The sequence below is a fragment of the Pleurodeles waltl genome, chromosome 5, assembly GCF_031143425.1.
Source record: "Pleurodeles waltl isolate 20211129_DDA chromosome 5, aPleWal1.hap1.20221129, whole genome shotgun sequence".
Taxonomy (NCBI): domain Eukaryota; kingdom Metazoa; phylum Chordata; class Amphibia; order Caudata; family Salamandridae; genus Pleurodeles; species Pleurodeles waltl.
Genome location: NC_090444.1, coordinates 1,237,312,337 through 1,237,889,052, shown reverse-complemented (window position 1 = coordinate 1,237,889,052; position 576,716 = coordinate 1,237,312,337). Strand labels below are relative to the sequence as shown.

Below are 576,716 nucleotides of genomic sequence, written 5' to 3'. Positions count from 1 at the left end.
GAGGGCACCCTGGCACTAGCCAAGGTACCCCCACATTGTTCAGGGCAATTTCCCCAGACTTTGTGAGTGCGAGGACACCATTACACGCGTGAACTACACATAGGTCAATACCTATTTGTAGCTTCACAATGGTAACTTCGAACATGGCCATGTAACATGTCTAAGATCATGGAATTGTCCCCAAAGCCAAATCTGGTATTGGGGTGCCAATCCCATGCATCCCCGGGGCTCCAGCATGGACCCCGGGTACTGCCAAACTAGCTCTCTGGGGTTTTCTCTGCAACTACTGCTGCTGCCAACCCTTAGACAGGTTTCTGACCTCCTGGGGCCTCGGCAGACCAGTCCCAGGAAGGCAGAACAAAGGATTTCCTCTGAGAGAGGGTGTTACACCCTCTCCCTTTGGAAATATGTGTTAAGGGCCTGAGAGTAGTAGCCTCTCCTGGCCTCTGGAAATGCTTTGAAGGGCACAGATAGTGCCCTCCTTGCATAAACCAGTCTACACTGGTTCAGGGATCCCCCAGCCCCTGCTCTCGTGAGAAACTGGACAAAGGAACGGGGGAGTGACCACTCCCCTGTCCATCACCACCCCAGGGGTGGTACCCAGAGCTCCTCCTGTGTGTCCCAGACCTCTTCCATCTTGAATGCAGAGGTGTGAGGGCACAATGGAGACCTCTGAGTGGCCAGTGCCAGCAGGTGACTTAAGAGACCCCTCCTGATAGGCTCTTACCTGGTTAGGTAGCCAATCCTCCTCTGAGGGCTACTTAGGGTCTCTCCTGTGGGTTTATCGTCAGATAATGAATGCAAGAGCTCACCAGAGTTCCTCTGCATCTCCCTCTTCGACTTCTGCCAAGGATCGACAGGTCAAGGACGCCTGCAAAACTGCAACGAAGTAGCAAGATGGCTTCCAGCAACATTGTAGCGCATAATCCTGCCAGCTTTCTTGACTGTTTCCTGGTGGTGCATGCTCTGAGGGCTGTCTGCCTTCACCCTGCACTGGAAGCCAAGAAGAAATCTCCAGTGGGTCAACGGAATCTTCTCCCTGCTAAGGCAGGCACCAAACTTCTGCATCACTGGTCCTCTGGGTCCCCTCTCATCTTGACGAGCGTGGTCCCTGGAACACAGGAGCTGGATCCAAGTGACCCCGACAGTCCAGTGGTCCTTCTCTCCAAATTTGGTGGAGGTAAGTCCTTGCCTCCCCATGCCAGACAGTAATCCTGTGTACTGCATGATCTGCAGCTGCTAGGGCTTCTCTGCACTTTTGCAAGGATTCATTTGCGCACAGCACAGCCAAGGTCCCCAGCACTCCGTCCTGCATTGCTCAACTCGCTGAGTTGACCACCGACTTCATGGGACCCTCTTTTGTTGTGCTGAGACGACCGCCGTGCTCAGATTTCTTGAATGCCTGTTCAGGTGCTTCTGCAGGTGCTGCCTGCTTCTGCGTGGGCTCTCTCTGTTGCTGAGTGCCCCCTCTGTCTCCTCCTCTAAGGAGCGACCTCCTGGTCCGTCCTGGGCTCTGGCAGCACCCAAAATCTTCAACCATGACTCTTGCAGCTAGCACGGCTTGTTTGTGCTCTTTCTGTGTGGAAACAACTCAGCATCCTCCAGCACGCCGTAGGACATCTTCTGACCAAAGGAGAAGTTCCTGGCACCTTCAATTGTTGCAGACTCTTTGGCTTCTTCCACCTGTAAGCAGCCCTTTTGCACCTTCATCCGGGGTTTAGTAGGCTCCTGCCCCCCCCCGGACACCTGCTTGACTCTTGGACTTGGTCCCCTTCCTTTACAGGTCCTCAGGTCGAGGAATCTAACTTCAGTGCTTTGCAGCCAGTTGTTGCCTTTGCAGAATCCCCTATCTCGACTTTACTGTCTTTCTGGGGTAGTAGGGTAACTTTACTCCTACTTTTCAGGGTCTTGGGGTGGGGTATCTTGGACACCCTTAGTGTTTTCTTACAGTCCCAGTGACCCTCTACACACTACACTAGGCCTGGGGTCCTTTTGTGGTTTGCATTCCACTTTTGGAGTATATGGTTCGTGTTGCCCCTAGGCCTATTGTCTCCTATTGCATTCTATTGTGTTCTACAGTGTTTTCACTACTTTTCTAAATGTTTTACTTACCTGATTTTGGTTTGTGTGTATATTTTGTGTATTTTACTTACCTCCTAAGGGAGTATATCCTCTGAGATACTTTTGACATATTGTCACTAAAATAATGTACCTTTATTTTCAGTAACTCTGAGTATTGTGTTTCTTGTGACATAGTGCTATATGATATGAGTGGTATAGTAGGAGCTTTGCATGTCTCCTAGTTCAGCCTAAGCTGCTCTGCTATAGCTACCTCTATCAGCCTAGGCTGCTAGAACACAACTAATCTACTAATAAGGGATAACTGGACCTGGCACAAGGTGTAAGTACCACAAGGTACCCACTATAAGCCAGGCCAGCCTCCTACAGTACGTCCATGGGCCTCATTGTAATTCCTTTCTTCATCTATTTGAGGATTCCTCACTGGTGTCGGGAGCCAACGAAAGTTGGGATAGCCAGAATCACCAAGAAAAAGGTGCAAAACGGGACTGTCATTGACAACCCTCAAAGGCAGACAGCCTGGCTGTCTGCTATGTGGCAATAAGTGTCAGAAACACCTACCTATGATCCACCCTTTGCCCTCTTGTAGTTGTTCCATCTTGTGTGGCACACTACTGTTCCTCAACACAAAGGAATCATGGACTGAACCAGGGAACATGGCATTCACATGTGAGATGTACTCGTCTGAAGTACACACCAATTGAATGTTCATGGAATGAAAGTTCTTCCTGTTTCTGTACACCTGTTCACTGACTCTTGGGGGGATGATAGCTATGTGGGTGCCATTGATGGCACCTATCCCATGGGGTATGTTGGCAAAGGCATATAAGTCCGAATTGATTGCAGGGAGGTCAGCGCTTTGGGGAAACCTCACATAGGACTGTAGGTGTTGTACAAATGCATTCAGGAATCTGGACAGTACAATGCTAAACATTGGCTGTGAAAAACCTGCACACATGCCCACTTTCACTTGAAATGACCCCGTGGCCAGGAAATGGAGTGCAGAGAGCACCTGCACTTCAGTAGGGATGGCATGCTGATTATGATTTTGCCAGTCTCAGTGCTGGATCCAGTAATGCACAAAGTTCATGAATAGTTGCACGAGTGAGTCTGTAATTGATAATGAGGTGATGCTCCACCATGGTCCGCAAATCAACAAGTGGTCTGTACACCGATGGGGCCCTTCCTCGCCACAAGGGTCTGTACCTAGGAGGAGTTGAAAACACGTGTGAGGAACACACATACATCTGCACACATTGGTTTTCATTCAGCACTGCTGGCATGATTGTCGATGACACAAATGCATAGTGTGTGTGACATTACAGCAACATGACCACAATGATATATCAGGGCTGGTCAGGTTAGGTAATATATATTGTTACATGCCTCTGGGTGTTTAGGGAACAATAGGGCCTGCATTCTGCTGATGAGGGTTCTACAACTGCGTAGTTAAGACCAAAATGTTTTCCCCCTGTAATCCAGAAATGTTGTGGTGAAAGTGTCCTCATACCACTAGCGGTTGACGTAATAGTGTAAGGCGGTGTTTAGCGTATCATAATCGCCGCCACCGGTGACGTCACCCAAACTTCACTTGACTCCCTGATCTCGTGCATGCAGGTACTCCACTGAGTGTACTGCTGTGTCCTGCCTCTGGTAATGGAAATGGCACATGTTGCAGGGGAAAGGGCTCCGGCCTTCACCAACGAGGAATTGGAGACGCTTGTGGACAGGGGTGTATGCCAAGCTCTACGGTCGGCCAGAGGTACAGGTGAGTAGGAGGATTGGGGGGCATGGATGTGTGTACTGGTGGGTGTTGGCTACATACATGTGTGTGTACTTGTGACACTGTATGGTCCAGGGTTCCTGACATGCTGCGTGTGTGTGTGCTGTTAGGCTGTTTCAAATGTCCGTCCCATAGTGGATATATAGCCAGCTTTATATGACTGGCCAGTGGCTGAGCTCAGTGTTACTTTTCTGTGTGTCCCTTATAGGTAAGCGCCCTACCAGAAGAGGGGACTTTGGCATGCTATCGCCAAGGAAGTGCGGACCCTGGGGGTCTACAACCAGCGGAGCACCCACTGCAGGAAGAGGTGGGAGGACCTGCGGTGCTGGGCGAGGAAGATCTGTGAGGCCCAGCTGGGGAAGTCCTCCCAACGAGGAAGGGGTGCCCATCAGGCACTGACCCCCCTTATGCAACCCATCCTGGCGGTGGCATACCCGGACCTGAATGGGCGCTTGAAGGCTGCACAGCAGTCACAAGGGGGTGAGTACATATACCATATTTTGGCCTCTTGATGGATGTGTGTGTGTGCATTCGTATTTATGCTGTCTAGTGGCAGGGACTATGACTGATGTCCATCTACATAATGGCCCCCGTGGGGAGTAGGGTTTTTTGGGTCAAGTCTGCAGTATGTCAGGTCCTTAAGTTAGTTGGGGAATGGCTGTAGAGCAGGGTTGTGGCCACTAGTCAAGGGCATAGACATGTGTATAGCGGTAGGTGCTGCCGGGTGGAAGGTTTTCTGGGTGGGTGTATGTGTGAACCCCTAATGTACCTCCACTCAGCTATTTACAAGTGTCTCTCCTGTTTTGGCTCCCCATCCCTGTTCTCTTGTGTTGTCTGTGTACATCAGCATCATCTGGCGAGGAAGCTGAGGCACCGGCGAGTGGGGAGGCAGTGGCCCACGGATCCTCAGAGGCAGAGTTGCCCGACGCCAAGGGGACCAGTGGGTTGGTGGGCGAGGGGAGTACCACGGGTGAGGTAACTACCACTAGAGGTATTGACTCCAATACCTCCTCTGATGGGAGCTCCCTGGCGGTGGCGGACCCTAGTGGACCCACCCCTACTGTATCATCTTCTGCCACCCCCATGCGATCCCTGCCCTCCCAGTTGCTCCCCACCGAGTTGCCTGTGCCCACTCATCCATAAGGGTGGGTGTCTCCTTTGCCCTAGCACCTCCCCCCTGCCCCAGTCAGCCATGCTTCCCTCACGGAGGAGGCTATTGACCTCCTGAGAACCATCTCTGTAGGGCAGACAACCATTGTCAATGCCATCCAGGGGCTAGCATCAGAGATGCAGCAGACCAATGCCTATCTGGATGGCATTCACTGTGCCGTGTCTGGCCTACAGAGATCTTTTCAGGCTCTGGCCTCCTCTTGGACGGCAGCCAGTGTCCCTAGTCATTTTGTCCCCTTCCAACCACCTCTACCCCTTCCAGCACCCCACTCCCTTCACCCACCCAAAGCACACATTCTGACACGCAGACACACACCTCAACACACAAGAAGCACACTTCAAAACACAAGCACCACACCTCCCACCACAAGCATACACACAGCCAACATACATATGCACACACACCAACATCAACTTCCCCCAGTGTGTCCACCTCTTCCACCTCCCTGCCTGTCCCCTCTACATGCACACCCACAGGCACTGCACCCTCATTCAATGTTGCTGACCCTATTCCTGCAGTCACCACAATAGCACACATCCATTCATGCACCCCAGACACCACACCTGCACTCACCACAACGCCTTTAGTTGACACATGCAGCACACTCACCAGACTTGCAGACACCTAGACAACATACAGTTACACTGGCAGCCTGTCTTGTCCCACTGTGTCCACCCCCAAATGCAACAAAACACACACCCATCACACATCCTCAACACCTCAGCATACTGTACAGTCACCTGCAGCCACGTCACGCACACCTACACCTGTCACAACCACTCCCTCTACCTCCATGTGTTCCTGTATGGAAAACCTTTTATGCTGGTGACTGACCATCAGGCCATGCTGACTATCTTTAGCAATCCAAAGGCCAAGATGCCTCCTCGAATTGAGCCATGGGGACTATGATTGCAAGAGTACAATTACACAACTGTGCATTGACATGAAAAGGATCAAAATCCTGCTGACTACTTTTTGAGAGTACTTATTCAAGGTCATGGCACTCCTTCCAAAACGGCTGAGGCCTACATCAGATTTAATGACAAGTACACCAGCTGATTTATCATTAGACCAGATCATCACTGCTATGAGTAATGATAGTGACATGTTAAAGCACATTAGTTATGGAACAGACATGATCTACCTCTAAGTAATATTGATGAATATCAAAGTACAAGAATGTCCAGAATTAATTTTCTTTAACTCAGGAAGGAGTTTTTCTGCAAAGATTGAGGATCCTGATTCCAGAGAGTTGATGGCAGAAAGTGATAGAAGTAGCTCACGAAGGACATAGTTGTCCTGTTGCTACAAAGAGAGCTCTTCGAGATCAAATTTGGTTTCCATACTTAGATGAAAGGGTTGAAAAGGAGCTCAAAGTCTGTCACATAAGCAATTGCCTGACAACCATTGTCACTAAACATAAGCTAAATATGTCAGAACTCCACAAACATGCCTGGGAGAAAGTAGTCATCCATTTCTTTGGTCCACATTTTCCATTAGTTAAAAATCTTTTATCAATGACACATGAATGAGTGATGAGTGATCAAGAAACTTGATGGCATATTTGCAACATGGGATTTGCCAACCATTGTGAAGTCAGACAGTGGTCTACCCTTTAATAAAGAATTTAAAGAATTTCTGGAGCATCTGATTGTGAAACATCAAAAGATCACACCCTTGTGGCTACAGGCCAATGCAAATGTTGAGTGTTTTATGGGTATGCTAAGAACAACAGTGCAGCATGCTGAACTGTACTCTACGAGCTCATTATTTGAGACTCTACTCGACCACTAGTGAAAGTCCTGTGACTTTGATGTTTGAGAGAGCCATGGCAACCAAGATACTCCAATTGATCACAAAACAAGATGCTAATGAAAACTTAATTCATACAATGGACTAGATTCAAAAACAGAAAATGAAAATGGATGTAGACAAGAGGCAACATACAAAAGACCTCTTGTTCCAAAAGGGAGATATGGTGATGACTTGACAAACACAGAACAGAAAGTCTGATGTTCCTTACGATGCTGAACCTTTTTTAAGTAGTGTCTACCAAAGAACACATGGTGACTGCCTGCAGATGAGAGAAGTCTCTTATCAGAGACTCCTCTTACTTCAGGCCTGTGTTTCATCAGTCTTCAGCTCAAGATAGTGAAAGAGAGATTGATTGTGAAATCTTAATGACTGTTGCTGATTCATTACCATCCTTGGCAATTTCCGACCTTGAAGATGGCCATTCACAGTGGGAGAGTGTAGAATCCTTTAGATCCCAAGAGGAGATAAGTATAGGTGCAAGCTGCAATTCTCAAATAATATACATTACAAATTATTTTTCTTTTGAAATCAATAATGAGAGTTGATTAAAGTTTTTAAGATATTTAATTTACCATAAGTTTTGAGTTTTTCTTTATTACTCAATTATAATTTACATAACATAGCATAAAGCAATTGATCCCTATTCTAACATTCTAAATCAGTCAAATACTTAGTCAATATTTTCAAAACAGTTCAAGCTGTCAAAGGAACAGTTTAATTTGCAATGCTACTGTACTCATAATAAACACTGTAAAGTTTGTATAATAGAGAATAGTAGCAGAGAACAATTTGTCTGTATCAAGAGCCAGAGAGAGAGAGAGCGAGAGAGTCTGTATCTGAGAGTGAATCCGCTAAAGTTTACCAACATCTTCCCAATCTGATCACTGTTCTTTCCTAGAAACAAAATTATACATGTAACATGAAAGATACATTTTAGCAAAGTTATTTCATTCGAGATGCTAGACATCCTATCAGGAGCCATAGTTTCCGGGTAACAGAACCCTTTCTGTCGATGTGACTTTTTGAACAATGATCAGTCTAGACATGTGGTGCAATGTGTTCCTTCCAAAATTAATCTGGAAACATAAGCTTTCTTTCCCATAAATTTCACATTCTGAAAAACAAGACACTCATATGAGTTTTTATGTTTACTTGCACTCTGTCATCTCCATTCACATGCAATTTCACACTATAAGCTTATTCATAATGAAGCAAGTTTCAGATTAGTTTAGCAAGTTTTGAAATTCCAATGCAGGTGAGCCAGATAGAAAGAATAAAATAATATAGCTTTCTTTGTTTTAGAAGAAAATGTGGTACGTGCAAAGTTCAGAAAGGGAAGCGCACATTTAAATGTGGCTTTTAGTTAGGCTTAGTTTTCACTCATAGTTGTCATTAATTAAATGAGTCAGATTTTCTAATAAACACTCTAGCAACAGTTTCCAGTACAAGAAGAAAAATAGTTGTATGTGTTTCTGTATATAAGATTCTGTGCCTGTCTAATGGTTTTCTAAAAAATGTGTCATTTTCCATTTAACAGAGGGGAAGATGTAGTGTCTTGCATGATTTGAATGGAGCTTTTATGGCTCCCTGAGAACTCTGTATCAGTGTGTGATGTAAATGCTAGAAAAGAATATATCAGTGCTTGCTTTAGAATGTTGGACTTCACATGTACGTGCAGAGGACTAAAGATGTGTTATTCCCCGCTCCGTGTGTGGCCTAGTCATTTAGCATGTACCAGTCTGGGGAAGATCGTTCAGATGAATTCCCACCCTGTCAAGTTTGTGGTCCCCCCGCATAATTTTGAGGTGGATAAACTGCTAGGTCTATGACAACAGAGTCTAAGCTGATCTGCAGGAAAAATAATCAATGACCCCCAATATTTAATAAGATAACGCCCTGCATGCAAGGGGCTGGGATGTTTTTGTTATGCTAAAATGATCCCCAGCTTTGGGAGTCTGTTCATGAAAAGATTAAAATAATGCTTGTGACAGACTGCACACAGGTTTTGACATGAGTGCTCCTACTGCATGGGTGGGAGCCCTTGCATCAAAATGATCCCCAACTAAGGGGCATATTTATACTCCACTGAATTTGTGTCATTTTTTAAATGCAAATCCAGCACAAAACGAACTCCATATTTATATTTTGACGCTAGACCCGTCTAGCATCAAAATATTGGAGTTTGCACCATTTTTTAGATGCATGAATATACCTTGCGTCAGTGAGATGCAAGGCAGGCATTCCCATCTAAAAAATGGTGCTAACCCCATAGCCCCATACTTATCCACGTGATAAAATGAAGCATAGGTGGGAGGAGAGTCTAAATAATGGTGCAAAACTAGTGTTGCACCATTATTTAACACCTGGGTCAGACCAGGCGTTAGGGAACCTGTGGTCCCATTTCCATGGTTGAACACCATTGAATGGGTCCACAGGTGTGTCCCCCAAGCCCCAGGAACACCCCTATCCACACCAGAGGGACACCGGAGATAGGGGACCACATCCCAGGTAAGTAGGGTAAGTATAAGTGGGTATTTTTCATTTTTTTTTAATTAAAGTGCCATCGGGCCCAACTTGGGCCCCCTGCGTGGCACAGGGTGCAATAGCCATGCCCTTGTCCCCTGTGCTGGCCATTTGGGTTGTGGGCATGAATCCTGTCTTTTCTAAGATGGGAGTCATGTGGTATGGATGGTTTTGTGTCAGAAAATGACGCTAAACTGGTTAGAGGCATTTTTTTTGCCTCTAACCAACCTAACGTCATTTTTGGGTGCAAAACCCCCTTCTCCCATACTGCCACCCCCACCTGGCTCACGTCATTTTTTTTTAAGATAGCCCACCCGTTGCGCTGAATTGTGCCATTCCATACATTTGTCACCCAGCTGGCGTCCTGGAATAGTGCAAACCGGCGCTATAATTTTTGACACAAAACTGCGCAAACACAGTTTTTCATCAAAAAGTATAAATATGGGCCTATGGGGCATAGTTATACTCGATTTGCGCTGAATGTGCATCTTTTTTATGCAAAGTCGGCACAAAACTAACTTCATATTTATATTTTGATGCTAGACCCGTCTAACGTCAAAATATTGGAGTTTGCAGCATTTTTCAGATGCGTGAACCTACCTTGGTCAATGAGATGCAAGGTAGGTGTCCCCATCTAAAAAATTGTGCTAACCCCAAAGCCCCATATTTATACCTGTGCTAAAATGAAGCACAGGGGGGAGGGGCTAAATAATGGTGCAAAGCCTGCTTTGCACCATTATTTAACGCCTGGGTCAGGCCAGGCTTTAGGGGACCTTTGGACCCAATTCCATGGTTAAACACCATGGAATGGGTCCACAGGTGCCCTCCCCAAGCCCCAGGTACACCCACACCACACTGGAGGATGGCGGACCCCATCACAGGTAAGTAGGTTAAGTATAGGGGAGTATTTTTATTTTTGTTCAATTAAAGTGCCATCAGGGCACAACTTGGGGCACCCTGCAGGGCACAGGGTGCAATGGCCATGACCAGGGGACCCTTGTCCCCTGTGCTGGGCATTGGGGTGGTGGCATGACTCCTGTCTTTTCTAAGACAGGAGTTTTGTTATATGGATGGTTTGGAGTCAGAAAATGACACTAGGCTGGTTAGACCCATTTTTTTTGCCTCTAACCAGCATAACGTTTTTTTGGTGCAAAACCCCCTCCTCCCATACCGCCACCCCCACCTGATTAACGTACATTTTTTTACGTTAGCCCACTCTTTGCGCCGGAATACGCCATTCCATAAATTTGGCATCTGGCTGGCATCCTGGAATGGCGCAAACCGGTGCTTTACTTTTTGACGCAAAACTGTTGTGAGTCAAAAAGTATAAAAATGGGCCTAAGTAGGAACTATGGTGGATAGTTTTCCGCCAGGACAGCAGGCATGCAGGCTTTAACCGCTCTAAATTACTTTTAAAAAATGCCATTTGTGGAGAGGGAGCTTTGATAGAGGCATTTGTTGTGATAGCTATGTAATCCATATCAATGACTGAATGATAATAACAGCCCCATTTTCATCGAATGCTTCTGTTTATTGCACCTGGGCCCCCGTAATCATTGTACAGTGAAATACATCATGAAAGGTAGTACTATAAAAAAAGATGTGAAAGCAATCTAAGGCAAAAGAATTAGGACTATCTTGGATAGCAGTTGTTACTGTATTTCCAAATGACAAATGTGTTTTTTGTTTTTTTTAAGCAGATGAGGACAATAGGATGTCATAAATGTAAAATAGTAGGTACAGGACTTTCTATTATTTTGTCATCCTTTGAAATAAAAATGAATTTACTTTGAAAACAGGGATAAGAAAATAAGCAAATATTTAACTCAGTTTGATTTTTGTAAGCTAGGCACCGTAAACCAATTAATTCCTGAAGCCACCCAAACAAGCTTAAAACATTGTGGTGGTGCCACTGCAGCCACCACAAAGTGAATAAGGAATTTTATAGACTTGCCCAAGTCCCTCACGGTGCACCATGGGAAGCCCTCTTTTTGCAGCCCGCCATGCTCCTGACACTGCACTAGCTCTAGGCATGACCCTCTATGTTTTCCATCGTGTTTGACACTCAGGTTCTTCTTTTAGTCTACATTTAGTTGGCTACAATTTCCCCACTATAAGGATCATCCAGGTTATATAATAATCATCAGGTCAGTTACAGTATTGGCATGAATGCTTTGCACTTCCTTCCATTGATTGGAATTCTTATTCTGAAGCCCTTCTACCGAGAAGGGCTAATTCTGGAGAACTGTTGGCCTGACAGTTTTTTCCCTTTTGAGTGATGCCCTATTTGAATATCTTCCCTCGGCTGTGAACGTGGCTACTATTCACCTTTTATTAGGTTGCAATGTGTATTCATTGATTTTTGTATATAAATTATGTACCCAGGCAAATATTGTATTGTCCATATGATGATCCCATATGCTTAGGGGATCGAAATGTCCTTTACCAAATCACTCTGACCCATATGAATTTATAAATTGCTCTTTTGGCTGCAGTGGTGTTTGCTTTTAATAAGAAATGTGACCTTTTGATTCTATGTAATTCTTGATGTCACAACCCTGGTCTTTTGCCTGTTTGTTTGTATAATGCCTGCCTTGGTGCACCCCATAGGTGTATATATCCGTATAAGAACTGATTTTAATTTTTTCATATAAACAAATTACTGATTATTTTGAAGTTTCCCTGTGCATTATTATTGTGCACTTAAGACATTACTCTATACTTAGGAACACTTAGGAACCTTTGTTCCTTATAGCCTCACAGGCATAGATGTCAGTTACGAGTCGCCAGGGGTTACAGTTGCGACCCTTGGCTTGCTCTTTGTGACCCCTGGCACTGTCTTTGCAACCCCTGGCCTGAGAGGTGGCAAAATCAGTGCCAGGAACACAGTGGCGGCTCATCCTTATTTTCTCTCAACATTTTTATTACACTGATAGTGAACATTTCATTATTCACTGTTAATGTAATAAAAAATGTAGTACAATTAGCTGGAACATAGCCTTCCTTGTCAGCTGAGGTAAGTAAAAAAATGTGCTTTTAAATGCACGTTGTATGCATGCTTGCACATAAGTGTGTGTTTATGTGAGAGAGAGTATGTGTGTGAGAGTAAATGTGTCTATGTGTGTGTATGTGGATGTGTGTGAAATCGAAAGTCACAGGGCATGTGATGTCACTTCTGATACCCCTAGCATTTTGGTGAATTGATGTTCATGTTCTCAGACCCAGCTAAATGGGCTGTGCATATCAAGTAGACAGCTTTTTGCCACAGGTATTTTTATTCTCTGGCTTCCCGCCATGGATGCTATTTATTTCTAGATGACCCTTCCTAATTGGGCATCCAGGTGATGGTTTTCAATGGGAGCTGTGTCGGAGGGGGGATCCAAGGTCTTGCTTTGTGTACAACACATGGGAGACAGCCACACTCTTTTGTGCTTCCACGTGGGTAGGAGCCACCACACCTCCTTTTCTCTTGTCTGCAGTGAACAGGCTGAACAAAAACTTCTGCCAGTGAGCTCCTCCTCCGTAGACACCAGCATGGGGATAAGCAACACACCTGGAAAAATCTGCTCATTGCAATCCCTTAGAATGAGGTTCCTGAGACCCGCAGTTGCTACAATGGCCCCTGGTAAGATGGTGGTATGAGGGGAAAACTGTGGAACATCCCCCCTGTTACCTGTCAAAGTATGCCTTTCAGCAAAGGAGTGCTATGTGCTTTTAATTAGTCTGGTTCCCCTGGAGGGCCAAGCTTTATCCCAAGGCCCATAGGTCCAATTTGCACAATTTGGGGCTCATTTCACTCCTTGTGGTCACCCCTACCCACCAGGAGCCTTGCCCATAAATGAGTACTTTTTGTGGGGACCTTGATTTCATTGCTCTCTGATCAGACCTGTCCTCTGCCTGCACTCCTTAGGCTGTCTTCTGCTTGGCAATATCTTCCACTGCCTCTGTGTAGCCTGCAAGCAGAAGATCATTCGTGCTGCACTTCTAAGGCCCCATAGCTTTCTGGGTATCTTGCAGGGCATCTGTTTGTAAGCAGTCAGGGGCCAGTCCAAAAAGGCTCAACAACGGGTCCATTTCACCTACTGTTGCTCAGGGGGCTAAAGGGTACCAGCACCACCTGCCCTGGAGAGACCAAATCTAGTCATGTGAGTCACCTGCAGTCAAAGTCCCAAAGTCCATCCTTGCAAGTACCATGTGGTCTCTCCTTCCAGTAGGGCATTATTTTGTCATCATTGCTTCCAGGTGCAGTGCCTTCTTATCTGTTTCTTCCTTGTGCAGGGGTTTTAAGTGGGTGTGCAAAGTTCTAAAAGCAAGGTATCCCAGGCCATTTCTAGGGTGCAACATAATCACTCTTTCCTGTCCCAACCCTGCTTGCACAGCATTCTGCTGGAAAAATCCAACATGGTAGTTTCACGCTGTCTATAAAGAGAGCTCCCCTGAGAACCACCGTTCTGCCCCTAGCTGACTCAGCTGCTGGATCCCTTTTCACCAAATCTCAAAGTGAAGCCCTGCCTGTAGGGCTCCAGATGTTTGGCCGTCCTCCTTTGTTTTTGTGTACCTCAACCCAGGTGCAGAGTGACAAGCTTAAAAACAGATCGAGATATCTTCTCCACCCCTTCCTTTCCCAGGATCTGGGGCAAGCATGGTTAATGGCCCAATTGGGTATGAAAGATTTTGATACTCCTTCTGGAGAGCAAGTAATTTACTTGGCTCACTAGGTGGGGGGGTCAAAGGCCTGAAATCTGATTATGAGCTGAGCCAGGGAAATATGACTATTATTAAAATGCAATAAGGAGTATAGGTATGATGTCAGGGATTGTAAATCTACACTTGGATGTATGTTTGCCCCTAGATTGACACGTTGATGGACCTTGTAGACCTAAATAGGGCTAAACGGTACATTTGGCCTTCAATGTATAATACAGAACCTTCAGTAAGCACTACAGGCCTGCACTATGGATGCCTAATCACATTATAAGGCCTACTGCAGGTTAGTACCGATCCTTGAAGAGTCCTTTTTGCCACAGACTACCTGTTCTCAGATATTGGGCTGTGGAAGGCAGAAGTCTCATAGTCATCGCCCGCATACATGTTCACATGTAACCAGCCAAGAGCTTCTTACCTTACCTGCACATCAACAACCTTATCGTAAAAGGGCGACAGTGATGGTTAGCACTGTTAGGCCAATTACAGTGAATTTGCCGTTAGTGAAACACTGGTGGCGAGACTCACGCACAATAAAAGTTCAAAAACCAGGTAGTCAAAAGCAAAAACTCCAGAGGGACTAAATGGGCAGAACATATTTTCTGCACTTGATAGCTGTCAAATGTCAGATTCCCCTCGCCACTCACATCGTCTGCTAACAAAATTAGCTTTTTTCTCTCCCTCATAAAATACCTGCGTGTGCAGTCTTTTTATAGGGGTTGTGCTGCTATTCATGGGTAAACCTGACCATGTGAGGACAACTGAATCAAATCTTCACAGCAACCAGTCCACTTTAATCTTCTCGATTTATTAATAAAGAAGCACTGATAAATCTATTAGGTATGATTTGCTTTAACATGTTTTTAGGTGTAAGTGCTTATTTCAGGGATGGGTGAAGTTAAGAATTAATTATTGGTACGATGAATACAAACAAGTGCAAGGAGAAAGAGCCCATATATCATTAAATAAATGTGTTACTGAGCGCTGGGGCAAATGAGAGTTGATGGCAGAAAGAAGGAATAATACGTGGCTCATACATCCTTCAACACAGAGCTTTGGAGGGCTGTCAGTCCTGGAGCAACAACAGAGATGGAGTTGGGACTGTCAGTGTAGGGAGACTTTAGTTAAAGATGGAGTTGGGGCTGTCAGTGTAGGGATACTTTAGTTAAAGTCAGGCTGCCTGCATAAAGGTTGCATCTGTCAAAGAGACTTATCTGGGCAGGATGGCTGCCATTTAAAGGGGGTTGTTGCATATGGGGGCTTAGGTTCTGTCAAACCAGATGTTGCTGTCAGAGCAGAGTGTTCTGCCAGTGTAGGGAAAGGTCATGGAAAGGAAAGTGAGCATAAGGTAGATGTAACTGTGAAATAGGGACTGTTAGCACATGCATGTGGCTGGCATATCAATGGTGATTATAGCACATACTTTCTGTGCACTTTATATAAATGTAGATTAATAAAGTGAAGCAAATGGCAGTACAGACACATTTTGCTCATTCACTGACATCAGGAAAGTGTTACCGAAGCAGCCCCAGAATACTCTGCAGTTGCACTGGTGTAGAAGTTAAAAGGCTTAATCTTCTGCATGCATTGGTATGTGGAACCACAGGCTGAGATACTAAGGCCCATATTTATACTTTTTTAGCGCTGCATTTGCGTCATTTTTTGACGCAAAATTGGCGCAAACTTACAAAATACAATTGTATTTTGGAAGTTTGCACTGCTTTTGCTTAAAAAAATGACACAAATGCTGAGCTAAAAATGTATAAATATGGGCCTTTGTGAGTGCATGCACTGATAGGTGAGAGCTGCCTTGCTTCTTGGGACTTTTGTGAGGCAGAGTGCATGTGGTCATGCCGATTGTCTCAAGGCTGACTAGAGTCACTTCACAGTTGTGTGGTACGACTTTGCCAGTTATCAATTCATAAACATAATAATCTGATAATCGTGATAGTGGAATTAGGTGGTATAGGAAGCAAAACATAAAGCTGTGACTAACCAGAAAAACTGGGTACCTAAATTGAGGACCTCAACAATCATTCCCCATACAAACTCACCAATTAGATCACTGGAGACCTTGATACTTTTTCTAAACTCGATTTCATGCACTCCTGAGTCCCTCATCCTTCCCAAAAAGAGATACAATGTTGTGCTTTCTCCCGGGTCAGTGTTCTGCAAAAAAGTGTGACTGCTGCAAAGATTCTCTGTACTGTGCATTTAAACTTCACAATCCATGCAGCTTGTTAGAAATGGGGCCTCTAGTTGGCTGTGGTTTGCACCGTGTCCAAGTAGGGACCCTCACTCTAATCAGGGTAAGGGAGTCACAGGGCTAAGATAAACTCCCTGCTTACCCCCTTGGTAGCTCGGCACATGCAGTCAGGCTTTTCTCAGACGCAATGTGTAAAGTATTTGTACACACACAGTAACACAAACAAAATGCCACAACAGTACTCCATACAAGTTTAGAAAATTGCCAATATTTATTTATTTATTGCCAATATTTATCTAATGGCAGCCGCTTCGCTGTAAGTTGAGCAATACCACTGACGTGGTCAGTGAACTGCTCTGCCTCCTGTGGCTCCACCTTGCAAGTAGAGCCCTTGCTCCCCTGAACTCCTGACCCCTGTCAGGAGTTCAAGGCCCTCCTCCACCCGTAGGCTTCTGCCTGCGCCTCATCCCTGGTGTCTAGCAGGAGAGCTCTGCTTTCCTGCTAGGCTGCCTCTCTCCTCCTTTTCTCCACTCCTCTCTCTGTGCACTCCGTGTGTGTCTGCCCCCCGTACCCCTGCTGACGTTCACTCTCGTGTGTGCCTTTGGACTCGCTTCCACTTTTGCCTTTTTGCTCCTTTCTGCAATTTTTCTGCCTTTCCCTCCACTCTCTCGCTCACTCCCACCCTCCCGCCTCTCTCTCTTCCCCACCGCTGCTGCCCCTGCGGCCCATCCCCCTCTTCTTCCTCGCGCTGCTCTCCCGCCGCTGCTGTCCCCACAGGCCCACCCCCTTTTTTCACGCCGTTTTCAGCCACTGCTGCCGTCTCCCAGCTGTCCTCTCCTCTCCCCCTCCCTACTTAATGGCGGCTGCCGACGCGCCAAAGGCACCCATCCATGCCTGGATCGCGCCCAGAGCAGGAACCCCTGGCTCTCGTCTCCTCCACTGCTGCTACGCACTTCTTCATTATGATGCCGCCACCCTCTGCGCCCTGAACACCGGCCGCTCTCCCACTTGCTTTCAAGCCTCCCCACAGACCACCCACGGACCATTCTCCTGCCAGAACTGCATCTTCACCAGCCTCCACGCCAATGACCCACCCACCAAAGCAGGACGCAACTCAGATGTATCCTTCTCAACACCCACTCCGTCCACAAACACGCAGTAGAACTATGGAACTTCACTGACTCAGCTTCCCCAGACGTCGCCTTCCTGACCGAGACCTGGATGAACCCCTCCTCAGCGCCTGACATCGCCATAGCCATCCCAGACGGCTACAAGATCACCGATAGGGACCGCTCCAACAAACCAGTAGGAGGCATCACCATCATCCACAAGAACACCCTCAGGATAACAACCAGCACCGAAGACCCTCTCAGCACTGCCAAACACCTGCACTTCCAGATCCACAACGACCCAAACACCACCTTCCGCGGTACCCTCGTCTACAGGTCCCCTGGACCTGACAGCAGTTCAGCGACTCCATCACTGACGTCATCAGCATGCATGCTCCTGCATCCACTGACTACATACTCCTTGGGGACTTAAACTTTCACCTCGAGAACACCAACGACAACAACACCACCACCCTGCTCGACAACCTCTCCAACCTCTGCTCATCACACCAACCCACTCCACAGGACACCCTCGAGCCTATTTTCTCCACAAGCAAACACGTCTCCTTCAGCCACTCCATCGAACTCCATTGGACAAATCACTGCTGCATCTACTTCTCCTTCAAGAAACCCACAACACACCATCACCCACAATGGATTCCTCACCACAGATGGAACAAGGTCACTGAAGACCAAAAATCACTACCCTCTACTGGAACCCACCCACCGACAGTACCAACACTGACACAGCTGCCCACAACTTCAGGCAATGGATCGACACCTGCGCCAACACCCTCGCCCCAATCAAAAATTCCTCCAATAGATGCACCATCAGAAAGGCCTTCTGGTTTACCGCTGACCTCCACGAATCCAAGCAGACATGCCGAAGACTTGAAAAGAAGTGGCGCCAAGATCAGACACAGGGCAACCACACAGCCTTCAAAAACGGCATCTGCAGACACCACGAACTCATCCGTACCGCCGAGAGAACCGCCTTCAAAGAACGCATCAACAACGCACACAGCCACAAGGAGCTCTTCAACATCATGAAGGAACTCTCCAACCCCAGCTCCAACGCCGACGACATCCCCCCATCACAAGACCGATTTGACTCCCTAACCTCCTACTTCCAGCGCAAGATCACAGACATACACAAAAGCTTCAGCACTCATCCCCTTCTGGCAACCACCAACACCACAGACCCACCACCGACCAGCCTCTTGCTCTCCTAGACCCCCGTCAATGACAACAACACCATAGAAATCATGAACACCATCCACTCCGGCTCACCATCCGACCCCTGCCCTCACCACATCCTCAACAAAGCAAACTCTGTCATCACACACCAACTCTGGAAGATCATCACCAGCTCCTTCGAGTCTGCCACCTTCCCAGAGAGCTGGAAACACGCCGAGATCAACACCCTCCTCAAAAAACCCAAGGCACACCCAAAGGACCTCAAGAACTTCTGGCCTATCTCCATGCTTCCCTTTGCGCAAAAGTCATCGAGAAGGCTGTCAACAGACAGACTTCTCGATTCCTTGAGGAGAACAGCACTCTGGACCCTTGCCAATCCAGAATCTGAAGCAACCACAGCTCCGAAACTGCCCTCAATGCCGCCACCGATGACATCAGAACCATACTGGACAATGGCGAAACCGCAGCCCTCATCCTCCTGGACTTCTCAGCCGTGTTCAACACCGTCTGCCGCCACACCCTACGCACACACCTCGGCAATGCAGGAATCCGCGACAGAGCCCTGGACTGGGTCACCTCCTTTCTCACCGGCATAACTCAGAGAGTCCGCCTGCCTCCTTTCCGCTCTAAAGCCACCAAAATCATCTGCGGCGTACCCCAGGGCTCATCCCTCAGTCCGACCCTCTTCAACACATACATGGCTGTGCTTGCTAACATCGCACGATCGCACAACCTCAACATCATCTCATACGCCGACGACACCCAGCTGATCCTCTCCCTCACCAAGGACTCCGCCAAAACCAACCTCCACGAAGGAATGAAGGCCATCGCCAAATGAATGAAGAACAGCTGCCTCAAACTCAATTCCGACAAGACGGAGGTCCTCATCTTCGGCTCCACCCCCTCCGCATGGGATGACTCCTGGTGGCCTGCCACTCTTGGATCCCCCACGACTCCCACCAACCACGCACACAACCTAGGATTCATCCTGGACTCCTCACTATCCATGACCCAGCAAGTCAATGCCATCTCCGCCTCCTGCTTCAACACCCTCTGCATGCTGCAAAAAATCTACAAATGGATCCCCACGGAAACCAGAAGAACAGTCACCCAAGCCCTCGTAAGCAGCAAACTGGACTACGGCAATGCCATCTACGCAGGAACCACGGTCAAACTCCAGAAAAGGCTGCAATGCATCCAGAACACCTCCGCACGCCTCATCCTGGACCTCCCCTGCCACTGCCACATCACAGGCCACCTGAGAGACCTGCACTGGCTCCCCGTTAACAAGAGTATCACCTTCAAACTCCTCACCCACGCTCACAAAGCACTGCACAACACCGGACCAGAATACTTCAACAGGCGGCTCTCCTTCTACACCCCGACTCGACAGCTCCACTCCGCCAACCTTGCCCTCACAACCATTCCACACATCCAGAGAACTACAACTCGCAGCAGATCATTTTCGCACCTTGCCGCCAAGACGTGCAACACTCTTCCCACCCACCTGCGCCAGACCAAGGACCTCTTGCCCTTCAGGAGACTTCTCAAGACCTGGCTGTTCGAGCAGTAGCAGTGCCCCAGCGCCCCCAACCCCTCTCAGCACCTTGAGACCCTCACGGGTGAGTAGTGCGCTTTACAAATTCCCTGATTGGTTGATTGATTGATTGATTGAGCAAAACAAGACCAAAGTGACAAAAATCTAACATTCAAAAGCAAAGATGCAAATTTTCAAACATTAAATCTTGCTATAGCACGTAGAAACACAATAGCTCAAACCAAGGCTATCACAACGTCTCGACTGAGCTCTTCTCAACAGTCCAACGCCACTAGCGAGAAGGAGTGTCGGCTGGTCACGGAGACACACGGACCTCAGGTACAGCACCTTAGGAAACGAGGAAACAAAGGCAGTGCACAGAATCGGGGAGGTGAGGTGTCGCTGGACCCAGTGCAGCGTCAGCTCCTTACAGCTAGGCAGGGGAGGTGAAGTGTTGATTCCTTACGGTTGCAGGGGAGGCGATGTTGCTTCAATGGTGAGGCTTTGGTTATTTACATCAAGGCGAGGTCGATGAATCCAGAGGTGCTGCAGAGGCATTGGACATGCCAAGTCAGTCGCTGTCCTCAGTGATTACCCTGGCTCCGGTTCAGGCAGCGGTATGGAGTTGGACAGTGGCACCAGTTCCAAAGTTGCTCCAGAGTCAATGTGCTTGTTTCTTCCTGGGTCTTACTCCCAAGGGCCCAGAAACTGGATTTGACACCACTTCGCAAGTTAGGACTCTCCGAAAGAGAACCTAGGTGCTGGCAGATGAAGTCTTTGATGTTCCTGAGACTTCTTAACAGGAGGCATGCTCAGTCCAAGCCCTTGGAGAACCTTTGGAAGCAGGATGTAGAAAGCAAAGTCCAGTCCTTTCACTCCCATGACAGAAACAGCAGACCAGCACAGCAAAGCAACAGGCACAGTGGCAATCCCTCCTACAGCATCCAGCTCTTCTTCCTGCAGAACATCCTCAGTCCATAAGGATTCTAACTTTGTGGGGTCAGAGGTCAAGTACTTATACCCACTTCTGTCTTTGAAGTAGGCAAACTTCAAAGAGAACTCTTTGTAGTGCACAAGACCCTGCCTTTCCTGCTCTGACCCCAGACACTCCAGGCAGTTGGAGACTGCTTTGTGTAGGGACAGACACAGTCCTATTCAGGTGCAAGTGTTAGCTCCTCCCAGCACTCTAGCTCAGGAAAACCCATCAGGATACGGAGGGCACACCTCAGCTCCCTTTGTGTGACTGTCTTGAGTGAATTCACAAACAGCCCAACTGTCATCCTGGCCCAGACATGGATTCCACAGACATGGAGAGGCACAGAATGGTTAAGCAGAAAAATGCCTGCTTTCTAAATGTGGCAATTTCAAACTTACAATTAAAAAAAAAACTTCACCAAAAGATGTATTTTTAAATTTGAGTTCAGAGACCCCAAACTCCATATTTCTATCTGCTCCCAATAAGGAATTACACTTGAAAGATATATCAAGGCAATCCCCATGTTACTCTATAGGAGAGATAGGTCTTGCAATAATGAAAAACAAATTTAGCAGTATCTCACTACCAGAATATGTAGAATACACCAGGACATGTCCTACCTTTTAATTACACTTCACACTGCCCATGAGGCTGCCTTGGACCTACCTTAGGGGTGACTTACATGTAGTAAAAGGGAAGGTTTTAAAATGGCAGTTTAAAACTGCACACACAAACACTGCAATGGCAGACCTGAGACATGTTTACAGGGCTACTCATGTGGGTGGCACAATCAGAGCTGCAGGCCCACTTTCAGCATTTGACTTACAGGCCCTGGGCACACATGGTACACTATACTAGGGGCTTACTAGTAAATCAAATATACCAATCATGGATGATCCAATCACCAATACCATTTAGACAGAGAACACTTATACTTTAGCACTAGTCAGCAGTGTTAAAGGGCCCAGAGTCCTGAAGGCAACAAAAATGAAATTCAGCACAGGATCAAAAACAGGAGGTCAGAAGGAAAAATACAGGGGAAACCCTGCAAAAAGGGTTCTTTCCAGCACAGCTCTTCACTGAAACATGTAGGGCACCTCTTAGAAGCTAGCACAGTCATCAGTAAAATAATTTATATATTAAGACCACCATTAAGATTGGCCCAAAAAAATCCAGGCCCTCCCAACCATCCCTGTGATGAAGCATGACACCCAGAATTACATTTAGGCAGGTCCAACTTGCCAGAATTAACTCCCAAAATATGCCCCGTAAATACCCAAACTTTCATATTTTAGTGGGATTAGCACCAACATCTTTATGTTACTCTTCAAAAAGTTATAATAGGCAATAATTATCTCACCCAATAAATTCCAAAGATCTAGTTGTTGGATTTAATCTGGTGTGGTATTTATTGCATCCAATACCAGGTCGCATTTAATAAGGCACAACATTTTAAAAAGGCATGTTGGAAATGACCCTCTCTACAGGGTCACCCCAAAATGTTTTGCCTTCCTCTTCCTATTTTTTGTAGTTGTTTGCTCTTGATGGCCTTAGGTCTCCGTGTACTTTACCACAGCTAACCAGTGCTAACATGCTTGTTCTCTCTTCCCAAAACATGATCAAATTGGCTTATATCCAATTTCAATTTTTCATTTACTTGTAAGTCCTTTGTAGAGTAGTATACCTAATACCCAGGGGCTGTAAATTACATGCTACTAGTGGGCCTGCAGCCCTTATTGTGCCAGTCACCAATGTAGCCCTCTAATCATGTCCCAGGGCTTCCATTGCAGTCTGAATGCAGTGTCATGCTGTCAAGTCGACTTGACATTTAAAGCCCCTTGCCAAGCCTTAAACTCCCATTTTATTACATGTAAGTCACCCCTAAGGCAGGCCTTAGGTAGCCCATGGGGAAGGGTGCTGTGTAATTAAAAAGTAGGGCATGTACTTATAAGGGTTACATATCCTGGTAGTGAAAATCTCCGAAATATATTTTCACTACTGGGAGGCCTTGCCGTCTCATAGGAGAACATTGAGGATTCCTAATTACCTTTAATAAGCTGTAATTCCTAATTACCTTTAATAAAATGTAATTCCTAATAGAGAAGAGGCACATAAGGCATGTTTGGTACCTTTGGGACTGTAATGATGAACCCGCTTTAATGATAAACTTAGATTTTTCATTTGAATTTTAAAAAAAAACCTTTATGAAAGTTGCCATTTTCCCACCCTTAGCCCCCTGTGCCTGCAGCCTGCCTTTGTTAATTCCTCCCAGAGATTCCCCCACTTATCTGAGCCTCAACGGGCCATTAACTAGCTTGAAAAGGGGGGGGGGAGCTGAGCACTGCATCACTTGCACCTGAATAGGCTGTGACCTGTCTCCTCACAATAGACCTAAATATCCTGTATTGTCACTGAAGCCAGCTTGTAACCTGGGCAAGGGAGTCAGGAAACTCCAAGACCTTGGAAGAACCTTTCCAAAACATCTCCCAACTTCTAGGAGCAGGGCACCAGGAATAAAAATAGGACTTTCAGACCCACTCTTTAGTTCACTAATGGACCTGCAAAAGGACTCGAAGAGGACTGCCTGCTGCTGTGATTCGTTGGCCACTCTGCCAAACTACTGTTGTACCTAGAAGGACTACTTTGCTGCCTGTACCCTGCCGTAAACCGTCACCGGGCCAGCCATGCTGTTGAGCCATGCATCTACCCCTACACCTAGGACTACCAGAAGTGACTCCAAATCTAATTTGCTGGCCTCCTGTTCAGAGCCACAGTGACATGACAGGCTCCCACCATCTTAAAATCAGACCTGAACCCAGCCTGAGTAAGTCCTGAACCCCCAAGTGGTCTCCATACATTACCGGACCCTTGGTCGTGGTGCTAAAGTTGACCAGAAGTCCACTGTTGGTGATTTTATCTTTTAAGCACTATTTTAAACCTTGGACTTTAAAAAGTCATAACTGGCTCAATGGATTGAATTTTTGTCATTTTTGGCTCAAATAATGTATTACAATTTACTTTATTTTTCTAAATTGTTTTGGGATTGTTATTATGTTGTGTTTTCACTTTATTACTGTTTGTGTGCTGCATAAACACTCTAAACATTTCCTCTAAGTCAAGCCTGACTGCTTTCTGTGCCAAGCTATCCTGGGTTAGGCACAGGTTAATTTAGTGACTTTTTGTGGTTCGCCCGGTAAGGGATTGTGGCTGTTGCTTGACCAGTGCTCACACCCCATTCAACCAACTAACTCATTTCTCACAGGGCACATGTCAGTGACTTGCAAGTTGCAACACTTTGGTAAAGCTTTGAATATTTATTGAGAAACCTACATTTAGCTGAGTCTGAAATCAAAGATCTTTGTAGTGTGGACTGAGTTGCCGATAGGTAGATCATAAACCCAAACAATGAGGTTACGTTTGTTATAGGAGAACAGTACAATCTAGGAGAACTAGTCACTCTCTGATCCATTCATTTTACACCATAGAATGACATGTGAGGAATAAACAGCACTATAGAATATGACATTTCAAAAAACTGTTTGTGGTCTGTTAAGAAAATAAATAAATAAGCATGTCAAACAAACACTGCATTGTAGGATGAAGAGGTGTGACCCAACTGAAGGACCAGGCGTACTAAAAGACTGGTCTAAAAGAATATTCTCAAATTGTGTACCAAACTTTTGCAACCAGTCTTCAATTTTGTGATGCAACTTTTGTACTAATGAGTCGCATCTCACAACCTCCAGCATCCAAGCCCCAAAAAACAACTACCTATAGAACATTAATGAAGTAGGGCACAAGTTGCAACTGTTTCTATTTGGCTACAAATACCAGCATGGTGGCCTGCAAGGAGCAGTAGACCACCATCCCAGTGTCTGCATCCCCAAACAGGAAACTATTTTTAAAGCACAACATGTTCTTTAAAGGAACTAGTTCTGCTTTAAAAAAAGTTCACCATTTAAGAAACCATCAGTGGTAGCAGGCAGTGGATGCAAACCATTGTTACATATTATACCAAATTTCAATTAGGAGAGAAAGCCCCTTTCATGTACATTCCTAATTGCAATTCTGCATGGGGTGGTAAATCCATTTTGCTTTTCCAACTCGGAAAATGGGATTAATAAATATAAAAAGGTTGTGATTTTGCAAATTGAAGGGTTTGTAATTGAAAATGGCATTGTACATCTGACACAAAATTCTTAATATTAGTACAGCTCAAAAGCTGGGACACATTGCATATCAATATTGTATTATTCAGGGCACTGGTTTAGTATTTGGACCTAGTAGTTCTGATTATTCATTAGGAAAACTGGTGCTGTCTTAGTCATTACCTAAAATCTATTAACAGAAAATCACCATGTACTGTAATATTGCAGAGCTCGGAATTAGAGGCAGCTGCCACATAACACATGGGGAGTGGCAGGAGGTTGTGAGGGAATGACGGAGACAAGATAAATATTTAAAAAATAAAATAAAAAGATCTTACCTCTTCTCCGTCCCTGTCGCCTCGTGTTCATCTTCTTCTGGTGTCCCATCATTCACTGCTGGGACACCAGCACAGGCTCCCCAGCAATATTGGCGCTGCTTTTATGCAGTGTCAGGATTGGTCTGAGCAGCAGTGACTGCCGCTCAGACACAGTCCTGGGGTCTTTGCAGTTTCCCTGCCCGGTTGCTAAACACAGCCGGGCTGGAGAAACCTAAGTGCGCATGTGTGTTTGGCAGGCCTCAGACAGCCGGCCGAACACACATGCATACCTAGGTGCACTCTCCCCTCCCACCTTTGTTCAGTGAAAATTTTAAATCATGCTAACGTAGTATAGTGGGTTAATGTTTCTGTTGTAAAGGACAATATGAGGCATGAATATCACAGACGTGTAATTTTGATGATAGCTCAATGTGTTAATACTTTTATCACTGAGATGATTGTGTTAATTGCACTTCATAAGTTACCATCCCTCTAATTTAGCACAGTGAGCTATGAACTGGCATCGAAGCGCTGCATGCAAACTGCAAGGCATAGGTTTTAGAACCTTTTTGTTTTTTTCTCAATCTTTTGTCATTCTTCAGCTGCTAAAAAAAGATTCCTTTCTGTAGTAATATATTTGTATCAGTATAGACTACCCCAACCACTCTGTTATGTTTTATGTCCTGTGTATGTATGGTTGGTTTCTAACACTTTGCGCTGGATTTGCATCGGAGAAGTGATACAACCCTGGCTCAATGTGTTGTTTTCGGCCTTACTTCTAGAGCAAATCCTAACTTGTGTTGGAAAGGAGCCCTATAAGTAATGTGAAGTTCCACTATGCTCTATTTTGACCTTCTGTATCAAGCAAGAGTACCATAGGTGATACATAAACACTGGCATGCATTCTCCAATGGATTTTGATGCTAATCCCTACATACTAACAGTGGTACAAGAGATTTGTGTTAATAAATTACACCTCTTCAAGCAGGCGTAACTGTTCACAACACATACAAAATGGTAAGTTGATAAACCTTATCAAAGCAAAGAATTCTGTAATGGAACGGTAGCATTCCAGTGCAAACTCAAAGGGTATCTTTCCAGTAAAAAGCCTAAGCTTGACATCACGTAAAGTCCTTGCATTATAGTGGAAGTGTATGTGTATTGGGCAAGGCAGCCTAAGGTAAACCGTATCTGAGTAGAAATGGCACGGTTGTGCTCTCTCCTTTTCACATAAAAGAGCTATTTTGGTTACTGCACTGTGTTGCATGAAAACTAGTAAATCTGCCCCTTTGTTTCTTAGGCTGACGCGTTCTTAGTATATGTTGTGTACTAGTATGGAAGATGTGAACCTCCATGTAACATTTTCTACACATTGATGTACACGTGCATTGTCTCTGTATATTTGTGTGTGTGAGGTAAAGCACTTTGACACCCTACAATGGTATGAGTAGCACTATAAAACAAATTAAATATATGTGAGAGAGGGTCTAAGGAGAGAAGGGGGTCACTATTAGAGGGTAGTAGTGAGGGAACTTGTGGAGTAGGATGTTACTGGAGGCTGGGGCACAAACAAAGGCCCATGTTTAAGAAAGAAAAGGCGCCGCATTAACTATGATGTTGCACTTTTCATGCACCCCCCCTGCTGGCACGTAACAACACTATGGTTGCGTCATATTTATAGTACGGCGCACCATGGCGGTCGTTAGCATAATATTTTACGCTATTGTGGTGCTTTGCTACACTAGTGTCTAAAATTGTTATGCTAGTGTAGTAAAGTGCAGGGAGGCTCATAGGTTACTATAGTAACCTCTATTTCGTGCAGTGAAATGTTTTCAATTCCTCTGCGCCTTTTTTACAGGGCTCCTAGCGATGGAATGCTCCACTTGCATACAATATGCCTGGCCCAGGCATAATGTGGTTCAAGGGGTTACAAATTGGCGCAATGCATGCATTGCGCCACTTTGCAAATATGGCGCAGAAGAAAAGCCACTTTAGCGTAAAAAATGGTGGCATGGCGGCGCTAAAGTGGTGCTAGGGGCTCTTAAATATGCCCCAAAGATTTTCGGACTGTGCGCCACCAACGCTAAAGCCAGCTTTGATGTGAACATTCATTAGTCCCATTTATGAGCACCTGTGACTTCGGAGGATTGGTTCCCAGGCACTTTTAATTTTCATGTGCTTAACAAAGGTGATTTTCATGTTTATTGTTTTTAATTAATGATGAAGAGTAACGTTAAGGAAAAGCAGCTATTTCTTGCGTAGAGACAATGTGTAGATATACGTTTTTTTTAAGTGCATCCAAAGATACCATATTTACCAACTCTACCTATAGGTAAAATAAAAATGTTCCTTGTCAATTTTAGGCAAACGTTTTTGACCAGAAATATTGTTCATAATTTGGTAAAATTGCTAAATTCACTGTGTGGGAGGTGTGATATGGAATGATTCGAAAAAGCGAATGAAATACTGATCTATGCTTGGTGGATGGCTCCCTCAAGTGGATTTTTTAAAAATGACTAGTAAATTATACCACATACCATAAGTAAAACAGGCTACACGTTGTTGTGCGACTTATAGAAAGGGGAGTTGGTTGAAAGAGTTTTCTACATCTTTTCTCACTATGCCAGTAATTCAAAAGGGATGACTAGGCGTTGGCTTGCCTTCATTGCGCTGGACCCTTTTTGTTTGCTAACACTTAGGGGCATATTTATACTCCGTTTGCGCCGAATGTGCGTCAAAAATTTTGACGCACAATCAGCGCAAACGTTGCCCCATATTTAAACCCTGACGCCTGAGTCCGCGCAAGGGAAAAATCCGCAATGTGCGCCATTTTCTGGATGCGGCAACCCGCCCTGCGTTAATGATATGCATGGTAGGCGTTCCCGTCCAAAAAACGACGCACACAGCCGTGCGCCGTATTTATGCTTCCGGGCAACAATGACTCTCGGCCGGGAGGCGGCGCAAAAAAATGACGCAAAGCCCGATTTCCGTCAAAATTTAACGCCTGGGTCAGGGCAGGCGCTAAAATGGGGCAAACACACCTGTATTTAATCAGAACACACAGAGCAAACAACAGAGCAGCAAAGCAGCAGAGCAGCAACAGGGAGACATGGAGGTGATTTTCATTCAGCGTGCACGTCGACGCAGAGCCCTGCAGCAACAACAGCAGCTACAACAACAACAGCAGGGACCCCAAAGGCAGCGCAGAAGGCAGGAGAGGATATTCCGCCCAAGAACAACCCTGCATGGCCTCAGGGAACACAACATCATCCAGAGGTACCGGTTGAACTGGCAGGCCATTCAGCAGCTGCTGAGAAATATTGAACAGCAGTTGGCCCCCACTTTGGTGACACCCCACACCATCCCAACAGAAACAAACCTGCTTGCCGTACTTCACCTGCTGGCAAGTGGCTCGTTTCAGACAACTGGTGTCCTGGTTGGTGGAATATCACAACCATCATTCTCCGCATTCCTGCCAAAAGTACTGGATGCCATCATTTGCCTGACACCCCTCCACATCTGCTTCCCTAACACACTGCAGAAGCAGCAGGAAACAAAACAGGGGTTCTACGCCATCAGTGGCTTCCCACACGTCCTTGGTGCAATCGACTGCACACACGTACGCCTTGTGCCACCTGCTGCAACAGAACACCTCTACCGCAACAGGAAGCACACACATTCAATCAATGTGCAGGCCATAGTCGATAACCAAGGATTGATCTGCAAAATTGTGGCTAAATATCCTGGGAGTGTACATGACGCATTCATCTTCCGTCACTCTACCATCAACCAACACTTCCAGGATGGACGGTACGGCAATGGACTACTTGTTGGTAAGTACAAAAATACAACTTATATACACACTGCACAGCAACCCTCTAGGACACACAACACATACACCACAATAGCAACACCTAGCCAGGAACCACTGAGGTCCTGACATCACTAGCCATGTTTCTGAAGTCACCATTGAACTTGTCGCACATTGGAATGTACTCCACAGCTTAATGTGAAGACATTAATGAGTGTGGTTGCCTAAATGTCACCTTGCAAATTGGAAGTGTCACAATAACCTGTACATTAATACATTGCATAAGTCTTAAGGTATGGGATGTCCAGGGTACTTTCATATGAACATCTTAACTACACTTTCATGTGTTAACTCTGCATGGAACTATCATCTCACCTCCAGTGAAGACACACGGACACCTGTATCACAAGTCACAAGTCAAGGGAGGGCACACTGTTAAGAAAATAAAAATACAGACTGCTGACAAACGGCTAGCTAACAAACACTTGCTCAGCCAAGGAAAAAACTCAATGCAAAACTTTTACCCTACAAGTATAGGTTGTCACATTAGTACACAAAAGAGTCACAGACAACACAAGACAACTACTGCAATCAAAGGTCTGTACAAGAGTGCTTTCTACATCTAATTGTTCCCATTCTTTGTTTCTATTTCAGCTGATCAGGGGTATGGCATCCAGCCTTGGTTAATGACACCATTTGGGAACCCCACTACTGCTGCAGAGCGGGCATACAACAACGCCCATAAGAGGACACGCAGCATTGTTGAGCGGACCTTTGGGATCCTAAAGTCAAGGTTCCGCTGCCTTGACATCACTGGCGGTAGCCTACTCTATTCCCCAGAGATGGTCTGTAAGATCATACTCACTTGTGCCATATTGCACAACATTTGTGTAAAAAGGAACATTCCCCTCCTTGAACCAAACCCAGGCATGCCTGAAGATGACGAAGAGGAGGATGCTGGCCTGCAACAGGAGGGGGAACAACCAAACACGGCAGCAGGAGTGCGTAGGCGCCAACAGCTTGTAAATAAAGAAAATTCATAATTTCTTATATCAACACTTATTGCACAATTGTAAATAAACTCAGATAACAAACACCACATCATGCTTTGGCCTATTCATTTCTGCCCACCTTTAGTTCGAAATTTCTGAAGAAGAATGTCGTCTCATTGAGCAATAATGATATAACAATCATGACACAAAAAAAAAACATCACAAATGTATGCACAGAGGGTAGGATGTTACATCATATATTACCATCCACAGAGGCCAACAGGAGTACAAATGTGGCAATTACACATGCCTGATCCAGACACCTGAGACAGTCTCTCACTCAGCCCAAAAATGTAGATCATTTGAAAGTCTCATCACACGTGTTCAGTGACAGGGTGGGACCATCCATGTGTACGTGACCATGTCCTCAATGGCTTCTCTCAAGTTTTTGATATGAACAATACCCAATTGGAACAACATTAGCTGCCACTAACTCATGAGGAGACCTTGAAGTTACAGTGACAACATACACCCAGACAGGTGATAGTGGATCCACATTCGCACACACATATAAACATATGTCATCCAATCAACCAAATATTTGCAAGCTGCCCATCACAGTAGTGTCCCAGTTTGAACCTAGCAGGAAGAATTTAACATGCCACTAAACAAGGTAATGCATAAAGGGCCACATACATCAACAATCTACAGTATTTGTCATCAGCACATGCGGAACGCTGAGATTTTGCAAACATAGTCATTGCAAAATGGTATGTCAGATTGCTCCAAATCATCAATAGTGCAAACGTCAAATGGGCAAATGAGATGAATGAATGGCTAACAGTGATTCATACCCTATGGCCTTACATTAGCCTGCTGCTGCAGGTTTTGCATAACAGAATAAATAAAAGCCATGGATACATTAGCAAATCTGGATGGGCAAACCATAGGGTGCTGGGGGCCTAAGTCCACCTCTACCGCCCCCCAAATATACAAGAATCATGTACTTGTTAACTAAACACATGCATAAGGCGCATATGTGGCCTACATGTCAAAAGTCAAACACAAATCAGATACACAAAATCATAATAGGACATGGTTAGCCCCATAAAAACTGTAAGTGACTATTGCACTCCCTGTTTGGACTATAGATAAATGCATTACCATGATAATTGTGGACACATTTTTGAGAAGGAATACATCATGGTATCCCATCCATCATTTCAAAATAGCCATCAGCAATTACCCAAAATATGTGTACAAATATGGTTAATACATTTTTTTAAGGTATCATAAATATTACAGTGTGAATGCCTTCTATACATCCAATAAGGGACATGTGTCATAGCTAACCACAAATGTGTATCACATAGCACCGTTTGGCCATGACAAATTTCCTTCCCCAACTTAAAAAAATGAAGACATAATTTAAAAATGCGTAAAAATTCCACGCATACAGCATGGGTGTCATAATTTTTTCACGTACAGGAGTGCACAGAATGCAGAGTCAAAAAATATGATATGAAAATTAATAAATTAATAAGGTACATGACATGTCCACCATATTGTCCATGATGCTTCAAATTTCCACTCATACAGCATGGGCGTCATAATTTTTTCACGTACAGGAGTGCACAGAATGCAGAGTCAAAAAATATGATATGAAAATTAATAAAGTCAAATATAAATTTTCATAAATGTTTCTCATATTTTGCCATGAAATTATAATTTTCATATCCTAATGTTTGACTCTGCATCCTGTGCACTCCTGTACGTGAAAAAATTATGACGCCCATGCTGTATGCGTGGAAATTTGACGCATGTATTTTGCAAGTTTGCGCCGTTTCTGCGTCAAAAAATTACGCAAATGCGGCGCTAAAAAAGTATAAATATGGGCCCTAATGTGTATTTGTTGCACAATGTGTAGGAAGACCAATGCTAGCAGTCAGATGGCTCATGTTTTCAACACATACCGGATGCCTGTAGCTGTATGTAATGTAGTGTTGCCTTTGTGTCAGACAAGCGACACGTTAATGCCTCTATTTGAACTCTACAGGTCATATTGGCCAGTGAGAAAGTCATGTAGAAACAATATACCTACATATGTTGACGCCATAGCTAGACAGAAAATTGTAAACCCATGATGATGCTATAAATGTGTGGTGCCTTCACGTCACATGAAGTTAGCTATGTTGTCCACACATATGTCACATGTGTGTCTGGTTGCTGTGTTTTGAAACTGTCCACCTAGCCTGTTTGATTGTGAGGGGTCATGCAGTCCTCAAGTAACCAGCTTTTGGATGTCTCTCTGGGATGCACATGATGAGATGTATGCAAGCCATTATTGTTGGGGCATACTAATGGAGGGGTATCTTTGACAACACCTGACTGTCCTGGCCACTGCATGTGTGTAGTAGGGTGTGTAACTGTAGCAGGAGACTCATCCAATGTTAATGTTGAATAAAAATTCTTCCATGCAGTATGAGCATGTGGGAAAGTGTATCATTACCATGTCATATTCACACAGTGTCATAGTAACTGCAATTATTTGTCAGTGCACTGAGTCTGAGTATATTCTTCCTTTGATGCTTTACAGGTGGACCAGCACCGTACACCGTGGGAGAGGTGGCACATTTTGAGGACCCCGATACCTACAGTGAGTGTGGCCTGAGTGCTATATTTATTGTTTGCTAGTGATGCATGATGGACTACTGTGTGTTCAACAGAATTCATGATTTGATGCGCTGCCCGTTCATTGGCATTGTTGCTCTAGTGGGATTTCAAATATCACTTCTGTTTCTGTAGACCAATACTTAGCCATCTCTCAGATTTAGGGGCTGTAGGTCATTCCAGTTGGGCCACTATGGGGAATGGGATGAGTCATGTGGAATACACTGGTTAATGTAAGAGTTGCTCGGGGACTTGGCTTGAACTGAGTCTGCATATCAGACTGACATTCTCCCAGATAGCTTTGGCAAATGGCTTGTATGAAATGTGCAGCTTCCTAGTTGAGGATGCACTGTCTACACTGTCGGTTGGATCTTCCGGGGGCATGTACTTCCACTAGTTGAACTAGAAGTGTGTGTGACTAGAGTGCAATGGCCTAGGTGTTCAGTCGACTCACGATCATGGGTGTTCTTGCTCCTCTGTGTGTGTTGTAAAACATGCCTCAATGATAGTATGTGATGTTGGCCTGAGTCAGAGCATTTTGACATGTGTGGACCTTGGATATGACAATGTTTGGCTGACTCCAACGTGTTGCTAGCCCTTCATTGGTGTTGTGTGTGAAGGCACATACTTGTTGACCTTTCTATACACTCCTGGGTGTGCATTGAACCTGGGATTGTTGGTTGTTCTCCCACCCCACCCTCAAAGACTGCCATGTGATTGGGGATAGGGTACCTAGGACTGTAGCAACCAGTATGTTACAGGTACTTGTGAACTTTTGCAACTTTGTTTGGAACCTAGGGCCAGATGTAGCAAACAGTTTTCAAGTTGCAAACGGCAAATATCGCCCTTTGCGAGTGGCAAACGTCTGTTTGCTATGCAGAAATGCATTTTGTGAGTCGGAACCGACTCGCAAAATGAATTTCCGACTCGCAAATAGGAAGGGGTGTTCCCTTCCTAATTGCGACTCGCAGTGGTATGCAATTCCATTTGCGACCGAGTATGTGGTCGCAAAGGGAGTGGCAGTTACCATCCACTTGAAGTGGATGGTAACCCACTCGCAAACTGGAAGGGGCCCCCATAGGACCCCTTCCCCTTTGTGAGTGGACCCAAAAATATTTTGGCAGAGCAGGCAGTGGTCCAAGGGACCACTACCTGCCCTGAAAAAATCCGAAAATAAAGGTTTTGGTTTATTTTTCTAAGTGCAGCTCGTTTTCCTTTAAGGAAAACGGTCTACACTTGGGGACAAAAACGCCTGCTTTATTTAAAAGCAGTCACGGACATGGAGGTCTGCTGTTCCCAGCAGGCCTCCATCCCCGTGAGTGCCCATAGTCGCTAAGGGGGCGCAAATTGGGAACCACCTCATTGATATTAATGAGGTGGGTCTTTGCGACCCCATAGCGACTCGCAGACGGTGTCGGAGACACCGTTCTGCATAGCAAATTGAAAGTCGCAATTTTCCGTCTTCCTACATCTGGCCCCTAGTGTACACATTTGGTTATGGCCCATGGGTTCAATATTAGCAAACCACAAATTACAAATGGCATTGAGTGAGGGTTGTGATAGTTATCACATAGAGTGACATATGTAGTGAAGTCAGTATGCGGAAGAGGTTCAGCCATAATGTCAGATGCATTAGGCATTATTTGGATGAGTAGTTTAGGCTGATGTCATCCATCATGTAGAGACATGGATATGCTAGGTGTGAGATGCCCTTATGTATGCAGGCTTCACATGTACTTCCTCTGAGACTTTAAGTGAACTATGTTGTGACAATTGCTGCAACAAATACATTACAAGTAATGTACAAATAACCCATTGTGCTACTCCACCCAATGCAATTCCAAAGGTAAATATTTGCCATTTCTCTTCACAGCTGCAAACATGAGTGCCGCAGATAGACACCAATTTGAGAGGCGTGCCATGCGATACAGGCACATCCTGCAGGTGCAGTCGGGGTACCGGGGGATGGCCCGAAAATATCAATCAGATCGGGCCTCCGGGGCATGGGGGGCCTCACCACAGGGTGGGCCTACATTGCCCACAACAGCCACCAACACCACATCCACCAGGTCTCCCCAAGTGGCCCCAGCAACGTCGGGCACAGTTGACCCTGGCTCCTCATCCAGACCTGGACCCAGCCATGTTCAACAACCAGGACAGTCCAGCGGGCATTCAACTGCTGGCACAAGGTCCACCTCGGCCGGCACACAGACAGCATCAGCCCCTCCTGTGGACCCAGCCGCATTCCTGGCATTGAGCCGTAAATTGGACAAGGTGTTTAATAAGGTGGACAAGCTGAGCCAGGATGTGGCGTATATAAAAAAAAGGGTTCGCTCCATCAGGCGGACCCTACGGAGGGCCAACCTCTAGGACATTTGCCTTGTTTTACTTTTACCCCTCCCCTCTCTCCTCTTTCCTATTTTGTACTGATAGTTGGGTTTTGGGGATTAGTATTAGGTTAGTATAGGTAATTAGCTTAGTTAGTGTTAGGGAAGAGGGTGGGGGGTCCTTATTCTTTCTATCTTTATTTTTTGGGTGGGTGGGTGGGGGTCAATGTTGGGATTCCTGTTTCTTTAAAAAAAAAAAAAATACAAAAACCAAAAAAAAAAAAATATATATATATATATATATATATATATATATATGCTTGTTTAGGATAGTATAGTATGTGTGTAGGTTAGTAAGTGTTGTCCTGCATGTGTCCTGTCTCATAATGGTGGGTGGGGGGTTGATGTTTAGATCGTTTCGTTATATGTGTAGTGTAAGTTTAGCTTAGGTTAGTTAGGGACAGTTGTGGGTTAGTAGTAGTCAGGTTAGATTAGTGTAGGTATTACTTTTCCCTTATTTGCCTCTTGTGTGAATAAATAGTAATAAATATATAGTTAACCCTTTACATGATGCGTTAGGTGCTACTTTATCATGGCCTTGACATCAGTGTAGGTGAATGTTTTTGTATGACATTAGTGTCCTATGCTAGCCATCCCCAGAAAATGGAGGTTTAACATGCCAGCTACCCCTGTGATCACTTGGTAAGTATCCACCATTTGGGAGACCCACCATTGGTAGTTTGCATTGATCACCAAGGTTTTGTGTTGGTGAGTATGTATTCTACTTCACAAAGTGTGCTTCCAGACTTGTTATTGTGGGTAATTTCATAGGTCGGACTGCAGTGTGATGTTCAGGAAGATCATTGTAGATGAGGTGTTGTTAACACTCTTGTCTTGTTGCCTTCATTGCTGACCTACATCATGTGTGTGCTAATTCTGCATGACTTTCCTTCATGGAAGTATACTCAGAAAGGGTGATTGATGCAGTGTTATTTGTTTATGTTTGCTTACATTTTGCAGCATAATTTCATGTTTTAGTATTGCATGGTGCCTACATATCTCAGCCACCATTAGTTGACTAGAATTGCTATAGATGGTGCATCATTCTGTCCAAAACACCATTATTGTGTGTGGTTAGTCCCGTCATCAGTTATTCTCCTCAGTATGGTAAGGCTATGATGCAATCCTGGCCACTGCACAGATGTATTAGACTACATGATGTCAGGACAGTTGTATTGACAAGCTACATGGTTGCCACACAGGCACTTTGGAGTTATGTACTGCACAGTTGAAGTGTGAAATAACACAGAGACATATTAGGTGTGCAAGTGCTATTTATTTATAGGTGCTGTAGTGCAAAATGTCCATTGTCCATGATTGCTGGGTCCGTTCTGGTGCATTCTTACATAGTGATCCTACAGAAGGGGTGTGGATGATGCTCCTGACATGCTGGGGTGATGTCACAGACAGTGCAGAGGGACAGGAATTGGCAAATAGTAGGAGAGAGACATTCACTGGCAATGCTGACAAGTCATACAGTGGATTGCAGAACAGTCATTGAGTGTAGTTGTAGTGAGACTGGCATTTGTCAAAACGTAGGACCTTGGTCAAAGTAGGCCATGGTGCAGGGACTAGTGCTTCTGGGTACTCTTCCGTGTGAATGTGATCTGTTCCATGTCTTCTTCTTCTGATGTGTGTGTTGCCTGGTTTATCCTTGTTATTGTTGGTTGTGAAGGGGCAACACACACCTCAGTGTTAGAAGACGTGGAGGCAGACATCCCGGGGGCTGCTCCCTGTGGAGTTATTAAGGGCAGTACTGCAGCAAGGAGGGCCTGCTGGTTTTTGAGAATGGCAGCCACATCACGATGGTAGGCAGCCAGGTCGGCCCTGAGGGGTTCAATGTTGCATTCGTGCACACGTTGACTGGATTGCAGTTGTAGGTGTTGTGTCAACTGGATGACAGCTGTGCTGATTTCCTTCAGTGTTTTGGCAAGTTCCTGCAAGAGAGATGTTCCGGCTTCCGTAGCAGCTGCCTGATCTGCAAATGACATCATGCACGAACGCACCCCCTCAAGGCTGGCTGCCATGTTTTGCATCCCCACCCGCACCTCCTTGGCCAGCTCCCGCTGGACACCAACTACAGTTCTTTCAAAGCTGGTGCCAGTGTCGTCAGAGTCCTCAGCTGTGTTGGAGCTGGCAGGTCTCACAATTGGGGTGGTGGGTGGTTCTTCTGTGATGGCTGCTTCTTCTGTGCTCCTCCTTGTGACTGAAGGTGGGGTCTGGAGGCTTGCAAGGACCGGTTGGATGGTCTCCTGGGAAATATTTATGGGCTCGTCATCCATATCATCAGGGAAATCAGGGACAGGCATATCTGCAGGAGATCCATGTTCCTCTACAATGAAAGAGGGTACAATTAGTGTGTCTGTGTTGTGACAATTTTGCCATAAGATGCAAGCCTTTGGATGACTTAACTTTGTGCTCTGGTTTGGTATTGGTATCTGCTGTCCTTCATATGGGCATTGTTATAGGCCTATGGCCCACCTGTGTGTCACATGTATGATATTGAGTTATCAGACTTGTCTGCCTAATTGCCTCTAGGTGTTGCTTTGTCCAAATTTGGGAATAGCCATCTTTTTGTCCTACTCGTCCCTCCGTGTATATCTATTCTTATGGAGAGACATTTTGTCGCGTGGGCTCCCATTATCCTACATGAGATTACTGGATTTCTAGGCAGCAGGATAGCTAATGGTGTGGGGGACTGAGTCTGACCCACTTGTAAATAACTCTGTCACCCTAATTCTTTCTTTTTGCTCTGGCTAACTAGCAGTGCCTCATGTCTCCCACGGCAAAGAAATGATTAGACAGCCGAGCGCATAACATCTTTGGAACTTCTCTGGGAAGTTGTGGTCACTCAGATTCAAACCAATTCTCTCTTTTCCAGTATGATCTCATATACAAATGACAAAGACCATATTGGTTTTATATGATGATTTCATAAAACAACTGACTTTTAGATAATTCGGTGTGAGCCACAATAACCCAAACAATACAACATGGTAGAATTGAAATAGTCACCAGGAGTGTAAAACATTTGAACAAAGCTATCATGGTGCCTAACTGTTTCTACTCTGCCTCTGCTTGTTCTATTTAGAGCACAGCATGTTTAGCTTGGAGCTTGCCTGTCTGAATCACTGGGGAGACATCAGCCCTCATATCTGAGCAATGGCCTGTGATCTGGTTCAGCATCTGCAGCAAGGCGGGCAGCGTCTAGTTGTGGTTCACTGTTCGGAAACTCCCTCTTGCGTGTATTGGGACAAGGAAGTGATTTTATAACTAACATGTCATCGTGATGACAAAGTGTCCCTACGCAGGAACGCCAAATCTGAACTCCTACCACGTCTATCGGCAATGTACCAGACTGTATCCTTGACTGGAGCACAGAGTGAATATGTTCTGGAGAACTGCAGTGCTGAAGTAGGCAAAACAGTGTGATATGACTAAAAAACAACACCGTAGAACTGGCTATTTACAAAATTACTGATACGAAGCCTAATAAATAGCATTTAGTGCAAAGTGCACAGAGGCTCTAAGCTGTTAGCAAATGAGTAAAAGTACATTCAGGGCAAGGTGCACAAAGGCCTAAAGCCTGAAGCTAATGCGCAAACTATACGTAAAACTTTCCACACTACACTTTGACTGGCTGTGGGTGTTGTGAATGCCCTGGCAGCACACTTGCCTCTCAGGACCTGCCCCAAACACTTTTTATTCACATTGACCTAAATGTACATGTTATGTGGCATATCCTATGCATGGCAATGTTAGGATGTGGTATGGATGTAAACATTGTTGATGTTTCGAGATGATGTTGGGTAATGTGTGTTTAATTGGATTGCCCTGTTTATCGTATCAAGGTCCTATTTGGTTCTCAGACTGTGCAGGTGTGTTTCAGTGACCAGTTGCATGTGTCCCCTCCTCAATGTTGTTGTCTGAGCAGTATGACATTAGTGATGTTGCCTTGTTAGCCAGGCACGTGAGGGACCCAGACGTATGCAGCATGTGTGTGTCCTTAGTGCTGTGTGGCTCCTATTGCTATTTAATTTGGCTGATGTATGTGTCAAGTATGGACATTGGCATTTGAGTGTACTGGTGCCTTTGTCTTATTTCTATAAATAGTTGCAGATGTCATCCTCACCCTCTAATTTAGGTATGTATGTTCCATGGGGAGGTTCCTGCCATTTGCTACTATAGCTGCACAGAGATCAGAGGTGTTATTGTCAACTGTTGTCGCAGTTACATTGCAGTTGTTGTTTTGGCTACTGGATTACAGATGGGGACCTAGTTTATGGAGGATACATTTTGACTGACGAGTGCCTGGATCTAAGTTTGACGTAGTGACCTTCCCACCTGTCGCTGCCTTCCCTTGGCTCCATTGTTGTGATTACAGGATGGCCCCATGGGACTGTTGTTGGTGCTGTATTTTGTCGTGCCCCAGCTTCAGTCTGTGCTGACCATGCCCCCCTGCCGTGCCCCTTTACCCATGCCACTTCATATATATGCTGAGTTACATGCATTGTGTAGTCGGTATTCCCCCCCCCGGTTGCAGTTATCATTATTGTATTATGATTCCCCATGCGACTTACCCTGCATGTGCGTTGTGTCATGGTAGTCTGCGCTGTCCTGTCCTTGAATCCCTGTGACGATCTCCTCAGGGATGACGGCTGCGACCATCTCCTCCATGTGGTCCAGGGCCTCCTGGTGTGCTGGACTCCCCCCTCCAGTCTGCAGTGCTGCCTTCCTGTTCCTGGACATTTTTTCTTTTGTCCTACGTTTGCAGTCATGCCAGCGTTTCTTACACTCGGTGACTGTTCTGCGTTCTTCAGCCACACTGTTGATCTTGTCCACAATTTGTTTCCATATGGCCTCTCTCCTACTGATAGGCAATTTAGAGGTGATGAACAATTGGTGCTGGTGTTCCGTCACCTCTTTAACCAGGATTTCCTGCTCCTCTGCACTGAAGCAACACTTTCTTTTTTTTCTGAACATGTCCTGGTTCCTGTATGGATCATCCTGGCTGGTTCCTGGTCTGCTGTCATCTTCCTGGGGTCTGTTGTGGCATCTGGGATCCATTTTGGCTCTCCTCTGCTGAAAGGGCAGTTTCCGCGGGTAAATTTGACGCAATTGCGTCAAAATAAACAGCGCTTTCCGGGTTGCGCTGTCGTAAATCGACCCACAGTCATTTGCGTCGCGTTAACGTTGGTTTCCTTTACGACTTGACGCCGCTGTGTGCGTCACAAAATAATGACTCCCACCTGTTTGTTGCGCCGCCGTGCGTCAAAGTATAAATTTGACACCCGCACGACGCATCGAAATGGCGTTAGCCGGCGCTAATTTTTTTGACGCAAAACTGCGTTAGCGCAGTTTTGCGTCAAAAAGTATAAATATGGCCCTTAATTTATAGCCTGCATATGTTCCTGTATTACTCTATCAGAGTATTCAATTCTAATTTTCTGTGAGGCTTATCAAGGTGACCGATGCTGAAAATGGAAAATAAGTCACAACTGGAACCCGCCATCTGCGTGTGACGGCAGGTAGGAACAAAATCATGATGTTTGGCAGATAAAAGGTTTGCAGGGTACAAATGTCAAGGGATGCCTGTCCTTCATCTCTTTTTAAGAGGCTGTCAAGGAAAGGACCATACGCTGTATGCATGGGTGTGGAACAGGTTCCAGAGGGGATGCCTTCTGGAAAACAGACCCTGACAGCGCCAGAAGAGAAAAAGCCCAAAGGCACAACATCTTCAAGGTGCTAGGTCTCGACTGGAGCGGATTTCTTTTTACAAGGCTGACGATTTGGATTTAGCTAAGATCAAGACTGGGGCAGTAACAAAGAACCCAACAGCAGCTGTGGGTAAGAACACATAGAATAAACGGCATATAAGCTATTCGGGTATCCTATAAGGGAACAAACATTTAGACTCAACACACTGTCCTTTACGGGCATCGTGCAGTCTGCAAAGCATCTGCCGGTCCCATACACAAGAAAATACAATAACAAAACCTACTATACACAAGATATATGCAGCCTGATTCATACATTGCTGTCCCTATTACTTTAGTATGTAAATTTGTTTCCTATTTTTTGAGGATTTTTTGTTGTAGGTTGATGTTGTCACTAGCAGTTTTCATATCTTTCATGTTCCTCTGGGGTTATCATCATACAGCCGCTGTAGGGGTTGGCCTTGTGCATTATGAACAAGTACATGTAGAAAAGATGTGTATGTTAGTTGTTGGTTGACTTTGTTGTTGGGGTGATTTGTGCATCCCATGTCTTTAATTTTTTATGGTACTCTTACTGGTGTTGTATCGTGTTAAGGTTTGGCATAATGTTACAGCGGTGGATGCTATGCGACTCTATTCCTAAGGATGCTTTTTTCACTGCTAGGGTCATACAGTAGTCAGGGAGCTAGATGAAAATGCTACTTGATAGAAGTGAGAAATTGGGTTATTGGTTGAGTGGGGAAGTCCTCTGCATGGTAATTGATGTGCACCCCTGACCAAGCCCAGCTGTACTGATATCTGGATCACTAATGCTGAATTTTGTTGTCATAAGCAAACATGGATCATTCTTGTGCTCCATGATATACGTCTGTCTCACAGATTGCCGTCTTGTTGGACCAGGAGCAGAGCCCAAAACAATACTCTTATAGTGGTGGAAGGCTACTGCCTTCACAAGGACTTAAGCAATACGAGTGTGGTGGTGGCAGCATACTGTGTAGTGATACGTTGGAGTGAACAGGTCCTGTTTAATCTGCGGCACTGGATTGAAGCCTACAGGCTCACTCCTTTTAAAGTTCCGGTGATGTGTGTTTAACTCACTCTTAGGGTACATCAGATTGTTGTGAGTGCTGTTTCTGTACTGTGGTTGGGCTGAATCTGGGCAGCGTGGCACTGAGTAGCTGGTGATTGCTGAAGTGATCGGTGAGGTGTCTGTTGATTAGATTCTCTAAGATGTTTGCCGGGTATGATAGGTGGGTTATGGGTCCTTCGTTGGAAAGCATGGCATGGTCAGCAGATGGTTTCTTGAGCAGGGGTATGACACTGTTTGGAAATGTGGCTGAGATGATAGAGTCATTGAGGATGGGTGTTGGTGCTTTCCTGATTGGTAAGAGTCCTTTAGTGAAGGTCTGGTGAGGGCAAGGGTTAGATGGAGCCCCCAAGTGGATGGTTTTCAGGGTAGCAGGGATTTCAGTGTTCGTGGCCACAGGCCAGGAGGTCAGGGTTAATTTGTCAGCCCTGATGGGAAGTTGAACAATGATAGTGACAGGGTCTGGTTGAGGGTCGAATTTGCTGCATTTGGGGGTCAGGAATCCAGACATACTAGCAAGTCTCCTTGAAGAAAAACCTCTCTCAACACAAGTACAGTTTTATCTTGGACTTTGTGTAAACTATAATAGGATTTCTATTAAAGTTGGCCACTTGAAGGTTTGCCCTTTTTATTATGCCTTTATTAAAGATATGTTCATCAGTGAGATATCTGCATCTAAACACATTAGTGGCTTTGGATTTAAATTTTAGGAGAGTGATGCCTACCGACTCTGACCTGCATCCAATGATCCTGAGTAAAATGTGCCCAATTACAAACATAAAACATCATGCCACCCCTTAGCGTGGATGGGGAAAAGGCTGGAACCTGACTGTGATATCTGGTGGTGCAAAGTATTGTCCATGAAAGCTACAGGATTGGCATACCCTGCTTCCCCTGAACAGATGTAAAGGATATAAAGGGGCTGATTCTAACCTTGGCGGACGGCGGAGGCCGTCCGCCAAGGTTCCGCCGTCAGAACACCGCACCGCGGTCGAAAGACCGCAGCAGTGATTCTGAGATTTGCCCTGGGCTGGCGGGCGGCCGCCAAAAGGCCGCCCGCCAGCCCAGGGCAAATCAACCTTCCCACTAGGATGCCGGCTCAGAATTGAGCCGGCGGAGTGGGAAGGTGCGACGGGTGCAGTTGCACCCGTCGCGTATTTCAGTGTCTGCTAGGCAGACACTGAAATACTTTGTGGGGCCCTCTTACGGGGGCCCCTGCCGTGCCCATGCCAGTGGCATGGGCACGGCAGGGGCCCCCAGGGGCCCCGCGGCACCCCCTACCGCCATCCTGTTCCTGGCGGGCGAACCGCCAGGAACAGGATGGCGGTAGGGGGTGTCAGAATCCCCCATGGCGGCGCAGCAAGCTGTGCCGCCATGGGGGATTCTAAGGGCAGTGGTAAACCGGCGGGATACCGCCGGTTTACCCTTTCTGGCCGCGGCTGAACCGCCGCGGTCAGAATGCCCTGCGGGGCACCGCCGGCCTGTCGGCGGTGCTCCCGCCGACCCTGGCCCCGGCGGTCTTAGACCGCCGGGGTCAGAATGACCCCCAAAGTGTCACATGATGAAAATGTTGGTGGGTTCTAAACTTCTATTGAAAAGGGCTATTAGCATGGTTATAAACAATTAAATTCAGGAATTCCTAGTTGTTACTGCCAAATGCCTCCAACTCCCCGGAAGGGTAGATTTAGCATCTGAAACTATGGAAACTTCAATTGAATCCTCTGTACATGTAATAACATTTTCCCAGAATTGCCTTAACTTCTGGCATCCCCAAAACATATATTCCAATCTGATTACATCTAGGGCAAGTCAGGGATATTTGCATTTTCACCCATGGTTTGTAGGATTATAATAAACCAGCCACTAGCATAAGTCTGCATTCCCCTAAAGTTAGCCCCTCTAAGCCCCTCACAGTTGAACAGGGATGTTTTTGCATTTCTGCATTCTGCTTCAGCCAGGTTTTTACTTGCTCCTTTCTGCAACCTACTTTTGACAAATCAGAATAATTTTAAAGCAGCAATCTGATAGTCTTGGTGCCGTCTAACCCAGTGGCAGATTTTCCTTGTGACATTTTGTAGGGTTGACCAATTCCTTTACTGTGTCCCTGTAAACCTTTATCTCAAAAGGATATTTTTTTCAGCAGACTTTGCGTTTCTAAGTCGAAGAATATTTCCTACATGTATTGACTTCAGTCTAGTTTTAAATGATTCCCAGCAAATCAGTTCACTATATTAGATCCAGTCCCCTACCTTCCCTAAATTAGCTCTTTCCCATCCCCTAACTAAATGTTGAAGATCTGTTGGAAACAGACGTTTAAGAGGGCCTGCGGCATGGGTTACAGTGATAGTCAGGTATCACCACAGCTGCATTTGTTTTTGTTTAAAGAAGATTAGAGATCAATACCTCACCAGTCAAAAGGGTTTGTTTTGAGAGATCAAACTGTAGTTTTGACAGTGCTATGTTCAAGCTACAAGGGTAGGCCTAAAGTCATATTTGCACTATCACTGTTGTGGATGGCAAGCACAATGGGCGTTGTAGTCCACTATTGATATTTCATTTACAGGCCCTGGCACACTTTGTAGCATATTCTACGGTCCTATATGCAAGCCAAATATGTCACTTAGTAGTGTACCAAATTCATCATGTCGAAATGAGGAACAATGTGGAAGTCTGGGATCTCCTCGACTCGACCACCCCAGATTTCACCTTCTTCACTGAGACAAGGATCACCCCCACCTCGGCCCCAGACATTGCCACGGCCATCCCAGACAACTACAAAATCATCCACAAGGACAGAGCCAACTAACCTGGAGGAGGCATTGCCATAGTCTGCAATAACACCCTCTGCCTGACAACCACTAAGTCACAGTCCCAGCCAACCCATGAACACCTACACTTCCAGATTCAGACCAACCCTAACTCCTCCCTCCGTGGCACACTCATCTACAGGCCGCCCGTAACCCGACCTCAATTCTGCGAAGACATCGCTGACCTCATCCCCACCCCCAGCGCTCACTTCCTCCGATTACATCCTAATCGGCGACCTCAACTTCCACCTTGATATCCATGATGACCCTAACACCACAAACCTCTTGGACAACCTTGCAACACTTGGCCTCAAACAACTTGTCAACATTCGCACCTACAGAGCCGGACACATCCTCAACCCTGTCTTCTCAGCAGGGAACAGCACCATCATCTCTCACACCTTCAAACACCACTGGACTGACCACAAAGGCATCCACTTTACCTTCATGAAGAAAACTGCACACCACTATGTCCCCCTCCTCCTCTGGCAGATGCTGGGGCAAAGTTACAGAAGAGCAACTCACCAACGCTCTCAGCCACTCCCCTCCACCGGACGCAGCAGACGCTAATGAAGCCGCATGCAATCTACACCACTGGCTATCGGAAATACACCGACAGCGTAGCCCCCCTCAGGACACCAGTTGGAAACCTACATAGCAAAACACCTAAATGGTTCACAACAGACCTACAAGAGTCCAAACATTACTGCAGATGACTGCAACGGAAATGAAGGAACAGCAAATCAATCGAGGCACGCATATCCTACAAGAATGCAGTCACCACGCACCACCAGAACATCAGAGCCACCAAAAAAGCTGCCATTCAAGAATGCCTCTGCACTAGCGCTTACAACAGCAAAGAGCTCTCTGCCATCATTGAAGAATTCATGAACCTCAGGACAGACACCTCATCTATCCCTCCCTCCGAAGACCCCTGCAAAGACCTCGCCACCATCTTCCACTGAAAAGTCCAAGACATTAACAGAGGCTTCAAGAACCAAAACCCTCCCGCACTCCTCACAAATACCACCATGGACCCAGCACAACACCAGATCCTGAATTCCTGGATCCCCATCACCAAAGAGGACACTCAAAGACTCATGAACTCCATCCACTCAGGAGCACCCTCGGAACGGTGCCCTCATCACATCTTCAACCTGGCCAGCGCCACCATAGCACCTGAACTCTGCCTAACTATCAACCAATACTTCGAGACCGCCACCTTCCCATCAGATTGGAAGCACGCCGAGATCAACACGCTACTCAAGAAATCCACTGCCGGCCCAAGGGAGCTGAAGAATTACAGAGCAATCTCTCTGCTCTTTTCCCAGCCACAGTAACGGAAAAGACTGTCAACCAGCAACTCACCGAATTCCTTGAGACACACCAAATCCTAGACCCTTCCTAAACCAGATCCAGGAGCAACCCCAGCACTGAAACAGCACTGCTAGCAGCCACCGAAGACATATGCACCATACTAGACCACGGAGGCACAGTCGCACTCATCCTCCTCGACCTCTCTGCAGCATTCAACTCCATTTCCCACCCCACCCTCTGCTCCAGACTCCACAAAGCCGGCATCCGAGATAAAGCACTGGAGTGGATCAGGTCCTTCTTCACTGGAAGAACACAGAGGGGGTCATTACAACATTGGCGGTAAAAGTCGCATACCACCGTGCAGAAGACCGCCAACACACCGCCGTGGTCACAGAATTCCGCCACGGTCATTATGACCCACAACCCGGAATCCGCCAAAATCTAGACACCCACACAAGTCCGCCACACCAAAGGTCAGTGATAAACTGGCGATAACAAAACCTCCACAATCACGCCAACAAGAATACGCCCACACTATCACGACCCACGAATCCACGCGGCGGTCTTTCAACCGCAGTATTCCATTGGCGGTACACACCGCTGTGCTCAAAATACACACACTCTTACAAAACACTACCACATTGGACAATTCAAAATACACACACCTGATACACATACACACATCACTCCCACACACCCAATACAATATAAAACACACACCCACATCACCCACAAACCCTTACGACAACAATTGCGACTGAAAGCCACAGAGAGACACCACCATCTACAAACCAGCATCCACAGGCACTCAACACCATCACTCACACAACATCCACGCACCTCACACTACAAACCACTAAATATCACCCCACACATCACAACACACACCACCCCACACATCACCCACACCACCCCATGGCACGGCAAAGACACCCCAGGTTCTCTGAGGAGGAGCTCAGCGTCATGGTGGAGGAAATCATCCGGGTAGAGCCACAGCTATTTGGATCACAGGTGCAGCACACCTCCATAGCTAGGAAGATGGAGCTATGGCGAAGAATCGTGTACAGGGTTAACGCAGTGGGACAGCACCCAAGAAATAGAGATGACATCAGGAAGAGGTGGAACGACCTACGGGGGACGGTGCGTTCCGTGCTCTTAAGACACCACATCACAGTACAGAGGACTGGCGGCGGACCCCCATCTCCTCCCATTCAACTAACAACATGGGAGGAGCAGGTCTTGGCTATTCTGCATCCTGAGGGTCTCGCAGGAGTAGCTGGAGGAATGGACTCTGGTAAGTCAAATCTTTACTATCACATCCCCCACCCTACCTGCATGCCATCACATACCCACACCCTCGCCCTCACCCCATCACTCCTACTCCTCACACATGTCCCAATATCACAAACCACCCATCCCAAAATCAAGCCCTGCATGTAACACCAAAGCATGGACACCCATCACCAAAGCATGGCCACTGCACATACCCATACACCCCACTAAACCATCATCACACAAGGTCCTACACAGGAATGCAAGTACTGGGCTACACGGTCACCAACCCATTGCACACTCTGGCACACACAGATGCAAAAATCATGCTTTTACACACCTGCAGGACCCCTACCCAACATCACCGGACAGGAGGGTCCAGACATGTCCACTCCACCCACAGAAGAGGCCCACATTGATGACAGCAGCTCTGTCCAACTGGATCTAGACGACCAGCCCGGCCCATCTGGGACCTCGGGACAGTCAGTTCCCCTCACACAGCCACAGGCCACTACAGAGCTTCCCCCCTCTGGAAACACCAGCACAGCACCCACCCAGCGGGCCCATACCTCTGTCCCCAGGACACGTCAAGCAGCAGTGTGTCCACCACTACAGGGAACGCAGGCTAACCCACCACCCCAACAACACCAGGGACCTGGGGGCAGTGGTATTGGGCACACGGTTCAGGGGACAGAGGCCCAGGAACACAGGGGAACTAGGAGGGCTGCTGTGTTACAGGGGGAGGACAGGCCCAGGGAACCCACTCTCCACGAGGCCCTCTCCAACATCATGGGAGCCTACCACCATTCCCAGGAGATGATGGCAATGGTACTGGCCAAGTTTCAGGAGACCCAGCGGCTGCAGGAGGAACAGTATTTGGGCTTCAGGTAGGAACTCAAATCCATCAATTCCACACTGGGCACCATTGTAGGGGTGCTGAAGGAACTCCTCAACACCAGGAGGGACACTGTGGCACTACAAGGGGCCCCTGACACTAGCCTGGACGATTAACTGCCCACCACCTCCGCCGGTGCTAGTGGACAGGAGGAACCGCCACAGGACCATGACACCAGCACCCCACCCCCTGCAGAGGGAGAACCACCCGCAAGCGGTCCCTGAGATCCAGGACAAAGACAGAGAACGATGCCAAGACCCCCGCCAAGAAATGAGACCACCCTGATTGTCATACTTCTGTCCCACCTTGTCACCCTGTCCATACTCAAACTGCCCCAGCTCCACTTCCTATGCCCCTTTGGACATTGCACCTGTGAGACTAACAGACTGGACTCTGCCATGGACATTCCTCCACCATCACCCCTCACCATTTTACAACCCCCTCCAATATTGAGCACTTAAATAAACACCCTTACAGCACAAAACAATCCGGAGTCTGTCTGTGATTTCGAAATACTGTATTAGCAATTACAGTGCCAAAATGCTCTTTCAAATGTAATGTCAACATACCTATGTCACACAGCTCTAGTCCATGAGGAAACAAAGCAGATGTCACACAGTGGGACCCACATCTGTGAAATCGTAAGGGAAAGTGTCAACTCAGTGACCATACACTGGATGAAAATGACAGACAGTAAAGAGGTAGTAGATTTAAATTAGATGTAGCAGGTAGGTTTGTCTTCTTACCTGTGTCTCACTGGAAATATTGCAGGATCACCGTGTTCCTGTTGTCGATGTCCTCTTCTTCTGCTTCCTCGTCTTCACTGTCCATAGGCTCCACAGCTGCCACAACACCTCCATCTGGACCATCCTCCTGCAGAAAAGGCATCTGTCATCGCAAAGCCAAGTTGTGAAGCATACAGCAGGCCACGATGATCTGGCACACCTTCTTTGGTGAGTAGAATAGGGAACCACCTGTCATATGGAGGCACCTGAACCTGGTCTTCAGGAGGCCGAAGGTCCGCTCTATAATCCTCCTAGTTCGCCCATGGGCTTCATTGTAGCGTTCCTCTGCCCTTGTCCTGGGACTCCTCACTGGGGTCAGTAGCCATGACAGGTTGGGGTAACCAGAGTCTCCTGCAAATGGCGAAGGACAACTGTTAGACACACACTAACTCATAGTGACATCCACAGACCCAGACAACTATTCCCACTGATTTGGGTCCAGGTGCTCACCTAATAGCCAAACCCGGTGCCTCTGTAGTTGCCCCATCACATAAGGGATGCTGCTATTCCGCAGGATGTAAGCTTCATGTACTGAGCCAGAGAATTTGGCATTCACATGGGAGATGTACTGGTCTGCCAAACACACCATCTGCACATTCATCGAATGGTAACTCTTCCGGTTTCTGTACACCTGGTCACTCTTGCGGGGGGTACCAAGACCACATGTGTCCCATCAATTGCAACTATGATGTTGGGGATATATCCCAGGGCATAAAAGTCACCTTTCACTGTAGGCAATTCCTCCACCTGAGAGAAAACGATGTAGCTCCGCATGTGTTTCAGCAGGGCAGACAACACTCTGGACAACACGTTAGAGAACATAGGCCGGGACATCCCTGATGCTATGGCCACTGTTGTTTGAAAAGACCCACTTGCTAGGAAATGGAGTACTGACAGCACCTGCACTAGAGGGGGGATGGCGGATAGCTGACATCAGGTCTGGCTCCAACTGGGCACACAGTTCCTGGATTGTGGCACGATCAAGCCTGTAGGTGATGATCACATGTCTCTCCTCCATTGTCGATAGGTCCACCAGCGGTCTGTACACCGGAGGATGCCGCCATCTCCTCACATGCCCCAACGGACGGTGCCTATGGAGGAGAACAGTGAGCACAGAATCAACCAAATCAGAGGTACGGAAACACAGCTTACTCTGAACATATTCATAAATTGAAATTTGCCTGTATGAGTGGTAAGGCAAGGCCTAGTTATGTGTGAGGCAGTCAAATATAAAGCCATGTGGGCCCCTGAAATAGCGGCTGCCTGACCTGTAAGGTGGGACAAGGGGATATGAGGTAACTGCGCTGGCGTTCTACACCGTCACGGTAGGCGTTCGAAGACCGCGGCGCAATCCTGCATTGGTTAACATTGGACCCGATGGGTCCCAGGAGCCAATGACGATGTACGCCGGCGGTGATGCACCGCCGCGGACGTGACCACTATTTTCTCCCTGTTCAATCACTCGATACCTGATCTTCGACAGGAGAGGACCTACACTGCAAGTGCTGTTGTGACCTCAGTCTGGAAGAGACAATGGCTCGTGTGTCTGGGGAAAGAGCCCCTGCTTTTAGCACGGAGGAGTTGGAGAAACAAGTGGATGGGGTCCTCCCCCAGTACACTGCTACTCTACGGTCCTCCAGACTAACAGGTAAGTACACTGTGAGCATGCTGTATGGGCAATGCCTGTGTGGAGTGGTGTGGATGAAAGATGGGGGGGTGAGAATGAGGCGTTCATGAAACGACGGTGAGTGCATGTGCGTCATGGCAATGACTGTGACGGTGCAGTTGGTAATTACTACTCTTTTTCACCTGTATAATTCCTGTAGGTCAGCGCCCACCAGAAGAAGGCCATCTGGCGTGCCATCGCCAAGGAAGTCTGGACCCTGGGGGTCTACCACAGACGGAGCACCCACTGCCGGAAAAGATGGGAGGACATTCTCCGCTGAGCAAGAAGACAGCGGAGGTCCAGCTGGGGATGGCCTCCCAATGTGGGAGGGGTGCCCGTCGCACCATGACCCCCCTGATGTTCAGGATCCTGGCGGTGGCGTACCCAGAGTTGGATAGGTGCTTGAGGGCATCACAGCAGCCACAAGGGGGTGAGTACACTCTCATTCTGCTGATTCAGCGCGCAGTGGAGGTGTCTGGGTGGGGGAGTTGGGCTGTGGGTTCCCTTCGGCCAGGGCGAGTTTGGTAGTTAAGTTCCCTTCTTCAGCCAGGCCCTGTGGCACCCCACCCCATCTGTGTACAGTGCCAACTACACCTAGTCAGGCTCCTGTGCATCCATGTGTGCAGAAATTGGCTATAGCCTTGTAAGCCATGTCCCAGGGATTGAATAGTGGCCCCCAAGTGTGCAGCTTAGTGCAGGGGGCTTCTATGTCTGTCGTGTCCACCAACTGTAGCGGTATTGCATGCACTGAACATGTCTTTCTTCTGTCTCCCCCCCCCCTTTTTGTGGTCTCCCTGTTCTTGTGTGCATTAGCACCATCAGGCAGAGGAGCAGTGGCACCGGAGCAGGAGGGAGCTGCATCCCACATGGCCCTAGAGGGCGGGACTACGGACTCCGAATTCACCAGTGGGACGGAGGGCGAGGGGAGCTCCACGGCAGGGACAAGAGCTCACACCAGTGAAACAGACTCCTCCTCTGATGGGAGCTCCCTTGCGGTGGCGGCCCCATCTGTGCCCCCCGCATCTACAGGTACAGTCACCATCCCTCCTACCAGCACCGCCCTCCCAGCAGCCCCTCAGCTTTTGCCCCATGCCCGCTCACCCAGGAGGGTGGGCATCACCTTTGCCCCAGGCACATCAGGCCCTGCCCAGTCACCCCTGCTGCCCTCAGTGAGGAGGCCATTGGCTTCCTCAGGTCCCTCCCTGTTGGGCAGTCTACCATTTTGAATGCCATCCCGGGTGTAGAGAGGCAGTTGCAACAAACCAATGCATTCCTGGAGGGCATTCACTCTGGTCAGGCAGCCCTTCAGCGAGCATTTCAGACTCTGGCCTCAGCACTGATGGCAGCAATTGTCCCTGTCTCTAGCCTCCCCCTCCAACTTCCTCCACCCAGACCCACACCCCTGTACCTCAGCCTATCCTAAGCACACCATCAGACCAGCATGCACACACCTCAACACACAAGGGAAGCTCTGGCAAACATAAGCACCACACATCCCACAGGCACTCACGCAAGTATCACACACATGCAGACACACCTCCCACAGTCTCCCTCCTCCCTCCCTGTCTCGTCTCCACTCACACCTGCATGCACTACATCCTCAGCCACTACGTCCATCACCAGCACACACACCACCACACCCCGCTCACGTGCAATCACCACCCCCACTACCATTCACACATCCCCTGTGTCCTCTCCCAGTGTGTCTGTGAGACCATCTCCCAAGGTACACAAACGCAACCACACACCCACCCAGCAGCCATTCACCTCACGACAGCCTCCAGCCCATGCACCTTCACCCAAAGTCACCAAACAAACACCTCCTACAACCACTACCTCTTCCTCCACTCCCAAACCCCCTCCAGCTACCCGTCCCAGAGTGTCCAAAAAACTTTTCCTGTCCAACCTTGACCTCTTTCCCTCACCTCCCCCATCCCTTCAGTCTCCTAGGGCCCGACTCTCCAGGTCCCAACCTAGCACCTCAGCCACAACATCGGCGGGACCAGTGGTGGCAGTAGTCACCGGATTATGGAGTGCACCAGACAGCAAGGCAGCCAGTGTGGCAAGGAGCCAGAGCACGGACAGTCCCCCACCTGTCAAGCATCAAAAGTTGGTCAGTGCCCGGTGAGAGAGGGGAAAGGAATCAGCCACCAAAGCCGCTCCCAGGGATCCAGTTGGGAGTGTGGAGACAGCTGCGACACCATCCAAGGTGGGGAAGGGACACAGCAAAACAGGCAAGTCTGGGAAGATCAGCACAGCGGAGAAGACCGTCTGCAGCCTCGCTGCCACAGACAGGACCGCCAGCAGCAGCCCCGCTGCCCAGGAGAAGACCGCCAGCAGCCCCGCTGCCACAGACAGGACCACCAGCAGCAGCCCCGCTGCCCAGAAGAAGACCGCCAGCAGCCCCGCTGCCACAGACAGGACCGCCAGCAGCAGCCCCACTGCCCAGGAGGCGACCGCCAGCAGCAGCCACACTGCCCAGGAGAGGACCTCCAGCAGCCCCGCTGCCACAGACAGGACCGCCAGCAGCAGCCCCGCTGCCCAGGAGAAGACCGCCAGCAGCCCCGCTGCCACAGACAGGACCGCCAGCAGCAGCCCCGCTGCCCAGGAGGCGACCGCCAGCAGCCCCGCAGGCCAGGACAAGACCGCCACCAGCTGAACCGCTGCCAAGGACACCGCCGCCACTAGCACCGCTGCACAGGACACCGCCGCCACCAGCATCGCTGAACAGGACAAGACCGCCACCAGCAGAACCGCTGCCAAGGACACCGCCGCCACAAGCACCACTGCCAAGGACACCGCCGCCACCAGCACCGCTGAACAGGACAAGAGCGCCACAAGCACCACTGAACAGGACACCGCCGCCACTAGCACCGCTGAACAGGACAAGACCGCTACCAGCTGAACCACTGCCAACTACACCGCCGCCACAAGCACCGCAGGACAATGAGCGCCAAAAGCTCTGACGCTACTGAGACCGCCACAAGCAGGATGAAGCACTCTGGGCACAAAGCCCCCTCCAGAACCAGTGGAGATTTGCATCCACTACCTCAGTCCTTGGCAGGATGAAGCACTCTGGGCACAAAGCCCCCTCCAGAACCAGTGTAGATTTACATCCACTACCTCTGTCCTTGGCAGGATGAAGCACTCTGGGCACAAAGCCCCCTCCAGAACCAGTGGAGATTTACATCCACTACCTCAGTCCTTGGCAGGATGAAGCACTCTGGACACAAAGCCCCCTCCAGGACCAGTGGAGATTTACATCCACTACCTCAGTCCTTGGCAGGATGAAGCACTCTGGGCAAAAAGCCCCCTCCAGAACCTGTGGAGAATGTTATCAACTTGAGAGACTGTGGCTTTGCACTCCCCAGGATTGAACAGTGGGCAAACCACCCTCTGTATAGACTTGAGAGACTGTGGCTTTGCACTCCCCAGGATTGAACTGTGGGCAAATCACCCACTTGTGAGACTTGAGAGACTGTGGCTTTGCCCTCCCCAGGATTGAACAGTGGGCAAACCACCCACTTGTGAGACTTGAGAGACTGTGGCTTTGCATTCCCCAGGATTGAACAGTGGGCAAACCACCCACTGGAAAGACTTGAGAGACTGTGGCTTTGCACTCCCCAGGATTGAACAGTGGGCAAACCACCCACTGTAGAGATTTGAGAGACTGTGGCTTTGCACTCCCCAGGATTGAACAGTGGACAAACCACCCACTGGAAAGACTTGAGAGACTGTGGCTTTGCACTCCCCAGGATTGAACAGTGGGCAAACCACCCACTGTAGAGACTTGAGAGACTGTGGCTTTGCAATCCCCAGGATTGAACAGTGGGCAAACCACCCACTTGTGAGACTTGAGAGACTGTGGCTTTGCACTCCCCAGGATTGAACAGTGGCAAACCACCCACTGGAAAGACTTGAGAGACTGTGGCTTTGCACTCCTCAGGATTGAACAGTGGGCAAACCACCCACTGTAGAAACTTGAGAGACTGTGGCTTTGCACTCCCCAGGATTGCACTGTGGGCATGGAGCCCCCTTGTGGATCTGGCGTCGTGCACTCTGAGGCACTGAGGTGCCCCCCTTCCCTTCCCCCTGAGGTGCCTGTTTTATTTCCAACTGATGCCCCTGCAGTGTTCTCTCCATCTTGTTTGGGTATCTTGTGTGGGCTTCGCCCATGCCTTTTGGGCCCAGTGATCCACGGACTATGATGGTGGAATCCCTTGGACTTGTGTTCTTGGTGTACATAACTGTATATAGTATAAATTTATATATCTGAATATATTTTTGATTCATGTCTTTGAATATATCACAATTATTCGACTCATTTCCTTTTTTCCTTGCATTCTTCCAGAGGGGGGTTGGGGGTATGACTGTGATGTATCAACATGTACTTGTGTGTGTGTTGTAGTGGGTGAGGGTGGGGGTGGGGGTTTTGCGTGTTGCGTGTGTGTGTCACTGTTTTTTCCCTCCCACCTCCCCTATGTCGTAGGTGCAGTACTCACCGTTGTCTTCACCGCCGGCGTTCGTGCTCCTGGTAGAGGAGCAGGAAGATAAAGGCTGGAAGAATTTGGAGCTCCGGTTCCATGGCGTCCTGGTTCCTCGTAGGGTGTGTAGAGGTGAGCGTTTTTCCTTCGAAGTCCTGTTTCCGCTGTGTTTTTGTTCGCGGTGAATCCGCCCCGGAAAAGGTGACGGATTGGTGGGTTGTAATAGTGTGGGTGGTACATTGTGTTCCGCCTGTCTGCTGGTGGTTACCGCCTCAGTGTTTGTTTGTACCGCCGTGGCGGTCAGAGTGTTAAAGTGGCTGTCTATGTTGGCGGTTTCCGCCACGGTCATAATTCCATTTTTTTTACCGCCAGCCTGTTGGCGGTTTTACCGCCGCTTTAACCCCGACCGCCAGGGTTGTAATGACCACCAGAGTGTCAGACTATCACTGTTCACATCAGAACCCAAAGCTACATGTTGTGGAGTTCCCCAAGCATCATCACTCAGCCTGACACTTTTCAACATCTACATGGCCCGCTAGCCAAGATCACCAAACAACTTGGGCTAAACATCGTCTCCTACGCAGAAGATGCCGAACTAATCCTCTCCCTGTCCAATGACCCTGTGAAGGTCAAGAGAAGTTTCCACAATAGGATGACATAATTTGCCGCCTGAATGGAAGCCAGCTGCCTCAAACTCTGACAAAACGGAGATCCTAGTGCTCGGCTCCACCCCTTCCACCTGGAACGACTCCCAGTGGCCCACCGCACTGGGAAACGCCTCGACCCCCAAGGACCATGCACGCAATCTAGGCATCATCCTGGACTACTCACTATCCATGACGCGCTAAGTTAATGCAGTCTCTTCGTTATGCTTCCACACCCTCCAAATCCTTTGAAAGATCTTCAAGTTGATCCCCTCTCATGCACTCGTCATTGGCAAACTGGACTACAGCAACACCCTTTATGCCGGCATCACCAAGAAACTGCAATCAAGACTTCAAAGAATCCAGAACGTAGCAGCCAGCCTCATCCTGGACATCCCTGACACAGCCACATCTCCTCCCACCTCAGAGACCTACACTGGATACCAGTCAATAAGCGCATCACATACAAACTCCTGATCCACACCTACAAGGCACTACACAACATATGACCGGTGTACCTCAACCATCCTCCGGGACTCTACGTACCCAACATAAAACTCCGTTCATCCCAGCTTGCACTCGCAGCCGTTCCCAAGATCTGGAAAAGCACAGCAGGAGGAAGATCATTCTCCTTCCTCACAGCCCAGGCCTGGAACACGCTACTTCTCAAACTTTGGCAGAGAGCATCACTCAAGCAGTTCAGGAAGAACCTCAAGACCTGGCTCTTCCATTAAGCAGCACGCCAACAAACAGCGCCTTGATACCCTACGGGTGATAAGCCGCACTTTAGAAATGATTGATTGATTGATTGATTGGAGCACCTAAACATGCTGAGTCAGCAAGATCAGTTTGGCTGATGAGACATGACAAGTTCTTTCAATTACTTGCTGCAATTCCTGTATCCACAAAAGGGCAGAGGAGCTTGTTATCTTGACACCCATCATACCAAAATTGTACTGATGAACATTCAGAACTGAGCAATAACTTGGTGCAAGAAATAGTATATGTTGAACCTGGCCCTTTCTGCAGGGTCATCCCCAACCTGATTGCCTACCTTGTCCCTGTAACCGTATCGGCACGTAGGAATCACACAGGAATCGACTGTTCTATGTACAAGGTGTTTTTATTTTTAGATTCTGTGGGTTAAAGTCCGAGTAGGTTTAAGTCTTTCTTCTGCTGACTTGGTTATGGAGGGTTTAAATATCGTAGCATGGTCTTCACTCTTCTCTTTTTGTCTCCTCGTCTCACAGGTTCCCTGGGAAGCGTATGTGGAGAGAAAAGAATAACAGAGGTAAGTGTTCAGGTTTTGATACTCCGGACGTTTTTTTATTCTCTTTTCCTGTCTCCTTTCTTGTTGTCCTTCTTTTGTTTCCTCTCCCCTGTGGTCTCTTTCCTTCCTGGTACTCGTTCTCTGTTCTTTCTCTTTTAAGATTCTTTCTAGGGCTATTTATCTCTCTCTCTCTTTCTTCCTTTTCTTTTCCTAATTGTATCGGTCTATTCGTCTCCTATAATCCTCTGTGGCTGTTAATAGCCTGTGCGCGGTGTCTTGGTGTGGTAACTATACGTGGTGCTATACTGGTAGTGAGTCTCAGTGGTAGTGCTCCCCAGCCCCCCCCTTTTTCCTTCAGTTACCCTTTCCTTCGTACTTCCCCCCCCCAACCCCCCCACTCCCTCAGGGCAGTGCCCCCACGCACCTGGAACTGCCACGCTTCTCCAGAAGCGTGGCGGGGTGCAGCGTTCCGTCCTCCCGGTTGCCTGCTGTTAGGGATCCCGTTGGAGGTCTCCGGTCCTCTCGCTGGGATAAACACCGTTTCCCGGTCTCTAGGTTCCTCTCGCGTCTCCGACTTCCTTTTTCCTCGTCCTCGTGGTCCTCGCCGTCTTCTTCTGGAACACCGGTCCCGTCTTTCTTCCTCAGACCCCTGCATGTTCTGTTCCGGGGCTATTTGACCTCCTGGCGTCCTGCGCCCACAATCCCTTCAACCAATCACGGGAAGGGAGGCCGGGAAGGTCCGGAGCACTATCGGCAGCGCCAGCACCAGTCAGTTCCATGTGCGGGTGATCCGTAACAAGCCCGTCACAGTCCCCTTCATGCTGAATTGAGTTTTGTTGACTTTAAGACTCTGGGCATTTTACCATTGATGACCAGTGCTTAAGGGCATGTGCTCTTTCTCTAAAATGTGATGCAATAGGCTTATCCACAATTGAAATATTTAATATACTTATGTGCCTAGACAAATGTGTTATATGTGCGTAGGGCCTGTAAATTAAATGCTACTGGTGGGCCTGCAGCACTGATTGTGCCACCTACTTCAGTAGCCCTTTAAAACGGGACTCAGGCCTGCCATTGCAGAGCCTGTGTGTGCAGTTGTAAACTGCCATATTGACCTGGCAAGTTAACCCACTTGCAAGGCCTAAACCTTTCATTTTTATACATATATGTCACCCCTGAGGTAGACCCTAGACAGGCCCAAGGGCAGGGTGCTGTGCAATTTAAAGCATTGGATATAAATTCATTTCTCACTACTACAAGGCCTATCTGTCCCATAGGTTAACAAGGGGATTAACTTTTTTTTAAAAATATATCTTTATTGGTTTTAACAACAAGAAAGGTACAGTCAGATGCCATCCATTATTGCAGTGATCTTAACATATTGTATATCCAAGTATAAGATTGATCTCCAAGCAAAGTGCTACAGATATAAAGTCAGTCGTCCATGAGCTAGCAGTAATAACAGCCACAGAGTTACATTCCCATCAAGTCGATTAATTCCATCAAACATTAACTTCACAAGACAAAACATAGATTCAGCAAAATATGATATCTGATGGTATAGGATCTCTAACAGTTGTGTTATAGGTGTGTGTACTTTTCAAATGAGGGGGAGGGTCCCCTCAGGCGGTGAGGGGGGAGGAGGACAAGTGAAAACAATTGCAGGGGAAGGAGTCACCCATTACTTGCAGAGGGTAGAGCAAATAGCCGTATGCATGGGAGCTGGGGTATAGAGTTATACCCTTAGTATCCAACCACTCTCTCTGTACAGGTGTTTCCCGGGGGTTGCAAGCCATGTGCCAGTTGTTTATGGGAGTCCGTCATCTGATTTGTCTTCCACCTTTTCTAAGTATTTTTGCCAGTCTGGGGGTGTGGCCGGAATCAAGTGCCTTGGACCCCCCATTCGTAGTGCTTGCTGTTCTGCCAGGACACCAGAATGCAGGTCGGTAAGCCGCATACAGATAAGCGGGGGCATTGGCGATTTCCAGCCCAGAGCTATCCTTCGTTTCATCAACACCAAAGCAAGATCTATAAATTTGTTCATCGGCTTATGGGCAGCAGAGCAGGAGGTAATGCCCAATATACAATGTATTCCATCTCTACAGACAGGGGTGCCTACTGCCTCAGAGATAAACCTTGTCACCTCCTTCCAATTGGGGGCAATCCAGACCATGTGTATAAAGTTTGCTTCTGGAGTCTGACAGCAGGGGCAGGTATCAACAGTCTCTGGGTACATTCTTGCTAGGTGTTCTGGGGTGAGTTATGTGTGGTGGAGATAAGTAAATTGTGTGTATTTTAGCCTGCCATTTATGGAGACCAACTTTGGTACCTCTGTACATTGTGCCCACTGTTTATCCGTGAAAAAGATGGCTTGGGTGTCAACTCAGTAAGCCCAAAGATGGTGAAGGGGAACCTCCCTGTAAGCGCATATAGCGCCCTAAAAGTGTGTTATAGCCTTGCATCGTCCTCCATGCATCAATAGTCATTTGAAGGGCGAAGATGTCTCCAGCTCATCATGAGTTTCTTGTCAGATCATGTGCAGGTAACGTGTGACAGTGGTATATAAAAGGAAAGAACCTTGTGGGATCACGTAGTCGTCTACCAACTGTCAAATGAATTAAGGATCTTCTCTGTGACATCAATTAATGCATCAGTCCAGGCTGCTGTAACCACTCGCATGTGCAATACACAGCTGTCTGGTGGTGCCCAGAGGGGGCGTTCTGGTGCGTATAGGGGATTCTCCTGTGATTTAATTAAGTATTTAGACCAGCAAAACATAGCAACATGCATAAGGGCATTTACCCTTCTCCCAGGCACATCTGTCTCATAGCCCAGTAGCCATTGTAGTATTTGGGTGATGTTGCTCCACTGAACCAATGTCCCAGTTCTACTGTATTTTGGCCTGTAAGCCGTCGCATGTGACATTGGAGCTGGGATGCCACATAGTAGTGTTTGTAGTTTGGGGTGCTGAGCCGCCATGCTCCAAACAAGTGTAAAGTTTGGTTAGTGCCACTTGTCTCCTGCCTTTCCCCCACATCAATGCAGTGAGGAGTGCACGTAGGTCCGCAGGGAATCTAGCAGATAGTTTGACTAGCAGAACTGAGAAGAAGTACAAAAATCAGGGAAGGATTAAAATCTTAGAGGTGGCAACTCTCCCTGTCAGTGACAATGGAAAGGATGTCCAAAATGAGAGCGAGGATCTAGCTTTAGTTAGGATCTTGCCTATGTTGCCCACTATTAGATCTTTGTCGGAGTGATACACCTGTTCTCCCAGATGTTTAATGGAATTTCAGGACCAGGGAAGTGGTGTGCATGGGAGCTGCCTCTGCTGAGTCTCAGACAGGGTTGTCAGTGGAAACACTTGGGATTTGTCCCAGTTCATTGTCTCACAGATACCTCACTGAATCTCCAAAAGAGCTCCATAAATCAAGGAACGACCGTGTCATTGTCTCTTAAATAAATTAAGGCATCATCTGCATACAATGATATTAAATGCAGCAGCCATTAGCCTGGGTACCCCACTCTGTGGTGCGTGCTCTCAGCACACAGACAAGAGGTTCCATTGCCATCCTGAACATTATGGGGGACAGGGGATAAGGGGCAACCCTGGCAGGTGCCAAATTCAATTGAAGATGGGTCTGAGATAATGCGTTTGGTCTTCACTCAGCCATGTGGTTTGTTATAAAGCAGGGCTACCCATTGTAAAAACATGGGGCCCATCCTGATCCTTGTAAGAACACTTTGCAGGCAGTCCAACCCTAGGGTGTTGAGTGTCTTTTCTCCTGAGGACCTTGCCCAATCCATCAGTTTGAACAGGCGGCGTAGGTTTAGGAAAGTAGTCCTTCCAGGTATAAAACCGTTCTGATTGGGGTGATAGAGGGCTTGTGCTATAGGGATCAGGCAGTTAGCCAGCATGTTTCCTAAAATCTAGTATTCTCTATTCAATAAAGAGAGGGGTCAATATGACCCTCTCAGTAGGGCGTTTCTGCCCAGTTTTGGTAGGACAATCAAGAATGCTTTGTGAAGGGAGTGAGGCAGTACGCCCTTCAAAAATAAGTTTAACAAATGACGGGTGAGTGTGGGGCGAAAAGCGGCAAAAAAGTTTACTAGCCAGACATCTGCACCAGGGGTCTTTCCCCGTGCCACTTGTTTGATTGCGTCAGTGATCTCTGACACGGACTAGGGGGCTTTGAGATCGGCTCTTTGGGGTGTCTGAAGCAGTGGTAGATGTAAAGTATCTAGGAATGATCCGATGAGAGTAATATTCACCAGCAGAGGGTCTGCGTAGAGTTCGGCATAGTAGGAGCAAAAAGTGGCATTGATAGCTACTTGATAGATAAGAATATGGCCTGATGCCACGTGAATCGTGGTGATAGGGACCTATGGACAGTCAGAATGAAGAAGCCAGGCCAGGAGTTTGCCCGCTTTATCACCCGTGGTAAGTTTCCTGGTTAAGTATTCCCTATAGTCTATTCTGACCAGCTGTTCTAACATAGATGCGTGTGCCAGACATACCTATGCTAGTTCTGCAGCAGCCGTTTGGTCGGAAACCTGTTTGTATCGACGAATGGCTACTTCCAGCGTGTGTATCTCTTTACTTAGCACTGTCTTGGCACCATACGTCATTTTAATTGCATGCCCACTTTGAAAGCGTCCCATCCAATGCCCGTATCAGACGCTGTGCCCAAAATTGCCTGTAAAGTAAGAAGTGATATGTTCCGCAAGGGTAGGACAAAGGACCTCATTATGTAAGGTGTCTGTGAAAAGGTGCCAAATGGGTACACTGCGCCCGTCCTGGCCCCAGGACAATTGGAGTTGGAGGGGACAGTGATCAGATATGGTTCAACCTTAGTATCATGCCCAGACCACCCTCATGAGTGCCTCTGGACTGCAGCAGATAAGGTTGATTCTGGTGTGGAAGTCATGTAGCCCTGAGTGAAAGGAATATTCTCAAAGCATGGAGTGTAAACTGCACCAGGTGTCTCCTACCTGAGTGTGGGTAACCCAATGCGTAGGATGTTGTGTGAGTGTGAATGAGTGCACCGCTGGAATCGGTGGGTGAGAGAAGTCCCAAATAACATAGTCAAAGTCCCCACCCCAGTAGCATGGTTCCAGTGCATTTTGGCCCAGCACCGTTGTGAGAGATTGTAAAAAGAGTGCCTGGATGATGTTTGGAGCGTACAATGAAATAAATGACACTGGGAAGCCATCTAGAATACCCTGCTGTACCACATATCTCCCCTCTGGATCAACCCTGGTGTGTAACTCCTTCAGTGGTGTCCCTGGTGTCATCCATATAAGCGCACCCCTAGCATATCAAGAATATGTGGCTTCCACCAGTATACCCCGCCAGCGCATGTGTATGCTCTTGGGGTCACCTATAGGAGAGCCACTTGTATTTTACACCTAGGAAGATATTGGTGTACTTGATATCTTTTAGTGTAGTTAGCCAGCCCTCAAACATTCCAGGTCATCAATAGGTAGTGCGTGCCCACTCCATTATCCGGTATAGTCATTCAGTAACTATCATAAGACAGAACAATATTATCCACCCCATCCCACCCCAACCTTCTGGATCCAAGCAACACCCCCATCCAGTGTTCTGTACACCATCCACTGACAGCACTGAACAAATTAGGAAAAGCATGCAACAGAAGTAAGCTTATAACAGGTCCCCAACACCCCTTCCCAGGAAAGTACACCAACATGTGCTTAGCCAGTAGCACTAAAATGCAACAACAGAAGTAATTCCCAACTCATCAATTTCTGAGGCACCATATACTGTTACGGTAAGGTCAGCAGAACAGTATCAACAAGAGGGAGCCGGGTGTCTGCGGCACTGAGCTGCAGCAGTTATGGAGTGGATCTCACCTCTATTTCTACAGCCACCTCAGGGTTATGTCGCAAGGGTTGGGAGTACAATCAGTATCAGGTGTCTACATCAGCTCCTCCAATGACTGGGTGGTGACCTTCAGGACCCCTCCGAGTAGTTCATCCACCAACTCCAGGGAGATTATCAGTGGTTCTTCATTGAGTTTGTCAGCTCCTGTCCAAGCAGGAAAAGGTGTCAACAATTTTACATTCTAAACCAACTCCAGGCCTTCTCTGGGATTGCACAGCACTATCTCCCTGCAATACCCTGAGCATGGCCAGGAATTGTATGGTGTACTGGATGGTCTGGTCACAGAGGCATTGTTTCACCGACAAGAAGGAAGACCGTTGGCGCTGTACTTCCAAGGTATAATCAGAGAAAATATTAACTTGAGCGTTACACACTGTTCATAGGCCCCATGCTTGGATAACTTGTAGGATGTGGTCCCTGTCTCTGCAGTTGAAAAGATGGGCGACCACTGGGCAAGGAGGACCCCACAGGGGTGGTGGCTGACCTGGAACCCTGTGGACTCGTTCCACAGAAAAGAAAGATAAGTGTTTGCCCTGCAAAGGCATCTTGGAAAACCATTCCTCGGGGTACAGTTCCATACTAGGGCCCTCGACATGTTCCTGGAGGCCCACAATCCATACATTGTTGTGACCAGATCTGCCTTCCTGGTCGTCAGCATGTTTTCTGTGGTAATCCAGCTCATCCTGCACGCCTTTAATATGTGCGGCAGTGTCAGTCACTGGTGGCCTAAGCGAGGTGAGTGTGGATTCTGTGGACTTTACATGCTCTTTTAACTTTTTGTGGTCTTCCCTCAGTAGTCTCATATCTAATTGTAGGCCATCTATCTTTGGCTCCAGTGTGGTCTTGATGTCGAGCACAGCAGCCAGGATCTCATTGAATCAGTGTGAGTGGACAGCCAATGTAGTCTAATTTGCACCTCCTGCGGTGTGTTGGGGTGCCCTGTCGTCGCCACCCTGAGGGACTGGGTGCCATGGACTGAGCTTCATCTGCTTGTTGCAGACCATTGGGGCGATGGTGTGTGCCAGCAAGAAATGTTGGAGAGTAATGTCACATGGGGCCAGTTGCACAATGTTTTGCATCAGCTCGGGGTTCCTGCCTGTGTGGGGGTGCAGAGAGTTGGAGATGATAGTGAGGGTGCAAGGCAATGAGGTCAGTGCGTTGTTCTGCTCCTGCGGAGGTATGATCAGTGGTTGTGTTTTCCGTTATGTGAATAAGTCTCTGTGTCCCAGGTCCTCAAAGCAGTGTACAGTCCCAGTGGGACAAGGGGACATCAACAAAAGGGATTGCAGGTGGTTACCACTTAAGGATATAAATGCACTGGTACAGATAGAAGAAGAGGACTGATCAATAGTGAAGAAGTGATGTCTCTGGTTATCTCAGGGTGCCAGGTGTCCCCTTATGGTGTCACTGCAGACCTCCCATGGTGTCAGGCAGCACCTTGAGGCATCATGTGAACTCGAGGGGGTTCTTGCAGTGGTGCACCCTTGCCCAGTGTGTTCCAGCAGCACCAGTGTTGGGGAGGAAGATAACCCTTTGTTCTTCAGCAGGGGCTCCCAGTTGTTGAAGTCTGGTGACCCATTATCCGGGCAGGGATATGAAAGGGGTAGGGCACCTTGGGTGCAGTGCAGGCCTCCCTTGAAGGGCCCCTGTAAACAGCATGCCGATCCCCCTCACCGTGTGACGTCCTCATTTTGCAACCACATGCTGTGGCTGCAGCCAATACAGCCAGGCTTAGCAATGGGGTTCCAATATCCTGCAGTCTGAGCGAGCCAGTAGTGAGTGGGCACCTCCCGATGTTTGTTCCTCTTGGAGGGGGTTGGAATGCCCCTCAGGGCCTCAGCAAGTCTAAATAGGATGGGTCACCCATCCCTGCTAGGCCACGTGGAAAACTGACATGCCCACAAGCTGGCGGTTGCCTCACAGCGAGAATTATGGCCCCACGGGGAGGGGGGAGGGATGGTCTCCTGGCCATATTAGGGGTCCTTGGGCACCAAGTCCATTGAGCTGCCGTGCGGACAGGTATGCAACAGGGGTGTGGCATGCTTGGTTGTAGCGCAGTCTGCCCTGGGGGTGTCGCGGTGCACAGTGCTCAGCTCCTCTGCATCATGCAGTTTCTCTACTCCCCGGCCACACGCCACCAATGCGGCCGATCCATCCAGGCATGGCGCCTTCTGTCTGTCTCTGAATACACTTCTGGGGTACGCGACAGCTGGGCTTTGTGAATTCCCTTTAGAAAGTCACACGCAAAGGGAGCTGAGGTCTGTCATTCACATCTTGATGGCCCATCACCAGGCTGATGGGTCTTCCTTAACTAGATGGGAGGGAAGAGCTGACACTTGCACCTGAATAGAGCTGTGCCTGTTCCCAAAGAGCTGCATAGCCCCCTGTAGTGTGTTTGAGCCAGGGAAGGAATGGCAGGGACTTTGTGCAGTTTCAAAAGTCCCTCTTTGAAGTTTTCCACACTTTAAAGCACACCTGGGTAAATGACCCCAAACCCCATCAAATCACGACACTTCTTGACCGGAAGACATTCTGCCAGGAAGAAGGACTGCTGTGCCTGCCCTGCTGTCCTCCTTGCCAGGTAGTGAGAAGGACTGGACCAGAATTTCTACATCCTCAGAACCAACATACTCCAAGGGCTTGCTGGCTTGCCTCCTGTTCTTCTGCAGTCTCAAGGACAACAAAGACTGCCTGCATCTCTCCAACAGGGTTGCACAAGTGGGACCGCAAGGATCCAGAGGAACAAACTGTAGCATACAGAGGAGCACCAAAACTAGGATGAAAGAGATGCCACAGATGACGAAATTCCAGACACACGCTGATTGTTTTAGAGTATATTTATTGGTTTTTCCATGAATTATAACAGTTACACTTGGCAGAGTCCATCAGGATGATCCAACATATCAGTGCACATCATAAGCGATACACATTAACTGAAAATGTGTGAATTAGTACATTTGAAGTAGTGGTGTGCATTCAAAGTTGATTGTTGAGTCTACAGAGAGGTTGGGAGTGTACTGCCCTGATGATACAAACTAGGTGCTAACCCATGCACTGGGGCATGGGCAGACTGAAAAAAGCAATGGGGGAAGCAGCAGGTCATGTCCGTATAGGGAAGAGATGTGTGTACGTGGGTAGCGTGGTTGATAGTACTGTGATGAGGAGGTGCAGTGAGGTGCGAACAATGAGTGAGGAGGAATGCATAGGTCTACTCACAGCAGCATTAGGCCACAGGGATAGCACTGTGTCTCATGGGGGCTGTTTGCGCATGTTATGGACTTCCTTGTAGTAGTGGGCTTTTTCTTCTACTGTACTACACTTGTGTACCGCGCCGTGCCAGGCTGTCAGAGGTGGGGCCATTGTGGAGGACCAGTACAGGGTGAGCTCAGGTTTGGCAATGAGGAGCACCAGGATGGCAAAGTGGATTTGTACCTTATGCAGCTTGCGATGTTTGAAGATGCCTAAGGAGTATGCCTCACAGATGTCTACGTCAGGAAGTTCTGTGACATTCAGTAAGGTGTCTTATACAGTCTTCCTGTAATTATGTAGGGAGGGACATGACCAGAGCATGTGACCAAGGTCTGCATCTCTGGCCTGGGCAGCCTCACTGTGCACCAGGAAAGTAGTGATTTGATTGAGTCTGAGTGAGGTTTGCTCTGTGTAGTACAAATAATTGTATATTTTTGAAGGAAGAGTTATTGGATAACTGTTGGGGCAATTCCAATGCCTGTAACCATTCTTTATTGTGAAATTCTCATCTATAATCATCGTCTCACTTCTGTAGAAGTGCGTCAAGAGGGGCCATCGTCAGGCCTTGAATGGGTTTGGACAACCAAGTGATAAGGTGACGACTGTCACCCATAGTGAGTATGGTTTGCAAAACTGGGTGAGTTGCGGGTTCTGCCACCGTGTTATTCCACAGGCTGAAACATGTGTTGGTAAGCTGAATATGAAGGAGAACTTGCCCGGTGGAAGGCCGTAGTCCATTGTCAATTGCTTGAGGGAGAGAAACTGCCCATCTATGAAAAAATCATCCAATGTATGTTGCAAGTGTTCTTTCTATGCTGCCATTCCCTGCTGTGTAAAAGTCTGGGAATTGGGGAAGTCAAACCAGAAGCAGTACAGGGGAATATACCGGCATCTCCCACAAAAGGTGATGGGCATGGACCATACATATACGGGCCACTGCCACCTGTAGGGGCCATGAGAGAGGGGCAAAGCCCTTGGAAGTAGAGGGACATGGACCACTGGTATCAACAAGGTTCCTCATTCACTGAATGTTTCGCCCATATATCTCCGGCGGTCCAGCATAATATCCGTTGCAGCTGGGCTGCCAAGAAGTATGCCTAGGAAGATGGGGTGCCTAACCCTCCCTGGTCCATAGGTAGCTGTAATGAATGTTCAGAGAGAAAAGCAATGTCGCTTAGTACCACAAATAAGGGTGCTTAATAAGGAATCTAGGGCCAGATGTACTAAACTTTTTGCACGTCGCAAAAAGCGATTTTTGCTGTTTGCGACATGCAAAAAGCACTTTGCGATGCCCAAACCCTGTTTTGCGATTCGGTAACCTGGTTACCGAATTGCAAAACGGGATTGTGCGTCGCAATAAGGAAGGGGTGTTCCCTTCCTAATTGCGAGTTGCATCGCGATGTTGTATTGTTTTGTGACCGCGAACGCGGTCGCAAAACAATCGCAGTTAGCACCCATTTCAAATGGGTGCTAACCCATTCGCAAAAGGGAAGGGGTCCCCATTGTCCCCTTTGTGAATGGCATTAAAAACATTTTTCCAGAGCAGGCAGTGGTCCTATAGACCACTGCCTGCTCTGAAAAAATGAAGCAAAAACTTTTAATTTTTTTGTTTTGTAATGCATCTCGTTTTCCTTTATGGGCTGCATTACAAAAAAAAATCCTTTATTTAAAAGCAGTCACAGACATGGTGGTCTGCTGTCTCCAGCAGGCCACCATCCCTGTGAGTGCCGCGAGTCTCAAGGGGGTCGCAAATTGCGACCCACCTCATGAATATACATGAGGTGGGCCTGTGCGACCCCCTTGCGAGTCGCAGATGGTGTCAGGAACACCATCCTACATTCCGATTTGCAACTCTCAAATTGCGAGTCGCTCTGACTCGCAATTTGCAAGTCGCAAATCGGAACCTACCTACATCTGGCCCCTAGTTCTTCAAAAGAGGGATGTGTTGGGAAAACTGGGAGGATGGCGAAATAGTATAGAAGGAGGGGCAGAATGACCATCTGATTCAATGTGATATCTCTCATGTATAATAGCAGGTCATCTGCATACAGGGACACTGCATGTGTCCTGTCCTCTAAAGGTTTTCCTCACTCCTGGCTCTCCCTCCACAAGCACATGGCCAAGGGCTCCATTGCGAGTGCAAAAAAGCAGGGGAGAAAGTGGGCACCCATACCTAGTCCCATGGTTCATTGGAAAGGAGGCAGAGATGAGATGGACCAGATGTATCTGAGAGGTCAGCTTGGTATAGAGTAGTCAGCTGTAGGCAAGGAGTCGTGGTCTGACTCCCATCTGAGTTAGTACCAGAAAGAGATAGTCCCCATGTCAATGGATCAAAAGCCTTCTCTAGGTCTTATATGAGACAGGCCGCTCATGGCAACTATCACTGAATGAGATCCTGTATGTGAAAGGGGTGACCAATATTTTGGGAAGTGCTTCACACAGGGATAAATCCATTCTGGTCAGCGTGGATATTCTCCAGGAGGATGCGGGCATATCTGTCAGCTAGGATCATCCCTAGAATTATGTAGTCTGCTCCTAATATGGCTATAGGCTGAAAAGATAATTGTATAGTGCCTGTGCCCGGTTTGGGAATGAAGACTAGAAAGGCCTCCCTAAGTGAGTGGGGAAACTCTCCAGTGAGTAATGCCCCCTCATACATTTCTGCAAGGTGGGGTGCCAGGAGCATAGAAAAGGTGCTATAGTACTCCAGCAGCAAGCCGTCCATCCCCAGTGTTTTGTTTCCAGCTAAACCTCAGATTGTCTGGGCCATATCTTTGGTCGTTATCCTAGCATCTAGGGAGAGTCTGGTGGAGGTGGGAGTGAGGGACAGTTCAACTCCTGTTAAGAATGTGTGTGAATGCTCTTCAATGGACTTTGGCTGTGCTCTATAGACTAAGGAATAATAAGTGTAAAAGGACTGCAGTACCTCATCTGGTGTGCAGACAGTGGAGCCCATGGGTGCAACTAGCTCAGTGATAGGGGTAACCAGTTGGTCTTGCCTAATCAGCCAGGCCAAGAGACGGCCTGACTTACCTCCTTCTCTGTGGACTTTTGCCACGTGTGCCGTGAAGTTGTTTTCTCAGACGCGAATTAAGTGGCAAGCGTGGGGTCGCAGTCATCTGCTTTGCCTACCTCCGCAAAGTGTGTTTTTTAGCAGCCGTGATTTCTCTGTCCAAGGTTCTAAGGATGACCACTAACTTTTGAATGTAGATTCCCTTTCCAGCATTATGGTGGAGGCCGTATTGTGGTTCTCAATAAAGTAGTGCCGAATGTGGTTTCCATGCTCTTCTCAGAAGACAGAGGGGGTGATTCTAACCCTGGCGATCGGTGTTAAAGTGGCGGCCAACCCGCCAACAGGCTGGCGGTCCAAAAAATGGAATTCTGACCCTGGCGGGAACCGCCAACACAGCCCGCCAACTTAACACTCCGACCGCCGCGGCGGTACAGACAAACAGCGCGGCGGTCACCGCCAACAGGCAGGCGGTAGACAATGTACCGCCCACACTATCATAACTCACCAATCCGCCACCTTTTCCGGGGCGGGAGCACCGCCGATAAAAACACGGCGGAAACAGACTACGAACGGGAAAACGCTCACCAAAACACACTCCACGAGTACGGAGGACAGCATGGAACCCGAATTAAACATCCTACCTGCTCTCGTCTACCTTCTCATCTACCACGAGTACGAAGTCCGGCGCAGACGACAACGGTGAGTACTGCACCTACGACACACGGGAGGGGGAGGACGAAAGGTTACGGGCACACACATATGCGACCCCCCCAATCATGTACTCACCAATGCAGAGCACCAAGTCACAGTGACACCACCCAAACACCCCTGAAAAATGCTAGGACATAATCATATTTGGAATAAATATTTATGTACCAAAAAGCTCCAGAAAATTAGCGTACAACCATGAAAGATATCCACAACAAAACAAATGACATACACATCAGTGTATAACTGAAGTACCAAGTCCTGCACATCCTACGAATTCAGCATGTCCGTGGGCCAAAGTCTTGAGAAACAAGGGCAAAGCCCACACAGGAGACCTGAGTCCTTTGGAGAGAACACTGCAGGGGCATCAGATGTAAAAACTACAGGCACCTCAGGGGGAAGGGAAGGGGGGGGGCACCACAGCCACATGAGTCCACAACACCAGATCCACGAGGAGCCACCATGCCCACGGGACCATCCTGGGGAGTGCAAAGCCACAGTCTCTCAAGTCTCTGCAGTGGGTGGATTGCCCACTGGACCATCCTGGGGAGTGCAAAGCCACAGTCTCTCAATGTCTCTACAGTGGGTGGGCTGCCCACTGGGCCATCCTGGGGAGTGCAAAGCCACAGTCTCTCAATGTCTCTACAGTGGGTGGGCTGCCCACTGGGCCATCCTGGGGAGTGCAAAGCCACAGTCTCTCAAGTCTCTGCAGTGGGTGGATTGCCCACTGGACCATCCTGGGGAGTGCAAAGCCACAGTCCATCAGGTGGATGACAGTCTCCACTGGTCAAGGAGGAGGCATGGTGGGCACAATGAACCATCAACGGTGCTTGAGACGGCGGTGCCCTGTTCAGCGGTGCTTGAGACGGCGGGGCCCAGCGGTGCGGTGCTTGAGAGGAAGGGCCCAGCGGAGCGGTGCTTGAGACGGCGGGGCCCAGCGGAGCGGTGCTTGACTGGAAGGGCCCAGCGGAGCGGTGCTTGAGACGGCGGGGCCCAGCGGAGAGGTGCTTGAGAGGAAGGGCCCAGCGGAGCGGTGCTTGAGACGGCGGGGCCCAGCGGAGCGGTGCTTGACAGGAAGGGCCCAGCGGAGCGGTGCTTGAGAGGAAGGGCCCAGCGGAGCGGTGCTTGAGAGGAAGGGCCCAGCGGAGCGGTGCTTGAGACGGCGGGGCCCAGCGGAGCGGTGCTTGACAGGAAGGGCCCAGCGGAGCGGTGCTTGAGAGGAAGGGCCCAGCGGAGCGGTGCTTGAGACGGCGGGGCCCAGCGGAGCGGTGCTTGACAGGAAGGGCCCAGCGGAGCGGTGCTTGACAGGAAGGGCCCAGCGGAGCGGTGCTTGAGAGGAAGGGCCCAGCGGAGCGGTGCTTGACAGGAAGGGCCCAGCGGAGCGGTGCTTGAGACGGCGGGGCCCAGCGGAGCGGTGCTTGACAGGAAGGGCCCAGCGGAGCGGTGCTTGAGACGGCGGGGCCCAGCGGAGCGGTGCTTGACAGGAAGGGCCCAGCGGAGCGGTGCTTGAGACGGCGGGGCCCAGCGGAGCGGTGCTTGAGAGGAAGGGCCCAGCGGAGCGGTGCTTGAGACGGCGGGGCCCAGCGGAGCGGTGCTTGACAGGAAGGGCCCAGCGGAGCGGTGCTTGAGACGGCGGGGCCCAGCGGAGCGGTGCTTGACAGGAAGGGCCCAGCGGAGCGGTGCTTGACAGGAAGGGCCCAGCGGAGCGGTGCTTGAGACGGCGGGGCCCAGCGGAGCGGTGCTTGACAGGAAGGGCCCAGCGGAGCGGTGCTTGAGACAGCGGGGCCCTGTTCAGCGGTACTCTTCTGCACCGCGGGCCCTGTTCAGCGGTGCCTATCTCCACGGCGGGGCCCTGTTCAGCGGTACTCTTCTGCACCGCGGGCCCTGTTCAGCGGTGCCTATCTCCACGGCGGGGCCCTGTTCAGCGATGCTCTTCTGCACCGCGGGCCCTGTTCAGCGGTGCCTATCTCCACGGCGGGGCCCTGTTCAGCGGTGCTCTTCTGCACCGCGGGCCCTGTTCAGCGGTGCCTATCTCCACGGCGGGGCCCTGTTCAGCGGTGCTCTTCTGCACCGCGGGCCCTGTTCAGCGGTGCCCATCCAGCAGGTCAAGGGAGCCAGACCTGGCCTGGACTCCCTGTTCAGTCGCCCTCGGACCGTGACGTTTCTGGACCCTTCGGGGACGGACTCCTGGCCTCCTTAGTGTCCTCCTTCCCAGCTGGGATGTGGCATGTGGGGTCCACCTTCTCCGCGCTCCTGCTGCCCTTCCGCTCCTTTGATGGGGCTCTCGGGCCCTTGCCTCCCCCAGATGGTGTGGGTGGTGAAGTGGCCGCACATTGCTCCTTGGGTGCAGCCCTGTCGGTCCTCGCACGGCGGTCCTTGGTTTTGCGGGTCCTCTTGCCGGGGGGGGTGCTGGACGTGTCCTTGCTGCTGATCGATGTGTCACTGCTGGCAAAGGGTGGGCTCCAGAACCCAGGCACAACAGTGACACCCGAAGCTGGGCTGGTGGTGGCTGCGGTGCTCTTGGGACTCTTTGAAGATGGATGGGGGAGGTCATCGGGGGGAAAGAGGTTAAGGTTAGCCAGGAAAAGTTTTTTAGGGCCAAGGTAAAGGGTAGGAGAAGTGGAGATGGAAGTGGAGGTAGAGGAGGTGGTTGTAGGAGAGTCAGGTGTGCTGTCATTGGGTGAAGGTGCTGGTGCTGTAGGCTGTCGTGAGGTGGATGGCTGTTGGGTGGGTGGCTGCCTGCGTTTGTGTGTCTTGGAAGAGGGGGTGACAGACACAGTGGGAGAGGACACAGGGGACGTGTACATGGCAGTGGGGGTGGTGACTGCACGAGTGTGGACTGTACTGGAGGGTGAGGTGGTGATGGAAGCACTGGCTGATGTTGGGGTGCATGCAGGTGTGAGTGTAGACGTCACAGGGAGGGAGGAGGGAGACGAGGAGGAGGGGGACACAGGGGTGGCAGTGGCTGTTGGCATGTCTGCATCTGGGTGTTGCTCGGGTGAGTGTTTGCGGGATCTGTGGTGCTTGTGTTTGGATGAGCTGCTCTTGGGTGTTGAGGTGTGTGCAGGCTGGTCTGATGGTGTGGATGGGATAGGCTGAGGAACAGGAGACAGAGACAGGCTGGAGGCAGTCAGAAGAGGGAGGCTGGAAACAGGGACAATGGCTGCCGTCAGTGCTGAGGCCAGAGCAGTGAACGCTCGTTGATGGGCAGCCTGACCCGAATGAATGCCCTCCAGGTACGCATTGCTCTGTTGCACCTCCCTTTGCACACCCTGGATGGCATTCAGAAGGGTCGTCTGCCCAACAATGAGCGTCCTTACCAGGTCAATGAGCTCCGCACTGAGGGCAGCAGGGGCAACAGGGGCAGGGGCTGAGGTGCCTGGGGCGAAGGAGACGCGCGCCTTCCTGGGCGAACCGGCACGGAGCGAAGACTGAGGGGCTGCTGGGAGGGCGGGGCTGGTGCGCTGGGTGGCGGCTGTACCTGTAGAGGCGGGGGGCACGGATGTTGCCGCCACCCCTAGGGAGCTCCCATCTGAGGACGTGTCGCTTTCGCTGCTCTCACCAGCGGTCCCCGTCGTGGTGCTCCCCTCGCCCTCCGGATCACTGGTGCCCTCTGTGTCTGTTCCTGGGCCCACCGGGGCCTTGTGTCCTGCAGCTCCCTCGTGCTCCGATGCCATATCTCCTCCGCCTGATGATGCTAATGCACACATGCACAAGAAGATGAAGAGAAAGGGTGGGGGGAGAAAAAAGAAGACCAGAGTGAGTGCATGCAATGTCAACACCGTTGGCGGAGAGGACAGACACAGGTGCCTAATGCACTAAGCCGCGCATTCGGGGTACACTACTCAGTACTACTACTAAGACAACAGGCCAAGAGACGTCAAACGCGCACATGGGAGATGCTGGACCTTCAATGGCTGTACTTGTCACCCTACAGAGGTGGGGGCCGGGGGCACAGGGCCATGCCTAAGGGAGAGGACTACACTACAGAAAGCGCCCTGGCCTAATGTCACCCACAGCCCTCCTCCCCCACCCAGACGCCTCCACTGCGCAGAAAGATAGGAGAATGTGCTGATACTCACCCCCTTGTGTCTGCTGTGATGTCTTAAAGCGCCCATCCAATTCAGGGTAGGCCACCGCCAGGATCCGGGACATCAGGGGGGTCATGGTGCGACTGGCACCCCTCCTAGGTTGGGAGGCCATCCCCAGCAGTGTTTCTGCGGTCTTCCTTGTTCCGCGGCGGATGTCCTCCCACCTCTTGCGGCAGTGGGTGCCCCGTCTGTTGTGGACCCCCAAGGTCCGGACTTCCTTGGCGATGGCACGCCAAATCTCGATCTTCTGATGGGCGCTGACCTATTAGACATGTACAGGGTGGAAAGGAGGAAATCATCAATGGCCTGCATGTTAGATGTAATTGCCCCCCCCACCCACTTTGCCATATGGCACATGCTCTCATCTGTCGGGCGTTGCACTCCTCATTCGCCCCCCACCCCACCAACTTACATCCACCCCAATCCACACAGGCATAGCCCATTCCATTAGCACCCGGGGTACTCACTTGTTGGTCTGGAGGACCGTAGAGTAGCGCATACTGGGGGAGGACCCCATCCACGAGCTTGTCCAATTCTTCAGACGTGAAGGCAGGGGCCCTTTCCCCAGTCACAGCAGCCATTGTATCTTCCAGACCGAGGTCACAGCAGCACTTGCAGTATAGGTCCTCTCCTGTGGATGATCAGGTCTCGAGTGATTAAGCAGATAGAAAATGGCGGTCACGTCCGCGGCGGTGCGTACCGCGGCGGTGCGTACCGCGGCGGTGCGTACCGCGACCGCCGGCGCACTTCGTTATTGGCTCCTGAAACCCATAGGCTTCAATGTTAACCAATGCGGCTTTGCGCCGCGGTCTTCGACCGCCTACCGCCACAGTGTGCCCCGCCAGCGCAGTGACCTCACATCCCATTGTCCCACTTCACAGGTCAGGCAGCCGCCATTTCAAGGGCCCACATGGCTTAATTTTGACTGCGACACACAGGCCTAGGCCTTGCATTGCCACACATACACGCCTTTCAACCCATTGCCATTCTTTAACTGTGCAAGCTGTCTGTACGTACCTGTGGTTTGGCTGACTCTGTGCTCCATGTTGTCCTTCCTAGGCACCGTCCGCTGGGACTTGGGATGAGAAGGAGGAATCCTCGCGTGTACCGACCGCTGGTGGACCTGTCGACAATGGAAGAACGCCATATAATCCTTCGATACCGACTTGACCGTGCCACTATCCATGAACTGTGTGCCCAGCTGGAGCCAGCCCTGATGTCCCCCATCCGCCAACCCACAGGGATTCCCCCTCTGGTGCAGGTTTTGTCAGTCCTCCATTTTTTGGCCAGTGGGTCATTCCAGACCACAGTGGCCATGTCATCTGGAATGTCTCAGCCTATGTTTTCAAAGATTTTGAGCAGAGTGTTGTCTGCCCTGATGAAACTCATGCGGAGCTACATCATTTTCCCCGAGGAGGGTGACTTGCCCACAGTGAAGGGTGATTTCTATGCCCTTGGACATATCCCCAACATCATTGGTGCCATTGATGGGACCCATGTGGCTTTGGTACCCCCAAAAGACGATGAGCAGGTGTACCGAAACAGAAAGAATTATCATTCGATGAATGTCCAGGTGGTCTGTTTGGCTGACCAGTACATCTCCCATGTAAATGCCAAGTTCCCAGGGTCAGTGCATGACGCGTATGTGATGCGAAATAGCAGCATCCCCTATGTGATGGAGCAGCTACAGAGACAACGTGTGTGGCTAATAGGTGACTCTGGTTACCCCAACCTGCCGTGGCTACTGACCCCAGTAAGGAATCCCCGGACAAGGGCAGAGGAACGCTACAATGAGGCCCATGGGCGTACAAGGAGGGTGATTGAGCGAACCTTTGGCCTCCTGAAGGCCAGGTTTAGGTGCCTGCATATGACTGGTGGATCCCTAATGTACTCACCAAAGAAGGTGTGCCATATCATCGTGGCGTGCTGTATGCTTCACAACCTGGCTTTGCGACGCCAGGTGCCTTTCCTGCAGGAGGATGGTCCAGATGGTGGTGTTGTAGAAGCCGTGGAGCCTGTGGAGAGTGAAGAGGAGGAAGACTCTGAGGACGACACAGACAATAGGGACAGAGTGATACAACAGTATTTCCAGTAACACCCAGGTAAGAATCACCCACGCCATTTCACAATTGCTTCTAGCCTCCTGCATCTGTACTTTCTGTAGTTCCCCACAGATGTGTTTTATTAATTTATGCCTTTCCCTTCCCTTCTCAGTGCTGTCTGACTCAGTACCTGACTTCTGCTTGGTTCGCCCATGAAATACAGCGTATTGACATTGGTATGTTGTCATGACTAATTGACAGAACAGAAATTGAACAGTAATATGTTATCCCTTTGTTAATAATACAGCATGACTCAAAACAGGTTTGTGTGCAAAATGTGATTTATTTACAGTGCTAGATACCGGTACATGTGATTCTAAGGGTGATGGGTGGGGGTGGAGGAATATCCATGGCAGAGTCCAGTTCTCAGTCTCACAGGTGCATTGTTCTTTTGCCTGTGGAAGGATGGAGCATAGGCAGTTCATGGTTGGACAGGGTGGCAATGTGGGACAGTGGGAAGACTTGAGGGGGTATGTCCTGCTGGCGGGGGTCTTGACATCCTACTCTGTCTTTTTCTTTGGTCTCAGGCTCCTCTTACGGGGTGGTTGTTCTTCAGCAGGAGGTGGGGTTCTGGGGGGCTGTCGAGGTGTTGGGACCTCCTGTCCACTAGCGCCGGCGGAGGTGGTAGGCTGTTCCTGGTCCGGCCTAGTGACAGGGGCCCTGTGTGGTGCACCATGGTCCCGCAACGCGTCCTCTATCCTGTGGAGGGCCAGGACGATGGTCCCCATTGCGGTCCCAATGATTCTCAGCTCCTCCCTGAACCCCATGTAGCGTTCCTCCTGCTGTGCCTGGATCTCAGTGAACCTGGCCAGTACCGTCGCCATCGTTTCTTGGGAGTGGTGGTAGGCCCCCATGAGGGTGGTGAGGGCCTCTTGGAGAGTGGGTTCCCTGGGCCTCTCCTCCCCCCCCTGTCGCACAGCAGCCCTCCGAGCTGCCCGGTTTCCCCCGGCCTCTGTCCCCTGGCCGGTGTGCCCGCTCCCACTGCCCCCAGGTCCCTGTTGTTGTTGGGGTGTCGGGTTAGCCTGGGTGCCCTGTAGTGGCAGACACAACGCTGATTGAGCTGTCCTAGAGACAGAGGCATGGGCCCGCTGGGTGGGAGCTGTGCTGGTGTCGGCAGAGGGGGTCGGGTCTGGTGTGGCCTGTGTCTGGGTGAGGGGAACCGACTGCCCAGAGGTCCCCGATGGTCCGGGCTGGTCATCAGGTTCACTGTCGACAGAGCTGCTATCCTCAGTGTGGGCCTGTTCCGGTGGTTGGATGGACACTTCTGGACCCTCCTGGCTGGTGTGTTGTCGTTCGGGTCCTGCATGGGGTAAGAGAGTTTGGTTATTGTTTCTGTGTGTGCAATAGCATGCGTGTTGTGGGTGCCCTTGTCCCCCAGTGCAGGCATTCCCTGGAGGGAGGTGTTGTGAGGGTATTTAGTGGGGGGGAGGGGTTAGTGCAGTGGTCATGCTTAGGTGATGGGTGCCCATGGTTTGTGTTGGCATGCAGGAGTTGGTGTTGGGATGGGTGGGTTGTGCTGGTGAGTCATTGTCAGGAAGGATGTGTGCTGGGGGGTTGGGGGTGAGGGTGAGGGTGTGGGTTGGCATGCTGGTGGGGTGTGGGGGATATAGTAGTTGAGATGGGACTTACCAGAGTCCATTCCTCCGGCTACTCCTGCGAGGCCCTGAGGATGCAGGATGGTCAAGACCTCTTGCTCCCACGATGTAAATTCGGGAGGGGTGGGTGGGGGTCCGCCACCAGTCTTCTGGACCGCGATGTTGTGCCTGGAGACCATCGACCGGACCTTCCCCCGTAGGTCGTTCCATCTTTTGCGGATGTCCTCCCTATTCCTGGGATGCTGTCCCACTGCGTTGACCCTGTCCACGATCCGCTGCCATAGCTCCGCCTTCCTGGCTATACTGGTGTGCTGCACCTGCGAGCCGAAGAGCTGGGGTTCCACTCTTAGGATTTCCTCCACCATGACCCGGAGTTCTTGGTCCGAAAATCGTGGATGCCTTTGGGGTGCCATGGGGTGGTGTGGGTGAGGTGTGGGGTGGTGTATGTGATGAGGAGTGTGTTGGTGAGTGGTGCTTTGTGCTACTATGTGGTGTGTGTGATGGTGTAGTGTGCCTCAGTGTGTCTTGCTTTGGATTGTCTGCTGTGTCTCTCTCTCCTTCTCTCAGTAATTGGGGTCGCAGGGGTTTGTGGGTGATGTGGGTATGTGTTTTATAGTTGGTTGATTGTGTGGGAGTGGTGTGTGTATGTGTATCAGGTGTGTGTTTTTCAAATTGTCCAATGTGGCTGTGTTTTGGTGATGTGTGTGTATTCTGACCGCGGCGGTGTGTAGCGCCAATGGAATAGCGCGTTTGAATGACCGCCGTGTGGATTCGTGGGTCGTAATGGCATGGGCGTATTTCTGTTGGCGTGACGGTGGAGGTTTGGTCATCTCCAGTTTATCGCTGCCCGCCGATGTGGCGGGCTGCAGTGGAGGACGGATTTTTGGAGGTTTGGCCGTTGTGGGTCAGAATGACCGTGGCGGTTGACCGCGGCCGCGGCGGTGTTATGGCGGTCTTCTGAGCGGCGGTAAGGGCATTTTACCGCCGAGGTCAGAATCACCCCCAGAGTCCTCCAAACAGTCACGCTAGAGACTCCATGAGGGTGTCATTAGTGATTGGGGGTGCCACTGAAGATCAATTGCGTGGGCATTGTGATCAGAGACAATGCTGCCTAAATAGTCTGAGTGTTGCACCGTGGAATCAGGGGAGCAGGGCAGAGGAAACTGTTGAGGTGCACATTAAGACTGTGGGGCATTGAGTAGAAATAGTATAGTTTGCTGTCAGGTTAGTGGGACCTCCAAGTGTCTAGCAAGGACCAGTGTTGCATCCAGTGTTGCATCCAGTGTTGGTAGCATGCAGGCTCTGTCTAATAGGGGAACATGGTGGCGTGCGATCTATCAAGATTCAGAATGCAATTGTAGTCACCTCCCAATACCCATGGTAAAGCAGTTTCAGGAACTAGGTCGGTGGACAGGGTATCCCAGAAGGTACGCTGATCCGAGTTTGGAGTATAAATGCTCCTGAGGAGTATGAGTTGGTCGTCCAGGTGACCCTCAAGGAGTATGTATTGTCCGTCTTTGTCCTCTACCATGTCCACTGCCTGGTAGGGGTGGCCAGATCTAACCCAGATTAAGGCACAACGTGCATTTGCTTAATAGTGGTTGCGTCAAGAAGACCTGTCCAGCATTTACACAAGTGCTCCAGTTCCTTCCCCGTGGTATGCGTTTCCTGCACGAAAACTAACTGTGCGCATTGACGTTTTATATAAGAGTATACAACATACTGCTTCCTAGTAGTGTGCATTCCCCGCTTGGTAAGTGTAAGGAAGCTGTAAACAGTGGGGAGAACAGGGTAGGAGGGGCCCTCACTACATCTAATAGTCCATCAGCCTACTCAGTCATCGTACATGAATCGGCCGTCTCTGGCCTGCCACATCTGGCAAGAAGTGTAGGGGTAGCATGGGAACAAGAACTGTGTGTAACTAGGTAGAAACAATGGGGAAAGCCTGCTGCAACCGACAGTACGCCAAACAGTGCTCACCGAAGAAAACACTAGTGTATTGCAGGGAAGGAAAGGTTCTGAGGTGTAATACAATATCCCTTATCTAAAAGCTTAGAGCGGAGCCAGGTCGCTTCCGCGGGGACCACTGAAGGGAGCCGGATCTAACAAGAGTCACCAGGTAATGAAGCAAGGGTGCTGAGACTGTATGATAGAGCATGGGGAGGTCGAGCTAGGGAGCAGCAGGCAAAGAGATGAGTTTAATAGTGTTGGTCAGGTGAAGTGTTAAGGATAGAATGATATCAATTATGACATCAGTTCACACTTAGAAATTCAGTTTAATCAGAGGAGGAGTTAAAGGATGGTGGTCAAATGAGCATGTCTGCTGTTTGTGGTGTCACCTTCAGAGGAGTTTGGGAGCCCTGTTGGAAGTCATCGGAGTGAACAGTGTCATCATCACTCGTAAAGATGTGCAGGTTGGTCCCCAGGTTGGCTGTGTTAAAGCAAATGTCTTAATTGGAAATTATTAATGAATGTTTATGTATTTTGAATAACGAAATTGGTAGAAAATGATTAACATAGAAAAAAATAATGCGCACGTTTGAAATTGTGACCTCGGAGAGTGGCCATCAACATTCACGAACTATATTAAAAGAGTAATTATTATATATGAAATATTGAAAAATGTAATAGATTAATGTAGTAATGTATCATATTGAAAGACATAACCTATGCTTTACAATGATTATAGGCCTTAACTTAGCGAGTGTCTTGGCCTAGTCTTGCCAGGCCTCATGCAGAAGCTGTATTTCTTAGCGTTTAATGAAAAATGCTGACAAGCTGAACTAACCGTGAACTGCTCATTGTTTAATAAAATTTGCTCAGCTAAAACCTCTATGTGAGCCGACGGACAGGAGATGATGGAACTAGAAATGTAACGATTGGTGTGTAAAGCGCACTGGGTGTACTTTCCCAGGACTCGAACAATGAAGACACTGACTGGAGAAGAAGATGCAACATCTTCGATACCTGACGAGCCGGATGATTAGGACATTGTAAGGCAGACCTATCAATGACATGTGAACTGTGAAATATTATAATTCATAAATTTGACTTACAAATTTTATTGGGTAGGGAAAAGCCATACGATTAAGTGACCAAATAGAAATTGGGGGATAGTCTGGGTGACTTTGATATAACAACGTGACATAGGGAAGAGAGATCAGATGTTAGGGGAGCGAGACTGTGAGATCATAGAGGTGACTCGAGATTCTGTCATTGGGCTCATAATCTCTGAAGGAGAGCCTGATGTGATGCTGATCGACTGATGACCTAAAGACGAAGACTGACTTTGTTGCTGATCCATACTGAGGATAGGTAGATATGACAATGTGACTGAAATATATTCTTGTGCCTTTTCTTTCTAGATACCAACTGCACTGTCTAAATAGTTTTTCTTAGCTAGTTGTTTTCTAAATTCTTGTTCTAAATTATTTGCATGAAGTCCAACATGCTGATGCTAATCTGGGTTAGGTGAGGGTTCCCGCTCTATGACGTTTGACAAATCACAGAGACAAATGATTGACGGGCTGATTTGCTGAACTCTATGACACATATTGACTTATTGCCTTTGATTCATTTGTTGAGTTATGCTAATGTTTAGAATGATCTCTGATGCAAGTTTTGATTAGGTTATGTTTTTGGTGACTTGCAATGAATTAATGCAGATTTGCTTGAATTGAATAAAGTTTGAACTAATCTCATGACTTAAGCCATCATTATGATCCCAGCGGCAAACACCGCACCAGCGGTGGTGGGGGTAACAACCGCCAATAGACGTGCGGTCTGAACCACCAAATAATGAACCACCTCAAACACAGGCAGCCTGAAAAACATTCACCGCCAGCAGAGGGGTGCCGACAGCGACGGCAGAGCCCGCCCACAGGCCGACAAAAGGCCCTACCCGCCCATCAAATAATGAAGCACTAGACCGCCATCAGTTCTGGGGCGGGGTCCATCGCCACGCAAAGCCAGGCAGGAATGAACCAAATATAAGGAAACACTCACCGGAAGCACACACAACACACTGAAGCAGACATGGATAGAGAGTTGCAGATCATGCCAGACCTGCCCCTTGCCATATACCTCCACGATTGAGACCGCCGACGAAGTCGATGACAGTAATTACCGCAACCTACTAAACAAGGGAAGAAAGGGCACAGTTACATACCCACCCACTCCACCTACCCCGCAACACTCTCAGAACCCTTCACAGCAGCACAAGCCATACACCCCACAGCAAGAGGTACTTACCCGACACAAGGTAAATCCAACCTGCCCAAAGTACCAACATGTGCCCGACACCCCCAACCAATGAAACAAAGAACCGCGGATCCTGAGTGTGCCATAAACACCACTGGCCACACATGAATTTTTATTCAGCTCAATGAGAAATATAAGTGCAACATAAGGCCAATGGCCAGTCCAGTGTATGCAGTCCGATGGGCCACATTGGCCCCAACTTGACTTCCACATGTGCAAAGGTACTCCACCTCATAGGGGCAACAATGGGGCATCCAGACACCTCAGGGAACAGGGGGAGGCGGTAGTGGGGGTGGGTACTTACGACTGGGAGGGGAGCTTTGATTTATGTTTGGAAGGTGGAGGGGGCTTGGGTTTTGTGCTTGCAGCTGGTGGAGCGGACTTGGCCTGGGGTGGGGCAGATGTTCCAGGGCCAGCACGGGTTCTCTTTCTCACAGGGGAGGTAACCCGGGAATGGGAAGGGTGAACAGGGGTGGGCTGTGATGTGGGAGGAGTGGACAGGGCAAGGAGGTGTGCACGTTTAGGGATGAGAAGGGGTGGGTCAGGGGGTTCAAATAGGTTTACACCAGATAGGAAAAGTTTCTTAGGGGCAATTGGGGTGGACCTGGAGGAAGTGTGGGAGTGGAGGTAGAGGGAGTGGACGTGACAGGTGAAGGTGTGCGTGACATGGCTGAAGGTGACTGGACAGTATGCTGAGGTGTGGTGGATGTGTGATGGGTGGGTGTTTTGATGCGTTTGAGTGTCTTGGAGGGGGGGGTGGACACAGTGGGACAAGACAGGCTGCCAGTGTAAATGTATGTTGTCTGGGTGTCTGCAAGTCTGGTGAGTGTGCTGCATGTGTCAACTAAAGTCGTTGTGGTGAGTGCAGGTGTGGTGTCTGGGGTGCATGAATGGATGTGTGATATTGTGTCTGTAAGATTAGGGTCTGCAACATTGAATGAGAGTGCTTTGCCTGTGGGTGTGCATGTAGAGGGGACAGACAGGGAGGCGGAAGAGGTGGACACACTGGGGGAAGTGGATGTTGGTGTGTGTGCATGTGTATGTTGGCTGTGTGTATGCCTGTAGTGGGAGGTGTGGTGCTTGTGTTTTTGAAGTGTGCTTCTTGTGTGTTGAGGTGTGTGCCTGCATGTCAGATTGTGTGCTTTGGACGGGTGAAGGGAGTGGGGTGCTGAAAGGGGTAGAGGTGGTTGGAGTGGGGACGGAATGACTACGGACACTGGCTACCATTCAAAGAGGAGGCCAGAGCCTTAAAGATCTCTGTAGGCCAGACACGGCACCGTGAATGCCATCCAGATAGGTATTGGTCTGCTGCACCTCTCATGCTAGCCCCTGGATGGCATTGACGATGGTTGTCTGCCCTACAGAGATAGTTCTCTGTGGGGGCAGCAGGGCTGACTGGGGCAGGGGAGGAGGTGCCTGGGGCAAAGGATTCGCCCACCCTTCTGGGTGAGCGGGCAAGGGCAACTCGGTGGGGAGCAAATGGGAGGGCGGTGATTGAATAGGGGGTGTCGTAAGATGACACAGAATGGGTGGGCCCACTAGGGTGCAACACCACCCATTGGAGAAGGTATAAGAGTTACTACGTCCAGTGGTAGTTGCCTCCCCCATGGTACTCCCCTCGCCCTCCAACCCACTGGTCCCCTTGGCGTCGGATGTCTCTGCCTCCGTGAACCGTGGGCCGCTGCATCACCATTCGCCGGTGCCTCAGCTCCCTCGCCAGATGATGCTGATGTACACAGACAACACAAGAGAACAGGGATGGGGAGACAAAACAGGAGAGACACTTGTAAATAGCTGAATGGAGGTATATAACTGGTTCACACAGACACACACCCTGAAAATATTCAACCAGGCAGCACCTAGCGCTATACACATGGCTATGCCCCTGACTTGCGGCCACAACCCTGCTCTTTGTACTGCAGACTTGACCCTTACAACCCTACTACCCACAGGGGCCATTACGTAGATGAACATCAGTCAGAGTCCCTGCCACTAGACAGCATACTTAAGACCACACACACACACATCCATCAAGGAGCCAAAGTCTGGTATTTATACTCACCCCCTTGTGACTGCTGTGCAGCCTTCAAGCGCCCATCCAGGTCCGGGTGAGCCACTGCCAGAATGCGTCGCATAAGGGGGGTCAGTGCCCGACGGACACCCCTTCCTCGATGGGAGGACTTCCCCAGCTGGGCTTCACAGATCTTCCTTGCCCAGCGCCACAGGTCCTCCCACCGCTTCCTGAAATGGGTGCTCCGCCGGTTGTAGACTCCCAGGGTCCACACCTCCCTGGTGATGGCCTGCCAAAGTCCCCTTTTCTGATGGGCGCTTACCTATAAGGGACACACAGAAAAAGTAACACTGAGGTCTGACAATGACCATCATATACAGCTGGCTATACGTCCACTATGGGACAGACATTTTAAACAGCCCAACAGCACACACACACGCAGCATGTCAGGAACCCAGGACTATACAGTGTCACACGTGCACACATGTATACAGCCATCTACCACCATTACACCCATCCATGCACTCCAATCCTCCTACTCATATGTACCTCTGGCCGACGGTAGAGCTTGGCGTACAGGGGCAGGACCCTGTCCATGAGCTTCTCCAATTCCTCACTGGTGAAAGCCAGGGCCCTGTCCCCTGGCACACGTGCCATTTCCATGACAAGAGGCAGGACACAACAGTACTCTCAGTGGAGTACCTGCATGCACGAGATCCGGGAGTCAAGTGAAGCTAGGGTGATGAGTTCGCATACGCACCGTGGCGGTGTGCACCGTCACCGCCTGTGGCGATCATGATACGCTAAGAATGCCCATTGACAACCATGTTAACCAATGAATTTGCGCACAGCGGTAAACACCGCCTCACATTATTACGTCAACCGCTAGCAGTATGAGGTCACTTCCACCACAACACTTGCAGACATTTTGGCCTTAACTACACAGTTGTAAAATCCTCATCTGCACCATGCAGGCCCTATTGTCCCCAAACACCAATAGGCATGAAACAATATACATTAGCTCACCTGAACAGTCCTGATATATCATTGTGGTCATGTTGCTATGATGTCACACATACTATGCATTTGTGTCGTCGACAATCATGCTACGAGTGCTGAATAGGAAACATTGTGTGCAGATGTATGTGCGTTCCTCATATGTGTTCTATACTCCTCCTAGATACAGACCCTTGTGGCGAGGGAGGGCCCCATCGGTGTACAGACCACTTGTTTATTTGCAGACCATGGTGGAGCATCACATCATTATCAATTACAGACTCACTCGTGCTACTATTCATGAACTTTGTGCATTACTGGATCCAGCACTGAGACCGGCTAATCGTAATCAGCATGCCATCCCTACTGAAGTGCAGGTGCTCTCTGCACTCCATTTCCTGGCCACAGGCTCATTTCAAGTGACAGTGGGCATGGGTGCAGGTTTTTCACAGCCAATGTTTAGAATTATACTGTCCAGATTCCTGAATGCATTTGTATGACACCTGCAGTCCTACGTGAGGTTTCCCCAAAGTGATGACCTCCCTGCCATCAAGTCGGACTTCTATGCCTTTGCCAACATACCCCATGTGATAAGTACCATCGATGGCACCCACATACCTCTCATCCCCCAAGAGTCAGTGAACAGGTGTACAGAAACAGGAAGAACTTTCATTCCATGAACATTCAATTGGTGTGTACTCACATGTGCATGCCATGTTCCCTGGATCAGTCCATGATTCCTTTGTGCTAAGGAACAGTAGTATGCCACACACGATGGAACAACTACAAGGGGACAGGGGATGGATCATAGGTAGGTGTGTCTGACACTTATTGCCCAATAGCAGACAGCCAGGCTGTCTGCCACTGAGGGTTGTCATTGACAGTTCTGTTTTTCCCCCTTTTTTAGGTGATTCTGGCAACCCCAACATGTGTTGGCTCCTGATACCAGTGAGGAATCCTGGGACAGATGCAGATCGGAATTACAATGAGGTCCATGGATGGACTAGGAGGGTGATAGAGTGCACAATAGGTCTCCTGAAGGTTAGATTTTGTTGCATACATATCTCTGGCGGTTCCCTGGCCTATGGTTCTGAAAAGGTGTGTAGAATAGTGGTGGCCTGATGCATGCTGCACAACGTGGCTGTGAGGAATTCTATCCCCCTCTTGGAGGAAGAGGGTGCTGTATATCCAAACCTGCTTCCTCAGAGAGGGGATGTGAGTGATGGTGATGATGAGGAGGGGGGGAGATGTACATTCCAGGACCCAACTGATACGACTCTACTTCCAGTAACTATGTGGGACTAATCGATGAGATTGCTGTCTGTGCAGCATACTGTCAGTGTGCCTTTTCATCTAGGGGGGTGTTGGGTCAATAGGCATTGCCACTGTGACCAAGTCTGCATAGGACATGTAACATTATAGTATAATAGTTCGACAATTCTGTAGGCACAACAACATGTTATGCGTGGGGTGCAATTCCTGCTACTCAGATAAGAATAAATGATTTATAATACAGTTGCATCCATACTTCAATTTGTTTCGACATAATGACAGGGGACATTGTAATTAGGAACTGGTGTTTTATTTGGTGAAGGGATTACATCGTGCAGTTTACAGTGATGGGAGTGGGCTACTGGTTGTTGTACAATATGGCAACATGGTCGCAGCATTTGTTGGCAGTAGTGGTATGTCCATCTATGTTTTCCAGTGTTTGGTGTTGTTTTTACACAGTATGGTCGTTGGTTCAGTGGGACACTTGGAGGACAGTTCTTGCCAGAGTCACTTTTTTGAGGGTGCCTTGGTCTTGGCAGGTGTTCCTGTGCCATATCTGGGCCCGAGGGACCGTTTGGGTGCCTGGTGTTGGCCTGTACGGGTTGAGATACATGCCTCCTGTGTGTCCTGAGATGGTGGAACATGTCCAGTTGCTGCTGCTGCTGTTGTTGTCCGGTCTGTATCTTGGCCTGTAGTAGGGACTTCCTGGTCTGTGTGGGCCTCAGGCTGTGTTGGGACAAGGTGCAGCAGTGCACTTGCTATGGTGACCATTGTGGCATTGTGCAGTTTCCACTGATCCATGGCTTCTTGGTGGTGTGCTACCTGCATCCTTTGACTCTGCTCCAGGGTGGACACTATCTGGGCCAATCTGTCCTGGGTATGGTGATAGGCTCCTAGGACCTCAGAGATCACATCCTGGGCTGCAGCATCAATCCTGTGGCCTCCCCCCTGGGCCAGTGATGCCCTCCCACTTGGCCTAGCCCCCTGTGCCTTTGTCCCCTGCACAGGTCTGGCTGTACCACTTGTACTGGGGCCATTGTCTTCCTGCCTGTTGGTAGGGGGTGACTGTGGCCTCTGTCCATGTGTTCCACCAGTCTATGGCCTGGATACACAGGTGTGGGAATGGTTTCCCTGGGCTGATGTTGTTGGCAGGGTTGTAGGGGTGTCAGTGGTGTCCTGGGTGGGGCTGCTAGATGATGACAGTCCGGGACTGTGTGAGGGGCCAGGGTGTTCATCAATGTCCAGGGTTACATCTCCAGTGTCTTGGGAGGTGCCTCTGTCTCCCTGTGGGGCACTGCCACTCCTTGTCCTGTCCGTCAGGGTGGCATGGGTGGTGGTACCTGTTGGGGGAATGGACATGTCTCTTACAATTGCATGATCAGATGGGGTGCACAGGATTGGGCTGTTTTTTGCAGGTTTTCACACTTTGGGGCCATGCAGGGTAACTTTGTGATGTTTGCATTGCAGTTTGCTTCGGATGGTGTAGTCCCTTGGTGATTCCTTGCAGGGGTAGGTGGCTGTGCACAGGGGGAGGGATGTGGGCCTGTTAGTGGGTTTGTGGGCATGCAAGGGTGACTGGATGTTGTGAACCTGGGCTGGGTGGGGTTGTGGACCTGGTGGATGTTGGAGGGGTGGGGTAGTGCATGCATTACAGGTGTGATGGATATGGGGTAATTGTAGAGGACTTACCCGAGTCCTTTCCTCCAGTGAATCCAGTGGTGCTAGATGGCCAGTACCTCTTCCTCGCAGTCAGTGTATGCCGGAGGTGTTGGTGGAGGTCCTCCCCCAGTCTTCTGGACTGCAATGTTGTGCTGGGATGCCATGGACCTGACCTTCCCACGCAGGTCGTTCCATCTCTTGCGGATGTCGTCCCTGGTGCGTGGATTGTGTCCCACTGCATTGACCTTTTTCACTATTGTCTGCCATAGCTGGACCTCTGCCCCAAATAATTATGGCTCCACCTTCCATATCTCATCCACCATGGTCCTTAGCTCCCTTTCTATGAAGCGTGGGTGTTTGGGGGGGTGCCATTGTGTGTATTGTGAATAGTGTCTTGTGTGGATCTAGGTGAGGGTGCTGTTGTGTGGTTGGGTGTATGTATTGTGTATTGTGGCGTTTGCTGTCTGCTTCCAGGGTTCTCTGTATCTGTTGTCCTAATTTCATTGCAACGGATTGTGGGGTGTGTCTGTGAGTGTTCTATAGTGTTGTGGGTGTGTGTCAGGTGTGTGGGTTTCAAACTTGCCAATGTGTGCATTTCCTACTGTTGGGTCCACTTGCCGCCCGTGGCGGTCTGTACCGCCAATGGTCGTTCGGCTTCCACTGACCGCTGCAGTGATTTGTACTTCCTTATTTCGAGGGCGGGTGTTTGTGTGCTTGGCGGTGGCAGGGTGGGAGGTCCAGAATTTCCTCCAACAAGATCCTGGCGATGACTGATGGAAGGGAGATTTTTGTCAGTTTCTGATTTTTGCATTATTATATGGCAGGTTTCTGTTCACCGCCAATGGCGGTCTTCTGTTCACCGTCACCACGGCAGTCGACGGTATTTACCGCCGTGTTCATAATGAGGGCCTTACTATTGTAACTAATAGGGAACTAAAATTACTAAAACGTATACCAAGTTGTGATTATTCATGACTGAAAGGTCATGATGTGATGATTATTAATTGCTGATTAATGACTAGACTAATGGTTATTGGATTTTGTGTATTGATTATTGAGAAACATTGGTCACATCATAGCTAGGATACTCCATTTTGAAGGTTTTTTAAGTGGCTGAATTAATGTAAACTGGTAGTGGAGAGTGGGAGGAAGAGGGAACTAAGGTGTGGGGAAAAATTGAAATAGGTGGAAAAGTAGATGTGAACAAGAGGAAATTACGATTTATTTAGAAGAAGGAGCACTGCACTTTTGGTCAGACTGCATTTTCCTAGCCTGACCATTGGTTTTTTAAGGTCAGCCGATTAGCACATTTTACTGCAAAGTTTTAAACATCTTCTTAAAACTGTATTGAATCTGTAATGAAGTTCGGTTTTTAAGGGGCAGCCATTTTTACTACACTGTAGAGGCCCACGGAGGTCTGCCATCTTGTGGGGTTGGCGGTCTAGTTGACCGCCTCCCAGCTTTAATAAAATCGGTCCCGGCGTCCGCGCAGCGGACGCGTGCAGCGGACGCATGCAGCGGGCGCGCGGTGTGCGCGCCAAAGGCAAGCCCGTCTGCACCCGTCCGCGCCAGGACGGGGCTAGGGGCCACCCCCCCTGTATCTATTAAGGATGGTAAGTCCTGATACCTTTACCTATTCGTCAGGTGCACTAAAGGACTTTAGGACAAAAGTAGGAGAGGGCTGCTACATTTGTCCCAGCGATGCGAGGGAGACATAGTCCTGCCCTAGATGTGATTGGACTCTGGAAAAGCCTATGGGTCCTGACTCAGATCAGGCAGAACCCTCCAAATATAATGTGAGTATTCAGCTAATAAATTGCCGCTCTCTCCAGCACACAAACTAGACATAAATCTCTTGCTGAGCGAGGGGGCACCAGATGCCCTCTTTTTGACAGAAACGTGGCTCCATGAGGGTTCAGGGCCGGATTTAGCTCTTGCTTTACCCAAAGGGGTATGTGATAGCAAGAACCGATAGAGATAAAGGTAAAGGAGGGGGAATAGCAATTATTTTTAAAACAGATTTTCTTTTTAACTATAGTCCCCTTGACCTCGCAGGGTGTGAGGGAATGTTTTTTTCCATTACCTTCAATCCTACGTTTACATTTACAGGAGTACTACTTTACCGCCCCCCGGGGACGTATGATGAATTCCTGAACCTATTACCAGAGCGGATGGCAAGTCTCATTTGCAATAGGCCGAATTTTACTTTATTAGGAGATTTTAATATCCAAGTTGATAATTTAGAACTGATGGCAACTAAGCGGTTAGTGAATGATCTGGAAGCACTGGGATTACACCAATTGATCAGCGGCCCCACACAGGAGAAAGGGCATACTTTAGACCTGGTGTTTAGTAATCTTTCATCGTTGGTCGCATTACCCCCTACCCCTGTTGCATGGTCCGATCATTTTTTAATCACCTTAAAGGCTGATATAACTAATAGGTTTGGACACCACCATCACTCCAACAGTAAGATTGGGAAGTGGAACAAACTAAAGACAATAGAATGGGTCAATTCACTGAGTAGAAATAAAAAATATTTTATGAGGGACCGGCAGATAGACCCTACCTCTTTTAATGAGTGGATCTCGGATAGTCTGGACAGAGTGCTGCCCTATGCACCCCTCTCTGGGAAAAAGAAGGGAGGAAAGGCTCCCTGGTTCAATAACCACTTAATGACATTAAAGAGGAACTGTAGGAAGATTGAAAGGAAATGGAGGAAATCACTAAAGAAGGAGGACAGAGAAGAGTACAGAGGTTCAATTAGGTTGTACCAGAAGGAGATCAGATTAGCCTAAGCGACCTTTTATGGAGATAAAATTGAAAAGGCGGCAGGATCTCCAAAATAAATCTTTGGTGTGCTCAAGGAGCTATTGTATATTCCTGCATGCCCAGAAGCAATGGAAGCTTCAGAAGAATATAGTAACAATTTTGCCTCCTTCTTCTTAAAGAAGATTGAGGACATCTATGAAAACTTCTCAGGGGAAGTAGGGGGAGTTGCAGGGCATACGATGGAGAAGAAGGAAGGTGACAATGTTTTACAGAGTTTTCTTCCCATCTCTGAGGAAGTAGCGTTAGGGCTCCTCAGCAAATTAAAATCAGGCTCTCCACTTGATCCCGCACCTCCCCATATTATTATGCAGGGTAGAGTAGCACTAAATCCGGTAATTACCGAGCTGTTAAACAGCTCACTACAAAGTGGGATGGTGCCGGACTCCTGGAAACATGCAGTGGTCAAGCCCCTTCTAAAGAAGCCTAATCTAAATGGAGCGGTCTTTAAAAACTACAGGCCTATCTCGCTCCTTCCCATGATGGCAAAACGTATTCATAAGCACGTAAATATACAACTATCGGGCTTTTTGGAGGAACATAAGATTTTGCATATAACTCAAATGGGCTTTAGACCGGGCCACAGCACTGAATCTGCCATGATTGCGGTTACGGAAGAAGCGAGGAAATGAATGGACTAAGGTCAGGCAACTGTAATAATAATGCTAGATTTGAGCGCGGCATTTGATACGGTCAATCATGATCTACTCATTCAAAGGATGGAAAATAGTGGGATTAAAGGAAGGGCGCTTAAATGGTTAAACTCATTCTTACAAAATAGAACCTTTCAAGTATTGGATCGCTCTTTTTTCTCAGCCCAGTTGAATCTTTTATGCGGAGTTCCGCAGGGCTCATCTTTGAGTCCCACTCTGTTCAACATTTACATGTCCCACCTAGCAGAAGTCATAGAACCCTTTGGGGTATCCCTGGTTTCATATGCGGACGACACACAGCTGGTGGTTTCCTTCTCTCCCAATAAGGAGGCGGACAACTTGGCCTTGCCTGCCTGTCTCCAAGCGATTGCTGCCTGGATGACAGAAAGCTGGCTGCAACTCAATGAAGAAAAGACAGAAATTATGTTTTTAGGAAAACTGGCCAACCCTGCTAAAAATATAGGACCAGTAATACATTTAGATTACTTACCCCCCCCCCCCCCAAAGCTCAGATTAAAGCCTTGGGAGTTTGGTTGGATCCCAAACTCACCATGGAACATCAAGCCAAGAGAACGTCAGCCACCTGTTTTGGGATTCTTAAGCTACTAAGGAAGATTATTGGTCTGCTTCCACCATTGGCCAAAAGATTGGCCGTACAAGCCCTGATTTTATCCAGATTAGATTATGGAAACAGCCTCTTTTTGGGATCTCCAGGTTATGTGGTTAACAAACTACAGGTGGTACAAAATGCTGCAGCACGTTTGCTCTTTAATCTGCCTAGGACCACATCAGCTAAAAAAGCTCTGATTGAACTGCTCTGGCTTCCAGTGGCAAAAAGGATAAAGTTTAAGGCACTTTGCTTCTTCCACAGAGCTTTATATAAAAAGGATCCTCATTATCTAAAATTATAAATTTCACTATACACACCCACAAGAGTTTTGAGATCGGCCTCTAAAGCCCTGGTAGTGGTACCCAAAGTAAAGAGAACATCATGGGGAGGAAGATCCCTGAAGTACCAGGGAGCCAGACTTTGGAACTCTCTACCCACGAATATTCGCATGATGAATCAGGAGACTGAATTTAGGAAGGCCATTAAAACCTGGCTATTCTAAATTCTTCTAAGTTCCCCCTCTCCAGTGAAGTTTGAGATTCCTCCAGTATGTTCTAAACTTTTCAAACTGATCAGCGCTACGAGGCCTCCAGGTAGTTGGCGCTATATAAGTAGCAATAACATAACATAACATAACATGCAAATCAAAAGGTTAATTGACCTATGCGCGTCCCCTTGTAAGTTTACTTATTAAAGACCAGGCGCGCCAACAGCTGCCACTTGTAGGGCCCACTTCTAGTTTTCAATAATTTGTTCAAGGTTCAGAGATGTGGTCAGGGATCAGCATGATGTGGCTCCTGTCTGGGATTTTTGCCCATCAGTTCCATCATGGGTTGGATGGAGTTTGATCTCCGATGATCTGATGTTGCTGTTCCTTGGTGTTGGTTAGCCCGGTTCCGGTGGATCGGTGAAGAAAACTGAGGTTTCATCATTCATGATCTTGAGGCGGGCTGGAAACAGTAACAAGTATTGGACTCCAAGCTGGCGAAGACAGAGTTTACCCTCCAGGAAGGAGGCGCGTTGGTGCTGGACCGTTAATCAGGGAACAGAATGATTACATTGTCCTCCGTTCAGAGGGGGCCAACTCCTTGGGCTGCTCAGAGGAGAGTGTCTTGATCCTTGAACTGTAAGAGTTTTGCCAGCATGGGGCAAGGAGGGGACCCCGTAGGAGGGCGGTGAGCAGGCATGCGATGCACCCTCTCAAAGGAGAAAAAGGGGGTGAGCTCTGATGCAGAAATAAAGGACTTGAACCAGGCTTCCAAGTACGCTATGGGGCCCTGGTTCTCCACCCCCTCCGGCAATCTCAGAATACGTATATTACTATTCTGTGAGTGACCTTCTATATCTTCCACCCTATCTTCAATTAGGCGAACTCATTCCTTCAGGTTCCGAATGGCACTTTGATTGTTAATTGCTAAGGGGTGTGGTGTAGCTAGGGCCTTCTCCCAATACAAGACTTTGTCAGAGAGCTTGCGATGATCGTCCTGCAGAAAGCTTAGGTCAGTGGCCCGAGTGCCTAGCCTAGTGCCCATAGAGACCTGCATGTATTCTGTTGTGGCCAACTCTTGATCCAGCCTGTCCGACGTAGACAAAGGAGGACTGGGTACCAGTGATCGAGTGCACAGGATGGCAGAGGGTGGAGCTGCAGTGACAAAGGACAACGTGAGTTAGATGTCCACAAGGTTATATCCCAAACAAGGCTGTAACGTGTCCTTCATTTATTATGATACTTCAAGAGCCCACCAGGAAGAGAGCAGGGGAAGCACATGAGTGCTCCGCACAGCGGGGGCCACAGGACAATGTGAAGCTGGCTCCAAAGCTGAATGGTATCCTCTCAAAGGTGACCCCAGCGGACTTTGTCCTTTGTATCTCTCAGGGCACACAGCAGTCCAGAGGGTCAGGGGTAATGAGATGTAAGCTTCCTCCTGGAGGCTACAGTTGCCTCTCTTGTGGTAGAGTGTGAGGAGTGACACTGGAGGTAGAAGAGGCAGGGAACCAAAGGTCTGTGGCAGCCTTCCAATGAGGAGTGGACCTCAGGTAGGATCTCTCTCATGTGCTTTGATACTGGCACCAAAGAGAGGGGGCCAGTACAGGCCCAGTAGGGCAGAAGAAGGCACCCCGCTCTGTAGGCACTATGGCCCTCATTACAACCCTGGCGGTCGGTGTTAAAGGCGGCGGTAATACCGCAAACAGGCCGGCGGAAAAAAAATGGTATTACGACCGTGGCGGAAACCGCGAACATAGACAGCCACTTTAACACTCCAACCGCAACGGCGGTACAAACAAACAACGCAGCGGACACCGCCAACAGACAGGCGGAAGACAATGTACTGCCCACCCTATCACAAGACGCCTATCCGCCACCTTTTCTGGGGTGGAACCAACACGAACAAAAACACGGCGGAAACAGTACACAGAAGGGAAAACACTCACCTCTCCACACCCCACGAGCAACCAGGGTGCCATGGAGCCCGAATTGCAGATACTGCTGATGATGGCCTTCCTTCTCTTCTATCGGGAGCTCCAACGACGGCGGCGACAACCACAGTAAGTACTGCACCTACAACACAGGGGAGGGGGGAGGAAAAAGAGAGTGACACACACACGCAACACCCCCACCCCCACCCTCACCCACAACACCATACACACAAATACATGCAGCAACAGTACACATACACCCCCATCCCCCGGAATAATGCAAGGACAAAAGGAATTGATTTGAACGAATGTAATCATGTGTAATCTCATTATCAAATTTCAAAATCCAGTAAACGCAATTATGTACACCAACTACACAAGTCCGGATAGTGCACCAATCATTGTCCGTGGACCACTGGGCCCAAAATGCATGGGCGATGCCCACACTAGATACCTGACTGGAAACGGAGAGAACACTGCAGGGGCATCAGATCAAAATGAAACAGGCACCTCGGGGGGGGGGCACCTCAGCCAGATGTACGCACGACGCCACTGCTGCACGAGGGGGCTCCATGCCCATTGATGTATCCTCTGGAGTGCAAAGCCACAGTATCTCAAGTCTTTCCAGTGGGTGGGTTGCCCACTGCTCTAGCTTGGGGAGTGCAAAGCCACAGTCTCTCAAGTCTTTCCAGTGGGTGGTTTGCCCACTGCTCTATCCTCGGGAGTGCAAAGCCACAGTCTCTCAAGTCTTTCCAGTGGGTTGTTTGCCCACTGCTTTATCCTGGGGAGGGTATAGCTACAGTCGCTCAAGTGGATAACAGTCTCCACTGGTTCTGGAGGGGGCTTTGTGCCCACAGTGCTTCATCCTGCCAAGGACTGAGGTAGTGGATGCCTTTCTCCACTGGTTCTGGAGGGGGCTTTGTGCCCAGAGTGCTTCCTCCTGCCAAGGACTGAGGTAGTGGATGCCTTTCTCCACTGGTTCTGGAGGGGGCTTTGTGCCCAGAGTGATCCACGTGCAGTGTGATCGGTACAATTCTCTCACCTGGGTGTGTGTGCCACGAGATTGCCGAGGTACAGGTAGCATGATACGCCATGGAGGCAGAGACATACCCCACACTGCTGCGGCTTCGCATTCCATATGCAGGTGACAACTGTGATGACAGTAATGCTTCATAGAAGCTGCCCAGGGTCCTGGAACTCATCACCAGCCTCGGACGACTGACCACTGGGGATGGTAGGCATGTCTGCGGTGGTGCCACTGTCCGAGGACGTCGCGGGGCCGCTGGTGGTGCTTGCGGCGGTGTAAGTCGTCACAGTGCCGGCTGCGGGGTCTGTGGCGGCGGTGCTGGTTGCGGGGTCTGTGGCAGCAGTGCTGGCTGCGGGGTCTGTGGCGGTGGTGCTGACGGAGGGGTCTGTGGCGGCGGGGCATGTGTCAGCACCTGCTGAGGGAGAAAGCAGGATGTCTCCTGCAGCCTGGGACGGCTGCCCACGGGGGAAGAGGCTGGGGACTGTCGCAGCAGCTGTAGACGTGCCGGTGGCGGTGCAGGTGGCGGTGTTCGCTGCCATACAGGTTGGCGGGGATGTGGACAGAAGGTGTGACACTGGTCCCTCAGTAGGTGCCACCATGCCCTCTCCTGACCTTCCCTTCAGTTTTTTGCCCTTCTCCACCTTTGATGGTGGCGCAGTTGTCTTGCCACTATCCCCTTTCGTTTTCGCTGACGCCTTGGTGGCAGGTGTTTTCGGCTTCTCCCTCTGGAATGTGGGCACCTTTTTAACCTTGGCAGGTGGCGGAATGTCCTTGCCCTCGCTCCGTGGACACTGGCAGCCCTGATGGTTGGCGCACTCCATGACCCTGCAGTTGCTGGCACCACTGTGTCTGTTGATGTGGTGGCTGAGGTGCTGGGCTGGGACCTGGAAAGCCTGGCCCTAGGGGAAGGACGAGGGGGAGGTGAAGGGGAAAGGTCAAGGTTTGACAGGAAATGTTTTTTAGACACACTGGGACGGGTAGATGGAGGGGGTTTGGGAGTGGAGGAAGAGGTAGTGGTTGTTGGAGGTGTACGTCTGCTGAATTTGGGTGAAGGTGCATGGGCTGGAGGCTGTTGTGAGGTGGATGGCTGTTGGGTGGGTGTGTGCCTGCGTTTGTGTACTTTGGGAGGAAGGCTCACTGACACACTGGGAGAGGACACTAGGGATGTATGAATGGTAGTGGGGGTGGTGATTGCATGTGAGTGGTATGTGGTGATGGGCGTGCTGGTGATGGAGGTAGTGGATGAGGATGTAGTGCATGCAGGTGTGAGTGGAGATGAGACTGGGAGGGAGGAGGGAGACATGGAGGAGTGGGACACAGTGGAGGAAGTGGATGTTGGTATGTGTGCATGGGTATGATGCTTCTGTGAGTGCCTGTGGGATGTGTGGTGCTTATGATTGCCTGAGCCACTCTTGTGTGTTGATGTGTGTGCATGCTGGTCTGATGGTGTGCTTGGGATAGACTGAGGTACAGGGGATTGGGTCTGGGTGGAGGAGATTGGAGGGGGGAGGCTGGACACAGGGACAATGGCTGCCATCAGTGCTGAGGCCAGAGCCTGAAATGCTCTCTGTTGGGCTGCCTGGTCAGAATGAATGCCCTCCAGGTATGCATTTGTTTGTTGCAAATGCCTCTCAACACCCTGGATGGCATTCAGAATGGTAGACTGCCCAACAGTGAGGGATCTCAGGAGGTCAATAGCCTACTCACTAAGGGCAGCAGGGCTGACTGGGGCAGGGCCTGAGGTGCCTAGGGCGAAAGAGATGCCCACCCTTCTGGGTGAACGGGCACGGAACACATGCTGAGGGGCTGCTGGGAGGGCGGTGCTGGGAGGGGGGTGGTGGCTGTACCTGTTGATGTGGTGGGCACAGAGGGGCCTGCCACCGCAAGGGAGCTCCCATCAGAGGAGGAGTTGCTGGTCTCTGTTCCTGTCCCCGCCGTGGAGCTCCCCTCGCCCTCCGTCCCACTGGTGGCTTCAGACTCTGTTGCTTCACCCTCCAGGGCCAAGTGGGATGCAGCTCCCTCCTGCTCTGGTTCCAATGCTCCTCTGCCTGATGATGCTATTGCACACAAGAACAGGGAGACCACAAAAAGGGGGGGGACACAGAAAAAAGGCATGTCCAGTGCATGCAACACCACTACCGTTGGCAGACACAACAGACACAGCAGCCCTCTGTACTACGCCATGCACTTATAGTTCCTAGATTAATCACATGCCCATGGGGTACGAGGCCTAAGCCTAATTGCTGCACACCTGGAAGTCACAGGAGCCTGACTAGGTGTAGATGGCTCTAACCACTAGTGGGGTTGAGGTGCCACATAGCCTGCCTCATAAAGGACCATGCCTACCAAGATCACCCTGGCCTAGGGAAACCCACTGCCCACCCCCGTCCAGACACCTCGTAATGCGCGCAAAGTCAGCTGAATGAGAGTGTACTCACCCCCTTGTGGCTGCTGTGATGCCCTTAAGCACCCATCCAACTCCGGATAGGCCACCGCCAGGATCCGGAACATCAGGGGGGTCATGGTGCGACGGGCACCCCTCCCACGTTGGGAGGCAATCCCCAGCTTGGCCTCCGCCGTCTTCTTACTCCAGCATCGCAGGTCCTCCCATCTTTTACGGCAGTGGGTGCTCCGTCTGTGGTGGATCCCAGGAGTCCGGACGTCCTTGGCGATGGCATGCCAAATAGCCTTCTTCTGGTGGGCGCTGACCTAGAGGAATGTTACGGGGGGAAAGGAAATTCATTACCCGTCCGGACCCTTATACTCATTGTGCCCCGTTCCCACCCTTGCCCTGACGCACATACACTCACCATCCGCACATGCAGGCCTCAGCCCCCCCCATCTATCTTCCATCCACACCACTCAAAACAGGCATTGCCCATGCAGCATGCTCACGGTGTACTCACCTGTTTGTCTGGAGGACCGTACAGTTGCGTGTACTGGGGGAGGACCCCAAACACTAGTATCTCCAACTCCTCCGAAGTGAAGGCAGGGGCCCTTTCCCCGGACACATGAGTTATGGTAGGTTCCAGACACAGGTCACAGCAGCACTTGCAGTGTAGGTCCTCTCCTGTTGAAGGTCAGGTATCAAGTGAGTGAACAGACAGAAAATGGCGGTCACGTCCGCGGTGGTGCGTACCATCACCGCCGGCGTACATCGTCATTGGCTCCTCTGACCCATAGGGCCCAATGTTAACCAATGCAGAATTGTGCCGCAGTCTTCGACCGCCCACCACGACAGTGTACAACGTCAGCGCAGTTACCTTATATTCCCTTGTCCCACCTTACAGGTCAGGCAGCCGCCATTTCAGGGGGCCACATGGCATGAATAATAACTGCATCACACCTATGTAGGCCTGGAATACACACAGTTACAGGCACATTGTGGATTAATAAATGTGTGCAAATGACATTTTGTGATACCTCAGTGTTGGCTGACTCTCTGCTCGCTGCTCTCCTCCATAGGGCACGTCTGCTGGGGCAGGTGATGAGATGGCGGCATCCTCCGGTGTACAGACCGCTGGTGGACCTGTCGAAAATGGAAGAGAGACACATAATAGTCACATACAGACTTGATCGTGCAACAATCCAGGAACTGAGTGCCCAGTTGGAGCCCGGCCTGATGTCAGCTATCCGCCATCCCACAGGCATACCCCCTCTAGTGCAGGTCCTGTCAGTACTCCATTTCCTGGCAAGTGGTTCCTTTCAAACAACAGTGGCCATTGCATCAGGGATGTCCCAGGCAATGTTCTCTAACGTGTTGTCCAGAGTGTTGCCTGCACTGCTGAAACACATGCGCAGCTACATCGTGTTCCCTCAGGTGGAGGATTTGCCCACAGTGAAAGGCGACTTCTATGCCCTGGGACATATCCCCAACATCATTGGTGCCATTGATGGGACACATGTGGCATTGGTACCCCCCCGCAGGAGTGAACAGGTGTACAGAAACCGGAAGAGCTATCATTCAATGAATGTGCAGATGGTGTGTTTGGCAGACCAGTACATCTCCCATGTGAATGCCAAGTTTCCGGGATCAGTGCATGACGCTTAAATTTTGAGAAATAGCAGCATCCCTTATGTGATGGGGCAAATCCAGAGGCACCGTGTGTGGCTAATAGGTGAGGCCAAGGACCCTATACAGTGTGAATAGGTGTCTGGGTATGGGATTGTCCCTAAGGGTTAGTGTGTGTCTAACAGCTGTCCCTCGATATTTGCAGGTGACTCAGGTTGCCCCAAGCTGTCATGGCTACTGACGCCAGTGAAGAATCCAAGGACAAGGGCAGAGGAACCATGGGCGAACTAGGAGGGTGATCGAATGAGCATTCGCACTCCTGAAGGCCAGATTCTGGTGCCTCCATATGACAGGTGGTTCCCTCTACTACTCACCAAAGGTGGTGTGCCAGATAATCGTGGCCTGCTGTATGCTGCACAACCTGGCTTTGCGACGGCAGGTGCCTTTTCTGCAGGAGTATGGTCCAGCTGGTGGTCTTGTGGCAGCTGTGGAGCCTGTGGACAGTGAAGAAGAGGAGGCAGAAGAAGAGGAATATCGACAACCGAAACAACATAATCATGCAATACTTCCAGTGAGACACAGGTAAGAAGATGTCACTGCTTCCCACATCTCATACACTTTCTGGAGCTAGCATAAGTCTGTCATTTTCACTCAGTGTATGGACCCTGACTTGTCACTTTGCCTTTCCATTTCACAGATGTGGGTCCCACTTTGTGCTCTCTGCTATATTTCCTCCAGGCCTACAGCTGTGTTACATTGGTATGTGCACAAGTAAATTGACATTGCTATATTCCATGGTTATTGCAATTACACGTTTGTGAAAGCACAGACTGACTCCAGATTGTTTTGTGATTGAAGTGTGTTTATTTCGGTGCAAATAAGTGGAGAGGGTTGTAAAATGGGCTGGGGGAATGGTGGAGGAATGTCCTTGGCAGAGTCCAGTCTATTTGTTTCACAGGTGCATTGTCCAAAGGGGCATAAGAAGTGGAGCAATGCCAGTTGAAAGATGAACAGGGTGACAAAGTGGGACAGACGGGTGACATTCAGGGGGGTCTTATTTCCTGGTGGGGGTCTTGGCAATGTTCTCTGTCTTGTTCCTGAATCTCAGGGACCGTTTCTGAGGTGGTTCTCCATCTGCAGGGGGTGGGGTGCTGGTGTTGTGTTAATGGACTTCATGTCCTCCCTGATCCCCAGACAGAGTTTCTCCTGCAGCCACTGGGTCTCCTGAAACTTGGCCAGTACCATTGCCATCATCTCCTGGGAATGATGGTAAGCTCCCATGATGTTGGAGAATGCCTCGTGGAGAGTGGGTTCGCTGGGCCTGTCCTTCCCCTGTCGCACAGCAGTCCTCCCAGCTTCCCTGTTTTCCTGTGCCTCTGTCCCCTGAACCGTGTGCCCACTGCCCCCAGGTCCCTGATCGTCCTGTGTTAGTGGGGTTGCCTGGGTTCTCTGTAGTGGTGGACACACTGCTGATTGACGTGTCCTGGGGACAGAGGGATGGGCCCGCTGGGTGGGTGCTGTGGTGGGGTTTCCTGAGGGGGGAGGCTCTGTGGTGGCTTGTGCCAGTGTCAGGGGAACCGACTGTCCCGAGGTCCCTGATGGGCCAGGCTGGTCATCTTGATCCAGTTGTGCACAGCTGCTGTCATCACTGTGGGTCTCATCTGTGGGGGGGCTGGATATGTCTCAAACCTCCTGTCCAGTGACGTTGGGTAGGGGTCCTGCAGGGGTGTAAAGGCATGATTATTGCATCTGTGTGTGCCATTGTGTGCAATGGGTGAGTGACCCTCTACTCCAGTGCTTGCCTTCTTGGCTTGGTCCTTGCGTGATAGTTGGTTTGGGGGTCTGTGTGGATATCTGTAGTGGACATGCTTTGGTGATGGGTGTCCATGCTTTGGTGTTGCATGCAGGGCTTGGTATTGGGATGGCTGGGTTGTGATAGAGGGGCATATGTGAGGTGTTGGAGTGATGGGGTGATGGCATGCAGGTGGGGTGGGGGGATAAGGTAGTAAAGATTTGACTTACCAGAGTTCAGTCCTCCCTCCTGCTATACCTGCAAGGCCCTCAGGGTGCAGTATTGCCAGACTTGCTTCTCCCATGTTGTTAGTTGTGGGGGAGGAGGTGGGGGTCCACCGCCAGTCCTCTGTATAGCAATCTGGTGTCTGGAGACCACAGAACCCAACTTCCCCCGTAGGTTGTTCTACCTCTTCCTGATGTCATCCCGTGTTCTTGGATGCTGTCCCACTGAGTTGACCCTGTCGACAATTCTGTGCCATAGCTACGTTTTTCTTGCAATGGATGTCTGCTGCACCTGTGATCCGAATAGCTGTGGCTCAACCCGGAGCCGGTGGATTTACTCCACCATGACACTGAGCTCCTCCTCAGAGAACCTGGGGTGTCGTTGTGGTGCCATGATGTGGTGTGGGTGATGTGTGAGGTGGTGTGTGTTGTGATGTGTGAGGGGATGTGTTGTTGTGTGTTGTTTGAGGTTCGTGGATGTTGTGTAAGTGATGGTGTTGTGTGTCTGTGAATGCTGGTGTTGTTTTAGGTAGTGTCTCTCTCTGGCATGGTTTCAAACTTCTGGTAGTAAGGGTTTGTGGGTGATGTGGGTGTGTGCTTTATATTGGATTGGGTGTGTGGGTGTGGTGTGTGTATGTGTATCAGGTGTGTGTATTTCGATTTGTCCAATGTGGTTGTGTTTTGTAAAAATGTGTGTATTTTGAGCGCGATGGATTACAGCGGTTCAAAGACCGCCGCGTTGATTTGTGGGTCGTGATAGTGTGGGCGTATTCCTGTTGGCGTGACGGTGTCAGTTTTGTTTTCGCCAGTTTATCACTGACCTTTGGTGTGGCGGACTTGTGTCGGTGTCTGTCTTATGGCGGATTCCGAGCTGTGGGTCGTAATACCTGTAGCGGAATTCCGCGGCTGCAGCGGTATGTTGGCCGTCTTCTGCACGGCGGTAAGCGGCATTTACCTCCAGGGTTGTAATGAGGGCCTATGTATTGCTTGACCCTGCGCCCAGAATAAGGCCAGCCAGGGCACAAGTGCACTGTTGAAGTAGAGGGAAGGGCCGCTCAGGCACAGATCGCCCAGTCAGCAAGTGGCAAGCACCATGTGTGGATCCACAGATGTCCCCTACCTCAAATTTGATGTGAGCTCTGGAGCTGCGGGGCCCCGCACAGGTCAATCCAGGACACAGTAACGTCCCACCAAGCCCAGTGGGTCCCAGGCAGTGAGAATATCTCCTGTATTAGTCTGTTCAATTGTCAGGTCATTCATATGATCTCCCCATGTGCACCGCAATGCTGGCACCAGGACAGGGGGTTTCAGCACTGGTAGCGTACAGGCAACAGGGGTGCCTGCTAGGCCCCACAGGATAGCCGCTGCTTAGTGGGCTCCTCAGTTGCAGGTCTTGCAGCAAAGTCTTGTCCCCAGACCCCTCGCACATCCCCAGCTGTGATGCGGAGGCGGGTGTGAGAGAGGGCATCTTGTTCACATGGTTATCCCCCAGTTTTTGCCTGATGTTGATGTGTCCTAGAAATTGTAGTGCCCAGGGTCCCTGCTAATCAGGTTCCCTGGGCCAGAGCTTTTCCCCTAAATCTGTTGTGATGCCTTGGCACAATTGAGTGCAACCCACTTACCTACCACTATAAGGGCCAGATGTAGCAAAGTTTTGCGAGTCGCAAATGGCCCGATTCGCAATTTGAGACCTTGCAAAATCCGAAATGGGATGAACAAATCCCATTTCCGAAGCGCAAATAGCGATGTGAGCCATTACCGACTCGCAAAAATAGCAACCTGATTTTGCGACCCGCAGGGAGGAAGTCGCAATTTGCGAGTCGCAAACCATATGAAAAAGCCAGTCGCAAATTGCGACTAGTCGCAAAAAAACCATTTTGCACACCCAGATTACCACTGATTCAGAGCAGGTGGTAACCAGAACCAAAGTATAAAAGGAGGCCCAGAAGGCATCTGGGTTACTCAAAATGGCTGAACTGTATGTGATAGCATGGAGGAGGAGAGTCCACGCCGCCCAGCAGAGGAGGAGGAGGAGCCAGAGACAGGAGAGGATATACCGAACCAGGCAGACACTTTTCCAACAAACTGAGGAGGATATTTATGACAAATAACGACTGAGCAGTGCAGCAATATTAGAATTAATTGAACTACTCAATCCGCAGCTTCAGCGACAGACAATGCACGGCAGCGCCATCCCTACACATGTGCAAGTGCTATGCTCACTGCACCTCTTGGTCTCGGGTAGCTATCAGGGGGTGATTGCTGTGGCAGGTGGGGTATCCCAAAGTGCACTCTCACGATTCTTCAGATGTTTCCTAGATGCTATACTCACACACATGTCCAGATACATATACCTACCCAGGAATGAGGCAGAAATTAACAGCACCAAATTGGACTTCTACAGAATTGCCAGCTTCCCCCATGTAATAGGGTGTGTGGACGGGACACATATACAAATCTGCCCTCCTGCAAATCTGGAATATGTGTTCCGCAATAGGAAATGTACCCACTCACTAAACATCCAGGTGGTATGCGACGCCCATAATATCATTACTGACATTGTAGCCAAATTTCCAGGGAGAACACATGACTCATATATATTCAGGCACAGTGGGATACACCAACACCTAGAACGTGGGGAGTTTAGAGACGGATATCTCTTAGGTATTGCTGAATACAACCTGAAGCCATACATACAGGTCACTGTAGAAACCATCCATGCCCTGCTAACATTGCTTATTTTTGTCAAACAGGTGACAGTGCATATGCTCTAAGACCATGGATACTTACCCCATACATAACACCTGGGAATGAGAAAGTGAGGCGATATAACAGTGCCCATCGGTGGACCAGAACTGTCATCGCGAGGACCTTTGGATTGTTAAAGGCAAGATTCAAATGCCTCCACAAAAGTGGAGGTGCGCTCCAGTATGACCCAGATCCAGCATTCAAGATCGTTGCCTCATGTGCAATCCTATACAACATTGCCACGAGACATGGGCTACATCTCACCCCTGAAGACACAGATTCAGAGGATGAGGAGCAAGAGCTACCACACCGACAGCCTCGGGATAGAAGCATTGCAAATCAAGGCAGACAGAGATGGAACCACATTGCAACCCAATACTTTGGCAGGTACGTGGCAACTGTCACCACACTCACTGATGTCAGACAAACAGAGCCCAGTTGTGTAGTGGAACAAACATAACCTTTTTATTTGTAAACTAAATGATGAAAGAAAAGTGCTGTCCGTTAAAGTCTGTACATGTCCTAATGTAATGAGGAAACATTAACATCATGTGCCTCATGACTCATACTTCCTGATGGCTCACACCCTCCTCCTTGTGCGCCCAGCATGGTCCATCCCAGGTGGGTCAGCTGACCCCTGCCATGCACTTGCACTCCTTAGCACACGGGAGTCACTGGCAGACACACTACTTATTGTGGACCCCTCCTCACTGTCCTGAGGGGTCTCCCCTGTGCCTCTTGCCACCTGCCTAGCTTCCATCAAGTCCACTGTGTGGCTGATGCAGCCAAGTCCACGTGCCACATCCCCCGCATAGTGGCCAAGTTGCAAGACGCCCAATTGAAGCTGCCATGCGGTCGAAGCGTGCCACTGTGTGGCGCTCCCTGCGACTTGCGCTCTGTCTGTCTGCCACCAGTTCCGTCACAAGTTGGCAGATGGCCTGGGTGAGATCCCCCATATTTTCATTCAGTCTAGTGAACTGCGTGTTCACTTCAGCCAGGCCAGTGGTCATATTGCTCTCCATCCTGTGCAATGTACTTGAGATTGACCTCAATTGTCTGTTTTGCAGGCGCTGACCGTTAAGGAGGGATGCCTCTATTCCTGCAAATCCTGCCTCCCCTATCTCCTCCTGGGGCACCGCCAGAACTCTGCGTCTGTGTCTGCACCTTTGTCCTGCTGCTGGCTCAGAACGACTTGCTGTGGGGCTGGGGCCAGGGGTCGTATCAGCTTCCCCCATTTCCTGCTCTTGTTCCTGATAGGACTCTGGTGGTGTCCTGCTGGGCCCAGGAATTTCTGTAGCAGCCTCCTGCACTGTCTCTGGCCCGTGGTCTCCTCCCTGCCTGTTGTCGCTGCTGGGGGTGTCTTGTGGGAGACCTGTGGGACATAGGGAATACACTGTCAGTCTCTCACATCTGTTTTATGCCTCATAATAAACATTTGCCTATATGCTGACTACTGTACTACATTGCCCATAATGCACTATTCTAGTGGTTGCTAGACTGGAATGGAGCTAGTCTGGTGGTGCCTGCTGCTGTGTACTGGGAGAGTGTGGATACTGCATTTGTAGGTGTGAATGCATATCTCATGGTACTCACTTTTGGATGTCCCTGGCGCAGAACTGTCCACTTCTCCCATTCCGAGTACGGCCTCAAACTCCAGGGTCTGCTCCACCATTGCTTCCATGGCTGTGGGTGGTGGGACAGTGGATGGGCCTCCTCCGGTGCCCCTCATTTCTCTCAGCCGCTCTGCTAACCTCTCCTTTGTCCTGGAGCGCAGGTCATACCACCTTTTCTTGATTTCCTCCAGGGTGCGGTGGCTCACCCCTATGGCATTAATCAGGTCCTGGATTTGCTGCCAAATCTTCTTTTTTTCTGTGTCTGGGACACTCAGGGCTGCCTTCCCAAACAGTTTGTCGTGGTGCTGGCAGCATTCCTCTGTGAGCACCTCCAGTTCTTTGTCAGATAACTTCAGTTTTCTTCTTCTTCCAGCACTGCCTGTTTCCTCCATTGTATCAGCAGGTCCTCTCTCCTGGGTGTTACACAGCAGTTTGGAAAGGGTGTGGTCCTCCCTCCTCCCAGGTGTATTTGATGACTTCCTGGTTCTGATGTCATCACCAAGAGCCAGGAAGTGAATTTCCAAACTGTTGTGCTGCACCTGCAGGCAATTTGCGGGCCAGTCGCAATTTGCGACACCCTACTCGCAAATTGCGACCTCGCTAGAAGCGAACTTGCAAAATGCGGTGCGACATCATTTTCGAGTCACAAATTGGTGTCGCACTTTTTTCTTGGATTTCATTTTGCGAGTCGGAAATTGCGATTCGCATTGAATCGCAATTTCCGACTCCCTATTGTTTTGCTACCTACATCTGGCCCTAAGTCCCTAGTAAGTGGGCACCTATTTGCCCAAGGCATGGGGTACTACAGGTAGGCCCCTGAGGGCAGCAGCACTAAGTATGCCACCCTTTAGGACCATGCATCCAGATGGATGCACTAAGCCCTGTCGCTGCAGACTGAGTGTTCTGGTGCAAACCTAAAATACAACCATGACATGGCACACTGCCTGTGTGCCTGTCCACCATACACTTCATTTACTATGGGTAAGACAACCCTCTGGCAGGCCTTACAGCCCCAAGGCAGGGTGGTCCATATAATATATGAAGGCGTAGCAGCATGGGCAATATGCCCCCACTGCATCCTTGCCAAACCTGGGACATAGTAAGTGAACAGAGCAGCCATTTTAATACATGTGCTGGACACTGGTCAACACGAGTTTCCCAGCTACATGATGGCCACTCTGAACCCTGGGTAGTTTGGAATCAAATGATTCAGAAGATCCAATAAACAACTCAGAATGATGAAAAAAAGAAAAGTACCAGCTGCTACCTTAGAGGTGCCCCCTGCAAAAGCTAACTATCCTGGCATGGTTGCTGAGTGGTCCTATCCAGCTGCCACCTTCAGTCAGCCAAGATACAAACCTTTGGGGGAGAGCCCTGCCTCTCTGGTTTGTAAGACAATGCACTTTCTGGGTGAAACTGGACCCCCAAGCCTGCTGGTAGCAGCAGCTGGAATCCCCCTTTGCAAGCCCCTACATTTGGTGGGAGCAAAGGCTGGAAACCTAACAACGAGTAGGAGGAGTGGCCTCACCTGGCATGAACTACCCCTAAGGTGTTGCCACCGAGGTGGATCCTCTTTTTCATTTTCCTCCATCTTGCATGGAGAGAATTAGCCAATGAGGTTTAGGGAAGTGACCCTTACCACAGGAAGTGGTCACTATAGCCAATGAGGTTTAGGGAAGTGACGCTTACCACAGGAAGTGGTAACTATAGAGGGTGTAGCCACCCAAAGGTAAGTGTCTCATTGGACACTACCAGGTTTCCCCTAAAACGCACACTAAATTCAGTATCCCTAGACCAGAATTTTAGATTCAAAAGGACAAAGAAACCAGCACCAATGAAGATCCAAAGCAAGAGAACTGTTGACGTGCTGCATCAAGAAAAGGCACCAAACCCTGCCTGCTGCACACAGGACCCGACAATCTCCGCTGTGGAGGAGCTGAACATTGGACTGACCTCAAGAAACCCAGAGGACCCCCAGGCTTCAACCATCGCCCAAGATCTCCCTTCTGAGTGGTGGTACCACTCTGCAAACCAACCAAGACCAACAAGCCAGTGATGGTCACTTCACTGATTTGCAGGTATCTCCTGAACCAGAAGTCGCAGATGGACCCGATGATACACTGACAACCACCAGGAAAAACGCTGCAAGTGTGCAAAGTTTGGTGGCACTGCACCCTCCAGTAGCCGAGTCGTGTCAGTACCCTAGATACTGGTCTGTGGATGTTGGACACCAAGAAAACCAACTCCCCCAGAGCTAAAAAAGGACCAGAAAGAAGCCCTAGTCGAGGGACTTCAGGAAGACCCTGCACCTCCCGCCAGAGTGCCCCCGTTGTCCTGTAAGCCTCCCTCCAAGAGACTCACTTCCAGCTCCAATTGACTTAATTGCACACAGCTCCTGGATCAACAACTCACCCTGCACCCGGCCACCCTGTGCCCTGCAACAAGGAATCAGCTGTGCCCACAGAGTCCCACACCCCTTGCGACCTCAACACCCCAAGGGGACCCCCAGGCACCACCATTCATTCTGCAAAAACAACCCTTTTCCAAGTCGTCCCCATAAGATGCTTTGTACCTGCTTTAAGAGACTTTCCAACTCTGCTCCCGCCGGAACCGACAACCGCCCAAGCCTCTCCAGCTGGCACAGTGTGTTCACTGACAGCCTCGACCAACCTGCAAAAGCGGAACCTGTGTGATTTTATATGCATTTTTAAAAATGACTGCCTATTGATTACTATGGTGCGTAATTACACATAGAAAGACTGCATTTATTAAAGCTTCAAAAAATCATATCTTAAAAAGTACTTAACCAATATTGATAATCTTGGTCTTAAAAAATATATAAAAATAAGAATAATTTTTATAAATTGGTCTCGAGTTATTCCTTTGAGTTTGTGAATAGCATGATTGATACTGTGAGCACAGCCAATGCTTTGCACTCCTCCAAGATTAGCCTAACTGCTCGGACAAGCTACCTCAAAAATTAGAGCATTAGGTGATCTAGTTTTTGCCTCTGGAAAGCAATGTGTGGTTGCCTGGACCCCCTACACAGTGTGCCTAGTTGTACACTACATAGAGGGTAAGCCTCCTACAGCGGGAGGGCAGTATAATTATTGCTCAGGGCCTGGAAGTGCCACACCGGGCCCAAGGGATGCTGACCAGCAGGCAGCTCTCCCACAGTGGCCCCCTGCCTGACTAGGGTCTGTGCCCCGATGTAGACACCAGTCGGGGGGTTCCCAGTGCAAATGTCAAGTAGGTAAAAGAGGAGCAGCAGAGGTCAATTGTCCTGTAAGCCATGCTGCAGCAGCTCACCTGTTGGCCAAGGGGGCCTCCTCATTTCTACTTGTTGCTCCACCTCGGCCTGGCAGACAGAGCATTATCACTTCACCCCCGCAAGGGTGAATCTGGCTTTTAAGTCGGGAAGTGAGGACTGGGGGAGGAAGGTCAAATGGCCTCATCCCAGCATTCACTGCCCCAGCGGTCTTGTTCACAGCCCACGCAGCTCCTCAACAGGAAGGTCCAAGGTTGCTAGGCTCAACTGTGTTGTTTGCTGGAGCAGCAGCGGCAACACAGGGCTATCAGCAGGTAGGCAGGTAGGACGGCATGTGTAGGAGTTGTTTCTGCCCCTCAGCAGACGAGATGCAGACTTGGCAGCGATTTGCGGGGCAGCGGACGCAACCCCTGTAAGTCGTGTCTGCCATCTTGGCTGGCCTGGACATGTCCACCAGCACACAAACTAATGTTGTAGCCTCTGGACTACAACTGTTAACACAAAAAGAACAATAAAGAAGCTGTCGGGAGGCTATCACGTTTGACACAGGGCCTCCCAGAGGTCAGAGGGATTGGAGAGGCGCCCAGCCCTAGCCACACTCACCAGGGAACGTGCCTTGCCCAGGTTAGTGCATATTTATGAGGCTGGTGAGGTCATTCAGGAGGTAGGTGGGTGAAGAAAGGGTCATTTTAGGGGATGGACCAACTGGTCACTCATACTTTCATTTCAATGTTTGAATTGAAGTGTTAGTTGTTTTGTTTTTGTTTATTTTCTCCTCATTTATTGACAAGCTAAAAGGGGCCATTGCATTTTATAAATTTATAACAGACTTTTTTTCTGGCTAATGAGAGAGGCTCAAGGAGACTGAAGAAAGAATAGGTGGATTCCGGAAAGTAAGGGAACACATGAGTTAGCCGAGTAAGAGAAAACCCAGACACAGGAAACTGATGAGAAGAGAGGTGGGGAAGAAACCAGAGAACACGGGATGAATACAAGAAACAGATTAGTCAGGAAAGATAATAGCTAGAGAAGAAGATCAAACACTGCAGGAAAAAAAGAAGGATGAAATAAGGTAAACAGGAAGAATATGTATTTATCAGGGCTCTCTCTCTGTTCTAATCCGAGGCATCAAGTCCCTACCGAAGAGGAAAAGAACAGTCACTTGGATTGAACGTTACCTAAAAAGAAAAGATGTGTAAATCCTAATCCTGACAGAAAATAAACTTTCAATAAACAATTCCCTTTTGTTAGTCCTAGTTGATTCCATGCGATCCCTCCACACCTTCTAACACGTGGTGTCAGAAGTGGGATCTTCTATTTGAAACATGGACTACCGATGCGCGTGGCATCGGGAAGGAAAGAAGTAGAGCCGAAGGAGGACCGGGAGAGAGGAGACACAGGACTTCCCCAACGCGAGCCAGGGGCATCCAGCGACGCGGGCTACAGAAGCCCCGGGGGGCACACAGACCGCCACGTCTCCGGAGGGGCGTGGCTAAGGTAGGTACGTTTGTGCCTGCAGACTGGAGACTGGGTATCAGGCCCTTTTGGGAAGGGAGGAGGGAGCGGGAGGAGCAAAGGGGTAAAGAGGGGATGACCCAACGAGGAATAGAAGGATAATACTGAATGAACCTGTCCTTATATATTTACAAGAGTGTTCTTTCAGTAGTTTCTATTTTTCCTTTTCATTTTCTCCCTTTCAGTCTTCCTTATTTAAGTGATAAAGCAAAAGAAAAAATTGTGGGCACCACCCCGTTAACTCACTGCACGCCACTCTGAGGGGGGGGGGACTGTGAAAACAACAGCCCCTTTCAATAACCAGATTTCTTTATTTATGTAATTTTTTTTCTTTTTATCTTTCTTCTTGCTTGTTGGATCCGGGGACAAACTCTGGTAAAATAGGGAAATACTCTGAATCAAGGGGGAGCACAACCTGGGCAGATAAAGAGCACATAGGACTGGTGTACCCCAAGACCCCTCCCACCTCACCGCACCCTTCCCCTTCTAACCACATCCCAAGTTCCCTAATCCCGAGACTTACCCTTCCTTTTCTTCTCCCCGTTTCCTACGCCGGCTGTCCATACCACCAATCCTTCACCCGACCGGAGACGCCAGAGGCTTGTACCTGGAGGGACACCTGAGAAGCAGAGCAGAGAAGACCTTAAAGATAAGAACTGTTGGGACTTGGACATAATAAACAGCATAAAAAAGGGAAGTCTTCAGGAAAATATAGAATAAAATCACCTTAAATCACTAATCCCACGACCTGTTTCTATTCTCTCCGCGCCCCGCTACACCTAGACCTCGTACAGCGGTGTCAGAAGTGGATTTTAGTAGTGGTGAACCCAAACCCTGCGACCATGGAGGTAAAACCAACACTCGAAGACATGATCCAGCAGTTAGCAGAGGGACAACGTCATCTGCAAGTAATCTGGGAGGAGCATCAAAGGGAAGCTAATGCCATTTGAGAAACACTCCAAAGTGCTCTTAAGAGCCAGGCCACTATAATGGCAAACAGCCAGCTCGTAAATGAGACAGCATTACAAAAACTTACAGACACTATAGCGGCCACCAAAGTCCACCCCAACGTCCCCAGCTCAGTCCTTCAAAAATATCAGGAAGGTGAAGACCCTGACGCGTTCTTCACGAACTTTGAGCAGGTGGCTTCCTCCGCTGCTTGGCTGGAAGAATGGAGGGGACAATACGTGGCGCCGTGGTTAACTGGCAATCTTCAGGCTGCATACCAAGCAGTTAATCCAGCTGGGACTACCCCATACAAAGAGAAGCATATTGGAGCGTGTTGGGCATGATAGTGAACATTACAGGCTTCGGCTCAGAAAGGTTAAGTGGTCTCCTGCAGAGGACCCCAGGACTTTATATTATCGGGTGAAGGATCTAGGACTAAAATGGTTGGGCCCTATTGGGACCGAGAGGGAGGATATCGTCAAAACTATACTCCTAGAACAATATCTAGAAGCCCTACCCGCCGTTACCCGTAACTGGATCAGGCAACATCCCAACATGGATACGACCATGGCTATCGATCTAGCTTGCGCTTATCACAGGTCGACCGATTTTAAACCGGGTCCATCAAAATCTGTTACTCCAGCCAACCGGGCCATAGGGGTGCCATATTGGCCGAATCCTCGAAGAAGCATGGAAGAAGCCTGTTACAGGTTGGACGTCAATGATCACTCGGTACTCGTCAGATCTATAAGTAAGTAGTCTTTTTATTGACTGTATGGAAAGGTTTGTGATGGTTGGTGGGGTTTTGTTTGTTGTATTCATGCTCTCCGTGTCTTTTCTTCTGGCCGGTCTTTATGGACTTCGTCTTCTTCTTTCCTTTTCCTCTAGGTCTCTTGGGAAGCACATGTGGAAAGAAGAAGAATAAGCCTAGTAAGTGTTTCGTGTTTTCTTTCCTAGCTCTTCCTGCCGCTGTCTTTCCCTGGGTCTCACTCCGCTATCTCTTGGTCTTTGTGTCTCCTTTCTCTTTACTGTGTTTGCCTGTTCACCACTATCTCTGTTTTCCTCTTCTTTTCCTATGCAAGGGGATTTCTTGATCTCTTCTCTGTCCTTACTTTTTCCTTCTTCTGTCTCGTTACTTCGTTGTCCTATTGTCTGACTGCTGTGCTCGCTTATTTGTTACTCTTTTTTTTTAGTACCTATATTTTTCTCCTTTCTTTTCTATGTATCTCCTCTTCTCTTTTCCTGTTTTCCGTCTTTTGTGCTCACTCACTTTCCCTCTTGTCCATTTCTCTCTCTCTCTCTCCGTTCACCCTCCTTCGTGCGTTATTGGTTTACGTGTGCCCTTCGCCACTTTGTTTCCAGAGTAATTTCGTCTCCTCCCGTCCTCCCTAACCCTACCCCAGAAAATCCCACGCACCTGCGTCTGCTACGCTTCTCCTGAAGCGTGACTAGCACTCGCGTCCAGCTTCCCGGAGTCTGTCTCCTTCGTCCCTGGATGGGACCACCGGCTTCTTCGTGTTCTCCTTCGGCCTGTAATCTGCTGATGGTGTGGCCAGCTCCGCCCAGCTCGGGGATCCGCTGGATACGTCTCGGGACTCCCCGTCGTCCACGCCTTCCTTCTTTTTCCCGTCAGTCGTCTTCCTCTCCTCTGCATCACTCCCGAATGCCAGCCTCCCAGGAAGAGTCGGCGGTCCCTTTAAACATTTGGGTTCCCACCGGGACGGCTCTGGGATATCGTGATTGGAGGAAGCGGAAAGTGCATCCGGTTCACGAGAGGCAGCGGCAGAACAAGTCGGTGCGGTTTGCGGGTCGGCCCAGTCTGGCCCGTCACAGACACTCCCCCTAGAGAGCGGCAGCCGATGACGCTCAGATGACGGACAGCGGGAGAAGAAATCTGCATTCTGCATGAGGCGGCCAGGGGAGTGGAGGACCTGGAAGGAGAAGGGCTGCAATGAAAGAAACCACCTCAAGACACGGGTATTAGAGTCTTTGTTGCGAGCAAGCCAAGTAAAGGGTGCATGATCTGTGAGGAGGGTAAATTGCCGAGCCATAAGATAATAGCGCAGGGATTCCACTGCCCACTTAATGGCCTGACATTCCTTCTCAATAGTGGGGTAGTGGACCTCCCGCTGGAGGAGCTTCCGACTAATATATAGTACCGGGTGGAGAGACCCATCCACCTGTTTCTGTGACAAAACTGCCCCAAGTCCTACATCAGAGGCATCCTTTTGCAATGTGAAAGGCTCATGGAAGTTCAGACAACACAGCACTGGATTTGTAGTCAATACCTCTTTCAGTTGCTCAAAACTGCTTCGTACAGCATTCGAAATGGAGGTAAACTTATTGGGGCACGAGTTCTTGAGAAGGTTGGTGAGGGGTTCTGCTATTGTGGAGAACTGAGGAATGAACCGCCTATAATACCCAACTAATCCGAGGAAAGCTCTGACTTCTTTCTTTGTGCTAGGTATGGGTATCTGTTGGACAGCCTCTACTTTCTCAATCTGAGGTCGGACCTTTCCCTCCCCTAAGATATACCCAAGATATTGGATTTCATGATACCCCAATTTAAATTTTTCTGGGTTAGCGGTTTAATGTGCATCCCTCAATGCCTGTAACACTTTCTTCACCTGTTCTAGATGGTCCTTCCAAGTGTTACTAAATATAACTATGTCGTCCAGATATGCGGCGGCGTATTGCTGATGGGGCTGTAAAACCCTATCCATAAGACGTTGGAATGTGGCAGGGGCCCCGTGTAGCCCAAAAGGGAGAACTGTGAACTGATACAGACCTGATGGGGCTGCAAAGGCAGTTTTTTCTTTGTCCTCTTTTCTCAGCGGAATGTGCCAATACCCTTTGGTAAGATCGAGTGTGGAGATGTATCTTGCTTGCCCTAATCTTTCCAAGAGCTCGTCAATGCGGGGCATGGGATACGTGTCAAAGTACGTTAGCTCGTTGTCGCGTCTATAGTCTATGCAAAATCGAGTACTCCCGTCTGGCTTTGGCACCAACACCACTGGGGAACACCAGGGACTGGTAGATGGTTCTATAATACCAGCCTCCAACATCGTATGGACTTCCTGCTCTATAGTCTTTTTTTTCGCTTCTGGAACACGGTATGGGCGTTGTCGGGATACTGCCTCACTCTTGGTACATATCAGGTGTTCGACTAGCTGCGTATGTCCTGGTCATTTTGAAAAGACATCCCTATAATTCTCAACTACCTGTTTTAGTTGCTCACGGTAGGTGTCGGTGAGGGTGGGATTCGTGTGCGGCAGGGGGTCCGTAATGGGGAACTGCGTAGGAAAAGATAGATAAGGGATTTCGTCAGTGACCACATTAGTGATAAACTGGACCGGGTGCACCTCTACAGGATCTTGCCATTTCTTTAATAGGTTGATATGTTATATCTGTTCTCTACCGAGGCCGCGGGGAAGTGCTAATCTATATGTAGTGGGGTTCACTTGCCCAATCACTTCATAGGGTCCTTGCCACCAGGCTAATAACTTGTTGTCACAAGTAGGGAGGAGTATTAGGGCCTACTCCCCTATCTTTAGGCTATGACATACACTCTTGGTATCGTAGCATTTCTTTTGTTTCTCTTGTGGCTCCCGTAAAGTACTGTGGGCTTCTTCCCATACCGTATGGAGGGTATCCCTCAATTCCCGAGTATACGTCAGGAGTTCTTTCTCTTCGCTATGTGTCTCCTCCCATTGCTCCGCCAGCATTTCGAGGAGAGTTCTAGGCGTCCGCCCAAACAACAACTCAAACGGGCTGTGTCCTAGTGATGATTGAACGTGCGTGCGGATGGCGTACAGTATGAGGGGTAACTTCTTTTCCCAATCTCTACCCCCCTCTGTGATGCTTTACCAGAGCAGGGATTTAATAGTCCTATTGTATCTCTCTACAAGCCCGTCTGTTTGAGGGTGGTATACCGATGTTCTGCTCTGTTTTATACCTAGTGTTTTGCTCACTTCAGCCATGAGCCTAGACATAAAAGAGGTTCCTTGGTCTGTTAATATCTCTTTGGGAAAACCGACCCTGGAAAAGAAGTCAATCATTGCTTGGGCGACTACTTTTGTGTCCATGCTAGGGAGTGGTATTGCTTCGGGATAACGGGTGGCGTAATCCATGAGCACAAGGACGTATTGTCGTCCCCTATTGGATGGAGAGAGTGGGCCTATAATATCCATGCCTACCCTTGAAAACGGGGTCTCTATGACAGGTACGGGCTGGAGTGGTACAGGTGGGTGTGTAGACGGATTAAACAATTGTCATTTTGGACATTCGGAGCAATGCCTACGTATATCCCCATGTACTCCTGGCCAATAGAAGCGCCGGAGTACCGCCTCCTCAGTTTTCTCCCTCCCGAGATGTCTCTCTCCATTATCCCCGTGTGCTAGTTGCAATACCTGCTGTCTGTGGCTTCTGGGTATGATCAATTATTTTGGCCGCCCCTCGGTTACATTTGGTATTCTATATAGAAGGTGGTTTTGGATACAGAATTTGGGACCTACCGCCTGTTCCTCGGGGTTCATGGCTTGTTGCCATGCATTTCTTAGGGAGGAATCATCTCGTTTACTCTGTCGAAAATCCTCGGCTACGGTACACACCTTGCTCGCTACTGCTGTATCTTTTTTGGGTTGGGTCTCGCTGGTGTTCCTGTACTGTTGTCGTTGTACCCTTTTCTCTCGTCTAGTGAGGGGTACCTTGGGGTCCCCACTGAGTCCCACACCAGCTTCAAAGGGTACTTCCTCCCACCAAGACTTAAGTATGTGCTCCTGGCTTGCTTTTGTTAACAATGTGGGAAAGTCTGAATAATCGGTACCAATAATGATGTCCTCGTCCAGGTGGGGCAGCACCCCCACTTTGAGCATTTCATTCTCTCCTTTCCATTGTAGGTGTACCTGGGCTAGTGGGTAATATTTCTGATCCCCATGTACACAAGCAATCAAAACCTGTGTCTGGGGTATACCCTGCCCTGGTGCTAGCAGCTCTTGTCGTACAACACTCTGGCTACAGCCTGAATCAATTAATGCGGCTCTTTCCACTCCATTTAGAAGAATAGGGAGAGTGTATGTAGGTCTATCACCACCAGCCCAGAAGACTCTTCCTTTCGCTACTCTGATCTCCATGGGCTCCTCCGTATCTTTTTTTTGTGGCCAATATCGTGCTATGTGACCCCACTCTGAGACATTGTAGCATTGTGGTCCAGTGTGTGGGTATATGGGGTTATGTGGTAACATGCGCTCTGGTTCCCTTACTGCCAGAGGTCTGGGTGTGGTTCCTCTTGCTACTGTCAGACGTACAGGGGACGGGACTGGGAGTGGCCTTGAAATCCATATCCCTATGATATGCACAGGCAAGTTCAATAGCTGTTTCATTAGTCAGCACAGGATGTTGCCTCACCCAGTTACGGGTGGTACTGGGTAAGGCATCTAAAAATTGTTCTAGGACTATAACATCGAACATCTCTTCCCTGTTTTTTTCTGTTGAATGCAAACATCTCCCCGTGGCATGTTGAACCCTGTAATAGAGTGTCCGGGGGTTCTCCTGCTGTTGCCACCTGGTTTGTCGGAAACAGGAACGGTAACTTTCACTATCAAGTCCTACCCGTTCCAGGATTGTCTTCTTGATATCTTTATATGGAAGTGTGCCACTGGGGTTGATCGCTTGGTAAGTGGTTTGGAGGTGGCCAGTCAGTAGGGGGGCGATATATTGTCCCCATTTCTCCTCCGGCCAACTTGCCGTCCTTGCCACTCTCTCAAAGTTGGTAAAAAATGAATCTCGGTCTTCTTGCTCCTGGTACTTTTGTAAGACGCTGCTTGGTACATTGGGATGCACTTTTGTGTGGGCTATGGTGTCCGTGAGTTTTCCCAGGGCAGTTTCATGTACCAATTGATTGATTGTTTGCCATAATAGTAGCTTGACTCTTGAGAGCGGTCTGTAAAGCCTCTCTTTCCTCCCTGGCTTCCTTCATTTGTTGTTCCCACATCAGCTGTAGGTGTCGCTGTCCCTCCGCTAGCTGCGCAATGACATCTGCCATGGTGGGTTTCTCTTCCATCTTGCCGTGTCTCCTTCTATCCCACTTCTGACACCACTTGTTACAGGATGGACGTCAATGATCACTCGGTACTCGTCAGATCTATAAGTAAGTAGTTGTTTTATTGACTGGAAAGGTTTGTGATCGTTGGTGGGGTTTTGTTTATTGTATTTGTGCTCTCCATGTCTTTTCTTCTGGCAGGTCTTTATTGACTTCGTCTTCTTCTTTCCTTTTCCTCTAGGTCTCTCCGGAAGCACATGTGGAAAGAAGAAGAATAAGCCTGGTAAGTGTTTCGTGTTTTCTTTCCTATCTCTTCCTGCTGCTGTCTCTCCCTGGGTCTCACTCCGCTATCTCTTGGTCTTTGTGTCTCCTTTCTCTTTACTGTGTTTGCCTGTTCGCCACTATCTCTGTTTTCCTCTTCTTTTCCTATGTGAGGAGATTTCTTGATCTCTTCTCTGTCCTTACTTTTTCCTTCTTCTGTCTCGTTACTTCATTGTCCTATTGTCTGACTGCTGTGCTTGTTTATTTGTTACTCTTTTTTTTAGTACCTGTATTTTTCTCCTTTCTTTTCTATGTATCTCCTCTTCTCTTTTCCTGTTTTCTGTCTTTTGTGCTCACTCACTTTCCCCCTTGTCCTTTTCTCTCTCTCTCCCCGTTCACCTTCCCTCGTGCGTTATCGGTTTACGGGTGCCCATCGCCCCTTTGTTTCCACAGTAATTTCATTTCCTCCCGTCCTCCCTAACCCTACCCCAGAAAACCCCACGCACCTGCGTCTGCCACGCTTCTCCTGAAGCGTGGCTGGCACTCGCGTCCTGCTTCCCAGAGTCTGTCTCCTTCGTCCCTGGATGGGACCACCGGCTTCTCCGTGTTCTCCTTCGGCCTGTAATCTGCTGACGGTGCGGCCGGCTCCGCCCAGCTCGGGGATCCGCTGGATACGTCTCGGGACTCCCCGTCGTCCTCGCCTTCCTTCTTTTTCCCGTCGGTCGTCTTCCTCTCCTCTGCATCACTCCCGAACGGCAGCCTCCCAGGAACAGTCGGCGGTCCCTTTAAACACCTGGGTTCCCGCTGGGACGGCTCTGGGATATCATGATTGGAGGAAGCGGAAAGTGCATCCAGTTCACGAGAGGCAGCGGCAGAACAAGTCGGTGCGGTGTGCGGGTTGGCCCAGTCCGGCCCACCACAAAGCCCCTATCCCTTGGTCTAGTGAAACACTCCCAATGCAACAGCCCCAGTGTTATAGCTGTGGAGAGTGGGGACATATCGCCTGACTATGCACCCACAAAGAGGATAAAGTCGAACCCATGGAGATTGGGATTACCCAGGGTCGGTTCTTATACACAGGGAGGGAGAGCTTCAAATACGTCCGAGGGGAATGATTAATGGTCGCAAGATCACTGCCTCAGTAGACGCCAGTTGTAGCCAAACCGTTATTAGCGCCGACCTGTTACACCCAAGACTCCAAGATTCCGAGAAAGTCGTTTCCATCTGCTGTATCCGTGGAGAGCTAAGAGACTATCCACTCGTCCCTGTTATCCTCGAATGGGAGGCGAGATGAGACCAGGTGAACATGGGCATAATTGAACACCTAGTAGAAGAATGTATTGTGGGAACAGACTATATACATTTCACCGACCTGTTACAGAGCATACAGGAAAAGAGCCAACTGGAATCATGGTGGGAAGAAGCCCCTTTTTCAGACATTCCTATCAAAGCAGGAAAAGAGAGATACAAACCTAGCAAGAGAGAAAAGAGGGAGAGGGAGAGTGAGAAGCTGTACCGATTAAGAGAGAGAGGAGATGAGCCAATGAAGGTACGGAGTGTAACAGTCCCCTCCCTACTCCCTTTCCATAGTAGCCAATGGGAGGATCCCACACTCCATAACGCCTTGAGGACAGAGAAACCTGAGATCACAGGCGAAGTGGGTCCTTATTTTGTACTACTAAAAGGCCTCCTGTATAGGATCACAAATCATAACAACCATGAAAAGAAACAGCTAGTCATTCCCGGACTGTACCGGATTCAAGCACTCCACTTAGCACATAGCCAAATGGGAGGGGGTCACTTCGGTAGAGAAAAAAACAAACAATGGGGGTCATTCTGACCTCGGCGGTAAAAGCCGCTTACCGCCGGTCAGAAGTCCGCCACAATACCGCCGCGGTCAGCCGCCACGGACATTCTGACCCACAACTGCAAAACCTCCGAAAATCCGCCCTCCACTGCAGTCAGCCACATCAGCGGCCAGCGGTAAACTGGAGAAGACCAAACCTCCACCGCCACGCCAACAGAAATACGCCCATCCCATTATGACCGGCAAATCGACGCGGCGGTCATTCAACCGCGGTATTCCATTGGCGGTAGACACCGCCGCGGTCAAAATACACACACCTTTACAAACCCCTACCACATTGGACAATTTGAAAGGCACACACCTGAAACACATACACACACCACTCCCACACATCCAATACCATATAAAACACACACCCACATCACCCACAAACCCCTACCAACAAAAACCAGAGACGAAGGAAAGAGAGACACATCAGAGAATAGATAGCCAGACACACAGAGGCACACCGCAACATCACACACACCACATAGAAGCACAAAGCACCACACACCAACACACACATCATCACATACACCACCCCACACCTCATACACACCACCCCATGGCACCACAAAGGCACCCACGCTTTTCGGACCAAGAACTCCGGGTCATGGTGGAGGAGATCATAAGAGTGGAACCCCAGCTCTTCGGCTCACAGGTCCAGCACACCACCATAGCAAGGAAGGCGGAGCTCTGGCAGCGGATCGTGGACAGGGTCAACGCGGTGGGACAGCATCCCAGAAATAGAGAGGACATCTGCAAACGATGGAACGACCTACGGGGGAAGGTGCGCTCGATGGTCTCGCAACACAACATCACAGTGCAGAAGACTGGCGGGGGACCCCCACCCACTCCACCCGAATTCACAACATGGGAGCAAGAGGTACTCAACATCCTGCATCCTGATGGCCTCGCTGGAGTACACGGAGGAATGGACTCTGGTAAGTACAAGGCCAACCACTTCACCCCCCCCCAGCATGCTAACCCCCACCCTCACCCCCAACCCCCCAGCACACATCCTCCCTGAGAATGTCTCCCCAGCACAACCCACCCAACACCAACCCCTGCATGCCACCCCCAAACTATGGACACCCATCACCTAAGCATGATCACTGCACATACCCATCACCCCCCCCACAAAACACCTTTACAACACCTCCCCCAAGGGAATGCCAGCACTGGGGGACAAGGGCACCCATAAAACGCAAGCTAATGCACACACAGAAACAATAACCATACCTTCTTACCCCATGCAGGACCCGAACGACAACACACCGGTCAGGAGGGACCAGAAATGTCCATCCCACCCCCGGAACAGGCCACTAGTGATGACAGCAGCTCTGTCGACCTGGAACCTGACGACCAGCCCGGACCATCGGGGACCTCGGGGCAGTCGGTTCCCCTCACCCAGACACAGGCCACTGCAGAACCAACCCCCTCTGGGAACAACCGCACAGCTCCCACCCAGCGGGCCCATGCCTCTGTCTCTAGGACAGGTCAAGCAGCGGTGTGTCTACCACTACAGGGCCCCCAGGGTAACCCACCAACCCAACAACAACAGGGACCTGGGGGCAGTGGGAGTGGGCACACCGTCCAGGGGACAGAGGCCCAGGGAAACAGGGCAACTCGGAGGGCTGCTGTGCGACAGGGGGAGGAGGAGAGGCCCAGGGAACCCACTCTCCAAGAGGCCCTCACCACCATCATGGCTGCCTACCACCACTCACAAGAGACGATGGCGACGGTACTGGACAGGTTCCAGGTGATCCAGGCACAGCAGGAGCAACGCTACATGGGGTTCAGCGACCAACTCAGCAACATCTCAACCGCTATGGGGAGCATAGTCCAGGCCCTGAACCGCATAGAGGACACGTTTCGGGACCATGTGGCATCACACAGGGCCCCTGTCACAAGCCAGGAACAGGAACAGCCTACCACCTCCGCCGGCGCTAGTGGACAGGAGGCCCCACCACAACGACAGCCCACCAGAACCCCACCTCCTGCTGAACAACAACCGCCCCGCAAAAGGAGCCTGAGATCAAAAAAACCGACAGAGTAGGATGTCAAGTCCCCCGCCAGCATCACATACCCCCTGAAGTCCTCCCACTGTCCCACATTGCCACCCTGTCAAACCTTGAACTGCCCCTGCTCCATCCTGCCACAGGCATATGGACAATGCACCTGTGAGACTGAGAACTGGACTCCGCCATGGACATTACTCCACCCCCACCCATCACTGTTTCACTATCATGTACCAATATCTATGCACTAATAATAAATCACACATTGCACTGAAATCAATCAGGACTCCGCCTGTCTTATTTACAAATGTATGACACATTACATATCAATTACGTATTGTGAACATTGTGAATTACACATACCGAGGTAACTTAGCATTAGTCCATGGGCCAACCAAGCCGAGGTCACGCAGTGGCTCATACAGCACAGGAAAGGGAAGGGAAAATCAAACATCATGTTCATAGGTCTGGGGGGAAACCGACTAAGTTGAGATGCAGGAGGCTTTCAGGAAATGTAAAATGGCATGGGTGATTATTACCTGTGTGCTACTGGAAATACTGTGCTATTACTCTGTCCCTGTTGTCTGTGTCGTCCTCTGAGTCTTCCTCCTCTTCACTCTCCGCAGGCTCCACAGCTACTTCAACACCACCATCTGCACCATCCTCCTGCAGGAAAGGAACCTGACGTCGCAATGCCAGATTGTGAAGCATACAGCAGGCCACGATGATGTGGCACACCTTCTTTGGTGAGTACATCAGGGATCCCCCAGTCATATGCAGGCACCTAAACCTGGCCTTCAGGAGGCCAAAGGTCCTTTTGATGATCCTCCTAGTTCGCCCATGGGCCTCATTGTACCGTTCCTCTGCCCTGGTCCGGGGATTCCTTACTGGGGTCAGTAGCCAAGGCAGGTTGGGGTAACCAGAGTCACCTATTAGCCACACACGTTGTCTCTGTAGCTGCTCCATCACATAGGGGATGCTGCTATTTCGCATCACATACGCGTCATGCACTGACCCTGGGAACTTGGCATTTACATGGGAGATGTACTGGTCAGCCAAACAGACCACCAGGACATTCATCGAATGATAACTTTTTCTGTTTCGGTACACCTGCTCATCGTCTTTTGGGGGTACCAAAGCCACATGGGTCCCATCAATGGCACCAATGATGTTGGGGATATGTCCAAGGGCATAGAAATCACCCTTCACTGTAGGCAAGTCACCCTCCTCTGGGAAAATGATGTAGCTCCGCATGAGTTTCATCAGGGCAGACAACACTCTACTCAAAATCTTTGAAAACATAGGCTGAGACATTCCAGATGACATGGCCACTGTGGTCTGGAATGACCCACTTGCCAAAAAATGGAGGACTGACAAAACCTGCACCAGAGGGGGAATCCCTGTGGGTTGGCGGATGGGGGACATCAGGGCTGGCTCCAGCTGGGCACACAGTTCATGGATAGTGGCACGGTCAAGTCTGTATCGAAGTATTATATGGCGTTCTTCCATTGTCGACAGGTCCACCAGCTGTCGGTACACGCGAGGATTCCTCCTTCTCATCCCAAGTCCCAGCGGACGGTGCCAAGGAAGGACAACATGGAGCACAGAGTCAGCCAAACCACAGGTACGTACAGACAGCTTGCACAGTTAAAGAATGGCAATGGGTTGAAAGGCGTGTATGTGTGGCAATGCAAGGCCTAGGCCTGTGTCGCAGTCAAAATTAAGCCATGTAGGCCCTTGAAATGGCGGCTGCCTGACCTGTGAAGTGGGACAATGGGATGTGAGGTCAATGCGCTGGCGGGGCACACCGTGGCGGTAGGCGGTCGAAGACCGCGGCGCAAAGCCGCATTGGTTAACATTGAAGCCTATGGGTTTCAGGAGCCAATGACGAAGTGCGCTGGCGGTCGCGGTACGCACCGCCGCGGTACGCACCGCCGCGGGCGTGACCGCCATTTTCTATATGCTTAATCACTCGAGACCTGATCATCCACAGGAGAGGACCTATACTGCAAGTGCTGCTGTGACCTCGGTCTGGAAGATACAATGGCTGCTGCGACTGGGGAAAGGGCCCCTGCCTTCACGTCTGAAGAGTTGGAGAAGCTCGTGGATGGGGTCCTCCCCCAGTATGCGCTACTCTACGGTCCTCCAGACCAACAAGTGAGTACACCGGGTACACATGGAATGGGCTATGCCTGTGTGGATTGGGGTGGATGTAAGTTGGTGGGGTGGGGGGCGAATGAGGAGTGCAACGCCCGACAGATGAGAGCATGTGCCATATGGCAAAGTTGGTGGGGGGGGCCAATCACATCTAACATGCAGGTCATTGATGATTTCCTCCTTTCCACCCTGTACATGTCAAATAGGTCAGCGCCCATCAGAAGATCGAGATTTGGCGTGCCATCGCCAAGGAAGTCCGGAAGTTGGGGGTCCACAACAGACGGGGCACCCACTGCCGCAAGAGGTGGGAGGACATCCGCCGCGGAACAAGGAAGACCGCAGAAACACTGCTGGGGATGGCCTCCCAACCTAGGAGGGGTGCCAGTCGCACCATGACCCCCCTGATGTCCCGGATCCTGGCGGTGGCCTACCCAGAATTGGATGGGCGCTTTAAGACATCACAGCAGACACAAGGGGGTGAGTATCAGCACATTCTCCTATCTTTCTGCGCAGTGGAGGCGTCTGGGTGGGGGAGGAGGGCTGTGGGTGACATTAGGCCAGGGCGCTTTCTGTAGTGTAGTCCTCTCCCTTAGGCATGGCCCTGTGCCCCCGGCCCCCACCTCGGTAGGGTGACAAGTACAGCCATTGAAGGTCCAGCATCTCCCATGTGCGCGTTTGACGTCTCTTGGCCTGTTGTCCTAGTCAGTAGTACTGAGTAGTGTTCCCCGAATGCGCGGCTTAGTGCATTAGGCTCCTGTGTCTGTCCTCTCCGCCAACGGTGTTGACATTGCATGCACTCAACCTGGTCTTCTTTTTTCTCCCCCCACCCTTTCTCTTCATCTTCTTGTGCATGTGTGCATTAGCATCATCAGGCAGAGGAGATTTGGCATCGGAGCACGAGGGAGCTGCAGGACACAAGGCCCCGGTGGGCCCAGGAACAGACACCGAGGGCACCAGTGATCCGGAGGGCAAGGGGAGCACCACGACGGGGACCGCTGGTGAGAGCAGCGAAAGCGACACGTCCTCGGATGGGAGCTCCCTAGCGGTGGCGGCAACATCCGTGCCCCCCGCCTCTACAGGTACAGCCGCCACCCAGCGCACCAGCCCCGCCCTCCCAGCAGCCCCTCAGTCTTCGCTCCGTGCCCGTTCGCCCAGGAAGGCGCGCGTCTCCTTCGCCCCAGGCACCTCAGCCCCTGCCCCTGTTGCCCCTGCTGCCCTCAGTGCGGAGCTCATTGACCTGGTAAGGACGCTCATTGTTGGGCAGACGACCCTTTTGAATGCCATCCAGGGTGTGCAAAGGGAGGTGCAACAGAGCAATGCGTACCTGGAGGGCATTCATTCGGGTCAGGCTGCCCATCAACGAGCGTTCACTGCTCTGGCCTCAGCACTGACGGCAGCCATTGTCCCTGTTTCCAGCCTCCCTCTTCTTACTGCCTCCAGCCTTTCTCTGTCTCCTGTTCCTCAGCCTATCCCATCCACACCATCAGACCAGCCTGCACAGACCTCAACACCCAAGAGCAGCTCATCCAAACACAAGCACCACAGATCCCACAAACACTCACCCAAGCAACACCCAGATGCAGACATGCCAACAGCCACTGCCACCCCTGTGTCCCCCTCCTCCTCGTCTCCCTCCTCCCTCCCTGTGACGTCTACACTCACACCTGCATGCACCCCAACATCAGCCAGTGCTTCCATCACCACCTCACCCTCCAGTACAGTCCACACTCGTGCAGTCACCACCCCCACTGCCATTTACACGTCCCCTGTGTCCTCTCCCACTGTGTCTGTCACCCCCTCTTCCAAGACACACAAACGCAGGCAGCCACCCACCCAACAGCCATCCACCTCACGACAGCCTACAGCACCAGCACCTTCACCCAATGACAGCACACCTGACTCTCCTACAACCACCTCCTCTACCTCCACTTCCATCTCCACTTCTCCTACCCTTTACCTTGGCCCTAAAAAACTTTTCATGGCTAACCTTGACCTCTTTCCCCCCGATGAGCTCCCCCATCCATCTTCAAAGAGTCCCAAGAGCACCGCAGCCACCACCAGCCCAGCTTCGGGTGTCACTGTTGTGCATGGGTTCTGGAGCCCACCCTTTGCCAGCAGTGACACATCGATCAGCAGCAAGGACACGTCCAGCCCCCCCCCCCGGCAAGAGGACCCGCAAAAACAAGGGCCGCCGTGCAAGGACCGACAGGGCTGCCCCCAAGGAGCAATGTGCGGCCACTTCACCACCCACACCATCTAGGGGAGGCAAGGGCCCGAGAGCCCCATCAAAGGAGCGGAAGGGCAGCAGGAGCGCGGAGAAGGTGGACCCCACATGCCACATCCCAGCTGGGAAGGAGGACACTAAGGAGGCCAGGAGTCCGTCCCCGAAGGGTCCAGAAACGTCACGGTCCGAGGGCGACTGAGCAGGGAGTCCAGGGCAGGTCTGGCTCCCTTGACCTGCTGGATGAGCACCGCTGAACAGGGCCGGCGGGGCAGAAGAGCACCGCTGAACAGGGCCCGCCGTGGAGAAGAGCACCGCTGAACAGGGCCCGCCGTGGAGAAGAGCACCGCTGAACAGGGCCCGCCGTGGAGAAGAGCACCGCTGAACAGGGCCCGCCGTGGAGAAGAGCACCGCTGAACAGGGCCCGCCGTGGAGAAGAGCACCGCTGAACAGGGCCCGCCGTGCAGAAGAGCACCGCTGAACAGGGCCCGCCGTGAAGATAGGCACCTCTGAACAGGGCCCGCGGTGAAGAAGAGCACCGCTGAACAGGGCCCGCCGTGGAGAAGAGCACCGCTGAACAGGGCCCGCCGTGGAGAAGAGCACCGCTGAACAGGGCCCGCCGTGGAGAAGAGCACCGCTGAACAGGGCCCGCCGTGAAGATAGGCACTGCTGAACAGGGCCCGCGGTGCAGAAGAGCACCGCTGAACAGGGCCCCGCCGTGGAGAAGAGCACCGCTGAACAGGGCCCGCCGTGGAGAAGAGCACCGCTGAACAGGGCCCGCCGTGGAGAAGAGCACCGCTGAACAGGGCCCGCCGTGAAGATAGGCACCGCTGAACAAGGCCCGCGGTGCAGAAGAGCACCGCTGAACAGGGCCCCGCCGTCTCAAGCACCGCTCCGCTGGGCACCGCTGTCTCTCCACCTCTCCGCTGGGCCCTTCCTGTCAAGCACCGCTCCGCTGGGCCCTTCCTGTCAAGCACCGCTCCGCTGGGCCCTTCCTGTCAAGCACCGCTCCGCTGGGCCCTTCCTGTCAAGCACCGCTCCGCTGGGCCCTTCTTCTCAAGCACCGCTCCGCTGGGCCCTTCATCTCAAGCACCGCTCCGCTGGGCACCGCCGTCTCAAACACCGCTCCGCTGGGCCCTTCATCTCAAGCACCGCTCCGCTGGGCACCGCTGTCTCTCCACCTCTCCGCTGGGCCCTTCCTGTCAAGCACCGCTCCGCTGGGCCCTTCCTGTCAAGCACCGCTCCGCTGGGCCCTTCTTCTCAAGCACCGCTCCGCTGGGCCCTTCATCTCAAGCACCGCTCCGCTGGGCACCGCTGTCTCTCCACCTCTCCGCTGGGCCCTTCCTGTCAAGCACCGCTCCGCTGGGCCCTTCCTGTCAAGCACCGCTCCGCTGGGCCCTTCTTCTCAAGCACCGCTCCGCTGGGCCCTTCATCTCAAGCACAGCTCCGCTGGGCACCGCTGTCTCTCCACCTCTCCGCTGGGCCCTTCCTGTCAAGCACCGCTCCGCTGGGCCCTTCCTGTCAAGCACCGCTCCGCTGGGCCCTTCTTCTCAAGCACCGCTCCGCTGGGCACCGCCGTCTCAAACACCGCTCCGCTGGGCCCTTCATCTCAAGCACCGCTCCGCTGGGCACCGCTGTCTCTCCACCTCTCCGCTGGGCCCTTCCTGTCAAGCACCGCTCCGCTGGGCCCTTCCTGTCAAGCACCGCTCCGCTGGGCCCTTCTTCTCAAGCACCGCTCCGCTGGGCACCGCCGTCTCAAACACCTCTCCGCTGGGCCCTTCCTGTCAAGCACCGCTCCGCTGGGCACCGCCGTCTCAAACACCTCTCCGCTGGGCCCTTCCTGTCAAGCACCGCTCCGCTGGGCACCGCCGTCTCAATCACTGTTTATGGTTCACTGTGCCCACCATGCCTCCTCCTTGACCAGTGGAGACTGTCATCCACCTGATGGACTATGGCTTTGCACTCCCGAGGATGGTACAGTGGGCAGCCCACCCACTGTAGATACATTGAGAGACTGTGGCTTTGCACTCCCCACGATGGTACAGTGGGCAGCCCACCACTGTAGAGACATTGAGAGACTGTGGCTTTGCACTCCCCAGGATGGTACAGTGGGCATGGTGGCTCCTCGTGGATCTGGCGTCGTGGACTCATGTGGCTGTGGTGCCCCCCCCTTCCCTTCCCCCTGAGGTGCCTGTAGTTTTTACATCTGATGCCCCTGTAGTGTTCTCTCCAAAGGACTCAGGTCTCCTGTGTGGGCTTTGCCCTTGTTTCTCAAAACTTTGGCCCACGGACATGATGAATTCGTAGGATGTGCAGGACTTGTTACTTCAGTTATACACTGATGTGTATGTCATTAGTTTTGTTGTGAATATCTTTCATGGTTGTACGATAATTTTCAGGAGCTTTTTGGTACATAAATATTTATTCCAAATTTGATTATGTCCTAGCATTTTTCTGGGGTGTTTGGGTGGTGTCACTGTGACTTGTTGCTCTGCATTGGTGTGTACATAGTTGGGGGGGGGGGGCGCATATGTGTGTGCCCGTAACCTTTCGTCCTCCCCCCTCCCGTGTGTCGTAGGTGCAGTACTCACCGTTGTCGTCTGCGCCGGACTTCGTACTCGTGGTAGATGAGAAGGTAGACGAGAGCAGGTAGGATGTTTAATTCGGGTTCCATGCTGTCCTGCTTCCTCTTGGAGTGCGTAGTGGTGAGCGTTTTCCCGTCCGTAGTCTGTTTCCGCCGTGTTTTTATCGGCGGTGCTCCCGCCCCGGAAAAGGTGGCGGATTGGTGAGTTGTGATAGTGTGGGCGGTACATTGTCTGCCGCCTGGCTGTTGGCGGTGACCGCCGCGCTGTTTGTTTGTACCGCCGTGGCGGTCGGAGTGTTAAAGTGGCTGTCTGTGTTGGCGGTTCCCGCCAGGGTCAGAATCCCATATTTTTTACCGCCAGCCTGTTGGCGGGTTGGCCGCCGCTTTAACACCGACCGCCAGGGTTAGAATCACCCCCAATATCTTCTACGCCGATTTTATTGGCCAGGGGTATATGCCCACATACGGTGCTTCTGCGTACAATGCCCCAAATGTCAGATGATAGACCCAGGACCCCAAAAGAAAGCACCATTACAGCCGTTGCTGATTATTGATGTACCCTTCTCGAGGGTAGGGATGGATTTAGTGGGGCTCCTCCTTCCTTCGACCAAGGGATATACCTAGATCCTAGTCCTGGTAGACTACGCGACCCGATATCTGGAAGCTATCCCCCTCTCCAGCACTACTACTAAAAATGTAGCTCATGCTATGGTCATCTTCTTTTCAAGAGTAGGATTCCTAAAAGAGATTCTGACTGACCAAGGAACCCCATTCATGTCCAATTTAATGGCACAGATCTGTCAGATCCTGGGAGTCAAGCAAATAAAGACCTCTGTATACCATCCACAAACAGATGGTCTTGTAGAGAGATACAACCGTACCCTTAAGTCCCTGTTGAAAAAGAAAATTTCTGAGTCCGGGAGGGATTGGGATAAGAAATTGCCCCTCGTCTTCTACGCCATAAGAACTCATGTTCACGCTTCTACCAATCACAGCCCATTCAAGTTGGTTTTTGGACGCCAACCAAGGACCCTTCTCGATATGGCTGCCTAACTATGGGAAGAAGAAGAGAGAGGCGAGAGACAGCTATTAGAGTATACCCATCAACTACAATCCCAGGTACAGACTGTCTGGGAGGATGTCCGCACACATATGGAGAAGGCCCAAGAAAAACAGAAAAACTATTATGATCGAGGTACGAAGTTAAGACAACTACAACCAGATGACAAGGTCCTCATCCTGCTCCCTAGTTCAGACAATAAGCTGCTTGTTGAGTGGCAGGGACCATATAGAGTAGTGAAGGCAGTAACCCCTGTTACTTATCTAGCTGAGCTGTCACAGGATTCTAGAAAGACACAAATCTATCATGTCAATCTGTTAAAAAAATGGGAAGTCCCCGAGACAATACGTCCGGCAGTATCCAAGGGGTTCCTGGTGACCCTAACCAAAGCCTTAGAAATAGAACTGTGCCCTGCTACTCAAAGTTCGGAGCCTGACAAGCCCCAGATCAGTTCTTCTTTGTGGCCCCACCAGCAAATACAATTCAACACCCTGCTCCAACAACACGAAAGATTCTTCTCCTCAAAACCTGGGAGAACCGGCCTAACACAACATCATATTAGAACGCCAAGTGGGAAGGTCGTTCGTCTCTGGCCATACCGTATCCCAGAAGCTTGGAAACACTTAGTAGGGCAAGAGGTAGAGAAAATGTTACGGATGGGAAAAATCGAACCCTTGGTAAGTCCGTGGTGTTCCCCAATCGTCCTAGTGCCAAAACCAGATGGCTTGGTTTATTTTTGTATTGATTTTAGACAGCTAAACGCAATTTCTTATTTCGATACCTACACCATCCCTCGGGTGGACGAATTATTAGAAAGATTAGGTAAAGCCCGTTACTTGTCCACTCTGGACTTGACCAAGGGATATTGTCAAATACCATTGGCCTCTAAAGATCGGGAGAAAACAGCCTTCTCCACGCCTTCGGGCCTGTTCAATTTCACTGTACTCCCATTTGGACTACATGGGGCCCACCACCTTTCAGAGACTTATGGACCAGCTTTTGAGACCTCATTATGGCTATGCTGGTGCCTATTTTGATGACATAGTGGTCTACAGCGAATCCTGAGAGGATCACCTCATACACCTCGATAAAATATTCCACTTGCTATTTGATAACGGCCTCACGGCCAACCCTTCCAAATGTCACCTTGCTCACAATGACATAGCATATCTAGGTTATCACATAGGACAGGGACACATTAAGCCCCAAAGAAATAAAATAGAAGCTATCCTACAAGTACCTGTCCCTTCCACTAAAAAGGAACTCCGCTCCTTCCTCGGACTAGTAGGGTATTATAGGAGATTCATACCCAATTATTCCACCCTAGCTGCCCCGCTGACTAATCTGTTACGGAAGGGTCAGCCGGCGAAGATATCAACCTTAACCCCGGCTCAGTTACATAGTTATCATACCCTCAAATGATGCCTCACCACCGAACCAGTGCTATGCTGTCCGGATTTTACAAAGCCATTCCATCTCCAGACGCTTCCGATGTGGGTATAGGGGCTGTACTCTTTCAAAAGGATGACTCGGACAACAGTCACCCCATCGTGTTTATCAGTTGGAAACTCCTACCCTGAGAACAGCTGTATCCTATCATTGAGAGGGAATGCCTAGCAATCAAATGGGCGATTGAAAACCTTCAATACTACCTTCTAGGGCACCCCTTTACTTTGTATACCGACCATGCTCCCCTTACTTGGTTGTCCCGACACAAGAACACCAATTCCTGCATTCTCTGTTGGTTCATGGAACTTCAACCCTTTTCTTTCAGGTGTAACACATCCCAGGAGAACAACAATGCACAGCAGATTATCTGTCTCGATACCCCATGGCCTCGGAACTCCAACAGTCTCTCGCTACGGAAGGGATGTGTAACCGGGTGGTTCCCACCCCGGCTACACCACACCAGGATAACCTGAAGGAAAAGTGACCCAGTGGGACCTCAGTCGTCACCCTGGAAGAGGAGGTCCCTGGAAACCCGGAAGTCCAAGTTTCCCTCAACACAAAAGAGAGACTACCGACGCGCGCCACGTCAGGAAGGAAAGAAGAAGAGCCGAAGGATGACCGGGAAAGAGGAGACACAGGACTTCCCCAACACGAGCCAGGGGCATCCAGCGACGCGGGCTACAGAAGCCCCGGGAGGCTAAGGCAGGTACGTTCGTGCCTGCAGACTGGGTATCGTGCCCTTTTGGGAAGGGAGGAGGGAACGGGAGGAGGAAAGGGGTAAAGAGGGGACCACCCCACGAGGAATAGAAGGATAATACTGAAAGAACCTGTCCATAAGTATTTACTAGAGTGTTCTTTCAGTAGTTTCTATTTTTCCTTTTCATTTTCTCCTTTTCCCTCTTCCTTATTTCTACCTTATTTCTCCGCACTGATTTAAGTGATAAAGCAAAAGAAAAAATTGTGGGCACCACCCCGTTAACCCACTGCACGCCACTCTGAGGGGGGGGGGCTGTGAAAACAACAGCCCCTTTCACTAACCGGTTAAGATTTCTTTATTTATGTAATTTGTTTTTTTCTTTTTATCTTCCTTCTTGCTTGTTGGATCCGGGGACAAACTCTGGTAAAATAGGGAAATACTCTGAATCAAGGGGGAGCACAACCTGGGCAGATAAATAGTGCATAGGACTGGTGTACCCCAAGACTCCTCCCACCTCACCGCACCCTTCCCTTTCTAACCACAACCCAAGTTCCCTAATCCTGAGACTTACCTTTCCTTTTCTTCTCTGCGTTTCCTACACCAGTTGTCCATACCACCGATCCTTCACCCGAGCGGAGACGCCAGAGGCTTGTACCCGGAAGGACACCTGAGAAGAAGAACAGAGAAGACCTTAAAGATAAGAACTGTTGGGACTTGGACATAATAAACAGCATAAAAAAGGAAGTCTTCAGGAAAATATAGAATAAAATCACCTTAAATCACTAATCCCACGACCTGTTTCTATTCTCTCTGCGCCCCGCTACACTCACACCTCGTACAGAGACCTTAAGGTAATTTTATATTCCTGATTCCTGTGGAACCAAACCATACCTGCTCCGCTGTAACTCGGGTGCAGTAGCACACCCAGATGCATTAGGTGTCTTGGGTGGAAACCCGATCGTAAAGCGTGTCTCTGACATCAGGATCTAGGACTTTGGTAGCAGGCTTTCTTTCAGTGCTTGTTGAATAAGATATATTTGGAACAATTCTTGGAAGCCTTTTCCACTCCCTCTCAGAGGTGGTTAAGACAGCAGGCAGGGTGAAATCTGGAACATGTCATTGAAATGGCCACCACTTTGTCTCGTGTGCAGGGTCTCAGAAGTATGCCAGAACCCCAAAAAGTGTAAAACCCCTTCAAACTACCTCCTTGTACCACTTACCCAGGAAACCAGAACACTATAAAACTGAACCTTTACCCCCCCACCTTCTTCTCAGGGTTTAAGTGGGACTAGCGGACCACACTCAAAAAGAACAGGTAAAGAACCTATGGAGGTCAATTGCATCAATAAATCCATATATTATACACAAGAAACAGGGACCTAGCTTTTACTTGAATCTACTGTTGAACCAAAATTTGGCTGTGGCTTTACTATATTCTGGATGTAAGTTCTCTGTTATCAGAGTACAGTTGGTTGCCCCACATCTAATAGTTCCCCCAAAAAAGCTGTCATCAAATGTGTTCATGGAGATCAACAGGAAAATGATATTGCTAGAGTTCCAGTAGTTTTGTCAAAAGGGGAAAGCCAATTTATAGAAGTGGGGGTACTTCACAATTTACCAGAGGAACTTATTATTGGAACCAACAACCCTCAGTTTCTTGACCTTCTGAAAACCAGTATAATAAAACACCAGCGCTGGCTAGAACAAGCTCCTTTTTCTCAGAAAGAATTAGAGTCAATAGGACCCACCAAACAGCATAAAGCCCAGTGGGGAAAGATGGTTGGAGAAAAAGATAGGGCCTATCATAGAAACACTGATAACTGCACAACCTTAGGATTGGACAGAAATGTTACACCTGCTCAAGGATAGATAGATAGATCGAGGCAGGGAAAAGCTCCTGGCCCCGAAGGGGTTCCCGCTGATCTTTTAAAATCAGAAATTGATCTTTGGGGTCCATTAGTTACAAATGTGTTGAATAGTGTGGTAAATAGTAACGTGCCCCTCTCATGGAAATCGTCCATTATTGTTCCTATCTTCAAAAAAGGAAATAGACAAGATCCTTCTTGTTACAGACCAATTTCTCTTATCGATTCGACGGCAAAGATTTTAGGTAGCGTGATCCTGTCCCGTTTAGAAGATTGGGTGTCCGAGGCCCAGATTTTATCCCCTATTCAATTTGGTTTCAGACCTGGTGTAGGCACAGTTGAGCAAGTCTTAAACTTGCAGCTGATACTCAGCAAATACATGTCAGTCAAAAAAGAGTCTATTCACATGGCTTTCATTGATCTAACCAGTGCCTTTGATATGGTTCATAGGTCAAAGTTATGGCAAATTTTGGAAGCCTTAGGGTGCGATCCGCCTCTATTGGAGCTTATCAAACGCCTACACACAGACCTAACGATTTCTGTTCAGGTCGGCTCACATGGGCAGAGAACCTCCCCCATCCCGTCAACTAGGGGTGTTAGCCCCTTTTCTTTTTTTGATTTACATTAATGGGCTCTATGATTCACTGTTAAAACATGCAAAGGACATACCGAAGATGGGCCAGAGACAACTTCCAGTTTTATTACATGCTGACGATGCAGTTTTAATTGCTCGTGCTGCAAACGGTTTACAGGGACTATTGGATGTATTTTATGATTTTATGCTGGACCTTGATCTGAAAGTAAATTACCCCAAGACTTTCGTTATGACTTGTGGCCCACGCAATACAAAGTCTAAACAATTCACTATGGGAGGGCACATTCTTAATAAGGTCAAAGAATTTTGTTATCTAGGCATGTACATGAGTTCTTCTTTGTCCTGGAAGACACACATTAATTTTAAGCTCCAACAGTTGATAAGGAACAACGAAGCAATTTTTCACTTTTCACATAAACTAGGTCACAGACCCCCTGCACAGTTGAAAACTCTTTATAATTCCAAATGCACTGCATCAGTCCTTTATGGGGCAGGCGTCTGGGGCTATAATAAAATTCCGTCTCTTCAGAGTGCTGAGAATAAATTCCTGCGCAGATTATTGTTGGTTCCAAAATGCACCGCAAACATAATCTGCCATGAAGAACTTGGTCAGTGCTTTTTGGAGGACAGGGTCTTTATGGCCCCCCTACTGCTCTGGATCAGATGTTGGTCAAACCCTATGGCAAGTTTGGTCCAAGACTGTATCTCTGATTGTCTACAATTGGAAAATTCAAATAGGATTTCCTGGCTTATGTTTCTGCAAAACTCTTTTGAGAACCTAGGGCTTAGATACATGTTTGATGATCCTCATTTGTTAACCACAAAATCTAGGTCTGTTTTGAAGTCTATTTACTCCAAGCACATATCAGAGTTGAGATTTTATAGTTCCCTGAAATTGAAGTCTTTTGATTCCTACTCTCGGATTGTGACTGTTCCATGCTTTGAACCCTATTTGACTTGGTTTTCAAGTTTTAGAATAATTTCCTTTTTAACACTTTTTAGACTTAATCTAATTCATTTTAAGGTAGCTTTCCCCGAACCATGTTTCTGGAAAAAGGACTTGCCACTTTGTCCCTGTGACTCTAAATCAACTCAGAGCACTTTTTTCTTTTTTCTTTTTTGCCCTTTATATGCTGCTCCTAGAGGGGCCTTCATTTTACCCACTTTACGCCTTTTTAGACCCATTCATTATAAGGAAGCCCTACTATATCTTCAGAGATTGCCTGATATTCAAATTTGCCATCATGTATTAGACTTTGTCACTGCTTCTTTAAGTATTAGGAAAAGGCCTACTCCTTTTTTTAAAAAATTATGTACGTATAGTATATCATTTTAAAGCTAATATTTGTACTTTTCTGACTTTGTGATTTTTAATCATGTCTAGTATATTTATCTATGTATGTCAAGGGGTTTCAGATTGGATGTTCATGTGGTGTTTTCAGTAATGGTTCTAAGTTTTATTTTATACTATTTATAGATCGGTAAATGTGTCTTGGTTTGTACTTTTATAGCAATTGCTGAATAAAGTTATTTGACTGACTGACTGACTACACCTGCTCAAGTTAATGACAGTTCCCTTCACAAAGCTAAGATATGGCCCAACAGGAGGAATGAGATGGAAACCAGGAATACTCTCTATTTTATTATCCAAAAACAGCTGATATATAGAGTGGGCAAATGTTGAGACAGACCTCATCTGCTTGTACCTGAAGACTTTAGGGAACAGGTTCTTTTTTGGTCATTCCCATCAACTGGCAGGCCATTTTGGCCTAGAAATTACCTCTAAGTCCATTGTAGAACAGTTATACTGGCCAGGAGTATATAGTCATATCAAGAACTATTGTCATGCATGTTACTCCTGTCAGAAAAAAAACTCTTTTCGACCCCCGCAGTATGTTTAGAAAAGATGTCTATCATAGAAAACTCTTCAGAACGAGTTGGGTTAGAACTAGGAAGTCAAGTTATTACTTCCAGAAAAGCCAACAAATATATTAGTACTGGTTGATTATGCCACACGTTATATTGAAGCCGTTCCTTTAAAAGAAACCACTTCTAAAGTAATCGCTACTCCCTGAAGGAAATATTAACTGACCAGGGTGCTCATTTATCTCCAAATGACTGCAGCACATTTTCCAAAATCTGGTTATCAAACAATTACGCATATATGTTTATCACTCTCAAAGGGATGGGTTGGTGGAAGGATATAATGGTACATTAAAACTCATCTTTAAAAAATGATGACTGGAGAAGGTTGCAAGTGGGATCAACTCCTACTGTTAGCGTTATATGTTATTAGTAGTCAAGTCCTGAATAGCTTGGGATGTTCATCCTTCCTTATGAAAGAAAAGCCCAAATCCTTTTAGAAATTACCCGCAAAGCTTAGGAAGAACCGTCCCAGGATAATAAAACTCTTCTTGAGTAGCATTGCAAATTAAGACCCGGTTAGGGAAATTATCAGAATTGGCCATGACTCAACTAGGCCAATCTCAAAAGAGACAAGAGTATTATTACAGGAGGGATACCAAGTGGAGGGAATTAAAGGTAGAAGAGAGGGCTCTAATACTCTGACCCTCTACAAAAAATAAACTTAAAGCAAAGTGGCAAGGTCCCTATAAAATCATTAAGAACATAGGTACGCTGACATACAGATTATAAATTGCAGGACCCACACACAAAATTACCACATCAATCTTTTAAAGAAATGGTTGGGGCCCCTTCCCCAAGGGGTTGCTTAATCAACACTGAGGTCCTACCCAAAAGTACAGTTGAGGACCTTTCTTTAGGAGATACTCTTTCTCTGACACAAGGACACAAATTATTGCAAAATCTCCAACCTTTTTCCCCTGACTTTCTCAAATATCCTGGGTAGAACCCCTCTTATTGCTCATGCTATAATCATTGAACCAAGGGTCATCATAAAAAAAAGACCTTTTTAGGATTCTAGAGGCTTGAAGAGAGGCCATTCATATAGAAGTCACCCAAATGTTAGACATGGGAGCAGTAGAGCGGTCCACTAAGCAGTCCTCCCCGATTGTTTTAGTGCCCAAACTGAATGGAAGTATCCGCTTCTGCATTAATTTTAGAGATGTCAATAGATTATCAAAATTTGATAACTATCCTCTCCCAAGAATGGACAAGATGATCAAAAAATTAGATGATTCCCTCTTTATCTCTACTTTAGATCTTACCAAAGGTTATTGGCAAATTCCCTTGAGAAAAGAAGATTAAAAAAAACTTTGTTACCCCCCAGGATCTTTATCAATTTACACTGTTACCATGTGGTTTAAATGGAGCCAGCGCTAACTTCCAATGACTCATGAATTGGCTGCTGGGACCACATCATCAATATGCTGCTGCATATTTAGATGGCATTGTTATTTATAGCCCGAGTTGGCAAGACCATCTGAAACAGCCAACAGCGGTTCTTTAAACCCTCAAACAAGCTGGCCTCCATGTCATCTCCAAGAAGTCCAAGATAGCTTGCGGTAAGGTCAGATATGTAGGTTACCTCCTAGGAGGTGGTGTTATTTGAACCTCAAGAGGAGAAAAGTAAAGCAATATCTCAGGTACCATTCCCTAAGAATAAAAAGGGCCTTTTTAGTCATCTGAAGTATTATAGAAGATTCATACTAAATTACTCCAAACACTCTGCCCCTCTTGCTGATCTTTTAAAGAAGTCCAAGGGTGCCAAGGCATACACTAACTCTTCCCTGGCAGCCCTATAGGCCTTTACTAATTTAAAACAGGTCATGTTCTCAAAATTTGTTCTGTAATACCCTAATCTTGAAAAGCCCTTTGTCTTACACATCGATGCTTTGAACGTAGAACTAGGAGCCGTTCTCTCACAGATAAATTACCAAAATATGAAGAGTCCCATCTTTTTATTAGTTGGAAATTGTTTCCTAAGGAGCTACATTATCCTACCCTAAATAAGAAATGCTTGGCCATTACATGGATCATTGAAAACCTCCACTATGAACTTGAGGGGCGCCACTTTATCCTTTACACTGATCATGCCCCACTTACCTGCATGTATAGGAATAAGGGACTTAAACCCCAGGTCTTGAGAATGTTCTTATCTCTCCAACCTCATTCCTTTGAAGTCTGTCATAGAGAAGTAAGAGAGCATATCAATGCTGATTTCTTTTCCCAATTTCCTGTTCTTCTGGAGCAGAGAAATTCAAGGGGGGAGATTTGTGAGGTGGTGGGTGAATCAGAGACTGACGGGAGCCCCTACTCACCAAATACACCATCAATGTCCCACGCTGCAACCAAGTTGATCCTTCCTAAAGGAGAAAAAAAGAAGGAACATGAAAAACAGTGTAGCAAACATAAAAACAGACTTCTGTTTTCTGAACAGGAAGAAGGACAGGAAGAGGACGAGAACATAAGAGAGGAAAAGCAAGGGAGGAGGGGCATTGCATGAGTGGGACCGCAAGAAGCTGAAGGAACAGACTGTAGCGGACAAAGGAGCGACCAAATATGGAAGGAAAGAGAGACCCTGCAACAGCAAAACCCTAGACACACACATCTATGCTGTACCCTCGGAACTACAAATCCTATCAGATAGAGAATAATGAAGATGCCGTCAGGAGGCTACCACTGACTTACAGGGCCTCTCAGAAGTCACAGGGACTGGAGAGGTGCCCAGCCCTAGCAATACAGGGAATGTGGCTTGGCCGGGTTAGTGCACGTTTACTGGGCTGGGGCGCTCATTTGGGAGGTGGGGGTGAATAAAGGGGAGTTTTAGGGGATGGACTGACTGGTCACTGGTACTCTCATTTCAATGTTTGAATTGAAGGTCTAGCTGTAGTTTGTTTTCTTTCTGTTTATTCAGGAGCTGCAAAGGATCCTTTGTATTTACGAATTTATACCAGAAGGAATTATAGAATTTTGTTTTCTGGTTAACAGGAGACACTTGTGCAAACAGAAGAAAGAATAGGCAGAATCCGGATAATAAGGGAATCCAAGAGTTAGAAGAGGAAGAGAAAACCTGGACAGAAGAAACTAATGAGAAGAGCTGGGGGAGGAAACCAGACACCAGTGGAAGAAAACAAGAAAGAGATTTCTCAGAAAAGATAGGAGAAACAAAAAAAGATCAAACCCTGCAGAGAAAAGAGAAGGGGCAAATATGGAAAAGAAGAAGAATATGTACTTACCAGTGGTCTGTCTATTCTATTTCTGAGGCGTCCAGTCCCTGAAGCAGGAGAATATATTGGAATGAACAAGAGAACACTATCTAGAAAGAAAAGACACCTAAAACCTAATCCTGACAGAAAACAAACTTTCAACAAAGGATTTCCTTTTTCAATCTTAGCTGAGTCTGTGTAATCCCTCCACACCTGAGAGGCCTTCCTTCACAATCCCCACTATTGGTGCTGGAAAGTTCCTCCCTCTCCTGTCAAGACTCTTAAGTAGTCTAAGGTGGCAAAATGCTGCTGTCATGTTCCTTTGTGTGTGTTGGAGACAGCCTTTTGAAGTGTAAGTGGGGCAGGGAACAGCTCCACCCCAACCATCCTGGAAGATTGGCCCATACTGCCAAGACTTAGTCCCTTTTTGTCTCACTGTCTGGAAGGGATACACAAAGGCCAACTTCAAACTATATACAGCTATGTGACCCAGGACAAAGGCAGCAGACATTAAATAGTCCGGACAATAAAATGACAACTTTTTATAAATTTCAGAATAGTGACTCAAAATCTGACTTTACCATTAAAGGTTTTAATTTACAAATAATTTGAGTGTAAACATAATTTTCCTATCTGCTCCCTGCATTCTCCAACAGACATAGAATGGGAAAATGACTTTCTGGATTGTTTTTGTGCAGGAAGGTGTTCCCTTCTTGCACAAAAACAATCCTGCCAACAACACAGACACCCGTGCTCTACGGTTCAATGGTGCCTTAGTTGGCACTAGGCAGCAAATTGTGCACCAGCTCAGGGGGAAAGGACAGAAATGTACTATATCATGTAAATATTGTGCATTTCTTCCCTTTTGAATTGGTGTACGGCAGTGCAGCGAAAAGCCTTGTGGTGCTGTCCTACGTCAATTCCTAGTAAATATCCCCCCATGTCTTTTGCCATTCTTACAGCAAAGTCTTAAAGCATAGGGATAGCACAGTGTCATCCATGCCGACCTGTAAAATGACAAAAGCCTTTCACCAGTCTAGGCACAGTATTTACAGCTTTGGATTGGTAAAATACGGCACTCATGACGTCTTTGATAACATCATTGATAACATCAATCTAATATTTGCTGTAAAAGTTTTGATGAGAAAACTGTGCACGGCGGGGGCACAAGTTAGAATTACTTGAGGGAAATCTAACTACAACACACACACACATTATATATTCATAATGGGCTTTGGTTCTGCCCTCTTCTACCATTGGTCAGTATGAGTGTCCGTTACAATTTTCTTCCAATCTCAACAGCATATACACTGGGTAAATAAGTCAGCCCACTAGGGCCATTGGTTATCATGCCCTTTGAGTGTTGGCATTTATCTGATCACCTGTGCACGTCCACCTGAAAAGAATACCTTTCCATCCCTTTTTACTATCTGTTTTTAGAGCATATGTTTCCCCAGACAGAGTTAACAAGAGTCTTGTTGACACTCATTTTATCTGCGGTTCACCAAATTTCGCCATGCTAGAACTTTAAAACAACAATACACTATGTACAATACCCTTGCAAGATATCCATCCACTTCTATATTTAATTGTATTTGTAATTGAAAGCATAAACCTGCCATATTTGGCCGGGGCAGATTTTATTTTTTTCCACTTAAATTCTTTTAATTTACCTTTCATACGTTGGTAAGTTTGTTGTGTGTGTTTTTTTTATTGTGTCTGTGTACCTGAATGCAAGAGTGAATTGTTGGGAGGAACGCATTAGTCAAAGGATGAGTGACAAAGGGCATGTGTGACTTATTGAGTGCTTAAACCCGTCAATGACTGAAGAGGCACTTTATTTAAAAGCCAGGTCTATTGACATTGCCAGCGCTTGATAGTTACGAACAGGAAGTTGTTAGCCTGTGCTGTAAACTTTTTCTTTCTGTGATTATTTGTTTCTGCTTGTTTGATTAATGTTATCCCTAAGGTCCGTTTTCTTTTTCCAAGCTATTTTACTTCTGCATGGGTACATGGGCATGTAGATGGCATAGGTGATCTAACACAACTTCTGAATGTAGGAGCACATTCGCCTTTTGTTTACGTTGCCTTCATGTAGCTATGTTTTTTTTAAATACTGCTTTCATTGCCATTTTATTTATCTACTGTATAGTATTCGTGTGCACAGCCCACTCCATTTACGATGCCTGTCAGACCGTTGTGAAAATCCATATTATTACGCCTACGTGCTTAGGCATTAAGCTATACTGATTTGCAAAAAGTGTGCAGTGCACATTTAAACGTCCAATTATGCAAAAATATGGATTTTGGTAACAAGTGTGATGTAACTTTCAGTCTCTTTTTTGGCAGCGTACTCTCGGAGTTTTTTAATTCTTTGAGAACGGAGTGTAGTGCAGTTTTAGGTAAGCTCGACTGACGTTACACACATGAAATAGTAACTGAAGATACACACACACACACCGGGCTATCCCAGTCTTTTATATGCGCGGTGCACTGTCTGTCATGCTGATGGTGCTTTCCTGCACTTAATTTCTGTAACTGAAAAAACGCAACTGGTAAATAAAAAAAAACACCTAATTGGCTTCCAACTTGAAAGCAAACCCTTGTTCATAACACTGTAAAATCCACACAATTGTCAGCTGTGATCGATGACGTACCCCTTTCTTCAGAAAAGTGCAAGCGTACTAGGCCATGGGTACTCGTAAACATTTTCCCAGGGGCCAAAAAGTTTGGTCTGTGATGTGCCCGGGGGCCGCATGATGCCAGTGCAGTGGCGGTTGGCTGGGGTGGCTGGGGACGTTGGTGGCAAGGTAGGTGTAGGAGAAGCAAAAGATATATATATATATATATATATATATATATATATATATATATATATATATATATATATAATGAACAATGGGAAACCAGAAAACCTGGAATTAATCCCGGCTTCCCCACTTTTCCAAATTGTGTGATTCTGGCCAATTGTTTACTTCACTTTCCCTCCTTTTTCTGCATTATCGCATATAAGACCTCGAAATATATGATTTCATGGTGTGTGCTGTACAAAACCTGCTTCTATGTTTGATTTAATAAACTATAATGTTGTTCATGTATGATAGGAACCCAGGCCACCCATAAAATGCACAGAACAAGTGACATCCCTCTTTAAATTTACTATTGGTGGTGTTCTCAGGGTAAGGGGAAGAATTACTATTTAAAAACTATCACTTTTACATGAATACATCGCAATGTACTGATATAACAAATTGTACTAGGGTGAAAAGATTCTGTATGTTGACTAAATACACTTTAATTTTGAAGTGACTGACATAGTTTTACACTTATGCTGCAAGATGTCTTTAAAAATGAAGGCCTTTCTAAAGTTAAGTGCAGGAGTTCCCAGTCACTTCCTTTCTTTAACACCAATTAAGTTTAAATAAATGAGTGTGTGTCTATTTAATATTTTTATTGTAAGTGCTGAGTCGAACAAGCAGCTGTCCAGTGCTCCTCTTGCCCAGGGGGCCGCATGTTAAGGTCAGAGAGGCCGCATGAGGCCCGCAGGCCGTACTTTGAGTATCCATGCACTAGGCAAATCACCATGTAACAACACTCCTGGACTGTTGCAGGGGCCAAGGGCTTTCAGGTGTGAGTAAGTGGGCATCTGCAACATTTGATAGTTTAAAATGTAACTTGTTTTGCAATTGGCCTGGAAAGGTAAACCAGCTGCAGGTGCTGAAATGCTGGAGCGCTGCATATAAATGCAGCAAAATAGAATAGAGTAATTACCCCAAGGTCCTTCCAGTGCTCGTCCCATTCATTACTAGTGGAGATAATCCTATTTCCGCGCGGAAAAATGAGCACATGAAAAGCTGAAACCCCTACCCCACGCCACGGGGAGTACATACATTCCTCCTGTGTTTTTTTTTTCTGTCTTGCAGCAGAATGGGATAGGAATAGAGGTAACTGCACCTGCAGGGCTGGAGAGGTATCTGTAGTCATTTTGTCTATCCCCAGGCTGGGTGTTGAGGTTGACGTTGCTGGGGCTGCCTACCTGGCTCGCAGGATGTCACCTGTTAATATGGGCCGGATGGCAGCTGGTAAGACCTGTTGTTCCTGCCCTCTTTTCTCTGCTTCCGGGGTCTTGGAAGTACCACGTGTCTCCTGGACTGCAGGGAGGCCTGGGGGCAGCGCTCTATCTAATACACTAGCAAAGGTTGGGTGATGCCTGACTTCCAGATGGGATGGTCTGCTACTGCGAGGTGGGGCCAGCCCGCGCCTGTACAGTGTTTGCGCCGTTTTGTTGCTGGTAGTGGTGTTTTGGAGGACTTTTAGGGAGGGGACCGTGGGGGTAAGTACCAAGTAGCGGAGTCCTGCTTTTTTTCGCTTGGTAGTTCAGAAGGCTGTTCTCATTTATTGCTATTGGTGCTGTGATTTGTTGGAGATCTGTGGTGTGCTACAGGTGGCAATGGGGAATCATACACATAAGAGGAGATGTGTGGTGGATACTTCTTCGGCTTTCATGTTTTCCTCATCATTCTCACCATTGCCTCCTTGTTCTAAGAAGCCTAAAGAGGATAAGCTGACTCGTTTAAAGCAGCTGATCAGAGAGCCCTTGATTGAGATGGATAATTCCTGCTGGCCAAGGGGTGCTGTTCCTGTTCCTTCACTGTCCTCGGGTTCAGATGAGGACCGGAACCTTCTTCTGGGTCCTTGCTGCTGCAGTTTCAGAGCACAACACCCGTGGGTGTACCTGTGCACCCCTATATCCAGGAGGTTCTTAAAAGGGAGTGGAAAGAGGCTCATAAAATCCTGCTGCCCCGCTTTATGGACAAGTTGTATCCTTTGCAGGATATGCAGAAGAAATTGCCGGATTCCATTCCCATCAATTCCTTTGTAGCCAGTTTGGTGGGACGGACATCTTTGGCTGAGGATACGGTTATCAAGGATCCAGTTGACAAGGAAGCTGATGTATCCCTCAAGAAGGTGTACTCAGGTGCCCATCTGGCCCTCAGAGCTGGTATCTATGGCACATGTGTGGCATAGTCACTGATTTAGGATCTTAAATCCTTGGATAGGAGAGCAGACTGCTCAGGGATGTTAGAGCAGATCAAGCGCCAAGTGGAGTACCTTTCTGATGTGTTATTTGATGTTGTGAGTGCTTCATCATTCTCTGCTGAAGCCTGTGTTGCACTTGCCGTAATCCTGGATTAAAGGACTGGGGAACGGATACGGCCCAGAAGTCTTCAACGCTCAGGCTGCCCTTCCAGGGGAGTGTGTTGTTTAACGCAGAGTTGGAGGATAAGCTTTACAAACGTTTTAAAGAGAAAAAACATTCCTCTTCTTTGAAGTTAGTTCCTGGTGACAGACAGCCTTCTAAGTGCAAGTCTCCTTTTTGGCTACCTTCTCGGAGACAGTTTGTCTGGTCCCAAGGAAGGTTTCCAGCAGGATGTGGTAGTGAGAAGAATCCCAAGTCTCCTTCTCCGAGGCCTCGTTCCTAACTAAATGGTGGCAAAACCTGGAGAAGTTTTGAGTCGCCTGCAATTTTCTCTCCAGGCCTGGAGAAAGTCTACTTCCAACGCTTGGGTTTTGGACCTTTTACAGCACAGCTACAGGATCGAGTTTGGGGAAGTTTCTTCTTCGGTGGTGCGACTGACTCCTTGACCCTCCAACGCTGTGAAGCAGGATGCTTTGGCCCAAGGGATCACTCTCTCCTCCAGAATTTGGTCGTTCTTGTGGTTCCTCCCTCCGAGAAGGACAAGGGGTTTTACTCCATCATCGTTCTGGTCACAAAATCCACCAGGGGCGTCCAGCTAATTTTGGACTTGAAGGACCTGAACAAGTTTGTGAGTCATGTCCCCTTCAAGATGGAGTCATTACAGCAGATCATCCCACTGGTGGTCAAGGGCCATCTGATGTGCACTCTGGATCTGCAGGATGCATAATACCAGGTTCCAATCCATCTGTTCTCCTAACAATTTCTGAGGTTCTGTGCCAGGAAACTCATTATTAGTTCAGAGTCCTGCCATTCGGCCTTCGGTCTGCTATGAGAGTATTTAACAAGGTTATGGTCCCTCTGGTTTCCTCCTTCCGTCTCCAGCTTATCCACCTGTATCCTTATCTGGACGACTGTCTGGTTCATGCCGTAACAAGGGAGCAGGTTCTTCGGGACCTCAAGGTGGTGTGTGCTGCTCTCAAAGCTCATGGTTTTCTGATAAACTGGGAGAAATGTCAGCTGGTTTGTTCTCAGTATCTGACCTTCATTGGGGCTCGGTTTCACACGAACCTCAACAAGGTCTTCTTTCCAGCTCCCAGGGCTGTGGCTTTGATGTCTTTGGGTCAGGAGGTGATGGGACGGTCCTCTGTGCCAGTTCACAGGTGGCTTTGCCTGTTGGGGTTCATGGTGGTGGCAGTTTTTATGGTGGCTTGGGCTCGATTTCACCTCAGACCTTTCTGGCTCCATCTGCTGTCTTCTGGGGTCTTCGCTCCAGAGATTTTGAGATGTTATCCTCAGTGTCTCCAGCAGTACTTCTGGACCTGGACTGGTGGATGGTGCAGGACAACCTGTCCAGGGGTGTTCCTTTGCAACCGGATCCTCTGCTGGTCCTGATGACAGATGAGAGTGCCCTTGGTTGGAGGGTGACCCCGGGGGGGGAGGGGCAGGTCTCCATCGGCTCCATGGTCTCTTCAGGAAGGGAAGTGCTCTTCCAATTGGAGGGAACTGATGGCAGTCTTTCGGGCTGTCATGGGTTTTTGGCAATTTCTGGTGGGGTACAACTTTGTGGTGCACTCAGACAACCAGGTAACTGTGGCCTATCTCAACAACCAGGGGAGATTCTCTTCAAGTCCCTCAATGCAGCGACTTTGACCTTCAATCTCTTGTTGCAGTTCTTGTGAGGGGGTCGGCAATGAGGTGGCAGATGCTATCAGTCGCTTCTTTCCTCCCTCTCAGGAACTATCTGTCTCCCAGGAGGTGTTTCTTCAGGTGTGCAGGACGTTTGGTGTAATTTTCCTGTATCTACTTGCTTCCCGGCTCAATGCGCAGATTCTCAGGCTTTTCACTCATACTCAGCAGGACGGGGCCTCGGGGGTGGATGCTCTTACAATTGCTTGGCTGAACCTGTTGTTGAACATCTTCCCGTCAAGTGCTCTCATTCCCAGGTTTCTGGCTTGGTTGATGGGGGAGTCCAGGGTGGTGATCATGGTGATGCTAATTTTGGCCTCGGAGGTCTTGGTTCCCCACTCTCAGGTTGATGCTCTTCAGGATCCATGTATGATTCCCTGCTCCCCATCTCCTCTGTGGTCAGTGCCACCTCTGAATCTCATGCATTTTGGCTGTCAGCCTGGAAGTTGAGAGGAGGGGGTTGCAACATGAGGGCCTCCCTCGCCATTTAGCTATGGACATTCAGCAGTAACTTCCAGCACTGATACAAGTCTTTTGGGCTATCTCCTTTGGAGTTTTCCCTGTTGGAAGTACTACAGTTCTTGTGGGATGGCTTTGAGAAGCATTTATCGGTTTCTATCTTGCAGGCCCAGTGGGCGGCTACAAAGGAATTCTGCTCCCCTTGTGGAAATGTGGAGGATGTGGATGATTTGGCAGCGCATTTGTTATGTAGTTTCTCTCTTACCCACCCTGTAGTGAAGCCTCTTTACCCTTTTTGGGATTTTCTGTTTGTTTTTAAAGCTCTGCTGTCTGCTCCTTTTGAGCCTAAGGAGTTGTTGGACATTAAGTCTGTCACATTCAAGGAGGTTTTCTTGGTTGCTGTCTCTTCCGCCAGGAACACTGGTGAACTAGGGGCGCTTATGGCTGGGGAACCTTTCCTGTGTTTTTTGGAAGATGGAGTAGTTTTGCGTCTAGATTCCACTTTTGATCCTACGGTGGCTTCCCAGTTTCATCATTCACAGAATGTGGTTTTGCCTGCTTTGCTGAATGTGTTTGCAGGGAACAGTGACATAGATTGGTCTTTGCTGAATGTGAAGTGGGCTTTGCAGCTGCATTTAGATCGGACCAGGCTTTTCCAGAAGTCTGATTCTTTGTTTGGTTTGTCGTCTCCTCTAAGTGGGACAAAGCTTCCTCTTTATCTATCAGCAGATGGCTCAAGCAGGTGATTAAGTTGGCCTATCTTCATCTAGGGTCACTCCTCCGGCTCAGATGTAGGGTATACACCAGGGGAGTGGCAGCTTCCTGTACTGAAGTGAGGGCGTGTCCATTTCTGAAATTTGCTGGGCGGCTAGTTGGGCTACTTCCAACACTTTTGTTTGGCATTATCATCTCCATAATGTATTAAGGGATGAGATTAATTTTGGGTTGGGAGTTCTGCAACCTGCTTGCTTCTAACCTGGATGTATTGTGCCTGTTTTTTCTATTAAATCACTTTTGGGTGCTGCTTTCTGGTGTTTGGTCATTTGGTGATTTCCTGTTTCTTGTTGGTGAAGGCCAGTTTTCTGGCTTTGGTATTCTCCACTATTATTGAATGGGACAAGGACTGGAGGGACCTGGGTGGAATGTCCTATTACTTAATGGTAATCTTCGTTACTCCTGGTCCTGTAGTCCTTATCCTATTCATTATACCTCTTCAGGCCTTCCTGCTTACTGTGCAGAAGGAAACCGAAGACCTATAATCTAAACTCAACTCACTAAACCACACTTTGTGAAGCTGGGCAGACAGGAGTATGTCTTTCATCATAGAATACAGCTCTGCAAGTAAAGTGTTTACTGTTATGGTTCACACAGGTCTGAGTCCCAGAAGCGCTGAGCCAGCCCTTCCTCCTCACAAGATTGATACATTGAGCACTACTAAAATAGTGAGAACATCTATTTACACTGCCACAAAATGTGAAACTAAGGGCTAGATGGCATTGTGTTTCTAATACAAAAACAGAAAGTTCCTAGAAATAATCAATGTTAAGCACTCCCTACACAGTCAAAGACGCGCCCATGTAAGCCTTGCCAACGTTCACTTAGCTACTGAAAACAGTAATACCACAACATGAAAACAAAACGACTAGAAATGGGAAAGCGTGGGAATTTGAGAGGAAGCTCATTAATTTGCACTACAAAACACTAACTGACAATTAAACATTGTACAACTGAATACGACGGAGATGCAACGATTCAGAAGACTTATTATACCGAAATTTGAAAAAAAAACTTTACAAATCGTAGAATGCATTGACTGCCATGAAAATGTATTTCTGGCTCCTAAAAACACTAAAAGATTACACGCTAACTAGTTCCGAGGCAGCATAAACAAAACTGTGAAACAACAGGTGAACTTCCCGCTGCCCTCGTCTGTGACGACAACTGAGGAAACTCAGCAATTAGGCATTTATTTACACATATTTCCATTCCTGTAGCGCTAACGTGTCAGCTTCTGAGGGCTTAAGCTCTATGAAAAGGCTAATAAAAGTAGTAAGGAGATAGGAAAATAGTCACTGCAAATTATGTGGAGAGAGTGCTGCGAGGAAGAGGCACTGATTGCACCAGTCACTGTGGGGCTGGGAAGGTTTGCTTCTTGTAGAACTAGCCCCATGCTGAGGTGCAGTTGTGAGGGAATGAGGGGGCAGACTGATTATGGTCTATGAGGTGAGAAACTTGATGCTTAATTATACAGTACACTGTGGAGGTGCAATCATAGGGGGGGGGTGAGAAATTGGCACAGATTTGGGCAGTACCCAGTGTGGTTGCTGTGGCGTGTGAGGAACTGGTGCTCATTGTTGCAGTTCATTCATTGGACCCGCTGTTGTGTAGGTAGTCAGTTACCTGTGAGAATGAGACAAGCTGACTAAGTCAGCTGAATGGGAGCTGAATGTTCCAGCCTCCTGGGGAAGAGGGCTGCCGGTGGTGATAGTGTTAGCACGTCATTCTTAATTTGGTCCTTTACCTTTTAATTTATAAGAGGATGCGTTAGAGGCTTCAATAGACCTTTTAACTACGTTTAGAGTGATTCCACCATAAGTCCTTATTCAATGCAAAATAAAACATCATAATCAATAATCATCAACAAATATCTCTGAATTCAATAACCTTCACACACCATGACCCATGTGGCCATGAATAACCACACCTTTAGTAAAAGTTAAAATGTTTATTTCTCTATATTAACAATGCTAATATCAAGTACATTAGTCTCAAAACCAAATGGTATACATACATAAACAGCACCAGTTGACCAAACCTTCTAAAGAATCTCAATTTAGCTAAAGCATTGACTATTAGACATTCAAGAATCACAGTACACATCAATAGTAAGAATAACTGCACATTGGAAATGGCATACATCTAGATTCAACGAATGAACAACATCAACTCTGTTAACATTTTCTGTGTCTCCCTAACTAACCTTTCTGATTAGAATAGCATGTTTGGGCTTCATGTAAAACAAGTTTAGACAAAATTTAATTTGGAAGACATGTAACTAGGGCTCTAACAAAATTAGTAGTTGGTACATAGAAACAAAACACAAAAATCTACAACCAAGACAAAATCATTTTGTTATATCTCTCCTCAAATATGGATCAACAAGCTGTGATTCTCTTTGTTAATTGGACATCCGTCTAGTCATCTTCAGAAAAGGACAATGGGAGGGAATGGTTCAGACACGGGACTCTAAGCAATCTGAACCATTTAAGAACAATCTGTAAGGGACATCATCCACTATTTAGCTACTAAGCTTTAAAGTCAAAGTTGGAAAATAAAGTCATCAGGAACTGCTCAGCTCCTCAAAACAGAACCTCTACAGGGAAATCAAAATAGGAAAGGCGCTTCTTCTTCTCTGTGCAGTCAAGCTAAGTTAAGATCTCCTAAAGAACTTTCCACGTTGCAATTGGTCAGAAAATTGTACATTTACAGTCAATCAAATAAGCATTAAACCCCAAATCTAAGATATAAGTAAACTGTCTTTCACACTTTGATGAGTGGGTCCTCTTCTCCTGTTCCCATCGTCAGACTCGTCAGGAAACATTCTTGTAACAATCTGTGCTCCAGTCAGTGCATGCATTGTTGGTTCATGGGAACATCGCTGTCTCACTTTACAAAGTAGCGACTGCTACTACAAGATATTCTAGTAAGCAGTTCTCATGAGAAAGTTAAAGATATCTGCGAAACATTAGGTCAACACAGTGTGAAGAATACATCTCTATTTCTCTGGACATAAATTCCCATGATTTTTTTCAGACATTGCAGCTTAACATGATGTTGTGCAAAGTTTGCCCAAACCTCGCTAACTTAAGTCCTACGATTAATAAGCAAATACATAACATCAATCAATAATGTGAAATACTACTATAATTTCTCTACACATACACTTTTAATAATGATTAATATGCATTCTCTAAAAGCATTACATATTTAATGGCAGCCACTCAAGTGGGTACATTTCCAAGTTGCACATTATTTTCTCTATTAGTCTAATTCTCTGCAAGTTCTTAACTCATAGTACATAAAATTAGTAGTAATAAATTCAGCATTCACAATCCCTCCTCTGATGACTAAATATGTCATTGCACTATACATCCTTCCATACAAATTGTTTTCACCTAAAATTTGCTTTCCCTATAACGTTTATTTCTTCTATCCCTTTTCAAATTTTCCCTAAAAAATCTTTCCATTTTAAGTGCTTACCCCCTCTTATCATTTTTCAACTTCTTAATTTCAATCACATGATACAATTTATACATTTCCCATGTTACAATTATGCAAATCACAATAATCAATATCACTTGTATTATTTTCAATATTATCCATTTCCCAATGTTGCCACGTCAATTTCCCACCGAAGCAACACCTTTGACAACTTTTTCCCAAACTCCAGGTTCTTTCAGTTTATTCAAATCAGTGCTCTCATTAGTTAGATTGTTAATTAAGCCTCCAAACTCTTTACTATTATTAGGTATAAACGTGCAACAATGTTGCGAGTTCAGCATTTTACAGACTCCACCCTCCTTTGCTAAAAGGATGTCTAACGCAAGTCGGTTCAGAAGAGTCATAGATCTCACCGGAGCCATTTCTGTATCCATTAGGATCATGGCTCCTTTAAATGTTGTCAGCATGTTATCCACAATAGTAGACAACTTTCGAATTTTCACAGAATTCAGAATAACTCCCCCTGAAGGAATCATTGCTCCAAACATATCTTCCACTATGCCAGAATAAGATTCTCACTTTTGTCTATTATGATGTAGTTCAGCCGTTTTAGGTGCTTTGTTCAGTTGAAAAATCTTTGGGAATACTATCCCTAAGTAACATATGCCATACCATCCTCTTGGAAGACGATAATACGCATTTGGTCCACAGATGTAATAAACTCCTGGAATTGCTGGGTCTTGTCCATGTAACATAAACGTCCATTTACTCTGAAACAAAAACACATGTCTACATTCACTCGTTCCCACAAATAACCTGTCAGTTCTAGATTTAGGCCTACATACACAAAGCTTCCCTATGTGTTGTGCATCTAAAGCTAATTTCCCTTGCGTCTTTATTTCGCTAAATGCATGATCATTCCTAAATGTTCTTTTCTCTAAGCCCTTCTCTTTTAATGCCTTTTTCCTGTCATCTGTCTGATCTAAGAACCACTTTTCTAAAGGTGTCAGCAAGTATCTGAGGTTGTTCCTGTGCACGTAAGCTGTGCCAACCGTCAATGTAGGTTAGAAGAATCCTCTCACTCTATATTATTTTCCTTAGCTACTCTACTCAGATACTTAATTATAGGAACAAATGAAAACACTACGTCATGGTTTGAATAAAAATTGTGAATGTACTCCTGGTTATAGAATCTTGTTCGTAAGAGACTACAACTTACTCCATAAGTAAGAGGCAAACTATGGTAAGTAACTCCTTCCTCTACTGATGAAGGAATCTGCGTACACACATAACATTCCCTTGCATTCATCCTCTCAACATACTCACGCAATAAGCAATAGAAAACATTAGAAGAAAGATCTCCTTGGTTGCTGTCTCATGCAAATATTTCTCATCTAGCTTAAACTTATTTAATTCTGTGAGTGTAGTAGTTGTCTCTAAAGCAGCAGTATGGTTGGTCACAATCTTGTCGAAAAAAGTCATACTCACGATCAGTACCAAACAACCTATAATGCATGCAATTGCCAAACCAATACCTAAGTATTTACAGCACCTATTATTCTTAACCTTCTGATTTTGGTTACTCATGATCTCTAAAGAGTCAGAAAGTAGAAGAAAAAATTATAGCTATGCAGCAAAAAACTAAAACAAAAATCTTCAATCTTCTTTAGCAGTTAATTACAGCTTTCAGTCTTTCCTCCAAGACCCTTTTGTCAAAAATAGGTAGATTGTCAAAATCCGTTTAGCAGCTTGTCAAATTAGGTTATTTCAAAAGTCTCATCTGGTTACTTTCAATTGTCTCTTTTTCTTTTTGCAGTTTGCAAATTTACAAAGTTCAATTTATTGATCTTCTTCACATGCCAAAATATTGACCTGGGATTTCTCGATCAAAACAAAAAGACAAAAATTCACTTGTCGTTGCATACACCCATTCAGGACCTGCGTACCATAGATTTGCAACTCACTTTCTTTTCAATCTGCAGTCTCCATTTAATTCTCCATCACTCAACTCTTCTTTTCTTGTTGTGTCTACTTCTTCCTCAATTGTTGTCACTGTAATTGCTTCTATCCTCTTTGCTTGTGATTTTGGCCACTTATCTCCTTTCCGTGGATATCTTGTCAACATTCTTTTCAGTGTTGGACTTGTGACTTCTCTCCGTTCTGCCGGATTTTCTGTCACAGTCTACCTTTCGCTTACTGCCTTTGTCAGGTGGAGCTGAAGTGCGACCTCGATTCTTGCAGGTCCTCCTCTGGCCGAGGTAGGGGCGACCCTTTCCAGTAGCCACGGTGCTGCTGACGATGGTACGCCACAACAGTCTGTGCTCTCCAGAAGGAGTCCCAGAAGAAAAACCCCTAAGGGAAAAATCTCTTTGACAGGAACTCCCTGGAACAGAAGAAAAAAGGACACATGAAAAATCTGAATTCCAACTCCAAGAAAAGAATTACTGGAAAAGCTGGAAAAAACAGGAACAAAAACTGGAATCAGAGAAAAAACAGCCGGAGTGTGATCACCACCAAGGAAGTGTTGCAACTCAAAGAGAACAAGAATCTGACCTCTTATATACCCCTTAGCAGGAAGCGACAAGCAGGAAGAAGCAAGAACGCCATCTTGGATTGGGAAAGAGGCTATAGAACAAAGCAGAAGAAGGCACCATATTAGAAAGGGAAACAGATGCATACAGGAAAAAGACAAGAAGAATGGCATGCTGGGAAGGAGAGAATATGGCCCCACTAGAAAACAGGAAAAAAGAAAAAAAAGGAAGAAAGAAAGAGCCATAGAACAGGGCACAAGGTAAGTGAAGGGCCGGGGGAGGTGCAGACATAAAAAAAGCAAACACCCATGCCGCACGTTGAACGCGATGAGGCCGGACGCCCAACCCTGGGCCTCTGACCTTGCTGCGGGTGATAATGTGGGCTGCGGCTGGGGAAAAAGGCTGCGGCGAGCCCTGTGGCCCAGAAAACAGATCGCAGCTCCCACCGCGGCATGACATTTTCTCTTGATGTACCCTGTACCAGTTCCAGAGGAGTCAAGTCGTTTTGGCTTTCATCCGCCTCAACTCCTTCCCCCTCATGGTCTTTTGTTTGCTCTCTCTGTCTTTCAAGAGTGTCTGCTTCTGGGAGAGCCCTCCTCCTACTAGACTCTCCTGTTACCTTACTTGAGGTTGGTTCACTGCCACTCTCCCGTATGTCTTCCACTTCGTCTGTCACAGGAGTGTTTGAACTGCTTTCACTTTGCTCAGATTCAGTCTCTGATTCTTCTGCTCCCCTCTCCAATTCTGGATTTGGGGGGTCATTCTGACCTCGGCGGTAAAAGGCGCTTACCGCCGGTCAGAAGGCCGCCATAACACCGCCGCGGTCGCGGTAAACCGCCACGGTCATTCTGACCCGCAACTGGCAAACCGCCAAAAACCCGACATCAACAAAAGTCCGCCACACCAAAGGTCAGCGGGAAACTGGCGATGACCAAACCTCCACCGTCACGCCAACAGAAATACACCCATACCATTCCGACCCACAAATCCCAGCAGCGGTCTTTCAACCGCGGTATTCCATTGGCGGTACACACCGCCGCGGTCAAAATACACACACCTTTACAAAACACTACCACATTGGATAATTCAAAATACACACACCTGAGACACATACACATACCACTCCCACACACCCAATTAAATATAAAACACACACCCACATCACCCACAAACCCTTACGACCACAATTGCGAGTGAAGGACAGAGAGTGAGAGCACAGCATAGAGTAGACCATCACACAGAGGCAAATCACAACATCACCCACACAATTTCCACGCACAAAACACCATACACCACCACACTCTACAACACATACACCACCCCTCACCTCATCCACACCACCCCATGGCACCCCAAAGACACCCCAGGTTCTCTGACGCAGAACTCAGGGTCATGGTGGAGGAAATAGTTTGTGTAGCGCCCCAGCTCTTCGGGGCACAGGTGCAGCACACCACCATTGCCAGGAAGATGGAGCTATGGCAAAGAATAGTGGACAGGGTCAACGCTGTGGGACAGCATCCACGCAATCGGGACGACATCAGGAAGCGGTGGAACGACCTACGGGGGAAGGTGCGTTCCATGGTATCAAGGCACAACATCGCGGTGCAGAAGACTGGCGGCGGACCCCCACCTACTCCCCCAGAATTCACAGCATGGGAGGAGGAAGTCTTGCACATCCTGCATCCTGAGGGCCTCGCAGGAGTAGGCGGAGGAATGGACTCTGGTAAGTCAAATCTTCACTACTGCATTCCCCCCACCCCACCTGCATGCCAAATCATACCCCCACCCTCACCCCCACCCCCATCACACCAACTCCTTGCAAATGGCTCACCATCACAACCCACCCATCCCAAAACCTAGCCCTGCGTGCGTCCCCAAAGCATGGACACCAATCCCCAAAGCATGCCCACTGCACACACCCATCACCCCCACAAGCCACTGTCACAAAAGCCCCCACAAGGGAATGCCAGCACTGGGGTACACGGCCACCCACCCATTACACGAAATGCCACACACAGAAGCAATAACCATACTGTACTCTTATACCCCTGCAGGACCCGAACGCCACCACACCGCCACTGAGGGTCCAGAGATGTCCATCCCACCCCCAGAAGAGGCCCCCAGTGATGACAGCAGCTCTGTCTCCCTGGACCCAGATGACCAGCCCGGCCCATCGGGGACCTCGGGACAGTCGGTTCCCCACAGACAGCCACAGGCTACACCAGACCTAACCCCCTCTGGGAACACCAGCACAGCTCCCACCCAGCGGGCCCATGCCTCTGTCTCCAGGACACGTCAATCAGCGGTGTGTCCACCACTACAGGGCACCCAGGTTGACCCACCACCCCAACAACAACAGGGATCTGGGGGCAGTGGTAGTGGGCACACCGTCCAGGGGACAGAGGCCCAGGAACACAGGGGAGCTGGGAGGGCTGCTGTGCGACAGGGGGGGGACAGGCCCAGGGAACCGACTCTCCAAGAGGCACTCTCCTCCATCATGGGAGCATACCACCGCTCCCAGGAGACGATGGCTACGGTACTGGCCAGGTTCCAGGAGATCCAGGTACTGCAGGAGGAACAGTACATGGGGTTCAGAGAGGAACTGAGGAACATTAGTTCCGCAATGGGGACCATCGTCGTGGCCCTCAACCAGATAGTCACCACATTGCGGGACCATATGGCACCACAAAGGGCCCCTGTCACTAGCCTGGACCAGGAACAGCCTACCACCTTCGCTGGCGCTAGTGGACAGGAGGCCCCCACACAACGACAGGCCACCAGAACCCCACCTCCTGCAGAAGAAGAACCACCCCGCAAGCGGAACCTGAGATCTCACAAGAAGACAGAGTAGGATGCCAAGACCCCCGCCAGCAAACGATACCCCCTGATGTCATCCCACTGTCCCACATTGTCACCCTGTCCAACCTTGAACTGCCCCTGCTCCATCCTTCCACAGGCATATGGACAATGCACCTGTGCGACTGAGAAATGGACTCTGCCATGGACATTACTCCACCATCACCCATCACCGTTTTACAATCATGTTCCTAAATTTAGCACTTTAATTAAATCACTTATTGCACACAAAAAATCTGGAGTCTGCTTGTATTTTGAACAAATGTATTAGACATAACGGTGCCAAAATGTTCAGTTACATTGTGATGACAACATACCACTGTCACACAGCTGTAGTCCATGGGCAAACAAAGCAGAGGTCACGCAGTGGGGCCCACAGCTCTGAAAACAGAAGGGAAAGTCACAACTCAGTTAACAGGAACTGGGGGGAACTCAGACATTAGAGAGGCAGGAGACTTTAAGTAAATGTAAAATGGCGTGGTTGATTCGTACCTGTGTGCTACTGAAAATACTGTTGTATCACTGTGTCCCTGTTGTCTGTGTCGTCCCCGTCATCCTCCTCCTCTTCACTCTCCACAGGCTCCACAGCTGCTACAACACCACCATCTGGACCATCCTCCTGCAGGAAAGGCACCTGGCGTCGCAAAGCCAGGTTGTGAAGCATACAGCAGGCCACGATGATATGGCACACCTTCTTTGGTGAGTACATTAGGGATCCCCCTGTCATATGCAGGCACCTAAACCTGGCCTTCAGGAGGCCGAAGGTTCTTTCTATAATCCTCCTAGTTCGCCCATGGGCCTCATTGTAGCGTTCCTCTGCCCTTGTCCTGGGATTCCTCACTGGGGTAAGTAGCCACGACAGGTTGGGGTAACCAGAGTCACCTATTAGCCACACAAGGTGTCTCTGTAGCTGTTCCATCACATAAGGGATGCTGCTATTTCGCATGATGTACGCGTCATGCACTGACCCAGGGAACTTGGCATTTACATGGGAGATGTACTGGTCAGCCAAACAGACCACCTGGACATTCATAGAATGATAACTTTTTCTGTTCCTGTACACCTGCTCACTTCCACTGGGGGGAACCAAGGCCACATGGGTCCCATCAATGGCACCAATGATGTTGGGAATATGTCCAAGGGCATAGAAATCACCCTTCACTGTAGCCAAATCGCCCACCTCAGGGAAAACAATGTAGCTCCGCATGTATTTCATCAGGGCAGACAACACTCTGGACAAAACCTTAGAAAACATAGGCTGAGACATCCCTGATGATATGGCCACTGTTGTTTGGAATGATCCACTTGCCAAAAAATGGAGTACTGACAGAACCTGCACCAGAGGGGGAATCCCTGTGGGTTGGCGAATGGGGGACATCAGGTCTGGCTCCAGCTGGGCACACAGTTCCTGTATAGTGGCTCGGTCAAGTCTGTATGTAAGTATGACATGTCTTTCTTCCATTGTCGACAGGTCCACCAGCGGTCTGTACACGGGAGGATTCCTCCATCTCCTCGCAAGTCCCAGCGGACGGTGCCTAGGAAGGACAACATGGAGCACAGAGTCAAGCAACCCACAGGTACGTAACCACAGCTTGCACAGTACACGATTCGCTATGCATTGAATGGCTTGTATGAGTGGCAATGCAAGGCCTAGGCCTGTGTGACGCAGTAGAAATTCAGCCCTGTGAGCCCTTGAAATGGCAGCTGCCTGACATGTGAAGTGTGACAATGGGATGTGAGGTCAATGCGCTGGCGAGGCACACCGTGGCGGTAGGCGGTCGAAGACCGCGGCGCAAAGCAGCATTGGTTAACATTGAACCCTATGGGTCTCAGGAGCCAATGACGATGTGCGCCGGCGGTCGCGGTATGCACCGCCGCGGTACGTGACCGCCATTTTCTAACTGCTTAATCACTCGAGACCTGATCATCCACAGGAGAGGACCTATACTGCAAGTGCTGCTGTGAGCTCGGTCTGGAAGAGACAATGGCTGCTGCGACTGGGGAAAGGGCCCCTGCCTTCACATCTGAGGAATTGGATAAACTTGTTGATGGGGTCCTCCCCCAGTATGCACTACTCTACGGTCCTCCAGACCAACAGGTAAGTACACTGGGAGCACGTAGTATGGCCTATGCCAGTGTTGAGTGGGGTGGATGTAAGATGGTGGGGAGGGGAGCGAATGAGGAGTGCAACGCACGACAGATGAGAGCATGTGCCACATGGCAAGGTTGGGGGGTGGAGCCACTCACATCGACCATGCAGAAAAGTGATGATATTTCTTTTTCCACCCTGTACATGTCACATAGGTCAGCGCCCATCAGAAGATCGACATTTGGCGTGCCATCGCCAAGGACGTCCGGGTCCACAACAGACGGGGCACCCACTGCCGCAAGAGGTGGGAGGACATCCGCCGCGGGAGCAGAAAGACCGCCGAGGCTCTGCTGGGGATGGCCTCCCAACGTAGGAGGGGTGCCAGTCGTCAATTGACCCCCCTGATGTCCGGATCCTGGCGGTGGCCTACCCCGATTTGGATGGGTGCGTGAGGACATCACAGCAGACACAAGGGGGTGAGTATCAGCACATTCCGCTATATTAGCGCACAGTGGAGGTGTCTGGGTGGGGGAGGAGGGCTGTGGCTATCTCTAGGCCAGGGCGGTTTCTGTAGGCTAGGCCCCTCCGTTAGACATGGCTCTGTGCCCCCGCCCCCCACCTCTGTAGGGTGCTAAGTACAGCTATCCATGGCCCGGGCTCACCTATGTGTGCATTTATCGTCCATAGACTTGTAGGCCAAGGTTGGGGAGGGGGGGCCACTCACATCAACCATGCAGAAAAGTGATGATATTTATTTTTCCACCCTGTACATGTCACATAGGTCAGCGCCCATCAGAAGATCGACATTTGGCGTGCCATCACCAAGGACGTCCGGGCCCTGGGGGTCCACAACAGACGGGGCACCCACTGCCGCAAGAGGTGGGAGGACATCCGCCGCGGGAGCAGAAAGACCGCCGAGGCTCTGCTGGGGATGGCCTCCCAACGTAGGAGGGGTGCCAGTCGTCAATTGACCCCCCTGATGTCTGGATCCTGGCGGTGGCCTACCCCGATTTGGATGGGCGCGTGAGGACATCACAGCAGACACAAGGGGGTGAGTATCAGCACATTCCGCTATATTAGCTCACAGTGGAGGTGTCTGGGTGGGGGAGGAGGGCTGTGGCTATCTCTAGGCCAGGGCGGTTTCTGTAGGCTAGGCCCCTCCGTTAGACATGGCCCTGTGCCCCCGCCCCCCACCTCTGTAGGGTGCTAAGTACAGCTATCCATGGCCCGGGCTCACCTATGTGTGCATTTATCGTCCATAGACTTGTAGGCCAAGTCACTATAATTGAGTAGTGTACCCCGAGTGCGCGGCGTAGTGCAGGGGGCTTCTGTGTCTGTCCTCTCTGCCAACGGTGCCGCCAATGCATGCACTCAACATGTCTTTCTTTCTCCCCCCCCCCTTTTTTTTTGGTTTTCCTGTTCATGTGTGCATTAGCATCATCAGGCGGAGGAGAAGTGGCATCGGCGCACGAGGGAGCTGCATCTCACATGGCCCCGGAGGGCCCTGCTACCGACTCAGAGTTAACCAGTGAGATGGAGGGCGAGGGGGGCTCCACAACGGGGACCCGTGGAGACGTCAGCAACACCGACACGTCCTCGGAAGGGAGCCCCCTTGTGGTGGCGGCAACATCCGTGCCCACCGCAACAACAGGTACAGCCGCCACCCAGCGCACCAGCTCCGCCCTCCCAGCAGCCCCTCTGCCTTCGCCCCGTGCCCGCTCGGCCAGGAAGCCGGGCATCTCCTTCGCCCCTGGCACCTCAGGTCCTGCCCCAGTTACCCCTGCTGCCCTCAGTGCGGAGATCATTGACCTCCTCCAGACGCTCTCATTGTTGGGCAGTCTACCCTTTTGAATGCCATCCAGGGGGTAGAAAGGGAGGTGCATCGGAGCAATGCATACCTGGAGGGCATTCATTCGGGTCAGGCTGCCCATCAGCGATCGTTCAACGCTCTGGCCTCAGCACTGACGGCAGCCATTTTCCCTTTCTCCTGCCTCCCCCCTCCAATTTCCTCATCCCAGTCCCACTCCCCTGTTCCTCTGCCTATCCCAGCCACACCTACAGACCAGCCTGCACACACCTCAACACCCAAGGGCAGCTCACCCAGACATAAGCACCACAGATCACACAAGCATTCACCCAAGCAACATCCACATGCAGACATGCCAACAGCCACTGCCTCCTCTGTGTCCCCCTCCTCCTCGTCTCCCTCCTCCCTCCGACGTCTCCACTCACACCTGCATGCACACCACCATCAGCCACTACGTCCATCACCACCACACCCACCAGAACAGTCCGCACACGTGCAGTCACCACCCCCACTGCCATTTACACATCCCCTGTGTCCTCTCCCAGTGTGTCTGTCACTCCCTCTTCCAAACCACACAAACGCAGGCAGCCACCCACCCAACAGCCATCCACCTCACCACAGCCTCCAGCACAAGCACCTGCACCCAAAGACAGCACACTTGACTCTCCTACAACCACATCCTCTTCCTCCACTCCCATACCCACTGCACCTACCCTTCCCATTGCTCCTAAAAAGCTTTTCCTCTCCAAAATTAACCTCTTTGCATCACCTGACCCACCCCCTCCATCTCGTAAGAGTCCAAACAGCACCTCAGCCACCACAAGCCCTGCACCTACTAGGACCATCGTTCAGGGCTATTGGAGTCCACCAGCTCCTAGGGCAGGAACATCCGCCAGCAGCAAGGGGACAGCCAGCCCACCCCCTGGGAAAAGAACAAAAAAAGGGAAGGGCCGGCGCGACAGGCCTGAGACGGCTGCCCCCAAGGACACCACCCTTGCACCGTCACCTGGCCCATCCACAAAGGGAGGCAAGGGCCCCAGAGATTCGGGCAAGGGGGGCAAGGGCAGCAGGGCGGACAAGTCCGGCAGCAGCCGAGCTGCCCAGGAGGACCCCACCAGCCCCATTTGGGGTGTGACGGAGGACACCCACGGGCCCAGGACTCCAGCACAGGAGGGCCCCGCAAGCGAAAGGTCGGATGGCGACTGAGCGGGAATAATTGGCCAGATGTGGTTCCCTAGGAACACAAGACAAGCACCGCTGAACAGGGCCCCGCCGTGAGAAGCACCGCTGAACAGGTCCCCGCAGTGAAAAGCACCGCTGAACAGGGCCCCGCCGTGAGAAGCACCGCTGAACAGAGCCCCGCCATGAGAAGCACCGCTGAACAGGGCCCCGCCGTGAGAAGCACCGCTGAACAGGGCCCCGCCAAGAGAAGCACCGCTCCGCTGGGCCCTTCATCTCAAGCACCGCTCCGCTGGGCCCTTCCTGTCAAGCACCGCTCCGCTGGGCCCTTCATCTCAAGCAACGCTCCGCTGGGCCCTTCATCTCAAGCACCGCTCCACTGGGCCCTTCATCTCAAGCACCGCTCTGCTGGGCCCCGCCGTCTCTGCACCGCTCCGCTGGGCCCTTCCTGTCAAGCACCGCTCCGCTGGGCCCTTCATCTCAAGCACCGCTCCGCTGGGCCCTTCCTGTCAAGCACCGCTCCGCTGGGCCCTTCATCTCAAGCAACGCTCCGCTGGGCCCTTCATCTCAAGCACCGCTCCGCTGGGCCCTTCATCTCAAGCACCGCTCTGCTGGGCCCCGCCGTCTCTGCACCGCTCCGCTGGGCCCTTCCTGTCAAGCACCGCTCCGCTGGGCCCTTCATCTCAAGCACCGCTCCGCTGGGCCCTTCCTGTCAAGCACCGCTCCGCTGGGCCCTTCATCTCAAGCACCGCTCCGCTGGGCCCTTCATCTCAAGCACCGCTCTGCTGGGCCCTTCCTGTCAAGCACCGCTCCGCTGGGCCCCTCCTGTCACGCACCGCTCCGCTGGGCCCTCCATCTCAAGCACCGCTGGCCCATTGGCAGGGCCGGATCTGTGTCGGGCAGCGCTTCACGAAGCACTCTGAGCACCATGCCTCTTCCATAACCAGTGGAGTCTGTAATCCACCTGATGGACTGTGGCTTTGCACTCCCCAGGATGGTACAGTGGGCAATCCACCCACTGTAGAGACTTGAGAGACTGTGGCTTTGCACTCCCCAGGATGGTACAGTGGTCAATCCACCACTGTAGAGACTTGAGAGACTGTGGCTTTGCACTCCCCAGGATGGTACAGTGGGCAATACACCCACTGTAGAGACTTGAGAGACAGTGGCTTTGCACTCCCCAGGATGGTACAGTGGGCATGGAGGCCCCTCGTGGATCTGGCGTCGTGGACTCATGTGGCTGAGGTGCCCCCCCTTCCCTTCCCCCTGAGGTGCCTGTGGTTTTATTATCTGATGCCCCAGCAGTGTTCTCTCCAATGGAATCGGGTCTCGTGTGTGGGCTTTGCCCATGTGTTTATGCACATTGGCCCACCAACAATGGCATGTAGGCAATATGTGTCGGACTTTTGGACTATGTATACATTGTTCATGTTGTAATATATTTATTTTATGAATTTCATATTTCACTTAAGTTCAAATATGCTTTAATATACTTCAATTTTAATGATCATTTTATTTTGTCTTTGCATTATTCCTGGGGGTTTGGGGGGTGTCACTCTGACTTGTTGCTCTGCATCGGCGTGTGGGGATTTGGGGGGGGTGGGTGTGTCGCGTATGTGTGTGCCCGTAATCTTTTCTCCTCCCCTGTGTCGTAGGTGCAGTACTCACCGTTGTCTCCTGTGGCGGCGTTCGTGCTCCTGGTAGAGGAGCAGGTAGACAATAGCTGGTAGGATGTTTAATTCGGGTTCCATGCTGGCCAGATTCCTCATGGAGTGTATAGAGGTGAGCGTTTTCCCGTTCGTGGTCTGTTTCCGCCGTGTTTTTATCGGCGGGGCTCCCGCCCCGGAAAAGGTGGCGGATTGGTGGGTCGTGATAGGGTGGGCGGTACATTGTCTGCCGCCTGTCTGTTGGCGGTGACCGCCGCGATGTTTGTTTGTCCCGCCGTGGCGGTCGGAGTGTTAAAGTGGCGGGCTGTGTTGGCGGTTCCCGCCAGGGTCGGAATTCCATTTTTTTTACCGCCTGCCTGTTGGCGGGTTGGCCGCCGCTTTAACACCGACCGCCAGGGTTGGAATGACCCCCTTGGTCTGGAAGTTGTTGGTACTCTCAACAACCCTTCTTCATCGTCCAAAGAACATGCTACTTTCTGAGAATGGCTTGCGTGGATCCAGTTCGGAACTCCAGCGCACTTGACAGCTGTAGCAGTAACCAGTACTACTTGGTAGGGGCCTTTCCACCGAGGCTCCAAGCAAGTCTTCCTCACATGTTTTCTGATCACAACCCTCTGCAAGCATGTCTTACCTTATTGGTCTTCTCTATGTTAACTGATAAGGGGATGTGTTCATAGGTTAATAGACCTTTTGACTCATTTAAGATGTTCACACCCTTAATCAGTACATACCATAAATATCATAAAAACAAACAAATGAAATTCTTTAGAGTCAATAATTCTCACACACCATGATCCATTAGGACATGAATAACCACACCTTTAGTATCAGTTAGAAAATGTATTTTCCTAGATTAACAATGCTAGTATCATGTATCTCAAAACCACATGATATTAGTTTAAGAACAACACTGATTGACCAAATCTCCAAAGAATCTCAATTTAACTTACGTGTTAATGGCTAATCCTTCTAAAGCCGAAGTAGAAATCAACAAAAAGAGTAATTGCCCAATGGTAATAACATACATTGGAATTTCAGCAATTGAGTAACATCAATTAGCAATTTAGTTTGAATGGAGGAAAACTTACTAACATCAAAATATCATCAGCAGTTTTGGACTTCATGCAAAAGAATTTAGTCAACACAAATTTGGAAAAGATCTAACTATGGCTCTATCAAAAGGCAGCAGTTGGTACCTAGAACCAAAAGACAAATCAATAATAAAGACATTTGGAGTTTGATATACTTGTCCTTATGGATCAGCAAGCAGTGGATAGTCTTCGTCAAGCAGACATCAGATCAAGCAGCATCAGCATCGGGACATGGCAAAGGAAATGGTTCAGAATCAGGGACTCTAAGCTCTCCGATCCATTAGAATGAGGTATCTAAGGTAAGCAACGAAGGCGCTACAAGATCTAAGCATTGAGCACAAAAGTAAGCACCAGCATTACGCATGGAGCACGAGAAAAGTGAAGTAGTGAGTGTAATAGATCTCTGCTGAGTGAGAAGAAAAGTTACCCCAGAAAGGTGTTGAAGAAAATGACCAAGAAATCTTAGTGCGGTTAAGTTAAAATTGTCTCACATTACCATTGGTCAAACAATCATGCGATAACCATTAGTCCAATAACATTTATATTTCCGATCTAAGATATAACTAAACAGTCTTTCACACATTGGTGATTGGCTCCTTTTCTTCACACACATCGTTCGACTTTAATATCCTTCCGTCAGTACATCCATTGTTAGTTCTTGGAAACATTGCTTTCTCATACGCTTTGAGTTAACATTTGTAACCATTTTTGGAACATTCATGTTTCTACACACATCACCTAACAAACAGTTTCTCGTGAAGACAGGAAAAACATTTTTGCTACTACTGTAATTCTGGTCAATCTTCAGTTAGATCAATACATCTTTATTCAGCAAGCATGAGATCATATTTTATTCTTCCATTGCATTTTTCTAATAAACGGCTGTGCAATACTAAGGCTTACACCTCGGTAACTTTGAGGGCTATAGTTAATTTAAGCAAATACCATATAACCAATTACTACATTTTACATTATTATAAGTTCTGAATAAACATTAATAGGCTTTTTAGTAAAACATTACATAGTAGGTGGCAGCTATTCAAGTAGGCACATTTTCGAGTTGCAAGTTATTTTCTAGGTTAATTCATTTTCTATGCAAATACAAAATACAGAATACATGAAATATTTATTAGTAAAAATTTCAGTGCTCACAATCCCTCCTCTGATGACTAAATATGCCATCACACTTACATTGTCCTAAAAAAATGTATTTATTTTGTTGTATATTTTCTCTTCAAAATTTAATCTCCTTTGTATTTTTGTTCATTCTTTTTCCCTTTGAATTTTCCCTAAACAATTTTTAAATTCTAAGTTCTTCCCTTCTCTTATCCTTTTTCAATTTTTTCATTTTAATCGCATTGTACAATTTACGTATTCACCATATTCCAATTAGACAAGTCACAATAACCAGAACCACTTGTATTATCTTCTATAAGATCCCTTTGCCCAGGTTTCCAAGTCAATTCCCCACAGAAGCGATTCCTTTGTTAACATTTTCCCATAGATTAGGTTCAGTTAGTTCCTTTAAATCAGCTTTATCTTTGGTTAGATTGTTAATAAACCCTCTAATTTCTCTACTATTATCTGGTATATATGAGCAACAATGTTGCGGACTCGGCAATTTACAACCTCACCTTCTTTTGCTAAAAGGATGTCTAACGTAAGACGTTTCTGAAGAGTCATAGCTCTTACTGCAGCCATCTCTGTATCCATTAGGATAATGGCTCCCTAATAATCTGTCGGCATATTGTCCACTATAGTAGACAATTTCCGTATCTTTATGGCATTCAAAGCAACTCCCAATGAAGGAATCATTGCTCCAAATATGTCTCTAACAATGCTAGAAACTGATTCTTGCATTTGGCTTTTATTATGTAATTCATTCGTTTCAGGTAATTTGTTCAAGTTTTTAAGGTGGTCCATTTTCAGGAAAACTATCCCTAACATGTGCCATACCATCCTCTAGGAAGACGGTAAAACGCATTCGGTCCACAGATGTAATATAGTGCTGGAACTGCCTGATCCTAACCATTCAACATAAACGTCCATTTATAAAGAAACAGAAACACATGCCTGCATTCACTCATTCCCACAAACACCTTGTCAACTCTAGATTTAGGCCTATATACACAAAACTTTCCTACATGTTTCACATCTAAAGCTAATTCCCCTTGCTTTGTTATGTCACTAAATGCATGATCATTTCCTGGTGTCCTTATCACTAACCATTTGTCTATCTTCGCCTTTAATGCCCTTCTTCTATCCTCTGTGTGATCTAAGAAACTCTTTTCTACAGGTATAAGTAAACATGTCAGGTTATTTCTATGTGCATAAGCAGTTCCAAATGTTAATGTAGGTTCAAAGAATCCTCGCACTATTTCTATGTTATTTTCCTTAACTATTCTACTTGGGTACTTAATTATAGGGACAAATGAAAACACAACATCATAGTTGGAATAGAAATATTGGATATACCTCTGATTGTAAAATCTTGTTAGTAACAGACTGCAACTTATGCCATACCTAAGAGGCAAGCTATGATAGATAACTCCTTCCTCGACTGAGGCAGGAATATGTGTGCAAACATAACACTCTCTCGCATCCATCGTGTCAACATACTCAAGTAATATATGATAGAAAACATTAGCAGAAAGTTCTCCTTGTGTGACATCTACGTGCAGATATTTCTCATCTAACCTAAACTTATCTATGTTTGAGAGTACATTAGTTGTCTCTGCAGCTGAGGTATGGTTGGCCTCAGCCATGTCAAGAACAGTCACAATTACAATCACCAAACCAATGCCCATATATTTCCAGCATCTATTCTTCCTGCCCTGCTGGCTAGGGTTACCCATGATCTGTAAAGAATCAGAAAGGAGAAAGGAGAGAGGAAAAATTTATAACTGTGCATCAAAAATGAAAAACAAAATCTTCAACTTTTCTTCAGCAAATATTTACAGCTTTCAGTCTTTCTTCCAGGACCCTTGTCAGAAATCGGTAGCTTTGTCAAAATCGGTTTAGCAGCTTGTCACATTAGGTTATCAAAAAAACAATATTTTCCAGTATATTTTAACAGTCTCTTTTTCTCTCTTCTCAAAGTTATGGGTTTTCAACAGTTCAGTTCATTTATTTCCTTCAAATGCCAAAATATTGACCTGGAATGTTTCGATCAAAACAAAAAGACAAAAATGATTTCTTCCACTCACTGGTAGATACATACGCTCATTCAGGACCCACGTACCTTCTATTTGCGACTCTTTCAGCTTTCAATCTCCAATTAATTCTCCTTCTCTTAAATCCTTCTTTCTTGTGGTGTCAACTTCTTCCTCGATTATTGTCACTGTAATTGTTTTCTTCACCTTTGGCTATGATTCTGGCCACTTATCTCCTTTCACCCTTTCGTCAATGCTGTATTCAGTATCGGACATGTAGCTTCTCCTTGATCTGTGATATTTTCTTTTGACGTACCCGCAACCAGTTCCGGAGGAGTCAAATCATTTTGGCTTTGATCCGCCTGAACTAGTTCCCAGTTGGGGTCAGTTGTTTGCTTTGTTTGTCTTTCAAGACCGTCTGCTTCTGGGAGAGCCCTCCTCTGACCAGACTCTCCTGCTACCTCAGTTGAGGTGAATTCATTGTCACTCTCCTGTATTTCTTCCACTTTGTCTCTCACAGGAGTGTTTTGGTTCAATGTGGTTTGCTCAGATACAGTCTCTAATTTGCTTTCTCCTTTCTCCAAGCCTGGAGCGTGTTTGGACATTGTTGGTACTCTCAACAACTCTTCTTCACTGTCCAAAGGATTTGGTACTCTGCGAGTGTGGCTGGCATGGATCCAGTTTGGAAGGCCAGCACACTTACAGCAGTTGTTGTGATCAACACTATATGGTAGGGGCCTTTTCACTGAGGCTCCAAGCACAACCTCCTCACATGTTTTCTGATCGCAACCCAGTCACCTGGTTTCAGGTTGTGTCCTTGGTCTTGAGACGGTTGCAGTGCAGTAGTTTCCACCTGATGAGAGAAAGAGCAAACCCCATCAGCCAGGCCTTTGCAGTAGTCGAACACCATATCATCTCTAATGTTCACAAGAGCATTTGCAGGGACTGCTGGCAACCTCATTGCTCTGCCCATGAGGATCTTGTGGAGTGACAGTCCTGTTTTCTTGTCAGGTGTACTTCTCATTGACATTAGAACTAGCAGTAGTGCATTAGGCTATTTCAGATTCATAGACGCACACATTTTTGCCATTCTTGACTTCAAGGTACCACTCATTTGTTTCACAAGTCCTGATGCTTCAGGGTGGTAACTACAGTGCAGTTTCTGCTCAATGTTTAAAGCTGAACATAGCAATTTTATTACTTCATTGTTGAAGTGACTTCCTCTATCTGATTCTAAAGAGACCGAAAACCCAACACGTGGTATCAGTTCTATGAGCAGTAACTTTGCTACTGTGAGGCTGTCATTTCTTTGTGTGGGGTAAGCTTCAATCCAATGGCTAAAAATGCACACAATCACCAGCACATATTGCAATCCTACGCACACATGCATCTCAATGAAATCCATCCGCATTCTGCTAAATGGACCTCTGGCTTTTCCAATGAGGCCCATGTTCACTACTGTTCTCTTTCCCACATTCATTTGCTGACAAACAACGCATCTGTGGCAAATTGCTTTGACAGCCTGTCCAAACTTCAGATTGAACAAAAACTGCTAAAAAGTACAGATCATAGCATCCCGTCCCACATGTGCTTGACCATGATAATATCTAGCCATTTGAGTCAGCAACCTATTTGGCAAGACCAGCTTTCCTTTTCCTGAAACCCAGACATCATCCTTCCTCTGAACACATTTCATTTTGAGCCATTCTTTCTTTTCATCTTTAAATACATTGTCCTGCAATGTTTTCAACTCTTCCATGGTATCTACAACATGCAAAACATAACTAGAATGCATTTCATTGTCATCAGTTAACAATTCCCATTTTTCTTTGAACAATATAGAGTTCAATGCGCAAAACCATGCAACTTGATGCGCATATCCATTCCCCAGTGAAACAAAATCTTGTGATTTCAGGTGTGCAATGCATTTCACCACAGCAATCTATTCGGGCAACTAGATAGCTTGTAACAGTTCATGAATTCTCTCTCCTTTCTCACTGGTGAACCAGAAAAGGTCAGGAAACCACTCTGTGACCACAATTGGCCAAAGCCGTGGACTATTCCGAAATCATATTGACTGTCTGTATAAATGGTGACCTTAAGCTGTGCAGAAACACGGCATTCTCTAGTAAGAGCTACCAGCTCTGCCACTTGTGCAGAATATACTCCTTGAAGCCAGGACACTTCTAATATACCAAAGGTAGTACATACAGCACATCCTGCTCTCAATATGCCTGTGTTATCTCTCGGATAGGAGACATCAAGAAAGACAATTTGGTCATTTTCTTCCGAACAAGTGTCTCTAATATCGGGTCTCGGTTTTGTGCATAATTCAGTTACCTCTAGACAGCCATGTTCAATGTCATCCATTTTGTCAATTTTGGCACTTTTGTTTAAAAGCAAAGTTGCTGGGTTAAGCATGATACATCTTTTGATTGACACATTTGGGGACCCCAGGATTACTGTCTCGTAATTTGTTAATCTTGCACTGGTTAAGTACTGGGTTTTGGAACTAGTGAGCATAACTTTAATGGTGGTGTCCCATCACAATGCCCTCACTCTGAGTGAGACTCTGTTGAACTGCTGATGCAGACCTTAGACAGCCTGGTAACGCTACTGCAACTGGGTCCAAAGTAGCTGAAAAATATGCTACTGGGCGATTTACACCACCATGTGCTTGAGTCTAGACAAACAAGGAACATGCATCACACACATGACAAAACAAAATGAAGAGTTTTGTGTAATCAGGCATACCCAAACTGGGGCTTGACACAGGCTTTCTCTCAAATCCGTAAAAGCTTTCATACAGGCTTGGTCTAACACTGGAGGATCAGTAACCTCCTTGTGAGTCAGCTTCTGCAAGGGCTTTGAAATGACTGAAAAATTTGGGATCCATTAGCGTCAGTAGCTCACCATTCCCAAGAACATCCTAACATCTCTCTGAGTGGTTGGAGGATTCATCTGCAATATGGCTGCAACCCTTTCTCTGGATATTTTCTGAATTCCCTTCTCAATAAGGTGACCCAAATATTTCACCTCTTTTTGGCAGGACTGCAATTTAGTTGGGGACACATTGGCCCTCATAACGACCCTAGCGGTGAGTGATAAAGTGGCGGTAATACCGCCAACAGGCTGGTGGTAAGTTCCTTCAAATTATGACCAAGGTGGTGATAACTCCCATAGACAGTGAATGTACCACACCAACCACCAGGGCAGAAATAACACTCACCACGGCGGTAGCGGTCAACAGCCAGGCGAAAGACAAAGTACCACCCACCATATTAAAACACTGCAAACCTCCACTTTTTCCGGGATGGTACCAACGCCAACAAAAGCCTGGTGGAAACAGAGGTGAGAAGTGAAAGGACTCACCACTGGAGACACAGGGAAGAACTGCGCCACCATGGAACCTGAACTGCAAGTCTTTCCGATGATCTTCTACGTAATGCTCCACCTGGAACACCAACGCCGACAACGACAGTGAGTACAGCCGCCTAGCACCAAGGGAGGGAGGGAGGAAAACGAGAGTGACACACACTCGCACAACACACACCAGACACACACACACCATACACACGTCCAGCTGCACAAGTAAACCAATGGCACACGACACACAGCATAATAAAGCACGGACCAGATTGCTGAAGTACTGACAATGTATTAGCATAGCAAAGCCCACCATACAATCCAAATATATTTACAGATATTCATAAAGGGCCAATGCCGAGTCCAAAGTCATAAGGGCACACAAGGGCACAGGGCAAAGTCCAAGGCCCAACCTGTATCCTGACACATCCAAACAGAACACTGATGGGGCATCATTTTGCAAGTAGAACGGCACCTAGGTGGGTTGGAGTGGGGGGGGGCACCTCAGCCGAATATGGGAACTTCCCCACTGACTCTGGAGGGGGCTCCATGCCCATTGCTCTGTCCTGGGGAGTGCAAGGCCACAGTCTCTCGAGTGGGTGACTTCCCCAACTGGTTCTGGAGGGGGCAACATGCCCATTGCTCTGTCCTGGGGAGTGCAAGGCCACAGTCTCTTGAGTGGGTGACTTCCCCACTGGTTCTGGAGGGGGCAACATGCCCATTTCCCTTTGCTGGGGAGTGCAAGGCCACAGCCTCTCGAGCGGGTGACTTCCCCACTGGTCCTGGAGGGGGCAACTTGCCCATTGCTCTGTCCTGGAGAGTGCAAGGCCACAGTCTCTCGAGTGGGTGACTTCCCCACTGGTTCTGGAGGGGGCAACATGCCCATTGCTCTGTCCTGGGGAGTGCAAGGCCACAGTCTCTGGAGTGGGTGACTTCCCCACTGGTCCTGGAGGGGGCAACATGCCCATTGCTCTGTCCTGGGGAGTGCAAGGCACCAGTCCCTGGAGTGGGTGTCTTCCCCACTGGTTCTGGAGGGGGCAACTCGCACATCAGCCCCTGGAGTGTGGCCTACATGGCATCTGCTGGCGGTGACGGCTGCAGTGTGGCGGTGGATGGAGGAGCCTCCTGGGCAGCCTCTGCACTGTCTGATGGTTGCACTGTGCTGGAGGATGGAGGAGCCCCCTGGGCAGCCTCTGCACTGTCTGATGGCTGCACTGTGGTGGTGGGTGGAGGAGCCTCCTGGGCAGCCTTTGCACTGTCTGATGGCTGCAATGTGGTGGTGAATGGAAGAGCCTCCTGGGCAGCCTCTGCACTGTCTGATGGCTGCACTTCCTCAGCTGGCAGTGGGGGCCCATGACAGCTGATGGTGGTGGTGTGAGCCTGACAGCCTCCGCTGGTGTAGAGTGCGTCGTCTCCTCCAGTACATGGGGCACGGGTCCCTTACCCTTCCTGGCAGGGGTGGGTGGGTTCTTCCCCTTTCTGCCTGGTAGTGCAGGCTCCTTCCCCTTCTTTCCTGGTGCTGTTGGCTCCTTCCCCTTCTTTCCAGGTGGCACAGGCTTCTTCCTCTTCTTTCCAGGTGGTGCAGGCTCCTTCCCCTTCTTTACAGGTGGTGCAGGCTCCTTCCACTTCTTTCCAGGTGGTGCAGGCCCCTTCCTCCTCTTTCCTGGTGGTGCTGGCTCCTTCCCCTTCTTCGATGGAGGTGTGGTATCCTTACCACCACAAGTAGGTGGTGCTACCACTGTCCCTGTGGACTGTTTGGCTGAGGTGCTGGGCTGTGTCCTTGGTACCCTGCCCATACAGGCAGGACGGGGTGGAGAGGTAGGGAAGAGGTCAAATTGAGAAAGGAAAAGCTATTTAGGGACAGTAGGGTGGGAGGAGGGAGGAGTAATGGGAGTGGAGGATGAGGGAGTGGTTGTTGGAGGTGTATGTCTGCTGGACTTGGGTGGAGGTGCATGGGCAGTACGCTGATGTGAGGTGGATGGCTGTTGGGTGTGTGAATGCTTGCATTTGTGTCCTTTAGGAGGGGAGACAGACAGGGTGGGAGAGGACGCGTGCATGGCTGTTATGGAGGTGTCTGCCAGTGAGGTGTGTGTTCTGCTTGGTGTGGTGATGCTGGTAGTGGATGTTGATGTAGTGCATGCAGGTGTGAGTGTGGCCGTGATTGGGAGGGAGGTGGTGGAGGAGACAGTGGAGGCAGTGGATGCTGTTGTGTCTGCAACTGTCTGGTGTTTGCGTGAGTGCTTGTGTGATAAAGTGTGGTGCTTGTGTTTGCCTGTGCCACTCTTGGGTGTTGTCTTGTGTGCATGCTTCTCTGTATGTGTACCTGGGATGGGTTGGGTTTGAGGAGAATGGGACTGGGAAGTGGTAGTTGGAGGGGGATGGTAGAAAGAGGAACAATGGCTGCCATCAGAGAAGAGGCCAGAGCCGGAATCGATCTCTGTTGGGCCACCTATCCACTGTGAATGCCCTCCTGGAATGCATTGCATTGCTGCATTTGGGATGCCAGCCCCTGTATGACATTCACTATGGTTGACTGCCCTGCAGAAATGGATCTCAGGCGATCAATAGACTACTCATTCAGGGCAGCAGGGCTCACTGGGGCAAGGCCTGAGGTGCCTGGGGCGAAGGAGATGCCCACCCTCCTGGGTGAGCGAGCAGGGGCAACTCGCTGAAGGGCTACTGGGAGGGCGGTGCTGGTACAGGGGGTGGCGGCTGTACCTGCAGCTGGGGTGGTCACAGAGGTGTCCACCACCACCAGGGAGCTCCCATCGGAGGAGGTATCTGAGACTATGATGTCTCCTCCAGTCTCCTCCGTGGTGAGCCCTTCGCCCTCCGTCTCACTGGTTCCCTCGGCGTCTGTGGACTGTGCCTCCAGGATCCTGGGGTATGCAGCTCCCTCTGTCGTTGATGTCCCTGCTCCTCCACCAGATGTTCTAATGCACCCAAGGACAGGATGGCAAAACAAGAAAGGTGGGTGTTCTGCCTCCCTGCTCTTATCTCATAACCGACCTTACAGAACCTCTCTGGAATGCACTTCAAAGACATTTATTTTTATTATTTCTTCACCGCAAGGTTCTTGAAAGACGAAACTAGTAGATTGGAAGCACACGTTCAAAAGTAGTCGCAGCAATGAAAGCAAAATATATCAAAGTACTTCTCAGTTGCAATGTACACAGCAAATATATGTGATTATATTATAGCATAACTTCAAAGCAAAGCATAAAAGTCAAAATTCATCACCGTATGGGCAAGGCTGTAGGGCCTATATTCAGCTTCATCTTTCTGGGGTCTGCAAGTTGATGACTCCGGTCAACTGCGAGAAACAGAATTTCTACCCAAACGGGAGACAGGCAACTGACATCTACGTTCCTGTCTGAAGTCAAGCAGATTCAATCTACCACTGCTGTAGCCCAGAGTCATCCTTAAAAGCAAACTCAGTGTGAGAACCGAAGAAACCTGGAGAGTGGCCAATTCTCCCGAGCTCCTCGTTCTCAGACTGGATTGCGAGGTAAACACAAAATCTGCGTGCTCTTATCAGCTAAGGTTTGGTGTGAAGAAAACAGCTTGGTCCATCTTGTGGAAAAACACAGCTTGGAAAAAACACAGCTCATCTGCAATGTCTCAACTGCAATGTCTAACCCCACGTTAAAGCCAATAGGCAGCTAACCTAAATATCAAATGTCATGTCTAATGTCATGTCAAAGCCAATAGGCAGCTAAACTGAATACAGAATGTAATGTCTAATGCCATGTCAAAGCCAATAGGCAGCTAAACTGAATACAGAATGTAATGTCTAATGCCATGTCAAAGCCAATAGGCAGCTAAACTGAATACAGAATGTAATGGCTAATACCATGTTAAAGCCAATAGGCAACTGACCTGAATACAGAATGTAATGGCTAACTCCATGTTAAAGCCAATAGGCAGCTAAACTGAATAAAACATGTAATGTGCTACTGGTGAACATTGAGCAACTAATATGCGCAATGGTGAAACACAAAGTCATTGGTCAAACACAATTAATAGCATCACATTCCACCCTATGACCAATTAATTTTTGTTTACATACCTCTTATTTCAAACAAAAACAAAAAAACAAAAATATCAACACAAATAAAAGCAATCACTAAAGCAATGGAAGTGGATTAACATATTGATCTCATAACCTTTCACATCAGATACATCTACACAGAAAAGACTGAAACTATACTCTGATTGAGATAATAGTGTCTCTAAAATAGCAATTTGATGTAGCATGAGTTCTACTCATGTAAAGGTGCACGGTCCACCTGAAAGGTTTGCTGGAATGTAAGTTCCATACGAAAAAACACAGACAGTTAACTGGTAATGTTGCTTATTTCCAGTGGAAGAATGTAATCAAACAAGTTGAACTTGAACTAAAGCCGCCATTTGCGCAAAATGGATCCATGGGGTCTGTACTTTACTCAATCAGGTTCAGGTTGGGGGTTTGGTCCCTCCCCCGGCCCCACATGCACACACCCGAAGGGAGACCACACAGCACACTCATGGTCAGTGGCGAAACGTGGTAGGATCTGCAAAATAAAAAAGTATGACTTTTCTTGCAAATAACATTTTTCATCTGAAATGTGCCCTTCCTCTTCCTTTCCCTGTTTTATAATCAGCAAGGCGTTTTTGGGGCCCTTTGTAATGATTTCTGCAGGTTCTGGAGGGTCATCTGGGGCTTCAACCCACACCTCAGCACTGAGGTTTTTATCTGCTGCACCACAGCTTCCCTTTCCTTGCACTGTCAGAAGGGCTGGGAAAGACTCCTTCTTTACCAAACCTCCATTCACTGCACTTTTGACAAGTTGGGCCATTCTGTCTCCAATTTGTATGAATGAATCAGATTCTTTTCTAGGTATCAGCATCATTTTAATTTCTCCTTGGTAATCTGCAGCAATCACTCCCCCTAAAACTTGATCAATTTGCCATATCTGTTGTGGTAACTTTCCTCTCTCCAACTGATCTTTGACTGCTTGTGGGACAGATTGCTGATGTGTGTACTGAATCACAGTTTTTATAAAATCTAGGGGAATGTGCACCTCTCTAAACTCTGCCCACCTGTAAGTGGCTATTTCTCCCAGATGTCCACATTTCTGTGCACCCACTTAGCCATCGCCACTAAGTCAGAATTCTGGGTGGACACTTCAGACTCCAATTTTTTTTCTTTAACATCTGCAAGGGAATTGAACCAGTTAGGTACAAGCCATGTGGAAAACCAAACGGCTAAACCATTGGCAGTGAACCAAGAATCAGTGCAAAAATGACACATCTCAAGCAGCTCTTGCTCAGCTCTTACAAATCTGTTACTTCTCCTGTGCTAGAAAACAACTCTTCAGTCAATGAATCATTAGTCAAACAAACATGCTTTTTATCCTCAGGGGACACGAATTCAAATGGTGCACTCAATTTCACTGGTGACTCTTTTATCTGTGGTACTCCCTGCACCCTCTCCACGTCCTGAAAAGGGGCTTGTGACACATGTTCATGTAAGGCTGCAGTGAAAATCTTTTGTTTTACTTGTGCCAGTAACTGCACATTTTGCGACGGTACTTCTGCCATGTCCGAATTAATTTTTCTTTGCAGAAGCGGTCTGTAAATAACATTCTGAGCTCTGTTCTCAGCGTTATCAGTTAAGGAATGCTCTTCAACTGCCAAAAACTGAGGGGTGTTTTGGTTTATGCTCTGCTCACACAGAGGCTCAGACTGGCCCACAGCTGTCTTAACCCCTCATTACTGGAATGGGAAAAGCCAGATTCTTCTAAAACAATAGTTTTATAGATTTCAGCATTTTCTTGCATTAATGTGTTCTGGCTAATTTACTCACGTAAATTCTTATTTTCATGTTCTAACTGCCTACATCTCTCGTGCATTTTTCTGTAAGCAGACACAAGTATCCAAACCCTTCTGTGAAGAACAAAAGGAACATCATTTCTTTCAAAAGGCACATTTTCTAAATATGCTTTATCACAGCACTCACCGGAAGACTCACACAGTCCTGATAAACAAGAAAACATGTTTCTCACAGCACCATAAGGCAGTTTAACTTCACATGCATTTTCAAACATGATCTGCCGTGCTTCTTTAATTCTCTAAACAACAAAAAACAATTACACTTTTAAATCGTGCACTTTAAACTCCAATTCCGACTCTGAAAACTGACGACTAAGCCAAAATGTTCTGCCTTCCTGCTCTTATCTCATAACCGAGCTTACAGAACCTCTCTGGAATGCACTTCTGAGTTTAAAGAAGACATTTATTGTTATTATTTCTTCACCGCAAGGATCTTGAGAGACAAAATTAGTAGATTGGAAGCACACATTCAAAAGTAGTTGCAGCAATGAAAGCAAAATATATCAAAGTACTTCTCAGTTGCAATGTACACAGCAAATATATGTGATTATATTATAGCATAACTTCAAAGCAAAGCATAAAAGTCTAAATTCATCACCGCATGGGCAAGGCTGTAGGGCCTATATTCAGCTTCATCTTTCTGGGGTTTGCAAGTTGATGACTCCGGTCAACTGCGAGAAAGAGATTTTCTACCCAAACGGGAGACAGGCAACTGACGTCTACGTTCCTGTCTGAAGTCAAGCAGATTCAATCTACCCCTGCTGTAGCCCAGAGTCATCCTTAAAAGCAAACTCAGTGTGAGAACCGAAGAAACCTGGAGAGTGGCCAATTCTCCCGAGCTCCTCGTTCTCAGACTGGATTGCGAGGTAAACACACAATCTACGTGCTCTTATCAGCTAAGGTCTGGTATGAAGAAAACAGCTTGGTCCATCTTGTGGAAAAACACAGCTTGGAAAATCACAGCTCATCTGCAATGTCTCAACTGCAAAGTCTAACCCCACGTTAAAGCCAATAGGCATCTAACCTAAATATCAAATGTCATGTCTAATGTCTTGTCAAAGCCAATAGGCAGCTAAAATGAATACAGAATGTAATGGCTAATGTCATGTCAAAGCCAATAGGCAGCTAAACTGAATACAGAATGTGATGTCTAATGCCATGTCAAAGCCAATAGGCAGCTAAACTGAATACAAAATATAATGGCTAATGCCATGTTAAAGCCAATAGGCAACTGACTTGAATACAGAATGTAATGGCTAACTCCATGTTAAAGCCAATAGGCAGCTAAACTGAATACAACATGTAATGTGCTACTGGTGAACATTGGGCAACTAATATGCGCAATGGTGAAACACAAAGTCATTGGTCAAACACAATTAATAGCATCACAGTGGGGTAGAGACAAAGGATACACTTGGTCAATGACTGCACCAACACCACTATTGGCATGCACATCACCATCACACAGAGGGAACAGGCTTAAGCACTATGCATTGCACTACCAGGCTCCCCTACGGACCCTTGCCCTCATCACGTATTCAACTCAGCCAACGCCACCATCGCCCCCGAACTCCGCAAGATCATCAACCTCTCCTTCACTTCCGCCACTTTCCCGGACAGCTGGAAACACGCAGAAATCCAACCCCTCCTCAAGAAACCCAAAGCCGACCCCAACGATCTCAAAACTTCCGTCCGATCTCTCTCCTCCCTTTTCCAGCTAAAGTCATCGAGAAGATCGTCAACACTCAACTCACCCACTTCCTCGAAGACAATTCCATCCTGGACCCCTCACAATCCGGATTCAGACGAAACCACAGCACTGATACTGTTCTCCTCGCCGCCACAGATGACATCAGACATCAAATGGACAACGGCGAAACCTCAGCCCTCATCCTCCTCGACCTATCAGCCGCTTTTGACACAGTCTGCCACCGCACCCTACTGGCCCGCCTCCAGGAAGCCGGCATCCAAGATAAAGCCCTCCACTGGATCTCATCCTTCCTCTCCGACAGAACTCAGAGAGTCCGTCTCTCCCCTTTCCGCTCCAAAGCGACCAACCTCATCTGCGGCGTCCCCCAAGGATCCTCCCTCAGCCCTACGTTGTTCAACGTCTACATGGCCCCCCTCGCTAAACTGGCCCGCCAACATCATCTCAGCATCATCTCCTACGCCGACGACACCCAGCTCGTCCTCTCCCTGACCAAAGACCCGCTCGCCGCCAAAACAAACCTCCACGAGGGACTAAAAGCCATCGCCGATTGGATGAACAACAGTCGCCTGAAACTCAACTCCGACAAGACGGAAGTCCTCATCCTCGGGCGCACTCCCTCGGCCTGGAACGACTCATGGTGGCCCTCCGACCTCGGACCCCCGCCCACCCCTGCCAACCACGCAAGAAACCTCGGCTTCATCCTGGACTCCGCCCTCACCATGTCCAAACAGGTCAGCGCCGTCTCCTCCTCCTGTTTCAACATCCTTCGAATGCTCCGCAGAATCTTCAAGTGGATTCCAACAGAAACCAGAAAGACGGTGACCCAGGCCCTCGTCAGCAGCAGACTTGACTACGGCAACGCACTCTACACAGGCATCCCAACCAAAGACATCAAACGACTCCAACGTATCCAAAATGCCTCCGCCCGACTGATTCTCGACAAACCCCGCTGAAGTCAAATCTCTCTTCATCTGAAGGAACTCCACTGGCTCCCGGTAGACAAGAGGATCACCTTCAAACTCCTCACCCACGCTCACAAGGCGCTTCAAAACACCGGACCCTCCTACCTCAACACCAGACTTAACTTCTACACTCCAACACGTCAACTCCGATCCGCCAACCTCGCCCTCGCCATCGTACCCCGAATCCAGCGCAAGACCTCCGGCGGCAGATCCTTCTCCTTCCTCGCCGCCAAGACCTGGAACTCTCTCCCCACACCTCTACGCCAGACCCAGGACCTCCTCGCATTCAGAAGGCTCCTCAAGACCTGGCTCTTCGACCGCTAAACAGCAGCGCTCCACGCCCCCCCCCTCCCCCCAGCGCCTCGAAACCCTGACGGGTACATAGCGCGCTTTATAAATATTGTGATTGATTGATTGATTACCAGTGATATGGCTAGTCACTAAGGCAAGATGAAGACCACACACCGCCATGATGGCCTGCCTGAAATGGACTACTAACAAGCTAGGTTATCTGTATTTGCCATGCAACCATTACCCTTCAGATGACCCACGCTGCAATGTCTGGCCTGGCCTTAGGGGCAGCCACTAACACACATCCACCACCAGGATACCACCCCACCAGTCAAAATATGTAATGAAGCCAACTGTACTCACCCCTTTGTGGCTGCTGTGATTCCCTCAAGCGCCCATCCAGCTCGGGGTAGGCCACTGCCAGTATGCGGGCCATTAGGGGGGTCAGGGTCCGACGGGCCCCCCCTTACTCGTTGGGAGGCCATCCCCAGCTGGGCCTCCACGGTCTTCCATGCCCAGCGTTACAGGTCCCCACACCGTTTCCGACAGTGGGTGCTCCGCCTCCCATAGACCCCCAGGGTCCGCACGTCCTTGGCGATGGCCTCTTTTGACCTGCAGAGGTAATACATACAGGAGAACTGCATTCAACAAACTGTCCAGCCTGTCACACACATGGCCCACAATACTCAATTCCATCACCATTGGCACACACATAGGACAGCTCACAACATGTACACTGCCAACAGACCATCCCCCCACCCACACTTTCACGATGCCTTCACACGCATCTCCATGCATCCATGCCACATGCATCGTGCCCAAAGTGTACTCACCTGTTGGTCTGGAGGCCCATACAGCTGTCCGTACTGGGGTCGCTCCAACTCCTCCGAAGTGAAGGTTGGGGCCATTTCCCCGGTCACACAGGCCATGGTAGGTTCCAGACACAGGTCACAGCAGCACACGCAGTGAAAGTGTTCTCCTGTTGAAGGTCAGGAAACAAGTGAGGATTGAGTTAGAAAATCACAGTCAAGTCCGTGGTGGTGTACACCACTGCCGGCATACATCCCTATTGGCCACTGTACTTCATAGGGCCCAATATTATCCGATGAGGAATTGCACAGCGGTGCAAGACCGCCTACCGCCACGACGCCCAACGTCGGCGGAATTACCTTACTTCCACCTGTCCCTCCATACAGAACAGGCGGTCGCCGTTTCAGGGGGGGGGAACAGGCCTATCAACAATTACTGTGTCACAGGTTAAATAGGCACATACTTCGACATTTACACTGTCCAAATACATAAGTGTACCATGTGGACTGATATTGTGGTTTAGTTGTTCAAATTGTGACAGCCTACTCATTCTTGTGTCCCTTAGATACCTACTGCTGCGGATGAATAGGAGGTGGAGACAAACCCCTGTGTACAGACCCCAGGTGGACTTAGCTACACTGGATGACAGGCACATTATACTCACCTATAGACTGGATAGGGCCACAATCACAGAGCTGTGTGCCCAATTGGAGCCTGACCTGATCTCATCTATCTGTCATCTGACTGTGATCCCCCCTCTTGTGCAAGTGCTATCAGTGCTCCATTTCCTGGCGACAGGTTCTTTCCAAGTGACAGTGGGTTTGGCAGCAGGAATGTCACAGCCAATGTTCTCAAACGTGCTGGCAAGAGTGTTGTCTACCCTGGTAAAACACATGTGCAGCTACATAGCTTTTCCCCAGGTAGAAGATTTGGCCACTGTGAAGGCCGTATTCTATGCAATGGGACATATCCCCAATATTATTGGGGCGATTGACGGGAAACATATTGCATTTGTTCCCCCCATCCGCCAGAATGAACAGGTGTACAGGAATCGTATGAGTTTACACTTCATGAATGTGCAGATGGTGTGTCTGGCAGACCAGTACATCTCCCACGTCAACGCTAAGTATCCTGGGTAGGTGCATGATGCCTTTGTCCTGAGGAATAGCAGCATCCCAAATGTGATTGCACAACTACGGAGGCACAGGGTGTGGCTAATAGGTGAGACTTGGTCCTCACCCAGTGTATGTTAGTATGGTGTTAACCTCATAGGATAGTGTGTGACTAAATGTTGTCCCTCAATACCTGCAGGTGACTCTGGCTACCCAAACCTATCTTGCCTGCTGACCCATGTGAGGAATGCCAGGACAAGGGCTGAAGAACGTTATAATGAGGCACATGGGCGAACCAGAAGGATCATCAAGAGAACCTTTGGCCTCCTGAAGGCCAGGTACAGGTGCCTCCATCTGACAGGTGGATCCCTGTGCTACTCACCCGAGAAGGTCTGACAGATAGTCCTGGCATGCTGCATGTTGCACAACCTGGCCCTCAGACGCCATGTACCTTTTCTGCAGGACGAGGAAACTGGAGATGCCCCTGTGGCTGCAGTAGACCCTAATGACAGTGAGGATGAAGAGGCTGAAGATGAGGATGAGGACAACAGAACCACAGTTATCGGTCAGTATTTCCAATGACACACAGGTGAGTCAGTGCAACTTCACATTTCTATGACTATTAGTGCATTCTGTGTGGCTGTGGCATGATGGCATTACCAACTTTTTACCTCTACTTACTGTCACCTATGGATTCTCATTTTACAGATGTTGGTGCAGTGACAACTGTGTACTGATGTGCTGACTACAGCCAGCTACAGGTCATTATTCCCATGCTCTCACACTATACAGTTCATTTGCAACGGATGTGACTGTTTCCATTATTACACTGTTTCAACACATGACATACAAATATTTGAGTTGTGTTCAAGGGTGTTTATTGTAGTGCTAAGAAATTGAGGGGAAGTGCAATGGAATGGGGTGATGATGGAAGAAAGACCAGGGTATTGTTCCAGTCTGTTTGTAGCACAGGTGCAGTGTTCAAGTGGTCATAGGAAGGGGAGCAAAGGCAGTTCAAGGTGGGCAAGGTGACAGTGTGGGACACAAGGGGGACAATCAGGAGAGTCTCATTTCCTGGCAGTGGTCTTGGCAATTGTCTCTGGCTTCTGCCTGGGTTGCAGGGAACGTTTGCGGGGTGGTTCCCCTTCTGCAGGGGGAGGGATGCTGGTGGCCTGTGGGTCCTGTGGCAGGGCCTCCCGACCACTAGCAGCAGCAGAAGTGGAGGGCTGTTCAGTTGACTGGCTAGTGGTAGGGGCCCGCTGGTGTGCTGTTCCCTCTCTCATGATGTTGGCCATGTCTGCCAGCACCCCTGCTATGGAGATCAGGGTGGTGTTGATGGCCTGCAAGTCCTCCATGATCCCCTGATACTGTCCCTCCTGCAGCCGCCTGTTCTCCTGCATGTTTTCAAGGATCTGGCCCATCGTATTCTTGGAATGTTGGTAGGCTCCCAGGATCTTGGTGAGTGCCTCCTGGAGAGTCAGTTCCCTTGTCCTGTCCTCCCCCTGGCACACAGCAGTCCTCCTAGTGTCACTGTTGGCCTGTGCCCTTGAATTGTGTGCCCACTGCCACTGACCCCAGGTCCCTGATTGTTTTGGGGGTGATGTGTGGCCTGGGGTCCCTGTACAGGTGGGCACACTGCTGATTGACGTGTCCTGGGGACAGAGGCGTGGGTATGCTGGGTGGGTGCTGTGGTGTTGGATCCCGATGGGGGAGGCTCTGTGGTGGTCTGTGAGTGAGCTTGTCCAGTGGTCCCTGATGGGCCAGGTAGGTCATCCAGCTCCTGAAGTCCAGAGTTACTGTCATCACTGAGGGCATCTTCTGTTTAGGGACTGGATAGTCGTGGCACCTTCTCACCACTGACATTGGCTAGGGCACCTCTGGGGATGTAAGTGATGTATTATGCTTCATGCCTGTAACATATTGTACATCCCTGGCTTCCCTTCTATTGTTGGTGTTGTCCTGCCACCTTTTGCTTGTGTATGGTGATGTATTGTGGGAATGTTAGTTTCCCTGTGCTGTGCATGCTTTAGTGATGGGTGTCCATGCAAGGCTGGGTGGGGTGTCCATACATTGGTATAGCATGCAGGGCTTGGCATTGGGGTTAGTCATCTGTGTTGGTGCAGTGTGTGGGGTGGAGCGGAGTGATGGGAGTGAGGGTGAGGTGGTGTGATGGCATGCAGGTATGGGGGGTGATAAGTGTTAAATGTTGACTCACCAGTGTCCAGTCCTCCGGCTACTCCAGCGAGTCCCTCAGGATGCAGTAATGCCAGTACTTGCTCCTCCCGTGCTGTGAGCTGTGGGGGAGGAGGTGGGTGTCCACCGCCAGACCTCTGTATGGCGAGCTGGTGCCTTGCTGCTATGGAACGTACCCCGTAGGTCGTTCCACCTCTTAATGATGTCATCCCTTGTTCTTGGGTGCTGTCCCACGGCGTTCATCCTGTCCATGATTCTCCGCCATAGCTCCATCTTCCTGGCAATGGAAATCTGCTGTACCTGTGCTCCAAACAGCTGTGGCTCTACCCTGACAATTTCCTCCACCATGACCCTTAACTCCTCCTCAGTGAAACAGGGGTTCCTTTGTGATGCCATGGGTGTTGTGTGGTGTGTGTTGGTGGGAGTGTGTTGAGTAATGTGGTGGGGTGGGTGATGTGGAGTGCGTGAGGGATGTATGGGTGTGAGTGGTGTGTGTGTCTAGTTGTCTCAGTGCTCTTCGTGTCAATGTCCTGGCAGTATTTGTTGTTGGTAAAGGGTTGTGAGTAATGTGAGTGTGTGTTTTATGCTGGTGTGGGTGTGTGGGTGTGGTGTGGTGTGTGTATTGGTGTCAGGTGTGTGTTTTTTGGTATTGGCCAATGTAGTGATGTTTTGTATGTGGGTGTCCATTCTGACTGCGCCGGTGAGTACCGCCAATGGTTTACCGCCATTGAATGTCCGCTGTGGTGATTTGTGGCTCATAATGTGAAGGGCGTTGTTTTGTTGGCATAATGGTATGGGTTTTAGGAACCGCCAGTTTATCACTGATCTTTGGTCTGGCGAATTTGTGTAAGTGGCTGTATTCTGTCGGATTGGTGTGTGTGTGTCATAATATGGTGCACGGATATTCGCCACCGCATTGGTATGTTGGCGGCCGTCAGAGTGGCGGTAGGAGGCATTTACCACCAATGTCATAATGAGGGCCTTTATGTCCATTTCTCCCTAAGTGATTCAGCAAGGCAATAGTATTGTACTTACATTCTTCCTTCGTTTGGATGCAATAAAGAAATCATCAATACACTGTACCAATGTCGACTGGTAAGGCATTTCCAGTGACTGTAAATTATTTTTCAGGATCTAATTGAAAATGGAGGGTGACTAAGCACCCCTATGGGATCTAACACCAACAGTAGACTTGATTTAAGAATTTGAAACAGAAGAGAAATTACTATCCTCATGAAGAGGTACAGAAAAGAATGCTTGTGACAGGTCAATTACGATGAATCATTCAGCATGGATTTATAACATAATTACTGCAGGATTGGGTACCACAGGGCAACGTTTAACGACAATGCAATTTATCTTTCGTAAATCCTGAACAATTCAAAACTTTCCACCTGGCTTGCGCAATACCATTATTGGTGAGTTACATGGACTGCTCAGCACCTCTTTTCAAAACACCTTGGTCTACAAATTCTGCAATCATTGGTGCCAAACCTTCAATCATCTCTTTTGCCATGTAGTACTGTGGAATATGAGGAAAAACTGAATTTGGCTTTATTGTAATTTTAACTGGCTCAACTCCTTTTATCAATCTGATATCTTTTCTGGAAAAATCCCACACTTTCATCTTGACAGTTCCCTGTAAATCGGAAGGAAGATCTGTCAAAGTGAAAACTAGAAAGAATCTAATCAGAGGGCATTCCTCACTCACTGTGTTGCAATTTGCCTCTGTAAGTAAATCATCTTCATCATCACTGTTAGTCTGAATTTCAATTCCATTTTTTGAGCAAGTAATTGAGCATTTCGTTTTGCACAACAAATCCCTTCTCAGTAGGGACACAGGGCTCGAGTCACAAACCACAAATTCGTGCAATCCCCTGAAATTGCCAGTTTTGACCGGGACTGGTTCTGTAATTGGATTTGTCAAATATTGGTTTGCAACTCCTACAATCTGGACTGTTTTCCCCGAAAGAGGCAGGTTTGGAACATCTGCTGTCCTCACTGTAGAGTGTGTAGCTCCAGTGTCAACTAAGAGTGAGACTTTGGTGGTCATTACGACCCTGGTGGTCGGTGTTAAAGCGGCGGTAAGACCGCCAACAGGCCGGCAGTAAAAAAAATAGGATTCCCGACCGTGGCGGAAAACGCCAACATAGACAGCCACTTTAACACTCTGACCGCCACGGCGGTACAAACAAACAGCACGGCGGTCACCGCCAACAGACAGGCGGAAGACAATGTACCACCCACAACCTACCAATCCGCCACCTTTTCCGGGGCAGATTCACCACGAACAAAAACACAGCGGAAACAGGACTTCGAAGGGAAAATGCTCACCTCTACACACCCCACGAGGAACCAGGACGCCATGGAACCAGAGCTTCACATTTTCCCAGCTTTTATCTTCTTGCTCCTCTACCAGGAGCACGAACGCCGGCGGCGAAGACCACAGTGAGTACTGCACCTACGACACAGGGGAGGGGGGAGGGAAAAAACAGGGACACACACATGCAACACTCCCACCTCCACCCTCACCCACGACAACACACACACTAATACATATTGATATATCACCGTTACATCCCACAGCCCCCCTGGAAGAATGCAAAGACAAAAGGAAATTAGTGTAACCATTGTAATCTATTAAAATCCAATACGCAAAAATATATATAAACTATTAACAAATATATACACCAAGAATAGAAGTCCAGGTATTGCTCCATTTAAGTCCGTGGAACACTGGGCCCACACTGCATGGGCGAGGCCCACACAAGGTACCCGACCATGACGGAGAGAACCCTGCAGGGGCATCAAATAGAAATAAAACAGGCACCTCAGGGGGAAGGGAAAGGGGGGGCACCTCAGCCGGATGAGTGCACGACGCCAAATCCACGAGGGGGCCACATGCCCACTGTTCAGTCCTGGGGAGTGCAAAGCCACAGTCTCTCAAGTCTCTACAGTAGGTGGTTTGCACACTGCTATATCCTGGGGAGTGCAAAGCCACAGTCTCTCAAGTCTCTACAGTGGGTGGGTTGCCACTGTTCAATCCTGGGGAGTGCAAAGCCACAGTCTCGCAAGTCTCTACAGTGGGTGGGTTGCCCACTGTTCAATCCTGGGGAGTGCAAAGCCACAGTCTCTCAAGTGGATAACAGTCTCCACTGGTTCTGGAGGGGGCTTTGTGCCCAGAGTGCTTCATCCTGCCAAGGACAGAGGTAGTGGATGTATCTCTTCACTGGTTCTGGAGGGGGCTTTGTGCCCAGAGTGCTTCATCCAGCCAAGGACAGAGGTAGTGGATGTAAATCTCCACTGGTTCTGGAGGGGGCTTTGTGCCCAGAGTGCTTCATCCTGCCAAGGACAGAGGTAGTGAATGTATCTCTCCACTGGTTCTGGAGGGGGCTTTGTGCCCAGAGTGCTTCATCCTGCCAAGGACAGAGGTAGTGGATGTAAATCTCCACTGGTTCTGGAGGGGGCTTTGTGCCCAGAGTGTTCATCCTGCCAAGGACAGAGGTAGTGGATGTAAATCTCCACTGGTTCTGGAGGGGGCTTTGAGCCCAGAGTGCTTCATCCTGATCGTGGCGGACTCAGTAGCGTCAGTGCTCTTGGGCCAGCGATGCTTATGGCGGCGGTGTCCTTGGCAGCGGTGCTTGTGGCGGCGGTGTCCATTGCAGCGGTGTTTGTGGCGGCAGTGTCCATTGCAGCGGTGCTTGTGGCGGCAGTGTCCATTGCAGTGGTGCTTGTGCCAGCGGTGTCTATTGCAGCGGTGCTTGTGGTGGCGGTGTCCATTGCAGCGACTCAGCTGTTGGCGGTCCTGTCTGGGCCAGCGGGGCTGCTGCTGGCGGTCCTGTCTGGGCCTGCGGGGCTGCTGCTGGCGGTCCTGTCAGGGCCTGAGGGGCTGGTGCTGGCGGTCGCATCCTGGCCAGCAGAGCTGGTGCTGGGGGTCCTGTCTGGGCCAGCGGGGCTGGTGCTGGCGGTCCTGTCTGGGCCAGCGGGGCTGGTGCTGGCGGTCCTGTCTGGGCCAGCGGGGATCGTACTGGCGGTCGCATCCTGGCCAGCAGAGCTGGTGCTGGCGGTCGCCTCCTGGGCAGCGGAGCTGGTGCTGGCGGTCCTGTCTGGGCACGCAATGCTGCTGCTGGCGGTTGCCTGCTGGGCAGCGGAGCTGGTGCTGGCGGTCCTGTCTGGGCCAGCGTAGCTGCTGCTGGCGGTCACCTCCTGGGCAGCGGGGTTGATGGCGGTCGCCTCCTGGGCAGCGGGGCTCGTGCTGGCGGTCGCCTCCTGGGCAGCGGGCTGATGGCAGTCACCTCCTGGGCAGCCGGGCTTATGGCGGTCGCCTCCTGGGCAGCGGGGCTGGTGCTGGCGGTCGCCTCCTGGGCAGCGGTGCTGATGGCGGTCGCCTCCTGGGCAGCGGGGCTTATGGCAGTCTTCTCCGCCGTGCCGATCTTCCCAGACTTGCCGGGTTTCTTGTGCCCCTTCCCCACCTTGGAAGGTGTCGCAGCTGACTCCACACTCCCACCTGTACCCCTGGGAGCGGCTTTGGTGGCTGGTGTCTTCCCACCACTCCCACCGGGCACTGGCCAACTTTTGATGCTTGACAGGTGGGGGACTGTCCGTGCTGTGGCTCCTTGCAACACTGGCTGCCCTGCTGCCTGGTGCACTCCAGAATCTGGTGACTACTGGCACCACTGATCCCGCCGATGTCATGGCTGAGGTGCTAGGTTGGGACCTGGAGAGTCGGGCCCTAGGGGACTGACGTGGTGGGGGAGGTGAGGGAAAGAGGTCAAGGGTGGACAGGAAAAGTTTCTTGGGAACACTGGGACGGGTAGCTTGAGGGGGTTTGGTAGTGGAGGAAGAGGTTGTGGTTGTAGGAGGTGTACGTTTGGTGACTTTGGGTGAAGGTGCATGTGCTGGAGGCTGTCGTGAGGTGGGTGGCTGTTGGGTGGGTGTGTGCCTGCATTTGTGTACCTTGGGAGGTGGCGTCACAGACACTCTTGGAGAGGACACAGGGGATGTGTGAATTGTAGTGGGGGTGGTGACTGCACGTGAGCGGGGTGTGGTGGTGATGGAAGTAGTGGCTGTAGATGTAGTGCATGCAGGTGTGAGTGGAGACGAGACTGGGAGGGAGGAGGGAGAGGAGGAGGAGGGGGACACAGTGGAAGTTGCTATGTCTGCATGTGTGTGATGTTTGCGTGAGTGCCTGTGGGATGTGTAGTGCTTATGTTTGCCTGAGCTTCCTTTGTGTGTTGGGGTGTGTGCATGCTGGTCTGATGGTGTGCTTGGGGTAGGCTGAGGTACAGGGGTGTGGGTCTGGGTAGAGGAAGTTGGAGGGGGGAGGCTAGAGACAGGGACAATGGCTGCCATCAGTGCTGAGGCCAGAGTCTGAAAAGCTCGCTGAAGGGCTGCCTGACCAGAATGAATGCCCTCCAGGAATGCATTTGTCTGTTGCAACTGCCTCTCTACACCCTGGATGGCATTCAAAATGGTAGACTGCCCAACAGGGAGGGACCTGAGGAGGTCAATGGCCTCCTCACTGAGGGCAGCAGGGGTGACTGGGGCAGGGCCTCAGGTGCCTGGGGCAAAGGTGATGCCCACCCTCCTGGGTGAGCGGGCACGGTGCAAAGGCTGAGGGGCTGCTGGGAGGGCGGTGCTGGAAGGGGGTGGCGGCTGTACCTGTAGATGGGGGGCACAGATGGGCCCGCCACCACAAGGGAGCTCCCATCAGAGGACGAGTCCGTGTCACTGGTGTCAGCTCCTGTCCCCGCCTTGGAGCTCCCCTCGCCCTCCGCCCCACTGGTGAAATCCGACTCCGTAGTGTCGCCCTCCAGGGCCATGTGGGATGCAGCTCCCTCCTGCTCCGGTGCCACTGCTCCTCTGCCTGATGATGCTATTGCACACAAGAACAGGGAGACCACAAAAAGGGGGGGATGACAGAAGAAAGACATGTTGAGTGCATGAATTACCGCTACCGTTGGCAGACACGACAGACACAGAAGCCCCCTGCACTACACCGCGCACTTGGGGTCCACTATTCAATCCCTGGGACATGGCCTACAAGGCTATGGGTGACATCTGCACACATGGATGTCACAGGAGCCTGACTAGGTGTAGTTGGCACTGTACCCAGGTGGGGTGGGGCGCCACAGGGCCCGCCTGAAAAAGGAGACCTAACTAGCACACTCGCCCAGGCCTAGGGGAACCCACAGCCCTCCTCCCCCACCCAGACACCTCCACTGCGCGCTGAATCAGCAGAATGAGAGTGTACTCACCCCCTTGTTGCTGCTGTGATGCCCTCAAGTGCCCATCCAACTCCGGGTATGCCACCGCCAGGATCCTGAACATCAGGGGGTCATGGTGCGACGGGCACCCCTCCCACGTTGGGAAGCCATCCCCAGCTGGGCCTCTGCCGTCTTCTTGCTCCAGCGGTGAATGTCCTCCCATCTCTTACGGCAGTGGGTGCTCTGTCTGTGATAGACCCCCAGGGTCCGGACATCCTTGGCGATGGCACGCCAAATATCCTTCTTCTGGTGGGCGCTGACCTACAGGAATTGTACAGGGGAAAAAGAGAAGTTATTTCCAACTGCACCGTCAGTCAGTGGCCCGCATCCCTACCCTTGCCATGTGGCACATGCACTCACCGTCGTTTCATGCACATCTCATTCTCTTTCATCCACCCCACTCCACACAGGCATAGCCCATACAGCATGCTCCCAGTGTACTTACCTGTTTGTCTGGAGGACCGTAGAGTAGAGTGTACTGGGGGAGGACCCCATCCACGAGTTTCTCCAACTCCTCCGATGTAAAGGCAGGGGACCCTTCCCCAGACGCACGAGCCATTGTCTCTTCCAGACTGAGGTCACAGCAGCACTTGCAGTATAGGTCCTCTCCTGTCGAAGATCAGGTATCGAGTGATTGAACAGATAGAAAATGGCGGTCACGTCCGCGGCGGTGCGTACCGTCACCGCCGGCGTGCATCGTCATTGGCTCCTGGGACCCATAGGGTCCAATGTTAACCAATGCAGAATTGCGCTGCGGCCTTCGACCGCCTACCGCGACGGTGTACAACGCCAGCGCAGTTACCTCATATTCCATTGTCCCACTTTACAGGTCAGGTAGCCGCCATTTCAGGGGCCCACATGGCTCTATTTTTAACTGCGTCACACATAACTAGGCCTTGCCTCAACACAGATACATGCTTATTTCGGATTACGAATCGTGTTCTGTGTAAGCTGTATGTACGTATCTCTGAGTTGGTTGACTCTGTGCTCGCTGTTGTCCTTCATAAGCACTATCTCCTGGGACATGTGAGGAGATGGCAGCATCCTCCGGTGTACAGACCGCTGGTGGACCTGTCGACAATGGAGGAAAGACATGTAATCATCACATACAGGCTAGATCGTGCCACAATCCTGGAACTGTGTGCCCAGTTGGAGCCAGATCTGATGTCAGCTATCCGCCATCCCACAGGAATCCCCCCTCAAGTGCAGGTGTCGTCAGTACTCCATTTCCTTGCAAGTGGGTCATTTCAAACAACAGTGGCCATAGCATCAGGGTTGTCCCAGCCTATGTTTTCCAACGTGTTGTCCAGAGTGTTGTCTGCCCTGCTGAAACACATGCAGAGCTACATTGTTTTCCCTCAGGTGGAGGATTTGCCTACAGTGAAAGGTGACTTCTATGCCCTGGGACATATCCCCAACATCATAGGTGCCATTGATGGGACACATGTGGCCTTGGTCCCCCCGCAGGAGTGAACAGGTGTACAGAAACCAGAAGAGTTATCATTCGATGAATGTGCAGATGGTGTGTTTGGCAGACCAGTACATCTCCCATGTGAATGCCAAATTCCCTGGCTCAGTGCATGACGCTTACATCCTGCGGAATAGCAGCATCCCTTATGTGATGGGGCAACTCCAGAGCCACCGTGTGTGGCTATTAGGTGAGTGCCTGGAACCAAATCAGTGGGAATAGTTGTCTGGGTCTGGGGATATCCCTACAGGTTGGTGTGTGTCTAACAGTTGTCCCTCACCTTTTTCAGGCGACTCTGGTTACCCCAACCTGTCATGGCTACTGACCCCAGTGAGGAATCCCAGGACAAGGGCAGAGGAAAACTACAATGAGGCCCATGGGCGAACTAGGAGGATTATAGAGCGGACCTTCGGCCTCCTGAAGGCCAGGTTCAGGTGCCTCCATATGACAGGTGGTTCCCTATTCTACTCACCAAAGAAGGTGTGCCAGATCATCGTGGCCTGCTGTATGCTTCACAACTTAGCTTTGCGACGACAGGTGCCTTTTCTGCAGGAGGATGGTCCAGATGGAGGTGTTGTGGCAGCTGTGGAGCCTGTGGACAGTGAAGTCCAGCAAGCAGAAGAATAGGACATCGACAACAGGAACTCGGTTATCCTGCAATACTTCCAGTGAGACACAGGTAAGAAGACAAACCTGCCTACTACATGTAATGTAACACTACTACCTCTCTACTGTCTGTCCTTTTCACCCAGTGTATGGTCACTGAGTTTTCACTTTCCCTTACGATTTCACAGATGTGGGTCCCACTGTGTGACATCTGCTTTGTTTCCTCATGGACTAGAGCTGTGTGACATAGGTATGTTGACATTACAATTGTAAGAGTATTTTGTCACTGTAATTGCTAAAACACTATTTCGAAATCACAGACAGACTCCAGATTGTTTTGTGCCTTTAGGGTGTTTATTTAAGTGCTCAATATTGGAGGGTGCTGTAAAATGGGGAGGGGTGATGGTGGAGGAATGTCCATGGCAGAGTCCAGTATATCATTCTCACAGGTGCATTGTCCAAAGGGGCATAGGAAGTGGAGCTGGGGCAGTTTTAGGATGGACAGGGAGACAAGGTGGGACAAAAGGATGACATTCAGGGCGGTCTCATTTCTTGGCGGGGTCTTGGCATCGTTCTCTGTCTTTGTCCTGGATCTCAGGGACCGTTTGCAGGGGGGTTCTCCATCTGCAGGGGGTGGGGTGCTGGTCTGGTGGTCCTGTGTGGCGCCTCCTGTCCACTAGCGCCGGCGGAGGTGGTGGGCAGTTCATCGTCCAGGCTAGTGTCAGGGGCCCCTTGTTGTGCCACAGTGTCCCTCCTAGTGTTGAGGACTTCCTTCAGCACCCCTACGATGGTGCCCAGGGTGGAGTTGATGGATCTGAGTTCCTCCCTGAAGCCCAAATACTGTTCCTCCTGCAGCCGCTGGGTCTCCTGAAACTTGGCCAGTACCGTTGCCATTGTCTCCTGGGAATGATGGTAGGCTTCCATGATGTTGGAGAGGGTGTCGTGGAGAGTGGGTTCCCTGGGCCTGTCCTCCCCTTGTCGCACAGCAGCCCTCCCAGTTCCCCTGTTTCCCTGGGCCTCTGTCCCCTGAACGGTGTGCCCACTGCCACTGCCCCCAGGTCCCTGTTGTTGTTGGGGTGGTGGGTTAGCCTGGGTTCCCTGTAGTGGTGGACACACTGATGATTGACGTGTCCTGGAGGCAGAGGTATGGGCCCGCTGGGTGGGTGCTGTGCTGGTGTTTCCAGAGGGGGAAGGCTCTGTGGTGGCCTGTGCCAGTGTGAGGGGAACCGACTGTCCCGAGGTCCCAGATGGGCCGGGCTGGTCGTCTAGATCCAGTTGGACAGAGCTGCTGTCATCACTGTGGGCCTCTTCTGTTGGTGGTGTGGACATGTGTGGACCCTCCTGTGCGGTGACGTTGGGTAGGGGTCCCGCAGGGGTGTAAAAGCATGATTATTGCATCTGTGTGTACCATGGTGTGCAATGGGTGGGTGCCCGTGTACCCCAGTGCTTGCATTCCTGTGTGGGACCTTGTGTGATGATGGTTTAGGGGGGTGTATGGGTATGTGCAGTGGCCATGCATTGGTGTTGGGTGTCCATGCTTTGGTGTTGCATGCAGGGCTTGGTGTTGGGATGTGTGGTTTGTGATAGTGGTACATGTGTGAGGAGTTGGAGTGATGGGGTGAGGGCGAGAGTGGGGGTATGTGATGACATGCAGGTAGGGTGGGTGTTGTAATAAGGTTTGACTTACCAGAGTCCATTCCTCCAGCTACTCCTTCGAGGCCCTCAGGATGCAGAATCGCCAAGACTTGCGCCTCCCATGTTTTAGTTGTGGGGGAGGAGGTGGGGGTCCACCGCAAGTCCTCTGTACCGCAAGGTGGTGTCTGGATACCACCGAACGCACCTTCCCCCGTAGGTTGTTCCACCTCTTTCTGATGTCATCCCTATTTCCTGGGTGCTGTCCCTCTGCGTTGACCCTGTCCACTATTCTGCGCCATAGCCCCATCTTCCTAGCTATGGAGGTGTGCTGCACCTGTGATCCAAATAGCTATGGCTCTACCCGGATGACTTCCTCCACCATGACCCTGAGCTCCTCCTCAGAGAACCTGGGGTGTCTTCGCCGTGCCATGGGGTGGTGTGGGTGATGTGTGGGGTGGTGTATGTTATGATATGTGGGGTGATATTTAGTGGTGTGTTGTGTGGGGTGCGTGGATGTTATGTAAGTGATGGTGTTGTGTGCCTGTGGATGCTGGTGTTGTTTTTGGTAGTATATCTCTCTGGCGTGGTTTCAAAATTCTGGTAGTAAGGGTTTGTGGGTGATGTGGGTGTGTGCTTTATATTGTATTGGGTGTGTGGGAGTGGTGTGTGTATGTGTATCAGGTGTGTGTATTTCGAATTGTCCAATGTGGTTTTGTTTTGTAAATGTGTGTGTATTTTGAGTGCGGCGGTCTGTACCGCCAATGGAATACCGCGGTTGAAAGACCGCCGCGTGGATTTGTGGATCGTGATAGTGTGGGCGTATTTCTGTTGGCGTGATGGAGGAGGTTTTGGTATCGCCAGTTTATCACTGACCTTTGGTGTGGCGGACTTGTGTGGGTGTCTGAATTTTGGCGGATTCCGAGCTGTGGGTCTTAATAGCTGTGGCGGATTTCCACGGCCGCGGCGGTGTGTTGGCGATCTTCTGCACGGCGGTAAGCGGCTTTTACCGCCAATGTTGTAATGACCCCCTTTGTGACCTAACACCTTTCCTTTAACATAGGGACCTTTCTGATCTACCTCTAGTGATGCGGGCAACACACATTCTTCCTCATCGAACTCTCATTCATCCAATCATCGTTTATTCCATTCTCACTGCGTAGGGGGAATTGGTGTACAGTATTATTACTCTGGTTAAACCTTTAACCTGTGACCAGCTGAGTAAGCATCATTGCTGCTATTCCATAGGGGCTTGAGGTATTTGAATTTGTTGTCTAGGCACCATTTGGACATGAGGTTGCATCTGCTGTGTCTGGGGTAGCTGCAATTGTGCCAACTGCATCTGCTGCATGGGCTGAAAACCTACTATCTGATTCATATCATTTTGAAAATATGGGTTTTGACCTTTCATTCTTGGCCCTCTCATGTTCTGGAAAGAATTGACATCACTCATTTTCTGAACACCTCCCGTTTCCAATGCCCGAGGCATCCGCAAGCATGACACGGCAACATTCTTTTAATTCCTTGCACTTCGCCTTGTACTACTATTGTACTCAGATCAGGACCACAATTCACACTTCTCATTCCCCCACGACCGCTACCTCTGCCTTAACTTTGAAATGGTGCATTTCCCTGTTGTTGCTGTTGTGAAAAATGTCCCTGCAACCCTGTTTGTGCTGCTTTAATCTGCATCACCCATTGCCTTCTCTTTCAACTTTCTCTGTTTCAACTCAATGTCGTCACTACAGTATTTTGCATATTGTAACACTTCATCAATCGGCTTTGCTTTGCAGCAAATCAAATGGCTCTTAATCATCTGGCTAATTTCAGGTCTCAATCCTTCAACAAATCTGAACACAAAATGACTCATGTCTTTCGGCTCAATTGTTTCTGTCCCACTGTAATGTTTGAACACCTGCAACAGTCTCTCATAGGATGCATGGATTGATTCTTTTCCTTTCTGAGCTGTCCTGTCTGTTCTCTGCCAATCAATATTCTTGGAAGCAAAATTCTTGTCTTCAAACATTTGATCATCTTATAGTAATATTAATTACGTCAGGAGATGGTGCACCTGTAACTGGATCTCTCTGAGGTTCTCTTGTCGGCCAATCTACACTCCTTTTACACGCGACCCATAAGTGTGCTGGAACCATTATTTCTACTTCAAGTTCAAGTTTTCCCACAGGCACTTCACGAGTTTCACAAACCTATCTGTTTGCTCGTACCATTCATCTGGCTTCTCTCTCAATCTGGGATAGTTATTTGTAAATGACAATATGTCACTCCTGCTCCAAGCGACATGGACACAAATTCCTCCCGGAATTTCACTCATAGGTAATATTTTCTGATAATTTCTGATATACTATCCTTGCTTTGTTGGTAATCGCTTTGCACGAGTAACGTAACTCATCTTCTCTGTATAAGTCAAGTCCGTCTAACCCCATCCTTCCTTCAGTCAAGTCTTCTGCTTGTAGTATAAGCCTGGTCCAATTCAGGGCACTTCCTCCACTGGAATCACCTTGAGTGCTACTCAGCTTCTCTAACCCTTCAGTTAACTGCTGAACTATGGAATGTAGTAATGAAATGTTATTATTAGTCACACCTGGTACTTGCTGTAACGTTAGGCTCAGGGTCTCTGGTGTTACAATGCTTGGATTGGAACCTATATCGAATTTCCCTGGATTATTTGGAGGAGTCCTAAAAGAACCCAAATCAACTAACGGACCTGTTCCATCAATTGTCAGTCTCATGGGAGTCATCATTGTTGCTTTTTCATTAAATCTCTCCCTTTCTATGCTCGGATCCAGGGTTTTCTGCTCACTGCTGTTATTATCTCCTTGGGCAAACAATGGTATGACTGGACCTATGGTAACTGGTACTGACACTGCATCTGGATTGGACCTGACATTTGACTCTCTCGGGTACAATACTCCTGCATTCTGACTTATCAATGCAGACATCTCTGTCTGTGATCCTGCTATGGGGGTGTATCTCAGGATTGTCTGTGCTTGCACTGGGGGCATCAAATTCGGTGTGGACTCTATCTGGATCAAAGTCGGCTTCTGGTAAACCTGTCCTGTTGACAATACTAAGTTTGTTGAAGTATCTACAATTGGCACATTTAGATAAATTCTGGGCATGTCAATCTGCGGCATAAGCATTCGAACGGTATAAGTATTCGTAACATTATGGCTTACCTGTATCTGGCTCCGTGTAGGTTCAATCGGTTTCGGAGCTGTAGGGTCTACACTAGTACTTGAGCCTTTCTCATGTCCTGCATATGGTGTGGGACAATTCCTCAGTAACTGCAAAATGAACTCATCATCATCTGAGTCTTCATTGTAAGTTAAGGACTATCTAGACTCTGTCGATCTCTGCTCTTTGTCATCAGAAGGATAGGAATCCCTCTTTCTAGTCCTCTTTCTAGTCTTGTTCCTGCTCTCTCGGATAATTGCAGAATACAAATTAATCCCCTGTAAAGTCTCAGTTCTCCAAAATTTCTGATCACTATCCCATCTTGCCTCAGCTAAAGGCTTTTCAGCTTTCCTCATTCTTCTCTCAAACCTCAGTTGTTGTTGCTGTCTGGCTACTAACTCCCAACTAGCTAATTCTTCGAACTGTGCTGGTCTTGGAGGAGGTTTTAAATCATACCGCACTATCCTCAATTTTTCCAAAATCCTCAAATTACATGTTCTGTGGGCAGGGAATGCTAAACTCCTGTCTCTCTCCGTTTGTTTGCACCATTGTTTCAGCCAAAGACATGGCGCAGGACCTTGTTCTTCGAATACAATATAGGTGAGTGTACCTTCTGGCGGTGTAATCTCTCCTATCCTATTTGGAAAAACGTATCTCCCCTTAGGGCACTCCTTAACGCTTTGAAAAATTTTATTTTTGGTAATTTACGCTACTTTCAATCAAATCAGGAGGTGACTTTTAACCCCCAAATCCTTTATGCTTACTTTCTCAACCAATTACCCTTCACAGTTGTCCACCAATCTGTTTGCGACCCTTCTTACTAACCAACCTATCCCAGCTCTGCTCCAGTGATGTCACACTCACAAGTACATCGGCTGACAAAGCACTTCGGCTTGCCCTCTTCAACTCAGATCCGCACAAAACTAATGCAAACTATTGCGAGCACTAAATAAAAATCAATACACAAATTTGTCTGCTTACTACAAGTAGGTAACACAATCACTTCACAAACCTTACTGATTTTTCACTGTGGCATTTCACTCTGACAGATACTCCTTCTATCTCAGTTTCCCTGACTCGCAAGCAAAATTCGACTAGCAAATTTCATTCGCAACTGATCATTGGATCTTCCTGGTGCACATAGGACTCACCAATTCTCTGTTGAAAACGTATCACTCACTTTAACACGCACTCTCGAGTTTGTCAACCACGCTTAATTGACCTACTAAACAGACAAATTACATCACAAACCAAGTGTCTCATACACTTTTACCAAACTCCGGAGTCTTAGACCACGCGGGGTCTGGATACCAACAGCCACGTGGGCAATTTTAGAGCACAAAGAACCACACACATGTGAAGTTCGACTAATTCCCTACTCTCACACTTTAGAGTAAGCAAACTCCTTAAACAACTTCATTTGGAGTACGCAGACTCCCTAAACCCTCACAAACATCAAAATTCATCCGCGATTTGCTTAAGCTGTGCAAGCACAAAACCTATTTCATTCACACCATCATTAGAATGCCGAGAACATCTTTAAACAAGCATTGGCAAGCTCCAAGGTTTTGGGAAAGTCATGGTTGGTTCTTAGGGAGACATTTTCTTTTCTCTTTGTATCATCAAATCTGGAAATCTTAACCTTTACCACCTTCTCTACCCAATCTGCGAATGATACTGATCTCTTAAGGAGACTACGCATAAACCCTGCAACTCTTGTACCTATTTTTAAGGGGCAAAAGAACTTTAAGATGGCCTCCAAAGGAGACAAACCATCCTACTCTGCTACCATTTCCGTTAGCGCGTCAGTCCTTATTTTGTCTTTTACCTTTTAATTTATAAGAGGATGAGTTAGAGGCCTCAATAGACCTTTTGACTACACTTAGAGTAATTCCACCATAAGTCCTTATTCAATGCCAATACAGCATCATAATCAATAATTATCAACAAATATCTCTGGATTCAATAATCTTTACAAAGCATGACCCATTTGGCCATGAATAACCACGCCTTTAGTAAAAGTTAAAATGTTTATTTTCCTAGATTAACAATGCTAATATCACATAAATTAGTCTAAAAACCAAATGATATACATGCACAAACAGCTCCGGTTGACCAAACCTTCTAAAGAATCTGTAAGGAAATGCCTCCTTGGCATGGTTGCCCCCTGACTTTTTGCCTTTGCTGATGCTATGTTTACCATTGAAAGTGTGCTGAGGCCTGCTAACCAGGCCCCAGCACCAGTGTTCTTTCCCTAACCTGTACTTTTGTATCCACAATTGGCAGACCCTGGCATCCAGATAAGTCCCTTGTAACTGGTACTTCTAGTACCAAGGGCCCTGATGCCAAGGAAGGTCTCTAAGGGCTGCAGCATGTCTTATGCCACCCTGGAGACCTCTCACTCAGCACAGACACACTGCTTGCCAGCTTGTGTGTGCTAGTGAGGACAAAACGAGTAAGTCGACATGGCACTCCCCTCAGGGTGCCATGCCAGACTCTCACTGCCTATGCAGTATAGGTAAGACACCCCTCTAGCAGGCCTTACAGCCCTAAGGCAGGGTGCACTATACCATAGGTGAGGGTACCAGTGCATGAGCATGGTACCCCTACAGTGTCTAAACAAAACCTTAGACATTGTAAGTGCAGGGTAGCCATAAGAGTATATGGTCTGGGAGTTTGTCAAACACGAACTCCACAGCACCATAATGGCTACACTGAAAACTGGGAAGTTTGGTATCAAACTTCTCAGCACAATAAATGCACACTGATGCCAGTGTACATTTTATTGTAAAATACACCCCAGAGGGCACCTTAGAGGTGCCCCCTGAAACTTAACCGACTATCTGTGTAGGCTGACTAGTTTTAGCAGCCTGCCACAAACCGAGACATGTTGCTGGCCCCATGGGGAGAGTGCCTTTGTCACTCTGAGGCCAGTAACAAAGCCTGCACTGGGTGGAGATGCTAACACCTCCCCCAGGCAGGAATTGTCACACCTGGCGGTGAGCCTCAAAGGCTCACCTCCTTTGTGCCAACCCAGCAGGACACTCCAGCTAGTGGAGTTGCCCGCCCCCTCCGGCCAGGCCCCACTTTTGGCGGCAAGGCCGGAGAAAATAATGAGAAAAACAAGGAGGAGTCACTGACCAGTCAGGACAGCCCCTAAGGTGTCCTGAGCTGAGGTGACTCTAACTTTTAGAAATCCTCCATCTTGCAGATGGAGGATTCCCCCAATAGGGTTAGGATTGTGACCCCCTCCCCTTGGGAGGAGGCACAAAGAGGGTGTACCCACCCTCAGGGCTAGTAGCCATTGGCTACTAACCCCCCAGACCTAAACACGCCCTTAAATTTAGTATTTAAGGGCTACCCTGAACCCTAGAAAATTAGATTCCTGCAACTACAAGAAGAAGGACTGCCTAGCTGAAAACCCCTGCAGCGGAAGACCAGAAGACGACAACTGCCTTGGCTCCAGAAACTCACCGGCCTGTCTCCTGCCTTCCAAAGATCCTGCTCCAGCGACGCCTTCCAAAGGGACCAGCGACCTCGACATCCTCTGAGGACTGCCCCTGCTTCGAAAAGACAAGAAACTCCCGAGGACAGCGGACCTGCTCCAAGAAAGGCTGCAACTTTGTTTCCAGCAGCCTTGAAAGAACCCTGCAAGCTCCCCGCAAGAAGCGTGAGACTTGCAACACTGCACCCGGCGACCCCGACTCGGCTGGTGGCGATCCAACACCTCAGGAGGGACCCCAGGACTACTCTAAGACTGTGAGTACAAAAACCTGTCCCCCCTGAGCCCCCACAGCGCCGCCTGCAGAGGGAATCCCGAGGCTTCCCCTGACCACGACTCTTTGAATCCTAAGTCCCGACACCTGGGAGAGACCCTGCACCCGCAGCCCCCAGGACCTGAAGGACCGGGCTTTCACCGGAGGAGTGACCCCCAGGAGTCCCTCTCCCTTGATCAAGTGGAGGTTTCCCCGAGGAACCCCCCCCTTGCCTGCCTGCAGCGCTGAAGAGATCCCGAGATCTCTCATAGACTAACATTGCGAACCCGACGCTTGTTTCTACACTGCACCCGGCCGCCCCCGCGCCGCTGAGGGTGAAATTTCTGTGTGGGCTTGTGTCCCCCCCGGTGCCCTACAAAACCCCCCTGGTCTGCCCTCCGAAGACGCGGGTACTTACCTGCAAGCAGACCGGAATCGGGGCACCCCCTTCTCTCCATTCTAGCCTATGTGTTTTGGGCACCACTTTGAACTCTGCACCTGACTGGCCCTGAGCTGCTGGTGTGGTGACTTTGGGGTTGCTCTGAACCCCCAACGGTGGGCTACCTTGGACCAAGAACTAAGCCCTGTAAGTGTCTTACTTACCTGGTTAACCTAACAAATACTTACCTCCCCTAGGAACTGTGAAAATTGCACTGTGTCCACTTTTAAAACAGCTATTTGTGAATAACTTGAAAAGTATACATGCAATTTTGATGATTTGAAGTTCCTAAAGTACTTACCTGCAATACCTTTCGAATGAGATATTACATGTTAAATTTGAACCTGTGGTTCTTAAAATAAACTAAGAAAAGATATTTTTCTATAACAAAACCTATTGGCTGGATTTGTCTCTGAGTGTGTGTACCTCATTTATTGTCTATGTGTATGTACAACAAATGCTTAACACTACTCCTTGGATAAGCCTACTGCTCGACCACACTACCACAAAATAGAGCATTAGTATTATCTATTTTTACCACTATTTTACCTCTAAGGGGAACCCTTGGACTCTGTGCATGCTATTCCTTACTTTGAAATAGCACATACAGAGCCAACTTCCTACATTGGTGGATCAGCGGTGGGGTACAAGACTTTGCATTTGCTGGACTACTCAGCCAATACCTGATCACACGACAAATTCCAAAATTGTCATTAGAAATTCATTTTTGCAATTTGAAATTTTTCTAAATTCTTAAAAGTCCTGCTAGGGCCTTGTGTGTTAAGTCCCTGTTTAGCATTGTCTTTTAGAGTTTAAAAGTTTGTTAAAAGTTTGAAATTAGATTCTAGAAACAGTTTTAGATTCTTTAAAAAGTCTTCCAACTCTTAGCAAAATAATGTCTGATACAGAGATGAATGTGGTGGAACTCGACACCACACCTTACCTCCATCTTAAGATGAGGGAGCTAAGGTCTCTCTGTAATATCAAAAAAATAACCATTGGCTCCAGACCTACCAAAATTCAGCTCCAGGAGCTGTTGGCAGAGTTTGAAAAAGCCAACCCCTCTGATGATGACCTCACAGAGGAAGAGATTAGTGACTTGGAGGCCAATGTCCCTCCTCCAGTCCTAAATAGGGAGAACAGGACCCCTCAAGTCCTGTCTCCAACTGTGTTAGTCAGAAATAGTGAGTCCCTCACAGGAGGGTCCCACATTTCTGAAATCACTGAGGATGCTCTCAGTGAAGATGACCTCCTGTTAGCCAGGATGGCCAAAAGATTGGCTTTAGAGAGACAGCTCCTAGCCATAGAAAGGGAAAGACAAGAGATGGGCCTAGGACCCATCAATGGTGGCAGCAATATAAATAGGGTCAGAGATTCTCCTGACATGTTAAAAATCCCCAAAGGGATTGTGACAAAATTTGAAGATGGTGATGACATCACCAAGTGGTTCACAGCTTTTGAGAGGGCTTGTGTAACCAGAAAAGTGAACAGATCTCACTGGGGTGCACTCCTTTGGGAAATGTTCACTGGAAAGTGTAGGGATAGACTCCTCACACTCTCTGGAAAAGATGCAGAATCTTATGACCTCATGAAGGGTACCCTGATTGAGGGCTTTGGATTCTCCACTGAGGAGTACAGGATTAGGTTCAGGGGGGCTCAAAAATCCTCGAGCCAGACCTGGGTTGACTTTGTTGACTACTCAGTGAAAACACTAGATGGTTGGATTCAAGGCAGTGGTGTAAGTAATTATGATGGGCTGTACAATTTATTTGTGAAAGAACACCTGTTAAGTAATTGTTTCAATGATAAACTGCATCAGCATCTGGTAGACCTAGGACCAATTTCTCCCCAAGAATTGGGAAAGAAGGCGGACCATTGGGTCAAGACAAGGGTGTCCAAGACTTCAACAGGGGGTGACCAAAAGAAAGGGGTCACAAAGACTCCCCAGGGGAAGAGTGATGAGACAACCAAAACTAAAAACAGTAAAGAGTCTTCTACAGGCCCCCAAAAACCTGCACAGGAGGGTGGGCCCAGAGCCTCTTCACAAAACAATGGGTACAAGGGTAAAAACTTTGATCCCAAAAAGGCCTGGTGTCATAGCTGTAAACAGCATGGACACCAAACTGGAGACAAGGCCTGTCCCAAGAAAGGTTCCACTCCAAACTCCCATCCAGGTAACACTGGTATGGCTAGTCTCCAAGTGGGATCAACAGTGTGCCCAGAGCAAATCAGGGTCCACACTGAAGCTACTCTAGTTTCTGAGGGTGGGGTGGATTTAGCCACACTAGCTGTCTGGCCGCCTAACATGCAAAAATACAGACAGCAACTCTTAATTAATGGGACTAGAATAGAGGGCCTGAGGGATACAGGTGCCAGTGTCACCATGGTGACAGAGAAACTGGTTTCCCCTGGCCAATACCTGACTGGAAAAACTTACACAGTCACCAACGCCGACAATCAGAGAAAAGTACATCCCATGGCAATGGTTACTTTAGAATGGGGAGGGGTCAATGGCCTGAAACAGGTGGTGGTCTCCTCAAATATCCCAGTGGACTGTCTGCTTGGAAATGACCTGGAGTCCTCAGCATGGGCTGAGGTAGAACTAAAAACCCATGCAGCAATGCTGGGTATCCCTGAACTGGTGTGTGTGAAAACAAGAGCACAATGCAAGGCACAGGGTGAACAAGTAGAGCTGGAGTCTGGAAGAATGGCCCAGCCTACCAAGAGAACAGGAAAGTCAGTTGGGAAACCAACTACAACACAGCAAAAGAAAGGGAACCTCTCTTCTCAGGAAGAAGTTCTGCCCTCTGAGGGAACTGAGCCTTTGGAGCTTGAACCTTATCAGGTTGAGCTCTTAGGCCCAGGGGGACCCTCAAGGGAGGAGCTGTGTAAGGGACAAGAAACCTGTCCCTCTCTTGAAGGCCTTAGGCAGCAAGCTGCTGAAGAGTCCAAAGGCAAGAAAAATGGAACGCATAGGGTCTATTGGGAAGATGGACTCCTGTACACTGAGGCCAGAGACCCCAAACCTGGTGCCACTAGGAGAGTGGTAGTGCCTCAGCTGTTCAGGAAGTTCATCCTAACATTGGCCCATGACATTCCCCTTGCTGGACATTTGGGACAAACCAAGACGTGGGAGAGGTTAGTCAACCACTTCTACTGGCCCAATATGTCCAACATGGTTAAGGAGTTTTGCCTCTCCTGCCCCACCTGTCAAGCCAGTGGTAAGACAGGTGGGCATCCAAAGGCCCCCCTCATTCCACTTCCAGTGGTGGGGGTTCCCTTTGAAAGAGTGGGTGTGGACATAGTTGGTCCACTAGAACCTCCCACAGCCTCAGGAAATATGTATATCCTGGTAGTAGTGGATCATGCTACCAGGTATCCTGAAGCTATTCCCCTTAGGTCGACTACTGCCCCTGCAGTAGCCAAGGCCCTCATTGGTATCTTTAACAGAGTGGGTTTCCCTAAGGAGGTGGTGTCTGACAGAGGTACCAACTTCATGTCAGCATACCTAAAGCACATGTGGAATGAGTGTGGAGTGACTTATAAATTCACTACACCATACCATCCACAAACTAATGGCTTGGTTGAGAGATTCAACAAGACATTAAAAGGCATGATCATGGGGCTCCCAGAAAAACTCAAAAGGAGATGGGATGTCCTCTTGCCATGTCTGCTTTTCGCTTACAGAGAGGTGCCACAGAAGGGAGTAGGATTCTCACCCTTTGAACTTCTGTTTGGCCATCCTGTAAGGGGACCACTTGCCCTTGTTAAAGAAGGCTGGGAGAGACCTCTCCATGAGCCTAAACAGGACATAGTGGACTATGTACTTGGCCTTCGCTCTAGAATGGCAGAGTACATGGAAAAGGCAACCAAAAACCTTGAGGCCAGCCAACAGCTCCAGAAGTTTTGGTATGACCAAAAGGCTGCACTGGTTGAGTTCCAACCAGGGCAGAAAGTCTGGGTTCTGGAGCCTGTGGCTCCCAGGGCACTCCAGGACAAATGGAGTGGCCCTTACCCAGTACTAGAAAGGAAGAGTCAGGTCACCTACCTGGTGGACCTGGGCACAAGCAGGAGCCCCAAGAGGGTGATCCATGTGAACCGCCTTAAGCTCTTCCATGACAGGGCTGATGTGAATCTGTTGATGGTAACAGATGAGGATCAGGAGGCAGAGAGTGAACCTCTCCCTGATCTTCTGTCATCAGACCCAAAAGATGGCACAGTAGATGGAGTGATCTACTCAGACACCCTCTCTGGCCAACAGCAAGCTGATTGTAGGAGAGTCCTACAACAGTTTCCTGAGCTCTTCTCCTTAACCCCTGGTCAGACACAACTGTGTACCCATGATGTGGACACAGGAGACAGCATGCCTGTCAAGAACAAAATCTTTAGACAATCTGACCATGTTAAAGAAAGCATCAAGGTGGAAGTCCACAAGATGCTGGAATTGGGAGTAATTGAGCGCTCTGACAGCCCCTGGGCTAGCCCAGTGGTCTTAGTCCCCAAACCTCACACCAAAGATGGAAAGAAAGAGATGAGGTTTTGTGTGGACTACAGAGGGCTCAATTCTGTCACCAAGACAGATGCTCATCCAATTCCAAGAGCTGATGAGCTCATAGACAAATTAGGTGCTGCCAAATTCTTAAGTACCTTTGACTTGACAGCAGGGTACTGGCAAATAAAAATGGCACCTGGAGCAAAAGAGAAAACAGCATTCTCCACACCTGATGGGCATTATCAGTTTACTGTTATGCCCTTTGGTTTAAAGAATGCCCCTGCCACCTTCCAAAGGTTGGTGAATCAAGTCCTTGCTGGCTTGGAGTCCTTTAGCACAGCTTATCTTGATGATATTGCTGTATTTAGCTCCACCTGGCAGGATCACCTGGTCCACCTGAAGAAGGTTTTGAAGGCTCTGCAATCTGCAGGCCTCTCTATCAAGGCATCCAAATGCCAGATAGGGCAGGGAACTGTGGTTTACTTGGGCCACCTTGTAGGTGGAGGCCAAGTTCAGCCACTCCAACCCAAGATCCAGACTATTCTGGACTGGGTAGCTCCAAAAACCCAGACTCAAGTCAGGGCATTCCTTGGCTTGACTGGGTATTACAGGAGGTTTGTGAAGGGATATGGATCCATTGTGACAGCCCTCACTGAACTCACCTCCAAGAAAATGCCCAAGAAAGTGAACTGGACTGTGGAATGCCAACAGGCCTTTGACACCCTGAAACAAGCAATGTGCTCAGCACCAGTTCTAAAAGCTCCAGATTATTCTAAGCAGTTCATTGTGCAGACTGATGCCTCTGAACATGGGATAGGGGCAGTTTTGTCCCAAACAAACGATGATGGCCTTGACCAGCCTGTTGCTTTCATTAGCAGGAGGTTACTCCCCAGGGAGCAGCGTTGGAGTGCCATTGAGAGGGAGGCCTTTGCTGTGGTTTGGTCCCTGAAGAAGCTGAGACCATACCTCTTTGGGACTCACTTCCTAGTTCAAACTGACCACAGACCTCTCAAATGGCTGATGCAAATGAAAGGTGAAAATCCTAAACTGTTGAGGTGGTCCATCTCCCTACAGGGAATGGACTTTATAGTGGAACACAGACCTGGGACTGCCCATGCCAATGCAGATGGCCTTTCCAGGTTCTTCCACTTAGAAAATGAAGACTCTCTTGGGAAAGGTTAGTCTCATCCTCTTTCGTTTGGGGGGGGGTTGTGTAAGGAAATGCCTCCTTGGCATGGTTGCCCCCTGACTTTTTGCCTTTGCTGATGCTATGTTTACCATTGAAAGTGTGCTGAGGCCTGCTAACCAGGCCCCAGCACCAGTGTTCTTTCCCTAACCTGTACTTTTGTATCCACAATTGGCAGACCCTGGCATCCAGATAAGTCCCTTGTAACTGGTACTTCTAGTACCAAGGGCCCTGATGCCAAGGAAGGTCTCTAAGGGCTGCAGCATGTCTTATGCCACCCTGGAGACCTCTCACTCAGCACAGACACACTGCTTGCCAGCTTGTGTGTGCTAGTGAGGACAAAACGAGTAAGTCGACATGGCACTCCCCTCAGGGTGCCATGCCAGCCTCTCACTGCCTATGCAGTATAGGTAAGACACCCCTCTAGCAGGCCTTACAGCCCTAAGGCAGGGTGCACTATACCATAGGTGAGGGTACCAGTGCATGAGCATGGTACCCCTACAGTGTCTAAACAAAACCTTAGACATTGTAAGTGCAGGGTAGCCATAAGAGTATATGGTCTGGGAGTTTGTCAAACACGAACTCCACAGCACCATAATGGCTACACTGAAAACTGGGAAGTTTGGTATCAAACTTCTCAGCACAATAAATGCACACTGATGCCAGTGTACATTTTATTGTAAAATACACCCCAGAGGGCACCTTAGAGGTGCCCCCTGAAACTTAACCGACTATCTGTGTAGGCTGACTAGTTTTAGCAGCCTGCCACAAACCGAGACATGTTGCTGGCCCCATGGGGAGAGTGCCTTTGTCACTCTGAGGCCAGTAACAAAGCCTGCACTGGGTGGAGATGCTAACACCTCCCCCAGGCAGGAATTGTCACACCTGGCGGTGAGCCTCAAAGGCTCACCTCCTTTGTGCCAACCCAGCAGGACACTCCAGCTAGTGGAGTTGCCCGCCCCCTCCGGCCAGGCCCCACTTTTGGCGGCAAGGCCGGAGAAAATAATGAGAAAAACAAGGAGGAGTCACTGACCAGTCAGGACAGCCCCTAAGGTGTCCTGAGCTGAGGTGACTCTAACTTTTAGAAATCCTCCATCTTGCAGATGGAGGATTCCCCCAATAGGGTTAGGATTGTGACCCCCTCCCCTTGGGAGGAGGCACAAAGAGGGTGTACCCACCCTCAGGGCTAGTAGCCATTGGCTACTAACCCCCAGACCTAAACACGCCCTTAAATTTAAAATTTAAGGGCTACCCTGAACCCTAGAAAATTAGATTCCTGCAACTACAAGAAGAAGGACTGCCTAGCTGAAAACCCCTGCAGCGGAAGACCAGAAGACGACAACTGCCTTGGCTCCAGAAACTCACCGGCCTGTCTCCTGCCTTCCAAAGATCCTGCTCCAGCGACGCCTTCCAAAGGGACCAGCGACCTCGACATCCTCTGAGGACTGCCCCTGCTTCGAAAAGACAAGAAACTCCCGAAGACAGCGGACCTGCTCCAAGAAAGGCTGCAACTTTGTTTCCAGCAGCCGTGAAAGAACCCTGCAAGCTCCCCGCAAGAAGCGTGAGACTTGCAACACTGCACCCGGCGACCCCGACTCGGCTGGTGGCGATCCAACACCTCAGGAGGGACCCCAGGACTACTCTAAGACTGTGAGTACAAAAACCTGTCCCCCCTGAGCCCCCACAGCGCCGCCTGCAGAGGGAATCCCGAGGCTTCCCCTGACCACGACTCTTTGAATCCTAAGTCCCGACACCTGGGAGAGACCCTGCACCCGCAGCCCCCAGGACCTGAAGGACCGGGCTTTCACCGGAGGAGTGACCCCCAGGAGTCCCTCTCCCTTGATCAAGTGGAGGTTTCCCTGAGGAACCCCCCCCCTTGCCTGCCTGCAGCGCTGAAGAGATCCCGAGATCTCTCATAGACTAACATTGCGAACCCGACGCTTGTTTCTACACTGCACCCGGCCGCCCCCGCGCCGCTGAGGGTGAAATTTCTGTGTGGGCTTGTGTCCCCCCCGGTGCCCTACAAAACCCCCCTGGTCTGCCCTCCGAAGACGCGGGTACTTACCTGCAAGCAGACCGGAATCGGGGCAACCCCTTCTCTCCATTCTAGCCTATGTGTTTTGGGCACCACTTTGAACTCTGCACCTGACCGGCCCTGAGCTGCTGGTGTGGTGACTTTGGGGTTGCTCTGAACCCCCAACGGTGGGCTACCTTGGACCAAGAACTAAGCCCTGTAAGTGTCTTACTTACCTGGTTAACCTAACAAATACTTACCTCCCCTAGGAACTGTGAAAATTGCACTGTGTCCACTTTTAAAACAGCTATTTGTGAATAACTTGAAAAGTATACATGCAATTTTGATGATTTGAAGTTCCTAAAGTACTTACCTGCAATACCTTTCGAATGAGATATTACATGTTAAATTTGAACCTGTGGTTCTTAAAATAAACTAAGAAAAGTTATTTTTCTATAACAAAACCTATTGGCAGGATTTGTCTCTGAGTGTGTGTACCTCATTTATTGTCTATGTGTATGTACAACAAATGCTTAACACTACTCCTTGGATAAGCCTACTGCTCGACCACACTACCACAAAATAGAGCATTAGTATTATCTATTTTTACCACTATTTTACCTCTAAGGGGAACCCTTGGACTCTGTGCATGCTATTCCTTACTTTGAAATAGCACATACAGAGCCAACTTCCTACAGAATCTTTTTTAAGAAATCGCTATTTCCGAGTCGCAATAGGCCATGTATCATAATTGCGAATCTAATTTAGCGATTTCTTAAAAATCGCTATTTGTGGTTTGCGAGGCCCGAATACCGAATCACAATTTGCATTTTCGCAAATTGCGATTCGGTAATTGAAAATCGCAAATTGCGAGAACGCACACCTAGAGGAGCCTGATGACATCACAAGCAGGAAGTGAGTCATCCCAGGCAGTTTGCAGGTGCCACACCCAAAACAGCACTCAGAGAGAGTCAGCCCAGCCACACTGAGCAAATCTCTGAAGAAGGCAGCACAGCAGAACCAACATGGACACCACTGCCCAGGGAAAGGAGAAGGGAGAAAGGAAGCGCAAGCTGAAGTTTAGTGAGCAAGAGCTGGAGGTGCTCACAGAGGAGGTGGTCAGGAGCCATGACCGGCCGGTTGTTCGGCAAAAGCTCACTCCGGGTGCCTGAGAGTGAAAAACGCAGACTCTGGGCAGATATCCAGACAAAGATCTGCGCTGTTGGAGTGGTGCAGCGCTCTGTTGAAGAAATCAAGAAGAGGTGTTACGACCTTTGGTCCTGTGCCAAGGAGAGGGTGGCAAGACGACTGCAGGAGGCCAGGAGCACAGGAGGCGGACCACCTACAGAGACACCCTCCACCCCGATAGAAGACCTAGTGGAGTCCACACTCCTCCCAGAAGCAGTCAGTGGGGTCACTGACATTGACACATCCGGCACACCAAGTACAAGTAAAGGTAAGTGCAATATTGAAATGTAACCCCATATGTGTATGCACAAAAGCCCCTTAGGAATTAGCAAGTAATTTAAAACATTGTGAGTAGTAGTCCATTCCACATTTTAGAAGCAGCACAACCATGCCTTATGGGAGTGGTAGTCCACAACCCAGAGCTGAAAGCAGCACATACAATGTAATAGGCAGAGCGACACACAGAAGAACACAACACCCACAACATAGTGATGAGAAGTAACTGTACCTTTATTACCATTGTGTGACATTTATTGTAACATACATAACTGACATGCTGCATATTGTCGTTGCAGGTGGCCCAGGCCCTGCAGCTACAGCATGTGCTATTGCAGGGGAGACAGACACACATCCTGCTTCAGACTCCAATACGAGTGAGTCAAAGAACATTGCACCACTCCGACGCAGGCCTAGGGCACTGCCACTGCCAGAACTGAGTCAGGACTCTGATGAGCAGCAGGAAGACTCACAAACACCGTCCCCAACTGGCAGATGCACTCGGATGCAGGAGCCCTGTTCACAGCAGAGCACAGCACCCCGCAGATGCCTACATATGCAGGCGCACAGGCTTTTGAGGCAGGTGAGGGAACACCTTTATTTGGTGGCCTGGAATCGGCTATGTTAAAGCAGCAGCGCCTGCAAAATAAAAAAAATCACGCCATTACAAAGGCAGATGCAGCAACATAATGCAAACATGGGTGCCTGCATCGCCAGCTGGAGTGTCTCAATGCCAACATCGAATAGCTGCATGAGGGACAGGTCCAAGCATCGCAGGATACGAGGGAGCTGACTACTGCTGTGAGGGAAATGTGTCAGGAGCTGCGCCACGACAGGGTAAGCCACCGCAGGCAGGAGCGACGCTTCATTAGCATGTTTGGAGGTTTCTGTCGCTCTGTGACTAGGCTGGCAAATTCTACAGCCCTAATATCACGTTGTGCTGTGGCGGCACAGGTTGAGGCAGCACACAGCAGCAGGGATGTGGCCCAAGGACTGGTACAGATCACGAATGTGATTGACAATATAATAGGTAACCGGTCAGCTACACCTAGTGAACTTGGACTGGGGGACACGGAAGACACATCGTGCTTCAGCAGCCTAGCTGTGCCCACAATGGACACCAGATGTCGCAGTGCCAGGCACAGCACTGCCACAGAGGCAGACACTCGAGGTGCCAGTGAGGCAAATGTGCACTCGAGTGGCGTGCATGGCCGAAAGAAGTGAGTGTAGTGGCCACAGGGGACTGTATATACTTGTGGCATGAGGACACTATGAAGGAATAGTGCTTCACTGTTAGCTGCTTTTGTTTTTTGTCACAATTACTTTTATTGGTACTCGTGGAACTCATATTACCTGACATTAAGGTAATAAATTTACTTACTACAGGTACATTTGTCAGTGGATTTGTGTTGTTCATACTTACATCTGAAATGGTTGTGTGTGATGTCAGCATGCCTTTGCCTGCCCTCTGCTGCACTGGTCCTGTCTGCTGGCAGTAGGGGTGGTATGGGATCATCATCCTCATCTGATTCAGAATCAGATATTTCCACAGGTATGCCCCTGGTGGTAGCTATTTTGTGCAAGATTGCACAAGTAGCCACTATTCTACATGTTGTCTCTGGGCTGTACTGTAGTGCCTCTCCACTTTTGTGGAGGCACCAGAAGCGACTCTGTCTGCTGTATTTCCTGTGGGGTGTGGGGGAATCTGATGTACTGGTGTATTCTGCTCAGCATGACGTTGATAAATGCATTGAAAAATCTAGAGAGGGTACTCTGTGAGACCCCTCCAGCTGCTGCTATGACCCCTTGATAGCTCCCTGAGGCGAGTAGGTGGAGGGAGCATAATACCTGCACATGGGTGGGTATGCTATGAGTCCTATGTGTTGTGCACTGCAGTATGGGTTGTAGCTCAGCTATCAGGTCGAGTATCATGGCAGAGCTCAACCTGTACCTCTCAAATATTTCCTCCTCTGTCTGGTCAAAAAGTGTAATTCGCACTCTGAAAATGCACTCCTGTCTCCTCCTCCCTCTCCTCAAACCTGCCAAGATCCTCATCCTCCTCGCCATGACGTAGAGTGCAGCCATTGTGGAAAAGAGTCTGAGGCATTCTGGGCCTCTTTATATAGGTTGCACCTGGTTACCACCTGCTTTCACTTAGTGGTATTCTGCATGTGCAAAATGCCATTCTGCGAAAATTCATAATTGGCTATTTTTTGATGCATCGAACTGCGACTTGGTTTTGCAAGTCGCATTTTGCGCCTCGCAATTTCCTATTCGGAACACCGAATCGCAAAATGCGACTCGCAAAACCAGGTTGCAACGCAAAAAATCGCAAATTTTGCGATTTCTTATTTTTGGGCTGCGAATGCCTTTCATGCATTGCAGACCACGTTTTTGCCTTCGCAAACAGCCAAATTTTGCGATTCGCACCGTTTGCGAATGCAAAAACTTTTGATACATCATGCCCAATATCTAAGGGACAGCATCTACTATTAGCTACTAAGCTTTAAAGTCAAAGTTAGAAAATAAAGTCATCAGGAACTGCTCAGCTCCTCAAAACAGAACCTGAACAGGAAAATCAAAATACGAAAGGCGCTCGCTTCTTCATTGTACAGTCGGGCTAAGTTAAAATCTCCTAAAGAACTTCCCATGTTGAAATTGTACGTTTACAGTCAATTTAATAAGAATCAAACCCCAAATCTAGGATATAACTAAACTGTCTTTCACATGTTGATGATTGGCTGCTCTTCTCCTGTTTCCATCATTAAACTCTGTAACATTCTTGCAGCAATCCGTGCTCCAGTCAATGCGTCCATTGTGAGTTCCTGGGAACATTGCTATCTCACGCATCAAACTTTACAAAGTAGCGACTGCTACTACAAGATATTCTAGCAAGCAGTTCTAATGAGAAAGTTAAAGATATCTGCTAATTGTTTGGTCAACACAGTGTGAACGATACACCTCCATTTCTCTGGACATACATTCACACAATTTTTTTCAGACATTGCAGCTTAACATGAGGTTGTGCAAAGTAGGCCCAAACCTCACTAACATAAGGCCTATAATTAATAAGCAAATACATACCATGAATCATTAATGTTACGTAGTGCCATCATTTCCCTACATATCCACTTTTAATAATGATTAATATGCATTCTCTAAAAGCATTATGCATTTAATGGCAGCCATTCAAGTGGGTACATTTTCCAAGTTGCACATTATTTTCTCTATTAGTTTAATTCTATGAAAATTCTTAACTCGTAGTATATAAAACTAGTAGTAAAAAAATTCAGCTTTCACAGTAGTCACTTTTGGGAGTGAGACAGGCTGATTGTAACAGACCCCTTGGGAGGTGCAGTGTAATAGTAGCCAGAGCTCACAGAGTTGCACTTCGTGGTATTCCATGGAGTCACAGAAAAACTCCCTGAGAGTTTCGCAGGTGGGTGAAGTTTCCTGGGCCTGCAAGTTGCAATTGCGGTATGGTGAATAGCAAGAACTTGGTGATTAAGCAGCATGTATTTCGAGCAGTAGTGAGCTGAGCACTAGTTCTGTAAATGATGCCGTGCAAGGAAGACAGGCTCTGCAAAGAAAAGCTGGATCTTTGGAACGTGTTGGGCAAGGACTAATAAACATTAACTGCAGAATTGGGCGCATGCAGCAGGGTAGGAGAAGCAATAGAGCTATTGGGTTAGGAAATATGGGTCATGGTCACAAGAGCAGCAATAATTCCGCTTACCTGTGATGTTCAATTTGGAAACCCAGGGCAAACCATTTAAAAGAGCCTCCTCTCCCAACCATTGGCTGAGGCTGGCTTCTTGGATATTCATTAGGCATGGGATCTGAAGCTCTGCCCGAGTTTTCTACTTTAAACATGGCCATCATGATTGTAAATGTGCCTCCTAGTGTTTGGGTCCTGAGACACATAGGCATTCTCGCGCCTTCTAGGGAGAGAGGTGGAGGCAGCAGGAAGCACTCGGTTTCTCATCATTTTAATTCATCCAGAAAGTAAACATGATAAGGCAAAAGGAACATTCCTACTTGTAACTCCTTTTCCTTACAAGTCTTATGTATACCATTGGGTTTGATTGAGATTCGCTTCATATGTCCTAGTTTATTGGCTTGTCTCAGCTTCCTCCTCTGCAGCCTGAAAGAGGAAGACAAATGTGTGGGGGAAGTGAATACAGGCAGCGCTGTGCAAGGCGGAGTGCAGCGTGTGTACAATTGCACTAGGGGTGAGCACAGCAAGCATGCTGGTAAACTCCGCTCTACCAATGGAGGCAGGTTTTTTTTGCCATGCTCCAAGTAGAGCGCGGAATAGTAAAACTCTGTGAATTCCTACGGCAGAGGGGAGTTTGCCACCCACCTCTATTCATTATGCCCCACCCTCCCTCCTGGACGGCAAGCCATTTTTTGGGCTTGGTAATTCAGGAGGAGTGCAGGGTAAGTACACATTATGTACTCCTGGTTGGAAGGGGTTGGATAGGGGTTCCAGCAATTCCTGTGCTCTTCTATCTGTCACGGAAATAGGATTATCCCCACTAGTAATGAATGGGACAAGGACTACAGGAGCAGGAGCAATGATGAATGCTGGTACATCAACACTAAAGGCAATGCATGTGCACATGTTTTCTTACATATACTCATGAAAACAAATAGGTGCAGGCACACAAACAGGCAAAGACTTACACAATTGAAAACAATATACAGTTAGAAGCTCACACACATAAATGCATGGACACAAATGCACATATGAACACAAACCCATAAAGGTAATTACAGACCTGCCTAGGGTTACACAACTGCATTAACACCAAGACACAAACACTGGACACATTCACATATTGACACAAACATACATTCAATCGCAGACACAATTATAAGAACAACCACTGATACACAAACTTACAAGGTGCCATTGCCAACGATATACAGACGCAGATTACAGTGAAACAAACACAGCAGGAAACATATTCACATAAAGGTGAAGAGATGCATAGATGTATACAATGTCAGACCCTGACCCTGTTAGGAGGGCCACGGGCTGCAGAGAACTACTGGACCCTAGCTGTGATGGCTGAGGTTGTTTGTCATTGGTGTTCTGAGGTCTGTCCTACTATAACTCATCAAACTAGGCCAATTACCACCATTTCCATACTTGATGCTCAGGGTAGCGATGGTAAGCAGTCACAGGCTTTCCAAGGAGTGTGGGGAGCAAAAGCTCAAAATTCAACAGCCAATCAACAGGGACAAGAAGCATTGTCCAGGCCAGTACTATCATTTTAAGTACAAGAGTACTTTAATTACACACAGTTATTAAATACGAGAAAACAAACTGGTCCTGCTTCTGGCGCGCTCTTTCATGTTGGTGCAGGTGTGAGGAATGGACCATTTTCTCTCATGAATCCAAAAACAAACAGTGTGATCAAGACCAGTAGGTCGAAACGCGTCAGTGGTGAAGGATGGTGATTTAATCCTGACTGCAATAAAAATAAATAATTTCCTCCTGGAGTGCGGTGGTGAAGTTGCTTGCAACTGTTTGTTTACAGTTATTAAATACTACACATTCCTTAGATGATTTTGTCACAGAGATGTACACCACCTATAAGATCTAATCAAAGGCAGATATCCGTTAGGTGTCTGCTTCCTACCCCTTTCTGGCTCTAACGTGTGAATCAGGAAAAGATAGGGGTACATGCATAGGTCAGACACAGGTGTAGAGCACTAGAGAATCACCCAAAAAATTGGCTGATAGGTCAAGCCCATTGATAACAAGTCCATACCGGAAAAGGTTAGCATTAGCTCGTGTTCAGGAATGGTCTCTGTTTCTGCTGACACAAACTGAGAGACAGTTCCTCTGCTAAGCGCCATTATCTGCTTAGTGACGCTGAGGAGTGCAAGGCATGGGCCAGTGCAGAGAGCCAACAGACAGTGTTCTGCTCCCTCCAGGATCACAGGCGCTGAGCAACATGCTCAGTGAACTTGTTGGCAGTCCGAGCCTTTGGGCCAACACATCTTCACCGGTCGGGCCATTAGAGTCAGAGCATGCAGATGCTAGTCTTCTGCAATTGCGCTCTAGGAGGCAGAAGCCGACAAGTATTTATCTTCAGCAGTTGCTACTCTGGAGGCCTATGCTTATCTTCTGCAGTTGTGGGCCTGAGGCTGATGCAGCCTCTCCAACTGAGTACACATCTCAGATAGCAGTGGCAGCAGCAGGCCATGATAACAACTTGATGAACACTTGTTCATACAGCTCTTGGTGGGAACTGCAAAAGGAGACCATTTCTGGTGTTGCCCATGACTGGAGGTTTGAAAGAGGTTTCCACATGCATGAACCATTTACGTGGGGTGTAGCTGCATGATGGGGTTACTGTATAACATGGATTTCTAATGGGTTTGCAAAGTGGTCTACAGTTCATGGGGTGTGTGTGTTGTATTGCCGCAAGCCTTGTTATACTTACTCACACTGGTATTGGAACTGAGTATTATTTTACTCTGCTATCCTATTACAGCGGTATCAGATATAAGATACACCAGTGAGTGGGTAGACTTCTATTTTTTGGAATTACGAAAGGACAGTGGTTTGTCCTAGGACACTTCCTTAAGAGACTATCTCATATAATGGACTGCATTTGGAACAAGGAGGCAGACATAAAGAATCATTAGTGGAAGACAACATTCATTTATTTTCTTTGTGATATATTCAATGTCTATGTTTGTTCATTATTGTCCATAATATGGTAATAGATGTGTTTTGACAAAAAATATATGAGGAATTTGAGACTGTGGATTTTTCAGTGGTTGCAAGATTTTTTGTATGAATTTATTCTCTGTAATTATTTATGACCTCAGAGATATTTGTTTGCTCAGTTTTGGTAAAAAGTTGTGTATAATCTATCCCCACTATGCGTTGTTCCTATATGTTTACAGGAAGAACTAATCAGCAGTCCTTTGCTGAAAAGGTCCACAATGAATTTCTAAAGGAACCCCTTTTTGCATCCTCCTCACGTCAGTGTCTGGTTCTCCACAGTAATGTAAGCAATATGCTTCCACTTTCTGAGCAAGCTATCCTCATCCTCCATCAGGCTAAATTAGGGGCATTCAAAATGGAACTCATTGACCCCAGTACTCAGACTCATGAAACACAAAGTCCTATCACCATACATGTGCTACACACACACAATAAACTCACATGCACTCAACAAACACACAGATTGTCAGCGCAAGGTTCTGGGTTTCACATAACAGAGGAACCTTATATGACTGGTAGGTAGATCATGGTCTCATTGATGCAGAGCAATATGTATGGTCACACTATAAATTCAAAAAGCATGGTATGCTGCCATCATCACTTCACATGATGTATCTAGGGCAATGCCAGTGGACCTCTACCTTACACGTGCACACACTTGCTCTTCTACATAGCTTTGTCAGAGAAAGGCCTAAGCCACCACTCCCATGCTAGATTAGCATGATGTCAAGGCTAAAAAAAAAGTCAGAACACCAGTTTTACATGCATTCCAGCACTCATGGGAGGAGTACATTCTTGCTTACCATGCAGGGGACATTTCAAATCCCAACATACATACATGCACACACAGAGGCTGTGCATATATGTACACATCCCTGAAAAGAAACTCAGATAGAATTTTTAAGTTCTAGCACATGCACAGATACACAAACCTAGCAACACATCAAAACACGCACACACACATATCTGAACAAAGCATGCAAAAACAGACATATATAGAAACAGCTCTATGACATGCACAAATGTGTGCACTAAAAAAGCTGTGTTATATTTACAATTGTAATTTGAATTGTGTTTTTACTGTTTATATTGATCTGGATCTATTAAGGATAGAATTCCAGAAATATGAACAGGCCGGTACTGGTTTCCAAAGGATCGCATTTTAGAGATTAACATTCTGAACATCAAATTGCTAGACAGCGTACGAGGAGAGCTGTGTAACAAAAAGTGTACTACTTGGATCATTTATAACAAAGATAGTCTGAGAAGAGGAGGCTTATTTCTTCCCAGATTAACGCCTCGGGTGCCCAGGACATAACCGTTACGTCCTGCTATGGGCCCTCTGGGGGCTAGCGCTCCCCCGATGGCCAAGCTCCCCCCCCCCTGGACAGGGATGGAAGGGGAATCACTTCCCCTTCCACCCCCACCCCCCTGACTCTCTCCCAGTGACATCTGATGACGTCAGCGCGCGATCACATGGAGGAGGCGGGAGAGGCATAAAAGGAAAGGAAAGGCCTTTCGTTTCCTTTGATGTCTCTCTCAGCATTTCTGCTCCCTGATCGTGAAGCAATCGGGCAGCAGAAATGTCCACTAGACACCAGGGAGTTTGATTTTTAAAAATAAACAAAAAAGGAGAGCGACCCCTTGGGCAAGGGTCGCTCCCCTAGGTGGCATTTTTTCTTAAGGCCTTTTCTGCCTCTGGGGGCAGATCAGCCTATTGTTATTAGGCCGATCTGCCCCCAGGGTAGCAAAAACCTCCAGACGCCCGGGATCTTTTTTTTTTTTTTTTGCTGTTTTTTACACATGGGGAGCTCCCCGGGGTGGGGCAATATGTCTATGACTATTTTCATTAGGCCAATCTGCCCTCAAGGAAGGGCAGAAACCACTAGACACCAGGGATTTTTTTTGGTCAATTTCACGCAAGGGGAGCGACCCTTGCCTTAGTGATCACTCCCCTTAAGTGAAATTGACAAAAACATTTGTTAGGCCATTTCTGCCCACCTCGGGGGCAGATCAGCTTATTTTTATTAGGCCAATCTGTCCCCAGGGAGGGCAGAAACCACTAGACACCAGGGATTTTTTTTGGCAATTTCAGGCAAGGGTTGCTCACCAGGGGGACAATTTTATTTTAGGCCATTTTTACCCCCCTGGGGGCAGATTGGCCTATTTTTATTAGCCCAATCTGTCCCCAAGGGGGGCAGAAACCACTAGACACCAGGGATTTTTATTTTTTTCAGTCATTTCCACGCAAATTTCCACTTTGGCATCAGGGATTGATGTATGTGTATGTGTGTGTTTTGTTTGGGGGGCAGCCCCTTGGGCAAGGGTCGCTCCCCATGGGGCACATTACTGTTAGCCATATCTGCCCCCATTGGGGGCAGATCAGCCTATTTTTGGAAGGCCCATCTTCCCCCAAGGGGGGCAGAAAGCCCACCAGAGACAAGGGAAGATTTTTTTTCTCCAAAAAAGAGGGTGGGGGTATGGTCATACCCCCACCCCAAATAAATGGGGCCAAAGTTGTTCTGCCCACCAGTGGGCAGATCGGTCAATTACCCCCAATCCACTCCCCAGGGGACAGAAAGCCTACTAGATGCCAGGGAATTAAAAAAAAATAGTGGGGTGGTGGCTACCAACCAATATGGGCATGGTTATGCCCCCACCCCAACTGAAGGGGCTAACAGTCTTTCAGCTCTCCCCCACACACTAAAATATCTTATCCCATGGCAAGCAAGAGTACATTTGATTATTTTGGGGTTTGGTTTTACATGTGGGCCATGAGAGCTTGTCTAACTCTCAAAATCGTCCCACTTGGAATGGTGAGGGCTGCACTATTTGGACTTTGGGACGCTGCCATGTAGAAAAATCCACAAGTCCTAGACACGTCTGAAAACTAAACATCTGGGTGAGTCAAGGGTGGTGTGCTTCACATGCACCCCACACCATTTTCTTACCCACAGTGCCCTGCAAACCTCCAACTTTGCTGGAAATCACACATTTTCCCCACATTTTTGTGATGGAAACTTCTGGAATCTGCAGGAATCCACAAAATTCTCACCACCTAGCATTGTCACATCTATACCGATAAAAATTCTGCCCCACTTGTCAGCCTAAAAATGTTTTTTCTCCAAACTACCCTTTTGGACCCACTTTGGTTTCCCCTCAATTTCGACATGTTTTGGGCTCTTCCCTGTCACAAGCACTTGGCCCACCTACACAAGTGAGGTATAATGTTTACCGGGAGACTGAGGGGAACATTGGGTCCCGGTGCAGTGATCCCACACAGAAATGTAGGAAAATTTTGATTTTTTAGCTAAATGTGAGGTTTGCTGAGGATTCTGGGTAAGAAAACATTGGGGGATCCATGCAAGTCACACCTCCCTGGACACCCTCGGGTGTCTAGTTTTCAGAAATGTTTGGGTTTGATAGGTTTTCCTATATGCCTGCTGAGCCCAGGACCAAAAATGCAGGTGCCCCCCCGGCAAAAACAGGTAGTTTTGTATTTGATAATTTTGATGTGTCCACATAGTGTTTTGGAGAAAAAAAACAACAGATGATGAATGGAATGCAGCGCAAATCAAACATTCACCCCCAGTCACAGATCCGGGGCTAAGCCATCATTTTATTTGCTTGCCATGCCATTCCAGCTTGGAGCCAGCCATATGCAAATCAGTCTTGACCCTGTTCCACCTGGGAACAGTCCAGCCCGAACTACCAGGCCAAGTCCTCCCTAAACCAGAAAAAAGCATCCTAGGACCAGTTTCAGAGTATCATCTTTCATCAGCAAAGCTAGCTTGAATCTGGTGGTATTGCAAGCACAGGACCCACGTCTGGGCATACCCTTCCCACTTGGGGCAACAAATGCAAAAACAACAGATGATGGATGGAATGCAGAGCGAATCAAACATTCACCCCCAGTAACAGAGCTGGGCTTAACCCATCATTTTTTTTGCTTGCCATGCCATTCCAGTTTTGACCCAGCCATGTGCAAATCAGTCTTGACCTTGTTCTCCATGGGAACAGTCCAGCCTGAACCGCCAGGACAGGTCTTCCCTGAACCAGAAACAAACATCCTAGAACCAGTTTCAGAGTATCACCCTTCATCAGCCAAGCTAGCTTGAATCTTTTGGCATAGCAAGCACGGGACCCACTTCTGGGCATACCCTTCCCATTTGGGACGACAATAACAAAAACAACACATATTGGACGGAATGCAGAGCGAATCAAACATTCACCCCCAGTCACAGATCTGGGTTTAATCCATCCGTTTTTTTTTCTTGCCATGCCATTCTAGTTTGGACCCAGCCATATGCAAATCAGTCTTGACCCTGTTCCCCATGGGAACAGTACAGCCCGAACTGCCAGGCCTGTGGGAAAGTTCGAATTGTCCAGGATTTGAGAAAGATAAACAATATAGTGATCAAATGTTGCCCTGTGGTACCAAATCCAGCTGTGATAATGTTTCAGATTCCATGTGATGCTGAGTGGTTCACTGTCATTGACCTGTCACATGCTTTCTTTTCTGTGCCTTTTCATGAGGACAGCCAATTTCTCTTTTGTTTCAAATTTTTACATCGAGTTTATTGTTGGTGTTGAATTCCTCAAGGGTTTTCGGAGTCACCTTCCATATTCAATCAGATCCTGAAAATTAATTTGGAGTCTTTGGAACTGCCTTTCCTTTGGTGAAATATTTGGGTCACCAGATTGAGAAAGGATCAAGGAAAATATTCAGAGAAAGGGTATATTGCAGATGAATCCCCGACTACACAGAGAGATGTCAGAATGTTTCTAGGGATGGTAGGTTATTGCCGCCAATGGATTCCCAATTTTTCAGTCATTTTGAGGCCATTGCAGAAGCTGACTCACAAAGAGGTCACCAATCCCATAGTGTTAGACCAGGCTGGTATGAAAGTGTTTACTGAATTGAGAGAGAGTATGTGCAAAACTCTGGCTTTGGGTATGCCTGATTACACAAAACCTTTCACGTTGTTTTGTCGTGAGCGTGATGCATGTTCTTTGTCTGTCTTGACACAGGTCCATGGAGGTGTAAACCGCCCAGTAGCATATTTTTCAGCTACTTTGGACCAAGTCACAGCAGACTTACCAGGTTGTTTGTGTGCAGTTGCAGCTGTTGGACAGAGCCTCACACAGTGTGAAGGTATTGTGATGGGACATCCTTTAAAAATTATGGTCCCTCACTCAGCTGAAGTTCTCCTTACCCACACCAAGAACCAATACCTGACAGGTGCAAGGTTGACCAGATATGAGACAAGTATTTTACGGTCATCAAATGTCTCATTGAAAAGATGTACAGTGCTGAACCCGGCAACCTTACTTCGAAACTAAAATACTGAAATTGAAAAGTTGGAAGACATTGAGCATGATTGTCTTGAGGTAACTGATCTGTGCACAAAACCGAGACATGATATTAGAGACACTCGAGTGGAAGAAAATGACCAAATTGGTTTTGTAGATGGTTCTTGCCTAAGAGACAATACAGGGACACTGAGAACAGGACATGCTGTGTGCACAATTTCTGGTATCCTGGAAGCGTCTTGGCTTCGGGAAGTGTATTCTGCACAAGTACCGGAACTGGTAGCTCTTACTAGAGCATGCCATGTTTCTGCTCAGCTAAAAGTTATAATCTATATGGATAGCCAGTATTGATTTGGAATAGTCCATGATGTTGGTCAGTTGTGGTCACAGAGAGGGTTCCTGACTTCTTCTGGTTCACCAGTGAGAAATGGTGAGAGAAATAAAGAATTGTTGCATGTTATCCAAATGCCTGAAGAAATTACTGTGGTGAAATGCAGTGCACATCTGAAGTCACAAGACTTCGTGTCAAGGGGAAATGGATATGCGGTTCAAGTCGCAATGTTTTGCGCATTGAACTGTATATTGTTCAAAGGTAAGTGGGAACTGTTGCCTGGAGAAGATGAAACATGTTCAAATTACCCATTGAAAGTAATTGATAAGATGGAAGAATTTAAAATGTTGCAGAATAATGTTGGCAGGGAGGAAAAACGTCCATGGAGCAAAATGCAATGTGTAAAAAGACAGGATGAATTGTGGGTTTCAGAAGAGGATAAAATGGTTTTGCCGAACAGTCTGTTGTCTCAAATGGCTAGGTATTATCATGGTCAAGCACATGTTGGGAGGGATGCCATGATTCATCTGTTCAAACATGATTGGTTCAACCCGAGGTTTAGACAGGTTGCTGAAGCAGTTTGCCATTGTTGTGTCGTTTGCAAGAAAATGAATGCAGGGAAATGGACAGTGGTTAACTTGTGCAGCATTGGAAGAGCAGGAGGTCCATTCAGCAGAAGGCTATTGGAATTTATTGAGATGCCTCTGTGTGGAGGTTTGAGATATGGGTTGGTGACTCTTTGCATTTTTATTCACTAGATTGAAGCGTACCCTACATGAAGAAATGGCAGCCTCACAGTAGCGAAACTACTGCTTAGGAAACTGATACCACGTTTTGGGTTTCTGATCTCTTTAGAATCAGATAGAGGAAGTCACTTCAACAATGAAGTAATTAAATTACTGTGTGCACCATTGAACACTGAGCAAAAGTTGCATTGTAGTTATCGCTATGAAGCATAAGGACTAGTGGAACAGATAAATGGTACACTGAAGTCAAGAGTTGCAAAGATGTGTGCGTCCACGAATCTGAGGTGGCCTGACGCATTGCCTTTAGTTTTGATGACAATGAGAAACACACCTGATAGGAAGACAGGATTGTCACCGCATGAGATCCTTATGGGCTGAGCCATGAGGTTGCCAGTAGTGCCTGCAAATGCAGTTGTGACCATTACAGATGATCTGGTGTCGGACTACTGCAAAGGTCTGGCTGATGTGGTTCGCTCTTTCTCTCGGCAGGTAGAAGCCACCACACTGCCACCGATCTATGACCCAGGGCACAACCTGAGAGACGGTGACTGGGTTGTGAACCGGAAACACGTGAGGAAAACGTGTTTGGATCCTCGCGGGAAAGATCTATTCCAGGTAGTTCTGACGACTACCACAGCTGTGAAGTGCGCTGGAGTTCCGAATTGGATCCACGCCAGCCACACAAAGAAAGTTGCATGTCCTTCGGACAATGAAGAAGAGTTGTTGAAAATACCAACACTGATCGGACCAGTCTCAGGGCCTGAAGGAGAAAAAAGGGGAACTGAGACCGGATCTGAGCCCGTTAAGGACGGTTCAGTCACTCCTGTGAGAGACGAAGAAGAAAACCTCCAGATGGGTGACGGTGAGCCTGTCTCAATTGTGGCAGCAGGAGAGCCTAGTCAGAGGAGGGCTTTCCCAGAGGCAGACAATTTTGAGAGACAAACAGAGCAATTGCCAGACCCCGAGAGGGAAGAATTTGAGGCAGATCAAAGCCAATGTGGTCTAACTCCTCCTGAATCAGTTGCAGGTCCGTCAAGAGAAAACACCACAGAGCAAGAAGAAACTTCAAGTTTAACACTGAAAAGAACATTGAACTAGGGTCCACCAACAGGAGGTGTAGGAAGTTGGCTCTGTATGCACTATTTCAAAGTAAGGAATAGTATGCACAGAGTCCAAGGGTTCCCCTTAGAGGTAAGATAGTGGCAAAAAGAGATAATACTAATGCTCTATTTTGTGGTAGTGTGGTCAAGCAGTAGGCTTATCAAAGGAGTAGTGTTAAGCATTTGTTGTACATACACACAGGCAATAAATGAGGAACACACACTCAGAGACAAATCCAGCCAATAGGTTTTGTTATAGAAAAATATCTTTTCTTAGTTTATTTTAAGAACCACAGGTTCAAATTCTACATGTAATATCTCATTTGAAAGGTATTGCAGGTAAGTACTTCAGGAACTTTGAATCATTACATTAGCATGTATACTTTTCACATAAAACACAATAAGCTGTTTTAAAAGTGGACACACTGCAATTTTCACAGTTCCTGGGGGAGGTAAGTTTTTGTTAGTTTTGTCAGGTAAGTAAATCACTTACAGGTTTCAGTTTTTGGTCCAAGGTAGCCCACCGTTGGGGGTTCAGAGCCACCCCAAAGTTACCACACCAGCAGCTCAGGGCCGGTCAGGTGCAGAGGTCAAAGAGGTGCCCAAAACGCATAGGCTGCAATGGAGAGAAGGGGGTGCCCCGGTTCCGGTCTGTCAGCAGGTAAGTACCCGCGTCTTCGGAGGGCAGACCAGGGGGGTTTTGTAGGGCACCGGGGGGGACACAAGTCAGCACAAAAAGTACACCCTCAGCAGCGCGGGGGCGGCCGGGTGCAGTGTGCAAACACGCGTCGGGTTTTCAATGGTTTTCAATGAGAGATCAAGGGATCTCTTCAGCGTCGCAGGCAGGCAAGGGGGGGCTCCTCGGGGTAGCCACCACCTAGGCAAGGGAGAGGGCCTCCTGGGGGTCACTCCTGCACAGGAGTTCCGTTCCTTTAGGTGCTGGGGGCTGCGGGTGCAGGGTCTTTTCCAGCCGTCGGGAAATGGAGTTTCAGGCAGTCGCGGTCAGGGGGAGCCTCGGGATTCCCTCTGCAGACGTCGCTGTGGGGGCTCAGGGGGGACAACTTTGGTTACTCACGGTCTCGGAGTCGCCGGAGGGTCCTCCCTGAGGTGTTGGTTCTCCACCAGTCGCCGGGTGCAGTGTTGCAAGTCTCACGCTTCTTGCGGGGAGTTGCAGGGGTCTTTAAGTCTGCTCCTTGAAACAAAGTTGCAGTTCTTTTGGAGCAGTGCCGCTGTCCTCGGGAGTTTCTTGTCTATCTTGAAGCAGGGCAGTCATCAGAGGATTCAGAGGTCGCTGGTCCCTTGGAAAGCGTCGCTGGAGCAGGGTTCTTTGGAAGGCAGGAGACAGGCCGGTAGGACTGGGGCCAAAGCAGTTGGTGTCTTCTGTTCTTCCTCTGCAGGGGTTTTTCAGCTCGGCAGTCTTCTTCTTCTTGTAGTTTCAGGAATCCAAATTCTTAGGTTCAGGGAAGCCCTTAAATACTAAATTTAAGGGCGTGTTTAGGTCTGGGGGGTTAGTAGCCAATGGCTACTAGCCCTGAGGCTGGGTACACCCTCTTTGTGCCTCCTCCCAAGGGGAGGAGGTCACATCCCTAATCCTATTGGGGAATCCTCCATCTGCAAGATGGAGGATTTCTAAAAGTTAGAGTCACTTCAGCTCAGGACACCTTAGGGGCTGTCCTGACTGGCCAGTGACTCCTCCTTGTTATTCTCATTATTTTCTCCGGCCTTGCCGCCAAAAGTGGGGGCCGTGGCCGGAGGGGGCGGGCAACTCCACTAGCTGGAGTGTCTGCGGTGCTGGCACAAAGGGGTGAGCCTTTGAGGCTCACCGCCAGGTGTGACAGCTCCTGCCTGGGGGAGGTGTTAGCATCTCCACCCAGTGCAGGCTTTGTTACTGGCCTCAGAGTGACAAAGGCACTCTCCCCATGGGGCCAGCAACATGTCTCGGTTGTGGCAGGCTGCTGGAACTAGTCAGCCTACACAGATAGTCGGTTAAGGTTTCAGGGGGCACCTCTAAGGGGGTGTATTTTACAATAAAATGTACACTGGCATCAGTGTGCATTTATTGTGCTGAGAAGTTTGATACCAAACTTCCCAGTGTTCAGTGTAGCCATTATGGTGCTGTGGAGTCCGTGTTTGACAGACTCCCAGACCATATACTCTTATGGCTACCCTGCACTTACAATGTCTAAGGTTTGGCTTAGACACTGTAGGGGCACAGTACTCATGTACTGGTGCCTTCACCTATGGTATAGTGCACCCTGCCTTAGGGCTGTAAGGCCTACTAGAGGGGTGACTTATCTATACTGCATAGGCAGTGTGAGGCTGGCATGGCACCCTGAGGGGAGTGCCATGTCGACTTACTCGTTTTGTCCTCACCAGCACACACAAGCTGGTAAGCAGTGTGTCTGTGCTGAGTGAGGGGTCCCCAGGGTGGCATAAGATATGCTGCAGCCCTTAGAGACCTTCCCTGGCATCAGGGCCCTTGGTACCAGGGGTACCAGTTACAAGGGACTTACCTGGATGCCAGGGTGTGCCAATTGTGGAATCAAAAGTACAGGTTAGGGAAAGAACACTGGTGCTGGGGCCTGGTTAGCAGGCCTCAGCACACTTTCAGCAAAGGCAAAAAGTCAGGGGGTAACCATGCCAAGGAGGCATTTCCTTACAGGAGGTAAGTGGCCGGAGTCACTACCGAAGGGAAAGGAAATGGTTGTTGAAGCAACACTTGAGGAAGAAGTAGACACCACAAGGAGAGAAGATCTGAGTGAAGGAGAGTTGCAAGGAGATCGAAAGTTGAAAAGAAAGAGAATAGCAAGTCGAAGATACGCTTGGTCCTGAATGGGTCTATGCAACTACAAGTGAATGGCAAAGAGAGTTTTTGTCTTTTCATTTTGATCGAGCCGTTCCAGGTCAATATTTTGGCACTTGAATGAAAATGATGAACTGAACTGAAGAGACTGTTGAGACAAATTGAGAAAAGTGCAAAGAGAAAAGAGATTGTGGAAAGTAACCAGATAAGACTTTGGAAACTTGATTTTGACAAGCTGCTTACCGATTTTTGAGAGCTGTAAATAACTGCTGAAAGAAGATTTTTGTTTTTGATTTTACTGCATTTTCTCATTTTCTCTTCTACTTTCTGATTCTTTACAGATCATGAGTAACATTAGCCAGCAGGGTAGGAAGGCTAGACGCTGTAAATACTTGAGTATTGGTTTGGCAATTGTGTGTGTGATATTGTTTGTGATATTAATTGTGGGTTTGACTGTTCTTGACAAAAGGGAAGCCAACCATACTGCCGCTTTAGAGACAACTACTGCATTAACAGCTATAGAGAGGTTTATATTAGGTGAGAGGTATCTGCACGAGGGTACTAATGCAAATGGGGAACTTTCTTTTAATGTCTTCTTTCGCTTATTGAGTAAGTATGTTGAGACGATGGATGCAAAGAATTGCTGTGTGTGTACGCAGATTGCTTCATCCAAGAAGGAGTTACTTATCATAGCTTGCCTCTAACTTATGGGATAAGTTGTAGTCTGTTACTAACAAGATTCTATAACCAGGAGTATATCCAATACTTTTACTCCAACCACGACATGGTGTTTTCATTTGTCTCTATAATTAGGTATTTGAGTAGAGTAGCCAAGGATAATGACATGGTATTAGTTAGAGGTTTCTTTGAGCCTACATTAACATTTGGCACTGCTTATGCGCATAGAAACAATTTGACATGCTTGCTTACACCTTTAGAAAAGAGCTTTTTAGATCACACAGATGACAGGACAAAGGCATTCAAGGAGAAATTAGAGAAAGGATTAGAGAAAAGGGCGTACGTGAATGTTTATGCTTATAGTGCAATAAAAACACTAGGGAAATTAGCTTTAGATGTGCAACACATAGGGAAGCTTTGTGTATATAAGCCTAAATCTCGCACTGACACAGTATTTGTGGGAACGAGTGAATGTAGACATGTGTTTTTGTTTCAGAGTAAGTGGACATTTATGTTGAATGGACAGGATCCAGCGATACCTGGGATATATTACATCTTTGGTCCTAATGCTTATTACCGTCTTCCATGCGGATGGTATGGGACATTCTACTATGGATAGTTTTTCCAAAGATTTTTCAACTAGTTGATTTGAAGAAATTTCAAAAAGCGACTGAATTATATCATATTAGACAGAGGAATGAGTATCCTTCTTGTATAGTGGGAGACATATTTGGAGCAATGATACCTTCAATAGGAGTTGTTCTGAATTTGCTAAAGATTCAAAAGTGTCTACTATTGTGGATAACATGTTGACAATTTCTTTCGGGAGCCATACTCCTGACAGATACTGAATTAGCTGCTGAAAGAGCTATGACTCTTCAAAACCGCCTTGCGTTAGACATTCTTTTAGCAAATGATGGTGGAGTTTGCAAAATGCTTAATTCTAGGCATTGCTGTTCGTTCATTCCTGATAATAATGAAGAAATTAGAAGCTTACTTACTAATCTGACTAATGATAGTGCTGATTTGAAAGAGTTAAAGGAACCAGGGGTTTGGGAGAAAGTTGGCAAAGGTTTTCCATCAGTGGGAAATTGGCTCAGCAACATTTGGAATGGGATAGTATTGCAAATAATACAGGCAATATTGATTATTGTGGTTTGCTTAATTGGAATATGGGGAATATGTAAGTTGTGTAAAAGGATTAAATTGAAAAAGACAAAGGCCTTCCTTACAACCCTGGCGGTCGGTGTTAAAGCAGCGGTAACACCTCCAACAGGCCGGCGGTAAAAAAAGGAGATCACGACTATGGCAGAAACCGCCAACATAGCCACTTTAACACTCAGACCGCCATGGCGGTAGCAACAAACACTGTGGCGGTCACAGCCCACAGATAGGCGGAAGACAATGTACCGCCCACACTATTATGAGAGGCCAATCCGCCAGCTTTTCCGGGGCGGTACCAATGACATCAAAAGCATGGCGGAAACTGTACAACGAAGGGGAACCACTCACCTTTCGACACTCCATGAAGAAACAGGATGCCATGGAGCCCGAATTGCAGATCCTCCCCATGTTGGTGTATCTACTAATACACCAGGAAGTAGAAAGAAGGCGGCGCCAACGATGACGGTGAGTACTGCGCCTAGCACACAGGGGAGGGGAGGAGGGAAAAGAGAGTGACACGCACACGCGACACGCAACATCCCCACCCCTCACCCTCACCCAGAACAACATACACACAAATACATCCAACAACAATACAGATACACCCCGTCACCCCCTGGAAGAACGCAAGGACAAAAGTTAATGAGTCTAACCACTGTTATATTGGAACATTCAGATATAGCAAGAGAAAATCAAATAATCAGTATATACAAAAGGAGAGAACACTTCAGGGGCATCAGGTCGAAAAAAACACAGGCACCTCAGGGGGAAGGGGAGGGGGGGGCACCTCAGTTGGAAGATGGTACGATGCCACTGCCCCTCGAGGGGGCTCCATGCCCACTGATTGGTCTCCTGGGGAGTGCAAAGCCACAGTCTCTCAAGTGGGTGGTTTGCCCACTGATTGGTCCTGGGGAGTGCAAAGCCACAGTCTCTCAAGGGGGTGGTTTGCCCACTGCTTGCTCCTGGGGAGTGCAAAGCCACAGTCTCTCAAGTCGGTGACATGATCCACTGGTTCTGGAGGGGGCCTTGTGCCAAGAGTGCTTCATCCTGCCAAGGATAGGGGGAGTGGATGCATCTCTCCACTGGTTTTGGAGGGAGCCTTGTGCCCAGAGTGCTTCATCCTTGCAAGGATAGGGTGAGTAGATGCATCTCTCCACTGGTTCTGGAGGGGGCCTTGTGCCCAAAGTGCTTCATCCTGCCAAGGATAGGGGGAGTGGATGCATCTCTCCACTGGTTCTGGAGGGGGCCTTGTGCCCAGAGTGCTTCATCCTGCCAAGGATAGGGGGAGTGGATGCATCTCTCCACTGGTTCTGGAGGGGACATTTTGCCCAGTGATGCTGCACCTGGGGTGTGGCAGTTAACAGCATCTCACCTGGATGTCTGAGCCACGAGATGTACATGAAACAGGTAGCATGATACTCCATGGAGGCAGAGCCACACTCCATCCTGCGGCGACTTAGGCTGCCAACTGCTGGTCGTGCCAGTGCTGGTGGTGTTGTCTCAAGTGGTGTGTCCAGGGTCCAGGACATCACCTGCAGCCTCGGACGGCTGCCCACTCGTGATGCTGCTGACGTCCAATATAGTGGTACCGGCTGGGCACGTGGCGGTGCAGATGGTGGTGCAGGTGGCGGTGGCTGCGGCTGCGGCGGTGGCTGCGGTGGTGGCTGCGGCAGAGATGCTCCTGGTGGTGGCCGTGGTGCAGTTATCTGTTGTGGTGGAGGGAGACACCATACCGTCTCTGGCAGCCTCGGATGGCTTATCCTTGGGGAGGATGCTGCAGACTGACGTTGTGGCAGCGGGGTACAGGTGGCGGTGCAGGTGGCAGTCGTTGCGGCGGTAGTGACTGTGCTACAGGTCGCTAGCATCCCTGAGGAAATGGTGGTCACCAGCCCCTCACCAGGAGGCATTGTGCCCTGAGGTGACTTGCCCTTTGTCTTCTGTCCCTTCCCCAACTTGGCAGTCGCTGCTGGGACCTTGGCACTGTCCTCTCTGTGTTTGGGTGAGGCCTTGCTGGGTGGGTGGTGTGACTTTTCCCTGCTGGAAGCTGGCCCCTTTTTTTACCTTGGCAGGTGGCGGAATTGGGTGGTCCTTCACATCTGTAGATGGCACACTGGCAGCTCTGACAGGTGCCCCCTTCGAGCCACCCCGACTTGCACGGATCACAGCAGACACAGATGTGGTGGCTGAGGTGCTGGGCTGGGATCTAGACATCCTGGCCCTAGGGGACGGACTGGGGGGAGGTGTAGGGAAGAGGTTCAAGTTAGCTAGGAAAAGTTTTTTAGACACACTGGGACGGGAAGATGGAGGGGGTGTGGGAGTGGAGGAAGAGGTAGTGGTTGTAGGAGGTGTACGTCTGCTGAGTTTGGGTGAAGGTGCATTGGCAGGAGGCTGTTTTGAGGTGGATGGCTGTAGAGTGGGTGTGAGCCTGCGTTTGTGTACTTTGGGAGGATGGCTCACAGACACACTGGGAGAGGACACAGGGGAGGTGTGGATGGTAGTGGGGGTTGTGATTGCACATGAGCGGTGTGTTATGTTGGGCGTGCTGGTGATGGAGGCAGTGGCTGATGATGCATGCAGGTGTGAGTGGAGACGAGACTGGGAGGGAGGTGGATGACGTGGAGGTGGGGGACACAGTGGAGGAAGTTGATGTTGGTATGTGTGCATGGGTTCGGTGCTTGTGTGAGTGCCTGTGTGATGTGTGGTGCTTATGTTTTTCTGAGCCACTTATGTGTGTGGATATGTGTGCATGCTGGTCTGAAGGTGTGCTTGGGATAGTCCGATGTAGAGGGGATTGGGTCTGGGTAGTGGAAGTTGGAGGGGGGAGGCTGGACACAGGGACAATGGCTGCCATCAGTGCTGAGGCCAGAGCCTGAAATGCTCTCTGTTGGGCCGCCACGCCAGAATGAATGCCCTCCAAGTATGCATTTGTTTGCTGCAAATGCCTCTCGACACCCTGGGTGGCATTCAGAATGGTTGACTGCCCAACAGTGAGGGATCTCAAGAGGTCAATAGCCTCCTCACTGAGGGCAGCAGGGCTAACTGGGGCAGGGCATAAGGTGCCTGGGGCGAAGGAGATGCCCACCCTCCTGGGTGAGCGGGCACGGGAAACACGCTGAGGGGCTTCTGGAAGGACGGTGCTGGTGGGGGGTGGCGGCTGTACCTGTAGTTGGGGTGGGCACAGAGGTGTCCGCCACTTCCAGGGAGCTTCCATCAGAGGAGGAGTCGCTGTTGCTGGTATCCCCTCCTGTCCCCGTCATGGAGCTCCCCTCACCCTCCGAACCACTGGTGCCTTCACCCTCCGTGGATTCACCCTCATGGGCCATGTGGGATGCAGCTCCCTCCGTCGCCGGTGCCTCTGCTCCTTGCAGATGATGCTAATACACACAAGGACAGGGTGACAAAACAAATGGGGGGGGAAGACAGAGGACACACATGGTCAATGCCAGCAACACCACAACCGTTGGTGGACACAACACACACTGAGCTGCCCTGTGCAGTAGGCCTTGCCCAACCAGTCACTATGGTAGTCAACTATGGTAGTCACCACCCCATGGGGTACAATGCCTAATGCCAACACATGCACACCTGACACCCACAGGACCCTGCATACTAGTAGCTGCCCAACTGTACAATTGGGGTAGGGGTGCTTCTAAGCCTGCAAACAAGGGACCTACCCTGGTATGACCGCACTGGCCTAGCGGCACCCACAGCCCACACCCCCCACCCAGATACCTCCTAAACCGCGCAGAGTCAGCTTTATGACACTGTACTCACCCCTTTGGGGCTGCTGTGATGCCCTCAAGCGCCCATCCAACTCCAGATAGGCCACCGCCAGGATGTGGAACATCAGGGGGGTGATGGTGCGATGGGCACCCCTTCCACGTTGGGAGGCCAGCCCCAGCTGGGCCTCCGCCATCTTCTTGCTCCAGTGGCGCAGGTCCTCCCATCTCTTGGGGCAGTGGGTGCTCCGTCTGTGATAGACCCCCAGGGTCCGCACTTCCTTGGCGATGGCACGCCAAATACCCTTCTTCTGGTGGGCGCTGGCCTAGAGGGAAAGTACAGGAGGAAAGGAAATTACTCACCTGTCCGGACATTCATTCTCATTGACCACCAGTTTCCACCCATGCCCTGACGCACATACACTGACCATCCTCACATGCAGCACTCAGCCCACCCCCCAACATGTGCCTTACATCCACACCACTCCAAACAGGCATTGCCCACGCATCATGCTCACATTGTACTCATCTGTTTGTCTGGAGGACTGTAGAGTAGCGTGTACTGGGGAGGACCCCATCCACCAGTTTGTCCAACTCCTCTGCAGTGAAGGCAGGGGCCCTTTCCCCAGATACTGTAGCTATTGTCGCTTCCAGACTCAGGTCACAGCAGTACTTGCAGTGTAGGTCCTCTCCTGTTGATGGTCAGGTATCAAGTGAGTGAACAGATAGAAAATGGCAGTCACATCCGCTGCAGTGCGTACCATCACCGCCGGCGTACATGGCCATTGGCTCCTGGAACCCATAGGGCCCAATGATAACCAATGCTGAGTTGCGCGGCGGTCTTCGACCGCCTACCGCGACGCTGCACAATGCCAGCGCAGTTACCTCATTTCCCTCCTCACAAGTCAGGCAGCTGCCATTTCAGGGGTGCACATGGCCTGGCACCTAACTGTGTCACAGCACATATTGGCACATATACGGACTCACGATTCCACACACGGATTCTCTAACATTACTTCAGACACAGTTGTGCTACCTATGTGGTAAATGACCCTCTGCTCACCGTTCTCCTCCATAGGTTACAACCGCTGGGGCAGATGATGAGATGGCGGCATCCTCCGGTGTACAGACCCCTGGTGGACCTGCCGACAATGGAAGACAGACACATCATAATCACATACACACTTGATCGTGCCACAATCCAAAAACTGTGTGCCCAATTGGAGCCAGACCTGATGTTATCTATCCGCCAGCCCACAGGTATACCACCTCTAGTGCAAGTCCTATCAGTGCTTCATTTCCTGGCAAGTGGCTCCTTCCAAACTACAGTGGCCATGGCATCAGGGATGTCTCAGCCAATGTTTTCTAACGTGTTGACCAGAGTCTTGTCTGCCCTGCTGAAACACATGTGCAGCTACATCGTGTTCCCCCAGGTGGAGGATTTGGCCACAGTGAAAGCTGACTTCTATACCCTGGGACATATCCCCAACGTCATTGGTGCCATTGATGGTACATATGTGGCATTTGCTTCCCCCCCCTGCAGAAATGAACAAGTGTACAGAAATAGAAAAAGCTACCATTCGCTGAATGTGCAAGTGGTGTGTTTGGCGGACCAGTACATCTCCCATGTGAATGCCAAGTATCCTGGCTCTGTGCATGACACCTTTATCTTGCGAAATAGCAGTATCCCTTATGTGATGGGCCAACTCCAGAGGCACCAGGTGTGGCTAATAGGTGAGCCCAAGGTCCCCACACAGTATGAGTAGGTGTCTGGGTATGGGGTAGTCCCTAGGGGTTAGTTTGTGTCTAACAGGTATCCCTCGTAATTTGCAGGTGACTCTGGTTACCCCAACCTCTCATGGCTACTGATCCCTGTGAGGAAGCCCAGGACAAGGGCAAAGGAATGCTACAATGAGGCACATGGGGGAAATAGGTGTATTATTGAGAGGACGTTCGGCCTCCTGAAGGCCAGATTCCGGTGCCTCCATCTAACAGGTGGCTCCCTGTACTACTCACTGAAGAAGGTGTGCCAGATAATCATGGCATGCTGTATGTTGCACAACCTGGCATTGAGACGCCAGGTGCCTTTTCTGCTGGAGGATGAGCCTAGTGATGGTCTTGTGGCAGCGGCGCAGCCTGTGGACAGTGAGGAAGAGGAGGCAGAGGAAGAAGATATTGACAACAGAACGAACATCATCATGCAGTACTTGTGACACACAGGTAAGAGACTGTAACTCCTCCTCACATTTCAGTATACTTTAGGACATTGTACATGTCAGCCTCTTAACCTCTGTCTATAGACACTGACAGTTCCCTTTGGATTTCCTTTTTGCAGATCTGGGTACCCCATTCTGCACTCTGCTATGTGTACTGCTGCCCAACAACTATCATACATTGGTATGAGTAAATGAACATTTACATTGCAATTTGTTGCTAATGTTGTAATTATACCTTTGTGAAAGATCAGACTGACTACAAATTGTTTTTTGATTAAAGGGTGTTTATTTATGTGCTAATGGGTATAGGGGTATGTGCAAGGGGCTGGGGTGATGGTGAAGGAAGGTCCATGGTAGAGTCCAGTCTCATGGTATCACAGGCGCATTGTCCAATGGGGCATAGAAAGATGAGTAATGGCAGTTCAAGTTGGACAGGGTGACATAGTGGGACAGAAGGGTAACAATCAGGAGAGTCTTATTTCCTGGTGGGGGTCTTGGCAATGTTCTCTGTCTTCTGCCTGGATTGCAGGGACTGTTTGCAGGGTGGTTCTCCTTCTGCACGGGGTGGGCTGCTGGTGGCCTGTTGGTCCTGTGGTGGTGCCTCCTCTCCACTAGCGCCAGTAGAGGTGGAAGGCTGTTCCTTGGTTTCGCTTGTGTCAGGGGCCCTTTGTTGAGCCACTGCCTCCCTCATGGTCTTGCCCATATCAGCCAGCACCCCTGCTATGGTGACCAGGATGGTGTATATTTAGGTGAAGTCATCCCTGATCCCCATGTACTGTCCCTCCTGCAGCCGCTGGGTCTCCTGAAACTTGGCCAGTGCCGTGCCCATGGTCTCCTCCTGGGAATGGTGGTATGCTCCCATCATGTTGGAGCGTGCCTTGTAGAGAGTGGGTTCCCTGGGCCTGTCCTCTCCCTGTCGCACAGCAGTCCTGCCAGCTTCCCTGTTGTCCTGTGCCTCTGTCCCCTGAACCGTGTGCCCACTGCCACTGACCCCAGGTCCCTGATTGTCCTGGGTTAGTGGGGTTTCCTGGGGTCCCGGTAGTGGTGGACACACTGCTGATTGACGTTTCCTGGGGACAGTGGCATTGGCCCGCTGGGTGGGTGCTGTGCTGGTGTTTCCTGAGGGGGGGAGGTTCTGTGGTGGTTTGGGACTGTGGCAGGGCAACTGACTGGCCAGAGGTCCCAGATGGGCCAGGCTGGTAATGCTGATCCAGGCGTGCAAAGCTGCTGTTTTTTGCCTCTTCTGGGGGTGGACTGGATATGGCTGGCACCTCCTGTCCAGTGACGTTGGGTAGGGATCCTGTTGGGATGCAAATGCATTGTTATTGTATCTGTGTGTGCCATCTTGTGCAATGGGTGTATTTCCCTGTATAAATATGCTTGCACTGTCACCTTGGCCTTGTGTGACTGGTGATTATGTGGGCTGGGTGAGTCTATCGAATGTGCATGCTGTGGTGATGGGTGTCCATGCAGGTCTGTGATGGGTGTCCATGCATTGGTGTTGCGTGCAGGGTTTGGTATTGGGATGGGTGGGTTGTGATAGTGAGGTATATGTGAGGTGTTGGAGTGATGGGGGCGAGGGTAGAGGTAGGACTTTGTGATGGCATGCAGGTAGGGTGGGGGGGATAAAGTAGTACAGATTTGCCTTACCAGAGTCCAGTCTTCCTGCTACTCCTGCGAGGCCCTCAGGATGCATGATCGCCAAGACTTGCTTTTCCCATGTTGTTAGTTGGGGGGAGGAGGTGGGGGTCCACCGCCAGTCCTCTGTACAGCAATCTGGTGTCTGGAAATCACGGAATGTACCTTCCACCGTAGGTCGTTCCCCCTCTTCCTGATGTCATCCCTGGTTCTTGGATGCTCTCCCACGGCGTTGACCCTGTCGACGATTCTCTGCCATAGCTCCATCTTCCTTGCAATGGAGGTCTGCTGCACCTGTGATCCGAATAGCTGTGGCTCTGCCCGGATGATCTCCTCCACCATGACCTTTAGCTCCTCGTCAGAAAACCTGGGGTGTCTTTGAGTTGCCATGATGTGGTGTGAGTGATGTGTGAGGTGATCTGTGGGGTGCTGTGTTGTGATGTATTGTGTGATGTGCGTGGATGGTGGATGTGTGATGGTGTTCTGTGCCTCTCGGTGAAGGTGTGGTCTTTGCTTTTCTCTCTCTCTGCTTGTTCAAATTTGTTCGTTGAAAGGGTTATGGGTAATGTGGGTGCGTGTTTTATAGTGGTGAGGTTGTGGTGTGTGTATGTATGTCAGGTGTGTGTAGTTTGAATTATCCAATGTGATTGTGTTTTGTATATGTATGTGTATTTTGAGCGCGGCGGTGTGTACCGCCAATGGTTTACCATGGTTGTAAGACCGCCGCAGTGATTCGTGGGTCGTGATACTGTGGCTGTATTCCTGTTGGTGTTACGGTGTGGGTTTTGTTATCGCCAGTTTATCACTGAACTTTGGTGTGGCGGACTTGTGCGGACTGTATAGTGGCGGATTTCTCTGTGTGGGTCATAATACCCGTAGCGGAATACTGCCGCGGTCACGGTATGTTGGCGGCCGTTGACACGGCAGTGAGCGGGATTTACCGCCAGGGTTGTAATGAGGGTCAAAGACTAATAAGAGGAGGGAAGAAAAGACAAGGGAAAATTTGTTTAGGGAAAATTCAAAAGGGGAACAAAGATTTGAAGGAATTGAAATTACAGAATTTTAGCTGATGCAGAAATTTGTGAGGGAAGGTTTAGTGTGATGACACATTTAGTCATCAGAGGACGGATTGCTAGAAAAGGAGTTTTTAACCGAATTATTAATGAATATTCATGTACACTGAGTGTTGAATTTGCGTAGAAAATGTAAAAACATAGGAAAAATAATGCACGCATTTGAAAGCGTGACCACGTGAGTGGCAGTCAGTGTTCATGAAGTGTACTTATTAATGGCTTATTAATATGAAATGTTGAGCTTTTGTTTGACTAATGAGGTAATATGTCATATTTAGGGTTATGCACTATGTATTAGCGTTATTAATTGAAAGCCTTAACTTAGCAGAGGTCTTGGCCTAGTTGCACGGCCTCATATCAAGCTGCATTTTTGGTGTGTTTAATAAAATGGCTGTTTAGAGAATTAAATTGTGATTCTCCACTGTGCTGACCTAATGTGCTTGTAGCTAAAAGTCTTTATCATGAGAACTGCTTGCTAGAATATGTTGTTCTTGCAGAATGCAACAGTGTAAATGTAACATGTGTAAGACTGACTTTCTCAAGAGAGAACAACAGCCATACTGACTGGAGTTTAAGCTGCAACAATATTGTTACCTGATGAGCCGGATGGATGAGAACAGTACAAGAGGAGCCAATCATCGACATGTGAACCGTGTACTAGTAGAAATGTAAATCTGACATTTTAGTTTTATTGGACAAAGTGTGAACATGCGATCCCTTGACCAATGGGGACTTGTCAAGTAGTTTTAGGAAATCTAATTTAGCGGGACCTCACAGAGGGAAGACACCATTTGCCCATTTTCTGTCTTGAGCAGAGATGTGCTTAACTTTATTGCAAAAAGACTTTGCCTTTTTCTGAACTTTGATGCTGAATCCTGATGCCTTGCTGACCAGACTGAAGTCCTGAGGACGAAGGCTGACACTGCTTGCTGATCCATACTGAGGATAGGTATTATTAATGTAATTGTCATTTGCTATGTCTATTTGCTTTTGTTTCTAGGTACCAACTGCAATATTTTGATAGAGCCATAGTTAGATGTTTTTCCAAATTCGTGTTAACTAAATAGTTTTGCATGAAGCCCAACATTCTAATTCTAATCTGGTGTTAGTTAGGGAGCTCACTGATGAAGTTCGATATATGGAAAGGTCTTTTCTTTGCTGAAACTAAATGTATGTGATATCATTTGCGCAGTTGTTCTTATTATTAATTTGCACTGTAATATTAGAATGTGTACTAGCTCAAGCCTTGATTAGATTGCGTTTATTCAGATGCTTCGGTCAGCCAGTGTTGTTTCTGTATTTTAATCATTTGATTTTGGGATTAAATTACGTGACTTTAGCATTGTTAATACAGGTAAATAAACATTCTAACTTTTACATAAAGGTGTGGGTATTCATGACTGCAAGGTCATGGTGCGTCAATTACTGACTCCTATTGATTACTAATTTTATTGATTATTGTTGATAATTGATGTTAAAGATTGACAATTGGTTATTGATCGACATTGGTAGAGGGCTTATATGGTGGGAACATCTCAAGAGTTGGTGAAAAGGTTCCTCGACCTATTTGCGGCCCCTTGTAAGTTTACTTATTAAGTTCTGAAACGCTAACAGTGTCAACGCTGGTACTGAAGATCCAATCTAAGTTGTGCATAAATCACCATATAAAGATAAAAACCACTGTGGTTTTGTTGTTTATATGGTGATCTCCACGGACATTGGGTGCTTCCATTGCTGTGATATATTGTAGCGTTTTAATATCAAAGCTTCCATGTGTTAAGTACTCGCTCTAGAATTTTAAAGAGACTTGATCAAATTTCACGTGAGTTATTTGCGTGATTACGTAGAAACATTTTCGGGGGTCGGGTCGTGCATGACCTCTTATAGCTTAGCCAGACCCTTGGATCTGTTCTGGCTCGGTCATCCACCTGTAACCTTCATTACATCCCCGCAATTTTGAAGATAAATAAGGAAGGTTTTATAAAGTACGGTGGTTTCTGTTTTTAAAACAACTGTCGAATACTGAAAAATCATACACATTTGTAATACTAACCTACACAAGGAACACTGTGCTTTAGGTCGTAAAGCTGAATGCACAGAACACCGGCACCGCGCTCTTGCTATGTCAGTTTGGCTTTCTGGTTCTTTATTACAACCCTATTGTCTTTTCTTTCTTTCCATCCACATACTGATCCGTGTGAACTACAGTCCCCAGCATGCTTGGCGTATGACGTGTTCAGGTGTAGTACGGAAGTCGAGTCGACAGTGCCGTCTGTGCCCATAACAGCAGGGAGATACATTGATGTAACCGGTCTGCTGTTTGTGTAATCGGTGGTTTGAACGATGGAGTTCAGGGGCTAGGACGCTGTATTGCCCCTGAGGGGGAAGCTGATGGAGAGAGCCATGGAGCAGCTAAACCGTCTGACGCGCTCCCTGCGCAGAGCCCGCACCGTGGAACTGCCAGAAGGTACAGTGCATGCAGATCATAGGGGTAACTGCTGAGTGCAGAGAGTAGAGCACAGGTGACTTGAGCACAGTAAACAGCTCAGGGCGCAGCAGGGTAATTCGGATACTAAAGTAAAGTGCAAACAGACCAGCAAATCACCCCCCCCCCCCCCCGACTATTGCACCCAGTAGCTCTCAACAAACTACCTAGCACCTCACATACTACACATAACACCCTGCCACACAGGACAGCTAGGCTGGTCTCTTTCCCCTGCCTATAATACACTTAAAGCTATGAAAGTTACTGTGCTCCTATGTCACTTCCTTCTCCATTAAATTGCTATATTTTTTGCCCCAAAATAAGAACATCTCATTGGTCACTTGCACACCACACTAAAACACTTTCCATATAGGATCACGTCAAATGCGACACTCCCCCACGGTGTAGCATGCTGTGCTTTCGAAAAAGCACTTCAGCTTCCCACTACGTGTATGGATCTCTATACAAATGCTGCAGTATAAAACAATGCAGTATTGCACGCAATGCTCAACACACAAAACACAACTCGAGACACAATAACTAAAAGAACGAGAATCGTACCCCCAAAAGAACAAGCATCTAAAGCCACACAGCAAAATTTAAACGCCTTTCTTAATCGTACCAAGCACAGATAGCACCGGGCCATGGATGACAGCACATTTCACTGTACAGTATAGAGCACGGCGCCTAACAAAACAAAGAGTACAACACTCACTACAAAACAGTAAGCAACCGATTGCATGTTACGAGGCGGAGAAGGCACAGCACTTTTAAAGAACACTACAAAGAGGTGCTCTCTGCAAGCACCACAATGGTCTATCAGAGGGTAGAACACCCAGCAATTTGCAGAGCACCCTGCAAAGAGTCTATCAAAAAGCAACGGCACAGCTATGAAGCTCATCATGAAGTATAGCACACCATATATTACAACGGTAAACCAAGAACAGATTGTACTGTAGGAAGGTAAAAATACTGCTAAATGTCTGCACTTACCTGCTCCCCCCAAACCACAGCTTACATATAGACCCACATACGCCGAAATCTATTGAGCTCACTGGCTTTTCAGAAATAGTTTTGTGACCCTGCTCTAGTTCCCTAGAGAAAATAATGATTATCCACTTGAATAAACTTGTTATATAACGTCCTAATGTATGTAGGTCATTAAAAAATGTCAGATTGTTGTTTATTTTTTGCACTCAGTATATTTGCACAATCCATTGATCTCCATCTTGGCTTCGGTGATTCTTTGAGGGTGCTAACTGTAACAATGGAAGAACGATAGTGCCCACGGACCTACCGACATCAGTCTATGCTGGTAGCGTCAGTCACTATTTCCACGAAAGACAGATTTTTATTATAAATGACCTGCTTTTCTGCAAGAGCATAATTCTACTCGGGGCACATATTTCTAAGATTATGTCATATATACCAGTTTGCAGTAGCCCAACATTGTAAACACCTAACCACATAGCCAAACCAGCTTATATCTTCTCAAAAGGGTGCCCTGGTACCTAATTTGAGTGGAAACACAATGTGGCATCTTCGTTAATATGAAGCGCTATATAAATTATGTAACACAATGTACACCCACTGTTTTCTAATTTATTAATGCACATAGACACGTCAACCTTTAACTTATCCCAAATTCAAGCAAAACATGGACAAAAAGTGTCTCACTCCTTTTATCCTTTTCTTTCATAAATGTCTTTTTTTTCCAGAAATATTAGTTAGTAGTTCGTTTGCCAACCCTTTGTTTTCTGTAAGCCATCGGTTTATCATTAAAAATTCACCTCCCTACCGAGAAGCTTTATTTTTGTGTTACTGTAACTCAGTATACCTAGGCAACCCCAGATTTGCGACAAATCGACTGCAGGTAATCCAGAATGCCACAGCACATACTCCTTACAAAATCCACAAGCATGCATCAGGAGCACCGGCATTGGAAAACCTGCACTGGCTGCAGTTTGGGAAGAGGGTACAGTTCAAATCCCTCTGTTTGGTCCATCGCACTGTGAACCAAAAAGGCCCCCAACTCATCTAATGCCAGGTAACCCCTATATGCCAAGAAGATCTTTACGCTCAGAGGACCATAACTTATTACTGGTCCTAAGGCTCAATAGAGCAAGATGCGGTGGAAGCTCTTCCACATATCTATTGCTGAAATTGTGGAATGCCTTCTCTGCACACATAAAATTGGACAAATCAGAAATCGGCTTTGGAAAACAGCTAAAAATATAACTATTCTAATCGTTAGTCAGGCATGCAGCACAGATAGTGGAGGTTATTACCAGCACTGGGAGGCCCGTTAGGTAGCCATGCACTCATAACTTCCAAATAATAGAATAGAAATGTATATTTATATTCTTTACCCAGAACACAACTGTTAGTGTGGACTCAACTTCATAGTGCTTAACACTTTGCAGCTCCCACTGTCATTAGCACTTCCTAGCTCCACCTAAATGTCTGTGGAGATAACCTTTATTGCTGTAGTGCTATTTGTATTTAACCAACAGCTCCATCTTGACCACTGACTCCATTTTGTGTTTAGCTTAGCTACACACACTGTCAGGTATTTTTCCGCGCACAGCTTGTGCAACATGTTTTCGCTCTTTCTCACTGAAGCATGGGTACATAACATGGAGTAGTGAAGAGCACTGATAATAAGATGTACCAGGTTGAGAATGTATATGGTAAGGCACGGAACAGCTTGGTCTTGGAAAAACACTGTGAAAGTTGGCCAGCCTCATGCGTGCTCCTTTCAAACACTGACCTAGTGCGGCCAGCGTTTGAACAACACCTTACAGTATGGGAGAGGGGAGTTTCTAGAATTCTCCAGCTTGTGTAAGGTATTTCAGAGAGAAGCTTGACGACTGGGGTTAGACAGAACTCATTCCGGAAAGGGGACACCTTTGCCCGGTTCCCAATGAGGTTTGTTTTCTCTCTTTCGGCAGTCGTCTGGGTTCTCGACTTGAAGTTGGCGAAGATATGATGTAACGGTCAAGCCCCATAGTGAGGCATTTTTAAATCTTATTTTTAGCTTTGCGTTGTGAATCAATATATAATCACAGTATATGTAGATATATTATCCATGATTGAAGTAGTGTATTTTCATTGTTTGTTTCTATGATCATTATTATTCTACTGCTGTGATTATTTTCGGAAGTGTACTTATGTTGCTGCATTTGACCTGCAAGTTTTCCCTGTTCGAACCTTGAGTAGTGCCTTCATCTTAATAACTTTATTACTCAGACTAAGAATACTGCCTTGTTGGCATTTCTTTCATTTTGTCTGTCCTCAGTCTGAAGTATAGTAAAACAATTGCAAGACAACCCTTTGTCATCAGATTGTGAGTGACCCTCTTCCTTAAATATTTATTATTTGACTGTTACAGAAGTGCGCTTGAATTTGTCATACAATTAACATGGTTACTTTTTTTTTTTTTTTTACAATTAAAGGATTGTACATTTCTGTACCAAATTTGCTTTGTTTTACATTGCCGCACTGCCTCTTGTATTGATGCATCAGTATCTGTCACTCACTGGTCATTCATTATATATGTGTGAATATGTATATTTTCAAGCACATGTTCTCAGCCAACTAGAACAATGGGTATCCTCCCCGAAACGCTTTGAGTTTGCGCTGTGCCGGAATAAACTGGGAGCACTGCTGCACACTGGTTTTCTCATGTGGGAATGTGTGCTTGGAAATAAGAATCAAGGTCTCTCCGTGCCTGGAGACAGAGCCGTTATGAAGAGGCGAGGGATATTGTGGAAACTGGTATCGATCTTATATATATATATATATATATATATATATAAGTGTGTGTGTGTGGTTAAAGTGGGATTATAGTAGGGTGAAAATGTCAGTTGAAATGTAACATTTTAAACTAGAAAAACCCTGCAATCCACCAGTTATGGTTAACTAAAATAACTATAACTCATGTGTAACTATGCCAGCCCCCTGGCTGTTTTCAGGGCTTGACCTACAGCCAGGTCCTGCACCCAAAACCCTGGCGGCATCTGACTCCCTACCCCCCCTGCTTCCCCCACCATGCACATTCTTTCACCGGGCCTGACTTGCCCTGAGGGCCATCCATCCAGGCATCGTGCTGGCTCCTGTGAGCGTCCCCCAGGATGGTGGGGGAACCTGAGCAATTTTTGGGGTTTTTAGTTTGACCTCGGGGACAGTTATCCCCTCGATGACCCCTTTCCCCATAAGGTCCTGGGGGGTCAGGGTACACCTACCCTGCCCCCTTACACCTCATGTTTTATTATTCGGACGCAGGGACAGGGTTTCTTTATTTTGTGGTGGTGGCCGCAAGATTTGTCTTCATGTTGCAGCCAGCCTTTCAGAGCACAAGCTCCTACGGGTTCGAAGTGGCCGTGGCGGGATAAAAACTCTCAACCAATCAGATCGCTTTATTGTTTAAAGTTACATCCCTGCAGTACACCCGCAAACCCAGTAGTCAGGATATCTGTGCACTTTGAACCTTCATTTAAAAAAAAAACGACTGAACAGTTTTACACCAATAACAAAAAGCACACTTTCTGGGTAAAGATCTTGCATTCTGACAGATTTGGTGTTACTCACTTCAGCTGTTTTGTCTATGGATATCTCATGGAAAATTTGTGTTTTGGTACTTGCATTTTTCTCAGCTTCTACTTGATGGATCAACCCGAAACGTTCCAAGAAGGAGCTGAGGTAGATGAACTTTTTCTTGTTATCTTATGTTATGCTATGGGAACTTGTATAGCGAGCTTTTCACCCGAGGGGTATCCAGGCACTAGAGCATCCGAGTAGGCTGGTCGGGTTCCTAGTTGAATACCCTGGTCTTCAGCTTCTTGCGGATATCGATGTAGGGATGGGAAAGTCCTGATGTGGATAGTCATTTCAGGATCTGACGGCAATGTAGTAGAAGGACCGTCCTCCTGATTTGCTTCTGCGGATGTGGAGTATTTGCACGAGGTGGAGTGTTGCTGAGCATAGTTGCCTGATGGATTGGTGGAAGTTGAGGCAGTGGTTGAGGTAGGAAGGTCCGACGTTGTGGAGGGCTTTGTATATGTAGACGAGCAGTTTGAATTGGCATTGCTTCCTGTAAAGTTTTGTGAAGGTTTGTCAAAGGGCACCAAAGCTATTAGAAAATAATAAAAAAAACAATTTCTAATGATAACTAAGCCTAGCTATAATTATACAGTGGCATATAGGTTACAGAGTCCCCTGCTAGAGCTGCATAGGGAGGCACTTTTTCATAATCAGGTATGTTATACTTTTGTTAATGTCAAACTTTACTCATGTAACTTTTTTTGATGCTTGTCACGAACATAACCACCACAAACTGAATTATAATTTGCTTGATTCTGTTGGAAAAAGTAGCATGCCACTTAATCACCCAAGACTCCTTACTGATACAATTGCTTGTAAGAGTTCCCCATTTAAATTTAAGGTACTCAGTAAAGTACTAACTCTATTGGCACTTTACAAGTATTTGTGATGTCAATTTCCCAATGACATTGTTGCAGTATGATGAGTTAATGTTGTTTATGCATTCTGCTTTAGTTATGAGTTCTAAAAGCATTACAATTTAGTTGATCTACTAGGAAAGGAATGGTTGAATCGTAAGACGTAAAGGAAAAGATGACCTTTTAGGAAACGTTATAAACTGCTGTACAATGAATTGTTATGTTGATTTGTATATTTGTATCACACATTGATCACTCATGAGTGTATCCAGGTGCTTGAGAAGATGTGTGGGCATGTGGTCCCCATAGAGTTATTTGAAGAGCCAGGTCTTCAGCTTCTTGTGGAGCTCCAGAAGTAAGGAGGAGTAGGCTCAGATGTGTTGTGGCAGATCGTTCATTTTTTCGTTGTGTTGTAGGGAACGACCGACCTCCTGCTCTGCTTTTGTGAATGCGGTGGGTGTGTGAGAGTGAGGCTGAGCATAGGCGTTAGGTAGGCTGATAAAAATGTGTATGCTGCCGCTCAGGTTTTCTGGCCCAGTATTATGCAAGTCTTTCTATGTGTGCGTGAGGAGTTTGAATTGGCTGTTTTTGTGAATGGTTAGGCAGTGGAGATCTCTGATTTGGGGTGAGATGTGGCTACGGCATGGGAGGTTGAGTAGGAGTCTTGTAGTGGCATTCTGGATGGTCTGTATAGGAGTTGCTTGGAGATTCCATCGTGCTTTGCCATGGTTGAGTCTACTTGTGATGAATGCTGGCATGACAGTGGATCTGGTGTTCTGGTGCAGCACTGCGTCTCGTGCGTGAAGTTCTTTTGTAGCATACCCAGGGTGTGGAAGCAGGCATCGCTCACTGCATTGACTTGTGCCATCATGTTAAGCTTGTCCAAGATTATTCCCTGATTCTAGGCATGGTTGGTGGGTATTAGTCCTAGCTCTGTCTGCTACCAGGTGGTGTCCCATGAGGCGGTCCTGTTTCTGAAGAACAGTACCTCTGTCTTGTCAGAGTTGAGCTCCAAGCAGTTGGCTCTCATTCATCCTGCTAACGTGGTCATGCAATTGGTGAAGTTGGCACTGATGGTGGTTGTCTTGTCTTGTCTGTCAGGGAGAGGATGAGTTTGTGCATAGGAGAGGAAGGTGATGCCTTGGGGTCAGATTGAGGTTTGCAAGCGGAGTCATGTAGACGTTAAATAATGTAGGGCTGACAGTTGATCCGTGAGGGACTCTGCACGTTCAGGCTCATGGTCTATGATATGAAGGGTAGTAATATGTCTTTTTTGGGGTTTTCCTGCAAGGAAAGAGCAGGTCCAGTTGACTGCAGGCCCTTGGGTGCTGAGCTCATAGAGTTTTCTGATGAGTGTCTTGTGGGAGACTGTGTCCAATGCTGCGAAGAGGACGCGCAGGAGGAAGGGCTGCTCTTTCTCCTCGATCCAGGGTGGTCTAGATGTCGTTGGTGGCTGCGATGAGTGCTGTTTCAGTGTTGTGATTTTTCTGACTCTGGAATTTCTTAATAAAAGCTGAACAGGAAATGAAGGTTCTTATTATATTTAAAATGAGAAACATTAATGTCATGATACAGATTGTCAAAAACAGTGATGATAACTTGTTTGGGCACTAGTGTTGAGCCAGTTATTAATCAAATAGAATATATGATTATTATGCCACTTAGAGTATATGTTGCAAATTTATTCAAGTCCTCTAAGAATGTATCTTTATACTCAGTAAGCATTCTTAAAGTGTAACTAAATAAACCCCTCAAAGTTCAGACTGGCTGATGGGCTAATTTGAAATACCCAATGAGATAATTCAACCTAGTTAAATGATTTTGATTCCATTATTTCATGTACATTTTTTGACGTATTCCTTCCAATAAGAATAGCTAGGAAAATTTTTAGTCCTTGTGTTCAAGAGAGTGAGCTTTTGCTCTGCGTGCCAATAAACATATTTACTTACGTTATCCTTAAAGAGCACCAACTGGGGATTTCTGGTTGCGTCAGACTGGGACAAAACTACAAGTTCAGACCGACCACAAGTGCGGGCCGGCACAAGGGCCCTGTTGGGCCAGTGAACCAAAGTACCTTATAAACCTGGTGTGGAAGAATTGCATTGGTTCTGAACCATGCTGTCAAGGAGATGCTTCGAACTTCTCCATGCAGTGGTGGTGATGTGTCCGTTCCGAAATACAATGGAATTCAGTTGCGGGTACCGGCTGCGTCGACATAGAGGTGTTACACTGATTCTGATGAGTGCAGTGGCTGCGCTGCGATGCAGAGGTCACTGTTATTGTCTAGGCTGTCATCAACGGGGGTGCTGGGGCCTTTGCTCCAAAGAGAACACTGCAGTGCTTGTTCCAAAGGCGAAGCAACGGTTCTGTCTATGCATCAGCGATAATGATTTTAAATTTTTTTTTTTTTTTTTTATTCAGGAGATGCAGTGGTTCTGCTGGAGCCAAACACCTTAGACCCACTTCCAAGGTCCAGGACTAGGGTGGCACCACTTGGTAGGGCAGGCTCTCAGATGGTAGAGTCCAGGTGTAGAAGAAGGTTGATTGGAAGTCTTTTATGTCCCTGGAACTTCAGATCAGGAGACCAGTGAGCTGGCCCTTGGGTTCACTCTGAGTTCAAGTCATGCCAGTCCAGTTCTTTTACCCCAGGCAGGGGGACAGCAGGCAGCACAGCAAAGCAGGAGTCCAGCAAAGCAGCAGTCCAGCAGAGTGGCTGTCCTTCAGCAGCACAACAGTCCTTCTTCCAGGCAGAGTAGTCACAAGTCCAGAAGTGTACTGAGTTGGTGGTGTCAGAGGCCCAGTACTTATACCCAGTCTGGCATTTGAAGTGGCAGAGACTTCAAAGACAGGCCATTGAAGTGCACAAAGGTCCTGTCCTTCCTGCACTTACTACCAGACTGTCTACAGGGGGTTATGCAGCCCTTTGTGTGGGGACAAGATACAGCCTACTGAGGTTTAAATGTGAGGCTGTGGGCATCCCCTCACTTCCATCCTTTCAGGATGACCCATCAAGTCACACCTAAGCTCCCATTGTGTTTGGCTTTTTAGGGGGAATACACAAATCCCAGCTTTCACCCACCCCAGGCACGTGATCAGAGACTGGCAGTAAGCACTAAATGACTAACGTAAGAAAATGCGAACTTTCTAAAAGCGGTATTTTCAGAATCACAATTTAAAATCCAACTTCACCATAAGTTGTGATTTTAAATTGTGATTCTATAGACACCAAACCCGACAAACCTATCTCTTCCAGATTGTAATTTACACTTCTAAAATGTAATAAGTTAATCCCAATGTTAACCTGTGGTAGGGATAGGCCTGGCAGTAGTGAAAAACAGCTTTAGGAGTTTTTCACTATCAGGACATGTAAACCTTAAAAGTACAAGCCCTTCCTTTTTAAATACATTGCGCCTTGCCCTCTGGGTTATCAAGGGCCTACCTTGAGGGTGACATATATGTATAAAACTGAAGGTTTGGGCCTGGCAAAAGGATGATTTTGCCAGATCGACATGGCAGAGTTAAACCACTTACAGGATATGCAATGGCAGGCCTGAGACATAGTTAAAGGGCTACTTAAGTATGTCGCACAGTCAGTGCTGCAGACCCACAATTAACATTTAATTTACAGGTTCTGGGCACATGTAGTACCACTTTACTAGGGACTTATGAGTGAATTATATATGCCAATTAGGGAAGAATCAATATAGGTGAGAGAGCGCAAGCACTTTAGCACTGGTTAGCAGTGGTAAAGTGCACAGAGTCCTAAAGCCAGCAAAACCAAAGTCATAAAAGTGGATGAGGTAGGCAAAAAGTTGAGGGTAGACCAGCCCAAAGCTGTTACGTCTAACAGAACAAGTCACTGCAAGTCCCAGGAAAAAGAAATCAAAGAGGTAATTTTCAACTGTTCGCCATAGCAACAGACAAATTAAACATTTTTTTTAAATCTCTCAGCTCGTCGGCCGCATGCCCGATCGCCTTAAGAGAAACTTTTAAAAATGTGACACATTTCCACATTCCAGAAAGTATAGGTCAATAGTAGTCGTAAGGAAAGGTTATCAGATGTACCTTTGTATCATTACACAAGCCAATATATCATGTTATTGACTTAGTATTTACAAATAACTAATTATATGTGCATCCTGATAAACCTCTGTTCTTAAACTTGTAATCGACTTACTTTTTTAATTGGCTGTAATAGTCTGAATCAGGAGAGAGAGAAATTATTCAAGATAAAATATTTTGAGGGGTTGGTGCAAAAGGTGAATTTCGAAGCATGATCTGCATATGAATTATGTATGAATTCATATATGCAGGTACTTTTGCGTTTTCTCAGAAGAGCCTTTTATGGAGTGCTGAGGTTTTGTTTCTCCTGCATCAGTCTAGCCTTGTATCATTAAAAGGTAATGCTTTAAAGCAATTCTGTTTTCAAAAGATTCTAAGGAAAAGGAAGGTTGTAATTTGCTCCACCATCGAGATAGTTGTTTTGCAGACTATATCCATATTATCCTCTAGGGAGATCAGCTGTTTGCACAGGCAACCAAGTCAAGGGCTCAGAAAGGTGAATTTACAATCACGAGTAGTAAATACTGATTCCCAGAGTTCAGGTCTCAATATTTTTTCAAGTTCAGATTTTGCTCATATCTGTGTACAGATTACCAGATTGGAGATTTTTCCATGTCTACGATTTTAGGCAGGAGGCGGGCAATAGCTGCTCTGGTAAGAGTGTCATTACAGTTGACATTGCAAATGTAGTGAGTACTCAAAAGTCATACCTTTGTTGATATTTACAGACACTTGCAAATTCTTTTTTGTGAACAAATGCGTTGCACTTTTAAACATGTGGTTTCAAAAACACTTGCTAGATGGGCATGAATTGCAAAACGTATATAGCATTAAATATTAATATTAACCACAAATGTAGTTTGTGGTTTTGAGCAGAATAGGTTTGCTCAACAGGCCTTCAGTAGATTCATCGCAATGTGATATACCATGCTTTTTCTTAGGACCCACAGTTATAGAACCACCAAACACTCCAAAGCTGAGAATGTTTGGGGTCCAGAGTAAGTAGGCCGGCAGGTACTATATCTGCAGTGGGGAATTAACCTTATTAACCTTCTTTCACTTTCTAAGTAGACAATGATAAGCCCCCAAGGGTTACCTCAAAGGAGATGCTGTAGCGTGAGTCCAGGTACTGTACAGTCCACACAGTTGCACTAATGATGACAATTGCGAGTCAGAGTGGTATTTATTTAACACTTTAATAATAATTCAGATGTATATATAGATAGTACAAATGGAAAGTCAAATAACAGAAAGTATGCAGCTTGAGTATTGTAAATAATATACAATGAAATAATGGTATAAAACAATATCGAAGTAAATACAGGGCCCATGGCAATGCACACTACATATTATTCACAATCACAAGATGATCCTCTCCACAGCAGAACACAATAAAGCAACAGTGAAGATATGGAATCACTGAGAAGGTTAAGTAATGTACCAAGACAGTAGATGATTATAAGCCCTATTTTAGCATGATCAATGAACTAAAAATGTAGAATTTGCGATCCTCCCGCTGTATTGGATACTTTGTTATGTATCTGTAACAAATAGTGTTCAAGAGCCCAACCACAGATGATTGACAGCATTGTGAACTCCAAAACAAGGGGACAGTGTCCCGAGTTCTGAGAGTATGTTTACTGGCCACAGGAACTATTATCTGGCATTAGGGTTAATGATACTGGCCTTCAAAGATTCATATATCTTGCCATTCAGGGTCCTCGGGGCCACTGCAGTGAATCCAGTTACAGGGGTCCAACCTCAGTGATGGTTGGGGAGGAGCACGTTGCTCTGTGCCCACAGAAATTGAACGGGAGGCCACAAGAACATGCGTCTTCTCCCAGGACTTTCTCGATTCAGTTAATTACCCTCCTGCTGCTGATTTACAGCAATGGCAGAAAGTGATTAAATGTTGGCATGGAAAGGGTGTGCCCTGAAGGGCAGGGTTTCATCTTGGTTTACCTGTACTTGTAGGCGGATGTTTCTTGGACAGCCCTCATCTATCCTCTTAAGACAGTGCTTCTAGTTGATGTGGCGAAGCCTCTAGAATGCTTGGTGTACTGGAAACTTCGCTGCATTAATCTTTAGTAGCAATAGCTGTAATAAATAGCAGCAGACAGGCCAAAAGAGTATCAACAGGGACTTCAACTTATTCCCAGCAAAAAGGACGTGGGCAGCGCTCAGTTACACACTATGGTAGCACTCTCAAGGGCAGGTCCGCAAGTTTACATCAAGCTGGATGTAAACACCAACTTATATGGCCAGCTTCATATGGTTGGGCAGTGACACACATACGTTCAAAGCTGTTGCTTTCAACAGTGTTAACATTCCGATCAATCAGGCTGAGACCAAGAGGCCCCCAAGTATGCCAGGGTGGTGGGAAATGTAGTGTATTCCCTCCTATGTTAGCCTCGGAAATAAAAGATAGCAGAGGATTAGCAAGTGGGAGATGGGTTGTCCTTGTTGAGCAGCAGCCACCCTCTAGTTTACAGCCAGAGTGTTAACAAAAAAAGTAAATGTTAGAGAAAACAGCTACTGGCAACCCTAAAGAAAGGTGCAGCTGTAGTGTTAGAAGAGCATTTACTGTACACAGACTCGTTTGATGATCTTAATCATTAATGCAACAAGTTACGCATATTAATGTCACAAACATTTCAGGCATTATAAAAAATAAGCATGATGGGGTCCTTCTCTGCCCCAAGCCACTGGACTTAATTTACAGACGGGCCAAAAAGTTGCACCCATGGGTGCAGCTATGCACACAAAATACAGACATAGTGCCACTAGCTACAACCGATGCAGAGGGTTAAAGGGGCTTTACCCATGAGCCCATGGGCAAGTTAGTTCAATGAAGAGTCTACTATTTTGAGGACACAGCAATGGGTGACCCTGGGGGGCATCATATCTGCTTTGTGAGAGGTCCCTCTGCCAAAAAAAATGAAAATATAAAAAATTTGAATTGTGGGACAAAATCAAAAGGATGCAAGGACGCACAGCTTAAAGATGTCGTTCTGGACCTTGGCAATGGCCATCATTGCCAGATATAATTGTAAAAGATGTATGAGAATAAAATGACATCATTGTAATGATTCAGAATCAGTGTTCGATGCCTTAAGGACAATATAAACAGATATCAGAAGACCGAGGCAAATACTCTTCAGACTTGCTCCCTAGACTGTTTGTTTTTATCCAGGAAGAATTTGCAAGGGGATTGGCTGTTGTTTTTCATTGTTTTAAGGGTGAAGTCCTGGGCAAACTGTTCAGAATGAGGTTATACTTTAACGACTGAAAGACAAAAGGTTTTTTAGTGTGGTGATTAATCTTTAAGGAATGAAGATGTGAAGCAACGAGTGACTCGAGTGTCACCCAGTGATGGTGGCCTCGGAAAAAGTGAGTAAGACAGAAAAGAAAGTGGGTCAACTCGGGGTTAGACAGTGGGAGTAAGTTCTTTCATGGTGCGTTTTTGAAAAAAAAAAAGCTTTTGTGTGTCAGACAAAATGCTCCACCTCCCAATATATACTGATGTTAATCTCGTTTGGTAGACCGCCTGCAAGTGCTTTGCTCATTACCCAGAATCCTGTGCTCTTAATCGTTCTGTTTATTCTTGTGTGCAAGTATAAAGTGTGAGAAAATGAATCATGATGATTGTTTATTTGTGTCTGATTCCCTTTTAGATAATGAAACTGCTGTCTACACATTAATGCCGATGGTTATGGCTGATCAGCACAGGTGAATATAATACAAAGTATACTTTGAATCCTTCTTAGTCTAGGAAATAACTGGGCTCTGTTATCATGTGTAATGTGTTCTTCGTGTGAGTTGGAGCTGAGTGGTTGCAGCATCTAAACTGAATTTCCTAGCGTTACATAACAATTTAGTGATTCTTAGGCGAAGTCACAGTTTTAAAACAAACTTCTAGTCCAGTGTGGTGATAACTAGGAGGTAAAATATGGAGCTTGCCATCGCCATTGTGAGACATTCTGTATTTTTATAGCAGTGCAGGGCAGGGCAAGTAACCACATACTTGAACCTCAAATATGCCAACAGACTGATCTGGAAAGAAGGCATCAACGTTATCATTATTAAGTCTGCTGTTAACAAAAGGGTCATTTCGTTATCCATAGATCCATTGTGCGCCTGTTTTTTGAGAAGGCAAATAATTTCACCTTGCATGATTCTGGCTGTTGTTTGGAGGGGTTTGAGTAGTTTGAAATGAAGTCTTCCCCAGTAAATCAGCCTTGCACAACTTTGCCTTTGAGCCCTTGCAGTTGATAGTTCCCTCAGTACCCGTGCTCTCTCATGTTTACGCTCACCTTCTCTCCTTTCTAAGCACAATTTTGAGCTTTGAACCCACTGGAGCCACTACGCTAATTACATAAACATCACATTTCCATGTACCCCTGATGATGTGTCCCAGTGAGTTAAACAGATCCATAATTAATTTGTTCCACACCACAGGTATAGCCATGCAGATGCGAGTTGCTAATGGCCAAAATTAAGTGAACACTTTCTTACATTCCGGTGTAGCATTCACCCAAGTTTATTCCAGGCTACACAGAAGACATGGTGCGTCTGTTTCTATTCAGCCATCAACTGCCAGGCCTGGATTCCCACCCAAAGAACAGAGAAAACATCTGGAAAGTGGAATGTAAGAAAAATGAGCAGTCATCAGTCAAAGAAATACATCTACATACATGTATGATATGTAATGTAAAAATGACCCATGAAATGGTTCACTTTGTGGACTGATTTTGACTTCCAGAGTAGAACACTGCAAATTACTAATTACAATCAGGACATGTTTCAGATTTTTTAAGCTGCCTCACCCTTCTACATAAAGGAGAGAGAGGAGGAGGAGGAGGCTGTTGGGTCTGATAAAAAAAATAATCCAGAAATCTCATATGAGGTAAGTTTGCTCCTACTCGTGCTTGGATTTCCCTCTGCTTGCTGTTCTGCTTTCCTGTCTACTGTGAGGGAACAGATGCAAGTCCTGGAAATCAAAGACATTCATAGATATGCAAGTGTTAACCAAGTGTCCCTCCATCTACCATAAGCAGGTTGCCTGTATGCAGACGAAATGCACCTGTTTAGATGGAGGGTCACAGCGACCCCAATGAAATATGATAGTGTTCTATGACCGATTAGTTCTAGTACCACACATGCACCCATAATTTGTAGGGGTAAACCTCCATGCGAGTACATAATGCTAACACAGCTTTCATGTGAATAATTGCTAATATCCTATTTTATGAGTGTTCTTTATATTTTCCACGAATACACCTTGACACGTCACTATCCTGGCAAGCCTAACCTTACATAGTTTGGCCTTCATTTTCTAATGCCATTACTACTGCTACCAGTACCACTCGTACTGGCATTACTGCTGCATTTTGGACTACTGCTAGTCTGAACTGTTACTCACTGCTGCTTCATCTTGTCTTGGTTTTGTTCGTTCTTTTTCACAAAGTATATGAATATGTACCAGTACACAAGCAACTTTAACCTGTAACTACACATAGAATGTACATGCTTGGGTGGTGTTATTGCACTAAAAGCAGTGGTATAAGAACCAGTAGATCTCCGGGGCACCTGTCACGTGCAGTGGTCATGTTAGAATGCTTGTTCTTTTGCATAAGTTAGAACACATGACTGTAATCTGGGTAAAAAACATTTGTAAACCCAATAGGACCGCTCCCCAATGGCACGGGCGAAACCTATTGGCTTTGCTAGTCCTATTTAGGTGAGCGGGAGGGTGCCTTTAAAAAACAAATGGTATGGGAGAGGTGTGGGTAAATGCAGAGGGTGGGTGGAAGGACACCAGCTAATATTTAAAAAACATATTTGGCCAGATTGGTGGAGAAAGATGGTAGGACACCAGGTGTAACACAGGACAGCAGGCTGAGGCAGGAGAGGCTGCAATGTGTTTGGCTCCCCTTTGTCTCCTGTTAGACCTGACAGCTTTAGGATGGTCTTCCCCCTCCAACTTTTTGGCTGCCCCCCTCATTTTTCTGACCTCGTTTGTGCTGGATTTAGGACTCTGTGCACTTCACCACTGCTAACCAGCGCTAAAGTGCTTGTGCTCTGTCTCCTAAATCATGGTAACATTGGCCCATACCTAATTGGCATATTTAATTTACTTACAAGTCCCTAATAATGTCCACTACATGTGCCCAGGGCCTGTAAAATAAATGTTAATAGTGGACCTGCTGCAACAACTGTGCCACCCACCTTAGTAGCCGCTTCATATGTCTCAGGCATTGCAGAGACTGTGTTTGCAGTTTAAAAATGCCATTTCAAAGTGGCAAAATAAACCTTGCCAGGCCTAAACCTTCCCTTTTCATACATATTGGTCTCCCCTAAAGTAGGCCCTAAGGGACCCCCAGGACAGGGTTTTTAAAAGGCAGGACATGTGCTTTTAAGATTTACATGCTATGGTTGTGAAAAACACCTAAATTCGTTTTTCACTGCTGCAAGGCATAGCTATCCCATAGGATAACATTGTGAGTATTTTATAACATTTTATATGTGTAATCTGAGAATAAATTTGTCAAGTTTGGGGTCTCTGAACTCACAATTTATAATCACATCTTATGGTAAAGTCAGATTTAAATTGCAGATTTGTAAATGACATTTTAGAAAGTTGGCATTTTCTTACTTTAGTCAATTGGTGCCTACTGCAATACACATCTGAGGTGGGGTGACAGCTGGGCTTGTGCATTCCCTCTAGATAGCCACACAGAAAAGGAGCTTAGGTGTGACATTGGCCATCAACATCTTGATGGGTCTTGCTGGGCAGGATGAGAGGGAGGGGTTGACACTCTTGAATGGGCAGTGTCCTACAACACACACAGGACTGCATACTCCCCTGTAGTGAGTCTGGAGGCAGGGCAAGAAGGGAGATCCTCTCTTCTTTGACGTCTTCACCACTTCAAAGGCACAACTGGGTATAAGCACTGGACCTCTGACACCACCAACACAGTACACTTCTGGACCGGTAAACACTCTGCCAGGAAGAAAAGTATCTTCTGTGCTCAAGGCCTGTCACTCTGCTGGAACTGCTGTTTGCTGAAGTCTTGACTTGCTCTGCCGGCTGCTACTGTCTCTTTGCATGGGTGAGAAGGACTAGACCTGCATCACTTGAACCCAGAGAAGCTCCTAGGGCTATCTGGCTTGCTTCCTGTTGCCTAAGTCTCAGGGGCACAAAAGACTTAAATTCCTCCTGTCCAAACTGTAGACTCATTTGCTTGTGAGTCTATCCTGCCAAGTGGCAACCACCCCCCCCCTCCTCCTCCCACCAGGTCCTTGACCCTTTGAAGTGTACCTCTGCGCTTGTTCCAGTGGAACCAAGGTATCCTCTGCTCTGAGAGCAAAATTGATGCGTTACAGCTGTTGCGAGAACTTGACTGGTGCACCCTGCTCTGAACCATCGCATCGCACTCAGAACCACCACTTTGGAACCAACACATCGCTGCCACTCTGTGGAGAAGATCCACGCATCACCTCTACAGCATGGAGAAACCCGGCTCATGGCACTCAGCACTGTCGCACTTCGGAGCCAACATTTCTCTCAGAGAACCGATGCATCACTGCAGTTACGTGGAGACCTCACCTGTCTGGGGATCACCAAATGCATCTTGCTGTTGTGACGAGGATAAGGTACTTTTGATTTGGAGCCTGTGTGGGTCTTGTATCCGGCCCGCGCTCCATTGCGGTCAGCCTGAACTCTCGACTTAGTACTGGTCCAGCGCAGCCAATTAAATCTATAGGGGCTACTAGCTTCTAAGTGGTATATTTTGCATTTAATCTCTAAAAATTCATATCTCGACTTCTGCTGGATGATTTGGTCTTGTTTTAGTTATAAAAGTATATTCTATTTTTGTAACCTGGTGTGGAGTCTCTTTGTGGTGTTTTTGCTGGGTTGTTTTAGAAATACTTTACACATTTTCTCTTAAGTTCTGTTTGACTGCTCTGTACCAAGCTACCAAAAGGTGAGCACAGGTAAACATATGGTGTGGTATCTGACTTACCATGACTAGGATTGTGATTCCTGCTGGGGCAGGATACATACTTCTGCCAATCAGACACCCAATTTCTAACATTGCTGATAGATGGGGAGGATAGAACTTGTGTTTGGTCAGTTACATACAGTAATATGGTGTACAATACCCAGGCACATCCAAGACCATTTTGAATTTTAAATTCTCCCTGGTTGGCATTTTTAATTTTTCCCTAAATCATGTCCCTAACTGAAGGAGCTACATCTGCACCTGAAAAAATTGAATTTGAGCTGGCTAACCCAGAAAGTTATACTGTGGCCCAGCTCACAAATTTTGCCAGGGATCTGGGCTTCTTGTCAAGAGCACCACCAGGAAGGTGGAACTGCGCATTGGTTGTGACCTCAGGAGAGAATGAGGAGATGGATGGCCCTCAGGCGGTGCCTTCAGAGGACCCACCACCTGTAGTAGAGGGGAAAAAATGCCCCCAGAATTGGCGCTTCCTGCAAGGGCAGGGAGCAGTGTCTCTTCCTATGGTCTCTCCCCAGAGGAACTGGCAGAGAGGAGGGATGAGAGAATTCAGGCTGCAAATGGCAAAATTAAGGATAAAGGAGAAACTTGACTTGGAGGGACTGGCTCATGAGAGGAGCCTGAAAGAGCTGAAACTGAGGGCAAGGCAATAAGAGTCCAGCAGTGGTGGCAGCATACAAGCAGTACCTGATGGAAACAAAAGGGTTTGCATACCCAAGGATTTGGTGCCCAGTTATGTGGTGGCAGATGACAGTGATAGATGCTTTTCTGCTTATGACATTGCACGGAGGGCTCACAAGGTTCCTGATGTGCACTGGCAGGGTGGCCTATGAAAAAACACATGCCTACTCTGGGGAGGGACACATTTCTGACCGAGGTTGGCAACCGAACCATGTATGCTCCCATGAAAGCCTTCTTAGCTGCCAAATTTAGCCTGACCCCTAACAAGTTTCACCAAAGATTCAGGGGCATCCAGAAACTCCCCAGCCAAGCTTGGCTAGATTTTGTGGATTACTCCAGTAAGGAACGGAATTGCTGGGTGTGAGGGGCAGCAAAGTTAATGATTATGTTAGGTTATACAATTCAATCATAATAGAGCACATGCTCCATGTCTATTGTTCAGAGTTGCACCAGCACCTATTTAACAGTAAGCTGCCTGACCTCAAGAAGTTTGCTGAGGAGGCGAACCTTTGGGCTAGCACTAGAGTGCCCAAAGAGGTATCTGGGTGGAACTCACAAAGGTGGTCAGGGTTCCTAACTGAAGAAAGAGGGAGAAGAAAAACATAAAATAAGGAGTTCTCAAACGGCCCCCAAAATAATTCCCAGGAAGTAGTGGTAACCAGTCCCTGTCTAATCCAAGGAAGAAAGGGTTCTTTGATCACAAGATTGGGAATGTTTTGTATCCCAATGTACTGAGTGCTACAAGTATGGGCATTCTAAGAATGACTCCAAATGTCCCAAAAGGGCACAGCCCCCTAACAGGGTGTGGGGGAGGGGGCGGGCAGACACCTTGGTTAGCGAGTGTAGCGCTCAGGGAGGAGGTGGTTAGTTTTAGGGGACAGACAGCGGTGACCCTAGTTCCCTAGTTTCCCTGGAGGATAGAGGAATGGTGCCAAAACCCCAAATTTTTGCAAATACTTCAAAGTATAGACATTGGGTCACCATTAATGGGCAATGGGTGGAGACTTTGTGAGACAAGTTTTAAGTGTCTACTGGTGTCTGCAGAGCAGGTCCTACAAAACATATTCCACTAAGTCATAGTCTTTGACAATCGCGAGAGTCCTCTACCAGTGACTCTGGTTCCTTTCGAGTTGGGTGGGGTACTAGGGTCTCTGAAAGTTGCTGTAAGGCATACCCAGCCTGTTGATTGTCTGTTAGGCAATGACCTGGAGCACACTCCTGAAAGGAGATAGAGCTCAGGTCTCTTTTCGAGTTGATCAGATTGCCTGATTGGGTCTATATGACCTCATGGTCCAAGGTTGCCTAGGAAGGGAGTCGGGGCATCTGGAGCCTGGAACAATGGACCAGACAACTGTCAAGGAGAGGGGCAAGGGGAGCAGGAAACTGGTCTCTGTAGTTCCTGCAGTGGAGGTTGATTGGATACTGTAGGAAGTTGGCTCTGTATGTGCTATTTCAAAGTAAGGAATAGCATGCACAGAGTCCAAGGGTTCCCCTTAGAGGTAAAATAGTGGTAAAAAGAGATAATACTAATGCTCTATTTTGTGGTAGTGTGGTCGAGCAGTAGGCTTATCCAAGGAGTAGTGTCAAGCATTTGTTGTACATACACATAGACAATAAATGAGGTACACACACTCAGAGACAAATCCAGCCAATAGGTTTTGTATAGAAAAATATCTTTTCTTAGTTTATTTTAAGAACCACAGGTTCAAATTTAACATGTAATATCTTGTTTGAAAGGTATTGCAGGTAAGTACATTAGGAACTTTGAATCATTTCAATTGCATGTATACTTTTCAAGTTATTCACAAATAGCTATTTTAAAAGTGGACACAGTGCAATTTTCACAGTTCCTGGGGGAGGTAAGTTTTTGTTAGTTTTACCAGGTAAGTAAGACACTTACAGGGTTCAGTTCTTGGTCCAAGGTAGCCCACCGTTGGGGGTTCAGAGCAACCCATAGTTACCACACCAGCAGCTCAGGGCCGGTCAGGTGCAGAGGTCAAAGTGGTGCCCAAAACGCATAGGCTTCAATGGAGAGAAGGGGGTGCCCCGGTTCCAGTCTGCCAGCAGGTAAGTACCCGCGTCTTCGGAGGACAGACCAGGGGGGTTTTGTAGGGCACCGGGGGGGACACAAGCCCACACAGAAATTTCACCCTCAGCGGCGCGGGGGCGGCCGGGTGCAGTGTTAGAACAAGCGTCGGGTTCGCAATGGAAGTCAATGAGAGATCAAGGGATCTCTTCAGCGCTGCAGGCAGGCAAGGGGGGGCTTCCTCGGGGAAACCTCCACTTGGGCAAGGGAGAGGGACTCCTGGGGGTCACTTCTGCAGTGAAAGTCCGGTCCTTCAGGTCCTGGGGGCTGCGGGTGCAGGGTCTTTTCCAGGCGTCGGGACTTAGGTTTCAGAGAGTCGCGGTCAGGGGAAGCCTCGGGATTCCCTCTGCCAGCGGTGCTGTGGGGGCTCAGGGGGGACAGGTTTTGGTACTCACAGTCGTAGAGTAGTCCGGGGGTCCTCCCTGAGGTGTTGGTTCTCCACCAGCCGAGTCGGGGTCGCCGGGTGCAGTGTTGCCAGTCTCACGCTTCTTGCGGGGAGATTGCAGGGTTCTTTAAAGCTGCTCCTTTGGATAAAGTTGCAGTCTTTTTGGAGCAGGTCCGCTGTCCTCGGGAGTTTCTTGTCATCGTCGAAGCAGGGCAGTCCTCAGAGGGTGCAGAGGTCGCTGGTCCCTTTGGAAGGCGTCGCTGGAGCAGAGTTCTTTGGAAGGCAGGAGACAGGCCGGTGAGTTTCTGGAGCCAAGGCAGTTGTTGTCTTCTGGTCTTCCTCTGCAGGGGTTTTCAGCTAGGCAGTCCTTCTTCTTGTTGTTGCAGGAATCTAATTTTCTAGGGTTCAGGGTAGCCCTTAAATACTAAATTTAAGGGCGTGTTTAGGTCTGGGGGGTTAGTAGCCAATGGCTACTAGCCCTGAGGGTGGGTACACCCTCTTTGTGCCTCCTCCCAAGGGGAGGGGGTCACAATCCTAACCCTATTGGGGGAATCCTCCATCTGCAAGATGGAGGATTTCTAAAAGTTAGAGTCACCTCAGCTCAGGACACCTTAGGGGCTGTCCTAACTGGCCAGTGACTCCTCCTAATTGCTTTCTTTGTTCCCTCCAGCCTTGCCGCCAAAAGTGGGGGCCGTGGCCGGAGGGGGCGGGCAACTCCACTAAGCTGGAGTGCCCTGCTGGGCTGTGACAAAGGGGTGAGCCTTTGAGGCTCACCGCCAGGTGTTACAGCTCCTGCCTGGGGGAGGTGTTAGCATCTCCACCCAGTGCAGGCTTTGTTACTGGCCTCAGAGTGACAAAGGCACTCTCCCCATGGGGCCAGCAACATGTCTCTAGTGTGGCAGGCTGCTGGAACTAGTCAGCCTACACAGACAGTCGGTTAAGTTTCAGGGGGCACCTCTAAGGTGCCCTCTGGGGTGTATTTTGCAATAAAATGTACACTGGCATCAGTGTGCATTTATTGTGCTGAGAAGTTTGATACCAAACTTCCCAGTTTTCAGTGTAGCCATTATGGTGCTGTGGAGTTCGTGCAAAACAGACTCCCAGACCATATACTCTTATGGCTACCCTGCACTTACAATGTCTAAGGTTTTGTTTATACACTGTAGGGGTACCATGCTCATGCACTGGTACCCTCACCTATGGTATAGTGCACCCTGCCTTTAGGGCTGTAAGGCCTGCTAGAGGGGTGACTGACCTATACTTGCATAGGCAGTGAGAGGCTGGCATGGCACCCTGAGGGGAGTGCCATGTCGACTTACTCGTTTTGTTCTCACTAGTACACACAAGCTGGCAAGCAGTGTGTCTGTGCTGAGTGAGAGGTCTCCAGGGTGGCATAAGACATGCTGCAGCCCTTAGAGACCTTCCTTGGCATCAGGGCCCTTGGTACTAGAAGTACCAGTTACAAGGGACTTATCTGGATGCCAGGGTCTGCCAATTGTGGATACAAAAGTACAGGTTAGGGAAAGAACACTGGTGCTGGGGCCTGGTTAGCAGGCCTCAGCACACTTTCAATTGTAAACATAGCATCAGCAAAGGCAAAAAGTCAGGGGGCAACCATGCCAAGGAGGCATTTCCTTATACAACCCCCCCCCAAACGAAAGAGGATGAGACTAACCTTTCCCAAGAGAGTCTTCATTTTCTAAGTGGAAGAACCTGGAAAGGCCATCTGCATTGGCATGGGCAGTCCCAGGTCTGTGTTCCACTATAAAGTCCATTCCCTGTAGGGAGATGGACCACCTCAACAGTTTTGGATTTTCACCTTTCATTTGCATCAGCCATTTGAGAGGTCTGTGGTCAGTTTGAACTAGGAAGTGAGTCCCAAAGAGGTATGGTCTCAGATTCTTCAGGGACCAGACCACAGCAAAGGCCTCCCTCTCAATGGCACTCCAACGCTGCTCCCTGGGGAGTAACCTCCTGCTAATGAAAGCAACAGGCTGGTCAAGGCCATCATCATTTGTTTGGGACAAAACTGCCCCTATCCCATGTTCAGAGGCATCCGTCTGCACAATGAACTGCTTAGAATAATCTGGAGCTTTTAGAACTGGTGCTGAGCACATTGCTTGTTTCAGGGTGTCAAAGGCCTGTTGGCATTCTACAGTCCAGTTCACTTTCTTGGGCATTTTCTTGTTGGTGAGTTCAGTGAGGGCTGTCACAATGGATCCATATCCCTTCACAAACCTCCTGTAATACCCAGTCAAGCCAAGGAATGCCCTGACTTGAGTCTGGGTTTTTGGAGCTACCCAGTCCAGAATAGTCTGGATCTTGGGTTGGAGTGGCTGAACTTGGCCTCCACCTACAAGGTGGCCCAAGTAAACCACAGTTCCCTGCCCTATCTGGCATTTGGATGCCTTGATAGAGAGGCCTGCAGATTGCAGAGCCTTCAAAACCTTCTTCAGGTGGACCAGGTGATCCTGCCAGGTGGAGCTAAAGACAGCAATATCATCAAGATAAGCTGTGCTAAAGGACTCTAAACCAGCAAGGACTTGATTCACCAACCTTTGGAAGGTGGCAGGGGCATTCTTTAAACCAAAGGGCATAACAGTAAACTGATAATGCCCATCAGGTGTGGAGAATGCTGTTTTCTCTTTTGCTCCAGGTGCCATTTTTATTTGCCAGTACCCTGCTGTCAAGTCAAAGGTACTTAAGAATTTGGCAGCACCTAATTTGTCTATGAGCTCATCAGCTCTAGGAATTGGATGGGCGTCTGTCTTGGTGACAGAGTTGAGCCCTCTGTAGTCCACACAAAACCTCATCTCTTTCTTTCCATCTTTGGTGTGAGGTTTGGGGACTAAGACCACTGGGCTAGCCCAGGGGCTGTCAGAGCGCTCAATTACTCCCAATTCCAGCATCTTGTGGACTTCCACCTTGATGCTTTCCTTAACATGGTCAGACTGTCTAAAAATTTTGTTTTTGACAGGCATGCTGTCTCCTGTGTCCACATCATGGGTACACAGGTGTGTCTGACCAGGGGTTAGGGAGAAGAGTTCAGGAAACTGTTGTAGGACTCTCCTACAATCAGCTTGCTGTTGGCCAGAGAGGGTGTCTGAGTAGATCACTCCATCTACTGAGCCATCTTTTGGGTCTGATGACAGAAGATCAGGGAGAGGTTCACTCTCTGCCTCCTGATCCTCATCTGTTACCATCAACAGATTTACATCAGCCCTGTCATGGAAGAGCTTAAGGCGGTTCACATGGATCACCCTCTTGGGGCTCCTGCTTGTGCCCAGGTCCACCAGGTAGGTGACCTGACTCTTCCTTTCTAGCACTGGGTAAGGGCCACTCCATTTGTCCTGAAGTGCCCTGGGAGCCACAGGCTCCAGAACCCAGACTTTCTGCCCTGGTTGGAACTCAACCATTGCAGCCTTTTGGTCATACCAAAACCTCTGGAGCTGTTGGCTGGCCTCAAGGTTTTTGCTTGCCTTTTCCATGTACTCTGCCATTCTAGAGCGAAGGCCAAGTACATAGTCCACTATGTCCTGTTTAGGCTCATGAAGAGGTCTCTCCCAGCCTTCTTTAACAAGAGTAAGTGGTCCCCTTACAGGGTGACCAAACAGAAGTTCAAAGGGTGAGAATCCTACTCCCTTCTGTGGCACCTCTCTGTAAGCGAAAAGCAGACATGGCAAGAGGACATCCCATCTCCTTTTGAGCTTTTCTGGGAGCCCCATGATCATGCCTTTTAATGTCTTGTTGAATCTCTCAACTAAGCCATTAGTTTGTGGATGGTATGGTGTAGTGAATTTGTAAGTCACTCCACACTCATTCCACATGTGTTTTAGGTATGCTGACATGAAGTTGGTTCCTCTGTCAGACACCACCTCCTTAGGGAAACCCACTCTGGTAAAGATACCAATGAGGGCCTTGGCTACTGCAGGGGCAGTAGTCGACCTAAGGGGAATAGCTTCAGGATACCTAGTAGCATGATCCACTACTACTAGGACATACATATTTCCTGAGGCTGTGGGAGGTTCTAGTGGACCAACTATGTCCACACCCACTCTTTCAAAGGGGACCCCCACCACTGGAAGTGGAATGAGGGGGCCTTTGGATGCCCACCTGTCTTACCACTGGCTTGACAGGTGGGGCAGGAGAGGCAAAACTCCTTAACCTTGTGGGACATATTGGGCCAGTAGAAGTGGTTGACTAACCTCTCCCACGTCTTGGTTTGTCCCAAATGCCCAGCAAGGGGAATATCATGGGCTAAGGTCAGAATAAACTCTCTGAACGACTGAGGCACTACCACTCTCCTAGTGGCACCAGGTTTGGGGTCTCTGGCCTCAGTGTACAGGAGTCCATCTTCCCAATAGACCCTATGTGTTCCATTTTTCTTGCCCTTGGACTCTTCAGCAGCTTGCTGCCTAAGGCCTTCAAGAGAGGGACAGGTTTCTTGTCCCTTACACAGCTCCTCCCTTGAGGGTCCCCCTGGGCCTAAGAGCTCAACCTGATAAGGTTCAAGCTCCAAAGGCTAAGTTCCCTCAGAGGGCAGAACTTCTTCCTGAGAAGAGAGGTTCTCTTTTTCTGACTGTGTTGCAGTTGGTTTCCCAACTGACTTTCCTTTTCTCTTGGTAGGCTGGGCCTTTCTTCCAGACTCCAGCTCTACTTTTTCACCCTGTGCCTTGCATTGTGCTCTTGTTTTTACACACACCAGTTCAGGGATACCCAGCATGGCTGCATGGGTTTTTAGTTCTACCTCAGCCCATGCTGAGGACTCCAGGTCATTTCCAAGCAGACAGTCTACTGGGATGTTTGAGGAGACCACCACCTGTTTCAGGCCATTGACCCCTCCCCATTCTAAAGTTACCATTGCCATGGGATGTGCTTTAGTCTGATTGTCAGCGTTGGTGACTGTATAGGTTTTTCCAGTCAGGTATTGGCCAGGGGAAACCAGTTTCTCTGTCACCATGGTGACACTGGCACCTGTATCCCTCAGGCCCTCTACACTTGTCCCATTAATAAAGAGCTGCTGCCTGTATTTTTGCATGTTAGGCGGCCAGGCAGCTAGTGTGGCTAAATCCACCCCACCCTCAGAGACTAGAGTAGCTTCAGTGTGGACCCTGATTTGCTCTGAGCACACTGTTGATCCCACTTGGAGACTAGCCATTCCAGTGTTACCTGGATTGGAGTTTGGAGTGGAACCTTTCTTGGGACAGGCCTTGTCTCCAGTTTGGTGTCCAGGCTGATTACAGCTACGACACCAGGCCTTTTTGGGATCAAGGTTTTTACCCTTGTACCCAGGATTGTTTTGTGAAGAGGCTCTGGGCCCACCCTCCTGTGCAGGTTTTTGGGGGCCTGTAGAAGACTCTTTACTATTTTTATTTTTGGCTGTCTCACCACCTTTCCCCTGGGGAGGTTTTGTGACCCCTTTCTTTTGGTCACCCCCTGTGGAAGTTTTGGACACCCTAGTCTTGACCCAATGGTCCGCCTTCTTTCCCAATTCTTGGGGAGAAATTGGTCCTAGGTCTACCAGATGCTGATGCAGTTTGTCATTGAAACAATTACTTAACAGGTGTTCTTTCACAAATAAATTGTACAGCCCATCATAATTACTTACACCACTGCCTTGAATCCAACCATCTAGTGTTTTTACTGAGTAGTCTACAAAGTCAACCCAGGTCTGGCTCGAGGATTTTTGAGCCCCCCTGAATCTAATCCTATACTCCTCAGTGGAGAATCCAAAGCCCTCAATCAGGGTACCCTTCATGAGGTCATAAGATTCTGCATCTTTTCCAGAGAGTGTGAGGAGTCTATCCCTACACTTTCCTGTGAACATTTCCCAAAGGAGAGCACCCCAGTGAGATCTGTTCACTTTTCTGGTTACACAAGCCCTCTCAAAAGCTGTGAACCATTTGGTGATGTCATCACCATCTTCATATTTAGTTACAATCCCTTTAGGGATTTTCAACATGTCAGGAGAATCTCTGACCCTATTTATGTTGCTGCCACCATTGATGGGTCCTAGGCCCATCTCTTGTCTTTCCCTTTCTATGGCTAGGATCTGTCTTTCCAAAGCCAATCTTTTGGCCATCCTGGCTAACTGGATGTCCTCTTCACTGGAGTTATCCTCGGTGATTTCAGAGTTGTTGGTCCCTCCTGTGAGGGAACCTGCATCTCTGACTATTATTTGTGGAGTCAGGGCTTAAGAAGCCCTGTTCTCCCTAAGTAGGACTGGAGGGGGGGAATTTCCCTCCAAGTCACTATCTTCATCCTCTGTGTTGCCATCCTCAGAGGGGTTGGCTTTTTCAAACTCTGCCAAAAGCTCCTGGAGCTGTACTTTGGTAGGTTTGGAGCCCATTGTTATTTTCTTTAGTTTACAGAGTGACCTTAGCTCTCTCATCTGTAGATGGAGGTAAGGTGTGGTGTCGAGTTCCACCACATTCACATCTGTGCTAGACATTATGCTTCTAAAAGTTGGAATACTTTTTAAGAAACTAAAACTGGTTCTAGAATCTAATTCAAACTTTTAACCAACTTTTAAACTCTAAAAGAAATCTAACAGGGACTAACACAAGGCCCTAGCAGGACTTTAAAGAATTTAGAAAACTTTTCAAATTGCAAAAATCAATTTCTAATGACAATTTTGGAATTTGTCGTGTGATCAGGTATTGGCTGAGTAGTCCAGCAAATGCAAAGTCTTGTATCCCACCGCTGCCACCAATGTAGGAAGTTGGCTCTGTATGTGCTATTTCAAAGTAAGGAATAGCATGCACAGAGTCCAAGGGTTCCCCTTAGAGGTAAAATAGTGGTAAAAAGAGATAATACTAATGCTCTATTTTGTGGTAGTGTGGTCGAGCAGTAGGCTTATCCAAGGAGTAGTGTCAAGCATTTGTTGTACATACACATAGACAATAAATGAGGTACACACACTCAGAGACAAATCCAGCCAATAGGTTTTGTATAGAAAAATATCTTTTCTTAGTTTATTTTAAGAACCACAGGTTCAAATTTAACATGTAATATCTTGTTTGAAAGGTATTGCAGGTAAGTACATTAGGAACTTTGAATCATTTCAATTGCATGTATACTTTTCAAGTTATTCACAAATAGCTATTTTAAAAGTGGACACTTAGTGCAATTTTCACAGTTCCTGGGGGAGGTAAGTTTTTGTTAGTTTTACCAGGTAAGTAAGACACTTACAGGGTTCAGTTCTTGGTCCAAGGTAGCCCACCGTTGGGGGTTCAGAGCAACCCCAAAGTTACCACACCAGCAGCTCAGGGCCGGTCAGGTGCAGAGGTCAAAGTGGTGCCCAAAACGCATAGGCTTCAATGGAGAGAAGGGGGTGCCCTGGTTCCAGTCTGCCAGCAGGTAAGTACCCGCGTCTTCGGAGGACAGACCAGGGGGGTTTTGTAGGGCACCGGGGGGACACAAGCCCACACAGAAATTTCACCCTCAGCGGCGCGGGGGCGGCCGGGTGCAGTGTTAGAACAAGCGTCGGGTTCGCAATGGAAGTCAATGAGAGATCAAGGGATCTCTTCAGCGCTGCAGGCAGGCAAGGGGGGGCTTCCTCGGGGAAACCTCCACTTGGGCAAGGGAGAGGGACTCCTGGGGGTCACTTCTGCAGTGAAAGTCCGGTCCTTCAGGTCCTGGGGGCTGCGGGTGCAGGGTCTTTTCCAGGCGTCGGGACTTAGGTTTCAGAGAGTCGCGGTCAGGGGAAGCCTCGGGATTCCCTCTGCAGGCGGCGCTGTGGGGGCTCAGGGGGGACAGGTTTTGGTACTCACAGTCGTAGAGTAGTCCGGGGGTCCTCCCTGAGGTGTTGGTTCTCCACCAGCCGAGTCGGGGTCGCCGGGTGCAGTGTTGCCAGTCTCACGCTTCTTGCGGGGAGATTGCAGGGTTCTTTAAAGCTGCTCCTTTGGATCAAGTTGCAGTCTTTTTGGAGCAGGTCCGCTGTCCTCGGGAGTTTCTTGTCGTCGTCGAAGCAGGGCAGTCCTCAGAGGGTGCAGAGGTCGCTGGTCCCTTTGGAAGGCGTCGCTGGAGCAGAGTTCTTTGGAAGGCAGGAGACAGGCCGGTGAGTTTCTGGAGCCAAGGCAGTTGTTGTCTTCTGGTCTTCCTCTGCAGGGGTTTTCAGCTAGGCAGTCCTTCTTCTTGTTGTTGCAGGAATCTAATTTTCTAGGGTTCAGGGTAGCCCTTAAATACTAAATTTAAGGGCGTGTTTAGGTCTGGGGGGTTAGTAGCCAATGGCTACTAGCCCTGAGGGTGGGTACACCCTCTTTGTGCCTCCTCCCAAGGGGAGGGGGTCACAATCCTAACCCTATTGGGGGAATCCTCCATCTGCAAGATGGAGGATTTCTAAAAGTTAGAGTCACCTCAGCTCAGGACACCTTAGGGGCTGTCCTGACTGGCCAGTGACTCCTCCTTGTTGCTTTCTTTGTTCCCTCCAGCCTTGCCGCCAAAAGTGGGGGCCGTGGCCGGAGGGGGCGGGCAACTCCACTAAGCTGGAGTGCCCTGCTGGGCTGTGACAAAGGGGTGAGCCTTTGAGGCTCACCGCCAGGTGTTACAGCTCCTGCCTGGGGGAGGTGTTAGCATCTCCACCCAGTGCAGGCTTTGTTACTGGCCTCAGAGTGACAAAGGCACTCTCCCCATGGGGCCAGCAACATGTCTCTAGTGTGGCAGGCTGCTGGAACTAGTCAGCCTACACAGACAGTCGGTTAAGTTTCTGGGGGCACCTCAAAGGTGCCCTGTGGGGTGTATTTTGCAATAAAATGTACACTGGCATCAGTGTGCATTTATTGTGCTGAGAAGTTTGATACCAAACTTCCCAGTTTTCAGTGTAGCCATTATGGTGCTGTGGAGTTCGTGCAAAACAGACTCCCAGACCATATACTCTTATGGCTACCCTGCACTTACAATGTCTAAGGTTTTGTTTAGACACTGTAGGGGTACCATGCTCATGCACTGGTACCCTCACCTATGGTATAGTGCACCCTGCCTTAGGGCTGTAAGGCCTGCTAGAGGGGTGACTGACCTATACTTGCATAGGCAGTGAGAGGCTGGCATGGCACCCTGAGGGGAGTGCCATGTCGACTTACTCGTTTTGTTCTCACTAGTACACACAAGCTGGCAAGCAGTGTGTCTGTGCTGAGTGAGAGGTCTCCAGGGTGGCATAAGACATGCTGCAGCCCTTAGAGACCTTCCTTGGCATCAGGGCCCTTGGTACTAGAAGTACCAGTTACAAGGGACTTATCTGGATGCCAGGGTCTGCCAATTGTGGATACAAAAGTACAGGTTAGGGAAAGAACACTGGTGCTGGGGCCTGGTTAGCAGGCCTCAGCACACTTTCAATTGTAAACATAGCATCAGCAAAGGCAAAAAGTCAGGGGGCAACCATGCCAAGGAGGCATTTCCTTACAGATACCTGAGAAAAGAGGCCCCTGAGCTGACTGGGGAGGACATTGCCGCCCTAGGTGACCTACGTGAGCTTGCCAGCTGACAGGTTGAGGGTGGGCCGGCCCACCAGGGAGGAATTCTGCCAAATGCAGAAAGAGTGTCCCACTCTTGAGAGCTTGAGGCGACAGGCCTCAGCCCATGTTGCAGGTGAAGCCTCTGGAAATCACCTACTCTACTGGGAGAATGATCTCCTGATACTGGGGCAGATTGAGTGCTTGTGGTCTCCTAGTGTTCCTGGGCCTTCCTGCTGGCTTTGGCTCACAACGTTACCCTGGTCGGACATTTGGGGTAAGGCATGACCTTTGCCAGGCTTATCTCGCACTTTTATTGGGTGAGAATGAAGACCGCCTCTGAGGCATACTGTAGATCCTGTCCAACCTGCCAGGCCAGGAGAAAAAGCTCCCCTGACCCTACTACCTGTCGTTGGCTTCCCCTTTAAAAGGATGGGCATCAACGTCATTGGGCCCATGGACCCTGAGACAGCCCTAGACAACAGGTTTGTCCTGGTCTTGGTGGACCATGCCACCAGTTACCCGGAGGCAGTCCCTCTGAGGTCAGTGGCTGCACCCATGGTAGCTAGAGAACTGATGGGGATCTTACAGGAGGTGGTGTCTGAAAGAGGCACTAATTTCATGTCCGCCTACATGAAGTCCATGTAAGATTAGTGTGGTGTAACAAGTTCATCGTACCCTATCACCCCCAAAAAAATGGTCTTGCGGAGAGATTCAACAAGACCTTGAAGGGCATGGTAATGGGTCTACCCAAATGCATGAGGCTGAAGTGTGATGTCCTGTTGCCCTGCTTTCTCTTTGCCTACAGGGAAGTACAACAGAAAAGAGGTAGGGTTCAGTCCCTTTGATCTCCGCTATGGCTGTCCTGTTACGGGACCTCTGAGCCTCTTTAAGGAGGGGTGGGAGAAAGCTCCCATGAAATACCCCAAGGATGTGGTCAGCTGCATGCTGGCCATTCGCAGCCAGATGTATTGTTTCTGGATAAAGGCAAAAAGCAATCTTGTAGCCAGCCAAGAAGTGATGAAGCTCTGGTATGACCGGAAGTTCACTCTGGTGGAGTTTCAATCTGGCCAGAAAGTATGGGTCATGGAACCAGTAGAGCCGCGGGCTCTCCAGGACTGCTGAACTGTCCCATTCGAGATCATTGAGTGCAAGGGGGAGACCACCTACCTGGTGAATCTCCAGACCCCTGGAAACTCCATAAGTGTGCTCCATGTGAACAGACTCGAGCTTCACTTCGAGAGGACCAAACTGAGGAGGATGCTTATGACAGATGAGAGAGTAGAAGAGGAGAGTGAACCACTTCCTTGCCTCTTCTCTGCACAAGAACACGATGGGTCAGTGAAGGGTGTCACCTTTCTATCACCCTGACCCTAGAACAGCGGGGTGACTGTTACAGGTTGCTGGGACAGTTTGCCTCACTAGTCTCACTTTCCCCTGGACTCACACACCTGTGCATCCACAATATTGACACAGGAGGCAGTCCCTCTGTAAAGAACAAAATGTACATGTTCTCAGACAGGTTGAAAGCCAACATCAAGGTGGAAGTCTCTAAGATGCTGGTCTTAGGGGCGATTGACCCTTCTAATAAACCCTGGCCCAGCCCTGTGGTGTTTGGCCAGGGTTTATTTTTACCAAAGGCCTCCCCACCAGACACCACACTAGAACTCCAATTCTGCATGGGCTACAGAGTCACCAGGAATGGTGTGCAGCCCGTCCCTCGAGCTGATGAGCTTATTGACAGTGAGGCGCTGCCAAATTTCTCAGTACCTTTGATTTGATATCAGGGTACTGGTAGATCACTTTGACTGAGGGAGCCAAAGAGAGGTCCGCATTTTCAACCCCAGGGGGCCACTTCCAGTTTCAGGTGATGCCCTTTGGATTGAAAAATGCCCCTGTTACCTTCCAAAGGTTGGTTAACTGGGTCCTTGCTGGTAAGAAGGCCTTCGTGCTGCCTCCCTAGATGACATTGCTGTCTATAGTTTCAGCTGGGAGGAACATCTGCACCACCTCTGCAAGGTGCCGCAGGCCTTGCAGCTGGCAGACCTGACCATTAAGGCCAGTAAATGCCATATTGGGCAGTGTTCTGTGGTGTATTTGGGACACCTGGTAAGTGGAGGCAAGTTATAGCCTCTCCATGAAAAGATAGAAACCATCATGGCCTGGCAACTACCTAAAGGCCAAACAGAAGTGCAAGCCTTCCTTGGCCTCACTGGCTATCCAGAAGATTTGTTAAAAACTATGTCCCTTTTTGTTGCCCCCTTAACTGAGGTGACTTCGAAGAAGCAGCCCAGATTAGTGATCTGGACAGGTATGTCAGAAAGTCTTTGACACCCTTAAAGAAGTTGTGTGCACAGCACCTGTACTCAAGGCAGCTTACTTCTCCAATCAATTCATCATGCAAATGGATGCATCAGCAAAAAGAACAAATGATGGACTGAATGCTGAACAATGCAAACATTCACCCCCAGTCGCAAAGATCTGGGTTTAATCCATTGTTTTTTTTGCTCACCATGCCACCCCAGTTTGGACCCAGCCATATGCAAATCAGCCTTGACCCTGTTCCTCATGGGAACAGTCCAGCCCGAACTGCCAATCCAGGTCCTTCCTGGACCAGAAACAAGCATCCTGGGTCCGGTTTCAGGGTATCACCCTTCATCAGCCAAGCTAGCTTGATTCCAGTGGCATAGTGAGCCCGGGACCCACATCTTGGCATACCCGACGCACTTATGGCGACAAAAGCAAAATGAACAAATGATGAACGGAATGCTGAACAATGCAAACATTCACCCTCAGTCGCAAAGATCTGGGTTCAGTCGATAGTTTTTTTGCTCACCATGCCACCCTAGTTTGGACCCAGCTGTGTGCAAATCAGTCTTGACCCTGCTCCTCATGGGAACAGTCCAGCCTGAACTGCCAAGCCAGGTCCTCCCTGTACTGGAAACAAGCATCCTGGGACTGGTTTCAGGGTATCACCCTTCATCAGTCAGGCTGTGTGTGCCATTTTTGACTATCTTTTTGGCCTAGCATGATAAACTTCTTGCGATGCCTAAACATTCCCTTGTTATGCATATGTTACCCATAAAATAGGCCTTCTGAGACCCACATAGCAGGCTGCCATGTATTGAAAAGAAGGGCATGTACTTTTACGTTTTACATGCCATGGTAGTGAAAAACTCCCAAATTCATTTTTCACTACTGCAAGACCTATCTTTTCCATAGGATAACATTTGAATGACTTCATCACATCTTATAAGTGTAATTCCCAACCTGGGAAAGATAAGTTTGTCAAGTTTGGTGTCTCTAGTCTCACAATTTAAAATCACATCTTATGGGGAAGTTGGATTTTAATTTTAATTCTGAAAATGACACTTTTGGATTATTGACATTTGATTACTTTTGCCATTTGGTGGGTACTGTCTGACTCCAAAATACGTTTGAGGTGGGGTGACAGCTAGGCTTATGCATTCCCTTCAGACAGTCACACTCAAAGGGAGCTTAGTTGTGACTGATAAGCTATCAACATCCTGATGGGCCATAGTGTGCAGGATGGGAGGGAGGAACTGACACGCCTAAATGTGCATTGTCCCACCACACCCAAGTTGCTGCATACCCCCTTTAGTGATTCAAGAGCCAGGGCAGGACCTCTTTGTGCTGCAAAGACCCTTCTTTGAAGTCTTCCCTCACTTCAAAGGCACAACTGGAAATACATGCTGTACCTCTGACACCACCAGTCAGTACACTTCTGGACCTGTGACCACTCTGCCAGGGAGAAGAGGATCTGCTGTGCGCAAGTAATGCTAGTCTGCTGGAACTGCTGTTTGCTGTACTCTTGCCTTGCTGTATTGCACTGTTGCCTGCTGATCTCTCTGCATGAGTGAGAAGGACTGCACCTGCACCACTGGAACCCAGAGTGACTGCAAGGGCTTGCTGCCCTGCCTCCTGTTGCCTAAGTCTCAGTGACACAAAAGACTTCGATAGAACCTTTCTGTTCCAGTTCATGGTCTCATCTGCTTGTGAGACTGCTCTGTCAAGTGGTGCCCTACCCCACCTCAGTCCTGGACCCTCAGAAATGGAACTAGTGGATGGTCTGGTAGAACAGACACATCCTCTGGTGCAAGAGCAGAATTGAGGCATCACCGCTGTTGCAGGAACCAGACTGGTGCATCGCAGTCAGAACTGCTGCATTACTCTCAGAACCACCACTTTGGAACTAACGCATTGCCAACACTGCATGGAGAAGATCGACTCATCGCCTCTACAGTGTGGGGAAGCCTGGTACATTGCATTCGGCACCCCCACACTTTGGAACCGTCACTATGCTCACGGAATTGACGCATCGCCACTGTTGTATTTAGAAATGTGGCACAACTCTTCACCAGCTGGGGGAGCGCAGACGCATCTCGCTGTTGCAACCAGGATCAAGGTACATTTCCTCTGGGGCTAGCATGGGTTCTACATCCGGCCTGTGCTCCATTGCATTCAGCCTGAACTCTTAACTTTGACCCAGTCTAGCGCAGCCAATTAACTCTTTTGCCGCTACTAGCTTCTAAGCGCTATACATTACATTTAATCTTTAAAAATTTATATCTCTTTTTCTACTAGATGGATTTTTGTCGTTGTGGTCTTTTTTTATTTATAAAATTGTAAAAAAAAATTCTAACCTGGTGTGGAGTCTTGTTTGGTGTTTTCACTGGGTTGTTATATGAAGTGTTGTACAAATACTTTACACGTTGCCTCTTAAGCTTAACTGCTCTGTGCCAAGCTACCAGAGGGGTGAGCACAGGTTAAATTATGGTGTGTATCTGACTTACCCTGACTAGGATTGTGGTTCCTGCTTGGACAGGTTGCATACCTCTGACAACCAAAAGTCCACTTTCTATCAACTTCTCTCCCCCACCTGGCTGCTAAAAACAGGGGCAGATAACTTGGGGGGAATGCATGCCACAAAAGAAGTATGGCTTAGTAGCAGTAGATAATGGAAATGTTGTTCACCTTAGGTAGTGAATCACATCATAGGCAACTCGACCTTTGCTCTGATTATCTGCTCTGGACCAGTATATTTTTACAACGTCCCATACTTGAGATTTCAGTGCTTAGGTAGCTTTGAGTGTAGCATTGCTGCATCTTTTCAGCAGCTCATTCTCAAATGTTCTGCAGTGCTGCAAAACAGAAGCTTCAACAGTCCGATTTTTCAGTTCTGTGCATTTTTTGATTGGGTGTGCAGGTCACTGCCATGGACTGCAAAGCAATGGTTCTTTACATTTGAACGTCGTTTGCTTGGTTCCTGTTATATTGTTCTAGAATTTTGTCCCTCTTATCCCTTTCTCCCTTTTTCCTTGGGACCTTTCTTTACATTCTTGCGCTGTTGTTTGTGTTGAGTTTCTGTTCTTTGTTGCTTCTTGCCTGTTTTTGGTGATATACGACCGTCAACGTTTTGCAGAATGTAGATGAATGACTTAAAGATGTGATTTTCTTCAATCTATATTCTTTATATTTTCAACTTTGCAAAAAACATACTGATGCAAGGAAACAATATTCTGGTGAATTTCTCCATCTGAATTAATAATCCTTTGTGTTTATTATGTATAAAATAAAGCTTTCTTGGTTACCATAGCAAAAATAAAGTTACATGTTATCGGAGCACAAATAAACGTATAGTTTGAGATTTCATGCTGCGGATGACCGCTAACTGAAAATTACAGATCAGACTTCTTTTTATTTTTAAATAGCAAGTTTTCCTCAGCATGCCACATTGTGATACATTTTACCTGTATGCGCTCACTTCTCCCTCCTTAAGTGTCAGTAAAAGATTTTATATCCGGGCGTCACAGTTTTTCTTTCCTAGTAAAACAGGTTTTGTGGTATGTCATGTAAATGCATGCCACATTTCACATTTTACAGTATGTAACTTTGACCTAGATTCTCCGTGTGCCATAAGAGTTTACCTTTAAGCTATATTTATATTTCAAGGTATGTGTTCTTCTTATCCACGCAAAATGTTACAGCTTGGCACAATGGCATGACTCTGTGGTCAGCACCACCATCCAAAGGCCCGGTAATTATTACTAGAGTATCGCTTTTCTACCATACCCACATATTTGTAAAGCACTTAAAGCAAGGAAGAGGGTCACACAAAGCAGTGGAAAGTGTGGTTCTAACTCATCTCAACTTCTGAGCTAAAACATAGAGGCAGATCATATTTCTGTAGAGTGAACTGTTTGTGCTCTTCCCATGAACCTGAGTTTGAGGTAGTCTCTGGGTGTTCTGATTGGTGTGTTTCTCTGAGATTGACCGGGCCTTCTACCACCGGGTTACGTGGTCAGATAGCGGTCTGGCATCTAAGCTGCACAGTTATGTTTTCTGTTTTTTGTTCTTGCTACTGCTGTAAGTTGTTGTTAACCTTGTGATCATTTAGGAGAGAGCCGGCAACCTCCACAGTCTTCTGAAGGGCATATGGTTCTCAGTAGACCTTATCTTTGCTGCTAACAAGTTCCACAGTTTTGCTACTTATACAGAGAATGACGTGCTGCCAATGTTTTTTTTTTTCTTGTATGCTCCAATTGTGAGAAGAAATGCCAGTCTAGAGTGAAAGTTCCTCGGTTTGGTGTATTTAGTGATATTCTTCCTGACATACTGGGCCATTACCATTTAGTGAATTGTGGATAATGCAAAGGAGCTTGAAAATGGACCTTCTGACACCTGTTATCCAGTGGCTGAACCGGAAAGTTGCCCCCTTGAGCATTCATGGAGACTTCTTTGCCTTCTGGTTACTTAAAAAGCTTAGGTGCCTCTTCTCACACATGGGATCTGGCACTCAGACGGTCTTTATAGTCTTGAGAGCTGAATGACATGGCTTACATACTCAATTTATCCGAACATGTTATTTAGCCTAGACCAGGGAAGTTTGAGATATATTTATTTGCATAGAGCAGTGGTTCCCAACCTTTTGACCTCTGTGGAACCCCACTTTATCATTCCTGGAACCCCCACTGAATCATTATAGGGATCCAGGGATTCCATCCCCTACACATTTTCCATACTGTATTCTGTTTGATGCCCCTGCACTGCACACAGATTCAATCTAAGTATACTAATGTTTTTTAATTTTTTATTCCAATTCGAACTTCCTTGACATTTGCAGTACATTTTAAAACTTTCAGTTGTACAGTTAGCCACTTTATTTACATACACTTTATTACTCTGTTAAAATTAGTTAATTTTCGAAGCAGTCAAGGACCCCCTGAGGAGGCTTCGTGGACCCCCGGGGATCCCCGGACCACAGGTTGGGACTCACTGGTGTAGAGGAGACGGATACTTTAATGGTCGGGGTCAGAGGAAGGGGAGCTTGAGCTCATTACTTTTATAAAGCATGAGGGACAGGGCCATGCAGAGGGGGTGGTATTTTGAGTCTAGGGCTGATCCCACTCTGTCAGCCTCTCAGTGCTGCAGCTGATGTCCTGGGGTGTTTGCAAACCTATCATGGACATCATCTTACCACCAACCTCCAAACACCAGAAAGCCATATGAGCAGAGCCAGCATTGTGTGACACATGGTGCATCATTTGTGTTGGTGAGTCTTTTAGCATCACATCTCCCCTGTTTTAAATTTCACCCCACTCTAGAAGGCACTTGTGCTTCCTAAGACACTACTTAACAAATCTACATTCTGCTCCTTTACCTTGGCGCACAGTGTGATCACACTTAAAGCACAAATCTGGATATGGCCTGTAATGCCATTTTAGGCACAATCTCCCACATATGCCCAACAAGTAATTACAGTGTGGGCACATATGGTGATTATTGCCGCAGTTTGTGGTGGGTAAAACCTGTTACATATTGCAGCAGCATATAGCGCTGTTTAAGCACATTGGAATGGGGAATGCAGTGCACTGTTGATGAATTATGCCCCATTCCAGGGTGTGCAACTCAGAATCAGGAAAAAAGTAAAAGAAGTGTGCAAACAGTACTGCATTTTGTAGGTTTGTTGTGATTGGGGTCTATTATGTGTATGTGAGTCAGCAAAACTAGCTCTATTGCTCTTTCTTTTTCTGGAGTTGAGGTAAGCTAGAAATGTATTTTATGTGATGTAAGATGGATCGGGCAGTGATTACGTTTTTTTTGTTATTGGTTGGTGACTACAGTTGAGCACGTTTATGTTTGTGTGTTACATAATGTTTGCTTCCAATAGTGCATCATTTTTTTAGTTTAAAATGTAAAAAAATCAAAAACATTCTTTTGTTTTTTTTTACCCGATATTGGTTTCTGCTTAAATCAACAAGGTTGTTGTGGTACCGTTGTAAGTGTTTAATATTTCTCTAGTTTTAGTTCATTAGATTACCTCATAATCTCTTTCACGTTTACAAGTTCCACCACCCCGGCATTCAGATTCAAAAGTATTTTCAATGATGTGTGAGTTTCTCCATTCTTAGCATTCACGTAATTAATTGCAATCCTTATGTGTCTCCAAATTGATGCTTTATGACACAGAAAACTAAAAGTCACACCAGTAATTCAGTGATTGTTTCCACCATCATGTTTTCTGCTGATTGATTGTAACAAATCCTAGTCCTGGTCTCAAGTCTAACTAAATAAATATTGCAGGAAAGCACAACACCCAAGGCTGGGGCCATCAAGGAGCTAAAACAGTAAGATTAGGCAAGGTGGGGTACAGAATACCAATACAATCCTGGCATTTACATAGTTAATTTTATTTAGCACTGAATGTTCAATACATCGATTTTTCCTGTTTAGGTCTGTGTCGGAACTACTTTCAAATTCAAAATTTGACGTGAATTACGCCTTTGGCCGTGTAAAGAGGAGCTTGCTGCATATTGCAGCCAAGTAAGTTTCCAGATTTTGTCTTCTTACCTGGCACTGAGAAATTATATGTTTAAAGTATCTTTTTCACACATTAACACCATAAAATGAATAACTATCATCCCCAGTCACAGATCTGGTTTTATTCCATGGTTATTTTGCTTGCCACTTCACTCCAGTTTGGACCCAGCCATATGCAAATCAGTCTTGACAGGGTATGTCCAGACGTGGGTCCCTTGCTCGCTACGCCACTGGATTCAAGCCAGCCTGGCTGATGAGTGTTGATACCCCCAAACCAGTTCTAGGATGCTTGTTTCCCATCCGGAAAGCAGGCCCACCACGCCTTGCATCAGCCACTACAATTGTGGTACTAAATAGTAGGACTTGAATTCCGGTGCTGCAAGGCCTCCTGCCAATGTCGCCCTTTGAAGAGAGGATAGAGCCACTCTTTCATGTCCGGTGCCCCAAAGGAAGTTTAGTATTAGGGAGTCTATGGTTCGAAAGTAAATCTGGGGAATCCACACTAGTAGAGTCCCAAGGAAATGCAGGAGTCATGGGAGGGCGATCATCTTCAACAGCACTACTGACCCGTTACCGACAGTGGGAGCATCTGCCAGAACTCTATACTGGCTCTAAAAGCACAAATTATCCAGCCCACATTACCCTTCAAGAGGTCTCCTGTGCTATAATAAATGTTGATTCCTAAATATGGTAGACAACGGGGCTCCCATTGTAGGGTCACACAACCTTCCGGAGGTAAACTAGTGGACCGCACAGGAAATAAACCGGATTTATTCCAATAATTTCGGAGGCCAGATAAAGTACCAAAACGGTCCAGGAGGGCTCAAGCCTCCTCCAGGTCTGACCCAGTTCCCTGTAAGAGGACCAAGGGGTCATCCGCATAGAGTGCTAATGATGTGTTCAGTTGCACGCCACAAGGCCCTGATAGGCAGTTTCCATTCTGGCAACACATGCCAGGGTCTCCATTGCCAATGCGAGTAGAGGGTGCGATGGGGGCAACTATACCAGGTTTTCCTCTCGGCTTTGTAGCTGTCGGAGATCATGTGCCCTGTTCTAACTCTAGCTGTGGGATCTGTATAGAGCAGCTTAATCCAGGAAAAAATGTTCCATTACACCATAATGGAAAGACCATTCCAAACTGTCAAATGCCTTCTCTATATCAATGGCAAAGATCACAGAATTGGCATCTTCATCCGGGCAGGCATGTGGGGGAGTAGGCAGAAGGCCAAGATTTTACTCAAACCTTTGTAGTTGGTGTTCATTATGTGTAAAGGATGGTAGGCTCCGTGTGTCAGTGGCTGGCTTACCTGGTTTTAGCAATGGTACCATTAGGACTTCGCGGCTGGACTATGGGAGTTGTCCAGTGTCTTTCACCATTTCATACAGTTCCGTCATCTTGGGGACCAGCCTCACCATAGGTGGAGTAAAATTCCACCGGGAGATAGTCCGTCCCCAGTGTTTTCTTAGCTGCACAAACCTCTTGTATGGTAAGATCTCTGCCCATGTCCTCTGTCATTGCAGGAGAGATCACAGGCAATGCCAGTGGTGTTAAGAAGGCCTCTATAGTGGTGGCATCTAGCACCCCAGACCTGCTGTACAGCCCGGTATAGTACTCCCGGTTTATGTCGTCCTGGCGATATACTTCATCTCCTGCTGCAGAATTTAGTTCTTTGATAATCGAAACCCGCTTGGCCGGTTCGCTAGGCATGCAAGAAGGGTCCCAGCTTGATCACCCTCGGCATGGCCTCGGATCGTAAATTCCCAGTGGTCGAAGAAACGCAGCCTTTCAGTATGCTCTGCCACTCGCTCCTTGGCCTCCTGCACCTCAGGCTGCACCTCCGGATGGCCAGGCCTACGTTTTTCACGCAAGGTTGCTTCTGCAGAGGAGAGGTCATCTTTTAGGGTCCCCCATACTCCCACCGATTGAGCTATGCAGCGCTCGTGGAGGACTGCTTTAAATGCCCCCTCGTTCTAGTTGCAGTGTAGAGGCAGTTCCTACGTTAGCGTCAAAATACTGCTCAATAGCCGATCCTATAGTGTTACAGAAAGCCGGGTCTTTAAGAGCTCCTGGGTGCAGCTTCCCCATCTGAATCCGAGGGCGCACCCTCCCTCACTCCAGGCCTAACAGTAGGAGATTGTGATCTGATATGGTTTGGGAGAGATACTCAGCAGAACTTACCCATTCATAGAGCTCCGGTGTACATAAAAATGTGTCCATTCTCACATGTAAACAGTTAAGGGGGTGGAAAAGAAGAAATAGTCCAGACTGCCAGGATTATGGGGACGCTAGGATTCCAGCCAGCCTCACTCTGCCTGCCAAGCAGAAAACACCCGGGCTACACGAGACACCAGCGAATTGCGCAGGGGTGATACAAGCGGTCCTGATCTGTGTTTGCTACACAGTTATAGTCAACACTCAATATGACTGATCCTGTTAAGTGGGAAGCCAGGGTCTTCGAAAATTCCACAAAGAACGCCTCCTCGCCAGCTTTGGGCCCTTAAATACTACCAATCACTATGTCTCTACTGTTCATCTGCCCAGCTACCAGCACAAAGCGTCCTGCCAGGTCTACCATCTGGCTTGTGAGTTGGAAGGGGACCCCAGGGTGGATCCAGATAAGTGCTCCCCTCTCGTAGGCCGAATAGGCCATATATAACAAGAACATACCCCAACACGTCCCCTCCCAAGGACGAGTAGGACGAAGCCCCCCCCCCCCCCCATTCAAACCATTAACCAAGAAATAGACATTTGTGGAAGAGTCCACTAAGAACTCAACCTGGAAGGGTGCATGTTGAGCTAGTATTCCCCGGCCCTGATCCCCCCCCCCCCATCTGCTAACTCTAAGAAAATATGTGTGCGCAAGCAGTGTACAATAGACCATCCTTGACATAATGGATCATTGTGACAGTGCCACCTCTAGGTCTATTCAGTCATAAACAGTTAATCAGAGACCCCCATAGAAATAGACCCCACCACCATCCTATGAAACCTCAAAGTTCTGCTAGGGCACTAGCTGGGTCAAAATAGATTGTCTGCGGTGTGTGGCGTGACCACAGATAGTTCCTCATCTGAAGGTTCTGGAGCGCTTTCACTGATCGTGAGGTCTGAGGCTCAGGACCTTCCCACCCCCTCCCCCCGACGGTTCAAAGTCAACACCTCCTCAATAGCTTGTTGTTATTCTCTGTGCACTTCTGCCTTAGTTGGGGTCTCCAGCCACCTCTCTTTCTTGCATTGAAGTGTTCTGCGCTATACTTTCCAAGGCGAATGTCAGCTGAGTCCTGCTTGCGGGATTCGCCTCTATTCAATTCCATGCCTCCTGCGGAGTCTGGAAGAAGAGTGTCCCCTCCGGAGTGATGACCCGTAATTGGGCAGGAAATATCATGGAGTACTGCACTCCCATCTGGCGTAACTGCTGCTTAACCTCAAATGGCGCCCATTGCTTCTGAATGGCTGTTGTAAAGTCTGGAAGGTTATTCTGATGTCCTCTCTTCCTGGCCTGGGCCAGGATATTGTTGTGATCTCTGAAATAAAGAAGACAAGCCACTACAGGGTGAGTTGGTGCCCCTGGAGGGGGTACATGGGCCGGAATCCCACGTGCCCTGTCCAGGGAAATGAATGGGGTCAAACCCTTCTCCTGCAGCCACCATTCCAGGAATGACAGCAGGTGTTGTCCCTCAGAGAGTTTGGTTAAGCCGACGATCCGGATGCTCTCACTGTCCTTGGCCATGATCTCTAAGGCACGTACTTTGTCCACCATAAGGGCAAGGTGCACCTACCAGGGGGTGACATCCGGGTGAATGTCCATCAAGGAGTGTTCCACCGTTATGACCTTCGCTACCAGATGCCTGTGGTCATCTTTTAAGATGCTAAGATCTTCTTCCAGCATATCAATCTTAGTCTCTAAAGTTTCCCTAGAGGCCGGGATAGCCTGACGATCCCTTGTATGGAAGAGCTGTTTTGTGGTTTGACAGGCATCAGCTGTGCCAATGTTGTACAGGTTTCCTGTGGACTTCGTGTAGCGTCCCATAGGTCTTGCTTCTGAGAGGCCTTTTCCATTGTGGCTATGCTGAGGGTGATGATGGGAAGCGAGGCACACCTCAGGATCAAGGGTAGCATATCAAGGCTGTTATTCTTTTCCCCAAGGCTGCGCTGCCACCTCAGGACCCGCATGCCAGAGGCATCGCAGTATCCACAGACTGAATGTTCTCGCTGGCCCTCCAAAGTCCAAGCCCCTCAAGATGCGTGGGATAGGCCCCCGACCCTGCCCTCAGGAGTGCTGCTAGGGCTCGCAGATCAAGCATGTAGTAAGACTGTTGCGAACCCTCCAAAACAATCCAAACTATGGGAAACACTCAGCTCCCAGGGCAAAGTCCAATGCTGACGGCAGTCTAACTATCAGAATGGGGGGAGTTGGGGCTTTGCCACGGCAGGAAGTGCCCCCCCTCTCAATAACGGGTTACGGTAGTAGAAGACTCCTCCTGGGCCCCCAACAGCACCTCATGGCCCCCCTGTTGCCATACCTCTAGGCTGGGTCTGTAGGCCACAATGCTTCGAGGGCCCAAACTTACTGTGCACCTCCGTACAGGCACTCGCGGTTGACTGCCATCTTCGGTGGTGCGCCGCCTCGCTGCAGTCCCTCAGCACCAGGCCCCAGCTCCAGGAGTTGGAGCATAGCCCATATCACATAGACAAGCCTTAAAAATGTTTGGTTTTTCACAATTGTTAGGGCACTAGTGTCTTTCCCTAACATAGTTATTAAGTCTGTCTTTATGTTTACATTATTCTGATATTTTGTTTCCAGTGGTCTAATTAAAACAGACCTGCTTCCCTGTTTTGTCTTGCAAGCTGTGATGCTAATATTCTCTTATTTTGTGTTTTCAGCTGTGGGTCTGTAGAATGTTTGATTTTACTGTTAAAGAAGGGGGCAACTCCAAACTATCAAGATATCTCTGGATGCACGCCTCTTCACCTGGCAGCTAGAAATGGGTAAGAAATACGGTGTATTTATTCAACCAATGTGAAGTGAAATTTGTTGTTGCTAATTTCATGACTTACCTAGTTGAAGAACTACTTTTCCTCAGAACATTGGAGGAATTATCAGTTGCCTCATGCTTGTTGCACCCAGTTTCCATGGTTCCGCAATTGGTTCATGCCATGAAGAAATTGTTTTGAGGGCAGCCATTTCAGATCTGATTGATGTCATCTAAAGGGGCTCATGATGTGTGCCTTGGTCACAGATACTGGGTTTTTTGGGTTTGTCTATTGGAACTTTCCGTTCATGCTCACAGAAAGAGAAGAAATTAGAAGAGAAGCAGATCATTATTGACTTTTGTATTTTATATTTTTCATTAGATAGTACTTTCCTCAATACAGTAATAGGGCTGAACTATTCTTTCACACAGTTCTGAGTGTAGGAATTGTTACTCTTTGTGAGAAACAGCCTCTTTTGTCCTGGTTAGCCACCACTTTTTGCCTAATATTTGATGTAGCCTCAAAACTGTTAGTGCCCAGGGCCCCTGCTGACCAGGTTCCCTGGGCCCGATCTCTTATCCTTAAACTGTTGTGATGTTTTGGCACAATTGGCAACACCTTTAGCTCCACTAAGTCCCTAGTAAATGGTACTTACGTACCCAGGGCATGGGGTACTGAGGGTAGGCCCCTGTTGGCAGCACCAGATTGTGCCACCCTATAGATCCAGAAGTAGCCGGCACTGCCATGGCAGGCTGAGTGTTCTGATTCAATCCCAAAAGACAGACTCGACATGGACAGGGCATACATGCTGTGTGCCAATACTCACTGCATGCACTATAGGTAAGTCACCCCTCTGGCAGCCTTAAGGGAGGGCACACTGTACTGTATGTGAGGGATTAGAAGCATGAGCAGTATGCCCCTACGGTGTCGGTGCCAAACGTGGGACATAGTAAGTGAACAGAGCAGCCATTTTAATACATGTGCTGGACACTGGTCAGTACGAGTTTCATACCTACGTGATGGCTACTCTGAATCCTGGGCTGTTTGGTATCAAACAACTCAGAGTGATAAATTGTTAGAAATTGGGTTTTTGGTTGGCAGTCAGGTTACCCTCTGTCCAAGCAAAAACCCTCACTCTAGTCAGGGTAAGTCACACACAATCCAAGATTATCCTGTGCCCACCGTCTGGTAGCTTGGCACGAGCAGTCAGGCTTAACTTAGAAGGCCATGTGTAAAGTATTTGTGCAATAAATCATACAATACCACCATATAGCACCACAAAAATACACCACACAGTGTTTAGAAAAATATATAATATTTATCAGGATAATTGTAGGTCAAAACAAATAAAGTTGCAATGTGAATTTGTAGAGATATCACTGAAAAGTGATGTAAAGTGTCTTAAGTCTTTAAAAAGTAAACAAAATCTCTTTTAAGCACAAAGTACCTGGTTTGGAGTGGAAAATCTCCTCAGAGGGCCACAGAAGAAGAAATAGGTGGAAAAATGGTGTGTGCGTTGATTTCTCCCCAGCACACACGGACTTGCGTTGTTATTTTTTATGCGGACAAGTCGTGCGTCGTTTTCCGGCGCGCGGACAGTCTCTTTCTGTGGATTGCGGGGATTACCAGATGTCCTGGGTCTCTGCGTGGATTCTCCTGCTTGTTTTCTGGCTGCGTGTCGTTCTGACGGGCTGCGCGTCGAAGTTTCGCTCTCACGGCAGGTGTCGCGGCGATTTCTCCTCTGGAAGTCGGGCGGCGTTGTCCTTGCGAGGCTGTGCGTCGAAGTTCCGTTCGTCCCAAAGGCGTTGCGTCGATCAGCGTCGGTGTGCAGCGTTTTTCTCGCCGGGGAACAAGCTGTGCGTCGAAATTTCAGCGCACCAAGCGTCCAAGTGAAAAAGAGAAGTCTTTTTGGTCCTGAGACTTCAGGGAACAGGAGGCAAGCTCTATCCAAGCCCTTGGAGAGCACTTTCACAGCCAGACAAGAGTTCAGCAAGGCAGCAGGGCAACAACAATGCAGCAGTCCTTTGTAGAAAGCAGTCAGGTGCGTCCTTTAGGCAGTCAGGCAGTTCTTTTTGGCAGGATGCAGGTTCTGGTTCAGGTTTCTTCTCCAGCAAGTGTCTGATGAGGTAGGGCAGAGGGCCTGTTTTATATACAAATGTGCCTTTGAAGTGGGGGAGACTTCAAAGAGTGGCTAAGAAGTGCACCAGGTCCCCTTTCAGTTCAATCCTGTCTGCCAGGGTCCCAGTCAGGGGTGTGTCAGTCCTTTGTGTGAGAGCAGGCCCTCCACCCTCCCAGCCCAGGAAGACCCATTCAAAATGCAGATGTATGCAAGTGAGGCTGAGTACCCTGTGTTTGGGGTGTGTCTGAGTGAATGCACAAGGAGCTGTCAACTAAGCCCAGCCAGACGTGGATTGTAAGGCACAGAAAGATGTAAGTGCAAAGAAATGCTCACTTTCTAAATGTGGCATTTCTAGAATAGTATTATTAAATCCAACTTCACCAGTCAGCTGGATTTTATATTACCATTCTGGCCATACTAAATATGACCTTCCTACTCCTTTCAGATCAGTAGCTACCACTTCAATACTGTATGAGGGCAGCCCCAATGTTAGCCTATGAAGGGAGCAGGCCTCACAGTAGTGCAAAAACGAATTTAGGAATTTTACACTACCAGGACATGTAAACTACACAGGTACATGTCCTGCCTTTCACACACACAGCACCCTGATACAGGGGTTACCTAGAGCACACATTAGAGGTGACTTATATGTGGAGAAAGGTGGAGGTTTAGGCTTGGCAAGTTCTTTTAAATGCCAAGTCGAGGTGACCTGAAACTGCACACTCAGGCCTTGCAATGGCAGGCCTGAGACAAGGAAAAGGGGCTACTTAACTGGGTGGCGCAACCAGTGCTGCAAGCCCACTAGTAGCATTTAATCTACAGGCCCTAGGCACATAGAGTGCACATTACTAGGGACTTATAAGTAAATTAAATAGTCCAATCAGGTATGATTCAAGGTTACCATGTTTTAAGGGAGAGAGCATATGCACTTTAGCACTGGTTAGCAGTGGTAAAGTGCGCAGAGTCTAAAAGCCAGCAAAAACAGTGTCCAAAAAGTGGAGGGAGGCAGGCAAAAAGTTAGGGGTGACCACCCTAAGGCTGTCAGGTCTAACATGTCACCCCCAGCTGAAAGTGGGGAGAGCTACCCGACCTCCTGGGAGCTCTCATCGCTAAGGCGGAAGTATCTGGAGAGACCATCAGCATTGGCGTGGTCAACCCCGGGGCGATGTTCCACCGTAAAGTCCATCCCCTGTAGGGAAATGGACCACCTCAAGAGTTTTGCGTTCTCACTCCTCAACTGCATGAGCGATCTGAGGGGCCTGTGGTCTGTCTGAACCCAGAAGTGAGTCCCAAACAGGTAGGGTCTTAGCTTCTTCAGTGCCCAGACCACAGCAAAAGCTTCTCTTTCAATAGCACTCCACCTCTGTTCCCGTGGTAATAGCCTTCTGCTAATAAAGACTACTGATTGGTCTAGGCCCTCCTCATTTAGCTGTGCTAGGACCGCCCCTATGCCATGCTCTGAAGCGTATGTCTGCACGATAAATTCCTGGGAGTAGTCAGGGGCCTTGAGCACGGGGGCCGTGCACATGGCTTCCTTCAGGGAGTCAAAGGCTTTCTGACAAGTCTCTGTCCAATTCACCAACCTAGGTTGTTTTTTTGGAAGTGAGTTCTGTCAACGGTGACACAATGGTACCCTAGCCCTTGACAAATCTGCGGTAGTATCCTGTGAGGCCTAAAAAGGCTCTCACCTCAGTCTGTGTTCTAGGTGGTTGCCAGGCCTTGATAGTTTCAATCTTGGCCTGGAGTGGCTGCACCTTGCCACCACCCACTAGGTGTCCCAAGTACACCACGGAACCCTGCCCATTCTGGCACTTACTAGCCTTGATGGTCAGGCCTGCCTGTTGCAGGGCCCAAAGCACCTCCTTGAGGTGGAGCAGGTTTTCCTCCCAGCTGGAACTGTAGACAGCTATGTCATCCAGGTAGGCTGCACAGAAGGCATCCTTGCCAGCTAGGACCCCGTTAACCAACCGTTGGAAGGTAGTGGGGGCATTTTTCAATCCAAATGGCATCACCTGGAACTGGTCATGGCCATCAGGGGTTGAAAATGCGGATCTCTCTTTAGCCCCCTCAGTCAGGGCGATCTGCCAGTACCCTGAAGTCAGATCAAACGTACTCAGGAACTTGGCAGCGCCCAGCCTGTCGACAAGCTCATCAGCTCGGGGGATGGGGTGAGCATCCGTCCGGGTGACTGAGTTGAGACCCCGGTAGTCCACACAGAACCGGAGTTCTGGCTTCGCACCTGGGGCAGTAGCCTTAGGGACCAACACCACTGGGCTGGCCCAGGGACTACTGGATTTCTCGATAACCCTTAAAGCTAACATCTTGGAGACCTCCTCCTTGATGCTGGCTTTCACCTTATCCGATAACCTGTTAATTTTGTTCTTCACAGGGAGACTGTCACCGGTGTCAATGTCATGAACACAGAGGTGGGTCAGTCCAGGAGTAAGGGAGAACAGGGGGGAGAACTGCTCCAACAGCTCATAGCAGTCTCCTTTCTGGTTTAGAGTCAGGGAGTCAGAGAGAATGACCCCTTTCACTTACCCATCACCTTCTTGGGCAGAGAGGAGGTCAGGGAGAGGTTCACTCTCCTCTTCCATTCCTTCATCTGTGACCAGAAGCATGTTGAACTCAGACCTCTCAAAATAAGCCTTTAGTCGTTTGACATGGAGCACCCTTAGGGGTTTCTAGGGGTTTAAAGGTCCACTAGGTAAGTGGCCTCCCCTTTCCGCTCCTTTACTTCAAATGGGCCAGACCAGCGGTCCTGGAGAGCTCTAGGCTCTCCTGGCTCCATTACCCACACTTTGTCTCCAGGTTGAAACTCTACCAGGGTGGCCTTCTGGTCATACCAGCGTTTCATTACCTCTTGACTGGCCTCAAGGTTACTTTGGTTCCAGAAGCGGGTCATCTGGTTGCGGAGGGCCAACATGTAGCTAGCACATCCTGAGGTGGCGCCTTTGGAGCTCTCTCCAACCCCTCCTTGACAATGCTTAAGGGTCCCCTGACACGGTACCCACAGAGAAGCTCAAAGGGACTGAACCCCACCCCTCTCTGGGGGACCTCTCGGTAAGCAAAGAGAAGGCATGGTAAGAGGACATCCCACTTATGCCTCATGGCCTCAGGGAGGCCACCAATCATGCCTTTCAAGGTCTTGTTGAATCTCTCCACAAGACCATTAGATTGGAGGTGATAGGGTGTGGTGAACTTGTAGGTTACACCACACGCATCCCACAGAGACTTCATGTATGCAGACATGAAGTTAGTGCCTCTGTTAGACACTATCTCCTTTGGGAATCCCACACGGTAGATATCCCCATCAGAGTACTGGTCACCACCGGTGCAGTTACGGTCCTCGGAGGGATTGCCTCTGGGTAACGGGTGGCATGGTCCACCAAAACCAGGATGAACCTGTTGCCTAAGGCAGTTTTGGGGTCCAATGGACCAACAATGTCGATGCCCACCCTTTCAAAGGGGGTGCCAACGACAGGAAGTGGAATCGGGGGGTTTTAACCCTTTTTCCTGCTTTACCACTGGCCTGGCAGGAAGGACACGATCTACAGAACTTATCTGAGTTTGTCCTCATTCTGGGCCAATAAAAGTGGGTGACAAGCCTGTCAAAGGTCTTGCCTTGCCTCAAATGTCCTGCCAGGGGAATGTCGTGAGCCAGTCCCAGTAGGAAGGTTCGGTAACACTGGGGGACCACCAGCGCACGCGCTGCCCCAAAGGCCGGAACCTTAGGCTCACTGTAGAGGAGATAATTCTCCCAATATATGTGGTGATCACCAGAGGCTTCACCTGCCGCCTGGTCTGAGGATTGCTTCCTCAGACCCTCTAGAGTGGGACATTCTTTCTGCACCTTGCAGAATTCCTTCCTGGTGGGTCCACCCTCAACTTGCCAGCCAGCAAGCTCAGGTAGGTCACCTAGGGTGGCAATGTCTTCCCCAGTTGGCTCGGGAGCCTCCTCCTCAGGAGGCCCGTCAACCACTGCGGGAACTTCTGGGACCGGTTTCCCGCACCCCTTGCCCCTCCTCTTGGCAGCTCTCTGGGCCACTGTTCCAGGCTCCAGACGCCCTTGACTTCCCTCTCGGTCAGCCATGGACCGTGTGGTCATGCAGACCCACTCAGGTAACCCTAACATCTCCAGGTGAGATCTGAGCTCCACTTCCTTCCAAGCAGTATGGTCAAGATCATTGCCTAACAGACAATCTACAGGCATGGCAGGACTCACAGCTACTTTCAGAGTACCAGAGACCACCCCCCCCACTCAAAGGGAACCAGAGCCACTGGTAGGTGACTCTCACGATTGTCAGCGACTATGACCTGGTGGAATGTATTAGGGACTATCTGCTCTGTTGACACCAGCTGACTCTTGATAGTAGCCATACTGGCTCCTGTGTCACGCAGAGCCTCCACCTTCTGCCCATCAATGGTGACCCACTGCCTGTACTTGGAAGTATTTTTGGGCATGTGGGCTTTGGGCACCATCTCTCCTTCTCCCAGGGACACCAGGGAAATCTCTACCTGTTCCCCAAAGCTATCTAGGTCAATTCCCCCCAGCCCCCCCCAAGCGCTACACTAGTCAACCCAGGTGTCTGTCCGGTAGTAGACGGTGCCCCCTTGGAGCACTGGGGGTCACCTTTATAGTGACCATACTGGTAACACTCCATGCATTTGGGGTTGGATTTCCCTGACTTATCATACGTCCCTGGCTTTTTCCCAAATCTGGAAAAGGAATGGTTGCCACCCCCTCCCTGGGAATTCTTTTGGGGGCCTTTTGAGAGTTTCTTATCTGTAAGTTTATCTCCCCCCTCTTTCTTCTGTTGGGAACCCTGACCACCTTTGTGGGTGTGTCCACCCCCCGGTACCTTTTTGGACACTCTGGTGCTAACCCAGAGGTCCGCCTCCTCAGCAATCTTCCTGGGATCAGTCCGCTTACTATCTACTAAGTGCTGGCGCAACTCTGTATAGGTAACATTGAGTATATGCTCTCTCAGAATCAAGTCATATAGTCCTTTATAATTATCTACTTTGTTGCCCCGCACCCATCCATTCAGTGCCTTACTGGAAAAGTCAAAGAAATCTACCCATGTTTGTGTGGTTTGTTTGGTGCTGTCCCTGAACCTCTGACGGTATCCCTTAGGGGTCAGCCCAAACTTGGCAAGTAAAGTGGCTTTCTGAAGTGGGTATGTGTTTTGATCCGGTTGATCCAATGTGAGAAGTGTCCCCAATGGCGGCACATAACCCCACATAGCTACCCCCCATTGCCCTTCAGGAACCTCATGAGCCCTTAGTGCAACTTCATAAACAGCTAACCATTTATCTATGTCATCTCCCACCACAAAACTGGGCACCACGTTTTTGGGTGTACAAACCTTCTTTTCTCCAGCAGGTCCTGTCTGTATGCTGCCCCCATTATTGCTGGATTCAGACTGTCTTGCCTTGATCTCCAGCTCCTTGAGACTCAGTTCATGAGCCAACAATAGTTTATTTTCAGCCAAAGCTCTTTCAGCTTCCACCTGTTTGGCTGCTCTTTCCGCTTCAGCTTGTTTGGCTACCCTTTCAGCTTCAATCTGTTTGGCTGCTCTTTCAGCCTCAGCTTGCTTGGCTTCTCTCTCTGCCCTTCTTTCCTCATGATGAGCCTCAATTTTCAGTTTTGCCATTTGCAATTGGAACTCCCTTTCCTCTGCGGTCAGGCTTTGCACAGAGACACTGCTCCCTGGTCTGGAAGGGGGCACAATTGCAGTGGTAACACCATTCACAGATAGCAACAAATCCTCTCAGGGGCCATTTTCTGGCTCCTCTTCCTCATCATCCTATTCTAAATGGGCTTCTGCCCAGGCCATCAGCACCACTTGAAAGTCCTCCTTTTTGGAGGCCCCTTGGGTGGGTACCCTCATTGCCCTGCAGAATCCTTATAGTTGTTTGACCGTATATGTATCCAACAGGACTAGGTCAAAGTCTCCTATCTGAGACCCAGTCAGAGACATGTTGAGTAAGGATTTAGTTTTTGAAAATTGTTAGGAAAAAAACGAATTTGCAAAAAGAGATAAAATTCAAGTTGACCTTCAACTGTGGGTAGGTAGTGAAATACTTAGCTACTGTATGTCACTGCACAAATACAAGTCCTATCCTCACCGCTGATCACCAATGTTTGAAATGGGGTTTTTGGTTGGGAGTCAGGTTACCCTCTGTCCAAGCAAAAACCCTCACTCTAGTCAGGGTAAGTCGCACACAATCCAAGATTATCCTGTGCCCACCGTCTGGTAGCTTGGCACGAGCAGTCAGGCTTAACTTAGAAGGCCATGTGTAAAGTATTTGTGCAATAAATCATACAATACCACCATATAGCACCACAAAAATACACCACACAGTGGTTAGAAAAATATATAATATTTATCAGGATAATTGTAGGTCAAAACAAATAAAGTTGCAATGTGAATTTGTAGAGATATCACTGAAAAGTGATGTAAAGTGTCTTAAGTCTTTAAAAAGTAAACAAAATCTCTTTTAAGCACAAAGTACCTGGTTTGGAGTGGAAAATCTCCTCAGAGGGCCACAGAAGAAGAAATGGGTGGAAAAATGGTGTGTGCGTTGATTTCTCCCCAGCACACACAGACTTGTGTCGTTATTTTTCACACGGGGAAGTCGTGCGTCGTTTTCCGGCGCGCGGACAGTCTCTTTCTGTGGATCGCGGGGATTACCAGATGTCCCGGGTCTGTGCATGGATTCTCCTGCTTGTTTTCCTGCTACGCGTCGTTCTGCTGGGCTGCGCACCGAAGTTTCGCTCTCACGGCAGGCGTCGCGTTGATTTCTCCTCTGGAAGTCGGGCGGCGTTGTCCTTGCGAGGCCGTGCGTCGAAGCTCCTGTCGTCCCGAAGGCGTCGCGTCGATCAGCGTTGGTGTGCAGTGTTTTTCTCGCCGGGGAACAAGCTGTGCGTCGAAAATTTCGCCGCACGAAGCGTCCAAGTGAAAAAGAGAAGTCTTTTTGGTCCTGAGACTTCAGGGAACAGGATGCAAGCTCTATCCAAGCTCTTGGAGAGCACTTTCACAGCCAGACAAGAGTTCAGCAAGGCAGCAAGGCAGCAGTCCTTTGTAGAAAGCAGTCAGGTGAGTACTTTAGGCAGCCAGGCAGTTCTTTTTGGCAGTATGCAGGTTCTGGTTCAGGTTTCTTCTCCAGCAAGTGTCTGATGAGGTAGGGCAGAGGGCCTGTTTTATACCCAAATGTGCCTTTGAAGTGGGGGAGACTTCAACAAGTGGCTAAGAAGTGCACCAGTTCCCCTTTCAGTTCAATCTTGTCTGCCAGGGTCCCAGTAGGGGGTGTGGCAGTCCTTTGTGTGAGAGCAGGCCCTCCACACTCCCAGCCCAGGAAGACCCATTCAAAATGCAAGTGAGGCTGAGTACCCTGTGTTTGGGGTGTGTCTGAGTGAATGCACAAGGAGCTGTCAACTAAGCCCAGCCAGACGTGGATTGTAAGTCACAGAAAGATTTAAGTGCTGAGAAATGCTCACTTTCTAAAAGTGGCATTTCTAGAATAGTAATATTAAATCCAACTTCACCAGTCAGCAGGATTTTATATTACCATTCTGGCCATACTAAATATGACCTTCCTACTCCTTTCAGATCAGCAGCTACCACTTCAATACTGTATGAGGGCAGTCCCAATGTTAGCCTATGAAGGGAGCCGGCCTCACAGTAGTGCAAAAACGAATTTAGGAGTTTTACACTACCAGGACATGTAAACTACACAGGTACATGTCCTGCCTTTCACCCATACAGCACCCTGCTCTAGGGGTTACCTAGGGCACACATTAGAGGTGACTTATATGTGGAGAAAGGGGAGGTTTAGGCTTGGCAAGTACTTTAAAATGCCAAGTCGAGGTGACAGTGAAACTGCACACACAGGCCTTGCAATGGCAGGCCTGAGACAAGGAAAAGGGGCTACTTAAGTGGGTGGCACAACCAGTGCTGCAAGCCCAGTAGTAGCATTTAATCTACAGGCCCTAGGCACATAGAGTGCACATTACTAGGGACTTATAAGTAAATTAAATAGTACAATCAGGTATGATTCAAGGTTACCATGTTTTAAGGGAGAGAGCAAATGCACTTTAGCACTAGTTAACAGTGGTAAAGTGCGCAGAGTCTAAAAGCCAGCAAAAACAGTGTCCAAAAAGTGGAGGGAGGCAGGCAAAATGTTAGGGGTGACCACCCTAGAGCTGTCAGGTCTAACATAAAACCAAACTGTTACCAGTGTTGGATTTATTACAAAATTTACCCAGGAGTCACCTTAGAAGTGCCCCCTGCAAAAGCTTACTACTCTGCATGATTGCTGTCCAGTCAGACCATCCTGCCATCACCAGAAAAAGATTCTGGAACACTGGGGTGAAAGATCCTGCTCTCTGGGTCCCAGAATAAAGACCTTCCTGGGTGGAGGTGTAAACACCCCCTCCATCGGGTATGTGCACTGTCCTGCTGGCAAGCTTCAAAGGGCTTACCCTCCCTTGAAACTTGACCCCCCTAAGCCTGCTGCTAGCAGCAAATGGCCACCCCCATTGCAAACCCCTACTTTTGGCAGGAGCAACAGCAGGAAAACCACACAAAGGACAGGAGGAGTGGTCAGCCTCAGCTTGCACCACCCCTAAGGTGTTGCATGCGAGGTGACCCCTCCATTTAATTTTCCTCCATCTTGCATGGATGGAAAATAGCCAATCAGGCATAGGGAAGTGGCCTCTGCCCACAGGAAGTGTTCTCTTAGCGGGTGTAGCCACCCTAAGGGAGATGACTCTTTGATCACTACTAAGCACTCCCTTAAACGTCCACCAAATACAGTATTTAATGGGCATCCCTAGACCAAGAAATCAGATTCAATGGACATAAGAAGCCAGCAAACAAAGAAGACCCAAGACTTGAGAACTGAAGTCCTGCTGCGCCAAGAAAAGGGGCCAAACCCTGCCTGCTGCATCTGGGACTCAACAATCACCACTGAGGGGTTGTTTGGACTTTGGATGGACTCTAGAAACCCTCAGAGGACCACTACTCTTCGAAAATCACCAAAGATCTCCCTCCAAAGTGAAGGCATCACTCTCCAGCAACCAAAGACCCAAAGAGGGCCACTTCATTGACTGGCTGTTGACCAAGGAACAGGATGTCATAGCCAGACCAAACTTCACTCGATGGACTGTGAGAATAAACCCTGCAAGTGTGTCACGTTTGGTGGCATTGCGCCCTCCAGTGGCCAAACTGTGCAATAGCTATAGGTACTGGTCACGTCGGACACCCAGAAAGTCAGTCCATTCCAGACTTTAAAAGGACCAGGAGGAAGTCCCAGTCGAGGGACTTAAGAAACCACCAGGTCCTCTCACCAGAGTGCCCTTGCTGACCTGCAAGCGACCTTCAAAGTGACCTACCTCCTGCCTCCAAGGGCACCTTTGCGCACAGCTCCTTGCTCACTGATTAGCTCTACACCAGGCCGCCCTGTGCCCAGCACCGAAGATCCAGCAGTCCCCTGAGGATACCCCACCCCTTGTAACCTCGACACTCCAAGGGGACCCACTGGACTTACCTTTTCCAAGTGGTCCCCCACAACAGTGGCATTGCACCAGCTCAAGTGACTTTCTGCAGCTCCTCCTGCGAAAACCGAGAGCCGTATGAACTTCTTCAGCAGGTACATAGTGCCCACAAATGACCTCAACATACCTGTGAAAGGAGAGATTGGTAAACTAATTTCCTGATTTTATGTGCATTTTTAAAGTAATTTCTTCATTCATTCCTATGGTGCATAATTACGAAGAAAAATACTATTTTTATTAAACTTCAAAAATTAATAATGGACTTACCCGATTTTCATGATCTTAAAAATCTGAAGTATTTTTGTAAATTGGTCTTGAGTTATTCTTTTGAGTGTGAGGTCTCATTTATTGATACTGTGAGTACAACAAGTGCTTTGCACTTTTCCAAGATTAACTTAACTGCTCGACCAAGCTACCATGAAAATTAAAACATTAGGTGGTCTAGTTTTTACCTTTGTAAACCAGTGTGCGGTTGTCTGGAGTCTCTGCACAGTGTGCCTAGCGTTGCACACTACATATAGAGCCAGCCTCCTACACTCTTGTCAACTCTTATTGCCTCATAATGAGTTCTTATTTAATTCCGATTGGGTTGGTAACTGCTGTTACCTCCCTCATGGGAATCATGAGATTGGTGAATCTGATTTCTTTTGATGTGAATGTGGTGTGGTATTCTCCAAAATCCCCTGGTAGTTCCTTGTTTCAAAGTGACCCCCTTTATAATTCCATGGACTCCCCCCTACCATACTTACCCACCCACTTCCATTGTTGGTAGCCCCAGTTTTGGGGAGGTAATAAAGATATTTCTCAGATTAAAAAAGATATTTCTGAGATTAAAATGTTAATCGTGATGAGACCTTAAACCTATAAAATATGTTCTCATAGATGCTTTCAAATATTCTACTGACTACGATGATTAAATCTGCTTGGTTCTGCTGAAGAGTGCTACATGTTTGAAGAAACTGGTATGAGCATGTGCCATTAATCTTTGTTGCATAACAAAATCTTATATTTCATGATGTGGTGGTGGTGGTGTTTGTCAGTTGTTGTCGACAATGATCAAGGACATCACCTTGAGGAGGTTGTCTGGGTACTCTGTGTCCTGCTGTGGTTGATCAGTCCGATGAGGGCTCGGAAAGCCCACATCGTGATCAAGTGGTCTGCTGGGTTGGTTGGCTAAGAGTTGGTTATGAATTTGTGCAGCTCACGCTCTTCTGCACCTCTGCAGTCCTACTCTGCACGTAGTAGGTAGTGCCTTAGCTGATACTGCTTCGCCGGGGAGGGCGGTCTTGCGATAGGATTTACCATGAGACCTAGTCGATGCCAAAGCTCTTCATAGAGACTTTCAGCGTGTCCTTGAAGCACTTTTTCTGCCCACCTTGTGTGGTTTGTCTTCCACTTGTTCACAATGGCATGGTCTTTTGGGGGAGAAGCATGTCTGCCATACGTACAAGGTGGCCTGCCCACCTGACTAGGGCCCTCCTCAGCTGGGTATAGATACTTGACAGACCAGCTTGAGAGAGGACATCTGTGTCTGGAACTTTGCCTTGCCAGGTAATTTTAATTTTCAGCAGCCTTCTTAAGTAGCTCATGGCGAAGCGATTCCTTTTAACATGGTGCTCCAACACAGTCCATGTCTCACAGGACTACAGTAGTGCAGAGCTTGCCTTGTCGATGCGTGGGCTGAACAGTTGATAAACAGTTGTTGATGAGCAATCTTGCCAGTTAAAGCATTTTCCAATGAGACAAATTATTCTGTTCAACAGATTATTTGCACCGTACTAAATATGTTAATCCCTTCTACAGGCAGAAAAAATGCATGAGCAAATTGCTGGAGTACAACGCGGATGTAAACATTTGTAATAATGAGGGGCTCACAGCTGTAAGTATTTTCAAAATATTTCCCTTTTTGTCACAATTAATATAGTGCAAATCCCAATATGAAGATAATTTCATGTATACAATCAATTTACTCTGTTTGTTAAAACAATGTTCTATTTCCTGTTTTTCTTTTCTCTTTTCAACACTTTCCTAAGGACATAAAGTACAGCTGGCACAAGCCAGGGTATCATTATAAAAAATGGTTCCTCTTGCCAGACACTAATAAATGTTTTGCTTTGTTTTAAGCAGCTCGGTTTTCTCTTCTTACCCATAGTCTGTAACTTCAAAGACCTGGGTTTGAGAAACTGTGTATTCGTTCCCCATTGAACCTTTTTAGATGGAGCCTAACTTTCAAATTCCACCTCATATTAGTGACTCAGGAAATCTTGTGAAGCGGAGGATTTATTCAGAAATGAAAAACTGAATAAGCAAGACTGTTTGCTTGGATAAGTGTTAAAATATTATTGCTCCTCATACATGAGGAGTAAACTTTCAAGATGATCTTATAGTATATTGTTGAACATTTGTTCTCTTCTTGCATAAGTCAGTGAGACACTGCTATTATCAATACCACCTGTATAGAAAATTAAAAGTGTGAAAGTAGGCTTCAGCATGTACACTCATTTATTTTATTTAGTTCTCTCTACCTCACAATTATTTCATGAAAATACCAGAATTCAGTGTCTTGTGTGGATGTTTCAGTGAATGACATAATCATGCAGAACATCTGTATAACAAAACCAAAACGTAGGCTGGCGAGGTGTTCAGAGACATTGCTTTGTGCTGTGACAGAGCTTTCTTGACAACTTTTTCAGGTGATCCGCGGAGAAGAAAATCAAATTTTCTAAAAGGGAATCCTCTGACTCATCATTATGTAGTGTAGTTCAGGCTCATAGACTTGCTATTTTAAGAGGTGAAGGTTTGAGATTACAATCCAAATAGTATCATAATTAAAAATTAAAAATCTATGGTCCTCATGTACAAAGATTCCTGTTATGGAACCGTAAATTGCGACATTTAACCTTTCCCAAGTTCTGATTTCTTAACAGAAATGTACAAAAATAGATTTAGTAAAAGCGTACAACTGTTATCGAATGCAGTTGTATTTTATGAACCGACATATGTATTATTAGGTTGTTTCTCAAAATACAGAACCTTAGTGGATAGCAATTCGACTTACCTCATTAACATGCATGAGGTAGATCATCTAGGTCGTACATTATGTCCCACTACGAATGAGTCAGTGGACTACCATAACTGTGATTGCTTTTAAATAAAGCAGTCTTTTTTTTTTAATGCAGACTGTTTTCCTTAAATGAAAACAGGATGCGTTAAAAACACAAACAAAAAAAAAACTACACAATCCTTTTTTATGAGTAGGCAGTGGTCTGATGGACCACTGCTTGCTCCTAAAAAAAAGTTTGTTTGCAAACATTCACAAAAGGAAAGGAGTTTCATCGGGACTCCTTCCCATTTTCAAATGCCTTACCACCCCCTTTGAAGAGGTGGTAAAATATTACTGGTTTGTGACCAGATTTCTGTCGCAATACATACATTTTTACCTTAAAGATTCGAAATGTGGAAGGGAACCCCTGGCATCCCCCTTCCAAATACCAAATCATTATTTAATTCCAAAGCTAATTAGCGATTCTGTAAGATTCAGTAACGTATTACTGAATCACTTTTTGGCTTTGGTGAAGTTAAAAATGCTATTCTGCATTCAGAAAGTCTCTGAATTTACGTATCGGAGCCTTACCGACTATTAAATAGCATGATACATGAAGGCCTAAATGTTCAAACCAAGGTTTTACGAGAATAACACATTTATTTACATTTTATAGATGAAACCACATGAATTTGTGGACTGAATAATAAAGATAAAATAAAAAGTAAGGGCAGAGAAATGTAAATATGGAAAACTTACTTTAGTTATGACAGCACTTTATCCTGTAGTTTACCAATGGCTTTACATACATTATCTAAAAGCAACCATTAAGAATTGTTGGATAGCAAATTTCCTAACTATTTTCAGAGCTGTTTAAATTGAACAGAAATGAAATATCCTCAGAGGGCCTCAGCACCCCAAGATTGTTAGCACAAGACAGTGAGGCTGGGCGATATTCTTGTCCTTTTCTTGGTTCACTTACATCAGTGGTGGCAGCTGGACAGAAGCCCGACAAAGAAATCTTCAGAACTCGTTTCAGTGAATTTAGAACGTAATATTGCAGATTCTTCGCAGTGCCACATGTTCTCTATACTAATCAAACCTCCTCCTAATTCAGCTCTCGGGTCAGGCCGAGGGGAAATAGCTCTTGGTTTAAAGGGATCCTATGCCCTAAGGATTGCACACATGGCTAATATGTACATAACAGATATGTCACTCACCATTGGGCAGCAAGTTAGCAGGTTCAACAGATCAAGGACTCTGATTTGACTGTGAATCAGTTAGATGGCTTCCTCAGGCTCTGTGGTCCACTCTTCACTCTAGCAGGGATCCAGCACTGGGAAAACAGCTAGATCCTTTCTCAAAAACTTTTACAAATTTGTACAAGGGAAAGTGTCTGTGTCCAGATACAGAGGGACAGAGGGATTCAGGCAACAATCAGTGCAAGTCCACAATAGAGGTAAAAGGAAGACTCCGTTCATAGAATATAATACATTTTAAGACTGAGTGCTTAAATCCAATTGTGTACTATTTGATATTGAAATAACTGCAAAACAGTTTATCATGTTTTCCAATATCTGTTGTTAGAAATGGGGTCTTTAGTTGGCAGTCAGGTTACCCCGTGTCCAAGCAAGGACCCTCACTCTAGTCAGGGTAAACGAGAATCACCCTCAGCTAACCCCTGCTTACCCCCTTGGTAGAGCAGTAGGCTTAACTTCAGAGTGCTAGGTGTAAGGTATTTGTACCAACACACACAGTAACTTAATGAAAACACTACAAAATGGCACAACACAGGTTTAGAAAAATTGAGAATATTTATCTAAACAAAACAAGACCAAGACGTCAAAAATCCACAATACACAAGTCAAGTTATCAATTCAAAAGCAAAAAGAGTCTTTATGTAATTCTAAACACACACTAACACTGTTAGCGTGAAAATGTACCTTGGGTGTGTCAAAAATAACCCCGCACAGGCGAGTGTGCATCAAAAAGGGCTTCCTATGCGTCGATTTCACTCACAAGCGAGACCTTGCGTTGTTTCTCCTTTCGTCGGGTCGGGCGCGTCGTTTCTTCTCTCTGCAGGAGAGCGATGCGTTGATCCGGTCAGCACTCTCGGTCCGGGCAGGCCCTGTGTTGTTTTTACACGCCCAGCGGTGTTTGCGTTGGAAATCCAGCCGCACGATGATCCGAAAACCAGGGTTGTGATCTCCCAGGCTCCGTCAGCGATGCTGCACGTCGTTTCTCCAGCTCCGTGCGTCGGAGTTGTGTTGATCTTTTCCTCTCACAGCGGTCTGTGCGTGGATTTCTTCCTCTTAGGCTGCCAGCTTTTCCTTTCAGGGTCCCAGGAACTGGATGGGCACCACTTGGCAGAGTAGGAGTCTCTCCAGAGACTCCAGGTGCAGGCAGAGAGAAGTCTTTGCTGTCCCTGAGACTTCAAACAACAGGAGGCAAGCTCTAAATCAAGTCCTTCACAAGATGAAAAGCACACAAAATCCAGTCTTTGCCCTCTTACTCTGGCAGAAGCAGCAACTGCAGGATAGCTCCACAAAGCACAGGCAGGGCAGATCTTCTTCCTCAGCTCTTCTCCAGACAGAGGTTCCTCTTGGTTTCCAGAAGTGTTCTAAAGTCTGTGGGTTTTGGGTTCCCTTCTTACACCAAATTTCTCTTTTGAATGTGAAATCCTGCCTTGCCCATGCCAGGTCTCAGACACTCACCAGGGGGTTGGAGACTGCATTGTGTGAGGACAAGCACAGCCCTTTCAGGTGTGAGTAACCACTCCTCCCTCCCTCCCTCCTAGCACAGATGGCTCATCAGAAAATGCAGACTACACCCCAGCTCCCTTTGTTGCACTGTCTAGGGCAGAGGTCTTCAAACGTTTTGATGCTGGGACCCCCTCTTAAACTTTTTTAGGTGTAAGGACCCCCTTCTGATAAACATTTCTAGAACCTGGTACTCCTCATCACCATCAAGAACAATAATAAATGTCCCCCTTTCCCACAGCAAATCATTTTTACTGTGAGGAAATAATATTAAACAGTGTTTAGCAAACTCAAGGTCAGTGAGTGTGGGGGAGTGGTCAAGGGTGTGGCTAAAAACAAAGGTACTCATTTATGAGGATTTGGCATATGACAGTGCCACAAGTCTTCTTGCTACACTGCCCCACGCCAATACAAAATGGCAGGTAGTTATGAAATACAGTGCCAGAAAGCACTGTGAATATGTAAGGCATTATTTTATTTTATACTTACATTACACACAGTAAAAGATAGGCCACTACAAAAAGGTTTAAGCTAAAACTGTGGTTCCAGAATGTAGATTTAAGTAATATCAGAGCATATGCAATACCTTTTTTTTTTTTTTTTTTTTTAAATAGCTGTCCCTTCAACATCTTCAGGTGAAGTAAGCACTGTGGAAATACAATGACAAGTAAAAGCACGCACTTCACAGCGCAGTTGTTAACTCTTTGCACTACCCTCAAAAAGAATAAATATTTGTTGTTGCAAAGCTTTAAGTGATTCGATCATTTAAAGCTGCTCCCAAGCACCCTTTACATTTGCAGATGAGCTCGTAGAGCACATTTGCATTTTATTCAGAAAGCAGACGCCCTGGGAAGGCCTCCTTAGCTGTCTGTGCGGCTTTCACAGCACAGGAGACTCAAAGTTCAGCTGAGGCATTTTGACGATCGGCTGGGGGAATGCGTGACCCTCTTTCCAGGACTCCACGGCCCCCCTGAGGGTCGTGACCCCCAGATTGAAGACCTCTGGTCTAGGGTGAGGTGCAACCAGCCAAACTGCCAAACTGACCCATGCAGGGAATCCACAAACAGGCAGTCACAGAAAAATGGTGTAAGCAAGAAAATGCTCACTTTCAAAAAGTGCCAGTTTCAAACACACAATCTCAAAATCAACTTTACTTAAAGATGTATTTTTAATTTGTGAGCTCAGAGACCCCAAACTCCACATGTTTATCCGCTCCCAAAGGGAATCTACACTTTAATCAGACTTAAAGATAGCCCCCATGTTAACCTATGAGAGGGACAGGCCTTGCAACAGTAAAAAACGAATTTAGCAATATTTCACTGCCAGGACATATAAAACACATTACTATATGTCCTACGTTAACCACACACTGCACCTTGCCCTTGGGGCTACCTAGGGCCTACCTTAGGGGTGTCTGACATGCAAGAAAAGGGAAGGTTTAGGCCTGGCAAGTGGGTACACTTGCCAAGTCGAATTTACAGTTAAAACTGCACACACAGACACTGCAGTGGCAGGTCTGAGACATGATTACAGAGCTACATATGTGGGTGGCACAACCAGTGCTGCAGGCCTACTAGTAGCATTTGATTTACAGGCCCTGGGCACCTCTAGTGCACTGTACTAGGGACTTACTAATAAATCAAATTTGCCAATCATGGGTAAGCCAATTACGTACACATTTTGTAAAAGACCATTTGCACTTTAGCACTGGTTAGCAGTGGTAAAGTGCCCAGAGTAACAAAAACAGCAAAATCAGAGACCAGCACACATCAACAACCTGGGAAACAGAGGCAAAACGTTAAGGGAGACCACTCCAAGGATGAAATGTCTAACACCTTCCCACTGTTAGACTGAAATATTGTTTAATTATTGATATTGTTTAAATAATGGGATTGCAAAGAGAAAAGGCAAAGTAAGGACATTACTGTCTAACCTCTATGCTTGGTAGGGTAAGTGATATGAGTCTCTAATCAGTCTCCGTATGGAGGTGTAGTCAAATACCGTTATAACCACTGTCACTTTTCAGATACTCAGTATGCCCCTAGAATACAACAGAGCATGAAGTGCATGGAAAAGTTGTGAGTGGTAGAAATGGTACTTGTAGTCATTACATTATACATTTGATTATGTTGGTTGCTGAATGGGTGCTTGGATTTGGCTCCACTCTATATTTATTGCTCCAACCCATTGTAATCACTATACTGGAGTCATAGTGAACATTTAGACAGTGTCATAGCAAGGCTCACCCTCCCAACCGACTAGCTTTTTTGGATTCTGATGATAGAAAATCAGTCTACAGTGATAGAGAACAATTGCAATGCAGAAGTACGCCTGATGAATGGAGCCCAAAATCCCAAGGTCTGGAGTAAACATGGGCAGAGAAGAGTTAGTGGCCTTTTATCAGACAAGGAGTCTCAAACAGGCCCTGCTGCTGGTTTAAGTTTTAGCAAGCTCAGTAAACAAAGAAAACATCCTTGGTGGTGTGCAGCCATAAGTTAAGAAGAGTAGCTCTCTTCCACACCTTACTGTTCATCTGACTTACCTGTTTCTGTTCCTGCTCATGTAGAACCCTTGTGCAGTAGAACAATTTCAGTTGGCCCACTGAATAACTCTTTTTATTGTTAATCGGATAGTGAATTCTAGAAGAACCAGCCTAAACTAGTAACAGACCATCAATCAGCAGTGTCTTAGTTTTTGAGGCCACTTCCTATTTTGGGTATTCTAGGTCATTACTACCACAGCTGGCAGCCACAGAACATTTCTGCATAATACTTATTCCACTCCTGGCTGGTAGTTAGGTGACAGGGAGGGAATGACGCCCGTACTGACCCTTGGCGCTTCAGCAATCTAGGTAGGGTCCTAGAAAACGTTTTTAGTGGTGGAGCAGCCAGGTGCTGTTACACCAGTCTATTTTACTTCCTCTAAGTCTACTGTGGACTCTTAGATCTGCCTTTCTTTTAACTAACTTGACGAGGGGGTCCATGTTCAACCTCACTAACAAATGTTGACCAACGTCTTATGGATAATAGTTAGAAACTGAGTTGAGATGCCAATGAGACTCAGCAGGTAAGATCCAGGATGTGCTGGTGCAGGATTTGACCACCAAAACAGTTCTGCATGCCTTCTGCAATAGTATGCTAAGGCACTCTGATCTCATAATGAAACGTCCTTGAATTGCAAGGTCTAAAAATTATGAGGAAGTGTGGCCAGCCCTCCTGCTAAGTAGCAAAGAAGGGCAATAGGAATAAGACACAGTCTTTACCTTTGACAGCTTTATTATCAGACGTGTTGGCATAGGATAGTCTGTCTGTCTGTGGTAGATTATGAGCGTTTCCTGGAGAGAAGTAGACTTCAGCTGTACAATTAGTTTAGTGATTATCTCTCCTGTTGTCTTGGTTTAGAACTGCAGGCCAGTATAGTTGCCTCCATTTCTTTCGAACTAATGAGGTAGCAACAAAGCAGAATGACAAGGGGTCTTCTCTTCCATATTGAACCACAAGAACGCACTGATTCTCTTAAAAAAGCATTGACACACTTGGGACAACAAATCTCATATCTTTTTTCAATAAAGTATAAGTAGAGAGTCAGGGACTTCTTAAAGACTCATCAGTATTGAATACAAATTCTGCTATGAACGACAATCAACTTAAAACATGGGAGACTGCAGTCTAAAGTTAAAGTGATCCAGGCTTGTAGCTGGTCCAAAGGACAAGAATGCACTTGAGTTTGTGGTGCAGCTCCTAAAGAAGATCCTTCAAGAGCAAGAAAATGTTTTTTCTTTTTCTTTTTTTTCCTACAAGATCCAACAAACTCACAGAATTTCTTGCAGCTCTTAGCTAGAAATAGACAACATTTCTGGATCCTTCTTTATCTCGGAATGTTCTCTTAAGATATCAATCATTGTCTGTATGCTAAACAAAAAAAAACGTTGGAAAGTAGATGGAACAACTATTTTCTCTCGATTGATGTAGGGGACTAGCTGAAAGTGTATGGCTCACAAAGAAACATTTGATTCATTTCCAGAAATAGGGCTAACGCTTTAGCTGCAGCACCTTGAGTTTATGTGTATTCCTGTTTTACACCAGCAGAGGCCAACACCCTGTTAAACATGTTGTCAGGCATTGTGAGTAACACTTCAACAACAGACTCTGCTGAGTGTCCTATAGTTGCAAAAACAACAGATGATGGATGGGATGCGGAACAAATCAAACATTTGCACCCAGTCACAAAGATCTGGGTTTAGTCCATCAGTTTGTTTGTTCGCCATGCCATTCCAGTTCGGACAAGCCATATGCAAATCAGTCTTGACCCTGCTCCCCATGGGAACAATCCAGCCCGAACAGCCAGGCCCTTTCTGGACCAGAAACAAGCATCCTTGGACTGGTTTCAGGGTATCACCCTTTATCAGCCAGGCTAGCTGGAATCTGGTGGCATAGCGAGAACGGGACCTATGTCTGAACATACCCTCCCCACTTATGGTGACAAATGCAAAAACAACAGATGATGGACGGAATGCGGAACAAATCAAGCATTCACCCTCAATCACAAAGAGCTGGTTTTAATTGATCCGTTTTTTTTGTTCGCCATCCTATTGCAGCTCGGTCCCAACCATGTGCAAATCAGTCTTGACCCATGAGGAGCAGGGTCATGACTGATTTGCACATGGATGGGAACAAAAGGGTTGGTGTTGTGAGCAAAATATTTGATTGATTAAACCCCGATATGGGACAGGCGGTGAATGTTTGATTGCTTTTGCATTTCGTTCATCATTTGTGTTTGTTTGGTTTTGTCGCCCTGAGTGTCCTATAGTGCCAGTATCCTCCGCTCTACACTCTGCATTAAAGAGTATCCTGCTCACAGACAGGCATGTAGCCATACAGGCCAACTCAATTATTTATGTAGACTGCTGATTAAGCTGCAGTGTCCCTTAGCAATACCTTCCTCTTCTTCTCTTGTTTTTCCTAATTTATATAATTCTTCCTCTCATTTTCGTCTCTAAAAACAGGTGTGAATATCTGAGAATTTGGGGCAGGGATCTGTAGTGGAATAATGGCTGCTGCATGATCAGTAGTTGAGGTGGGTGAGGAATCTTGATTGTTGAATAAAGACTGTTTTTTGTGGTCCATCGACAAATGTGTCAGCGTAGTATCAAATGGAAAAAGGTTAACCAGAAGGGTAAATTGTTTACTTGTATTTACAGGGTAATCAAACCAGTAGAAGTTCACAGTAACACATGTTATGTTTCAGTACCTTCTATACTGGATGTGGACCTAAGCTTTCATATTTAATGATAATAAAGGTATGATGTAGGAATGTTAATAGCGTTGGATAAAAAAAAAAACCTGCGCTTAGAGCATAAAGTAATATTGAATCCATGTGTGTGAAATACAGAGACCCTTTTAACATATAGTGAAGACATACAATTACATATATTTTAATACATCAATTTACATAAAAAAACTCATATCAATTTAACTAGCAATTGTGTCATCCTGCAGTGCTCAGTCCAGCTCTAAAGAAATTATCTGGCCCATGTTAGCAGTTGAACTGGCTGAGTTTGTCAGACCGTTTAATTATTTGTTTTGGGGGACAGGGGTTTTTAATATTGTCCTAAATCAGAAGCTTGGTGAATTCAAATGCCCCTACGATATCAAATCATGGCTCAGACAAACATCAGGAACTGATAAGACAAATGGTTTATGTAACATTTGGCAGCATAAACGGCCTGTCAGCTGGCAGTACTTTTTTCGCATTTCCTTTTTATTCTTCCCCAAAACCAATGATCTTTTCTCCTGACATTGGACCTCACTCATTTTGAATTCTCAGAAATTCCAATTTTGAAACAAACAGGAGTTTGCACCTGAATCCAGGATTACATCATGTGCATAATTTTCTCACCTAGATTCCTTTCCCTGCACAAATGTCACCAGATAATATGAGGGCACGTTTGCCAAATAATATTATGCAGAATTTGTGTGTAGAGTCAAAAAACCCAGGATTCAGAGTTTTGCTGCTTTAGAGAAAGTGTGATGTACTACTATTTTATCCACATTTGCGATCTACGTAACTCACAATTGGCAGGTGATATAGTGGGCCATGGCATCAGTATTCAGTCTCCACACACTGGTCTATTGCACATTGTGTTTCTCTATTTCAGATCATAAATTCTTACCTTTGATTACATCCTAACTGGAGACCAGTTACTTTCCCCCACAATTCTTGACATTTTGTTTAAGTTTTGAAGGTCCACCAAGGTTTAAATTCCTTGTGGTTCCTTGATAATTTTAAATCCAGAAAACTGACTGAAAATAAGAAAATCCCCTTTAGTTCAACCTGTAATAGTACCCGAATTTCTGTATTTGACTCTCCAAGCAATACAACTGTAGGAGCAGACACATCTCCCACCGGGTTCCTCAAACTCCTTTATTTCAGAGATCAGCCCCTTTTTGTTGGCAGTAGTCCAAAATGGCTTTACTATTGAAGTTATCAATCATTCCTGGAATCAAGCTAATATTATTGAATTTAGCAAAAAAAGAAAAGGATTTCAAGTTGAAATATCCTTCTCCTGTCTCAGTTTTAATTCTAGATAGCAGCAATTTTGCTAATATGGATGTTGCTTGGTCTACAGCCACCTTAGCGTCTATTGTAGCAAAGGAACAACTTGGAATTCTGTGTGGCAGGTGTATTTTAGACCATGCTAACGTGACACGCATGCTCCTAGATGAGGTATTCCCTGAAGGATGAACTTTAGCCATTGCCCTACTAGATGGAGGGCGGGCATTTGCTAAAGTGAATTGGAGCTTTCAGTAGTCTGCTATGTGTAAATGTGGATTTCTAGCTGGCATAATAAATCCAATAAATGCAGTGTATAACATCCTTGGTGGAAGTGTTTGTATGAATCAAGAGAGTGTTTTTCAATGCCTTTGTCATTCTTTGGACTGCATTTAAAATGTCCAATATAGTCAAAGATGATCCTATCAAAAGCGTCCAACACCCATTCGTTATCATGTTGTTTGCAGATGACATTGCTATTGTGGCAACAAATTCTTGCTCTTGATTATGCCGAAATATTGCTGAGACCCATATTTTGTGGTTGAGCGTTCTCTATTTTTATCCCCAAACATTTTCACTGATGCAGTGATTCAAATTATTTTATGTCTAAACCGTGTTTAAGCATTAAAACTAGAAAAGGGACACCATTTGTCATTGTCTCTCATTGGCTGTGTAAACCTTATAGAAATGTCAGAAAGGTACTAATTTAGACATCTTTTAAGGATAATTTATTTGATATACAGGAAGCCATCATGCCATCATTTTCCCAACTACTCTCATCATCAGCCGCTGCCCCTTCTGGTAATGGCGACCCTTCTCTATGATTGGTTCAATCTTCTTGTCTACTGATCTCGCTTTGGCTGTTTGGGAATCCAAGATGGGGGGGTGGGCGAGCGAGGAAGGGAGGATAGATATATATATATTTGTGTAAGGTTTGTATCACCTTATTGGTATTCTTCCTCACTGACTGATTGTCTTTGCGTTCACGAGCCACTGGTCAAAGTATGGATCGACTTGTATTCCCAGATGCCTGAGGTATGCTGCTACCCGTCACTAGGCATTTTGTGAACCCCGATAGTGCTGATTTTATTCTGAATGGTAAAACCTTGAATTGGTAGCATGTTTGGTTTAATGCAAATCTGGTAAATTGCCTGTGGTGTTTGTTTACAGGTATGTGTAGGTAGACATCTTAGAGGTCTGTGGCTGCCATGTAGTCTCCATTCCATGTCAGGGAAATGGTCGCTTTTTGCACTGTCATTTTGAATTTTTGCGTCCTTATGAACTTGTTAAGTGACCTCAGATCCCGTATTGGTCTTAATGTTTTTTCTGGTTTAGTTACCAGAAAGTAGTGTGAGTAACCCACTTTGAGCCTTTGATTCTGGGGAAATAATTCAGTAGCTTCTTTGCTTAACACCTCTTCTACTTCCTGTTATAGTCGTTGTATGGCATCTCTCTGGGTGTTGTTGGAGGTGAGTTTTTTTAACTCTATGTCAGAGCTTTTGAAAAATTTCCATATCCCGTCTGGTGCCCTGGGGATATTCAAAAGGAGAGTAATTTTCAGATAGTTGGAGTAGCCACCAGAAAGGTTGTTGCTGAAGGTAAGTACATTTTTCTTCTGGCAGTAAGTGCTCAGTCACTGATCTTGTAAATACACCTCTATATAATAGTGAAGTCTCATGGTATTTACTTGATTTCGTGCCTTTTCAGTCATAATGTATTCCACTTCCTGTACCATCAAGATGAATTTTCAGTACAAAAGACACTGTTTTCTAAGAATTTACAGATTAGATCTTGCTTCGTTACACACTCCACTATCCACAGAGGTTTTTTGTGGCTTGCAAGCTAATATGTTTCTTGGATCCAGATCAAACTCCATTATTCTTGGTTACAAGATCATGCTAATTCTGATTTATTTGTTTATTCTGATGCAAAATGGGCTTGAGATTTGGGTCAAGATATTAACATTTTACCCCAGTCTTTAACCTTAAAGTGGAAATGGCTGATACCATCCAATTTGAGGCTGCTAAAATCCACTCCATTTCTAAACTCCCCTGTACACCGTCCACTTGGTTGGAATGCTGGATTACTGTAGACGCTCAACCGTCTACAGGTTTGTTATGGTATTAGAAAATAGACTCAATATAGAAACTAGGTTATATTTTATTTGCATTTATGTGGACCTCTTTCCTGCTGAGATCTTATTTCATAGTTCTCTTTCTTCCTTAGATTCACTGGCTCTCCGTTAATGGGCGAACAGAACTTCTTCATGATCTTGTGCAGCATGTGAGCAATGTGGATGTGGAAGATTCCATGGGGCAAACGGCACTGCATGTGGCGTGCCAAAATGGTCACAAAACGGTGAGCTAATCAATGCAAAGATTTAATAAATTGATGAAAAGAATACACTTATAATATATAGGAATACTTTTTAATTAACTGTGGTGATTTACTTTAGCTGGTAATTTGTTGTAGATAGCTTTATTAAGATTCTCTTCTGAACTGTTGTTTGTAGTCTACTGCGTGGAATGTGCACAGGTGTCCAGATCAACTCGCTCTCATTGTTGCAATACACTGTAAACTTGTGGATTACACTTTACAACTCTAACCTCAGTTCAGTTTGAACATTTGTGTTCCTTATGTTTCAGTAATTGACTGGTAAAACTGTGCAAGCATGTGAGTTTCGTCTTTCATTTATCTCATGCTTCCTCATAGGTCATCTTCTTCCACTTTATAACATCTTTGCCACCTGCCATTGTAATACTTCAGACAGTGTTGTTGTAGCCCTTTCTTTCATGTCTCAAGTTTTTGATAACTCAAACTCTACATTCTTACATGTTTGTTAATGAGTCAAATTAACACTTTGGGGGTTATTACAACTTTGGAGGAGGTGTTAATCCGTCCCAAAAGTGACGGATATACCACCAGCCGTATTACGAGTTCCATAGGATATAATGGACTCGTAATACGGCTGGTGGTATATCCGTCACATTACCGTCACTTTTGGGACAGATTAACACCTCCTCCAAAGTTGTAATAACCCCCTTTGTGTTCAACACTTAGTATAACAGTTTAACTCTATAAATACTTAACATTTGTTACAGGAGCTTTGAAATCGATTACTTCAGAAAGTTTAACTATTTAAAAATGTGTGGTATGAACATTTTATATATTCTGTGCAGGAAATTAATCAACTAATGAATCATATCAATGAAGGGCATGTTTCTAAAACCTTTTGTGTGATTGCTTACCTCCTAAAATTTTACTTGTTTGAATACATTGTGTTTACAATACTCTGATGTTCTCATTTCCTTACTTGCTAATCGGATGAGAATTAATTTGCCACTTTCAAGGAGGAACAGAAAAAGGTTTCCCAAACCATGCTGTCACATGAAGGTTCTTTGCAAAAAGCCAGTACTAGAATCCCCTGCTTACACACCCGTCTGCTCACTATTGATGTGACACTAATAATCCCGGCCAAGGTCATGTTTTTCCACCTATCAACTAGACTCATGAGCAAGCTTTTCTAGACATTCCACCTTTTAACTGTTTTCTCCTTTGTTGCCATCTCCCCTGCCTGGTGCGGTTTGCGTTGTTCCTGCAAGGCAAGTGTTTTTGAGCTGCGTTCTGAAGAACAACACATTTGCCTCCCTTTCCACCACATGTAGTTAAGGTTAGAATTCAAGAAATTAATTGATTGCAGTGGTTTCCTTGATCTGCTTAGTCCACATTGGGGATGAATCTCTTTTTTGTATTTATTTTTTTAGACTTTCCATTCAGTGACCGCCTGTCGTTAATCTGTGTATTCAGATAAGGAAAAGAACCCTGTTGATGTTAAAGTTAGGTTTGGTACTGCAGAAAACATTCACTTTCTTAGCAGTAGGCAAACTTAGGTAAGAGTCAATCTGGACCAAGAGCCTTACACCTCTTAGCATAGCCTTGTGGTACCAGGATTGTAATATTTTTTTTCTTCTACATGGTTAAAAGTTTCACTCCCTTTGTCATCTGAATGTTGAGCTATGGTACTGGGTAAAATAGAATAATCTCTGTGCCTTGATTCTACCTGGAGGAAATGAACAACATCCAAAAGGACACCCTAAGCAAAATGTATACTGCTCCTGATGATTGTTAGATGGATTACACAACTCTCAAGTTAACCTGCAGGCAGGAAGTAAGAGTTTCCTTAGACTGATCTGTTGACAACAGAGAACAGTCATCACATGTGGCATCTCATTTGGAGGCAGGAGAAAATTCCCTGGGGTTGCTGTTCAGCTGAAGTGGTCGTGGAAACTACTCTGGGTCTAGACATTAATTACAATGTACAGGACTGTCCTCAGTATGTCCTTCTGTAGTTTGAACATTTGTCTCATTATCCCAATCTTGTCCTGGAAGATTTTGTTTTCGGACGCTATTCTGTTCTCCAGCATCATATTTCAGAAAATGTCCACTGTGTTAAAGTGCTGCCTGTTTTAATGCACTACAGTAGTACTGTTGTTAATAAATTAAAGAGTGAACGTCTGGCTGCAACATTCCCTTCATCTTAGGTGGGGAACATAATATCAATAGCGCCATTTTAGAGGAGTTGAATTTAATTGCATTGGGGTGTACCTGATGTGCTGGTACAATTAATGATTAACAGTATAGCCTTTGAAAATTAGCTTTGGTGTGGGAGCCCCATGGAATACGAATGAAAAATCAGCCCCAACTAGCCTATGTACAACTCCCTGCAGAGCATAATGTGGAGTCAGGAGAATGCATGTAGCAGGTTCTGCTCTTGCTCAAGTGCTGCAGATGATTAGCTGGCATGCCAAAGAGTGACTTCGTTCAACCACTGTCAACATTTACGAAATGCAGAGGACTGGTCCGAAACGTTAAACACAACCCACCAAACCAATGTGTGGAAAGTGCTTACTCAGACAAGCGAATGGCTGGAGAGGACAGACCGAAACCCCTTTTACGGAATGTTATATGTTCTATGGTGTGTTCTGTGTGTTGTTTTGTTGCTGTGTGTTGTATGTAGTGGTGACAGTACATGAGCAAGACTGCTAATAGTGGCCTCTAAAAAAAAAAAAACTGAACATGTGAATTTTGTTCACAGTCAATCTCTCCCATATGCCCCACCTCACCCTGCATTTGGTTTTCAGTTTTATTTGGTATCCATGTTCACACCATGAAATGCGGGGGTCCCATAAAGTTTGCATCTGACACTGTGAAAGCATTCACAGCCTCAACAACACCAAACCTGCTTCTTCCCTTATGCCCTCCGCTTCCTGTAGAATCCTTAAAATAGTCCGCCTTCAAGGCACTATTTCTCACTGATCTCACCAACATCCTCAATTCCCTTAAACTAATGCTTATGAAGATGATGCCTTACCCTTTTCCTTCACCACAGCTCTTTCTGGGGACGTTCTGTCACCCCAACTTGCCATTGCCAATGTCCCCTCAATTAAGGAACCTTCAGAGAAACTCTCAAGACAGGCAGATGCTCCCACGCCTAAAGAAAACTACACAAGTCCATGATAACCTCACCAACTACTGACCCATCACTCACCTTCTGTTCATCGGCAAGATCACTGAAAAAGCAGCCAAAAATCACATAAATGCTAACCATATCTGGCATGACTACCAGTCTCTTTAAATAATGCTACAGCTCAGAAACCGCTATTTCACACAATGTCGATGATGCCCTTTTGACCACAGATGAAGAGGACCTCCTTCTTGCTGATATTAATGGACTTCTCAAGTACCTTCAACACAGTCGACCATCACACCCTCATTTATACCTTGGAAAAAAACAAGGTAGCAGGCCATTTCCATCTATGCACCTAGGATCTGGAGCAACATCCCAGTATCTATCATGACCCAAAAGCTGCTTGCATTTTGGGAAGAGTTGAAGATGCCACTCTTTGAGGAACACAACATTACAACCCTCTCTTATGAACCAACCACATTTCCTATCAATCATTGTATTTATGCTTGTTTTTGACCCTTTTGCCGTGCTTTGCTGCCCTTTTGACTAGGTTTTCATTTTAGAAATATCACATGCATGTGAAGGTAGTAGGACACCAGAATTAGAGTACCCAAAATCACCGTAATAGTAGACTCTTCTTGGTTTTAATGTGTTCCCTAGCCCTCCTTGATGTTGAATGTTGTAACAATATAAAATCAAAAAAGCACATTGGCATTCGTCAGGTGTTAATTTCTCCTTTATGGACGAAATCAAGCAACATTAAAACCTTTTTCTTTTTTTATTACTAACCTTTTTTGCTTTCTTGTATGCATAATGTAAGTGAATAGTGACAAATGCTTAATACTGGTATTTGCTTTTCTGGAATGCCATTAAAATGTGCTTCTCCTTGTCTTTATTAGACGGTGCTCTGTCTTTTAGACAGCGGTGCAGATATCAACAGACCAAATGTGTCAGGAGCAACTCCTCTCTACTTTGCTTGCAGGTGAGGCTGTTTGTTTTACATCTATTTCAGTGTATTGAGGTTTGTGGACTTTTTCTATGCTCCACATTGGTAATCACGTTTTAGGTTTTGCATATTTAAGCGCACAACAAGAGTTACCAGCAGTATTATTTTAAGTAGAAATGTTTTTGAAGGGCCCTCAGACATAAACATCCTGTTTCATTATATTATCCTTGTGACCTCTACAGCAGTCCACTTCTTTTGCATAAGCAACGCACACATGCAGAAGGCCTCAAGCGGTCACTCCAGAATGTGACAACTGTTTATTACTTTTTTAGACAATATTTTGTTACATAATCATGTACGTCTTATAGAGAAAGAGCTACCCTAGCCTTCCTACTTGCTGTCACTAAGTTCCAGACTGTAGCGTGGTTAAATTGGAAACCTCTTTAAAGGAATCTGGCTACTCAACATTCAATGAAATATTTTTTTCTGGAAACTTGTTTTTAGTGAATTTTAAGAATGTTGGAATCTCTATCATGCCTGTAGATGTGTTCAGGAAATGGTGAAGCAGTGTACTCAAAAGCGCCATGGCCTACACAAGTTGATTCCAGGAGTACTAGGATTTGGAAATTATCTCATATAACAGTTGAGGTGCCACGCGGCAGGGCAGGGTGTGTAAGTAACCATATATAATGCAAGAAAGGTTCAGTTTGCTGAATCTATGCAGAGGGATAGTGGTACTCCTGTGGCAGGTGAGAAGAATTACCTGCTCTTTGTTCTCTGCCTTTTTCCATGTTGCACTGTTGTGAGATTGCCCAGCCAACTTATGTGTTTTGTTTGTTACTTTCCTTCCCTAAAGTCTCATGACATTTTAGAACAGTGTCTTTAGGTTTTAGTATGCTTAAAAAGTTCCTTCAAGAAGATTTGAAATGTAGTCTCAGTGCCCTTACTTTTAGGTTACTTTATATGCCCCCACTCACCAGCATGTTGATCTTGTGTGCTAATAGCTGACCCCTTTCCTCCTTTTTGCCATCTCAAATAATGTGCACTGCATTTCTCTATCGTCATTTGGACACTGTCTCCTTCTCTTATCAAAAAACTGTCCCGTAAAAAAATGGCACTACTGTTGATTGCCTCTTCAAAGATGCCAGTGATAGAAAGAGCAGGGAGAATCAATGTAGAACGTTTTCACCCAAACCAAGTGAAAACCCTAATCTGTGCTAATATTCAAAAACCCTAACTTACTTTCAGTTGTACAGTAGACTCTCTTTGATGATAGCTTGTTCTCTGCACCAGTCTTCTCCAACAAGTAGCTCAGGAGCTACTAATAGCTCTTGAGCTACGTATAAGTAGCTCTCCTTTGTGTATCCCAGCCTACTAAATTAGAAGCTTTTTTAAATTTGAATTTGTGTGTACCAGAATTAAAAAGTGTGTGTTACAGATGTTTTGGGAAAAATGAATTTCCAATGTATGTTTAAAGCTAATATTTGAGTGGCAAATCATGTGGTGGTGGAGACGTATTACTTATATTATGCCAGGGGAAAGGCATTGCAGCTCTGGCTGTTTATGGCATCCATGTAGAGGCATTCCAAATTGATAAGGTACTTTTTAGATTACTGCTGACAACTCTGCTGAGGTTGTCACTTCATACAGTCTTGTAGGGGGTGGCCACCAGTGCTTAAATTGAGCAGCTGGATTCAAGTGGGGCACACTAGCTTTCATTTTTGGTGACCACTAGTTATTTTTTCTTTACAGACCCCTTCAATTATTCTTCTACAAATTCAGCACTGGTGGCAACTAACTAGATCTTGTCTGATGAAGTCACTGTTACAACATTTATACTATCTATCTCGCAGATGATTTTCACTGAACAAAAGTAGCTCTTGTTACAGAAAAGGTTGAGGACCCCTGCTCTACACTATCCTCCTACTCTCCTCAAAATGTGCAAAGGCCAGTATTGAGAAAATTGAAATAAATATTTGAAATATATATTCTTAAATGTGAAAAAGCCAAACTGAATTACAAGATCAATTCTCGTCTTAGCATCAAAGAGAATTTGGAAGCTCCCTGTTGACATGTAGATGCTTCATATTTCCGTAATCCTACTCTGAGCACCTATGGAGAACAGAGGCTGTTTGTCTGTCTTCCCTCTGGGGAATGGCTAGCATAAGACAAATGTGAACTAAGGAGCAGTTACTGTATTCTTATCCTTTAGTTTACCATCGCTTTTTCCACCAGCAAGGGGAGTCTACCTAACGATGTCTGTTTACCAAGCAATAGTGGGTGTATCACAGTTAGTCTCTCTTTCTGAGTGTGTCATTCTAGGTACAGTGCTAGTTGCAGATGTGGTATAATCATATTTATTGTTTTTGTATTGTATTTAGCCATACAATCAAAAAATAATATTATTTCTGTTTTGTTTAGCCATGGACAAAGGGATACTGCACAAATTCTCTTATCAAGAGGAGCAAAATACTTGCCAGATAAAAATGGTGTCACACCACTGGACCTCTGTGTACAGGTAAAGTTTAATGTTTGAAAGCTTTCAGACTTTGTTGTAATACATTCTAGCTTTGCTGTTTGGTGCTTCTACTAGAACATAGTTCAGTTCTCTACCAAGCAACAAGTTCCAGATTCAAAACCTTGGAATACAGATACCTGTTGCAAGCTGGGCCTTAGACACACCTTTTTCTTCTTTTTTCATTTTACTTTTTGAATTGTGAATGAAAAGTGATTGTTTCTTTGTATTTTTCCACGACCTGTTGGCTGTTTAGAGTCCCAGATCCCTTGGCGCAAAGGAAATCAGTTTAATTTTTATGCCCTTTCAGAGCCAGGTTTTTCAGCATTAGTTCATGAGCTTGCCTGATTTTTGTTTTCTTTTAGTCTCCAGGACCCTTTTTTTTTTACCTAAGTATGTTTTAGATATTGGCTCTGCTCTCCACTTTGTGAGAATCTTTTTTACCATTTTACCATTTTACCTTTTTCACTTTGAAGTAGCTAACTTTTACTTGTAGGTTTCACGTAATTACCTCCCTGAAGTTCTATAGGCAATGCAATGGTAAAGGGAGATGGAATTTGAAGAAATTAAGACCAGCCAATACTGTTGCTTTTCTCATGAGCAATTAACTTGATATTTGACTTAATTATGTTCTTCAAAGTAAGACAATTCAAAGAATGTAAGAGAGGGACGACATTGCCATCCCTTCTGCATGAAGGCAGTACTTTGAAATAAAGCCCAAGACCAAAAGCGTAGCCAAAAAAATTAAAGCCCTCATCCTTAGAAACAAAGTGCTAATTACACCAAGCAAGTGAAGGAGGTGAGCACAACCTTACCAAGAAGAGCTCCCTTGCCTCTTCCATCAGAACATCTATTGCATTAATTCTTCCATTTACCCACTGATATCCTGCATTTCATCTTTGCATTCGGTCACATATTAATTCTTTCATCCATCATTTGGTTTTCCACCATTCCATCCATCCATATATCCTTTCACCCATCCACCCGCTTACCCATTTCTTTAGCCATCCACACTTTCACCTATGCTTTCTCCTATCGACTTTCATCATCCTTTCACCCTGCAAGGCATCCTTTCAGCAAATCACCCTTTTACATATGCTTTCACCCACCCACACATCTTTTGACCCATTCTTCCACCCACTCACCATTTCACCTATCTTTTTTATCCACCACACATCTTTTCATCCAGCCACTGTTTTACCCATACTCATACTCACCCTTGCTTATTTTCACCCATCCTTCCACTCACCGAAGCATCCTTTCACCCATTCACCCTTTCAGTGATCTTAACCTACCCACACATCCTTTTACACTTGCACCTCTCCTTCTTTTTAACCTTCCATCCTTCTTTGCCTTTTCTAGCAACCCATCTTTCTTTAACATCAATTAGAAGCTTTTTTCTAGCAAGGTGAAGACAGACGAGTCCTATAAAGAGCTCTGTGCCACCCTGTAGCTGCTAAAGTGGGGGACTTACAACACCCCTGCCCAAGACTATAAAGGAATGTAAGTTGAAGCCTTTCAGCACTCAGTGGAGCCATTTTTCTAAAACCACAGTTGAATTCTTCCAAGGCTGGCCAGACCTCATAGAAATTCTTCATCAAGGATATTGCCAAACATTGACCCTGTTTGTTCCCTGCTACTTTTGGACTAGTTGGCACAAAGGGTGTTTTAGACCTGTTAGCCCTGGGTGGTCATTTTACCACCACATATTTTGCTCAGTTTGTTTTTGTTGGCCCTCGAAGTCTCTACACTTTACCATTGCTAAACAGTGCTAAAGTGCCTGTGCACCATCCTTTAAACATGGTAAAATTGGCTTACACCCAATTGGCACGCTTAATTTACTTGAAGTCTTTAGGAAAGTGATACTACATGAACCCAGATCCTGTAAATTAAATGCTACTAGATAGATAGCTTTATTCGGCAAATTAGTACCATCAAATCACATAAATACACAATATACATCATGCTAAAACATAATACAAAAATGAGTAAAAAAAAGAGATAACAGAAGGTCAACACAGCATAGCCCTCGTTTAAAATACATAAATAATCAAATACATAACAATGTAAAAAAGTGGATGCAGACCACAACACAGTAGTCTCTGCACCAAAAAATGACAGTCAGCTGTTACTTTCTGTCTCATAGAAGAATGATGTTAAGTTGAGTGATATGCTCCTAACTTTAATGTATTTTGTCTAATTGGCCAAATAGCCTTCAGGAAATTCGCCTAATGGACATGCCACTTTACCATGGGCACTCGACTTAAAAATCCTAAAAGCAACTGACCTACACACAAGGCCCAGTGATGTACAAAGCGGAATAAGCTAGTGTGCTCTTTACTTACGATACGCAGGGCAACAAAATAAAACATGGGCTAAATGTTTGGTAACTCCACAAGCCATTGGAAATAAGTCACTATCGTCACCAAGATTTGTCCATTTGCTAGTAACTGAGCGAAGTGGTAATGTACCTAACCTAAACCTGATGAAAAGTGCTTGTGCAAAAGGAAAAACAATCAAATCCATGAAATTCTCAAATTCATAACAACATTTCAGGGATAAAAAGGTGTTAGTAAGACTTGTCAAAGGAACCTCTGCTAGTTTATCCACTTGGACTCTCAGCCAGTATGCATCTTTCACAAGTTGAGCAGCATTTTTTGGAATATGGGCAGGGTCCAACCAAAGGCTATCCAGGCCAAGGTCAAATAAGAATTTCTTCACATATTTGCACCACCTGACCTTTTTTTGGGCTTGTGCACTCATTAGGACACCAAGCCCAACTCTATATGGACCAAAGATGTCCGAGGACCATAACCTGATCCAGTACATCAGAGGCCGTCGGGCATCGATATGAGAAATAGGATAAAGGTTTCGATCCAACCGAACAGGCAAGGTTAGGGAACTTGCCGGGATTTTTAATAACCTTTTACGAAAGGAATTTTAATTTTTCCCCCAAATCCTTTAGATTACAGTGGCCCCATAGCTCTGCACCATATATTACTTCGCCCCTAGCTTGAGCTTTATATATTGCAAATGGCGGGGTAATTGCGAAGCTAGATGATTTAGCTACATAGATGAAGATACTTCCGGATTTCTGTTTTAAGCTTATATCCAACTTGGATAAATGGGCTTTCCATTTCCGAGAGTCTTCCAGCCTTATACCTAGATAGTCAAAATCAAGGACTCTTTCTAAAACCTCCCTTTCCAGATATATATTTTTGCTAACTTTGTGTTTATGATCACCAAACACCATGTACTTAGTTTTGGACTAATTTATTTCCAGTCCATGGGCTTCACTAAAACATGTAAACTTATCTAACAGTTTAGTTAGGCCTAGAGCAGTTTGTGATATTAACAGAGTATCATCTGCGAAAAGCAGACACAATTCCCTTTCTCCTGCAACTTTGTGAGCATCACTATCACAGTCTATTGGGTAGGGGATACAGGCATTGATAAACAGTAAAAATAAAGTTGGGGCCAACACAGACCCCTTTCTAACTCCTCTGCATACTGCAATCTCATCTGTTAATTCTCCTTGCGGCCCCCATCTAATTCTAGTGTAGCTCCCTGAATGCAACTCCTTTATCAAATTTAACAGGGGGCCCGGCACTCCAGCTTGATTCAAAATTCCCCATAATTTCGTACGCGGGACCAGGTCGAAGGCAGACTTAAGATCAACGAAGGCTACAAACAATTTCCTAGCCTCAATATCCACTACCTTCCACTTAATTGTGAGGAAGCGGAAAACCTGGTCGACTGTACTAATCTTCTGCCAAAAACCAGCCTGGCGATGGCTCAAAACATGGTTATCGTCCATCCAATCTTTAAGTCTACCCGATACCTGATGACAAAATATTTTTTGTAAGTTGTCTAAGAGACTAATGGGTCTATAGGTCCCCGGTAATCCCCTTTTGCCTTTTCTATAGATAGGGACAATAATCACTCCCTTCCAGGTTTTTGGATATTTGTCATTTACTAAAATGGCATTGGACACCCTATTAATATAGGGGCCCCAAAAGGCTGGATCAGATTTAAACAAATCGGCCGATATACCATCCAATCCGGGGGCTTTACCTGATTTTTGTGCCCTAAGGTAAAAAAAGAGTGAGGCTAGACATGGTAGACCATTCCTTGATGGAATCATTTTCGAGATCACAAGCAATGGCTGGCCTATAACTATATAATTCGGTGAAATGAGCATACCAAACCTCTGAAGAAGTATGACAGTCAGGTGTTAGATTATCACCACGCATGTTTCTGGCTACCAAGGTCCAGAAACTAGAGGAATCTTTAGCTCTAGCGGCCATCAATAAATCCTGCCACAAAGCTATCTCCCATGAGTTTTTACTGGACTTAATAGCAGAAGCATATTTACACCTGGAGTGTTTTATCTCGGTTCTATCTTTTGATTTGATGGCACGCAAGAGATTACTCTTAGCGTCCTTACATAGTTTGCCAAACCATCATATATGCGGTTCTTTGCCCAAGCGTTTATTCCCACCACCTGATCTAATGAATAGCATTCATATTGCCGCAAATAGGTTCCCGTGCAAATCCAACACCTCATTTGGGGAAAGCGGAAGAGAGGTTAAAGACAATCGATTACTAGAAACTAATTTGCATAGTTTCCCCCCAGAAATTATGAGAGTTTCTAAATGAATCCCATTTCAAGTGCGTTTTTTAGAGATAACTCCTAAAGAGAGAGGATCTTCCTGGGGTAAACATGCTGTATTTCTAAAAAAAAAATGTTGACTATCATAAATTATGAGGGGGGATGCTCGCTGTTATATTGGTCACCTACATTGAGGTCTATAACAGTATGCCACAACCTCACGTCAATAAGAACGAGGTCGAGCATACTGCTATAAGAACCTCTGAAGAACGTGGCTTTAGCAGGAATATCAGATGGAAAGTGGCCCTTTCTTGGGCGGAGACCAAAAGTTAGCATGAGATCAATCATTTTCAGAGCCCTCGTGCTGGGTTTCTGCCGGTTCCTCTGCGTTATATGTGATGGAATATTCCAAATACTATCCTCTATCTGGGTGGCTTCTACAAACGCACAATTAGGTTCCAACATCACATTAAAATCCCCGGCAATGATAATACAATGAGGCATGCCGTAGTCAAGCAAGAGTGCATTAAAAATCTGTATAGTTTTAGATATTTGGTTAGGGTGGCCAGGTCTATTATATACATTAACACAAAGCAAAGGTTGCTTTGTCTGGATGGACAATGCTAATATATCTGGTGACTCCACATAAAGTTCTTTGGCTTCTCCCACATCCAGTATTCTTGCCATGTGATAAGCCTTCCTGCTGCTCTACCCACTGGGGACCACCTAGCTTCCTTAGAAAAGGAACTAAATCCCTGTCTATATATGTTAGTAATGGCCCAAGTTTCTTGGAACATACAGATGCTGAATTTATCTATATACCGGCCCCAGTCAACGTCGTCTATTTTGTTTCTTATCCCTGCCACATTCCATGATAAAAAGTTTGAGGTCAATCTTTTATCAACCCTGGGGTTCACGTGTGGGGTCTCAAGAAGACTCATGCCCGCTTGGGGTAGTGTAAATGAAACCTTTAGTGTAGAGCCTGTGGGTGGCAATGCTAATGACCTTTGCGGGAAAGAGACTGTAGGCCAACCTTCGACTGCATTTGCAATGGAGAACTGGGTAGGTAGACTTCTGTCTTTTGAACTTGTCCTAGATGATAGTCAATATCAGAAAGTACCTCTAAAAAATCAGGCACAGGTAAATAGGAACAGTGTTCAGTAGGAGCATGTTCCCTAATTTCAGGTTCGACAGAAGGACACCCTTCCCTAGATACATGACTTTGAGTGTTAGACTTTTCAGATGGATCAGCTGCCGCCGTGTGTGTCCTATTGCTTGAAAATAAGGACGTAGTATTCTGCATTTGGATGGGCTCAGGGCGGGTAATTTGAAGACCAATACTTGAGCTGTTTTGCATAGGGTGGCGGGCTTCCATGACTAATAACCCATTTACCAAACTTGGGCTAGCTAGGTTTAACCCAATAAAGTCCCAATAACCTTGCTGGTTGGTATAGCGTTTAGCCGAAATTATATCAGAGTAAATGATAGAATTACATTGCCTAGTGTGTCTCAGCCAGTGAACGGCCTTGTTTTTCAGGGATATATCATCTTCGCTCAAGTTTGGAGATAAGGGAGGTACCCTGCACATATAAATAGAGTTAATTGTAGTGGCTCGAATGCAGGATGATTTAGAGAACATAGTGTCCCACTTCAATTCGATATGCCGTTTGGGACCTGGGGATACTCTAATGGGTGCCCTAGGGCACAAAGGCCCTTGATGCTCGATTGGGGCTTTTTTGAATTATAGGGTAGCCAAGGCCACAACTAGGTCCTACTCCATTCACAGAGGAATTTAAGTGTAAGGATGAGGAAGTGGTGGCACTCTGCCGTACTCTAATTGTTGCCGTTTATAAGGCCCCTATCGGGCTGTTGGCTCGCAAAATAGATAATACATCTGACAAAGCTGGTCTTAAGTCCCTTACCTCATCTTGCAGACCCAATACAATAGATATCAACTCCTTTTGAGAAGCTATCGCTGGAGATAAATGGTCTGGGGGTCGTGAATCTAAATGCAGGCTCCCAGGGTCACTTGACGGGTCTAGTGGGTGAAAACGGTGTGAACATGGGATATTATAAACAATGGCTAGCGTGATGTCAACTGTGTCCAATTAAATTGCAGTCAGTTTGGGTGGTTTAGGGACTGTACCGTCCGGCTGAGGTCTAGACACAAGTGGGGGGGTCTTCATTTGAACTCGCTTAGGCGAATGTCTTGTGGAAAGAAAAGGAATTAAAGAACCAGGCTTGAGCCTTTTCTGTGGGAGCTTCAGTTCTTTCTGGTTAATTATGGACTCCACCTCCTCAGTCAAATTATCGATCTCGTTAGATACACAATTGTTAAAAGCCTTCAAAGGTTTGAGAAGTCTCAGATGTTTAAGAGCTACTATGCGGGCAGCAGGACTTATTGTTTCACCCACTTGAGTAGCCTTTTTAAACATGGCTCTGGCCTGTCATTGCAGTCTATGTGTGCAGTTTTAAACTGCCGTTTTGACTTGGCAAAATAACCTCCTTACCAGGCCTAAAACTCCCTTTTTAATACACATGTCACCCATAAGGTAATCTCTGAACAGCCCATAGGGCCGGGTGCATTGTAATTCAACATTGGGCATGTACAGTGTCTACTGTGAGACCTAACTCTCCCATAGGATAATGTTGGGTTACCTTACTACATTTAGCACCTGGTACCTTCTGATTAGGAGCAGGTCGGAAACTCACATTTGGTGTCTGAGAAATTGCAGTTTAAAGTCCTCTTTAATGGTAAAGTCAGATTTTAAATCAAAATTCTGAAAATGTCACTTTTAAGAAATTGTCATTTTCTTGTCCTAACCATTTGTTGCCTTCAGCCTGTTCCTGCGTCACATGACTAGGTATAGTTGGCAGTTGCACACAGTTCCAGCCAAGAGACTAGTACAAATGTATACAGTAAGTAATAGAGTCGATGAGTCTGCTCTTATTAGAACAACCCCTCCGGGGAGCAGAGGTATGTTATCCACCCGGTGGCCACACGAGCGGGTTGACTATACAAGCCTGGACCACCGATGCTTATCGCTATCCCGATGGGGCCCATCCTTTAATACAAGGAGGGTTTTTGTGGTATGAAGAAATCCCATATTGGGTTATAACATGTGGATTAGGTACAGTTTTTGGTCCTGACGAATCGCACCAATCTTAACAGACATTTTTTGCGAGAAACATGTTGACCCCGATGATAGAAGTTTAGTTAGTTCTGTCCTCTAACTCTCCACATTCCTCCATTTCAGGGTCTGACAGTTTTTTTGTTTCTGAGGGTGGACTAGACATTACTTCTAATCCTTACCCACACTTAAATACGATATTTCGAGACCTCTAGACATTTTTATTTTCACATACCCATATACCAATCCCACATACTAGCACTCAGCTACCGGAATACTTTAAACTCAAAATATCTCAATGCCCACGAGGGGGCCCGTCCGGCATTGCAGTGCCGGCCTGACGAGGAGCAAAAGCCCGATGATGAAGCATGTCACCATTTGGTGAGTGAGGGCTCTTGTTCTAATAAGAGCAGACTCATAGACTCTATTACTTACTGTATACATTTGTACTAGTCTGTTGGCTGGAACTTGGTACTTTTGTTTTTTTTGGTATTATGATGGGAGTACCGTACACAGGACCAACTTTTCATCTAAACACTCCCGACATATTAGCCCTTCTTTGTTTGTATTCGATAGTTGGCAGTTGGCCTTTCTCTATTTCTCCTGGACAGCATCACAGTACAGGACCTGGGTGTTGGCAGAAAAGACCATCTCTGGCAGGATGGAGGGGCGGAGCGGTTACCCACCACACCTGCAGTTCAGATGCACTGGCCCAGCTCACACAAAACTGACTTCATACTAGCCTTTTGTGCCCCCATACAGACTGGTACTATGACAGGGAGACATGAAATTTCAATCACTTTTGAAAGGGAAACCTCTAGAAACATCTACTTCGAAGGAGGCAAGAGGTATAAAAATAGGACTCTCAAATCAATCACAAGAAGGATTGTTGCGTTGCCAGAAGTACAGATCTGCTTCCCTGCCTTCTGAGTAAGGAGGGTCAGGCGTGCATCTTGAACCCAGGGCCACCAGAGTGACCCTAAGGGCTAGTTGGCTGCCCTCCTGATCAGAGCCTCAGGGACGGAAAAGGTTCTAGCCATCTTGAACCCTGCACCTGGACCTTGCCTGTTGTGATTCCTAAAGTGGACCCTTGGAAGTGGGGTAAAGGTGCTCTGTTAGCCCAGCTGCGGTCCTCATCGGAACCGACGCAGCACAATGCAACCCGATGCAGCCCTTCCAGCTCCTCATCAGAACTAAACACAAGCACAATGCAACTTACTGCAGGATTTTGTATTACTAATCAGAACTGATGTTACTCAACATATCTTGATGCAGGGCCTGTTATCCTCCTTGGAACCGCCACTGCGCTGTTCAGCGCCCGACATCAAGGACATAAAGTACAATTCTCAGCTTGATAACTGTTGGTGTGGTGCAAAAATACAGTACATTGCCTCTAAGTTAAGCCTGACTGCTTTTGTGCCATCTTACCAGATGGTTCAGCGCATGTTCATTTAGTGACTTATCGCGGTTCACCCTGACAAGGATTGTGGATGTTGCTTGAGTAGGTTTCAGCCCCCCAACCAACAACTTAATTTCTCTCAGGTTTCCATTGTTATACTTTTCAAAGTCATTGTCTTTATCAGAGACAGCTTAACTTGCCTCAAGGGATTATTCTGCTTCGCAATACTTTTCTGCATGAAGAACAGCTTTTAACCCATCTTGTAACTTCTAACCTAGTTCCAAGGAACCAGTAAATATTCATCACACCACACACCTGTGCTTTACCTTCAGCACTCCAAATACAAATTTGAATTATTCAAATCCAAAATCTCTAAAATACACAACTGTATCTCCAGCACACAAAACTCATTCTACATATCCTTTCACCTTGCCCTCTTCATTGCGCCCACATTCATTTCTTTAAAACTCTCAGAGGCTGATGAGATACTCAGCCTGGCATCCAACATAAAAGCATCCAATGTACATATGTGTCTTTGCTCATCTACATGGTTTAAACTGTTACCCCCTCTCTTGCACTGACACTATAAATATGATAAATGGATTATTTCAAACATGAATTATGTGTGTGCCTCTAAAGCAAGCTATAACCACTCCACTTCTGTAAAACCTAATGTAGAGCCCAAGATCCTGGGTTGCTACAGACCCATGTCTAACCCCCCTGTCCTTAGCAAGATCTTCATGAAGTAGATGTTTGTGCAGCTCCAGGAACAGTGTGAATACCAGCCTGGCATAAGACCAAAAAAGGGTACAGAAACAATGAAAACAAAATAATTAAGGATCAAAAGAATATCCCTTATACTCATTGACATATCTGCGGCATAATGTACTGTTCATCACAACATCTAGTTGGACAAGCTGTAAAAATGGATAGGTGAAATTGGGACTGCCTATACTGGGCCCAGTCTTTTCTCAACAACCTCTGTCAAAACATCCAGGATTGGAGCATTTGAATCCTCCACATGTATGAACCGCCGACATCTATCAGAGTACATCCATTTCCTGCTTCTTGTACATCTCTATTTATGCCTCAACACAAATATTTTAGAGCAGTATCAAGTAAACTTGCAAATGTACACAGACAAATCTCATATTCACCTCTTGCTAGATAGCAACCAAAATAATACCAGTAACATCACCTTGTGTTTGGAATAGACCCTCTGTTGGATAAAGGAAAGTTCTTTATGCCTGAACGAAACAATGACCGAGATCATCATAATGGGAGCCAGAGATCACCTCTTACTACCTTTCAGATGGCTCCAAATTCTGAGGCATCCCCTTTCACCATCCCTCAAGCTAGGAATCTTTGCATAGTATGTGACTCACAACTATTTTTATCCCACAAGTCAATGCTGTAGGAAAGGTTTCCTGTACATTTCTCTCTACTGCACACTCCCTATTTCCATTACTCATAACCATCCATGTCCTTGTCTACGGTTACATCAATTAAACTAGCCTCCCTAAAACACTCATTGCGAGGCTACAAATGTACAAAACCAGGCCTCAAGAACTTGTAACCCATGTAAGCAGCATTGCATCAAGCTTGTTCTTAAAGCACTCATTGGCTTTTAGTTGACATCACAATCAAATTCAGGTTTCTCTGCACTGCTCACAAGGACTGCTGGGGAAAAAGTCACAAAAAATCTGTAAGGCCTAGCGCCATGTTCCCCCACAACCTCCCACCCTCAGATGAAACATTTGTGGATGAAAAATAGAGCCCAATTACTGTGAATGCAGTGCCCAAGAATATAGAATGCTTTGAGTCCCTCCCTGAGATCTGAAGACAAACACATGTGCCATAGGAAACTAATAGATTCACAGCCTTAATGGAGGACTTTTATGAGACAAGATAACAGAACATCACCTCTGAGCATAGACCCTACATGATTGTGTCCCCTTCCCCAGCTGCTCTTTTGTTGGACTTATGTTGTCTTTATTATATTTTTGGTATCTGAAGTACCTGAAAGGTTACTTGTCGTGTACATAACAACTAAATGATTAAATAAAGTGTGTCACGAAAAACCTTTACACTGATTTTGAGAACTTATAAATCAGTCAAGTTAAATTCCAAAAGCCCTTAATGTAATCTAACTACTAAAACAAATTCCAATCCTACTGTTAGTTCCATGCTGAACTCAGTATTCTCACATAAGTATCCTAACATATCATCAAAGGAGCAAATCACTGAAACATTATAACAAAACTACTACTTCTGCCATTTTATTACATTTTAAACAGTTCTCGTAAGACTGCTTTCACCATCATTTCATTTAACTCTGTTTTATGTTCTCCATTCTACTGTAAATGTACTTTGTAATGATGGATGGGTCACTCTTTTTCCTAGTAACTTGTATATATCCTTCAAACATTAAAGACATTTAGCATTTTTGTTCAAACTAAAAAAAGGAATGCGAGTAAAACATAATAAACATTGCAAGTTTTCTTATCTGTCACCAGTGCAACTGGGCTTAAGTGCTACATGATTATTGGTATTTACATTAAAGTCTGGTCACACTGTCACCCCCAGATTTTATTGGCAATCTTTGTAAGTAATGCATATATGTTCCTTCTTGGTGTTAATTTGTCAAAGGTTAAATCATTTGTGCAATCCTAAATAGTTCAATATCTTCAGCCATTTGTTCTCCAGTATGCCAGATCCTATACTATACTGAAATTCTTGTTTGGGGTAACAAATTCTGTAGTTAACATACTTGTATGAAGGAGTGACGTGAGTGAAGTAAGTTTGCAACACTAACAAATGTGTACAATTAGCAGTCATTAACCAGGATTCAATTTCATGTTGTAAACCTTTACATGGGTCCAACTTCTGTTTAGCCAAATCGAGAGTTAAGTTATTATATCTACTTTAATTTCTCTTCTAAGATGTTTTTAGCATCTCTGCTCTCTTTCTCCAAGTCTCTGCACTATTTTACCAAAATCTTTAAAGTTTTGTGTTGATGCACATCTTGTGTTCACCATTATATGCTTCAGTTACCAGGTTATGCCTGATATTACCCCTCTCTCATTCAGCTTTTTCTCTATATTGCTGTCCACTATACCCTGCTTCTTAATCAACATCTGCTCAGCCTTGCAAATTGTATTGAAATTGTAGACTTAATTAAAAAATGTTTAAATTATCTTCTTTTTCTAGCAGGAATTTGGTTTGATTCTTCAGCTTCCTCAATGTCAGGCTTTCAAATTCTAAACAACTTTCAACATTAAGCTACAAAAGGTTGCCAGGAAAAAGTGTTGGTATAATGTAGGAAGTTGGCTCTGTATGTGCTATTTCAAAGTAAGGAATAGCATGCACAGAGTCCAAGGGTTCCCCTTAGAGGTAAGATAGTGGCAAAAAGAGTTAATACTAATGCTCTATTTTGTGGTAGTGTGGTCGAGCAGTAGGCTTATCAAAGGAGTAGTGTTAAGCATTTGTTGTACATACACACAGGCCGAAAATGAGAAAACACACACTCAGAGACAATTCCAGCCAATAGGTTTTTGTATAGAAAAATATATTTTCTTAGTTTATTTTAAGAACCACAGGTTCAAATTCTACATGTAATATCTCATTTGAAAGGTATTGCAGGTAAGTACTTTAGGAACTTTGAATAATTACAGTAGCATATATACTTTTCACATAAAACACAAATAGCTGTTTTAAAAGTGGACACAGTGCAATTTCCACAGTTCCTGGGGGAGGTAAAGTAATGTTAGTTTTTGCAGGTAAGTAAACCACCTACGGGGTTAAGATTGGGGTCCAAGGTAGCCCACCGTTGGGGGTTCAGAGCAACCCCAAAGTCACCACACCAGCAGCTCAGGGCCGGTCAGGTGCCGAGTTCAAAGTGGTGCCCAAAACGCATAGGCTTCAATGGAGAGAAGGGGGTGCCCGCGTCTTCGGAGGGCAGTCCAGGGGGGTTTTGTAGGGCACCGGGGGGGGGGGGGGGGACACAAGTCCACACAAAAAGTACACCCTCAGCAGCGCGGGGGCGGCCGGGTGCAGTGTGCAAACAAGCGTCGGGTTTCCAATGGGAGACCAAGGGGTCTCTTCAGCGTTGCAGGCAGGCAAGGGGGGGGCTCCTCGGGGTAGCCACCACCTGGGCAAGGGAGAGGGCCTCCTGGGGGTCACTCCTGCACTGAATTTCCGTTCCTTCAGGTTCTGGGGGCTGCGAGTGCAGGGTCTTTTCCAGCCGTCGGGATTTTAGAGTCAGGCAGTCGTGGTCAGGGGGAGCCTCGGCATTCCCTCTGCAGGCGTCGCTGTGGGGGCTCAGGGGGGACAACTTTGGTTACTCACGGGCTCGGAATCGCCGGAGGGTCCTCCCTGAGGTGTTGGTTCTCCACCAGTCGAGTCGGGGTCGCCGGGTGCAGTGTTGCAAGTCTCACGCTTCTTCCGGGGATTTGCAAGGGTCTTTAAATCTGCTCCTCTGTAACAAAGTTGCAGTCTTTTTGGAGCAGGGCCGCTGTCCTCTGGAGTTTCTTGTCTTTCTTGAAGCAGGGCAGTCCTCTGAGGATTCAGAGGTCGCTGGTCCTGGGGAAAGCGTTGCTGGAGCAGGTTTCTTTTGAAGGCAGGAGACAGGCCGGTAGGTCTGGGGCCAAAGCAGTTGGTGTCTTCTTTTCTTCTTCTGCAGGGGTCTTTCAGCTCAGCAGTCCTCTTCTTCTTGTAGTTACAGGAATCTAAATCTTTAGGTTCAGGGAAGCCCTTAAATACTAAATTTAAGGGCGTGTTTAGGTCTGGGGGGTTAGTAGCCAATGGCTACTAGCCCTGAGGGTGGGTACACCCTCTTTGTGCCTCCTCCCAAAGGGAGGGGGTCACAATCCTATCCCTATTGGGGGAATCCTCCATCTGCAAGATGGAGGATTTCTAAAAGTTAGTCACTTCAGCTCAGGACACCTTAGGGGCTGTCCTGACTGGCCAGTGACTCCTCCTTGTTATTCTCATTATTTCCTCCGGCCTTGCCGCCAAAAGTGGGGGCCATGGCCGGAGGGGGCGGGCAACTCCACTAGCTGGAGTGTCCTGCGGTGCAGGAACAAAGGGGGTGAGCCTTTGAGGCTCACCGCCAGGTGTTACAACTCCTGCCTGGGGGAGGTGTTAGCATCTCCACCCAGTGCAGGCTTTGTTACTGGCCTCAGAGTGACAAAGGCACTCTCCCCATGGGGCCAGCAACATGTCTCGAGTGTGGCAGGCTGCTAGAACCAGTCAGCCTACACAGGTAGTTGGTTAAAGTTTCAGGGGGCACCTCTAAGGTGCCCTCTGGGGTGTATTTTACAATAAAATGTACACTGGCATCAGTGTGCATTTATTGTGCTGAGAAGTTTGATACCAAACTTCCCAGTTTTCAGTGTAGCCATTATGGTGCTGTGGAGTTCGTGTTTGACAGACTCCCAGACCATATACTCTTATGGCTACCCTGCACTTACAATGGCTAAGGTTTGGCTTAGACACTGTAGGGGCACAGTGCTCATGCACTGCTGCCCTCACCTATGGTATAGTGCACCCTGCCTTAGGGCTGAAAGGCCTGCTAGAGGGGTGACTTATCTATACTTGCATAGGCAGTGAGAGGCTGGCATGGCACCCTGAGGGGAGTGCCATGTCGACTTACTCATTTTGTTCTCACCAGCACACACAAGCTGGCAAGCAGTGTGTCTGTGCTGAGTGAGGGGTCTCCAGGGTGACATAAGACATGCTGCAGCCCTCAGAGAGCTTCCCTGGCATCAGGGCCCTTGGTACCAGAGGTACCAGTTACAAGGGACTTACCTGGATGCCAGGGTGTGCCAATTGTGGATACAAAAGTACAGGTTAGGGAAAGAACACTGGGGCTGGGGCCTGGTTAGCAGGCCACAGCACACTTTCAATTCACAACATAGCATCTGCAAAGTCAAAAAGTCAGGGGGTAACCATGCCAAGGAGGCATTTCCTTACATATAACCACCATTCAGAAACCTTACTCAAAACATCATTGAGAAGAAGCTGCATTTAACTACCTTCATCAGACACAAAATCTGTTTCACTAACTTTCCCAGGAGATAATGATATTGTGTTCTCAGTTAACTCCTTACAACTTTCCATGGCCTTGAATTTAGACTGTTCATTGACCGTGCTTCTGAGTGTCTTCATCATACACTGGTACGACCCCAAAAATAAAATGAGTGAGTCCTTATGTTACCTATGCTCTACCTTATAGCTCCTCAAACACTCCTCTTTACCAGCTCTTTAATCCCCAAACATAATGGATATCTTTGCAGAAAAATATTCCACCTCAAACACCTTTTGAATGTCTCTAGATTGAACAGATCATACAATTTTCTAGTACCCACCTAAATAATCCACCACTTTACCTGAATGATACCCAAGAAGACTTCATCATGTTTCATGTGAAAGTGATTATGAAACACAATAGGTGATTTTCTAAATGCTGCTCACTTAAAAATGAGCTCAAAAACATATCCAGATGAGCTGACAAAGCTCTAGGTGAAGAGAAAAATGTTGTTCATGGGCTTAGCTCCCTCGTGTAAATAGGAAGCATCCATAATTGGCAAATGATCTATATGGTACTCTTGAGAAATTACAAGAATGTAAGTATACATACACAAACATGGTCAAGCTCTAATTCAGAAACTAGATTAAAAGCCATAAAAGAACATAAAAGCTCCTAACCCACTTATTTTAAACTTCAAAACAGCTTACTTCAGAGACTAAATCATTGCCATCCTTCAACACTCTAGAGCCTGAAACAGCACTGTCAAACATTGCTTAAACTTTGTTATGCCTTACACAACCCCATTAGAATTAGAGTCGAACAACTGGGAATCTTTCATAATTGTGGATTTTCTAGACAAATTTGAGCATTTTAAAATCTCTCAAGTCCACCTTTTACACATACACTGCAGTTGCCACAAAACTACCTAAAGAAATTGCATTTCACTTCAACTCCATCCACCGTCTGCTTAATTGATACTTCCTCTTAGACTTGGCATCATTGGCATGGTCTCCCCTAACTTTTTGCCTCTACTTTTCAGGTTGTTTCTGTGTGCTGGACTCTGTTTTTGCTGTTTGGTTTGCTCTGGACACTTTACCACTGATGACCAGTGCTAAAGTGTAAGTGTTCCCTGTATAAATTATATGTGTAAAGTTGCTTATCCATGATTGGCATATTTCATTTACTGGTAAGTGCGTAGTAAAGTGCACTAGAGGTGCCCAGGGCCTGTAAATCAAATGCTACTAGTGAACCGGCAGCACTGGTTGTGCCACCCACATTAGTAGACCTGTAACCATGGCTCAGACCTGCCTCTGCAGTGTCTGTGAGTACAGTTTTAAACTGCCAATTCAACTTGGCTAGTGTACCCACTTGCCAGGCCTAAACCTTCCCTTGTTTATACATGTAAGGCACCCCTAAGTAGGCCCTAGGTAGCCCCATGGGCAGGGTGCAATGTATGTTAAAGGTGGGAAATGTACTTATGTTTCTTACATGTCCTGACAATGAAATACTGCCAGATTCGTTTTTCACTGTTGCAAGGCCAATCTCTCTCATAAGTTTACATGGGGGCTGCTTTTAAATATTATTAAAATGCAGATTCCCGTTGAGAGCAGATAGACGTGGAGTTTGGGGTCTCTGAACTCACAATTTAAAAATACATCTTTTACTGAAGTTGGTTTTTAGATAGTGCGTTTGAAAATACCACTTTTAGAAAGAAGGCATTTTCTTGCTTAAACCATTCTGTGACTCTGCTTGTTTGTAGATTCCCTGTCTGGGTCAGTTTGACAGTTGGGCTGTTTGCACCTCTCCTCCAGACAGTAACACAAAAGGAGCTGGGGTGGAGCCTACATATTTTGATGGGCCATCTGGGCTGAGGGGAGGGAAGGATTGGTCATACTCACCTGAAAGAGGTGTGCCTGCCCTCACACAAGGCAGCCTCCAACCCCCTTGTGTGTGTCTGAGGCCTGCCTGGGCAAGGCAGGATCTTGAAAAAAACAGAGACTTCTCTTTGAAGTAGGCCTACTTCAAAGGCAGAAAGGGGTATAAGAAGAGCACCAAAAAAAAAAACTGAAAATCAGTTTACTTCTGGAACCAAGAGGAACCTTTGCAAAGGAGAAGAGGTGCAAGCCGGAGGAGGAGTACTTCCCCCTTTGCCTGTGACTGTACTTTGCTGGGTTGGCCTACAATAGCTGCTTCTGCCTGATAGAGGACAATGACTGACTTTTGTGTGACTTCCCACTGGTGAAGAATCTCCAAGGGCTTGAACTGAGCTTGCCTCCTGTTGTTGAGGGACATCAACGACTTCTCTCTGCCAGCACTTGGGCTTTCTGCTGAGAGTCCTGCCTGCCAAGTGGTGCCCTAACCTGTCTCTGGGCCCTTGAAAGGTGCAGCTGGTGGAAAACGACAGAAATCCATGCAAAGACCGCCGTGCGGGGAAAGATTTGACGCACCACCCGCCCCGCGGCTGAAAAATGACATGCCGCCGGCCTCACAGCTAACATCGACACTCCACCTGCATAGACTTAACTAGCCCATCAGGGCTTGTAATCCTACTATCCCTACTCTGGGGGTGGGACACAGCAGCTGGAAGCACTTCAGCAAGGTGCTTCCAGAGAACCACAGGCTGACTCTAAAGGGTACAGGACAGTTGCACTTTGACAAGTCCCATCCCTGGTCTTGCTTCCCCTCCTCCATTTGTGAGATTGCAGAGTCTGCTGGGGGCACCAGTAGTCTTTACAGTATTTGCCATTGGAAGCATTATGAGACACACCTAAGTACCCAGTGACCATAATGGTGGTCCATCTTTCATGGACTGATGCAGCTTGCTCTTCCACTCACCCACAGAGTTACACGGCCTAACCCATCCACTTTCTTTTATCGTTCATCCCAGAGTCCACAGCCACAGCAACCTCGGCACCGTGCCTCTCTAAACAACCACAGTGGTGACTGGTAAACAGTTGTAGAAGTTGATTTTCACTGGGAAGGTCTTTCAAGGCAAACCTGCCCCCAGCCACACCACAGCAACTGGAACATACTGTGGACCTCATTTTGAAGGAAATCAGGGCAGTAAGTCACAGGTTGGAGGTTATGGTTGCGAAAATTATGAACCTCACTGCCAAAACAAAATCCATTTAAGTGGAGCTCAGCTTTCAAGATAAAGTGATTGACCTGGTTCACTGTATGACGTCACTGGAGGCTCAACTGGATCACTCTTCCCCTGGGAATGCCGAGTTCTGGTGACTGTGCACCGAAGTCATTGACCTCAAAGAAAAAACTTAACAGACAACATGTAAGGGGGGGGGGGGGGGGGCATGCGTGACCTTCTCAGCAGTTTGCTTCCTAGCTTGCTGGAACTCGCCTTCTCTCCACCCTTGGAGATCCAGAAAGCCCGTAGGATTCGCTAGGCCAGGCTAACCACCACTGGACGGGTGAGGCAGGTCATAGCCTACGTTCTTTGCTACGAACATGTACACACCATCCGAATGACGGCCTGTGCTCATGGACCATATGACTACAAGGACCACAAAATCCATATTTCAGCTGAAAAAACGAACAACAAAAGGAAGGCCTTCCTTTTCAAATGCTTGATTGACGCTCACAAGCCTTCTTTGATCTGGAGGAACTGTGCTCCTTCCTCAAAGGCATCCAGGTCATGACAATGGACAGTAACAGTGCTTCCCTGGCCATGACCTCACCGGTCACAAAACCTACCTTGGAATGGGCCGATGGCCAGTCTCAAAAGAAAAGACATGCACCAGGAGAGGCTGCATCTATCCCAAAGTGGCAACGTCAAAGCAATCCGAGCAGTGATGGAGCTCACAGATGACAGGGGCCATGACACAACTTGCTCCTCTTGGAAGGCTGGACCTGACTGGCCAGTCGCTTTGTGAGGTTCCTATATGTTGGCAGATGAGTACTGCCTTCATGATTCTTTTTGTTGTGCTTTGATGCGCTTTGATGTGCTTTAGAATGCTCCATGTGTTTCTATTCTTCCTAGAGTTAAACCTGCATTTTGTAATTTAATGTTGAGAGTCAGATTTATGCCCTGCACCTTGTACTGCCTGATGAAGGCAGTAGCCTTGTTTGATATGCTTGCTGGTTAATTATGTTATTGTTGCTATCCAGCTCATTGTTATGTTATTATTCCCCCACCCCTGGCTCAAAAGACACCCTAGCCAATGTTACTGGGGTATCACTGGCCCGCCTCTTGCACTTATACTTCTGATCTCACCCTCCCTTCCCACTGCCTTCCTCCATGGCAGTGTTCGTCCTTGGGGAATGCCCTTTCTGGGATTGTGTACCGGCTTACTCGAAAACTGCTGGCCCTCACAGCCCCCCGTCTTTGAAGGCAGTATGCTTCTGTCATGGCCACCCCCATTGGCCTTGCGGGTACAGCGATGCCTTAGGATTGGACCCCATGGACTGAAGCTTTTGATTGGTCTTTGGCCTAAGATCCTCTAGACTGAGTCAATTACTCTCCAGTCTCATTCGCGTCACATACTTACATACTAGCTCTTCCCTTTCCTTAACCCCTTCCCACAACCCCCTCCGCACGCTGTGAGTGCACCGTGCGAACGAACACACACACACACACACCTCTTCCCTACACACATGCAGCACATACTTCCCCCACTCCACCCATCTAACCTCCCCTCTCCTGTAGCATCAGCCTCTCCCCACCCAACAGGATCGCTTGCTTATCACTCTCTCCAGCCTCCACCTAGTACTCTTCAGACCTCCATCCCTACCCTCACAAGACACTACACAATCATCCTAGCGAACAGTAACCACCCCTGTCCATGATGGCCTTGCCGCCCTCATTGACTGTAATATCTTGGCATGTGAACGGCCTTGCGCATTACATCAAATGTAAAATAAAGTACTTAATTATCTTAACTCTAAAACACGCGGATGTGGCTCTGCACCAGGAAATGCATCTCACTAAGCTCTGAGGGAGAGACGCTCCAAAGGGACTGTATGGGCAGAGTCATTCACAGTTGCTGTCCTCCGTTGTTGGAAACAAAGCCTATGACCCCGTGGAAATGCTGAATAACCATCTTGTGTGGATTGCTCTCCTCCATTGTACTCAAGACGTGGACTGGCACAGAGGGATGGTATGCATTTGTCCAGCTGCACGTTGATTGCAAGTTTATATGCGCAGGCTCTGTCTATGCCTGACAGTCCTGAAATGATTATTTCTCCAGCAACTTAGCCTTGTGCATATGGAAATTGCCACCGTACCCTTGTTTGTAGGGAGGGAAATTTTAATCTGCCCCTAAGGGATTTTAGATTGCACCACCTCCATAAACATTGCCTACAACTCTGACAGAACAATTTTGGGCAACATTCTCATATACCATGACATCCTCAACGTATGGCTTCTAATTCATTAGAATGACAGGGAATATACATTCATCTCACTGGTTCACAATACCCAATCATTGGGAGGGGGGGTGTCATGTGATTCCCTCCTCAGTATACTTTTGTTTTCCCCACTCGACCTTGTGCACCCGGGGCCTGAAGTTTAAACCAGCGCGGGATACACCGCTTGTTTTTTCTTTTTTAAAAATGTTTTGCAGAAATTTGCGATTAGAGCAGCAAAAATAAAAAATTGGCTCTGGCAGGGTCCTTGGGGGACCCAAGCACCAGGCCTAACGTGTCGGGGTACTCTTTCCTGCCCCTCTCTTTTTATTTTACCTTTTTTTTTTTTTTTTTTTTTTTTTTTGGGACTAGGCTGAGTCGGAGTTCCGAAATGGCTGCCAGCACTCCCTAGTTGAAGTGTTAGCAGCCAATCAGATCTTTCGATCTGCAGAGGATTCAAGTCACTAGATATACACATTCTTTTTGCTTTAATATCTCAAAAACGACTGAACAGATTTACACCAAATCACCAAAACAGATCTTTCTGAACCATGATCTACCTTCTGCCAAATTTGGTGTAATTCCGTTCAGCGGTTCAGGCTTTAGTCGTGTTCAAAATCCCTATAGGAAATTGGGAAATGCATTTTGGGTAGGGGTGGGCTGAACTCGCTGGGTTGTACTTCACAAAATTCCGCAGTGTCACATAAAAACTCTGTGAACAATTCTGCAGAATTTCTCCCACCATTGTTATACATACTTTCCAAGATTCAATCATCATCATACGCGAGGCACGCTCAGCGTGCAGTTTACACTGCAGTTAGTAGTGTGTTGAACCCACCATGTAATTGTCTTCACAGTCTAAAGGTCTGTTGCTACAGACCTACTACAATACATAAGAAAATTCTGTTATATATGTATTGCAAGAGGGGCCAAGGAAGAAGACCGTGAAGGTTGAAACGCGTTGCCCTATGTTTCTGCTTTATGGATTTTTGTAATAAATGAAGACCATTGTTTTTGCAAGGAGTGCCAGATTTTGATTTATATTCATTTTTTGGAGTGGATATATATATATATATATATATATATATATATATATATATACACACACCGCACACTTTTTTGTTTCCATATATTTTCAAGGATACAAAGTGTCAGGCTTGGGCTCGTCTTAGGATAAGTAGGTGGGCCAGTGGTTCATTCTTATATAATAATCTTTTTCAGAATTGCAGAAGTTGGTTTTACTGCCAAAGCATATTTTTTCAACTATATACAAATTAGGGATTACCTTTTATAAAGCCGGGATACTGAATACTATTACTGTTTCAATACACTTATTAGAGTCACTATGAGTTGGGAAGTTAACTGTTAGACATATTTATCATTTTATTCCTAAATCATTTGAAATGAAAGTGGAAAAAATGCAGAAAAATGTCAGATAAATTGCTACGATCTATAAATCTGCAAGACATTCAAACAGCAAATAAAAATAGGTCAATCTGTATATAGATCTGCTAATTTAAAAGTTCAACAATGTAAGGTGATCAATAAATTATACAAAACACTCTGTACGCTATATCAGTGTAAAATCTTGATTGTTCATTGTTGATATAACAGTGACAAATCAATTTCTCATTCTGGATACCAGAAAATACCGGACATTTCTATGTATTGTGTAGTAACGATCTCCAGACTATGTATTGGTGAATATTGGTGAGAGAAAAATCTACCCGTGATTGGAGAAAAGTGGAATTGTCTGTAGCATTATTATCAGTTGGAAACTAGTTATTTAGCACAAGGGTAAGAAGGCACACTTTTTCACGAAATATTGGGACATTTAGAGTGATGGAAACATAAGTAATGTAGCATGTTAAGTAAGACTATGACAGTACCTTAGTGGCCATAATATGTTATCAGTGCGTAAATAGGTTCTTTACGTGTAACTATTAACTGTTTCTTCTGCTCATAATAAAAATGAATTATGAAAAAAGAAAACTGTAAAACATACCAAAATAGTGTTTTTCAGGACAATAGCATTAAAAAATGTACTGAATGCTATTGAAAAAGAATCACTCTACATCTCTCCCTAACCCACAATCCTTATTTCAATTACTCAAAACTGACCATATAAAGTGGTCCAAATGGAAAGAGGATATCAACTGAAAAATGGGAAATAAATAATTTCTGCATTCAAGTATCATAAAAAGGGAATGAATTGTGAGATATTTGATGCTTAGGTTGCATTTATATTTGAAACAAATAAGGAGTAAAGCTTGAAAATAAATGAATTTTTCTTCCTCTGTAGGGTGGATATGGAGAAACATGTGAAGTTTTAATTCAGCATCATCCAAGACTATTTCAGACAATTGTTCAAATGACTCAGAATGAAGATCTTCGTGAAAATATGGTAATGCTTGTTTTTATTATGTGTATACAAGGAAACATGTTATAATCCTGACATGACTGTAATGAAAAAGGATTATTTCTGTGATTTTGTTTGAGTTCACTGTATTAACTCCTTGGGTTGCCGGGACATAACAGTTACGTCCTTGGCTGCACCACTGAGGTGCCAAAGAAGTAACCGTTACATCCTGCACCAGTCACTCCTCCCATGGGCCTCCCATCCCCCTCCGCTGGGCAGGGATGGAAAGGGAGTCGCTTTCCCTTCTACCACGACCCCTCCCCCTCTACAGTGACATCTGATGACGTCAGCACACAATCGCGCACTGACCTCATCAGAGGTCACCCCCATTGCGCTGGAAGCTCAGCTTCTAGTGCGATCAGATGAGAAATGCTTGCATTTCTCTTCCGATCGGGGGCTGGGGGAGGTCAGAGAGACATGAAAGAAAAGGCTTTTCCTTTCCTTTTATGCATTTCTGAGCATGAATGCCCACTAGAGATTTTAGTTTACTTTTACCAGGGTCACGGTGGCGGTCAGACCACTGTGGTTGTGGTAGTCCAACCGCCATATTATGACCATGGTGAAGCTGCCACGGTCTGCAGCCTGGCAGTCCCAGCGGTTGTAATCTGCCAGAGCATCGCTGCAAGCAGCACTGCCCTTGGGATTATGAGTCCCTATCCGCCAGACTGTATGGAAAGGCTCGCGGGATGTGGAACTTGTGGGGGGGGGGGGCACTTGGCATGGGCAGTACAGGGGCCCCCCTGCACAGCCCCATTGCGCATTCCACTGCCCGAATTATGGGCAGTAGAAGGCGCAACGGGTGGTGCTGCACCGGCACACTGCCGCCAGGTCCATTAGGAGCCACCTGAAATGTTAAGGCCCTATTCCCTGCTGGGCCAGCAGGCAGAAACACTGTTTTCGCCTGGCGGCCCAACAGGGTACTCAAATTAGGGCTGGCGGGGTTCAGGCCGCCCGTGTGGCCTGATGGCGGAATGACGCTGCCCGCCAATGTTGTCATAATGAGGGCCTATATGTAGTAAAACCTTTATTAGAAAGGACCCTGTAAAGAAATGGCTCCCTGTTGCAGTTACCCCCCACTTTTTGCCTGATACTGATGCTGACTTGACTGAGAAGTGTGCTGGGACCCTGCTAACCAGGCCCCAGCACCAGTGTTCTTTCACCTAAAATGTACCATTGTTTCCACAATTGGCACAACCCTGGCACCTAGGTAAGTCCCTTGTAACTGGTACCCCTGGTACCAAGGGCCCTGATGCCAGGGAAGGTCTCTAAGGGCTGCAGCATGTCTTATGCCACCCTAGGGACCCCTCACTCAGCACAGACACACTGCTTGCCAGCTTGTGTGTGCTGATGGGGAGAAAATGACTAAGTCGACATGGCACTCCCCTCAGGGTGCCATGCCAACCTCCCACTGCCTGTGGCATAGGTAAGTCACCCCTCTAGTAGGCCTTACAGCCCTAAGGCAGGGTGCACTATACCACAGGTGAGGGCATATGTGCATGAGCACTATGCCCCTACAGTGTCTAAGCAAAACCTTAGACATTGTAAGTGCAGGGTAGCCATAAGAGTATATGGGCTGGGAGTCTGTCAAAAACGAACTCCACAGCTCCATAATGGCTACACTGAATACTGGGAAGTTTAGTATCAAACTTCTCAGAATAATAAACCCACACTGATGCCAGTGTTGGATTTATTAAAAAATGCACACAGAGGGCATCTTAGAGATACCCCCTGTATTTTACCCAATTGTTCAGTGCAGGACTGACTGGTCTGTGCCAGCCTGCTGCTGAGAGACGAGTGTCTGACCTCATGCGGTGAGAGCCTTTGTGCTCTCTGAGGACAGAAACAAAGCCTGCTCTGGGTGGAGGTGCTTCACACCTCCCCCTGCAGGAACTGTAACACCTAGCAGTGAGCGTCAAAGGCTCAAGCTTCGTGTCACAATGCCCCAGGGCACTCCAGCTAGTGGAGATGCCCGCCTCCTGGACCCAGCCCCCACTTTTGGCGGCAAGTCCAGGAGAGATAATGAGAAAAACAAGGAGGAGTCACTGGCCAGTCAGGACAGCCCCTAAGGTGTCCTGAGCTGAGGTGACTCTAACTTTTAGAAATCCTCCATCTTGCAGATGGAGGATTCCCCCAATAGGATTAGGGATGTGACCCCCTCCCCTTGGGAGGAGGCACAAAGAGGGTGTACCCACCCTCAGGGCTAGTAGCCATTGGCTACTAACCCCCCAGACCTAAACACGCCCTTAAATTTAGTATTTAAGGGCTCTCCCTGAACCTAGAAATTAGATTCCTGCAACAACAAGAAGAAGGACTGCCTAGCTGAAAACCCCTGCAGAGGAAGACCAGAAGACAACAACTGCCTTGGCTCCAGAAACTCACCGGCCTGTCTCCTGCCTTCCAAAGAACTCTGCTCCAGCGACGCCTTCCAAAGGGACCAGCGACCTCTGAATCCTCTGAGGACTGCCCTGCTTCGACGACGACAAGAAACTCCCGAGGACAGCGGACCTGCTCCAAAAAGACTGCAACTTTGTTTCAAGAAGCAGCTTTAAAGAACCCTGCAACTCCCCGCAAGAAGTGTGAGACTTGCAACACTGCACCCGGCGACCCCGACTCGGCTGGTGGAGAACCAACACCTCAGGGAGGACCCCCGGACTACTCTACGACTGTGAGTACCAAAACCTGTCCCCCCTGAGCCCCCACAGCGCCGCCTGCAGAGGGAATCCCGAGGCTTCCCCTGACCGCGACTCTCTGAAACCTAAGTCCCGACGCCTGGAAAAGACCCTGCACCCGCAGCCCCCAGGACCTGAAGGACCGGACTTTCACTGCAGAAGTGACCCCCAGGAGTCCCTCTCCCTTGCCCAAGTGGAGGTTTCCCCGAGGAAGCCCCCCCTTGCCTGCCTGCAGCGCTTAAGAGATCCCTTGATCTCTCATTGACTAACATTGCGAACCCGACGCTTGTTCTAACACTGCACCTGGCCGCCCCCGCGCCGCTGAGGGTGAAATTTCTGTGTGGGCTTGTGTCCCCCCCCCGTGCCCTACAAAACCCCCCTGGTCTGCCCTCCGAAGACGCGGGTACTTACCTGCTGGCAGACTGGAACCGGGGCACCCCCTTCTCTCCATTATAGCCTATGCGTTTTGGGCACCACTTTGAACTCTGCACCTGACCGGCCCTGAGCTGCTGGTGTGGTAACTTTGGGGTTGCTCTGAACCCCCAACGGTGGGCTACCTTGGACCAAGAACTGAACCCTGTAAGTGTCTTACTTACCTGGTAAAACTAACAAAAACTTACCTCCCCCAGGAACTGTGAAAATTGCACTAAGTGTCCACTTTTGAAATAGCTATTTGTGAATAACTTGAAAAGTATACATGCAATTGAAATGATTCAAAGTTCCTAATGTACTTACCTGCAATACCTTTCAAACAAGATATTATATGTTAAATTTGAACCTGTGGTTCTTAAAATAAACTAAGAAAAGATATTTTTCTATAACAAAACCTATTGGCTGGATTTGTCTCTGAGTGTGTGTACCTCATTTATTGTCTATGTGTATGTACAACAAATGCTTAACACTACTCCTTGGATAAGCCTACTGCTCGACCACACTACCACAAAATAGAGCATTAGTATTATCTCTTTTTACCACTATTTTACCCCTAAGGGGAACCCTTGGACTCTGTGCATGCTATTCCTTACTTTGAAATAGCACATACAGAGCCAACTTCCTACATTGGTGGATCAGCGGTGGGGTACAAGACTTTGCGTTTGCTGGACTACTCAGCCAATACCTGATCACACGACAAATTCCAAAATTGTCATTAGAAATTGATTTTTGCAATTTGAAAAGTTTTCTAAATTCTTAAAAGACCTGCTAGGGCCTTGTGTTAGATCCTGTTTAGCATTTCTTTTAGAGTTTAAAAGTTTGTAAAAGTTTGAATTAGATTCTAGAACCAGTTTTAGATTCTTAAAAAGTATTCCAACTTTTAGAAGCAAAATGTCTAGCACAAATGTGAATGTGGTGGAACTCGACACCACACCTTACCTCTATCTACAGATGAGAGAGCTAAGGTCACTCTGTAAACTAAAGAAAATAGCAATGGGCTCCAAACCTACCAAAGTACAGCTCCAGGAGCTTTTGGCAGAGTTTGAAAAAGCCAACCCCTCTGAGGATGGCAACACAGAGGATGAAGATAGTGACTTGGAGGAAAATTCCCCCCTACCAGTCCTATTTAGGGAGAACAGGGTCTCTCAAACCCTGACTCCAAAAATAGTAGTCAGAAATGCTGGCTCCCTCACAGGAGGGTCCAGCCTCTCTGAAATCACTGAAGGTAACTCCAGTGAAGAGGACATCCAGTTAGCCAGGATGGCCAAAAGATTGGCTTTGGAAAAACAGATCCTAGCCATAGAAAGGGAAAGACAAGAGATGGGCCTAGGACCCATAAATGGTGGCAGCAACATAACTAGGGTCAGAGATTCTCCTGACATGTTGAAAATCCCCAAAGGGATTGTAACTAAATATGAAGATGGTGATGACATCACCAAATGGTTCACAGCTTTTGAGAGGGCTTGTGAAACCAGAAAAGTGAACAAATCTCACTGGGGTGCTCTCCTTTGGGAAATGTTCACAGGAAAGTGTAGGGATAGACTCCTCACACTCTCTAAAAAAGATGCAGAATCTTATGACCTCATGAAGGGTACCCTGATTGAGGGCTTTGGATTCTCCACTGAGGAGTATAGAATTAGATTCAGGGGGGCTCAAAAATCCTCGAGCCGGACCTGGGTTGATTATGTTGACTACTCAGTGAAAACACTGGATGGTTGGGTAACTGGAAATGAAGTGTATGACTATGTTGGGCTTTATAATTTGTTTATGAAAGAACACATTTTAAGTAACTGCTTCAATGAAAAGTTGCATCAGTATCTGGTAGACCTAGGTCCAATTTCTCCCCAAGAATTGGGAAAGAAGGCAGACCACTGGGTCAAGACTAGGGTAACCAAAACTTCCACTGGGGGTGACCAAAAGAAAGGGGTTACAAAGCCTCCCCAGGGGAAAGTGGGTGACACTAGAAACAAAGAAAAAGAGTCCCCTTTAGGCCCCCAAAAACCAGACCAGGTGGGTGGGCCCAGAGACACAACCCAAGACAAAGGTGGGTACCAGGGTAAGAGCTGGGATGCCACTAAGGCATGGTGCCATAACTGTAAACAGACAGGGCACCACACCAAGGACACTTCTTGTCCCAAAAACAAACCCCCTAGCAAAATCCCAGGGGTGACCAGTGTAGCCATTGGGGATGACTCCTCAGATGAGGAGGTCTTCATAGCCTTCAACTGGAAAAAGGGCCCAACAGGTGAGTTGGAGATTCCAGAGGGAAGTAGACACTTCCACCACCTACTGGTGAATGGAATCCCAGCCACTGCCCTGAGAGACACTTGTGCCAGTCACACTATTGTGCATGACAGGCTGGTGTTCTCAAACCAGTACATCCCAGGTGAGATGGCCAGAGTAAGAGTTAGCCCAGACAGGGTCACTGATAGGCCTGTGGCTTTTGTGCCCATAGACGTGGGTGGGACTTTTAGCTGGAGAAGGGTGGTAGTCAGTACAGACCTCCCCCTTGATTGTCTCCTTGGAAATGACTACCCAGAGGTTAGTCAGAGCCCAAGAGAGGAACTGGTCCAGTGCCAGTCCTCTCCCAAGGATTCTGGAGTGCCTGCCTCTGCAGTAAATGCAAGTAGGCCCCAGAAGAAAAAGAAAAGGAAACAGAGTAGGAAAGGTGGACAACCTTTAGCCAAGGTTCCAGCAAGCCAAGGAGATTCTGCTCCAGTAGGGGAGAACTCCAAAAGTGGCTCTGATAAAGTCCAACCTGACCCACAAGAAGTCCTGGCTAGTCAGGCAACTGTTAAGCCTGAGTGGGTGGCTCCTCAGCTAACAGAAGAAAGAGTGGAAGAAGGGTGTTTACTACAAGATGTGGTAACCCCCCACTCTAATACAGCAGACAGGCACCCTGAACCCAAAGAAGCCTGTAACTTAGCCCCTTCCCTTGTAGGTGAAGAGCTAAAGGTGTGGTTCTGGGAACTGATAGCTGTCAGTGGCCTCTGCTGGGTGTTAGCCTTTATGGCTGCACTATCCTTGGCATGGTGGTCTGACCCCATGCCAAATAGCAAGTTAGGCCCCCTGACCCTGTTGGTCATGGTGGGGTTACTCCAGCCCTGGGTAACCTCTTTGGGTAAGCTAGGGGTGACCCTGGCTAAAATAAGATTAGCAGAGGTGGATACCTCTAACCCCAAAATAGAGAGAATGAGTGAAGACATAAAAAGCACAGACAAGAGGCAGTTCAGACTAGGTCCTATCACTGTGGAAGTGGGTCAGTTCCCCAGAGGGAATGACCTGAACAGGAGGATGTAAGGCAGAGTAGGCCCTGCAACAAACCAGCCTATTTCCTCTACTCTTCCTCGCCTGACAGACTAGGAAGACTCTCCCAGCTTTGGCTGAGTCTCCTGGCCTGTGGGCTGGGGGGGGCTTGTGTAAAGAAATGGCTCCCTGTTGCAGTTACCCCCCACTTTTTGCCTGATACTGATGCTGACTTGACTGAGAAGTGTGCTGGGACCCTGCTAACCAGGCCCCAGCACCAGTGTTCTTTCACCTAAAATGTACCATTGTTTCCACAATTGGCACAACCCTGGCACCTAGGTAAGTCCCTTGTAACTGGTACCCCTGGTACCAAGGGCCCTGATGCCAGGGAAGGTCTCTAAGGGCTGCAGCATGTCTTATGCCACCCTAGGGACCCCTCACTCAGCACAGACACACTGCTTGCCAGCTTGTGTGTGCTGATGGGGAGAAAATGACTAAGTCGACATGGCACTCCCCTCAGGGTGCCATGCCAACCTCCCACTGCCTGTGGCATAGGTAAGTCACCCCTCTAGTAGGCCTTACAGCCCTAAGGCAGGGTGCACTATACCACAGGTGAGGGCATATGTGCATGAGCACTATGCCCCTACAGTGTCTAAGCAAAACCTTAGACATTGTAAGTGCAGGGTAGCCATAAGAGTATATGGGCTGGGAGTCTGTCAAAAACGAACTCCACAGCTCCATAATGGCTACACTGAATACTGGGAAGTTTAGTATCAAACTTCTCAGAATAATAAACCCACACTGATGCCAGTGTTGGATTTATTAAAAAATGCACACAGAGGGCATCTTAGAGATACCCCCTGTATTTTACCCAATTGTTCAGTGCAGGACTGACTGGTCTGTGCCAGCCTGCTGCTGAGAGACGAGTGTCTGACCTCATGCGGTGAGAGCCTTTGTGCTCTCTGAGGACAGAAACAAAGCCTGCTCTGGGTGGAGGTGCTTCACACCTCCCCCTGCAGGAACTGTAACACCTAGCAGTGAGCGTCAAAGGCTCAAGCTTCGTGTTACAATGCCCCAGGGCACTCCAGCTAGTGGAGATGCCCGCCTCCTGGACCCAGCCCCCACTTTTGGCGGCAAGTCCAGGAGAGATAATGAGAAAAACAAGGAGTCGTCACTGGCCAGTCAGGACAGCCCCTAAGGTGTCCTGAGCTGAGGTGACTCTAACTTTTAGAAATCCTCCATGTTGCAGATGGAGGATTCCCCCAATAGGATTAGGGATGTGACCCCCTCCCCTTGGGAGGAGGCACAAAGAGGGTGTACCCACCCTCAGGGCTAGTAGCCATTGGCTACTAACCCCCCAGACCTAAACACGCCCTTAAATTTAGTATTTAAGGGCTCTCCCTGAACCTAGAAATTAGATTCCTGCAACAACAAGAAGAAGGACTGCCTAGCTGAAAACCCCTGCAGAGGAAGACCAGAAGACAACAACTGCCTTGGCTCCAGAAACTCACCGGCCTGTCTCCTGCCTTCCAAAGAACTCTGCTCCAGCGACGCCTTCCAAAGGGACCAGCGACCTCTGAATCCTCTGAGGACTGCCCTGCTTCGACGACGACAAGAAACTCCCGAGGACAGCGGACCTGCTCCAAAAAGACTGCAACTTTGTTTCAAGAAGCAGCTTTAAAGAACCCTGCAACTCCCCGCAAGAAGTGTGAGACTTGCAACACTGCACCCGGCGACCCCGACTCGGCTGGTGGAGAACCAACACCTCAGGAAGGACCCCCGGACTACTCTACGACTGTGAGTACCAAAACCTGTCCCCCCTGAGCCCCCACAGCGCCGCCTGCAGAGGGAATCCCGAGGCTTCCCCTGACCGCGACTCTCTGAAACCTAAGTCCCGACGCCTGGAAAAGACCCTGCACCCGCAGCCCCCAGGACCTGAAGGACCGGACTTTCACTGCAGAAGTGACCCCCAGGAGTCCCTCTCCCTTGCCCAAGTGGAGGTTTCCCCGAGGAAGCCCCCCTTGCCTGCCTGCAGCGCTTAAGAGATCCCTTGATCTCTCATTGACTAACATTGCGAACCCGACGCTTGTTCTAACACTGCACCTGGCCGCCCCCGCGCCGCTGAGGGTGAAATTTCTGTGTGGGCTTGTGTCCCCCCCCCGTGCCCTACAAAACCCCCCTGGTCTGCCCTCCGAAGACGCGGGTACTTACCTGCTGGCAGACTGGAACCGGGGCACCCCCTTCTCTCCATTATAGCCTATGCGTTTTGGGCACCACTTTGAACTCTGCACCTGACCGGCCCTGAGCTGCTGGTGTGGTAACTTTGGGGTTGCTCTGAACCCCCAACGGTGGGCTACCTTGGACCAAGAACTGAACCCTGTAAGTGTCTTACTTACCTGGTAAAACTAACAAAAACTTACCTCCCCCAGGAACTGTGAAAATTGCACTAAGTGTCCACTTTTGAAATAGCTATTTGTGAATAACTTGAAAAGTATACATGCAATTGAAATGATTCAAAGTTCCTAATGTACTTACCTGCAATACCTTTCAAACAAGATATTATATGTTAAATTTGAACCTGTGGTTCTTAAAATAAACTAAGAAAAGATATTTTTCTATAACAAAACCTATTGGCTGGATTTGTCTCTGAGTGTGTGTACCTCATTTATTGTCTATGTGTATGTACAACAAATGCTTAACACTACTCCTTGGATAAGCCTACTGCTCGACCACACTACCACAAAATAGAGCATTAGTATTATCTCTTTTTACCACTATTTTACCCCTAAGGGGAACCCTTGGACTCTGTGCATGCTATTCCTTACTTTGAAATAGCACATACAGAGCCAACTTCCTACATTGGTGGATCAGCGGTGGGGTACAAGACTTTGCGTTTGCTGGACTACTCAGCCAATACCTGATCACACGACAAATTCCAAAATTGTCATTAGAAATTGATTTTTGCAATTTGAAAAGTTTTCTAAATTCTTAAAAGACCTGCTAGGGCCTTGTGTTAGATCCTGTTTAGCATTTCTTTTAGAGTTTAAAAGTTTGTAAAAGTTTGAATTAGATTCTAGAACCAGTTTTAGATTCTTAAAAAGTATTCCAACTTTTAGAAGCAAAATGTCTAGCACAAATGTGAATGTGGTGGAACTCGACACCACACCTTACCTCTATCTACAGATGAGAGAGCTAAGGTCACTCTGTAAACTAAAGAAAATAGCAATGGGCTCCAAACCTACCAAAGTACAGCTCCAGGAGCTTTTGGCAGAGTTTGAAAAAGCCAACCCCTCTGAGGATGGCAACACAGAGGATGAAGATAGTGACTTGGAGGAAAATTCCCCCCTACCAGTCCTATTTAGGGAGAACAGGGTCTCTCAAACCCTGACTCCAAAAATAGTAGTCAGAAATGCTGGCTCCCTCACAGGAGGGTCCAGCCTCTCTGAAATCACTGAAGGTAACTCCAGTGAAGAGGACATCCAGTTAGCCAGGATGGCCAAAAGATTGGCTTTGGAAAAACAGATCCTAGCCATAGAAAGGGAAAGACAAGAGATGGGCCTAGGACCCATAAATGGTGGCAGCAACATAACTAGGGTCAGAGATTCTCCTGACATGTTGAAAATCCCCAAAGGGATTGTAACTAAATATGAAGATGGTGATGACATCACCAAATGGTTCACAGCTTTTGAGAGGGCTTGTGAAACCAGAAAAGTGAACAAATCTCACTGGGGTGCTCTCCTTTGGGAAATGTTCACAGGAAAGTGTAGGGATAGACTCCTCACACTCTCTAAAAAAGATGCAGAATCTTATGACCTCATGAAGGGTACCCTGATTGAGGGCTTTGGATTCTCCACTGAGGAGTATAGAATTAGATTCAGGGGGGCTCAAAAATCCTCGAGCCGGACCTGGGTTGATTATGTTGACTACTCAGTGAAAACACTGGATGGTTGGGTAACTGGAAATGAAGTGTATGACTATGTTGGGCTTTATAATTTGTTTATGAAAGAACACATTTTAAGTAACTGCTTCAATGAAAAGTTGCATCAGTATCTGGTAGACCTAGGTCCAATTTCTCCCCAAGAATTGGGAAAGAAGGCAGACCACTGGGTCAAGACTAGGGTAACCAAAACTTCCACTGGGGGTGACCAAAAGAAAGGGGTTACAAAGCCTCCCCAGGGGAAAGTGGGTGACACTAGAAACAAAGAAAAAGAGTCCCCTTTAGGCCCCCAAAAACCAGACCAGGTGGGTGGGCCCAGAGACACAACCCAAGACAAAGGTGGGTACCAGGGTAAGAGCTGGGATGCCACTAAGGCATGGTGCCATAACTGTAAACAGACAGGGCACCACACCAAGGACACTTCTTGTCCCAAAAACAAACCCCCTAGCAAAATCCCAGGGGTGACCAGTGTAGCCATTGGGGATGACTCCTCAGATGAGGAGGTCTTCATAGCCTTCAACTGGAAAAAGGGCCCAACAGGTGAGTTGGAGATTCCAGAGGGAAGTAGACACTTCCACCACCTACTGGTGAATGGAATCCCAGCCACTGCCCTGAGAGACACTTGTGCCAGTCACACTATTGTGCATGACAGGCTGGTGTTCTCAAACCAGTACATCCCAGGTGAGATGGCCAGAGTAAGAGTTAGCCCAGACAGGGTCACTGATAGGCCTGTGGCTTTTGTGCCCATAGACGTGGGTGGGACTTTTAGCTGGAGAAGGGTGGTAGTCAGTACAGACCTCCCCCTTGATTGTCTCCTTGGAAATGACTACCCAGAGGTTAGTCAGAGCCCAAGAGAGGAACTGGTCCAGTGCCAGTCCTCTCCCAAGGATTCTGGAGTGCCTGCCTCTGCAGTAAATGCAAGTAGGCCCCAGAAGAAAAAGAAAAGGAAACAGAGTAGGAAAGGTGGACAACCTTTAGCCAAGGTTCCAGCAAGCCAAGGAGATTCTGCTCCAGTAGGGGAGAACTCCAAAAGTGGCTCTGATAAAGTCCAACCTGACCCACAAGAAGTCCTGGCTAGTCAGGCAACTGTTAAGCCTGAGTGGGTGGCTCCTCAGCTAACAGAAGAAAGAGTGGAAGAAGGGTGTTTACTACAAGATGTGGTAACCCCCCACTCTAATACAGCAGACAGGCACCCTGAACCCAAAGAAGCCTGTAACTTAGCCCCTTCCCTTGTAGGTGAAGAGCTAAAGGTGTGGTTCTGGGAACTGATAGCTGTCAGTGGCCTCTGCTGGGTGTTAGCCTTTATGGCTGCACTATCCTTGGCATGGTGGTCTGACCCCATGCCAAATAGCAAGTTAGGCCCCCTGACCCTGTTGGTCATGGTGGGGTTACTCCAGCCCTGGGTAACCTCTTTGGGTAAGCTAGGGGTGACCCTGGCTAAAATAAGATTAGCAGAGGTGGATACCTCTAACCCCAAAATAGAGAGAATGAGTGAAGACATAAAAAGCACAGACAAGAGGCAGTTCAGACTAGGTCCTATCACTGTGGAAGTGGGTCAGTTCCCCAGAGGGAATGACCTGAACAGGAGGATGTAAGGCAGAGTAGGCCCTGCAACAAACCAGCCTATTTCCTCTACTCTTCCTCGCCTGACAGACTAGGAAGACTCTCCCAGCTTTGGCTGAGTCTCCTGGCCTGTGGGCTGGGGGGGGCTTGTGTAAAGAAATGGCTCCCTGTTGCAGTTACCCCCCACTTTTTGCCTGATACTGATGCTGACTTGACTGAGAAGTGTGCTGGGACCCTGCTAACCAGGCCCCAGCACCAGTGTTCTTTCACCTAAAATGTACCATTGTTTCCACAATTGGCACAACCCTGGCACCTAGGTAAGTCCCTTGTAACTGGTACCCCTGGTACCAAGGGCCCTGATGCCAGGGAAGGTCTCTAAGGGCTGCAGCATGTCTTATGCCACCCTAGGGACCCCTCACTCAGCACAGACACACTGCTTGCCAGCTTGTGTGTGCTGATGGGGAGAAAATGACTAAGTCGACATGGCACTCCCCTCAGGGTGCCATGCCAACCTCCCACTGCCTGTGGCATAGGTAAGTCACCCCTCTAGTAGGCCTTACAGCCCTAAGGCAGGGTGCACTATACCACAGGTGAGGGCATATGTGCATGAGCACTATGCCCCTACAGTGTCTAAGCAAAACCTTAGACATTGTAAGTGCAGGGTAGCCATAAGAGTATATGGGCTGGGAGTCTGTCAAAAACGAACTCCACAGCTCCATAATGGCTACACTGAATACTGGGAAGTTTAGTATCAAACTTCTCAGAATAATAAACCCACACTGATGCCAGTGTTGGATTTATTAAAAAATGCACACAGAGGGCATCTTAGAGATACCCCCTGTATTTTACCCAATTGTTCAGTGCAGGACTGACTGGTCTGTGCCAGCCTGCTGCTGAGAGACGAGTGTCTGACCTCATGCGGTGAGAGCCTTTGTGCTCTCTGAGGACAGAAACAAAGCCTGCTCTGGGTGGAGGTGCTTCACACCTCCCCCTGCAGGAACTGTAACACCTAGCAGTGAGCGTCAAAGGCTCAAGCTTCGTGTTACAATGCCCCAGGGCACTCCAGCTAGTGGAGATGCCCGCCTCCTGGACCCAGCCCCCACTTTTGGCGGCAAGTCCAGGAGAGATAATGAGAAAAACAAGGAGTCGTCACTGGCCAGTCAGGACAGCCCCTAAGGTGTCCTGAGCTGAGGTGACTCTAACTTTTAGAAATCCTCCATGTTGCAGATGGAGGATTCCCCCAATAGGATTAGGGATGTGACCCCCTCCCCTTGGGAGGAGGCACAAAGAGGGTGTACCCACCCTCAGGGCTAGTAGCCATTGGCTACTAACCCCCCAGACCTAAACACGCCCTTAAATTTAGTATTTAAGGGCTCTCCCTGAACCTAGAAATTAGATTCCTGCAACAACAAGAAGAAGGACTGCCTAGCTGAAAACCCCTGCAGAGGAAGACCAGAAGACAACAACTGCCTTGGCTCCAGAAACTCACCGGCCTGTCTCCTGCCTTCCAAAGAACTCTGCTCCAGCGACGCCTTCCAAAGGGACCAGCGACCTCTGAATCCTCTGAGGACTGCCCTGCTTCGACGACGACAAGAAACTCCCGAGGACAGCGGACCTGCTCCAAAAAGACTGCAACTTTGTTTCAAGAAGCAGCTTTAAAGAACCCTGCAACTCCCCGCAAGAAGTGTGAGACTTGCAACACTGCACCCGGCGACCCCGACTCGGCTGGTGGAGAACCAACACCTCAGGGAGGACCCCCGGACTACTCTACGACTGTGAGTACCAAAACCTGTCCCCCCTGAGCCCCCACAGCGCCGCCTGCAGAGGGAATCCCGAGGCTTCCCCTGACCGCGACTCTCTGAAACCTAAGTCCCGACGCCTGGAAAAGACCCTGCACCCGCAGCCCCCAGGACCTGAAGGACCGGACTTTCACTGCAGAAGTGACCCCCAGGAGTCCCTCTCCCTTGCCCAAGTGGAGGTTTCCCCGAGGAAGCCCCCCTTGCCTGCCTGCAGCGCTTAAGAGATCCCTTGATCTCTCATTGACTAACATTGCGAACCCGACGCTTGTTCTAACACTGCACCTGGCCGCCCCCGCGCCGCTGAGGGTGAAATTTCTGTGTGGGCTTGTGTCCCCCCCCCGTGCCCTACAAAACCCCCCTGGTCTGCCCTCCGAAGACGCGGGTACTTACCTGCTGGCAGACTGGAACCGGGGCACCCCCTTCTCTCCATTATAGCCTATGCGTTTTGGGCACCACTTTGAACTCTGCACCTGACCGGCCCTGAGCTGCTGGTGTGGTAACTTTGGGGTTGCTCTGAACCCCCAACGGTGGGCTACCTTGGACCAAGAACTGAACCCTGTAAGTGTCTTACTTACCTGGTAAAACTAACAAAAACTTACCTCCCCCAGGAACTGTGAAAATTGCACTAAGTGTCCACTTTTGAAATAGCTATTTGTGAATAACTTGAAAAGTATACATGCAATTGAAATGATTCAAAGTTCCTAATGTACTTACCTGCAATACCTTTCAAACAAGATATTATATGTTAAATTTGAACCTGTGGTTCTTAAAATAAACTAAGAAAAGATATTTTTCTATAACAAAACCTATTGGCTGGATTTGTCTCTGAGTGTGTGTACCTCATTTATTGTCTATGTGTATGTACAACAAATGCTTAACACTACTCCTTGGATAAGCCTACTGCTCGACCACACTACCACAAAATAGAGCATTAGTATTATCTCTTTTTACCACTATTTTACCCCTAAGGGGAACCCTTGGACTCTGTGCATGCTATTCCTTACTTTGAAATAGCACATACAGAGCCAACTTCCTACAGACCCACAACAGCATCAACCACGAAACAGGTCCTGAGAGGACCAGGTACTGTCCACCGCCTGTGCATTCCAGAACCAGCCCAGTGGCCGATGTCGTCATGGCACCCACAGAATTCCAATATTATGAAAGCAACACAATACATATAAGAAATAAAGAAACTGCAGATAACCTACTAATACATTGAATACTACATCACCCCCTTTTCTTAACAAAATAAACAGTATTATGACAAAGCATAATCATGTAACTTGAAGTAATTTAACCCTACGCATACAGCGTGGATAAACTGGCTCTTGTACGTCCTCATGCTGAACTTTTTTTTCTGTCCCAGAATCATAATGCCCATTTTTAAATTTGCTGTCATCACTAGTACACTTGTTCAAATTAGAATTTGACATTTGAGCATTATTTCCAACATTAGTAACAACAACACTCCTTCCATTGTCTGTAGTATTATCATTCGCTTGAACACTCTGTGAAGAAATATTTTTGCCACTGACATCCATGAATAACATGGATTCTCCTGTATCTCTGTTAGAGTAAGTGTGTAGATATATGTCTGTTTGCAAATCAAATAGCGGAACCACAGTGTTTCTGTTCCAACAAAGCAGAAGTTTGCTTGTTCTATTGACCTTTACAGATAAGAAACATTTGACTCCCCATTTCCCACCTTAAATGTTCTTTTAGTCAAAAACCAGACATTCGCATCAATTTGAACATCTTTGGAACCTTTTCTGGAATCATAATTAGTCTTCTGCATTTCCTGTCTCTTCAACACTCTCTTTCTCAAAAGTTTTTCTGAACTCACTTTTTTCTTTCCTTGAGAAATATTTGTTAAGCATTCTGGTACTAACTCCGTTCTAGCTCCTCTGCCTTTGTGTGCCTTTAAAGGAGCCACCCCATAGTGGAATGTGGGATTGTAAGACATGCCCAAGTTTTTCCTTTAGAAAACTGGCAACATCAATGTTTGCTGCAAAAGCAGTTTGAATTCCCTCTTTCAAAATGCGATTGGCCCTTTCAACTGAACCGTTAGCCGAACGACTATATAAAGCCACTTGTAAATGCGTAATGTTGTATTTGTGCAAGAAATCAGTCATTTGTCTTGATACAAAGTGTATGCCATTGTCAGTAACAATAGTACAAGGAGATCCCTCAACCATGAAAATATTCTCAAGGAGTAAGATTACTGTCATGGAGTTTTTAGTTTCCACAAAAGAATAATATATCCATTTAGGAAAATAATCCACAGCAACAATAATCTATCTCTTATCCTTGGTAGTAGGTTAACAGGTCCTGAAAAATCCAAAGCCACTTTATCTTGTCTGAAATAGAAACTGGAAATAAAGGCATATTTTTTGTCAGATTTTGGCATGTTTGTCAGATACTGCACACTGTGGACATATATCAATAGAATTGGAAACTTGCTTGTCCAAACCTGACCACCATTATGTTTGTCTCATCTTCTTGAAAGTGGCAGAAATTCCCATTTGCCCTTCATGAGTAATTCTAACAATTCTGTCCTTTCAATTAACAGGAGAAACAAACAAGCCATTCCTTAGACATATGTTGTTTTCATTTGAAAGTTCCATGACTGCTTGGTCAAAACACCTGAGTTCCCCTTTAAGACTCTTTTCATAGGCCAACTCATTTTGATAAAGTTTAATACTTTCTTTAATTCTGCATCCTTATCCATAGCCATATTCCAGTTACTCTCCGAGGTACTTCCATTGCATGCTGTCAAAGCATCCACAACCTCCACTACTCCTTCATTGTCATGATGATGATGATCATCATCATCAGAGTTTTCTTTTAGGGGCAATGGTGAGCGAGACAGACAGCTCTAACATTACTACCCCATTTAATATACTTAACTACCAAGTCATATTCCTGTAATCTGGACATTAGACGAACAGGGTGAGCAGAAGCGTTACTGAGACCATTTCAACTTTATAGTTATAGTAAAGATTTATTTTCTGTGTGTATATCACTAGAATTCCCCAAATGGATGTCTTAAATGTCTGCACCACCCTGACACAAGCTAACACCTCTTTTTATGATGCTGTAAATGCTTTCATTGTCTGTAAGAGCTTTGGAAACTAATGCAACAGTATTCTCATGTCTATTGACCCATTGTCCAAAGACCGCTCCCAGAACTTTTAGAGTAGCATCAACAGTGATGAAAGATTTACCCATGTGAACAAATTATTTCAAAGCTGGGGCATTGAGTACCAAACTCTTAACATCTTCAAAAGCCCTATTAACTTGATTATTTCAATCAAACTTGCTGCCTTTGTTGTGTAGTGATCTCAAAGGTAAAACAGCCAAGGCATAACCAGGCACAAATCAGACATAGTACTCACAGAGCCCAAGAAAAGAATGAAGAGCATCTTTATCTCCAGGCGGTGGGGCATTCTTAATGGCTTCGAAGTTGCCAAATGGAGGTCATATACCATGCTCAGAGATTGTGTGACCTAAATACTCCACCTCTTTTATTAACAGTTTTTCATATGCTGGATTTTACAGTCACGCCCCTTTGGGGCACACAAGCAATACCTTTTCTAGCACACAAAGATGTTCCACTTTGGTATCTGTAAAAGGAAGGCTTGCACATGAGGCATATCTCCAAATAGAGCATCCTTCATTTTCTGAAACACTCTTGCTGTGGAAGGAAGTCCGAATGGTAAATGCATATCAATTGCCAATTATCCATTAGAAAACCTATCGACAAATTCTTGTGTCTCACAGGCTAGCCACAAGTATATACGTTACTAGTCACTTCTTAAATTGGACAAACCTTTACACACCCCTTGGAAATGACCAATCTTGTGGCACCTTTTGCCAGTTGCTGGACAAGTCAGATTGCTTCCCGTGTGTTTTTTAGAACCACAACGATAACATACCTGTTTCCCTTGCCCTTACTGTCCCCTTTTCCCTTTAAATATTTTGTTGTTTACATCACAAACTGTATCTTCCTCTGTTACATAATTAACAGGTGTTTGCCCCCATGGCTAGACATAACCTGTGACTGTGAAGTGATTATTGGCCTTTTTATGCTTTTCGCAACATCAATGGTCTCATACAGAGTAGGATTGCAACAAGTTAACAAACTTATTAAATTTTCTTTGAAAAACAATTAAAAACAAACTGGTCACGTATGTACTTACCCATATTGTTGCTAAAGTCACATGTGGATGCTGAAACTCTTAATGTAGCAATATTTATTCCACACCCTCGTCACATTACTGTTTACGCTTTAAACATTTTTATCTTTTCAAAAGCACATGTAACTCTTAAAAGTACTTAAGAGGTTCATAACTATTAGCATCAATAGCTGTTAAATAGTTTTCAAATATATGCAGCCATTCACTTCACTTTATCTCTGGCTTGTCGGCTCTTTATGAAACAAGGTGGTGGTTGGACAACTCCTTGTCTAGTTACCATAATACTCCCCAAATATTTTTTCAATATTATCTCAAGACATTTATAACGTACAAAATGGACCCATATGTGGAAATGACAAATGTAACTAAAATCTTGCCACTGTAACCCCAAACAAGTGCAAACGTATTGGCAGGACAGTATAATAATATTATGCGTCAAGGAGGCAGAAAAACTCTGCAAATACTCGTTTATTTTCTTTTGAATAGTACTGTGACAGACCAACATGAGCCACAGGCCTGGAAAACAAGGGCACGCACTCTTAAATGCTCTGAACAAACAACAAAAATTAAATATGGCCACCAAAAAGTTACATGACTCTGTGATGTCACAGGCTGAACGCAGCCAGGAATGGGAGTGTTCACGTGCATCAGGCATTTCCACTGTGGTGCATGACACAGCAGCGCCTCACACCAGGAATCCTCACAGTGAAAATATGCAGATGCACTGGTCTGCAAAACTAAAAAGCAAGCACTCCAAATCTGAAGACTCTCATTGCTCACATAGCTGATAACATAGTCTGTTGGCCCTGGGGGATTATACCCGCCAAAGGTTTTCGGAAGCAGGTATTATTCTCAAAAGTTCCACAGACATAAACCAAAGCACAGTTTTTCCTGCGAATGTTGGTAGAGTTGAACAAACCAAAGCAGACCCGATGTAAAGTAGCGTTGGTGGGTTCTTAAGCATAACAGAACTTCCTCACATATAACCCCACTCCTGGTACCAAAATGTGGGATTTTCTGCCTTGGCAACACGGGGTTCCATGGAAATCCAAAAGAAAAACGAAGGCCAAGATGATTTGTAGTAATTCCTGTATTAGAAAAGACCCACAACTGCATCAACCATTGAGCAAGTCCTGAGATGACCAGGTAACTGACCACAGCCTGTGCATTCCAGAACCAGTCCAGTGTCTAATGTCATCATGGTTCCCTCAGAATTCCAAACAATACAATACAATACAAATAAGAAAGAAAGAAACTGAAGATAGACATAAATGTAAATTCAAAATATTAGTTGGTTATCTTTGTACAGTATTTCTTTGGTTGGCCTGAGCAGATGTATTAACACTTTAATGTACAGGAGCTTCATGTCCTCAAACAGCAGGTTCCTCATGGCAGAGCTTGCATCTGAGCTGTTTTTTTAGATGAGTTACAGCACAGCCTCAGTTCACAAAGTGCAGCCATCTTCCATTCCCCTAAATTGCGAACTTTTCATTCTCAGCCAGTTGTCTCTCCCTGATCCTTTCTTGTACTAGCTAGTGCTTAGAGCTCCGCTTGAAGTAAAATATGGCCCTGTTTCCAGGGCCACCTTTTTATGTAGCATCATTGTTGGTGCCATTCCAGCCCCTCACTTATGTAATTTATTTGTGTTTGAACATTTGTACCACAGCATGTCCTGATATGCAGCATCGCAAAATTCATTGTTGGTAGCCAGCCTTCCAAAATACTTTTAGGAGATGCTTATTCACTCAAACAGTCTGAGACTCTCTCTTCAGTTCTTTTGTAGTCTAAACACGTGAATTAGGAGTTGGTTAGAGAGCAGCCCTTCTCGATCTTGCCTAATCCTGCAGAGTAAATATAAAGATCTGAAAAGTATTCCACTACTGTACGATTATTTAGAGTTAAAGATAAGCTGACAGATGAGAGCTGCAACAGAAAAAAGAACTCTGGTCAGGGTTAATGCCCAGAATATGTACTTTTGTCAAATTGATTCCAAGTTTGCTAAACTTGAGGTTTGGGAACGCTAGAAACATTTGCCCTGTCTTGTTAATTATAGCTGAGGAAAAAAAGTCTGTTTATAGCAAGTATTCCAGAGGCCTCCCTTAGGTCACTCTTGGGGCTACATTGCACAGTAAGTGGAGCAGAGTATTAACATCTGTATATGGTTTATGATGATATTGGATGCCAAGAGTTGGTGGGGCCGGTTATATGATGGCTGCATTTGAACATGTTGTTAATGCATCCAACTACATCAAGACTATTCCTGGCTACTGGTAGCTGTACCTGGTCACACATTTTACTTTTTAAAAATAAATGTTACACTTCATAAGGTTTTTTAAATTTTTCATCAATATATCTGAGTCAAAAAACGTATAAGATCACTCTGTTGAATAGTCAAAGGCTGTGTGATGTCACATACACTACGACTTTACATTTAGTGATTTCACTTCACTGGATCCTCTCTTGAAATTAGGCTATGTCCTGCCACTGATTTACTACTCTCCCTAAGCACCGTTTCTGAAAGTGTTAAAATAACACTCTTGTTAGGCCTTCTGTCCCGGGATGATTTAACCTCCACATTCCATCTTTGCCCATCCCTACATCACATTCACCTAAACCCTTAGAATTGTAACATATGTGAATTTAAATTCTGATCAGCAATATGTGAACAATAAGAAGATAAACCTTTTACAGGAGGGCTCCTAGCATAACATTTCTTAGAGGCATATATATTGTTATTATTCTTTCTCAAATGCTATGTTTTATTATGTTTTGTCTAATGAAACTTGTCCAAGATGTTACTTAATTTAAGAAGAATAAAGTTTGTTCAGAAACTTTTGTTTCAGCTTGATAAAATGAATTTTAGCACCCTTTATTCTTTATTTAACATTGCTAAGGTACCTCTCAGGATTGCCTTGTATTTCATTAAAAGAATGAGAAACATTGTATTTTCACCTGTTTGTTTGCCAGACTTATGTAAAAGTTTAATTGATGCATTAAATAGCCCACAGCTACCCTTAGACGTGCATGTAATCATGTTGTTATAGTTCACTGTGATGTTTCAAATGTGTTTCATTTTCTGTAGTTGCGACAGGTGTTGGAGCATTTATCACAGCAAACTGAAAACCAGTATCTGAAGATCCTCACAAGCCTTGCTGAAGTGGCTACAACAAATGGTCACAAACTGCTGAGGCAAGTACTGTCAAAGGGCCTTCTTGTATCCCAAAGTATTGCACTCTCAGTATACACTCTGTCCAGAGCCAGGAATTGCTGTGACAATCATAGGCACACTTCCATAAACAAAGTCAAATCCAGAATTGTTGCACCTGCTTTACCTCTCACCTATACTGCCAGCAACCCCCATCTCCTTTACTCTTCTGCAAATGTACTCCTCTGCAGGAAATCTTGAAACTCCAAGTATACTTCAAAACATGTGAAATCATTGCCATTAAGACATTGAAACACACTACCATGCTCCTACTCCACATATCAACAAACACTAACCCAGATTAGAAATCCATCTTTCTTGCAACTACTCTTGCATTATAAAGCTACTGCAAATGGTAGTAACTGTACAAGTACCCTCCAACCTTCAGACCTCCAATCTGCCAATACAATTACAAGCATCAACACAGCTATAAGCCCAATTTCAAAGACCAACAAAAAACACACACTTTTGATGGGTATTCCTTGCCCCACTCATTCTTTGGTTGATATTACCCTAGTTGAGCCTGTGACCTTTAAACGTGCTGGTCTCAGTGCCAGGAGTTGGATGAGGAAATTCAAGATTTTTCATACTTATTGACTTGTCTTGACCTGAATGAGTCAAACCTCACTATGATGGCCCTAAGTCTGAACTGAAGCTCTCATCCAATAATACTGTTCTTTTTGGAGTACCAATGGGTGGTGTTTGAAACACCTTATGAGATTGTGGTTCCTTATCTGTTTTCTGCTTATCACTTCTCCTTCATGTTTGATGGTTTCTGAGGGATATATATTTGGAGGCATTCAAATTGTCATGACTTTGGTCAACACAAAGGAACCTTGAAGACCATGATTCAAAAGAAATTACTGCTATATTCAATGGCATGTCTGTTTTTACTGCTCATCCTGTCCTAGTGCTGCATCTTACCCTGCCTGAGTTCCAGGGGCAAAGACCTCAGGGCCTGTGTTTCTTCTTGCTTGTACACCATTTCACTTTACCTCAGAAGAACCAGACATTGGCCCTGCTGAGAAGGGTTAGGAAGCAGAGTGGAGGTATAAGTTGACATTTTGCCAGGAGTTCTAGAAGTAATTATATCTGAATGTGGGTGAGAAAGTGTTCTGCACCCTTGGTGGAGTCTGGGCTGCTGCTTCTCGTGCTTTCCATCAGGTCATCAGAGAGATCTGTGTGTATACATGTAGTCTGATATGATGAAGGTAGCCATAGAAATATGTCAGAATACTCCATGCAATTTGTTTTTTCAACACAAAAGTTGACTGCAATCACATGCCATCACAGGTTATGTGACCTTATATTCACTGGTTCAGTCACTTGCCGCTGCTGAACTCTTATTTATAGGTGCAGACAGAGCCCCACTTCCTAATTTCTGCACCAACACGCAAAAATGTAAAGTTTCTTGCCTGCATTGACAACAAAGTGATTCAGAAATCATCCAGATGTAGTTTTGGCAAGTTGCTACAACAGATTATTATATTATATTTTATTTTTAAGTGCAGGTACATCAAAGATTCTTGGCGATCAGCTATCACAAAATGTCACAGAAAGAGTTTCAGAAGTTAAAAACAAGTCTTCAGTTTCTTCCATAATAAAGGATGAAGGGACCTGAAAGACAGAGGAAGAGTCCCCAACTTTTTAGCGGTCACTAAGAAAGGCCGATCACCAAAATGTGCTTTTCTAGTCTTAGGGTTATACAAAATGATTTGATTACTTGACTCAAGGGTGCAGGACAAATTGTTCAATTGAAACTTATCTTCCACAAATAAGCTGAACATTGAAAGTAATAGTATGATGTAAAATGTGATGGCTTCGAAAACTAATTTTTTCATGATAGAAAGCTGATGAAGGGGGTCTAAATATTCTGGTAATATATTTGTGCCGCTTCAGTCCAGTAAAGAGTGAGGCTACCTTGTTCTGAGCATATTGAAGATGCTGAGGTAACTTTTTGGTCAAGTTCAGATAAAGTTAATTTCTGAAATCTACACTGACTTGAGTGATGGCTAATGCAGTGTTTATATGGTGTTCTGGGTTAATGTTGAGGAGGATTTTCCTGAGATGTTTCATCTGCTGGAAGGATAATGTGCATTCTTTGAAGACTTGAGTCTGTAAACATAGCTGAATGTCAATATAGAAACGTAGCTTATATACGCAGTCACTGGGGTAGGTGTAGAACCCAGGAGACTAGCCATTGAATTGGAGTCCAGGTGTCTAGGGAGCTTTTAGTTACTAAAAATACTAAAAACTTGTTTGGATGTAGTTTTAGATAGTTGAAGCCCATCCATTTTTAGATTGTAAGAACAGAGGGAAGAAAGTATTTAGACTTGCAGCATGTCATAGAATTCTTAGTTTCCACTAGTTTGAATATCAGCTGTGTGTCATCATCTTAGCTGTAAAATAAAAATGGACGGTGTTAGCTAATGGCAGCATATATGTTTTGAAAAGTAATAAAGACCATACTGAGTCCTGTGGAACTCCGTATTTAATTTTTTTTGTCTGTGATTGAAGCAAGTGAAGGAAAATGGTCTCTGTGAGCCCGAAAAAAATGCTATCCATATCAGAGCAAGTTTGTCTACTCCAATTTCCAGGAGCCTTGTGAGGAGATGGGGCCCTTCCTGGAAACCCTCAGGCAGAGTTTCAGGTGACCCTCAATGATATTGCCCTCCTTCTGGTGAGTTGTGCGTGGTATGTTGACTCTGCTACCAAACAGACTCTCAAGATTGTGTTGGAAGTACAGAAAACCCCTGATTCTAGGACCATAAAAACCATGATGTAGGCATGCATTAGTTTGGTGTGTTAATGGAGTTTTTTTGGTGGAAATTAAGGTTTACTTGATTGTCTGGAGTAGGACATATGTGCAAGGTGATTGGCCAGAGAATCTGTTAATAAAGATGAGACTGAAGGCCTATCACCAATCACTCTGGATTTGTTCAGGGTTAGGTTTTATGCTGTACTGCACTTAAGCAATTTTATTCAACAACTTGAAATCAGAGTCCAATTTTGCCGTGATGTATGTTGCAATTATCTAAATGAGTCATCCAGCCAACTGCTTAATAAACTTTTCATGATGCTACAGGTCAAATAAGTAGTTCTGTTTCTGAGTTTTGCCTTTACCTGCTGCTGCAGGCTCTACTAGTCTGTGGCAGTTGGTCACAATCTTACAGTTAACAGTATGCTGATCTGAGCATTACAATGAACTAAAACATTGGCATTCAGTGTAAATATGACAACTTGTGTGTGTGATTTTGTGTGTGTGTGTGTGTGTGGACTTCGTAACGAGTTGTTTAAAGTATAGAGCGTCATGCTGTTGAAAATCATTTTGAATCTTGCTAATGATTAGGTGCCATTAGAATAAAACAAGAAGGTATGTTTGTGAACTTCATTAAATTAGTAAGAAAATATGGCCCTTTTATACACTGATTGTGTCTTCAGAGCAGCTGCTCTGCCCAGTATACCTCACAAGATAGCCAGGGTTTCTAGTTTAGTCAGAGTACTGTTCCTCTCTGCTTGAGTGAATGCCATTAATACAAAGGTGGAAACACTGTGATCTAGATTGTTTTTCTCGTGATAGTACATTGCATCTATTACTACTAAGAGTTCTAAACATAGTATTCATTTAATCAGTCAGTTTAGTCAGTCATGCATTCTTTATTCGGCTACGATTGAGCCATAAAAGCAAACCTAAGTACTCTTAGACAATGTCTCAATTACATAATCACACATTCCCATAATTTTTCCTGATCTTCAAAGGTACCTGAATAAAGCTTATAACAGCTAAACATATATGCTCAGATGAAAGTTGCCGAATTAAGCGAAATGCCTCTTTGTAGAAAAAAAATAGTGAAATTGTTAAAAAGTGGCAACAAAAATATTTCCGAAGCAATATGTACAGTGTGCAAAATAACAACATATGTAAATGCTTTGTGCTGAAATATTGTCACAAGGAGGCATTTTTTTTTCTTCCATAAGCTTACAACAGGGAACGCTAAAAGAAAATGCAAATGAAAATCTGGGTTAAGTAAGATCTAAACGGAGATTTCTGACTATTAATAAATAAGGTTATGTGGTCTTTACTAAAACCAGGGATAGTTCATCACTCTCAACTGGGGATCCCACCAACTTAACCATACGCTATAGGTCTTATAAAGCTTATCTAGTATCTTGTATTTCACCTCCCCATCAATGCCATCTTGATTTTCACAAAGTTCAGGAACACTCAATTCCATAAATGACTGTTTTATATATTTAAGCCCGAGGATATGTTAATGTTATCCAACCTTAAGAAGTCTTTTAGCACAGCTTTTAAGAAAGATGTTTCCCTTTTGAACCAAATTTAAAGTCAGTGCATGATGGAGAGATTTGTAATAAAATCAGAAATATAAAGCGTCCCGAACTCGTCTGATGAAGGAAGAAGTAGATTTTCAGACTACTAGGAGCCAGCGTAAAAATGTATTCTCTATCTTTTGTATGGGTACAGGATTAATAAACCCCCAAACCCGTGCCCCATAACTACCCACTGACAAACATAACCTTTGAAAGGAGGGTGATACTACAGAGTGTAAGGCGCTCCAAATCTCCCAATCTGGAAACTGAAGTACAAATTACGGTGCTCTACACTGGGGTCTCACCCCCTAACCACCCCTATGGTTAAACTAATTAACCACACTTAAAATAGATTGTGAAGGCACACGTAAAAAACAACCAATGTTCACATTCTCATTATAAAATATCTCAAAAGTATATTTTTTCAAATCTAAGTGAAAAAATGAAAAGTGAAGTAATTGGAGTTTTACAAGAGAATTCTCAATCCTATATCACATTGAAATCAGCTTATCTACATCACACAATCCTTCGTTAGTAGTCCAGCTATTTAGATCATAGCTCCAAATATATTATAGTCCTTCGTAGTTCCGAAAGTTCAATTATGAAAGTTCCATGATATCATTCATCTATTTTCATGTCAAAGTTCATAAACAGTTCCTCTATTGCTTGTTCATATGTCCACTTTATCTTACTTGTCCACAAGTCCGTCAACACGTGTTTCATCCGGGGAGTACCCCTGGACTTCTTCAGGACCTCTCCAAATATTATACTCAAGAGTAAAGTAACCTAAATCAAACTAAACAGTATATTCCAAATTAGAATTATAACAGTGTAAAATTATTCAACAATCAATAGTGGGAAATATATACATTTCATAGTGAAAAACATTGTACATTAATAATTTACGATAGTTATCTCTCGTTTCACTATAATACGAAATAATTTAACCGTCACATCACAAGTTCTCAAACAAAATGTATCCAGTTTAGTGTATTTGAAACAGCCTCTGCTGACCCTCTCTTAATGTAAATCGATTCACAAGTTTGTATCTTTTTAACTAAAGTTTTATACATCTCCACATACTGTATTTATTTTCCTGACAAACCAGTTCTTGCATAATTATACCATCTACATTACATCCTTTCCTTATGTCTTAATTTTTAATTTTTAACATCACCATTACATCTACAATTAAATAAATAACCTTGTGTACCTGTGAATATTGTATCCTGATCCCTTCATCCCTATACACCTTATAGTGCCCATAGCTTCTGTGTAACACTCACCTCGCTCTTGTAAGAGTTCCACATATACTGTAGTCTTTTATATCTCCCCACAATACACCCGTATCTGTCACAACACAATCATAAACATATCTATTAAATAAGGTCCCATGTCAACATTACCCCAATTCTCCTAATAGTTTCCAATCTTATCCTACCTGTATTTAAGCTTTATCACGCTTCGCCAACGCGAGTAGCAGGTACGCCGTTTCTGTTTCTTATCTTAGAAATCGAACCGAGTTATTCCGACTCGGTTTCCTTTATGCTTTACGAGGTTAATCTACACAGACAACGGACTCTCCTTTCTTCCGCGTCTGTGTTCAATCGAAGTAAAAAACGGACTACTTTGTTTCTTTTTGTTGTGTTCTACGTCCAATCTTATCCTACCTATGTTTGAACATTGCCACGCTTCGCCAACGCGAGTAGCAGGTGCGCCGTTTTTATTTCTTATTCATTTTAAAGTCGAACCGAGTTTTTCCGACTCGGTTTCCTTTATGCTTTTCGAAATTCATCAACATAGACAACGGACTCTCCTTTCTTCCGCGTCTGTGTTCAATCGAAGTAGAAAACGGACTACTTTGTTTCTTTTTGTTGTGTCCTACGTATTTCCCGAACAGCTCCCATTTCACTATTTACAAACATGTTGCCCTATAGATTTCCAATATAGGCCTGAGTGGTGTTCCTCCTAACTTTGCAGCAAATCTCTTAACGGCTTCCACAGATCTCAGCATTTGTTGTGTTCTAACAATAAGGAGATATTCCCAATCTAAGGAAACCACAAATTGCAAGCCTAAATAGGTACATACCCTAGGCCCACTAGTCATAATATAAGATTTGTCTTGGTTAATAATTAAATCTACATTTAAATGAATAAATCAAAAATTGTAGGCCATTTGCTGTTCTTGATAACAATACTGCGTTGTCCGCTTATAAAAAAAAAAAATGGGACAGCCTGTCTCCCTAGCTGTGGTAAATCTTTCCCCCATCAACTAAAAATTTTTCCAAACTGTTAATATAAAATGAAAATAAAAATGGAGCCACCACAGAACCCTGTCTTACCCCTTTTACCAAGACTAGTTTCTCTGTACAGACCCCAGTGGGAGCGTAACAACCTTGACTTATGTGTCTTGAGGTAACCTCTTTAAAATAGTGATGAGTGGCTTTTCTACCCCATCAGCCTTCATCATCAGCCACTGTTTAAACTGATTCACAGAATCAAATGCTGCTGTTGAATCCATAAAACCCATATGGATGGAGGCCTTCTTTAGTTTATTTGCTGGGAATCAAAAGGAGATTGAGACATTCTTCAATTGTTCCCAATTCCGGGGAAAGCCATACTGTACATCTGATAAAATCCCTTTTTCCTCTGCCCAACTCTTAAGCCTATTAAGAACAATTCTGCGTAGCACCTTTACCATGGAGTCGAGAGAAATTGGACGATAGCAAGCAGGTAGACTCCCAACTCTTTTTTTATAAAAAAAAAATCTGAACCATGACTGCCCCTGTCCAAGATGACACGAAAAATCCAAAAATAGCTGCTCCTATCACATTTCCTATCAGAGAGGCCTTAAGTGAGATATTGCTTTTAAAAACATCAACTGCCACTGAGGCCCTTATTACGAGTCTGGTGGTCCTGGGACTGCCAGACTCATGGTGGCAGTCAGACCACCGCTAAAGCAGCTGTCCGGCCTCCCCATTATGACCAGTGTTGCCACCAGTCGACAGTCTATAAGTCTCCTCTCCGCTGACTTTTGCAGGATGGGATGCCCGTTGCACTTTTCACTGCCTGATTTACAGGCAGTGAAAAGCACGACGGATGCTTTCTCACCCCACGCACTGCAACATTGCCGCAGGCTCGATTACAAGCCGGCATCAATGTTGTGTCCTGTTTCTCGCTGGGCCAGCGGGCAGAAACTCTGTTTCCGTCCGCTGGCCCAGCGGGGAACTCATAATAGGGCCAGTGAGCGGAAAACCGAAGTGGCGGTGTTCCGTCCTAAAGAGTATGGCGGGTGGCCTCTGCCGCCCACCAAACTCAAAATGAGGCCCTGAGTCTGGTCCTGGAGCATTACCTGATGACTGTTACTAGTACTCCTTCTGTCTATAAAGTTTAATCAAAACCCTTAAGAGGTGGGGTATTGCACTTGACTTTGGTAAGCCCATTGAACTGATACTATTTATCACTTTGAAACTGTGTGTCTTTCTTCAAGAGACACCTCTTTTTTTTAAACTTGTTTTTATTTGGTTTTTAGACCAAGTACAGCATTGTGATGCAGCACATTCACCTATGTGCCATGGAGGGCAATCATGTATATAGGGCAGCTAGCAGCAGGATACTGATGCATAGATTATCACATGTGTATCAATAGTTATGACAGCTGGAAAAAAAACTATACTTTAAACATGTGAAATTATAAAATAGACAAAAAGCAGCTCAACTGGGATAAACCCTGCAAACGGAAGTGGGGTGGAAAGAGAGGGCAGAGGTCAGCAGGTAATACAAAGGCGCCTATGAGGAAGGGAAGGGGAACCAAGAGCCATCTGTTGCATTCCCCTTGAACCAACTCAGCTTCCGGGGTATGTCACAGGTAAGGCTCAGGCATGCTCGGGTGTGGACCCATCCCCAGAGCTGATGGTGAGGGGTATCCCTGGATGCTAACTCCCAAGGGTTATATGTGGGTGCGTGTCCCAAGGGTGACCGACAATTTTTTTTGCATTCTCTCCCAGATATCTAAATCGTGTTGGGCGTGGTTGTCTGAGCGCACTGCGCGTAAGCGCTTCTCCTGTGCTACCCCCCACCCCCTCACTCCAGGGCATCTGCCAGCAACTTGCCTCTCACTGGGGCCGCAGATCGTCCCCAGTGTATAGCCAGCCTATGTTTGGCCGAGACCAGACCCAACAAAGCAAATCTGTGGTGGATCCGAGTCCCAGGTGGAGGTGTCAGGAGCACTCCAAGCAAACAGTGTTCTACAGCAGACTTTAACACCACCTGGTTGATTTCCTGCAATGTCCTCAGGACTTCCCTCCAGGAACCCCACAATCCCCCAGAGCACCATAGCCCCATGTCTTATGAAGAAAGGTCACTGGTGTCACCCCTCAGCGAGGGCAGGCCGCTGAGGTGGTGCTGATGATCCTATGCAGACATAGAAGGGTTAAGTGCGCATAGTGTAGGTAGTAGAACTCAGCACACCACAGAGCAGCATATTGAAGTAGGCTGGCGAAATAGTACAATCTGAGGTCTGGTAAACCCTGACCTCCTCCAGATCCATATCTTGGGACATCCAGCTTGACTCTCCCACACCAGGGACACTAGGAGTTTATTGAGTTGAGCAAAGGTGGACAGAGGAATTTTATATATGGAGTTTTGCAGAGCGACAGGCAACAAGAGAGAAGCACCATTTTACACAGTGCCTATCACTGTTAATAGTAGGCGTACCCAGAAATTAATGGAGACCTCCAGGCTATGAAGAACATTGACCATGTTGAGGCTGCATAGGGTTCCCGGATCAGTTGCCATCTGAACCTCCAGATATTGAAAGCGGTCGCTCTCCCAATGAAGCCCAGTCACCAGGAGTCCTGCAGAGGGCTGTCATGCCAATGTGGTCAGTGGGAACAATACCGTCTTTTGTTTATTTACCCTGAGGCCTGATGCCACCTCGAATTTAGACCTGATATGCAGCAGCTCGCTGACGGACTGTTTGGGGCAGGTGACATATACAAGCACGTCGTCTTCATGGAGTAAGACGATGTGTGTATTACTCCATACTTCGATTCCCCAGCTGGCCATGTCTCGGTGGAGGTGTATCGCCAGTGACTCCATGGCCAAGGTAAAAAGGAGCAGAGACAAAGGGCACCCATACCTGGTACCTCTTTCAATGGAAAACTGCTCTGAATCCGGTGGGCCCATTCACGCCCTGGCCACGGGCTCGCATAGAGCAATTTCACCCTGGAAAAAAGTCGGTCCGAGGCCCATTCTCTGAAGGACCTCCCATAGGTACTCCCAATTAAGAGTATCAAACACCCTTTCGTTGTCTAAGGCCACCACTGCCGCATCCAGGTCACTATGTGCGATTGAATGGAGCACATGGGAAAATCGCTGCAAGTTCATGTGTGTCCCTCAACCAGGCATAAACCCACACTGTTCGGCATGCTCAAGATGAGTGGCCACTCTCCACAATCTTGGACAGAGGATGGTAGGAGTTGGTATCACCATGGTCCTTGTTTGGCTTGGGAAGTAGAACTATCTGCGCCTTGCACATAGATTGTGGTAACTCTCTGTGCTCTTGCGCCTCTCGGAGTACCTCAAGAGACACCTTAAGGCATGCAGTAAGTCTGCAACCACAGATGCAAATATAGATTGGTGGTCTGCTAACCCAAAGAAACATAAGTTCTCTTCGTTTTTGGATGCACTGTTATCATGGCAGCTTGGACTAAATCACGTTTTGATTTCATATACTCTTCACCCATTTGTTTGCACTTACAGCTGTGAGCTCATATTGGAAATAGTCAACTGACAATTCCTTGAGTTGCGGTACTTAAAAAACCTGACTCACCCTTTCATTATGTACAGTTCTTGTGTGATCCATCACCAAAATGTTCTTGAGATCTTGAGAAAACCGTTTATTAGCCTTTCAAACGCTGCTGCTTTGAAGTCAAACATAAAATAGTTTAAAAAAAAAAAAAGTTTGTCTTGACCTTGACCTTCAATACGTTTGATTGGTGGTACGTTGTTGTTATGTCTGTTGAATGATAGCCAACATTAAATGCTACCCAGTATTACCGCAATTTTGAGAGTCCACAACAATTTTATGGTTCAAATCGAGTTTGAAAGTTCAAGTTTAAATATCAAATTTGAGAGAATATCTGATTTAAAATTAGAACTATTGAGGTCCAGTTTTATTTGGAAATCCCCAATAGCAAAGTTTTGCTTTGTTGTCATAAACAGCTTACGTCTGTCCTTCCTTCATTTATACTCAATTTATAGGTAGTTAATATCCAATATGTTAAATGGGACATACTCTGCTCCCATTGGTATAGTTATCAGGAAATTCTTTCCTTGCATTTGCCTACTTAACTGCAAGATTCACAAGTCTCATGAAATAATCATGTATGTTGATAATTAATTCATCCTGCTACCACTGCTTTCTGCTTAACAATGACAAACATATACAACAACATCCTCATTGCTGATGTCCAGGAGCACCCATCAGCCTTAATCAGCTGAGACGTGCATATCTGCTTCCTGTGATAAAATAGATAATTCAGTACTGCTAAAACACTTGCAAACATGTCTAGGCTTTGTAAAGTAGTTCTCAAATGTATTAAATCCTACCTATGAAATTGATGCCTGCATGTAAAGAAACTGAATCTAGTGTTTCCTTGCTTTATTGTGATGTGCTTCAAGGTTTTGTCCTTTTTTAATGTCTACTTCTAACTGTAAATTCTTCCCCATCTAATACTCCACAGGTGCCAGACTAGATCTACAAAAATTCCACCAGCAGTGATTCAGCAATGCTCCTATACAGCTGTTAGGCCCCATGGTGGCTGTGCTGCTCAGCGTTGACCATTTACTGCCGTGGAGGTAATGGAGCGGAACTGCATATAAGTACTCCCCTGCACACTGATGCCAGTTCCTTTCTTTCCAGGCCTTCTCACTTGAATCTGGAACTCCGCTCCCAATTTTATCAGCCTTTCAACGACTTCTAAATACAGAAAGAAATCCAGTGTGCTAGGGAACAGTGTTCCCTCCGAAGGCTTCAGGTTTCAAAACATGATATGACTGTAGAACACAGATGTCACCGTGAACCCAGGTGAAGTGTGTATTTGGTGCCTGGACTTGGGCCCAGAAGGTGATCCAGGACCAAAAAGCACAGCTGTAGTCACCAAATACAAGAAGTTATGGGACTCTTTTAAGCCCCGCTCCAAGTCAAGAGGACTGATTTACTCCAGCACCTGCGGTTGCTCCTGTGGGAGGTCAGCTTCGCAGTCTAAGTCCTCAAGTAAATCAAAATCGAATTCCATTCATCTGCACAAAAAAGTGAAGCAGAACGTGACCCAATCCTGCCCATTTCTATCCAAAGAGAAGGCACAAGGGCATCACACTCTTAGTCCATCTCCCTCCAGATGTCCAGATATGGAGCAGTCTTCATTTGGGCATGGTGTGCCCTGATTTCCCCTGACCATTAGTGACATCGCAGCACACTGATGCCACTCAGAAGGCCATACTGGAATTCCTCTATCTCCCTCTGGAGCACCTTTTGCCACAAGGATCCACTGGGCCCCTCAGCTAGGTTACCATTGGCACATCCGTCCTTAGCGCTGTCTGACCATCTTGACCTGTTATGGACTCCAGTGCAGACTTTCACCCTCGCTCTAAGACCTATGCTTTTGTCTCCCTCATCAGTGCGGATACTGATACCACTGGCGCTGGAGGAGGATCTGGTGCTGGTTCTGATGCATGAACCTAAACCGACATCAGAGGTGCCATTATCTTTTTGGCTCCAATTCTGGCTAACGTTTGCCATCACCAAGAGATGAAGATGGTGAGGATAGGGGGTGATCTGCCCCCTCGTTATACCTGTCCTGCAGTCCCACAGATGTTACCTGGTTCAAGGTAGGCTGGGAGCATTTTCAGTTTTGCCGCGCTCCCCTTTGGCCTTGCCAGTGCCCCATAGGTGTTCACAAAAGTGATGGTGGTGGTCTGCTGTAGGCCACTTGCAGGCAATCTATCAACCTGCGTTTTTCCTTTCCCCCTCATCCTTTTGAAAGAGGAGGAGAGGCTTCTTTGGCTGAACCCTGAAGGATTTTAAGCTTTTAAATTGAGCTTACCAAGCAACACTGTGTTGACGGGCGGCTTTTTGTGTAGCCCATCGGGGTGAAGAAAGGGAATGCAATGCAAAAGAGGACCCTGTCATGATGGATGATATTCTGCCTCAAGACCTATTACACACCGGCCAAGACGCAGCCACCAGATGATCTAATAGCCCATTCTGTTACGACTGCGTTGGCAGCAGAGTGCCAGTCTTTGACATCTGCACGGCTGCCAGGCTGTGACATGGGTGCCAGGGCCTGATATCACAAAACACTACTACCTTGGCAGTCCAATCCAGGTGAGAGAACATTGTGTCCACTCAGTCCTGAAAGACTGTTGAATTTTTAGTCCATTCCACAGAATCTCTACCTGGGGAGCTTCTGATTTGGTATCTATTCTAAGGTACGGCATTTGCGGAGAATGTCAAAAGAATGTTATTTATCTTTGGTAACTCTCTTTCCAGTGGATGCTGTATTCATCGTTTCCTCACTGCCCTCCCTGTTCTGTGGAGTGGCATCTTTTCAAGATCTGTAAAGGTCCCAAGTTAGGAATCTGGACACTGGTGCTATCAGATGTTTACCCTCCGCTTCTGAGGGCGCAGAGGTAAAAACATCAGCATTCTGAGTGACCTAGTGGAAATCTGTGAGTACTTTTGAGAGTGAACTTTACTTTGCAGCATAAATCAGCATAGGAGAAAAAGACTTAAACAATCAGTTAAAAATGATGAGGAAAATACTTCCCCTATCGGCTTTACCAATTGAAGTAGCAAGATTGCATCGTGTAAAGTTTTAGGTCAGTGGAAATTGAATTTCTTGGCAGCATTTGGCCGTTAGACGTAAACAGATTATCTAAACCGTATTCAAATTTGCCGGTAATGAAAGCTTGCAATGATATTTGTTGTGCAAAATGTCATTTATTGAAACAACAATTCTGACCATAAAAAGCATATTAAATGGTACAGTATGATGCTAATATCATCCATAGCGTAATATATTGTTAGCATATTCCCGTAACTCCACCACAAGTTGTTTTACATGATGCAGCCCATTAATCTACTGTTAATTGATCTACGATTCATTCAGCATGCTTCTTTGCTCATCTCCCATTGTTCACTTAATCCATCACTTACTTGAGTCATATATTTTTTTACCCAAACTCTGTCTTTTCCATTTTGTATTTATTTCTTCTAATTTCATCCTGTCTCAACCTTGTTTCTCACTGTGACTTTCCTCATGTTTATTTTGTCCTTTCTCATAACTTAGAATAGTTTTAGAAAAGTGAATGAAACTTGACACTCGATACTCAGCAACAGAGAGTACTAACTTGTGCCTTCCACTGCCACTATACATTTTCCAAGTATGACTGCATTTTAACTTTTTAACTCCCTTCCTAAGATTCTTGGCCCAGATCGTACTGCACAGTGCTCTACAGCTAAGATGAATTGTATCTTTCAAGGAATGTAGGTTAGCATTGTCATATGAACAGGTTATAATTTAGCCCCTTTTCTAGCTGCATAGATATTGACTACATCTATAGCACTGCCTTGTCCAACTTTACAAAGTGTATAATTTTATGGTTTCTCCACTATGACTTAGTTTTATATTCAGTATTTGGAAGCTAGAAATACAAGCAACACTGACACAGTTGAAATGACTTCCTGTAGCATTGTGAATGGAGGGTGTTCGGGCCAGGTTGTGTTCCATCAAAGCACTTGAAGGACCTTTGATAATGACTTTTTTACTAAGTCTTTTTATATATTTGGCAGATAGAAGAGATCAATGTTATGGAGATGTGGATAATCTTCAAGTTGTGCACTCCTTCCTCTTAGCAACACTAGAATATATTAAAATGTTATGTGAGTATTAGAGGAGGAGTCTGTAGATCTCAGATATCCCTCCTATTTTTAATGATGTTTGGAAGGACAAAATTCATAGGCAGAAGTGCTTTTTGTTTGACATTTCTGTTGGTAACTCCATGAAGCCAAATAAACATTTTCATCGTAAGTTTTCTTTTTCAGCTTGTCAAGCAGTTATGAAGCTCAAATGAAGAGTCTTTTACGGATTGTAAGAATATTTTGCCACGTGTTTCGCATTGGCCCATCCTCTCCCAGTAATGGAAATGACATGGGCTATAATGGAAATAAAACACCAAGAAGTCAGGCGTTCAAGGTCAGAAAAATATATGACGTCTTTAGGAAGATAGACGGTAAAGAGATGAATTTGACAAAGCATGCATACATTAATCAGACTCCTCCTGAACAGGACGTAAGTTTGGTTGATACCGCACATATCCGTTTTTAAAGTTTGGCCAATCTCTCTTTCCATATTTCTCTACTCACCAATCGGAAGTTTACTCTCACTATAAAATAATTGATTATTTTAAACACTTCTTGCCTTCTTTTTATTTAATTTCCAAAGTTTAAGATTTATGTTTTCTAATAATATGAAACTTTCAGCTTGTGTTTATTTTCTTTACTTAATCGTTTGTATTGGAAGTGAGACCTCATAAAAAGAACAATATGTTGAAATTAACTAAAATTAAAAAGTGGTGGTAGTAGTAGTAATTAATTATCCATCTCTTTATTGGTCTATAAAAAAAGAAGTATTCTCACACTTGCCACCTGTCAAACTGGGCTTATAGTTTTAAAATACTCACTTTGGTACATAAGTGGTTCTGTTGACTTAAAACCAACTATTGTGAACAAAAAATATCACCTAGCATCAATCTTTTGTCTCTCACTGTTTCCTAAAAATGTGTCCATTTGTATGGTACCTTGATCTACCTACAAAAGTGTGAGACTGCAGTACTGGGTCTCAAGCCCTGGAATCACCTTCTGCATCAACTTTTGAGGAAAAGTGCTCTTTTTGGTGAGCTGAGTGGTCTGTATATTTTTGTTCGTTAATGGCTGCATATTTGGTGTAAGGAATTCAACTTTTTGGCTTGGTCACCCATGATTTTCACCTTCTCATGAACAATATTTATGCTGGCATTTTGATTCTGTGCGCTGTGAGACTACCATGCAATGTCATGGTGCTGTGTCCATAAATCTGTACTGTAAAGTGATTCCACCCACTTGGGTTACTTAACTTTCCAGTAATGTACTGTATTTTAATTTGGCAGAAATTGCACCAGTGGTGTGAGTCAAATGTCATGCTGGCTGCAGTGTGAATTTACACCACTTGCATGAATGACAAAATTGAATGTCTCAAAAGAGCATCGTTACTCAGCTGAACTACAGTTGAAAGGCACTGCAGTGTCACATGGCAAGGAAAAATGCCTTTCCCATATGAAACAACCTACTTTTATATATTAGCTAATTCAACCCTAAATGGTGCCTTGTAAGCCCACATGTCTGGGTGCTTAATGTGTAAAAGTAGGGCATAGCCACTTTATTGTACTTTGGCCTAGGAAATTGATAGTGCAATCAATCAGAGTAATTTTCTATTCAGTATCAAAAACCTAATTCAATTGTGAAAGAGATTTAACTTTATAAAAGTGGACTTACTGGTATTTGAGTTTACACAGTTTTAGTATTTGCTTGCCACACTGCCCTGATCAATTGACAATACAAAGGGCAGCTGTCACAGTTCGTCATTTGAAAGTGGAGAACCCAAATGGGACAATCAAGAACTGAAACCATTCATGCCTATTGCCATTCATGCCTAGTGCCTCCTTAGACCTTTTGTCTGTTGTCTGAGCAAGATGAAAAATGAGTACCAGCACTGGCAGAGTGGAGGGAATCTTGTCTCTTTGGGGAAGTTGCTGAATTGAGGGGCAAGACTGGAAGAAGGCTAGGGACATTTTTTATGAAGGTATCTAGAAAGGCTTGCAGTAAACTGAGAAAGTAAGTGCTATAAGAGGCAGTTGGGATTTTATGGGGAAATAGCCAGAGTTGGGGATAGTGAATTCTACAATCATTGGCTAGTGCACACAATAAGGCTTTTTCCTGATTGACTCCTCCTCCTGTGAACATTCCTAGACCTGGGAAGACAATACATGATAAAGAAGGCTCATGGAATGTTGATGCCTTCTGGCATTGAGGTACTAGGACTGCTGTCCAGATGCTCAGTGGTTGGCCTACTGATACAACTGCTAGACACAACAGGCAAAATAATTCTTGTCTCCCAGAAGGTCCAGCTGACCATGTTAGACTGGTCCCTACAGGTCGGCAGGAGAGAGACCTGGTGTCCAGAAGCCTGCCCGACAACCTGCATGCTGCAGAAGTGACCAGAAAAAACTTTCCTAGGAGTACAACAAATTTGGACCTTTGTCATTTTTCTGTCTCCAAAAGACTGGGACAATGTGCTGAGAGAGTTCCCTGTGGAGGGCACTCCTTTTTTTGGCACAGGATCCAGGTTTTTCCTTCTCAGAGCATTATGGCAGACTAAAAAGGTCTTCGTAGGACCTTGTGATCAAAGTACCTAGCATGACTACAGTTTCTAGCTTTGCCCCACTGGTGGATTTCGACAACCAAAAATGTGATTATGTTTGAAGGTAAAACTTTGAATCGGGGTGAGGTAGCAGAGTGATCTCCATGGCTATGGAATCCTCTTTTGCCCCGCTCAGAGCTTTTGGCCTCAAAATCCAGAGGCATCAGCGGGAGTTTGATGATGACACATCAAATTTTGAGGGACTTTCACTGGCTTTAGCTCTTTCCCTGGTATGTTGTTGACTTGGGACTCCATAAAACATAGTGAGAAAGTAATAACTTCGACCAATGTCAGCCTGAAATGTCACCTAGGTTTCAGTCAAAGGCTAAATGCTACTTTCAGTTTGCGCTTTGTATTTATTTAGCACTTGTTGTCATAAAACTTAAAAAAGCAAATAGAGCTGGTCACAATAGGCATAAGGGCAGGGTGGTACAGCCTCACAAACCCTAGCTGGAGCATTACACTGCACTTTAAGGGCTCTAGCTGATCATATTACATATTGAGGGCTGTAACCCTGCGGTATTGTATTGCTTCAGAGAGGCACTTAGGCTGCATTGCTGCATCATAGTGACACTCCCCCACATCACACCGCATTGTAGGGTCACTAATCCATCACATTTCTTGTGTCCAAGCGACACTAACCCACCACATTGCACAGTCTTAGCAACACATGCTTGTCCATTGCGCAGCATTAAAAAGAGACTAACCCTTTACATGAAACTGCATCCTAAAGACCCTAACCCACCACACCACAGTGCACTGCTTGCTAGTGATGCTTTCCCAGAGTAATGCATTCTAGTACACATTAAACCGCTGCAATAAATGAAATCACATTAATCCACCACACTGCTTTCTATTTTAGAGGCACTAAGTATCAAATTGGATTGCTTCCTAGTGGAACAAACCCATCTCTATGTCCTGCATCTCAGGGGCACTACTCAGCATACTGCAAAACATTGCAGAAAACTAAAGCATTAGACTGCATCCTAATGAGAATAAGCCACCACTCTCTGTCTGCTGCATCCTGAACAAATCGTAACTGAGAAAAACCAGAGATGATGCCACTTCATAGGAAGATTTATTGACCACTGTGCACTCTATTCAACTTGCACTACTCCACTATTGGGACATAAACGTCCCCTGCATGGTCGGGGATGAGCACCCCTGCCCTGAATGCCCCTGCTGCATGAATATCTCGATACCTGGTAATGATTCTGTGCCGGGGTGAACATTGGTCATGCGTGTGCATCATGACATATGCCTGTCTGATGGTATTGCAGTCTTAATGGACCAGAAGGGTATACTAAACACTACCCTTGTCATGGTAGAGGGCTACTACCTTTACAAGGAGTTGTGACATGAGCACACTGCAACATACCTGTTTTCTGTTCAGTAGTGTGAACAGGACTTTTTACCCGTGTCGGGCCTACTGACACACTCATTTACATTTCTGTGACTGTGTACTTAGCTCGCCCATTCCCTGCATGGATTGTGTGCATTTCCTGAGCAGAATGGCATCAGTGTGGAGCCGCAGAGCACCTTCTACTGGCACGCAGAGGTACTGCTGCAAAATGGTTCCAGATGCAGTCTGACATCTAGGGAATTTTCAGAATGTGAGAAATATACGGTTAGATAGAGTCTCCATAAGAAAGTGCGTTATTGAAGGTAAGTAACTTGTTTTGAGCCTTTTGCACAGCACCAACACGGGAAACAGTCCTACTTTAAAATACTATAGTCACTGCCTTATTGGCAGTAAGGCCTACTTAAGGGTGATTATTAAATTAGAAAAAAGGTGTTGACCTGTCGAAAATGGTTTATTTTGATCGGTCTAATTGTTAGTTTAAAGTCGCATAGCCAGGCTACAGTGGCACACCAAGAATCTGATAGAGACTTCTAGCTGCAGATTCCTTAACTTTGAATTTCACAGGTGTCAGACTGGATCTGGAAGATTTTGGTGAACAGTACCCCTGCTTGCCATCAGGTGGCATCAATCGGCTTGGCATGTGCCATTGTCTGCGCTGGTAGTGACGTTGCTATACCTATATAGGTGCCACCCAGGTGCTCTGACATCAGTTCTTTTCTTTCCACCCCAGCCATCGCTGATCTGGATAAGATCTACCCCTCAGTCATTTTTTGACTGTATTTTTTCTACATTTTGTCATGTATTTTTGAGAATTTTCTTCCTGGTGTAAAGGATGTCATCTTGGAAGACAGTATTCAAGCCCTGTGGAGTCTGTCGTCTGTCGAATGTGGATCTGCACCTTGTCTGCCTATGGTGTGTGGAGCATGGCCACAATTTGGAGTTGTGCCCCGATTGCCGTGCCATGCACTTGAAGGCTTTGCGGGAGTAGTCCCTAAAGCTCATGGTGGCCCGACATGTGACTCCCTGCAAATCGAGGTCCAGGTCGAGAGAGCTCACAACTTGCTGTTGGAGGATCATCTGTCCCTTCTCCGCAAGGAAGTTACAGCTCTCTATGCCAAGGAACTATAGAGAGGGTTCTGGTGCTAGAAGTAGGCTGTGGTTCCTGTTTCCGCTACTCTCTGTTTCCCAAAAAAGACAAGGAACTTCACCCTAGTTTTAGATCTCCGAACCCTCAATCTCCTCTTCAAGTACGAGAAATTCAAAATGCTCAGGTTTTGCAACATCTGTTCGCCACTGCTGAGAACGCACGTCAGCAGTTTTGCACGATGGAGTTTCCAGCGCGGCTTCCGCTCTGAGACACTTTTCGTCTTGAGTAGAGCTCAGGCCTCCTGTACGCCTTTCCATCCATACCACTCCTGCATAGAGTTCTCAAAAAGATTTCTAGGGATAGAGCTGACCCCTTTCAGGGCCCTAGTTATTCATACCAGTGGTCAGCGCATTTCATGTCTCCGTGCTTCTGGCGTGGCACCTATATCGGTATTATAAACATCACTTCTGGCGAGTTCGATGCTGAAGATTCTTGTGGAGCCGATTGATGCCGCCTGATGGCATGCAGGGGTACTGCTCATGAAAATCTTCCAGTTCCAGTACACCTGTGAAATTCAAAGGTAAGGAATCTGCAGCTAGATATAGGGCCTGATTTAGAGTTTAGCAGACGGTTTACCCAGTCACAAACGTGACAGATATCTCATAAGATATAATGGGATTGTAATACATCGGACGTGATATCCGTCAGGTTTGTGACTGATTTTGCCCCTCCGCCAAACTCTGAATCAGGCCCATAGTCTCTACCATATAAGGCATTATTGAAGGTAAGTAACTTGTTCCACAGGTTTGATGGGTAGCTGCAGTGGGTTGCACAATGGGTGCTGCAGTTCACTAGTGGCATTTACTTTACAAGCCCTGGGTACACTGTGTACCACATAATAGGGACTTACAGGTAAGTTAAATATGCCAGTCACATGTATACCAATTTCAGCATGCTGAAAGGGCATAGCACAAGCATTTTATTACTAGTTAGCAGGAGTAAAATGCGCTGAGTTATATGGCCAACAAAGACAAGGTTCAACAAAAAGACAAAAAATCCAGGGCGACCCTGCCGAAAAGGCAATTGTTCAACACTTAGGATGTCCATATTACATCAGGACCTATTTTCAGTAGGTACAGAACTGCAGTGAGTAGGCAATCAGCCAAATCAGGCTGACAGCCCCATCTCTTTTGAGAAGATGTGTCCTTAATGGTTTCTGGCTAAGACTGGATAAAGTTCAAGGTGTTGTCTTTGAAACCCAAGGCTCTGCAGGGAAAAGATTGATTGTACTTTAGAGAAACTTTGTTTAAACAGCGTACTTTCCAATGCATACCCTCTGACACTGCCCCCCCCACCAGTGTTTCTAACTCTCCTCAGTAAAAGATGATGTAATTGTCGATTGGTACAGGTTTGTTAGTCGAAACCGGAATGTTTTTTTATGTGTATTGCATCTATATGTTAGTTATTTATTAGTACGATTTAAGGCTGTAAATATGTATATTTGACAATATAAAATATCACTGGTTGGTCTCCCTAAGAGAGGCCACGGAAAGGAAAGACCATACAGAATATTGTTACCTTATTTCAGTTGCCCAAAGAGGTCACCAGGGAGCCAGATTGATAAAGGTTGGCACCCAGCTATTTCCCCAAACTTTATTTTAAGGAGAAATTTACAGACTCTTTTGGTGCATTTAGGTTCATCTCAGTATTTATTTATAGCACATGCACCTTGATTTCAACAAGTGAAATCAGGTTTGCTCTTATTAATTCTGAAAAACAGACATGATTCCCGGGCTGGACTTTGTCAGCTGTTCTGTCTCAGTCTGGAATTAGCAGATTAAACAAGAAGGTACAGTGTAATAAACTCTAAGAAGAGTTTGATAGAAAGAGGAGATTTTGTGGATTGTCACATCGGCTTTAGCTCTTATTGATCAGGATCTTAGATAAAGGCGTATAATCAAAACTATGTTCATATAAAAATGGCACCTATATTTGGTTGATAACATTGATCACTCACTTTTAAGAGACGCAGTGTTTGCACCTGACGTGCCGCCCAACTTTATCAGTGCTGTGTGTCATTGCATTCACAACTCTACATGTATAAAATGTGGCACCACAGGTGAATGTACACCGTTTATGGGCATCAATAAAGGTTCCTGTAAATGTCTTTAGAAATTACCTGTTGTCAGTATTATCTCAGATGCTTCTAAACATCCTAATGCTTAATGGTGTGTCCATAGCTTTAGAACTGTATCCTGATGATATGGGTAAATAAATCAGAGTTGACTGCCATTTTTGGACAAGTCATCCATTAAAGATAACAATTTTAAAAATACCTCTTTGGATTCGTCTTGTTTGCAACATAAATCTTCTGCTGTAGTGGAGAAATATCTAAACTGTACAGCCGCCTCTTATCTGTGAACATTGTTCATTAAATGTAAATAGGGGATTCTTCTAGTTCAAACATAAGTACCTCTTGTTTACGCACCACTCCCACATCTGTAGTTACATCGGTGGGTATTAAGATAAGATGCACTTTAGCACCCATTTCACAAAGCTACCAACCATTAGCTCAGAACTTTATTGGTAGTTTTTGGATGCAATTTCGATGCAGTGATTTCTGCCTTTGCAAGACTCCTCAAATATTCTAGCAGAATTTTCTACGTTTCTTTAAATTTGGAATGCATTGCATTGCAATTGAGAAGTAAGAGTGTGTTGTGTTTTTGTAACTGTTTCTTTCTAGAGAGGCACTTTTCTCTACCATAAGAACAGACATTTTCCTTAGTGGATGCACTGACGTGTGTTAATGCTTAGCATTTTTGCACACTCTTTTTCACAGATCTCAAACACTGTATGTGTAAAGGTTATTATCATTTAAAGTTGTTTTGTAGTTTTCACTCCATTTTATGAGTTTTTATGTTTAATTTGTACTCTGTTTTATGAATTTTGGTATATTTTTATCTGAAAAGAACAAAATGGAATGAACAAAGTTGTTGCTTGTGGTATGCTCTCTTGCACTACGGCAAACACAGTTCCTGAGAGTAAGCCTCAGCGGACCCTACTAATGGACAAGAGGATATATATATTTTTTTCAATTGCTTCAGGATGGTCCTCCAGAATAGGTTGTGTTTGTTCCATATAGCCCTTACTAACATTTTGTGTTATGGCAGTGTTGGCAGTTATTATAAACAATATTTGTCATTATACATCATACATGCAACCTATTAAATTCACTGCAGTAGTTTAGTCTGTGTTCACTGTAGTATCGTAAACAATGCTTTACATTCGTTATCCACGAGAAAGCTAACATAAAGAATAAGTAGACAAGCAAATTAAAGATTTTCCATTATTCAAACCATGAACCCTAAATGTTTCTGTGTGTGTCGCCTGTACTTTCGATGTGTATGTAGCCAAATATGAATAGTTCTATACTATTTTGTGCAGTTTGTTTTAGCAATATACAGTGACATCCTGGTGCACTGATGGACATTCATCTGCTTTACCCAACAATGCTAACAATACAAAATCCCAGTCATATGTGGCTGCAGTGCTAGAACACTGACGGGCTGCTTCTGAAGTGACATTAAGGTCAGCTCTAGATCATTTTTACTCATCATGCAGCCATTGTCTGGTGGACAGTGCACAATTTTCCTTCCATTTCATAGCAGTGTTTCTTTTAGCTAATGCCAGGGCTAAGTCATTAAACTTTGAGTCTAGGACTACTGCCCAGCAGTCAAGTAAAAGGGATGTGTTCTGTGCACTCACTGGACACTTCGGTGTCAAGCCTATTATTTCAGACCACATTTGCTAAATTACTTGACATTGCCACACTGTGATTTAAGGTGGATAGTGACACCTGACACCATAGACAACTCTACGAGGCAATGTGGTACATGCATGCTATCCCATTGGGAGACGAGTAGATTTGGTGCAAATAAACACATTGCGTATATTTAAACCTGAAATTTCTACTCACCACTTTACTTCTACCTGAGAAACTCTTCCAACTTTTTATCTGTGAAAACCTTCCCGACTTTCTCATACCAGCGTACCTTCACTGTCTGAATGTTCATATTAAGTGTAGGTGCCGACGTCATTTATAATGTTGATACAGTGTGCCTACGCCTGCCATAAGTTAGAATAACAGAAAGCATGTCAGAGCGGGAAGATTCATTATGCTCATCCCCATGTCAGTTTAACTATGTTCACCAACTCATTGTAAGGAATTAATTGCCCTATTTTCAAACAATATTGTTCCAAAGGCACTCAAACAACTCCAGGGTCTCTGCCTCATATAGACACTCAACTGTGTTTATGCCTCCCTCTCGCCAAAAGGTCTTATCCTATGTTACATCATATGTTTAAACCTGGGCAGATACCATAATAGTAATTATGGTGCTTATAAGTATAGGGCACCTATTTTATGTAAATACCTGGACCAACAATAGTGCACACCCATAATTACCTGATTGAGCAGTCTCAGTGTCCCAAACATGGCACCCTGTAAAGGAATACCACACAGTGCAACTCCTATTTTAATTTCTTGACAGTCAGTCTTATCGGTCATCCAGCTCATCGGCCATAGTAGTTAAGCAGCCACATAATACCCTTCAAAGTTGAACATTGCAAAGACCCCATCGTTCGGAGGATGCTTTGCCGTTCCTATGGGAAATCTTTTTCAGCTACCCCTCCATAACAACCCAGACTGTAGGCTCTGCAGATTTTTTAAGAATTTAAGATCATAGGTATTGCTCTGAAAAAGTAAGGTAGCTAAGGCAGGATCAACATTTTCATTATTGCATCCCACCCCAGTTGGGAAATGGGGAGCCTATACCAGAATTGGATGGTGTGTCATATTGTCAATGTCACTTTATCAATCTTGCCAGACAGCAGTTGGGCTTCTCAATGATGCATATGAATACCCAGATAGTTAAATGTCAGAGGTGAGTAAGGATCTATGTAGCTTCAATCTGGTGTGATCTGTGTGCAAATGAATCAGGAAGAGGGATGATTTGTCCCAATTATTATGTAGGCTTGATACGGTCCCAAAGTCATGTAATACCTCCATGACATCAGGAAAAGTGGACAGTTGATTTCATAGGGAAAGGACAGCATCATCCTTGTATAAGGAAGTCATATGTGTGCTATGTGCAAGATGCATTCCTCAGTCCTGTGTTTTGTCTTTCAGTATAACAACTAATGTCTTTGTAGCTAAGACAAACAGAAGGGGAGAGATAGAGAGGACATCACTGTCTATTGCATCTTTGTATTTGCCACTGGGCTGAGGTTACGCTCCCTGTTCATACACTATCCAGTGGGTGGGTGTTAGAAATGGGGTCTCTAGTTGGCAGTCTGTTTGCACCCTGTCCAAGTAGGGACCCTTACTCTAGTCAGGATAAGAGAGATACCCGCTCAGATAACCCCTGCTCACCCCCTTGGTAGCTTGGCACGAGCAGTCAGGCTTATCTCAGAAGCAATGTGTAAAGCATTTACACATAACACACAGTAATAAGTGAAAACACTACAAAAGGACACCACTCCAGTTTTAGAAGAATAGCCAATATTTGTCTATATAAAACAAAACCAACTACGATAAAAATCCAACATACAGTATGAAAAATATAAATTCTGCAAGATTTACTCAAAAGTACAGTTCCTTGAAGTCGATAGCTCCACCTGGGGCTATCACGGCGTCATGATCAACAAAAACAACAGTTCAGGCCGGCCGCAGCGTTGCGGGCCAGCTACTGTGTTGGGAAGACCCGCAAACAGTTCCTTGGATTTGCAGGGCGTCGTGATCCTCGCGGTGAGCTCCAGAGAGCGGCGTCACTGACGTCGCGGTGTTGGTTCCAGAGTCGATGCAGGAGTTGTCGGGCCCTTGAGGTCACATGCGTTGCAGATCGGACTCCAGGCTGATGAAGTCAGGTGCGCAGGCGTGGATGGCGTTGGGCTGCGGTGCGATGTGGGGTGGTGCGACATGAGGTATCCGCAGGTCACGGTGCAGGCAGTGGCGTCGTCGTTGCTGAAGCGCTGCCGTCTTAGGCCCAAGCCAGCAGTGCAGGACGGGGCGGTGTTTCATGACCCTCACGAGTGGTGTCCACAGGCCACGGTGCAGGCAGGATGCCTGGTGACGACACAGGAGTTGATGGTGCTGGCGTCGGTGGACCGGGGCTGCAGTACGGCATGGGACGGTGCTTCATTTACCTCACGAGCAGTGTCCACAGGCCACGGTGCAGGCAGCGGCGCCGGTGTCAGCAGGAGCATCATCATCGGGGATGCCCAGGCTGCAGTGTGAGCAGGTGATGCTGGAGTGCTCGGCCCCCCAGGTCGTGGTGCGAGCAGCGGCTCAGTGAAGTCATATGATGACGGCGTCGGGGAGACCAGGGTCGCGGGGAAATGCGGCTCCGTGTGGCGTGGGCAGGTCATGGTGCTGGCCAGCGGCATCGTTAATGGCGTCGCAGTGGTTTCTCCTCTTGAACAGCACAAAACATACAGTTCCCAGTGCTGCAGGTCAAGGAAACTGAAGTCTTTGGTGTCCCTGACTTCCAACAGGAGGCAAGCTCTACTCCAAGCCCTTGGAGAATTTTTTCAAGCAGGACACACAACAAAGTTCGCCCTTTGCACTCTTTTCAGCCAGAAGCAGCAACTGCAGGCCAGTCCAGCAAAGCAACACAGCAAAGGGACAGTACTCCTCCTTCAGCTCTTCTCCTGGGCAGAGGTTCCTCTTGATTACAGAAAGATTCTTAAAGTCTGGGGTTTTGGGTCTTCTTCTTATACCCAGTTCTGCCTTTGAAGTTGGCAAACTTCAAAGAAAGTCTCAAGTGTTTGCAAGATCCTTCCTTGTCCAGGCCAGGCCCCAGACACTCACCAGGGGGTCGGAGACGGCATTGTGTGAGGGCAGGCACAGTCCTTTCAGCTGTGAGTGACCACTCCTCCCCTCCCCTCCAGCACAGATGGCTAATCAAGATATGCAGGCTACACCCCAGCCCCTTTTGTGTCACTGTCTAGAGGAGGGGTGTGAACAGCCCAACTGTCAAACTAACCCAGACAGCGAATCCACAAACAGGCAGAGTCACACAATGGATTTAGCAAGAAAATGCCTACTTTCAAAAAGTGGCTTTTTCAAACTAACAATCTAAAAACCAACTTCACTAAAAGATGTATTTTTTAAATTGTGAGCTCAGAGACCCTAAACTCCACATTTTTATCTGCTCTCAAAGATAATCTGTGCTTTAAGGATATTTAAAGGCAGCCCCCTTGTTAACCTATGAGAGGGATAGGCCTTGCACAGTGAAAACTGAATTTGGCAGTATTTCACTGTTAGGACATATACTAGTGTGTTTTATATGTCATATCTTAAACATACACCGCACCCTGCCCATGGGGCTACCTAGGGCCTAACGTAGGGGTGCCTTACATGTAGTAAAAGAGAAGGTTGAGGCCTGGCAAGTGGGTACACTTGCCAAGTCGAATTGGCAGTTTAAAACTGCACACACAGACACTGCAATGGCAAGTCTGAGTCATGTTTACAGGGCTACTAATGTGGGTGGCACAACCAGTGCTGCAGGCCCACTAGTAGCATTTGATTTACAGGCCCTTGGCACCTTTAGTGCACTTTACTAGTAAATGAAATATGCTAATCATGGATAAACCAAACAACAGTACAATTTCTATAGGGAGCACTTGCACTTTAGCACTGATTAGCAGTGGTAAAGTGCGCAGAGACAATAAACCAAAAAATAGGAGGAAAAAGGCAAAAAGTTTGGGGATAACCCTGCAAAAAGAGCCATTTCCAACAGTGGGCATACAACAGCCAAATCCAGCCAATAAATGTAGGGCTCACACCAACTCTATGTAACACTTCTAACAGATACTGCCCCAATAAAGTATGGCAAGCTTTTTCAATATCTTACGAGGCAACTGCTGCATTGTCATGGATCTAAGCTGTTAGAACCAAAAAGAGACATCTTATATTGGTGTAAATTTTGTGCCGTGGAATAAAGCCACATTAGTTGTGATGAATGAGCGTTGTCAACGACATTTATGTGCTTTTACCTTCCCCACCCAATACTGTATACTCAGAATTGAACATGGAAAGCGGTCTCATGTTATAAGTCCAAGGGATCACTGTTAACATGTGGTTGGCCCTCTTGTAATGGATAATAGCTTGGGAACCAGCTTCAGCATATTTGTAGATTAAAATTCTGATGGTAAACCATCAGTTCCAGGGGCTTTACCCATTGGCAATTGATACATGGCGGTCCCTATTTCCATCCAGTAATTCTGCTAATTCCTGGGTGAAACAGGTCAGGGTGGATCCCTTAGCATTTCTCAGGTCCTGGGGCACTGCATATAAAGTAGCGTAGTAACTAGCAGTTACCTTATGTTCGATGGCATCTGTTGCTGCAGATACACATGTTGTGCACAGTCCGCCATCTGGTGTTGGGTCGGAGTGTTACAAGTTGTTTTTCTTCGAAGAAGTCTTTCGAGTCATGAGACCGAGGGACTCCTCCTCTTTGCTTCCATTGCGCATGGGCGTCGGCTCCATCTTAGATTGTTTTTTTTCCGCCCTCGGGTTCGGACGTGTTCCTTTTCGCTACGGGTTTCGGGACGGAAAGATAGTCAAAACTTCGAAAAACTACGTCGGTATTGTTTCGCTCGGGATCGGGATAGTTGGAATCGACACCGAATTGTGAAGAGCTCCGGTAGCCCTTCGGGGTAATTTCGATCCTCCGTCGGGGCCTGGTCGGCCCGACCGCGTGGGACATCGATGGAACGGACCCCGTTCCGATTCTGTCCTAAATGCCACAATAAATATCCATATACGGACCAACATTTGGTCTGTAACTTGTGCCTGTCACCCGAGCACAAAGAAGAAACTTGTGAGGCCTGTTGTGCGTTCTGGTCCCGAAAAAAGATTACAGATGGCGTCCACGCCGACAGAACACCGAGAGTTCGAGGAACAAGGAGAAGAGGAGGAAGCCTTCTCCATCCATGAATCGGACTCGGATGAATTAGACGTCGATGAAACTGTGAGTAAGACGTCGAAAAGCACACAGCACAAGAAAACAGACAAGGCCCAGGGGACGCCACTGCCAACTGGCCATGACTCAACCCATAAAGGTGACCGTCCATCGGCACCGAAAAAGGCCGAGCTGGTGCCCAGAACGTCCGACTCGGGTCGAGACAAAGGCACGCAACATTCTCGGGACCGAGAAAGTGTTGCCGAAAAAGATCGATGCCGAGAAAGCGGAGCCGACGCTGCTCGACGCAGAGAGAGCGGCACCGAGGATGATCGACGCCGAGAAGGCTCGACTCCGAAAAAGAAGAGATTCGCCTCGGAGCCGAAAACAAAAAAAGACACAGTTTTGGTGCCAAAACAACCAGCAACCGAACCCACTACCGGCTCATATTCAGAGGAACAATCATTGTCCTCTTAAATGCGTAAACACAGGTTTGAAGAGGAGTTACAGACTACTGATGTAGACCATACACAAAAGAGGATCTTCATCCAGAGTGGAACAGGGAAGATTAGCACTCTTCCACCAATCAGGAGAAAAAGGAGACTAGAGTTCCAAACTGAACAACTAACACCACAAGCAAAGGTGGCAAAGAAAGCAACTCCGCCACCCTCTCCTCCACCTGTAACTCAGATATCACCGGCACAAACTCCGTCACATTCACCAGCTCACACCACCATGAGCCAAGATGACCAAGATGCTTGGGACCTATACGACGCCCCAGTGTCAGACAATAGTCCAGAGTCATACCCTACCAAGCCCTCACCACCTGAGGGCAGCACAGCGTATGCGCAGGTGGTAGCTAGGGCAGCAGAATTCCACAACGTGTCGTTACACACAGAACCTGTCGAGGATGACTTCCTTTTTAACACCCTCTCCTCCACCCATAGCAACTACCAAAGCCTGCCTATGCTTCCAGGAATGCTAAGGCACGCGATGCAAATCTTCAAAGACCCTGTCAAGAGTAGAGCGATCACTCCGAGGGTAGAGAAAAAAATATAAAGCACCTCCCACAGACCCTGCTTTTAATCACCTCTCAACTGCCACCAGACTCAGTCGTGGTAGGGGCAGCTCGCAAAAGAGCCAATTCACACACATCGGGCGATGCACCACCCCCACATAAAGAAAGCCGAAAATTCGACGCAGCTGGGAAAAGAGTCGCTGTACAAGCTGCAAGCCAGTGGCGCATCGCAAACTCTCAGGCGCTCCTAGCGCGTTATGACAGAGCCCATTGGGACGAGATGCAGCATCTCATCGAGCATCTACCCAAAGAATTTCAAAAGCGGGCAAAACAGGTGGTTGAGGAGGGACAAAACATCTCCAATAACCAAATACACTCCTCTATGGATGCAGCGGACACAGCTGCAAGGACAATAAACACTGCAGTAACCATCAGAAGGCATGCATGGTTACGCACGTCTGGCTTTAAACCAGAAATACAGCAAGCAGTACTCAATATGCCGTTCAAAGAACAACAATTGTTCGGACCAGAGGTTGACACAGCGATTGAGAAGCTGAAAAAGGACACTGGCACAGCCAAGGCCATGGGCGCGCTCTACTCCCCGCAAAGCAGAGGCACTTTCGGCACCTTCCGTAAAACAACCTTCAGAGGGGGGTTTCGGGGTCAGGCCACACAAGCCAGCACCTCACAATCAACACCGTCTACCTACCAGGGACAGTACCAAAGGGGAGGTTTTCGGGGCCAGTACAGAGGGGGACAATTCCCGAGAAACCGGGGAAAATTTCAAAGCCCCAAAACCCCAACAACCAAACAGTGACTTACAAGTCACTCAACCCCTCCACATAACACCAGTGGGGGGAAGACTAAGTCAGTTTTATCAATCGTGGGTGGATATAACAACAGACACTTGGGTCTTAGCAATTATCCAACATGGTTATTGCATAGAATTTCTACAGATCCCTCCAAATATCCCACCAAAAACACAAAAAATGTCAAAACAGCATTTAGACCTCCTAGAAATAGAAGTTCAAGCACTACTGCAAAAAGAAGCAATAGAACTGGTACCATGTACAGAAATAAACACAGGAGTCTATTCACTGTACTTTCTAATACCCAAAAAGGACAAAACACTGAGGCCCATCTTAGATCTCAGAATACTAAACACCTACATCAAATCAGACCACTTTCACATGGTCACGCTACAGGAGGTGTTACCACTGCTAAAGCAACAAGATTACATGACAACCTTAGATCTCAAAGACGCGTATTTCCACATACGGATACACCCTTCGCACAGGAAATACCTAAGGTTTGTATTCAAGGGAATGCACTATCAATTCAAAGTCTTACCGTTCGGTATAACGACCGCACCAAGAGTATTTACCAAATGCCTAGCAGTAGTAGCCGCACACATCAGAAGGCAGCAAATACACGTATTCCCGTATCTAGACGATTGGCTAATCAAGACCAACTCGCTAACAAAGTGTTCACAACACACAGAGTATGTCATACAAACCCTCTACAAACTCGGGTTCTCCCTCAACTACAAAAAATCACACATTGTGCCGTGCAAAATACAGCACTACTTAGGAGCGGTAATCAACACAACAAAAGGATTAGCCACTCCGAGTCCACAAAGGGTTCAAAATTTTCACAAGGTCATACAGGCCATGTATCCAACACTAAAAATACAGGCAAAAGTGGTTTTAAAACTCCTAGGCATGATGTCCTCATGCATAGCCATTGTCCCAAACGCAAGACTGCACATGAGGCCCTTACAACAGTGCCTAGCATCACAATGGTCACATGCACAGGGTCACCTTCTAGATCTGGTGTTGATAGACCGCCAAACATACATCTCGCTTCTATGGTGGAACAGTACAAATTTAAACAAAGGGAGGCCGTTCCAAGACCCAGTGCCACAATACGTAATAACAACAGATGCTTCCATGACAGGGTGGGGAGCACACCTCGATCACCACAGCATTCAAGGACAATGGGACGTACATCAAACAAAACTGCATATAAATCACCTCAAATTACTAGCAGTATTCCTGGCGCTAAAAGCATTTCAACCCATCATAACCCACAAATACGTTCTTGTCAAAACAGACAACATGACAACAATGTATTACCTAAACAAGCAAGGGGGAACACACTCGACACAGCTATGTCTCCTAGCACAAAAGATATGGCAATGGGCAATTCACAACCACATTCGCCTAATAGCACAGTTTATTCCAGGGATCCAAAATCAACTAGCAGACAATCTCTCTCGAGATCACCAACAGGTCCACGAATGGGAGATTCACCCCCAAATCCTAAACACTTACTTCAAACTTTGGGGTACACCGCAAATAGACCTATTTGCAACAAAAGAGAACGCAAAATGCCAAAACTTCACATCCAGGTACCCACACAGACAGTCTCAAGGCAATGCCCTATGGATGAACTGGTCAGGGAAATTTGCATACGCTTTTCCCCCTCTCCCTCTCCTTCCATATCTAGTAAACAAATTGAGTCTAAACAAACTCAAACTCATATTAATAGCACCAACATGGGCAAGACAACCTTGGTACACAACACTACTAGACCTGTCAGTAGTACCACACGTCAAGTTACCCAACAGGCCAGATCTGTTATCACAACACAAACAGCAGATCAGGCATCCAAACCCAGCATCGCTCAATCTAGCAATCTGGCTCCTGAAATCCTAGAATTCGGACATTTAAACCTCACTCAAGAATGTATGGAAGTCATAAAACAAGCTAGAAGACCATCCACTAGACACTGCTATGCAAGCAAATGGAAAAGGTTTGTTTGCTACTGCCATAATAATCAAGTTCATCCATTACACGCATCCCCAAAAGATGTAGTGGGATACTTACTACACTTACAAAAGTCAAATCTAGCCTTCTCTTCCATTAAAATACACCTTGCAGCAATATCTGCATACCTGCAGATTACCCATTCAACTTCACTGTTTAGGATACCCGTCATTAAAGCATTTATGGAGGGCCTAAGAAGAATAATACCACCAAGAACACCACCTGTTCCTTCATGGAACCTTAACATCGTCTTGACAAGACTCATGGGACCACCTTTTGAACCCATGCATTCTTGCGAAATACAATTCTTAACCTGGAAAGTTGCATTTCTCATTGCCATCACATCTCTAAGAAGAGTAAGTGAAATTCAGGCGTTTACAATACAAGAACCTTTTATCCAAATACACAAAAATAAGGTTGTACTAAGAACCAATCATAAATTCCTACCAAAGGTTATTTCACCGTTCCACTTAAATCAAACGGTAGAGTTACCAGTGTTCTTCCCATAGCCAGACTCAGTAGCTGAAAGGGCACTACATACATTAGATGTCAAAAGAGCACTAATGTACTACATCGACAGAACAAAGGAGGTTAGGAAAACAAAACAACTGTTTATTGCATTTCAAAAACCTCATACAGGAAACCCAATATCAAAACAAGGTATAGCCAGATGGATAGTTAAGTGCATCCAAACCTGCTATCTTAAAGCAAAGAGACAATTGCCCATTACACCAAGGGCACACTCAACCAGAAAAAAAGGCGCTACCATGGCATTCCTAGGAAATATTCCATTGCACGAAATATGTAAGGCAGCCACATGGTCCACGCCTCACACATTTACTAAACACTACTGTGTAGACGTGCTATCCGCACAACAAGCCACAGTAGGTCAAGCCGTACTGAGAACTTTGTTTCAGACTACTTCCACTCCTACAGGCTGAGCCACCGCTTTTGGGGAGATAACTGCTTACTAGTCTATGCACAACATGTGTATCTGCAGCAACAGATGCCATCGAACTGAAAATGTCACTTACCCAGTGTACATCTGTTCGTGGCATTGGTCGCTGCAGATTCACATGTGCCCACCCGCCTCCCCGGGAGCCTGTAGCCGTTGGAAGTTATCTTCAACATTTGTACATTTGTATATATATATATTACTTAACCTTCATTTGTACATACTTATTCATTCCATTGCATGGGCACTATTACTAACACACACAACTCCTACCTCACCCTCTGCGGGGAAAACAATCTAAGATGGAGCCGACGCCCATGCGCAATGGAAGCAAAGAGGAGGAGTCCCTCGGTCTCGTGACTCGAAAGACTTCTTCGAAGAAAAACAACTTGTAACACTCCGACCCAACACCAGATGGCGGACTGTGCACAACATGTGAATCTGCAGCGACCAATGCCACGAACAGATGTACACTGGGTAAGTGACATTTTCATTATCTCATTTTGAATGGAGCAAATGTTGCTCTGTGGTGATCGGATAGAGCATATGGGCTTTTTATCCACTTCTGTGCTCAGCAACCTGGCAAGTAGTTGCCCTGCTTTCTCTCCTGCACATGTTGCCTAGCTATATACTCACTATGGTGTATACCCCCTTAGCAATTTCACTAAAGCAATTGTTTTGCAGCATTCAGCAGACACTCAGTGTGATGCAGGTTTGTTACTCCAGAATAGGTTGTTGAATATGCCATACATGTTTTTGGGAAAACTCTACAACCTCTGCCTTCTTGGTGTAGTCTTTTTAAAGTTTACTTTTTTTGTAATTTGGATGTCTATTGGCCTTCGAAATTCACCCTACTCAGAAAGTTAAAAGTGAATACATACAAAACTATTTATCAGGGGGTATTGCTGTGTGCATGGTTCTGATGTCTCCTCCTTGCTACCTTTTGGGAAAGAAAACAGGCAGTCACCTTTCATCATAGGACTGTTGTTGTTGTATTTGACATTTGTTCACCAGTATGTACACCTTCATAACAATGGAAACGGAATGTCCACTTAACCTTATGAAATATACTCAGTGATGGTCTCTGCAGTGTACAAACTTCTTTTTTCATGCAAAAAGAATTTGTGACAATGTACAGTTCTGACTTCCATTCATTATCTTTCAAATATTCACTCTGTCGTCTGCACGCTAATCCTAGTACATACTGCTGCACTGTAGGTAAAAAGAATAGGTGAAAGGTAAATGTATTCCCGCCCTTTCATTTAAAAAAAAAAACAGTAATGCCTCATTCTTCCTCTTCCACACTTTAACAGTCATCTATAAAAGCTAACAAATTTGCTATCTCATTGCCTTTTATTGACTATTATTTTATTAATGGATTTCTTTTTCTTATGCCATACTAGCTAGTCATACATAGGCCTCTTGAGAACCAGTTAAAAGAACGATTTACAAAAATAAAACAAGGATTCACAAAGCAAATAGGTCTTGACTGTGTGAGAGCTATTGCCTTTGCCCATGTCTTTCAGCTTTGTTGTATGGCTAAAAGTGAAATATGAAAAGAAAAGTGCTATGATGCGGCAAGCCCTGACGCCATATCATAGCTCTTTTTTTTCATGCAGGACGTGCAAGCAAAGACTGAGAAAAGGGGTAGGAGTACAATACAGGGAAAAAGAAGTAGTACCTCAACCACAGTGCAAGCAGTGGATGGGCACTAATCCAGAGGAATCAATCTGTGCTTGGTCCATGCTCCAGAGGAAGAAAAGAAAATGGCATCTGGCATGCGATGGGCAGTTAGGAGGCAACAAGGTAAAGTGAGAATGGCACCAACTAGTGGTAAGCAGTGGGCGGCTCCAAGCCCTTTATAATAAACAATATTCCTCTCCGCAGCGGCGCTTGAGCTGTCAACAGGCGAGACCTAAAAAAGTGGTTCCATTTTTGTAACAAGTTCATGTGGTCAGCTGGATCAATAGCCAATTTAAGCATGATGCCTAATGACATGTTTAGTCTACAGTGGCTAGTAGTTGACACCAGATTCTGAGGGTTGCTTACCGTGCCAATTAATGAAGAGCACTGTTATTTGATTTACAGGTTCTGGGCACCTCTGGTGCACTTTACTAGGGGCTTACCAGTAAATCAAATTTGCCAATTGGGGATAACCAATCATAATCACAATTTACACAGGGAACACTTGCACTTTAGCACTGATCAGCAGTAAAGTGCCCAGAGTATCAAAACTAGTAACAACAAAATCCAACACAAAGTCAAATACAGAAAGCAGAGACAAAAAGATAGGGGAATCCATGCCAAGGATGATAGGTCTAACAAGTACAAACTAAATTTAGTTCCAAAGTAGTGGTCCAAGGTGTCTACCAACAGAAGCAACTATTTTAGAGTGGCGAATAAAAAACTGCAATTGGACAACTATTGTTACAGGTAAATTACTTGGTCTTATTTATAGTGCTATCAAGTCTCTGCAAATAGCTACAATCATTATTTTAATTTGTTAATCTACTATTCTGTGCTCACCTCTGTACAGTTACTTAAGCCTGCTGCATAATTATTTATGAACTGTCGTCTGCATGTGAATATAATTTTGTTATTTTTAAGAATTCTATGTATCTAATTAAGTGTCCCCAATATTCGTAAACATAATCAAATCTCTGGTCTTCATAAAATTTCTTTCATTTAAATACTTTTGTCATTCCAGCCGTTAGTTGGACAACAAGTAGTTTACAACAGCATGTTCATGTTGCTGGATCGTGTAATAGTTATTTTCTATGAGGTGGTTTGTTGATGTTTTTGTAACTCCTGTTTCTTGCAGCCTTTAGAATTGCTTTGGCACTCGCTGGATGAATGGCTTGTACTAATAGCTGCTGAGCTAATGAAAAACCAAAAAGACTCAACCAATATTGCTTCCATCTTTCTCAAACAAAGAGAAGCAGATCAGCCAACTACTTTCACTAGTTCCCTAGTGTCAGACTCAGACACTGTGGAAGCCGAAAACAAAGTGCGAATACCAGTCGACATTCAGGGGGCTAATGCCACTGATCTGATGGGGAAAGCAGAAGCAGTCACTGAAGGCGAGGATGTAATCTCTATGACCGCAAATCGGCTGAGTGCTGTCATTCAGGCCTTCTACCTATGCTGTTCCTGTCAGATGCCTCCAGGGTAAGATGCTTACAGTTCCTTACTTTATCATCCTACTTTTGTATGTTTTAGCTTCTGTTTTGTAATTTCAATTCTGGCCGGAACATCATGAAATGATGTAAAACTCTGTAGCTTTGTCCGTTATTCTAAAATAATAAATGCACACTGCTCATCGCTATCAGTTATTTTTCTCAAGACTTGAATTTTACAATGTCTGAATTGTTGGCATGTGGATATTTTGTATATAAATGCATGGCTGTTTTTTACTGGTGGTCTGTCACACAAAATGGGAACTCTCAGTCAAGCTTGCACCTCCAGCAACAGGCGTAAATACATATTGTTTTATTTAAACAAAGGACCCCCTTGATTGAATAGCGGTTCCTGGGACAGGGGGAGGTACCAACAATTGATAAAGAAAACCCCCAGCAACCTAACTTAATTTTTCCTACTTGTTTCTCTACAATTGATGGCTCAGACAGAATAATTGTTTTTTATATCTCCATCTTTATGATCTATAAAATTAACAGTATTGCATCTTTATATCCACCACTGTATTCTTTGTATACCGATATTGTCTACTTAAACAATTTATCAATAGATTTAATCAATACATTTTTTTTTAAACTCATACACTTCAAACTGCAGCATTCGCTTCTGCACAATCTCCTATTCCCATACATACTTCTCTTTCACTCTTCACACATACTGGACATAATTCCAAAAGATGTCCACATTTTTATTGAAAGAAGCTTTCCAATGATATTATATGCATAACTGCATAGACAGTTTAAATTATTGACATTTCTGAACTTTTTGTTTTAGTCATCTCATCCTTGATTCATAATCCAGTCTTTTGTTGTATATTACTTCAAACATTTTATATCACATTCATCAATGTTGTTACTAGTGTTGTATTTTCCAATTTTGTGGCTTCTATATCAGTTTCTACATGCAGTTTGGCGAGACTAGGCTTTCTTCAGGAAAGCCACTTCCAACATACATCTCATGGAATTAACCTTAAAAATGAATCAAAGAATCTGCTGAGTATCATTTATACTGAACCTTCATCTTAAACATGATAGAAAAAAAGTGTGTCCTCGTTCCCAAAACTAAATAAATCATCAACACTTGGGCCACAATGTAGAAAAAGTGAAATTATATCACAAGTGAAAATGAAATATAAAAAAAAACATGGTTTGTCCTTTCATAGTGCTCTCTGAAAGACATATAAACGGTGCTTTACATACACATGCTTTTAGTCAGTGATTAAGGTGATGTCTGTCTCTAGGCATGATATCAAATTCGCATACCATATTAAAAAAAGATTTCCAGATTTTCCTAGCTCCTGTACTAAATAAATGTCTTTAGACTCTTAGGGCACAATGCTGAGGATCTATCGCACCATAAGAAGAAAGGTATCAGCACGACCCTGGGCTAAACCACAATTCTGAATTAGACAAATGCCAAATGTTAACCCTATCTACCTTTCCTGCTACCTTCTTTCTTCGTCCCCCAGGATGTGGTTCAAGGCTTATTACACGAGAAGAGATTATGCAGAGCTTCACCTGCTAGGGAATAAGGATACTAGGAAGTGTGGCATCTTCCTGCCCCCTCTTTGATTCCTCCTTCCACTTTACCACTTTCTATGCCTCCTGACCCTCAGCCCATAAGAGGTGGTGTAAAACTGCAGACTCTTAGATTTTTGTTGCCACCTGTGTTCTTTTCCATTGATATAATTGAAGCGTGCCAGTGGCTAACGTTATTAGACCTACCATCCCTCATCTGGGACAAAGGTAGAAATACCCACTACCTATTGTGGGAGTTTCCCATCAGCTCTCCTTCTGGCAGAAAGTGGATGTGTTATTGGGCCCAGCCTTTGAGGTTGCCATCACTAGTTAAAGCCGTTTAGTAATCTAGGAACTGGTATGCTTTTGCCTACTGAAGATCAATTATCATGAAAACAAAATGTGCATGGTAAAGAGTGGAGTATGTTTATTCTTTTAGTTTATCCACATTAGAAGTCATTTTCAGACGAAAAAAATAAAGACCTATAACATCTTCAGACATGGTGCATTTTCTTTTCCATGAAGATCAAACTACTTTTCAATAAAGATTTTGTCCAGTGCTGTGTGAATCCAGAAATATGAATAAATGTGCCAAAATAGTAAAGCTTTGAGAAGGATAGGTTGTACAGTGGAAAATAGGGGAAACGCTCTTAGCAACGCGTCCTTAAGAACGCGGATGTTTCCCACGCAAGCGTAAACACACTTGCCTGGACAACGCATGGCTTTTTCTGTGCCTTAACCACGCATGTGCTGAACTATGCATATGCCTGGTAAGGCACAGAAAAAGCCATGCGTTTTTCGGGACAGGACGCAGAGGATGCGGTGAAGTAAGTGGGGCAAGGGTGGGTGGTGGATTAAGGGATTAGGGTAGTTGGGGGGTTGTGTGCGGGCTATTTATATATATATATATATATTTTTTTTAAGGGCTTTGGGTGGAGGGGAGTCAGGCTACTTTTTGGGGGGTTTTTGGGGGGTGGAAGTGGGCGGTTTGAGTGTCTTTTAATTTCGGGCTTAGGGTGGGGGAGGGGTAGTTTATTTTTAAAGTGGTGGGGGAAGGTTTAAGGAAGGGCAGGAAGAGGGAGGAAAAAAGGGGAGGAAGGATCGGGAGATGACCCGGTGAGTTAAGTGGGGTTGGGGCAGGGTTGGTGGGTAGATTTTATCAGTGGGGCTGGATTTAGGGCTTAGGGATGGTGGGGGTGTCGGTGTGCTCTAGTTTTTAGTGGCAGGGATGGGGGGGTTCGGATATTTTTTTTTTGTAAAGGCTTATTTTTGGATAGTTTACTTATTTGGGAGGGGAAGGTTTTAGGGCTCAGGGCAGGTGGGGTTGTCGGGGTAGTTTAGTTATTAGGGGTTGGGGTAGTTTTATTAGGGCGGGTGGAGGGTCAGGGGAATAGGGAGTTTTTTTTTTTTTTAAAGGGTTCAGGGCTGGTGGAGTGTTCAGGGCAGGTGGAGTTTTTAAAGGGTTCAGGGCAGGTTAGTTTAGTTTTATGGGGCAGGGGTAGGTGGGTCGGGGTAGATTTTTTTTTGTTTAGGGTTCAGGCGGGTGGGGGGGTCAGGGTACTTTAGTTTATAGGGGCGGGGAGGAGAGGTTAGGCTAGTTTTATTTTTATTTTTTAGGCCGCAGGTCAGGTGATGCGGTCGAGGTAGTTTAGGTATCAGGGGTGGGGGTAGTTTTTGGCCTCAGGACGGGTTGCATGACAGAACCACGCATGCCGTTTCGCATGCGTTTCCACACATGACTTTACTAGGCATGCTTTTACAATGAAATTTGTTAAGGCATGCGTGGTAATGCCATGCATGGAAACGACGCGGTCGCAGTTCCGACTGCGTTGTTAACACATGCGTCGTTCCGGCATGCGTGGTTCTATCATACAACTGAAAATAGGTCCAGAGGGCACAGTTTGCATTGGTTCTTGCTGTTTACGAATGTTTGGCACTTGTAAAGCTTTCCGTCTCGTTTGGTAAGTGGGGCGGTCTAAAGTGAAATTGATTTGAACATGCCACGTTGACACCAGCATCTTCCAGGGCAACAGAACAGAAGACAATCCATGTCTGCACCCGGGCAATATTGGATAATTATTGGTACCTGCAACCTTGTTCTTGTTCATTCAGAACCTACCATTCACAACAGTGTAGTCATCTGTAATTAAACATACTCTAAAGCAGATAAGAAACGTACGGATAACCATCAAACAATCATAAATCATGCATGTCTCCTTTTTGTTTATGTAATATTTTTGTGCTTTTTCAGAATGACATCTCCCCGTTTCATCGAATTTGTGTGCAAGCACGATGAAGTTCTTAAATGCTTTGTTACGAGGTGGGTTTATTTTAAGTGACATCATCTCCATTTTTTGCCAGTTAAGATTTGTTCGTTTCGATAGGGACAGTTTTGTTTCTTTCGCTAGTAAAATATCTCCAAAGGCAGATTAAAAGAAAACATCCAATTGATGTTATAAGAAAGTATCCAGTTGATATCCCAGATTATGTTGCATATGAAGTTCTTAACAGTTTTCCTCCATGTCTTCGAGCTGTGTTTAACCATTCATTACCTTCAATGCATTCTTGGATGTTAATTGTGAAGAATCCAGGCATTTAGTTTTATATTCACCCCTTGTGTCGAAAAATCACATTTGTGTTTTGTTTGTTTTGGATGATTTAACCTGATGTTCTTCAGAAATGATCGTTTTCCTTTTTTATTTAAATCTCTGCAAATGACTGTTTATGAAACAAATTGCCTAGAACCTGCAAGCATACTTGGCACAGGTACTGAGAACAAAGTAGTCTTATCTGTTGATTAAACTCTGAACGTCATCCTCTGTATTGTGATAAAACCAGTATTTCAGCTTTTTAACAACATTTGTTTGAAAGCCTTTGTCATTGAGATATGAAGGAATGGTATTTCATGGAGCAGGTAGCATAAGCATATTGCACATATGTCCTCCTATTTCCTGAATGAACGTGCTGAATATACATTTTCACTGATAGCTTACAAACGGTAATGTACTAGAAACAAATGCGCTTATATGCACAATTGTGTCCAGTATTCTTACTTTATCGATGCATAGTTATCCATTGTAGGTTTTTTTCTAACATTAATAAACAATTACACCTCTTTGGCGACCAGTTTTAGAAAAACATTGCAACAATGAGAGTAGGAAATCGTGGCTCCCTGTACATGCTGTAACTAGACCAAAACTGACTCTGTACCTTCATTTCAGCAAAAAAAGGCGAGGCCTGACCAGTAATGCCAGCAGATCTGTAGAAGTTGAACTTCACTCTGATCGTCTGTTTAGTTTCATCATACAGTAGTTCCTGTCTCAGTGGTGGTCCCACACCAATACAGAGGCAGGGAGTTCAGAAGTAGCTGTTTAGCCACCATTCAGGAATGGGTTGGAACTTGCATACCAAGATAATGTCAGGCTGATATTGAAAAAAGCAGCTGCATGGGTTGTGGCATCATTGGATTAGAGGGGAATGGTCGGGAAAGGCTGAAGCACCTACCTGCAGCCGGAGGCCAACCTCAGACTACAGGGAGTGCAGAATTATTAGGCAAGTTGTATTTTTGAGGATTAATTTTATTATTGAACAACAACCATGTTCTCAATGAACCCAAAAAACTCATTAATATCAAAGCTGAATATTTTTGGAAGTAGTTTTTAGTTTGTTTTTAGTTTTAGCTATGTTAGGGGGATATCTGTGTGTGCAGGTGACTATCACTGTGCATAATTATTAGGCAACTTAACAAAAAAAAATATATACCCATTTCAATTATTTATTATTACCAGTGAAACCAATATAACATCTCAACATTCACAAATATACATTTCTGACATTCAAAAACAAAACAAAAACAAATCAGTGACCAATATAGCCACCTTTCTTTGCAAGGACACTCAAAAGCCTGCCATCCATGGATTCTGTCAGTGTTTTGATCTGTTCACCATCAACATTGCGTGCAGCAGCAACCACAGCCTCCCAGACACTGTTCAGAGAGGTGTACTGTTTTCCCTCCTTGTAAATCTCACATTTGATGATGGACCACAGGTTCTCAATGGGGTTCAGATCAGGTGAACAAGGAGGCCATGTCATTAGATTTCCTTCTTTTATACCCTTTCTTGCCAGCCACGCTGTGGAGTACTTGGACGCGTGTGATGGAGCATTGTCCTGCATGAAAATCATGTTTTTCTTGAAGGATGCAGACTTCTTCCTGTACCACTGCTTGAAGAAGGTGTCTTCCAGGAACTGGCAGTAGGACTGGGAGTTGAGCTTGACTCCATCCTCAACCCGAAAAGGCCCCACAAGCTCATCTTTGATGATACCAGCCCAAACCAGTACTCCACCTCCACCTTGCTAGCGTCTGAGTCGGACTGGAGCTCTCTGCCCTTTACCAATCCAGCCACGGGCCCATCCATCTGGCCCATCAAGACTCACTCTCATTTCATCAGTCCATAAAACCTTAGAAAAATCAGTCTTGAGATATTTCTTGGCCCAGTCTTGACGTTTCAGCTTGTGTGTCTTGTTCAGTGGTGGTCGTCTTTCAGCCTTTCTTACCTTGGCCATGTCTCTGAGTATTGCACACCTTGTGCTTTTGGGCACTCCAGTGATGTTGCAGCTCTGAAATATGGCCAAACTGGTGGCAAGTGGCATCGTGGCAGCTGCACGCTTGACTTTTCTCAGTTCATGGGCAGTTATTTTGCGCCTTGGTTTTTCCACACGCTTCTTGCGACCTTGTTGACTATTTTGAATGAAACGCTTGATTGTTCGATGATCACGCTTCAGAAGCTTTGCAATTTTAAGAGTGCTGCATCCCTCTGCAAGATATCTCACTATTTTTGACTTTTCTGAGCCTGTCAAGTCCTTCTTTTGACCCATTTTGCCAAAGGAAAGGAAGTTGCCTAATAATTATGCACACCTGATATAGGGTGTTGATGTCATTAGACCACACCCCTTCTCATTACAGAGATGCACATCACCTAATATGCTTAATTGGTAGTAGGCTTTCGAGCCTATACAGCTTGGAGTAAGACAACATGCATAAAGAGGATGATGTGGTCAAAATACTCATTTGCCTAATAATTCTGCACTCCCTGTAGTGCTGCCAACATGGGTGTGACCACAAAGACGAAATGTAAAAGTTCTGAATAAGATAGCAATGACCCACTAATGCAGAGAGATGGTGCTGCCAGAACTTCCAGATTATAAATAGAGCATATCTGGAAAGGAAATGCGCCTGCAGCACAACAACAAAAGCAGAGAGCAGGGAGTATAACAACAACCATGAGAGAAAGAGGACCACCGGCCACTGAATGAATGAAAGCACTATGAAAAGAGCTTGGGCAAGGAAGGTCCCCTGAAACACAGAACTTGGTTTAAAATACAAAACTGCTCAGCTGCCTTTGGAGACACTCCAACAGAGCAAGAGGATAGAGCAGACACCTGAAGGAATATGCATGCGCAAATTGTAGCTCAGACGGGGAACCCTAAATCAGAGACCGACCCCCTACACAAGAATGACAAGGGGAAAGGACCTGTTGACAGAGACATTGTCACATTGGGGAGGCACAGTTTAATGGTAAACAAGGAAAGGTAAAGCAACGGAACACAAGAAAGCTTTAATGCCCCATACCTAGAAGGAAGTACTACGGAAGAGTAGGTTTAAGCAGCAGTATACAAACACGGCCTAGTCAAAGTTAACAAATAAGACAAGAAGATACAACCCATAAAGGCCATGCTGCAACTTATTAAAACCAAAAAGCAAGAATGGCAAGAAGCTGAGGACCATATGAATAGACCCAGTGACAAAGGAGAATAACTGAGTAAACACAGAGGAAGGGTACATCATATGCAGCTTTATGAAATGCCTTCTTCTGGTCCTCAGGGAAGACGTATTGTCTGTCAAAACTGACTTGCAGAAGGGAATCCAAGTAACCCAGAAAGAAGTGACTGACTTAGTCAAAGGTGGGGGTGGATAAATCAGTTCTTGGCTTGAAACATTATAGAATGTAGATCATGGATGCGGGATTTGGGAAAACAGAATGCCAACCTTCAGGAAAAACAAGATCCCAAAAAATGCACAGGAAGAAACATTAGGATTAGAGAAGTAAGTAGAGGAGTGGAGAGCAAGAATATTAAAACATATTTACAGAATCTATTTGCAACTGGCATGGAAAAACAAAGCAATGCCTCATTTAGTCTTGACAGAGTTCATAGAGCAGCCACATATGAAAGGTCCGAACACTTCAAATTGGTGAGGTTTCTATAATTCGTGACAAGGACCTCTAATGTATAATTCATGGGAGGTGTAAATCTCTCATATAATGATATACGCATACCACGTCCTATCCATTACTACCTTTCTGCAGCCAAAAAGCATTCAAACCATTGACAAATCCTCAAAAGTAAAGACACATGCTTTAGCTGTGGCCAGCCACAAACATATCCTTCATCCATAAAAGAATGCACGTGTGACAAAATCCCTGGCGGAGGTGTGTCGGAATTTGAACCTTTCAGAGGAAGGGAAGTATATGAAGTACATGACAGAAGTACACCTGAAAGTCAGTCAGATGCCAGAGAGTCCTTTGCTTCAAAGGGTGGCCCTTTGAAGCAGAGCAGCAAAGAGAAAGTTCCTATGCCACCATAGACATATGAGTGGAGAATAAAAAGAGGACCCAGAAGACTGGAGCCCAAAGAAATGAATGAGCTCACTGCTCTTCTAGTCAAGTCTATGGGAAAGACAAAGCTGAACCTGACACTATGTATACTTTTAATGCTCTAAGCGGTGTGGGAAATGGGGTGGGGGGTGGCCAGGGTGGGCTTGCAAGGATGAAAAGTTGCAATGACTCAAGGGAAAAGTGGATCCCAGGCCTTTTCTTCTCCAGTCCCGCACCTCCTGTCTAAAGAGGGACAAGGAAGACCAAGGGCCAAAATTTAGAAAGGGAGGAGCCGGCACTATATGCTGCCTGTGAATTGTTCATGGTTTTAGTGACAGGATTGTAGAGTAAAATTAGGTTTGAGGGGAGCAGGTGAGAGTTGAGTGAGAGGGATGATCTGGCACCATCAGGGATAAAAGCAGTGAAAAGAACTAAATAGGGATGAGAAGTGGACAAATCACCAAGAAATCCTTCCTATTGAGGTGCACTACCAGTGAATAATTCCAGAAAATGCCTGCCTGTCATCCCACAAACCTTAATATGCCACGACTTAACAACCCCACAGAGCTATTCTACAGGAGCTCTAACAGGAAGACATGGTAATTAAATCCTACAAGAACCACACCTGCTGGGAGATCAAAGGAGGCTCACGTCTTATTATTTGACAAAACAATAGTTAGCCCCAGGCAGGAACAAGACTGGGAGGGGGGATCCTGCACACGATGGTGTAGAAAAGGGGCTTCAGTGTGGTAATGCTTGTCAAGTAGACTGGAATACTGAACATCTTAGGGAGACATGAGTTATTACAGCAATTGTAAAGGGCAGATGGAAGACTTAGAAATGGTAGACGATTGGAGGCACAAACACCCAAAATTGCATTACTGTTCACATTACTCCCAGCCACACAAATTATATGCACACATTGACTATATCTTATTGGACAAATGCTTGTTAAGGTTAGTGGAGGAGGTGGAACAAGCACCGAAACACCGTCTGACCACTTACCTGTAACCATTACATAACAGGTGCTGAGTGAGGATATTAAAGACAGAGCTACTGGGTGGAAACTCAACTACTAATTATTTAACATCCAGCAATAGTATGGCCTGTCAATGATAGTGTCAGAGACTGTCTATATCATCATAAGACTGTTGAGTTGTCAAATAGCTATGATCTGGGATGCACTAAAAGAGAAAGAGGACAAACCAGTTTCCATTAAAAGTGAATTGCAGACTTTGAAATAATATTACAAAAATTATAATTGCAACATATTTGACCAAAGGTTGTTGCATTGCTGGGCCAGATCGGACTGGTGGAAATTGATAAAGCAGAAATCTACTGAAACCGCATACCCCTTATGTCCTGTGAAGGAAGCAACAAAGCAAGAGTTTTATTAGCTGACAGATCTAGAGTTGCAAGGGTACTCAATTGCATCATTCAAATTCAAAGTATTAAGGGCCACTGGAATAACTCTAATAAGTGAATTGTACCACCTTTTTACAAATAAAGAGTAAGGTGATTCAGAGGCAAGAAGGGAATACCTGGAAACCGTATTCTTGCCCAAAATATCTGCAGAATATAGATATTCTGAACAAGCTACAACAAACAAAGAAATTTTGTTAGCTATCAAACATCTCAAATTAATGGTGACGCCGGGCTTGGAGAGGAATACTACTGGGTTTTCGATTGCATTTACCCTACAATTATTAGGAAGGCTATTGAAATTATTTGAGACATTCCAAGACACCTGATATCTTTGGTAAATATATTCTATAAATCATTTGTATGGATATTTGCTTCTAGCTGTGATTGAATAATGTCCGCATTAGTCCACCCTGATCAAGCAGGCTTCATAAAAAATTAGCAAACTAACTATAATGTGAAACACAAAGAGAGAGATGAGAGGTATATGTCTCTCCACACGTCCTCCCAAAACTAGACAGTACACGCAAACGGTGTGGAGAGCTGATTGATATGGGCATAATCAGTTGGGTCGTGACCCTAACACCATAAATAGATTCATGGAAAATCTAATATGTTGGTGAAAATATGGGGGATTCCTCCTTTAAGGGAGAAGTGGTCTCACACACTTAATTGTGTAATTCTTCATCATAGACCATCTCTCCCCACCCTGGTAGGATAGTGCCACCCGGGAGGACTCAACCTCACAATTCATGACACAATTAAGTGTGTGAGACCACTTCTTCCGTAAATGAGGAATCCCCCATAGTTTAATCAACATATTAGATTTTCCATGAAACTATTTATGGTGTTAGGGTCACAACCCTTCTCAGCGTGCTCATATCAATCAGTTCTCCACACCTTTTGTGTGTACAAACTACTATAATACAATAATTAAGCTGCATCTAATTGATATTGCTGAGACAAAAAAAAAAAAAAGAGCAGAAAAAGCCTTCAATCTGGAGCACTCATGAACGTGGTAATACTAAAAATGAGGTTTAGGGACGAATTGTTGAGCGGGATGCTTGTAGGCTGCAAATTGCCAAGGGTAAAGGTGGGGTGAATGGGTTTCAGTCAAAGCGTACTATCGGTCCTACTGAAAATGAGGCTTAGTGACAAATTTACGGGCTGGATGCTGGTAGTCTACAAACTGACAAAGGTGAGAGTGAACGGGTCAAAGCCCGTCAATATCTGTAGTGGTCTGAGACAAGTATGTTCCTTTTTCCGCTCCTTATTGGAATCTACCACTAACTATTGCTAAAATATCAGGGTAAATGCAAGCTTCCAATGGTTATCTTCGAAGAATGTTGCTTTTAAGCTGGCATTATTTTTAGATGAAAATCTATTGACTTTGTACATCCCTGTTACATCCACAGAGAATCTACTGAGGAAACTAGTGGATTTCCGATAGTAGTGAGTTTTAGAATCAATATGATAAAATCTGATTGCCTTAGAGTAAGTTGAAACAGGAAAGCATCCGACCAGTTAAGATCCACACCCATCAGATGTTCTGCATCCCATATACCCTAAGGTATTGTTACTACAATGAATACTCTTCTAGCACCATACATCTTTAAAAACAATACAAAATTTGTGAATCTGAAGAATTCTAGTGACTGGCGCTGTCCCATCATGCACAGAAGTGTCTGTATGGAATTACGACTTTGGACGTCAAATTGAGAAAAGATGTATCAATCTTGCTAAATCAACTCTGACCTTTTTCCCATGGAAGAGCGTGGGATGTTTATGAATTAAGAGATACTATACATAATGTAGAAATCCACAAAGATGTAGAGGTGTTGCGTCACAGGATTGCTTTTCAATGCATTCAACCTAATTAATTTGTCTTAGCTGATGCTAAAATTCTCTGCTGCCTGTTTCATTTTTCAGTGCGCTGATCCATACATTTTAAGAATTAGCTTTGTACTGCCACTTATTACATCACTGCTCATAGCATAAATTACACTAATAAACCCTTAGCAGCATCACTTATTACTGCAAGAAACCTCCATTTACAAATGCATCTTCCCGTATTCTGTACACACAAACTTAGGGAGCACCAGTCATCTGTTAGCAGCCATACTACTCGCTGCCAAGGACCTCTATCTACAAATGCATCCTCTCCTATTCTGAAGTAGGTGTGATGAATATGTAAAAAATACATTTGAGTAATTGCAAAAATTTAGTGTATTTATGCGTTATGATTCTCCATCAGTACTAACACCAATTGTTATATTAGCGATTTGACTTTTGGCAATGGAGTTGTTTATCAGTGAACAGTGAACGTAGGTGGATTGAGACTGCTTGTACTCTTCATGATTACCTCTTAGCTTCTCCACAATTCCCTGTATCTATTTTCACATCTGTCGTAGTTAACACACAACTGTTTGGCTTTGAGTTTGTCTTTGGTTCTGTCAACTTCGTAATCCAGAGTACTTTTAACATCTACATTGTGTAAAGACCTGTCTGCCTTAGAGGTTGTATCAGGGTGGAAAGTCTCACATGGTGCTCACTATGCCACCAGATTCAAGGTAGCCTGGCTGAAGAAGGGTGATACCCCGAAACCGGTCCCAGGATTCTTGTTTCTGGTCCAGGGAGGACCTGGCCTGGCAGTTTGGGCTGGACTGTTCCCAAGGGGAACAGGGTCAAGACTGATTTGCATATGACTGGGTCCAAACTGGAATGGCATGGTGAGCAAAAAAACTGATTGATTAAACTCAGATCTGTGAATGAGGGTGAATGTTTGATTTGGTCTACATTTCGTCCATCAACTGTTCTTTTTGGAAAGTAGAAAGGAACATTGTCTGATTTGTATGGAAATTAGAGAAGACTTTTCACAGAATTACAAGGTTGGCGGGCTGACTTCCGGCCTGCCAGTCCTGTGGGGAGGATTCCGTCGCGAAGCTGGCAGTCTCCTCCCTGGCCCTGTTACGATGTTTCCACTGGGTTGACCGGTCAGCCCAGTGGAAACAGTGTGGTGGAATTGGCCTCGGCTCCTTATAGAGCCGAGGCCAATGCCATCGCACAGACTGGGCCCCCAGCACTCTCGGAATGCGCACTGTCTGCCGTAGTAGTCAGTGCCCATTCCGAGGGTGCTGGGCATAGAGGCCCAGTGCACTGTCTATGACATGGTCGTGGGCAGTGCAGGACCCCCCCACCCCCCTGTGGCTCACAGCACTGCCTTTCTGCCAGCCTCTTCCTGGCGGGGTCCCTGCCATGAAAAAGCTGGCATAAAGGGGGCTTCTGATCAGCACAGCGGTGCTGAACTCAGACCGCCGCCTCATGGTCGGGAACCATGTTCCTGGTGTTGGCCGCAGTCCGACCACCAGGGTCATAATATGGCGGTCAGACCGTCAGGAGTTTGGCAGGCTGACCGCCACCATGATTCTCGCGGTCTTAAGACCTCCAGACTCGTAATGAAGGCCCTAAGTCTTTTCCTGGTTTTGGGTTACGTAAGTGAGACATTTTCCCATCAGTAGCCATACAGTTGCCTTGTTGCAGTTCTGTTGTAGATTAAAATGTGCGCTTTTTGTTTTGTTTTTGCAGAAACCCGAAAATTATCTTTGACCACTTTCACTTTCTACTGGAGTGCCCTGAATTAATGTCCCGATTCATGCACATAATAAAAGCCCAGGTATGCAATGCTTTATTGGAACAAAGGTTTACTAGCCAGGTAACATTTGCTAATACCATTTGGAAAAGATCTGAATCCTAAATAAAAACACACAGTCCAAATGATAAAATGTTTCATGAAATGTATCTGCTGTAAATTGCTTATTGACGTAATGCAAAAGGCTTAGTTTTAATGTATTTTGTGCCTTAAAGTTCTTAATAATGATGTTTCGCTTCATTATATCAATAAGATTTAGTTTTCACCATAATAGCACTTACTAGGTTCTATGACACAATCTGTTTGACAATTATCAGACCCTTTCCCAGTTCATACTACATTTGTGTGTACATTTCAACTATTCCTTTAGTCTTTGGAATGTACGCAAAACATCACTAGATGATTATATTAAAAAATAGTGCGTACATTTTAAAAATGAACAAGTGATTTATATTATTTTTTTTAATTAAAAAGTTGCAACAACCGAAGTATAGTTAAGAGAAAAAAAAAGGTCTATATTTTTTCATGATATCATTCATTACATAAGGTTCATATTTAAAAAGGGTTATGGATCAGGAGTAGTTTCCATGATGAGCCCTCAATTCCGAGTGTTCACTTACGATGTGTGTGGTAAATTCTGTCACATACAGGGAGTGCAGAATTATTAGGCAAATGAGTATTTTGACCACATCATCCTCTTTATGCATGTTGTCTTACTCCAAGCTGTATAGGCTCGAAAGCCTACTACCAATTAAGCATATTAGGTGATGTGCATCTCTGTAATGAGAAGGGGTGTGGTCTAATGACATCAACACCCTATATTAGGTGTGCATAATTATTAGGCAACTTCCTTTCCTTTGGCAAAATGGGTCAAAAGAAGGACTTGACAGGCTCAGAAAAGTCACAAATAGTGAGATATCTTGCAGAGGGATGCAGCACTCTTAAAATTGCAAAGCTTCTGAAGCGTGATCATCGAACAATCAAGCGTTTCATTCAAAATAGTCAACAAGGTCGCAAGAAGCGTGTGGAAAAACCAAGGCGCAAAATAACTGCCCATGAACTGAGAAAAGTCAAGCGTGCAGCTGCCACGATGCCACTTGCCACCAGTTTGGCCATATTTCAGAGCTGCAACATCACTGGAGTGCCCAAAAGCACAAAATGTGCAATACTCAGAGACATGGCCAAGGTAAGAAAGGCTGAAAGACGACCACCACTGAACAAGACACACAAGCTGAAACGTCAAGACTGGGCCAAGAAATATCTCAAGACTGATTTTTATAAGGTTTTATGGACTGATGAAATGAGAGTGAGTCTTGATGGGCCAGATGGATGGGCCCGTGGCTGGATTGGTAAAGGGCAGAGAGCTCCAGTCCGACTCAGACGCCAGCAAGGTGGAGGTGGAGTACTGAATGGGCTGGTATCATCAAAGATGAGCTTGTGGGGCCTTTTCGGGTTGAGGATGGAGTCAAGCTCAACTCCCAGTCCTACTGCCAGTTCCTGGAAGACACCTTCTTCAAGCAGTGGTACAGGAAGAAGTCTGCATCCTTCAAGAAAAACATGATTTTCATGCAGGACAATGCTCCATCACACGCGTCCAAGTACTCCACAGCGTGGCTGGCAAGAAAGGGTATAAAAGAAGGAAATCTAATGACATGGCCTCCTTGTTCACCTGATCTGAACCCCATTGAGAACCTGTGGTCCATCATCAAATGTGAGATTTACAAGGAGGGAAAACAGTACACCTCTCTGAACAGTGTCTGGGAGGCTGTGGTTGCTGCTGCACGCAATGTTGATGGTGAACAGATCAAAACACTGACAGAATCCATGGATGGCAGGCTTTTGAGTGTCCTTGCAAAGAAAGGTGGCTATATTGGTCACTGATTTGTTTTTGTTTTGTTTTTGAATGTCAGAAATGTATGTTTGTGAATGTTGAGATGTTATATTGGTTTCACTGGTAATAATAAATAATTGAAATGGGTATATATTTTTTTTTGTTAAGTTGCCTAATAATTATGCACAGTAATAGTCACCTGCACACACAGATATCCCCCTAACATAGCTAAAACTAAAAACAAACTAAAAACTACTTCCAAAAATATTCAGCTTTGATATTAATGAGTTTTTTGGGTTCATTGAGAACATGGTTGTTGTTCAATAATAAAATTAATCCTCAAAAATACAACTTGCCTAATAATTCTGCACTCCCTGTATATATTGGATTGTCGCAGTGCAGGAATAATTGCCACACCACATGCAATTTTCCAACGGTACTTTTTCAGCAGGTAAACCTGCCACATTTTATCTCGTGAAAATAGGTGGTAAATACCAGTACATGCAGAGTTTGTAGTTTAGTAAATACCTCATGCAGTGGTGTTTTTAAAGAGTGTGCTCAATACTAATCTACATTGAGCCCACTTGGAACAGTGGCCTTAGTGCCTTGTTTCCTCACTGGATTTATGTGCATGGTTATTTAGCTAAGGGGCTTTTACAGACAGTGGACTATATTGCAGTTGCCATGACTCTTGTGAAACTACCCTTTACTGTTTAGGTCAAGGATTCTGTTAGACTTGACAGCCTTAGGGTAGTCTTCCCCTCAACTTTTTTCCTACCGCCTCCACTTTCTGACCTTGTTTCTGCAGGCTTTAGGACTCTGTGCACTTTACCACTGCTAACCGTGCTAAAGTGCTTGTGCTTTATCCCCTAAACATGATTGCATTGGCTTATCCCCAATTGACATATTTGATTTACGTATAAGTAAGCCTTCTAGTTTTCTGTTTTTACTAATTTTATTGATAAATACAGACCGAAAACAATCTATTTACTGTCTATATTTATTTTTAAAAGGCAAAAAGACAGAAATTTGTGCTTCTTGTGTGTGACTCTCCTTGCTGTCGTTCATAGCAGATATATACCCTGGGGATTTACAGTCAGGACGAGATTTCCTTCAGTATAGGCAAATATTAAAATTTATTTGTATATAATGCCCATAGTTACATGTCTGTGTAGTGTTTTGACTGCTTAAGCTTCTAAAAATGCGACAGGCATCAACGTTTAAGTGTAGTTTATCAGTTAAATAAATATGGAAATATACCATTTATTACCCCATTTATTCTCAAAAGATTAAATAAATATGGATAAATACCAAACAATAGCTAAACATTTAAAATGCTAATTGCTAAATAGCTAAAAAAAGAAATATGGATTAATACAGATGGAAATGTAAAAAAAAAAAAAATATACCATAAAACCGAGAGCCCTACTTATAAGTCCCTAGTAAAGTGAACTACATGTGTCCAAGGTCTGTAGATTGAAAGCTACGTGAGCCTGCAGCACTGATTGTGCCACCCACTTAAGTAGCCCTATAGCCATGCCTCAGGCCTGCCATTGCAGAGCCTGTGTGTGCAGTTTTACACTGTCAAGTTGACCTGGCAAATTAACCTTTTTCCTAGACCCAGGCCTTCCCTTCTTATACATACAAGACTCCCCAAAGATAGACCCTGGACAACCCTGAGGCAGGGGTGCAATGTATTTAAAAGGCGGGACATGTACTAATTATTTTTATATGCCCTGGTGGTGGAAAAACTTCCAGAGTTGTTTTTCACTACTGCAAGGCCTATCGCTCCTTTAGGACAACTTTGGGATTACCTTATTACATTTTATAAGTGTAATTCACAATCTGGAAGAGATTAGCTTTTCGAGTTTGGTTTCTCTGGAGTAACAATTTAAAATCTCAATTTATGATGAACTCAGATTTTAATTTGTAATTCTGAAAATGACACTTCTAGAAAGTTATAATTTTCTTACTTTGGCCATTTGGTGCCTGCTGCCTGTTTCTGATCACTTGTCTGGGGTGGGTGATAGCTGGGCTTTGCGTATTCCACCTAGACAGCTGCACACAATGGGAGCTTAGGTGTGACCTGATGGGCCATTCTGACAGGAATGGGAGGGAGTAGCTGGCCACAGCTTCACTTACACCTGAATAGGCTGTGTCCTGTTCCTCACCCAAAGGGCTGCGTAACCCCCTGTATTAAGTCTGGAGCCTGGCAGGAAGGGCAGGTTCTCTGTGCACTTCAAAGGCCTGTCTTTGAAGATTCCCCCAACTGGATTTAAGTACTGGAACTCGGGCACCACCAACTTAGTGCACTTTTGGACCTGTTACTACTCTGCAAGGTAGAAGGACTGCCACTCTGCTGCTTTGCTGGACTCCTGTCTTGCTGTGCTACCCTGTTGTCTGCTGTTCCCCTGCCTCGGTGAGAAGGACTGGACCTGCTTTAATTGAACCCATGTGAATACAAAGGCTTGCTGGCTGGCCTCTTGATCCAAAGTCTTGAGGACATAAAAAAAAAATTCCAACCACCCTGCTCCTGTACCTGGATTCTGCCACCTGTGAGTCTGCCCTAGCACGTGGTGCCACCCCAGTCCTTGACTCTTGGAAGTAGGCCTAAGGTGTTTTGCTCCAGCTGAAGAGACCCACCCCTTTCTGCAGGAGCAGAATCGCTGCACTGGTGCTGTTGCATGGAACAGAACTGGTGCATCACCTTCTGAACCGCCACTGCACAGCTTTTCCTGCCACAAAGTTGTTGTTTCTCAGACAACGGCACCTTCAGCGACGATGCTCAATCTCCACATCGCATCATTGGAATATCTTGACTGTACAACACATCCTTGATACTGGTCTTCACATTGCAAGCTTCGGCACCTGGATCTCGACAACGACGCAGCAGGAACTCGCACCCTGATTCCGCTGCATCTCAGAACTGACACATCGCCACTGTTGCATGTAGAGAATCTACTCATCATCTCTGTTGTGTGGAGAAAATCGACGAGTCACGTCTGCTGTATGGTTCAGAATTGACGCAGTGATCCTCAACCAGGATTTAAGGTATTTATGTTCAGCGGGCCCAACTGGGGCCCTCTAGCCAGTCCTGCTCCATCATGGTTGGCCTGAACTGTTGACTTTGTCTCAGTTCGACACAAATGGACAGCCCTGGTTGGCACTTCTTGCTTCTGAGAGCTATTTTACAGTTTAATGGAGTCTTTGTGTGGTGTTTTCACTGTTTTATTATTTGAAGTGTTACACAACTACTTTACACATTGCCTCTAAGCTAAGCCTGACTGTTCTGTGCTAAGCTACCAGACGTTGAGCACAGGATAATTTATGGTTTGCCTGACACTTACCTCGACTAGGATTGCTTGATTGCTGCTTGACCAGGGTTCACACACCAGTCAACCAACAACCCAATTTCTAACAGATTCAATCAGAATGTGAGTGTAGGTCAGCACTTAAAATGTAACTGGGAGTATTTTGACTAGGCCCATCGTTTTAGTGGATAAGCGCATTTGTGCTCCTATGTAATCTTTGGAAAAATGTTTTCTTTTTGCAGCCTTTTAAGGAGCGTTGTGAGTGGTTCTATGAACATCTGCTCTCAGGTCAGCCTGATTCAGATATGGTGCACAGGCCAGTGAGTGAAAATGACATCCTGCTGGTGCACAGAGGTACAACATAGTAACCTAGTTTGACTGTTTTAATTAACAAAGTGCTCATTTGAAAAAGAGAAGCATTCATTATTGTTACATATGTAGATTCTATTTTTAGGAGTAGCTGTGAAGTTGTGTTTAAGTCAAATTGTGAGAAGCTGAAGCAAGGGATTGCTGTTCGTTTCCATGGAGAAGAAGGCATGGTATGTTGCAGATGGGTGCTTCATGCTTGTCATGCTAACTTGATGTGTATTGTAATTCTTTTGAAAGTCACCTTATAATTGTTGTTCGTGTTTGTGGTGTAAATCTTTTTATTGGAAACAGTTATTCAGTAACTAAGCAGTAAACTGAAAAATAATTTAAACATGTTCATGTGTCCTATAAACACCTTTTCTCTGGATTGACAAGCTTTAATCATTACACACACAGCTCACAAACATTGACACACTGGTGTGTTCACCTGTGATCAGCCCAGTGTCACTTTCCTTAGCTGTGCTGCAGTGGCCTTCTCTTAAAAGGCAGACACTGATGGGGAACACTCTTAGTACAATTGCTGTGAAATTACAGTGTGTGAGGCTCCGCTAGCAAAACTTACCTACAATAAAGGTTCAAAAACCAAGTAATCATAAGGAAAAAGTCCTGGTGTATCAAATGGGCAGAATTAATTTTACTCTTGCATTTAATCATTATAATGTAGGTGGATCCTTTGAAGCTTGGAGACTAATTGGTCTCTGGCAGGCCCATTTACAATCCTCAGTAAGATTCTGCCCCAACTTAAAGGTGTAACTAAGCATCTAATGACTGCTGTTTGAATAAAGTTGTACTTGAACCTCTCATGATGTTTAAGCCAGATGAGAAACCTCAGCAGATCTTATTTATTGCCACCTCTAGTACATAACTATTAAATAGTGGACAAATCCCTATTCATGAACATATTTTATTTATTCTGAAGGTGTGTTTATTATTATTAAGTGGTCTTGTTGATTTCTAGAATCATACACATTATTGTAAAAGATGTAATGAATTGAATTAGAAGTGCTTATTATAAAATACATTTGTTGTGTATATTTTTTTCCCTTCAGGGCCAAGGCGTAGTGCGGGAGTGGTTTGATATTTTGTCTAATGAAATCATCAATCCAGATTATGCACTGTTCACTCAGTCAGCTGATGGTATGTAAATTGCTTTTTAATGACATAATTATATGTTGATTATCAAGAGGGTGTGAGTGTAGTTTCGTAGAAATGTCAAATGTCTTTGATCTTTTTCCACAGATCGTACATACACAACAGATAATGCTTTGTTATAGGTCAATCTCCTGGCACCAGCAGTTTCCCCGCCGTCCTGGGACCGCTTTGTAAAAAAAACTATATATATATATATATATTTCCACACTCTGTATCCTTCCATGAATAGCAGCACTGTCTCGTCCACAGGCACGGGATGATTTTTCTGTGGCAATTCTTTATTGACAGCACAGTCAAACATAAAACCTTTACGGCCGATGTGTTTTGGCATAACGCCTTCAACTGGGCCTACGTGTTTGTCATGATAGTTGTCATTATAATACATTGTCCTTTTATAGTTTTGTTGCCCCTGAAACACTAGAGCTATGATCCCCCACATCCTTTCGACTCATTCTGTCCTCCATTTTGTTCTCATAATATGTACTATTTTTGGAGACATTCTCTGCTTGGTAAATGATCATTTACAATACTGCTACTTTACATTTCATTGTACAGATTTCTCCACCATTTTTCATTGGTTTATCCTGCTGCATGGGGGTAAGCTATAATGAATATACAGTGTTTTGATGATTCACATGAGGGCGAACACTAGCACGTCATAATAGCAGTGTCCATCAAAAGAGGCATAATGCAGGAACTATCAATAACCTAATATATATATAAGCACTTCCATCATTCCCATGATTCCATCTATTCCAGTATTGCAATGTATTCAATCAACTCAAAGATATTTGAAAGTGTATGTGCAATCAAAATTGGGAGATCATATCAGGGAATTCCAATGATTTTGATCACATTATAATGGACCATGAAAGCACACAATGATTCAGTAATTCACTAAGTATCAACTACTGGCTTTTTAAAAAAAAAAACATTGTCCATTTTGCAAAGGAGCATATTTGATGTGCTCCACATTAACCAGTACACAAATAATAATCCTATTATCATGATGAATTTATCTGCTTTAACCAATCTCATAGACCCCTCTATCTTAAAACGCTGATATACTCAGTCAGGTACAGTTATAAAGTGGCATGTGCCAATTTATATGGGTCCACAATCTCATTTTTCAGAAGTGCTAACCAATCTCAGAGACCTCTCTATTTTAAAGTGCTAGTGCATTGAATCAAGTGCAATTTTAAAGTGACTTGTGCTGGTTGGAAAATGAAAGACTAATACATTTGGTCAGGTATGGTTATAAGGTGACGTGCTGATTATATGGGTCCACGGCCACATTTATCAAAAAGTGCTAACCAACCTCATAGACCTCTTTGTCCTAAAGTGCTAATGCTTTGAATCAGGTGCAACTGCAAAGCAACATATGCTGGTTAGAAAAAGGGAAATTACATTTACATTTCCAATTGGTCATGTTTCTGTTAGACCTTCCAGGAGTGCCTGGGAATCAACTTATAACATGTCCCTCCTTGGTCCTTATATAAAGTGCTAATGTTTCCTCAAACTTTGACTAGCTGCAACTTTAATAATAACTAAAGCACCTGGGTGGAAATGATGGTTTCAAATGGGAAACTAGTGCTAATGCTTCCTGAGAGTTTAACTAGCTAAAGTGCCACGTGCTAAGACTTTAGTAATAACTAAAACACCTCAGTGGAAATTATGGTTTCAATTGGGAGAAAGCAGTGCCTAGGCCCATCACATTAAGTTCCAACCACTTCTTACAAGTATAACCTGCCCAGATGTTGCATATAGTGGCTCCGGGTGGTACCCTGGATTGATATGTTGACCAACACAAGATGCAACACATTTAATGGAACCAGGACATATTGAGCATATTAATCCATTAAGGAGTAATTGCTAGGACATGTTGGGCTTATTTATCCATTAAGGAATAATTATATAACCAGCACCATATTGTTAACTTCACCTTATCCCTTATTTGAAAACAGTAACAATGATATTGTGCTTAACTGTTTAAAATGGATGCACCTTTGATTTGTATACAAAAGCACAAAATCATGAAAAGAGGGGGGTACAAAATAAAGGATGTAATAGTTAGTATGGGGGACCCACATCACAGCGTTCACACAATGCCTTGGCCAATATCATACAGAGGGGCATAAGAGGCAATCCATGTAAACAAAATCCTACAGATGAACAATTAGTTCTGCATCTGTGCTGTGTCCCCAAGATACCTCTGTCCCCAGCATTATAATTAGTCAGGATTCCTCTTTCCTTAGGTCTTTTTCTCTAGCCCCTCCCAGAGGATCAGAATTCACATGCATGATCCCATACCACTCAAAACTCACCAGGGTTCGGGCGTGACACTGCTCAAAGTGGTTACCATGGAGTAGCTACGGTCACCGTTTTTCATCGCTCGTATATGCTGCAGAATTCTTATATTTAATTTGTTAATGGTGCTACCACATATAGTTTGTTGCACCCACACTGTGGTACATAAACCACATGATCCGTATTGCAGGTAAATCTGTCATGTATCTTAATACTGTGACCCTCAAAGGTCTGATATTCCTTACGGTTAAGGCCATATTGTCACTTTTTACAGGAGTTACACTTGGTAAAACCCTTGGTGTTATTGGTTAACCAGTTATTTCCTTTTTCTTCTCCAGGGTCAAAAACACTACTAGTTAATGTATCACTCAGCGACTTCGCTTTTTTGGAGGTTATTCGCGGGCCAATGCCTTCAATATCCTTCATGTGCTTATCTTTGTTCCGGATATGCCAATTTCTCTGCTAAACCTTCTTTACACTGGGCTGAGCTGGATTGTATTAAAAAAACGGTCTTTTGACCCCCATCATTTTTCTGTACTCATTTCCCATCTCATAAGTATATCAATTCTTCTCCTCGGTTCTTACTGACCCTTTCCTTGGCATTATTCAGGACTCTCATGTGATAACCACATTTAATAAATCTTCCCATCATGTTTATGGTCTCTCTATTGAACTCCTCATCAGTGGAGCAGATCCTTCTGGCTCTTAACATTTGGCTGTAACGGATGCTCCAATTCAAGACTCCTGGATGGTCATTATTCGCAAGCAAGGTGGAGTTTGTGGCGGTGTGTTTCTTATGTATTTTGTCCGCCAGTTTACTGTCCAGAACATTTAACTCAACATCCAAAAAATCACAATGGAACTTACTGTACATTGCGGTAAACTGAATGTTGCTATCATTGGAGTTCAGTCTTTGTATGAATGTCTGTTGTTCCAAGTCATCCCACTCCCATAAAAGGAAAAGGTTGTCAATAAAACATGTCCATAGTGCCACTTTACTAACAAAAGTGTTCATTCTCTTCAGCCAGGCAACCTCCTTCTCCCACACCCCGTGAATAAATTTGCATAGGTGGGGGTCAAGGAAATACCCATGGCTGTACCATGCTGCTGCTTATAGAATTTTTTGTCAAAGATGAACACATTGCGAGTGAGGCAAAAGCTGAGCATGTCGATCATCATTTGGGTATGCCCCAATTATTCACTGAGTCTATCCTTAAGGAAATACTCAAAAGCTTGCAATCCACCCCTATGGTTAATCAAGGTGTTTAGGGACACCACATCTAATGTGACCATAATATATTCCAGTTTCTATGGGATCCTGTCCAGCTTTTTTAGGAAATCATTGGAGTCCTGCAAATAGAATGGTAAACTTGTCACGTACTGCTGTAAAAACAGATCCAGGTGTCTAGAAGTATTTTCCAAGAGAGATCTGATTGAACTCACTATGGGCCTCCCTGGTAGTGCCTTGATGCTCTTGTGGATCTTAGGGAGAAAGTTTATAGTGGTGACTTTCGCTTTCTCCACACGTAAATATTGATATTCATCCCAGTGCAACAAGTTATGCTCATACCATGTTTTTAACTTCGAGTGATATCCCTTTCGAGTGGTGTTACTTATTTGCCTTCTTGCATCTATTAGTTATGTGTCTGTATCTATTAGCAAAATATTAGCCCTTTTGTCTGAGGGCCTTATAATCAATCACATATAGTGTCTTTTTAGATCTGAGCATCTTTCCAGTCCTTGAATATGAAGTCACGTCTTCGGTTTTTGTTGCTCCATTTTCTCCTTAAGTCATTCAGGTCACCAGTAGCTCATGAAACCTCTGTATTTTATTGCCAAGAGGTAGTTGTGGGCAGAACTTGTTTTTTGGTTTAAACTTACTGTTCTATGATATATCTGTAATGAATACAATCTCCTTCAAAGTTTCAACTTGTGGTGTCCCTATTAGTGATGCCATTCCATTCCCACTCCCGGCTCAAACTGGAAACCATCATTAACAGGACTTTTGTATACATATATTATCTATTGGCGGTTGTCAGTAGGTAGTTACTGTTAGGACCAAGTTTCCATTGAAAAAGCGTTTTCTGACTTGCCTATACCTTTGGCCTCGTTTGATGAATCTTCATGAAATTTTCCCCAAAAAGGTGTTCCTGAGAATCTTGTTGTGCTTGGGAAGTTTAGGGGTGATCAGTCAAGCGGGGGCTGAGAAAAGGGATGGGGGTAAAAAAAAGTCAATTTCCCATTTTAGTTCCCATGGAGATTTTGAACACGACTGCAACCCCAGCTGTTGGACGGAATTACACCAAATTTTGCAGAAAGGTAGCTTTTGGTCTGGAAAGAAGCCTTTTTGTTATTTGGTGTAGTTTTTGAAATATTAACAGAAAACCATATTTGTATATCTGGAGGCGCGAAGGCCAGAATACTCCTGATCTCGTGCAGAGATCTGATTGGCTGCCAACATTTCAACCAGGAAGTGTTGGCAGCCACTTTGAGACTCGGCTTCAGCCGAGTCTCAAGAAAAAAAAAAAAAGAAACGGGGCAGGGTACTATTACCCTACCCTCTTCCCCTAGCTTTGATACAGGGGTCCCTCAGGGAAACCCCCCACTTCCCCTCCAAGGCTTAAAAATATATATTTTTTAAATCACTGTGAAAATTGCAGCAAATCTGCAAATTTTGCCATGATTTAAAAAAAAAAAAAAAGTGCGGTCTCCCACCCTTGCTTTCAATATTGCCACAGGGTGGGCCAGGTTCTGGTGGCACTGTGGAAAAATAGGGAGTGGACGCACGGGCCCCTCTTCTAGGGCTTATAACTTGTGCCCTAAGGTAACTATAACTCGTGGCTTCGCCATGCACTGCTAATTACCCCACATATTGATACACTCATGTCATTGTTGATAACATTATTAATAATACCACCGTAATATCTACAGTAATATCTTTGCGGAAAAAACTGTGCATGGCGGGGGCACGATTTATAGTTACCTTAAGGCATGAGTTATAGTTACTTGAAATAACTCTAACTATAACTGCTGAATTTGTATGGTTTTATAGCGCCCCTGTAACCTTTGTGTTTTTCTGTGAAATATATATATATATATATATATATATATATATATATATTTCAAAAAGCGGTGCAACGTTTTTCATCACCGAATGGCTGCACAATATGAAGTAGATAGCGAAACAATTCAAAATTCGTTTTTATGAAAGTCGTCTACTCTTTTTATTAGAGAAAATATTCCTAAAGGCAAATCTAAATGTATGAAGCTCAAAAATTAAATCAAAAAATAATAGTAACAGAAATAATGACAAAGAACACACACACGCTGTCCCGGCCAAATGTCAACGCGTTTCGGCGAACACCTTCAACTGGACATATAAATAATCTAATGGTGGTCACCAGTACGTGTTTATAGTTAGGACCTAGTTTCCATAGGAAAATCGTTTTTTGTTTTGGCAATAGCTTTAGTGCCGTTTCAAGAATCTTCACAAAATTTTCAAAACTAGTTTGACACTCACGTAAGCTGCTGTGTCGAAGGTTTCGGGGTGATTCGTCAAGCGGGGGTTGAAAGGCGTCCCAAAACGTGTTTTACCTATGCAGTTTCCCATCTGGATTTTAGAATTTTAAACACAGTCAGAACCCTAACCGCTTGATGGAATTGCACTGAATTTGGCAGAAAGCTAGCTCTTAGTCCAGAAAGAGCCCTTTTTGTGATTTGGCGTAAATCCTTTCAGTATTTTTTGTTATTAAAGTAAAAATAAATTTGTATATCTAGGGCTGGTGATCCTCCGCGGATCCTCCCGCTGTGGATCCGTAGATCCATGTCCCATTGCACTCATGTTGTTAATTATATCATATACCATGTCCCAAGTGATGTAATATGTCGGATAATTAGCTGTGTATGGCGAGCGCACGAGTTTTGCTTACCTTAAGATACAAGTTCTAGGTACCAGAGCTTAGCCAAGCCTGACCATCTATTGACATTTCTTTCATGATACCTTAAAAGCAGCTCTTGCTTTCTTCCCTTGTCACTTGCTATTAATATATAATAATACATATATAGTGATACAAGTCAGCCCCTTTCAGCTATTGCTCATTCGGAGTGTCAGTTACACGATGAATCAGTCTATCAAATAGCATACATAGAGTGAGGCAATGTGTCTGCTTCCTTCCGCCACTGGCTTTGCTGCAACTGCCATTCATGTGAGGATCAACCCAGTGTTTGGGACTGCAATGCACGTGTGCAAGACATGTTGTTTTTGGTAAACTATTGTTATTATTTGCAGTGGAATCTTTGAGAAAAAGTTGGGCATGTTTTCCTGCAAATTAAATGGTGTGCTTGTGAAGGGCAACCTTGGGGAATGAAAAATAGCACACAGACACAGGATGCACAGAAATAGACAGGTTTCACATAGATACCCACAAATAGTCCATTCCCATTTGTTCATGTCTGGGTTTCCATGTATTAGCTTTTTAAAAACAAAACCTGTTTTTGTTACTGTTTCGTCTTAATATGATTCAGAGCATGCCCTTGTATGCTTTTGTGTTGTAAAACCCCAGGAGGCCCTACCATGCACAGTGCCACTGTTGAGCTGCAACTAGGGACAACTGGTAGGCTGGCAGTTCTTAACCTGTGGTCTGTGAACACCTTGGGGTACGTAATACCTATTCAAGGGATCCAGTGCTGTTTAGAAAATGAAATATATCAGTAGAGACTTCTAGCTGCAGATTCCTTTCCTTAGAATTATTCCAAGGCATCTGACTGGATCTTTACATTTTTAATGAGCATTACACATGAGTGCCAGCAGGTAGCGTCATTCATCTTCTTGTGGCATTGTCTGCACCTGAAGTGACCAACGCAGTGCCTGTATAGGTGCCACCCCAGTGCACTGATGTCAGTTGTTTTCTTTCCACCCCAGTCACCGCAGATCTGTAGAGAGCTACCCCCAGGCAATTTTTGACTAATGTTTTTTTACTTTTTGTCAGTCTTTTTGAGACTTTTCCCCTGGTGTGGCAGGATGTCACCTAGGAAAGCCAGTTTCAAGCCCTGCAGCACCTGTCACTGACAGATGTGAGTGATGGACTCACAACTTGTTTGCATCGTGGTCGCACTCAAAACACCAGAAGCAAAGACTTGTGTCACCTGCCGCCCGAGGCCTTGAGGGAGCACTCCCTCAAGCTTCTTGCTGCTCAGTGTGTGATGCCTTTGGTCTTGATCCTGGTCAAGAGAAAAGTCCTGGGATTGGTTGTGAAGCCCAAGATCCTTGTCCCACTTGATGTTTTGTTCGGGTAAGTCCCACAAGAAGAGTAAGATGTCAAAGAGGTATTCAACTTCGCCACATCTGTTGAAGTCTTCCGGCAAGACGAGAGAGCATCATCATTTAAGGCCGGGCTCTGCATTTGAGCTTGTACCAGCTCTGCAGCTCCCCCAGTTTTGGGGGACTGGAGTTACCCCAGCCCGACGTTGCGAATTCTAAGTGGCCATGCACCTCATATTTGGGTGTTCTCTCCCCTCTGGGGCACCTTTAGGCCCCATGTGTTCAGGAGGGGTTTCCACTTACTCTCCACCAGTGGCTCTGTCCAGGGCTCCAGTTGGGCCCCTTGAATCCACAGATGGCTACCGGACTGGCGCTGTCTACTTTCTCATCACCCACTCTGACAGGGAGCCAGAGGGGCATCATCCAGTGCCCATTCCGGCACCAGCTGGAACCATGCCTTCCAGACCAAAGTCCTATTCTTCGAGCTGGGACCCTGAAGAATACCAGCCTCTTGATCCCAATATGGACTGGTGTGAGGAATTTGTGGAAGATAATGGACTGGACACCTCTCAATACTGGCCTTGTCTCACCTCCTACCATGACTACGGAGGAGGGAGCCTCATTTGCTACGCTGGTGAGAAGTTTGGCTCAGGTGCTGGACCTTCGCTTACCCTGGTGGCAGTCAAGACTAATGTCTTGACGGAAGTGCTTCAGCCAGGAGTGACCCCCACTTAACCACTTCTCCCATTTAATGAAGCCCTCACTGACGGCCTGCTGAGGATTTGGTCCGAACCCTGCACAGGATCTCCTGTGAACAGGACAGTTGCCCGCCACCCCATCCAAGGAAACCCCAGCTTCATCACGCAACACCTTACCCCAGAGAGCTTAGTGGAATAAGCCTCTACTTTTTGTGTACATTTGGTGCATTCATTACCATTTCACCAGATAGGTAATCCAAGAGGCTGGACACCTGAGGATGGAAAACGTTTTCTTCCCCCAGCCTGGCACTGCGGTCTGTGAACACTGCATGCTTTTTGAGCCATTACTCCCATTCGCTGTAGGATTTGGTTGCTGAGATGCTGCCCATGGTCCCTTAAGAGGCCTGGGTCATACTCTCCCAAGCTCTGTCTGACGGGAGAGATGCTGCGAACTTCAGGATTCAGGGTGGCCTGGATACAACCGACTGGCTGGGCAGAGCTGTTTCTTTGTTGAGGGCCTTAGGGTGCTACGCCAGGCTGAGAACAACTGGCTTTTCTGGGGATGTCCAAGCATCGCTTATGGACATGACCTTTGATCACTCCAGTCTCTTCAGAGACAATGCAGACTCAGATCTGGAATGCTTCAAGAATAGCAGAGCTATGGCCAGGTCCTTGGGCCTTTCATGGCCCCTCACCAACTCCAGTCTGCCTTTTGTGGTCACCGAAGCTGCGTCTCTACCCTACCCAGCCAACACGCCATTCAAGCTTCCCAGCCTCTGCGTGGCCGAGGATGTGGTACCCACAGACCCCGTGAATTGGGCAGCCAGAGGTTGATCCAGTCTACTACCCACTTTCCCCAGGCAGCCTCCAAACCCCTTTAGTTTGCCCTCTTACCATCATGGACACCCAGTGGGAGGCAGGATACACCATCTCTTGTCCCACTTGATGCCCATAATATCAAACCTTTGGGTTCTTCAGAATGTCCAAAGATGCTACTCCCTCCCCTTCATGACCACCTCTTCACTCATGCCACCTGGCTGACAGGGACCATTTCACTTTGCTCAGTCAGGTAGGGATGACTCTGTTGACCAAGGGAGCCATAGAGAGGTTGCCGATGCCATAAGTAGGTCGTGGTTGTTATTCCAGCTACTTTCTGATGTCCAAGAAAGACAGAGGCCTTAGTCCTATCCTAGACCTGCACCCTCTCAATTTCTTCCTCAAAAAGGAGAAGCTCAAAATGCTCATGCTTGCTCAAGTCCTTTCTGCCCTGGACCCGGGAGACTGGATGACTTGAAGGACGCATACTTTACACACTCTCATCCTGCCTGCCCACAGGGTTACCCGCAGTTCACAGTAGGCCACGAGCATTTTCAGTTCATCATGCTCCCTTTTGACCTTACCAGCACCCCTTGGTGTTCACCAAGGTGATGGCGGTGGTTGGAGCTCATCTTTGAAGATGAAGGTTGACGGTTTTCCCCTATGCTGATGACTGGCTGTTGAAGGCGGGCTCTCTCCAGGCTGTTGTCTCCCGCATCTAGACTACAGTGGACCTCCTGCACCCACTGGGATTCACTGTCAACATGCCGAAGTCACAACTGACTTCTCAGACACTAAATTCATCAGAGCTGTTCTGGACATAGTGCAGTTTTGGGCCTATCCTCCTGAACGGCAAGTCCAGAATATTCAGGCTATGATACTGATGTTTGAGCTTCTATCCTGGATTTTGGTGATATTTTGAAGCTGAGGAGCCTCATGGCCTCCTGCATCCTCCTTGTGACACATGCCTGCTGGCATATGCAGGCTTTGCAGTAGGACCTGAAGTTCCAGTGGGCGCAGCATCAGAAAGTCTCTCCGACATGGTCCTGATCTCTGAGGAGACTTCGAAATATCTACAGTGGTGGTTGATGAACTGCGATTGGGTCAGGGACAGATCCCTCTCCCTTCCTCAACCAGATCTCACAGGGGTGACTGATGCATCACTCCTTGGATAGGATGGCCATCAGGGAGAAGCGGAGCTCAAAGGACACTGGTCTCTGGCGGAATCTGGAATCCATATCAACTTAATGGAGCTCAGGGCAGTCCGATTGGCATTGAAAGCATTTCTACCCTTCATCGAGAGGCTAGTGCAGATATTCACAGACAACACTACCGCCATGTTGTACTGCTCCTCCGGACACGGCTGGAACAGGGCATTTCCCTGGTGGTCCAACACCTGGCGGGCTCTCTGAATGCCAGAGCGGACAAACTCTGCCAACAATGCCCAGCAGATGACGAATGGCTTCACCATCCGGAGGTGGCGCAAGGTCTCTTTTAGCAGTTGGAGAGCCACCATGAGAAGGCGGAATGTCAAAAGTTTTTCATGCTGCAGTTTTCAAGGTGGCTCTCACTTGGAGATGTGAAGCTCATCCCTCCTGTATGCCTTTACGCCCATACCACTCCTGCCCAGAATTCTTAAAAAGATCAGGAACAAGGGGGCCCAAGTTACGCTTGTGGCTCCATACTGGGTTCAGAGAGTTTGGTTTCCCAGGCTGTTGAGCATGGCCATCGGTCCTCTGATCAGGCTGCCCCTTTGAAATGATCTTCTGCAGTAGCAGCAGGGGGAGGGTTCTCCACCCGAACCTGTCAACGCTCCGCCTTCAAACTTGGAGATTGAGCTGCGACAGTTGACAGCTTTCACCCTTCCACCCGTAGTGTGCAATGTTATCTTGACAACCAGGCCTCTACCAAGACTTTAGACCCCTGCAGTTGGGGCATGGTGTGCTGAGAAAGAGGCTGACCTTCCCTTGCTCCCCTCTCTCATGTCCTTCTCTTTATCCTTTCTCTCGCCCAGCAGGCCTCTGCTCTGGGCAACCTAAAGGGCTATCTTTCTTCAATCTCAGCCTTCCTGTGGTTGCCTGATCAGCCATCCTTCTTCAAATCCCACTGTTGTAAATAAATTCTTAAAGGGGTTGCAACACGTTTCCACCTTCGCCCTTCAGCATGCCTCAGTGGAACCTTAGTCTTGCCCTAACTTTTCTAATATGCGCTCCCTTTGAGCCATTACATAATTGTCCCCTCAGACTCCTTACCATCAAGACTGCCTTCCTGGTGGCAATAACATCTGCCTGGAGGGTCAGTGAGTTCAGGCTTTGTCATCCAAGCCTCCATACCTGCACTTCTAGCCAGACAAGCTGGTTTTGCTCGCTAGAGCTTCCTTTCGGCTGAAAGTCGTCACTCCCTTGAATGTAGACCAATCCATCAATCTGCCTACTTTTTTACGCTCTGCCACATCCCTCCAAGGAAGAGAAGCAACTTCACATTAGGAGCCCCAAAGGAACATTGTTGTTGTAACTTGACCGCACAAGAGAGCTCCGTGTGGACGACCAACTCTTCATGGGATATGTTGGAGGGAAGAAGGGAAGCGCTCTGCATCAAGATCTGCTGTACACTGGCCAAGAAGCAACCCCCTGAGGGTTTGCATGGTTATTCCAACAGAGGTAAGACTGAGACCACTTTCTTAGCAAGCAGAGTTCTGGTCCTGGACATCTGGCAGGCAGCAACGTTGGCCTATCTGCACATGTTTACAAAACACTACTGCCTCGTTAGTCATATCCGTTGGGACGGGCAATTTGCTTGTCCGGTCCTGCAGGACTTTTTAGTGTGAAACAGTCTTGCAGACCCACCTCCGGGGTGGTATTGCTTGGGTATTTATTTTGAAGTAAGGAATATGTGGCTAAAAGTCTCTATCAGATGACAAGTTAGTTACCTTTGGTAATGCCTTATCTGGTAGAGACTGTCTATCTGCCGGTTTCTTACTACCCCCGAATGGATTTCAGGGCCATAGTTATCCACAGCAGTGGTCAGGTTTCTTTGTGGCTCTGCCCTCCTGGCGTGGAAAGTTGTGAAAAGAAACCAACATCGGTGCACCGGGGTCATCAGACCTGTATAGGCATGGCGCACATTACTTACGACGCAGATGACACTACACGGAGCTGAAGGACTTCACCTACCGGCACACAGTGGTACTGCTCACGAAAACATTTCTGGATCCAGTCTGATACCTGGGGATATTTCTAAGGTATGGAATCTGCGTCTTGATAGTCTCTACCAGATAAGGGGTTACCAAAGGTAAGTAACCTGTTCATGTTGGAGGTTTAACAAAAATAACGTGTGTGTGTTTGTATTTACAATTGTTATATTATATCAATAATTTTATTGTTTGATGTGTACTAACAAATAATTTGTCATTAGTGTGATTTATTTCCGTATATCAATAACCTTTCGTTTTTTGGTATATTGAATACGTATTTTGTTGGCCATAGTATGGAGAACTATTGATTATTAAGGTTCTAAACACCAGTAAAATGGCTGCCTCCCTGGGCAAGAATGATGGTCTGTTTGTGATGTTCATTTATTGTATGGGGAAGTGATGTGTTTAAAAATGGCAGACGTAGAGCAGGGGCACTGTGGTGATCAAAATTCTGTTGAGCCGAAACACATTTGTTGCCTTTACCTATCCTGCTGGAGAAGCAATAAAAAGTGATATAAAATGCTGCTGGAGTGCCAAAATGTATATATAATACAGTGTGTGTTACGACGGTCATTTAGACCCGGGATCCTTAGGGTGGTCTTACCCCAGACTTTTTGCATTTCACCTCTTGGGCCTCATTACAACCCTGGCGGTCAACGACTGCCAGGGTTGAAATGGTGATCGTACCGCCAACGGGCTGGCGGTACAAATCGCCATATTTTTACCGCGGCGGTAGTGCCGTGGTCACACCGCCGGGACTGGCGGTTTACCGACATGGTTGTCCCGGCGGTCAGAATCCACCAGGGCAGCGCTGCCATGGGGATTTTGACTCCCCTTCCCGCCGGCCTGTCCATGGCGGTAGATACTGCCATGGAAAGACTGGCGTTAAGGGGAGTCGCGGGGCCCCTGAGCGCCCCTGCACTGCACATGCACTTGGCATGGGCAGTGCAGGGGCCCCCGGGCACAGCCCCGTCGCGATTTTCTCTGTCTGCCTGGCAGACAGTGAAAAGCGCGACGGGTGCTGCTGCACCCGCCGTCCGCCACATTGCCGCCGGCTCCATTAGGAGCCAGCTGCAATGTTACGGCTGACATCCCGCTGGGCCGGCGGGCGGAAACTCTGTTTCTGCCCGCCGGCCCAGCGGGGATGTCCAAATGCGGCCGGCGTGTTTCCGGCTGCATGGGCGGCCGACTGGCAGTTCAGCCTTGGCCGTCGGCCTCGTCCAACCGCCAAGGTTGAAATGAGGGTCCTTGTTTTTTGCTATATTTTTTTGTTGACCTTAAGACTCTGAGCATTGTACCACTACTAACCAGTGCTAAAGTGCATGTGCTTCTTTGCTAAACATGGTAACATTGGTGTATCCACAATTGCCATATTTAATTTATTTTAAGTCCCTTGTCCACACCTTGTATGCTAAATGCTACTAGTGGGCCTGCAGCACTGATTGTTTCACCCACTTTAGTAGCCCTTAAACATGTCTCAGACCTGCCATTGCAGAGCCTGTGTGTGCAGTTTCACTCCCACTTAGACTTGGCATTTAAAACATCTTGCCAAGCCCTAAACTCCCCTTTTCTTATATAAGTCATCCCTAGGTAGGCCTTACGTAGCCCATAGGGGAGGGTGCCATGTATGTAAAAGGCAGGACATCTACTTTTACGTTTTACATGTCCTGGTGATGAAAAACTCCCAAAGTCGTTGTTTTATTACTGTGAGGCCTGCTCCTCTCATAGGCCAGCATGAGGAATTCCTTAATATACTTTTAAGCTGTAATTCCTGATCAGAAAGGAGCAGCTGTATCATGTTTCATATCATTGGAATGGTAATGATAAATCTACTTTATTGGTAAAGTTGGATTTATTATTACTATTTTAGAAATGCAACTTTTAGAAAGTGGGTATTTCTCTGCTCTGTGTGCCTGACAGCCTGTGTCCAATACGTGTCTGGTCCGGGCTGTGTGACTGTTGCATTTGTGCCTTTCCCTCCAGAACCCCACAACACAGGACATTCAACTGCATCTGCAATCACCTCCATACTGATAAGTCTTCCTAGACGGGGATGATGGGTAGGGGTCACACTTAGACTTCAAAGGATGCACTTCAGAGGGATCATCTGAGGTCATTGCCTGCATCAAATGCTCTTTCGAGTATAAGTACTGGGACTCTGACCCCCGAAATCCGATCACTACTGGACATGGGAAGAACTCTTCTAGAGTAAAGACTGCTGTGCTGTGAGGATTGGACCCATCCTTCTGAACCAGACTGTCTCCAAGGGCTTGCTGGCTTGTCTCCTTTTCTTCGGTGGTGTCAGGGTCATCAGAGACTGCTTCCAATTCTTCTGGTGCTGCTGGACTCTGCCATCTGTGAGTCCTACCCTTGCCTGAGGTGCTCCTCTCCATTCCTAGGCCTCAGAAGTGGATTCAGTAACTGTTTCCTGCAAATCCAATGCAACGCCTCGAGTGAATGTAAAATTTTGATGCATCGCCCTCCGATGCAGAGGCTGCTCGACGGCATCGGATCCACAGTCTGCATGGCTCAACGACGATGCTCTGCGCAGCTCGACCGCAAAGCATCACATTCACTTCAACGGACTTCGATTCCGACATGGGACCTGACTGCGAGGATCGGAACTGCCACATTGTGCCCTCAATGTCTACTCTTTTCTCCATCAAAATTACTGTTTCAGCTGACCCTGCATGGGTTCTGTATCTGACCAACCCTCCATCACAGTTAGCCTGAACTTTGGATTTGCAACGGTCCCTCGCAACCTAAAGTAATCTTCTGACTGCCAGTGACTTCTAAGCACTATTCCACATTTAATTTTTAAAAATTGATATCTTGGCGTCTACCTATTGGATTTTTGGTGTTATGGTCTTGTTTTACTCAGTTAAATGTTCTCTGTCTAAACTAATGTGGAGTCTTTTTGTGGTGTTTTCACTGAGTTACTGTATTTTAAGTGTGTTGCACAAATACTTTACACATTGCCTCTTAGTTTAAGCCTGACTGCTCTGTACCAAGCTAACAGAGGGTGGGCACAGATTAATTTAGGGAGTGTAACTTACTTACCTTTATAAGGGTTGTGGCCCCTAATTGGACAGGGTGCATACCTCTGCCAACTAGAGACCCAATTCCTTACATGGTCTAAGAGTCTTAACAAACATGTGCTTTATTAGAACCAGTAACAGTAGAGTGCCTTAACATTAGGTTATGCATAACTAGATTTGTTTGTACCAAAATGTGATGATGAATATCGCTGTGGATGCTTAATCATAAAAAATACTTAAGAAACTGATAAACATGCATTATGCTTAATACAAAGTGATCGAATTGAAAGAAGACTAAGTGGTGGGATTGGAGTTTCCTGTATATGGTGCACCCACCAAAACGCAGTAGATGTACTATACACCCAATTTAGAATATACTGTTTTTGATACACTCTAAATAGGACAGACTGGGCATACAACACATCTGGCAGATGTCCTGAATCATCCAAAATTTAAAGTCAGGTCATAAATGATGATGTAAATTATTTATTGATAGGCTTCACTTGTACAAGTTCAGAATAGCCGCAATGTGCGTGTTACGATATGAATTTTCATATGAGACCATAAAACTGTCAACATTACGAAGACATTTGAAAAGTAAACATGCAACCATTTCCATTAGATTTTTCAGAAAGAATGAGCAAGAAATCTGGCACATTAGAAAATTAATTAAGATCACAGTAGGCTCTTGCAAACACTGGAGAGTTGATAAAATCTTCTGTTCTGCTAAAGCCATGGTTAGGACAATGTTTGGAGAAAAAGTGGTGAAAGATTGTTGCATTGTCGACTGACACAGTAAAAAAGTGAATTGAGAAATTTTCAGACAACTTTAAAGAACAGTTTGTTGAAATAATTTGTAAAAGACAGAATTATTGGCGCAAGTGGCCTAAGAACAAACCTTGCAAATCTCATTTTCTGTTTTACATTAGATACAATTTCGAAGTGAAAGTTACTTAAGATTTATTCTTTTGCCACTACTCTATACATGCATTTGTGGAAGAGGCATGCAGCAGTTTGAATTCATTTCTGACATCAAGGGGAATTCAGTTGCCTAGCTAAGAATTGGCATCAGTGGGCGTCGTGGGAGACTAACTGGACCCATTGCACAGATAAGCAAAAACGGTCCTTTAGTTGCATGGCTATGTTGTTTCATTCCTCAACAATATTTAGCCGATAAGAGGATTCCTGACGGACTGAATAAGGTCTTGAAATCATTGTTCAAAAATGTGCATTTTTCAATAGCTAGGTTGCTAAATTCCATGCTTTCTGAGCAGCTTTGTCAGTCATTGGCTAGCAAAGCTTACTAATTTTTGCTACATGCATAAGCTTGATGGCTGCTTCGTGGCAAAGCGTTGTCTGCTAGATGAAATAAGTATTTTCAGTTGATCTGGATGCTTGGTTTGCATTTAGCGCTGCTAACATTTATAAGATACATTTTCCCTCATTTAAATGCACTCAAATTGATCTTGTATGGAGGAGGCTTCAACATTGTTTAGGTAGACGACAAATTTGAGACCATGATAAAAAAGCTAGAATTGTGGGCTTGTCACTTACAAAAACAAATGTGAATGTTTTTTCTAGTCTTGAAGACCTTGGAATCTACTGATGAAAAAAGTTCCAAAATGTAATTTGATAATTCTTCATCTGGATTCTGCAAAATGTGCCATGCATGTTGCACAGGTTTCCTACACCTAATGAAAGTAAAATGTGTATTAATTGTTGTTTAATGTAGATATTGACAAATAGGACATGTAGCAGCAGAAGAAATTGCTTGATTGAAATCCATTGATGCAGTAAAACGTCAATTTAAGCAAACGTCTCTGGCTTATTTTTGGATGCATGTATGAATATGTCATCCTGGCATGGTGCAAAGTACTGAAGATTTTAATGACTTCCTCTATTACCCATTTATGCAAAACGTTTTCTTAGTTCTTCTGTACCTAAAAATAAAGACAGTGATTGCTTATGAAGCGCAGCATCTGTCCTCAGAATTAATCTTTCAAAAATATAACCAAATATTGAAAAGCTAATCGTTGACATGTAGTTCCAACCTTCCCATTAAAATTAATATCCAATGTCTGTATATATTTTTGTTTCTGAACGAAAATGTATCACGGTTTGTGTATTTGTTTGATGTGTACATGTTTTGTGTAATGTGTTTGTTTTCTGGTCTAAATCCTAGACATGGCATGGGCTGTGGTCTCCCCTGTACCCAGTAGTGATCTTGTAGAGCAGTGGTTCCCAACCTTTTGACTTCCGTGGACCCCCACTTTATCATTACTATAACCCAGGGACCCCCAATGAATCATTATTGGAGTCTGAGGACCCCCAGATTAAGCCATTACTGAAAGCTGGGGACCTAATATGGTAATATTATTTAATTTACTAAGCAGTCGTGGACCCCTGAGAACGCTTTGCCGCCCCCGAGGGGTCTCCGGACCACAGGTTAGGAGCCACTGTTGTAGAGGTCCGCAGAAATCAAAAGGTTAAGATCATCTGAGCTACAGAACTAATTGGACATATTTTTCTTAAATGAGTTTACACTCCTTAAAGAACGGGACTCACTGATCGGAATCTAATTTATTATTTGCATTAGTATGTACTTTTATTACTATTCTTAGTCTCATTCAAGTTTTTAATATGTTTAGGAACGACTTTTCAACCAAACAGCAACTCTTCTGTGAATCCAGACCACTTGAACTTCTTCCGGTTTGCAGGCGAGATCTTGGGCTTGGCTCTCTACCACCGACAACTGGTCAACATTTACTTCACTAGATCTTTCTACAAGCACATCCTAGGTATGTTGTATTTCCAGAAGCAATCAAAACAGTCATTCCAAAGACAATAGGCCTTGCCTTTTGCCTGTGAATGCAGAATTTCTAGTTTGCCAATACTTTCAGCTGGTGGTGTGTGGCATTTGCAGAAAAGAAAAAGCGATGACCTGCATGCATGTGTTATCATGCATGCATTTACAGATGGCGAGACAGCGTTAAGCGGTGGCCGTTTTATAAATGTATTTTTCCAAGGTGGTGGGCAGCAACAGAGAAGAGAGAGGGGTGAAGGGAGGGTAGTGGGGTGAAGGGTGGTGGGCAGAGGCAGTCAATCCACAGGAAGCAACTGGGATGCTTGGGGTACTGGAAGAGCATGAGGCTGAGAGAGGAGAACATTTAAAAAAAAAAAAATCTTGGCTATGTGGGAGGAAGAAGGAACACACAAGCTGAGGAAAGAAAACACATGCACATCCATGAAAAAGATGTTCTTGTTGATTGTTTTTTTTTTCTTTTTTTTTTTGCAGAAGAGAGAAGGTGGTGTATATTTCATGATATTGTAAATTATGTGTATTTCAATACATGGCATTGTATCTTGTATTGTATATTTTATGTGTTGTGTATTTACACTGTAGCAGTCAAGGCTCAGTGGGTAGAATGTATAGGAAGAACTTGGAATGTAGAATGTGGTTTGGCAAGAGAATGAAAAGCGACAATTGATTCTCTTAGACAGTTTATTAAAGTGTGCAACTTATTTTAATTAAATGGGTCTTTGAAGCAGCTCTTCGAGTGGACAGCAGTTAATTCGCACAGAAAGCTATCAGATACGAAGCAGTGAAAACAGATCGACAGAAAAGTTGTCCAATCAAGAGCTCCCCTAAAGCGCACTATAATTATACATGTTAATGTGTTAGTGACAATAGTTATTAAACAACAAGCACATAGAACTTTCTTTTGGTGATACCTACATGCACATTTACGAACAATGCATAGGGAAGAGTCGCTGCTGTTTAACTTACACACGACAGTACAGATTAGACGTATGGAAGGCTGAATTTACATTACTGGGATTTAACACAGAACTTTCAGGAACCTTGTGTGTCAGCAGTGAGCTACTAATCCAATGAACCATCCCGAAAAACTGCAGTTTGTTCTGTTACTCACCTGGGATTTTACGTTTCCGGCAGTTTTCTAATAGAAGGGCCAATTGAGGTCACCCGTCTCTTACCTTACAAATGCTTACGTGCCCCATACAGGTGTGCTCTATTCCGTGTCCTTGTGTATAAATTAAACCGGGTACACACATGCGACAGAGAACTCCAAGGAGAGGGCAGTGGCAATCCTCCTGCCAACAAAAATAATTATCCAGGCCACATGGCAAGAACCTACACGTAGCAACGTGTTTGCTTTGACATTTAATTACTCTGGCAATAAGGCAAACCTTTCGAACATGTAGCTGGGCACTTCCGTTCAGTGCCACGTGTTGCTAAGGCCAATAATGAGGAAAACATTTATATAACCGTTTTAACTAATTATACCTACATTGCTAACTTTCTTTGAAAGAGTCAGCAAGTTATTTTTGTTCGTATAAATGTCTTTATTAACATTTTCCACTTAAATACAGGATATGTTAGAGCTCACGGCGTGAGAGTCTGCAAGGTCACCACTGTAGATCTGCACTCTTGAGCTTTCTCAATATTATTATACTCCCACGTTTCTGGACAGTTATCAGAGATTATTCGCACTATGTGTTTTATGTGGGCGTATGTTGTGCGATGGCATGAGACGACTGTTAAAGCTGACTGTAGGCGAGATCTAAAACGCAGCAGCGTTACTCACTACTTACAAGAATATTCATACATAGTAATACGCTGTACATATTTTTTATTGCGTTCTGCAGTATTTTCACGGAGCAGCAGAGGGCAGCCTTTTACAAAGGAAAAGAGCGAGGTGTAGGAACCCGAGAACCAAATGTGTTGTTTTGTTTCTTTAGGCATTCCAGTGAATTACCAGGATGTCGCATCAATTGACCCAGAGTATGCCAAAAACTTACAGTGGATTTTAGATAATGACATCAGTGACTTGGGTCTGGAGTTGACCTTTTCCGTAGAGACTGATGTGTTTGGGGCAATGGAAGAAGTCCCTTTGAAGCCCGGAGGAACAAGCATTCTAGTTACGCAGGAGAACAAGGTCAGTGTCCCAATTTATGTTGGTTACATAAAAAGTCATACCACTTTTCAAGCTGACATGATTTTAAAATGTCTAGTGTATTATGGGACTTTATAATGTTTTCACCCATAGATAGATATTTTTGCCGATTTGGTTGTACAGTAGGTTAATGCACATGTTGGTGAGGGTTGTGTAGAATCCGAGGTGAAGATTCAGAAATGTCCACATGCTGCCGCCTCAACCAGGCCTTAGACTTAGAAGATAGTGGTGTAATCGTAACTTCTGTTGCCCACTTCTAGACATAATTCTGTTGGTAGTCTTTCGTATGCACGTTTATTATTGTATTCATCTTTTCCTAAAATTCAAATGGACGAGTGGCCGCTGTTTTACAAATGATTGTTTAAAAGGGTAAGGACTTACCAAATTTGTGGCTGGTCCATAGTGACTTTTTGATGATCTTTGTTAATAAACAGTTTACATTGTGCTTAATCACCAGATAATGGCCAGCATTACCACTCTGAGTTATTTTCTTGCCCAATCAAGACTAGTATTGCTGTGGCTCTTATCACTAATATTCGGCATTGAAGGGGTTGCCCCGACGCTGGGGTGTTCTCTTTGATTGCAGGCCAGTCAATAGTGTGGAGGATTGCAGCATCTTATCATGACACATTAATGAAAATCCAAATGGTTTGTCTGTCAGTTGACCATCTCTTTAATGTGGCGTTTCATTCTGCGATAATAATGTTCATGTTTAATCGAAAATTTCTATTTTTATGTCTGTGTAACAGCGCAGCTGCCTGCTGACGCATTGATACTAATTCTTTAACATAAACCAAGCTACCCAAAGGAGCATTATTCTCCCTCCTCATGCTATTGGCCATTCATGTTATCCTTTCTCCTTCCAAGAAGTGGGTCATTTGAAATCCACGAGCGACTAATTTACATCTAAAAGGTACCCTTACCATGTTGCTTTTCACATTCAATTCTGTTCTTTAACTCCTACTTTCTATGCATGGAATAGTCCTTTTTTGTGACTTTCCTCCAGCATTTCCAAAGCAGTAGTGCAGGCTTTAATGTGATAAACAGCATTTATGCATGCAACAGTATTTCTGAATCCTTTTGTATGATGCGTTGGCTCATTAAAGCCAGACATGCTGGCATTAACAATGTTTTTTTTTTTTTTTATTTTTTTTTTTTTTACATAATTGCTGCCCTAAATTCAAGTGGACTGTCCTGTCAATAACAGATGGACCCTAGGATTTACATATTAGCTGTAATGTAAACTGCTAAATTCTGACTCATGCAATACATTTGTAGTTGAAGGGATTACCGCAACCGATTTCTGCTGCCATACATCAATATAGTGGCATTTAGGAAGCCGTGTCAGCATTTTCACTACATTTCCGGAGCACTATGGTGTACATTTTGCCCTCATGAAGGGCCCCTAGTCGGGTTACTGCCATCAAATCCATCCCTGATGCCAACCTTGCCTCTAGACCCCGCAATGGGGTCCACCCCGAACTGCATGGCAACCCCCGCTCTGACTCAGAGTACGGCATTGGGATCTGTGCTGGACCCCCACACGTTGACACTGGCAGCATTGTTACACATGCTGTTAGTAGAACCCATAGTCCTTTCAGACTCTGAAGCGAATCTGCTGCGACCTCATTCGAAGACACAGCCACCTCGACTTCAACTACAGTCTCTTTATGACTGATGTGATTCCACTACCTCAAAGGTTTTCATTCCTCTAACACCATGGAGATGACTGTGGGGATGATGCGTCAAAAATCTCTGATAACGAAAATATGTTTTTCTTCTCCATGGCGCCAGTGGACTTGACACATCCCCCTAGCTTCCATTCTCCATCTGACTCCTATGTGGAGGAATCAGCATCCTTTGTCATGGTCGTTCGTAGAGCTGCCATAATCATTGACTTGCAGTTACCCTCCGAGGAAGTGAAAATTATCCTCCCCACTGAACTCCTGCAACTAGGACAGATTTAATCATAACCGGGCCTTCCCTTTAATGAGACCTTATCAGATATCCTCATGGGTACCTGAAGGAAACCGGGATCTTGTCTGCCAGTCAATCGACAAAGAGCGAGATGGCATAGACCAATTCTGGGGGATCCACCTTTCCTGCTCCAACACCCCACACCTGAGAGTCTTGTGGTTCAGGCCTATACCAGTCATCTGAACCCAAATTATTTTCCTACAACGCCTCCAAATAGAGAATCCAAATGCATCAAGGCCATCAGAAAATGTGTCTTCTCTTCTGCTGGGCTTGTCTTATACCAGTCAATTCGAGTTGCCAATTGGGACATTACTCGGATGCGCAGCCGAAATCTTGCTGCTGTCCCAAACATGTAACCCAAATATTTCTGGATGGCCAAGTCTCTATAAAATGTGTAATTTGTTCAGGACTTTACCCTACCTACTATTTGGAAGGCCAGCCAGTACCAGTGTGGTGCTTCAACACCATGCATAGATTAGATCCACAGGCCTCTCAAGTGATGCCAAAACATCTCTAATGAACTTGACATTCGGTGGAACCTGTTTCTTTAGAGACAAGGTGGACTCTGCATCAGGGTGCTTTAAAGAAAGCAAGGCCACAGCATGCTCCCTGGGTCTTCTAGCACCCATGCAGGAGTTGTCCCAATAAAATCACCCTGCTCAAAGCTTCAGAAGAGGCATTCAGCAGAGGCAATGCCAAAATCTGTCTCCACATCAACAGGTCTCCAAACCTTTTGGGGTAGAGGCCAGTGACTGGGCAGGGCAACGTAGTACCCAATCCCCACCCTCCTGCTACTGCAGAACCACTTTAGTTTGCACTTAGCGCATTACTGTCACCCTGTTTAGAGGCCGGATAAGTTATTTCCTCCACAGGTGGATAAGTTATATCCTCCACATCAGAGTAATAGGTGCTAACAAATTGTCAGGAGTAGTTGTGCCCTACTCTTCCTAACCACCCCTCCTGATATGCCTCCTACACCACATCAGCTTCTGGAGGACCTCTTGTCTGTTTTACAGAAGGAGATTCAGACTCTTTTGGAGAAAGGAGCCATAGAGAGTACACTGAGATCAGGACTGGCTGCTACTTCTGTTACTTTCTGGTGCTGAAGGAGAACCTAGGACTGTGTCCTGTTTTAAACCTACGCTCTCTGAACTTGTTCCTCAATAAGGACGCTTTCAAGGTGCTGACTCTGTCTCATGTTCTGTCTGCCGTGGTTCCAGGTGGCTCAATGGTAGTATTGGATTTTCAAGATGCTTATATTCCTCTACCCGTCTTGCAGTTCCACAGACTTCACTTGTGGGTTCACAAAAGTGATGGTGGTGGCTGCTGTCCATCTAAGGAGGTTGGGAATACCAGTCTTCCCATACCTCGACAACTGGTTGCTAAAGGCAGACTCACCTAAACCAGTCGTGAACCCTTTCCATACAATGGCCGACCTCTTAACATCTCTGGGGTTTTCCATCAATGTGCCTAAGTCTTACCTGACTCCTTGGCAGAAGCTCCCTTTTCAGTGGAGCCACCCTGGACAGTGCTGTTTCTAGCATCCCTCTGCCTCAGTGAGTCCAGGATATTTGGGCTATAGTCCTGATGCTTCAATGCTTGACTTGGGTCCAAGTGAGAGTGGCTCTGAAACCTCTTGGCCTCCTGCATCCTGCTAGGGCATCACTCTAGAGGGCCAGTTGGGCTCTGCAATGTAATTTGAAGTCTTAGTAGTATAAACATCACGAGAACCTCTCAGATTCGATCCAGGTGTCATAAGAGACTACAAAAGATCTGCAATTGTGGTTGCTGAATCACAGTTGGACCAGCAGCAAACCAATCTCCCTACCCCACTCAGAGCTAACAGTTGAGACAAATGAATTCGTTGTTGGATTGGGAAGGCCATCTGGGACAGTGGAAATAGAGGACTCCGGTCTCCAGTGGAAACTTGACTCCAAATCAGATCTGTTGAATTAGCGACCATTCACCTGTCAATGATTGCCTTTCTACTGTCCATTAAGCAGAGCTGGTACAGGTTTTCATAGACAACCACCGCCATGTGGAACTCCAGCAAGCAGGGCTTAGCGGAATCCTGGGCCCTGTGCCACCTGAGGGGGCACACAGCATCTTTCAAAAGTGGAAATAACACTAGCTTGATCTTTTTGTCACCGTTGAGTGCACAGTGTCAGACTTTTTGCCTGCTGGAGTTTCCAAGAAGACTCTTTCTTGGAGAGTTGTTCTGGCTAGAGTGGAGCATGAGGCTCCTGTACACCTTTACCCTTCTGTCTCTCTTTCCTCCAGTTCTGACTATCAGAAACAACCATGCCCAAGTTAGCCTGTTTGCTCCAGATTGAACAAAGAGAATGTAGTACCCAGAACGTCTGGCCTTGAACATCTGTCTTCCGTTCAGACCATTGCTTCAGAAGAATCTTCTGTCGCAGCAGAATGGCAGAATTCTGCACCTGGGTCTGCACAATCTACATATTCATGTGGAGATTGAGTAGTGGCATTTAATTTTGTTCAGCGTACCTTAAGAGGTAGTGGATGTAATCCTTTCTGCATGGCATCCTTCTATGAAATCCATTTACCCTTGGTGCTGGGCAAAATTTGTGGCCTAGTTTAGAGCCCTCATATTAGACCTGTTGCAGGCCAAACTGTTAGATGTTGCTTTTTTCCTCATAGACGGCCACTTCCAATTAAATACGGTTTTCGCTCCATCCTTAGTCCAACCACAGAAACACACTAAGATCTGTCCTTGACAGTAGTGAATTTTCAAGTGGTGTTCATCAGATTTTTCAGGGCGACCACCCCTAATACAATGGTTGTGGAGCCTTCACCATATTCGGGGAATTGCCAAGTTCATAGAAACATTTACACACAGGAAAGAATGACAGTCCTTATTCTATGAATGAGGATTGGAATCTTTGTTTATGCTGGACATTTTCCAAACTCATGTTGAGTTTGTGTATAAAAATCTGTAATGATCGGGCCCTTTCTTATTAAATAATCTGCATAATTTAATATTTTTAACGATTATTTTTATTTGTCAACTTCATCCTTAGAAATCATTTACTAACAGAAAAGCATAGGTAAAATAAGCATTCAATCAATCAATCAGTAATTTGTTAAGCGCGCTACTCACCCGTGAGGGTCTCAAGGCGCTTGGGTGGGGGGTGCTACTGATCGAAGAGCCAGGTCTTAAGGTGCTTCCTGAAGGTCGGGAGGTCCTGGGTCAGGGGTAGGTTGACAGGGAGGGAGTTCCAGGTTTTGTGTTCGTGGCGAGGGAGGTTTAGGATGAGTCGTGCTGAGGTGTTCTGGATGCGCTGGAGTTTCCTCTGGAGCTTGGCCATTGTTCCCGCATAGAGGGCTTTGCTGTAGTCCAGTCTGTTGCTGACAAGGGCGTGGGTGACTTTTCTTCTGGTTTCAACTGGAATCCATCTGAAGGTCTTGCGAAGCATTCTGAGGGTGTTAAAACAAGAGGATGAGATGGCGTTGACTTGCTGGGTCATAGAGAGTGATGAGTCCAGTATGAAGACGAGGATGTGTGCGTGGGTGGTGGGCGTTGGAGCAGAACCCCAGAGTGGCAGGCCACCAGGAGTCGTCCCATGCTGATTTGTTGGAGCCGAAGATGATGATCACTGGGAGGCAACTATTTATATTAACTTTTTCCATATTCTTTTGACAGTCAGGTTGCTTACATGGGCTACATATTCAGTGTACACACCTGCATGCATCACTTCTAACGCATTGCATTAAATTCAGCAAATATACACAAAAAGCATTTAGCATAATATATTATGGGGTCTGCAAAAACTAGCAACTACAATTAAAACAAGAACATTTAAAAGAAAGAAAATTAAACAAAAAACCTACGGCAGGCTACAAGCCAAAAATCATTAGTCGACCGCAATTATTTTATTCATAACTTGGTCACTTCAATTCTATATACCCAAACATGGGATCTGTCCCTTAACTAACTACGCAGCAGTTTTAAGCCTTCGCTGGTTAAGACTTGCTTACTGTGCCTCTCTCTCTCGCATTGGAAATGAATGTGGAGTTTTTTTTCTGTTTACCTGCAGAACCGTGATCGTTAGTTCATTTGGACTTCCTGCGTGAATCTGCTTGGGGGAAGTCAGCCACCTTATTTTCGACTGTTTTTTTTTTGGAGGGGGGGGGGAAGGAGGATCGGGAGAGTTAGAAATCTACTCAGTACTTCTGGTCATTTTTCCACAGTGCTAATGTTAATGCTGTAGTCGCCACCCCCGCAGTGGCAATTCAGTCATAGTTCCAATTTCCTTGGGAAACAAATAGGAATTTTAACAAAAGCATACCAGTGAAGGAGCTTGTGACCCATTTACCACCATTGGTGTTCTCCCAGAGGGAAAATCGTTTCCCAACAATTTTCCGCCTCTCACTCTCTTTAGTAGTGGTGGATGTAACGCGTGTAATTCCTTGAAGCTTAATCTCACAGAATTACCGAAGGATTCTGCAAGATTACTCCTGAACTACGCAAGAAGAAGAATTCTGCATTTAACACAATTTCGCAGCTCAAAATGATGCATTTGCACTTATAAATAGTGCTAAATGCAACAGAAATCAAATAGTGCTACTAGTGCTCTTGAGATAGGATTTTCCCCAATTTACTACTGACGTTTAGCACTATTTTCTTGGAGGAAAATGCACTCTTGCATTCAAAATGGACACAGGAATGCATTTTATCCTATGAAGCTGCACTAAATGCATCAAAACGCAATTAGCGAACGGCTGTGTGTGCTCATTCCGCTTGTGCTCACCGAATGTACTCTGTCTGTGGGATTTGTCCCCCCAAATTGCTCTTAATGAAGTGGGGGGGGGGGGGTAATCGTGTAATTGTCTGTAATTCTGCATAAAAGAGTAATGTGGAATTACTGAAATTACTTCTGTTATTCCAAATTCTGCTCAGACCTACTCTTCACTCCACTCTGAATCTGCAGCCTGGGGCAGTTAGTTTCATTTCATTTCAACATTGTCCTTTGTTTTAATCTGTTTACGTTTTTAAGAGTAAATTCCATTAGGTTGCATCCACAGAGCAGCATCCAGTCATGCAGTAAATTAGACATGTATACTATCCTTCTCTGGATTGGCTAGCGATTTCAATTTTTCAACCCCAAATATGGTAGAGATAAAAATAATGGTCTCTGAAATCAGTCTGGTTGACTACATCCTGTGACGTTTTATGCTTCTTCGCACTTCCGGCAGTCACAAAGCTTTGGTACACCATTCCATCTTTACATATGGTAAGGCTGCAGAGAGTACAAGGATAGCTAGTTTGTTTAATATTTGCACTAAGTTCAGGGGTGTGCCTGGGCCCGAGCCACGAGCCACGACCTGGATATAGGTCGACGTATCCGCCGTTTACTCACCTTTTACCTTTGGACAAAACCGGGCGTTTGTTCTTATGCCCTAGGTGGCTACCGTGAAACCGAAGCCTGTGCCCTCGGTGCCCTCGGAAATGATCTTGACATAAGTGCACAACCCGGTGCACTCGGAAGCGGCACCGCCACCCACTCAGCTTCCGGCCTTTGAATTTAATACAAAGGGCAGACCACGTGGGCAGCGTGCAGTTTTAGGAACGGGTGAAAGTATTTTTTAACCATTAGACTATTTTAATGCATATCTGAAATTGCTGTTTCAACATTGAGACAGAAAATGTGCTTTTTAATTAACAGCATTTAAAATGAATTACATTAAAAGCGATTTCCAAACGTAATTTTCTCGAGTAATTGGCCGCTTTGCTGCACAGTTAGGTCACAATAAATTGCTTTAGTATAGGATGGTGATGGGAAGAGTGCAGGGCGAATGTATCTTTTATGGGGTTACTTAAATGGATGCCAAAGACGTGCACCATTCATGTAGCAGCCAGAGACGTTTTAAGGCACGGGCAAAGTGGGGTCGGGCACAGGGCCCCAGACTTTCGGGAGGGAGCCATCTCTGTTCTGCAAACAGTCTTGCACTGATGACCTTGAGTAATTCTTCCAGTTTCAGCTGTGAGGCTAGGCTCCCACGGTGCTCCTAGATGTTTGGCTGTTAGGCCGGAAGAAGTGGGAAAACATATCGGATAGGGAGAATGAGAACATTTGCCTAAACCCTGAATGATGTGAATTTATCCCAAAAGAAGGTCCCTCATTGTTTGCCCATTTCACCTTTGTCACTGGCATTCATCCATTGAGCCATGTCACCCCCTCCCCCCCCACTGCATCCAAAAATGATGGCGTAAGGTGAATTTGACCCTGCAGGACTTGCACGATGCACAGCGTTTGCACTTCCATATAGTGCAGTCAAAGTGGCGATGACAACCTCCCCCTTTGAGTGTTATAATTTGTGTATTACTCTCTCGAGGAAGATGTGTTTTGGCTTCGGGTTTAAACTACCACCGCCAGGGATATCGCAGCGATATCCTTTTCTCACCTTTTCTGAACCTGTCAAGAATCAGGTCGCTGCCCTATAAGAGAAGACCACTTGGAGGTTTGCTGTTTTTAAGACAGTGAATGTATAGGCATGTGGTGGGTGAACCTTCCCTCCTAATGGGTTTGTAGTGGTTATTTCCCCATTTACTCATGTGACTGAACCAAAGGCAAGGTCTAATGCTTGTGCATCATTCCCACAACATCGAAATTCAAATGTGATTGCTAAAAAAAATAAAAAAACAATATACTTTGCTTTATGGTCTGTTGCTGTGAGGCTCATAAATGCTTCCTCTGGTTTGCCGAGACACTACTGCTGCATCTGGCAGCTGGTGTTAAAGGTGGCATATCATTTACCTGATACACATTCCAAAGTGTTGTGTCATGTGGTTGTTCACTAAATATGTGCATTCAAATGTTTTTTTCAGTCTGTTGTTGGTGCTTCCTCTCTTTGGCGAGACACTACTGATGCATCTGGTGTGAAAGGTAGCATATCATTTACCTGATACACATACCAAAGTGTTGTGTCATGTGGTTGTTCACTAAATATGTGCAATCAAACGTTTTTTTCAGTCTGTTGTTGGTGGCTTCTTTTCAGCAATGAATCACCTCTCTTGGTGCCAGTTATCACCATTTCAGTAGGCTTAAAATCCAGAACTTTGGACATGTACTCTTGGAGTGAAATTGATTTATGATAATGTTTATCATACACTAGTGAAATGTGAGGTTTCCACGCAGACTGCAGCGTCTTTAAGGCTTTTGACTACCTCTTATCCTTGCTTTACTATGCAGCAGTTCAGATCAGTCACTCCGGCCCATCTAGGGACTCACCCCAGTACATGAAATCTTCAGGGGCAGAAAGCTGACTCAGTGAAAGATACAGACTGAGGCTTTGACAACAGTGACATGGGTGTCTCATAGAAAGCTGATTTGATAACCCCATTCACCATGTCATGCCAATAGGACAGGGGATGGAGTGCTTTTTATGGTCTGACTTGACAACGCAACCGTCTCCAGGCACATGTTAGGAGCCAGAAATACCTGTTCTGATTGGGCAAACATTGTTTGCTTCCATAGAAGTGCTTGCCCTCAACAAAGCCATGATAATTTTGTTTATCCAGCTGTCTGAGTTTGAACCTACAGGGACACACACACACAACATTGTAAGGCTGTTGAAGTGTCATGGATAACTAGATAATGTATAGTGTTTTTCTCTGGCAGCAGCACAGGTGGAGGTCATTAACCTACATGGATGTTCAGGTACTCTGGCTTGCAAGGGTAACTGCCACCTGACCTTTTAACCTACACCAATATTATTCTACAGTTCTTTGCTTCCACACAGACACATCCATTCCAGTCCTGTTTACTGGGAATGCTTCACATTCCCATACAACATCCCTTTAAAGCCAGACCTACTGGCATTGCCAGTGCTTGTTAGAATAGGGTTACTGACCTCAGAACCATGGCTCCTTGAGACAGTAAAAAAGGGGTACAGTCTTCCCGTCATGTTCAGTACTTCAAAATTCACACCCACCACCAAATCCAGAAGCACACAGAAACAAGCTTTTAGTGAAGTTTTTTTTTCTTCTTCTCCGGAATCGGGCCACAGAAGATCTGTCACAGAAATATAGGAGTATATGATTTAACTTCAAATAATGCATAATGCCAAAAGGAGAGCAGGAAGATAAGCAGCCACTTTAGACTCCAGAGTTAGATCTCAGGGCTCTCAACAAATACATGAGAAGGGTTAAGTTAAGGATGGCCTCTGTGGTCCCTACGGCGTTAAGAAAGACAACTAGATGGTGTTCATGGAAATACAAAATACGTATTTCTATATTCTAATTATTCTGGCATGCTGGAAGACAGATGGGCGTTTTCAGTTCAAAGTTCTGCTGTTCAGTGTCATGTCATCACCTTTCAGTCTACCGAAAGTGACCACACACCCAGTATTGCATCTCTTATCCTGACACCTGGCTTCTGAAATCTGCTTTCTAAGAAGAGATATTATTTGCAGTGCAGTCAGCTAAATCATTGCTCAGCAGTTTGAGTTTTCTCTGAACATTCTTTAATCAAAACTTGCATCAACCAGAAGACGAATGGTTATTGAAGCAGCGATTGAAACTTCTCAATGGAAGGCCCTTAAAGCAAATGACTCCTTAGTCATTCTGGAAATGGCTCTGCAAACAATGCCAATATGTGATTTTGATGTCCCTCATGATGTGCCTCATTGTGTTGGTACTTTGGAGTAGGCTGAAGATGAGGGCACTTTAGTGGTCGTTGCTAACTCAAGTGTTTGCAGCATCTGTGGGGATCCACAGATCTTTTGGTGATTCTCCTACAAACATGGCAGGATTTGGCCTTTCTGGATTGTCATATTTAAGTGTGATGGTGCCTCTCTAGAAGGATGGTGCTGTATTTGGAAGATGACACTTTCATGATCCCTTTGGACATCTAAGTAAATTCTCCGCATCAGCTTGATGAAGCTCAAGGAGCTTAGGGAGCTCGGAGCAATCAGTTTGATTCTAACAGCTTTGATCCCACGAACGCAAAGCAGATCGGTGCTGTTGTTGACGCACAATACCACTGTCACACACTGTGTCAAAAATTGACACATTCAAGCTGTAAGGGTAAACAGTAATGCTTTGGCCTGGGCAATCACAAGGGATTTTTTAGCCGCTTATTTGACAGGGGATAGCAATGCTCAGGCTAATGCTCTAAGCAGGTTTCAGGTACCTTTGCACAACATAGATGTCACAAAATCTGGAAAGAGATTACAGTATCCACAACTGGATCTCTTTGCAAATGTTACGTACACAATGTGCCTGTTAGCCTGCTCTCTGGAGTTTCGGAATAGAATTACTCTTTGAGGTGCCATTCTGGCCCCAGGAAGTTACATCTGCTGCCGTTTATCCTGGTGACTGTAAACTGCCTCAGGAGAAGCTAATACATCTTCTGAGCAATCCGCGGGGTGGGGGTGCGCCAGTTAGGCTGTCAGTTTTCTATTGCTCCTCTCATTGGAGTTGGCGTCTGTTTCCCCCAGACTACAACAGGATGCAGTTGCGTATTTGTCTTCTGAGAGAGTTGTTTGGCACTGGTACGTTCTGATTGGGTTCTCACTGTGATGATAGGCTGAAGAGCAGGCATATCTCTAAATCTAAATGCAGGTGGTTGAGGTTCTGTCGATGTAGCTAGCAGAGGCAGTTTGAGCCACCTACAGTTTCAGTATTAGAAGTGTAGATCATTCATTTCTTTACAGCTTGCCAAGCATACATTGCAATTGTCAGCTGTTATGAGATATTTGATGGTCTTTTCCATGCAGCTGACCCCTCTCTTTTTGAGACCCAGATGGTGTCTGTTTATGAAGGGTTTGGTGAAAAGCTGTCCCCATGCACCTTACATTATTGCTCATTGGTAACTCATCCTGACCTTGGTCCAGTTCGTGATTACTTATTTTTGTTAATTGCATAGTTAAGATGCCAAGTGGTTTAACCATTAAACTGTTTTCCAGGAAGATGAACAAGTGACGGGCCTTAGGAGTGAATTTTCCATATTCCAGTGTCCGTGACATTGAGCTTAAATCTACCTGTAACATGGTGTTGACTGGTTGCCATGGTATCAGTATTGTCACTTGGTAGCTTCCTTACTGCTTCTGCATCCATCATAGGCAGTGGAGAGTCTGCAAGGTTTGATTGGGAATATGCCCTCAGTCGTTACATTTCCAAGTTGAAATGAGCATCCAGGGGACCGCTTTCCGCTGTCTGTGGAGTGCTACCAAAGGCGTGGCTGAAATCCAGCAGACACTTCCACGGTTTGCAGATCCGAAAGTGAAATGCATCACTGAGTTCTGTGAGGCTGCGAATAGGGCTCTGCATATAGAAGAATTCCAAAAACTCTACGAAGGGAAGAGTTGTCACTTCTGCACTTTGAAAAGGGTGCCTTTGAAAGACTTCTGCAAGGCGATCACTTGGTATTCTCTTAATACCTGTGCAAAATAGTTTTTCCTTGACTCATAAGCCGCCATTGAAGCCTCTCTAGGAAAAGTAATTTAACACATTTTCGGATAGCTTAACTTATGCTCGCTTATTTGTGGTCAATCTGTCCTAAATTGTAAGGCATCGGTAAGTACATTTCCAAAGATTACAATATGCAAAATGAATATTATATATTACATGAAAATCGTGCGTACTTTCAGTAACGATGTTGAGATATATCTAGGTCCCTTATGCGGATTTTTTTTATCGCCTGTCCATCTCCGTGTGGGCCATTTGATCGTGTGAGACCTACAGGGCTGGAAGATTCTGGAACTGGATGCGCTTTGGCGGAGCAGCGCCGTTTATGGTCTTGTACGTTGTCGCCGCGGCGTCTAAACTACACCTGATACATCAGTTGCGCACCTGGTGCTTTGATAGTGTGTTAACATTGTCTGGGGACCCAACCTGTGATTAGTCTTATTTCATAGATAAAGAATCATAGGAAACACTGTAATATTTACACTTCTATTGCTTTACTTCTCAAGATTTCTATTGCCCATCACATTGATTCATCTCGTTTCCATTTGTATCGGGAATGAGTCGATTGCATTGCTTATTTGGCTCCATCTAATCTATTTTTGTTTTGGTTACTTTAGTTGTAACGTGTGACACGTGTCGGAGACCAATATGAAGTTGTAATAAATGGAACTTCATACAAAATAATTTCACCTTGTAAATCGCCATGAAGGTTTCTTATTCCCTGCTAATGTGAATGCTGGCATTGGTACAGTGCTTTGTACGTTATTCGCCACTGGGTGGCAGTGTTGGTTTGTATTCGTTATAACGTGCCGTAAACTTGTCGCTCTAGCTTTACTGAATGTGCAAGGTTATTTTAATATGTGTATGCTTGTCTTTAAATTATGCGTCTGCAAACATGATGTGTTTGGTTTCTCGAAATGTAACACGCTAGCAAAGCAGCCTCGCGCGCCCTGATCTAGTCCGGGAGTTTATCTTATACATTTATAGTTCACATTGCCCTGTAGGCTGATGTTCCATTTTTTCTGTAACGCCTTGCAAACATATTGACCTATTGTTTGTTTTGTGCTGTAGTTCCACGTTAATTTATTCTTCCTGTTATTTTCTCTTTTATTGCGAAATAAACAGTTCTAAAAGTAATAAACGGTGTTTTGCTGTATGGTTAACATCGGGAGCTGAAAACTTGTGCCGCCACCATCAAAGCATTTTCATATCATTAAATTAAAATGAACTTGATTACATTTATGTGCCAAAGTAACCCATGACTTCAAAGAGCATGTTACTGAGACGAAAGGAAAAAAGTAATTTAGAGTTACTGTAACTTGTCTCACCTCCTGCATTACATCGGCTCCAATTCGCGAGTCAGTGTCTGGGGTGAGTCATTTTGTTGTTTTATTCAGTCTTCGTCATACCACTCACAATGTTGCTGCAGTGTGGCGGATAACACTATCAATTTCGGTGGAAGACTCCATTTAAAAAAAAAAAAAAAACAGTTATGCTCTTAGTTTACCTTTCAGCCGTGCATTTTAACACCTATGTATAAAGCAAACATTAATCGAAATAGTATTATTTTTATATATGGGTTCTGTCATGATGCAACCTTCTCCCAGGCGTGAAACTGTTAGCATGCCCGAGGGGTAGGTGGATAGCTCGGTGGCCTCCACGTTAGTCACTTGAAGAACGTACTGGACGGCAGCTGCGTGACGTAAAATAATGAGTCCCCACTCCCCCCAGAATGTGAAGAGGGGCCCCTGAGTCTCCCGTTACCACAAATATTACTTGGCCTTGGGGCCGGCGGAATGGCGCCCCCTGAAGGGCTGGTACATCCTTTCTGGCCCCTTTACAATGAAGCTTCCCTGAGGGTCTCCCTCTAGTGTAGCAGGGGGACCTCTGGCTCTCCCAGTGTCAGCTGCCCGATCCTTTGCTCGTAGATGCCATAGGGTGAAACAGGGCTGTCTTGAATTTCTTCCTGAACTCTTGTTGGGAGGTGGAGAATCCGTAACATGATAGAAGTTTTTTTCAGATTTTTTGCGGCCTGTTTCACAAAGGTTAAACTTGCACTTTTGTGTAAGTTTACGATTTTTATTGCAATTCACTAAGGAATTTTACGAGTAGTATCTTTACGGTTGCCTATCTTTTTATGGGCGGAGTCCCTCACCAATGCAGAGACTCCGCAGTCGTAAACATACTACTCCTAAAATTCCTTTGTGGATTTCAAAAAATCGTAAACTTACTAAGGAGTGTAAGTTTACGTTTGTGAATCCTGCCCTGTGTGTGTAGATGTGGGGTTGTCTTCTGGGTCGCCTGCTGAGCAGGCGTGGGTCTGTGGTTCAGAGACAATTTAAGCCCCCCCAATGGAATATTTGTCAGGGTTTTGGGGATTAAAAACCGTGATATGTAGAGTTTAAGATTCCACAGATTGCTTGTAGGATTGCGTCCTACCGTAAAGTGATGTTTGGAAAACATGCTTTGAGTGATGGTTTACATTTCACGAAGACAAGAGTTAGTCTCTGACATTTCTAAGTCGTGAAGAGGTAAGAGCAGGTTGCCCAAGTTTTTATGAAACCGTATTATAGCCCTCCACCGTCTTACACCCACCCAGTGGTGACGTGTAGTCTGCAGTACCGTCTAGTAATAAATAAAGAATTAGTACTCACTTTACTGTAGTAACTGCTTACACTGGGAACATGGACATCAGATGCTGCCCTGTTTACCTGAAGAAAAATTCGGCGTGCAACTTCAGAGAAGTGGGGTGAACTAAAAGAGCTTGCAGAACATTGCTTTGAATAATACCTGGTCCTCTGTAGGAGCAAGTAGAAGTAAGTTTTCATCAAAATACATTCACTTGATGCAGGCGGCTTGTAAGTGTTTGGTTTGTAAATGAAATCTAATTGTCCTGACAGTGTTTGTCGCAGACGGATGAAAAGCAACAAAGAGCATGTTTTTGTGTCATTGCAGGCTGAATATGTTCAACTTGTCACCGAACTTCGCATGACGAGAGCCATTCACCCGCAGATCGATGGCTTCCTCCAGGGGTTCCACCTGTTCATCCCTCCCTCCCTCATACAGCTCTTTGATGAATATGAATTGGTAAGATCCCGTTTTTACATGCGCGGCAGCGGCAACTTTAATGTCTGAAAAATGCCTGTAATTTGGAGCCTGTGTTGCTGTGGGAGCATGCATGTGTACGGTAACGCGGTTCATCCTGTCAGCAAATTATCAAAACACAGGACGGATGGCCAACGCAAGAGCAAAGTGAAGCTGTACATCCTAATTTGGCTCCTTGTCCGCGAGCAGCGCGCTGAGCCGTGCTGGACTTTAATTGGATGGAGCGCGGGAGGATGAGAGGGCGGCAGCTGTCTGACAGAGGGTAGGTGAGAGGGCGGCTGGTTTTCCACAGAGGGTAGGTGAGAGGGCAGCTGGTGTTCCACAGAGGGTAGGTGAGAGGGCGGCTGGTGTTCCACAGAGGGTAGGTGAGAGGGCGGCTGGTGTTCCATAGAGGGTAGGTGAGAGGGCGGCAGCTGTCCGACAGAGGGTAGGTGAGAGGGCGGCAGCTGTCCGACAGAGGGTAGGTGAGAGGGCGGCTGGTGTTCCACAGAGGGTAGGTGAGAGGGCGGCTGGTGTTCCACAGAGGGTAGGTGAGAGGGCGGCTGGTGTTCCACAGAGGGTAGGTGAGAGGGCGGCTGGTGTTCCACAGAGGGTAGGTGAGAGGGCGGCTGGTGTTCCACAGAGGGTAGGTGAGAGGGCGGCAGCTGTCCGACAGAGGGTAGGTGAGAGGGCGGCTAGTGTTCAACAGAGGGTAGGTGAGAGGGCGGCTGGTGTTCCACAGAGGGTAGGTGAGAGGGCGGCTGGTGTTCCACAGAGGGTAGGTGAGAGGGCGGCTGGTGTTCCACAGAGGGTAGGTGAGAGGGCGGCTGGTGTTCCACAGAGGGGTAGGTGAGAGGGCCGGTGTCCGACAGAGGGTAGGTGAGAGGGCTGGTGTCTGACAGAGGGTGGGTGAGAGTGCGGTTGGTGTTCCACCGAGGTTAGGTGAGAGGGCGGCAGCTGTCTGACAGAGGGTATGTGAGAGGGCGGCTGGTGTTCCACAGAGGGTAGGTGAGAGGGCAGCTGGTGTTCCACAGAGAGTAGGTGAGAGGGCGGCAGCTGTCCGACAGAGGGTAGGTGAGAGGGCGGCAGCTGTCTGACAGAGGGTAGGTGAGAGGGCGGCTGGTTTTCCACAGAGGGTAGGTGAGAGGGCAGCTGGTGTTCCACAGAGGGTAGGTGAGAGGGCGGCTGGTGTTCCACAGAGGGTAGGTGAGAGGGCGGCTGGTGTTCCATAGAGGGTAGGTGAGAGGGCGGCAGCTGTCCGACAGAGGGTAGGTGAGAGGGCGGCAGCTGTCCGACAGAGGGTAGGTGAGAGGGCGGCTGGTGTTCCACAGAGGGTAGGTGAGAGGGCGGCTGGTGTTCCACAGAGGGTAGGTGAGAGGGCGGCTGGTGTTCCACAGAGGGTAGGTGAGAGGGCGGCTGGTGTTCCACAGAGGGTAGGTGAGAGGGCGGCTGGTGTTCCACAGAGGGTAGGTGAGAGGGCGGCAGCTGTCCGACAGAGGGTAGGTGAGAGGGCGGCTAGTGTTCAACAGAGGGTAGGTGAGAGGGCGGCTGGTGTTCCACAGAGGGTAGGTGAGAGGGCGGCTGGTGTTCCACAGAGGGTAGGTGAGAGGGCGGCTGGTGTTCCACAGAGGGTAGGTGAGAGGGCGGCTGGTGTTCCACAGAGGGGTAGGTGAGAGGGCCGGTGTCCGACAGAGGGTAGGTGAGAGGGCTGGTGTCTGACAGAGGGTGGGTGAGAGTGCGGTTGGTGTTCCACCGAGGTTAGGTGAGAGGGCGGCAGCTGTCTGACAGAGGGTATGTGAGAGGGCGGCTGGTGTTCCACAGAGGGTAGGTGAGAGGGCAGCTGGTGTTCCACAGAGAGTAGGTGAGAGGGCGGCAGCTGTCCGACAGAGGGTAGGTGAGAGGGCGGCAGCTGTCCGACAGAGGGTAGGTGAGAGGGCGGCTAGTGTTCCACAGAGGGTAGGTGAGAGGGCGGCTGGTGTTCCACAGAGGGTAGGTGAGAGGGCGGCTGGTGTTCCACAGAGGGTAGGTGAGAGGGCGGCAGCTGTCCGACAGAGGGTAGGTGAGAGGGCGGCTGGTGTTCCACAGAGGGTAGGTGAGAGGGCGGCTGGTGTTCCACAGAGGGTAGGTGAGAGGGCGGCTGGTGTTCCACAGAGGGTAGGTGAGAGGGCGGCTGGTGTTCCACAGAGGGTAGGTGAGAGGGCGGCTGGTGTTCCACAGAGGGTAGGTGAGAGGGTGGCTAGTGTTCCACAGAGGGTAGGTGAGAGGGCGGCTGGTGTTCCACAGAGGGTAGGTGAGAGGGCGGCAGCTGTCCGACAGAGGGTAGGTGAGAGGGCGGCTAGTGTTCAACAGAGGGTAGGTGAGAGGGCGGCTGGTGTTCCACAGAGGGTAGGTGAGAGGGCGGCTGGTGTTCCACAGAGGGTAGGTGAGAGGGCGGCTGGTGTTCCACAGAGGGTAGGTGAGAGGGCGGCTGGTGTTCCACAGAGGGGTAGGTGAGAGGGCCGGTGTCCGACAGAGGGTAGGTGAGAGGGCTGGTGTCTGACAGAGGGTGGGTGAGAGTGCGGTTGGTGTTCCACCGAGGTTAGGTGAGAGGGCGGCAGCTGTTCCACGGAGCCATGCTCCGCGTTACCGGGCAGCTCATGGACCGAGGCGCAAAACCAGAGCCTCTGTCTCAGGTCTGCAGATTGTGCCTGACCCCTAACACACGGCATTAATTACGTAGCCTATTGCGCCTGCTCTGTCCTTTTATGAACACTGTGTGGGCCTGAATCACGAGTTTTCAGTAGTAGTTGAATCTTACTCCGATTCTCTGTATGCCTTTCACCTGCTATCAAGGCCTGATTCGCAAAGGGTTTTCTAGGAGTAGTTGAGTTTTACTCCTGTATTCTGTGTGACTTTCACCTGGCTATCAAGGCCTGATTCACAAATGGTTTCTTATAAGTAGTTGAATCTTAATCCTGTTTTAGCTGTTCCTCCCACCTGGCTACCAAGGTCTGATTCACAGAGTTTTCTACGAGTAGTTGAATCTTACTCCTTTCTTCTGTATACCTTTCGCCTGGCCTGATTCACAAAGGATTTTTAGGAGTTGTTGAGTTTTACTCCTGCCTTCTGTGTGAATTTCACCTGGCTGCCAAGGACTGATTCGCAAAGGGATTTTTATGAGTAGCTGAGTCTTACTTCTGTCTTTGGTATGCCTTTCACCTGGCTGCCAAGGACTGATTCACAGAATTTTTTTCTATGAGTAGTTGAGTCTTACTTCTGTCTTTGGTATGCCTTTCACCTGGCTACCACGGTCTAATTCACAAAGGGTTTTCTATGAGTAGCTGAGTCTTACTCCTGTCTTTGGTATGCCTTCACCTGTCTATCAAGGTCAGTTTCTCAAAGCGTTTCCTATGAGTAGCTGAATGTTGCTCCAGTCTTCTCTGTGTCTCTCACCTGGATACCAAGGTCTGATTCACAGAGTTTCTATGAGTAGTTTAATCTTAATGCTGTCTTTTCTATTCCTCCTACCTTGCTATCAAGGTCAGAAAGTGTTTTCTATGCGTAGTTGAGTCTTACTCCTCTCTTTGGTATGTCTTTCACCTGGCTACCAAGGTCTGACTCAACAGAGTTTTCTATGAGTAGTTGAGTCTTACTCCTTTCTTCTGTATGCCTTTTACCTGGCTATCAAGGCCTGATTCACCAAGGGTTTTCTTTGAGTAGTTGAATCTTACTCTTGTCCTTGGTATGCCTTTCACCTGGCCATCGAGGTATAATGCACATATATGGCCTCATTATGACTGCCGAAGTCCCGCCAGCCACAAGACCTCCAGGGATGGCAGTCATCCGACCGCCATATCATGACTACTGGCAGGTCTCAGCCAGAATTTCGGCAGAGAGCCGCCAGCAGCCATACTGGCGGTCTGCGGTGCAGTGGAGGCTGCTCCGCTTGCACCGCCACGTCATCACAACACTGCCACGCCTATTACAAGTTGGTAATAGGCATGACGGTGTTGTGGTGACGGGGCGCTGGCGGCGGAGCAGGTCCCAAGGATCCTGTCCCCTCCCGGAGGACCACTGAGAAAAGGTAAGTGCCTGTCCGATAGGGAAGGAGGGGTGATGAGTGATGTGTGCGTGCATGGGGGTGTGTGTTTGTGTGATTGGAGGGGGTGGTATTTGTGTGCATGTATGTGCATGTATGTGTGTGATTGTGAGTGTCTGTGTGAGTGCGTGAATGGATGCGGGTTTGGTGGAGGTGTGTGCGAGTGTATGTATGTGTCTGTATGAGTGTGTGATTGCATGTGTGTGTGTGCGTGTATGCTTTGATGGGATGGGGGGTCTCTATGGGCTTAGGGGAGACCGTGGCTGGGGGGGAGGGGGGGAGGGGGGAGGGGGGAGAGTCGCATACTGGCGACAGGTATGTAAATTCCTGTCGCCGGTATCCTTTCCACCGGGGATTTCCTAGCAGGGTTGCTGCTAGGTAAACCCTGACAGAAAGGCGGCTCCAAATACCGTCGGCGGTCTATGGTGGACCGCCAGGGCGAAGTTGATCTACCTTTGCCCGGGTGGTCCGACCACCCTGGCGGTACAGGCCGTGATCTGGCTGCTTTGCAGCCTGTTCACGCTGTGGTCATAATCTGGCGGTCCGGCACCGCCACGCCGTCGGCCGTGTTACCGCCATCACCAGCTGGGACCGCCAATGTCATAATAAGGGCATAGTCTTTTATGAGTAGTTGATTCTTACTCCTTTATTCAATATGCCTCAGATGTTGCTATGAAGTCCTATTTCAGAAAGTATTATATGTAAGTAGTATCTTATTCCAGGCTTAAGAGTAAATTCTTCATGAATTTTAAAGGGTAGGACATCCCATCAAGGCTAAATTCTCAAGATTTTTGCTGCAGAGGGTTTTGCAATGTTATCTTACGTTTTTTTTATTGGAGCCTCTGGAATCGCATACACACGTTAGACAGTTGCATTCTTCGAGGGCACTTAAGTGGTTTCATTACTGTCGTGTCATCAGACATGGTAATTTTCTTTTCTGCATGTGCCTCTGGCTTTGTGTAGTTATGAGAAAGAGGGAGTTGTAACATAACTATGCCACACAAAAATACCTACTTACGTTTATGAAGTAAGCTGCTGGCAATGTTGGTTAATGGATTCCAGAAGTATCTCTTATCTTAATATTTATAAAATCGTTCTGATGAACATGCGCAATGATAGACTGAGAAAGACAATTTCCACTTAGAAGTCATTAAAGCGGCACCCTGTGTAGAATAAAAACAGTTTTTTTGCCCATCCCTGCCTGCTAAAAACTACCAACAACAAGCACTCTAGAATGCTGCTTTAGTTTGCGGCCGGACTGGGAACTCAAAGCAGCCATGGCAACTCCCCCCCCTTCCCCCCCACCCACCACTCCCCCCCAGTGGGGGGTGCGGATGTACCTTTGCATGGACAATGAGGTCTTAAAACTGTGTATGCAAAGGTACCAGACACAGTTTTAAGACCTCATAGGGGGTTTGCGCAAGCGCAAGTTCACAGCACTGCTGCAAAACTGGCCCTCAGTCACAAAACTGGCCCCCACTGTTCCAAAAATGGCCCCCACCCTTCCAGCCCACAGTGAAAACGCCCGACGCCAGCTACGGCCAATGTGGCCCTGCTTTAGTTTAATCTGCTCGGGTTTTTAAAATGTATTGTGACGTCATTCACTGGATAGCCTTCTGAAGAGTATATTTAACTTGTACACATCACTCTTTTCTAACTCTTTTATATCTGTTATTAGAACATTTTAACAGATTTCAGCTTTTACTCAGTCTGTTTTCACACAGTATAGGGTCAAGATCCCTTATGTACAGATATGACATATTCGCAAACCTTTAGAATACGTTTTTTAAAAATATGGTAAAGAGGACTGTTCAGTCATCCCCTTGTGCAACTCTACAAAAAACTAAATTGAGTGTGCAAGGATGTGGAGCAACCCAGTAACATCCCGGGTTTTTTTTTTTTTAGACAACAAAAAATACTGTCATGCAGACACAACTTTAATTTTTTGAGATTTTGAAAATTTCTGAATTTTGAAAAAAAATGAGGAATGTAAAATCTGAAGATCCTTCTATAGAAAGGATGTAAATAGTTACATCTCATTATGGAGCACTGTTTTCAGTTTGAGTTCATTGTATTACATTTCGTCCGTTTTATTTAAATTGTTTTAGATTTGTATTTTATTGGTATTTTAGATTTGCATTGTACTTTAACGATGGAAGACGTGGATAACAGAGCCGTACTATTCACACCCACTCCAGGGAGCAGCAACCAGTCAGCTCAAAACCCGGCCAGCAAGTGCATCTATAAACTCAAAACAAATATGTAATTGAAAAGAAACACAAGGCATGGCACACATATTCACATCTATGCAACATAGGGCAACAAACCTTCCCCGTTTTACACAAAACAAACTGGTACACGGAAATGAAAAAAGAAACCAAACACTCAACAAACAAGATGCAACATAAAACTGCAAGACCTTTCATTCTCATCTGCCCCAGAGAAAATAAAGAGACTCTTGATACAAGTCATGAAAGAAGCACAGATCATTAGGTTAGTCAAAATTGCAGGGAGATCCAAAAAACACAAAGCAGGAGCAGATAGATGCTTACTGTAAGTAAGCATGGGAAGCAAGAAAAGAGCTTTGATAAACAAAATAGCAAGGTTAATTAAGAAGTAAATTTCCTCATTGAAACAACGAGGGGCGCAGAAAGGGTTGTATGGGTTCCACTAGAAAGGCAAACCTAATCCGCTGCACTCATCTTCTGTCGCATTCAAGTGACCTCCCTCATTGACTTATCCACATGGCTTTCCTCACACAGCTTGTGAAAGCAGCCTAATAAAGGTGGTAAGTATGACCTACTTTGAGGGAATTTACAATCAAGCAAGGATCTTTTGTAAATGATATGACCATAAATGGAGACCGCTTAACACTTCTAAGCTGGCCTCCAGTCTCCCATGCCTATTTTACACCTCTATGTTAATTTTCCTGCCCTTGTTCGTACATTGTGAACACCTGCTAAATAGACTCCTTCTGTGGGCATTGCAGGGCAGTTTACCAAATTGTTAAGAGTATCTCCTTGTACCCCTTCCCTCTTCTCATTGATTTCTTGATATTGAGGGTTTCAGTTGATAATAAAGATTAGTATGATCTTCCTCCTTGAATTCACAAAATTTTGAATTACATCTTGTTTTTATTGTGGTGTTTTAAGTATCATTTTTTTATTTTGTGTTGTACTGCTGAACGTGTATTTAATATAAGTGCATTGAATTACCAAAACTGCAAGAGAATAATGCAAAAAAAAATGAGATGCAGTGTGACAGCGTCTAAAAAAGGGGTGAATGTCTTTCTTGCACCTTGCCAGTCCTCCAGCCACTCAAGTTTCTCTCCCTCAAGTCCCTCAAACTCTTGTTGCTGAGAACTCCTCAAAGTTTGACTAAACAATCCCCAGTGCCCCCAGATTCCACCACCTCCATACACCAATTTGTACCAAATTATTCATTTCAAACCATTCTCATACTGTATTGTCATTCCTTAGGTACCCTGGTAACTTGATGCTTACCCTATCACCCTTCCTAACAACCTGCACCTTCTCTCCCATTGTCTTGTCATGATAGTTGTTGAACGCCTTTTGTTGATCTCTGACCTTGCTGTTAAGTTCATCTCCAGGTCTGATAATCTAATATCACTACTCATCCACTATCTCCACCAATCAGGACAATGGAGTCAGCACTTTTCTTAAACTCATCAGCTAGAACAGCATCCTGCTTATGGAAGAGCTGGTATGATGCCTCCACTTTCATAACATCGTTCAGAATGCATACAAAAGTATCTTGCTTGCAGCTAACTATTGCTTATGTATACACCACCACATTAAGGTCTACATGTCCAAAGAAAAGAATAGTATGCTCCATAAGATTCCAAAGACTGTGAAATTGATCATAGTCCATGTTTCCAGAGACCCAACGCATCACACATCAGACCATGTGGAATAGTAATCATCAGCAACAATTGAGAACATCCTCTTTACTAGTAATGCATGGAGTGGGTTAAAAATACCTATATTCTTTGTTCCAGTCCTCAGAAGATATTAAGTTTTACAAAGACCATTTCTTGACAACCATATGATTGATAAAGGGTTTGCAACTAACACAGTTCACTATCACCATGTCTTTAAGGAAGTCAGTCTTTGTCTCTGATCTGCACTTCATTCATTCCCATCTATGAATCTCTCCCACTTCTTATGGCCTGTGATGTTTCCAGTGGATCCATTTCCATTGGTGTCCTCACACCAGTCTGAAATAGTATTCACCTACAATTCCACTATCCCAGTTCATTTGATCCTACACTATTTGATAGAGATGTCTAGCTGCAGATTCCACCCCTTATAATATTCCCCAGGCATCAGACTGGATCTGTAAACGTTTGGTGAACAGTACCCCTGCTCACTGGAAGATGGCATTGTTTTGCTCTGCATAGTGGCTGCAGTGGCTTCTGCGCCGTAAGTGGTGTGTGCTGTGCCTATATGGGTGCTACCCCAGCACGCTGACATCAGCTCTTTTTTGCCAGGCCAGTCAGCACAGATCCACAGAAGAGCACACCCAGTTACTTTTTGATTGACCTTTTTTCAAACTTTTGTCAAAGATTGTTTGAGACTTTGGCCCTCATTACAACCCTGGCGGTCCAAGACCGCCGGGGCTGTTTTGGATGAAGCACCGCCAACAGGCTGGCGGTGCTGCAGAGGGGATTACGACTACCGCCGCGGTCGCACCATCGGGGCCGGCGGTTTCCTGTCGCATTTTCCCCAGCGCTGCCCAGGGGATTACGAGTCCCCCTACCGCCAGCCTTTTCCTGGCGGTTTGAACTGCCAGGGAAAGGCTGGCGGTACGGGGAGTCACGGGGCCCCTGGGGGACCCTGCACTGCCCATGCCAGGGCAGTAGAGGGGCCCCCAGACAGGGCCCGTGCAGCTTTTCACTGTCTGCGTAGCAGACAGTGAAAAGCGCGACGGGTACAACTGCACCCGTCGCACGGCCGCAACACCGCCGGCTCCATTTGGAGCCGGCTCCCATGTTGCGGCCCACATCCCCGCTGGGCCAGCGGGCGGAAACAGGCCCAGCGGGGATGTCATTATGGGCACCGCAGGAGTGCGGCCGCATTGGCGGCCGCACAGCGGTTACAACGTGGCGGGCGGCGGTTGCCGCCCGCTAATGGTGTAATGACCCCCTTTGTGTCCTGGTGTGTAGGATGTCTCCCAGAAAAGCAGGTTTTAAGTCATGTGGCACCAGTCATTGACAGATATCGGTGATAGACCCACATCTGGTTTGTCTCTGGTGTCTTGAGTGAGACCACAACGCCAAGACATACGAGAAGACTGCAGCACCATACACCCTGAAAATCCCTACCGGCCGTTGTCCATCGACTCCTCGATGTTCCAGAACTTGTTCGCTTGGAAGGTATTAAGATCGTTCACATATTTGTACCCAGTAATTGCTGTCTCACTCCAAGTCATCGGTAAAGTCGGGGAAGTCCCACAAGAAGAAAAAGAAGTCGAAGAGGTCTTTGACTTCACCACGCAAGTCCAGGGATGAAGTCCAGGGATGCGTCTTGGGGCCGTCGACACTCAAGGTCTCGCTCTCTGATGGAGCGTACCCCTCGCCGTCTCTGCGCCTCCCGGAATTTCCGGGAGCCGTGGCAACCTCACCCAACTTAAGGAATTTTATGAGCCATGAACCTTATTTTGGGATGATTCAACCCCTCTGGAGCGCTCTTGGGGCCCGCGAGTCTGGTTTGGGACCCTACTGGTCTTCCGCAGGGAGTTCACGCTTGGCACCAGTCTGGCTCCACTGATCCATTGACAGGTCCAGGGCAGCACTGGTTGAGCAATCTTGACCTTCTCCTGCGTCCACTTCAGTACCTGCGCCAACAGTGCTGCCGCCCCCTTGATCATTCTCAATACCGATATGGAGCCGTACAGGTGTCATCCGGCGTAGACCGGGTGCAGACTGCCCATATCGGAGCCAGTGCTTTATTCATATGACAGGATTGGGTGATGATTAGGGGGGTCAGCAAACCCTTATTCATACCAGGCATTAGAAGATCCAGAGTACAACTGGTATGAGGATCTGGCAGATGCCAGTGGACTGGAACCTTCCCAGACACTGGCCTGGTCTCTCAGCCTACTGTGGTTACGGAGGAGGGTGCCTCATCCGCAGCGGTGGTTTGGAGGATGGCTGAGGTCCTGGACCTTATGCTACCCTCAGTAGCAGTCAAGACAAACGTCTTGATGGAGGTGCTTCAGCTGACAGTTGCCCCAATCAAACCATTACTTCCATTCAGTGAAGCCCTTATGGACGTCCTGATCAGGGCCTGGTCCAAGACCTACACAGGGGCTCCTCTGCATAGGAGAATTGACAGCCGCCATTACCCTGCCCCAGAGGACTGCTGTTTGCTCACCCAGCAACCCAACCCAGTGAACTTGGTGGTCTAGGCCACCACCTCCAATGTCAACCCTGGTGCATTCCCTACTATTCCACTGGATAGAGAATCCAAAAGACTAGATACCTTTGTGAAGAGGACGTTCTCTTCTGCCAGCTTGGCACTGCGTTGGTGAACACTGCGTGTTTCTTGGGACAGTACTCCCATACAATCCGGGACTCGTTTGTTCATGAGAGGGATGCAGCCAAGTTCACCATAAAATGTGGGGTGGACACAACAGACTCAATAGGAAGAGCAGTTTCATCGTTTCAGAGCAGAAGGTCCCCACTTACTGGCACATAGGGGTACTGCTCACCAAAAGTTTCCGGCTCCAGTCTGATGCCTAGGGAATATTCTAAAGTAAGGAATCATCCTTACCATATAAGACGTTATCAAAGCCAAGTAACTCGTTCTTTTGAACTCCCTGGTGGTTGTTTTACCATGTTGATCAGACATGACATTCCCAGCTGTCTGTGTCGATTCTGGTGTCAGAACTCTGTAGAATACTAGGCCCTGTATGTGTTTGTATTCCTCCTGAGGATGAAAGATTGGTAAGTCCTCACTCTCTCTGGGGTTTTTTGTAGACTCCAAGTCACAGGCCTCCATGAAAATACAATGAAATTATAGACAGGCAGATGGGTTAGATGGATAGCTCCAACTAATACATCAGCTAATTCAAGGTAAGTTAATTGAAGGTTGTCAATCTGCGATTGGGGTGTGGGGAGTTAACACACAAAACTACCAAGAAAAATTTAATTCACCTTGATCATAGTTGAGCAGATTTACTCATACTAAACTACTTACAGATTTTACATTGTGAAAACCTTACATTATTAGACAGTTGTTCAAATTCACATTATATATCAGACTCATTTGTGACAATTTCCAAATCAAAAATCATTCTCCAGTTGCACATCCTGAAACGTGCATCAACTCTAATCTGGTCTTTTTAAGCAATTGTATCCTGAGAAACAGTCCTGAAAAACATGTCTTTTAGGTAAGAGTTTCCAAAGAAATAAGTCCTGCAAAAGCTAGGAACTAATTCTGCAAGAACCAGGAAACAATCTTGCAACAGCCAACGCGAGTTTCACGGTTATTCTTCTGCTTCTTCAGGGCCTAAACAATAACCACCTTCTCATCCTTCTAGAAACGAAATATGATAACTTTGCATACAAAAACTCTATTTGCTTTGTATATACAAAAAATAAAATCACCTGATTAGGTCACATAACCCAATCATAATTAATTTCCAAAATTACATTCAGAGTCCGATATGAACTATTTATTGTCCTTCCAATGTTACGGTCAGCATCGACTCCAGATACTTAAGACCAAATCATGTTCCAACTCTGACATTAAAAAACATGTTAATCCCATGCTCCTTATGAAGGCACAAAATATAAAGATTAATTGAAGGTTGTGACCAAATGTTTGACATTTTGTATTTTTCCATATCTAGAAAACTAATCCCTTAAAAAACAGAAATGCTGCTCTGATAAAAAAAATTATAAAAATATGGCAGTCGTGTAATTTGCTCTTAAAACATAATTGATGATTATGAAAACTTTCCTCAGAAGTACTCACATTTTAAACAAAGGATCATTGTTGGGATTGGGAAGTCCTCTGCGTGCTGATGGACTTCTACCTGTGCCCTGAGTGCCCATCTGTACAATTGTCTAGATCCCTAGTGCTGACGTTTGTCATGTGTGTGCTCCATGACGTATCTGTCTCATTGATACCAGTCTTGTTAGACCAGGAATGGTGCCCAAAGGTCTACCCTTATAGTGGTGGAAGGCTACTGCTTTCACCGGTGTTAAGCAGCACAAACACTTTGGTGGCAGAATACTGTGTAATGGTCAGTAGGCGCAAACTGATCCTTTTTTTTACCTGTGTCACTGGAGTGAGGCCTACTCACCCTTGGTATACTTTAGTTGCATATGAAGTGCTGTACAGTGCAGGAGTGGTGACTCTGCACTGGTTGTATGTGTCATTGGGAAGGGTACTTTACAGTGATAGAGCAGTGCATGCATGGTGAGTGCATGTATTGGGTAAATTTGTAACTGCAAGGAGAGAAGTGCATGAAGGATGTAGTGCTATGCAGGGCATGCATGGTGAATGCATGTACTGGGTGTATGTGTACCTCTGAGGAGCACAGCACATGAAGGGTGTAGTGTTGTGCAGTGTGCATAGGGTGACTGTGTGCGCTGGCTATATGTGTGCTTGCTAGTGGCAAAATACTGAAAGACTACAATACTGAGCAGAGACTCAGAGTGAATGTGTGTGCTGAGTGTGTGTGTCTGTGGTGGCACAATACATTGAAGTAACAGTGCTGGACAGGGGGTGTGCTGTGTAGCTAGGCTGAGTGCAAGTGTGCCTGTAATGTTAAATTATATAGAGGAATATCAATTCCATTTTGGGTGGCCCAGGTCTACCTGGTGAAGACATTAGAAAGTAGAGGAATGCCCTAGCCATATTTGTATTTATGAATTTCTTTGAGCTGAGTAGGACATACTGGAGAAGGGAGAGAGAGGCACCTCCTGTCCACTTAAAAGGATGGTCTTAGATTCATTGAGAGATCACAAGGAAGGGATTTGGACACATGTCAGGAAGGAAATGGAATTGATAAGGGAATCATAAAGAGTAGAGGGCTGGGAGTTCAGGATTAGTCATTTGATGCACATATCTTTGTGGCTGGTATTCAGGTGTGAACCCTAGTCGCTTTCATGGTCTGTGTTGTGGGACTACCAGCTTCAGAGTCTCCCCTGCTGTGACAGCCTATTGGACAAGAGGAAGAGAGTGATGAGAAGTATGTACTTCAAAAGAAGCAGAACCCCAACATAAAACTTCAAAGACTCATTCCCTAAGTCACATTTGGTATCTAGAAATCGACTATAAGATGGCAAGGTTGAGACCTCAGAAATGGTCATCTGCCAGGCAGCCAAATGGGGTGTGTGAGGAGGGAAAGCTCTGCAAAACGTCTGCCTATGACTAGTATTGGGGCCAAGGCCTGCTAGACTTCCTGCTGCCTGAGGGGACATCACCCAGGGAAACCAAGACTACCTGCTCTGGAGCACCAGCACCTGTCTGCTTGCTAAGACCAGTGTGCCCTGTAAGTAAGAGGAGAGCATTGGAGGAAGGAGCGAGGTCCAGGGAGGAGCCCTGTCGAGTGGACTCTCGGTGTGTAGTGTGAAGAGCTGGCTGCTACACTAAAGGGATTGTTACCTGTATATCATTTAAGTCAGTGACCTCTATATGCCAGGAGAGAGCAGTCGTGAATATAGACATAGAAATATTTGTGTGTGATAAAGGTCAATGCAACACTGTTACAGCGACTCTGTATGCCGGGGGGCTACCCTGAAAAAGATTGCCTTACAGAGAAGGGCTAAATCCTTTCTGACACTGTACCAGTGACCCCCTATACCAGAATGGGCCGCCTTGTTAAAGACTGCTGTGTAGGAAGGTCCAAAGCCTTGTGTGGCAGTGGTGCGGGAACCCCTTATGCCAGGATGGACTGCTGGGAATAATTGTGATGTGTGGATCGGGCAGGAGCCTGTGAACTGTGAGCAGTGGTGAGCCGTAGCTCACAGGAGCAACAAGAGCTGGGACTGACCCAACCCCGTAGACCGAGTGAGGACGCCGTGGAAGCATTGCCACCTCAATGGGATTGAGATCAGAATCATTGGAATAACTACCTCAGCCAATCCCCCAAACCCCCATTTGAGAGCATGGGCACTTAACTCGCAGGAGGATTGCAGAAACATCTCTGATCGATGTTGAAACACAACCGGGTAAACAGAGATCTTACCCCTGCTGAATTCTGCAGCGACATTCCTTGCATTCTTTTAGAATTAAAACCAATAAATAACTATACAGAAATAAATGTAGAAATCTTTCTCTCCCTCTGGCCCTCCCTTTCTTACGCCATCTCACTTGGTTTTGTTAATAGTTTTCCAAAGCCGCATTTCAGTACTGAGCTGTTTGAACTGCTTTTGTTGACTTCATCAAATAATACAGTCAAAGGATCCCAAGGCAGAGATCTGAACATGCATAATTTAACTTTTGCACAAGAGTTTAAACATGGCCTAGGGTGTAATGTTAAATCTGTGCCAGAGGCACTGTTATATTGTATCCATCAAAGTGAAATATATTCTATATGTGATATTTCATGTTGAGATTATTTTACAAATGACGATTATTACGTTAAAAATAGGTGAGATAATATCAGTTGAGTGCAGTTTTATGTGTACTTAATGCAGAAGTTGAAAACATAGTGCTCCTTAAGATGCACTTGACAAACAGGCTAATTTTCATCTATGGGAAGTAATGTCGCTTGCAGAATAATGCTTGTTTGTGTGAATGTAACAGTAGATGATAGCTAAATCAGTGCATAAAGATAACGTTTGGGAAAATTAGATGAAGAAGTTTAATATATTTTTTACTTTGAATTGCTGAAAAAATTGAACTTATAATGGAGGAAAATGTTAGGATTTCCTGTCTGAGTTCTTCATTTGTACTGCTAAAGGGTGATGGTGGGCTTCTAGCAAGCCATGCAACTGTTTTGTAACTGAGTATCAAACTCATAGTTTCTCTGATTTTATTATTTTGTATTTGAGAAAATGACATGCTTTGTGTGATTGTCTTATAAATGATTGTGCTATTAATTTTTTTATATCTTTGCAGGAGCTACTGCTTTCTGGTATGCCAGAAATTGATGTGAATGATTGGATGAGGAATACTGAATATACCAGTGGTTATGAGAGAGATGACCCGGTAATTCAGGTAAGAACTGCAGGTAACTGGAGAGGTGGAAATAAATTATATCTAGTAGGCTCATTCAAAATATAACTCTTCTTAGCTTGTAGACATAAGTGTGAGTGTCGTTCTGATTTGGAAAGCGATAGCATCTACTGATTCATTTCAGTGTGATACCATAAAACTTGTTTGGCTTTGTGATCAAATTAGTTTATTTTTCGCTGGTGTGTTTGGTGGTTGGGGCTATGCTACATTTTCCTGTTTTCAGGTTTCGTGCACTTATGCTGCTGCTTTTCCAGACCACATTGTGTCAGTGGTACAGGGAATTATCCTTCTTCCATCTTCTGCCCCATATATAAATTTATTTTATTGATGATTTAAGGTTACTCAAGATGGAGGCCTGTTTCCATTAGAGGCTGAACTATTTTAGATCTCAGGCAGGTTAATGGAATCCACTATCAAGCTGGATGACTCTTGTTGACTGAGTCTAGCAATACTGATGGCAGACTCTGCCATGTCTTCATACTATACTCTCAGCAGTTCAGAAAGGTTCCTTTTGCTCATATCTTTAGTAATAGTGAACCAGAAGTGCTAAAAGGCAGTTTGTTTACTACTGAATAACCGTTGGACATTTTCTTTTGAGGAGAACGGTACAAATGCTTCAGTTGTTCCAGGCTCCTTAAAATTGATAAGGCCTCAACCAGATTCTATAGGCAGGCTAATCAGGAGTCTTCCACATCCCTCTATCCTCTAAATGTAAATCAGAAGTATGCTCTAACCATGTTCAATGTATTTCCTTGCCAAAATCATCCTGTGGATTGAGAATTTATTTTGATTTCTGAAAATCCACTCTTTTACTCTAATGTATATATCATTTTACAGGGTTGTGCCATTTTTGAATAAGTATGTTAAAGGAATGTGAGGCTTTCAATGCTAGATTACAAGAGATCAAACCAGTTTTGCAATTTTGTGTGTGATTTTCAAGCCTGAACTCATCAAATGCTAAGTGATGAGCACATCAGAACTAATGGAAGACAAGACTGTTAACTTGTGACCCATCACATCTCTACTGAAACGAAGTGAAATGAAATGAAATATACCTTAATTGTATACTTAATAAAAATCATTGCATTCAGCAATGTACATAAAAGCGTTATCAAGTTAAAATAGAAGGCCAGAAATGACCTACTAGGGTTTCTTATTCACATAGAGTTTAAAACACTGATACCAAGATAAATTATTATCCATTGAATAAGATGGTGTATTTCATCATGGGGGGGTAATAACATGAACTATCCCCTCCAGCTCCATGCTGTCCTTAAAGTTCTGCATCTAGGCTGGGCGTAAAAGTAGCACTAACAAAATTGCTTAGTCATGAGCTGATTAGCTCCATCAGCTTCCACTGTTACTAGTGCTTGCTTTAAAGGGTGTTCTACTTCCAATAAGAATTTTGCCACGCATGACATGTGCTGTGGTGTCAGCCCTTTGAGACAAAATAGGATAGCTTGCCGGCACGATCTAATGCCATTGGAGATAAACATGTTTTTAAGGTACGGTTTCCGCCAGGGTAAAAGTGCAGGGTATATGCATAGAAGGTGTAAAAAGTCTTCTCTACTATATCTCCTAATTATAAAACGAAATCGCAAGAAAACATGCCATACGTTATATATCCGTAAAAGATACTAAACTGGAGTCATTATACTATGTGATCGCCTAAATTGGAGAAAAACACCCTGGAGAACTAATCCCCACATTCTCTCGAGTTTGGGACCTTTACCAACCATCACCCTCAGCAAATGTTTAATTATATCATCACCATAGTTGGAGAAAAACACTTTAAAGAACCAGATTCCCAATTGATATGTCTAAATCTGCGAAAAGCACCCTTTATTTGTGTAAATGTGCAAGAACTATAACTAGTGAGGCAGCCAAAAATGCAAATGAAACTCAAGGCTCGGCCTACCTGGACATCACAGTGTTTTGTAAAGTGAAGATTTATAGTTGGGGCTAAACTCTGAAGATGTCTCTTCAAGGCACCCTGAATTCTGTGGCAGGGTGTCGCTGTGTGAGCGCTCGTATGGCCTTATTTGGCCTTTTGTCATTTATTTATAAGGGGATGCGTTAGAGGTTTGCTAGACCTTTTGACTACGCTTAGAGTGATTCCACCATGTATGCAGTCTTTACTCATAATCTGACCACCAACATAACATGATCATCACACCAATTTTCAAAACTTTGAGTCAGTAATCGTTACGCACCATAACCGATGTGGCCATGAATAGCCACACATTTTAGTAAAATTTAGAAAGTTTATTTCCCTATATTAACAATGCTAATATCATATAAATTAGTCTTAATACCAAATGAAATGCATATACAAACAACACCGACTGACCATTTATAATTAAGCATTCAAGTGTTACAGTGTAAATTAGTCAAATCAATAACTGAACAACAGAAATAGCATACATCTAGATTCAACAGATGAGCAAAATCAACTCTTTGTTAATAACATTTGTCAACATTTGGGCAAACTAAGTAACCCTCCAATTAGAATACCATGTTTGGGCTTCATGCAAAAAATTTAGTCAACATCTAACTAGGGCTGTATCAAAATAGTGGGTGTTATCTAAAAGAAAGAACAAAAATGTTCAACAGACACAATTAGCACTTCGTTATACCTCTCCTCAATGGATCAGCAAGCTGCGATTTCTCTTCGTCAGTTGGACATCGTCTGGTCAACATCAGCAATCGGACAGTAAAAGGATTTGGCTCAGCCACAGTTGGGCTCTAAGTTCTGAACCACTTAGGACATTAAGCCAAAGAAACAGCACCACTGCAATTACTCAATGGGGATAAAACTAAGGAAAACATCTGGAACGGTGGTGCTCCTCGAACAGGTTTACTAAGGGTCGGAATAGGTAGAACTACCAAACTATTAGACAAAGGACAGGGAATAAGTTCTAACAGGACTAGAATTGAAAAGCGTCTGCACCTTCTACACTAAAGGGCTGGAAAACTGACTGAACTACTCTCATTGAACTGGACTCTTCTCCAAAGTATGGTCTGGATATATCAAAATTCACAAAGCATTTTCTCACGCCGTCATCGGTCAGAAAATCATATGTTTACATTAGGACCAATAGTTTCTGAATTCTAAATCTAAAATATAACTAAAGTCTTTCACACGTCGATGATTGGCTCTTCTTCTCCGGTTCCCATCGTGCGCTTCCTCAGGTAACTTTTTACTTGCAATCCTAGCTGTAGTTAGTGCATCCATTGTTAGTTCTAGTACAGAACATCTCCAAAAGCAGTTCTCGTGAGAATGTTTAAGACATTTACAAATTGTTGTTCAGCGCAGTGTGAACAATGAATAATATTAATTCTCTGCTTTCACAAGACATTTACAAACCTTTATTAGGACATGGAACTTAACATGAGGCTTTGTCAACTAGGTCCAAACCGAAAGCTCTACACTATTTAAGCAAATATATAACATTAATATATTAGTATAACCCATTAATATATTTTATTCTAAGTGTGCACAATAATTAACTTTAAATGTGAATTATTTGTTAATCTTTATTCTCATATGGTGGCCACTCAAGTGGGGTGGCCACTCAAGTGGGCATATTTTCCAAGAGGCACATTATTTTCTATGTTAACCTAATTCATGTGAATTCTTAACCCTTAATCAATGCAAATTTATTAGTAATTAATTCAGCTTTCACAGCTTTGACCTGCTGCAAAGATAAAACTTTAGGATTTATATTTATTAGCAGGCATTGTCTGATGTGTATACGTGGAACAGATCAGCTAATTTTGTGTATCTCAGCTGTTAATTGCCTGAGTACCACCTTTTTCTCTGTATCGGAACATAGGAAGTCCAGTTCATCTGTTTGCATTTTTGAAAACCATATTTGAGATCATCTTAAGTCAGAGCTGTGTGACTTCAAAGGCCAATGTATTGTACCTTGTTGTCATCTTATCTCAGTTAATAAAATGTATATATACTTTAATTGCTGGACATGCTAACAGGATGTCCACCTTTTCATTTAACACATTATCTATACTGCAGTCCAGTTTCAGGACAATGTCGAGAAATTGTTCAAGCGCTTGAGAGTTTGTCAGTTTCTGTTAGGGCCTGGGCTGGACTGGGCACCCAAGCAGCCCCCGCAATTTTGTCAAACCAGATACCTGAGGTGGCAGTGGGGGAGAGGTATGTGGGGGGGAGCAGAGGCTCCAAGTGTTGAGGCACATCTGTTTTTAGATTGAGCATGCAATCGATAGTGTAATCTATCTGTGGACTTTTAACCTCGCCCATCACTATCACTCTTTCATGGGCTTGCCTTTCAAAAATCCTTTGTTATTGTTGGTAAAAGCTTTACGTTTGTCCCTCCTGGGGGCAGTTTTGTTACTGCCTTGGCCATCAACCTTGTTACATGGATAATTGCATGTCTGCCGATACGTGCCACTGCGAGCAAACTTCTTTTTTCTTTTGTCTCTACCCTTTGTGCTCATGGGGGACGTGGTACTTTGAATAGGCTTGCTTATGTCAACTGTTTTACTTTTCATTTTCAATGTATGTGGCAAGAAAAGTCCAGTAAGGAATTTCCAACGCTAATAGCTCTAACTCGAACAAACACAAGACCCATTGGATTGCGAATGCTTGTTGTTACTCGAGGCACTGCTGCAAAATCGGCCACCAACTTTCCATCCTCTAAGGGAAACACTTGATTCCCACTATGGCCAGTCCAACCCTGGCTAGAGCAAGTGTTTGTCCAAACATATCCTGCAACAGTAGAAAGAAGCATTGGCAAAGCCAATAGTTCTGGCGTGGTCTAACAGCCTTTTTTGCAATTCTTGCTTTGTTTAGTCAAGTATTTTGAAAACTTTATTGTCTGAAAAGCTGCTGGGCATGTATCAATTGAAAAAATTATAGACAAAATGGAAAATGAAAATTTTAGCCTCAAAAAGCTAACTTTACAATAGTACTCCCTGACCCTGGAGGTAACTACTTTGTGTGTGGATGTGCTCCTTGCGAAAGGTAAGCATGCATTAACTCATAGTGAAGTCATCCAGTGGCTGAAGTTGGATGGCACATTTTCCCTTGATGCATGCTTGAGTGGGTTGGAGAAAAATGTGAAAAACAAACGGATCAATTGTGGCTGAAATCCCCTATGAGTAACTTCATACACATAATTTTAGTAAAATCAAAAGGTCTTGGTTAACACAGACCTAAAAAAGCCAAGTGTTGTCTCATTGTCTGTCAGCCACTTTCTTTTGAGAAGAAAGAAAGGAAGTAGAAGGGTAGAAGAAAGGAAAGAAAAAGAAAGGTAAGAAGAAAGGAAAGAACAAAGAAAGACAGCAATAAATAAGTTAAGACAGAAGGAAAGGAAGGAAAGAAAGAAGGACAGACAGGTGGCAAGAAAGAAGGGACGAAGGGAAGAAAGAGTGACAGAAAGAAGGAAGGACAGTAAGAAAGAACAGAAAGTCAAAGCAAGAAAGAAGGACAGAAGAAATGAAAGTAAGAGGGCATGAACACAAGAAAGAAAGAAAAAAGAGAAAGAGGGAAGAAGGCAAAGATAAATAAAAAGAGAAGAAAAGCAAGAAGAAAGGGAAGGAATGATAGTAAGGAAGAAAGAATGAAAGTAGAAAAAGAGGGAAGAAAGAATTAAGACAGGAGAAAAGGGAAGCAAGAAGGAATGAAAGAAAAAAGCGGGAAAGAAAAAGGAAGCAAGAAAGAAAAGAATGAATGAAAGAAGAATGATAGCAAGTCAGAAGGAAAGAAAAAAGAAAAGAATAAAATAAAAAGGAACAAAAGACAATAAAGGCAAGCAGGGAAGAACGAAGGAAGAAATGAAAGAAAAAAGAAAGAAGGAAAGAAAGAAAAAAGGAAATAGTGAAAGGAGGAAAGAAAGGAAAGAGAGCATTACATTTTTTTTAATAAGTTTTGCAAGTTAAACTGGATAAATGCTGTTTTGTTTAGAACCATTGGTGAAATTAAGCCCTGAATAAACATGTTCGTAAGAAATGCCTGCTAATGAATTCCCATGTATAATTTTGAAGCTTTCCACAATTTAATACAGAACAGTTTTACATGGACGCAATCTGTTATGCTGTGAAATACCAGGAGTTCACTTCAAGGACACTCCAAAAGGAATTTTCAACAGGATTCGCCAGATACAGGAACACATAAAGGGCCTGATTTAGATATTAGCGGAGGGATTACTCTGTTACAACGGTGGGGGATAGCCCATCCGCCAAAATCTAAATCCTGTAGGACATAATAGGATTTAGATTTGTGACAGGACAACCCCTCTGCCAGCATCCAAATCTGGCCTAAAGTGTGTAATGTGTCCTGAGCCATCACCAGGCTCACTGGTATATAGCGGCCTTGTTAGATCTGGCATCCTTGGCATAGTCTCCCCTGTCTTTTGTGCCTGTTTCCTATGTTTTGACTGTGTGCTGGACTTCGTTTCTGCTGGTTTTGGTACTCTGGACACTTTACCACTGCTGACCAGTGCAAAGTGCAAGTGCTCCCTGTGTAACTTGTATGTGTAATTAGCTTTCCCATGACTGGGATATTTGATTTACTAGTAAGTCCCTAGTGAAGTGCACTAGAGGTGCCCAGGGCCTTTAAATCACATGCTACTAGTGGACCTGAAGCACTAGTTGTGCCACCCACCTGAGTATCCCTGTAAACATGTCTCAGACCTGCCACTGCAGTGTCTGTGTGTGCATTTATAAACTGACAATTCGACCTGGCAAGTGTACCCACTTGGCAGGCCCAAACCTTCCATTTTTATACATGTAAGACACCCCTAAAGTAGCCCCTAGGTAGCCCCAGGGGCAGGGTGCAGTGTATGTTAAAGGTGGAACATGTACTATGTGTTTTACATGTCCCAACATGAAATTGTGCCAAATTCATTTTTCATTGTTCCAAGGTCTATCTATCTCATAGGTTAACATGGGGACTTCCCTTAAATACTTTTGAAGTGTAGTTTCCCACTGGGAGCACATTGACATATGGAGTTTGGGTTCTCTGAACTCACAATTTAAAGAGACATCTTTTGATAAAGTTGGTTTTTAGATTCAGTTGAAAATGCCACTTTTAGAAAGTGGGCATTTTCTTGCCTAAACCATTCTGTGACTCTGCCTAATTTTGTATTCCCTGTCTGGGTCAGACTGACAGTTGGGCTGTTTTTCAATATCCACTAGACAGTGACAGAAAGGGAGCTGGGGTGTAGCCTGCATATCCTGATGGGACATTTGGGCTGAAGTGAAGGGAGGAGCTGACACACCTGAATGAGCTGTGCCTTCCCTCACACAGTGCCGTCTACAACCCCCTGGTGTGTGTCTGGGGCCAGGCCTGGGCAAGGCAGGATCTTGTGAACAGCAGAGACTTTCCTTTGAAGTTTGCCTTCTTCAAAGGCAGAAAGGGGTATAAGTAGTGGACCCAAAACCCCAGATTTTCAGATTACATCTTGAACCAAGAGGAACCTCTGCCAAGCAGAAAAGCTGGAGGAGGAGTACTGCCCCTTTGCCTGTGACTGTGCTTTTCTGGGTTGGCCTGCAATTGCTGCTTCTGCCTGAAAGAGGACAAGACTGGACTTTGTGGTATATTCCTGCTTGCGAAGTGTCTTCAGGAGCTTCAGCTGAGCTTGCCTCCTGTTTTGAAGTCTCATTGCCATCAAATACTTCCTCTGCTGGCATTTGGACTCTCTGCTGAGACTCCTGCCCTGCCAAGTGGTGCCCTATCCAGTCCCTGGCCCTTTAAAAGGTGAAGCTGGTAGAACAAGGACTGAAATCCAAGCACAGAAAGCCGTGTGGGGAAATTTTTGATGCACCACCTGCAACGTGGCTGTAAAAACGATGCGCCACCCACCTCGTGGCTGAAATTGAGGCATCACCTGCACTGTAGCTGGAGAAACAACACAACACACACTTGCGGCTACTGAAAATAACACAAATCCCACACAGCTCGGTTTTCCATCACAGTGTGGCCGGATTTCACACGCATCATCGCTGGGTGTCAAAATCAACGTGCCGTGTCCAGAAATTGACACATCGCTCTCTTGCGGGAGAGAAAATTATGCATCGCCTACCCGACTGGAGAAGAAATGATGCACTTGCGAGTAAGGAAACAACGCATTGCTGACTTTTCTGACACACGCTTGCCCATGCGGCTTCATTTTTAATGCAAACCAGGTACTTTGTGTAACAACGACGTTTCCATTCTTTTCTAAAAAGTAAGTTTCTATCATTTTGAAAAGTCATAGCTTCACTTGTGTATGTTTTTTTTTTTGTCGTTTTCGTATAGTTTGATTTAGATAAGTATTGCGTATAGAAAACTTGCTGAAAACTGTTTTAAATAAGAATATTGTACTTATATTTTTGTAAAAATCAAAAGGTGTTGGCTAACTCCAGACCTAAAACAGGTGACTGTTGTGGTAGAACCGCTGAACTGTATTCACACATTATCAGTTTTCCATAGAAATGTCATTTAGTCATTTGATTTTCAGCTGCACTGCTCAAAGGAAAATTTAACCTGCTAAAACTGTAATGAAGCAAATTACTTTGTGTGGGCACAAATTGAAGAAAAATAGGAACCTTCACGGAACTGTTTAGGCGGAAAAGACTAATGCACCCATTAGTATATGCATATAACTACTTGCAGAAATATTTTTGTGTGTTTGGTTAATGCAACCCAAGTAAAACATCAACTATATATTTGAAGAATGTATTTAAGTTGCCTTAGCACCTATATATTATATATATAGCTTTGTTTATCACTCATATAACCAACCAGACAAAGCTTTGTGCTGCTCACTGACATTTTATCAAATATGACAGCCCAATAATAAAGTTGACTTGCATTCCATTAGGATTTATAACCATGTATAGCAAGGCCTTTCCCTGATCGACCTTGTCTGATATTATGATTCTCTTGGTTTTTTTTCTTGTTGATTTCGTTTGACATGTGATCCACAGTCACACTTCATGATAACTTATTTACCTGCTTCATGGGACTTTGATGAATGTATGCCCCATTTGTCTCCAGTAATTGTGATATGGGTATCCTTTGTCAAATTGCCAAAATCTATTATATTCCTATTTGATATCCTGTGTTTTCATGATTTTTTCTTGCACAGTATATTTCTAGCGTCCAGTATTTATAAAAGGCAATCCCACTATCTACAGTTTCTTTGATTGAGAGCAACAGTTAAATCTCAAACTATGCTTTTAGAGGGATCCAGGTGCCTGTATTAATTGAGTTATAATAGAATGTAATATAAGAGGATCTTGGTCTAAGCCTGGAAAAGACGGGGAGCAAGGCAAAAAGAAATAAAAAAAAATGTCAATAGAAATCTACTGTCAGTGAGTGCCTGATCATTGCTCTTTGACATACGGATCACTTTTCCCTCTTGAAATGATGACATAATCTCCACTTTTTGATCCATGGACAATCAATGCAGGGATTTACTATATTTCCTTACATGTTCCCTTTTAAGGATACAAGTCAGCATCATACCCTATCACCCAATGCATTTTTACAGATTCAATTTTAACTTCTAATGTTAAGTTAGTTACTTGCAAGTGTAGGAGAATATTGATGGAGAGAAAAACAACTCGTAATGTAGTAATCCTGTTTGGCATTAATACTTGCATCCATCACAATAACCTAATTTATTTGACATAAAATAGACAAAATATTTCTTAGCTTTTAAATGTGGAAGATTCTGCTTCCAAGGTCATAAGAGCATCCTTGCTGGGAGTTATGTTTTTTCACCTTTAATGTACTTTCATAAAAAAACAAAGTGTGGTCAATGTGTGAAAGGTTCATTAGCACTTTGATTCCATGAAAATGTATTTGAATCTTTCCCCTGTTTAAGGTGAAATGGATAGAATTAATTTGTACTCTGGTGGTGTCTTCCGAAGGTTAAAAAGTATGGATTTGTCCGTGACACAGAAATACATATGTCCTTATATGACACTTATCTGATGGACCTCGAAAAAAAGCGGAGAATGTTCCCCTTTAGGCATTTCCTATGTCCAGTGATTATAGAGATCTCGAAGACATTCACATGCCAAATTCTCCCAATTGTAAACATGATCTGGTTTCATTTTCTGAGCCCTTTTAATGGCTACCCGTTTAAATAACTAGGTGCCGAACATTTTGGCTAACTATAACAAAGATTGTGGATTGATCAGGAGGGATCTGCAAGGCATGATGCCTTTTATTGCTCAAATAAAGCAACATCTGCCAACAATCTTTGCGTCCATCCATGGTTTGGTTCTGTAGCAAACATGTTCAGAAGGGACTGTGATTAATGTTCCATCTATTATGATTTTCAAAAGCAGGGAAAGTTTACAACACGAGGAATCTATTCAAAGCTTCAATTGTCACCATATATCCCGTACATTTCTTTCCTCACTGATTAGAAATGACCGAAGAATACAGGAGGCTGACGTGCTTATCAGTGGTCTATTTCCACTGATGCCAGCACAACAGGGAGCCATGTGTGAGATGGATCTGGAAGCTCCTTCTTTAGCCCCTGCATCATCAACCAGGAGGTGAAGGAGAAGAGTAGAGTGCATTGGGCCTCCACTTCATGAGATATGTTGTTGGTGCCCACCGAGGTGAACTGTAACCAAACAACTTCAAAAACATCCTCACTATAAATTCTCACCGCCCACTGATCTGAGCTTGAACATGCCAAGTCATTTGTGTTTGTTCTTCTATGGCGATGCCAAGTTTCTGTAGAATGTGAGCAGACTTCAGGACGTTAAAGGATCCATGACAAAATGTGCACCCGAAAGCACCAGCGTTACAGAGTGCGGAAAGTAAAAATTTGCACTTTCTCATTCTCAATCATGTTTTTGTTTATTCTAATCTGCTGTTAACAAAGTGTCACTGACAGAAAAACTTGTGGACCGAGACTTGTTTTGCAGTGAAAATGTAATATGCATTGTTTTTGTTGCGCTCGTGACTTGCAGCATGCTGCGGCTTCTTTTGTGGCACTTGTGTTTTCATGATTTCTAGTTGCTTGCAACCACAATTTCATTACAAGCAAGTCCAACTGCAAACTTTGAAAGTGGTGCCTGCCAACTGTCAGCTAGGATAACAAATAGTTAGCATTGTTCATTCCTAAATCTTATCTTACTTGCACCCCCTCCCCCGTCTTAGAGCTCCATCATTTGACAGTTAAAAAATGCTAAATGTATAGTCGTATTGTCCATATATTTGCCAACCACAGTTGGGAAAACCAGTCCACAGAACAAGGTGACCAACTCTCCTGTGTTTTGAGGTACAGTTATTTTGGTTAAAGGAATGAGAAATGCTGAACTCTGATGTCTTCAAAAAGTACGCTAGTGGCATTTAAGTTTTTCCCAGACCCATGCGCTAAAACATTCCACATTACAAAACCCAACTTAATTTATTTTTAGTCCAGAGTAGAAATCACATCCTAACACTATTTAACCATATGCCTTTAAAATTGTTCGCACCCCCTCTCAAGAGATATAGTTAACATTGTATTAAAATATTATATACTGGCTCTGTTCTATAGTTTGGTATAGAATCACGGATAAGACTAATGTTGCTCAAGTAACTCACGTGTTGTTGCTAGATTACAAACCTACAACCACAATACTAAAACTTTACGCCAAGAAAACTTGAGCGATACATCAACGTGCATCCTAATTCCCTCACTGAATTCTTTGAGACTAGTAGTTTCTCTGGGTCAGAGCAAAGCACAAAACCCTAAAACATAGCAATATTACAAAGCTGAATGCACTGCATTTGTGAATCAGGGTAGTGGGGGAATGTAGGGAATATATTTGTAACACTCATTTGAAATTCACATTCATACCCCCTCCCAAGACATTTTGGGCCAGATGTAGAAAAGGTTTTTACCCATTCTGTGTCTATGAGAAAAAGTGTTCGTACATATGGCCCTTTGTTTCTTTCTATGAAAAATATTCTTTACAGCAATACTGTGTTTTACCCTTTGGGGCCAGTGATCAAGAATAAGTTTGCACATGTGGCTAAGATGCTATGGCAGAGTACAAGTAGTTTCTTCATGCAGGATGTAAGAAGCACCTTTGGTTAAGAAATGCATTGTTCTATAATCCTCATTTGTTTTAGTCTAAAACATGATTAACTTCTCTGTTTTTCCCCTAGTGGTTCTGGGAAGTTGTCCAAGAAATTACTCCTGAGGAGCGAATTTTGCTGCTACAGTTTGTTACTGGAAGGTGAGGAATAAATTGTGTAGGTTCTTTATTACAGACTTGATGGTCGGGTACTTGAATCTTGGGCATAGCTATAGGAAGTTGCTGTAGTGGGATAGGAGAAATGTCAAAAATCCTGTTTTTTACAACACAAAATATCTTAAACTTTGTGTGTCAGTACTGCAGTCATTATTTTCTCTTTTAATACAATTGTTGGCAAACGGGTGAAATTGGTTGGAGTTGACAGCAGTCTGATGCTGGAAAACACATTTGTCAGATCTTAAGTGAACCGAAAATAGATTTCTAAAATAGTTACTGTTCATATATTACGAATAAAAGATCGGATATATCTTCACATGATATAGATGATGGTCGATTACACATATCCTCTACCAGTTATCTACTAGTTTTTTTAAGAAACCATATACAAACACCCTTGCACCTCCCACCAAATATTTGGTTTGCATGCAGATGTCTGCATTCACAGCTTTTCTACTTGGCTCACAATCACACACTGTCTCAGAAGAAACACATTTTGTGATCAAGCGTACCCCGGAGTCTTAGATCCCCAGTTTTAAAATACAAACCATTACCGTTAATTTGGAACGGCTATGTGAAACGTAGCAATTGTGAAGCTTCATTTAAAGGTTCTCATTGTTCATTCTTGTACCTAAACTTATTTTATATTGAATCATCCAATTGTGGAAAAACTGGCATAAGGCAGAGCAGTCTGGAATTTTCCCACACACTGTCGTTTCAAGGATTTTTGTGGTTCCAGACAAGACATACTTTGGGGCCTTGGTGTTCAACTTTGAATTTTATCACCTATTTCCTACCCATTCAAGCCTGCTTGATGCCAGACTATTGAACTGTGCAAGTAATGTATTTGTTTCTTGTGCAATGCTACCACGCTGCTGACTGGCACCTCCAAGGTGGTCAGTCCCTGCTTTCGCACCAGGGGGCTGTGCTGCTGCGTTATGGAGAGAGATGAAAAGATGTCCGTGTGATCCACTCTGAAAGACGTGATTGCTACCTTCTGCTGAAGAACTAGAACACACGACAGGCATAGTAACACTGTGATGTTACAATGTGACCTGACCCCATTTTTGGCACTGACCAGTGTGGTGCTGCTTGATGATGATGCCAACCGATGTTTGATCGTGCCTCTTGACACAGCAGGGTGACACTAATACACCGAAAAACAGAAGGAAGTAAACGCATGAGAGAGCTATAACTGCTAAGCTTATCAGTGGCTTGAATCCCATTGAGTAGTGAGAAATGTTTAAACTCTTTGTGAATTATGGATTTCGGAGCAGTTGTTCTAGCAAGTTTTAGCTTCTTGGCTCTTGACTGCCTGTGAAGAACTTATAACATTGGTAGACTGTACACATGCTTGAGAGGAGAAGGGTCTAATCTAGCGAAAGATTGATGCTGTATGGCAATTGTCCAGAGGAACTGACTGCTACTTTCCTTCTATTTTCTTTAAAAATCATGGGTCTGAAAGAAAGTATGGGCATGGCTGCAGCATGTATATCTCAACCTCTTGTATTTCTGTCTGAAAAAGTTGGTCCTCATTTGTCCAGTGAAATATTGGAAGAAACTCTTTAACTCATACCTCATTGCCAATGGAGAAGTTTCCCTCTGTGAGAAAACAAGGTGTGTTGTTATGTAATCTAGATAATGAGGGTAGGACCATCTCCGAGAGCGCTGACGAGTTAAATCCATTAGTAATAAGTAAGAGGAACCATTAGATATACATGAACATTAGATATATGTGAGGTGTCAGTAAAAATGCTTGAAGGTAATTTTGGCTCCTGCATCAATATAGTGTTGCAAAATCATAAATTCTTCGGAAAGACACAAGGAAACTCAAAGGGAAGCTGAGAACTATGCTGCTTGTTTAAAGGTCATGACATGTATGTGTACTGTATATTTGGTGACCTCCCAAACCTCTTGATTAGAAACCAGTCATTGAGGTGCACTTAAAGGCAGAGAATCCAGGAATATCTTTTAATGAAAACCCTTCACTGAAAAACGACGTAGAGAATAGATTGTTGAAGGAATGGGGAACAAAAATGGTTGGGTTAATTGGGTTAAGGACCCCTGGCTGACAGAAGGAATGTGAGCATGAGAGCAGTGTGAGCAACTTATCCTATTTTGAAGACACTTATGATGAGAATGTCAACAGTATCTTAAGGGGTCCATATGATGGGAAAGGCAAGGGAGTTGGCATTGTGAGCAAATGTTGCAGAGAGAAGTGCTAACAGGGTTGGCAATGTAGGACACAAACAATAGCCCTACTTGCCATGCGAGGAATGTTCTGTGCAAAAAAATGTGGCAAGAAAGGCCATTTTGCTCAGGTCTGTAAGAGTGATAAAGTGTTGAGTGTAGACAGTGTGGCCAAAGGAGCAAGGATTGTGGTGCTGAATGTTAAAGGTCGATGTATGAGTGGACAGTGGCAGTAGTTTTGCCATGCCTGAATGTGAGATTGTGCTGGCAGTAGCAAAAGAAATGGTCTTGACGTACTAAGGGTCACCATACATGATGGTGGGTAAATTTGGAGGAGCACTGTGAGGGTAAGAGTATTGAATTATTTTCTCCTGACACTAGCCTGGTGAGCTTATGGTAAACAACATGGGGTGGGCTCATCGCACTACAGTAAATAATGTAACCTATGTATCTCCCTTTGGAAAAATGAGAGGGAGGAAGCCTGGCCCTAAGTTAACTCCTACATGGCTGACCAACAGTCACTGTGAGACGAGTGTGAATGAGGGAAGAAGGTGAGTGGGTGAAAATAAAGCATGAAAGAGTGAGTGGAGAACTATGAACACTTTGGAGCCCATTCAAAGTGAAGAGAGTATGTGGAGGCTATGTGAAGTTGGATAATGGCAGTAAATGGAATACATTCAAAGTGGCATTATACCAAAGAGGGGTGACAGTTGATGTGAATGAGAACCTATAGGAAGGTGGCAGTATTATGTGGTATGACTGAGGCGTCTTACCATGTAATACTGGCATGTTACCCAGAAGTGGATCTTGGGTTTACACTAGTAAAAGTTAGCTCAGTCCTGGTAGAGTGGTAAAGAGCAGTCATGCTACTTAGAGGAACATGTATAAAGCATTTCACAACAACCACATGTATGATAAGTAAATGACACAACTCGAAATAAATCTGACACCAATTTAGAAACATAAAGCGGATTTTAATCTTAATTTAGACACCAAAACAAACTTTTTATCTTACACACAACTGCAGTTCTGAATTCTTAACGAGTTGAAAAATAGAATAATTTTAATGGTCAAATGACTTCCATTGAATTCAATAGGGAAAATCTTAGTGTGTAATCGGTCACTTGTAGGGTGAACTCGTGGGAACCCACTTGGAGATAATGTCTTGCGGGTCCTTAGACTAAGTTTCAACAGTCAGTTTCTAGTTAACTTGCCCAGGGAGTAGGGGTGCAGAGATGCTCTTGCTGTCCTTGGTGCTGACCGGATCTGCGGGCGAAGCCAAAATGCAGCACTTGACAAAAGCACTCATCGGGGTGGACTCACACTGTACCCTTGGAAAGTAGAGGCCTTTGGGGTCCCAGGATCTGGATTCCACAGCTGGAACTTCACCACCACGTCCGACGGCTCCGGGTGCAGAGGTGGCCTTGCAGCTGTCAATAACCGGACTAGTTGTGCCAAAGATGCTTTTTTGTTCCTTTCAGAATCACCTCCTGCAAGATGCAGGTTTTCAGGAGTGGCGTTGTTCGCAACCTCAGTACTCTGCTGGGGAACTGTTCTGGAGTCAGTGATGTCCGAGAACCTGTTGGTTACCCACCTGTGACAGACAAGCCTTGGCAGCATTAAAAGTAGTCCACAATTACCTTGTCCTCTGCAGGTCGTCCGGAAGGGGTAGCAGCTCAAAACTTAGTGAGAGCCTCACTACCACTCCCAGGGTGCTGGTCATCGACTTTCTTTGGGCTCACTCAAGAGGGATCCGACATGTTGCACTTCTGGGGACGCAGCACAGTGTTTCTTCTGCAGGTTACAGGTGTTTGGTACCAATAGTCAGGGGAGTCTGCTTTGAATTCTGACTTTCACTAGAATCTCTCTTTCTGGGAGCAACGAGTTTTCCTCACAGGCACACGTCGTTCATGCAGTTCCAGTATATGGTCTCCTTTGAGCACTTAAGTGTTCCCTCTTTGCGCTGCCGCAGAGTCCAAAGTCATGTTGTCAGTGGCGGCATCTTCTTTTTGCTTCTTCTTGTTTTCAAAGTTAGAACTGAAATTCTAGTGCCCTAAATCCTACTTTAGGAGGCGTTAAGGGTGCGGGGGACAGTGGCCAATTGTCTACTGGTCCCTGCGGCTAGCATGTCCCTGAACTGATGACTACTCCTAAGGTTTGCCTACATGGCAGAACCCTTCTTCAGCTGTACAGACCCTCTAGCCGACCCTAAAGGTATGGCTAGTCTTTGGGGGGGGTGTACATCCCCTGAATAGCTCATTTTCCCACCTGTCAGTGTGGGAAGGTCTTTGTCCTTGAGTGAGGGACAAGAGATTACACATATAGGGATATAGGGCAGTGAAGCCTTTGAGGCACATCACCTTCATCACTGTAAACACTAGCCTTCCTGGGAGGAGGTGAGACCTCCTTTCTGCCCTGGTCCTTTATCTCCGTCCTGGGGGAAGTGTTAGCATGTCCAGCACGAGGGCAGACTCTTGTCTTGGTGACAAATGGCTCAGGAGAATCTGCCAAGGCAGGGGAAAGCTGGTATCTTGGTTTGCTTCCTCTAAGGACGCCACCAGGGTACATGCCAGTTAATCCAGGGTACAAGAATCGTGCTCAGGGTTAAAAAGCAGAGTGTTTGATACCAAACATGGGGGAAATCTGCTGGGCCATCATGTAGCTGGACATCTGAATAACTGCCCCAGTGCCAGCCCATGTTATCCTCTGGACAGTTGGTCACTTGCATTAAGCTTTAAATGCTGCCACTGGGACATATATGCTTGTGCATACATTCCCACACTCATAACACAGGGCACCCTGCCTCCTGGGCTATAGGAGGCCTGTCTTAGGAGTGTCTGACCTGTGCTATGGCAGTGAATGGACTCACTTGGTGTGGGCCAAGTCATACTCGAGCAGGTAAGCCGCTTGTGCAGGCGGACATGGCAGCTCTGCAGGTTTACTTTTACTTGGGTGAGGCAGAGGGGCACTGTCAGTAATGCAGCCTTGGTGACTCCTTTACCATCCCTGCCCTGGGTACTCTTGTTACCATTTACTAGGGACTTATAGGGGTGGTAAAGTCCTCGCCAGTTGGGTTTGCAAACACCTCAGTACAATTTAAGGGAAAGAGCACTGGTACTAAGGTCTGGTTAGCAGGCCTCAGTATACTTTCAGGTCAAAAGCAACAGCATCAAGCAACAAAAAGTGGGGGGTGACAATCCAAAAAGGGAACTTCACAACAGAAGCATACCAGTGAGGGACTCAACAGCTACATGATGATGAGTTGGTGAATGATTCAGGAGTGAAGGCGAGAAGAGATGGTAAGAATGGTGGAGAGGATGTGGATGAATGTATGTGTGACACTGCACTTACTGAAAAGGTAAGAGAGTCAAGTATAACCAAGAATCTTAGACCTCTTTGATTATGTACCGGTTGGTTGAACCTCAGGTTCGCATTTTTCTTTCTTTGTATTATGTTCCCTTATTGTGTTAGTTGTTCGGGTAGAAAGGGGGAAATGTGTAGTATTGAGTTGTAGCAATTAGATAGTGCCACAAGTTTAAGTGTACTCTATTCCCATGTCACTATGTTATATCTTTAACATGTGGAGTGATGCTTTATTATAACTATTTTAGAACCTTAAGTTTGGTGTGGTTCTCTCCTTGTCAGTTATCCTGTGGCTGGAAAGAGGAAGGATCACTTTTGCCTGGTTTCTTTATTAAATTTTGTTTACCTGCTTTTACCAGTGTTGAGTGTCCTCGATCACAACACAGTCCAGCACAGTGAAAGTCCTTTCAGCAGCACAGCAGACAGAGTATCCACATGTCTAGAAATGTACTGAAGTGGTGGTGTCTGGGGTCTAGTATTTATACCGTGCCCTGACTCTGGAAGGTTGGAGAAACCTCTAGACAGTGGCTTTGAAGGGTCTTGCCTCCCCTACCCTGTGCCAAGGTGGCAGGAGTGGCTATACAGGGTCGTTAAGTCTGCTGTGTGTGAATAGGACACAGCCTTTTCAGGTGTAAGTGATGCTATGTCCAGCTTCTGCCTCCCAAAATGCCCTGGATGACCCATTACGTCACACCTAAGTTCCAATTGTGTGTGGCTGTCTAGGAGGAATACACAAAGCCCAACTACCACTATACCCAAACGTGACCAGAGACCCACTGCAGGCACCAAATGGCTAAGGCAAGAAAATGCTAACTTTATAGAACTGGCATTTTCAAAATTGCAATTTTAAAAATGACTTCAGCATAAGTTAAGATTTTCAAATTGTGATTTCAGAGACACCAAACATGAAGAAATCATCTCTCCCCATTTGGAAGTTATGCTTGTAAGATGTAATAAGGCAACTATAATGTTAACCTGTGGGAGAGATAGGCCTTGCAGTGATGACAAACACATTTAACCCCTTCCCCGCCACGGACGTAATGGTTACGTCCATGGCAGCGCCCGTGTGGCGCCATGGACGTAACCATTACGTCCTGAATGCTTCCCTCGGGAGAAGCGCTAGCGCTCCTCCCGAGGGCCGCCCCCCCACCCCCCTAGGTCAGGGCTGACCGGGGAATCCCTTCCCCTTCCACCCCCAACCCCCCCCCCCACCCCCCCCTGTGACGTCAGCGCGTGCGCGCTGATGTGTCACAGGGGCCTCCCTCGTCGCGCTGGAAGCTCTGCTTCCAGCGCGATTGAAAAAGAAATGCAAAAGCATTTCTTTTTCAATCACTTGGGAGGCCCGGAGGGGCTTCAAAGGGAAGGAAAAGTATTTCCTTCCCTTTGAAGTCCCTCCGAGGGTTTCAAAAGCCGGATTGCTTGCAATCCGGCTTTTGAAACCCCACTAGACACCAGGGATTTTTTTTTTTTTCTTTGAAATTGACAAAAGGGAGTGACCCCTTGGGCAAGGGTCGCTCCCAGGGGGGGCATTTTTTTTAAAAGGCCTTTTCTGCCCCCAGGGGGGGCAGAAACCTCTAGGCACCAGGGACCATTTTTTTTTTTTTTTGTTACATTTTTTTTTATTGAGGTGGGGAGCGACCCCTTAGGCAAGGGTCGCTCCCCTTGGGGGAAAATTATATTTTGGCCATTTCTGCCCCCCTTGGGGGCAGATTGGCCTATTTTGATGAGGCCAATCTGCCCCCAAGAGGGGTAGAAACCACTAGACACCAGGGATTTTTTTATTTTTTTATTGTTATTGACAAAAGGGAGCGACCCCTTGGGCAAGGGTCGCTCCAAGGGGGGGCATATTTTCGGGAAGGCCTTTTCTGCCCCCCCTGGGGGCAGATCGGCCTACTATTAGGCCGATCTGCCCCCAGGGGGGGCAGAAACCTCTAGGCACCAGGGACCATTTTTGTTTTTGTTTGTTTCATTTTTTTTTTTTTTGGTGGGGAGCGACCCCTTAGGCAAGGGTCGCTCCCCTTGGGGGAAAATTATATTTTGGCCATTTCTGCCTCCCTTGGGGGCAGATTGGCCTATTTTGATGAGGCCAATCTGCCCCCAAGGGGGGTAGAAACCACTAGACACCAGGGAGTTTTTTCTTTGCGTGAATTTCACGCAAAGGGAGCGACCCCTTAGGCAAGGGTCGCTCCCTGGGGGGTAGGGCAATTTATTTTAGGCCATTTCTGCCCCCCCTGGGGGCAGATCGGCCTATTATTAGGCCGATCTGCCCCCAGGGGGGGAAGAAACCTCTAGGCGCCAGGGCAAATTTTTTTTTAGTGTTTTTTTTTTTTTGTTCTTTCTTTTTTTTAGAGATGGGGAGCGACCCATCAGGCAAGGGTCGCTCCCCTGGGGGGCAAATTGTATTTAGACCATTTCTGCCCCCCTGGGGGCAGATTGGCCGATTTTAGGTCAATCTGCCCCCAAGGGGGCAGAAACCACTATGCACCGGGGATTTGTTTTTTGGCGCCAATGTCACGCAGGGGGAGCGACCCCGTAGGCAAGGGTCGCTCCCGGGGGGCGGGGGGTGGGGGTTGGGGGGGCAAATTTATTTTAGGCCATTTCTGCCCCCCCGGGGGACAGATCGGCCTATTATTAGGCCGAACTGCCCCCGGGGGGGGGCAGAACACTCTAGGCGCCAGGGCAATTTTTGTTTTGTGTTTTTTTTTTTTGTTGTTTCTTTTTTTAGAGATGGGGAGCGACCCATCAGGCAAGGGTCGCTCCCCTGGGGGGGCAAATTGTATTTAGACCATTTCTGCCCCCCTGGGGGCAGATTGGCCAATTTTAGGTCAATCTGCCCCCAAGGGGGCAGAAACCACTAGGCACCGGGGATTTGTTTTTTGGCGCCAATGTCACGCAGGGGGAGCGACCCCGTAGACAAGGGTCGCTCCCGGGGGGGGGGGGTGGGGCTTGGGGGGGCAAATTTATTTTAGGCCATTTCTGCCCCCCCAGGGGACAGATCGGCCTTTTATTAGGCCGATCTGCCCCCAGGGGGGGAAGAAACCTCTAGGCGCCAGGGCAAATTTTTTTTTTGTGTTTTTTTTTTTTGTTCTTTCTTTTTTTTTAGAGATGGGGAGCGACCCATCAGGCAAGGGTCACTCCCCTGGGGGGGCAAATTGTATTTAGACCATTTCTGCCCCCCTGGGGGCAGATTGGCCAATTTTAGGTCAATCTGCCCCCAAGGGGGCAGAAACCACTAGGCACCGGGGATTTGTTTTTTGGCGCCAATGTCACGCAGGTGGAGCGACCCCGTAGGCAAGGGTCGCTCCCGGGGAGGGGGGTGGTGGTTGGGGGGGCAAATTTATTTTAGGCCATTTCTGCCCCCCCGGGGGACAGATCGGCCTATTATTAGGCCGATCTGCCCCCAGGGGGGGAAGAAACCTCTAGGCGCCAGGGCAAATTTTTTTTTTGTGTTTTTTTTTTTTTGTTCTTTCTTTTTTTTTAGAGATGGGGAGCGACCCATCAGGCAAGGGTCGCTCCCCTGGGGGGCAAATTGTATTTAGACCATTTCTGCCCCCCTGGGGGCAGATTGGCCGATTTTAGGTCAATCTGCCCCCAAGGGGGCAGAAACCACTAGGCACCGGGGATTTGTTTTTTGGCGCCAATGTCACGCAGGGGGAGCGACCCCGTAGGCAAGGGTCGCTCCCGAGGGGGCGGGGGGTGGGGGTTGGGGGGGCAAATTTATTTTAGGCCATTTCTGCCCCCCCCGGGGGACAGATCGGCCTCTTATTAGGCCGATCTGCCCCCAGGGGGGGCAGAACACTCTAGGCGCCAGGGCAATTTTTTTTTTGTGTTTTTTTTGTTGTTGTTTCTTTTTTTAGAGATGGGGAGCGACCCATCAGGCAAGGGTCGCTCCCCTGGGGGGGGGGCAAATTGTATTTAGACCATTTCTGCCCCCCTGGGGGCAGATTGGCCAATTTTAGGTCAATCTGCCCCCAAGGGGGCAGAAACCACTAGGCACCGGGGATTTGTTTTTTGGTGCCAATGTCACGCAGGGGGAGCGACCCCGTAGGCAAGGGTCGCTCCCGGCGGGGGAGGGTGGGGGTTGGGGGGGCAAATTTATTTTAGGGCATTTCTGCCCCCCCCTCCCCCCCTGGGGCCGGCTGAGCTACAGGCCAAACACCACAGGTAGGCACCTTGCAAAAAACACCTCTGTTTTCTGTGAAAAAATATGTTGTGTCCACGTTGTGTTTTCGGCCATTTCCTTTTGTGGGCGCTAGGCCTACCCACAGAAGTGATGTACCATTTTTATCGAGAGACTTAGGGGAACGCTGGGTGGAAGGAAATTTGTGGCTCCTCTCAGATTCCAGAACTTTCTGTCACCGAAATGAGAGGAAAAAGTGTTTTTTGGGCCAAATTTTGATGTTTGCAAAGGATTCTGGGTAACATAACCTGGTCAGAGCCCCGCAAGTCACCCCATCTTGGATTCCCCTGGGTTTCTAGTTTTCAAAAATGCACTGGTTTGCTAGGTTTCCTCAGGTGTCGGCTGAGCTACAGGCCAAAATCCACAGGTAGGCACTGCTTTTTATAAAAAAATGTGATGTGTCCACGTTGTGTTTTGGGCCCTTTCCTTTCGTGGGCGCTAGTCCTACCCACACAAGTGATGTATCATTTTTATCGGGAGACTTGGGGGAACGCTGGGTAGAAGGAAATTTGTGGCTCCTCTCAGATTCCAGAACTTTCTGCCACAGAAATGTGAGTAACATGTGTATTTTTAGCCAAATTTTGAGGTTTGCAAAGGATTCTGGGTAACAGAACCTGGTCCGAGCCCCGCAAGTCACCCCTCCTTGGATTCCCCTAGGTCTCTAGTTTTCAGAAATGCACAGGTTTGGTAGGTTTCCCTAGGTGCCGGCTGAGCTAGAGGCCAAAATCTACAGGTAGGCACTTCGCAAAAAACACCTCTGTTTTTTTCCAAAATTTAGGATGTGTCCACGTTGCGCTTTGGGGTGTTTCCTGTCGCCGGCGCTAGGCCTACCCACGCAAGTGAGGTATCATTTTTATCGGGAGACTTGGGGGAACGCTGGGTGGAAGGAAATTTGTAGCTCCTCAGATTCCAGAACTTTCTGCCACAGAAATGTGAGGGACATGTGTTTTTTTAGCCAAATTTTGAGGTTTGCAAAGGATTCTGGGTAACAGAACCTGGTCCGAGCCCCGCAAGTCGCCCCTCCTTGGATTCCCCTAGGTCTCTAGTTTTCAGAAATGCACAGGTTTGGTAGGTTTCTCTAGGTGGCGGCTGAGCTAGAGGCCAAAATCTACAGGTAGTCACTTTGCGAAAAACAGCTCTGTTTTCTGTGATATGTCCACGTTGTGTTTTGGGGCATATCCTGTCGCGGGCGCTAGGCCTACCCACACAAGTGAGGTATCATTTCTATCGGGAGACGTGGGGGAACGCTGGGTGGAAGGAAATTTGTGGCTCCTCTCAGATTCCAGAACTTTCTGCCACAGAAATGTGAGGAACATGTGTTTTTTTTAGCCAAATTTTGAGGTTTGCAAAGGATTCTGGGTAACAGAACCTGGTCCGAGCCACACAAGTCACCCCTCCTTGGATTCCCCTAGGTCTCTAGTTTTCAGAAATGCATAGGTTTGGTAGGTTTCCCTAGGTGGCGGCTGAGCTAGAGGCCAAAATCTACAGGTAGTCACTTTGCTAAAAACAGCTCTGTTTTCTGTGATATGTCCACGTTGTGTTTTGGGGCATATCCTGTCGCGGGCGCTAAGCCTACCCACACAAGTGAGGTATCATTTTTATCGGGAGACGTGGGGGAACGCTGGGTGGAAGGAAATTTGTGGCTCCTCTCAGATTCCAGAACTTTCTGCCACAGAAATGTGAGGAACATGTGTTTTTTTAGCCAAATTTTGAGGTTTGCAAAGGATTCTGGGTAACAGAACCTGGTCCGAGCCCCGCAAGTCACCCCTCCTTGGATCCCCCTAGGTCTCTAGTTTTCAGAAATGCACAGGTTTTTTAGGTTTCCCTAGGTGGCGGCTGAGCTAGAGGCCAAAATCTACAGGTAGTCACTTTGCTAAAAACAGCTCTGTTTTCTGTGATATGTCCACGTTGTGTTTTGGGGCATATCCTGTCGCGGGCGCTAGGCCTACCCACACAAGTGAGGTATCATTTTTATCGGGAGACGTGGGGGAACGCTAGGTGGAAGGAAATTTGTGGCTCCTCTCAGATTCCAGAACTTTCTGCCACAGAAATGTGAGGAACATGTGTTTTTTTAGCCAAATTTTGAGGTTTGCAAAGGATTCTGGGTAACCGAACCTGGTCCGAGCCACACAAGTCACCCCTCCTTGGATTCCCCTAGGTCTCTAGTTTTCAGAAATGCACAGGTTTGGTAGGTTTCCCTAGGTGGCGGCTGAGCTAGAGGCCAAAATCTACAGGTAGTCACTTTGCTAAAAACAGCTCTGTTTTCTGTGATGTGTCCAGGTTGTGTTTTGGGGCATATCCTGTCGCGGGCGCTAGGCCTACCCACACAAGTGAGGTATCATTTTTATCGGGAGACGTGGGGGAATGCTGGGTGGAAGGAAATTTGTCGCTCCTCTCAGATTCCAGAACTTTCTGCCACAGAAATGTGAGGAACATGTGTTTTTTTAGCCAAATTTTGAGGTTTGCAAAGGATTCTGGGTAACAGAACCTGGTCCGAGCCACACAAGTCACCCCTCCTTGGATTCCCCTAGGTCTCTAGTTTTCAGAAATGCACAGGTTTGGTAGGTTTCCCTAGGTGGCGGCTGAGCTAGAGGCCAAAATCTACAGGTAGTCACTTTGCTAAAAACAGCTCTGTTTTCTGTGATGTGTCCACGTTGTGTTTTGGGGCATATCCTGTCGCGGGCGCTAGGCCTACCCAAACAAGTGAGGTATCATTTTTATCGGGAGACTTGGGGGAACATAGAATAGCAAAACAAGTGTTATTGCCCCTTGTCTTTCTCTACATTTATTCCTTCCAAATATAGGGGTGTGTGTAAAAAAGACAACTATTTGAGAAATTCCATGTAATTCACGTGCTACTATGGTCACCCCGGAATTCAGAGATGTGCAAATAACCACTGCTCCTCAACACCTTATCTTGTGCCCTTTTTGGAAATGCAAAGGTTTTCTTGATAGCTATTTTTTACTCCTTATATTTCAGCAAATGAATTACTGTATACCCGGTATAGAATGAAAACGCACTGCAGGGTGCAGCTCATTTATTGGCTCTGGGTTCCTCGGGTTCTTGATGAACCTACAAACCCTATATATCCCCGCAACCAGAGGAGTCCAGCAGACGTAACGTATATTGCTTTCGATAATCTGACATTGCAGGGAAAAGTTACAGAGTAAAAAGTAGAGAAAAATTGATGTTTTTTTCACCTCAATTTCAATATTTTTCTTTTTCAGCTGTTATTTTCTGTAGGAAACCCTTGTAGGATCTACACAAATGACCCCTTGCTGAATTCAGAATTTTGTCTACTTTTCAGAAATGTTTAGGTTTCTGGGATCCAGCATTGGTTTCATGACCATTCCGGTCTCTGACTGGAAGGAGGCTGAAAGCACAAAAAATTGCACAAATGGGGTATGCCCCAGTAAAATGCCAAAATTGTGTTGAAAAATTGGGTTTTCGGATTCAAGTCTGCCTGTTCCTGAAAGCTGGGAAGCTGCTGAGTTTAGCACCGCAAACCCTTTGTTGATGCCATTTTCAGGGGAAAAACCACAAGCCTTCTTCTGCAGCCCCTTTTTCCAATTTTTTTGAAAAAAACGAAATTTTCACTGTATTTTGGCCAATTTCTTGGCCTCCTTCAGGGGAACCCACAAAGTCTGGGTACCTCCAGAATCCCTAGGATGTTGGAAAAAAAGGACGCAAATTTGGCTTGGTTAGCTTATGTGGACAAAAAGTTATGCGGGCCTAAGCGCGAACTGCCCCAAATAGGCAAAAAAAGGCCTGGCACAGGAGGGGGAAAAGGCCTGGCAGCGAAGTGGTTAAGGGATGATTTTCAACCCCAGGCCATGTAAAACTAAAAAGTACATGTCCTATTGTTAAATACATTGCAAACTTCTGCCCCCTAACCCCCTCACCCCTCTCCCACCAAAGACTGTCAGTACGTGTGATAGGGGTGGGCTTATCGGTATTGGGCCTGACAACAGGTTTATTTTACCAAGTTGACATGGCAGTATAAAGCTGCACACACAGGCTCTGCAATGTCAGGCTAGAGACATGTTAAAGGGCTACAATCAGTGCTGCAGGCCCACTAGTAGCATTTCATTTACATGCCCTGGAGACATGTAGTGCTTTACTAGGGACTCTTAAGTACATTAGATATGCCAATTGGGTATATGACAATGTTATCATGTTTAAGCAGAGACCACAAGCACTTTAGCACTGGGTAGCAGTGGTAAAGTGCACAGAGTCTTAAGGCCAACAAAAACAAATTCAGCAAAGAAAGGGGAGGAGGAAGGCAAAAGGTCTTGGAATGACCCTACAGAAAGGGCCATTTCCAACAGAATACATAATGATACTTTTAGTTTTTATATTGTTACTAATGTAAGAAATCAGTACGGTTTGACAAGATTTTCTTCAGTTTGAACCCATAGTGGTTTATCCTTTCCCGTTGTTTGCACCTGCCACAGAGCTTGTCTATGTAAGAACGCCATCTGATAGATCTAGGTTTTTTTTTCCCCCATATGCAGCCATATATTAATCTGCCTAGATCCTTAAACAAAATTAGCAGAGAGGTTCAGTGGGACATAAAAGTGATGATATTAACTTGAGGAGCTATCAGCATTTTAGTGGAATCAGCTATGCCCCACCAAGTCATGAATTTGGGGAGCATCAAGTAATACGATTTCTTTCGGTATAAAATCATTGCAGTTGCTGGGGGCGTCGGGGTCCTAGCTCTTTGAGTAACATGTCAGGAAAGCCTGGCATCCTACACAGGTCTAACCTGGACAAATCCTGTCTGGAAATGATGTATCAGCTCCAGAAGTACCTTTTTCAGCCTCATTGCTACTCCCTTAGCATGTACTTGCTGTCGACATTCAGTTAAGGTGTGGGTCTGTAATTCTTTATTTCAAGAAGATCATTATTGTCTTTATGAATGGCTGTTTTGGTCTCCTCAGAGGCTTCATTGAATTGAATTTTTTTGAAAATAGCAAAAACAGTGGCTGAACATTCTCTGTAGCTTATCCCAAGCCCAATATACCGAATTGCCAAAGTAACTGTACTTTAGAGTTTTCTGCATAGAACCAGTTAGAGCCATAAGAGTCAGTAAAAATATATTTTAAGGGCTAGTCACTGTGCAAACATTAAATTCGTTCATGTTCCCTTGTCACTTCCAGGTGCCCTATCTTGTGGGTGACAAGGCCTACTTGTGGGTGTCTTCGTTAATATCTGGAAGTAGGGGTTCTCTCCTAAGATTTATTTTGACAGGTCTTCCTAAAGGTTGAAACGCTCCAAGAGCCAAGCTCTACATGTAGATCTGACGCCATGTTTTCTTTGTCAGTCTAGTGAATGGTACAATAGGTGCTGCAGTCCCCAGGTTATATTTAACTTCTTATGCCATTGGTGTATTGTCTTACACCATATACTGTGGCCTCGCTCAAAAATTAAATATGGCAGTTGGGGATTATACACTTTTTTCCATGTTTTATTGGTCAGAACACATGCACTGAGGGCTGAACAGCAGTGATCTATTGTCTGACTCGTGCCAGTGCGGAAGATGGAGCAGAGAACTAGTCTCAATGCCTCGCTTAGGTAGACCAAGCTCAAATGCAATACTTTTATCTCTGTTTGCTGGAACTGATGGGGAAGGGGGTGGATCAACACCGTCTTCTGGCTCTAGAGCCGTCTCTATAGCCAATTCTTGTGCTTCATGACAGACAGGGCAGCAGGACTCTTTTTTTTTTTTAGTTTAACCATTTTAACATACTTGCTTATATAGTACAAGGCATATATATTCAGCTAATTTGATGGCTCAACGAATAAAACAGAATAGAGGAGTAAACGATAGAAAAGACAGGTGGCCTCCTAAAGATCACCTCCGTCTCTCTGACATTGTTGGATGAGCTGTTTCCAAAACAGCAAGAGCAGCCAAAGATAAGCTGAAGCTTCTGCCTCGGCCCGCAGCAGACCGAAAGCCCACTGACCAAGCAGGAATTTGACTAACGATTGGGTAAGCAGCTGCGTGTTCTATGCCTCCATGTTTCTCCCTCTGGTCACCCTTCTAAAAACCTGTTGCCCTGATTACCCTAAACATTATATACCTGAAAAGTGACTGAATCGACCTTGTTATTGAAAAGCAACACATCGTGAACAAGGACACAGAATAATTATTGAAAGTATCAGTTTCAGGTTTACTTTATATTTCTCTTCACATCCTCCTTAAGCCTTCTTATGTTCTTTTTGATGTATTTTGTAATATCTTCCTGTCCTCCATTTTTGCGTTTTTTCTTTCCTTATTTTCAATCTTCCGTTAACGTTTTCCCTAGTCTCACTACTCCCATTGTACCCTGTCTGAATCAGGTATCCCCCTCTTCCCATCATTTTCTCGTTGTCCCTGTCTTGTTTTATTCTTTGCATCAACCCTTTCTCTACTTTTCTGTCTCTCCACGTAACGTCCTTCCCCGGCTTTTCTTTTTTTCTCTATTTTTAATTGTCCTCACTGGCGTTCTTATTTCTTCTCCATCCTCCTCTCTAGTTAAACTACAGCCTACCAATGTCTCAGCGTGGCCACAAATCTTTTCACAAATGGTGCGGGATGTGTTTAATGTAAGCTCTTGTAACAAATCACCAAAACGGAAATCAACATGGGTGCCTGGGGCAAGCAGTTGTTACTGTTAGCGCTGTAGCTGTTTGCTACGTGTCAGTGAGGCTTTCCCTTTGGTAAATGTTTATTTTTTCATTTTATTTATACAAAGTTTATAAAAAGCACATGCGCATGGCTTGAAAACGTGTATAAATCTCACCACAATAGATGCATGCACATTACAAGAAAATGGCGGTTGAGAACTAGTTCCTTCCGTTCTTAAAATTACCAACGCCAAATAGTGCTCATGGACATAAAAGCGGAGCTTCATAATATCGCAGTAAGCCTAGGTGGTGCTATAAAATCACCACCCGCCATCCGTTTCATCTCTTGCTCGAGCTGCGCCTCGGAAATAGATGTCAGGGGTTCATGGAACAATAAACATCGTAAATAGTATACAAAAAGTGTTTGTGTCCGTCCGCCGTAGCCATTCGTTCTCCATACATCGATCTAAGGCCTAGTTTAGGTACTTTGTTATTGTGAAATACTCCTCTCGACTACCCAATTTAGATAACCTTGAACATTTCCTCCCAAGTGCTGTTAAGATCTAACATATATAACATCGACATGATAAAACACATCCCATCTCTCTCTCGCTCCATAAAATAACAAAATTTGAAAGTACGTTTCACAATTGAAATTCCTTTGCCACACAGACGCATGGCGGGCCGGTGTTTCAGTAGCTAAGTTATAGCAGGCGCTGCTTCCTTCTAGGAAAGTTAAAGCGCCGAGTCTAAGTAGCCCGTGCAAGCCTCTTTATGGGAACCGTCTCGCTCAGCTAGCACTGTGAGCTAATACCTGCAAAAAGATCCACATCATCCTTTACGGTGGAGTTATTGTTTAGTGAAAACACCTCCGCGGTTTTAATTTTGTTTCTGTGTTGCCTAGTGCATTTCTTAATTGCTTCTAGGTCATGGGTACTCGCAAACATTTTCCCGGCGGCCACCGAGTTTGGTCTTTGATGTGACCGAGGGCCGCACTGATGGCAGCAGGGTCGGTGGTTGGCAGTAAGGTGGATGTAGGGAAGCAAAGCATATACTTCTAGTGTCTGAATAACACAACGTGAAACCATAAACTTGGGAATAATCACGGCTTCTCCACTTAACCTAACTGTGTGATCCTAAGCAAATGTTTTATTTCACTTTCCGTGCTTTTTGGTCATTATCACATCAGGACCTCGCATGACTTCGGGATGTGTGCTGCACAAAACCTTCTTGTGTTTGATTTGATAAACTATAATATTCTCGTATAATTGAAACCTAGGCCACCCAAAGAGTGCACATAGCTGACTTGCCTCTTAACTCACCAAAGGCATTGTTGTCAGGGTGGGGGTTGCAGGAGTGAATGTTTCTAAATTCTGGTTAGAAAATTATCACTTTGAAAAAATATATTTCTTCAATGCAGTGATATAATCTGGTTTACTAAGGTGAAGTTTCTGTGTGTTAATGAAATACAATTTTTGAATTTTGAGCAGACTTGATCATGCTTTTACATTTTTGCTTCAAATATGTCCTTAAAAATGAAGGTGTTTCTGGTGTTAGATTGTACAGAACACCCTCTGTTATCTCTTTTCTTTACCTTCTACTCACCTTAAATAAATGCTTGTCTGTTTATTGAAATTTTTTAAATGTTAGTGTTGAGTCTAGTTAAGAGCAGCCCAGTGCCGCTGTGCCGCATGTAAAGGCCAGGAGGGCCATATGCGGCCCCCAGGCTGTACTATAAGTATCACTGTTCTAGGTGCTGTTGAGAGAGGCAACAGCGGTACATGTGAGGGCTCACATCAGTTGTAGTTTCACATTTTCGTGCAATGCGGTCTGTTTTTCATTGGCCACATCATTCCTTGCTGAACAGACAAGTAAGGCCTGGTCATCTCTTTTTCTGCAAGGTACTTCAGAACATTTCATAGGGCTCTCTTGGCGCACAACGATAGGAGGCAGTATTACAGGCTCTCGATGGGACAGGAGTCCTAATCCGTGAGTGGTCAGATATCCGGCAGGAGGCAGGTTCAGAGATGCCGAGCTAGTGGCACCAAGGGGAGGCTGTAGGCAAGGGATCCATTGGGCAAGCATATGATTAAGCTCCATGTGTAGGTAGGGGATGTTGCAGGGTGGAGCACAGTCTAGGCCTAAGGTGCAGCAGAATTTAAATAGTCTTGGCTTTAACAATATTGTGAATATTCGCTGCTTCTTCAGTTTGTTTCATGTATGACTTTTCTGATACAGAGTTTGTGTGGTCAGCGACATCTTTGGAGTGAACTATTTCAGTAGGATTAATCTCTACTGCCTACATGTTACCCAGTCCGCAGAGAGTTTCTGACTTGAATGAGAACTTTTGATTTGCAAGTTATTTGCAGATCTCTGAGGCAGGTGCATTACCCTTTTATTGTTCTCACTGATACTAGAACCTGCAACCTAAAGTTTCAATTCAGATTTCTAATGCAGTCAAATTAACCGGCTGCAAATTTCTCTCGAGAGCAGAAGCACTTGGCCTACGGATTGAATGTACGTCATGATCTACAAATGCAATTTGTATAGGACATAGTAATGCATTAGAATGTCTTTGTAGGGCCTTCAGTTGTTTGGATTCCTTCCATGCAATTTTGAGGTCACAGATTAGGGTACGAGTCACCTTGTGATAATTTATTTGGGTATTGTGTTCTAGTCCATTTCTAACCTAGTTGGAAACATGCAATTGAATGAGTTATTGGTTTGTGATTTGATGTCTTAGACGTCTTTTTCAGTTGTTTTGCATATCTGAGATTGTTAACCTGCCTATTAATCGACTTTTGTCGCTTCAGGTAGTGCGACTACTTTGCTTATCTGTGCTATTTTGGTTGCATGACACGTGATCTGTATAATATTGTATTTTGGTGTGTCGTTTATTGTAGCTGCATGCTGTAGGTGGGAGAAGTGAACAAGCGAAGGACGATAATGCCTTATGTCTCTCCACGTTAACAATAGTGGGACCTTTCATGAAGCTTTTTTCTTAAGAGGTAGAATTTGCTATGTGAACACAGCTGAGCAGGAAGGAGGCGTTGCTGGGAAGCTCCTCATTTCACCACCTATCAGGGTTTCGGAAATGGGTAAAGGCATCGTGGTTCGAAATAGAGCTTTGCTTAAGAAAGTTTTACCACAGAGTTATTGTACTCAGAACCTGTGACAGCCGTTCTTTACACTGTTATACTCTTGCGTTTGGTACCACACAAAAAAGATTGTTTCTGATTGATGCCCGCCCCCGCAGATTCCTTACTTGACCCCTCTTCCCAAGCAGTTTGGGTGAAGATTTTGTTTTACCAGCAGTACATAGTAAAAGGCTGCAGATGGCACTGCTAGACATCAGTGGACAAGGTCAAGCACTTTTACAGGAAGCAACATTGCAGCACCCTAAAAAGTGCCCTCTATGTCATTTCTTTGTTTCCCACGGCTTTCACAGACAAATACTCTGGAGTCTCTCAGCTGTTTTTTCCAACACTTCTGTCAGGTTTTTTTTAATCAAAACTAAGATGTCCTCTACCAAAAATTCTGGGTTCAAGTCCTGTGTTTCTTGTAACCAACAACGCTGGGTAATAAAGACCCGCATCCCGGCTTCCTCTTGTGTTTGGGTAAGTAACATGACACCTCATCATGTAGTCTTTGTGCCTACATTCACTGTCAGACCTTTAATGAAAGGACGTTTAACTTCCCAGGGCCTTAATGAGGCTTATAATCCTGATGCCATTGGTAGTCCCTTGTCAGATCTTGTTCAAGAAGTCATCCCTCAGAAAGAAGACATATAGAGCACAGAAAAGGACCCTTATGTTTTTCTTCACACCGTGGAAAGAAGCGCCAAAAATCTACGTAAAAAAGTTCCTCATCATCTGAATTGATTCCCCTCTTCAGCTATCTCTTCTGTGAGTTTTTTGCCATACTGGAGCAGCTGCTAGCCAGAGCAAAGCACTAAAAGAGTGTGCCTTGGCTTTCTTTGCCATTCAGCTCTCTAGTCGCCTGCTACAACCGCCATAATTAGAATGAGCGCTTTGGTGTCACTTGCTGGCACAGCAACACTTGCAACATTGATTCCGCCCCCCCAGGCACCTTTACCGTAAAGTCTGTAGTGATACTGCTGCCTACAGGAGTCTCACTTCTGAATCAGGTCTCTACTTGGGCTCTTTAAGCTTTATAAATAGCTGCCTTAAAGCTGAAGTTGGCGGTGTTTGTGTCATTATCATCGTTCAAGCTCTTTTGGATTTTAGGACTGGCTTTTAAAGATAAAAAAAAAAACTAAACAGAGGTTTAATTCGCTAAGAACCCTGTTTTAAGACAAGAGACTTTTAGTTGGTTTCAATAACTATTTTGATCCAACATGGAAGGCTTGGTATTTCACTTCATTTGGATCAGCTTAATTTGATCCGTTTCACAGGCTGGCTGGAAGGAAACCAACCACCAGAAGTTATTTTGGTAAGTACAATAAGCTTGGGGAAAACCTCAGTCCACTCCTGCAGCCTCTAGAGGGACATTGAGCAAACATTTATTTTCGCTGTCATATTTGGCTTGTTTGACAGTCATTCTGACCACAGAAATATTTACTATACTATCTGCCAACACCAGGATTCAAAACAGCTGGTTCTTAAGTTGTGAGAACTTTGCCTCGGGGAGCTGGTATTAGGTGAATCAAATGCAATATTACTCATATTCAGATACATTCAGGTGCTGTGGAAAGTAGCCATGCTGGTTACACCTATTCTATTTTTTTTATTTCTGAAATCCTTCTTAAACCTGCAAAACAACAATGATGCTGGAAAGCAGGCCATGCAAACCTGATTAGTTAGATTTGATACAGTTTCGGATTTTGTGTGGTGGTGAGGCAGCATGCATGGATGCATACAACTGGATGCTCTGGGGATGAGCTATTGCTATTTGGATTGAATAACCTGTTTGGGGAGAAGGCAAAAAGCTCAATGGAGGAATTCAAACAGAACAGCCATTCTTCTAGAGCTGTGGGTTTAGCTTCCTAATTCAAGCAATTCCATTAGCAACACAGAAAAGGCTACAGATGCCCATTTATGTAACAGCAGAACAACGTTTCCCCACCCACCTTCTGAGAAAGAGGTGTGAATAGGAGTAGGTATGTGCAGTCCACCTACTCCTCCTCCAGTTCAACCACAAATTCTGTGGTAAAGTTGATTCAAAGACCCCCCACCCGAGAACGGACAGCAGCAGAGTATCCTCCAAATTGAAAGGAGGCAGTCACGGGCCAGTGTGTCCCACAGATTCTACCCTTGGGTTATGCCTTACTACTCTTGTAAGACCTTCTACCTTTCTTTGGTCCACAACTCTACTCATATAATTTACACAAAAAATCTAGATGAACAAGATGTCAATACTTTTGGCCAAGTTAGCAATAGTATGCTACCTCCTGCGAATGGGTAAAGGATGCTGATACAGTTAATTCCTGAATCCCAACAGTGGGGGTGAGAAGGGGTCGGAGGGAGGGGATTGGTTTCCTTTGAATTCTGGACTTAAGATCTTTAAACACATTTGATGAAAAATAACATATTTAAATGGTGTCAGCTTCTTCAATCTTTCTAGGATGATATTCCTGGAACTAAAAGATACTTTCATGTTCCAAATTTCCTGTGTCTTTAATTTGCAAAACAGCACTTTCAGCTTTCCATGCTAAAGTTTTTAAAAAGATGATGAGTGTAATGGTGACTCGTTTGCACAATAGAGAATCTGTGTGCACCCCTACTTGGGTGACTCACTGTTTAAAGCTGTGTGCCAGGAAGTACTTTGCTTCACTCTTCCCACTGCAGTCAAAGTTTGGGACAATCCAGTATTCTCAGTGAACAAACCAAGATCTTGGCTTATTTCAAATGTATAGGGTACAGTTTATAGAGGTGGTTTTCGACCCTTGCCAATTACTAATTTCACTCAACAGAAAAAATGAGCAGATTTTCCGAAATAATATAAAAATTGCCCTAGCTTTGTCAGACAGACATATCAATCATTTAGCACCTGGGCATCATGGTATCTTGTATCTTTATTTTTGTCCTCCCCACGTGGCTGCAAATGAGACCACTCTAGCGGACCCTGCAAGATCATTGCAACTACTTCCATGGTCATCTGAGAGTTTGATCCAGCTGCAACCTTCGCTGGCACAATTGCAGTAGTGGTGGATGTGCCCTTTCGATCTTCTTATAGGGGAAACTTTCAGGCTTCTGTGGCAGCAGCTGACTGTGGTACAGGCATATCACTGTAGGGCTGGAATGCTTAATCGGGCACCTTATATCCATTGCTTTTTGTACTCTTAAGAGATAAGATAGCACATCAACTTCCTGGAGTTGAACTGGGACAATCGTGCATTGGAGTTATTCTTTTCAAAGAAGTAGGGAAATCAATTTAAGATTCTGGTTCACAACACTAGAGCCATGTTCTATGGAAAAGCAAAAAAAGGAGTGGCTTCCAGTTTCCTTTTCAAGGACTGAATGGAACTTTGGAAGTCGGCCATTGACAAGGGATTGATTTTTCAGCAGGTCCTCTAACTGGGAATGAGAACACAATGGCAGATCTTTTTAGCAGATTGTCTTCTGTGAATCACAAAAATGATCACCCTTAGTAGATTGTAGGTCAGATTTTCCGAAATTGGGGTTCCTTAGAATAGACCACTTTGTTCTCTCTTGTTATTAAAAAGGCTCCTAGGAAGATGCTGTGGTTCTATTAAGGACATATTCCCTCCAGTGTGTCATACACCTACAGATGGTAAAACAGAAGATGTGCTTGTATCGGCCAATTAATCCTGTTGCCTTACATTGGGCCACTGTCACTCAGACTTGCTGCAACTAATCTCCATTCCTGGATATACACTTGCAGTATACGACATCTTAGTCTATCAGAGAGATGACCACCAACTCAATAAAAACTTGTAAGCTTTAGCATAGGCACAGAACTTGAAAGGATAACATTATTGACCTAGGAGTGTTGTTCATTCTTGATGAATGCGTTAGGAGGCCCTCTATTCTATTAGATGTTCAGTGTTTTTGCAAGTTGCTACAGCATAGAAGCTGATGGAGGGAACAGTTTATCCTCTACCCTGCTCCTTCAAGGATATTATGGAAGTGACTAATTTAGGGAATCTGGGGGATCCTCCATCCAGTAGAAGGTAACCTTTCTAATTGATGTTATAGGTCCTACTGATCTCTCAGTGCTTTTCACCTCGCCTCTACGAGATAACAAGAATGTCATTGTTTAATTTAGTTTAAATATTTCATACCTTTTTTCTGCATCCTTAGGCTAGGTGGGTGGTAGGTTGGTGAACCCAAAAACAGATGAAACTGATGTCAGCGCTGCTCTTTGTCTCTTATGGAACCGAAATGTTGCTTCTTTTAAAGCAACACAATTCCTACACTGACATCAAGCTGTGCTGCCACGTGAGTGTGCCTTTCACTAACGAAAGACAAGTCTTATGGTTGTTATCAAATGATTAGATTTATGATATGTACTATGCTCATTGCAAAACGTTCTTTGCTTCAATGCTGAAGCAAAGCACCTCTTTGCTGTAGAGACGATGTTCTCTGTCTTACACAAGAAATGGATCTGTACCTCACAAGCCCACTTTTGTATATTTTTTCATATATTGTTTCATTCCAGAATATAAACAATGCCCCTGCTAGCTCTGCAAAATATAGAGCTGACCGCCTTTATCACCTGATATTCCCTAGCAGTCTAGTTTTAACCAAGCCAATCTTCCTCCACACAGTAAAACAGTCTTGAAGAAGGAACTCATCAGATGGCTATGGTACTCCTTCAGTGTTGAGGTTCAGGTAATTAGGACACATTTAAGCCAGACTTGGCTGTCAGGGAAATCTATCAAGTTATGCCCCAGAGAACGGAGTATAAAGAACAGAGGCAATCAGGCACAAAGGGAGTACACATTGTGTGTACCAGTCTACATTTGCAGACCTTGTCCGGTAGTAGAGCCTAAACTGCAGAGAAGCACATGAGCCCTCTGCACTTGCGCTTGGTCAGAGCGATATGGGCAAGGGTTGGTAACATAGGATATAAAGTGTATAGAGATATCATGTAAAAAAAATCATCCTGACTGAGACATAATATATCTCTGACACATCTAACTGATTTTTTTTAATCCTGTCCTGTGTACCATTGAATTATTCTGAGTCTCTCGCCTATCCAGTCCCATTTATTTTGATTTCCCTCAACCTGAAATTGAGACGACCTTGATGGTAATATACTACCAAGGTGGGATGGAATTGCTTATGATGAAGGACGCCACAGCGATGTGGGTGAGGCTTTTCCACCCAATAAATTTAATATTATCCTTTTAGGACAGTGGCGCTCTCCCAGTAGGTTTAGTGCATCTATTCCTACTGGATTCTTTGTGGTTGCCAAGAATAGTAAATAACCCCACTACTAGTATAACCCTGATACTCCTGGAGGTTCAAGTTGTAGGGGGTCATTCTGACCCCGGCGGGCGGCGGTTGCCGCCCGCCTGGCGGGAACCGCCATTTGGCCGCACTGCGGTCAAAAGACCGCTGGTGCCATTACAACCTTCCTGCTGGGCCGGCGGATGCTAACATTGTTAGCGCCCGCCGGCCCAGCGGGAAGGGGGCCTGCAACACTGAAGCCGGCTCCGAATGGAGCCGGTGGTGTTGCAGGTGTGCGACGGGTGCAGTTGCACCTGTCGCGCTTTTCACTGTCTGCTAGGCAGACAGTGAAAAGCAGGCTGTGGGGCCAAGTTAGGGGGCCCCTGCACTGCCCATGCCAGTGGCATGGGCAGTGCAGGGGCCCCCAGGGGCCCCAGGACACCCGTTCCCGCCAGCCTCTTCCTGGCGGTGAAAACCGCCAGAAACAGGCTGGCGGGAAGGGGGTCAGAATCCCCAAGGCAGCGCTGCTTGCAGCGCTACCCTGGAGGATTCTCCCAGCCGGGGTAAATCCCGCCGGACCCGGCTGGGCGACCGCGGCTGTACCGCCGCGGTCGGAATGACAAATGAAGCACCGCCAGCCTGTTGGCGGTGCTTCCGTCATTCGCGACCCTGGCGGTCTATGACCGCCAGGGTCGGAATGAGGGCCGTAGTCTCTGCAGGAGCAAACATGTTCTTGAAGGCTTCGAACTGGGTGATGTGTTAATCCTATATTAGTAAAAATGTATTCTTGCTTAAGTAGTTTGTTGTGGAAGAGTGTGAGCCTTCATCCGTGGATCTTGGTAAAGATCACAGCCTGTCATCCATAGGGGCCTAAAATAGGTTCCTGCAGCTTCCATGTTACAGGGTGGTCCCACACATCAGTGGGCCACATCCAGCCTCACGCCTATCAATATATTTGAGATACTGGAGTCTCAGAGCCCTCTGATCACCTGCATAAGGAACCATCATTTTGTGATAAACCACTGACAGTCCTGACTTTGAAAAGCCTATAAGCAGGGCCACTGGAATTGTGCAATTTTTCAGTCTCTGCGTTTTTGCATAATAGTGGATTTGCTGTATTTTCCACTTAATCCATCATTTGCTGCATAATTTGCCAATTTTAACAAAACATTGTTTCTGGCTCAAATAGATCAAAAGTTACTAAAATTGCTGCAGCACATGCTGCTGTGCAGGGGAAGGAACTTCACAAAGGTCGACTGTTCACCTTTAAGTTGCATATTGCACTACTTGGGTGTTAAGCTAGTAGTAATAGAGTGAAACCTTTGTCTAAATAGTATAAAAATGAAAAACAAAATGACCTGATACTATCACAAAATGTGGCGCATTATGCCACATAATTTATATTTTCCTGTTGCCAATTTAGTAAACCCTGGCACATATTTTGGTCATCCCTTGCCACATAGTTCTAGCGCCTCTGCCTACAAGATAGCTCAGTGAGTTAATGAAGCTGCAATACACTGTGTTGAATCTAAACGGGACTGTCTCAGTCTTCGAGCCTTTCAAGACCGATAAAATGAGAAACGTTGATAATACAATGAAATAACCGAACCTATAGCAAAGTACACACAAAACTTTATATTGTTTTATGTGGATATGCAAGCAATGTAATATTTGCTTTTTAAAGTACACTAAGTCAGTGAGCTGTTTCCTGTATTTAATAGCCAGTTCTTTTAGTGGATATCACTTTTGTAAATAATCTGTGCACGACATCGTCTCTCCAACTTTTTACTTAAACGGTCCCATATAAGATACCCTAGATCACACGACGGCGGCCTCCCTTTCTCCCTTGTGCCCTGCACGCCCCTCCTTCCTTTCCCTCCCCTTGATCACCGAACTCCAGGACTCTCCCACAGCACATAGTCCCGGGGCACGCTCGTGCTTGAGGGACCCTGCACATTGCTCTTCCAACCTTTATTACTTTATTGTTTGTAATTAGTTGCGCTTCAGGATTAATTGTCAGAGGGTAACTGCACGTTCGTTGAGCACGAGGCACCCCCTCGTTCCCTCTCGTTTTCTTGGTTCTCGTTGGAATCACTATATATCCGTGGTGTAACGTCGTTTTTCTCCTTACACTAGCTGGCCGCGAGGATGACGCATTGCCATGCTTTGACTGTCATGTTTAGTATTGTGCACTGTAATCTGATTTAAAACTTTTCAATACAATGATTCTGGGCAAACAAAAATAACCTAAATTGAGGCTTGCTAATGACATAAAGATTATGTGGAATTTCTGCTATGTAGCTTGGTTACTTGCCGTTGTTTGAACATGTTAATGGAAGATTTTAGTTCACTAGCTCGACAGAAAATGCGTGTTGCGTTATTTAGGGAGCACTTTGGCGTCCGTATCTAACGGGGTAGTCAGATTTTGTATTCGCACACTGCACAAAACACTGCCAGAAACCCATGCACGGTTATGTATTTCCCCAGTTACCGTGACTCATTCGGAATAACTAATTTGGACTCGAAAGCATCTCCCTGCAGGTGAGGAGTTTCTGTTTTAGAACTGAAACAATTTGTTATGATAGCATCATTCATTTTTTGAGTCTGCGGAGAGCTGTATGTAAAATGATTAGAAATCTTAATTAATCTCCTAAGAGAAGGTCGCAGAGTTCTCCCTGAGACCAGCGTCTTATTTTGAGGCCTCCAGTTGCTTAATTATTGTTGAGGTTTGTCAGACCTGAGCTAGTCGGTTTTTCCCCAGGGTGTAGCTTTATTTTTTATTTTTTATTGAACGTCCCACCACCGTCTTGAGTATATCTCTTGAATGTTTATAACATTACACGCTAATTTATAATGACGATACAAACTTAAATTAACATAGTATTCTAACAGCAAAAGGTTTTGAAGAGCGATGTTGAAATTATGAGACACCCCCTGCATGTCTAGAATTGTTCAAACATCAAGGAATATGTGATGGACAATATAGGTGTTCATCTGCTATTGTTTATAGTGGTTTGAAGGACACCGTTGGCGGCGCTGTGGCAGATTAGGAGTGACCCAGTGGCCCATACCTAAATTTAACAGGTTCGGGAACACCTTGGCCGATTTGGTCAGGTGCTTTTTCGATTCAGAAAAACCAATGCTCAGAGAATACGGAAAACGTCCACTGGAAACGGGAATTCTCAGGTGCTAAAGAACCCTGGTATTGCGAGTGCTATTTTACTTGTAGTGCACACATATAGGTATTGATAGCCCAGACAGAATCATTAAATCTGACCCCAGAATCCCCCCTTGCGACTACTGTAATGACGTCGATAGAGAACAGTTTTATTTCAGTACAAGAGTCCCCCCTCTTCTATTTAGTTCCTCTGAAGAGCATTATTTCTCCTTGCTTTCCACATAGACAAGGTCACAGGAAGCTAATGAAGTAGTGCAATAGCCTCGATTAAACTAGGTTAATCAGGGTGAACTATTTCTAAAGCTCCCAGAGCCCACACTAAATCTCTCCACGCAGGTGGACCTCTTGCAGTCAGAAGCACCTAAGACCAAGGACCGATTGCCTCCGAGTGCGTACTCCCGGCGCTCACAAAGGGCCATGCTCTGAGGATGCTCAGTGAAAAGGTCATCTCACGCTCTTTGTTTAAAACCACCTATAACTCAGGAGATAGTTGTGCACAACAAGCGTTACTCTGTTCTGCATGCTCTTCCTTCGGATAAGGCAGCTTTCCCTCTTTTTTCTGAGTTTTTTAAAGCGCTTGACAGTTGACATATGTGAAAATACAGCTTTGGTAGCTGCTGTCTTATAGTCAGTGCTAAGAAAGTATAGACCCATGATGGATGACCCATTCTACCTAAAGAACCATCCTAGGGTTGGCTGATTCCGTAGTGGATCATTAGGCTGACTGTAGGTGAAGGGTGTTCCATTCTCAAGTTTGTCACCTCACAGAGAACTAAAGGAAATAACTACTGTAGATTTTGGGTCTAAGACTGTAGCTTCTGTATCTCTGGTGAAGAATTTGGTGGATAATTTGCCTGAAGCACATGCAAAGGCATTGCCTAGGTGGTTGTTAATGTTATTGGGTCTCCGGTGACTCTAATGTAGAGGAGAGAGCCCCCTTTTCAGAAATAAGGCATTACTCTTGACTTTGATTTTCAAGGTTTTTCCTTTATGTACAAACTAAAATCATAACACTGGATGGAGAGAAATTATTCAGTGGTAAATTAGGGCATGCATTGGAGAAAGATACTGAGTATGGATGGAACGCAAGTTCTTACAGAGATTCTGCTATACCTATGCCTTTTTATACCACTCAGCGAATTGAAGGAATGCCGTTCCCACAGAAGCCTAAATTTGCCAAGGGTCAGTCTGTAAACGAACGCTCCCAGTAGAGGAGGCAGGGCAGCAGATAGACAGTAGACAGCGCCTCGGGCTTTGGGCAAGAGCAGTGTCTGTGCCTACATTGAATCTCCTTGATAACCCTTTAACATTGTGAGGCAGAAGTTAGTGTCATGTTAGTGGAGTTCCTCTTAAATTGGGAGCTGGTTGTTATCCATCTTCATATTAAAGGGCTTCAGGCAGACATGCAATGCCTAGTTATGTGCTGACAGACATGCATTTTCAGTTCTGAGATATGCAGTTTGGCCTCAGGTTTTCACAAAGACGTGGATTGCCGTCACCACCCTTGCATGGACGCTCAGAATCTGCCAGCAGGCAGTGGTATTAGCACTGCATTCATGTTTTGGACTGGTTGCGGATTTCTCAGAAAATTCTAAAAGTTAAAAGCTACAGCAACCAGAAGTCAACGTTTTATTTACGTAGTGCAGAGCACTTCTCTTATGAAAGTGTAGCCCCCAACAAAAAGAGTTCAGCACAGAAAGATTATTCCTTTACTCTTGCCTGCTATGGTTATGCAAGCTTTCCTGTTACTGAGATTAATAGAATTTACAGTGTCATGAATTCTGTTGGTACCTGAGTTGACACCAAATGTGAGATGTCAGCTGTCACGGAGAGCTAATTTAGTAACTGAAACATTGTGTTGGCTTACTAATTTCCTATTGCTAAAACAGTGTGTTACAGCGTCTTGATTGGTGGCAGTATCACCACATTAAAAGGTAAGGACAGCATCCTTTTGGATTTTTTGTCTTGTGTTAACAAATATTTCCCTGTAAGATTCAGGGCTGCTTTTGGTGACTTTAGTCGCAAAGCAATAGACTTCCCTACATCAGTCTGTTGAAACAAGGAACAATCATGTTGCTCAGTGCCCAGACAGGAATGTATGCACTTCAGGTGTCAACTGATAATACATCTATCATATCCTATAGATGGAGTGGGCTAATTGAATTTGTTCAGAGAAGCAGTGATGATCTAGTATTGGTCAATTGCTAAAGACTTCCGTGTTCAGAGTGCATATTTAGTAGGGAAAAGCAGTACTCAGGGAAATAATGCCAGCACCTTTCAAACTTCTGTGAATTGAGTTGCTATCGAAATGATGCCACAAAAGTTCAAGGTGTGTAGTATCCAGAGGTGGATCTCTTTGCAACTCAACATACATGCTGATTGATCTGCTTGCAAGTGTTTCTGAGAAGATGTTCTCTGTGAGATGCTGTGTTGGGTCCTCCTACTATGATCTGTAGTATGCTTCCAGCCGTTTCCAATAACTCAGATGGTTTTGAACAGGTTCAGGAAGTTTCAATGACATTAAACGTAATACCTCCAGATCCTCCCAAGTGTATCTCATGCACAGATCTCTGGCTTCTCCTCATGAGTAGGTCGGTCAGTTTAGCCTGTTTTTCTGTTGCAGGAGAAAGGCAGTCTCTAGTACCCAGACCTTAGCATATTGCCACTGCATAGTTGGCTCTTGAGAAGTCTAGATTCATGAGAGGTTAAAGTCTTAGTTCCACCCCAGAGTGGTGAACTCTCATCTTAGCCATGTACCTGTCATATATCTTTCCATCTACATCTCCATATATAGTGTAGGAGAGGCTTGACTGGCGGGCTGCAAAACAGGATGTCAATCACTATTTTTCCAGGTCTGATGAGCACAAGATCATCAGTTTTGTCACCCATGGACATGCTGCCAACGACATTCCCGTACTTCACAGGGTGTTGTGAGACAGCCAGCAACACTCTGCCTGAGATAATAATTACATTTTCTACAAAGAGGAGATTGATCACTGAGGTGTGGGTGTCTTTTAGGTGTTTTTTTAAGTGGTCACATGTCCTTAATCTTCATATGTTTTCAAAAGCTATCTGATGCCAGAGCCAGAAACATGGCGGTGCCACTCTTCCCTGCGGCAGTTCATGAAACGCTTTTGTGGCCCTACCCTGTATCTGAGAATGTTTCAAAGATAAGTCTTTCAAAGGAACACAGTATCCATCACCACCTACATTACCAAAGGTGTCTAATCTTTCCTTTTGTCTAGCCTTTATCGTTTATATTCAGTTTGTAAAGGATCTACTGGACTATTTAATTTACTTATAAGTCCCTAGTAGAGGCCCAGGGCCTGTAGAATAAATGCTACTAGTGGGCTTGCAGCACTGATTGTGCCACCCACTTAAGTAGCCCCTTAACCTTGTGTCAGGCCTGCCATTGCAAGGCCTGTGTGTGCAGTTTCACTGCCAGTTCGACTTGACATTTAAAAGTACTTGCCAAGCCTAAAACTCCCCTTTTTCTACATATAAGACACCCCTAAGGTATACTCTAGACAACCCATAGGGCAGGGTGCTGTGTAGGCAAAAGGCAGGGCATATATCTATGTAGTTTACATGTCCTGGTAGTGTAAAACTCCTAAATTAGTTTTTACACTGCTGTGAGACCTGCTCCCTTCATAGGCTAACATTGGGGCTGCCCTCATACATTGTTTGAGAGATAGCTGCTGATCTGGAAGGAGTAGGAAGGTTATATTTAGTATGGCCAGGATGGGGATACAAAATCTTGCTGACTGGTGAAGTTGGATTTAATTTTACTATTTTAGAAACACCACTTTTAGAAAGTGAGCATTTTTCTGCACTTAAGTCTTTCTGTACCTTACAGTCCACGTCTGGCTGGGTTTAGTTGACAGCTCCTTGTGCATTCACTCAGACACACCCCAAACACAGGATACTCAGCCTCACTTGCATACATCTGCATTTTGAATGGGTCTTCCTGGGCTGGGAGGGTGGAGGGCCTGCCCTCACACAAAGGACTGCCACACCCCCTACTGGGACCCTGGCAGACAGGATTGAACTGAAAGGGAACCTGGTGCACTTTTAAGCCACTCTTTGAAGTCTCCCCCACTTCAAAGGCTCATTTGGATATTTAAACAGGGCCTCTGCCCCTACCAACTCAGACACTTCCTGGAGAAAAAACTTGAACCAGAATCTGCATCCTGCCCAGAAGAACTGCTTGGCTGCCCAAAGGACTCACCTGGCTGTTTTCTGTGCATAACTGCTGCCTTGCTGTTGCCCTGCTGCCTTGCTGCTCTCTGGCTGAGGTGAAGAAATGCTCTCCATGGGCTTGGATAGAGCTTGCCTCCTGTTCCCTGAAGTCTCAGGACCAAAAAGACTTCACCTCTACAAGAAGGACTCCTTGTGCTGCAAAATTCGATGCACAGCCTGCCAGAAATGACGCACAGCCTGCCAAAAATGATGCACAGCCTGCACCATGGTGAAATTTTCACCGCACACTGAACCGGATCGACGCAGCCCGACTTCGCAACGAGAACATCAACGCAGTGCCAGCGTAGCAACCAGAAATTCAACGCACGGCCCACTGAATCGACGCACAACTGAGCCAGAACGATGCAGCCCGACTTCCAGAGAGGAATCGACAAAACTCAACGCAATGCCCACTGGATCGACGCAACTCCTGTGACTTCGTCCTGCCAGCGCAGGAAATCCTCGGGGCATCTGAAAACCCCGCAAACCGAAGAGGATCCACGACCGAGCGCCAGAAATCGACGCACAGCCGTCCCTGCATGAAAACTAAACGATGCATCGCCGTGTGCAGCCGAGAAATCAACACACACCCCTTTTTTTCCACGCAACTCCTCCTCTGCGGTTCTTTGCAGAGATTTTTCACTTGAACCAGGTATTTAGTGCTTGAAAGAGACTTTGTTTGCTTTTAAAAGACTTAAGACACTTTATATCACGTTTCAGTGATATCTCAACATTTACTTATTGCATCTTTAATCGTTTTGACCTGCATTTATCCAGATAAATATTATATCTTTTTCTAAACACTGTGTGGTGTATTTTTGTGGTGCTATATGGTGTTACTGTATGATTTATCGCACACATACTTTACATATTCCCTTCTAAGTTAAGCCTGCCTGCTCAGTGCCAAGCTACCAGAGGGTGGGGCACAGGATAATTTGGTTTGTGTGTGACTCACACTGACTAGACTGAGGGTCCTTGCCTGGACAGGGGGTAACCTGCCGGCCAACCAAAGACCCCATTTCTAACACTGGACAAACTCACCCATTCAACACGTATTTTTGTAGAAATTCTCAGGTGTCCCCTTGTTTACATTTGCTTCTAAAAGGTATTAGTTTTTGACTCAGAGTCTGGTCTCACTATCTTAATAGATCAAGCTTTGCATCATAACCTATGGATATTTTCTCTGATCCACCACAGTAATGCCCTGGTAAAGTACCCTTGACACAAAGCAGTGCAACGTGTTTTTTGAGGCGAGACAAGAATACCTTTCCACCTCAAAACACCTTTTGCTCTGAAGAGTAAGTATGTGGAAAAGTATGCATCGCTTTGTGTCACTTTGCACTGTCCCACATCATTCAAAATTATTTTTACCCAGTGTCTTTATATTTACAGTTTGGGATTGACAGTGGTGGTAAAAGGAAATTGCTGTTTCAGTGCTTAGCCCTACCCTTCTATTTTTCTATTGGTGGTTTATTTAAATTTGGACATTTATAATGTGTTTTTTAATACACATTACTTTCTTTTTATTTCTTTGAGAGTTGCCCTCTTACACTATTATGGCCTTTACTATTGTAGTATTCTCTCAGGATTTGTAAGTGCAGTGGTCTCCAGAGAACATATAGAGTTTGATAGAACTTAAAATGTAAATCATTGTTTAAGAGAACACTGTCAAACCACAAATTTCTGAATGCTGGTAAATAGAATTTCTGATGTTTTTGACTCCCAGTTCTGGCTGGCGTATAATAGAGTTTGCCATTCGTTTTCATTACAGAAGATATATTTGCTTTTTTTCATAGAAGAACTAGTCTACTAAAACACCTCTCAAGTACTTTATTGATTGCTATTTGACCTAATATAACTGCTTTGAGTACAGTTACTGTGTCAACCAGATCTATTGTCAATATACAAAGATTTTTCCTAATCCCACATGCTCTCCCAGAACCATAGAGCATACAGATGTTTTTGTGCAGGATTAGTCAAGGAGGCAACAGAACACTCATTTTCTTTCAGATTTTAATGATATGGGAAAGATAAGGCATTATGAGAAATATAGTACTAACACTCCTTTCGCTTAGTGCACTTAGACATTCGCTGTGACTTCCAAACATTTGAATTATTCTCTCATAATTGATGTCATTTTAGGAGTGTCGAATTTTGAAAAGCATATTTAACATTGGTATTTGTTTCCAGTTCCAGAGTACCTCATGGAGGCTTTGCCTTCATTATGGGAGGCAGTGGATTGCAGAATTTCACAATAGCTGCTGTGCCCTACACTCCGAACCTGCTTCCCACCTCAAGTACATGGTATGTGAAGGAGTCTTGTGTCCATTCATCCAGAAGACTATTAAAGGAATTGCGTTATTTTCAACTAATTTTTGTGCATTTCAAGAACCTATATACAGAATAACTTACTTGAGAAAACACCTTTCATATCTCACAAAATATATTTAGAATACTTTTAAAGAAGAAAACAACTGAGGTTATACTCAAAAAGTCTAGTATTGATATTTCATCTATGTGCACATATTTTTCCCCCCCTATGTTTTGTGTTCAATTAATTAGCGCTGTTTGTAACTACCAAACATCAGGGACGTAGATCTGGGGAGGAGGTTTGGGGTGTTGCGCCCCCCAAAAAAATTATCTGTACTAAATAAGTGGGTAGAAGTGCTTTCATATGGGTAATGTGGAATGATTGTCGGATTTCACCTGTGGTTTTTACATGCCCTTACTGACAAAAACACACACACTCTCTGCTATGTTTTGAAGTGCTTAAAAAAAGTTTAGTAGATTGAAAAATATTAAGTTTTGTGTACACCTAAAAATACGCATTCCTCTGACTTTTCACTGCCACTTAAGCCCCAGCGTTTTCTAGAAATATGAGTTGTAAGAGGGACTCGGGTTTGGCATGAATGTAGGTTTATCTAGTGTGAGATAGGGCCTCCTTTGACTCGGTATCAGACACTTTTGCCTGGAAAATGATGTGGTTTCAAACTGTAAGTGCCACGGGACCCTGGTAAACAGTTTCCCAGGGTCAGATCTCCTTCTCCAAAACTGTACTATATTTTGCACATCAGCCACCCTTGTAAGTCCCTAGTAAATGGCACCCCTGGTATCTAGGGCATGGGTACTGAAGAGGACCCCCCAGAGCTGCAGCACCAATTGTGCCACTCTGAGAGGCCTCACACCAACCTCATGCAGACTGCCATTGCAAGTGTATGACAAGGTGTTCTTAAAAGTTGCAAACTTGACATGGCATTCATCAAGAGTGCCCTGTCCACTGACACTGCATGCAGTATAGGTAAGTAAGGGTGCACTATAATGCATGAGGGGGCATATGTGTGCATGAGCCAATATGCCACTACTGTGTCTTTCCAGAACCTTAAGACATAGTAAGTGTGAGGAAGCCATAGCAAATACATGTCCCGGATACTGGTCATTACCAGTTCCTCAGCTACATGATGGCCTCTCTGAATACTGGGTTGTTTGGTATCAAACAACTCAGAATAGTAAACCCACACTGATGTCAGTGCTGGATTTATTATAAAGTGTATCCAAAGGGCACCTTAGAGGCGCCCCCTGCAAAACCTAACAGCTCTGGCATGGCCTTGTGCTGGTCTTAGCCAGGCTGCCACAACCAGACAGGAGTCTGGACTCCTGGGGTTAGAGCAACTGCTCTCAGGAGCCAGAACAAAGCCTTTCCTATATGGAAGTGTTACACCTCCTCCCTCAGACAGGCACCCTGCACCAGCTGTTAGCTTCAAAGGCTTTAGTGTCTTTTAAATCTGAACTCTGCTGCTAGCAGCAGATGGCCGCCCATCGGTTCCCCCCCCACCCCCACACTTTGAGCAGGAAAACCTGTGGGAAAACTTAGCCAGAGTATGATAAGTGGCCATTCCCAGCCTGCACAACCCCTCAGGTGTAGCAGGTGAGATGAGCACTACGTTTCACTTTTCTCCATCTTGGATGTTAGGAAAATAGCCAATCAGGGTTAGGAATTTCACCCCTTCCCACAGGAAATGGTTCCTTAGTGTATGCAGCCAACCTAAGGTAGGTGGCCACTACCAGGTGCTCCCCCTAACACCCATTAAATGCAGTACTTAGTGGGCATCCCTAGACCTACAAATCCGATTTGACAGTCACAAGAAGACCAGGAACAAAGAAGTCCAGAGGCGCGAGAACAGAAGTCCTGCTCCACCAAGAAAAAGGCACCAACCCCTGCCTGCTGCTCCTAGTACTCGACAATCACTGCTGAGGTGTCGCCTAGAAACCTGATGGACTTGACAAAACCTCCGAGCACCTCCAGCCTTCTGAAAATCGCCCAGAACCTCCCTGAAGGTACCACTCTCCTGCAGCCTACAAGCAAGGAACCAGTGAAGTCCAGTTTACTGACCAGACGCTGACCAACAAACCAGACCCAGCAGTATGACCAAAATCCAAACAACAGATCCAAAGGACAGAACCTACCAGTGTGCCAAGTTTGGTGGCACTGCGACTTTCAGGGCCTGAGACGCCTCATTGCCAGTGGTAGAGGACCCCCAGCGTAGGACACCAAGAAGGAAAGTCCACTCCAGACTTTCAAATGCCCAGAAGCAAGCACCAGTCAAGGAACTTTAGAATACCCAAGAATCACCTCCCAAAGTGGCCCTCTTGATTTGCAGTCTATCCTCCAAGTGATCTGCTCCTGGCTTCAAGAACCCTCTCATGCTTGACTTTTGACTGACCTCTGTGCTCTGCACCCAGCCTCCCTGGCCCATTCATCGGAAAACCATCTGTGCTGTAGAGGTCCCTAACCCCTTGCGACCTCTACAGTCCAAGGGGACCCACCAGACTTACCTTTAAGTTCATCTATGCGGTGTGTTTCCAACTGATACCCTTCTTGATTGTACACCAGCACCAATACTTTCAGCTACTGCTCCCACTTAACCCGGGAGCCGCCCGTACTTCTCCAGCTGTCCCACAGGACATCTGACGACCTCAACCTAAAATTAGAAGGTGACAATTGTAAGATTAGTGCCAGATTTTATATGCAATTTTAAAGTTTTCCCCAATCATTCCTATGGTGCGTAATTACGCAGAAAAAGCATCTATTTTCTAGACTTAGAAAAATAATAACAAAAGAAGTGCGTACTGGATATTGATGATCTTGATCTTAAACATTTAAAAAAATCTGAAGTATTTTTGTAAATTGGTCTTGATTTATTCTTCCAAGTGTGTGTCCACATTTATTGATACTGTGAGTACAACAAATGCTTAGCACATCTCCTAGATAAGCCTAACTGCGCACCCACAGTACCACAAAAACAGAGCATTAGGTGGTCTGCTCTTTACCTTTGGATACCAAGGTGGGGTTGCTTGGACTCTCTGCACAGTGCACATCTTTATCGTACACTATATAGAGAGCCAGCCTCCTACATCAGGACTAGTATAATAGTCTAATTTAAAAGGTACTAGTCAACCAGAATAATTTGTTGTGGTAGCCACTACAGGACTCCGGAACATGGTACCTGTGTCTTGAAAATGACTTAGAAAAACAATTAAGTGGTGCACCGTTTGCACACCTTGAGCCTAAGGGGCCGGATTTAGGGGGATGTGGGGGGTTAGGGACAGGGTCTGCTATGGGCAACATGTTGTGGCAGCCAGTATAGGACTTGTGGGCTTGGTTGTTACTATAATGCATTGTAGGAGCACATATAGAAGTTGATAACAGATTTTAGTCACAATATAAATCATTCAGTGGTGGTGTTACACTCATTTCACCAATTCTGGTGCGTTCTTAGGCGATGTTACCAGGTGAAAAATGCTGTCCCTTTGCTGGGATTTGATGAACCATGTTTGTGACAAAATGTTTTCGTTCATGATTTTCTCATAGAGGATATTGAAGGTTCTCCAGAAGCTGAAATGAGAGCACATTTTCTATAAGTTCACACTATCTGCCTCCGCCATCTGAGACTAAAGTGTGATATTCTAAGTAAAACTTGTACTTCAAGCAGCAGCAGCCTGTCAGTTGATTCCTGGATTCCTACTGTAGCTTCCCACAGTGTTTTAAAAAACAATCAGAACCCTAGCATTCTGTGTTTATGACTAAATTGTGTCATACCTGAACAGCACCTTGATGAAATCAAATCTATAAAACTGTATGCATTTCCATCAGGGGCGACTGCAGTAAAGGAACAAAATAAGGGGGTTCTTCTTTTGTCATAGACGTTATGGTTAGTGCATTAGAAAGCTAAAACGAGGACACATTTTCAGTGAGTTCTCAAATTTATTTCTCTTCTATGTTAATACAAAGTTCAGACATGCAGAGAAAAACGTATTTCCAACACCAGCATCAGTCATTCGATTAAAATCCTAGTAATCAACTGAAGCTTTGTCACAGAGTTCTAGTGAACAAGTAGCACTCTAACAGTATGCATTTATAGCAAATGTTAGGCACTTTTGAATGCCATTTTGTTGGAATAGGAGCTGTTGAAGTTTAAGCCTTTCCTGATAAGTAGGCTGAAGTAAATACACATTGAGATGTTAATGTCAGTATGGTCCAGTTAGTTAAAAATGTGAGGGGAGGTATCGGTGTTTAGTAATTTGAGGTGAAATGTACTTTTCAAAGAACTGAAACCTGTATATATATATATATATATATATATATATATATATATATATATATATATATATGTTCGATGGCATGTGTAGCTGCAGATACACATGCTTTGCACATCCCGCCATCTAGTGTTGGGCTCGGAGTGTTACAAGTTGTTTTTCTTCGAAGAAGTCTTTTCGAGTCACGAGATCGAGGGACTCCTCCCCTTTCGGCTCCATTGGGCATGGGCGTCGACTCCATCTTAGATTGTTTTCTTTCCGCCATCGGGTTCGGACGTGTTCCTTTTCGCTCCGCGTTTCGGTTCGGAAAGATAGTTAGAATCTCAGAAAATTCGACGGTATTGTTTGCGTTCAGTATCGGGTTAGTTACAAAAGATCGACACTGAATTTTGAAGAGCTCCGGTGGCCCTTCGGGGTTTACGATCCCCCGTCGGGGCCTGGTCGGCCCGACCACGTGTCTCTTCAAGGCTAATGGAACGGACCCCATTCCGCTTCTGCCCCAAATGTCACAACAAGTATCCTTATACAGATCAGCATCTGGTCTGTAACTTGTGTTTGTCTCCAGAACACAAAGAAGATACTTGTGAAGCCTGTCGAGCGTTTCGGTCGAGGAGGACATTAAGAGACCGAAGAGCGAGAAGACTACAGATGGCGTCGGCGCCGACAGGACAAAAACACTTAGAGGAGGAAGAAGAAACCTTCTCCATCGAGGATTTGGACTCAGACGAGGTCGATCCCGAACAGATGCCGAAAACCGTGAGTAAGACGTCGACACACAAAACTCACGGAAAGACCACTAAAGCCCAGGGGACGCCACCGCCAGCAGGCCATGGCTTAACCTGAAAAATAGGTGACCGATCATCGGCACCGAAAAAGGGCACGCATGTGTCGAAGACATCCGACTCCAGTCGAGATACCGGCACAGAGCAGACTCGACCCCGAGACAGCGGGTCAGAGCAAGTTCGGCACCGAGAGGGCTGCACCGAGAGACCGGAACGCCGAAAATTAAAAAAGTGTTGTCTTAGCCGAAAAAGACTGTCGAAAAAGTTTCCATTCCGAAACATCCGGCCTCGGAACTCAGAGAAGGCTCCACATCCAAAAGGACACAGGGGAAGATAAGTACTCTTCCCCCAATTAGGATGAAAAGAAGACTTGACTTTGAAGAAAAAGACAAGCAGCCACAGGCAAAGGTGGCAAGACTAGTAACCCCGCCACCATCTCCACCACGCTCAATGCACACATCACCGGTAGCCACTCCACCACTGATGCAGTCCCCAACTCATACTGGAATGAGTCAGGATGATCCCGACGCATGGGATCTTTATGATGCGCCAGTATCAGATACCAGACCAGACTGTTATCCAGCGAGACCGTCGCCACCTGAGGACAGTACAGCCTACACACAGGTGGTGTCAAGAGCAGCGGCGTTTCATAATGTCACCCTGCATGCAGAGCCTATTGAGGATGACTTTTTATTTAACACACTTTCCTCCACACATAGCCAATACCAAAGTCTCCCTATGCTACCTGGAATGCTAAAACACTCCAAACAGGTGTTTCAGGAGCCTGTGAAGGGCAGGCCATAACTCCAAGGGTGGAGAAGAAATACAAGCCACCGCCAACAGACCCTGTATACATCACGCAGCAATTAACACCAGACTCTGTGGTAGTAGGGGCAGCTCGCAAGAGAGCGAACTCACACACCTCAGGAGACGCACCACCTCCAGACAAGGAGAGTCGCAAGTTCGACGCTGCAGGGAAAAGGGTTGCAGCACAAGCGGCCAACCAATGGCGCATTGCCAACTCACAGGCATTGCTGCCGAGATATGATAGGGCTCATTGGGATGAAATGCAACATTTCATTGAACACTTGCCCAAAGAGTTCCAAAAAAGGGCACAACAGGTGGTGGAGGAAGGACAGAGTATCTCGAACAATCAGATACGCTCGGCAATGGATGCAGCAGATACAGCTGCTAGGACAGTAAATACAGCAGTGACCATAAGGAGACACGCATGGCTGCGTACATCAGGATTCAAGCCGGAAATACAACAAGCTGTGCTGAGTATGCCATTTAACGGACAGCAGTTGTTTGGGCCGGAGGTGGACACTGCTATCGAAAAACTTAAAAAGGACACTGATACGGCCAAAGCCATGGGCGCACTCTACTCCCCACAGAGCAGAGGCACATTTCGTAAAACACAGTTTCGAGGGGGGTTTTGAGGACAAAGCACAGAACCCACAACCTCACAAACAAGGCCCACTTATCAGAGTCAATATCAGCGGGGAAGTTTTCGGGGCAATATAGAGGGGGCCAATTCCAAAAGAGTAGAGGGAAGTTCCAAAGTCCCAAAACTCCTCAAAACAAGCAGTGACTTCGTCACAAATCCCCAACACATAACACCTGTGGGGGGGGAGACCAACCAAGTTCTACAAACATTGGGAGGAAATAACAACAGACACTTGGGTCCTAGCAATTATCCAGCATGGTTATTGCATAAAATTTCACAAATTCCCTCCAAATGTCCCACCGAAAACACACAATATGTCAAAACACATGGATCTTCTAGAACTAGAGGTCCAAGCGTTGTTACAAAAAAATGCAATAGAACTGGTACCAATTCATCAGAGAGTATCAGGAGTTTACTCGCTGTACTTTCTCATACCCAAAAAGGACAAAACTCTAAGACCTATATTAGATCTCAGAACATTAAATACCTACACCAAATCAGATCACTTTCACATGGTGACATTACAGGACGTAATCCCATTGCTCAAACAACAAGACTACATGACAACACTAGACCTAAAGGATGCATACTTCCATATACCGATACATCCTTCACACACAAAGTACTTAAGGTTTGTATTCCAAGGGGTACATTACCAATTCAAAGTGTTGCCATTCGGGATAACAACTGCGCCAAGAGTTTTTACAAAATGCCTGGCAGTAGTGGCTGCACATATCAGGAGGCAGCAAATACCTAGACGATTGGTTAATCAAAACCAACACGCAAGAACGGTGTTCACAACACACAAAGTACGTCATAGAAACCCTCCACAAACTAGGTTTCTCACTCAACTACACAAAGTCACACCTTCAGCCGTGTCAAACACAGCAATACTTAGGGGCGACTATCAACACAACAAAAGGGATTGTCACTTTAAGTCCACAAAGGGTACAGGCATTTCACAATGTAATCCAGGACATGTATCCATAACAAAAGATATAAGTCAAGATGGTGATGAAACTACTAGGCATGATGTCCTCATGCATAGCCATTGTCCCAAACGCAAGGTTGCACATGCGGCCATTACAACAGTGCCTAGCATCACAATGGTCACAGGCACAGGGTCAACTTCTAGATCTAGTGTTGATAGACCGCCAAACATACACCTCGCTTCAATGGTGGAACAATATAAATTTAAACCAAGGGCGGCCTTTCCAAGACCCAGTGCCTCAATACGTAATAACAACAGATGCCTCCATGATAGGGTGGGGAGCACACCTCAATCAACACAACATCCAAGGACAACGGGACACTCAGCAGAGACAGTTTCACATAAATCACTTAGAACTACTGGCAGTATTTCTAGCATTTCAACCCATAATAAGCCACAAACACATTCTTGTCAAAACAGACAAAATGACAACGATGTATTATCTGAACAAACAGGGAGGAACACACTCGACACAGTTGTGTCTCCTGGCACAGAGAATATGGCATTGGGTGATTCACAACCACATTCGCCTAATAGCACAGTTTATTCCAGGAATTCAGAATCAGTTAGCAGACAATCTCTCTCGGGATCACCAACAGATCCACGAATGGGAGATTCACCCCCAAATACTAAACACTTACTTCCAAAGATGGGGAACACCACAAATAGACCTATTTGCAAAAAAACAAAACGCAAAATGCCAAAACTTCACATCCAGGTACCCACAAGATCAATCTCAGGGCAATGCGTTATGGATGAGCTGGTCAGGGATATTTGCATACGCTTTTCCCCCTCTCCCACTCCTTCCGTATCTAGTAAACAAATTGAGTCAAAACAAACTCATACTAATAGCACCAACCTGGGCAAGACAACCTTGGTACACAACACTACTAGACCTCTCAGTAGTGCCTCATATCAAGCTTCCAAACAGACCAGATCTGTTAACTCAACACAAACAACAGATCAGGCATCCAAATCCAGCATCACTGAATCTAGCAATTTGGCTCCTGAAGTCTTAGAATTCAGACATCTAGACCTTACACAGGAATGTATGGAGGTCATAAAACAAGCAAGGAAACCAACCACAAGACATTGCTATGCAAATAAGTGGAAAAGATTTGTTTATTATTGCCATAATAATCAAATTCAGCCATAAAACGCATCTGCTAAAGACATCGTAAGCTACTTACTGCATTTACAAAAGTCAAAACTAGCTTTTTCATCCATTAAAATACATCTTACCGCAATTTCAGCTTATCTGCAAATTACGCACTCAACTTCATTATTTAGGATCCCAGTCATAAAAGCATTTATGGAGGGCCTAAAGAGAATTATTCCACCAAGAACGCCACCAGTTCCTTCGTGGAACCTTAACATTGTCTTAACACGACTCATGGGTCCACCTTTTGAACCCATGCACTCATGTGAGATACAGTACTTAACATGGAAAGTAGCGTTTCTCATTGCCATCACATCTCTAACAAGAGTAAGTGAAATACAGGCATTTACCATACAAGAACCCTTTATTCAGATACACAAGCATAAAGTAGTTTTACAAACTAATCCAAAGTTCTTACCAAAAGTGATATCACCGTTTCACTTAAATCAAACAGTAGAACAACCAGTGTTCTTTCCAGAACCAGATTCTGTAGCTGAAAGAGCACTACATACATTAGACATCAAAAGAGCTTTAATGTACTACTTTGATAGAACAAAACAAATACGGAAAACAAAACAACTATTCGTTGCTTTTCAAAAACCTCATACAGGAAATCCAATATCCAAACAAGGCATTGCCAGATGGATAGTTAAATGTATTCAAACCTGTTATCTCAAAGCAAAAAGAGAACTGCCTATAACACCAAAGGCACATTCAACTAGGAAGAAAGGTGCTACTATGGCCTTTCTAGGAAACATTCCAATGACTGAAATATGTAAGGCAGCCACATGGTCTACGCCTCATACATTCACCAAACATTACTGCGTGGATGTGTTAACAACACAACAAGCCACAGTAGGACAAGCAGTACTACGAACTTTATTTCAAACAACTTCAACTCCTACAGGCTGAGCCACCGCTTTTGGGGAGATAACTGCTTACTAGTCTATGCAAAGCATGTGTATCTGAAGCTACACATGCCATCAAACGGAAAATGTCACTTACCCAGTGTACATCTGTTCGTGGCATGAGATGCTGCAGATTCACATGCGCCCACCCGCCTCCCCGGGAGCCTGTAGCCGTTTCGAAGTTGATCTTGAACATTTGTAAATTTGTAAACATATTACTTTAAACCACATTATGTACATACATATTTACTCCATTGCATGGGCACTATTACTATAATACACAACTCCTACCTCACCCTCTGTGGGGAAAACAATCTAAGATGGAGTCGACGCCCATGTGCAATGGAGCCGAAAGGGGAGGAGTCCCTCGATCTCATGACTCGAAAAGACTTCTTCGAAGAAAAGCAACTTGTAACACTCCGAGCCCAACACTAGATGGCAGGATGTGCAAAGCATGTGAATCTGCAGCGTCTCATGCCACGAGCAGATGTACACTGGGTAAGTGACATTTTCCATATATATATATATATATATGTTCGGTGGCATGTGTAGCTGCAGATACACATGCTGTGCACATCCCGCCATCCCCCTTTTCACATCAGTTTACTCAGCCTACCCATTTTCTCTCAACATCTCCTTAATTTTAAAATAGTTTTGGCAGGTAATTATGTATGTGTGTGTCTGGAGTCCTGGCAATTAAAACTCTAAAATCTTTTTTGCTTTGTTTTTATAGAGATATATATATATATATATATATATATATGTGTGTGTACATAGATATATATATATTTGTATTACCTAGTGACAGTCAACACTAGCTAGTTCTAGTTAGAACCTAGGTACTATAGAAATAGTAGTTTTGGCAGGCAACTATGTATGTGTGTGTGTGTGTATGTCTCTGGAGTGCTGGCATTTGAAACTCAAGTCTTTTTTGCTTTGTTTTATTTATATATATATATATATATATATATATATATATATATATATACATACTCACACACACACACACACGTGTTTGTGTGTGTGTGCATATATATGTGTGTGTGTGTGTGTATATATATATATATATATATATATATATATAACATGCAAAGATATCAAACTTTTGATGGTCGCTACTGTGATATCAAAGATCGCATTACGTGCGATACGGAATTTGTGGTTTATGTTGTTGAATGTGGATGCCACAAAAATACATTGGCAGTACTATCCACAAGCTAAAAATCAGATTTTTACAACACTTTAGAGCCATTAAAAATCAAGATAGAACATATCCCCTGGCCAAACATTTTTGGGATACATACAAAGGTGATTCCAGTACATTATCATTTTATGGCATTAAATCCATTAAAAACAATCCCAGAGCCGGTGATAGAACATTGGAGCTCAGACAAATGGAATCGAAGATGATCCTATTATTAGGTTCTGAATCGCCTTGGGGACACAATCTTGATGCATGTCCATCTTAGATCAAATATTGTAATTTTATTGCACTCGTTTAATATCAGGAGAGAGATCTAGGGTGTTGGGAAAATTTTGTTTATACATAACTGTGGATAGAACATTATCTCTATAACTGCCTTTTATAAGGGGTGATTTCAATGATATAATTGCCATCAGTGATTTTACAGATATTTTAGGAACATATTTTTGTCTCTAATAGATGTTTAATGAAAAAAATGTCTTAAAAAATATTATTTATTTTTTATATTTTTCTGGAATTTTTCCCTCCTTAGAATTCATTATCTATAGAAGAGTGATAATACATATACACATTTTTTATTATAAATCATTCATCACCATTTTGCACTATTTATAGACACCTTATTTAATATAGGAATATTTTTGTCTTATTAGCACATTGCACTTTAGTCAGTGGCCTCTTTCCTATTCTATTTCAACACATGCATTAATCAGGAAACTCACAGTATAGATTTAAATAGTGAAGATTTAATCTATAAAATACATATATTGCTTTCTGGATATCCATGTAACATATCGTGATACAATAAGGTATATATATTTTTGGTCCAATGAACTTACTGATCATACATAGGGGATAAAGCATATGTTGATAGTGAAGTGGTAAACTACACAAAAGCTTAAATTCTAATTGGGGTCAAGTTTGCTATTGTATAAAGTTACGCATATGAGGTATAATTGACATTATATAATTGGTTTCAAATTTTGAATTTAATAATGAATAAGATTAAATTTATTGTAAATTATAACCACATTGGATGTTATTTTTGCATTTAATTGTAGGATATTAGTTATCGTGCTGATTGGTTTATATGTATTAACTAACCTCTTATAACTAACTATTTATAACATTTTACAGCATTTTGCAACATTTATAATAATTTTAATATTTGAAATATTTATTTTAAAAAAAACAGATTGGAAAATATATCTTATACATATTTGATTAATTAGAGCGATGGATGTTGATCAGAAAAATTAATGATATTGGTTTAAATTATGTATCAACATATAATTTTATACTCACAATATTTAGTCAATGATTTTCGCTGGATCCAATTATTTGTATTATATACTCAGGAAATATATGTGATATATATATTTATACCATTGAAAGCAATTCGTGAAAAGATTGTAGAGCTAGAACTTTAGGCTCTTGCATGTGTTAAGATGGCCGCTGCAGTAGTTTACACTAGAATGCTATGAAAACAAATGATGGATTTTAACTTGTATATATATGGTGCTGGCTTGTAGGCCAGATTTGTCCAGTAGAAGGCGTTCTGCCGAAACGCGTTGACATCTCACTTCAGGACTCTGTGAAACCTTTACAAGAAATAAATTTGATGAATTCAATCCGGCATTGTTGAATACAACTTTGTTCGAGTGGTAGGGATTTAATCAACGGGATTGGTGCAGCCGTCAGATGGTTATCGTTCCATCTGTTGAAGATTATATATATACATGTGTGTGTGTGTGTGTATTACCTAGTGGCAGTCGACACTAGCTAGTTCTAGTTAGAACCTAGGTACTATAGAAAGAGTGTTTTCTGTTTTGCTAATAACTTTGATGCCTTTTGCGGAATCTCCTCATACTTTCCCCCAAAAAATATGACGCTCACTTCAGCTTCCTTCTGGAAAGTTTCAGGGTGATCCGTCAAGCGGGGCTTGAGAAAAAAGGAATAGCGCCCGAACCTCTGCACAGAATTACACCAAATGTGGCAGAAAGGTAGCACTTGGCCCAGAAAGCACCCTTTTTGTTATTTGGTATAAGTCAATTCAGTAGTTTGTGAGAAATTAAAGAAAGAACACATTTGTATATATAGGGATACGAAGGTTACACAAACCCACTTGATCTTGTGCTGCAATCTGATGGGCTAATAAGACCACATCAAGAAAGTTTTGACAGCCATGTAGGGAATCAGCTTCAGCTGAGTCCCAGAAAAAAAAAAGCAGAAAAATGGCCAGGGTAGGGACACCCTGACCTCTTAGCTCTGGTTCTGGGATCCCCCCACTAAAAGCAAAAAAGCAGTTTTGTTTTAAATTGAGAGCTGTCTGCGAATCTGCCAATAAGTAAAAAAATAAAACAAGCATGAGCTCCCACGCTTATTTAAGTGAAGCCCCTGTGTGGGTCAGGTCACAAGGGCATTGAACTTTTGAATGCGGGGAGCCAGCTACTCCCCTCCACAGCCCTGGGGGCCAGCACCTCCCTTGGGCTATTATCTAATTAGATGTGGGAGGCCACCCAGCCCCGCAGCCCCGCAGCCCCTGGGACCACCAGCATCAGAAATAATTGTGCGGGGGGCTGCATGCCCACCAGCCCCATGCCCCGGGGACCTTTTTTTTAATGTGGGGGAGGCCCTACGGCCTCCCTCAGAGCCCCGGGGACTGCCACCTCCCCAGAGCTAAATAGATTAGGAATGCAGGGGGGTGGTCGCTCCCCCCGCAGCACTTGGTACTGAAAAATATCATCTGTATGCGGGGCCGCATCCCCTCAAGTAACTATAATTCATGCCCTCACCATGCACTGCTAATTACCCCACAAATTAGGGCACTCATGACAATTTTGATAACATCATTGATAATATCAATGTAATATCTGCAGTAACATTTTTGACAAAAAATCCTCATGGCTGGGGCGCAAGTTATAGTTACCATAGGGCACAAGTTAAATTTACTTGAGATAACTCTAACTATAACAGGTGAATTTCTATGGTTTTGCACGTTTTTAATGTGAGCCTAACTATAATGCCCTAGTAACCTTTGTTTTTAAAATTTATTTCTATGTATCTTTTAATTCTATTTCCTATCTATGTCCTCCCTGTAACCGTTGTTTTTTTCAGTGAATATAGATCTATATATATATATATATATATATATATATATATATATGTGTGTGTTCGATGGCATGTGTAGCTGCAGATACACATGCTGTGCACATCCCGCCATCTGGTGTTGGGCTCGGAGTGTTACAAGTTGTTTTTCTTCGAAGAAGTCTTTTCGATTCACGAGACCGAGGGACTCCTCCCATTTCGACTCCATTGCGCATGGGCGTCGACTCCATCTTAGATTGTTTTTTTTCCGCCATCGGGTTCGGACGTGTTCCTTTTCGCTCCGTGTTTCGGGTCAGAAAGTTAGTTAGAATCTCGGGAAAAAACGGTATTGTTTGCGTTCGGTATCGGGTTAGTTACAACAGATCGACACCGAATTTAGAAGAGTTCCGGTGGCCCTTCGGGTTTTTTTCGATCCCTCGTCGGGGCCTGGTCGTCCTGGCCACGTGTGAATTCAAGGCTGATGGAACGGACCCCATTCCGCTTCTGTCCAAAATGCCATAACAAGTATCCATATACGGATCAGCATCTGGTCTGTAACTTGTGCTTGTCCCCAGAGCACAAGTAAGATACTTGTGAGGCCTGTCGAGCGTTTCGGTCCAGAAAGACGTTAAGAGACCGAAGAGCCAGAAGACTGCAGATGGCGTCCACGCCGACAGAACAAGAGCGTTTCGAGGAAGAAGAGGAAGCTTTCTCTATCCAAGAGTCGGACTCGGAAGAGCTTGAGGCCGAAGAAACGCTGAAAACCGTGAGTAAGACGTCGGAACATAAGACTCACGAGAAGTCAATAAAAGCCCAGGGGACGCCACCGCCAACAGGCCATGGCTTAACCCAAACAAGCGGTGACCGAGCCAAGGCACCGAAAAAGGGCACACTGGTGTCGAAGTCATCCGACTCCGGTCGAGATACCGCCACACAGCAATCTCGGACCCGAGACATCGGCTCTGAGAAATTTCGGCACCGTCACAGCGGCACCGAACAAATTCGGCATCGAGACACCACCACGCCGAAAATTACAAAGGTTTCTTCGGAGCCTAAAAAGACCTCCGAAAAAGTTTTGGTTCCGAAACATCCAGCCTCGGAGCCGAAAACAGGTTCCTATACAGAGGAACAAGGATTGGCCTCCCAAATGAAAAAACATAGATTTGGAGAGGAACTTCAAGCTGTAGAGCCAGACTATACTCAAAGGAGGCTCCACATTCATCAAGACACAGGGAAGATAACCACTCTTCCTCCAATTAAAATTAAAAAAAAAACTTGCCTTTCACGAAAAGGACAAGGAGCCACAGGCAAAGGTGGCAAAGAAAACAACACCACCTTCTCCACCACCATCAGTGCACACATCACCAGTAGCAACTCCTCCACTGATGCACTCCCCGACTCATACTGCCATGAGTCAAGATGATCCCGATGCATGGGACCTTTACGATGCTCCAGTATCGGACAACAGCCCAGACTCGTACCCTACCAGGCCGTCCCCTCCCGAGGACAGTACATCTTACACACGGGTGATCGCAAGGGCAGCTGCTTTCCATAACGTCACCTTGCATTCAGAACCAATTGAGGATGACTTCTTGTTTAACACGCTAACCTCCACTCATAGCCAGTACCAAAGACTACCTATGCTCCCAGGAATGCTAAAACATTCAAAACAAATCTTTAAGATCCTGTTAAAGGCCGAGCCATAACTCCAAGAGTGGAGAAAAAAATACAAGCCACCGCCAACAGATCCTGTTTATATTACAACGCAGTTAACTCCAGACTCAGTAGTTGTCGGGGCAGCTCGTAAGAGAGCAAACTCTCATACCTCGGGAGACGCACCACCTCCAGACAAAGAGAGTCGCAAATTTGATGCTGCGGGCAAAAGGGTTGCAGCACAAGCAGCAAACCAATGGCGCATTGCCAATTCACAAGCGCTTTTGGCAAGATATGACAGAGCTCACTGGGATGAGATGCAACATTTGATAGAACACTTACCCAAGGAGTTCCAAAAAAGAGCACAACAAGTGGTGGAAGAAGGACAAAGTATCTCTAATAATCAGATACGGTCTTCAATGGATGCAGCAGATACGGCTGCAAGGACAGTAAATACTGCAATAACAATAAGAAGGCACGCATGGCTCCGCACGTCAGGTTTCAAGCCAGAAATTCAACAAGCCGTGCTAAATATGCCATTTAATGAACAGCAGTTGTTTGGGCCGGAAGTCGACACTGCTATTGAGAAACTCAAGAAGGACGCTGATACGGCAAAAGCCATGGGCGCACTCTACTCCCCGCAGAGCAGAGGCACCTTTCGCAAAACACCTTTTAGGGGAGGGTTTCGAGGACAACCTACAGAAACCACAACATCACAAACAAGGCCCACTTACCAAAGCCAATATCAGCGGGGAAGTTTTCGGGGGCAATATAGAGGGGGACAATTCCAAAGAGGTAGAGGAAAATTCCAAAGCCCCAAAAGTCCTCAAAATAAGCAGTGACTCACAAGTCATCCATCCCCATCACATAACACCTGTGGGGGGAAGATTAAGCCAATTTTACAAACATTGGGAGGAGATAACAACAGATACTTGGGTACTAGCAATTATCCAGTATGTTTATTGCATAGAATTTCGAGAATTCCCTCCAACAGTCCCACCGAAAACACACAGTATGTCGAAACAACATATAAATCTTCTAGGATTAGAAGTTCAAGCATTGCTCCAAAAAGGGGCAATATAATTAGTACCAAAACAAGAACTAAACACAGGAGTTTACTCACTGTACTTTCTAATACCCAAAAAAGACAAAACTCTAAGACCTATACTAGATCTCAGAATATTAAATACATACATCAAATCAGACCACTTTCACATGGTTACATTACAAGAAGTAATCCCACTGCTCAAACAACAAGACTACATGACAACACTGGATCTAAAGGATGCATATTTCCATATACCAATACATTCTTCACACAGAAAGTACCTAAGGTTTGTATTCCAAGGGATACATTACCAATTCAAAGTGTTGCCATTCGGAATAACAACTGCGCCAAGAGTTTTTACAAAATGTCTAGCAGTAGTAGCTGCACATATCAGAAGGCAGCAAATGCATGTTTTCCCGTACCTAGACGATTGGTTAATCAAAACCAACACGCAAAAACAGTGTTCACGACACACAAATTACGTCATCTAAACCCTACACAAACTAGGTTTCTCAATCAGTTACTCAGTCACACCTTCTGCCGTGTCAAACACAGCAATACCTAGGAGCAACAATCAACACAGTAAAAGGGATTGCCACTCCAAGTCCACAAAGAGTCCAAACATTCCAAAATGTAATACAAGCCATGTATCCAAACCAGAAGATACAGGTCAAATTAGTACTGAAACTCCTAGGCATGATGTCCTCATGCATAGCCATTGTCCCAAACGCAAGGTTGCACATGCGGCCCTTACAACAGTGCCTAGCATCACAGTGGTCACAAGCACAGGGTCAACTTTTAGATCTGGTGTTGATAGACCGCCAAACATACATCTCGCTTCAATGGTGGAACAGTATAAATTTAAAGCAAGGGCGGCCTTTTCAAGACCCAGTGCCACAATGCGTAATAACGACAGATGCATCCATGACAGGGTGGGGAGCACACCTCAATCAGCACAGCATCCAAGGACAATGGGACATTCAGCAAAAACAGTTTCATATAAACCACTTAGAACTGTTAGCGGTGTTTCTAGCTCTGAAAGCATTTCAACCCATAATAACCCACAAATACACTCTTGTCAAAACAGACAACATGACAACAATGTATTACCTAAACAAACAGGGAGGAACACACTCGACACAGTTGTGTCTCCTAACACAAAAAATATGGCATTGGGCGATTCACAACCACATTCGCCTAATAGCACAATTTATTCCAGGGATTCAGAATCAGTTAGCAGACAATCTCTCTCGGGATCACCAACAGATCCACAAATGGGAAATTCACCCCCGAATACTGAACACTTACTTCAAAATGTGGGGAACGCCACAAATAGATCTATTTGCAACAAAAGAAAACTCAAAATGCCAAAACTTCGCATCCAGGTACCCACAACATCAGTCTCAGGGCAATGCACTATGGATGAACTGGTCAGGGATATTTGCGTACGCTTTTCCCCCTCTCCCACTTCTTCCATATCTAGTAAACAAGTTGAGTCAAAACAAACTCAAACTCATACTAATAGCACCAACATGGGAAAGGCAACCTTGGTACATAGACCTTTCAGTAGTATCTCATATCAAACTGCCAAACAGACCAGATCTGTTAACACAACACAATCAACAGATCAGACATCCAAATCCAGCATCGCTGAATCTAGCAATTTGGCTCCTGAAATCCTAGAATTCGGGCACTTAGACCTCACACAGGAATGAATGGAGGTCATAAAACAGGCTAGAAAACCTACCACTAGACACTGTTATGCAAATAAGTGGAAAAGATTTGTTTATTACTGCCATAATAATCAAATTCAACCTTTACACGCATCTGCAAAAGAGATAGTAGGATACTTACTACATTTGCAGAAATCTAAACTAGCTTGCTCTTCCATTAAAATACATCTTACGGCAATTTCAGCTTACCTGCAAATTACGCACTCAACTTCTTTATTTAGGATACCAGTCATAAAAGCGTTTATGGAAGGCCTAAAGAGAATTATACCACCAAGAACACCACCAGTTCCTTCATGGAACCTCAACATTGTCTTAACACGACTCATGGGTCCACCTTTTGAGCCCATGCACTCTTGTGAAATGCAATGCTTAACGTGGAAAGTTGCATTTTTAATTGCCATCACATCTCCAAGAAGAGTGAGTGAGATTCAAGCATTTACCATTCAAGAACCATTTATTCAAATACACAAAAATAAAGTTGTTCTACGGACCAATCCTAAATTTTTACCAAAAGTAATCTCACCGTTCCACTTGAATCAAACGGTGGAATTACCAGTGTTCTTCCCACAGCCAGATTCTGTAGCTGAAAGAGCACTACATACATTGGACATCAAAAGAGCACTAATGTACTACATTGACAGAACAAAACTAATTCGAAAGACCAAACAACTATTTATCGCCTTTCAAAAACCTCATACAGGAAATCCTATTTCAAAACAAGTCATTGCTAGATGGATAGTTAAGTGCATTCAAACCTGCTATCTTAAAGCTAAAAGAGAACTGCCTATTACACCAAAGGCACACTCAACCAGAAAGAAAGGTGCTACCATGGCCTTTCTGGGAAATATTCCAATGAACGAAATATGTAAGGCAGCAACATGGTCTACGCCTCATACATTTACCAAGCACTACTGTGTAGATGTGTTAACTACACAACAGGCAACAGTAGGTCAAGCTGTACTAAGAACATTATTTCAAACTACTTCAACTCCTACAGGCTGAACCACCGCTTTTTGGGGAGATAACTGCTTATTAGTCTATGCACAGCATGTGTATCTGCAGCTACACATGCCATCGAACGGAAAATGTCACTTACCCAGTGTACATCTGTTCGTGGCATTAGTCGCTGCAGATTCACATGCGCCCACCCGCCTCCCCGGGAGCCTGTAGCCGTTTAGAAGTAGATCTTAAACATTTGTAAATATATTACTTAAAACTTCATTATGTACATACGCATTCACTCCATTGCATGGGCACTATTACTAGCATACACAACTCCTACCTCACCCTCTGCGGGGAAAACAATCTAAGATGGAGTCGACGCCCATGCGCAATGGAGTCGAAATGGGAGGAGTCCCTTGGTCTCGTGACTCGAAAAGACTTCTTCGAAGAATAGGCACGCAAAGTGCATGAAATTTAAGAAAATACGGTGGTTATATTATAGTGTACTATGTGCCTGCCATCATGCACTGCTTAAGACCTCATATATTTCATTAATCATGACATGTTAAATGACAATACTGACAAGCATCACTCATGGCATATCAGTCGTAGCCCTTTGTCAGACCTTTCATCTAATCCACATCATGACTTAAACTCAGTGTCTAGGCTCCAGCAAGGCCCTCCATCCAAATCCTCGACACACATCATACCTCCACTTCACATAATTATCAGCCAAACGCAGGATATACAAGACTCTGTACCCACCCCTCCATGACCAAGCCCTTCACAGCAATGGATGGTCTATTGTTTATTGATGAGAAGCGGACATGTCTCTAAAGGTGACCTAAACCCACAGCACCCATCCTTTTAGGTGAGTGTAAGTAGATGACAAAAACCTCAAAGTGCTCCTCTTCTGAAATATCAAATTTATTTGTCATCTTTCAAAAGCTTACAGACAGCTTGAAAGAGTTTAACCAATGATAACATTGTTGCATTACTCCTCACAAAGCCTATATCGCACAGTCAGACTCCTTGGTTGATCGCATTAGTAATTTCAACAGTGTATTATTTATATATATATATATATATATATATCAGTCACACAAAAGGTATTAGGAGGATGTCTTCAATAAGTCTAACCACTGGCAATCACTAGGGGTAGCATTAGAAGCCATTGTTCTTTTGCCCACCACACCACCTAAGATTAGATCCAGCCAGATGCAAATCAGTCTCAACCCTCCTCCAGAAGGAACAATGTAGCCTGAACTGCCAAGCGAGGTCCTCGCTGGAATTGAACACAGGCAACCCAAAATCGGTTTCACCCTGATTGGGGTTCTTCATTTGGTTATAGCTTGGTTCCCATGACACATTGAGCAATGTGCCTATGTCTAGGCATAGCCACTTAGATGAGTTGCAGTGCTACTCCGAATGATTGCCAGTGGTTACACTTATTGCAAACCTCATCGTTTCACCTTTTTCACCTTTGATTTATATATAATTAGTGATGTCATAAGTTGTCATTTAAAGGCATGAATGATGTAATATGTGAAGTCCTAAGCAGTGTGTGATGGGGGCTTAAGTTATAGTTAATTCACTAAGCATATTTCAGAGGTTTTGGGGATTTCTAACGTTGGTTCTTGACATTGTTGTCCACACTTTAAAATATCTATGTGCATTTGAGTGCATGTCTGAATGAATCGTTCTTTCTACAAACTGTACGAGTATACTTGAGCCCGGCACGCCTCACCCACCTCCTTTGGGGCATCAGCCATAAAGCAAATCGAAAGAGAGAAGAAAAATAAAAAAGGCTTCAAGTGTCAGAAGACCTAGAGACAAACATGTGCATAGTCTTTCTAAATACAAGCAATTGACAATAGGACATACAAAGAGGCATGTACTCCAATCAAAAGCTCCAGGCATAGAGAAACTTGGAGGTAAAAGATGGATTGAAATTACAAGAGGTATATAATGTGCAGGACTGCAGTTAGAGGACAAGAACATGAAGCCAGTCATGTCTTATCTCAAGGCTCGAGCACAAGAGTCTTGGACTTTGGCCCTTAATATGTAAATATAGGTGAATGCCTGAGGTGCAGGTTGCGGTAGGGGAGATGCCAGAAAAATTGGTGAGTAGCCATAATTGTACTCAGATTGGACTTAGATGTAGGTAGGTCCTAGGAGTATAATTTAGTTTGGGTAGGTATATTTCATTGTGGAATAAAAGGTCATGCTATTGAATTAAATGTTGCATAATAAAATATGTTATTGGTTATAACTCTATTGATAAACCTACAATCACACATTTATTTTAACTAAACTGTGAGTGGCAAAAGTCCATGTTATTACCGTTGTTCGTTGAAACTATCTTATGAAACCACTTAACTGCCTCAAAATGTTCATGTTACAGTCCTTTCACAGTGGCAAGCAACTAGGCCCTCATAATGTTTCTGACTGCACACATTTAACACCGTTTGCTCCGGTTAAATGCATGTATTCACAAGTCTTGCATTTGAAAAATGGATAATACAAACCATGCATGTAGCTACGCCAAGACCCAAACCTAACTTCTCAGGAGTCAAGGTTCCTCTATATCGTAAATAATGTTAATAAATAGAACATTATATTGAGGGAAATGGCATAGTTTGGGGGCCTATTTATGATCTGCATTTCGTAGCATGTTTAGTAGTGCTACAATAGGACTGCTCACGTACTACAGAAAGATTTACAAATATACATGCGGTGACATCCCGTCTCCTGTCTTTTCTATGTGGAACTCTTCGCCCACTTGCAAAGACCTCTGAGCACATAGGTTTTCACTTAGTTAGGAAATGTGGGAAAAACCTGACCAAGTAGCTGGAAAATTGAGAAAACTTCCCTCTAAATGGGAGGGGATTAGGCAGTGGCAAGGAAGGGCTTAGTGAGAGACATGCAAGCCCACCATGAGGACTCCCTGTTATTCTTCACCATAGGGAGATCTTGTCGCAGTGCAGCGAACGCCTACATATATAAAGTTTCCAGTAGTAACTTTACACTCATAAATTTTGTTCTACCGGGTACAAAGTTTTGAGGGGGTGTAGACATGTCATCTAGTTGTAGATTTACACTCGAGTGAGTAGCATCAAAGTGTAACACTATTGCTAGGTGTAATAAATTTACGCTTCTAAAGTTATTTTCGTGGATAGGCCTTTTAAAATATATTTTTCTCCTATCCATAATAACTCTCGAACCCTACTTTTAATAAAGGCAGTGTGTTTAATGTATTTTCATTTGTTCTTCTAATTGCATGTCTTGGTCCATGTTTGTTACGTATTGTGAACTGCTATCAGATAATTTATTATTATTTCAGTTTCTATTATGTTGTATGCTCTCCTTATATGAAACGTAATGAAACAGTTTGAGTAAAAAAACATTACTAGAAACACTCTTCAGCACAACGCCACATTGTCACTAGATATAGCATTTTCTAGCGAAGGGAAGTTTTTCTTCAACTCATTTACATGCTAAAAGGATTCCACAGTGAAGCACTGTTTTCCTCTTTCATAAATGTACCATCTTCAAGGTTTTCCAATTTCAATGCAGATTTGAGAGGAGAGTTGCATGTCAATTATTCCGTGCGGTGCTCACAGAACAATCAGGCACTCTGGCTCACAGACTTCATATTTAATGGAAGTGTTCTTTATTTCGCAGTATCAACATGCTGAAGTTGCCTGAATACCCAAGTAAGAAGGTCCTAAAGGACAGGCTTCTCGTGGCATTGCACTGTGGCACCTATGGTTACACGATGGCATAATGCGGTTCAGAAAAGCTATCGGACTACTGATGCGCAATTCAGAATGGCAGAAGTAATTTAGAGAGCTGTCAACAGACTTACAGCCCATAAGCACAGCTAACCTGCATTCATACAGATTGTGTCCTGTCCCCCAGACCTCTCTCATTATTGTTGGTCCGCGTCTGTGACGAATAAATTGTGCTGTATTACATACTTTTTTTTGTATGTTGGATTTCCACACATCTTTTTTTATGTTAAAAACATTTTGCTGTTTTCTTCGTGATCCCTGTTGTTGTCTACATTTTGTTCTATTGTTTTGTTGGAACGCTTTTATTTTCGACTTTCGATTATCACCTAGTGTGAAGTTGAATGTGCTTTTTAAAAGGAAAAAGATAATATTCTCTTTATTTTGCAAGCGTGGCATTTGTTGTCCATCATCACATCGAAATGAGCCGTTTAAATAATGTACAAAATTGCATATCAGATATATTTTCCTGACTAATACAAAGTTTTGATTTTTAGCTTTTCAGTATCCTGTTATATACTGAATTTATGTACAGAAATAGGAAGTTGGGAAATGCACATAGCGATAACCTTATGTAAGATCAATTGTACGCTTTAAAGTTTACAATGGATTGTATAGGCAATTTAAACATTTATTTTAATTATTTGTTGGTATGTAAGAAATGGTATATTTTTATTTGTATTGTACATCCTTTTTTAATTTGAAACCTATTTTTTACCCCGGGTCTTCTGGACTACGAAAAAGATAAATCGTGTGTTATTTTGCCATAAAAATATTTGACACATTTTTATTTTATTTATAAACTACGTGCATGTTGTCTTGGGAATATTATAGTAGATGCCTATATTTCTTGTGAAAATTGTTTGAAATGTATTTTTGTACAATTTATCTTGGCACAACCTGTTTAACATTTTATATGTTGTCTTAAATACATCAGATTTAAAAGAGAAGTCAGAGCATCTGTTTTTATTCTGAGGCACCACCTTCTCCCACTATTAACAGATCTAATACAAGAATTTACAAAGGCTAAACGGAAATACCTAAACCAAATTTCCACATTTATGTTAATTCTTTGAAGGTTAAAAAGCAACCTTATCAGAAGAAAACAGTGGTGAGAAAGTTAGGGGTCGTGCTTTACTGCCTGCAATGTTGGCAGCTTTCCATGGAAGTTCCCATTTCCCAATCTTGTTTAGAGCTCTTCTCATCCCTTGCACAGGAGCTTTTCCCTCAGCCATGGTGAGAAAATGTGTCAGAACAACCAGTAAAGTAGTGGACCATGACTCCCTGACCCTAGTCGTGGTGACTGGAAACTTTTCTCTTGTAACTGGTGGTGCCCTGTCATGTAGAAGAGGCAAGAAGATCTGCTTGCAGTAGAACACACAATGCAACAGCTTTCCTGGTGTAAAGGAGCCAATGAACGCTCCTTGGGGCAGGGGTGATGTGCTCTGTGTGTGAAAGAAGCAATAGAAGATGAGATCCCCAGTTTAAGATCCATTGAAGTAATTTCTCTTGGGCCTACCGCCTCAATACCTTGGGAACTCATCCCCAGTGGCAGGTTGGTTTGTTGGAATGTCTTTTAAGTGGCCGAACACACAGATGGGAGAGTGCAGTTTAACAATGGGCTTGTTGTTTGCCTGTTCATGTAGATAGAGGACCTCATACTATAACATTGTATCCCAGGGTTACACGAATATACCCTTGGGCTTTGTTTCCTAATTAAATCTTTGTAAGTAAAAACAAATCCTTTGAAGTATTTGAAGGGTTTGACATGAAATGTTGATTCCACTGATATAATACTGCTGTAAAATGTGTCATAGATGTAACTGTTATGACCTACAAAAGTAATGATTAATCTTTTTAAAAGAGTAAATGGAACGTCATGCTTTGTTGTAGGCATTATAGAAAAAGACATGCTCATAAAAACTTCTCCAGTTAGCAGGGGCCGTGAGTGTAACGCCACTAATTCTCACATCATAGGTTTATATGCATTATCTGGAACATAATCTACAAATGTATACAGTGGTGGCTGAGTTACAAAATAAAATCTTGAAAGAAATCAAGGTAATTCATTGAATTTGCATGTACGTTATAAGTACTGTCCCAGTTCAAAGGAAAATGCAAGACATCCAGCTGACTTTTTACATATGAATTAGCATTTTACGTATTGGATCCCTTGACACGAAAGTCCATGGACTTCAATAAGCTCAACGCTTTTAATGTATTAGGTTCTCCAAGATTTGTGGTCAGTAAAACATAGTGTTCTAGGTCTTTTATTTGTAATGGTGAAAGGGAAAAGAAAAGGGAGGTGAGAAAGAAAAGAAAATAGGAAGCAGTGAAGAACAAGAGAAAGACTCTTCCACGAAGGCCTACCCCATACCGAAGCTTGGTTCTTAAACTGATAGTCATGTGGCCCAAGGCTTGTTTTGGGGTTGTAGGTCATAGCATTGTTCCTCCAATGTCTTATACAGTAGTTCCTTATTTGTAACTATTCATCTAATCGTCAAGTCCCAAAATGCACAGCACTCCTGGTTTAAAGGCTCTTACTGGTTGAAGGTGTCACAGATAACATAGGGTCATAGCCATGCCACAGCAGCACAGCATTCCTCTTATAAAAAAATAAATGTACTGGGTAGCTACGTGACTTATATTCCATGGGTGGTAGAATTTATCATTGAGCACTATGAGTAGAAAATTCAGTATGTTGCAAACTAAGAAATCCTCGGTTTCCTTCATTGCCAGTAAGCGACATCCCTATATGGGTAGTTCTAACTCGGCTATTCTCTTGTACCCGCTATACCCAATGAGGTGCAGCAGAATTATCTGTCACGCTTACTCATGGGAATATGTTTTATGATAACTAATATTTTTTCATGTATGGAGTTAACCCTAATTCCTCATCAGATTCTTCAAACCTGGACCATCAAACACTATGTGAGCCACTCATACTACATTTTTCTGCAAAACAGAATTAGCAATTGCCCCCACGGTTGATGAGTCTGGTTTCTGATGGGTGAACTGGACTCCATGCTTTATCCCATTGTATGGGTAAGACCTGCACTACAATACTGCTCAGGGTAAACTCCAGACCCTGCTCCCGCAGTGGCCCCAACCTCTCCCTGGGACCTTGGTTTGTCTGCGGTGCAGTGAAGCCATGGCCTGATCCCAGATCCTTCTTTTGTTTCAAGCAAAGAGGAAAATAATTGGGCATATTCCACAAGGGCTGGTGGTTGGTCGTTCCTAAGAAAACGTGCAATGACTAAGCATGTTTTAATATTGGAAATTCATGAGTTAGCCACATCTAAGCTACATTTGAGCACAGAGTTTGGTGGATGGGCCTTGGATATTCAGGAGTAATTTGCTTCTAAGACTACAACATAACTACTTGAAGAGAGAAACTTTGTAAACCAGACCCAGTATACTTGGTTCCCCACCCCCGGAGTTCTAGTAGCCTCAGTACTAGTACAATCCATTATAATGCACTAACGTCTGATGGGTACTTCTTGCTGCAGATTCCTCAACTTAAAACATTCTCCAGATGGAGGAATGGATTGGGAGATATTTTGTAGGAGTGCTTCTGTGCACCATTAGGTGGTACTGTGCAGCTTTGCCCAAAAACATACGCCCCAGAAGTGACAGAGAGGAGCAGCATATAACCACACCCCTCCTGTGCTGACATCAGTTCCTTTTTCTTTCCATGCCTTTTGATGTAGATCCGGAGCTCCACTCCCGACTGTTGGTTCTCGCATGGCTCCAAAGCTTTTTCTCACTATGCTGGTGAACACACTAGGAAGTAGGTGTCAGTCATGGATCTGCACAAAGTGTTCCTTGGTGCCTGAGCTCAGGACACAACTCCTGTTATAAGTGTGCCTTCATGCACCTGAAGGCAATATATGTGACAAGGGTGCAAAGTTGTATGTTGCTGAACACAAGAAGTTTCTTCCTTTATGTAGATCCCATTCTCAGTCTCATGCTGTTCTTGCAACCACTCCCCTTTTTGCTTGAAGAAATTTGGTAAGCCCAAGTCCAAACACAAGCATAGAAGAGCAAAGTGGTTTTCATCCCCATTCCAGCAGAATGTCAATAGCATTCTGTTGAGGTCACCGGGCACGGAGCTGATTCATCTGTTGGTCCCAACATGCCCTGAATTCCCAGGCCATTATCGAGTCAGCAGCACATCGAGGAACTTCACGCTCCCTCTGCTGCTCTTTTAACCCCATGGAACCACATGGGGCTCCAGCTGGGTGACTGCTAGTGGGTCCCTCCCCAGCACTATCTGTCCCTTCAGTACCCATTATCAGACCATACAATCTGGTTCAGACTTTCCCTGTGGCCCTAAGATCTATGCTGGTTCCTGCCACCCAGATGCTGGTGCAGATGCCATAAGTGCAGGTGCCGTATTAGTGGGTGCTGATGCCCATATCTGAACCTGAAACAATGCCAGCTCACACTCAACCGTTGTCTTGTTATGTTGTTACAAAACAGCAACTTCTTGTCATCCACCCTGACTCTAAATTTGTGCCCCTATAATAATGCAGCCAGAGGCGCCATTTTATTCCGATAGATATGTCTTACTGCAAAGTCCTTCCCTTTAAAATATCCCCCAGGTGGTGCTCTGGCTTGTCACTAGGTGGCATTGTGCGAGTCTGCATCAACGACTGTATACCCCAGAAGCAGCAGAGCACAGCCGAATATAGATACCACCACAGTAAGCTGACATCCATTCCTTTCTGCGGTTTCAAATGCAGATCCAGCGCTCCGCAAAGCTGTCTCTAAACAATAAATGAAGCCATTGATCATGCGTAAGTGCTGATCCCAGTCCAAGTTGAGGGCGCTGACTTGTTCTTGCTCTTGAGGCCGGTCATCATCATGGTTCGAGGTCGTCCAATAAATACAAATCAGATTCAAAGACGAAGCATAAGAAGTCAAAGCGGGTCTTAGCCCCATCCTGTCACTCTCTGTCCAAAGGGAAGTCTGAGCTCTTCAAGGTACCAATCGCTATTCCCCCCAGTCCATGTTTGTAAAGCCTGCTCCCCAATTGGTCCCATTGTGCCCTGAATTTCCCTGGCCATCAGCAACACCGCAGCAGATCGAGGCCTTTAAGGAGGCCATACTGCATATTTTGTCTCTATTCCTGCTCCCTCTGGGCCACCTTTAGGCCCTAAGGATCTTCAGGGGCCTCCAGTCAGGTTTCTGCTAGCAAATCGATCCTTTGCACCTACTGTGGCCCTCAGACACCACCTCAGGTTCCCAATGACTCTTGTGTTCACTTCTATTCCAGCTCCAAGTTTTGCACAGGTTCCTTCTCCACAAGTGCTGATCCTGATTTCACCAGCACTGGGAGTTGAGCCTCTGCTCACTCTACTGTCTCAAGCTGGATCTGCTTCATCCCCCACTGAAGTAGCTTCCTCCAGCCAAGTCAACCATAATGCAATCCATGCCACCACACCGGACAGGAAGTCCAAAAGGATTGATGCATTTCAGAAACAGATGATCTCTTCCACCAGCTTGGTTTTGAGGTCTGTCAATTTGGTCTGGCTGCTATATGTGTCCCCTTTAGAAGATATTCAACAAGATCTTGCTAGTTTTCCTGGTGGAGTTTTGGCCTTTTTGGCTCATACCATTTAAGATGGACAGCATGCAGCTAAATATCGCATTAGGGCTGGCCTGGATACTACGGAGTGCTTGTGGTATGCAAGAGGCAAAACTTTGGTGCTTCATCGCCGTGCATAGATTTGTTAAACTGGCTTTTCTAGGGATCTAGTGTCTCTAATGGATATGCCTTTTGATGGGTCCCGCCTCTGGTGAAAAGGCTTATTCTTCCCTTAAAAAACCATAGTCACATTACGCTCCTTGGACCATTCAACCGCTGCCCAGCAGTATCCTCAGCAGCCTGACCCCTCTAAGGCTAGTGAAGGGGGCTGGCATACAGACAGCACCAGGACTCAGCACCATGCACCAGTCACCTAGTCCTTCCCTGTCTGGGTATGGAGTCAACCAGACATCGAGCAGCTCACCAGGAACCATGTTCCACTCAGTCCTCCACCCATGCAACATCAGCCTTCAAGCTGCTTTAGTCTGCCCTTAGGGGCACACAGCCACTTTGTGGGAATGCTGGATCAGACATTTTCTTGTAGGCTGGCAGGTCATTATCTCCTCCAGATTGTCCAGCAGGGCTTTGCCCTTCCTCTCCTTTCCAACCCACCTTATTTTCCACCCACATCAGTGCAGCTTTCAGTGGTGCACTTATCCATCTTGCTGCAAGAGGTGCAGATTCTACTGGTCAGAGGGGCCATAGAGAGGATGCCGGCCTTGGAAGTAGGGACAAGTTTTTACTCCTGCTACTTTCTTAAGATGAAAGAGAATGGAGGCCTTTGTCCTATTTTGTATGCTCTGCCTGAAAGCATACATATTGAAGGACAAATTCAAAATGCCCACACTAGCCTAAGGTCTGTCTGCCCTGGATCTGGGCGACTGGATGGTTGCCTTACTTACAGAACACATACTTTCATGTGCCCGTCTTGCAGTCCCATTGATGGTATCTGTGGTTCAGGGTCGACTAGGTGCATTCTCAGTTTGTTTTTCACCACTGTAACCTTACCAGCACCCCAGAGGTGTTTACAAAAGTGATAATGGTGGTCGGTGTCTACTTTCAAAGGTTGGCGATACCAGTTTTCCCATTCCTCTCTGGCTATCTGTTGAAGGTGGGCTCCCTACAGTCAGTCACATACATCCGAGATAACAGTGAATCTGCAGAAATCATAGGGGTTTCACCTGACTCATTTGAAGAGACTTGCCTTTATAGGATCTGTTCCAGAGGTGGTGCATTTCACGGCCTTTCCTCTGTCAATACAAGTCCCGGACAATTGGGCTATGGTCCCGATGTTTTAGTCTTGGTGCTGGATCTTGGTGAGAGCAGCTCTGAGGCTTCCTGTAGGAAATTGGGTCACTGGTTGAGGGGATTGAAACCCTACTCAAGCAACAAGCACAATTCTGGTCAAGATGAGACAAAAGTAAACCCCAACTTAACCTGTGCTTAACACTCTGGTAGCTCAGTCAGGATTAACTTGGAGACAATGTGTTAAGTATTTATGCAGCATTTCAAATAGTAATAAAGTGAAACCACAACACATAAAAAATCCCACCCCATAAAAATAGGGTGACATTTAGTAAATTGTTTGAGACCAAAAAAACACAAATGCAATCAGTAGAATCGCAGATATGCAATTTCAAAAATGTAAGATTAGTATAGCACCTAAAAACACAAAGCGCCACTCGCAGTTATCTGGTCTGGCAAGACCGGGTGACAGTCACAAGTTCGGACAGACTGTGATGGAGTGCAGCCAGACACAATCACGTCCTGCTGGAAGATTTACCTTCTAACATCTGGGGTGAAGAGTTCCTTTCGCAGAGGAGTGGGCCGCGAGGAGTAGGGAGAACACTGTGGATAGTTGTTGCGGTGGTTTGAAGAGCAGGCCGTGGTTGGTCATTGCCATAGTCCAAAGATCCTGCAGGCACTGTGGATAGTCATTGCTGGAGATTTGCTTTGGTGGCCACAGCGCTAAATTGATGCTGTAGCTGCAGATCTTCCATTGCTGGGTTCACAAAGAGTTGGGTTCACCAGAGCTTTGTGGTGGCAGGCGGCAAGATTGTGGCACGAACAGGCCCATTAGTCATCACGAGCCTGAAAATTCTGGATTTCTTTTCTTGGAGGGCAAGCTCAACTGAGGCCACACCAATGATCCAAAACATATGAGGGGCAGCTCCTGGGGATAAGGAACACACTCCAGTAAGGGTCAGTAGGGCTCAGGTAGGTTCAGTTCAAGGTTCAAGCAGCAAGTCAGCTGGGCAGATGCAGGGAGACTTCTGGAGCTTGTTATGTTCCAGTAGCTCAGGAGGTCAGTCAGCTGACTCTTGCAGTCACTTCGGCCTGGGATGAAGGGTGCAGGTCCAGTCTTTCTTCTCAGCAAGTATGATAGCAGGCTACAGGGCAGCAGAGTAGCAGTCTTTCTGGCAAGACCAACACAGCATTCCTTCTGTAGTATCCACAGGCCCAGAGGTGTACTGAAGTGTTGGATGTGAGACTACAGTATTTATACTTAGTGCTTTGACGTTGGAGGAGAAGGTTCTGGAGGTTCTACCCCAGAGGTGTTTTTTAATTTCCTGCCTCCCTGCTCTGGCCCCAGCTTGTCTGAGGGAAACAAAAGACTAGTGTCAAACCCTTTCTGGGTGTTCTCAGGCTGAGAGTTTGTGATTGTCAGAAGTACAGAAAACAAGTCCAATAACCTGTTTTTTCACCAGGATGGGAGCAAGGTTCGATGCCTTCCCACCACGCCCCTCCGTGGTCCCTGGGGAGGACACCTCTCAGCTGCTCACCCTAGAGGAACATTCAAGGGAATGGGACAAAACAACACATTTGATAACCTGTGGCTTGCCTCAGAACTTGGACTTCTGCCATTCACTCTGTTTGACCTGCTGGGTTCTAACCATGCTCTGAGTAGAACTACTGGGTTAAGTAGTGTTCCCCGAGTGATTCATGGGACAGACAATAATTATTCTACATGCTATGGTTTTACACTCAATCACCAAACATAATTTCCCTTTGGGTTTAATAATCGACATGTCTGGGTTAGAGGTGGCAATCTTGTCTCTGCAGCAGTTCAGGTTTAAATATCTTTAGTCTTTTTTTGTGCTTAGTTTCCCTTACATGAGGGGTGTCACTAGCACCTAAAAGCAACTAGTTTCTCAATGATTTCTATTTGAGTGTGCATGGAATCTCCTCTCGAGTCTCTTGCCAAATGCGCGGTAGGACTTACTTCATAACCTCTCAGTCTCTCTCTTGGAGTTTTTGTCTAGCTCCATATCTCATGTCCTTCCTTGCTACTTTCTGGTGCTTGAGCCCTCTAGTGCTATCTTAACTGTCACAAGCGATGCACGTTCTAATTCTTAACTTATCCTATAGTCGTCTTGTCCTGCATAAGCCTTTCCCAATCACACGGACGTGTGTTGCATGACTTTCATTGAATGCCTTCATACACTGTACCTGGAAAACCTTAGGTCTACCCTGTCATTCTGTTAAATATAATCATACTCAGATCAAATGTTCATACCTTTCAGTGTTTGGGTTGATTGTGTTACCGCTCATCAAACACTCATCCCTGTCAGTTTTGGGGGCCGATTATGTTAGCACTCTCTCAAGCTCCCTTGCGTGCTTATACTGGCATCTCACTAGTGTTTCCATTCACCGTTTTCCCCTCCAGCAGCAAACCCCCTGTTTCTACCTGCAGGGGTGCTTGAGTCTGGGGGTGCCCCTTGATGACCGATGCTTGCTCGTAAAAGTGATGGGCAAGTGTGGTAAGTGACAGCTCTGCACCCCCTATCAAGTACTGCATAAATACTTTACTCATTGCCTCTAAGTTAAGCCTGAATGATTTGTGTCAAGCTACCAGAGGGCTAAGAACAAGTTTTTTGGGGGTTTACTTGTGTTTCACCCTGACAAGAATTGTGGTTGTTGTGTGAGTGGGGTTTCACTTCCCTCCACCAGTAACCTATTTTCCTACACAGATGTAAATAAAAAATAGTGCATGTTACTCTCTTTAACAACCAGGCTGCTCTTAAGAGGCATCCTTTAACTGATAAAGTAAGTTAAAGAACAACTTAGTAAGTTGCTTCATTCAGTATTAAGCAACCCTTCACCTGTCTGCTGCTCCAATCTGATTTAGTACCTTGTCAAGGCAACTTAAGTACCAGCTACAAGACCAGAGATGAACATCTTCAAGTTCGCATTGTCGCAGCAGCTGTGAATCCATCTCCAAAAGCAAAGCATGCACCCCCATCTCCCATTGTACTTACATGAAGCATGTTTTAATTCCTAGCGTAGCAGCACTCACCTCTTGTTTTGGGTGAATTAGGACTGTTCATAAACAATACAAATTTATTTGGTTTTCTACCCACATGTATACACATAAATACAACCTACACATAAACTGACAGGCACATATCACACATAAACACAACACACTGCACACTGCACACTGCACACTTACAGGTTCAAATGCAGACACAAATGACCACACCTACTGGTTTTTAAGCACACATACCGACTTTCATGCCCACAGGCCAAATGCATACATTCATCCACATCAGACTTATGTGTGGGGATACTAAAGAGCACAGAACACCTAGGGCCACGTGTACAAAGCGTTTTTCTAGTTGCAAATGGGCCGATTCGCAGAATTGGCCCGTTTGAGACTAGAAAAATTATTTTGGGATGTTCAAAACCCAAACTGCGATTCGGTAATTTGTTACAGAATCGCAATTTGGGTTTTGCGATTCGGTATCAGGAAGGGGCATGTTGAGGGCATCCCTTCCTAATACTGAATCTAAATGGTATGTATGATTGTTTTGTGCCCGTGAATGCGGTCGCAAAACAATCGCAATTGGTGCTAACCCATTCACAAAGGGGAAAGGGACCCCTTCCCCGTTATGAATGCATGCAAGTAGGCAGTGGTCCCAGGGACCACTACCTACTCTTAAAAAATGAAACTGAAAGTTTCATTTTTTTTTCTTTTTACACACAGCCTGTTTTCCTTTAAGGAAAATGGGCTGTGCTTAAAAAAAAAAAAAAAAGATTTATTTATTTAAAAGCAATCACAGACATGGTGGTCTGCTGACACCTGCAGGCCACCATCCCTTTGATTTTTGCGGTTCCCAGTGGATCGCAAATTGCAACATACTTCATTAGTATTAATGAGGTAGGTCTATTCACGACCCACCATGAATCGCAAAAGAAATTCAGTGGAGTTTCTTACATTTGGAATTGCGATTTCCTAATTGCAATTCGCATGGAATCACAATTAGGAAATTGCAATTCCAAATGTTCATGCATGTGGCCCTTAGTCTTTCATTCCATGTATGCATTAGATAGCAGAGCCTATAGACCAATATTATTCATGGTTTGTGTTTGGGCAGCGGTTACTGCTTATTGGTGCCTTTTTACTTTTTCCCCTTGCACAAGTGTTAGATGGCCTTTTTTAGGCCCTGAAACTCCCAGTGCCTTTTAACAAACATGCTCCCTGCCTCTCAAGGGTAAGGTAAAAAGTGTTCTCCTGACTCCGTCTCCTGTCTTGTCCAAGGTGTGGAAAGTGAGTCATGCAACCTTCAGTCACAGATTGGCTAACAGCTGTCATACTATCAAGTTCACAATTATAAATCCGAAGCAAGCCCCTATCAGTTCCCCAAGTCTTCCTTCGACTGTGAAGGCATGAGGGAGGAGGACCAGCAACTGCCAGATGCCCTTGTGTCATGTTCACAATTGCAAGCATGTCACCAGAGCTACAAACTGCTGTCCCAGTCTACCTTCTCGCAAGAATACTGAGGAAGATGGACTCAGCCTTGACAGCTGCCCCTTGCCTCCTAATCTGACTAAGAAGTTCAAGAGAAGCAGAAGACCGAAAAATTTTTTTTATCTACCCTGGAACTCTCTACATTTCCTTCCATCAAAAAAGATTGGCCATCACCATTAGTGGGAGGCAAAATGGCTTCTAAACTGTGCCAAAATAATTTACCAAAAGACCCTTAGTAGGTTTTTTATTATTAGATTTATTCAATAAATATAAGCAAATTTACAGCAGTAATATAGCCAACAGACACAGAACAGAAACACATTGTATGCACACCACACATGAAATGTCTAAAGAAACAATAGACACACCAAATTAGAAATACATAATCACAGTAAGTAACAAGCTGTTCTACATGAGAAAAATAAAGCCTGTATTTTTGTACACACGTTGAACACACCTGATAATTCAAAATAAGCACACAGTGCAACAGTGCCAAGTAAGTGAAAGTGAGCCTGATGACTAGAGGGTTGGAAACAATAATATGATTTAAAATAAGCTCTAACATAATAAGAGCCAATGTCAACATGATCTAAAAAGGACTGAGATTTAGGGGCTTAGAACAAAGGGATCCAAAATGTAAAAAGAAAACAAAAAAGAGTGTGTGTACATGTGCAAGAGTAAGAGTCTGAGAGTCCGTGCAAGAGTGTCTTTAAGAGTGATAGAGTGACAATAACTTTAGTGTGTTCATACTGTTTTGCATAATACACATTATACAGAATAAATTCTGACATTTCTAAATACATAACATTCTGTCAGCACTGATTTAGGAAATTATGCTTTACACAAAAATGCAAACAATTCTTTTGCTTTTCATCTTGACGCTTGTGTCTTTAAAATACAAATATTATGATATTCTACAAGCATTCATTATTCAAGCAAATTTGAACAAGAAGTAAAAGAACAATTTTATAATACATAGTGTAAATCCAGGTTTTGCACACCATTCGCTCTGCATCTATCTAGCTGATGGAAGCTTTACAATAGTCCATGAAAACATTTGCTTCTGCCAACAGGCAACAGTCTTCATCCATAAAATATTGCATCTTATTAGGTAAGGAAATAGATAGACACCGTACAACCATGGACATTTATTTGTTGAGTACATTTTAAAGGCCCACAAAACATATGTCAACTATATTTTTAATTTGTTAATTAGCTTTCTTAATTCCTTCCTCCAATTGCAAATCATAACAACATTACCACATCCTTACAATATCATTATCATTTTACCCTTTAGATTCTTTTGTAATTAAACTTTTAAATCTATAGCACTTTCCAGCTTTTTGTCCATCCAGTGCAGTGCTATTCCTTCTTTATTATTATTCATGTGTGCTAAAAATAACACAAAATTTGAAGGTTAGATAAGCACCTAATGCAGCTAGTAATACTGTACCAGGTGATATAGCAACTACTTCTGATACCCATTTGCCCATTCCACCAAACCACGAAGCAGTCTGATACCATATTCCGGTTTCTGCTAAAGGGTGAACAACTAATGAAATATTTGTCAAATTCTTACTATAGATACTAATCATCTGAGAATTAGCTGACACACGTTCAGCAATGAGTTTTCTGTACTCCTCACTTTTTTTCCTAAAAGCATATCTAAAGCCTTTGAATTTTGAATGTTCATGCTTCTTATTGCAAGCATCTTTCATTAGTGCTAGCTAAAAACGCCTCTTGTTTTGTTCACTAAAAGCTCTAAAAACGTAGACATTTTTCTAATCTTCACATAATTTAAGGCGATCCCTGTAGGAGGAATCAAGACAGAGGAAAACAATCCAAAGCCTTTTGCCCTAAACTATTATGCTTCATTCTACTATATCGCACATCTTTCAAACCGTTCACATGCTAAATTTCTGGCAACACTAATACTAACTTAAAAATACCCACCCAGTCCATGGCATGTAGAATATAAGCAGTTTTGTTACATATGTAATAAATGGCTCTAAACATAGGACCTCTACCTAAATACTAATGCTTAATTACATCATAAGTATATGTACATTTGCTGTTTTCTACTTTGACTTTACCAGCACTCATTATATAGCTGTCCTGTTTCATCTTTCCATATCTTAAGAATAGAAAGAATTTGTGATTTGTAACCTAAGCCTCTTTTTTATAATAAAATCCTAACACTTCAGAATCTACTGCTTTAAAATTATTTTCATTATTATTATATTCTCCATTAAAATATTATTCCAGTTCAATTAGTTTGCACACACGTATTGCTTGATAATAAATATTCTTTACGTCAGTACTTTTTATATTCGCACTGCGAAACTTTTTTGGAACATCACAATCTGTTTAAACATCATCTAAAAGATTCTTATTCATTATTAATGAGTAGGATACTGAAGAGTGCGGAGTATATGACAAAAGAAATTGTGTGTCAGTCACAACTTCAGAAACAGATGGATGTAGGGAGATGTGTACAACCATAACACTTAGCAACATAGATGATTTCTCTATAATTCTTCAACAATACTGTGAGAATTGTCATTGTTGTTTTAAAAGAGGGGATGACCCCTGTTCAAGTACCAGCCACAACACCAGTCAGGGCGAACCACAAAAGTCACTAAACTAACCTGTGCTTAACCCTCTGGTACCTTGTCACAAAGGAGGTCAGGTTTAACTTAGTGGCAATGTGTAAAGTATTTATGCCGCACACAAACAGTAATAAAGTGTAAACATAGCACAAGAAAAATCCAACAGCAATTTGGAGAAATAGAGTAAAAGTTCTGCAACAACAAAAATCCAATCAGCAGAACTGGAGATATGCAATATAAACGATTTCAGGTAAGTATAGTGTCAAAAAGCACAAAGCATCACCTGCGATTCCCTTGTCATGTGAGACCAGGTAAAAGTCACAAGTTCAGGTCAACCATGATGAAGTGTGGGCCACATACCGGTATCAAGTTAGCTCTGCTAAAAGCGTTACTTTCAAATTCCAGTGTGAAGAGTTCCATTCATGGTGAAAGGAGCCATGAGAAGCAGGCAGAATGCCACATATAGTTGTCAATTTAATGCAAAGAGCAGGTCAGGCATGGTGGACAGTCATCACTGTAGCTTGAAGGTCCTATCAGGCATAGCAGATGGTCTTTGCTTGAGCTTTGCGTTTTTTTTCTCCGTGAGCTGTCGATTGTGTAGCGCCAAATGTAGGTCTCGTACTGCTGTGCATCGTTGGTGGTCAGTGTGCAGAGGATTGCCATTACTTGCCGTTGGCTGGTGAGAAGGGCTTGGTGCGACCGGGCCCATTCATGTTTGCAAAGAGCCCAATACTTCAAGATTTCTCCTGTGTTTTGGAGAGGAGATGAACTGAGGTCACACAAAGGGTCTAGGACCTGAGGGACATCTCTTGGGGGGTCAGGAACTAACTCCATTAGAGATCAGCATGGCTCAGAAAGGTCTAGTTTAAGGTCCAGGCAAGTTCAGCTGGGCAGATGCAGGGAGACTCTGGAGCTTGTTATGTCCCTGTAGTTCAAAACTGGAGGGTAATCTGCTGATCCTTGGATTTACTTGAGCCTGGATGAAGGGTGCAGGTCCAATCTTCCTTCTCAAAAAGCAGAGCAGCAGAGTGGCAGTCAGTACTCCTTCTCAGCATCCACAGGTCTAGGAGTGTACAGAAGAGTGTGTCTGAAAGTCCCTTTTTTATTCCTGTTTCCTTCTTTGAACTCGGAAAAAAGTCTAGAAAAGCCCATTTGAAGTGCTTGGAGATTCCTGACTCCCCTGCCCTGGCTCCAAGCTGACTGTAGGGACAACGCGGTGATGACAAGACCTTTGTGTGAAGGCAGAACACAGCCTACTGAGTTGTAAGTTGGGCTGTGTCCAGCTGTGCCCCTATCATGACAATTAATGGTCCATTCAGGCTCAACTAATCCCTCTTTTGTGTGACTGTCTGGGTGGAATTGCTGTCCAGCTGTCAACTACAGCCATTCATGTGACCTTGTACAGGATGCACACACCAAAGACCAAGGGCAGGAAATTGCCACCTTTCTAAAAGTGCAATTTTCAAAATTGTAATTTAAAATCCGACTTTACCACTAAAGAGGATTTTAAATTACAATTTCACAGATACCAAAAATGAAATGCCTATGTGTTCCCAATCAAATTTAGCACTTATTAAATGCAGTAATGCAAACCAACGTTATCCTACGGGATAGGTAGGCCTTACAGTAGTGAAAAACAAATTTAAGAAGATTTTGTCCTAGTAGGAGATGTACAACTTACAAATATGGGCTAACTAGTTCCTACCGTACGGGTGACTTGAATACAATGAAAGGAGAGTTTATGACTTTACAATATGTGCTGCAGGCAACTACTAGGATTTAATTTACATTTTCCTGGGTATGTGGTATCCTACACTCCAAGGGGCTTATCAGTAAATTGAATTTGCCAGTAAGGTGTAAGCTAATTTCAGAGTCCTGTGGCCACAAAAAATGAATTTCAGCAAAAATGGACAGGAAAAAGGCAAAAGGTTTGGGATAAGATCACTCTATGGCTTACACATGTAACAAATACCATATAGCTATTTCGTAAGTAATCCTTTTAATTATTTTTTCTAATATCAAATTAATCATGTGTAGTACTATTTTCTTTATACATTTTTGAGAGCTACCCCAGAGGAGAAAACGTGTACACCAGCAGCCCAACAAGAACAGCTGAAATTACATTCCTTAAACCACTTTGAAAGCCATGCAAATCCTCTCACGTAATATGGGCATTTTCTCTTGTGATCTGTCTTTGAAAAAGTGAGTTCAAGAAATGATATTTTTTAACAGTCAATTCAATAAGTTTATTTATTGTGTCAGAAAAGCTTTTCAAGCTTATTCAGGATCTAAGGATTTTACAATTTCGTTTTCACTATACAGTGGCTCTTACATGTTTTCACACAAAAATCGAAGACCTTTTAGTTAATGTTTTATTTTCGTTCAGTTCATCCCAGGTGTGCCCATTAAGGAGCTGAAGACATTTGATTAGCTTTTTCAATATTGTTGATTTACATGTTGCAACTCCCTCTGAAAGTACCTTAGCACTCACTTCTGGCTCTCAAGTAGAATTTTATCTCATTTCTTCAGCTCCTTTTGAGCTGCCAAGTGCAGAACTCCCATGCGCAACTTCTCATTGCAAAACGTCACATTCTCTTTGAACTTGTTTATCTTGAGTTTGATTTTGTGCAATGGAACTTCCATCAAAGATCTATTTTCTTTGTTTGCTTTTGATCTTGGTTTTCGCTTTATTTGTAACTTTGGTTTTCACTTGCTTAGTTTTCACTTGCTTCTTCTGTCACCACTCCCTCTTTAGTCAAGTTTTGAGTTTTGCTCTTTGACTCAGCAACTCACAATAAGTCTTTCAGGTACTCACACTCTGAGTGTGCAAGAAGTGAATGCAAGAAGGTAGACCTTTACACTTCACAGCCATGTATGTCACCAGGATAACCTGATAAGGACGGCTCCATCTATGCTGCAGGCAGTCCTTCCTTACGTGTTTATTAACAACAATTCCCTCTCCTGGTTGTAGATCACAACATGTACCTGATTACACGGGGCGGCCAGCTTCAACTGGTGAGTGACAGAGTGCATTGTATCAACGAATTGTTTGTAATAGCCCAGGATCAAATCAGCAGTAATACTGAGTAGGGCGGCTGCGGGATACCAGGAATCCTCATTGATCTTCCCATCAATATCTCATGAGGGTTTAAACCAACTTTTCTGCTCGGAGCACATCTCATACTCAATAACACCACAGCGAGTTCATTTGGCCATTTCAAAGAGGTAGATGTAAACACTTTCCCTAATTTGTTCGTAATTACTCATTTCAGTCTTTCAACAACACTTGATGGTTCTGGGTGGTAACTGCAGTGAAACCTCTGATTAATAGCCAGTACATCACAGACATTTTTCATGACCTCATTCTTAAAGTGTTCGCGATTGTTCAGCTTGATTGTTAATGGCATTCAGTGTCTAGAGAACATCTCCCTGAACTATACTTTTGCTAGGGTCAGAGCATTGCATCTCCTTGTCAGGTATGCCTCACTTTCAAAACATGCACATCACTCCTAAGATGTACCCTTGATTATTACATGGTGGCATATCCACAAAATCAACTCGTAGTCTAGTAAAATCACCATGTATCTTTTCCAAATGAATCCGAACTACATGAGGTTTTTTCCAACATTATTTTTTGGCACACTGTGCACATTTGACACTAACTTCCTGTAGTGTTCCTAAAGGGAGGGTTTAGCCAGTTTAAATTACATCTGTTGATCATACTATATCTTCCCACTAGTGATTATAAACCCGCTCTGGCAATACAGGACCCAGAGCTGTGTAATACGATGCAACTGCATCTGCATAATTAGTTTCTTTGGTGACAGCTTTACGCCTACGTCCATGTACTGAAGATTTCACAACTGCAATTTTAAATTGCAATATCAAAGAATACAACAAATGAAAAATTTGTGGTCCATTTCAAATTGGTATTTCAGCAGAAGTCATAAAACTGGCCTAAGTCATGCACAATTCCAAATGAATATTCACTGAGTGTAAATTGGAACATTTTGCGTGCTAGCAATACAACACTCTTGTGAGAGCAATCACCTCAGCAATCTGTTCAGGAAACAAATTCCACAAATATTATGCTTCCACAATGTACATTAATGTGTAAACAGCATATGATGAATGCACCTTTCCTTCACTGTCTCTTAAACAAGAGCCATCTACAAATAGGACCAAATCATCTGTATTCTGTGGTGCTTCTTGTAGGTCTGGTCTTGGTTTTTGCACAGTTCTGTTAATTTCGAGCACTTACTTTCAGCATTGTGGGAAATTACCATCTTCTGCATGCTGTACCCTTAGATTGTAGCCCTATCTGTTTTTCTGGCTAGAGACATCTGTGCACTTTAACCCTGTTAATCACTAATAATGTGCATGTGCTCACCCTTTAGACATGATCAAATTGGTCTAACTCTAATTGACATATTTATTATACATATAGCTCCCTAGTATGTAGTACAAAGTGTAATCAGGGCCTGTAGGCTAAATGCCACTAGTAGACTGCAGCACCTATTGTGCCATCCACTACAATGGATGTAGATACATGACTTCAAGCCTACTGTTGTGTCCTGACTACAGCAGGTTTAAAACTGTTTTTCAGCCTGCCAAAATAAACCCTTTTGACAGGTCTGAACCTTCCTTTTAAATGTTAATTAGGCACTCTAAGTAGGCCTTGCTGTCCATACAGCAGAGTGCAAAGTATATAAAGGTAGGAAATGTAATGTTACACATGGTCTTACTGTGAAAATGCCCTGTGAGATATTTTTACTGTAGCAAAGCTGGCTTTTCCATAGGGAAACACTGAGAAATAATAATATGCTTAATAATACTATCTCCAAATAGAAAGTGCCTAGAAATTGTATTCCTGGATTCTTTTGAAGTCTGATTTTTAGTAAAGGTTAAGAAAAAGGTACTTTTAGCAAGTTGCCTTTAACCTGCCTTAGGCCTCTGAGGATAATTTGCATTAGCCTCCAGCTGAAGTTCACTGGCGAACATATTTATAAGAGGGGTTGCGTCGCTCTGCACCACGAAACATGGTGCATGTGCAACGCAAGCCCAAAATGTGACTTATGAAGCCTTGCAAGGCCACCTTGCATGGCCCTGAGCAGTTTCATAAATCTGCAGTAAAGCAACGCAACATAAAACGCTGCTTTGTGTTAGCCCCAGGGAGGCGTTCCATTGGGTGGTGCGTGGGTGTTCCCATCCAACATCCATGGATTTTGATGGATTCCCAAATTTACCGGAAGTGATAGACCTGGCAATGCAACAAAATACTATGGCCCTCATTACAACCCTGGCGGTCAAAGACCGCCAGGGTTGTTTTGGCGATCGTACCGATTTGACCGCGGCGGTAGCGCCGCAGTCGCACCGCCGGTTTCCCGCCATTGTTGTCCCGGCGGTTTCCCGCCATCGTTGTCCTGGCGGTTTCCCGCCATCGTTGTCCCTGCAGTTTCCCGCCATCGTTGTCCCGGCGGTTATAATCCACCAGGGCAGCGCTGCCCTGGGGATTATAACTCCCCTTCCCGCCAGCCTGTCCATGGCGATAGAGACCGTCATGGAAAGGCTGACGGGAAGGGGAGTCGTGGGGCACCTGGGCGCCCCTGCACTGCCCATGCACTTGGCATGGGCAGTGCAGGGGCCCCCAGGCACAGCCCCACCCTGCTTTTCACTATCTTCACAGCAGACAGTGAAAAGCGCGACGGGTGCAGCTGCACCAGTCGCCCGGCCGCACACCGCCGGCTCCATCAGGAGCCGGCTGCAATGTTACGGCCGACATCCCCGCTGGGCCGGCGGGGATGTTGTAATGCGGCCGGCATGTTTGTGGCCGCAAAAGCGACTTCTCGGCGGTTCAACCTTGGCGGGTGGCCTCCACCGCCCGCCAAGGTTGTAATGAGGGCCTATGTCTTTCCAGATGGGGCGTAACAAGGAGAAATATCATTATTTCTCCTTGTTTTTTCCTCTTTTTCTGCAGCACAAATAGACAGCAAAAATGCCTGAAGGGATTGTTTATGTGCAGTTAGCTGCTCCTTCCTGCAAGAAATCAATCCTCCTTACAACGCAGGCACGCTTGCATCATGGTGCAAAGGTCCTTGCATTGGCGCTAGCCAGCCAAAACACCACTAGCGCAGGGACGAAGGCCGAAATGTGCTGTATTCTTATAAATACAGCACATTTCTGCATTTTCCCTGTCACGCAGCGCAGTAAGGTGACTTGCTGCACAACTTGGCCATAAATATGGCCCTAAGAGCTTAACCCTGAATGTAGTGTGAAAACTGCTATTAGACCAGGAGGCAGAGGCTTGGGTGTGAGGAGGTATTTCTATTGTGCGGATAGGATGGCCATTTTGGCAGTGCCCAGAAACGTAATTATGTTCAACCGGCCTTCCTGGCACAGGCAGATGTCCGAAGATACATGCAGAGGCCGCTAGGCCCCTTCTTTGCTCCCCTAGTCCGCCAGACACGGATCACAGTGGGCAGGGAGCTGCTACCAGAACTGCTTTCAAGTGGCCACAGATGAGGGGTTGTTCATTTCCCTGGTCACATCTCTGGGGTGGGAACCCAGGCTCTTAATAAGGGGCGAAAGCTGTGGCCATGTTGGATTTAGGCAGTGAGGGTCAATGTGGGATTGTTTGCTGTAGGGCACACAGGAAACACTGCAAATGTATGTAGGATAACCCTTGGGGACTCTATCCCATTGGTTAGGCAGGAGCCAGGAATCATCCCTACTTACAGGCATAATTGGTGCCAGGCATAATTGTGGCATTCACAGTACCCTTCTCAGACAACTTTCTGGACCTGAGTAAGATCAAAAGAGTACTAAATCAGCTGTCTGAGACCTGATTCGAACCCTGAGTGACTGGATTTACTCTACCTCGTGCACCCATGACAGAGAAGTCGACTCCAAGGGTGATTAGGCTGATCTGCTGTTCAATCTACAGGGACACAACAAACACCAATAGGCCTTTCTTGCAACTACCAGCTGGCCAGTTCCAACTTGACCTGCCCTGGAACTTGCTGGTGGCTTCTACTGGAGTGAGTTTTCCCCCGAAATGCTATTTCTGAGGTCCTGGAACCCTGTGCTATGTAAAAGTGTACTCCTTCTCACATCCTGAGAAATCTGGGACTTAAAAACATTTTGGCTGCAATGACTTCCAGACAACTACGACAAACACATCAAGCCAATCCAATGAAGGTGTGTTACCGCTAGGCTGAAGATTCCGGTTTCCCTCACTGAGCTTTTCAAATCGCAATTCAGTGGGGCATCGTAGAAAAATTATCTTTCCTCATTGAACCCTCTTCAGCTATAGCCTGCAGCCTTGCCCATCTAGAAGAATCCAAGCTCCAAAATAGTGATTAAACATGAACATAGAAATCATCACTGGGTGAAGGTGGAAATAGTATCTGGCCAATGGCGGACATTCCTTGCCTGTGAAATTCAAATTTCTCCTGTGTTGGCCTTACCTGCCAACAGTGGTAGATTCACTGGGACCTCATGCAACAGCTAGTCCCAAGACTAAGGGCCTGGTTTAGACATTGGACAAGGTACTCCATCATTATGGTGACAGATATCCGTTTGGCTGAAATCTAAATCCATTATATCCTTTAGATACCAATATCTAAATCAGGCCCTAAGTCTGAAGGTACATAATCTGACCTGGATGGACCTGGTTCCTGTATCCAGTCCATGCCCTATTACGGCTGGCATCAAACCTTGTTGGGGCCCTAGTTTACTGCACACAGTTCACCACAGTTGGTGCTTTCTGCTTTTTAGTGCCACTTTTAGGTAAACCTTTAAAAATTCATATCTTTGGGGTTCCCTTATTTGATTTTTGTCATGTTGGTGTCATTCTACTTATTGAAAGTTATTCTATTTTTCTTAAGTGGTTCTGTATTTTTATTGTGTTGTATTTTGACTTTATTATGGTTTTAGTAATGCATGAATACTTTACACGTTGCCTCTGAAATAAGCCTGTCTGCCTTGTACCATAGCTACCAGGGGCTTGAGCTCAGGTTAATTTAGTGGCTAGTTGTTCCCCCTGACAAGGACTGTGGTTATCACTTTAGCTGGATCACCTCCCTCGCTAACTAATAACACCAATTTTTGACAATCATCATTGTCAATATCATTCTCTACTTCTGGAAGTGGTGAAAGAGTAGCAGGATTTAAAGTACCATGTCTTCAGATGTTGAGTTCTGCTTTGGGTCAAAAGTGTCTCCACCGAGTATCGCACAAACACAATCAACGTTTGATTCAGAACCACTGAATCACTTCTGGTAGGGCTAGATCAGAAGCAGGAATTGATCTCATACATCCAGAAACTGCACACAGGCTGCAATAGCAGACCTTAGACAAGTTTTAAAGGTCTACTTAAGTGGGTGGGAGAATATGTCCTGCAGGCCTAATAGTAGCATTCAATTTACTGGCCCTAGGTATATGGAATACTACTTTATATGAGACTTATAAGTAAATAAAATGTCAATCAGGTGTAAGCAAATGTTGCCATGTTTCAGGGAGTGAGCACAAACACTTTAGCACTGGTTACCAGTGGTAAGGTGCACAGTGTCCTAAGACCAACAAAAACAAATTCAGGAAAATAGAAGGGGAGAAGCCAAAATGTTCAGGGGAAGACCACCCTTAGGCTGACAGGACCAATGGGGAGGTTAGGGCTTTGACAGGTAAAGACATTGGAGTTACTAAAGGTGCTACACCTGTGCTGGTTACATTAAAACAGTGGACAGTCTATCCACATATACCACAGTACAGACTTTCCTGTGAAGTTGAGGAAAGGATTAGACAAGAAGTTGATAGGCTGGTGCAACTGGGTTCATTAAGGGAAGTTTTGGAGAGCCCATATAAATCTCCTGTAATTAGAATATGCAAAGTCAATGAAAAATGGAGGATAGTGCAATATTTAAGGACAAATAACAATATAATGGTCCCATGTTGTCCAGTAGTCCCAAATCCAGCAGTGATAGTGCTTCAAATTTCAGCAGAGACTGAGTGGTTCACATTGATTGGTTTATGTTCAGCATTTGTTTCCATTCCTCTTCATGAGGAAAGCCAGAATGATGTTGTCTTCAAATTAAAAATAAAGTATTTATGTGGGAAAGATTACCACAAGGGTATATAGAGGCACAACCAATCTTTACACAAGTTCTCAAGAAATAACTAGAGGCACTGAGATTAGCTTGTGAGTCAGTCCTGGTCCAATATATTGATGATCACTGCAAACACAAGAAAGGCTTGTAAATTGGATACCATTGTATTGTTAAATCATTTGACTAATGAGGGACACAAAGGCCCTCATTACGAGGCTGGCAGTCATGAGACCGACAGCCTTGCTGTGGCGGTCCTTCCACTGCGGAGCCGGCGGTAAGGACCGGCACATTATGAGCTGTGGGGGCTTAGCAGACGCCAAGCCCCCACAACTCCGTCTTGCCCGCTGGTGCAGTCGCACCGCCACGGCTGGCGTTGAGCACCTCCAACCCAGCGGCAGGCCTTAGCCTGCCTGCCAGATTACGAGGCTTCAAAACGCCAGGCTTTCCGTGGTGGTCACCCTGCCATGAAAACCCAGGTGGTCACGCACCTGGCGACAGGAATCGCCATTTCTGTTGCCAACACACACATGCACACATGCCTCCATACATGCACCCCCACATATCCACACGCTCACAAACACCCACCACCCCTTCACGCACGCATGCATTCACATACACACCCATTCAGCATACACATACATCCACACACACCCCAGTCACTCTCAAACATGTACTCATACACCCCCACTCACTCGCATTCTTAGACACAGACACCCCCAAACACACTCGCATACACGCACGCATTTACCACCTCCCTCCCCCTCCATGGACACGCACTGGCGGTCTTTTGCCTGCAGCAGCTTTGGCGGTCCTGGAAAAGGACCACTGAAGTTTTAATGAGGCCCAAAGTCTAACTAACAAAATTGAAGTGCTATCAGACACAAGTTACTTTTGTGGACTTCATCTTCAGAAAGGAGTTAGTAAGGTGTCAAAAGAATGCATCTCTGAAATTGTGAAAAATAAGTTCACCTCATACACAGAGAGATGTAAGAGTATTCTTGGTAGTGGTGGGCTATCGTCATCATGTGATTGCAATTTGTTTACTAACTGCTAGGCCATTGGAGAGACTAACAAACAGTTACATAACTGACCTGGCTTGGCAGTTCGGGCTGGACTGTTCCCTTGAGGAACAGGGTCAAGACTGATTTGCATATAGCTGGGTCCAAACTGGGTTGGCATGATGAGCAAAAGAACGATGGATTAAACCCAGATCTGTGACTGGGGTGAGTGTTTGCATTGTTCAGCACTCTGTCCATCAACCTTTTGTATTGCTGAAGTTGCTATAAGTGGGAAGTGTATGCCCATTCATGGGTCCCATGCTCACTGTGCCACCTGATTCAAGCTAGCCTGGCTGATGAATGGTGATACCCTGAAACCGGTCCCAGGATGCTTGTTTCCGGTTCAGGGAGGACCTGGATTGGCAGTTCGGGCTGGACTTTTCCCTTGAGGAACAGGGTCAAGACTGATTTGTATATAGCTGGGTCCAAACTGGGGTGGCATGGTGAGCAAAAGTACGATGGATTAAACCCAGATCTGTGACTGCGGGTGAGTGTTTGCATTGTTCAGCACTCCGTCCATCATCCTTTTGTGTTATTAATTGTACTCAGTCAGCATGTCAGAAAGTACAATGAAGCAAATGTTTTGTGATTCTGAAGTGTGATGGAAATACAGATTTTAATAGGATCAAAACAAATCAAGACACTTTTTCTTCAGTATTTCCATTTGCATGCAGTATAGTTTTTTCAGTCAATCTGCAATTTACTGGTCATGTCAATGAAAAATGTGCTGTTTGTAAATGACAGTGCGCTACCACACAATGCTTTCGTTATATCAAAAAAAATCCCCTACCTCATGTCCGTAAAAGGTAGGTGGGTTGCATATGGTTGTCATGCTAAAAAGTGGGTCATAGTTCTAACAGGTTTGGGAAGCAATGCACTAATAGAAGGGCTCAGAAGGCTCAATAAACCACTTGGATTGTGAACTACACCAAGGCCCAGATTTACTAAGATGCTGTGTAGCGTAATAGGGAGTGAGAAACTGTTGTGTTGCATCGGACTGCTTTCCTGCCTCATGGAAGTGACTTATTTACTATATGATGCTCCAAGACACAAGGTCAACGCAACCACAAAATAGTATGACGCAAAGTTGTTTTTGTGTTACAATGTGCCATAATGCAACTCCTTCTTTTCCTGACGGTAATCCAAATTGCATGCCCCAAGTCACAATTGCAAATGTATTGCACTATACTACAAAACGACACATTTTCAAGCATCGTTTTTTCTCTTATTTCTTATCACATTGCAAATATGCATCAGCCTACCAGCCGGAAGGTTGGAAGCCTAGATGGAGGTGCTCTTTTGGAGTTTACTAGAAAAAAGAAACTCAACTTTACAGAAGAGAAAAAAATGGTTTTGATTTCAGGAGTGACAAAGCAATAAAAATATCTGTCACCTTCAAATTACTGTAATACAAGAAGAATGTTTTATATCAAGAAATTGTGGACACAATAAATACTGTAGCCCTAACTAAAATGACTTTAGTGGAATGCAAGAAAAAGTAGCAGGACCATAAGCACAGGTCTAAGGAGAAGCTGTTCAAGAACCTGAAAGTTACAATGATTGCAGGAGGCACACCTGAACTCAAGCAGGACTGGAACATAGTGGAGGAGCAAGTAGAATCACTTATCTCAACAGAGTTGGTGCTGAAGTTAAGGATACTGACACCTCTAAGCTGGAAACATTGCCTTCTGCTCCAGGGTAAATGTCAAGCAAAGTCATTGTCTATAAACAATCATATATTTTTATCAACAGGGACTTTGATGTTTTGCACCACACCATCATTTTCTTTTAACATTACAATGTTTAAAATACCTTTCATTCTTAACTGAACCTTTGAAACTTTCTCATAAGAATGTATGTTCTTACTACATTGTGCTGCATATTGTCAACATACTTTACACAACACAGCTCAGCATAGTAGCAAGTAAGCTGCCTTCCATCAAAGGTAGAGTGCAGAATTGGCCCTTCTATGGCAAGATATGTTGCAGTTCTGTTTTGCCCTAACAGTGGTGCATTCGTGGTTTCATAGCACCAATGCAGACACCCTAAAGCCATGGCCTTATGGTAGGCATAGTTTAGTTACCATAAGTTGTGTTAGCATTTACAAAGTATACCATTTATGGTGTTTCACTCTTTGTATGTGTGTTGTAGAATGCACCAAACATGCATAAATGTAAAAGGTTGGAGAAATGTCAAAATGTTTACCTGTTATGCCTGCTTCAAGGAGGTACATTATATTTTTTTATAATCACTGTGTGTAAATATTTTGAGATTGAGCCCCTTTGAGGACTCAAACATTAGCTTTGTTTAGCACCTTTTCCAAAGCAATGAGTAATTGCATGGTTGTGTGTTCACCTATAGCATGGTTTTTCAGTTTTTCACACCCTGTGTGCAGTGGTTTGCAGTGATTACTTTCATGCACTGTGTGTATGCTGTGTTTTTAATTTAAATTCAACTTACTATTCTTCTCCTCCATAGGCCACCCATAACTGAGCTAATTCTCAGGTAGGCCTAGCGTGTATTATAATGGTGCTGTTCACTTTTAGCTTAGGAAAGACACACCTATATAGGAGGGAACCCAGGCCCTGACGAATGCCACCAGACCAGTTTGGCTAGATGAGTGGGCAGAAACATGTTGGCCATTAGGACTAAGGTGACACTATGAATTATTATACTCAATAGTGTCCCATTTGTGTTTTTACCCTTACCAACAAACACCACTATTAAAGGTGTAAGACACACTGGTAAATTGTTAGGTAATTTTAGCTTATATTTTCACTCACTGGATCCCGCTTTATCCAGAAAGATATAATTTCAGCACTCCCTCAGAGTTCTTTTAACAATGAGGTTGAGTCCGCCCAGGTGGTACCATCCTACCTCCGTGGGGATAGGTGCTCAAATGATGAAGCATGACACTATAATGTATGTGAGACCACCCATTCTGAAAGGGGACCCCCCAGATAGAACACGACTACCACTACCATACCTGACTCCTAAATTAGATCACTACATTTGTGATCTGATGACCATCTGAACAGGCCTGACCAATCTGTCCACTAAGGTCCCCATAGTCTTTGTGTTGTTGATTTTAAATATTTTGTCATGCACATGTCATACTCAGGTCTGACAAATCCCATGTGTGGTTGCATGTGAATACCGAAGCACCATCCATGGAGTGTATCATTGGTACAAAGACAAGAAAGGGTGTAGATAATGTCTTTATTCTGATAAAAAACTAATGGAAATAGAATTGTTGTAGGATTGTAAGATTCTACATAACAGTTTTGAATTTTGCCGCCTCAACAAACGTAATACTAAACCTACTCAAAGTCTTTAGAAATATTTGTCTAAATGTGAAGCTGAAATTCAATGTATTATAGTTTACGTATAGTCAGACTATATCCTAAAAATAAAGTAATAACACTTTTTGTTGAATACATAAATACAGGCTTATCCTTGTTATTTCATTTGTTTCTCCTGAGCGGCTGCCTGCCAGTGGTGTGGCTCTTGACATCGACTCCAGCCTGTACTACTAGGATAATGTGACCTTCAATTATATCCTGGAATTTCTCAATGTCTTTCCTCCCATTCTGGCAAGGAATGAAGATGTTGCTGTGTCTACAAGTGATCTGACTGAGACTTATTCACATATATCACCATCATGATGATCTGGAAGCGGATTTTGAAAGAAAAGTATGACTCAAATCTGCAGATGAAAGAATAGATCATGTTGGTATGGAGACATTGACGTACTCGAGAAGGAGTCTGAAAGTGTCTAAGCCCTAACAAGGGCTTGGCTGACGCTACCACAGACATCCATTCTTGGAATTGATGAATCTCTGGCTGACACTCCTGGTATCACAAGGGAGAGAAGCAAACAATAACAGCCTTCTACTGTAGTGATGTTGTCAAGCATCTAGACATCATCAATTCCCCCACCCAGATTTTTCCAACATGGAAAAGATTTCAAGATGGACCTTCAACAGCAACGTTGTTGCTCTATTATAAATTAGCAGGCTCTTGCAAGGGATTATCATGCAACTTTCAGAGCACTCATTCGTGTTTTATCTACCTTGTGACATACACCTTCCTCCTCTGATCATTCCGCATTAGGCACATGTCCTCCTATTATACCTCAAAGAGGGAGAGCAGAGGTTTGTTACAGGAGGGCTCAACTTCCTTTTTACCAAAGTTTCCAAACCAAAGGAGCCCAACTGTTATTCGTGGAAAAAGTGATGCCTGTAAAGAAAAAACATAAGTCCCCTACAGGTAAATAAAGCACTTACTTTTTGTGGAAATAACCCTCTCCCACAAAGGTTGGCCGTTGATGACATGCTTCATCATAGGATTTCCTCTCATTCGTTCACAGAACGGGGTGTGCAGCTACCAATGAGAGAAACCGGAGCCCCTGACGTTTGTTACCAAATGGTGTATATATCAAAATAAATGACAGGGGTTTTCTTTGAAGAGTTAAAAATACCTCCTGGTAAGACACAACTAGTTTTATTCTAGTCACCAGGAGATATGAATAAAAAGGAGAAGATCAATTAGAAACCAGTGGTTACAATGGCCTCTGTTTCTCTGGGTCAACATGTTTCTGGCCACTCTCCATGTGGCTGTCATCAGGACCAAGGGACTTAATCCCTATTACCCCTAGAGTATGTCATTACTAGCTCGCCAACTTATACACACTGTACAATCATACCATGCTACAGTGAATATCTCACTTTCATGGTGATGAAAAATTCCCTTATCTAGTTGGTGGGAAAATATTTAATTCATGTAAAAAGGTCTTTTCATGCCTAATGGATTGGCCAGATCTTCCTATGTCTGCTCCTCAACCACAAAATGAGGAGCATGCAGAATCATCAAAGAATGGCACCTAAAAGATCAAAGCACCAACCACAGCCATCTAGTTATGCAAGACTGAGGCAATGTTGAAAGTTATGGCCTACCACGATGGAGACGATTTCGGATAGGGCCCAGTCTCTGCTTACTTTCAGACTTCGCCTCACTATTCTGTAGAAAAGAATTGAGTATGCTGATGTATTCTCTGTGTACGCATTTTGTGACCCATCAAGAATTGGGAAAAGAATATGTTGAGGAACTGATAAAGATAGCCCCTTTGCAATTGTGGTGATTGATTTGGAGCAGCAGGCCTCCTTAAATAAAGAGATAATACTAGACTATCTCTCATGTGACTACAGTGATAAAAAACCTTGATTCTGTTATATTAAGGCCTACCCATTGCCCTGGCTTGTCCTTCTTATTCTGAGAGGACTACCAATTTGAGAAAGAATGTTAGAGAGTGGCTCAGAGAGTAATTTACCTCTGATAGGACAGTTAGCAGATGTGTACAGATATTGTAATGTGGTGTTACATATATTACTTTTTAAATCCATGCAAGTTTAAGCATTATACATAAATCCAAAAATGGGTATGTTGTACATTTTGCATGGCTTTTTATTGGAATTTTGAACATTACTGTTGATTTAAATGTATTTGTGTTTGTAACGTTTATAAAGGGAAATGTAAATATAATTTAACATTTTGGTAAATGCTTTTTTTCATTAAGTGGCTCCCCTCCTTTTGATGATGCAGAGAGTAAGTCATTCATGAATTCTGCTACACCTGGAGAGTTTAATGTTACATTATATTTATTTACACATATAAAAAATGTATTTCCTGAAGGTATTTTTTATTTATCTTTCATTAAATATTTGCATAAAGTGAAAACCTGACCCATGGGATTTGTAGGAATGTACATAAATGTATACGCGGGTTACGTTCAATGTATTAACATGAAACCCGAGAGTTATGAAGGTATACTTAAAAGAAAACCCTTTATAGCAGCATGTTTGTGAGCATGATGAGTGTGTGAGTCAAAAAATATTCTGACGGTACAATGAGGCGAGTCCATGTCATACTGCTAGGAATTTGCTGAGTAAAATGTAGTATCTTTCTTTGTAAGCAACGGTCAGTAATCATGGTCTTGATCTCCAGCAGGAGTAACCACAATAATCTTGTAGTAGATCCATACAAGGTGCAAGCATATTTGTTATATTTATTCTGGCCAGCTCCGGCTGGACTGAACTTGTGCTCCAAAGTGAGCGGCTGCCTACTGAGATTGTGAGCTGTTTGTGAGGTACTGGGGTCCATCATTTTTCAGAGATTTGTGCGTTGAGCAGGCAAGATTGATTGAATCCTCGCTTTGAATCACAGATCACCGGCATGCCACTCACCGTTTTGAATATCATATGCATAATTTGTTAAAAAAGAACTGTTACTGAAACACCTTCCAGCATGACAAATGTCAATAGGTGGCTTTACTCTTTGGCTAAGAAACCCTGGTGGCATGCAGAAACTGTTAAATCCAAATTATAAAAAAGTCTGTGCCAGGCCTAGTGTAGCATCTCGTACATTTTAGGCAGGGCATAATCACTCAAACAAGTGGTCTTGATTTACACACCTCAAATCAATACACACAAGCAGCACATTGTTCCATTTGCATTGCACAGCTATTCGTGACTTATTGATATCAGCAATGCAATGATGCCATCAAGGAAAAAATCCACCATGCACTTTTCACATTCCAAAAGTTCATCCTTTCACACTAAGGGTGCCAGAACCATATTTTTCATCCTACCTAACCCTACATCTTCCTTTATACCGTTAAATACCCCTTCGTCCCTCTTGCCATGATGACTCACTTAGTGAGATCCCTGTGACTTCAATCACAACCATTCCACAAATATAAAATTCCCTCCATACTTCCACCCTCCCTACTTACTATTCCTTTTTTGTGCATCCAGTTCCAAGGGCAGGCATGGTGCGCCTGTTGCAGCGTCTTTCTGGCCGCTCCTGTCCCTGCTGCATGGTGCCAGCGGGGTAGCAGAGTCCACACAGTCCTATGTTGCAGCAGCTGGTGGATTCCAAATTTGTATCCGGTTAATGTTATGCAGCAGGTAAGGTGAGTTGGAGGCGCAAGTCTGCCTGCAGTGGTGCGGCAGTCTTCTTGTATAGTTCTTCCGGTATGGCAGGCCGAAACCCATTGTGCAGTCCTCTGGCTGGCTTTGGGAGCATGTCCTGGTTACCTGGGAAACACAGACCCAGCAACTTTCTGTTGGCCTCCTACGGTGGAGTGACCAGTTGCTTTTGATCTCTTGTGGCAAAGCAGGTTGCCTTATTAGTGGCAAGTGCTGCAGCTGTTTCGGCCGGAGTTTGTGTAACTAGTGGTTGACCATTGCTTAACAGCTGCTTTGCAGTCCTGGCAGGCCATGGTGGCTTGGGGGGAGTCAGGGTTTGCCTCAGTCTCCCCCCGGGCTTATCGGACATCGGTGGTGCAATTCACGACTCGAAGGCTTAGGATTGGTGGGTGGTCCTTAGGGGTGGGGTTAGTTAGAGGGTTAGAAGAGGTAGGTGGATTGTGGTGGCCTCTTTGGCCTCTTTCACACCCAGATAGTCAGGGCGTGGTCTTTATTGTCATCCCTCCCACCCATCCTTAAACTTCTTTAGGTTGTCTTGTGTGTTTCTTTATTCGTTAATTCCTAACTTAAATCTTTATTATTTGTTGCTGGTTGATCCTGTGATGTGTTTTATTGGGTTTTACTCATATGCAGGTGTTTTAATAGGGCAGGTCTATTGTTCCTCTGTTACGTTTTTTTGCTGCTGATAGGTGGGTCTGGCGTAGGTGGCTTTTATAGTCATTTCATTGGTTGGAAAGGGGGTACAGAACCAGAACAAGGAGAGGGCAGGGATATTGAGAAGATCCAAACAGATGGAGGGGCAAGGGTAAGAACGTAAAGTGGAGACCAGGGCAGGGTGGTACTAGATTTTTGGTTCCAAGGATGGGGCATTGAATTTTATTAGAGGGTGGGGTTGGGGTTAGGAGGTGTTTAATGTATTAGTGAGGACATGGTTTAGTTTTGTAAGGCTTAGTGCCAAGGTTGTTTATAGTTGCCAGACTTGTTCTATTAGAGTGGCCTTTTACCTCTTAGCACTGGTGAGCTTAGTCTTTTGCATGCCGTTCTTTGCCGGATGAACTACTTCTCGCGGTATGCAAAAAGTCACATAGTGTGTTCTATTTGCCTGGTCCCACACTGGCTGCTGTCTGTGATCTATGCACTTCCCTGACATGCGTCTGTGGAGCTTCATTCTAGCCTCAGTTTGCATCCCTATATTTGCTCTGCTGCAGTTGTTGTTTGTTGGAAAATGGGTTATTGGTATGGGCAGGTAAGTACCTACACTTAGCAATAGGCCACTAACCTCCACTTAGGTCCAGTTAGGTCGCAGTAAATTAAACCCAGCTCAAACCTTGGTAGCTTGGCAACGAGCGACAAGGCTTAACTTCAGAGACAAAGCGTAAAGCATTCAAATATCACAAAACAGTAATTAAATGAAACACAGGAAACAGTTTAAAAATCCAAAATCAATTTATGAAAATAGATTATATTTTTATCTTTGAAATGACACCAAAACGAATAAAATCAGTTAAGGGGAACCGGAGATATGAATTTTTAAAGAATTAATGCTTTCTAGTTCATAGAAGCAACTAGCGCTCAAATGGTTAAAAAAAAAGGTAACACTGGAAAGGGACAAAGTCCAGAGTTCAGGCCACCCACGAGGTAACACTGTCACACTTACTTTCAGAAGTGTTTGATTCAGGAAAGTGGTCCACAGCACCAGCCAAGGGTTCAGAGGCTCTGGTGTGCCTCTTGGGGTCTTGGACTACAACTCCTGCAATGCACCTCTTCAACTTATGGAGTTGCTCCAAACATCTCCAAACTTCTGGATCTTCTTCCAGAGGTCCTTTTTGTGTCCTTGAAGTGTCCACAACTTGATCCAAGGTTCCAGAAGCTGTGAGTTGCTTCTTGGGAGTTGGGACTACAATTCCCAGAATGCACCTGGTCAGAATCCTCAAATGGCCACTGGACGCTGGTCTGCTGGGATCTGCTTGCAGGACTTGATGCAGGGGACTCTGGGCAGCTCTTTGTACCTGTAGCAAACAGGAAGTCCCTTCTTGAAGCAGTAGAAGACAGGTAAAGTCTTTTTAGTGGTGAAGCCCAAGTGTGCAGCTGATGCAGTCCTCCAGAGTGCAATGTCAAAGGTGCAGGTCAGGGGTCCAGCAGGGCAGTCCTTCTTCTCCTGTAGTTCTTCCTGGTAGGGATCAGGTAGGGAACTGAGGTGTGGGTGCAGGTCTACCAGTTTTATCCTTCCTCCTGGGTGAAAAACAGGGGGGTCCTGGTTCTCCAATCAGGGGCAGGGTCCTTTCCCCCTGTGATGACCACTTCCTGGGAAGTGTGGCAAAATCAATCCCAGGGAGCAACATTCCTCAAAAATCCATCATGACTGAAATTGATTTTTGGTGGTTACATCTGGTTGAGCCCACCCACTGGTGTGGTCTAAAAATCCTAAACACACCCCTCTTCTGCCCGCTCCTAATCTAATCAAGGGGGCACCTAACTGTCTGGGTTTGCAGGATGTGGGGGTGTTGCTAGGTTGCTCCAAATGTCCTTCTCTGCCTTTGAAGACAAGTTTGGCAGCCCTCCCCCTTCCTGCCTCACCATCTGCTGAGAGGAGATCTCCTCCCACAGGCACATCTCTTTGTGTGAAGCCAGGCCACTTCACACCTCATCAAGGCAGCCTGGCCAGGCTGCCAGAGGCTGGCCAATCAGCAAAAACAATGCAGGGTTGAAGTTGGCAACTTTTCAGGTAAAGTTTAAAACTCTTTACATGAACAAATTATATTAAATCCCACAACTGGAAGTTGTGGGATTTATTATAACAATTATTTTGACACCAAACTCTTGGTATCTGTTACTTAAGGGGACTTTTCAAATTAAAATAAAGTCTCCCCATTCTAGCCTACGGAGGCCATTCACTACAATGAGGGCAAAACAAATGTAGCTGTTTTTACCTCACCAGGGCTTATAAAACTATTTTTATAAGGTCCCTGCTTATAGTTACATGGCACCCAGCCCTAGGGGCACATAGGGCACACCTTAGGGGTGACTTATATGTAAAAAATAAGGTAGTTTAAGACTTTGGAACTACTTTTAATTCCAAAGTCGAATTTGCATATAACTTTAATTTAAAAGCAGCCAGCAAGGCAGGCCTGCCTTTTAAATGACACTGGGCACCTCAGCAGCGCTATCTACGCTGGGGTCCCTAAACCTACATGCCCTACCGTATACTAGGGACTTAGAGGTAGGTTGACTTAGCCAATTATAATTAGCCTAAATTGCATACTGATTTTACACAGAGCACAGGCCCTGGGACTGGTTAGCAGTACCCAGGGCACCATCAGAGTCAGGAAAACACCAGCAAAAAGTGGAAAATGGGGGCAAAAAGTTATGGGGCCTCTGCAATCAGCCCTGTTCTTTCACACAGCGTTTCTTACAGCATTTAATAAAATGTCTGCTTAGGGAATTAACCTGTGATTTTCCACTGTGCTGACCTAATGTACTCATAGTTAAACGTCTTTCTCATGAGAACTGCCTACTAGGAGATGTTTCTATGAAATGTAACATGTGTAAGACTGACTTTCTCAGGAGCAGAACAATGACTACACTGACTGGAGTATAAGCTGCTACAATATTGTTACCTGACGAGCCGGATGGATGAGAATAGTACAAGATGAGCCAATCATCAATCAACATGTGAACCAAGTACTAGTAGAAATATAGATCTGATGTTTTAGTTTTATTGGACAAAGTGTGAATGTCCGATCCCTTGACCAATAGGGACTTGGGAAGTAGTTTTAGGAAATCGAACTTAGTGGGACTGCACGGAGAGGAGAGGGGCCATTCTTCCCATTCTTTTTGAGAGTTTAGACATTGCCCATTTTCCGGCTTGAGAAGAGACGTGCTTAACTTTAATGCTTAAAAACTTTACCTTTTCTGAACTTTGATGCTGAATCTCGGTGCTTTGCTGACCAGACTGATGTCCTGAGGACAAAGACTGACACTGCTTGCTGATCCACATTGAGGGTAGGTATACAGATTGTAATGTTTGTTACTATGTCTATTTGGTTTATGTCCAGGTACCAACCACAATATTTGAAAGAGCCATAGTTAGATGTTTTCCAAATTTGTGTTAACTAAATTGTTTTGCATGAAGCCCAACATGCTAATTCTAATCTGATGTTAGATAGGGAGCTCACTGATAGGTTTTGCTACATGGTTTAACATTTGAGGTATTTTCTTTGCTGAATTTAAATGTATGTAATATCATTTGCGCAATTGTTCTTGTTATTACTTTGCACCTAAACCTTAGAATGTTTAATTATTCAAGCGTTGATTAGATTGCATTTCTTCTGCAGATTCGGACAGCCAGTGAGGTTTATGTATGTTTATCATTTGTTATTGAGATTATTCGACGTGACATTAGCATTGTTAATATAGGGAAATACATATTCTAACTTTTACTAAAAGGTGTGGTTATTCATGACCGAAAGGTCCTGGTATGTGAGAATTACTGACTCCTATTGATTATTGATGTTATTAATTATTGATCTGCATGCACTGGATCTATGATGAGAACATCTTCAATGCGAGTCAAAAGGTTCATCGACCTAGTCGTGTCCCCTTGTAAGTTTACTTATTAAGGTCTGGCTTGCTAACAGACATTGTAGCAGACTAATGGTTTGTCTCCTTATGAGCCTATCATAGATGCCCGGTATAGGTTATGGATTTATTTTTTCAATTACATAAATTGGAGAGAGAAAGTTCCCTTAAGTCCTGAAATGACTTTCCCAGAACCTTAGAGCCCCCTAATGGTTGTTTGAGGATGTTCTTGGCATTCTAGTCATAGTGTGAATGAAGTAGAGTTTGCGCTTTCACAGCTTATGAAAATCGCAGGTGAATTGTGAGGTTCGTGAGGGTTTAGGGAGTTTAATTTTCCAAATGAAGTGGTAGAAGTAGTGTGCGTCCTCTGCAGTGTAAGAGTATGGAAGTCGTCGAACTTCACATGTGTGTGGTGCTTAGTACTAAAAGATTGTCCACATGGTTGTTTATGTACGGACCCTGCATGGTCTAAGACTCCGGAGTATATTGAAAAGAGTATGAGACAATCGTTTTTTGTTGTAATTTGTCAGGTTTAGTAGGTTGATCGGGCGTGGTCGACAAGTCAGAGTGTGAGTCAAAGTGAGTGAATGAGAATTTCGACTGAGATCTGGCAAGACTCATGTGCACCAGGACAGACCCACTGATCAGTTGTGAGTAAAATTTGTGGCTCAAATTTTGCTTGAGAATCAGGGAAGCTGAGAAAGCTTTTAGAGCAAAACGCTGCCAGTGAAAAATACGTAAAGTTTCTGAAGCTATAGTGTTACCTTTTCCTGTAGTAAACCGGCAAATTTGGTTTTGATTTTGGGTTAGTGTCGAAATATTTTGCATTAGTTTTGTGTGAATCTGAGTTTAGAAAGACAAGCTGCAAGACTTTGTCAGCTGCAGTACGTGTGACTGTGACATCATTGGAGTCACGCTGGGATAGGTTGGTTAGTAAGAAGGGTCGCACACAGATTGGCAGCCGTCCGTGCAGGGCAATTGGTTGAGAAGGTAGGTGAAGAGAATTCTGGGATTAAAAGTCACTCCCTTATTTGATTTTGAGTAACATAAAAGTCGAAAAGATGACATTTTTCAAAGCTTTAAAGAGTTCTTTAATGGGTGATACATATATTACAACAAGAATAGGGGAAATTACACTGCCAGAAGGTACACCAGCTTACATTGTAATGGAAGAGAAAAGTGTTGCACCATGTCATTGGCCAAAGCACTGGTGCAAAGCGACAGAAAAAGATGAGAGCTTAGCGTTTCCTATCAATGGGACATTTAATTTAATATGAGGAGCTTATAGAATCTGAGGAGGGTGTTGTATGATCTGAAACCCCCTCCGAGACCAGCACAGCTCAAGGCATGAGCGATCTGTGAGTTAGTAGCTAGACAGCAACAACAACAGAAATTTGAGAGGAGAATGAGAAAGGCAGAAAATACACCAGGGGAGACTAGATTGGATCATGCTCAGAAATTTTGGAGAACTGAGACATTACAGGGGATTAAGTTATTCCCAGCAATTACTCAAGACAATGAAAAGGAAGGAAGGAAAGCTACTAGAAAGGCAAACAGAAGCCCTTCTGAAAGTAGAGAGGCTAGAAAATATTAGATAGTGGAGTCAGACGATGATGAGTTTCTTACACAGTTATTAATAAATCATCCACCACCATATGCAGCTCATGAAAGTGGTCCAAGCACCAGTGCTGAGCCTTCAAGTCAGACACAGGTTAATGGGACAGCGAGTCCGGTGCAGGTTAATGCTAGCCTGACACAGAGCCCGATGCAGAGTAGTCTTAACATGCCTACTACTCAAGTAGTATGAAGTCAGGTGCAACCACCACAATTCCAGAGAATTTACCCTGATGTACCCATTATGGAAACTGCTACAAACTTAATGGTGCCTACGGAACAGGTCTTCCCAAGAAAAATGTTGGTTCAGACAGAACCAACTCCACTTTTACTGCCCCAAGGACAGCCACAAGCCATGCTGAGATTCACTCCAATAACAGGGACAAAGTCAGATATATCATCAATGATGAATCAGAACATGGGAATTACCCTCTCACAGAACTTAGATACCAGACCAACCCCAGATACTCTATCTCTTCCTACTACTGTTGGTCCGGCCGTACCCTTATTTGGACAGAAGAAACCCAGTGTATGTGAACAGGGTGTCATGACACAGAATGCAGTAGGGGGAAGGCATAATGAGAACACTTGAGTAGTCTCTCCTGTGGGACAGACTTTTAACGGTTCGAGATCACTGCTGGGCCTTAGTCCATTTGGAGTACTTCTGGATACTATGGTAGGGTCAAACATTAGTCAGAGTTTGAAATTACTGACACCGCAGACCCCAAATGCAGTTGCACAGCAGGTGCCACGAGTACAGGCTAGCAACATTTCGTTGCAAGGTTTGACTGCTCAGCAGTTGACTGAATGGTTAGACAAACTGAATACCCCGCAGAGTGCTCCGAAGGGAGAGGATTACTTGAACTACGCTAGACTAAGCATGGAAACAGGTGAGCTTGTTGAGGGAACTATGTGTGTGAACAGGTTAGAATCCTTCACAGAAGCAGAATTGAAATATCTGTG

At 45.8% G+C, this 576,716-nt stretch overlaps 1 protein-coding gene across 2 annotated transcripts; it reads left to right on the top strand.

Moving 5' to 3' along the window:
* Nucleotides 1-240,350: 240,350 nt before the first annotated feature.
* Nucleotides 240,351-539,412, top strand: HACE1 (HECT domain and ankyrin repeat containing E3 ubiquitin protein ligase 1). Of its 2 annotated transcripts, none has more exons than XM_069235476.1 (24): nucleotides 240,351-240,579; nucleotides 253,793-253,847; nucleotides 279,498-279,587; nucleotides 284,467-284,571; nucleotides 298,041-298,116; nucleotides 310,818-310,949; nucleotides 314,958-315,040; nucleotides 317,426-317,522; nucleotides 340,353-340,454; nucleotides 361,397-361,503; nucleotides 375,960-376,110; nucleotides 397,408-397,754; nucleotides 401,550-401,618; nucleotides 410,959-411,046; nucleotides 416,407-416,518; nucleotides 416,606-416,703; nucleotides 417,583-417,670; nucleotides 435,646-435,795; nucleotides 437,759-437,955; nucleotides 453,338-453,469; nucleotides 468,641-468,739; nucleotides 480,900-480,970; nucleotides 515,314-515,427; nucleotides 538,356-539,412. In XM_069235476.1, the coding sequence occupies exons 1-24, from the start codon at nucleotides 240,504-240,506 to the stop codon at nucleotides 538,456-538,458; spliced, it is 2,742 nt and encodes a 913-aa protein (XP_069091577.1). In that variant the 5' UTR covers nucleotides 240,351-240,503; the 3' UTR covers nucleotides 538,459-539,412. The 2 variants fall into 2 exon arrangements, with proteins under 2 accessions (XP_069091577.1, XP_069091576.1); XM_069235475.1 differs by having other exon boundaries at nucleotides 375,960-376,206.
* The last annotated feature ends 37,304 nt before the right edge of the window (nucleotides 539,413-576,716 follow it).

Coding starts and splice junctions, on each gene's coding strand:
- HACE1 (XM_069235475.1), top strand. CDS start 240,504: ATGGAGAGAGCCATGGAGCAGCTAAACCGTCTGACGCGCTCCCTGCGC. Junction 279,588..284,466: donor TTGCTGCATATTGCAGCCAA/GTAAGTTTCCAG, acceptor TTGTGTTTTCAG/CTGTGGGTCTGTAGAATGTT. Junction 376,207..397,407: donor AGACTCCTCCTGAACAGGAC/GTAAGTTTGGTT, acceptor TGTTTCTTGCAG/CCTTTAGAATTGCTTTGGCA.